The sequence below is a fragment of the Podarcis muralis genome, chromosome 10 (assembly GCF_964188315.1).
Source record: "Podarcis muralis chromosome 10, rPodMur119.hap1.1, whole genome shotgun sequence".
NCBI classification, from domain to species: domain Eukaryota; kingdom Metazoa; phylum Chordata; class Lepidosauria; order Squamata; family Lacertidae; genus Podarcis; species Podarcis muralis.
The window spans coordinates 62,195,964-62,753,455 of record NC_135664.1 but is presented as its reverse complement, the minus strand read 5'-3'; the positions used below and the strand labels follow the sequence as shown (position 1 = coordinate 62,753,455).

The 557,492-nt window shown below is 42.6% G+C and overlaps 4 protein-coding genes and 2 long non-coding RNA genes across 36 annotated transcripts; 1 reads left to right on the top strand and 5 right to left on the bottom strand.

The window, feature by feature from the left end:
• Nucleotides 1-103,512: 103,512 nt before the first annotated feature.
• AEBP2 (AE binding protein 2) lies at nucleotides 103,513-137,402 on the bottom strand. Of its 3 annotated transcripts, XM_028745620.2 has the most exons (9): nucleotides 136,479-137,397; nucleotides 124,129-124,336; nucleotides 121,723-121,830; nucleotides 119,021-119,207; nucleotides 113,563-113,687; nucleotides 110,081-110,148; nucleotides 108,780-108,893; nucleotides 108,221-108,285; nucleotides 103,513-105,581 (listed from the first exon to the last, which is right to left on the bottom strand). In XM_028745620.2, the coding sequence occupies exons 1-8, from the start codon at nucleotides 137,186-137,188 to the stop codon at nucleotides 108,231-108,233; spliced, it is 1,575 nt and encodes a 524-aa protein (XP_028601453.2). In that variant the 5' UTR covers nucleotides 137,189-137,397; the 3' UTR covers nucleotides 103,513-105,581; nucleotides 108,221-108,230. The 3 variants fall into 3 exon arrangements, with proteins under 3 accessions (XP_028601453.2, XP_028601454.2, XP_028601455.2); XM_028745621.2 differs by lacking the exon at nucleotides 108,221-108,285 and having other exon boundaries at nucleotides 136,479-137,394; XM_028745622.2 differs by lacking the exons at nucleotides 103,513-105,581; nucleotides 108,221-108,285; nucleotides 108,780-108,893; nucleotides 110,081-110,148; nucleotides 113,563-113,687 and adding an exon at nucleotides 114,419-115,898 and having other exon boundaries at nucleotides 136,479-137,402.
• A 16,852-nt stretch (nucleotides 137,403-154,254) lies between these two features.
• PLEKHA5 (pleckstrin homology domain containing A5) lies at nucleotides 154,255-336,287 on the bottom strand. 26 transcript variants are annotated; one of them, XM_028746840.2, is made up of 29 exons: nucleotides 336,128-336,219; nucleotides 335,747-335,823; nucleotides 329,759-329,816; nucleotides 224,030-224,113; nucleotides 221,790-221,910; nucleotides 214,643-214,747; nucleotides 209,454-209,526; nucleotides 202,546-202,646; nucleotides 200,866-200,981; nucleotides 193,387-193,851; nucleotides 187,739-188,207; nucleotides 185,633-185,719; nucleotides 181,574-181,693; nucleotides 180,737-180,790; nucleotides 177,459-177,539; nucleotides 171,269-171,331; nucleotides 170,160-170,240; nucleotides 169,876-170,025; nucleotides 169,337-169,438; nucleotides 168,274-168,388; nucleotides 168,067-168,110; nucleotides 166,971-167,159; nucleotides 166,057-166,177; nucleotides 161,305-161,420; nucleotides 160,187-160,396; nucleotides 158,756-158,938; nucleotides 157,939-158,054; nucleotides 156,163-156,308; nucleotides 154,255-155,166 (listed from the first exon to the last, which is right to left on the bottom strand). In XM_028746840.2, the coding sequence occupies exons 1-29, from the start codon at nucleotides 336,217-336,219 to the stop codon at nucleotides 155,132-155,134; spliced, it is 3,774 nt and encodes a 1,257-aa protein (XP_028602673.2). In that variant the 3' UTR covers nucleotides 154,255-155,131. The 26 variants fall into 26 exon arrangements, with proteins under 26 accessions (XP_028602673.2, XP_077791377.1, XP_077791398.1 ...); XM_077935251.1 differs by having other exon boundaries at nucleotides 185,633-185,716; XM_077935272.1 differs by lacking the exon at nucleotides 329,759-329,816 and having other exon boundaries at nucleotides 336,128-336,287.
• A 7,949-nt stretch (nucleotides 336,288-344,236) lies between these two features.
• LOC114605793 (uncharacterized) lies at nucleotides 344,237-367,607 on the bottom strand. 4 transcript variants are annotated; one of them, XR_003708643.2, is made up of 4 exons: nucleotides 363,013-367,607; nucleotides 354,955-355,258; nucleotides 353,018-353,115; nucleotides 344,237-345,214 (listed from the first exon to the last, which is right to left on the bottom strand). It is a non-coding gene; the product is annotated as an uncharacterized LOC114605793 (long non-coding RNA). The 4 variants fall into 4 exon arrangements; XR_013394443.1 differs by having other exon boundaries at nucleotides 354,955-355,089; XR_013394441.1 differs by lacking the exon at nucleotides 363,013-367,607 and having other exon boundaries at nucleotides 354,955-355,746.
• Nucleotides 367,608-404,173: 36,566 nt separating this feature from the next.
• On the bottom strand, nucleotides 404,174-487,802 carry LOC114605786 (uncharacterized). Its single transcript, XR_013394440.1, has 3 exons — nucleotides 487,494-487,802; nucleotides 486,166-486,263; nucleotides 404,174-404,205 (listed from the first exon to the last, which is right to left on the bottom strand). It is a non-coding gene; the product is annotated as an uncharacterized LOC114605786 (long non-coding RNA).
• A 6,860-nt stretch (nucleotides 487,803-494,662) lies between these two features.
• On the top strand, nucleotides 494,663-541,548 carry LOC114605595 (1-phosphatidylinositol 4,5-bisphosphate phosphodiesterase zeta-1-like). The gene is made up of 11 exons (XM_028747003.2): nucleotides 494,663-494,890; nucleotides 501,409-501,610; nucleotides 502,960-503,104; nucleotides 506,742-506,894; nucleotides 509,534-509,755; nucleotides 511,076-511,232; nucleotides 513,094-513,210; nucleotides 531,426-531,598; nucleotides 537,391-537,523; nucleotides 540,447-540,596; nucleotides 541,434-541,548. The coding sequence occupies exons 2-11, from the start codon at nucleotides 501,426-501,428 to the stop codon at nucleotides 541,520-541,522; spliced, it is 1,524 nt and encodes a 507-aa protein (XP_028602836.2). The 5' UTR covers nucleotides 494,663-494,890; nucleotides 501,409-501,425; the 3' UTR covers nucleotides 541,523-541,548.
• Nucleotides 541,549-551,681: 10,133 nt separating this feature from the next.
• Nucleotides 551,682-552,506, bottom strand: CAPZA3 (capping actin protein of muscle Z-line subunit alpha 3). The gene has a single exon (XM_028747002.2). The coding sequence runs from the start codon at nucleotides 552,504-552,506 to the stop codon at nucleotides 551,682-551,684; it is 825 nt and encodes a 274-aa protein (XP_028602835.2).
• Nucleotides 552,507-557,492: the final 4,986 nt, after the last annotated feature.

Sequence of the window (557,492 nt, the reverse complement as noted above, 5' to 3'; positions counted from 1 at the left end):
AGGAAACTGAGAGCATTCCCCACCCCTCTACTGTCTTTAAACTGGAGATTTGATTTCGTGCTGTGGAGGCTAGTGTCCTCCCCCTAGGACTGGAGGGGGTAGAAGGCAAGGAGACCAACATTTGGGTAGATCCAGAGACAATGACAGGCAGAACCAACTAATCTAAGGTCACCAGATTTTTCTCAATGAATCAGGGGATACTTTTCAACTTCCTACTAAATAGATGGATTTTGTCAGGTAACTGATTTGTAAATCCAGGGAGTGTCCCCGGAAAATGGGGATGTCTTGTAACCTTAAACTAATCATCATTTTGTCCCCATCCTCCTCCCTGCTAATTCTACAAGGCAAGGCCGAGACTAAGACTGGGCTGGCTGCAAGTAAGAGGGCAAGCAAGTAAGGGCTGAGAGAAGACTGATGCTCCAACCTGCAGTTCTGAGTCTCACCACATATGGTGGCTATGCACAAATCCAGCTCTCTGAGCTCCTGGTGGTTTCCTTTGACTTTGGAGTTGTTGTGCATTTGCCAAAATAGTTGACCACCGCTGCCTTTGAAATAGTCATTTGCCAGACAAGTAAAACAGCATTAGAGTAACAGCCTGAAGTATGTCGTTACATTTTTTTACCCCTTGCATTATCTGCAAGGGGAAAGTGCTGGAAAATATAAATTACTGACTGAGGAAAGTGGGATTGGGGGGAAAGAATAAAGTGTTAGGGGTTACAGTCTAATCAAGCCATAAGCTTACTAAGTTGAAAGCCTTCAAAAGCAAAACAAAGGGCATCATAGTTCACCTCCTATTGGAGCCTGTGGCCAAATTTCTGTCAACTGGATTGGGTTGACAGAAATTTGGGTCCTATTGGAGCCTGTGGCCAAATTTCTGTCAACTGGATTGGGCTATTGGCTCTGGTCATGTGGCTTACAAGTGGTTACATCACTGGAGCTGAATTGGTTTCATCTCAAGTACTTTACTGTAATTAGTTTGCAATTTAGTCTACCCTTCCTCTCTGGGATGCCCAGTGGTAACGTAACCATGTGGAGAAATGGAAGGAAAATCAGTGTGTGCCCTTTTTTAAAAGAAAAGATAACCAGTACTGGCATCTCTCAGAGATATTGTGGGTTCGGTTCCAGACCACTGCAGTAAAGGAATATTACAATAAACTGAGCCACACAATTTTGTTGTTGTTGTTGTTTTGTTTCCCAGCACATAACAAGTTATGTTTACTCTGTTCTGTAGCCTATTAAGCCGGCACCACCACCCAACCTCCCAGCTGCAGGGGCAGGAGGGGGAAAAACAGCTCCAGCCCAAGCCAATTCCACTCCTGTGTCCAAAAGAGGGGTAGTAGCAGCAGGGCGCTTCCTTCCTCTGGAAGTGACTAGGCTGCCAGCAGCTGCACCCACATCCTAGTAAAGAGCAATATCTGTGCAATAAAACCAGTTGTGCCTGTATCGGTAAGCAGCCCCAATGGCTCAAGCCATTAATGACTAACAATCATAACCCCAACTAAGTCCTGCTCAGAGAAGACTCCTTGAAATCAGTGGACCTAAGTTAGCCACCGGGACACGGGTGGCGCTGTGGGTTAAACCACAGAGCCTAGGACTTGCCGATCAGAAGGTCAGTGGTTCGAATCCCCACAACGGGGTGAGCTCCTGTTGCTCGGTCCCTGCTCCTGCCAACCTAGCAGTTCAAAAGCACGTCAAAGTGCAAGTAGATAAATAGGTACCACTCCGGCGGGAAGGTAAACGGTGTTTCAGTGCGCTGCTCTGGTTCGCCAGAAGCGGCTTAGTCATGCTGGCCACATGACCCGGAAGCTGTACGCCAGCTCCCTCGGCCAGTAAAGCGAGATGAGCACTGCAACCCCAGAGTGGGTCACGACTGGACCTAATGGTCAGGGGTCCCTTTACCTTTAAGTTAGCCACCACCACTTGTTCTCATGGGTCCACTCTAAGTAGAACTTAGTTGACTACAACGGATAGTACCTATGCAGCTCCTTATGCTTTATAGTGACTTTGCCCTTGATCTACTAAGCAAAGAACACAGGAAGCTGCCTTATCAACTTCCTGTCACAAGGCTTGCCCGGTGATCCATCTGTCTCAGTTCCATCTACATGGACTGACAGTGGTTCTTTAGAATTTCAGACAAGGTTCTCTGCAAGCACCACATGGAGATGCCAGGGGTTGAATCTAAGACCTTCCTCATGCAAAGCAGATTTTCAGTTACTGAGCTATGGCCCTTCCCCACTGAAGGGAGAACAGGAAGGCCCAACAGTGAGGTACCATAGCGGGGCTGATGGGTCCTTTTGGCTCCTACCCCACATACAGGGACACCTATAATCCCCTTGCCACTTGTTGGCCTCCCAGGTAATAAAGCATCCCAAAAGGACCTAGGATGTGTACACACAATATACTTAAAGCACACACCCCCCCCCCAAATGAATTGTGGCAGCTGCAGTTTGCTAAGGGTACTGGGAATGGTAGCTTTGTGAGGTATAAACTACAGTTCTTAGGGTTCTTTGGGGAGGTGGTGTTTACGCAGCCCTAGTTCAAGGCTTGTAGATAGATCAGAGGATTCAGAAAACATTTCTTGGAGATTACAAAATTATTCCAAAGTGAATTCAGAATAATTCTGTTTCTGTCAGCAGGCAGTTATTATACTTTCTACCTGCCAAGGCTCCATTTCCATAGTGCTTTAGACATTTTTATGGCTTTGGAGGAGTGCATGGCCTAATACGGGGAAATGATAAGACCAGAGGGAATTGCATTTCTAAGCCAGATATTTTATCTGCAATGGCCTCAGTAACCTCAGTCATCCCCACTCCCCCCGCCCACCTCCAGGAAAACAAAAACCTCTGAATATTCATTGGTTTGAGTTTCTACAATCTCTTTCGCGGAACATTTGTTGTTGTTCTTTTAGTCGTGTCCGACTCTTCATGACCCCATGGACCACAGCACGCCAGGCACTCCTGTCTTCCACTGCCTCCCGCAGTTTGGTCAAACTCATGCTGGTAGCTTCGAGAACACTATCCAACCAACTCGTCCTCTGTCATCCCCTTCTCCTTGTGCCCTCAATCTTCCCCAACATCAGGGTCTTTTCCAGGGAGTCTTCTCTTCTCATGAGGTGGCCAAAGTATTGGAGTCTCAGCTTCACGATCTGTCCTTCCAGTGAGCACTCAGGGCGGATTTCCTTCAGAATGGAGAGGTTTGATCTTCTTGCAGTCCATGGGACTCTCAAGAGTCTCCTCCAGCACCATAATTCAAAAGCATCAATTCTTCAGCTATCAGCCTTCTTTATGGTCCAGCTCTCACTTCCATACATCACTACTGGGAAAACCATAGCTTTAACTATACGGACCTAAATGTGGAACATTTAGTTGTGTGTATTCTTGTGCCATTCAAATTAGGGTAAAAATATTAGGAAGACAGAATACTGCCTTCTGCCAGGCCAGACTGTTCACTTAGTCTTCTGTTGTCTACTCAGACCTACAATGGCTCTCCAGAAGATCCCTGCTGAATCAGGCAAAAGGCCCATGTAGTCCAGCATCTTGTTCTTATAGTGGTCACCCAGATTCTTATGTGAAGCACAACATGAGTGCCTCACCTCTCTCCTTACTTGTGATTCCTAGAAACTGGCGTTCAGATGCATGCTGTCTCCAACAGCAGATGTACAGCATAGCCATTGATACCTTTATGCTCCATGTATTAGACTAATCCTCTTTTTAAGTTGGTGGCCATCACAGGATCTTCTGGGAGTGAATCTCAAAGTTTAACCATGTTGTTACGGAGGGGGGGGGGGCATGTCTTCTTCACCTTCTTCTTCGCTACAATATATCCATTTATTCCCAATTGTCAATGTCAAAAGGGACTAGAATCTATAAAATCCATAGAAAATCAACGTGCCAATTTGCTCAATATCGCACTGGTGGCCTTTGCTAAAAATTACTCCACTCCTCCAAAAATGTTGCAGCCTTTCCTCAGTTGTTCCAGCCCCTTGGTCATTTTGGTTGCCCTTTCCTAATCTGGAAATCTTGGCACTGGTGGTGACTATAGGACAGACTCTAGCCAGACACATGGGTCCAGCTACTTAGAATCAGAATTTTATACTTGAATGGACCATGAGAGTCATCTTGTCCAACCCCCTGCAATGCAGGAATCTTTTGCCCAACTTACAACCCTGAGATTACGAGTCTCATGCTCTACCAACTGAGCTATCCAGTCTTAGCATCCCATAAACATTCTGCTGAATATTGTGCCACCAATGCTTTAAGTTGGAAATCCATTGTTTGGAAGTCTCTTTCTGTCTGAAAAACGATATGAAACACCCCACTAGCACCCAGGGCTTTTTTCAGATGGAACTCACCAGAACTCAGTCCTGGCACCTCTCAGGTAAATGCCATTGCCATTCTAAGAGAACAAGGGAAGAGTTCCGTCACCTCTTTTTCTAGAAAACTACAACTGTTAACACCCCATTATTAAAGGGGGGAAATGTGTATTTCATTGTGAATAGGTTGGCAGACACCTCAGATTTTATTTTTAAACTATAAACACGCACACTGAGAACGTTATTGCATTTCTAAGAAGGGTCTAGTAAAAACTAAAACAGAAAAATACTCCATTAATGCATTCCTTTTTGCGTGTGCTACAACAGAGCATGGAGAATTAAGTGAGGGTTACAATCATTAATCTTTGTCTGGGGTGGGGGAACTGATTAATAAGTGACATTTTTCTTGTTGAAAGGAATGCTTAATTGCACACTTTTTGGTCCACCCACTTTTTTTTTTTTTTAAAGGGATTGTTTTCAACCCTAACAAAAGAACAAAGAACACAATGACAAGGTCAGGCAAAGGCATCATTCAAACCTCAAAGGATGCTGATTGCGACAGAACGTTAAGGAACTGAGCGTGTGAGGAGCGGAACAACTTGAACACAAAGACCAAAACCAGGTCCCATGTTGTTTACTGCGACTGAAGATGTCAGCTTGAGCCATAAGTTAATTAGGTCAGAGTGGCTGGAATTAAGTGAGGTGGGGATCGGCCAATCTAACACCTTTCAGAGTACGACCATGACGACAATTGCCTTGCCGAATCAAACCAATTACTTCAGCGTCCTGCTTTGAGGTACTTTTAGGAGCTCACAAGCAAGACACAATCAATATATCCATCCCCTTAATGCCTCTCCCCTTAATGCCTCTCCTGCTCTCGCCACAGACTACACTGCTATCAGAGGTCTACTATCTCTGAAGGAGACCTTCAGTTTAACTGCCCTAGACCTATCCACCATGATTTTTGGTAGCAAGTCAAGGTGATCATGACAGGATGGAGAACTGGGTGAAAAGTAACAAAATGTATTTCAAAAGAGGAAAATGTAGAGTTCTGCATTTAGGTAGGGAAATATCAGGTGAACAAATATGCAATGGGCGACACCTGGCTTGGCAGCCATACAGGTGAAAAGGTTTTGTGGGTTTTAGTAGACCCCAAGCAAGAGAGAGAGAGAGAGAGAGAGAGAGAGAGAGAGAGAGAGAGAGAGTCAGCAGTGCAATTGTGGTGGCAAAAAAAGCCTGACGTAATTCTAGATCGCACCAACAGAAGGCCAGATCAACAGATTTCTGAAGAATTTATTGACATTGGGAAATTAGCCACCTGACTGCTCTGTCCTTAACTCCAAGTCATTTCTGAACAAATGCAAAAGCACAGGTCCCCATATTGATCCTTGGGGAACTCCACTTCCTACATCTCTCCACTGGGAGAACTATCATCATATTCCTACTCTCAGCTTCCTGCTCTTTAACCCTTTACTGATCCATAAGTAGACCATCTTTCTTATCTCATGATTGCTTGACTTACTCAATGATCTTTTGCAAGGGACTTTATCAAATGCTTTTTTTTGAAAGTCAAAGTACACAGTGTCTGCTTGGGAAGAGCCGTAACTTGGTCATGGAGGAGCTGCTTTACATGTAAAAGGTTCTACCCACAGTATCTCCAGACAGGCCGCTCTCTGAAATGCTGGGGAGCTGCTACCAATCAAGGAATGTCCTCTCCTGGGCTTCAAAATTAGATGCCTTGTTTCCCTGGAGCAGAGTATTAGCACCTGCACAAAGAGATAATGCTAAGTACTTATAAAATGATGGGGTGCACAGGCTAATAGCAATAATTTGCATAGTATTTGCATGTGCTAATTTGAAAGATGGTGGGTAGCCAGAATCTCACCAACAGTATGCCCAGTTAAGAAAGTGGGGAAGGAGTTACCTATCAGGTAGCAGATCTGGAGTGACCTAAGGCTAGGTGGACCGTGCCCATACAGCATCCTTGACAACACTCCAGCATATTATGAAATTATAGAAGATGGAGGAGATGGCTACTAACACTGATGATTATGTTCTACCTCCAATGGCAGAGGCAGTATGTTTGTGAATACCAGTTCCTGGAAACCGCAGGAGAGGAGAGCACTGTGGCACCCAGGTTCTGCTTGTGGGTTTCCCATGAGGACATCTGGCTGGCCACTGTGAAAGCTGGATGCTGGGCTATATGGGTTATTGGCCAGATTCAGAACTCTCTTCTTATGTTCTTCTCTGTGCCTGCACGGCATTTTCCCAGAGAACTGACGCAAGCCCTTGTGAGCTCACAGACACAAAGAAGACCAGAGGAGAACCTCGGTTTCGCTCTTAATGAAATTAACAGCAGGGCGATGTTGTTTACTGCTGAGCTGATGGTAAATGACGTCCTCAGAATGATTCCCCAATGTAGAGTTTCATTTTTCTTATACCTAAAGACTCATTTCCTTCTAATTAGGGAGTGATACAAAGGAGCATCTGGAGACTATTTCAAACACAGGAAGCCCTTGTGCATGCGGTTAGACCACAAGTAGTGATCTAAAGCCCTTTTAGAAACGTATTGCTTGCCCCTTGCTTGAAGCTCTGCTCTTTTAGAATTTCATCTCTGAGCCAATGCTTCACTGCTGACTTGCCACGTGGCTATACTTTTACAGCCTAATCTTGTGAATGTTTACTGGGTTCCACAGGGCTTACTTCCAAGTAAGCATGCACAGGGCTTATCACACCTTTGGGAATCTCAGAGCCAGTCAACTTTGCAATGGCCATTAACTGACACATCTATCATATGTCCCACTGTGTGGCTGATACCACTGTTTTCACAACGGTCCATGGTGTGGAATCTCTCCAAAAGTTAATGTAGAAGTTTATTTATGAACTGCTTTCATGGCTTTTTGCAGATGGATCGTAAAGGGAAGCGCTTATGGGTACCACTTCTAAAGGCCATGAACCAATAAATTTTTAGATGCTAAAACAGGTCAAGTCAAGGGTCATTAATGGACCCCAGTGGCACCCATGAGGTTGTCACCTGGTACCCATGACGTCTATACCTCCCAACCGTCCCATTTTAACTGGGACATCCTGGATCACAGAAGCCATTCCTGCCTACTGTTTGGATCCCAGGGTGCCCCGTTTAAGATTGGCACCCTGGCACAAGTCAGCAGGGTCATGTCCAACCCTGCTGACGAGCACCAGAGAACCTTCCAGGATCACTTTGACATAGCCAGGGATGCATTCAGGTGAAGGTGCTTTTTCCTGGAGTGTCAGGGACTGGACTGAGGTTTGCGGAAGGTCATAGTTCAGAGGCTGCAGAGGGGAGAAGCTGGGAGATATTGGGAGAGGAGCAACAGGAAGAAGAAGCACCGGGGAGAGACAGCTGACAGACCTAGTGTCTTTAGAAAGCATTTCTGACCCCCCCTCTCCCAGGACCAGGCAGGCATTGAGAGTAGTAGAACAAAAAGCTCAGAAGCAGAAAGCACAGATCAGCTGGCGCAGGGATGACATATAACAGGAGAGACGGCGGAGGTGGCACTTTACTCAGAGAAACGCCATTATCTAAGAGAGGTGGCATTGCTACTTCTCTCTCTGTGAATCTTGAATAAAATACTGGGTAAGAACTCTTCTTTTTTATCTGTTTCTTGGCTGCCACCGTGAGAGGGATAGGATTTCCTGAATATGGCATGTCCCTTTGACGATCACTAGGGCACTTTCAGCAGGCCTCGTGGAAAAGGCTTTGTGGTTTTCTGTCCTTAAAAAAAGTCCCCATCAAAATTGTCCAGCATTTATATTGGGAAAATTATCCTAATATGATTTATATGTTTGGTTGCAATTGTCCCAAATATATTTATTTTTGCAAAACAATTTTCCCTAATGAAACACATTTTTGTATATTGTTTTCACTGATACATGCTCTTTTGCATACACTTTATCCAAGTTTATGAATTTTTGTACGTATTACTTGGCTGGAAAACGGCACTGAAAAATGTGCAGAAGTGTGAGTTTTGGAAAGCAGCTGTGCTTCAGTTCACATATTGTTCCAGAAAGTGCAAATTATATAGGTTTGCCTTTGAATGCGAACTGCAGTGACTTTCTCCCTGCCTCTAATTACTGCTGCACTCAAATCCTCCTTGTGGGTTTCCCATGGGCAGCTGGTTGGCTACTGTGGGAAAAGTCGCTGGACTAGGTTGACCACTGGCCTGATCCAGCAAGACTCTACTTGTGTTCTTAAATGCTTAGGACCAGGAAGCCTGATTTGTTTTATTGCCTCTCTGAAAACAGCAGGATGGCCCTGCATTTCCAGAACGAGAGGAGCTGGAATAAACTCTGTGTTTGTTGGTAGACATGAGCTGCACAGCTTCTTGCCATATGCCTCAATATGTTCAACAATACAGGAAGAGCATATTTAAGACAATGAACTTCCTATAGCTTCATTAGTTTTATTTTTGCTTCCTCCTAGACCCTGCTGAGTGCTGACAAAAGTACAATAATATTTTCCACATTTCCAAGGATGCCTTCGCAACCACGCAGCTGGGATAGATTATTTGCTTTTAGAGCAGGTCAGAAAGACGAGGAGAAAAAACTTTTAAAAAAAGAACTGGTTAACTCCAAACCACCAGCGTTTTTCTTCATGGTGCATTCATGGCACACTGGCAAAAAAAGAAAAAAGAAAAAAAGAAAACCCCTCTTAGTTTTCTTACTAAAACTGTAAAGGACATTTTGTTCAGCTTTCATTTGCGCAAGAAAGGAAAACAACCGGGAAGGAGTCTTAGCTAAGTGATAGAGCACCTGATTTTCAGGTAGAAGCTCCTAGTTTTGATCTCAAGCATCTGCAGATAGGGCTAGCAATGCCCCCGTCTCAATTTCTGGAGAGCTACTAGCATTCAATATGGTCAATATGGTTAATAAAGAGCTAGATCAGGGTTCCCCAAACTTAGGGCCTCCAGGTGTTTTTGGACTACAATTCACCTCATCCCTAGTTAACAGGACCAGCAGTCCAGGATGTTGGGAATTGTAGTCCCAAAACAGCTGGAGATGCAAGTTTGAGAAACCCTGAGCTACGCGGACCAATGGTCTGACTCAGCATAAGGCATCTTCCTACATTTGAGTTTTTGAGATGAATGTGTAAGAAGTTTCTTTTATTTTCGAGTAAGAGACAGACGGTATTTAGCCAACAGCGATTCTTGCTTATGTGCTCTCTTGCTTCCTGTCGCAATAAAATATTTGGGGACACATTACTGGGCAGCAGAATTGAATTGCAAACTTTGGAGAAGTGCACATTTCAAAGGATGGCTGTGCTTTGTTTTTCTCAGTGTTCTGGAAAGTGTGAATTAAGTGGGTTCACATTTATCCCGAAGGAGTCTCAAAGTGGCTAACAATCTCCTTTCCCTTCCTCCCCCACAACAAACACTTTGTGAGGTGAGTGGGGCTGAGAGTCTTCAGAGAAGTGTGACTGGCCCAAGGTCACCCAGCAGCTGCATGTGGAAGAGCGGAGATGCGAACCCGGTTCCCCATATTACGAGACTACTGCTCTTAACCACTACACCACACTGGCTCTCTGAATCCCACTTTCATCCCTAAGTGGAGGATACAGTCTAATCACCCGTGTAGATGAGTGCAGAGGCATAGCAAGAACAGGTGATACCCGGTGCGAATTTTTTTTTGTCACCCCCCCCCCTTGATGGCTTGGGGTAGGCTTGGGAGTTGTGGGTGGCTGGCGCACCGAATGTCACCCCCCCCTCAGCTATGACACCCAGAGCAGTCTGTCACCCCCACGCCGCCCTTCCTATGCCTCTGGATGAGCAACTCAAATACTGGCCTGGCTGGCTTTTGAATATGGAATGAAAGGCACCAAAATGTCTTGGACAATCCCTGCGAAGTTGTAATGTATGCAAGTGATTGATTAAGTATGATACATTTTATTGATGCTTTCCATATGAGGGAAAGGTTTCCTTACCCTCTGGCTGCATTTCAGGATACCTCAAAAAGACAATCTTCCAAAAGTGGCAACCTGCCATCTGAACAGTGGAACATTATTTATGTAGTGTATAGCTACTGACTCCATGAAACTAGCACAGGCTACTGGAAAAGTTGTTTCAGAGAAGATCCAGAGTAATTCTGGGGATTATCACTTCTGTTCATTTGAAAGGGGATTTTGGTTTAAGAGTCAATGTGAACATAATGTGGATATTTCTGCCCTATGCTTTTTAGGCATATGTAATTTTATACTACTTTATTTTGTTCTGCGCTTTTAAATTTTGTAATTGGTATATTTAGCTTGATACTGGTCACTGAGCATAATAAACAACTAGTTTGATGTTTTACTATGTTTTATATATTCTGTAAGCTGCCCAGAGTGGATGGGGAAACCCAGCCAGATGGGCGGGGTATAAATAAAATTATTGTTGTTGCTGCTGTTGTTATTGTTATTGTTACTGCTGTATGGTTTTGAACTCAATGAATATTATTGATTATTATTAATTGTTTTTACATCCTACTCTTCTGTCCATCAGATACAACTTTGCAGGAGGAAGGTCCCTGGTTCAGTTCCTGGCATCTCCCAAGTGAGCTCCCTCAATCTAGAATCCTCCAGATGTTTTGAACTAAAGGTAAAGGTAAAGGTACCCCTGCCCGTACGGGCCAGTCTTGCCAGACTCTAGGGTTGTGCGCTCATCTCACTCTAGAGGGAGAATGTTTTGAACTACAGCTCCCATAATCCCTGCCCATTGGCCATGCTGGCTAGGGCTGATGAGAGTTGAAGTCCAGACATCTGGAGGTCACCAGGTGGGAAAGTTCGTGAGGATAGTGTGGAGTTAGACAGACCAGTGATCTGAAGCTTCTAAATATCCTCCCTAGAAAACCACGAAGTGCATTACATGAAAAAAAGCTTTCCAGGTCAACATAGAGCCCAATTCAAAGTGTTGGTGCTGACTTTAAAGCCCTAAACGGCCTCGGTCCAGTATACCTGAAGGAGTGTCTCCACCCCCATCATTCAGCCCGGATACTGAGGTCCAGCGCCGAGGGCCTTCTGGTGGTTCCCTCACTGTGAGAAGCCAAGTTACAGGGAACCAGGCAGAGGGCCTTCTCGTTAGTGGCACCCGCCCTGTGGAATGCCCTCCCATCAGATGTCAAAGAGAAGAGCAACTACCAGACTTTTAGAAGACATCTGAAGGCAGCCCTGTTTAGGGAAGCTTTTAATGTCTAACAGACCACTGTATTTTAATACTCTGTTGGAAGCCGCCCAGAGTGGCTGGGGAAACCCAGCCAGATGGGCAGGGGTATAAATAATAAATTCTATTCTGTTCTATAGACCACTAGATGCAACTGCTGAAAGACCTGGGTAACCAAGTGAAGGCAGGTAAATAGTTGTACTCCAAGTACTGAATTGTGAGAAACCAGAGGAGCCAATACTTCATTATGAGCTGGAGATGGCAATAGTCCAATCTCTCTTAGCATTCTCCACCAGAAATCGAAAATCTAGGTTTAGTTGGAAATACAGAAGCTAAGGTTGCCATCTTCTGTGGCAATAAACTCCACTGGACAAAATGGGACTTTCTTCAATGTCAGCTGGATCCTCCAGCTATTCTGAATGACAACTCTCTCCAGCCCTGACAATTGGCCACGCTAGCAGTGGCTGAGTCATAGTGCAAAACATCTGGAGGGCACCAGGTTAGGGAAGACTGTTTTAAGTGGACACACATTGATATTCATGACAATTTTTTCTCCACTCCCTTTTTTAGGTGCCTCAGTTAATATAGTAAATGAGGAAGCTTCTCTTGCCTTGTCTCAGAGTTTTTCTGCATGTCATTTTTCCTTGGAAATCATGTCCACCCCTTGTAATAATTAATTCCGGGCACTGTCGACATGAAATATTCACAGCAGAAAAATAAGTTGGACGCCTTGACCTATTTTTGCTGAGATGGCTTTCTCTGAACTGCAAAGACTCCTTATATTCAACCCTGGCAGTGAGATTTAGCTTAATAGGTGGCTTAGCTGTCAGTCCAAGAATAAGGGCTTGGAAAGTGATGGATATATTGAGATAGTGCTGCATACTATTTAGGTCACTTGACTGCAGTTTTATTGTCAGGTAATTTCATTCCACTGGCATGAATCCAGTCAGCAGGGCTTTGAGAATGAGAAGGTAAAGCTGGGAGGATTCTCTGAGAACTGAGTTGCACATTCAGCAGATTACCGCCAGATGCAGTGATGGGCATCAACTTGGCCTATAAATATTTTAAATAAATATTGCTTTATCTGCCCCAGCCTTCTGAGTAGCCAGAGGGCTGCTGGTGCAAAAGATACGGTGATGGCTGGTGGAGACTCTGGTTCCAGACCCCATCTTGATACCTAACCTGCCAGATGTTGCCGGCGGTGTTGCAGTACAAAGTCATTGTCCGAGAAAGGCTTCACCTGATTGTTTCTCATGACATGCATTTTCTGAAGAAGAAAAAAGTGCAGTCTGTGCTTTTGGAGGAGCTGTTCATAAATGAGGTGCCTGTCTGGGGGTGCCAACACAAAATGGCAGGAAAAGAGAGAGGTGTCCGTACTCTGTACTAGTGAGCCTTGTCACACACAAAAGCCTTACATGCTGTGCTTTTTGGGGGGAGGGGATTATTCATGGGACGCGGGTGGTGCTGTGGGTTAAACCACAGAGCCTAGGACTTGCCAATCAGAAGGTTGGTGGTTCGAATCCCCGCAACGGGGTGAGCTCCCGTTGCTCAGTCCCAGCTCCTGCCAACCTAGCAGTTCAAAAGCACGTCAAAGTGCAAATAGATAAATAGGTACCGCTCCAGCGGGAAGGTAAACGGCGTTTCCGTGCGCTGCTCTGGTTCGCCAGAAGCGGCTTAGTCATGCTGGCCACATGACCTGGAAGCTGTACGCCGGCTCCCTCGGCCAATAAAGCGAGATGAGCACCACAACCCCAGAGCCGGCCACGACTGGACCTAATGGTCAGGGGTCCCTTTACTCCTTTACCTTTACCTAATTATTCATAGGAGATCATTTCATCATGTGATTCTAAGACACGCTTTTCCACTTGATGCTACTGAATGCATAAGCTGTCCCTGCAGGTAGAAAGCCTGTATTCTACCACACTGAAGACTCAGGTTTCATCCACACTCACCTTTTGGCCCCTGCTTTCTAGGCACAGGTCTGCAGTTTAAACCTCTGTGTCTGAGCACTCTGTGAAACTGAGCCTCAGCTTCAGGATCTGTCCTTCCAGTGAGCACTCAGGGCTGATTTCCTTAAGAATGGATAGGTTTGATCTTCTTGCAGTCCATGGGACTCTCAAGAGTCTCCTCCAGCACCATAATTCAAAAGCATCAATTCTTCGGCGATCAGCCTTCTTGATGGTCCAGCTCTCGCTTCCATACATCACTACTGGGAAAACCATAGCTTTAACTATACGGACCTTTGTTGGCAAGGTGATGTCTCTGCTTTTTACAGCAGAACTGAAGGTAATAGGGCCCTTTATATGTCCAGCTGTCCTTTGTCAACAACAAATTGTCGCTGTTTTTTGCGTTGAATATATGCTATGTGGTAATTTATGGACCTAATAGGTATCTCAAGCCATTTGCACACGTTGCCATGCAACCAGTTCATGCAGCATGTAGGCACCCTATATATAGAAATGAGCAAACCGGTGATATTTTAGGGAGCAGGCTATCAGGCGGGGCCCATTATTTACATCCTAGGAGCCTTCACAACATAAAACACTGCTGCTGTTTGTAGGTTTTAATTTATTTGTTTTTTATCTTATATTTTGGAAATGTACATCCAGGTTTTTTCCCTTTAATTTTTTGGGGGCCCCCAAGATAGTGGGGCCTTAAGCTATAGCTTGTTTAGCTTATACATAAATCCAGCACTGATCCTAGGTGATTCTCGTGAGCTGCTCTTTTCTCACGCCATCTATCATCCCTTACCAATGTCAGTTACGGTTTCTTTTCCCATCGAAAACCCTTCTCTCTTGCAGGTGAAGCTTCCTTTTGATACATATTTGATAACCTGCCGCAGTGGCTTACGTAACCCGAACAACTAGCTGGGCTGGCAGGGTTTGAGTCAAGCAAGCATAATATATTAGTCAGGGTGAAAATGGTCTCTCCCAGCCAGCTCCCTGGTGTGCTCTAAATGCCGCATAAATTAGCTTCTGTGTCTCACACTAACGTCCATCTCTGACGTGGTAGGATGAGCAGTATATCAAATAAATTCTTTCAGGGCAGTGTCAGCAAGATTACACATTCAGCTGTGCTGGAGAAAGTGAGCAACTTAAGGAACAGATGTGGGGATGCTTGCAGCTCTGAGGTGCATTAATTGGATAAGGCATGCTCAGAAATCGGATGTCAGTGGGTGTTTTTGCATTTGTAATCTGTAAGTTGCGCTTCGAGGCCCCCAAACCCTTCCCCTGAAAGTAACTTCACACTGACACATAATTTTAGTTTAAGTTATTGGGCAAAATTTAGGCCACAACTTTATTGATTACAGCAAAGTGAGCGGTGTTGGCTTAGGCATTGGCAACAGGCTACAGTGGTATCTCGGGATAAGAACTTAATTTGTTCTGGAGGTCCGTTCTTAACCTGAAACTGTTCTTAACTTGAGGTACCACTTTAGCTAATGGGGCCTCCCGCCACACAATTTCTGTTCTCATCCTGAAGCAAAGTTCTTAACCTGAGGTACTATTTCTGGGTTAGCGGAGTCGGTAACCTGAAGTGTCTGTAACCCGAGGTACCACTGTATAACTGACTCCTGCCTTTCTGGCTGGAAGTCTGAAAGGGTAAACACCAAACAAGGGAGCAGCATCGATGAAGACCAACCGAAGCTCACCCCGGGGTTCCTGTGGTCCTGGCATGGCCCTAGCCCCTCAAGCGGACTTCGGACAAGAACCAGGACCCCCAGATTCCTTTACCAGAATACCCTTATTCATGGAGGGGCAGGTGATGGCCGCACCTCCCCTCCCACACACTTCAATAAGCCAATGCCTAACCGCCAAACCTTACAAAGTTGTGACGATTGCTAAGGGGGTAGGCGAAAACCAAGTGGCTACATCCAATCTGCCAAATGGAAAAAAATTTCTACCCAGCCCCTGCTCCAAGATGAACTGGCTCACATTACAACACTCACCAAGAGAATGGAGACAACTTCTGCCACCTCTGTGGCTGAAAGGTAGCGGTCTAGAAATATCGAAAATAAATACAATGCTAGGAATGGTTCATTGTGAAATGCCTCGCTTAGGACTAAGGGTAAGAGAATCTCCCATTTTTGGTTTATCGTTTTTCAAATCTTAACTCCAGTTCTCCACATTTCTACATCAGTTTGTGATTTATTTATTTTTTAAAAAGTCTTTATGAAAAATTATCAGTGTTCTAGTACAAGTTTCTCCTGATATATCCATTCTTATAGGCAGTTTTCCCTAACACACATTTTTGAAAAGCAATTTCCCCAAATATAATGCATTTCTGTATGCTGTTTCCACTAATAAATGCATTTTTATGTATACTTCACTCTAGCACATGTATTTTTGTGCAAATTCCTTGGCTGCAAAACTGGATCGAGAAATTCAGACGTGCAAGTTTTGAAAGGTTCTTTTTTGCAAATTCTTTCAGAAAGTGCAGATTAGGTGGGTTCACCTATTTCTCCCTCACCCCTGCTTAGGAACATAGAAACCTGCCTTATAGTGAGTCAGATCATTTAGGCAACAGGATTAAACAGACATTGGCAGAATCCTAGCTCAGAATGCAGCTTGCTTGGGTCCACTGATTTCATTAGGTTAGGTAAAGGGACCCCTGACCATTAGGTCCAGTCGTGACCGACTCTGGGGTTGCAGTGCTCATCTCGCTTTATCGGCCGAGGGAGCCGGTGTACAGCTTCCAGGTCATGTGGCCAGCATGACTAAGCCGCTTCTGGCCAACCAGAACAGCGCACGGAAACGCCGTTTACCGTACCTTCCCACCGGAGCGGTACCTATTGATCTACTTGCACTTTGACGTGCTTTCGAACTGCTAGGTTGGCAGGAGCTGGGACCGAACAACGGGAGCTCACCCTGTTGCGGGGATTCGAACCACCGACCTTCTGATTGGCAAGTCCTAGGCTCTGTGGTTTAACCCACAGCGCCACCCGCGTCCCTCACTAGGTTACATGTATTTAATTTTGTGTTTCATTGCAGCCATTTTTTAAATGGAATTTCAGCAGAGCTTACTTCCAAGCATATGTACCAATTTTTTAAAAAATGGTGCAGATCTTCTTAGAAAACAGTTAACAGTTGGGTATTTACAAGACAACACAATATGGGGTTTTTTGGTAGATAATTACTCTAAAGAATTTGGAAGTAGAACTGAAAGATCTGTCCTATTAGCTTCTAGAGTGATTTGTTTTGAACCAGTTTGCAAGAGCTGGGGGGGGGGGGTGGCCAGAAGAAGGAAGCAAGAATTTCAGGATACCTTCCCCTAACATTGGAAGTCAAACACCCCTCTGAAGAGTTCAACATGTCTCAGCAAATCCCTCCATTGTCATAATGATAGCAACAATTAAAAAAACAAAACACTCTGGCAGCCATCTGCCCATTCCAGACAGCTGAATAACTTCCAGAACTCTCTGAGAGGCCAACCATTGACACAGATTTTTATACAGTATATCACAGATGGTTTGTGTAGCCAGGACCTTTCGGGAATGACGTCAAAGAGGTTACGCTGCTGGCTTTTAAAATTTGCTGCAGACTTGTCCTAAATGACATTAGGCCATAATGGATGGGGGGGGGGATCTATATTGCAATTTTAAATAACAATAAAACAATGAACAGGGTGGTGATACAATGGCTATTGCAATCAACACAATATAATATCACCAAGGCAAGTATCCGTAAAAGAAACAATAAGCACCCTTAAAAACGGCAAAAGTAGTTTCTTTCCATTCTGGGTTTTATCTTAAACAATTGCAAACACAGTAAATAAAGAGCTCACTTGTAATATATCAGTGGTTCAGTGCTCATTTCTTCTATATACGATATATACGATATTTACGATATCTTTATTGTCATTGTCCCATGCAGAACAATGAAATTGAAAAACTACATAAAAAACTACATAAAACTACATAAAAACTACATAAAACTTTCAAAAACCCCTAAAAACTCTGAAACCCCATTTTAAAATACACTATACTATAGTCTTCCAGAATATACTATTCTCTTTCCAAAATAGATTTTATCTTGAACAATTGCACACGAAGTAATAAAGAGTCCACTCGCGATATACCAGTGGTTGAGTCCTTGGACATCGTTCCGGTAATCAGACATTTTGTTGCTAAAGAGGTTAGTCATCGAGCTTTGTAGTAAATAATATAAAGGTAAAAGGTAAAGGTACCCCTGCCCGTACGGGCCAGTCTTGCCAGACTCTAGGGTTGTGCGCTCATATCACTCTATAGGCCGGGAGCCAGCGCTGTCCGCAGACACTTCCGGGTCACGTGGCCAGCGTGACAAGCTGCATCTAGCGAGCCAGCGCAGCACACGGAACGCAGTTTACCTTCCCGCTGGTAAGCGGTCCCTATTTATCTACTTGCACCCGGAGGTGCTTTCGAACTGCTAGGTTGGCAGGCGCTGGGACTGAACGACGGGAGCGCACCCCACCGCGGGGATTCGAACCGCCGACCATGCGATCGGCAAGTCCTAGGCGCTGAGGTTTTACCCACAGCGCCACCCGCGTCCCTAGTAAATAATATACAGTATGTAAATGACTTAAAGTAGGGGTATATCTGTCCTCTAACGTTGACCTCTTTCTATGTTCCTCTTGACAGAAACATGCAGATGGGGACTACAAAACGTCTGATTACTGGAGAGACGAAATGTTTCTTTAGCGACGAAACGTCTGGTTACTGGAACGATGTCCAAGGACTCAACCACTGGTATATTGCGAGTGGACTCTTTATTATTGCGTTTGCAATTGTTCAAGATAAAACCCATTTTGGAAAGAAACTACTTTTGCCATATTTATGGATGTTTATTGTTTGTTAACAGATAGTATCTCTGAAAAATCTTACACATCACTTGGGAAGACAGGTGAACTAATGCCAGTGTACTGGAAGAAGCAAAGATCACCAGTGTCAAAGCAATGCTTCTTCAACATCAACTTCGTTGGACTGGTCACGTTGTGCGGATGCCTGCTTACAGTCTTCCAAAGCAACTACTCTATTCCAAACTTAAGAATGGAAAGCGAAATACTGGGGGACAACAAAAGAGGTTTAAAGACTCTCTCAAGGCAAATCTAAAAAAAATGTAGCATAAACACTGACAACTGGGAAACACTGGCCTGCGAGCGCTCCAGTTGGAGAACAGCCTTTACCAAAGGTATCATGGGCTTTGAAGACACTCGAACTCAGGACGCAAGGGAGAAACGTGCTAGGAGGAAGAAGGCACGCTTGGCAAATCCACACCAAGTCCCACCTATGCCCCCACTGTGGAAGGACGTGTGGATCCAGAATTGGCCTCCACAGTCACTTACGGACTCATTGTTAAAACCGTGTTTATGGGAGACAATCTTACTCGGTTACGAGTGATCGCCAAAGAAGAAGACAGCTCAATGGAAGAGCATCTGTTTCTCATGCAGAGGGTGCCCATCTCAATCCCCAATATCTCTACATGGAATTGGAGGAGACCCCTGAGAGCAGGCATATGTAAACTCGGCCCTCCAAATGTTTTTGAGACTACAATTCCCATCATCCCTGACCACTGGTCCTGTTAGCTTGGGATGATGGGAGTTGTAGTCCCAAAACATCTGGAGGGCCGAGTTTGCCTATCCCTGCCTGAGAGTCTCGGCCAGTCTGTGTAGACAATACTGAGCTAGATGGAGCCTAGTGGCATCTTCCTATGTTCCTGTGTTATCATTGAAGAATCCATGATCAGCTTATGAGAAGACTCTGGCTTCCCTTGAACACAGCGTGAAAAATGGCAGATCTGAGCAATTCATGTGTCTGATAACTTCTCAGAATAGGGATGCTGGCTTGAGCAACTCAGTTTGCATCATCAAAGTGGCCTCCTGTCAATGTCAAGAATGTTCTTCCTTGTACCCTCCAAGAAATGTTCCGTCATGAGAGCACAGCTTGATAAATGGTTTAACGATGACATTTCTCCCACTTTTTCCAAAATAAAAGTTTTTCTTTGTGACTGTCCCTGAGGACAACTGTCACCAGAAATTCCAGCGCTTTGGACGTAATCAGCTCCATCAACTGCAGCGTCCAACTCACTTGTCAAGGTTTCCTAGAAGTTCAACCAGCATGGCTGATGCTTTATGTGCCGTGTTAACCGAGACTGTCAGATCTTCAATCATTCTCCAGTTGAGAAAGAAAGAAACTCTGGCCACTGGGAATAAGACAGAAATAACTAATTGAAATGAGTAATTGACCATTCTACCAAACAAAGTGCTGAACCAAGTTCCTATTGTGAGTCAGTGAGATTTCCTACTGACTGGTCATAAACTTGTTATTGTGCTGAAACAACCATAAGTAACTTAACTTTGGAACAGAAGCTCGCCACTTTTATGCCTTCTTCATAAACACTTGCAATAATGTGTGTATCAACCTATTGAATGGGCCTGTTGTGTTTCTGTGGAAGATTACACGTAAGTCCCTTCTTATTACTTTTGTGTGGGGATCCCTGAACCATGTGAAATAAATTCAGACCCCTGCTTTTGCTTCTTACAGATTTGACTGGAGTGGTATAGGTATCAACCACACAGAAGCTGTGCTCATGCCATACAGTCACCTCTTGGGTTTAAGCTATGTCACAGCTACAGGGGCTACCTCACTAAGGATCATGCCACCTCCCTGGTTGCTAAGCAACACCGCTACTACCACCTCCCTTTGCCAGTCTACTTACTGACAACTGAATTGACCCTTAAATTACAAACTTACGGCCTCTGTCCAATATACCTGAAGGAGCATCTCCACCCCCATCGTTCTGCCCGGACACTGAGAACTGCATGAGCCCGGCTGTTCTTGATCCACCAGATTTCCCCTAGACTTCTCTGCCCTGCCTGCAAGATTCTGTGCTGGATCCACCCGTTTTGTCCCTTTGTGAGGGATTAAAAACCAACAAATTTTTGGAACCCTGTCTAGATATAATAGCTAGCATGGATTTTAGGCTTATATTTACAAAACAGAATAAAGCCAACTTAAAGTACTTGTGGTGGGCTTATGCGATTATATGTGTAGGCTGCACAGAGTGAATTTCAAAAAGACAGGCTATGTATCCACTCTCCAGACAATTTTGTGAGGCAATTCCATTGAAACAAAGAAAGAAATATGATTAAACAAAATGTATATCTGAACATTGTGTCTCCCAAAAGCCTGATAGGTTTATAGCAACTGTGATTTATTTTTTATTTTTTTTACCCTCACATTTTGAAATATGGTGTTTAGAAAGGGGAACCCCCCCCCACACACACACACGTAATGATATTAGAAATCATTTTCCATCTCTATATTGTCTGTTGCTGATTAACTTAACACTATTGCGATAGCAATAAATTACTATTTTTTTAGAACAAACTGCCAAGAATGAATCTGTAGGGGGGATGTTGTTTTGATACAAGCACTAATTGCAAGCATTTTGGGTCAAAATTATTGGCTAATCTTTCTGGTGCAAAGGCCTATTCAATTTCATAGCTGAGATCATTAATCTGATGTTACAGCAATTCATTTTTTATATGCTATCATATTGTTCTGAGAGTTTGCTTTCTTTGGGCAGAAGTGCACATTACAAGAAAAGAGGGAGGGGCCTGTTGTCCAATAACAGCAGCCCCAGGTTACGAATTTCCCTTCTGTAATGTGCAGTAAAACATACCCTATCATCGTGAGACGCATTAAGCAGGCCCAGAGAGGGAGACTCCCTGGAATCCTCAGCAACCTCTTGACTCCCCTCCTCTGCTTCAGTCTCGGAGTCTGAACCACTCCTTGTCACAGGTTCCTCCTACTCACTAAAACCTGTTGTTCCTTTAGTATCCAACACCTCCTAATCTTCCCCCTCTGACCTTTCCTCAGTGTTCCATCCCCAGGGCCTTGCAGAGCCAGGCAGAGGCCTGGGCCAGGTAGATAATGTGCCCCCCCTTTTTTTCTTACGCTGGGGATAACTGAAGTCTTATAAATAAGTAAGTATATAAATAATTTTCACAAAAGTTATGCTGACAAATAATTTTATTTCAAGGCTTGAACCGTATCTGCATATAAAGACAAAATGGGAAATATAGATAAGTATGCTGACCGAGGCCCCCTTTGGAATCGGAGGCCCGGGCCAAGTGGCCCATATGGCCCCCCCTCTGTCTGGGCCTGTCCACCCCCAATCCCTGGGCTCTGAGCCTTTCTCCTCAAGGACTTCTCTCCCACCACTCCTGTCAGAAGTCCAGGTTCACAGCTTGATAACACAGTAAACGTAGGTAATTAAAAAGGAGGATTTCTTGCAAAAACAAACAGATAATTCCGGACGGCTCTGACAAAGCCTCCAGCATCATTACTCAAGATGACCCTTCTGAAGACTCCTTCCGGTGTTGACAGATGATATTTAACTTATGACCTTTACGCCTTTTGTTTTGCTTCCTATCTAGCAGCCCTCCCATTCGCCGACTCTTCAGACTTAGTGGATCAGTTCCAACCTCTTCCATTTCTGAGAGGCTGTCTCTGAATCTATTCTCACCTATTTGTGCTTCCGGCAAGCTTTGGCTGTGTTCTAGCCTGCTCTCAGCTACTGCCATATCAGCTTGCCTGTCAAGGTCAGGAAGAGCCGAAGTCTGCAGCTACCGGCTCTCCCCTCCTGACTAACATCTAAGCCTCTCTGTTCCTGGCTACTTTCTGCAGTTGGCTGCAAACCTTCGCTTGGAGCTGGCTCATTCCTGGCAACACCCCATTGTCCAGATAAGTCCCTCACATGATCATGGAAGATAAGGAAATGAATGTCTACTAGCCACAATCACTGTGTCCTTTCTCCAGTGTAGAAGGCAGTATGCATCCATATTTTCTTCTTCTTTGGCAATCACTCATAGCCAAGGACTTTAAATTGTGCTCTATATCAAAACGTCCTTTTCTGCGTATACTGTAATGTTTTACTGTTGCTATGGCCATTGGCTAATGCGAATAAAGTTTTATCTTATCTATCTATCTATCTATCTATCTATCTATCTATCTATCTATATCTATCTATCTATCTATCTATCTATCTATCTATCTATCTATCTCATAGCCAAGTAAGATTGCACATCACTTGGGAAGACTAATGCCAGTGTACTGGAAGAAGCAAAGATCACCAGTGTCAAAGCAATGATTCTTCAACATCAACTTCGTTGGACTGGTCGTGTTGTGCGAATGCCTGATTACAGCCTTGCAATGCAGATACCAGTTGCTGGGAATCACAAGTGAGGAGAGTGTTGTTGGACTCAGGTTCTTCTTTTGGGCTTCCAATAGGCCACTGTGGCCACTGTGAGAGCAGGATGCTGCACTACATGGGCTTTGGAGTGATCCAGCAACAGCTCTTCATACATCTGAATGCTGTGCTCCTCTGGGGTCCATCAATATCTGAAGGGCACCACATTGCCTGCCCTTTTGCTAGGCTGGTTGCAGAACACCAAGCAGTCCTGTTCTGCAACCAGCCTAGATGGGTTTGCCTGGAATGTTGCTGTGATCAGGGAACTCCACTGCAATAGAGAACTGCAAAGGGAGGGAGGGGTGTGTTTGCCATCCCGGTTCCAGTTATAAATAGATTTTCTCTCTCTCAATTGCTCAATCCGCTCCAGTTAATCCATTCTCTAATTACAGGTGTCAGTTCAGCTGCTGAAGAACCTCATTTATACACCATCTCCAAAAACTACAATTAAAAACCACCTATCATGTGCAACAAAACACAACCAATTACAATCACCATTGGCAGGCTGCTATTTCAGCATTAGGTATAATTAGCTGTGTTAGAAAGCTGGTGGGGGCGGGGAGAGAGGAAGAAAGCCACCATGGAGGGGGGGAGGAGTTTGCTAGATCCTGATAAATTGCAGCAGGATATAATGGGATTTCCAATACCCTCAGTGCTCATGATGCTAGAAATAAATACTGCCTGTGTTTTCTTATTGTGATTACTAACAACTCAGTAGTATCTATTGCATAGGTGCATATTTTGGAATCATAACGGCTTGTTAAAAAAATGCATTCCCTACTATTAGGTAAAGTGGAGTGGTAGCCTCAGGCGGCAAATGCTGAGGGAGGTTGGTGGCAGCCTCCTGGCTGTTCCACCCCATTGCAGGACAGAGTTGTGAAGGCTGTACAGCCTGTTCTACCCCTCCCTTAGACTAGCTTGCTGCTTTCAAGTTTGGAGGACAGGGAGGTTATCCTCTCACCAGTGTTTTGAAGTATGACTCAGCTGCCAATCTGGTTGGCTTCTGCATGGGGAGGGAACACCATCTTTGCCTCTGACATCAAAGAGTCTTGGTGTCAGGGACTGTGCTGAGGAGGGCTGCACTGAGGAAGAATGGTGGGAGTCACCCCCTCCCCCGATCCTGAATCTTCCCAGGAGCAGGAGGGCAGTATAGATTTGGAACAGTGGTTTGTAGAGGGGCATAGTTCAGAAGGCAGAAGCTGGGAAATACTGGATGGGGAACAGCTAGAAGAAGAAAAACACTGGGAGAGAGGGGGTTAACAGATTCACAGTCATTGAGCAGCATTCCTCCACTGCTCTCCTCAAAGTCAAGTCTCAGAACAGAAAGCACAGAGGGTACAAGGTCAGATTACACGACGTAGGAGTGACGTAGATTAATAGGGACAGGGGGTAAGCCTTAATTGGGAGCACCACCATTTCTAGGAGACATGTTCTTATTTCTCTCACTGTGATTATTAAAGAATCTAACTAGTAAGACATTCCTTTCATTTGATCTTATCTACTGCCATAGGGGAGGAAGCAGATTCCCCCAAGCCTGACACTTGATATTTCGGTTTCAATGAATTTGGTTTAAAACTGCTAGTGCTTCTGTGTGTGGCAGAGAGAAAGGCATGCCATCATGCGGGCATAACGGCAGAAACTGTCCATTTTCAGGTTGCTGCCCTGTGATATTCCATGGGGCACAGCTAAGTGATCTTATGGGTCTTCCTTCTTTTTGTGCATGATTAAGAATACAGGGGCAGGAAAAGTTTTTTTCTGCCAGAGAGTCGCATTTGCTCTTGGGCAGCCTTCCGGGGTCTGCATGTCAATGATGCACAGAGCCAGATTCAAAAGTGGGTGGGGCCAGAAGGAAAAATGGGTGGAGCAACTGATATGACTCTTTCCTTTGGACAGCAGGCAAATTCAAGCTATGCAAAAGCCAAAGGTATCTATCATCACTCCAAAGCTTACCATCTGCAACCGGCAAATAACTGATGTTAGCTCAAGGGCACATCTGTCCACAACATCAGAGGCATAAAAGTCTAGCTTGCCCCATGATCCAGATGTTCTCCACACTTAGGATCATATAGATCAGGATGCAGCTAATCAGCATCCATGGTCTCTTCAGCAGCACCCCAAGAATGGGATCTACACCTTTAATTGTTTCGTTAACGTATTTTCCAGAATGGTACTGATTCCCTCCTCCACCTCTTTCCCCTAATTCATTCAAGCACCTCATGCGATGACCAAGAATGAAACAGATAGGAAATCAACAACAAACGGATTCAAAGGTAAATTGCTTAATAGCTCCCGGCTCTCCTCTCTTCTCCCTCCTAGTTAGACCAACTTCACTAGAGAAAACAAACCAGACAGGAAATCAATTCAGATAACAAGGGCATTAAAAAATAAAAACAAAGCAAGGGCAGCTGAGCATCCATCATAGCTTTAAAAGTGCGGCAAAAATGCAGCTTTCTCTGTTTCGCGGCACTGAAATCTTTGATGCTTATATTCAATATTTGTATTTATATTGGCAAATAGCATGCGCTTTGAAGGTACCGTTTGTTCATTCATTCATTCATTGTGCTTCCTACTTTACTTTAGAAATATCCATGGGCAAGTATTACAAGAACAATTTCCTATAAATTGCCAGTACTGGAGTCTTAAGATGTGTTTTGCCATTTCTGCTGAAATCCAGAGGAGAGATTGTTCCATAATGCTGGTGCCACTGCAGAGGAGACCCTCCTCCTGGTTGTCATTTCATGGACTAATGCAGGTGATGACATCACCAGGTGGACCTCATCTTGGTGAATGAGCACATTGTTAAGGTGGGACAGGGAGGAAACAAGGGAGTCAATCCATGGTAGATGGAGGCATCCCCAAAGGTGACAAAATAGAGATGAGATGTTTATCCTAAGACCCTGTGGGGTGGTTCTCAGTGTTACAGATGGGGTTCAAGAGAGGCGCTCTTCAGTGACCCCAAGGAATTGGACATTTTCTTGACTATGGATAGGGGAGAAATTCATTTGGATCACATTTTAATCCTAAGACAATATGTGAACTGAAACCCAGCCATCCTTCAAAATTCATCCTTCTCTGAATTCAGCGGTGCGTTTATCAAACACAAAATGCATATCAATCCCCCTGCGCGCGCGCACGGACGCATGCACAAACACACACACACATTAAGGGGAATTGTTTATATTGGTGAAAATATGAATGAAGAAAGTTTGCTTGTAAAAATGTGTTCACTGAGCAACTTGCATGAAAAATGCCATATTAGCTGCGAAAAATGCTTGCAAATGTTCTTGAGGACTTCAAAAGAGAAAAAGACAAAACTGAACTGATGTGGAACATGGAGAATGAAACTGAAGATTGGAAGATGAGGAACTGAAAGAATCTGAAATGGACAGATCTGCCATCGCACAGTTCTCCAGGACCAGGAAAAAGTTGTTCTTCCGATCATTGACTATAATATAGTTTGCAATGGGAGCTCTGCTATGGGCTAATCTGCAGTGAAACTCAGCAGATGTAGGCATGACGGATTCTTTATTCATGGATCTGGAATGTCTGACTATGGCAAGAATTCCTGGTGGTGGATAAGTGATTACTCAGGCTGAGAGTCCTGACTGCGCCAAAGCAGAGGCACCATTCAGTGGGCTTTTTTATTTAGTGCACAAAGACGCTTCTCCATCCCCCCACCTAAAAGGTAAAAAGCATGTGTGGTGCATGAGTCAACCTTTAACAAACCTGAGGATGTGCAAGAAGGCACCGGGTGCGGTTGATCTGTCATTCATACGTAAGTAACTTTTTCTTAGCAAAGAACCATTTCACGTATATGTCTGCATCCCGGTTCCAGAGATCGCTTTAAAAGCACTGCCCAGACTTTATTAGCTGACTAACAAAAGCAGCCCGCGTCTGTGGGGCGAGTGAGCTTTCTTCTAAGTAAGTAATCTGAGCGATTCCCACTTTATTGTTCCAAGTGATGACTGATAAAAGGAAAGGAGAAATACCAGCTCCAGCCATTTGCCTATTCAATATTTGCTGTTCAATATTTGCCTATTCAAATTGTGCCTATTCAAATTTAAATCTACTCTGTCTGCCCTTCCATTCCTTCAGTAATGCCGATCGCTCGCTTCTGATAAAGGACACAAATCTTGCAGTTTGAGGGGGTCTTGTAAGCTAGACCAACCCTCCTGCACGTTTCAGGAAAATCCAGAGAGACAGCGTACCCAACACATGACTGCCCAACCCTGGGCTTGAAGAGCTGCAGGAAGGGGAAACCATCACATGTCATTGGTTGTGTTGCTGCACTGCTCTTACTGACAAGAGGTTTTTACTAATAGCCAACCAAGATCTACCCCGCTAGTCCTGCCCACTGGGGCTGCACAGAACAAGGCCATGTTCAAACCATACAATTTCAGCTGATAGCAGCCTTAGCCTGCCCCCAAAGAATTCTGGGAACTGTAGTTTGTCAAGGATGCTGAGAGTTAAGAGGGGGGCCCTATTCCCCCCTCAGAGCTACAATTACGAGTGTTCCCTGTGAAGTGGGAACAGCCCTTCTAATAAGGGATAGCTTTAGCATACTCAGGGACTTGCCGATCAGAAGGTCGGCGGTTCAAATCCCCACGACGGGGTGAGCTCCCATTGCTCAGTCCCTGCTCCTTCCAACCTAGCAGTTCGAAAGCACATCAAAGTGCAAGTAGATAAATAGGTACCGCTCCGGCGGGAAGGTAAACGGCGTTTCCGTGCACTGCTCTGGTTTGCCAGAAGCGGCTTAGTCATGCTGGCCACATGACCCGGAAGTTGTACGCCGGCTCCCTCGGCCAATAAAGCGAGATGAGCGCCACAACCCCAGAGTTGGTCACAACTGGATCTAATGGTCAGGGGTCCCTTTACCTTTTAGCATACTCAGGAATCAAAAGTTTTGTGTCTCTTTTGTAGGAAATGCAAACTTTTTTTGTGTATTCTGCAATATTCATAGACCATTCTAGCTATCGTAGGTCAAACCAGGGTCAAGGGTCAAGACCGGAGCCAGGGCACAGGAGCACATCAGAGTTCAGCAGAGGTGCTGACTTGCGCCCAAGATTGAGGAGGCCTGTGTTGTGTGTGGTATCATGCACGTGACTCGTGATTCATGTGTCTGATATCATGTGCACAAAGGACAACACATGTGTATGATGTCATGGGCAACGTGTGTGTGATGTCATGTGCACAACGTGCAACACAAACACAATGTCACATTGCTGGGAGGACGCTGAGGGCAGAGCCCAGCGCAGTGTGGCTTCAATTGCTGGCAGCTCCTCCTCTCTCACACCCTGGAGGAGCCAGCCACCGAAGCCATGCTGCACTCAATTTGGCGCTCAGACTTTTCCGCCTCTTCAACATTGAGGGGGCGCAGCCCCCTCTCCACAGATACTGAGGGGGTAGAAGACACCTCAGCCCTATAGAGATGGCGCCAGTGGAGTTCAGCAAAAGCTTGCTAATCAAGAAAGACTCAGCTGGAATACGAAGTTCCTTAGTCCTTCTTGTCCAGGAGGACTCAACTGATAACAACACAAACAACGTAACAGGCTGTATGTAACTATATAAATTCTTTTTATATGTGATTCAACATATCATATCAAAATATATGGTTCTACAGACCAACTATATAAATTCTTTTTAAATGTGATTCAACATATCATATCAAAATAGATGGTTCTATAGACCAACTTATCATACAGGTATATGAGAAATTAAAGCCCAGCAGATTGATCAAGAAATACAATCTATTCAGTTCTTATATTGGCAATATCCACGGTGTGGGATTATTATATCAGTCTTGTAGTGTTCCACGTGAAGATGCTTTTAAGAATTCTAGCATTCTTTGTATGCAGGTATCAGACAAAAAACTTTGGAAGAATGGCACATGCAGAAAATAAGACAAGAATTCCAGGATAATTCCTTGTTCCGCCCAACCGGGCTTCGTCAGCCGTGCATTCTCTGGATTATATAAACGAACATAATGTGATGTAATTTTATACAAAACCAAGTAACATAACACTCATACTAAACAATAAATTTACATACTGTATTCTTGTATATCAGAAACATGGAACATAATGGATTCAGTCATCATGACCATTAACCTAATGCCTCTTTATATAAAGAGAGACAATATTGACTACAACCACAGGTGCCTATAATTTCCGTAAATGCTTCTTTAAAGAGACCATATTTTAACTATAAACCATAAATATTTTTTTAAAGAAATTGATTATATTCCTTTAAGATGTTAACTACATAATAACTCATAAAAAAACAGCTGTAACCTAATTCCGTATTCAAGCCTGAAGGATGTAAAATGTTGAGTAGAAAAATAAATCTGGTTTCTTTCTGCAAAAGAATCTTTTTGGCTTGTTCTATAGGTCCCTGATATGCCCAGATGACCAAAAATGTTAGATCCTCATCAGAATGTGACGCTTGAGTAAAGTGTTGTACCAAAGGTGTGTCAACGACACCATTTCTGATTCTGGAACAATGCTCAGATTTCCTGACCCTGATGGGTGTGTCCTACATACAATAAACCACAAGCGCACATAATCACGAAAATTACGCATGAAGTGGCGCATGTGGCAAATGATTGTAAAACAAACTTAAAGCCTTCTTTATTAGAAGACTCTTTCACCTGCAATGCATTTTTACATGAGGTGCAATGACCACATCTAAAAAAAAACCTCGTGGAGGACTCAACAGGCAGCCTGGACGGGTGACTGAAAGGTCCATTGCCAGAAGGTTCTTTGCTGAGAAAGCTACCACTTGCACTATAGTCATTCACCACATGGGGCAGCCACATACTGATTCCAGCATTTTCTAACAGTGATCTCAGTTGAGCCCTATTTGGATACCTCTATATGTGAATGCTATAAATTGGTGCCCATAGGCCTGTATATATGTGCTTCTTTTTTACTTACTCCCTTAGCAGATATACAGTCAGACCTCAGGTTACAGACGCTTCAGGTTGCATTTTTAACTGGTTACTTCTGGGTTTCAGCGGTTACGCATGCACAGAAGTGCCAAATCGCAACCTGCATGTGCACAGACGCGCCGCTGCGGGTTGCGAACGCTGCGGGTTGCGAATGTGCATCCCACACGTGGGTATACGTCCACTGTATACCCAACCTGCTTTTCAAGGCACCCAAGGTGGCATACGGGACGCGGGTGATGCTGTGGGTTAAACCACAGAGCCTAGGGCTTGCCGATCAGAAGGTCGGTGGTTCGAATTCCCACGACGGGGTGAGCTCCTGTTGTTCAGTAACTGCTCCTGCCAGCCTAGCAGTTCGAAAGCACATCAAAGTGCAAGTAGATAAATAGGCACCGCTCCGGCGAGAAGGTAAACGGCGTTTCTGTGCGCTGCTCTGGTTCGCCAGAAGCGGCTTAGTCATGCTGGCCACATGACCCGGAAGCTGTATGCTGGCTCCCTCGGCCAATAAAGCGAGATGAGAGCCCGCAACCCCAGAGTCAGCCATGACTGGACCTAACGGTCAGGGGTCCCTTTACCTTTACCTTTACTTTTAAGGTGGCATACATTTATCTCATCACATTTTCAGCATGGATTTGGACCAGGTCTCCATAGCTAACATATCACACACCTTCCACTGCACCATAATTTCCCTGTAGGTCACACTGCACCATAGGATTTGGAGTCTTAAAGCAGTGTGAACAGTTCCTGCACATGCCATTTTCAATGTAGCACCAGGGGCTTTCTTAAAAAAAGATTGTGCTTTTTAAAATAAGTGATAACAGAGAACAAATAATGCTAAGTGTACATTTGGGTTTACCTGAGTATTTGGAATGTTAATTACATTAGCTTCTGCTAGAGGGAATGGATTGAAAACTTCTTGCTGCCATGCAATAAAAGAAGTCCAGTTACCTAGATTCTATCCCCAGTCTCCTCTCCCTTTGCAAATACCCTGACAGCTTGCCAAAGCTGTTCTGCAGTCCCAAAGTGTTAGGATGAAATACATCTTGCTTTATTGGCATTGTTATGCAACACCTATAAAATAGGGAATTAAATAAAAGAGCCCCCTAACAAAAATGGAATTATGGAGACAATTTGCAGACACTAGCTTCCATTGTTCCCGTGCCAAGTACCCTCCCTGTGAACAAGATGCTAAACCAGTCGGAGTTGCATTTTACAGCCAATTAATTATTGCATTTGGGCGGGGCCAGCATTGCAGTAAAATAAACACACAGGCTCTAGCTCTGTTTGGCTCTCATTACATTCGGTAGCAATATTCCAACGGATAGGGTTGGAGGAGAGTTTAGGAGAGCCTGCATTTCCAAGCAAACTCACTGAATTCAACTTACTGAATGTCTCACACATGAAAACATGGATTAGAACATAGTTATCGTTTGGATTTCACACTTCTCCAAATGTTGCGATAACTGTTCTAGGGTAAAAAGGAAAAAGAAAAGGAAAAAGTAGCAAAGTAATAAAGTAATAAAATGTGTATTTTAGGTTAAAGTTCATTTTAGATCATCCATCCGTTGAAATAAAATGTACATTTAAATAGTATTTTGCGATTTTAAAATTCTGTTGAAATACAGATCTTGGAGTTTGATTTTAAAAAACCAAACAAACAGGTTTCTCTTCAGATCATATAAATCTTTCGCCTTTTACTAACGATTTCCATGGGAAAAACCAACCAATCAACAAACAAACAGATGAATATGGAAACAGGAATAAAATTAGGAATAAACACATACAAAACTGATATAGACCAAAAAAAGATTGACCCCCCTTTTCCCAGTCAAGGTGTTATGTACTGAGTTGAATAGGATCCAAAAGGCAGCAGTCTGATTGGTCCTAGAACAATAGAATTCAGAATGCAGCAGTCTGATTGGTCCTAGAACAATAGGATCCAGAATGCAGCAGTCTGATTCGTCCACATTAGCCACCCAATCCAGCTCCAGGTGGAAGGGAATCCGCAACCTCATTGGCCTGCAGGAGAATCCCGGAATTAGCCAATCATTCGGGGCCCATTGTGTAAATAATGTATATACAGCAGACATTCTGGGGGAACTTCCATTCCTCCTCACCACTATGAGCTGAATAAAGAGCTTGAAATCCGCTCTCGACTCTGAGTATATTTCACAAGGGCTACCTAAAACTTTGCAGCTATTGCAATTCCTTTGTGATCCCAAGGTCCATAATGGCTCCCTGAGCATTCTTCTTCCAATCAGGACAAAGAGCATGGGGGGTGCTAGTTTTGAGATCATGACCCTGGCCAAGGCCTGCTCCAAAGCTCTGGGCGCATTTTTGACCACAAGACCCCCTTTCTTGCCTAAACATGTCTCTGTATTAAAAGAAATACAACATAACGAATGTGACTTTCTCCCATGCGGAGCTCCCTTGGTGATATACTTGCCATTTGGAGCGGTGATTCATTAACTGACGACACAAACACTGCGTTGCCATAAAAATGACAGAAATGTTTGTGGCTTTCCCCCCCTTTTCCTTTGTTCCTTTTCAACAGCATTTAGGAACTTCTTGTACTTTGCTGTACGATTTCATTGCCTAAAGAATTGTTCTTCCTTCTTATAATTTAAGTGGGAAACACCGAGAACTAGTTTGGAGCTGCATTATTCAAGTCATATGAACGTAGAGAGCTGCCTCAGAGTACAGTAACAGACCGTTAGTTCTCAGTTAGCCCAATGAGCTTTCAATTGTGATCTGCTCTGACGGCCAGGGGCAGAACATTTCAAGCCATTGCACCAGTTCAGCCAATCAGCGTCACTGCCCAAAGCCTTCAGCACCACAAGAGCAGATAGTGCTCTTAAGGAAACCTTGAGTGTTGATATTGAGACAAATTACTAGAAATAATCTCTCTCTCTCTCTCTCTCTCTCTCTCTCTCTCTCTCTCTCTCTTTCTCTCTCTCTCTCTCCAAATGAAAGCTAGATTCCAGATCACAGTTTCCTAATTAAAGTCTTGTTTGGCTTTAACAATAAATTGGCTGCTTAAAAAAAAAAAGCCATCCTAGCTTTTCCTGCTCCATCACTCATTTGAAAAAGCAGAAACTTCGCATATCCCATCATAAAGTGATCTCATAAGAGCTAATCTGTAATGTGATCTGTAGACTCAGGTAGGTAGCCATGTTGGTCTGACGCAGTCAAAAGAAAGACGTACCTCAGGTTACATACGCTTCATGTTACAGACGCTTCAGGTTACAGACTCCGCTAACCCAGATATAGTACCTCGGGTTAAGAACTTTGCTTCAGGATGACCAGGATGAGAACAGAAATCATGCTCCGGGGGTGCGGCGGCAGTGGGAGGCCCCATTAGCTAAAGTGGTACCTCTGGTTAAGAACAGTTTCAGGTTGAGAATGGACCTCCGGAACGAATTAAGTACTTAACCTGAGGTAAAGGTAAAGGTAAAGGTACCCCTGCCCGTACGGGCCAGTCTTGACAGACTCTGGGATTGTGCGCCCATCTCACTCAAGAGGCCGGGGGCCAGCGCTGTCCGGAGACACTTCCGGGTCACGTGGCCAGCGTGACAAGCTGCATCTGGTGAGCCAGAGCAGCACACGGAAACGCCGTTTACCTTCCCGCTATAAAGCGGTCCCTATTTATCTACTTGCACCGGGGGTGCTTTCGAGCTGCTAGGTTGGCAGGCGCTGGGACCGAGCAGCGGGAGCGCACCCCGCCACGGGGATTCGAACCGCCGACCTTTCGATCGGCAAGCCCTAGGCGCTGAGGCTTTTACCCACAGCACCACCTGCGTCCCAACCTGAGGTACCACTGTAAATAAATCGTCCAGTAGCACCTTAGAGACCAACTAAGTTTGTTCTGGGTACAGTATAAGCTTTCGTGTGCATGCACACTTCTTCAGATTCTGTAGACATTATTCCAATTTGGCAGGATCATCAATTCATATGTATAAAAACATATTATTGTGAGTCTCGTCTCAGTAAATCCCTAATGGGTAGGTTGGCTTTTTCTCTACTGCTGTGGGGGAAAGGGATAAATTAGATTATCTACTATATATTTTGGAAATTGGTCTGTCTGTCTGTCTGTCTGTTTGCTATAGGGCCCACCGCCTCTTGAGATATTGTCACTAAACTTGGCAGACAGGTTCCTGAGGTGGGGACAGTGATGTTTGTCAATGTTTGTACTCCAGGTTCTATTTTGAATGTGACTTCGGCATGAATCCACCTGATTTTTGTGTGTGTGTGGTGGGTCCAAACTCACAAATTGCACTTTCCGTTAAAAAACAACAACCCACATAATTTACATGTTTCTTTAAGATCTTGGGCAGTGTTGGGCACTCTGTTCTATTATGAAATGATTCAACAAGTGATTTCTCAGCATATAAAGAATTTTCTCTAGAACAAGGAACATAGAAAAATGCAAAAAAATAAAATAAACCAAAACAAATGACAATAGACTTGTCTCAGCAGGAAATCATCAATTAAAACTAACAAAGAGAAAGAAAAAGAAGAAAATTGACACACACACACACACACACCCTCGCATAGGGTACATTAAAAGCAATATACTGCTTAGTCTGTTAATTAAATGCAGGGTAAAGCACAGTCTATTAATTGAACAATATGGACATTCCTGTTCATTTCAGGCTTAAGAGGTGTTGACATTGTCATTGTCTTCATAAAAAATGAAAAGTAACCTTCATAAATCCATTTATTTTGCAAGGTCCTCTCAGTTTTTGAGCTCGCTTAGTAAGAATATGTGTATAATGGAAAAAAATCCCAAAGGTCTGAACACTGTTGTGTCATTGTGTGAGGTATTGCAGGCTCAAGCAATGTCATGTTTTGCTTCAGATTCTCATTTCTAAAGTGCCCAAAAGGTCACTTCTTTCTATTCTCCATTTAGGACCATAAACTGAGGTTCCAAAGGATTAGTCACTGATTGAATAACCTTCTGAATCTCCTGCCAAAAGATGCTTAACCTTCAGAGATGTAATGGGACAACTTTGTTGGACGAAAGCCTCCTAAAATCTTTATCCCAGTTGATATATGTATTGGAGATGATTTGATTTGAGGTACACGCTTGAAACATTTTTATATTTATAATTGGTTTGTCTTTTAAAATTGGTTTTGCATACGCAATTGCTTCATCCTTTTGCATATGTACCGGTAACTGTTTTGTGCATGTTATTATCATGTAAATCACTCTGGCCTCATGGGAAGCAATTCATAAATGAAATAAATAGCACAGCCCAGAGGCAACACAGCTGGAATATGCAGGAACAGTGGGATACTATCATATGAGTTTAGGCGACAATTAGTATTTAGCTGGGGGGAGAGTTCCAGATCTAGGAAAAAATAAATTGTATCACAGAATACATTGTTGGTCTTTTTCATGATTCTTGAACCACTGCAAGACATCTTGCTACCAGTACCGATCTCATTTATATGATGGGGCTAAATTTAGAAGTATGCATTAAAGCTTTTTGCCATTTCTGCAGTTCTTGGCCACCTTCTTGGTAACATCTGGCACCGGCTGGTATTTCTCACAGGAAACCAGCATCTGTAAATAAAACCTGATATATAAATATTCCATGATTTTCTGGCATCTGGGCCCAGAACTCTTTGGGGATTAGATCTGAGAGTTTCCGAGGGAATATGTAGCTGGAAGCATTTCTTTCCATCTGATATGTGTACACAGTAATGGTGACCATGTCCTAGATTCAAAGGTTTAATTGTGGTATAAAAAGTGACTTTGTGAAAAGGATATGGTAACTCAGGGACCCATGAGAGACGATACAGGAGATATGACTTTAAAGCTGGATTGAGGAAGCAGTCTTAAGTGATGGGGTAATTCATATTTTCTCACTATGTTAGTTCCATGATCATGTAATGTGCACAGATGGTCCTGCATTTTCTTGCAGTTTATTACATGACAAAAGCACTTCGTTTTCTTAATAGAAATATTATTTTGTTCCCTGCCTTCCCTCACCCTCACCCTGTTAGTGAATTGTGCCATATATATGTTGGGGAGGGGGCTTGTTTCCCCCCAAATAAAACTCTTTTACTTTATCCAATTCATACATTTGTTTGATTGTTTATGCCCACATTCACAATTTTCAAAGCATTCTAAAAAAAATTTAAAACATTCTAAAAACATATCTTAACACACGTTAATGCATTTAGTTATCTCAGAGTTGCCAGGAGCTTAAAATACCTGGGAAAACAGGAATGTTTTCGAATTTCTCCTGGAAATTTATCGTGATGAATCAAATGGCAATATCTATACAGCATGAATTTGATTTCTTTTTATTATATATATCCAAAAGGTGTGTTTTTTAGAGCAAGACCAAAAGATGTGTTCCGTAAGAGCATTTCTTTCCCTGTGTTTCTGACATTATATTGCTTGCCCCTGCATAAATACCGTTAAGCCTTACAGGTGTCAAATGTCAACAAAAGAATCTGATTGTACAAGCTTGAATTCATATTCATCCCAATGGCATCTTGTCAGCAGGAATTGGGGGGGGGGGTTCAATTCAGTTCACATTTACAGGTTAAGCTAGCTAATTCAAACATTCCGAAACAATATGAGAATTGAAATATGAACTTGCTTCAGAATTCACACTTCTCCAAATTTTGCAGGGCAGCTCTCCAGTCAGGTTATGTGTATGAAAATACATACCCTGGGTTTAAGAAATGCAGATATGGGTGAAAATAGCAAGTGAAAATGGATCTTTTAGGGGAAATTGCTTTGCAAAAAAAATTTGAATCTTAGGCAAAATTGCATGGATAATATTCCTATTCAGAGAATTTGTTCTGAAATGATGAATTTGCAAAATGTGAAGAAGCGAACTTAAGGCTGAAAAAAACGAGAAACCAAGAGAAACAGAAATGGATGGATTCAGCCATCCCTAGTTGTGGGATATGCCACAATAGTAATTTCCAAATGTCTAAAGGTAATCTCATATCCTAGACATGACTCATGCACCAAATATTAACCCCTTACCTCTTGACTGACCTCTGGGAACTACACGACTGGACTACTCAAGAAACAACCTTTCACTTGATTAAATTAAGAATCTTCTCTGGCTGAGTCAATTCCCTTGACGTTTTCTTGCAATCATTCCATGTTATTCTTGTTCTGTGTCCCTATCGAAAACCTCTTGTTCCTGTCTGAGTTTGTTTTGGGAATGTGCGCATATAGAGTTGGGGGTGAATTTCTTGTGGCTCTCTGCCATGGCTGGCACTGGGGATTGCAATCACCAGGGAACGCTGCTATTATACGCATTCCAAGGGCACCATTGCTGTACGTGCCCAAGCACTGCAAGCTGGGAGAGAACTCTCACAAAACATACTGTGTTTTCGTGGGTGCTGACCAAGGGAACTTGCAGTTTACCAACCCAAGTTCTTCTCTGGAGCTTGAAGTTTTGATAAAGACAACTGAGCCACTCCTTACCTAATATAAACAAAGGGGCTTAGTGACATTTCAGGATGTTCCATTGTGAGCCAGGAAAACCAAAAATAGTCAAAGGGAGTCATGCATCATGTATAGCCAGGCCCAAAAGCTCAATGGAAACTTCCTGGTGTTAAATCTTTCCCAAGTGAAACTCTTAGCAGCAAGCTTAGCATCAGAGCAAATAACCGATGCCTGTGACAGTTGTTTGGACAAGGTTCTCAGCGCCCCAGTAAAGTCAAAACCTATTTTAAAGCTGGAGGTTTACAATACAGCCAGCCAGTTGGAGCCTTCTCATCTATCAGGGCCGCTGTCTCCTTGCATGGGCTTCGTTGTGCAATGGTACTTTCTTGGGCAGGCGGTGAGACACATGGCCATAACTGCTCCCAGATAAATAAGTTACATGTTTTTCAGGGAACGAGCAGCTGGATCAAAGGAAGTTTGCCCTGGGCACTCTTGTATTATTTACACTCTTTGAAGATACATGGGAAAAGGAGTAATCAAATATCCAGAAGGCATTGTTTACCTAAAGCAAATGCCACCGTTGTGCATCAGGTTTAGAGTCGTCTTCAAATTCTTCCTAAAGGGTTCCTTTAATGTGGAAATTGGTTTCAGATCAGCCTCTGGGCTTACACACTGATTCCATGGGATCTCTTGCGCTGAAAAACCACAACAACTATGCAAAACATGTCTTTTGCAAAATGGATGTTGTTGTTAGCACACATCCTGTTTGCACTGGGAGTCGCACTGCACAATGGATTTTGTGTTATTCAGACTGTCTGCGCTGACCCAAGTTAAAAAGTGAAAGCTAGAGACTACAAAAATCGACACATCACGATGTACAGCATGAATGCTACACTTAATCAGAATTTGGGTTGCATTTGATGTAGCACTAAGCAGATTGTCCAGTCAGCACAAGGATGCACAATGGAATTGTCTTCCCCTCTCCTCCTAGGAAAAAAATTCTTCCATAACCATTTCCCAAAATAGCTGCACAGGTGTCAGCGGCTGCCTCAGGTCCCAGCTCACAAAGGACCAACGCCAGTTGCTCTTTATAAACAAAAGTCTTTATTGTGGTTCATTGTTGGTTTGACATCAGTGGCGCGCAGCGCTACGTCTGTGTCCTTAGACCGGCGAAGTCCTGTCTGAATCCGCCCCTTCCTTACACCAGTCCAAGACCCGAGCTTTGCTCCACCTCTTCCTTTCTTCCCTCTGTTCCTTTCGCCTCCGGGCCCTCCTGCCCTCTGGTGTTCCAACCCTCCTGGACTGTTCGGAGGTGGATTCTTCTGACTCCTCCCCCTGCCTCCGGCAGGCTTTGGGACCCGGCTCCCAATCCGGATTTTCTACTGTCCCGCGCGCCTCTACATTTGAACTTGGTGCGCGCGCCCAGCCGACCACTTTCCTCCTAACGGCTACACTGCTCCCTTCACTGCTTTCTCCTTCAGGGAGGCTGGCCGGCCCTGCTCTCTCCTCCGCCCCTCCACTCTCTGCCGGAGGCGTGGTCAGTCCTGCCTCACTCTCTCCTCCTGCAGGAGGAGGCTTTTGTTCTACTCTGTGGGATTCTCCCCCCCCCCCGCTGCGCTCTGGTGGGGAAGCTAGCCCTGACTTCCAGCTGCCGCTTGGCGACTCCCCACTGGCCCCCCTTGCCCTGACCCTGGGGGCTTCCTTCTGGGAATCTTCTGATTCGCTGGAGAGACTCAGGGAATCTCTCTCTTCACTGTCACACCCTCCTGCGCTCCCCTCCGATTCCCCTTCACTCTCCATCTCCTCCTTCTCCTGTGGCTCAGTCCCTGAGCCCCTGACAACAGGTTTCTATTCTCAACACATATGGTGATACTAACCTAGCTGTTGACATCCTCTCCAACATAAAGCTTCCAGATATTGTTGGACCACATCTCCCATCAGCCCCGGTCATCAGGACCAAAGGATAGGGATGATGGGAGTGGCCACAGGTTGCCCTCCCCTGGCTTACAGGCTCTGGCTTTTAGTTCTCTGGCTCCTGCAGATCCTGACCTGTGACTCCTGGGTCCTGGATCCTGCTCAATACAGTGGTACCTCGGGTTAAGTACTTAATTCATTCCAGAGGTCCGTACTTAACCTGAAACTGAGCACGATTTCTGTTCTCATCCTGAAGCAAAGTTCTTAACCTGAAGCACTATTTCTGGGTTAGCGGAGTCTGTAACCTGAAGTGTCTGTAACCTGAAGCGTATGTAACCTGAGGAACCACTGTACCTGCCTACAACTCAGCCCTAACATATCCATACTACAGTTTTAAGGTGCCTCTGAATTCCTTGGGAATATAAAACAAATTCTGATGGTATTGTGTTGGAGTGTGTGTTTGCTGCAGGAGAAAAAAAAAAGTGTTTCCTTATTGAGTTCTCGAAAGGTTGTTGTTGTTGTTTAAGAAAGGAATGAATCTAAATCAATTTTTTGACACACGCTCTGCACTGTACCTGGAGGAGCAGCAGCGGCAGATGTCTGAGTCTCCAGCCTCAGCACTTTGATTCTTGCATGCTCACTTGCCAGATGGCCTGCCAACAGAGTGAGAGAATATTCTTGCACATGTCAGGAAAGTAAGCTCATAGCCCGCCAACTGTCTCCTGTACTCCAGCTTCCACTCCCGAAACACATAACTGAAAAAAGTAACTGGGGCCGTATATTTTCATGCCATGAGGCGCTCCTCAAAACGACCGGTTTATTGAGCATTTGCTTGCAAAGAGCTTATGTGAAGGTTAGGTGATGTCCTGTATTTACGGAGCCTTCGTGAGAGCCAGTGTGGTGTAATGGTTAAGAGCAGTGGACTCGTAATCTGGGGAACCGGATTCGCATCTCCACTCCTCTACATGCAGCTGCTGGGTGACCTTGAGCTAATCACACTTCTCTGAAGTCTCTCAGCCTCACCCACCTCACAGAGTGTTTGTTGTGAGGGAGGAAGGGAATGTTAGCCGCTTTGAGACTCCTTTGGGTAGTGATATCAAATCCAAACTCTTCCTCTTCTTCGTTGCAATTGGTTTGCAGGGCATTCACACGATGATGAACATTCATCCTGAGCAAGTCATTCCCATTTCTAATCTGGCTTTGGATAAACTGCCTCTGATTTCACCAGGTGAAAGGGGGTGCAAAAAAGGGCCACACACACTCCATGCATTCACCTATTTCGGGGAGCAGATTTTTGTGTCCTATGGGGCCTCCCTTGTGGCAGCTCAGGGCCTCTCTTCCTGCTTGGATATTTCTTTGGAACTTTAGCCAAAACCTGCTTCTCTGCAATTTCTACCCCACTCTGCCTTTCATCCAAACAAGCAAAGCGGCGTTATCAGAGTTAAATAGCACATTCCAGTCAGGCAAAAGCACCTGGACTGTGAAGCAAAGCTATCCTAGGGAGAGGGGCTTTGACCTGGGGAGAGCTTCAAGGGCCAGATGCAAAAGTCTAGAGCAGGCTTCCTCAAACTCAGCCCTCCAGATGTTTTGAGACTACAAATCCCATCATCCCTGCTAGCTAGGGTTCATGGGAGTTGTAGGCCAAAAACATCTGGAGGGCCGAGTTTGAGGAAGCCTGGCCTAGAGGCTCGCATTTGGCTCCCAGGCCTGAGGTTCCCCATCCCTGTTCTAGACCTTAGTGATTACTTTTCCTAGGCAATGCCTTCTCTTGAATTAGAGCATACCTCTGGCATAGGATATGCTTCAATCAGAAGGAAGACGTAGAGGGCATGCCAGTGAAGGAGCTAGTCAGGACCATTGATGGTCCTTACTCTCCAGCAAGAACAGAAGAGTAACAAGAAACCACTAATTTGACCAGGGGCATATCTAGGGGTTGGCCCCGCCAAAGGCCCAGGGCAGAAGTGCAAAAGTCATGCCTGCCAGTCCATGTGCTCAGACAGATGGACCAACAGAGGCAGGAGCAGGAGGAGACCAGAAGCTTATTGATCTCTTTTATCTGAGGAACTAACTTTGCTCAGGCCTCATTGGAATTAGGACTCAAAACTTGTATTCGGGACCAAAGCTTACTCCTGAAATATGTGCCATCATAACAGAGATGGCTTCCGATAGCTGCAGAAGAAGTTGCTGGCGAAGCACAAAAGGCAACGAAAAGTGAACTTCTTGAGTTTCTGGTCCATGGTCTCTCCCAGCATCTTTGTGTTCTTGACCAAGAATGCATATTAAGATTACCTAATGCACTTGTGTTTTGACTGTTACTAGATGGTGGGTTTGCGCTCTTGTTTCATAATGGGAAGATACAATGTTGGACCAAACAAGATTTCAAAGAGAAAGAGAATTTTAAGTAGACTGCCCAAAACCCTCGGCCTAGATTTACATGTAAACAAGCTGGTCTAAAAGTTCTGTAACACAATTATTATCCCGAGCACCCAATTTACTGAATGGGATCATCTTCTTCTCGATCCGAATGATTGTGTACCCTTAGGAGAATGGCATTTGATTAGAGTCATCATCCTGCCTTGAGTGCCCCGAAAAATTATGAATGCTATTAAGATTATCCCTCTTCATGTACAATTGAATACATTAAGACTAAATGCTCTTCAAGATAACAATCTCAATAGTGTTTTGAAAAAAGGAAGGTCAAGGATGCAACTGTGGCAGCCCTCCTCTAATCTTAACTTTTCCGTAAGTTGGATGAAGAGAACTCTGAAGCCATAGGCTGCAGCAAGACATGTTCCAGTGCATTGTGGGTAACAAACACATGGCCGCCACTACAGAAAACAGAACAGCACGGATGCCAGCACCTGACTGGTAGCCATTTAAATTTTCCCTAATGGCCCTTGTGTGGCATTATTCTAGAAAATATGTGGAGAATTTGTGGCCTTTGGATGTTATTGGACTCCAACTCTTGTCATCCCTAATCATCATGGCCAATAGTCAGTGATGATGTAAATTGTAGTCCATCAACATCTGGAGAGCCATATGCTCCCCACTTTTCCTCTAGGGAAGATATTTAAAGGAACACCTCCACTGTGTGCCACTTTATTAATTTCCTCCTGAGTGATGGCTGGTGAAAATCATGGAATATGCAGAGGTGGCAAGACTGACAGTGCTGATAAGAGTCACAATATTAGACTCATTCAAGGAGGACTTGAAACCTTTGCTAGTCTACTTAAAAAGTCACTTTTCAAATGTGTACTCCACAGAAGGGTTTGAAGTCTAAGGAAAAATTAGCAGAACCTAGTAAGAAATCTGTTTAAAAGGATGAAACTGGAATTTTAAAAACGCAGTTGTATGTGATTGTGATTCTAAACATCGAGGGTGGGTTAGTGGGAAGTCATTAGTATTGTGGAATAGGGTTACAACTGTTGAATGATACAGTGTAATTTTGAATTCTGAAATAAAATGAATTTTTATTTTTTTTAAGAAAGGAATCCCATGGCTGGGAGCCCACAAGTGTTGGAGTGAGCTCACTAGGAAGCACATTGCTATGTGCCAATCAAAACCTGGATCTGGGCTACCCAAAAGTTGTGACAACTGTCCTGGGAGCAATCCCAAATGATAACAGGGATGGAGAGCCTGTCAGAAGTGTTATTGCCTCCAGCTAGTAGCTTTGTCAGGGACGCAGGTGGCGCTGTGGGTTAAACCACAGAGCCTAGGACTTGCCGATCAGAAGGTCGGCAAGTCAAATCTCCGCGACGGGGTGAGCTCCCGCTGCTCAGTCCCTGCTCCTGCCAACCTAGCAGTTCGAAAGCATGTCAAGTGCAAGTAGATAAATAGGTACCAGTCTGGCGGGAAGGTAAACGGCATTTCCATGTGCTGCTCTGGTTCGCCAGAAGCGGCTTAGTCATGCTGGCCACATGACCTGGAAGATGTACGCCGGCTCCCTCGGCCAGTAAAGTGAGATGAGCACTGCAACCCCAGAGTCGGCCACGACTGGACCTAATGGTCAGGGGTCCCTTTACCTTTTAGTAGCTTTGTCAGCCTTACTCTCCATGAATTTCTTTTAAAGCCATACAGACTGATGGTAATCAACACATGTATCTGCCTCTTTCTTTGGCTCCGGGAGGATCTAAGCATAACTTTGTATTGCTGGGTCTGTTGTAAAGTGTTTGTTTGTTTGTTTGTTTGTTTGTTTGTTTGTTTGTTTTAAAGGGGGGCAGCCGTACGTGCCTCCAGGAAAGGGAATGCAGAGAGCTTGCTCCCTTTCATCAGTACCAAAGGCAGAATAGAGTAGGCAATTTCACCCGGCTACTGATTTATGGGGAACGACAGGTTTGGATTTGCAAGGCAGTTTGCTGCGTTTCTGTGCTGTGTGAGCTTCTGGGAAAAGAAGGGGAGATTTGCATTCCCCTGTCCGTGCAGCTGGGCACAGTTGCTGCTGATTTGTTTGAAACCATCCGTGCATAACAAAATTAATGGTAAGCACCGGAAGAAGGTAGGAAGAAGGGTCTCAGCTCAGTGGAAGAGCTGCTTTGCATGCAGAAGGTCCTAGGTTCAATCCTTGACCTCAGCAGGAAGAGCTAGGTTAGTTAGACTCCTTGCCTGCAACACTGAAGGGTCAATGCAGACAATACTGAGTGGGCTACAGTATCTCCTCCATTGGAGGTCTTAAACAGGGACTGGGTAGCCATCTGTCATCCTGATTCCTCAGCTGTGGTTCCTGCATTGCAGGACGTTGGACAAGATCAGCGTTTCCCAAACTTGGGTCTCCAGCTGTTTTCGGACTGCAACTCCCATCATCCCTAGCTAGCAGGACCAGTGGTCAGATATGATGGGAATTGTAGTCCAAAAGCAGCTGGAGGCCCAAGGTTGGGAAACACTGAACTAGATGATTCTTGAGGTCCCTTCCAACTGTACGGTTCTGCGACTCTGGGGGGGTGGCGGCAGATTGAATGCCTCTTGATTTATGGGTTCTATGGGGTAACATACCCAACCCAGAGCCCCAGTTATCAACAAAAGAGAAGCAACTCTAGTTTTATTGATGCTTTGGCCCCTGGTACAGCCACACACTTCCTTCCTTCCCTGCCATACAACATGCTGCCATCTGCCTAATTGCAGGGCAGATTTGAGGGTAAACCATAAGCGGAACGAGTCTGCCCCTTGATGGAGGTAGAAATTGTCTCTCATGGCTTGTTACGCTGCCGTTTCTACAGGGATATACACTCGGTATTTATTACCCCTGCTATGCAAAAATCTCCAAATGAATCCGAACTCCAATGTCTAAAATCCCTGGTAGAGGACAAGGATCCTGAGATCACGTTAGGGCTAGCCAAATTCTGTGCGATTGCCATAAAACTTGGGGAACAAGCTGTGCTATCATAATGATTAAGGTTTTAAATGATAATTTTAGGTTATATGTTAGTGACTAAGTTTTAATTTATATATTTTTCAACTGTTGCTATATCTGTATTGTCCCTGTTATAGCTAATTGCAAATTCAAATGTATCCCTATTGTGTTTTATGACTTTCTTGATATTGCATGTGGGCTGGAACTGGTTTGTGACCGAAATAATAAAATTCAATTCCCTGCCATCAAATCCCCCCAAGATATCAAAATAATAGCCAGCCCTTATTGAGTCTGATCCCACTGTACTTGGCAGGTTGCTCATAGGGGTCTCTCCAGGTGATGAGCCTGACTTGGTAGAAGGGAGTTCTTATGGGATCTACAGATTTAAACTGGGTTAACAGTCATTGCTTTCCCATAGGACCTCTCCAGGATTTCAGGCAGAATTCTCTCCCAAGCCTGCTTGGAGATGCTGGGGATGGAACGATACGATAATCTTTATTGTCATTGTCCCATACAGAACAACGAAATTGAAAAAATCTACACCAGACATTCAAAAACCCACAAGCCTGCTATCCCAGCCTGGTTAGCCCCTAAAAACTCTGATACCTCATAACTGAATACAATATACTCACATAAAGACTACCTTAAGTAAAGGTAAAGGTACCCCTGACCATTAGGTCCAGTCGTGACCGACTCTGGGGTTGTGGTGCTCATCTCGCTTTACTGGCCAAGGGAGCCAGCGTACAGCTTCTGGGTCATGTGGCCAGCATGACTAAGCCGCTTCTGGCGAACCAGAGCAGTGCACGGAAACGCTGTTTACCTTCCCGCCAGAGCAAAATGCAAAACTTGCATTTTGACGTGCTTTCAAACTGCTAGGTTGACAGGAGCAGGGACCGAGCAACGGGAGCTCACCCCGTCATGGGGATTCGAACCGCCGACCTTCTGACCGGCAAGCCCTAGGCTCAGTGGTTTAACCCACAGCGCCACCCACGTACACTGCATTTAAAACCTAGAACATTCTGCATGCAAAGCAGACCACTGAGCTGTACCACTGAGCTATGAGCCTTCCCAGTTGCTTATTCTGGGTCAGCTTGAGGATCACTGTACTTGCTTCCCATTCTACAGACTCACTGCTCACAGTGAATCATAGAAATTGCTGTGCTTCAGATCACTTGCAGGCAGGTTTAGCGCTGGCCTCGACAAATAAAAGTGTCACCAGAGTTCCCTCTCTTCCTAGGGAATCCCCCCTCCCAGCTGTGCAAATGTTTTGCCTTTATCCAACCTCTTCTGCTCCCCTTCTTTCTCTCCCTCCCTCCCTCCCTCCCTCCCTCCCTCTGTGTGTGTGTGTGTGTGTGTGTGTGTGTATTGCTACACAGAATGAAGACCCCGATGATCACACGTGGTGCCAAGGTGAGCAATTCCTGCTTCGTACATATTTGTGATTTACATCTACAAGTTATCCAGCCGGGTCCCAAGTGGCTTAGAGAACTAGCTTAACGTTAAACAACAGGCGGTTCCAAATCCACTTTGACTTTAAAACCAAAAAAAAACCCCAGCAAATACCGTCCAATCCAAAGGCTGGTGCTGCTCTCTTAGCATTCTGCAAACTGGAAAACTGGAGACAGACCCTGTTGATTTATGCACAGGGTGCCCAGTGCCAAGCATGTACACAGGGGTAGACATCTAGGTTAAAACCCGATTCCTCCTGATTATTTTCCCCACCACCCAGGCCATGTTGTGCTTGGCAAGCAGGGCTCCTGGGAAAGGAACAGCATGGAAAGGTTTGGCCATGATGTACTGTGTGATATGCCTAAGTGCATTCAGAAAGAACAGCCTGTGTCAAAACCTCTTACACTTCTTGGTTGCTTTAAAGGGGCTGAGAGAGAAACCTGTTTACAAAGCACTTGGGAGGGGGTGTCTATTAATGTATGTGTACAGTCGGTAGAAGGTTTGGCAGCATGCAAAAGGCTTTGCCCATTGACTGATGGTTTCTTGAGCCAAACGCTGAAGGCACTGCATGATAAGAACTGGCCTGCTAGATCAGAACAAACTCGGTCTAGCCCAGTCTTTGGCCAGCTGATGCTTCTGGGAAGCTTGCAAGCCGGGCTTCGAAGTGGCATCCTTCCCTTGCAGTTTGTTGTCAGGATCTGGCACTGAGTAGTGTGTGTGCATGTGTATGTGTGTGTGTATGTGTATATAGCCTCAAGCAGGGATGAGCGCATCTGTCGATTTTGATTTCTCTCCATTTCTCATTTTTCTAATCTTAAAATCAGTTCTCCACATTTCCACATGAGGTGTTGTTGTTTTTTAAAAAAAGGCCTCATGAAAATTCAGTAGCATTCCAGTGTGGTTTTCTCCTAATACACCCCTCTTTGTATATAACTTTGCACCTCCTTACAAAGCACCTTTCCCTAATACAGTGGTACCTCGGGTTAAGAACTTAATTCATTCCAGAGGTCTGTTCTTAACCTGAAACTGTTCTTAACCTGAGGTACCACTTTAGCTAATGGGGCCTCCTGCTGCCGCCGCGCCACCAGAGCACGATTTCTGTTCTCATCCTGAAGCAAAGTTCTTAACCCAAGGTAAATTTCTGGGTTAGCGGAGTCTGTAACCTGAAGCATCTGTAACCTGAAGTGTCTGTAACCCGAGGTAAGGTAAAGGTAAAGGGACCCCTGACCACTAGGTCCAGTCGTGACCGACTCTGGGGTTGCGCCGCTCATCTCGCTTTATTGGCCAAGGGAGCCAGCGTACAGCTTCCGGGTCATGTGGCCAGCATGACTAAGCTGCTTCTGGCAAACCAGAGCAGCACACGGAAACGCCGTTTACCTTCCCACTGGAGCGGTACCTATTTATCTACTTGCACTTTGACGTGCTTTCAAACTGCTAGGTTGGCAGGAGCTGGGACCGAGGAACGGGAGCTCACCCCATCGCGGGGATTCAAACCGCCAAGCTTCTGATCAGCAAGTCCTAGGCTCTGTGGTTTAACCCACAGCACCACCCGCGTCCCATAACCCAAGGTACCACTGTACAATTATTTTTTGCATGTTGTTTTCAGGAATCTATTTCAGGAACACCCCCCCTTTGCACACTTTTCCTGCTTCTCTGTGTCATTTAGCTACTGTTCCTGGCCTCCTTGGATTTGCCTAACCTCTCTTTAAAGGGATCTGTGCTCGTGGTCATCACCCCATCTTGCGGCTGTGACTCTCTCAAGTTAACCACGCACTGTGCATAAGTCGGTGCATGCCTTTCAACACGCTGGCTATGAGTGTTGCTTATGTAGCCCCTAGTCATCAACTTTTAAAGGATCTCAGGAGCAAGAGATTTAGACTCCTTCCTCTGACTGTGCATCCCTCACGAGTTGAATGGGAGTAGAGCCAAGATAACCACAACGGATATTGCAACAATACCCTCCAGGCGATCGTGTTCCAAAATGGATCCTAAAAGCAACACCGTTAAGATGTTGTATACTGCCAGTCTTTGACACCAAAACATCGATTCAAGGCTTTGTTTGTAAGTTCTAATCCACGCACCTCCCGCTCGGTTGCTGGCAAAGGAATTAAGTTCTTGTAAGGTCTGCTTCCAAGACGCTAGCTCTGAGCCATCCAGACTTAGCAGCCAGACTTATCAAAGTTTATCATCTATATAAAAAGCTGTTTGCTGACTTTCCATGGTTTAGTTAGGTCATGCAGCTGGTGTGTAGGGCCTCCTGCACTCCAGAGGGAGCATGCAATCTGCTACTTTTTTCTTCCTCTCCCATTGATGTGAATGGAAGCCATTTACTACAAGATGAAAAAGGAAAACCAGGGAGACTCATGAAACTGAATGGCAAGTTTGGTTTCTGTCTCAGTAACGTCACTCACAGTAGCAGCTTCAGTCCTAGAATCATTGGATTGGGACCCCAGTTGGAAGGGACCCCAAGGGTCATCAAGTCCAACCCCCTGCAATGTGGGAATCACAGCTGAAGCATCCATGACAGATAGCCATCCAACCTCTGTTTGAAAACCTCCCGTACCTTCTGAGCGAGTCCATTCCACGGCTTTTACCATGAGAAAGTTCCTCCTAATGTTTAGCTGATATCTCCTTTCTTGCAATTTGAATTATAAGCTTTCTGCATCTTCTTTTTTTAAAATAAATTTAATTAAGGTTTATAAAGAAAAATACAAAACTTAGTATCTTTCCCCCCTTTTTTTAACCAAACCAAGTATCTTTTTCTTTTTCTTTGACCAATCAAAAGGGGGGGGGTAGAGAAAGGAAAATAAATAAATAAATAAATAAATAAATAAATAAATAAATGTATAATAATAATCATTTATTATTTGTACCCCGCCCATGTGGCTGGGTCTCCCCAGCCACTCTGGGCGGCTTCCAACAAAGATTAAAAATACATAAAAATGTCACACATTAAAAACTTCCCTGAACAGGGCTGTCTTCAGATGTCTTCTAAAAGTCAGATAGTTGTTTATTTCCTTCCCATCTGAAGGGAGGGCGTTCCACAGGGCGGGCACCACTACCAAGAAGACCCTCTGCCTGGTTCCCTGTAGCTTTGCTTCTCGCAGTGAGGGAACCTCCAGAAGGCCCTCAGTGCTGGACCTCAGTGTCCGGGCAGAATGATGGGGGTGGAGACGCTCCTTCAGGTAGGAGAAGGAATCTAGCATTATAGCCAGGAAAACTGACACAATAATCCCCATGTCTGGATGCAGCCATAGAGAAACTACCTTGTTCCAGGTCAGGCTATTTGTCCATTTAGCCCAGAATTGCTTACCCTGACTGGCAGCAGCTCTCCAACTCGGGAAACCTTTCAGACTGCAGCCCTTAGTCTGAAAAAGTTTTTCTGCCCCTGTATATTAGACACTCTCGGTTTTCCAACTAAAGAGGGTTGGGATCAAAAGCCAACAAGCCAAAGCATTTTGCCACTTGCTCAGCCGACCGATCAAATTTAAGAAAGGCGACCCAAACAACCAGGTGGAAGGCGCTACATTCTCCTGTGCTTCCTGTCCCCCTTTCATTAGAACTTAATAAGACAAACGTTTTGCTTATTTTGCAATGAAGACGTTGACTGTGGGGAAAGGAGCTGGCAGAGGCAAACTTACAAAACTAATGGATTTAATTTCATGTCGGGTAATTTCCACAAGCTGTGCAAATACTTTTTAAAAAGGGAGAGAGAGAAAGTATTTTGGCCTAGCATGTTCTGAAAATTGACAAGCCTTAGGCACGGATAGCCAAAGTGAAGTACTTGTATGTCCCACTGATTTTAAAGGGAATGTAAAGCATGTGGTTAAAACCTTCCCACTGATACCACGGGGACTTAGAAATACTATCACCCAGTGTCAGCAGATGTGCTCTGATCTGCCTTTAAATGCCCTTTTACATACACTTTTATTCTCTTAAGGAGCTCAAGACAGCATAATTGGCCACCCCTCCAGGAATATTTTACCCTCACAACAACCCTGTGAGGTAAGTTAAGCTAAGGGATGGTGGCCACTCCAGTAAGTATTGTAGCTGAAAATGCTAAACTATGGTTTAGCATAGTTTAGCATCTTACTCTTGGTCCTTCGAGATGACCTGTTTATTGAGCGCTCATCCTGATTTGTTTGCAGGGAGGTCAAACGATGTTGGCTATTTAATGAGCATTCATTTGCGACGTTGTTGTTTCAAAGCAAATATATTAACCCCTCAGTTTCCAAAGCATTTCACCATTGCTTTCCTTATCGCAAAAAGTCCAGTTTGGGGGAGAAATGGGTTTGTTGCGCAAGACCTCAGAGTCAATTATAATTGTGCAACCCCGAATTTGCCGGGATGTGTTTGAATCCCACCTGAAAACAGCCACAGTCTGGAAGTGAAACTGACATCTGCAGCTCTTGCTTAGGTTTGCACATGTGCAGTTTGAACTATGCAACCTTTAAATCGAAACATATTTCTGTCCCCAAACCCCGCACACCCTCCCCGCCAAAAAGGGCAAAAGAAATGGGGAAATAATTGATTAATGTGACTTAAATGGAAAGTGAACGGGGATCAAAGAGCAGCTACAGTGTTTTAACACTCACCATTCCTTTTAAAACCCAAAATTCCTTTGAAGTGCAGGAGAGCATCTGGCCATTAGGAGCACTGGAGCTGAGAAACGATGGAGAACATTAAAGGCTAAACAGCATTGCCTTGAGCAACTAGCACCACACATTTTGGATCACAGAATTTCCCCCCTCACCCCCCCCCCGAAATGACCAGCTGGAAAACTACTGAAGCAAAGTGTGCTTGCAGTTTAGGGTTCACAGATAAGCCAAATCGAAAGGCAGCAAATAGGACTCTCTCTTGCTTGTACACCAGGCTACCCATATATGCGATTTACTTCCCTGTCTTTTTGCATGAAGGAAAAACAGCAATGCCACAAAGAGGGTAGAGAGTAAAGGCTACAGAGCAGAAAGAATACTTAACGCCAGTATTCAGAGTAGGGATGTGGAAGCAATTAAAGATGTAGGAAGTTGCTGATGGAGGTGTCTTCTGCCTCCAGTACCACTTTGGGGTTTTTTGTTTTTTAAATGCTTTTTATTAAGTTTTCATTTTAAATACACCAACACCAACAAACAAAAACATCGAGTCTTTTTACATGTATCCTACTTTATGCTCCGTAGAGCCATTGACTTCCCTCCTTCCCTTCCGCAGGTTTTCTTATTCCAAGCTTTAATTCACAGTTTCATTAATAAAAGACTAAACCATGACATAAGATTTATTTCGGTCCTGCTAACATCTTCAAATTTCTACAGTTCTCACTTATATAAACCATAAATTTACTCCATTCTTTTTGGTACTTTGTCTCCTCCTGACTGCGAATTCTATGTGTCAGTTTTGCTAGTTCTGCGTACTTGACCAACTTTGTCTGTCACTCCTTTACAGTCGGTATCTCCTGTGTTTTCCACTTTGGGGCTAGCAAGACTCTAGCTGCTGTTGTAGCATTGGTCCGTCTTCCTGATATCCTCTCCCATCAAACCTAGCAATAGTTCTTCAGGCTTTTTTGGGAAAGAATATTTAAGCACCTTTTAAAATTCATTATAGATCAATTCCCAAAACTCTTTCATTCACTCCAGTACCACTTTGACTGGTCCACAGAAGTGGCAAACTAGATTTTGTCACATACTGATGTCACACCTCTTTCCCTTGGTTTTTGACTACTGCGTAGGGGTGGGGAAGTGATTCAATTCAGTTCGCATTTAAAGGCCGATCTTCCGAATTTGCAATTTCCAAAACAATATGAGAACCGAAACACAGCTGTTCTTCAAAATTCACAATTTTCTGAATTTTGCAATGCAGTTCCACAGCCAAGCAATGTTCACAAAAATGCATAGACTGGGGGGGGGGGGGTACATAAAAAATGAATGCCTTATAAAAATAACATACAGAAATGCATTTCATTACGGGAAATAGCTTGCAAAAATGTGCACATTAGGTAAAAGTGCACATATAAAAATGTGATTATTCAGAGAAATTCACACTAATATGCTGATTAATTTTCATGCAGATTTTTTTTTAAAAAAATCACAAATTGTTGCAGAAAGATGGGAAACTGAATTTAAGACTGGGAAAATAAGGAGCCTGTTGTTGTTTAGTCGTTTAGTCGTGTCTGACTCTTTGTGACCCCATGGACCAGAGCACGCCAGGGACTCCTGTCTTCCACTGCCTCCCGCAGTTTGGTCGAACTCATGCTGGTAGCTTCAAGAACACTGTCCAACCATCTCGTCCTCTGCCGTCCCCTTCTTCTTGTGCCCTCCATCTTTCCCAACATTAGGGTCTTTTCCAGGGAGTCTTCTCTTCTCATGAGGTGGCCAAAGTATTTGAGCCTCAGCTTCAGGATCTGTCCTTCCAGTGAGCACTCAGGGCTGATTTCCTTCAGAATGGAGAGGTTTGATCTTCTTGCAGTCCATGGGACTCTCAAGAGTCTCCTCCAGCACCATAATTCAAAAGCATCAATTCTTCGGCGATCAGCCTTCTTTATGGTCCAGCTCTCACTTCCATACATCATAAGGAGCCTAGAGAAACAAAATTGACAGTACTTTCTATCCCTCATTCAGAGGTATACTACTTGTTTACTTTGGAAATTCACTTTTGGCAGGAACCCTCCAAACTAGTGGTTCCCCCTCCCCAGGTGTGCTCTACAATATACCACTGATTCAATAATAGTGGATTAGAGGTGGATTCATATTGGACCATCCAAATACCATTCTACTTCATTCGTTGCTCTGTGATGCTTCCCCCAACGTTACCACATTATTGCCATCCACTTTATTTGGTAGATGTATCTGGAGAGGAATCGGCAATGGCGCCCTTAGGGCACAACAGCTTTTACCAAAGTGGTGCCCTCCAAAAGCGATTGGAGGACAATATCCACCAGCATGGCTTTGCTGGCTGGGGCTGGTAGGGTTTCAGGAGTGTAAGAAGGCATCCTTTTCTGTTCCACCCTGTATCCTTCACACGCAGCACTGTTTCCATTCCACTGCTGTTATACTTCCTCCAAAAACAACATTATCTGTCTCTACGGTAAAATTATGTAAGTGATATATGTAATTAATTAGGCAAAATGCATATATTGTGTAATTATGTTGTCATTGCATTACTCCACCTGCTTCACTTCAACAAAAGGCAACTGCAACATAATCAATTGAGCATCTTTGTGGACCAAAAGCAGCAGCGACAGTACAAATGGCAAAAATGTACAAAACTGGGTCAAGTATATGTTGGAAATGTAAAGAAAAAGAAGGTACTTTGTATCATATGTGGTGGGAATGTAGAGAAGTTTTAAAAAATTAGGAAATGATATAGAATGAATTGGAAAAAAATGTTTAAAATGACATTTGTAAAGAAACCAGAAGCATTTTCGTTAGGGATTTTAGGCCGAGACCTGCCCAGAAAAACAAAGAATTTATTTATGTCTGCCACAACAGCGGCAAGAGTCTTGTTAGCACAAGGATGGAAGAAGGAGGAAATCCCAATGAAAGAACAATGGGAAGAAAAACTGGTGAGTTATGCAGAGCTGGCAAAGTTGACACATAAATTACGTGAGAAGGACAATTGTGACTTCAAGGAAGATTGGGAACTTTTTACAAACTATTTTGAAAAACAACAAAATGATTTGGACTCCTTGGCAGGTTTTGAATAAACATCCACAAATTTATTAATAGGATATATGACAGATAAGGTAATGATGTGTACAACTTTTAACATGCAGAGAATAATAAAGGTAAAGGTAAAGGTAAAGGTACCCCTGCCCGTACGGGCCAGTCTTGACAGACTCTAGGGTTGTGCGCTCATCTCACTCTATAGGCCGGGAGCCAGCGCTGTCCGCAGACACTTCCGGGTCACGTGGCCAGCGTGACAAGCTGCATCTGGCGAGCCAGCACAGCACACGGAAACGCCGTTTACCTTCCCGCTAGTAAGCGGTCCCTATTTATCTACTTGCACCCGGGGGTGCTTTCGAACTGCTAGGTTGGCAGGCACTGGGACCGAGCAGCGGGAGCGCACCCCGCCGCGGGAATTCGAACCGCCGACCTGACGATCGGCAAGTCCTAGGCGCTGAGGTTTTACCCACAGCGCCACCCGTGTCCCTGCAGAGAATAATATGTGCAAACAAATCAGAGAGGGGAGCTGAGGGAAGTCTTTGGTGGGGGTGGAGAGGGAGGGACGGCGGGGAATAAAAAGGGGCAAAAAATGTAATTGATTATTTGGATTGATAATTAGATTTGTTGAAACTGTTTAATAAAAATATTTTTTTAAAAAAAAAGCAGCAGTGACAGTGAATACCAATCTTTTACGCTGGATTGATTTCCATTCTGGATTTGGGACGAACGAGCAAGCACTGGCAGTTTTCCCTCGCGTTCCCATTTTCCTCTGGATTTGCCAACATCCAAAATATCTGGAGGGCACCAGGTTGACCAAGGCTGTTGAACAGACAGGCTGGTGCAGAATTTGGAGGGTCCTTCCCTTTGCACAGAACACTGACTTGCATCGTGCCAGATCCAGAAGTAGCCCAAGCAGGGCGTTTGATCTCCAAACAAATTCAGCTTCTGCTGGATAGCAGAGGAACCAAGAGCATCTGAGTAATGGTTTTATGTTTTTTCTAAGAACATTTAAATCAAGTGTCGAAGAGGACTTCCTACAGGTTGAAGATGTCTGCACTGCAGCTGTGCTCCAGGGATGCCCTCGGCGTGAACCTTCCTGACAGCTTCCCTATTTTCCACAGAACACATGGAGAAATGGAAAAAGTCCAGGTGTGCTGTGCATCAGTTCTGAAAGAGTCCGAAGAAAAACCTGAGACTTACAGGCATGTTTGCTTAAACTCCTTTTTTTTAAAAAAAAGTATTATTATTTTTTCCAAACCAAACTATTTGAACAGCTTGCTTATTGATGTACCAAGCCAGGCTTTCCGGAAAAAGAAGCTTATGGAGTACTAATCCACTGGAGTCCTCAGAGGAGGCTTCAGTCATGTATGTACATAAACAGGCTAATACTGGCAATCGTTTCAAGGGCCTTTTGGAAATTGCCCGAGTTGCTTCAGCATGATTTGTAGTAGCTGGGATTCAGCAAGCTTTGCCTGGCCCCCCACTTGTCCCCCCACTTCTACAAGGAGATACGGACAGGTTAGGCCTGTGCCCTGCTCTACAGGAGTATGAGGTGCAAAGATATCAAAGGACCCGGTGAAACAGTTTATGTATACGACCAAAGCTGCCTGGATTCTGTTAGCCCAGAGACGGAAGGATGATACCGTTCTGGCCAAGGGAGAATGGCAGACCAAGTTAATGAACTAGGCCAAAGTGGCAAAATGTATGGGAAGAATTAGAAACCAGAAGGATTTTTTAATAAAGAATGGGGAAAGTATATAACATATATGAAAAACTAGTGCATACAATTAAATGCATTAGCGGGATTGATATAAAACTTGCAGTTAAAAATCTGAATGAAGGAATATTTAAGGATTTATTAAAAATTGGAATTATAAAGGGGATGAAGGGAGGGGATCATAACATAAGGATCCACAAAAGGGGGGAGGGAAGTCAAAGGGGATATATGTGTTGTTTTCTGTTTTTATTTGATGTTTGTAAAAACTGAAAAATTCATATATCTCAAAGTATGGTCCTTTATCTAAAGCTATCTTCTGTTTGAAGGGCTGTCTAGTCCAGGTTCCAAGGGAATCATAGAATTGTAGAATTTGAAGGGGCCACGATGGTCATCTAGTCCAACCCCCAGCAATGCAGGGATATTTTGTCCAACGTGGCGCTCGAACCCATGACCCTGAGATGAAGAGTCTTGCGCTCTACCGACTGAGCTACCCCTTAGAGAAGAGGGATGGATTGTTAAATCACTCCGAGATTATAGCTCTCTGAGTGGGATAGGGCTCTCCTAACTCTCCGCAACCTTACCAAACTACACTTCCCAGGATTCTCTGGGGGAAGCCATGACTGTTAAAAGTGGTATGATGGTGCCATTTTGAATGCAAATGGCGCCCTAGTCGGTTCTATGAACTTCCATTGGACTGCTCTGATTAGGTCTGCCACTGGAGACACCCCATTATTTCTGACATCACCTTGCCAACAAAGGCCCGTATAGTTAAAGCTATGGTTTTCCCAGTAGTGATGTATGGAAGTGAGAGCTGGACCATAAAGAAGGCTGATCGCCAAAGAATTGATGCTTTTGAATTCTGGTGCTGGAGGAGACTCTTGAGAGTCCCATGGACTGCAAGAAGATCAAACCTATCCATTCTGAAGGAAAACAGTCCTGAGTGCTCACTGGAAGGACAGATCCTGAAGCTGAGACTCCAATACTTTGGCCACCTCATGAGAAGAGAAGACTCACTGGAAAAGACCCTGATGTTGGGAAAGATGGAGGGCACAAGGAGAAGGGGACGACAGAGGACGAGATGATTGGACAGTGTTCTCCAAGCTACCAGCATGAGTTTGACCAAACTGCGGGAGGCAGTGGAAGATGGGAGTGCCTGGCGTGCTCTGGTCCATGGGGTCACGAAGAGTCGGAAACGACTAAACGACTAAACAACAACAACATGCAGCACTGTGGAGAAAACAAAAGGTTGCATCTCTCGAAAAGCAAGGTGCCACATCCTGCAGAAAGCAAACAGGACCTATGGAAGTTTTACATCATCCCATTTTCACCCCAACACGTGTGAGTGCCAACTTCTCCTCCTCAATGAACAGAAAATACTTTTTTTTTTTTTTAATGGAATAGGTGTTTGCCAGGCTATATAGTAACGCAGCTAACTTTTTTTGACAATATGATGTGTGAGGCTTTTGTCAGCAACGACAGTAAGAATGCCGTTTTTTTGTTTCTTTAGAGCCTTGAGGTGTGAAACATGGTGCCAAAATTCAAGAAACCAGCCGTAAGGGGGAGAGAAGCCAACTCTGAGAAAACATACAATGAGAGCTGATTTTTCCGTATTGACACCATCTGCAAACATTGTGGCTCTTAGTCCTGCAGATATAAAGGAAGAGATTTGTTTGCTTGCAGCTTGCTCAAATATGTTCAGATTTTCTCGTGCACTCAAACACTTTGGCTGGCAAAGAGGCAGAAAAATAAATAGCCTCCCCATCAACACCATCAAACTCCTATTGCTAATATTACTCCATCCATCTGCATCCTTTTCTCTCCGGCCTTACAGCTGCTAAGCTCTCTGCATCAGCCACATTTCATAGTGTTATTAAATAACAATGAATATATTCTTACTTCCTGGGGTGAGGGGATTAAAACAGGATTGGGTATTCAAAGCAAAAGCAGAAGGTTGTTTCAGAGACTCACAAAATCGGTACAGATCCTACACTTCTTTGGTGCACATGACTGATGTACAGTCAACCAGCTGTACAATGAAGACCATTTGTTGTTGTTGTTTAGTCGTTTAGTCGTGTCCAACTCTTCGTGACCCCATGGACCAGAGCATGCCAGGCACTCCTGTCTTCCACTGCCTCCCGCAGTTTGGTCAAACTTATGCCGGTAGCTTCAAGAACACTGTCCAACCATCTCGTCCTCTGTCGTTCCCTTCTCCTTGTGCCCTCCATCTTTCCCAACATCAGGGTCTTTTCCAGGGAGTCTTCTCTTCTCATGAGGTGGCCAAAGTACTGGAGCCTCAGCTTCAGGATCTGTCCTTCCAGTGAGCACTCAGGACTGATTTCCTTCAGAATGGATAGGTTTGATCTCCTTGCAGTCCATGGGACTCTCAAGAGTCTCCTCCAGCACCATAATTCAAAAGCATCAATTCTTCGGCGATCAGCCTTCTTTATGGTAATGAAGACCATAGAATCACAGAATTGTTGGAAAAGACCATGAGGATCATTTAGTCCAGGCATGGCCAACTCCCAAGAGACTGCGATCTACTCCCACTATAAAAAAATTGGCAGTGATCTACCCATTGGATTGACCAAAGTTGTTAAGCTTTTTGGGGGCCGCCTTCACCAAACTTGTTGAGCTTTTTTGGGGAAGAAAGACCCAAAGTTGTTGAGCTTTTTCTGGGGAGGCTTCAGCAAAGTTGTTGAGTCATATCAGGCTGCGTTATATGCCAAAGCTCAGCAGAAAACCACCTACTCTGCAGGCCCAAGTTCTGGGTTTCAGGCTTCCAGTAGAGCTGAGAAGACTCCAACTCGAAACCCTGGTGAGCTGCTGCCAGCCAGTGCAGACAACCTAAGCTAGAAAGACCATTGGTCCAACATGCTATAAAGCAACTTCCTATGTTCCTATATGAACTTTAAAAGGCTTATGTGAAACAGATGAATGGATACATTTTTTTGTTATTAATTATACTTCTGAGACCTTCATTACAAGGTAATGTGGTAAAACCATGTTCCTCAGGACCTCTCCGGGGCCTAATTACCACAGAATAACAGCATGCTTTTTATATGCCTTTCTGTGGATCTCAGCAGAAAGAGAGAGAGAGAGAGAACTCTCTGAGGGTGAAAAGAGATGGTAGCAATACATTTGAACAGACATTTAAGCAGAGAGCATTAAAATAGCATCACAAGTTCAGAGAGAAGTTTGAGAGTAGCTGCAGCGTTTTCAGGGGATTCTAGATAGAGGGCCTGTGGCAAAATAATTTCTATATATGTGATCCAGAATACTTTGGGAGAAGTGTCATTTTTTAAAAATAAAAAAAGAGCAGCATTCTCATAAAGGTCTATAATAGCAGGACACAGGTTGCAATCCTTTTCACACTTACCTGGAAGTAATCAGGTAGGTTTGAACTCAGTGAGGATGAGCAGATATCCGATTAGACTTATTTTTAACATATTTTTAACATATTTGGCAGTGTATAAATGGAATAATCAAATGATTTCTAGGCACAAGTCCAAGAGCAGACCCTCCAAGTATCCCTATTTTCCAGGGAGATTCCTGATTTAGAGAAGCCGTCCTGGTTTCTGATTTGATCCCAGAATGTCCCACTTTTCCTTAGGATGTCCTTAATTTCATTGGAGAAATTTTGGAGGGTCCAACCCCCGAGTCATCTGAAGGCAATCCTGTATAAGGAAGTTTTTTTAATATTTAATGTTTTGTTATGTTTTTATCTATGTTGGGAGCTTCCCAGAGTGGCTGGGGCAACCCAGTAAGATATGTGGGGTATAAATAGTTATCATTATGGAATGGGACATCCACATTTCCAACAGAGAAATATTGAAGGGTATGCGAGAGGTTCCTTTTTTGGCCCACCGCTTTCCCCGGGAAAACCCATTGCTTACAAGCTCCAATCTGCGTAAAACCCAATTGATGCTTGTTCCAATTCAGCAGCAAGACAAAAGAAAAACCTCCTTGACCTGTACCTGGAAATCATGGACAAATAGAAGTTTGGATAAAAAGATGGTCTAAGGACCCCCTTATACATCTTTCATTGTGTATTAATGATTATTTGTGCTCACAATTCTATTGAGATGGTTATATAAAATCCCAGTAGTGATGTATGGAAGTGAGAGCTGGACCATAAAGAAGGATGATCACCAAAGAATGGATGCTTTTGAATTCTGGTGCTGGAGGAGACTCTTGAGAGTCCCATGGACTGCAAGAAGATCAAACCTATCCTGAAGGAAATCAGCCCTGAGTGCTCACTGGACTGACAGATCCTGAAGCTGAGGCTCCAATACTTTGGCCACCTCATGAGAGGAGAAGACTCCCTGGAAAAGACCCTGATGTTGGGAAAGATGGAGGGCACAAGGAGAAGGGGCCGACAGAGGACAAGATGGTTGGTCAGTGTTGTTGAAGCTACCAGCATGAGTTAGACCAAACTGCGGGAGGCAGTGGAAGACAGAAGTGCCTGGCGTGCTCTGGTCCATGGGTCACGAAGAGTTGAACACGACTAAATGACTAAACAACAACAATATAAAATCCTGTTTCCACCTGTGAAAGTTTTGAAGTGGACATACTGTTTCGGTTTCCAATTGGTGTATGCCTCACAGCATCCTGCTGAAATCATGTGCTACCTTGACTGTCAAGAGACAGTATGCCTCCAAAGCAGGTGCTGGGAACTGCGGGTGAGCAGAGCGCTTTTGCCCTCGTGTCCTGTTTGCAGGTTTCCCATGGATTGGCCACTGTGAGAACTGGATGCTGGACTAGGGACTTAGCTACATTACTTTAAATTTTAAACAAAACAAAAAAAATATCTTTCCAATAGCACCTTAGAGACCAACTAAGTTTGTTATTGGTATGAGCATGCACACAAAAGCTCATACCAATAACAAACTTAGTTGGTCTCTGAGGTACTACTGGAAGGAATTTTTTTATTTTGTTTCTACTACGGCTGACCAACACGGCTACCTACCTGTGACTTTAAATTTTAAAGAAATGTTATAAATGCGTGCCAACATTGTGACACCAGATGGCTCTGTTGAGCTGAAATAGTTCCCTATGAAATTTTCCATTGTGAGCATCAAAATGGTTTTTTTCTGAGCATTTTCAGAGTGTTTTTTAAAGCTGTGAAAGGTAAAGGTAAAAGGTAAAAGACCCCTGGACAGTTATGGGGCAACTATGGGGTGCGGCACTCATCTTGCTTTCAGGCCAAGGGAGCTGGCATTTGTCCACAGACAGCTTTCCAGGTCATGTGGCCAGCATGACTAAACCGCTTCTGGTGCAATGGAACACTGTGACAGAAACCAGAGCACATGGAAATGCTGTTTACCTTCCCACCACAGTGGTACCTATTTATCTACGTGCACTGGTGTGCTTTCGAACTGCTAGGTTGGCAGGAGCTGGGACAGAGCAATGGGAGCTCCCCCGTCGCGGGGATTCAAACCGCCAACCTTCCGATTGGCAAGCCCATGAGGCTCCGTGGTTTAGACCACAGCGCCAACCACTCCCTAGATGGGCAGGACTCTTCTTAAAGAACCTTTTATACCACAAATGTCCCAGTGATTTTTGTCTCGCTTTTGTTGCACCTTCAGATGGCGGCAACACTTCCAGTAACACTTCCTACTACACCCTCCAGTTTAGTAACGTTGGGGATGCATCATGGGATAAACAATAAAGCAGATGATGGACAGATGGTTCAGTATACAGTGGTACCTCAGGTTACAGACGCTTCAGGTTACAGACTCCGCTAACCCAGAAATAGTACCTCGGGTTAAGAACTTTGCTTCAGGATGAGAACAGAAATTGTGCGGCGGCGACACAGTGGCAGCAGGAGGCCCCGTTAGCTAAAGTGTCAGGTTAAGAACAGTTTCAGGTTAAGAACGGACCTCCAGAACGAATTAAGTTCTTAACCCAAGGTACCACTGTAAATCCACCACGAATGCACTACAGTGGTACCTCTGCTCTTAACCTGAAACTGTTCTTAACCTGAGGTACCACTTTAGCTAATGCCACTGCCGTGCGATTTCTGTTCTCATCCTGAAGCAAAGTTCTTAACCCAAGGTACTATTTCTGGGTTAGCGGAGTCTGTAACCTGAAGCGTCTGTAACCTGAAGCGTTTGTAACCCGAGGTTCCACTGTATTATTATGTCGGTGACATATTGCTGCAGACAGCCAAGGGGAATGGGAAGGAGAGACCCTGTCTGAGGAGCCCCTAAACAGCTCATAAGTTTTTGCAAGCAAATCCCGCTGAAAGCTCAAGAAATAGGTCACCCGGAGAAGCCCAAACTCATTTGCACCTCAGCCTCTGGTTTCCGCAACTGAAACAACAAGGCTGTTGGCACCCTTATGCCAGCCCTGCCTGTGAAACCTATATAAAACCCTGCACAAAGAACGTGGATCGTTAAAGCACCCCATTAAGGCCACTTTTGCAGTCCGTCAGCTTTTTCCACTATAACAACTGCCGAAAGGCCTGATGTGCATTCCAGGTAACCTGGGCCCACATTTAATTTCCAGGAGTTCCTAAGCTGCTGTTTCCTAGGAGGAGAAAGCGAAGGGCAAGTCTGTTTTCTACGCAGTGCTGACTGCTCCACAGACATCACGTGACTCACATCCCAGCTGGATCCACATGGCATTCATTTGCTTTAATGAGTCTGCCATATGGCCCGGACTGTAAAGGTAAGTGTAGCCGGGACTGAGCCACGCCAGTTCGTAATAGTATGGCCCTTTCAAACTGGTTGCACCTCGGAGCATGGAATAAAATCTGCAAAGCCTTTCGTGGTGTGTTATCTTAGAAGCCACTGAAAAATCAGGAGCGACGAAAGAACATTGTGATCCCGCCTCCCCAGTTTAAACACACACACACACACACACACACACACACACAAATCCACTTACACAAACCAGTGGCTCTTAAGTTGGTAGTTCTCTTCCAAGATGCATTGGCGGAAATGTTTTCCAGTCAGTTCTTGGAACATGCCTGGATATTTTATCCAGCATCCTTACAAAAGGCGACTCTGAAAACCTTCCTAGAACAGAACAAGTTCAGCTCCAAAGCAATGGCTTTTTCCATCCATTTGGTTACAACTTGGCAGCATAAAGTTGTTAGCATTCCCTTCCCTGGTGAATCTGCAACCAATTCAGAACCAGTCTAGGTTACACAGGGAAGCCAAGTGAGATTATTGGCCCATTGACCTCAGTATTGTCTATACTTTTTGGACACAGGGGCCACATTCGTGGTTGGGCAGCCCACCGAGGGCCATAAGCAGTAGGCTTCTGAATACTGGTCTCTGGAAATCACAGGAGGGGAATGTGCTCTTTGTCAGGCCCTGTTTTCCAAGGATTTACAGTCCCAGATTTTACAGAAGCCGTCCTAGTTTCTGATTTGATCCTGCAATGTCCCTATTTTTATCAGAGAAATCTTGAAGGGTATGGAGTTATGGGACCCTGGAGACAAGGGGATAAGTACAGTGGTACCTCCGATTGTGGATGGGATCCGTACCGGAGCTCCGGTCAGATCCTGAGGTTTCTGCAATTGGAGGGACTACTTCTGCGCATGCGCGCGTGGCAAAACACTTCTGGGTTTGCTGCTTTCACAACCTGAAGTTTACATTACTTGAGGGTAACGTAAGCCAAGGTGCTACTGTAACTCTACAACCTTTAGAAGACACCTGACGGCAGCCTTGTACTGGGAAGCTTTTAAATGTTTAATGTTTTATTATGTTCTTATATATGTTGGAAGAAGAAGAAGAAGAGTTTGGATTTGATACCCCACTTTATCACTACCCTAAGGAGTCTCAAGGCAGCTAACATTCTCCTTTCCCTTCCTCCCCCACAACAAACACTCTGTGAAGTGAGTGGGGCTGAGAGACTTCAAAGAAGTGTGACTAGCCCAAGGTCACCCAGCAGCTGCATGTGGAGGAGCGGGAAGCGAACCTGGTTCACCAGATTACGACTCTACCGCTCTTAACCACTACACCACACTGGAAGCCACCCAGAGTGGCTGGGGCAACCCAGTCGGATGGATGGAGTATGATGATGATGATGATGATGATGTCTTTTCTTTCATCAGAGAAAAAGTTGGAGGATATGAGCTTATGTAGCTGGAGTCAGCCAGGGCCCCACACATTGTGTGCACACCGCAGCACATCACAACTCATCACAGGTCCAGACATACTCTTTCTCATACACATACACATATGCTTAGCCACACACCCCATTCTCTCTCCCCTAAATGCAGGCACACCCCACTCTTCCCCATGGCAGTGCTGGGCTTTCCAGAGTGTTCACTGGGAAGAGGGATGAACTGTTAAACCGCTCTGGGAATTGTAGCTCCGCGAGGGCATTAGGTGCCTCCTAACAACTCTCAGCACCCTTAACAAACTACAGTTCCCAGGATTCTTTGGTGCAAGCCATGGCTGTTTAAAGCAGTGTGATATTGCTTCACATGTTTATATCATGCCAATGGGGCCTATATCTGATGTTTACTGAGCATTCATTCTGGTTTCTCTGCAAGGAAGTTCTGTGACAATGAGCATTCAACTGATCTGCTCACGTTGTGTTTCTGCATCTTCCCAGTCATTGATTCATCATTCGTTCATCGTGTCACTTGCCAAACTGCAAAAAGCCAGTTTCTCTCTCTCTCTCTCTCTTTTTAAGATTAGTTGTGCTAAAGCGACAAGAGTGCTTTAATCCACTTTAATTTGCAGCAAGTGCTTTGAAACTCTCTTGCAAAATAGTGGCAGTCTGGGGGCACATAGCTTTTCAGATCTGCTTAATGCTGTTGCTCATTTTAGGTTGCTTGGCTTACTCACCCTTTTGTAATATTTCTTAGATGTGTTTATTGTTCATGTGTAAGTCCCATTGGAAGTTTGCTGGGGTTTTGTTTTTTTAAAGGCAACAACAACCGAAGGGCAGGATATTAAGTGTTTTAAATAAATAAAGCTTAACCGATAAAGTTCAGTAGAAACTTTGAAACAGGGAATAAACAAAGAACGAATAAATAAACCAAACAATTTGCTACCAGCTAACCCCAGCTCAAATAACATGAAATATATCCACAGCCAACACAATTTGTTTAGTCCAATTTGTTTCCCTCTGTTATTCTCTCAGCTGCAGATCACAAAGCCAGACTCTGGAAAGAGAATATGTTACTGGTGCCCAGCAAGTTACTGTGGTGATTTTTCTGCCTTCTGCATATTTTAAGTGTCCAGACACATAGAGCTCTGTTATACAACCAGCACAAGTGAGTGGTAAAACTCTGCCTGGCTAAAGAAGCATGCTTGAATGCAGAGGGGAGAGGATCCCGCTTGCACATAGAAAGCTAGCTTGCCAGGGGCGAGGCTAGTCTGAACCCTTGTGCCTGCGGTGCTAGCTTTCTAGGTGCACAATATTTTTTATCATTAGGGACTGTTCACACATGCAACTTCTCACCTGCAGCCTTTGGTCATACAACTTAAGACTGATTCTGTAAATTGGCCTTCAGTTGTTCTTCTCCGATAAAGAAAACAATGCCCAACCTGAAGAATTTGGAGCAAATGATTCAGCAGAGGAAACACAGCCCAGAATAACTAAGGAGATAGTACAAGAATACTTGGCTAGTCTAGATGTATTCAAGTCTCCAGGGCCAGATGAACTGCATCCAAGAGTATTAAAAGAACTGGCAGATGTGATTTCAGAACCACTGGCAGTCATCTTTGAGAATTCCTGGAGAACAGGCGAAGTCCCGGCAGACTGGAGGAGGGCAAATGTTGTCCCTATTTTCAAAAAGGGGAAAAGAGAGGACCCAAATAATTACCGCCCAGTCAGTCTGACATCAATACCAGGGAAGATTCTGGAGCAGATCATTAAGCAAACAGTCTGTGAGCACCTAGAAAGGAATGCTGTGATCACCAATAGTCAGCATGGATTTCTGAAAAATAAGTCATGTCAGACTAACCTGATCTCGTTTTTTGACAGAATTACAAGCCTGGTAGATGAAGGGAACGCAGTGGATGTAGTCTACCTTGATTTCAGCAAGGCATTTGACAAGGTGCCCCATGATATTCTTGTAAAGAAGCTGGTAAAATGCGGTCTTGACTATGCTACCACTCAGTGGATTTGTAACTGGCTGACTGACCGAACCCAAAGGGTGCTCATCAATGGTTCCTCTTCATCCTGGAGAAGAGTGACTAGTGGGGTGCCACAGGGTTCTGTCTTGGGCCCGGTCTTATTCAACATCTTTATCAACGACTTGGATGATGGACTCAAGGGCATCCTGATCAAATTTGCAGATGACACCAAACTGGGAGGGGTGGCTAACACCCCAGAGGACAGGATCACACTTCAAAACGACCTTGACAGATTAGAGAACTGGGCCAAAACAAACAAGATGAATTTTAACAGGGAGAAATGTAAAGTATTGCACTTGGGCAAAAAAAATGAGAGGCACAAATACAAGATGGGTGACACCTGGCTTGAGAGCAGTACATGTGAAAAGGATCTAGGAGTCTTGGTTGACCACAAACTTGACATGAGCCAACAGTGTGACGCGGCAGCTAAAAAAGCCAATGCAATTCTGGGCCTCATCAATAGGAGTATAGCATCTAGATCAAGGGAAGTAATAGTGCCACTGTATTCTGCTCTGGTCAGACCTCACCTGGAGTACTGTGTCCAGTTCTGGGCACCACAGTTCAAGAAGGACACTGACAAACTGGAACGTGTCCAGAGGAGGGCAACCAAAATGGTCAAAGGCCTGGAAATGATGCCTTATGAGGAACGGCTAAGGGAGCTGGGCATGTTTAGCCTGGAGAAGAGGAGGTTAAGGGGTGATATGATAGCCATGTTCAAATATATAAAAGGATGTCACATAGAGGAGGGAGAAAGGCTGTTTTCTGCTGCTCCAGAGAAGCGGACACGGAGCAATGGATCCAAACTACAAGAAAGAAGATTCCACCTAAACATTAGGAAGAACTTCCTGACAGTAAGAGCTGTTCAACAGTGGAATTTGCTGCCAAGGAGTGTGGTGGAGTCTCCTTCTTTGGAGGTCTTTAAGCAGAGGCTTGACAACCATATGTCAGGAGTGCTCTGATGGTGTTTCCTGCTTGGCAGGGGGTTGGACTCGATGGCCCTTGTGGTCTCTTCCAACTCTATGATTCTATGATTCTATGATTCTATGTTCTGCACTACATGTCTACTCACATTCAAAGGGGATATGGCATGCTGTTGTATACATCTTTCCCATATACATTTTTTTCTTTTAAAAAAATCAGCCATGGGGAGAGGTTGCTTAACCCTTCTGTTTTCCACCATTCCAGGCCCTCCCCAAGCCAGTTTTCTTCCTGCTACTGTGGGCTCCAGTGTGGTGCCAGAGCCAGTGTGGTGTAATGGTTAAGAGCGGTAGTCACGTAATCTGGGGAACCGGGTTCGTGTTCTCCGCTCCTCCACATGCAGCTGCTGGGTGACCTTGGGCCAGTCACACTTCTCTGAAGTCTCTCAGCCCCACTCACCTCACAGAGTGTTTGTTGTGGGGGAGGAAGGGACAAGGAGATTCTTAGCCGCTTTGAGATTCCTGAAGGGGAGTGAAAGGCGGGATATCAAGTCCAAACTCTTCTTCTTTTCCTCTCCTTTGAGAGGAAAAGAAGGATAGCCATTTAATTAAAAAAGAAATGTACATCTAGTTGGGGCCATTGACTTTTCTGCTTCTCTACCCATCATTAACAGAACTCTCTGCCCTCTTCTCCTCCATGCCCATGGCCCTCCTTTCAAGCTCAATATTGCAATGACTTTGCAAGTGGTTGAAACAACTTCAGGTTCATGCATTGCAGAGGCACTCAAAGACACAAAGATAGGTCACTGCAGGTCAGCGTAGAGCCACCATCCACAAAAACTCTGCAGAAGATGCTGTGCATTGAGACAGGGGAAGGAACTGGGTCAACTGCTACTTAAAAATAGATTCAGAGGACGTCTCCTTCCCAAACGTCAATTTGTCACTGCAACGAAGAGTTAATGGGGAAAATAAATCCCCTCTCCCAAAGCTCAAAGGCAAAGGGTGGTTTTTTTTTGGGGGGGGGGTTGTAATAAGAGGTGACTTGAGGTCATCTTTCTTCCTCTTCAAAGATGGCCCAAGGGGAAATTTGTCAGAGTGATTTCCACCCACTGCTGCCAGCCACACAGCTATTAGTTCAGTTACTAATCAATGCCATTCTACCTGCCAAACAAATGCTCTCATCTGGGCAGCTGTATGCAGTATGGATCTGATTTTTATCAAAGCTGATGAGCTTTGTGGAGTCTCCCATCAACGTGATGGACGAATTGGGGTCAGATTAATAGATGGAAGAAGAAGAAGAAGAAGAAGAAGAAGAAGAAGGAGGAGGAGGAGGAGGAGGAGGAGGAGGAGGAGGAGGAGGAGAAGAAATCACTCCTACAGAATGCAGTGGTGGTCACCATTTGGACGGCTTTAAAAGAGGGTGAGATAAAATCACGGAGGAGAAGGCTGTCAATGCTATGATGGCTATTCACTGCCTCCATGATCAGAGGCAAGACTGCTTCTGAATGCCAGCAGCTGGAAACTACAAGAGGAGAAAGTGCTCTTGTGCTCAGGTCCCGCTTGTGAGCTTACCATAGACACGTGAGAACAGGACACTGGACTGGGTGGGTCATTGTCTTGAAGCAGCAGACTCATCTCATGTTCTTCCGTATACATATAAGTACTCATCAAGCAAATTCGGATGAATGAAAGATGAACACTTGTTGTTGTATAACTGCCCTGTATAGAAACCAGAATAAGTGCTCAACAGTGTTGGGATACTGCCAGGGAGACGGGGGCATCGGGCAGGCCCCCAGCTGGCTCCGATCTCCCTTGGAACATCATCAAACAGCGACACAAGCCTCAGATACCTTTAGAGACTTGGCACGCTCTATCAGCAGAGTGAATAAATCTTCTCACAACGGAAGTGGTGGACAGAGACATGTGTAAGCATTATTTACAGGCGTTTATTCAGCATAGCTCAGCAACAAAGGAAAAACATGTCTGCTTCCCTTCGTGTCCAAACAAACAGCAATATAGCAAAAGCAATATACAAACGGAAGTTCCCAGCAAGCCTGTGCTGGAAGTAAACAGGCATGTGACACACAACAGTCATGCCTGATCCCTTTTAAGGCGGAACGGAACTATATCCTAACAAACAGAGGCTGGATATAATCTCACCAACGCGTAAGATTTGTGCAAGCAAATTGGGCTGAATGTTTAATAAAAAGGTCAACTGGAGGAGCCCAGTAATTCTTAAAGAAAATACAGGTGGGGAATGCTCCTGATTCTAGTATGCTAAAGCTACCAAGAAAATATGAAGAAGCCAACTAAAATTACCTCCCCCCCCCCATTTGTTTGTCTCTTTGGTGCTTGAATGATGCTCAGGCGTGCCATGGGCAACACTGGTCTCTATCCCTCTTTGTTTCCCTCCCTCCTCTGATGCCCTCTCTAAAGCCTTGCTTGGCTGTTTGTTGCAGCAGCCCTGGCTACAAGCTCGCCAGGTGAATGGTGCCTCTGGGGTTGGCCAGGAGGTGCTTCCCAGGCCCCTGTGGGGCAGTGTGAGGAGGCACTTCTCTTTGGGGCCTGGGGAGTAACAGCGGCTGCCCAGAGGACTCCCAAAGAGAGGGGAGAGGAGGCTGAGGGAACATTCCAGGGTGTTTGAAAAAGGGTGAGGGGCTGCCGGCTCTGCAGGCAAGGGGTGACATAACTGGGCTCCTGGGCCCCACAGGGGTGCTGCAGAAAGAATGTAGTTGGTCAAGGGAGCCGTGGACCCAAAAAGGTTGAAAACCTATGCTATAAGCTATCACTCTGTAAATTGTGGGGCCTTATAAGCCTTATATATGATGATATTCCAGCTGAACTATTTAAAATTTTAAACGATGATGCTGTTAAGGTGCTACACTCAATATGCCAGCAAATTTGGAAAACTCAGCAGTGGCCAGAGGATTGGAGAAGATCAGTCTACATCCCAATCCCAAAGAAGGGAAGTGCCAAAGAATGCTCCAACTACCGCACAATTGCACTCATCTCACAAGCTAGCAAGGTTATGCTTAAAATTCTACAAGGAAGGCTCAAGCAGTATGTGGACCGAGAACTCCCAGAAGTGCAAGCTGGATTTCGAAGGGGCAGAGGAACCAGAGACCAAAGTGCAAACATGCGCTGGATTATGGAGAAAGCTAGAGAGTTCCAGAAAGACATCTACTTCTGCTTCATTGACTATGCAAAAGCCTTTGACTGTGTCAACCACAGCAAACTATGGCAAGTTCTTAAAGAAATGGGAGTGCCTGATCACCTCATCTGTGTCTTGAGAAATCTCTATGTGGGACAAGAAGCTACAGTTAGAACTGGATATGGAACAACTGACTGGTTCAAAATTGGGAAAGGAGTACGGCAAGGCTGTATATTGTCTCCCTGCTTATTTAACTTATATGCAGAATTCATCATGCGAAAGGCTGGGCTGGATGAATCCCAAGCTGGAATTAAGATCGCCGGAAGAAATATCAACAACCTCAGATATGCAGATGACACAACCTTGATGGCAGAAAGTGAGGAGGAATTAAAGAACCTTTTAATGAGGGTGAAAGAGGAGAGCGCAAAATATGGTCTGAAGCTCAACATCAAAAAAACGAAGATCATGGCCACTGGTCCCATCACCTCCTGGCAAATAGAAGGGGAAGAAATGGAGGCAGTGAGAGATTTTACTTTCTTGGGCTCCATGATCACTGCAGATGGTGACAGCAGCCACGAAATTAAAAGACGCCTGCTCCTTGGGAGAAAGGCGATGGCAAACCTAGACAGCATCTTAAAAAGCAGAGACATCACCTTGCCAACAAAGGTCCGTATAGTTAAAGCAATGGTTTTCCCGGTAGTGAAGTATGGAAGTGAGAGCTGGACCATAAAGAAGGCTGATCGCCGAAGAATTGATGCTTTTGAATTATGGTGCTGGAGGAGACTCTTGAGAGTCCCATGGACTGCAAGAAGATCAAACACATCCATTCTGAAGGAAATCAGCCCTGAGTGCTCACTGGAAGGACAGATCCTGAAGCTGAGGCTCCAATACTTTGGCCACCTCATGAGAAGAGAAGACTCCCTGGAAAAGACCCTGATGTTGGGAAAGATTGAAGGCACAAGGAGAAGGGGATGACAGAGGACGAGATGGTTGGACAGTGTTCTCAAAGCTACCAGCATGAGTTTGACCAAACTGCGGGAGGCAGTGGAAGACAGGAGTGCCTGGCGTGCTCTGGTCCATGGGGTCACGAAGAGTCAGACACGACTAAATGACTAAACAACAACAACAACATAAGACGAACAAATTTATTATGGCCCAAGGTTTTGTGGACTGTGTTCCACTCCATCAGATGAACAATGAGTGTACTTGGTGCACACTTAGAATACCTAGTTGGTCTATGGTCACCACTACAACATTTACAGCAATGAGTCAGAAGACAAAATTCAGCAGCTTCTTCCAACAGTTGTGCAAAGCAGCCTTCGCTCAGGACACTTAAATGGGCTGCTTGCACTGAAAGGGTTTGGAAACACGAGAATGCCCTTGTAGCTTTTATGTATGTCGATAAAGGACTTGAATTCTCTGCCTTTCCTCTTCTGCTTTCCAATACAGAATAGGCTGTGCCTATAATAGTTTTTGCCAATGGACCATTGGCTCCGATTCTGTTTTCACTCTTTCACACTTGGAAGCATTTGCTTCTATAACACATCTGTGTTTAGCCTACCAGCAGCTGTGGAACATACCCTGGAAGAGGAGATTTCGTTAACAATGAAGAAATCAAAACACAATTGCTAAGGGGGAGCGGGGAAATGACTCAGGGTTGCAGTAGGAATTGGATGAAGAAAAGAAAGCATAGGAAGCTCCCTTTCAGTGTGTCAGACCATTGTTCCATCTAGGCCAATACTGTCCACACCAAATGGCAGAGGCACTCCATGAGTCTTTCATTGCCCTGCCTGGGGATGCCAGGGAACGACCCAAAGACCTTCATCATGACAAGCACATTCTCCCATAAGGGAAGTCAACATGATCAAGAACGTGAGGTCTCAGTAGACCTATAAGAGCAGGGGAGCAAAGTGACCTCCCTGGGGCCCAAGCCTAGCCATTGTGTATGGAGGTCCTGGGCTGCCCAGACAACAAGACCAACTCACCAATGAGGTCCAAAGGAAAGCAGAGCAAGATATTTGGCACCAGCTTGGCTGCAGGAGCTGCTGGAAGGAGGCATACAAAGAGCCAATCCAGACTTGCATAGGGTTTACTCCTTAGCCTTTACTTCCCCCAAAGATGTCCTGCAAGGCAGTGGAGAAGAAGAAGAGTTTGGATTTGATATCCCGCTTTATCACTACCGTAAGGAGTCTCAAAGCGGCTAACATTCTCCTTTCCGTTCCTCCCCCACAACAAACACTCTGTGAGGTGAGTGGGGCTGAGAGACTTCAAAGAAGTGTGACTAGCCCAAGGTCACCCAGCAGCTGCATGTGGAGGAGTGGGGAAGTGAACCCGGTTCACCAGATTACAAGTCTACCCCTCTTAACAACTACACCACACTGGCTCTCAGTGGAGGTTTAGGATAAGAGTTTTCCTTCTCCTAGATGGGCTACCTTCCCAGGTCGATGAGCCCCATCTGCCTCTCACTTCCTTCTACAACACATGCAGAAACTGCCTTGGACCCACTATTAGTCTCATCCACTCAATCTGACGGAGCCTGTCTTCCCAGGCAGAGAAGCCCTTGATGTGACTCACTGAGGGTTTAAAACCCTTACCTGGTTTTGCCAGGCAGTCAAAGTCATTTCCCAGGCTACGGCTACTGCCGCATGCTGACAACTTCTAGGAGCTAGAGCTGAGAGCTTAGTGAGGGGTTGGGTCCAAAGGCGGACAAACTGCTGCAGGAGGAGCACACCGTGTCTCTCACCTGAGGTACTACCCCTCCCCTAACCCTGTATACCCAATAATCTACATCTCCAATAATCCCTCACCCTTGGGCCATGCTGACTGGGGCAGTTGGGAGCCCGGCAACATCTCAATGAGGAGGGAGTTCCACACTTTGAGGCCTGACACAAAGATGCTGGCTTCCAGGCTGCTGCCATCACCCCAAATTTCTGAGGGAAGTGGAACTACCAAGAAGACTCCCTCTGTTGATCTTAATACCTGAGATGGTCTGTAGGGAATTAGGCAGTCTCTCAGATATTTGGGGCCTAAGTCATTTTGGGCTTTAAACACTAGCATGAGCACCTTGCATTGGGCCTGGAAATAAACTGGCAGCCAGGTTTTATTCCACACTTTTTGGTGAATTTCATCTAGCCCAACCCCTTACAATGCAGGCATGTGAAGCTGTCCCAAATGGGGAGCGAACCTGCGACTTTGCTATTACCAGCACCATGCTCAGTCTAACCAACTGAGCTATCTGGAAGAGAGTTTGCAAGACCTCCCAATCAGCTCCGATGGTGTGACCTGAATCTGCCAGTGTACGACTGGATCCCTCCCGAAAACAGTCTGGAAATGTCCTTTGCTATTGTCTGCACGCAGTTGGAGAGCTTTGCTAAAATAACAAAATGTGGCCATCGGGATTTGGAACAGTCGGTCGAAGTCAGTCAAAAGCATTAGGGTGGATAAGGGAAGAGGGAATTCTGAATCAGGGACCGCAAGAGAAAAGGGGGAGAAAGACTTCAAAAGGGCTTCGGAATCCACACCTCTCTCTGAAGTCGGCGCTGGTTCAAAGTCTCATTAGACCCGTTTACAGGCTGAATGGAATTATTACCAGAAAATGAAAAAAACACATCAAAAAATGGTTACAACAAGAGGCAAAATGCACTTCCAGCTGTATGCGCCAATTATGCTTCATTCACTGGTTTTTTGAGGACTTCTTGGACTATATTTAGTGGCAAATCTTGTTCTCTGGCATCAGAGAGTGAGGGGAGGGGGCACAAGCAGCCCTGACTCTTTTCTAATGATTAACCACTTAATTTTGCTTAAAACACATCTAACCTGAAATAAATGGCTGTGGCTTTCACTGCCATGTGGCTGAGTAGCTGGGCAATGTGTGCTTTGCACTTCCATCGCCTTTCATCTGGAGATCTCAACCCATTTTGGAAAGATTACTTAGTGATGCCCCATTACCTCCTGGGTGATACGTGCTGAAGCGGAGAGGTGCACAGATCTGCTTGTGAGCATGTGATTCTGACTCAAGACCACTTTATTTATTATTATACTTATACCCCAACTTTTCCTTCAAGGAACTCAAGATGGGGTACATAGGGTTGTCTTCAACTAACGTTTACTCAGGGTAGACCCAATAAAATGGATGGCCTTGACTAACTTAGGTCCATTAATTGCCATAGGTCTACTCTGAGCAAATTTATTTTGGTCTTTTTGCCAAATCATGGGGTGTGTTTTTTGCCAAATTCTACCAAACCAGTCACAAATTTAATACAATTTTTCCAAAAATTGATTTCCGACACTCAGTTCTTGATGTGTCCAAAATTTCCTCTTGTTGCATTATTTTCTTAGTTATTTCTAATTCACATTCCATTCCTTACAATTGACCTTATATTAGAATAGTTTTTGTTGTTTTTTAACTTACTATCCTGTTTTTCGAAAATAATTTTTATTGGATTTTACAGAACGAAAGATTATATCAATACCAAATACATAAGAGATTTCTCTGAATCTCTTGACTTCCCACCATCCCCTCCGTGGGTCCAATTGTCAACATCTTCAACTGCATATTATTTCATAATCCATGTAATATAACTCTCCATATTATCCACAGTATTTGTCACATTCCAAGTGTTATTAAAATCCTGGCAATGTTTTTATCTGTTTACAATGGTCTCCTAAATAAATTGTAATTTTTTCCTAGTCTTTCTTGGAAGTTTTTGTCTTTTTGGTTCCTGAGCTTTCCAGTCAGTTTTGCCATTTTGGCGTAGTCCATCAGCTTAGTTTGCCATTCTTCTCTGGTAGGGACTCTTACTTCTTTCCACCTCTATTAACTTATTATTCTGAACCATCACCTATCTGCTCTGGAGACAAAGCATGGCCTTCCCTCTCTCCATGTTATCCTCACAACAACCCTGTGAGGCAGATAAGGTCGAGCAATAGAGACAGTGAACATCGTGGCCTGAGGGAGTAAGATTGCTCAGTTTTGCTGCTTCCATCACTGTCCGCAAGTTGGAGGATGAACTTTTGAGGTAGAGAGACTCCTCTACTTGTGGACGCTCCCTGAAGGATTTTGAACCATGAACTCCCAGGGTCCTAAATTACCCAGGGCTAGTAGAGGCAAGGGGTGGACAGGGTGGAAGTGATGGAGGTGGGCAACGATGGGCAGTGACCTTCCATGCAAATGTCAGCTCCAGCTGAGCTGTGCTTTCTACACTGGTGTGACATGGCGGTTCATGTGCTGGGCTGAAAACAGAGAGAACGTGAATTCAAATCCTGCTCTTATAATCCCTACCACAGTCCTGTGAAATAGGTTAGGCAGAGAGGCAGAGACTAGTCTGAGGTCACCCAGTGGGGACTCTAAGCACAACACCACACAGGCTGCGCAAGAGGGTAGAAGAGAAAAGTCGTCCTCCTAAAAATATTATAAGAGCCCACCCATCAGGGGATCCCATTCCCCAAATAGCTGGGGGTAAAGGTAAAGGTACCCCTAACCGTTAGGTCCAGTCATGGACGACTCTAGGGTTGCGTGCTCATCTTGCTTTATTGGCCGAGGGAGCCGGCGTTTGTCCACAGAAAGCTTCCGGGTCATGTGGCCAGCATGACTAAGCCGCTTCTGGCAAACTAGAGCAGCGCACGGAAACGCCATTTACCTTCCCGTCGGAGCGGTACCTATTTATCTACTTGCACTTTGACGTGCTTTCGAACTGCTAGGTGGGCAGGAGCTGGGACTGACCAATGGGAACTCACCCCATCGTGGGGATTTGAACTGCCGACCTTCTGATCGGCAAGTCCTAGGCTTTGTGGTTTAACCCACAGCGCCACCCACAAGAGTGCCATCAAGTTGGCAAAACGTATTTATTCCACAGGACTGTTTCATGTTCGTACCAGAAGCAAATGGCACTGCTGTGTGTGGTGGGGGAAGAGGCTGGGTGGGGGCAGAAGCAGGCAGGGGGGAGAGTTGTGCACCCCTCTCCTCTCCCACTTAGACACTTCCCCCAGCACAGTGCTCTTCATGGCAAAGCTTTGCGGGAAGTGAAGTAGCAGCCTGGGATTTAAAATATGAGGTAGAGGCAGACTGCATAGTCCTACCATCATCACCCTTTCTTTTCTTTAGATCATCACCACCTCACACATTGCTATCCTTTATTCCAATTTGGAATTTTTTATATATATATTCATTCTGCAATTCAGGTTTCCAGCCACAGTGCCTGCCACTGTAGAGGAGGGCAGTTTAATAGATATTGGAATGCCTCTCGGACTAACATTTTGTATCCCAGGGAATTTATAATACATCACGGTTTAAATAAACAGTCCTTTAGCTTCGTGTAATTATATGCAGCTGCACAAACCTGTTTGCTCAAAATTCAGGAAGTGACAAGCGCTGCTTTTTCAGACATTCCCGGTTTCCTAAGTTGTTTATCCCAGAGTGTTGGCTGCTCCTAACTTCGCTCAATTTATTTATTTATTCTCTCCAGCTCCCCCTGTCCACCACCACCCCAGCAATCACTGGGAAAGAGCAGTTTATTTAACCTAGCATGGTGCGTTTACCACACCTGGATCTTGTATTTGGTCTTTTCGTATAAAACTTCTGCACCGGTTAGTGGAATAGACTTAAAAGACAGGAGTCCATACGTATCTAACAAGCAATCTGTGCTATGGTGAACCTCTCGCCCTCCTGGTGTGATGGACTCCAACTTCATCAAAATGAACAAAAGCAGTGGTTCCCAATCGGTGGTACACAGATTCCGGGGGTGTTTGTGTGTAATCCACCCAGGTGGTCCGTGGCACCATTCACATATCAAAAAACTGCCATAGAGATATCAAAATCTTCAAAAGTAGGGATTGGCTTTTTAAGAAAACAACAAGGGATCTGCAATCCTTAGCTAACTGGGAACCATTGGACTTAAGTGTTCTTGTTGCTCTAGCACAAAAAATCCAACACAGTAAAAATTAAACTGGATTTTTTTTTTAGGAAGGTAATGGGGAAATAAATGCATGTAAAAGTGTGAGGTGAAGACTCTCCGCATATGAAATAGCTTTAAATGAAAATACCTTATGCTTTATTACTTAGACCATATCATATTTATTTCTGCACAGATTTATTTTTAAAAAGCACACACAACAATATCATAGAATTGTAGCATTAGAAGGGACCATGAGGTCATCTCAAATCCACAACCCTGACATTGAGTCTCATGCTGACCAACAATTATGTAATAGTTTGTTTTAGAGCCGATTTCCCCTCTATCCTTTATTTTTTTTAAAAAAAATGTATGTAATACTTGAACTTCACAAATAATCTGATGCCCTAAACTGCAGCTTAGGTGGAATCTACCCACATATTAAAATGCTGTGAAAATGCTTTTTTAAAAAATGTTGTGAAAAATATATATATGGAATTTGACATAGCTCACTGTCACCATCTAGTGTCACATTTGTATATTGCACTTTACAACACATTTAAAACGTTTTATTTGCAGCTGTGTAGCTGAGTCCTGAGTTTGTGCATAGATTGGTCACTTGTGTACAATGATGTAATGTTGCCACCTGTGTATCTGGAAAACCTATGAAGTCCCAGACTATACCTGCACCATACATCAATGCACAGTTAAAGTGCATGGCTTCCTCCAAGGAATCCTGGGAAATTTAGTTTCTTAAGGGTGCAGGAACTGTAGCTCCCTGAGGGGGTATACTACAATTCCCAGGATTATTGTTTTTTGTAGGTGGGGGCCATGTTATTTAAACGTGATTTAAATGTGTGTTGCAGATGTGGCCTAAGGCTGTGTATTGTCCTGAATTTCTTTATAGTGCTTTTAAAAATGAAGGGGGGGGGGAATGGAGCAGCTGGTAGGATTCATGGACCAATGCATATATTTTGAATGTTAAAACGGCAGAGCCTAAAGGTTAGAAATTTAAATAAATAAATTGTGTGTGGAATCTGGAGGTCATTCACAAGATATTGCTCTTTAAAGGCCTACTTTACTTCAGAACAAACACTCCACTCTGTCCTGGAAAAAGCACCTCATGACCTCTTCTTCATTAGCAAGTTAAACAGAAAAACCAACACAGGTGTGATATTAAACTCCCAATCCAAATACACAGAACTTGGAGAAGGTTATATCTAGCACTAATTAACCAGAGATTATATTTTGATTCATGGAAGTAAGTAAATAAATACAGTTCCTTCACCAACCTCTGTACCTATAAACATGCAAAACCCAACTCCACACACACTCACAAACCCCTAAACTATGCAGATAAATCCACATCTTAATAACTTCCAACAGGAAAATGCTGCCACATTGCTCTTCTTCAGCAAAACGACATGCAGTGTTTTATTTACTCTGTAGCTTCTTAAGAATAACCTGGACACCTTTCATTGCTTCGAATGTCGACATGTGTTTATTGAACAAGCGGCAAATTCATCTGTCCCCACAGACTTGTAACAATTAGACTCACAAACTGCACTCAGCTACTGGGTTCATTTTGAAAGCTGTTTTTTTGGTCCAGAATGAAAGCTGTTCATAGACGACATCAGAGAAATCCAGGAGATAGTCATTTTTCCTGGGGACATTCTGGCTGCATCTACACAGCTATAATAAACACTCTGAAAAAAAACCATTTTAAAACTCACTATGGAAAATTTCCTAAAGTTCCCATTTCAGCTCTACAGCACCATCTGGTGTCACAATGTTATAACACATTTATAACGTGTTGTTGTTATTGTTGTTGTAGTAGTAGCTGAGTCCTCTGTCTGAGGACTATGGCTAAGCAGTTGAAAGTATGACTCAGTAGCAAGGCTTAGGGTGGATTTTTTAAGAAGAAAAACAGGCCCTTCACTAATCTTCAGGGAGGGAGGTGTTTCGAGCGGAATAATTTGGGATCACTGTTCAAAAGTTTGTTAATGTGCTAATGTGTGTTAATTTGGCGTTTCGAGAAAGGGCTGTGGGCGCCAGTCGCAAAATGGCTGCTTTAGTATGGGTGGGACACAAAATGTGGAGCACAAAATGGCTGCTACATTGGCTCCCACAAACCAAAGGGAGGTATCAGTAGGCTTGAGGGAACCCAAGCTTTGGAGAAACACACACACCCAAAAAATGGAGGGAAAACTAAGAAGAAGACACCCTGAAACAACACAACGAAGGCTGAGCCTGCTCTGTCACCACCAAAGGCTGAGTGACTGTTTTGTGAGGAGACGGAATGGAGCAGCTGGGACTCCACACGGCAATGTTTAGTTGCCGATCCCAGCAGTTATGATTTCGCATTCAGGATCAGAGTCATGAGTGCAACGAAGGTTCAATGCAATCTCAAGAACACCTCTTTATAGGCCCCTTTGATAATTACTAATGAGAAATGAACGGGGGCTTTGTTCCTGTCGCAGGCAGGAAGACAAAGCAAACAAAAGCTTTCTGAATTCCTAGAAATGTCTCTTGGGTTTATAATTCTCTCTCTTCAGGCACAAAGCAAATTGCGCACGGAAGGTTTTTAGTTTATTACCATGACCTTCCTTTTGCTTTCCACTAGGCTACTTTTGTGTCCTATTTTAACGGGGGGGGGGGGGGACAGAAAACAAAGCAATCCAAGGATGGCTGCAAGATCGGTTTGCTACCCCATGGAGGTACAGTGGTACCTCGGGTTAAGAACTTAATTCTAATGGGACCTCCTGCTGCCACCGCGTCGCTGAAGCACGATTTCTGTTCTCATCCTGAAGCAAAGTTCTTAACCCGAAGCACTATTTCTGGGTTAGCGGAGTCTGTAACCTGAAGCATATGCAACCCGAGGCACCACTGTACAGGACTTTGTATGGCTACGTATGTTGCATACAAATCCCTGTTTACATGGGAGGAAGAGGAGTGACCACACGTCCCTTTCAATGAGTGTACAATCTGTATCACTGTGTACACAACTGTACACTCATTCCTGGAAGGAATGGTAGGATACAAATTTTATTACTAATAATAAATAATAATGCTTTGCATGCAGCAGGTCCCAGGTTCCGTCCCAGTTAAAAGGAGGTGGTGTCAAACATGCAGGTGCTGTCGATGTGAAATATCTCTGCCTGACAGCCAGCAGAACCAATGCAAGTCAGAGCAGCCAATGTGGGACTAGCTCAGGGATTCAAAATCAGCTGGTTGGCCAGACCTCCATTTTCCAGTTTTGACAAGTGGACAGGAGCACCACCTGTAAATCACCTGATAATGACATACAGTGGTTGACAGCTATCAAAGTTGTGTTCACTTTTTTGGAAAAACGGAGGCAGCAGAACTACTAGGAAGAAGAGAAGAAGAGTTTGGATTTGATATCCCACTTTATCACTACCCTAAGGAGTCTCAAAGCGGCTAACAATCTCCTTTCCCTTCCTCCCCCACAACAAACACTCTATGAGGTGAGTGAAGCTGAGAGACTTCAGAGAAGTGTCACTAGCCCAAGGTCACCCAGCAGCTGCATGTGGAAGAGCGGGGAAGCGAACCCGGTTCACCAGATTACAAGTCCACTGCTTTTAACCACTACATCACACTGACTCTCACGAAGGCTCCGTAAATACAGGACATCACCTAACCTTCACGTAAGCCCTTTGCAAGCAAATGCTCAATAAACTGGTCGTTTCAAGGCGCTCCCCATGGCAAGAAAATATATGGCCCCATGACCTTGATAACTGCACAATCCTGTTCAAAAACATGCCCCAGACCACTCCAATATGCTTCATCATTCTGGGTACACAGAGATCCACTTCTATCTAGGTCGGCATCCTGTCCACACAGCAGTGGCCAAACAGATGCCTCAGAGATGTCTACAAGCAGAACATGACTTCAGTGGCACACTTGAACATGTGACCCCCAGCAACCGAGGCACTGTGTCCTGGTGCAGATGATCCCATAAGAAGCAGCTTTGGGGATACAAGCCAAGTGGTCCAGGTGATCACATCCAAACCTGAGCATTGAATCGACATCAGAGTGATCTCCCACCCCTCACCCATGGGGGGTGGGAATTACAGATGAGGTGCTTCAAGGGCAATGGCTGAAAGCCCTTTTGGAAGTATCCTGCTAATGTATATAATCTCTCAGGCTGGAAGCAGTTACTGATTTCGATGAATAAGCCATGCTTCTTAATCGGCTTGAATACCAGCCTTGCCTCTAACTCCTAATGAATGAAAACACTAGGAGATCTTCAATGAAAAATGCATGGGAGTGTGCCATTCATAAAAACATTCAATTACACATATGAAGCATATCCTGCCATGACCCATATGGAACTTGGCTTTAGGAAGTAGAGTGACCCTGTTTTCTGAAAGTCTATCAATGGCTCAAACTGGTTGCCCTCTCACGCAAAACTGCTCTGTGCTTCTTTGGGAGGAAATCAATAAGCAGAAAGTAATCTCTGAGTACGGCTACAGCAAACAGAACGTCCTTTGCCCTAGGCACAAAACAGTTTCTTTTCTATTTTCGAATAAAAGTGGGAGGGCAGGGAGATGAAGAAATGTTTTGTCTCTTGCCTATATTGCTTTATGGTGGTCTTGAAAGTATGCAGGGGCCAAGCTGTGTATTTACTCATTCATTTATTTGCAGCATTTGCCAGCAACACGTAAGTGTATGTTCTCAAAGTGTTTGATTCACAAATAAAAAACTCACAATGAAACAGAGCAGAACAGAGAACAGAGCGAATAAAAGTCAGCAGCGACAACAAAATAATCCCAGGATTGCACCAAACACCTTAAAAGGCACAGGCAAATTGGAAGATTTTCACTTAGCACCAGAAAGAAAACAAAGACAGCAGCAGGGGAGGGAAAGGCAATGGGAATTCCAGAAAGAGGGTGCCATAGCAAAAAAGGCCCTGCCTTCTGTCATCACCAGCCTTATTTCAGACAGTGGAGAGATCCAGAGCAGGAGATGAACTTAACACTCTGGCAGGATCACGTGGGGAAAGCAGTGTTAGAAACTGAGATATGAAAGCTAGGAGCTAAATGGCACTTTAAACCTGTGGGTGCCACAACAGAATGTCTAGGCACACTTAAAAAACAAAAACAAGAATACAAAGCTGAAAATGAATGAACTGCAGCTAAAATCTAATACTCATTTTTCACATGGCCTAGTCCTCAACAAAGCCATACTTCCCCTGACTGCCCCCTAATATTTTTATGAGGGTCCCTTCTCAAGTCCTCAGACAGTGGCTGGAAGTGGGGAGGCAGAAAAAAGGTCCTCCTTCTTTTCATTCCAGCAGTGGCAGTTTTAATCTGAAATCTTAGGCACAGTAGAAGAAGAGGAGTTTGGATTTGATATCCTGCTTTATCACTACCCGAAGGAGTCTCAAAGCGGCTAACATTCTCCTTTCCCTTCCTCCCCCACAACAAACACTCTGTGAGGTGAGTGGGGCTGAGAGACTTCAAGAAGTGTGACTGGCCCAAGGTCACCCAGCAGCTGCATGTGGAGGAGCGGAGACGCGAACCCAGATTACGAGACTACCGCTCTTAACCACTACACCACACTGGCTCTCTTCTGCACCCAGAGCTCAGGAACTGCTCACATTAATGAAATTCCCTGTCGCAAAATGCGCCTAGAACAATGGGAGTTTCGAACATTGGAGGAAAGTAAATCCTGCAAATGGGTACAGGACAATGTCCAACTTCTTTTTTGCAATCCCTGAGTCTGGCGCCTCTTGAAACTGCCCTGTCTTCCTTTAAGTTAGTTTCCTCCATATTTTCCATGGCTTTCAAAAGTGCATATCCCTCTTTCTGTGTAATTTCAGAACAACTGGAAGGAGCAGCATTTATTTATTCATTTTTACCCGTCTCTGATTTATTTATTTCACAACAAACGAAGACTCTCTGGACAGTATCCATGTGACAACAAACATGCTACTCTGAGAAATGCAAACTGTATGCATCTAAAAAGTGGCAGTTTGCCTTTCTCTGGTCAGTTTTTTGTGTGATTAAAAAATAAATGGTTGAGTTTCCCCAATTCTGTTGTCAGCTGTCTGAGAACAAATTGTTAGGTTCCTGTCATGTGTGAGTGTGGAGCACACTAAAGTAAGAAAGGAATTTCTTTCCAGAACAATAGCCATCAAACCATTCTGTCGAGAATTCTAATCTGAGGTTGCCACTGTGAATACTGAAACAAGGTGGTCTTTATTCTGGAATAGTTAATCCAGAACACTTTTGTCTCTGGTTCCACTCATTGGTAGCTCTGCCCTCTGCTGGTATACAGATTATCCCTGAAAAAAGTAGCCCTTGACAGAGAAAAAGAAAACCATCATGGAAGTAAGGCTTCATAGATCTGAATTAAAAAATTTGTCCAGAATTTACCACAGATGGTGGAGCAGTAGAAGAAGGGAGTTTCAATCACTGCCTTCCTTTCACTATTGTTTGTTTTACTGAAAAATAGGACACGGGTGGCGCTGTGGGTTAAAGCCTCAGCGCCTAGGACTTGCCGATCGAAAGGTTGGCGGTTCGAATCCCCGTGGCGGGGTGCGCTCCCGCTGCTCGGTCCCAGCGCCTGCCAACCTAGCAGTTCGAAAGGACCCCCGGGTGCAAGTAGATAAATAGGGACCGCTTACCAGCGGGAAGGTAAACGACGTTCCGTGTGCTGCGCTGGCTCGCCAGATGCAGCTTGTCACGCTGGCCACGTGACCCGGAAGTGTCTGCGGACAGCGCTGGCTCCCGGCCTCTAGAGTGAGATGAGCGCACAACCCTAGAGTCTGTCAAGACTGGCCCGTACGGGCAGGGGTACCTTTACCTTTACCTTTTAGGGCTATTTTGCAATGAATGAAAGAAGAGGGAGTGGGGATAATGAAAGGGAGCCAGTAATTAACCCACTTCCTTACAGGGAACAGAAACTGATGATCTAAGTGGCAATTAAGGCACCATTCATCCACCCGCCATTTTAAACAGGAAGCCGTAAAAGACACAGCAGGTGCAAGAAGGAAGCTACTAATTAAGGTTGCAGGAGACCTTTCCTGAAAAGAACTTGTTTGTGAGAGAACATTATAGGATGATCTTGGCTGTAAGGATTGGGTACTGTTGAATAATCTAGCACTGTTTTAAGTGCAGTGTGGACCACTGTTTTAATTCCTCTTTTTGCTGATTGTGGAAGAGCAATGCCTTAGGAGCATTATGCAAGGCCCCAAGCTTAGCCTGAAACAAGTGTGCCATTTCGTATCTCAAACGGCCACCTTGTTATTAAGCAGTCTGAGGACAACCAAAATATTATAAGCCCTCCTTTATGTTTTATTAAACCACCTCTTTTCACCTCCAAAACAATGTAATCTCCATCTACTAAAACCACTTTATCTCCCGCTCTAAGTCCCTTTACTGTAGGTTCGTCTGTCATTCATCGCGAAAGCACCCGAGTACAGTAGCTGTAGCAGAAATCGAGGGGATTGAGAAGTTTGTTGCCAACTATAGAAAAGCATAAGGTTACTGAATAGCTAAGCCTATGCATAGGAAGCACATTCATTCGTGCAAAAATGAACATGGAAGATTGCTCGCTTTCAGTCATCAATAGGCATTTGCCCTCAGTCGTTACCTTAACGAGGACACTGGAAATTTATCAACAGAGTGGTATAGAGCAGCCAGGTACACAGGGTGAAGCTGAAAAGATAAATTCCAAATTATACTCTCAAAATAGCTTGTGCCATCCATGTTCTATAAAAGTAAATTCCAAGTAAATTCATTACTCTTAGATTTCCCCTGTATATAAGCAGACGATTGCTCCATCTTCCATACTATCACCCATATACCTGCACATCCCCTTGAAAACGTTAACCAAGTATAGAATACCCATAACAAATTAATACACTGAATTTCACTGGGTCTTTCCCAGTCCCAACGGGGCTTTCTTTGTGGTGGCACCTTGGTTGTGAAATCCATTCTCTAGAGAGGCTTGTTTTCATTTTCAGGATGCAGAAATATATATACCGGTATATATATTTTAATTTCAGGGGCTCTTAATGGGTTTGTATTTCCCCCCCCCCACCTCCCACAGGAGTGTCTTTTCATGTTTCAGTTTTTCTTTAAGTGAACCTGTGTTTGTTTGCTGTAATTCAGTCCTTACGAACCTGGTCTCCCACAGATGTTATGGACTACAACTCCTATCAACCCCAGCCAGTTTCATGAAGGTTTCTTGAAATTGCACGACTCTTTGTGGAATCAGTGGGGGTTTAAAAAATGGGGTGCAAACTTCTTGGATGTAATGGATGGAGAAATAAATAAGCGCGGGCAATGTGAACTGCTCTCCTGACAGAGCTGAGGAAGGATTCTGACTCTTCTATAACCAGGAGCTGCTCTTCGAAAGAATGGTGAAGACCCTGTAGATGCCTAAATCTCCCCCTCTGCTCCAGCGTACACTTTCAACCCTACCACGTTCGTGGTTTCCATGGCAACTTTCCATCTGTTTTTGACTGTTTTCACAGGCTTTTTAAATTAAAGCTTAACTATGTCAGTGTTCCCAGATTAGCTTTGTCTTTGAATAAACCATATGCCTCTTCGACAAAGCCCGCTATGCCAATAACATGGAGAGGAAATGTTTAAAGTTGGTTTTTCACACATCTCCTCTGATTAAAAACAAAGCGTCTGGGCGAGGGGAAAGATGGGAATGTTTGTACAAAGATCCATTTGTCATCATCCAATAAAGCTCTCATGCCCTGCACATAATTGATCATTGTATCGGCTAAACACGACAAGGGAAGGAGAGAATCGCGGAACAAGCAGACTTCCAGTTGTCCGAAACTTTGCATTTCCTGAAAATCAAAGTGAAGTGACAGTTGTTAGGAGAGTCCTAGAGGTCTCTTGGAATAGTGATTGACTTACACTGCTTTGGGAACTGTATTTCTGCAAGGCGGATTGGAGCCTCTCAGCACCCTTAACAAACTACAGTTCCCTGGGTTCTTTTGGGGGGGAGAGGGAATCAAGACTGTTTAAAGTGGTATGATATTGCTTAAAATGTCTAGTGCAGAAAAATGACTCAGTTTTCTATTGGCATGCATTTCCCCCCATGTTCTTGATTTGCATATATTTGCATGCCTTTTTGCAACGAACTGATAATAACTCCCCCCTCCCCCAAAAAAAGAAACCCTTCAGAATCTTTCCAGTATCCCCTGGAATCTACTTTATCCATCAGTTCACCTTTCAGATCCCAATTCAGATCTCCTGGTAACAGCCAAGAACGCGCAAAGAAGAGATCCTATCTAAACGTTGTGGATGGTAAACGATGAATCACAAAATGAAAATAACAGATGTTATAATTAGTGTCTTTGGCCTGATGCTCACAGAATAAAAAAACAACCAGAGTTGATGGTTCTGCCCACTTCCTTTATGATATACTGGGGATATTCTTGGATTGAAATTCCTTGGAAATATTGTATTATTCCATGCCTTGGCCTCACGAGCCGTGGCCTAATAATACATCAGTTTATACCTCAAGGATTCTTTCCATCTTGACATTAGTCAAGATGATCTCTTAGCTTTGTGTGGTGACGAAGGTAAAAGTAATCAAAACCTACAATGAATAAATAAGCCATTAATAAAGGATGGCATAAACTTACAAAAGAGCAGGTATGTTAACGGCAAGAGAGAAATCATGTCGCCAAGTGAGCTTCATTGCTGAACAGGGATTTGAACTCTGGTTCTCCTTAGTTCAGGACCCCGATACCCTATCCACAATACTACCCTTACTTAACACACATTAATTATTCAATAATAATAATAATAATAATAATAATAATAATAATAATAATAATAATAATTTATTTATTTATTTATTTATTTATTTCCCGCTCTCCCCGGCCAGAACCGGGCTCAGGGCAGCTAACATCAAAATATACAATACATTAAGACATAAAATTCAACAACTGACTGAAATACAGCTTAAAATCGGATTAAAATCAAAATAAATTACCCATTAACCATTTCTGCTATATGGTGTAATCACATTGCACGTGCATTTTACTTGCACAAATTCAGTTACGGCGGCGGCCCTCCCAGCTATGGCTGCAAAAGAGGAAGGGGAGAGACGAAGGCATTAAGTAGAGTGAGGCAGCGACCCCAGGTAGCTGGGTAGGCATGGAGCGGTGGCAGAATTTTGGAGGACACAGCTGTATTTAACACATAGCCTACCCTTTGTTGGAAATCCTGGGTGCCAGGACACACGTTTGGGGAAAGTACTCTTTAGTGAGAGAACCCCAGTAGAGATTTAGCATGGCAAAACATGCAGCAAAGAGAAGAGCGTTGAAATATAGGCTGTAAAATGTGCCCTCGCCAGTGAACCCCAGCATATCCCACCTCCCTAGCACACAGATAGACTGCATGTTTAGTAAGTTATGAAATGGTTTACTTACAAAACTCTTCAAAGGTCAAATTCATGTGCTTCTCCATGCAGCAGTGAGGGGGGAAATTGCGCAGGCAGTAAAATGTTGCTTGGTTACAACATGGTAAAGGTTCCTAAACTATTGATATAGGAAAATGTTGGTTTCAGACTCAGTTGTTCTCTTAAACAAAAGGGGCTGGTTAAAGCCATATGGCTGGAAAGAGCAGCTCAGAGCTCCTCATGTACCAAATTAACATGTAGACTGAGCAGAACAAAAGGTTCAGTTGCCCATTTCCCCCTAGGGAGAGGGGAAATGATACAGGCTAAGCAAAAACAGGAGGGCAACCAAAATGGTCAAAGGCCTGGAAACGATGCCTTATGAGGAACGGCTAAGGGAGCTGGGCATGTTTAGCCTGGAGAAGAGGAGGTTAAGGGGTGATATGATAGCCATGTTCAAATATATAAAAGGATGTCATATAGAGGAGGGAGAAAGGTTGTTTTCTGCTGCTCCAGAGAAGCGGACACGGAGCAATGGATCCAAACTACAAGAAAGAAGATTCCACCTAAACATTAGGAAGAACTTCCTGACAGTAAGAGCTGTTTGACAGTGGAATTTGCTGCCAAGGAGTGTGGTGGAGTCTCCTTCTTTGGAGGTCTTTAAGCAGAGGCTTGACAACCATATGTCAGGAGTGCTCTGATGGTGTTTCCTGCTTGGCAGAGGGTTGGACTCGATGGCCCTTGTGGTCTCTTCCAACTCTATGATTCTATGATTCTAGAATCCCTTATCATGTAGGGAAAGGCGACAAACCAGCACATGGTGCACAGTACAAATATTTGATGGAACTCATAGAAATTGAGGTGTGAGTGCGTCAGGCCCAGCCCACCCATTAGCCTCAATGAAGCAGTCACCTCAGGCACTGGGGGAGGAAGAGAGTGCGGGGGGAGCACACCGCTCCCAGCCGTGCGATCCCGGTAGAGTGCCATCGTGGCTGCCCCCCGCCCGTGCTGGGCGCCACGCCACCTGGACATGCGTCATGCCCCTGCGGGCAACGCGCCACACCCCCCAGGACGCACCCCCCACCCCCAGGGCGCGCCCCAGCCCTGCCCCCGCCTGCTCTCTGCCCCCCCCCCCCCGGTGCCAGAGCATGAAGCTCCGCCCCTGACCTCAGGCAGCAGACTGGGGACAGCTGGAAGGGACAGCAGATTGGGGGCCCCTGAGGAGCACACTGTGCACCGCCTTCCTGCGCTTGTCACCTGCTCCTGCTGCCTGGGAAGAGAAGGGCCTCTGCTGCCGTCACCTCTGTCCTCCTTTTTTCTCTTCCACCACCTTCAGCACACCAAGGCTTCCTTGGGCCGCCTCTGGACACCCCAGGCAGTAGAGGAAGAGAAGGTGGAGGTGGTGGCAGCAGCAGCAGGCATATTCAAGCTGGAAGATGTCTTGGGCCAGCCTGTGTGTGTGTGTGTGTGTGTGTGTGTGTGATCTCACACGTTCCTGGTATCCTGTTTGTCTGAACAGGGCTCTCAAGCGTACAGCAATCAAGTACAGTGGTACCTCAGGTTGCAGACGCTTCAGGTTACAGACTCCGCTAACCCAGAAATAGTACCTAGGGTTAAAACCTTTGCTTCAGGATGAGAACAGAAATTGTGCAGCGGCGGCACAGCGGCAGTGGGAGGCCCCATTAGAAGAAAAGAAGAAGAGTTTGGATTTGATATCCCGCTTTATCACTACCCTAAGGAGTCTCAAAGCGGCTTACATTCTCCATTCCCTTCCTCCTCCACAACAAACACTCTGTGAGGTGAGTGAGGCTGAGAGACTTCAGAGAAGTGTGACTAGCCCAAGGTCACCCAGCAGCTGCATGTGGAGGAGCAGGGAAGCAAACCCGGTTCCCCAGATTACGAGACTACCGCTCTTAAACACTACACCACACTGGCTCATTAGCTAAAGTGGTACTTCAGGTTAAGAACAGTTTCAGGTTAAGAACAGAACTCCAGAACAAATTAAGTACTTAACCCGAGGTAAAACTGCATACAGAAAGCCAGTAGCACAGATGCTCATGTGATTCAGATTCTCCGAGTAAAATGCTTCAGGCTCCCAAGTGCAGGATCTCTCCAAATTTGGTCAGACAGAGACGGCTAGTCAGGTCAGTAGTTAAGACATGAGGCTCAAGTTGCCACCAATCAGCTCAAAGCTGCGTTTCAGTTTCTCATTTTCCTCCTAGACATTATTTATAATAATCAGGCCAAAGACAACAACTGCTATATTTTTCCAAGAGGTCTGCCCAAGGCCAATATCTAAAATGCTGTGTGGAAGGCAAATCTCCTAAGGAAGGAAGCTGAAAAAGGCCAAAGGAGAGCGAGAGAGAAAGATGGAACAAGACATTTAAGATACAGGGTAAACCTGCACAATTTTGAAGTGCGAGATGAGGAACCGGTGGCCCTTCAGATACTGCTGGACTACAACTCCCATCATCATTGACCATTGGCCATGCTGGCTGGAGCTGATGGGAGTTGGAGTCCTCCATATCTGGAGAGCACCGTGTTGTCAACACCAGAATCTATCCCAGCCTGACAGGATAGACTGTCAGGAACTTCTTCCCACAGTGCATAGTTAAATTCTGGCACTGGTGAGAGACTTGTGACCCTCCAAGGATTGTTGAACTACCTCTCCCATCATCCCTGACATTGCTGGTTCAGGAGGGTGGGATTTGGAGTCCAGCAGCATCTGGGGGTGGAAATCACAGATTCTTCATCCCTGTTTGAAACCCACTAAGCTGGACATACCCCACTCCAGCCATAGAAAGCAGCCTTCTAGGTAAAGGTAAAGGGACCCCTGACCATTAGGTCCAGTCGTGGCCGACTCTGGGGTTGCGGCGCTCATCTCGCTTTATTGGCCGAGGGAGCTGGCGTACAGCTTCCGGGTCATGTGGCCAGCATGACTAAGCCACTTCTGGCAAACCAGAACAGCACACGGAAATGCTGTTTACCTTCCTGCCAGAGCGGTACCTATTTATCTAGTTGCACTTTGATGTTCTTTCAAACTGCTAGGTTGGCAGGAGCTGGGACCGAGCAACGGGAGCTCACCCCGTCGTGGGGATTCGAACTGCCGACCTTCTGATCGGCAAGTCCTAGGCTCTGTGGTTTAACCCACAGCGCCACCTTCTACCAGTCCATATAACCCAGTATTGTCTGCTCTGACTGGTATCACTTTGTCAGGGTCTCAGCCAGAGCCTTTGCCATTGCCAGCTACCCAATATCCATTTAAACTGGGCATCACATGGCAGGACAGGAGAAGGCTGGCAGGTGGTGTCTGGCTGTGTGCAAAGTGAGGCAATGCCCCCTCTGTGCTAATGAACCAGCCTCCGCTTGCTCTGCTGCGTCCACATTTGCAACTTGTGTTTTGCAGTCGCGCCCCCATCCCAAGGATACAAAAGATTTCAGGTTCTTTGTTTGGATTCTTTTAATTGGGAGCTTTGCTGTTCTGAAAAGCTGCTCCAGAAATAACTTAGCAGCCAAGGCAGCAGGTTGAATAAGCCCCTCGGAGGCACTTGAGAACGGCTGCTGATGCAAGAGGCCTCTTAATTGATCCGAATCCATCCAACGTTTGAAATGCACAGGGCAGCTGCGGCCTTGCAGTTTGTGTTAGGAAGAGAAGGAGCAAAGCGAAATTACCGTTTCAGAGGGGGGGCTCAACCTTGGCTTCTCTAATTGCCCTGACCTGGGGTGAAGGACAGGAGGTGGAAATGACAAAAAAAAACCTTCCGAAAAGGTTCTAGATTCAGGTAGGTAGCCGTGTTGGTCTGACACAGTCGAAATATATATATATATATATATATATATATATATATATATATATATATATATATAAAATGTCCAGTAGCACCTCAGAGACCAGAAGTCACTCAGTCGTCAACAGGTTTACCATACCCATTGAGTCAATCACCTATCTCCTACTACCCTCCTGAGAAAACCCCCACCCCACTCTCCCTCTATATGTAAGGGTCTGGTGACTTCTGTTTCAGTGTATCTGAAGAAGTATGCATGCACATGAAAGCTTATACCCAGAAAAAACTTAGTTGGTCTCTAAGGTGCTACTGGACAATTTTACATATATATATAGGTAAAGGTAAAAAAAAACATTATATATATATATATATATATATGCAGGTTTTGGTGTCCTCGGGTATCTTCCCGTGTAAAAGTTGGGGTGTCTAGGCGACGTTTCGACGAGGTCTCACTCGTCATCTTCAGGCTGGTGCTTTCGGCTTCTTGTTACTGGAACAGAGCCGAAAGCACCAGCCTGAAGATGACGAGTGAGACCTCGTCGAAACGTCGCCTAGACACCCCAACTTTTACACGGGAAGATACCCGAGGACACCAAAACCTGCATTCCTGTACCCGTGAAAATCTACGAAAGCAAATATATATATATATATATATATATATGTATGTATGTATAGGTAAAGGTACCCCTGCCCGTACGGGCCAGTCTTGCCAGACTCTGGGGTTGTGCGCCCATCTCACTCAAGAGGCCGGGGGCCAGCGCTGTCCGGAGACACTTCCGGGTCACGTGGCCAGCGTGACATCGCTGCCCTGGCGAGCCAGCGCAGCACACGGAAACGCCATTTACCTTCCCACTAGAAAGCGGTCCCTATTTATCTACTTGCACCCAGGAGTGTTTTCGAACTGCTAGGTTGGCAGGCGCTGGGACCGAGCAACGGGAACGCACCCCGCCACGGGGATTCGAACCGCCGACCTTTCAATCAGCAAACCCTAGGCGCTGAGACTTTTACCCACAGCGCCATATTCCTCCAAAAAGGTTTTGCAAAGGTGGGGGTGGCTAAAGCACATGCCTCAGTATTAACCAGTATGGTGAGCCAGTATGGTGTAGTGGTTAAGAGCGGTAGTCTCGTTATCTGGGGAACTGGGTTCGCGTCTCCACTCCTCCACATGCAGCTGCTGGGTGACCTTGGGCCAGTCACACTTCTTTGAAGTCTCTCAGCCCCACTCACCTCACAGAGTGTTTGTTGTGGGGGAGGAAGGGAAAGGAGAATGTTAGCAGCTTTGAGACTCCTTAAAAGGGAGTGAAAGGCGGGATATCAAATCCAAACTCTTCTTCTTCTAACCTTCAGATTGACTGAATAACATTAAAAACAGCCAAAACACCAACTTCTAAGCAGGCAGAACAAAGTTACGCTGCATGATGGGCTGATCTGTAAAATGCACACTTCCCTTAACTGTGTAAATGTTCACAATCTTGGTTCACAGTAGATAAATGAATGAAATAGGTGTGAGGAATCTGGTGCTTTCCAGATGTTGCTGGATTCATAATGTTTTGGGCTGGGTGGGGGTCAAACTGAAAGTTGCCCTGAATTCCTTCCAATTCTTGGGGTCCTGTACCCATGGGAGGTTTACTGCAGTGTTTCCCAACCTTGTGCCTCCAGATGTTTTTGGCCTACAACTCCCATCATCCCTGACTAGCAAGACCAGTGGCAAGGGATGATGGGAATTGTAGGCCAAAAACAGCTGGAGGCACAAGGTTGGGAAACACTGGTTTACTGAACTGGTCAGACAAGTTTCTTTGAAAGACAGCGACTTTAGCCGGCCACTTAAGTGTGCTCTTTTGAGCATCTCAAAGGAATGAGCTAGGTTGCAAGAGCTACAGTGAGAGATCTGGAGGGTGGCAACACGAGAACGGGGACTTTTCTGCAGTGGCTCCCCTGCATTTGTGGAATGCTCTCCCCAGGGAGGCTCGCCTGGCACCTTCATTACACATCTTTAGGCACCAGGAAAGAACATTCCTCTTCTTCCAGGCCTTTGGCCGATTAAACTATCTATGGCCTTTTAAACTGTAAGGGGGGTATTGTTTTGTTTTTAAATATGTAGTGCATTTTCATGTTTTTATACTGTAAACTGCCCTGTGATCCTCAGATGAAGGAATGATATATGAATGTAACAACACGACCATCTCCACTTTGCCTTCAATAAGTTCAGGTGCAAGATAATATATTCTGTACTGCTCCGTCCGGTGGGATTTGGGCAGGGGGCACTGAGGGAACCCCCCAAATCCTGAATCCATCATTGCCAGGAATAAACCTTTCAGACTTAAAAAGGAAAGAAAGAATTTATATAGAATGGCATTTTCCTTTCACTTTTTCGAAAGCACATACATTATGGGGATCCCTTCAAGATGTTTGCAGTGAGTGTCGGCTGCCAGAAGGGAAAGGAACCTACGATGAGATACATCCTTTTGAAATCCAAGTAGTTGCAGGCCACTGGATCTGGAACGCGGCAAGGAAAATGTCAAACTGAAACTGAACGACTGTGATGATTATAAGTAGAGTAATAGGCCTGAAGGCAAGTGAAGTAATCATATTAGTCAGTGTTCGTAAGAAACAATATATGTATATATTTCCTCCAAGGCTAGTGGGAGGGGAAGAGAATGTCAAGAGCGCTAAGCAGTTTTATGCCACTTTTGATATTCGATCAGACACTGATCTTCCAAAGCTCATGGGTAGAAAAGGCCCAGATCTGCCGTCATTGACATATTTCTGGCCCGATCTTCCTCCAATGACTTTCAGGGTGGTGCACATATAGTATTTGTCAGCATTTTGGCCTCCGGACACTAGTTGCAAAGACAGGGTGGAAACCACCATCGTGCCCGGTTTCTGCCCACCATAAACAGAGTTCCAATGTCATACTGAAGATCAGGAGGCAGGCAAGGAGCCTGCCTTCCAGATGTTGCTCCTTCCATCAGCTCCAGCCAACACAACCCATCATCTGTAGTCCAGCAATGTGTGGAGGGCCACAGGTTCCCCGCCCCTGATTTGTCAGTTGAAGGGATTGGTCTGAACGTCTTTGGGTCCCCTCCTAGCCTGTTCTATATCTGTAGGGTGGGATTCTGTAGGAAACAGTAGTGTTGGTTGGTGTCGCCTGAGCCAATGGCAGGTTGATTAGTTTTGCCCCCTCCTTAGGCAACACGGCATTAGCTGTAGGCTGCTTGCTTCTTTGTGTTAAATTCCTTGTGTGAACTGCTTCCGCTTTAACACTAACACCGAGGTGGTAAACACAAAGGCCACCATCCTATGTTCAGTTTATGCACACTTAAATCCCATCAAAATGGGCTTAATGCATGTGTCTGATTGCTGAAGTCAGACCCTACTGATTTCAGCGGCACTTGCTTCCATTGAATGCCTGCAGGTCAACTCATTCATGGAGTTCTGCATAAGTCCTGTTACTCTCTGAAGAGCAAGGGAGTGCTCCGTGTGTGCCGTGGAGAACTGGCAAACACACTGCAGCATTGCTCTGCGCAGAAGACAAAGGAAGCTCCTGCACACATGAAGCATTTCGACAGTAAGGTAAAGGTAAATGGACCCCTGACCATTAGGTCCAGTCGTGGCTGACTCTGGGGTTGCGGCACTCATCTCGCTTTATTGGCTGAGGGAGCCGGCATACAGCTTTTGGGTCATGTGGCCAGCATGACTAAGCCACTTCTGGCGAACCAGAGCAGCGCATGGAAATGCCATTTACTTTCCTGCCAGAGCAGTACCTATCTATCTACTTGCACTTTGACGTGCCTTCGAACTGCTAGGTTGGCAGGAGCAGGGACCAAGCGACAGGAGCTCACCCCGTTGTGGGGATTCAAACCGCCAACCTTCTGATCGGCAAGCCCTAGGCTCTGTGGTTTAACCCACAGCGCCACCCACGTCCCTCATTTCGACAGTAACTTCAATGAAATAGGGTACCTGAAGACTCTTGAAAGCTACAGAGAGTTTATATTATGTGTGTGTCACAGATCCTCAGCTAATGCCATGGTAGCTAAAATTATGGTGAGTGCATTATGTTCAGTTAATCTGCTTAGCTTGGTTTCATTCAGTTGACCTTTGTCCTATTGGGCCAGTTAATTTATTGCTACGAATGCCGAGAATGGTTGATTTCTCTCGGTTTAACTTTCACGTGTGTTTGCTCTCTTCTGCTAATGGATAAAAATGTGTGCTCTTCTATTTACGTTTGAGTCTGGATTTTAAATAATGTAATCCTTACTCCAGTTTTAATTTTTAAAAGCTTCTATTACAAGCTACCTAACGCGTCTGGAGAAGAAGTGTTTTTCTTGAAAAGACCTTCCGTGGCTCTGAAGACAGCCAATTGCTAGCACATTTCGGTTCGAAATGAAACAGAGACGCCATTGTCATGCTGCTGTTTCCTTGTTTCCAAAGGAAAAGAAGTGGAGCTCCGTTTGGGTCAAAAGCATTTGCAGCTTAACATCCTCCCTTAACTGCCATCTATTACCTGAAAGGGGTCTGCCAGCGATCCCGGCTCCAAAGTGCCTTGGCTTGCTCTAGGGACAGAGAGCACAAAAACTCAAATAAATAACTCTGTTGAGCCAGCATAGACCTCCCACGTCATTCTTGCCGGCATCAATTGCCCCCAGGGTGGGTGGTCCTCACCTCACACACGCTCGCTGCTTGTATGGCGATTCCAAAAAGGACAGACTTGGATCCTTTCAAAGAAAAAAATGAGGGGAAGAGATGCATGATGGAATCGGGAAGGAGACAATATGCCAAAGGCAAACAGGTCTTGCCCTCCAGTAGAGATGAGGGAGAAATTCGACTCCGTTTGCATGGAAAGGCAAATCCACACTTTCTAAATTAATACGCAGAGCAACATGCAGCCACCCTTCTGATTTGTACTTCCACCAATTTCGCAAGGCAGCTGCCCTGCTCAACTAACATGTACAGAAATGCAATCTACTAAGGCAAAGTGTGCATGAAACGGCATATGTTTGTGAAGATAGCAATGGATGTGGGGAAATGTGCATATAGGGCAAAATTGCATACAATAATCTCTGCTAAATAAATTATCTGCACCTATCATTTGTCAAATTCTTCTCTGAGCACTTCTGATTCAATGCTGCCCTCCTGAAATAGGTAAAGGTAAAGGGACCACTGACCATTAGGTCCAGTCGTGGCCGACTCTGGGGTTGCCCCGCTCTCTCGCTTTATTGGCCGAGGGAGCTGGTGTAGTCATGTGGCCAGCATGACTAAGCCGTTTTCTGGCGAACCAGAGCAGTGCACAGAAACGTCATTTACCTTCCCGGTGGAGCGGTACCTATTTATCTACTTGCACATTGACGTGCTTTCGAACTGCTAGGTTGGAAGGAGCAGGGACTGAGCAACGGGAGCTCACCCCGTCACAGGGATTCGAACTGCCGACCTTCTGATTGGCAAGTCCTAGGCTCTGTGGTTTAATCTACAGTGCCACCCACGTCCCTTCCCTCCTGCAATACTAAAATTATATTTTCTAGCTCAGTCTTCTCCGACCTGGTGCCTTGTAGAGGATAAAGCTATCAATGGCTACCAACCCTGATGGCTATGCTCTACAGCCACCATTGCAGACAGTGGCTGGAAATTTGGGCAGGGGGGGTGAGTGCTGTTGTGTTCAAGTCCTGCTTGCATCCTTCCCGCAGGCACCTGGTTGGTCAGTGAGAAGAGGATGCTGGACTAGACGGGCCATTGGCCTGATCCAACAGGCTCTTCTTATGTACTTAGATGTTTTGGAATACAATTCCCATCAGCTGCAGCTGCTTAAAAAAAGGAGAGTCCACAACCTCCTTGGGAGTCCGTTCCACTGTCAAACAGCTCTGACTCTCAGAAAGCACTTCCCGACGTTTAGTCGGAATCTCCTTTCTTGTAACTTGTTGATTCAAGTTCTACCCTACAGAGCAGGAGAAAACAAGCTTGCTCCCTCTTCCATGTGAGATATTTGAAGATGGCTATCATATCTCCTCTCAGTCTCCTCTTTTCCAGGCTAAGCATACCCAGCTCCTTCAACCGTTCCTCATAAGGCTTGCTTTCCAGACCCTTGATCATCTTGGTCGCCCTCCTCTGCACACATTCCAGCTTGTCAACATCCTTCTTAAATTGTGATACCCAGAACTAGACACAGTATTCCAGGTGTGGTCTGACCAAGGCAGAATAGAGTGGGACTGTTCACTTTCTTTCATTCCACCTACACCAGTAATACTTGTATTAACCCTAATGATTACAGCCTGTTCTTCTAAAGTTCAGTTTCTGCAGTCCTGTCTTTTTTTTTGGGGGGGGGGGGTGATTCTCTCAAGGAATGGAGCCTGCCCAGGCAGCTGTCAGATTAAGTGGTATTAAGTCAGCGAAGGTCCCGTGTTCATTTGGAGGACAGTGGCAAAGTTACGAAGCACATCAATTGTGGTTCTTCCTTCCCTCAGGTGCAAGAGCTCTCCGATAAAGGTCATTCCCTAGAAGGAAGTATTTCTCAGAAAAAGACCGAGCACAGATTTCCCAGGAAAGCATTCTCTAGGAATGGATCACAGGTACACACAGCCCAGGCTGTGGGGCATTGCTCCGAGTCTTTTAAAGGCTGACTGATGCAGTCCGAACGAAAAGCCCATGTAAAGGCAGCTCAGTCTCCAGCAACACCTCAGCCTCCAGATATTAATAAGAGAAATGGTCTGTGTGGCAGGAGCAAAGCTTTTGCAGTAGATATGTTACTGGTCATATTTCCTTGCTTCTTTTCAGAAGCTCCCCAGTGCTGCAAACAGTGAATGTTCTGTTTATTTGTGCTGTTTAAAGGGACCCCTGACCATTAGGTCCAGTCGTGGCCGACTCTGGGGTTGCGGCACTCATCTCGCTTTATTGGCCGAGGGAGCCGGCGTACAGCTTCCGGGTCATGTGGTCAGCATGACTAAGCCACTTCTGGCGAACCAGAGCAGCGCACGGAAATGCCGTTTACCTTCCTGCCAGAGCGGTACCTATTTATCTACTTGCACTTTGATGTGCTTTCAAACTGCTAGGTTGGCAGGAGCAGGGACCGAGCAACGGGAGCTTACCCTGTCGCAGGGATTCAAACCACTGACCTTCTGATCAGCAAGTCCTAGGCTCTGTGGTTTAGCCCACAGTGCCACTCGCGTCCCTTTATTTACCATATAAAAGCCAAAGTTTCTAAAAAGAGTCTCTCTCTCTCTCTCTCTCTCTCTCTCTCTCTCTCTCTCTGTGTGTGTGTGTGTGTGTGTGTGTGTGTGTGTTCTAAAAGCATACAATAGATAAGATCAATCAAAAATAATTCTAAGAACAGGGAAACCTTATTAAACTGTCTACTGAAATAGAGGACTTTGCCTTTGTCTTGCGCCTGAAGTTCAACTTGAAGAAAGGCTTGTCTAACAAGGATTCTCTGCTGTAGATGTGCTGAGCCCTTCTCTCTTGTACTTCCTCACACATATTCCAAAACCAGAAGTCCACTGGACTAAACACAATTACTATTGCTACTACTATTGTTATTGTTCCAGTATTATTTTGATATTTCGAGCGGGGCGGAAAATGTTTCATCATTGCTGGTTCATTTGGGGGTTGTGTTTTGCAGAAACTGCTTCCTATTTTATATTTTTGAATTGCTAGTTTTGTTTTGTTTTTAATTTCTCCCAACCCTTAATGTAAGCTGCCCTTGAGAGAGATCTGCTCAGAAAGGCAGCCTGAAAAGACTTTAGACAAATGCAAAAGGATTATTTATTAAATTTATTCATTTCTGCCTCCAAAGGAAAAGTCGCTGAGTGACTTAAAACGCTGATGTACCACAAAAAAATCCCACAACGAAACCATTGAAATGCTACCAATTTAACAAGTTGAATTCCACTTCAATGCTGGCGAAGGGATGATGTCCATCTCTGATGCTGTTGGCCACTGACTAGCTTATTTGGCTCAGGACAAGCATCACAGTACACAGTACACAGTCCCCCAGCCCAGTCCACCCTCCAGAATTCTCCACCAGAGGCAACTGCCTCACTTTGCCAAATGGGAGGACTTGCCCTGTGCCCACATTCCAGGGCTGGAAGGAGCAGAGAGGGAGTGTGGCAAGAGGACGAGGCAAGCAAATCCCCAAAGCTTCATACAAGAGGACCCAAACTGGCTTGCTGTAAACCCAGAAAGCAGAAAGGTGCATAGAGGATTTGGTAGTTGTGACAAGCAGCCTTGCCCGCAATCCACTTTGCATCAGGGAAGTGGTCCTGCCGCACATGCCATCCTCCTTAAACGAAGCTGTTGGAAGTGGCCATCAGGAGTTTTGGAGCATAATGGGGGCATCAGTATTTGGCAATGACCCATGGCTCTGTTTCTTCCTAACATCTGAATCAGGAGCTTGAATCCTGGAAAGATGGTTAGGTGGTTCCCACCTCTGGAATACACGCCAGCTGCCTGTTGTGGATGTGGCTGCACTCCCTCTAAAGCAGTGGTTGGACTACAACTCCCATCATCCCTGAGCTCTGGCCTTGATAGCTAGGGGTGATGGGAGTTGTAGTTCAACAACATCTGGGGACCCACAGGTTGAGAAAGACTGCTCTAAAGGAACTCGTGCATAGCTTGGGAGACTCCTAGATACATCTTTGTCATTGGAGACACAAGTGATCTCTGTGGCTGGGATGTTTGATACGCGAGCTGTAACTGGGATAACTTGCCACCATAAGCCACTTCACCACTTTACTCCATGCACTGGTAAACTCGAGACGTGGGGCTGCTCTGGAGCCTGGTCCAGAAACTCCAGCTATTGCACAATGCAGCAGATAGACTGCATGCGGTGCCTCTGTTAAAAAATCTACACTGGCTTCCCAGATGCTGCCAAGTTCATGGCTCTTGATAGACCACTTGGGGTCCAGGATACCTTAAGTCCCACCTGAGCCTTTCTATCCCAGCTTCATCGCCGACATCACCCAGAGATGCACTCTGCTGCAAGTTGGGCATTGAGTGTTGCTGGTCCCAACACTCTTCCAGTAGATTTGACAGGCTTCCTCACTTTCAACTTCCAGGCATCTCCTAAAGACCTTCTTATGCCAACAGGCCTAGGCAGCTGTTTTTTAAAAAATGTTATTGACTAGCCAGTCATTTTAATGATTATTTGGTACTCTTAAAATGGTGTTTCATGTTTTATTGCATACATAGAGAGCCAGTGTGGTGTAGTGGTTAAGAGCAGTAGACTCGTAATCTGGGGAACTGGGTTCGTGTCTCCGCTCCTCCACATGCAGCTGCTGGGTGACCTTGGGCCAGTCACACTTCTCTGAAGTCTCTCAGCCCCACTCACCTCACAGAGTGTTTGTTGTGGGGAAGGAAGGGAAAGGAGATTGTTAGCTGCTTTGAGACTCCTTCGGGTAGTGATAAAGCGGGATATTAAATCCAAACTCCTCCTCCTCCTCCTCTTCTTCTTCTTCTTCTTCTTCTTCTTCTTCTTCTTCTTCTTCTTCTTCTTCTTCTTCTTCTTCTTCTTCTTCTTCTTCTATACCACCTTGATATAAAATATTGGCAGTACACAAATACTGTATTTTTTGCTCTAGAAGACTCACTTTTTCCCTCCTAAAAAGTAAGGGGAAATGTGTGTGCATCTTATGGAGCGAATGCAGGCTGCGCAGCTATCCCAGCAGCCAGAGCAGCAAGAGGGATTGCTGCTTTCACTGCGCAGCAATCCCTCTTGCTGTTCTGGCTTCTGAGATTCAGAATATATTTTTTTTTTCCCTCCTCCAAAAACTAGGTGAGTCTTGTGGTCTGGTGCGTCTTATAGAGCGAAAAATACGGTACTTTTTAAGAATAAAAGGGATCATCTCGTGACTGCTAGATAGGGCTTTACGCTCTAAGCAATGGCTGGGGAAAGGGTGGGCGAGAGTCAGGAAGCCCCCCCCCCCAGGCGAATGGAAGGATCCTAGCAAAGGTGAAGTGCACCCTCTTGTGGCACTGCTTATGTGAACATGTTGCTCTGTTGTACATAAGCTTTCCGAGTGACTTGCCCATCATTTGGGAACTTTCCTGCAGAGACAACCTATTATTAATGCATACAAGTCGAGTGACACTTGCTTCCTGCCGATCTACTCCTTCCACTTAAGGGATGGGGAAAAAGCTATGGTGAACCTTGCCTGCATGTCTGAACTTCAAATTAATCCTCCCCACTCCCATAAAAAAAAGGTTAAGAGCAATCAGCCATTCTTTTGAGGGTTGGTTATTATTAAAGATTAAATACTCAGCAGAATCATCAGACAGAGGACAGATAAAAAAAAAGTGTACCTGATCATTCATTCGAGAGTAAGATCAATTAGTCTGGCTGTGTATTTGCAGTGCAACACCGTATTTTATTTTGTCAGTCAACGTGGAGATCTATTCCACCAATGATCTTTTGTTGTTGTTGTTGTTTAGTCATTTAGTCGTGTCCGACTCTTCGTGACCCCATGGACCAGAGCACGCCAGGCACCTCTGTCCTCCACTACCTCCCGCAGTTTGGTCAAACTCATGTTTGTAGCTTCGAAGACACTATCCAACTATCTCGTCCTCTGTCATCCCCTTCTCCTTGTGCCCTCCATCTATCCCAGCATCAGTGTCTTCTCCAGGGAGTCTTCCCTTCTCATGAGGTGGCCAAAGTACTGGAGCCTCAGCTTCAGGATCTGTCCTTCCAGTGAGCACTCAGGGCTGATTTCCTTAAGAATGGATGCGTTTGATCTTCTTGCAGTCCATGGGACTCTCAAGAGTCTCCTCCAGCACCATAATTCAAAAGCATCAATTCTTCGACGATCAGCCTTCTTTATGGTCCAGCTCTCACTTCCATACATCACTACTGGGAAAACCATGGCTTTAACTATACGGACCTTTGTTGGCAAGGTGACGTCTCTACTTCTCAAGATGCTGTCTAGGCCTGTCATAGCCCCATTCAAATGTCCCCTAGAATTTTAAGGGTTTAAACTGGAGAGGGAAATAGGGGCACTCATACAAGCCCTGCCTCCAATGCCCACCCCATCTGACAGTCAGTACTGAGGAACAATACTGAGACAATATAGATAATTCAGAACTCAATGGACCATTTGTCTGACTTGGAGTAAGGCAGTTTCGTAGGTTCCTATACACACTCATTCCTTCTACCTGAGTGCAAAAGGAAGCATCCTTCTACAGGGCTGGGTCAATTGTATAGTACCCAATCTCTCCCCCCCCCCGCCCCCCGCCACACGCTGGGTACTGTTCCTACCCAGCCTAGCCTATTGCAAGCCTACCCAGACACCTTATTTTATCATGTAGCAGTGTCCCCCAAACTTGGGTCTGCAGCTGTTTTTGGACTACGACTCCCATCACCCCTAGCTAGCAGGACCAGTGGTCAGGGATGATGGGAACTGTAGTCCAGAAACAGCTGCACACCCAAGTCTGGAAAACCCTGATGTAATGCCTAATTTCTCATTTTATTCTATGCCTTTGCCTTAACTTTTAAACTGGGCTCTCTTGTCTTTGCATAAAGTGGAAAGTCAGAAACTCTGTGATAATATGGCAATAGGCTGGAGTTAGCAAATATGATCCCTTCAGGCATTCAATTTTTTACTTTTCTTAACTGTAAAGGTAAAGGTAAAGGGACCCCTGACCATTAGGTCCAGTCATGGCCGACTCTGGGGTTGCAGCGCTCATCTCGCTTTATTGGCTAAGGGAGCTGGCGTACAGCTTCCAGGTCACGTGGCCAGCATGACTAAGTCGCTTCTGGTGAACCAGAGCAGCGCACGGAAACACCGTTTACCTTTCCGCCGGAGCGGTACCTATTTATCTACTTGCACTTTGACGTGCTTTCGAACTGCTAGGTTGGCAGGAGCAGGGACCGAGCAACGGGAGCTCACCCCATGACGGGGATTCGAACCACCAGCCTTCTGATCGGCAAGTCCTAGGTTCTGTGGTTTAACCCACAGCGCCACCTGCATCCGCTCTGGCTCAACTGACCCAGATGAAGGGTCCCTGTGGGGTGACCTCCACTTATGCGCTGCCTAGCCTTGAAGCAAGTTTTTCTAGTATATGTGCTGCCAAAGCGAACCCAGAAGCAAGTTTTCCTGACCTGTCAATAAATATCAAAGGGGCAGCAGAGAGATGTGTGTCCTGTCCGGAGGGGTTACAACTTGTAGAGCCAAGGCCCTGAAACAAATAGGAAAAGCAACAGACAACTACTAAGGACCCTCAAGCATCCTACATTTTAGGAGAGGAGAATTCTGAAGAAGAGGGGAGAGGCACCCTTTACTCCACCCCTAAAAGAGGGGTCAACCCTTCCCTACAACCTGGCTATGCTAGCTGGGGCTGACTTGAGGTTGGGAATCCAACATCTGGAACACCACAGGTTCCTATCCCCTGCCTTGACGGGAAATTCACTTTTTCCTCTTTTCTGCTGTTTTTACACAAACTCTGCACCTTTCCTTCTTCTACCCAGGAAGTACACATTTCTAAGTGTAGTAGGATTGATCTGCCGAAATAGGTGTTGAGCTGAACAAGCCATTAGGAAGCTTAGCCCTGATTATTCTCAATTCCTTGGCTGCACATCTCTATGCATGGATAAAAAAGGTAAAGGGACCCCTGACAGTTCAGTCCAGTCGCAGACGACTCTGGGGTTGCGGTGCTCATCTCGCTTTACTGGCCAAGGGAGCTGACCTTTGTCCGCAGACAGTTTTTCCGGGTCATGTGGCCAGCATGACTAAGCCACTTCTGGCAAAACCAGAGCAGTGCATGGAAACGCCATTTACCTTCTCGTCGGAGCAGTAACTGTTTATCTACTTGTACTTTGACGTGCTTTTGAACTGCTAGGTTGGCAGGAGCTGGGTCCGAGCAATGGGAGCTCAACCCGTCGCGCCGATTCAAACCACCGACCTTCCAATCGGCAAGCCCTAGGCTCTGTGGTTTAGACCACAGAGCCACCTGCGTCCCTCTCTATGCATGGATAGCTGCCATCAAAACCTTCCTCTTTCTATAATTAATAATAATGATAATACACAAACGGTGCTATCCTAGTGCAGAGAACACTTAATCAGAAGAAAGCTCGTATTTAATTTGTATCTTTGACGCCAGTTATAAAAAGCCTGTTACAGCAGCTAACATTTAGACGCTTGAGACATACTTATATTTGCGTTGTTTTATTAGAAAAAATACTCAGGCAGGGTCTACAATCATCTGTCAATTAAGAATGGTATACAATGAATGCAAAAAGAAATAAAATTAAAAAATACAAATACAAACTATATCTGAAAACACCTATTTGGCAATTTTATAACTTTTTTTTAAAAAAAAGAATCAAAGTAATTGCAGATGACCATATACGTTTAAGCGGTAACTGAAGTGCTCAAGCAAAATTAAAAAATAAGAAATAAAAATAACGAACTGCATTTTTTTTAAATAGTAACATTGCTACAGATCTTTATGAAATACCATTATTAAATGACTATTCCAGAACCATTCCATGTTAGTGGTGCTTATAATCCACACATTGATAAGAAATTCAAATGTATATAGACCATTCTAGACTCAATGGGACCCAAGCAAGCATCTCATTTTCATTAAGGTAGACCCCAATTTATGGTATTGGAAAAGCTAAGTTCTCCAAGCAGAGAGTCTAGAGTTTTGTTTTTTGCTATTTAATAATAAAAAAATTAGTGTAAAAACAGCTGGTATTTATATTCACTGTAGTAATGCAAAAAAAATAAAATAAAAATCCTCCTAAACATGGAGGGTTAATCATGCAGTTTGACTGCATATAGCCACCATATAATTATTATTATTTTTACATTTGTTCCTTCCAACAAGCAAGGAAAAGAATGATTTCATATCCCTTACCAGCAATGAGCGCTGTAAAAATCCGAAGGATTTCTGGAAGGATGTTCAATGTGTTTTTTGTTTTTACAACAGTAGTATATAGGCTCTTAGAAATCCAAGAGACATTTTTTTTTTATTGTTAGGAAAGGTGCTTGCTTTTAAACAAATTCTTCTGGCAGCACTAATGAATTACAATATCCTTCCATATTATTTCTACCATAATATATACATCTCAACTTCCATGCCTCTAGAAAAAACATCTACAATACATTTCATAATATAAAAATATATTACAAATCTGCAAAATTATTTTACAAGCAATGTCCCATTATCTATTTCTCTCTCTCTCTTTTGTCTCCATATAAGACGAACATGGTAACACATATTTTTTCTATTCCTGTAGGTTAAAAGAAGTCCATAATTTCTTGCTTAGTAAAGCCAGGAAGCAATTTAATTTCCTTTTCATAGCCAACTTTGGTGCATAAACGATTGAATTTTTAAATGCTTCTTTTTTAAAAAATACAATTTTTTTACAACTAGAAAAATTTAGGCCAAAAGGAGGGGGAAGGAGAAGGGAGATTTCTTTAGTAGCAAAGAGGAGTTTTAAAGGCCAAGTAGTAAACAAAACAACATTGCTACCTTCTTCTGTAGAGGTTATTAAAGTTAAGTCTTACTAACATACAGTAATAGTCCTTATGGAGAGGATCAGATATACAGCAACACTTAACACCCACCTGTTCCTCTTGAACGTATATTCCACCAGAAATGAAAATATGCCACCACCATTTTGCTTAAACATGATACCACCACTTGTTATGCGACGACAAGTTCACGAAAGTGACAATGGATTACTCCGCACCATAATCTTGAGAGAAGAGCTCCCTCTCTAGTGTGTATTTATTTCATTTACCAAATGACAAGATCCCAAGAAGCTTGCTTACAAAAAAAACCCAACAACAACCACCGCAGGGAGGGTTGTACAGGGCAATGTATTAATTGCCAGTTCATCCGATACAGGCTACGCCAGGGGGGTGGGGTGGGAGAGGTTGCTAAAATAAAAGCCGCAAGCATGCAAAGCCTTTGAGAACACCCACTATACTGCCGGTATATTTTGCTTTCCTCATCTCCCATCGTATAGATATATAGGATCTGTTCCATGTATATAATATATTCCATAGATACACCGAATTCATTCACAGAATGGTTTGCCAAGCGTAAATAGTTGGTGGCAGCCGGGCGCAGGGGAAGAGCGTAAGGTGGAGGGGCTTGACTAATGTGCATTTTCAATTCTAATTCCACCATCAGTGAAGAAGATGATAGATGAGGTGCCAGCGCCGAGCTCGTTTTTACCTCTTCAACCTCTTCTGTGGCATTGTTCTAGGGAGAAAAAAAGGAAACACTGCGTTGGTGGCTTCCCCAAAAAACGTCAAGGAAACTTAACATGCGCTGGTTAACGGGTTCACAAATGACACTCTTCAATGGCTGTGTCTGCGTGCTGCGTTAAATCGCGTTCAGCCTGATGTCTGGAATCATCCGTGTGAGCCTTGGGCATGAAAGGACCACTTCCTTTTCCCCTGGTCCCATGCAACGAGGAGAAAGGCTTCAGAAATCTTCATTTTGCTTCCCCTTCAACTCAATTTGCCCTTACGTTTGAATTGGGGCTTGTGGTTTTATCACTAATTATTGTGGGTCGTTTTGAAGCCAACCACAGTTCGTGATAAACCACAATCCCAAGTTTGGACAAGCAGCCAAGTTTAAGGGAAACCCAGGACAGCAAAAAGCCTCCACAGTCCTTTCTCCAGCTATGCAGAAATGTCGCAGTCTGGTACTAGACAGCTCTTCAGACATGGATGTGTCTTGTGAAAATGTTCTAGTGTTGTTCAGAAATTATGAGCAGTGGCCCCTTAGAAAATATGCACACTACCCAAATAAAGATCAGGAGTCACAACCTCAATTTTGCAACAAGATTCTGTTTTTCATTTTTCTCGTGGCAGCAATTCATGGCCAGCACAGAATCTCCAGTACATTTCTTCGGACATGTGTGTTCCCGTTTTATTTCTGATGCTCACCATTATTATTTTTTTACCAAAAGCAAACTTTACCTTGGTTGCAGGAGCCAAAATGTCACTTTACATTCTCAGAACATGTAAATTGTATCTAGTTAAGAAAACACTAAACATTTCAAAAAAATATTAGTACAGTGGTACCTCGCAAGACGAATGCCTCGCAAGACGGAAAACTCGCAAGACGAAAGGGTTTTTGGTTTTTTGAGTTGCTTCGCAAGACGATTTTCCCTATGGGCTTGCTTCGCAAGACGGAAACGTCTTGCAAGTTTGTTTCCTTTTTCTTAAAACCGTTAATACAGTTGTGACTTGACTTCGAGGAGCAACTCATAGCACGCGGTGTGGTAGCCTTTTTTGAGGTTTTTGAAGACTTTGGTGATTTTTGAAGCTTTTCCAAAACTTTTCCGAAACCGTGCTTCGCAAGACGAAAAAACTGCAAGACGAAAAAACTCGCGGAACGAATTAATTTCGTCTTGCGAGGCACCACTGTAAATGTATTTTATGAAGACTTAAAAAGCTGGCAACAACAACAAAAAGTTTCATTATCCAAGAGTGAGTACATTAACCTGGAAATCTTAATGGCAAGAATCCAGAGAGTCTAGTTCAGGCATAGGCAAAATCAGCCCTCCAGATGTTTTGAGGCTACAACTCCCATCATCCCTGACTACTGATCCTGTTAGCTAGGAATCATGGGAGCTGTAGTCCCAAAACATCTGGAGAGCAGAGTTTGCCTATGCCTGGTCTAGTGCACACAGTGTTTCAGTGCTACATTGGGTTTGGGTGATTTTTCCCTCCAAGCTGCTGGAGTTTTAAGAAACTGATACCGGGAGGGTGAGGTGTTGGAACCTAACCATTTACTGTAATGCCATTTATTTCAAAGCAAGTGTGGTTTGGATTGCAAGTTTAAATCTCCTCAAAACAGCTGGAACATATTTCACTACTGCATCAGGTACATCTGAAAACCTACAGGGCCAGTGTACCAGGGTAAAACACTTGTGACTGACTGCTTTGTGTTTATGCCAGTCGCGATTACTTTTGTTGCATAGCGTATTTGATAGCAGCGTGCACTTTCCCAAGGCAAAACTGAAGCTGATTAATTGAAAATATGAGAAATAAAAGGTAAGTGGAAAGGCTTACTGGACATCAACACCCCAACTCAGTGTTCCCCACCTGACTTGGGATCCCATACAAATGTCCATAAAAGTATATAGCCACATATATCATATATCAAATTGTGTCAGGGGAAAAGGTGTGGTATAATGATACGTAAACACATGAAGCTTCCTGATATAGCATCTCTTTAGCTAGTGCTGGGCTTGATGCAGTTCTTTAACTAGCAGCAGCTCTGCATGGTTTAAGGATGGCGTTCTTCCCATGCCTACTAACTGACTCACTGGGGGTTGAAGCAAGGGCTTCCAGTATTCAAAAGAAGAAAAAGAAGAAGAAAGGAAGAAGTTATGCTATTCTGTTAAGCAGTTCCTGCTCTTAATCTCTGATTGACAACAGCAGTTTAAAAAGTGCAGGAACACAGAGGTTTCCTATGACAGGAGAAAGTTTTGTTTTGAATATGCACCATATATTCAGTACAACAGTTTTCTTTTATAACATTTCAGAATATCTTTGCGGGGGGAAATGTACAGAAGATTTAGTGGTGGGCACCTTTAGGCATTAATATAAAGGAAACAATTCTGCTTTTAAGAAGCTGATTTAGATAGAGAATCAAATCTCAAGCGGCACCTGATGCTCAAAAACGGGTTAAAAGAGCTGACCACCCCCTCTCCCCAAAGTGGAAAGAAAGTTATTTTCAAATTTAAAAATTGCACTGAGCACAGATTTCAGAGTAATACCACGAGTATTACAGGCCAAGAATAATTAGCATATATTTATTAAAATATATATGAGAAGATAAATTTGGACTTTTAAAAGTTGGTATACAAAAATTGGTATACAAACCAGCATGATCTTAACAGAAGTGATCTTTCAGGATTCCACTGTGTGTACCTCCTTTACTAGACTTTCTGTACACCAAGCACAAAAAAGTAAAATACACTTGGTAAATATACACATTCCCTTTTCCTGTCACTATAGTTTAAGAACTGTTAAATGATCTCAAACCTCAAAACTTAACTTTTTGATGCTGTTTTTGTTGGAAGTTGATGTATTGGTGTATCAAATGCTATTTACTTTCTCTAACTTCTGGCAATAAAACTAAGGTGAAATTAAGAATACTTGGAGGTCTACTTGACTGACTAAAAAGAAACTGAAGACATATCAAGGCATTAACTGTTAGAATATTTTTCAACTCTTTTTAGTTGTGTTTTTTTATGTTTTATCACCGCTGGGTCTTCCACCCATGGCTCCTTCAGTAGGAGAGTGAGAATATAAATCAAATTAATCTAATGATAAATAAAACTTAAGCTACCAGCATTACTATTTTTGGCATCAGCTTCAAAAAGTCAAGCGAGGCTTAAGGTCATAATGAGAAGAGAACAATCAAAAATTTAGAAGTTACCTGTATATGTTTGGGTCCAGAAGCAAGGCAGCATCTTTTGGTAGTTTTGATAAATGAACTACTTTAGTTTTTAACTGATGTCGCTCACTTTCATTTACCCACACATCAGGAAGACTATGAATTACAAAAAAATTAAACAATTGTCAACCTTTTCCCCCAACCATAGATGTTCTAAACGACATTTAAAAACAAAATCCTCACCAATGAATGTGCACTACCATCAGATTAGACAATGAACATGGTCTATGAGTGGAATGGTTTTCAGTAGTAATAGCCTTGCTTAGCTTACACATGAACTAAGGGAACCAATGTTGGATAACCATTCAATGACAATGACAACATGCGTATTCTCAGGATTCTACTTAATGCAAAGTGATGGCAGCATTGCACACGAGGAAACACTGTATATACCTGATGAAACAGCCATGGACCATTAGAAATTAGCTTTCCTGTTCTCCTTGTCATCCAAAAGATGAGAATACTGCTAGATCCTGCACAGGACTCTCATAGGTTTTTGAGATGCTAAGCCATAAGGCACTAGAAATGTTTTAACTTCTTTTGGCAATGAAAATCCTAGCCTGTGCAAGAGCATGGATTCAACCATCAGCATCCATTATAATTCAACTTACCGGTGTATCATGATGAGACAACCAATGCAACTACTCTTGGTTTAAGAAGTGCCTCTTCCTCATAGTGGCCATACTTCCATTTGCACACCACAAAAAACTAGCTTTAAACAGAAATAAAAGCTGCCCTGCATCCAATAAGCACAAATAGCTTAGAATATGGCATATAAAATGAATTGCAGTTTCAAGAAGTCAGAGAATTATAAGGAAATTGCAATCTTCCCAGGCCGGTGTTTTTCATAATGATAGCAAAACACGTGAAACAGCAAAGGATGAAGATGCACTAATATACAGTTTACTCTTCAGTGCATGCATGCATGAGCAATCCCACAGCAAAATCTGCTGGGATGATAAGACTTAGGATGCAGCAGATCTCTGGCTCCGGTTGGCATCCCCAACCTCAGCTCAGCTGAAGAGACATTGGCATAGCTTGCTAATTTCTAAACTGCTTCCAGTTTTCAGTCACCAAAAATGGGTGTTACAGAGACCAGACTGGATCCTAACTAAGCCTGTTCATGTGAACTGGCAATATGGCACAGAACTCATTTTTCCCTCTGCCAAGCTTAAGTAGTGCAGCAGCAGCCAGCCTACTGCTAAATGGAGTTTGAATGTGATGTAGCTTACACCGGCTTGCTTTGCAGCATTTATTGTGCATAGGCTTGCTCCCATACTCACATATCCTCTGGTGTCCAGTGAAGTAGCAGCTTTATCTTTCCAGACTCCTCTTTTCTCTTAGCTATTACCTAAAAACAACAGTCAAAATTATTGGGCTAAAATTGGTTGACTGGCACTCATAACCATGCATGGAAAGTGTCTTATCACTCTGCAAACAATACTGTACAACTGGAATAAATTAGGCAAATTGAATCAATAAGCACAGAAGTATAGACTTCGCACACACTTTTAATATCTGGAGCCCTGGTATTGTTTTCAAGTCTCTTCTTTGTGTGAGATACTTGCAGGGGGGAATACATAGGTAAAGGGAAGTGAGGGCAGAGATGTGTCAGGAAATCAAACCTCATGAGGAACAGTTGAGGGAATTGAGTACATTTAGCATGGGAAAGAGGAGACTTAAGAGGAGATATGATAGCCATTTTCAAATTATCTTAAGAGCTGACACATGGAAGAGGGAACAAGCTCGTTTTCTCCTGCTCCAGAGGGTAAACACTCAAACCAATGGCTTCACGTTACAAGAAAGGAAATTCTGACTAAACATCAGGAAGAACCTTCTAACTGTAAGAACTGTTCAACAGTGGAACAGACTCCCTCAGGAGGTTGTGGACTTCCTTGGAGGATTTTAAGCAGAGGCTGGATGTCCAGCTGCCATGGATGCTTTAGCTGAGATTCCTGCACTGCAGTGGGGTTGGACTAGATTCCTCTAGGGGTCCCTTCCAACTCTACAATTCTATAACCTTTAACCAGAAAATATTCTTTATAATTAATGTTAACTACAAACTTAAAAATGGCAAGGAAGTTATTTATTACATTATTGCAGCCAATTCCTGGGTGCATATGGTGGTGCTGGGGACCACTACTAGCTTCTGCCTCCAGTCTAATGCATTACAATCTTAACACAATGTGGTGTGTTTGTGTTTGTATACGATATATGTATGGGAGTCTTAGACACAAATGAGACATGACCCTTGTGGTCCCTACTAGCGCTACAGTTCTATTACTCTAAGGGGACACTGCTAGACAGCATCTCCTCAGAAAAATAATAGTTGAAAAGACAAGTAACATGTCAGTATTGCATTTCCTTTCCTACCGCTGCACCAAGGAAATGGTAACACAAGACCATGTGCTTTTATCTTCAATGTTTTTATGCAGTTTGCCTTTTAAATTTCTGTCCAAAAGCTTGCTGGTTGTAAGGGATGCACGAGTGCAGAATTGAGAGGGAAGGTGTTTGTCTCATCTCTAGAAGCATGGGGAGACAGCCACAAAACTCTTGTAGAAGAAGAATCACCTCCTTTAATGAAGCTCTAGAACATTCCTGGAACTGACTCTGAACTGGCTCAAGGGGAAGGTGGGACTGCAAACATCATGAAGAAGAACTGGAGTTCTCCTATGCAAAAGAAACTGTTCAATTTTAAAGCACAGATCTATAAAAGGTCAGCTCCAGCTGGGAATTAAGGTTAGAGCTAAGTAAATGGAATTCTGCTGACCTCTTCTGGAGAAGAGCAGAAATGCAAATGCAGAAACTATAAGAGAGCTGGCATTTTAATTTTTATTTTGAAGTCTGTCATTCTGTATGTTATATGGCTTAGACCCAGTTATCCTTGCTGAACAGCAGTGGGGTTGACATAATTCCTTCCCCCAAGTTTGCCGTGGTGCACCTCCAAGTTTCCTTTGCAACTGCTACTGCTCTGATCAGGGGAAGGGAACCTCAGACCCAGGAGTCAAATGCAGCCATTCTAAAAGCCTTTCAATGTGTCCCTCCAGACTCTCCCCAGGACATGTGTCTCCCCATCCCACACATCTCACCAGCCATGCTCTGCACCATCCTCAAGTACTTTTGCCTGTCTGGAATGTGTCCTTAAACCATTGGTTAATGGGACCTGGCTAGTGGGCCCCATCGTTATCTCCCCCACCCTCACTTGGGCCAAGTTTGACAGGTAGGTAGACTTGTCAATCACTTGCCATCATAATGACACCAAGTGACCCCCTTTTCCCCTGAATAGTCTGAAATGTAGAGCCCACAAAGCTGTTTCAAAGTGCTCTGCAAGTCCCAAACTGATCATGGCCTTACAAAACCTTTTGCACAGGGCTTCTCAAAAAACACAAATCATGTGACTTGCAATGTCAGCAAATCCCTTTCAAATAGCCAGGTTTTTAATGAAAACATATGATGTCCAGTGCAGGGCAGGTGCGTTTGGTACCTTCACTGCCTAAACCAGGCATCCCCAACCTGCAGCCCTCCAGATGTTCTGGCCTACAACTCCCATGATCCCTAGCTAACAGGACCAGTGATCAGGGATGATGGGAATTGTAGTCCAAAACATCTGGAGGGCCAAAGGTTGGGGTGCCTGGCCTAAACATCTGTCGTTTGCCAGGATAGAGATCAGTGCTCCATGCACCAATGCCATGCAATCCCTGTAAATTTGTCAACAAAGGAATGAGGTCCTCACTGAAAACGATTCCCCGCCCCTGCTCTATTCCATGTTCTGAAGGCTTGGAACGTGCTAAGAGCTCACACACTGAACTCCTCCATTCCCAGATGTCCTCTAACCTCAAGCACTCTTCAGTAATAACTCACATGAAGAGGGAAAGGAGGTACAAAGGGCTGCACTGCTGTAATTGAAGCCACAGCCCTACTGTTGCAATGCTCCGGCTGGTTCATGCAGGCTGCTCGCTCATGACTCAGCTGCAACTTCTGTGATGGGAGCCTTTTCTAGTCATGAAGACTCCTGATTTAGAGCAATCAGGATTCTGTGTGGTGCAGAGGAGCCTCGGCAAATAGAAAAAGGCTCCCCCCTGCAGAAGTTACAGCTGAACTCATAAGCATCCAGCAGGAGCAGTATAACACAGGGAACAGAGCTAAAGCTTTGTCCCACTGCTACTTTGTAATTTCTTTCCCTCTTCAAATGCAAGCAATAACAGAAGACTATAGTTTCTATGATGTCCAAGTTTGGCAAACTGAGGTTAGCATGAACGATAGTATGCCCAATTGAGACATCACAGGCAACTGGGTTTGAAGGAAACCTAGAGACCTGAGAAAGCAAAGTTCAGAATCTCATTTAGCCATGACTCCCATTTAGTGACTTTGGGTCCAAGTCTGTTCCTCTCGGCCTAACCCAGTGGCGTAGCGTGGGTTGTCAGCACCCGGGGCAAGGCAAGTAATTTGCGCCCCTAACCCGTGGATTTGCGCCCCCTAACCTGTGGATTTGCCCTAACCCCAGATGTTGCGCCCGGTGCGGCCGGCCCCCCCTGCACCCCCCACGCTACGCCACTGGCCTAACCTATTTCACAGGATTGCTGTCAAGAAGAGCAAAATATAACCTCCTGCAAAGTGTCTTACTACCATTCCTGTATAAGGAACATTTTGAGCAATCAAAATGCTGTGAAAATGAAATCTGCCATGAACATGTGGACATGCATATATCTAAGCAGTGTTTAAAAGCTGAAACATCTTATTAAGGTAAGTACGGAAGAATACTTACAGTACTGTGAAATACGACACTGTGGCCTTTTCCTAAACTTTCTATGTGAGCAGAAAGGTTGAAGCAGATAGCTCGATGTCGTATGGCGTCCAGAGTCTGCGCATCAAAGAAGTCATGTGGTCTTGCTAAAAAAAGGGAAAAAGCCTTCAAAACTAATGGAAGAGCATGTTAAGTATTCAAATATTCAAGCTACAAGGATCATATTCTATCACGAAGCAAAGTTTACCAGTTAAAAGTAAATTCTGATCAGCTTCGGAACAACTAACTGAAATGTTCAATACATTTGCTTTTAGGATGGGCAAGCATCTTATAGATGTCATCCTATTTGAACTGTGCTTCTCTCTAAATCTACTCTGTCCAAACTTAACACAACCAATACTAAGAAAAATGGTGCTTATAAACTGAAGACAAGCAGTCCCTTTAACTGCACTTAAGTAGCAGTGAGATAGCCTTTGGAAATGAGAAATTTCTTCAGGATAGTACATTCAACTGAAGGTTCTGTCTTATATACAGACTCTTTCAGAAGGTTACAGAAGAACAAAATCATACTAGAATTGCTTCAATTATATTAACTCAAAAGAGCAATAATAACCAAATACTTAGTACAAAAGGTTTTTATTCTCATGCAAGCCTTGCCTGTAGGGCATTATATAAATTTAAATTTCTCTATTAAAATTAATATGATGGCTGCCCTTTTGAATTATAAACTTAAAAAGCAGGAAAGCAAAGTACGCAAAATCAATGTATTTTATGAGCATTATGATGGGGAAAATTTCTTAATCATTTACACCTGGTGGAATCTTGTTAACAATATCTAATGAGCATCAGTTCTTAAAGAAAAGAAAAAGTTATTGACCAATCTCAGAACAGTTGTAATTTGCACAATAAAGACATCAGCAAAGATATACAAGTCATTCATATCCCAAATTCCACTTAAAGCAAAGCAAAACAAAAACAAAAGTAACAAAAAACAGGTTTATCACATATACAACCAGCAACATTCTGATTTGCGTAACATTCCAGTATTCTCTCTGCTTCGGGGGCAAACTTAGCAATGAGTCTTATAATATATTTAAGATGATATTGTAATAAAAAGGTGACCAACAAACCGGCAGATTCATCCAAGAAAACTATAGTTGCTTAAACAGAACACCCCCCTAAAGCATCTTACAATTTACAAAACAGAATACTGTGAACTAAATCTTCTACATCACATGATACACATAAACAAAAGTACCATATTTTTCCATGTATAAGACGCCCCCTATTTTTGTGTACTCCAAATTAAGGAAAACACCCCTCAGCACTACCAGTGTATCAGACGAGCCCCAATTTTAAAAAACCTAGGCTTATACATGGAAAAATATGGGATGTGCCAGTTCTTTTCATAAAAACAAGCCTTAAACTTACAGTTTTAGCTGAGGAAGAATCAACATCCTTCTAGGCCTACGAAATCATTAGTTGGCAGTCTATACGAATCAGTGTAATTTGCTTTCATTCATTTTGTACTAAAAGTTATTATTATGGACCATATAATTGTGTTCCACTGACTAAGAGAAAACTTTTGAGCAACCTTGGGAAATGAAATCTTAAAAGATCTAGACAAATCTTTAAATATACATACCTCAAAAACCAGCAATTTAGAACAGTTTAAGATTAAACTTAGATGAGTTCTTACCTATATATAATGTTAACTGCCAAATCTTCGGAACATTTCATTTTAGATGTATAAAAATTATACACCACTAGGAGTGTTTTTAATTATGCAAGTTCTGCCTAAAATACCTTCCACTCACATTATGCTAGAAATTGAAAATATTCTGAATAGATGGAATAAAAACTGCAGATGACTACTTCAGCACTGTTCAACTGCTACTGATATTCTACTTCAACAGACTGTACCAATGTCTTAGCTCAATTAAAACAGTTCTCCAAACCATGGTCTGGGAAATCAGAAACTGGAATCACACACTTCTCTTCTTCCCTCCACTTTTAAGTTTAGCTCCAACCATAGTTTGCTGTGACATCAAAACCGGTAAACCATCATTAGTGCTGACCACCCAAACAATTAGAAACCACAATTCAAACTGAAGTTTCCATTTCTGGTTTGGAGGTAGGACAAGCAATTTTAGGCATTACAATTATGCTCAGTGGTAAACTGCAAAAAGAAAGTGAAGAAGATTGTGTGAAGGGGGTAGAGCAGGCCTCTGAACTGAATCTTAGTACTGAGAACAAGAGAATCCGAGGACAGAAATAAGACTGAGAAAACATTCTTAAAAAGTTTCAGGGAAGCAAACATCCATGTGACTGCTTATGTAATTGGGTTATGAAGGTATCTACAGCAAGAAAAAGGAAAAAATACATTTGATTCAACTTTATACATTCACTATACAAGCGAACACATAAATATATTTACTGACTCATTTACTGCAACAGTAAGGGAAATAAAGACGTAAAACTGGAGAATCACGTTTGAATTCCCTAGATACATCTAATGTAAACACTGAAAACTAATTCTACACCTTTTGCTTGAGATAGCCTTGATTTTTGAAAGAGGTAGCTTTAAACCCTTATTCGTCACCTTGTGGGTTTTTTTAAAGCAAGCTACAGCTTGTTGTTTAGCAAGCTTCCCTCTTATTTTCAACAACTGCAAGAGTGGCAAGCTTGCTTTCTCAACCGTGCTGCACATCAAGTACTGCTGGTTTATATAACATAACTATGCAATAGTTCAATGCCAAGGAAGTCAAAACTGGTATAATGAAATTAATCAAAACTATAGGGACAAACTTTTTGTTTGTTCTGGAGTAAAAGGAAGTGCTGCAATTGTATTTCCCATATTTTTTTTAAAAAGTACCTTCCATTTTGGTGAATAAGTTATAGTAGTTTGGGTCAGTATTACTAAAATTCCAGCAGAAAAAAATGGTAAAATTCTTCTACAAAGGAGGACAGAACTGCACTTTACTATGTTTGTAAACCTAAATTTTTAAGTCTTAGTCAGGGTGTTTGATTCATCACTATCAAGTTTCATCTAAAGACAAAGGCAAAAAAAGGGGGGGGGGAGAAGGTTGGGTACTTTCGGTGGCCTCCAAACTTGGGCTAGAGGTTGGCCCAGAAGCTGCAGCTGGTGCAAAATGCAGTGGCTCAGCTGTTCACTGGAGCAGGATATCGCTGACAAGTTACCCCACGGTTGAAGAATTGCACTGGCTGCCGATTAGCCACTGGTGCTGCTTTTGGCGTATAAAACCCTATATGGCTTGGGACCAGGATACCCGAAAGATCATCTCACCCCTTATATACCCAACTGATCACTGCACACTGCAGGTGAGGGCCTCCTGCCAATACCATCTCATCAGCAGGTCTGTTCTACACAATGTAGGAATCCGGCCTTTAGTGTTGTGGCACACACCCTTGGAATTCCCTCCCCTTAAGTACTAGACAGGCGCCGTCTCGGTCTTTTCAGTGCCTACTGAAGACAACAAGACTTTTAAGTTGAGCTCTTTCCCAGTCTGCATCTTATACTGGAATTGTTTTTTAAGGTAGTGTTTCTCAAACTTCTGTCCCCAGCTGTTGCTGGACTGCAACTCCCATCTAGCTAGGGATGATGGGATGTTTAGTCCAACAACAGCTTGGGACCCTAATTTGAGAAACACTGTTTCAAGGGGTATTTATTGTTGCTTGCCACCCTGGGCTGCTATGGGAGAAAGAGAAGGATATGCCTTCAATAAATAAAATATACTGTAAAGGAGAAAATGGAACACAATGTAGTGGTGCAGTTGATTGTGTATCACATTCAGCTGGTAAAAGTGGATGACATATACTTTTTCTTTTTAAAAATGCTTGATTTAACGAGTTTGATCGCATATACAAATATACTGCTTTCAGTCAAATGTGCAAACTCAGCTCCAATGCTGACATATATTAATTACGTTGACATTAGGGGATAGGAAAACCCTACCTGTGGCACTGATTTGTGATGGTCAGCTAATGTATGCAAATCATCACTTGAAGCTGCAGGTGAAGAATGCCGAACATGCCCATATGAACCGGCCCCACAGCCTGACAGTTTGTCCAGAGACCATGTTACAATTATTTAGGTCTAGCTTTCCCCAACTGGGTGCCCTTCAGGTGTCACTGAGCATGACCCCCATCAACTCTAGCCAGTGCAGCCATGTTTGTGGCTTGCGCTAATGGGAGTTATAGTTCAAAAATGCCTGGAGGACATCAAAACGGGGAAAGTTGAAATGAGCACAAATAGGAAGAAGGGCCATTTTAGTTTTTAATTTCTGAAGTAAGTAGTAGTTTTAAATTAGTTCCCAAAATAGATTAACCATGTTGGGATTCTGAATAAAGGAGGAGCCCATAAGAACATTTATTCAAGCTTAGCTCTGTTTTTGTTTTTTAAAGGAAGATGAACCAAACAAGAACGGATGGAGATGATTGGAAGGTGTTTGGCTGCAATGGTACTCCTGATTGAGGCTACTTCATCTCCATCCCTTCCTAGGTTATGTAGGGCTTGCACCTTGGCACAAGAGCACAAGGGTCTCGTTTTGCCACTCTCAGCTAAGGATGAATAGCACTGGGAGACAGGAACAACAGTGGGAGCATGAGAAGACAGAAGGCTGGGTTATTGTGAGTCAGAAGGGTTTCCACCAGTTAATGTATTTAAACTGGGCTTCAGGTGCATGAGTTTGGGAGTGCTCTCCCCACTTCCCATTAAGTTTCACATGCCTTGAAAATCACTGACAATATTGATTAGTACAGGCACAATGGTGAACTTGTTTTTCTATGGCTAAGACAGCAAGAGCATGGAAGCACAGTATTGTGCTCCCTACCATCAGCTCCCTGTCCAGAATGAATTCCCATGCCCCTTTCCTGCTAGTTTTAACCATGCTTAAACTTTACATCAGCACTGGCCTTATCTATTTGCAGCTCAGTCTTTTAGCAGTGGTTAAATGTTCCCCAACATAGTGTGGCATCAGCCCTATAAGAGAGCAGGTTCCAAAACCTTCATACATCCAACCTCCTTAAACCTAACAAATTACTGTGAAGTCAGTAGCACATAAAGTATGGTACAGCTACCATCTATGAAACTGTGGTGTACCCAATTTCTGGACTTAGACAATATTATGATTATAGACACACATTAATCTAGATAACTGCTCCGAGTCCAGAAAAGAACAGATCCCTTCTGTTTTTCAGGAGGCCCACAGAATGTTCCCCTCTACTGTGAAGTACTTGCATCTATTCTGGCTGGCCGAGTTGTGGAAATGGACCAGCTGATATAAGCATCTCTGTCACCCTGTACCTTACATAAAAGATCTTAAATCAAAAGTTGAAAACAATGGAATTTATAGGCTAGCAAAAAATCAATAACTAAAAAGTGGACAAGTAGTCAAGAAAGGCAGTTTTAAAGGTTTATGCTGCTTATTACAGAACTGTAGAAGTTTCGTGTGCTTACGTAAAGAGCGCCTCCGCTTGTTCTTTAACTTCCTTCTTTTGTTCATTCCAGCTTTAGAAGGAGATTCTTCTTTAGCCTTTGGCTGGTTGGTAACTTTTGAAGAATTCTGCTGGCTGAAATGTGTTGGCACGTGACGAGCCAACCCACTCTGAGACGCAAAGCTCGCATTGCACCCTCCAACGACACACTAAGAAATACAAAATCAGAAATGCTCAGTTAAGGCATCATAAGGAAGCTACCGATTCATTCTCACTTTGCATTGCTGCTCATTTAACAAAGGAACAACAAATTCAGGCAACATATTAAAAACTGCTTATTTCAAAAAGAATTTCCTCTTCCCTGGATGTGTGTGTTAACAAGGAACGATAGTTGAATCAAAGCTGACCTCCAAATACTCGAGCACTCAATCCATTCCAATTATACCATGCAAACATACGCCTTGTTCTAATTTTAAAAATCCTGAAATCACATCACAAGCAAGGGACAATTTTCTTGCATGCTACACAACCGCCACCCATTCCTATGAGTATTTCACATGGGTAAAATACTTGTTCTCCTGACCAAGAAAGAAACCTTAAAGAAAACTATTATAGAAAATTTTATTACAATCAATTTAAGGCTCCATTTCCTTGAGTACTGTGGTTAAAGTGGATTAGGTGGTAATGTTCTAAACAAGCAACATGAGCCAGCCCCAACCATATGCATCAAAAATTGCAGACATTACAAAGACCAGTATGAGCAAACAGAGTACGTCAAGCAGTCTGCTGTTCAAGGATATTGAGGGCATGTTGCCCTTGAATAGCATCAAGCTGCTGAGAAAAAACGTCAATACAGCAGATAAGTAAAAGCTGCTACGCATATCCTTACTACTCCCTGAAGGTTTCTCAGTAAGGAATATGAATTCTCATCTGTGAAATGTTATCTTTGGATAGAAGCATGTACTTTGTAACCCAGTTTATCAAAATATAATTTTGTCTGCTTGGGTTCCAAAAGTGACATTGTTAGGAGAACTTCAAATCTAATATTATACTTAGTATTATACCAGCCCCCACACCCTAACCTGCTCCTAACTTTATATGCGTTTAATATACCATCTCACACACAAGCTAAGTTTATTTAACCTGAGCAGAGGACCCCAACAATAGAAGATGAAAGCCACAATAGCATGTGCTATCTACCTCCTAACTGAAAATCATTTTATACTGAAAACTAAATCAAGGCTGAAGGTTTTGCTAAGCCCAATTTTCCTGCAGCTTAGTTAAAGTTTTGGGGTATCGTCCAACCTTACAGATTTCCTAGCACAAGCATTTTCAGCTGCGCAAAGGAACTTCCCCTCCCCCAAAATCTGTTATGGGTTTCCCAACAACCCTCCAGAACAGATTCAGGGGGCATGTGGGGAGAAGGAAGGGAAGTACCATTGTACATCCCAAAGTGCTTGAACTAGCAAAACTGTTTAGCTGGATACTGTCCTTAGCCTACAGCACCATATTTTTGCTCCTCCCAAAACTTGATATTGATGTTTTCAGACTTGAAGATTAACAAAACACCACCCCAAATAGGTTTGGACAATAATCTTTTGGCTTAAAACACAAATATGAATGAATCTTGTGGGCATGCACATAGCTCCTTCACTGCTCCCTTTGTGGAGGAAGCCAACAATTCCATCAACCACATTTTCGCACCACTTCACTATTAAGAAAGCCTTGAAGAAGTTCAATAAGTTCAAGAATACTTTCTCATTTCATTTGAATCAGAAAACTATATTTAACAGCTCTACATCAAGCCAAACAATTAAGACAACTTCAAACCATGAATTCATATCCAAAACCCTTAACCATAGTTGCCCAGTTCAAATTAAACAGGAAGCAAGACTTCTTGGTTTGCTCACTTGCTCATGTGAACAGAAGAGGAAATGGGCTGTGGCCAAAAGACTTGTTCTTATCTTTGCTTATCAAGCCAATATGTGATGATCCAAACATGGTCACTTGTGAAGATGAGTGTCTGCATTTAAGATTTACCTTTTACAAAGCTCTCGCTTTAAGTTAGACAGCTAAACACAAACATCTTTACATTCTTAGAACATTTTTGTAAAAAAAACCAACAACAAAAACCACCATTGTACGCTTATCCTAAATTGAACAGTTAATCTAAATGAGAATGAGATTAAGTCTGAAAGTGGGTTCAATTCCTGTTCTAGAAGCGGCATCTGAGTAATCTAGTCTGACTGCAAAATCACGAGTTAAGTGGCCTGATTAGATAGGCTGCAAATGAGTGGCTGCATGTGGTGCCCATGGTAGTGATACACACAGCTACTGGGAAATGTAGTCATGAAATAAAAAAGGATAAAGATCTTCAGAAATGTGTCTTTTCCACCCTCAGGGCTATCTGCACAGGCAGAACTGCATGCATAGGACTACGTAGGGAGAACTGGGCAATTAAATTTAAGAGAAATTAAGACTGTAGAAGAGATATTGGTTCTACTTGAACCAAACCAAAATAGAACCAAAATAGAAACTTTTCATGGAATCAAATGGACGGAAGGATCTGGTTCAGAATATCATGGGCTGGGGTGAGGATTTGGTTGTTGATAGCCCTCAAACTGAGGTCAGAAGTTGATGAGGACATAGGCAATGGACAGCCACCAAATTTAAACTAGTTAGGATGATTAGGAGTTATCCACAATATTCCAAAAGATATCTTACCTTAAATGGTTTGTCACCACTGTGCGTCAGCATATGCCGCTGCAACCAGCTCTGACTTGTTGACGGGGTGTTATATACTTTGCAGCCTTTCCATAAGCAAACAAATACCTAGTAAAAGAAAACACAGCCATTAAGGTAGGGTGAATGTTCACCTATTGCATGATTTTAATATCCAAACTCAAGTACACTCTCAGTTCAACTGTTAAAACTCTCAAGTGAAGTGTGAAATTGTTTCCTCTAAGGATTTCTACAGCTGTAATTCAATTTGGTGTTAGAAAACATGACAGATTTCTGTTGGGAAAGAACATGCATTTTTTAAAAAAACCACTTTTGAGCTAAAAGAACAGAAAACATGCAAACAGAAGAGAACCACCAGCAGGTTATAAAGACTAAGGATGCTATTATATTTCTAGTTTGAGGACTGGACAATCACAATCCAAGGAAGTAACACAGTACACTATCAACAGCTTTATTAAAAAGACACGTAAAACCCTCTAGAGCTGATTTTGAGGGTGCACAAAGGGCTGCATGGGGGACAAAAGGAAGACTGAGACCCACTGCACAAGCTAAGTCTGTTCCAACAATGTATGGACAGCATACAACTCAGTTCCTTATGAAAGGCTTTTGAGGAAGTTTGGTAACTTGAGTTCATGAAAACTGATGCCGTAATAAATCATTGGTATTTAAGGTGTCACAGGATTGATGGTTTTTGTTGCAAGAGACTAATACTTGTGTCAGCCACATGGCTAAATCATGATAAATGGAATGAACTCCTTAAAAATGGGAAGAATATGAAAATCAAAATCAAGAAATTAACATCGGGATCCTAAATATTCATCATTAGAGGAAGCAAATATTTGTGATGGCCATTAGCTCTAAAATTTAATTAGCAATTATGTGAAAAATCATGGGATTAAGGACAACTTTAAAAAGATATAAATCATGGGTGGCTAGCCCTAGAGTGAAGGGTACGTAATAATCATCACCCTTTTTTTGAGCCTAGGGAATCAAGACTCTCAGGGCCACATCAAAGTGAACGTGCCTCCCCTTTTTAAAAAGGAAATTGGGGGAGAGGAGTCCTTAGAGAGCACAAAAGCCTTTCAGCATCACAGAATCAACAGCAGGGGACTTGCAGGAGAGGTCTGTCAAAAATTCACACACAAGTGTGTGTGTACATGTATATGTATGACAAATTTTGGGAGGCCATATACAGCCTGCTGATTAGCCACCTCTGAACTAAATTAAGCAAACACAGGTCTGTTGATGGTTACCATGAAGGATACTGAACAAACCTGTATGCCCATATTTAGGCAGTACCTTGATAGCTATAAGATGATCCTGGGGTGGGGGCAGAACTCCACCAAGAACACACAATTCCTAGACCCAGAAACCATCAAGCTACTACTTCTCAGACTTACCAGGATTCAGCTTCAGTTAGGTAAGACTGCTGATCTGGCTAAGAATGGCATCACTTACATTCTTAACAGCAGTCCTGAGAAAGGGCTACAGTATTATTTCACAGAACTGTGAGATACTTGGGGTGTATTTAGGGAGAAACGTTCTTTTCTATTTGATAACAGTCTCCTTGTTCAATCATAGAAACTGCAGAAAGCTACCATTTTGTTTGTGTGGAGACCCCTGCCATTGGTGCAGCTGAAGTCCAACAGCCTTACACTAGAAAAGGATTCTATGCTTTAATTATTCAGGTTATAAAGGCAGCTGTTTTTCCTCTTTTAAAGTGAGCATTTTGCTTTTCATGTATTCTTCCACTTCTATATATGTATGTTAAAAACAGGTTGCCTCGTCTCAAAACTCCAAGTTACAAAACCAAAATCTAAACTGCTGATGCAAAAGAAGAAAAGCTACATTAAGGAACACAAACTAACTTGAAAGAGAACCAGTCCTAGACACTGCTCCCTGCCTTCTCTTTATCAAGCTGCAAAATTCCAAATTAGATAACTCATCTCTTAACTTCAAACATCTACAAATCTTACTTGCTAGTGACAAGTGTCAGTTTATATCCCTTCCTCCAATTCTCTTGTTCAGTGGTCTGGAGGCAGCAAGAAACAGTAAGTGTTTCTTACTTTCCCCACACCAAAGTGAGAGTGAGAAAAATCCCCACCTCTCTCAAAAAGACAGGAAGCTGAATAAAGGCAAGATGGAGGCAATGCTGATGGATGGGTGGCATTTCCAGGAACTGGGACTTCAGCCTGCTCTAGACAAAATGGCACTCCCTCTGAAGGAAGAGGTCTGTCATCTGGGGGTGCTCCTGGATCCAGCATTTGGACCACTAGAGGACCAGGTGGCTTCCAAAAACGATTGGTATTTTATTTAGCAGCAGCAGTTATTAACTCTCAATGCACACAGTACAAATATCATGGAAGAGCAATGAAAAAGTAAACCAACCCCTCCTCGCTGGCCGTCTACATGTATGGAGCGAATGTGGTCTGCCAGATCTGGGCTTGAGTTGAAGCAAGAATGGCACTGGTCCCAACAGCAGTTATAAGCAATACTTTTTCCTGACGAAGCTGTAACTCCTTGTCCATTCATCATAACTGGAGTTGAACGTCCACTGGAAATTGTGCTGTCTACATCCATTATGGTACTGCTGATGCTACAGGAAGGGGGGAGAGAGAGAAATGAGTTAATTATGAACCTTCTCATGTTTTCAAGCAAATTTATATTTCATCATAAATGGCAACACTCTAAATCCCAGCACACAAATTAACAAATCTCAATACACAAATAAATGAGACAAATGTTGGTTCTGACTCAATATGGGCGAAAACTAGCTGTGATACATTAAAACTGCTCAAAAATCCCCATTTCACTACTCCCTGGCTCCATGTCAGGAGTTAGCAAACCACAAGCCTTGGCTTGTCATTACATGCAAACCCACGATCATTGCTTGTTTTGCTTCACACAGACCAGGAGTGTAACAAAGGAACTCCATGCAGGTGGGTGGGTTGGCAGAGAAGGGATGGAGTAGTCTGCCCCTCCACTGTGCCCAGCATAGAAACAAAATGGGCTGCCAGAGGAAGGGAGCCCTCCTCTGAACACAGAAAATGAGATTGTTTGCCCTTTCTCTGCCAGTCTCCAACAGGCTACTAAAAACTGTTGGGATTCTTTACAAAATGATGTACACATGATATACATCACAGCCATTTCTGGAAATATGTAAACAACTGCACACTGGCTCAGTCTTTGAGCACACAGAAAAGAATGACTGTGATTGCAGGCAATGGCCAGTTCCCAGTTCTTCCCTCTTCTGGGTCCAAAAGGACCCACGTGTCAGTTATCACACAACATTTGAACATACCTAAAATGTTCACCACCTGTACTAAGACCCAGCATGGGTTTCAGAAAAAGAAGTCAAGCTAGACAGATCTCTTAATTTATTTATTTTATTTTTTTAGTTACAAGCTTGGTGAATCATGGGAATGCTGTGGACTTAGCGTATCAAAGTAAGGCTTTGACAAATTCCCCAATGGTATTCTTGTAAGAAGCTAGTAAAATGTGGACTGGATGAGATAACTGTTAGGTGGATTTGTAGCTGGTTGACTGACTGTACCCAAAGAGTGCTCGCTAACAGTTCATTGTCATCTGGGAAATAAGTAAAAAGTGGAGTGCTGCAGGGTTCTATCCCGTGCCCATTTTTGTTCAACATCTTTATAAATTACTTGGATGGAGGTACTGAGGGGAACCTTGTCAAATTTGCAGGTGACACTAAACTGGGAGAGATAGCTAATGCCGCTGAAGACAGAATCGGGATTCAAAATGACCTTAGCAGATTGGAGAACTGGTCCCCAACTAACAAAATGAATTTCACTAGAGACAAATATAAAGTTCTACACTCAGGAAGGAAGAACTAGCTGCACAAATATTAGATGGGGGGACACCTAGATGGCCAGTACTACATGTGAAATGGATCTATGAGTTCTCAGTAGCTTAGCATGAGTCAACAGTTGATGCAGCAGGAGGGGAAAGCTAATGCTATCCTAGGCTGCATCAACAGGTATCTCTAAGCAACCAAGTACCATTCCAGGCACTTCAGAAATAGTATTAATTTAACTTAGGCTGGACTAAAATTGCAGAAACACTTAACAGAGAGTAAACACTACTATCACCATGGAGCTTACTTCCAAGTACAAAGAAGCAGGACTGCACTGCAGGTGCCCCCCTGTGCACCTTCTCCCCACCCCCCGCCGCAAGACTGTAAAAGCTTTTGGGCATGTTTTGGTGATTGTTGCTTTTATGCTTTATGTCACATAACACCTTGCTTTATTTTAGACACATAAGAAATACGAAACAGTATTGCTACAGCTACGGTATTTTATTCTATTAAAGGAAAGAAACACACTGCACTCAAGATCTGCAGTTCATTCCTTCAAGGGATGAGATTTCATCATTATTACTAGCAATCCCTTTTGGCAAATGTAATGAAAAGGCCTGCCATCTAAAAATCTGCCTGTATTGCATTTGTTAAAATTGTAATGGCTAGGTCAGTCAAAAACAAATACAAAAATACTCATTGTACAGTGGTACCTCTGGATGTGAACGGGATCCGTTCCGGAGCCCCATTCGCATCCTGAAGCGAAAGTAACCCACGTCTGCGTTTCGTGCTCTGCCTTTAAACCTTCCTTCCTAAAGTGTTTGACCAGGGCAGCTTTCCCTAAGGCACACTTCAGATCTAACAGATGGATCATTACACCAGCGGCCCTGGATGTCAACATGCAAGCTGGATTTGTTCATAGAACAGTATTCCTGAGGTGCAAACCTTCCATTGGGCACACACACAACTATTTGCAACCAAAGTGTATCTTGGCTGGTTAGGGGGAGCCAACACAGAATAGCACTAATCTAAGTCAAAGCTGATGTAGATTTTGGGATTCACAAAATATCTGCCTATGCGAAGAATCGTATGGTCTCCCTTAGCCCAGTTCTGTACATGCTCCAATGGGGTCAAGGGGCAGCATACAGACCTCTGCTTCTGATCTACCATCCACCCGCAATCATCGTAATGCTGAGCTGACAAAGTTATGGACTTTTTTTGTATTTTTGATGTCTGCTAGGATTCAGGTGGATTTGTAGCTGGTTCCGCATCCTCCTGGAAAAAAGTAACAAGTGCGGTGCCACAGGATTCTCTCCTGAGCCCATTGCCACCTTGTCTTTATAAATTACTTAGGCAGGCATGGCCAAACCTGGCCCTCCAGCTGTTTTGGGACTACAGTACCCATCATCCCTGACCGCTGGTCCTGTTAGCTAGGGATGATGGGAATTGTAGTCCCAAAACAGCTGGAGGGCCAAGTTTGGCCATGCTTGAACTAAGGGAATGCTCATCAAATCTGCAGATGAACCAAACTGGGAGGGATAGCTAATGCCGTAGAAGACAGAATCGGGATTCAAGGAGACCTTAACAGATTGGAGAACTGAGCCCAAACAAACAAATGAATTTCAATAGGGACAAATGTCAGGTTCTACACTTAGGCAGGAAGAACCAGCTGCACTATTATAAGATGGGGACACTTGGCTTGCCAGTTCTACACATGAAAAGGACTAGAAAAATTAACTAATAAACTGAAACTGACACGGGGACAAACAGAAGAAGACACCTTCACCCCGGTATGGCTCCCCTTTATCACACACACAGCCCAACAGGACAATGACAATAATCCACCAACAGCATACAAATCAATATGGCTAACCTGATCCAAAACACCCACCCACCTCAATCACACACGAAAACAAAGATCACCACAGCCAATCACAAGCAAACAATCACACCCTAGGCCAACCCCAACCTCTCTCACCACCAAAGGAACACAAGTGAACAACACAAACAACGCTGACACCAAACTCTACACACATTAAACATAATAGAAACACCGCCACCCGACCCCACCCCCATCCATCCTCCCTCTCTCCACCCCCCCCCCCTTTTCTTCCCTCTTTCTTTTTTCTTCTCCCCCTAATGCCTCAACAAATGAAATGGATTTGTAAAAATGTTACATGGAAAAAACAAACAAAAAACGAGGCACTACACTTCTGTAAAACAAGAAAATCCTTAATAAAATATTTTTTTAAAAAAAAAGGATCTAGAGAGTCTTAGAGATTTGCACTGGTTGCCAATTTGCTACAAGGCCAAGTTCAAAGTTTTGATACTAACATATACAGCCCTATACAGCTTGGGAACAGCTTATTTGAATGATTGCCGTATCTTTTGCATACCCAGCAGGTCAGTACGCTCCTTCAAGTTCCAAAGATATTAGTAGCCCTTCTATGGAAACCTGAAATATGGTTTTCAGCATAGATGCCCCATTCTGTAGAACAGCATGCCTACTGGGGCAATTATCTGCATTTTCAAAAAAACAACTGAAGACATGTTTGTTCTGACAAGCTTGCCCAGCTGGATGAATTCGTCTCTGGCACATGTGTCCATTTTGTATTGTTTGAAATTCATTTTGGTTTTATTTGTGCTGATTAGTTGCTGTTGTATCAGATTCCATACAACGCCTTGGAACATATGTGGAAGGCAATGAACAACACATAGGGCACTATTGTACTCCCCACCCCATCCCCCAGCTCAAGTCCTAGACATTAGTCACTGCTCAGACAGAGCCCCTCAAAGACAGGGCACAGCTCAGGTTAAGTTCCCCACTAATCTGAGGTAAGGTACTGTCATAGGACATGTGCGGAGGGTGTAGCTTACAAACAGCATATAAAATGATCTATCTAAAAGTTTTAATTTAGTCTAGTAGTGGAATAGCTTTCCCAAACACAGCTGGGAATTCACACTTAGAAACTGCCCTGTATCTAGCCGCCCCCTGGTAAGGGTCAGCTCAGCAGTTTATAGCATAACAGCAGCTAAACTATAATATTCCACACACTAGTTTTGTAGAGCCCAAGGCTCAGGAGCTTCTCTTCAAAGCCATCCTTTGAGAGTTCTGGTCACTTTCTTCTGGTGTCCAGGGCTTAAATGACAACCAGATGAAATGTCAAGGGAGTGGTCAAATGCACACCAAAAATAAGTTATCAGGGAGGAAAGAAAAAAGAAACAAGACTGTTTTGGAGCTGCATTAGATCTAACTCCAGGATTCCATTCCCATTTGGTCCCACTTTAAGATTTAACTGTATTTTAAGTAAAGCTCTCCAAACAGCAATTGACAAACTTGTCTGCAACCCTTCAGTTTTAAGACTTCCAAGGCAGTAAACAAATAAAACTCATAGAATGCATACAATTAAACTCAACCTGATATAAGAAAACAAATGGAGGAACTCAACAGTACAACCAGGATCACCTCAACTCCAGTCAACCTAACAAACTTCAGAAAATATGTGGATCTCGGATTATTGCCTTTGAAGACGACCTGTGCAGGTTCATGTGGAAGGAGGCAGCACAATAGATATGTAGACTTCAGAGGTTTGCACCAAATTTCTGGTTTCAGCTGTTCCCAGAAACAGACAAATAGTTCAGGATAGCTGTTCAAGGACAGGGTAGAGATTAGAAACCCTATTAGCCAGTCCCAGCTGAGTTTTGAACTGAGTGAAGTTTCCAACCACTTGTCTTTTTTGGTATAATGTACATAATCAGATAGTGAGTTAAGAAAATGTTGGAGCTTGTACACTAATGAAGAAAGTTATCTACTCCCTTGGTAACTGCCAATCCTCTCTGCGTTCCTTTGAATGTTCCCTTTGAAGGGAAGCAAAGAATTTGTCCTCCCACCATCTCCACACTGTTGGCAGCATTTGCAGGCCTCTATGAATTTGGATTTTGCTTATTCATGGCCAGTGACAACCACTGCTCTCCCCTCAGTTCTCCCTTTGCTCTTAGGAATTGGAGAAAACAGCAAGAAGAATTCCAGCCACTTTCCCCCTTCTCCAAAGCAGAGCGCAAAATTACAGAAAACATTCTGTCCTCTCCTATACATGTCACATAATTCATAGGAGTGGCACATGTTTAATTCACTTCACACTGGTCTTTTCCAGAAACTGTGTGTCTATATTGATGCTTTTACAGTGTGAAGCTAAAAGTAAATGTTATTGAGAAAGGAACAAGGTTTGAGGAGATAGCAGTCTTTGCTGAAGACATCAGGTTGCTGCAAGCTGATGGCACCAGAGCTCCTTTGCACTCCACGGTCTCTAAACCAGTTAGCCAAAAGGATTAAGGTTGGTAAGACAGCAGCTTACATTCATGTCACTCTGCTCAAGCACTCAAATGTAGATTCAACAAGGATGAACATTACTTCTTAGCTAGTAGAGCATGAAACTCTTAGGTTCGTGGGTTTGAGCCCTATGGTAGGTGAAAGATTACTGCATTGCAGAGGGTTTGACTCACTAGACAGTTCTGATTCTTACATATAAGTGCATTTCACATATGTGTCATCAAAAAAGCCCCAAAACTTTTCCCCACCTGGTCATATGCATAGACATATTCATCACAAATGTGTAAACCTCAGAACGCTCAAATTTCCCTCATATTGCTGTTACATATCCTCAGATAGCTCAGTTTTGCAGATCATAAGACTCAATCTCAGGGTCAAGGGTTCGAACCCCACATTGGGCAAAAGATTCCTGCATTGCAGAGAGTTGAACTAGATGGCCCTCATGGTCCCTTCCAACTCTAAAATTTCATGATTCTAATCATTCATTATCATGCAGTAATGAACACAACTGTGAAAATCACAGGTTTACAAACTGAAGAGACAAGGTTCTTCTAGTCTTAAATCTATTTTATGCTCCTGTATATACTTAGCTCCTCTTAGCTAATTGGTCTTTGGGTGGTTTTTTGGATTAGTACATATGGCAGAATCATTTGCTTTATATGAGTACTGTTGAACATACAAGAAAAAGCATTCAAAAACTACATAAAACATGAGTTATCTTCCCTTGCTAAATCTTCATCGTCAAATGAATTAAGGTTCTGATTCTTCAAATGGACAATTTGAAGCACAAGAAAGATACTTTGGTGTAGGAAATGTCAGGCCAATCTGTATACATTTTCATTGAAAACTAAAGCCGATCCTAATAATGGAAGTTAAAATATAAAAAAAATCACTTTCTACTTTAGTATACCGTACTTTTCCATCTATAAGAGGCCCCATGTATAAGATGCCCCTTATTTAGGGAGGCCTCAAATTTAAGAAAATGAGCAAGGGTGGTGGTGGTGGGGAGAATGCTGAACCAACTATCACTCACCCAACTGGCAAACACTAACAATCGCAAGCAATGCAAGCCAAATTGCCGAAGCAGCAGCCAATCCAAAGCAGCCCTTGCCACATCCACAAATAATCCACCCAATTGACAAAGCAGCAGCCAATACAAAGCAGCCCTTGCAGCAGACACCATTCACCCACCCAATCGCTAGAGCCTGCTGGCGGATACAACCAATCGCCCGTTCCCCCTCTGTACTACCCATGTATAAGACGAACCCCACCCATTTTAAACTTTATTTTGGAGTAAAAAAAAAAACCCTCATCTAATACACGGAAAAGTACATTATTTAAGTATCTTGCTTCATTATCTATATTCCTGACATTTTAAAGGCAATTTATTCATTGTTCACTGTTAAGAAAGCGTATGTTTTTGCTGCATGACTAACACTGGTCCCCAAATGGTAGATTCCTCAACTCCCTCTTTCCAGAGAAAACAACAGTAGCATCAGGAAAACAGTTATTTAAAATAAATGTGACACCACTCATGTAGTCAACGTCTTTTCTAAGGGAGAATGTGAACTTTTGACCACTCTTGCTACATACAAGGTCTGAGAACAACAGCAGCATCTCTAGAGGCCCTTGAATGAGAACGACTAAGGTATAAATCCATTCCCAGTTCTTCCATGAATGCACTGGGGCAATGATTGCCATTTATTACTGTGAAGATACAATGGATAAGGATTCTATGCCATTTTAACCACAGATAGAGAAATGACAGTACAGTAGCCTCTACAAATGATTATGGTAACGAATCATTTCAGGCTCAGTTGTGCCAAGTTACGGTATGTTTTTGTACTTGGGATCAGTTCACTTACAGGAAAACATTCAGCTCAAACCAGAAAGTTTTAGGGAGGCCCAGAGGTAATGTGGGCCTACAGGGAAGATTAGTTCAGAGAATACAAACCAATGATTCTCATTCTTATTCAAGCAGTCTGAACTGCTTCAGGGAACTCCATGCTATACTGCATCATAACCTAAGTTTCCCCAAAACTTAGTAAGCTATTTTTGATGGGGTTGTGGCACATATAAAGGCTAAAAGATTCAGAGCCATGTATACCACTTTTATCTGAAATACTGAGACACCAAGCTGCCACACATCAGAGTCTATACATTATTATAGACATTCAATGTCTATAATAAAGTTAACTTTCATAAAGATCTAGAAGTGGAAATTAGTGAAGTTCAGAAGGCATGTCTGTAAGCTACTTACATTAATAATGTACCCTCTGCATCTGGGTTTGTTGTTTTTAATTTGTAGTTTCAAAAAAGTTTAATGGGGTTTTTTTAAAGGCACATGCATGTACATGCACTTGAAGTATACATAAAACACACGAAGAAGCCTTCATTTTTACAGCCATCTCCATCTGCTAGTCTGTAACCATTGTACAGTTGTACACTGGATCTCGAATGCCTTGTGACTTGAACGTTTTGGCTCCTGAACGCCGCAAACCTGCAGGTGAGCGCTCTGGTTTGCAAACGTTCCTTGGAACCCAAACATCCGACGCAGCTTCCGATTGACTGCAGGAAGCTCCTGCAGTCAATAGGAAGCCGCGCCTTGGTTGTTGAACATTTTTGGAAGTCGAACAAACTGTACGACTGTCGTACTGTAGAACATAAAGAAAACTTTAAGTTAAAGACAGAGGAGGAAAAACGGATGGAACAGCACATGGAGTTTTTTAACTTTATTACAGCATATGTTCAATGAAGATTGGAGTATGTGCAGGATAAAGATGAGCTGCTGAATGTCAGTAAAGCTGACACAAATATAAACATCAAGTGCTAGCACCTTTCAATTCATCATACTTGAAGAAGACCATTAAAGAATTCAATCTTGGTCGGCTGTTTTGATGTTGGGTTCCTCACAGTTATAAAGCAAAACCCACCTAGCTGTCAGCTGCATCAAAAATGGCTCATGTATAAAGGCACAGGGATATGAGGAACATCAAATGACAGGGATGAGTACACCAAGCATATTTAATCTGCTGAACATTCATTATGTGACTTGTTGCCCTATGGGGCTTTTATGAAGTCATAAATGTGTGTTTAAAACACATTAAACAAGCAAGCTGTTTTAGCAGATTTTAGTGCCCACTTAGTAGCTGCTTCTTATAAACAAAAATCTATACCTTAAAACGGATTGCTGACTTTAGATAAATGCAGCATTAAAAACTTCCAAAGGCAACTGCTGACTCCATAGCACCCAGGGAAGAATGTAACATTTATAATCAGAACATTAACCAAAATTAAAATACAGTGGTGCCCCGCAAGACTAAATTAATTCGTTCCGCAAGTTTTGTCGTCTAGCGAATTTTTATTTAGACAAAGGAAACAAAGTCGCGAGACGTTTTCGTCTTGCGAAGCAAGCCCATAGGGAAATTCGTCTTGCGAGGCAACTCGCAAACGGAAAAACCTTTCGTCTAGCGAGTTTTTTGTCTTGCGAGGCATTCGTCTTGCGAGGTACCACTGTAGTTAGAAAAAATAATGATGGAATTTCACTTGGCTCAGTTTTTTAGCATTTGGGATCAATATTAAAGTTCTGTATTTAAGATGAGCTATTATTAATGCTAACAGAATAGGACATGCTCTTCTGCTTTCAGCAACTCCATTCCTGGGAAATACTGGAAATTGGCTCCACTGGCCAGGTGTAGTGCCTCAGCCATCCTGAGCTATCACACAAATGTGTCAAGAAGAGACAAGTGTTCCCAAATACAGTATTGAGCAGTAAGTCATCAATGCCCCCAAAGAGCTGCTACCATCCACTCTTATTTAGACCAAGGGGCACATCATGCATTATATTTTCCATCAGAGAGATCTGAAGTAGAGAAAAGTAAATTTTGAAAGATTTCTGACTTACAGAAATGTGAAGGTGGGAAAAATTCAAGGGAGGGGGAACCATCTTGTGAACTGCCCTGAGATCTTCAGATGATTGGTGTATATATAAATTTAATGAATCACCATCACCACTATCACCCCTGCCCCCTCCCCAAGGGCTTTTTCTTTCATTCAGTTTTTTCAAATAGAAAAACTGGAAATTTGGGGAGAAATATTAAATACTTTTCCTTTTGAATAGCAAAATGCTTTTGAGAGTTTTACTTATTCAAAATGTGCTCTATGTATTACTACTAAATTTTATTACCCACCCTTCATCCAAGGGTTCCAGGCTGGGATACAACAATTAAAACTTAGTGTGGGAAATGGTTTAAAACAACCTACATCACAGAAATAAGGTAGGTCCTAAAAAATATACATCTCAAGTGACAAATGTGTAAAGAAATGTGCAAAACAGCAAGAGCTAAGATGTGTGTTCTCAGCAGTATGTAGTGCTCTTTCTCTCTACTATTGGGTATATCCACAATTTGGAATTTACAAACCAATGTCATTGAAGCAGTTGTGCTTTGAAGCAGCAGTCCTATGCAAGCTAACCAGGGGGTATATTCACCATTAAATGGAGTGGGCTCTACTTCTGAGTAAATATGAATAGGATTCCTCCACAAAATTCATAAATACTGAAAACAGTAAGTACATAGCTATGCACTAAGTAAGTTTTTATATTATATTTTTATACGTCCATGTAGCTCAACAAAAAGGGGGGTTCCTGCTGCAGGTACCCCCAGTGATGAGCAAAAGCACCTATCCCTGTACTTACAGAAGACACTGTTAACTTAATTTCTATGTACTAATTGATTAGGGAAACAGGGGAAACTTTAAAAAATGATTATGGCATTATACTTTTTCAGCATTATCTAAGATAAGCTTTAGTATCTCATAATAAATTCCTCCTTTCCTTAACAATTCAGTGTGATTTTATATGTGATAGATGTAGTCTAGTGGCTAGCAAATTCTGGCTTGTAGGGACTTGGGCCAAGTAATCTTTTTTTAAGGAACTTTAATATTTCAGGAGTATTTTTTTAAAAAATACAAACTATTTTGCATCTAATAAGCTTCAAGTTTTCGTCTAGTCAGCAACTGTCTCCTAGGAACTGAACTAGCCTTAAGAATTTAAATACTAGCCCAACACTGCAACTTGCATGTTTGCATGAAATCGATCTGCCTTCAGTTACTATTCATTTAATAGAGTGACTAAATAAAAAACTCGTGCAAGTTAAAATAGTATAATCACTAGGACTAGTTTAACAACTTATTTTTAATCATGTCAAACTATATACTAATAGACAAGTATCATAAAAAACAACGTACCTACTAAGAAATGCCCAGAATCCCAACAGATTGTAACTATCTGCTGCATACGCTTGTGAGAACACAACTAAGAACCATTGGTCATGCAGAAGCTTGTTGTGCCAATATAAGCATTTCTTACACACATACCCTTTTGTTCAGAAGCACAACTGGGTTTTCATAAGCTGCATAAACCCACTTGTGTTAGTAAATTTTACAAGATATGCTTGTTAGTTACACGGCTGATACACACAATTAGGTGTTTGCTGGTGGGCGAGTAAAGGAGAAGAGGAACCAGTGCAAACCATTCCCCCACTTCCCAAGCTAAGCTGCTTTTTGAGGAGGACTTTAGAGAGGAGTGTAAAAAAACGTAAAAAGCTCCAGAGCAAAACAGCGATGTTTGCTAGAACAGGGTGTGGTAAAAAAGGTAGGAGTTAAAAAAAAAATGAGGGGAGAGAATACAACAAGATGAGCGTCTAAGGCTCTCTAAACCAACTCCTCCCAAACCAGCAATGGATTGTATGGGGCCTGGCTTCTAGCCAGATGGGGGAAAGGAGGATTTGTGTAGTAACAGGCCATAACCATTCCAACAAACAGAAAAACCAAAGAAAGTTCCTCTCACTGACAGATGAGGATATGCAATACATAAAGGCCCAGTTGCCTTGGAAGAACAGGAAAAGGCGTTTTAGGGTGGAGTCTTGTTGGTGCTACCTTACTATGGGCACACATGAAACCTTTTAATACTTTTGACACACCTGGGGCGGCAAGTAGCAATTCTTTTGCAGGAATTAGTCTACATCAGTGTTTCCCAAACTTGGGTCTCCAGCTGTTTTTGGATTACAACTCTCATCATGCCTAGCATGATAGTGGTCAGGGATGATGGGAACTGTGGTCCTAAAACAGCTGGAGACCCAAGTTTGGGAAACACTGCTGTACATGCCTAGGAAGAAAAGGAGGGGGGTGAAAAGCCCCCTCCCTGTCCAAGATGGAGGAGCCATGCTCAGGCCAAGGGCAAGTCCTGCCAAGTGAAGCAGCAGCAACTTAACTTCTGGAACTTTTGAACCTGGAACAAAGATGGGAGACGATGCAGATTGGAAGGGGGCATCACAAAAAATGGAGCGGGGTGGGGAGGAAGCGAAAAGATGCGGAGGGTTGGCGTTGGGCCGGGGGCATAATCCGCTTTTAAGAGTTTGCGTGCTGATTTTTAAAGGCTAAATTAACATTTCAAGGGGCTGGGGCACACACCAACACCCTGCCCCGGCCTTTACCACGAGTCCCCACTGTGATGACTTGCACCGCGGGGCCCCCTAAACTTGAGAGAGAGAAGAACGGGCGCACCCTCTCTCTCCCCCCCCCCCGCCAACCGACCTGTCTTCGGAGTCCATGCGGCTGAGCGGCTCCCCGTCGGAGGAGATCTCGAGGCTGCCCCTCCGGCCTGCCGACGAGGTGCTGCAGGTGCTGCTGCCGCCGCTTCCTCCTCCTCCGCTCCCGGTGCTGTAACCTTCGTCTCCGCCGCCCGCGCTGGAGCTGCTGTTGCACCCGCCGCCGCCGCTCGGGCCTCCGCCTCCAGCCGCCGCTCCGGCCGCTGCCGGGCCTCCGCCTCCTCCGCTGCCCCCGGGCCCGTCGCCGCCGCCCGCGCTCCCTCCGCCTCCTGCTCCTCCTCCCGGGCCGGCCTTGGCGTCGGCCTCGCTGCCTCCGGGGCTGAGCGAGCGGGTCTCGTCGCTGCAGCAGCCGCTGGAGGAGGAGGAGGAGGAGGACCCGGCGCTGCTGCCGGCCTCGGCCTCGTCGTCGTCGTCGTCCTCCTCCTCGTCGTCGCCCTCGTCCTCGTCGTCGCCGTCGCCCGCCTGGCTGGCGCTCTGAGGGCTCGGCTCCGACATGCTCTCCGCGCCTTCGCCGCCGCTCAGGAGGGGCTGAGGCGGCGGCAGCAGCAGCGGCGGCGACGGCGACGGCTCGGCCTCCATCTCGGCCGAAGGGGAGGCTTCGCTCTCGGCCTCCTCAGCGCCCGATGAAGAGGGAGGAGGCGGCGGCAGCACCCCCAGCGGGGGAGGCTCCGCCATGTCGCTCAGCTCGGCCGCCATGGCTAGTCGGGAGTCTCAGCGTTGCTCGGCCCTCCTCTCTCCTCTCGCGCCTACGCAGCCCGACGCTCGCTCGCTCGCTCGCTCGCTCGCTCACTGACGGGACTGACGGACCGACTCACCGGCCAGATGCCGCCGCGGGCGAGGGGAGGGAGGAGGAGGAGGAGGAAGGGAAGTGGGAGGAGCTTCCGCTGCGGTAGTTGTGGAAGCGGCGCCAGGCACGCGCGCGCCGCGCTCGCTACGGCAGCCGCCTGCGGACAAAAGCGTGAAGCGGGCTCCGAGGACGCAACCGCAGGAGGACGGGGTGGGCGGGAGGAGGAGGAGGAGGAGGGGGGGTTGCTGGGCGATGGGATTGGCTGAGATGGAACCGGGGGTGCGGGGGGGGGGAGCCGGTGGGGGTGCCTCTCTTCAGAGTGAGGCTGCGCAGGGAGCCGGGTTCAAATCCCTCCCTTTAATCCCCGGGAAGCTGGATATGGGTATCTGTGTGAGCCCCAGCCTACCTCGCAAGGCAGTTGTGTTTTTTTTCGTTTCATATAATATTTATTTATTTCATGCAATTTAATACCCGGCTCGGTTGTTTGTTTGTTTGTTTGTTTTAAAAAAAACTACACACACAGAGAGAGAGAGAGAGACCTGAAAGGTCACGCTGTAAAATGATAAATAAGTGCATATTTCTTTCCTCTTGGTTGTAATGTATTCGGTCGGGGAGTTTATTGTCTGTATGTTTCTTTGGTTGCGAGTAAAGCAACTAAGAAATGTAATAAATAATAATGCTAATGATAAAATGTGGGGAATTCATGGCCCTACTTCAAAACATACAAAACTTAAAATACTAGGATTAAGATCACCTCGATTTTATTTTATTTTAATGCATTTTATTCTTGCAAATGTAACAGGGGTGGTGATGGGAAGAATCATCATAATCTGACATATGCTATAAAAATGATGATATTCCAACCGTCTTCAGTCAGTGTGGTGTAGTGGTTAAGAGCGGTAGTCTCGTAATCTGGGGAACCGGGTTCGCGTCTCTGCTCCTCCACATGCAACTGCTGGGTGACCTTGGGCCAGTCACACTTCTTTGAGGTCTGTCAGCCCCACTCACCTCACAGTGTTTGTTGTGGGGGAGGAAGGGAAAGGAGAATGCTAGCCGCTTTGAGACTCCTTTGGGTAGTGATAAAGCGGGATATCAAATCCAAACTCCTCTTCACTTGAGTTCCCTGGGAAGAGGGATTGATTGGTTCTAGTACTCAGAATTTCAGCTTCGGGATGGGGTGTCTCCTAACGGGATGAATGCTCTAGACTCTGAATTTCTTGCAGCAAGCAGCAAGTTGGATTAGACAACCCATCCCACTCCTCCACAGGGCCAGCCCAAGCCATTTCCAACAGGGGGTTCTCCAGGTGCAGCTTGAAGACTTCCAGCGAGGGAAAGCACACACACACACACACACACACACACACACACTCCGGTTAATTGTTGAACTGCCCTTACTGTAAAGAGGTTCTTCCTAATGTTCAACTAAAATCTGCTCTGCTTTCACTCAAGCCCATTAGATCTAGTCATGCAGAGGAAAAGTCTCACCCATTTGGGAGGGCGGCATCTATACACTTGAAGCAGCACCATACCACTTTAAACAAAGAATCATGGGGACTGTAGTTGCTGGGACTTAGGAACAGGGTCAGTGCTGTTGTGCTGAGGGTCCTGCTTGTGGGCTTCCTCTAGGCATCTGCTTGGCCGCTGTGGTTGCAGGATCCTGAAGTTGAGGGCTTCCATGACCCAGCCAACAGCACTCTTCTTAGGAAAGGGAGCAGCAGCTGGTGGAGAAGGAGGAGGTTAAGGAAGAAAGTGGAACCACAGGCAATTAATCATTAACATCCTGACAAGAAGAGATTTGGAATGGGAAGGTAACCTCCCTGGAAATACACTTCCATGGGGTTAGCTGGAGGCAAGGGAGAAATCATACTTTATTGCTCCCTCTCTCCCACATCCACCAGCAAAAGAGAACAACTGGGGCATCTTAAAACCGTTCTCAGCGAAAGTGAACCTAGCGTAGAGCTTCAAGCTGGGGAATCTGAGTAAGTGCTCAGCTTTCAAAAACACTTTTCCCGTTTTGAAAGGAAAGGAGCAAATATATGCAGCCCACGATGAATTCATTCCCGAAAATGAGTTGACGTCGCAAACTCATCCATTCTCCAGGACGGCAGAGACATCAGTGGCCCTAAAACCAACTGGCTACCCTAATCTGAGGGGCTGATAGAAAGTGTGCAGCTGCTGTTCTAAAAGCTGGTTTGTGTGTTTCAATACAAACAAGCCAGAAACTGATATTTTGCTTGTACAGACTTCAAGCAGCAGCAACAGCAGCTGTGGAGCAGAACTAAGCCAGCACAATCTGATTTGAAATAGCTGAGAAGTATGCCATTAGAACTATGAAATTTGAACACAGGAACATTATCGTGAGCCAGGCCATTGGTCCATCCATCTAGCTCAGTATTGTCTACAACAGAGATGGGAGTGCCAGCCGCCCTCCAGAAGTAGCTGGACTACAACTCCCATCATCCCTCATGATTGACCATGCTGGCTGAGGCTGATGGGAGTTGGAGTCCGTCAACATCTGGAGGGCCATGGGTTTCCCACTCTTGGTCTGCACTAACCTGTAGTAATACACACATATAAATCTGTCACCTTGAGCCAATTACAACCTCTCGCCCTAACCTACCTCACAGTATTGTTGTAAATAAAAAATGTGTGAGGGAAGGTTCATGTACAACACCTTCAACAGATAAATGGAATTTTAGCTGTAAGCTGCCTTGAGTCCCTGTCAGGGAAAAAGGTGGGTAACAGCAACAACAGTGAGAATTATCAGGAATTTACCAGAGAGTAAATCCTATTCAACTCAGTGGGAGTGAGTAAAAATGCTTAGGATGGCAGTGTAAGGCTGCACAGTCTTTATCCAGTTGCCTGGGAGTAAGCTCCATTGAATACAATGGGACTTACTTGAGAGTGCACAATGTAAGGCTCCATCTACAATAAAGGAATAAGCTCTCCACGCATTTCCTAAGAAATGGCCGGCTGCTGAAGCATTGCAATTAAAGAATCTAAAGTGGATTGGTGACCTTTTCCTTCAGAATTAGGAAGGGCTTCATATGCCAGCTTCACCATTTCCTCCATTGGGTGCAGGCATTTTATTTCCAGCATAAACAGGACTCTGTTTTTGCACCTACACACCCACCACTTGTAACTGTTATCCAAGATGTGGAGGGGAGGGGAAAAAGGAGAACCGGAACATTCTGGGATCAAATCAGAAACTGGGACGAATTCTGTAATTCCGGGATTGTCCCTGGAAAATTGGGACCCTTGGAGGGTATATGTCAATAGGCAGGGAGTTCCAGAGTGCAAGTGCTGCAAGACCAGATCAATTTCTTACAAATGTGGAACAAGTATTACATGGCACATTAAAGGTAAAGGGACCCCTGACCATTAGGTCCAGTTGTGACCGACTCTGGGGTTCTGGCGCTCATCTCGCTTTATTGGCTGAGGGAGCCGGCGTACAGCTTCCGGGTCATGTGGCCAGCATGACTAAGCTGCTTCTGGCGAACCAGAGGAGCACACAGAAACGCCGTTTACCTTCCCGCCGGAGCGGTACCTATTTATCTACTTGCACTTTGAGGTGCTTTCAAACTGCTAGGTTGGCAGGAGCAGGGACTGAACAATGGGAGCTCACCCCGTTGCGGGGATTCAAACCGCTGACCTTCTGATCGGCAAGTCCTAGGCTCTGTGGTTTAACCCACAGCGCCACCCGCATTAGATAGTGCCAGTTCCATAGGTCGGAGTGGCTGCGTCGGCACATGTGGGGGCAAGGCGATCCTGCAAGTAAACTGGTCCCAAGTTGTTAAGGGCTTTATATACTGAGAGTTAGACCTTGAAGCAACACAGGTCTCTGAGCAGAGGCGTTCTATGCTGAAAGGGTCTCAGGTAAATGGAACATATCCTGTCTAGACTGATACTAACGCCTACAGACAACTCTCTTTCCTGTCTCTCGCTGGTGCAACAAATAGGTCATTCTACACCATATCCGTGGAGCCTTCTAGAATATTCTGTGCTGCATGTGGTTCTGCAGCCATCACCCCCTACACATTAATTGGATCCCGTACAGAGTCTCAGTGGTGTCAGGTTCCCCCCCCCCCAGCCTGTTGAAATTGGCCCTTGTCAGCAGCCTTGAACTCCCCATGACCTCCATCACAGAAGCTTCGCTCTGTCTACACAGATTACTGTGCAAAACTCATGACGGCTTTGGATTTTATTCAACACGTCGGCCAATGCAGCGGGAGTGCCCCAAGAGCTTAAACCTCGAATATCTGGGAGCTGTTAAGAACAGAACAAAATATTCTGGTAGAGGAGGGAAATGTGGAGTCTGCATCAGTTACACTGCAACCTTAGCAGATACACATGCAATCTAGGGAAAGTTCGCAACCGCACAGCACAATAGTGTTTCTGTACAATCATGTTCAATAACACTAAAAAATAGTGAGTGCTAATAGGTGCTCTGCGTGAGGGAAGGAGGACAATTGTTAAGGATCTTCTTTCTGAGGAGAGAAAAGGGGGAAAGCCTCAGAGCACATTTTTGTATAACAATGCCAAAATACTTTACAGCACAATCGCTAGACATGCCTGCTCAGGAAAAAGCTCCGCTGATTTCAATAGGACTCACTCCCAGCTAAGCGTGTATAAGATTTCATTCTTATTATGCTTTGCTTTCAAAAATAGCAGCTATTCTTCTTTCCATAATTTTGCTCTGACATTGTAAAAGCAATCTTTTTAAAAGTCTTTTTACCGCAAATACTCTCCTCAGAATCAAGGGAATTGTTAGCAGGAGCTAAGCCAGGAAGAGCTGCAAAGTAATGAACTCTGAATTTTTCCAGCTGCTCTGCCCCATGCTCTGTCTTGGAGTCTTATTAAACTGCTGATGCTTTTAGGCAGCTGCTCAAGAGGCTGCAACTATTTTTTTGGATGGGGATGCCAAGGTACATGCCTAGATGTTCTGCAGCAAGTCTCCACCACCCTGGCAGCTTTTGTCCAGGAGGCAGATATTCATGCATGTTCATTCATACATGTATGTTCATATGTACATCACACTGAATTGCCCCAACATCCCTGCTGCCTTTCTACCTGAACAATGGCTATTCTCCTCCAGAAAGGTGCTGGCCTCCTTGGTCTGCTGCCTAACTCACTTGTTACCTTGACGCTCCATCAGTAGACCAGTGAGACTTCCTGATGTTCACGGGATATTTTATCCATTTACTATGTTTGCTGTGAAAGTTCCTGGCATTTTGTGTAGCTGATACTTGTACAAAATGTTTGTATATAGCAATACGAATGAGGATTCTCTGCTTGGTTGTTAATTCTGCTTTAAATAATGTAGAAATGTTATTGTTGTTGTTGTTGTTGTTGTTGTTAAAGGTAAAGGTAAAGGTACCCCTGCCCGTACGGGCCAGTCTTGCCAGACTCTAGGGTTGTGCGCTCATCTCACTCTATAGGCCGAGGGCCAGCGCTGTCCGCAGACACTTCCGGGTCACGTGGCCAGCGTGACAAGCTGCATCTGGCGAGCCAGCGCAGCACACGGAACGCCGTTTACCTTCCCGCTAGTAAGCGGTCCCTATTTATCTACTTGCACCTGGGGGTGCTTTCGAACTGCTAGGTTGGCAGGCACTGGGACCGAGCAACGGGAGCGCACCCCGCCGCGGGGATTCGAACCGCCGACCTTTCAATCTGCAAGTCCTAGGCGCTGAGGCTTTAACCCACAGCGCCACCCGCGTCCCCAGTTGTTGTTGTTATTATTATTATTATTAATAATAATAATACCCTGCCCATATGGCTGGATTTCCCCCAGCCACTCTGGGCGGCATCCAACAAAAGATTAAAAATACATTAAAACATCAGTCTTTAAAAACTTCCCTAAACAGGGCTGCCTTCAGATGTCTTCTAAAAGTTTGGTAGTAGTTGTTCTCTTTGACATCTGATGGGAGGGCGGGTGCCACTACCAAGAAGGCCCTCTGCCTGGTTCCCTGTAACCTCGCTTCTTGCAGTGAGGGAACCGCCAGAAGACCCTTGGAGCTGGACCTCAGTGTCCGGGTTGAATGATGGGGGTGGAGACACTCCTTCAATATTCTGTTGGTTATTTGTTGTTGATTTCTCCCATGCCTTTGCCTAGCTGCAAATGTTTCCCTTAGCTTATTTAGTTTGCCTATGATTGTATTTTGTGCTTTGACATGAAAATGGCAGTTTAATTTTCCTTTGCCGATTCTGGGGTCTGTCCAACTTAGGAGACAAGTATTGTCTTTTATTGAAACTGCCTTAAGGTCTGTGTGCCCGCTTTTACTTTTGAGCTTGAACCTTCATCTGGTTTAATGAGGCCTCAGCGTTCCTTGGGAAACAGAGTTCCTTAATTTAGCGTGCAAAGGTCTGATCTGTGGTATTATTTGGTTATTTGCTGTTTATTTCCGTATTTGGTATTTTGCGTATTTGCGGTTTATTTCAGATGTTTTACAGCTATGTTGTAAACCGCTGGGAGTTTTGCTTACATATAAGCAGCATATAAATTGTCCCAGTAAATAGAAATTCAAGTTGCATGATGTCAGAATCTAGTTGGACACTGAGAAGTGGTGGGAGGAACAAGCTGGGGAACCCCCAAGGAAGCAGGCTCAGGGCCTGGGGAGGGACAGCAATGAGTGGTCAGAGGGAGAAGAGGGAGCAGACTGGGGGGGAGGTGGCGGAAGCTGAAGAGGGAACAGGGTTTAGTGAGCTGGGAGCGTCTGTGGCAGAGAGAAGTCCAGAATCAAAGATAGAAGCTGAAGCAGGAGAGGAGGGAGGCCAAGAGGCAGAGATGAGTCAGATGAGGCATGGGTGTCTTCCCCTCCTGCTTCAACAACCTCTCCTCCCCTCAGGTTTCCCAGGACCAGGAGAGGTATGAAGTGGGAGGAGGAAAAGCAGGTGTAGTCTCAGATTGCTTGGGAAAGACTTGAGCTATGAGCTGCCTTCCCTTGGGAGTTCCCCAGCTGCTGCCCCCACCATTCCTGTGTCCAGCCAGTCCATGACACTGGTCTTATTTCTCTGACGCTGTGTTTTGATGTGGTGAGGTTCAGACTCTACTATCCCAGAACGACAAAGAGCATAGGGTAGAAAGACAGAGAGAGAGAGAAAAGGAAGGAGTGAGGTTTCTTTACAGATTCTGATGATTCCTAGTAGCTAAAGTGAAATGAATAATCCTTTAGACTCAAGATGGGCTTAAGAATGAAAGACAAAATACTCCTCCTCCTGTATGGCTGTCAGGATCTGGGCGGTGTGATAAATGGCTTAAGATGTCTGAGGCAGGGTAAATTGCCCTAAAAATACCCTGTTAGTATGCTTCTTTCTGGTAGCTGTTGGATGTTAAAAAAATAATAAATGGTGGCGGGAAAGTGGAGTTTGTCCTAAATCTCCTAGAAATGGCTTCTAAAAATGCATCTTCATTCTGCTGTCCAGAAAGAGGGAAGGGAAAGAGATAAACCGATATTTTCTAGTGGGAGCCTCAGGTCATCAAAACTTCTTGATTAGTCACTGTGGGGAAGGGAGGAGTGAGGTTTTGTTGTACGTATAATGGGTTAACATTTCCGGAAGGAATGTTATGTTCTTTTAACTTTAAATTTACAAGGGACAAAAGACGGCAAAGATTTACAGTCAATGAGGCAGCAGTCAATGGAAGTATTGTAGCTTGCTTGAACATGCCCAACTCTACCCTTCCCCGGAACAGACTGCAATCCTTATTGCAAAAGCTGGATTGTGGGGCTATTCCATAACACCTTTCTGGAAGTGTCTTCTCCACCTGAAGAGCTGCTCACCACATAAACACCATAGATGCCCTGTCCCAAGAATCCTGGGAACTGTAGTTTAGCCACCACAGAGCTACAATTCCCAGCACCCTTAACAAACTACAGCTCCCAGGATTATTTGAGGAAAGTTGTGTGTTTTTAGTATATGGTGTGTTTGCAGCTGAAGAGCATAGCTGAAAAGTGAGGCACTTCCAAGTGTCCAGTTGATTAACCACCCCTCTAGATTTGTTTGTGGGTAGGTATACAGTGGTACCTCAGCTTAAGTACTTAATTCGTTCCGGAGGTCCGTTCTTAACCTTAAACTGTTCTTAACCTGAAGCACCACTTTAGCTTATGGGGCCTCCTGCTGCCGGCGTGCAGTCGCCGCGCAATTTCTGTTCTCATCCTGAAGCAAAGTTCTTAACCTGAGGTAATATTTCTGGGTTAGCGGAGTCTGTAACCTGAAGCGTACGTAAACCAAGGTACCACTGTACTATTTAATTCATCCTGACTTGTTTGCAGGGAGGCTAGATGACACTGCATCAAAGCAAGCGTTACTTCACACTTTCCACTGCACCTCCCCATCACTTTTCTTGTCGATCTTTTGAGGAAGCCGGTTTGTTACGTGAGACCTCGCTAGTAAGTCACACGAAGGAAGTGGAGTTAACTCTTTATTAGAAAAAAATAGGATCTGCACAGGAGTGTCAGGTGTAATGAGCATGGCAACTCCTCTTCTTTGATAAGTCTTGCCCCTATGAAGCAGTTGCGGAGACTGAAGTTCCTCACAGCTATCGAAGTCTCCTTCTCTTCAGCTCCCCCCCCCCCCAGCAATGAGAGACTGCGCCTGCGTGGCTGTCTTTGCTCCTCTCACTTCATGCCTCTTCTGGTGCTCATGGCAGCAAGATTTGGCTGCTAAGTTCACTTCCCTTCTGGGTGTGTATCTTGTTTGTTGCCTCAACTAGGAACAGAGGAAGCTGCCTTAGGCTGAGACAGACCATTGGTCCAACTAGCTCAGTACCATCCACACGGACTGGCAGCAGCTCTCAGGGCTTCAGACTAGGGAGCTTTTCCCGGTCTTACCTGGAGATGGGAGCTTCTGCATGCCAGGCACACTGCTGAGCTATGGCCCTGCCCCAATAGCAAAATGTCCTGGGGCAGCCCTATCTCAACAAAGTAAAGGTAAAGGGACCCCTGACCATTAGGTCCAGTCGCGGACGACTCTGGGGTTGCGGCGCTCATCTTGCTTTATTGGCTGAGGGAGCCGGTGTACAGCTTCCGGGTCATGTGGCCAGCATGACTAAGCCGAACCAGAGCAGTGCACGGAAACGCCGTTTACCTTCCTGCCGGAGCAGTACCTATTTATCTACTTGCACTTTGATGTGCTTTCGAACTGCCAGGTTGGCAGGAGCAGGGACTGAGCAACGGGAGCTCACGCCGTCACGGGGATTCGAACCGCCGACCTTCTGATCGGCAAGTCCTAGGCTCTGTGGTTTAACCCACAGTGCCACCCGTGTCCCTATCTCAACAAACCTTGCCATAAAAAAACCTGGGCAGATACGTGTCCTCTAAAAAAACCCCCAACAAAAATGTTCAAAAATGGGTCAAAGGAGCGGAGGAAGAAATCCCTTTTCCCGCTTTCCCAGCCCTCCTTCCAAAACGGTTATTTCTGAGCAGTGACAAAACACAACCTCTTTTGTCAGCTGCTTGCGTTCCTGGCTGACAGTCCTCTGGGGTTCCATTGTGCCGCCTCCTCAGGCTGTTGTTGGAGCAGCTCCTGGGAGCCAATCTCCATTCCTATGCAAGGTGCCATCCTGTCAATCACCAGCTTTCATTTCTCAAACTCCTGGACAATAGGAAACAGCGGGAGGACAAAAAGCTGTTGGGGAGGGAGGAGGAGAAGGGGGAGCCGAGTGCTGGAAGGAAGCAGCTGCAATTGCTGTTGAAAACCAGCCTCCGTCCTTACGGCCTTTTCAGCTTCGATTTCTTCAACGGACCAACAACTCTCCCCCTCACTTCCAAAACGCCAGCCGCCCATCACTTCCCCACCTTTGGTTCTGGTGTTGCTAATCTTCCTGGTGTCCCAAACTGGAAACAGGCCTCTCCTGTGCAACGGGTCACCGGCAGACCGTAACTTGCAAATAAAACTTTCTGGAAAGCAGCTTTCCAAGGACTGCCAAGACAAGCCAGAGAATAATACGTATAAAAAGTCATGGGGTAGCAAATTTAGAGCAACAGAGGCTCTAAATCCAGCTCAATTTCCTCCTAGCCTAAGCAGTGTGCACAAAGGAAATTAAACAAGCCTGGTTAGGTGCAGGAGGGGGGAATGAGAGACCTTCAACTTGTGCAAATGAAAGGCTGGGTTTTTGCATCTTTCAGAGAAGGCAGCTCTGCAGTGCCTGCCAGAGGGGGCAAAGTTTAATATGGCACTGTGGGGCAGCCTTCGCTTGCCCACTCGTAACTGGCTCCAATGGGGGATTCCTTTCCAACCTAAAGTATCTTATCCCCCACCCCCAGTGCAATCCAATACATGGCTCCAGGAAGGTAAGACCCACTGAATTCAGGGGGGGGGGGGCTTACTCCCAGGTAAGTGGATAGAAGAGTGCAGGCCCCTTATTTTCCTTTTTCTGTACATGAAGCAGCATCTCCCGCATAGCTGTCAACTTTTTCCTTTTCTTGCGAGGAATCCTATTCAGAATAAGGGAATTTCCCTTAAAAAAAGGGAAACATTGACAGCTATGCCCCCTCCCACCCGTGGCTTCTGTAAAGACACACCTTTTTGCTCAGGATTTGCTTGCCCTCTAAGATCACACCTTTTTTTATTTAAGTCCCCATTAAGATGTTTTATGGTATGCCTTTATACATCTGTTTTACTGGCTTTATGCATTTTTAAAAGGACACTATTTATAGTTCTCATGTTGTACACAGGGCTTTTTTTCCTTCTCCAGCTGGAGCTCCAGGTGGGCTCCATTGCCATTCAAAGAGAACAAGGGAGAAGTTCATGGTGAGCTCCAGACCTCTTTTTCTATAAAAAATGGCACTGGTTGTACACCAGTTTAAAATAAATAAATTTTTAAGCGGCTTAAGGTAAAGGTAAAGGGACCCCTACCATTAGGTCCAGTCGTGGCTGACTGGGGTTGCGGCGCTCATCTCGCTTTATTGGCCGAGGGAGCCAGCATACAGCTTCTGGGTCATGTGGCCAGCATGACTAAGGTGCTTCTGGCGAACCAGAGCAGCGCACGGAAACGCCGTGTACCTATTTATCTACTTGCACTTTGATGTGCTTTCGAACTGTTAGGTTGGCAGGAGCAGGGACCGAGCAATGGGAGCTCACCGCATTGTGGGGATCCGAACCACTGACCGTGGTTTAACCCACAGCCTTAAATAAGAAACACTGTGTTTGGTTTGTCTTCTTTTCCTAATATTTTAAAAACAAGGTGGTCTCAGCATCTTGTGAAACAGGCTTTGCCGGTAGAAATGCTTCCTACATCTACTGTTTATATAGTGCCACCAAGCAGTGCTAGCTCTTGATTGACAGAAAACACCCAGATCTTGCTGGAGAATTGAGTAGGGAAGTTGTGGCCTTCCAGACATTGCTGAATTTCATCTCCCATCAGCCCCAGCCAGCAAGGCCAGTGGATGATGGGAGCTGTAGTCTATCATCACCATCCAGAGGGCCACAGGTTCTGTTATGGACTGGTTGGACCACATGGAATGGTGGGAGGAACCTGCTGGGGAGCCTTAGAGAGATGATTACAGACTGGTTTCAGTATTATCAAGTGTTTGAGAAATTTAAATTAGATTAAAAAAGGGGCTTTTCCAGCGAAATCTCCAGATTGGAATCCGAGGTATTAAATTCAAAATGCAAAACTCTCTCCAAGGCATACAGACATCTCCTTGACTGGGAGTGGTAACAAGATTTTGGATCTGTCGTAACATTGCCCAAATGGGAAAATCTCTGGAGGAACAATTGGAAATTTACTACCTGTTATGCCATCAGGGAGAATTTCCTTAAAATGCAACACCGATGGCACCTAACTCCTCAGAAACTAGCCAAAAAAAGATGTTAAGAATCTCCTTTAACTTCAAACCAGAGGCATACTTATTGGGTATTATTGGTACAGACCTTTGTAATAAATTTAAGGATATTTTTCTCTATGCAATGGTGGCAGCAAGGGTTCTTATAGCCACAATGTAGAAAAGTGAAAAAGTTCCCTCAAGACAAGAGTGGGTCCAAAAAATGATTGACTATGCTGAATTAGCCTATCTGAAAAATTAAAAAACAAACCAAGGAAAGAATTTATTTCAAAATGGGAAGCATTTAAAATATACTTGAAAATTAATAATACTGACTTAAAATCCGTAGCAGCATTTGAATAATACCAGCAATATCGTTCACTAGTTATATAACATATTCTGAAGTGATTTGAGATAATAGCAATAACATGTATTGACAGCAAAGAATGGTAATTTGATTTATGGAGTAGATGGGACGTCGGACTTAAAAGGAAGAGACCATTACAGCTTATGGATTATGAAATTTATATTAATTATTTATGTAAGGTGTGACTGATGATATTCTTATTATGATGTAATTTGTCTTTTGTTGTTATGTGTTGAGCAAATAAAATAAAGAATTATTTAAAAAAAAAGAAAAAAGGAATGAGGTTTCTTCCTTTCTTTTTATTAAGGGGCCTTGCTTGTGTGAGAGATATGAAAAGAGCACGTTCACCAGCCTTCTCAGAACAATGGCTCCAGATGGAAGATGTAATTGATTTTGAAGAGCATGAACATCTGTAGAGCATGTGTCCCACTATCCCAATGGGTCGCTCATTTGGAAAAGAAAACCCCCTTCTCCTTGTGTGGATGGTGTGCAGAAACCAATGAAGCAGTCAGTCACTTCCTTACAGTAAGGACAATCCTGCACTTGCATGCACAGAGTAAGTGCTTTCTTACTCTCCAAAGCCTGGCTCGACAGTCAGTAGGTATGTTCAAGAACACTCAAAAGGAAAGGGATTTCAAGCGGGTGAAATAAGCGGAGGGGACAGCTTCTGTGCAGAAGCAACAAGCCAGCAATTTTTCACCGTAAAGCACTGCAAATTGTTTTTGAGAGCATCAGCATGGGACTTTTAAGAATGCTTAAAGAAACCGAGACGGTCGCAAACCATGCTGAACCCAAGACAGCAGTTTTGCAAGAAAAGGCCACAGTTCATTCAAGTGAAGTGGCTTTTCTCAGGATTAACTGATGACCGATATCAAGATGAACTACCAAGGGATCAGCAGAACCTCATTTAAATTGGCTAAGTGAAATCAATCGCACCCTGCTCTTAGAATTCATTAACTAACTAACTACAAATGCAACCTGCAACAAAATGTTGCAGTGTGGAGTGCTCCCTGTTTGGGATGCCAGATGCACCTCCGCCTCACTGAGTGCATCTATTTTGCTTCTACGCAGTCTTCCCTGCCACTCAATTTATTAGTTTGCATGATACCTCTCCATGCCCGGTGCCTTTATGGGCACAGAAGCAATGGCACTCAGAACCTGGAAGTAGAGGGGACGGTCATTATTCTTCACTTCTTCATTTGGACGATTCAGTGATGCATTGTCTATTACTTATCATTTTTCCATTGGAGGAGTTGGCCAGAGGACTGCAGCCAAGAGTGGAAGTCATGAACTACAGAGCCTCCCATTCAACCTTTTCCAGCTATGATTGCATGATCTCGGACAAGCTGCGATTTCTCATTCACAGCCCTCCAAGCCTCTGAAATACAGTGGTACCTCGGGTTAAGAATTTAATTCATTCTGGAGCTCCGTTCTTAACCTGAAACTGTTCTTAACCTGAGGTACCACTTTAGCTAATGGGGCCTCCCACTGCCGCAGCGCAGCCACCACATGATTTCTGTTCTCATCCTGAAGTTCTTAACCAGAGGTACTATTTCTGGGTTAGCGGAGTCTGTAACCTATGGTTACCAGATTTTTTTTCAATGAATCCGGAGACTTTTTTTTTTTAAAGCTGAGTAGCAACAAGGAGTCAGTAGTGAGGATGGTGAGGCAAAAGACCCTGGGCCCAAGCACATATGCATATTGCATAAAGGTGCAAAGCCCTTCTTTTGCACCCTGTGAAACATAAATGCCCAGAGTTTTAAAAAAACTGGGCAACGCCCGCCCACGACTCCCAAGCACCCCCAACAGTCAAAACAAAGGAGGAAGGGGGCAGGAGATGGGGGGGGGGCTCGGAAGTCACAGTTGCCCAGTTTTTTAAAACCTCTGCGGATTTTTGTTTCCCAGGGTAAGAAGGGCTTTGCACCTTGCCCGGAAGAGAAACCACGTGCCTTGCACCTCTCCTGGGCAATGGCGTGCTGCCCGCCTGTGACTCCCAAGCCTTCCTTTATCTCCTGCCCCCTTCCCCCTTTGTTTTGACAGATCGGGGGAGGCTCAAGAGTCGCAGGCAGGCAGCCGTTGCCCAGGAGGTTATGCAATATAATAGTTCTGCAACACCTGAGCTGTAAGATCTCCACAGCACTGTTCTCTATCTCTCTACTTTTGTAGCAAGATCTATCTCTGCTCATGGCCTTCTCTCTTCAAGCCTCACCACCCTCAGTGTTGCGCACAAGACACATCATATGGGGACTTCCGGCGAGGAAAAATGGTGGGTGCCACGGCAGTGAGCAGCTCCTGAAGCCAGCCAGAGCCAACTGCGCTACCAGGCTGGCTCTGGGCTGCTGAGGCTGCCACTGCCACGTTTCCCGGGGACAGATTTGTAAATCTGGGGACATTCCGGGGACGGAATTTGTCCAGGGACAGATTTGCAAATCCGGGGAGTGTCCCTGGGAACCAGAACCCTACTATAACCTGAAGCGTCTGTAACCCGAGGTACCACTGTATGGGAAAAGGACGGACCTACCTTACAGGGTGGCTGTTAAAATGTTGCTTGACATAATAAGTGAAGCACTTTGGATGACACAGTATTACTAGCCACCAGAGACTACATTATTTGTTTATAAGCACATACCTAAAATTACTATACAAAAATAGAAATGGAGGGGCCCTGCCTGCAGACTTCTAATTCAATAGACATGATTTTAAAAAAGAAAGAATGGGGAGGGAACAGGAAGATAAGCAAATTCAGATACTAATTCTTGCTAGGTGGGAAGGTCCCAGAGGGAGCTGATCCTGGAAGTTCCCGGTGGCAGTTTGTGGCAGCTGAGCCAATGGAAGGAGCCTTGCTGTTTCACTTCGCCCTCTAGTGCTGCCAGGTAAAAATGCTCCAATGAAGACAGTTCTGGGAGAGAAGCCAACAGCTCTTTAATGGGAGGCTTCAGATCAGAATCTCTTTATTATAATTCCCCTTGCAAAATTATTCCTGTTTTTGTATTTATTGCAACAATATACTTATCAGGGGCACAATCTAGTGAAAATTCCATTGATTTCAATTCAGTGCATACTTAACTGTAGATGTGCTTAAACCACGGGCTGAAATGGGCCTTGAGTTTTAAAGTGTGTGTGTGTGTGTGTGTGTGTGTGTGTGTGTGTGTAATCTCCAGCATCTGGATAAAGTCCAACACCTGCAATTCCTGTTCTCTTTATCAAGCATTTATATTTGATGAATCAGCTTATTTATTGCCTTTCACTACAGCCTTGATATCTATTGCGTCAATTTGACATATGCTTTTGTTTCCAATGTCCCAAAAATATTCATGGAAAACTATACTTTCAAAGCTAGACTGATTTTTACCCTTTTGACTGTGTGTTCTTGCTCTGCCCACAAACTGCTATAAATGTTTTGGTTTTGCGATTTTTTAAAGAAAACTAGTTTGATTCAGTACTGGTCATTTGCTCTGTATTTAATGATTTTATAATGCTTTAATTATCTTATTACACACCACCAATATTTTTTTTTAAAATTCAGTTGGTGTCTTATAAATAAAACACATTTTTAAAAAATGCTTCTGGAAAGACATCCTCCTTGATAAAGGTACAATGTCACATACAGTATTAAAGGAGACAGTAAAATATCCAGCGGAACTAACACTGAGGGCCTATCCAAAGCTGTTACTTTTATTGTGCCATTAGCAACTTTTTAAAATGTAGTCCTCAACTGGTGTAGGAAGTGGTCCTGATTTTCACTGGGACCCCAGCACATAGGGGGAAGAAACCCTTTGTGCCCCAAACAAGATTCAGGTGAAAACTGCCTCGGCACAACAACTCATGTTAGGAAAGAAACTCCCATTGCTGCCACATTCAACAGAAAGATTGGCACTTGTGGTGCTCTATTAGTGGAAACTAAAGGGACGCGGGTGGCGCTGTGGGTAAAAGCCTCAGCGCCTAGGGCTGCCGATCAAAAGGTCGGCAGTTCGAATCCCCGCGGTGGGGTGCGCTCCCGTTGTTTGGTCCCAGCGCCTGCCAACCTAGCGGTTCGAAAGCACTCCCGGGTGCAAGTAGATAAATAGGGACCGCTTACTAGCGGGAAGGTAAACGGCGTTTCCGTGTGCGGCTCTGGCTCGCCAGAGCAGCGGTGTCATGCTGGCCACGTGACCCAGAAGTGTCTCCGGACAGCGCTGGCCCCCGGCCTCTTGAGTGAGATGGGCGCACAACCCTAGAGTCTGTCAAGACTGGCCCGTACGGGCAGGGGTACCTTTACCTTTAAAGGGAAGAGTGAAGCATATATAACTCCCTATTACAATGTACAGAGGGCTAACTATTCTGAAATGAGTAGTTCTGGGAATATCTGTGGCAGATACAGTACTGATTTATAAAACACTTCCACTGTTTAATATAATTAAAAAATATAAAAATTTGATTGAGTTCACATGAGAATGTGAGAACAAAATAATTAATGTCATGTTTACTGTGGATGCATTAATTTGAGGGAGAGGGACTTTGATAATACAATCTGTAAATGAAGGCCTTATCAAGATTAACTGAGCCATTTAAGTGTCATGCACAAAATCTCTAAATCTATGGAGCTTAACCATACAATAAATGCTACTCTTCTGCTTTTAGACATGGAAACTGTGTTATGAAGAAGGGAGCCTTGTGACACTTCTTAATGATTCCAAAGTAATCTTCATCCTCTGATTCTATTCTCAGTCTAATGTGGACTGGAACTGCCCCATATCATGTGTTCTTCATTTGGACTTCATGAAACTGATCGCCTACGTTTCTAAGAGGCAGAAGTCCTTTCTTCTAGTTAAAAGTTTCCTTGCAGATGAAGATAACATCCACACAATTACTTAAGAACATTTATTTATAACATGATATAAAAGAAATGAGATATGAACATTTTTATTTGAACAATAGTAAGTGGCTTCTTATACTTACATTGGTTGTGCTCATTGTATAATATATACACAATGAACATAATTACATTTGTACACAAACTTAACTGGGAACTGAATACCTGCTTATTGCTGTACATACCCTATTCCAAAAGAGGAAGAGCCCAGTACCTCAAGATTCCTAACCCTTCATTTTTGTTTAAAGTAAGAGAGAGAGAGAGAGAGAGAGAGAGAAAAGTAAACACTAACATTCATGTCTATGTTGAGGACAGTATGGGAGAAACTGACGTTGCAACTTGACCGAGAAATAATTACAGATCAGAAATAGAGCACATCTTAACTCGGCAATAATAATAATAATAATAAATGGCAGATTTTAAATAGGGCATAAAACATTTACAAATCAAAAGGTGAAAACAATACATGATTCATTTTCAGAAGCATAACTGAGGTTTAAGTGGTGATCTGTAAAAGCAACCCATGAAAAAGGCTAAAAAGGAAGCAAACTTAATTAAATTCATTTTTTTAAAATAAAAAAACCTTACACCAGGGAAAAACCACTTGCGAAGGTTCCGATTGTAGGCCGCACATTTGAAAAAGAAGCCTTAATGATGTGGATGGAAGTCATAGTAGCAGCAGGCTGGTGTCAGAAGAACTATCTCCAAACTGTTGAGGGTACCGTGGGAGGCATTTAAAGCTCTCTTGGAATAAACATTTTCCATGAAGTGATAAAAAATGATGCTCTGTGGCCAAAAGCATCAGAACTATGAATTTCATAGATTTAATAAAATTGACTGTACAGTATCTTCTTTCCGTAGGTCCGTTTTGTTAGCCGTGAATCGTTTCAGCAGAAGCTGGAAGAGCTGGAAAAAAAAAGCTGAGTGAGGTTTATTGCAAACAAGCCACTGAAAGAGAAGAATGTGGGGTTTTCTTTTTGAACCTGGACAGAGATAATGGGGACCACCTTCTGTAAAATGTGATTATCCATAATCTGAAGTAATCCTAATGGAAGAGCAACCCTGTAGCTGGATCAGATCAAAGCCCCATCTAGCTCAGTCATCTTCCTCCCTGATGGTCTGCCATTGACAGAATTATCCTCCATGAATCTCTAATGTTCTTTAAAAGTTAGACTCTGTCCCGAATCAGCTGCCTATCAGTTTTCACTGGGTTTTAGCACCCACAAAATATTATCTGGGGTGTGTGTCACTCAACACACAGGCACTGATTTTGACAGCACGTGGGGGGGGGGGGGCTTGAGGGCACAGGAGAGAAAGAGTTTGATGCTAACCACACAGACACGACTCCTGTACATTATTTTCTAAGAGGTGGTAGGAAGCCTTGTGTTTGGGTCAGAAAGGTGACATTTCTTGTATCCTAAGAACAAAGGCATAAAACTCAAGACTGGTGGCTCTGTGGCAGAGGACATGCTTTTCAGAGATCCCAAGTTCTAGCCCCATCATCTCCACTTCGAGAGATGAGGTGGCATATGATGGGAGAGACCCTGGAGAGAAAGCCACTGCCAGGCAGAACAGACCGTACTGAGCCTGACACACAAATACTTTGTATTGGCAAAAGGCAGCTTCCAGCGTTATCCCCAAGGTTAGTATTTGGACGTTCCAAATGATTTACCAAGACCAACCCTTAACTGGTGTTTTAGATGCCTGCCGTAACACTGCAGCAGTGCTTACGAACCTCTGCCAGTGCATGCTTATGCTATCTCTGGCCTGGCCACAGAAACATCTAAGATGTTTGCTTTATTTCAAAGTTTTCTTTTGATTTTATTTTTTTAATATTAGAAGCAAAACTATAGTGCATGCTGTTATAATACATTTTGGCAGTCTACATTTCCTAAATCAAACCTGCTGCTGTTGAGTTTCCTCTTGAAGTCTGTGCTGGCATCTCAAACGAAGAAATAGTATCCTCTTGTTCATGAATGCTGGTTTCTTCACTCTCTTCTGTGCTGCTTTCAGGTTTGTGGTTTGCAACTGGGGCCTCGTTCTTCAGGCTGGGGGGGGGGGACAATCTAAGTTTAGAGTTTCCTCTAACTTCTAATTGGGTTAACTGATATTGTACACCATTTCAATAAAAGCCTAAAATACAAAAATACTAGTTGTGGTGTATATAGGATTATGAGATCACGTAACCCAATCTCGGAATCTATGCTTTGCTAGAAGAGTGGGGGGAAACATCAGTACTGCTTTCTACTTCACACACACATGGCATTTTTAAAATAAGACCTAAGAAATCAGATTACATATTTTTTCATTTTATTTATCCTGAGTGCCTGATGGGTGTCCTTCAGAAGAGCATTCCACAATTTGGGTATGGCCACTACGAGGGCTATGTCTTCCTGAAGACAGCAAGCTTATTTCTGCAGTGAAGACACCTAGAGGAGCTTCTGTAGATGATGTTAAAGCACGGTCAGATTCACAGGACTAGGCAACCCCTAAACCAAATCAACTTGCTAGGAACACCTTCTGAATGGTGAGTGACTATACTGTTTCTGGTTTTGGGTCATTAAAGACTTGGACAGGGATCCAAAAGACTGCAGGCTCACCAAGGTCCTCACGCTTTCCTTTCCTGACTCAGCCCTTTGCATCCCCTCCTCCTACCCCAAAATAATTTCCGAAGGTCAGGGCTCTCGTGGAAAGGCTTGCAATGTTTCAAGAGGGGCTGCCTCCTAGGTATACACCAAAGTGCTTTGCAAGTAGGCACGGGCTTCTTTCGATCCCAGCCTTGTAGTTTTCCAACTGGAAGTGGAATGAATTTGGAATAAATTTTGACACCTTTATCATGTTAAAAGGCAAAGGTAAAGGGACCCCTGACCATTAGGTCCAGTCGTGACCGACTCTGGGGTTGCGGCGCTCATCGTGTTTTATTGGCCGAGGGAGCCGGCATACAGCTTCCGGGTCATGTGGCCAGCATGACTAAGCCGCTTCTGGTGAACCAGAGCAGCGCACGGAAACACTGTTTACCTTCCCGCCGGAGCGGTACCTATTTATCTACCTGCACATTGACGTGCTTTCAAACTGCTAGGTTGGCAGGAGTAGGGACCGAGCAACGGGCACTCACTCCATCGGGGGGATTCGAACCGCCGACCTTCTGATCGGCAAGTACTAGGCTCTGTGGTTGAACCCACAGTGCCAACCATGTCCCACTTTATCATGCTAATGTTTTCAAAATGGGAAAATCTATTTCAAAGCCTTTGGAAGACAGGAACTTTTACATTAGCTTTCACATGCTATGTAAAAGGCCAACACAGCTGGTTTTTAATGGCTGTGAGACTACTTTAATTCCTTTATTTAAAAGTTCGGCAGTGATCCAGAAACAAACTGGACAATTTTACATTTTAAAAAAATGCTCTTGAAACCTATATTATGTGATAGCTTCAACCAATTAGCACTCGGTACTTTATTTTCAGGTCCCAGAAATAACTACCTGAAGTGGTAAAGCAAGGGCTGATATGGAGGGGGTAACTGTTAGTTTGTCAATCCCCTCCTATGAAGTGAAAAGAAATAGAATGCAGGGGTAAAGTCTCCCCCTAAATTTGCAGATATGGAATCACTGCAATGACTTCTGGTTTTACTGCAAAGCCCCACACAGCTGCTGTTACTAGTAAGTTAGATTTGCTTTACCTGAAGTCAGCATCTTGTGTCTCTTCTACTTTTTTTAGCTTTTCAGAAGCCTCATAGGGAGTCCCCTCCTTTGGCTCTAAGACATCTGGTGACAGCTGACCTTCATTTTTTGGTAACTGAGGGTAAAAAATAAAAGTGAATAAGAAATGTTAGCTATTTGAAGTACCTAAGTTGAAGAGGTGTGTAGATAGAAGAGTTTTATTTTCTGTTTTTAATTTCAGTTACTCAATCTCCTGCATTTAGGTTGGTGCACTTTTTAAAGCTGTCTCTAATGAACAAGCAGAATTCAGTTTGGGACAACCAGGAGGCACCAAGGAAAGAAAAACGGGGAGGTAAAGTTTCAAAGGTACATACGCTAAAAACACTTTTGTTCAGGAGCATTTAAGAAGCACATCATTGTGTTCTCTGTGTCATGAGCAGAGAACACAGAGATGTGCTTTCTAAGTGCCTCTAAGGAAGAAATCTATTTTGAAATATGTTTGGCCAACAATATCTTTATTTTTGTGTACCCTTGAGATTTCACATCCCTCTTTCTCCCAGTTAATTGTAGACTATCTGAACTCTGCACTGTTTACCCAACATTTGCTCAGTGATTTGTAGTAACCCAAACTATAATTTCAGTTTGAAAGCATGCTCTGCAAAAGAGAAAGAAGACTAGAAAAGTGGTAAAAATGTAGATAAGAGCTCCAGGCTAACTAATTAAGCAAGTTCTAGAGGTGCCTTTGTGGGGAAGGTTTTGGTTCTATATTTTCTGACCCCAGTTCCTTATTTTCTCAATGTATGCCAATAAATTTCTGTGATCAGGAAAAAGCAGTACCTGTGTAATAAAACCAGCATGATGTTCATTTGGATGATCATTATTCTTATCCTCTGGACGATCATTATCTTTAATCCAAGGGGAGTCTTCTGCACAATTTTGATGGCTCTGGTCTGCATCACTTCCTCTAATGGCATACTCTAATTCCTTGGTAATGCATACAAAATCATCCTTCCTTTGGTTCTGCAGAGAATATTTGATTTATTGTGAACAAACAAGGCAACTAACTGGCAGTACAATGATAAAGACACTGGTTAGTTAGCAAACAAAACAACAGGGCCCCTCTGGACATCATTTTTAAAGCACATTCCTAAGATTTGTGCTCATGGTGCTGTCTGGGTGCCTTCAATACTGTTTGTGCCTTCAAAGGTTTTGGAGTGGTCACACTCCTTCGCTTGCACTCAGTGCATATTCTGTAACTTCCTGCTGAAATACTGTAACTTTTTATACCAAAAATGTTCTGGTTATTTTTGTCCCACTTCTGTTGTGCTCTAACCCCTCCAGACAGCAGTAATGTGGTAGCATGTCGTGGCATCGCCAAACAAATCTACCATTAAAGCACCATTATTGTGTCAAAAACATATTGCAGAATATGCCCGCAATATAACGTCAGTCTGGAGGGACCCACAGATTGTTAACTTCCTTGTAGAAAACATCAGGTGCCAAAGAGAACAACAACTACCAGACTTTTAGAAGAAATCTGAAGGTAGCCCTGTTTAGGGAAGCTTATAATGTTTAATGTATCACAGTATTTTAATATTCTTTTGGAAGCCGCCCAGAGTGGCTGGGGAAGCCCAGCCAGATGGGCGGGGGTATAAATAATAAATTATTATTATTATTATTATTATTATTATTATTATTATTATTATTATATTATTATCTTACATGATACTCCTCCTGTACACGACACATAGGTACCGATATAATGGGTGGTCACTAAACACCTGCAGCACAGGAGCTTGCAATTGCCTGTACCTTTCCTGTGCACCAAACGTGTCCACACGGACTAACTGCTCAAAACACTTTTTTAAAAACCAAAGAGTAGACCTCTCTATCTTTTAGTGATGCTACTGTCCATTCCAAAAAGCAGGGAGGAAGCTGCTAATCTTCTTGGGGAGAAAGATTGCTCTAAGACCATGAGGAGTCTCCAATATCCCTCACTCCTCTGGGATTAGTGGGGCTTAATATAAACACGAATAGTTTGGCATTACACTATCTGTTTCCACTCCAGGCCAACATTTTCCTTACCCTCACAACAGGAACAAAAGCTCTACCTGACTGGACAAAAGAACTTCCTTCACAATATCTGTTTCCACATCCTTATCCAGATTTTGGAGGCAGCACAGAAGTCAGTCCTCAGCCATAAACTGAGGCTCTAAGAGCTTCTGTCTGTCAAGGAGAGGGTTGTGGGGGGATGAACGTGTGGCATACCTGAGACAACTTAAAAGGATTCTCTCTGACAAGGGATGGGCTTTGTGATGGGGACAGATCTGAGACACCAATAATATTCAGTCCTTTCTTCTTCTCTCTTAGACAAGCCTGCTGATGTCTCTTTATTCTTTCCATCTGCTCTTCCACTGTCATCCGGGGACGAGCACTTTCTGCCAAGCATAGCTGCTCTACTGCACTTCTTGGCCTCTCCTTGAAAGGAAAGAAATGTATGGTAAAAAAAAAAGCACTTCTGAAAAAGGAAGCAATGTTTGAGGGACACCTTTACTCTGCTGTTGCAATGGGATATACCATGCTATTCCCAATACACAGAAACTGGCATGATTTGAAGCAACAAGGTTAACTACACAGAATGTGAATCTAGAATTTTTAATCCATGTCAAAGATTTCCATCCACAGAATGCATTGCACTGTGATAAATGCCATAAAATACCACTGCCTCTATTCAAAGAGCACCATCTAAAAAACTCACCAATAGCCTTATGGAACTAGAACTGATTACAATAATGCTGAACAAACTCTCATCTCTGATTCACAGAATGAGGTTGTACTGATGGAGTGAAAGCACTCTATTTTGTAAGGCAAGTTGTTTTTTGTCTACTGCCTATCAATGATGCTGCAGATAAATGCGACTGGGGAGAGGAGGCGGGGAAGAGATAGGTGCTGTGCTATTTAAAGACTAGCTCTTCATATTTCATCATGAATCAGCTGCACTTTTTCAGTAAGGCATTCAGATCCCTGTGTATTTGGCCAAGGATCCAGGGAGTGACAGGGTGGTGTTGATGTTCTCATATATACAATATGCAGAAGCCCACTGGGCATTATGGAAAACATGCACTTGATGGATGGTGGCAATCCGGCAAGTCAATCTTTTTCTCTGCTATATGAAATTGTTCTCTGTCTTCCCATCACAGTCCTTCTGAATATTGTGCCAAGCAGGAGCATTGCCATGATGATCTTATACTACATGTTGGGCAGTGGTGGCGTCTGCTGGTGTAAGAGTAGCCACACAGTTGCACTGGTGCAATGCCCTGAGTTGATGTGCAATGCAGATGGAGAGCTGGAGGCAGCAAGGGATACAATTCAAAAGTAGTAAATACCGTTCTTAGATCTATCTTCTTAGTTTTCCTTAAAGTCACATAGGAAGCTATTGTTGAAGATTCAGGTGTTGGTGACTTTGTTCTGGGAGGCACAACTCCAATGGGAAAATGAGAGCCTATAAAACAAGAGGGGTATTGTAAAGACCTTAACACAAACTCTAGATGCAGTTAATGTGAAACATGTTTTATCATGCAGTTATCATATTTCAGCACCTGCCTAACAATAAGTCTGCTCATAATAAGGATTTTAAATTACATTACATTGAAATCTAATGATTATAGATAAAAGCTAGGTCTGAAGAAGTAATGATTCTAGAATGATGGACCCCAAGTGCTGGTACTTCTCTTTTAAGATCCATGTACAAGTACACAATCTTTGATGCCAAGGAGCCTTAGACCCTGATCGTTCCACTCCTGTGTTGCCCACAATTTCTGCACTCCTATTCTGCCAATAGTGCTTTATGAGGTGTAAGAAGGGAGACAGATGGTGGTGGATTCACTACAGCAGTTGCTGAAAGTGGGGCACTCACTGGATTAAGCAAGAGAAACCCCAGGACTATGCAACCAGAATAGGCTTTGGGGAGGGGGGTTGAGATGGATTAACAATAAGAGCTTAACTTTTCTGCCATGTGTTTGGACAATAAGTTGCTGAGAGTTCAGTTATATTTACTGCTTACTTTGAGAATATCTGTCTTGTATGGGTTGGTTTGTTTTTTAAAAAAAAACATTTGTTATTAATGTTTGGTTTTGAATTACCATTGTTACAAGCTGTTTTGGGAATTCCTATTAAAAAGACACACACACACACCAGTGACTAACGAAACAGAATATTTATAATGTTATTAACAAAACGTTTTGACTTCCACCTTCAACGGATGCTGACACAGATGATGTGTTCAGTCATCAAAGCTCTATAAATGCAATCTTAGAAACAGTATCTTTTTTTACTGGTGCTTCCTTTGAGCCCAGGGCTTCCTGTCTGCTGATTATCTTGCCCTTTAAGAGTTTTTTTGGTGGCTATCACTCCGGCACAGCGAGTTTCTGAGCTGGGGGCCTTGTATTCTGATCCCTGACTTATGTGTTTCACCTGGACAAAGTGCGGTTCATGCCTATGGTATATTCTACTTCTGATAGGTCTCAAGAGGTGGTGTTGCTCTCTTTTTGTCCCAATCCTTCCTGCTCCCAAGAACATCACTGCCATTTGTAGTGGGGAAATTCGACCATCTCAGCAAGCACACAGTAGGAGAGCTTTGAATGTCTGGCGCGCTTTGAGATTTTATTTGCTACACGCAACTGAGTTTAGAACGTTGGTAAGGCAATACTAAAAATCTCAATTTTAGTGGAGATCTAACAACCAAGAAATCATCATTTTTTGGGGTATCTATTAGCAACTCATACATAAATTAATCTTGCAGCAACCCTAAAAAAGAAACTTGTGTGAACAAGAAAAGCAGACACTGCCCTCACAAAAAACCCCCACTACATAAGAAAAACTTTTTATGTCCCACAAAACTGGGAAACACAAAAGAACAAATTCAGTTTGTACTATATACATGATTTGGGTTTTGCAACGTTATATTTAGAGGTATGGAAACCCAATCCTAAAACAGAAAAAAGAAAAGAGCACTTTGCACCTATATTTTGTGAAGAAGGAGCAGGGTATGTGCAAAGGGGGGGGGGGAACCTATCAATTTTCTACAGTTTCTCTGTACTACTTTTAATTGGCTCAAGACTCCATTACAGAACAGTAAAACACAAACAAATCCTCACAGTGCAAATATCAACAGGCCATAATATTCTATGTATAAAACAATATTTATATTGTGTATTCCTTGTCACAGCATGTAAGCAGGATTTTGGAGCGTGGCCACTTTCTGCCAGCTTTCGTCTAAGGAACTTAAAATACAATCCTAATCCTTTTATGTAGGTACACCCACATAAATGACAATTAAAATCAATGCAGCATGCCCAGATCTCCCTCCTTGTTCTCAAAGCAGTGCAGGTGGTTGACAATTCAACACTGGATCCTTAAAAATGGGTTTCATCTTGCTTTAACTGTTACTTTTAACACTTTGGTCTGATGGAATGTATTACTCCAGCAGGAAATGGTACATTGCCACTAGGATTCTTTATTTTAAACTAGCAGCATCATAGCCAGAGCTGCTCAGGAATTCCAAGAAACCATATATATATTTTTGGTAAGGTTCAGATTGCTATCTTAATTCCAAATGGCATCCATTTGTATCCAAACAGATGAAAACCTGCTCCTTGATCACAGGGACCATCATGCAAGATTTTGTGAAGGTATCTTAAGAGGTGTCCAAATGCAGAGAGAAGAGACAAACAACTTTCCAAAATACATAGTAGATACTTTAATTAGATAAGAGGATTTTATTACTGGCTATCCTGCAAGATGTTTTCCCCTCCACTTTTGGAAAGACAGATGTGGTAAAACTTTCTATGCATACTGATGGAAAGAAGTATTGCACCATAGTTTTAAAAAGCTGCATTGCTTTGTGCCTTGCATCTCCCAGGCCTGCTGCATGGTAGTTTTGACAGCTCCAATGAAATGTATGTGACTAAACCGCTGATCACTAGTTGTGCGATGAATGCGATTAGCAGAATAAACACACAGGTTAACGTTCCCTACCTAAGCCCCTAAAGCTCTCAGACTGAGTTAATAGGATTTACTCTGAGACTTTAGTTCACCACTTCCTCTGCTGTAAGCAGATGCAAGGACAATTGTCTTATTAAAGCATCAATTTTGGTTTATTAGATTGCTGAAAGAAGCTGCACACATTTGCCTTATCTGACCATCTCTCTCTAGTACAGGAGCAGACAGAAGTCTGACACTAGCAAGATGAACAAAATGGGTCCGGTATTTCCAAAGGGACTGTTAGAAAATGTGGCTGCTTCAGAATATAAACCATTGTAGGTAAAGTGATGCTTCTTATTAGACCCCCTTCCTGTCTCAAGTTGAAATAACAGTCCAGTTCCTTGTTCTGAGAATGGTCTATCTAGGCCTACAGCACCCCCAGATAAATGCCCAATTGCTTATTTAAATAATCTCCAAGGAGGCGATATGACAGCATCCAAGGCTGTTTCTTCTATTACTGCACATTTATAGACAAAACTTTCTTCCAGTCCAGTCTACACTTCTTTTGCTTGAAGTTTACCACCTCACTGCTTCTTCTACAGACTTCAAAGTAGCCAGTTTATAGGCACTTCATCTGCTTAAATTGAATTTAGTGTAAGATGGAAAAGAGGGGAAACTGGAATCAAAGAACTGTAAGAGTACCCTGCCCAAACTGAAAGGCAGTGATAAAGCCAACTGGATATATTAATAAATTGGACTCAGGCTTGATGCAAACAAGAAGATATTGAAAAAGTAAGGTAGCCCAACATGTGAAACTGTTCAGGCTCTTCACCCCCCAAAAAATTATTTTTGCATTTTTCACCTCACCATCAAACGCTAACCACCAAGCAATCCAATGGTGTGAAAAATCACTGAGGGGAACTGCTCCACACAAGCACATGTATGATTAGACTGCATATTGTACAAGGATTTGTGATGGCTATTTATATCCTTTCTGATAACTCTTTACAGACCATTCTATACGTACATATATATATGTGTGGGTGGGAGTGTAATATGCACATACATATCTTTGTCGCTGACCAATATGAATAATCTTTTTGTAATTAAAAACGAAGTTCCTGAATTTGCTCCCCATCCCCTTCTCCCTTCCAATCAGTTTTCCTTTCATGTCATGCCTTTTGAATGGAAACCACGGGGGTAAGTACTGTCTCATTACTGTTCACTTTGAACTGGTCTGGGAGCCTCCCTTGCCTTGTGAGCTAAAAATCCTTCAAATAAGTAATAAATAGGCAGCATAGCCTTGTGCAGCAATCTCAACATGCCATTCATGATATTTACGTGAGTGAACTGAGCTTAAGGGAGTTTCATTCAAAACGGACTGAACAGAACAGATGCTGCAGTGGCTAGAATGCTGCCAAAAAGCATACATTTCTGCTCAGCCATAAAGCCCATGAGGTATTTCACCATATATAAATAAATAATATCCTTATTTGGATTTAATACCCAAAACTAAGTGCTTTGTAAAATCAAGGTGAACAAGCCTTCCACTTGCAGACTTAAGAATCACTAGACCAAAAGTGAAGCAATGTGGCTTAAAAAAAACCCAAACCCACACCAACCACTACAGGGTAAAGCTTATCATTTGTCTAGGAGACAGAGAAAGCTTGAGAATTGCAATATTACGCTTTTCTCTTTTCTTTTTAAGGAGACACTTTTTTCCCTGTCTTTTGACAAATCTTGAAGTTCTGTAGTGCTGCCTTCAAGGATGTTCCAGCAAAATAATGCAGGAAATGGATGAACAAAAGATGGAAAGATTGTTCAAGGGCAATGACTGAAAATGAGCAATTGTTTGGAGGAGTGGTATGTGCAGAACATGAGAGATGTGATTAGGCACAGCGTCAATATGGATTTCAAGGTTGATTCTCGGTATTATCTTTTATTTTTCTTCTTCCTGTGACTGGCTGAAAGCCTTCTCTGGTCGTATAATTAAACCTAATTTCACTATGCTAGCTTTTTCCTTATAATAAGAACAGGTTACTCTATTTGTAAAACTATAACCAATTGTGCTGTTTCTTCTGTGTGATGACAGGAGTTCCTTATTCCCCTATCAGGGGAAATAACCAACTGTTTAGCCTATATATTATTTTACCAACCTTTAGCTGCAGACATTTCCGACTCAGAAACTGGATCTGCCTTTTCTTCCCCATTTGATTCATCAACTTCTGCCACAGTTGTTAGCTCAGGCTCACTTTTATAAAGACGGTAATCTGGACCCTAGAGTCAACCACAGTAAAACATACGTTAGCATCTTCCCATAAGACATGTCAGAACGTAACAGCAACATGGCCACCTGTAGAGTATGGCAATGATGATATTATATTCTGAAATGCCCTCTTCTTTTAAAGGCCCAAGACAACAAAAGATTGCTTACATTTTGTGTAGATTTATTTTTAACTGAACTGAATGGCAAATATATGCCAAGAGGCTGGATAGGCACAACTCATGAGTACAGAACTTGTTTTTGTAGCTATGTGTAACAACACTCAGCTTTTACTGGAAAACCCATTGCTTTTTCTTTCCTTAGAGCATCACATGGAAAATTTGGAGAAAAGTGTTCGCTGCTTATCGCATCATTTCCCCCTGCAGAATGTAAGCATGTTGCGGCAGCTACCTATCGATGATTAAATAATCCTGGACAGTGCCAGGTACTGTCAATAATTTATTTTTAAAAACCTGTTGCACTTGTTTCAAAATATGATTTTTTAAAATAAAAAAAAAAAACACCCACCTACCAAAATGGAACATAGCAAAAGCTCAAATCTGGTTTCAGAGCCACAAATATTGCTGGACAAAGTACAAAATGCAACCAGTCTGAGTCAATGGGTACACTGACATTCACATAATATTGATGAAAACAGAAGTGGCAAACAATGCAGCTGGGAGTAACACAGTTAAGCTGAAAAGAAGCAACGCCACAACATAAAAGTAGCTGGATGTCAAAATAAAATGGCAAGTGTGCAGGGTGGTGGGATGACTGATGAAGAACGTGGCAGTTTTGGCCACTTACACAGTGAGCTCCATTTCTTTGGTATCCTTGAACTTGGTGAATCTTCCTCTCTTCTGGCAGATGTACAGGGCCCCTGCTATAACAGAGCAAGGAGCTGCTATCACTGGGCAGAGGGGGGATTATGGGAGGATGCTCTGCAAAGTCATAGGACCGAGGGAGTGGAGGACGAGGTGGGACTACTTCCTCTTCCTAAAGATTGCAGAACAGTCACCTGATTTAGATGTGCTCATCTATCACAACAGTTATAACTTCTTTCACATATTTTACAGCAGTTATATGACAGGGTGGAATTAAAGGGACACTGCTGTAATGAGAGGGAGAGATTAAAAAAATAACTCTAGTACATCACCAGTGGACACACCATTTTAGCAATTTGTTCTTGGTCCCCTCTGTTTACTCCGCCCCCCTGGGGGGGGGCACAGAAGAAAGCATGCAATCTTCACCCACCCATGAGCAAACAAAGGAACTTTGCTCAGGTCAATTTTTCTTGATGGTATCTCCCCCCCCCCCCCCCCAATTTCCCTATATTTCATGTGTTGATGCACTCTCACACATTTCAATTTAAAAAGTGTACATTCCCTCATAAAAAATAAAACGTATATTCTAGTTCCTTTAGACATTGCCTCCCACATGTCACTCACAGTGTCCCTTTAAAGCTACCCAATTCCTGAAGTTATTACAGGCTCAGAGACACTGAGCAATATCAACTCCCCAACATTTTGAGCAGGAGTTGTGGGTGCTCAGCTCTTGCAGAACTGAGCTTATAGGTGCAAACACACATGTAAAGCATTTCTTGCTATATGAAATGTGTGTGGGGCAGGGTAAAGAATCAAGGTTCACAATTTGCTGGGGGAGGAATCAGGATAAAGGGAAAATAAGAAATGGGAAGAGATATATGAACTTATAAGAGTAAGAAGTCACAAAACATACAAAGAAATTGGGAGTTCAGCCTTTAGAATTAATCCAGTTTTGAAATCTGTTTATTTAAATATACTAAAGATACATAAAATAACTTTAATAAAAAGGACAAGTAGGAGATTTGAATCAGAAAGTGATTACAAAAGTCCCCCCCCCAAAAAAAATCCTTAGGACATACCTCATTTTTATATTTAGATGAGAAAGCCTTTGTTGCAATGATATCTATTTAAAAAGAAAGAAGAACATTTATTTTTATAATGAGTAATGAATTAAATGCTTGGTAGTGATCAACAGCTTAAATATTTCCTTTTCAATCACTGAAATGAAACTGTATTCAATCAAGAGGGTATATAACAGCTTCTAAGAGGCTGACATGCCAATTTACCTGCCTCTGCAGTGCTGTTTCTTTGCTGTTTATGTTTACTCAAACCTTCCATGACATCCTGAATTCGCCAAAGCTCCTTCTGAATTTGAGCACGTTGTATACCGGCTGACTCAGTCTGCCAGAGAGAAATGTTAAAATTGAGATTGTCTGCCTCCACTTTTTATAAAAAGCATTGACGGATTCATTGTATTTTATCACGCACACTTTTTTCGTTCTGGATACAATGCCCTTTTCTTAGATTGAAACAAAAGCCACTTGCAGGCCTCTCCCAAGGCAACAAGCTATCCAAGACTGTCAACTGCTACCCACATGGGGCATTTGGGGATGTCAGCTTTCATCTACCCCGTGACCTGTTCCTGGAGCTTGGGGGCAGTGCGGGATGTGGAGAACAAAGGCAGTAGAATCCATTCACATTACACATTTTATATTATTTATTTTAACTGCAGTACTGAGGACTCTCTAAGATGTTCTAGAGGCAAAATGAGGGAACATTATGCACATGCTTGCACATTATGTTTCAGCTGTATTTTCCAAAATGTTTCTTTTTATTTTGTAACCAAATTCAGGCAGATGTGCTTGGGTGGAAATGAAGGGAAAACTAGGAGAGACTGAACCTCTGACCCAAATTTTGACTGCACCACATATTTCATTGAGATTTTGTCCTTTCATCCCCACTCACTGCATTCCAACCTCTTCTGGGGCAAAAATCTTATTGGATTGGATTGTCAACTGGCAGAATGACATTACAATGCTTTGGGAATTTCCCCCACCACATCAATATACTAGTATCTTTCTTGGGACACAAGAACATACATCTCCAGTAGAAGCTCATGTGCATAAGGCCTACGACCATAACAAAACTTACTGTTCTGAAGACTGAAGAAGCAGGTAGGCATATAATATGTTCTACGCCATTATGCATTTCAGATCCTTTAACAAATGTGGGTGAACTCATTCATCTTTGCACATCACATCCAGAAGTACATTCTAATAGTATTGCATACATTTTGGTATTATTTCTGGCATGTATGGATATGATACAAAGTTTAGGCATTGGTCGCACCTGAACTTCTCCCAGCCGCTCCAGCTGCTCCTCCATGTGGTTCTTTGTGACCGTTACATCATACTCTAGTTTGTCATATTCCCGCCAAGCTCTCTCAAGCTCCTAAATACAGACACATTAAAAATGTACGCATGTTAGTTTTGCTTCATGGGTAAATCCAAAAAATATAAATTTGGGAGAATGCATGATGAAGAAAAATACATGGTTTTACTACATTCAGGCAGGTTGGGTTGCCAGAAACTGTGGGTGGGTGGTGCCCTAAAAGTTGAACAGCTGATACACATCTCTGCAACTCTGGATCACTTTCCAAAATAAATGCATTCTGTTGTTCCATTGTAGCAAAAGGAGCCCCCTGCCTTCTATTTCCATGCCCACACAAGGAGTGGTGAATTCAAGACAAATTAATGTTTGCTAGAGTGTAATAAAGAACAAACCTATATCTAGTCATTTTCTTTATTTTAAAAAATGCCTACACGAAGAAGGCCACCTGTTAACACACCACTGAGCTTTACTAGCTGAAGAAAAATTGCATTACTTACTGCGGTAGCTCGAGACACTTCTCGACAAGTGCTAAGGAGTCCATTCTGTAAATCATCCCTCTGCAAGATGACATTTTGTATGGCGGCTGGATTTTCCGCATTCATTTCTATCTCCTGACTGGCTGATAGCAGAGCTTGCTCAAGCGTATACTATGGTAATAAAAAGAATAATTTTAATGTTCCACATCATTGAACTAATTTTCTTTTTACTTCACTTATCAGTGTTCTGATAATAAAGCATGCAAAATAACATCCATTTTGGGTAATAAATATAATTGTCCTACTTTTTCCTTGTGCAGCTGCTGAAGCTTTTCTTCCAGGGCTTGAACCACTTTGTCTTGCTCGCATAATCGGCTAAGCTTAGTCTAGTGTGGAAGTGAAGATGGTAATAATTAGTGCCACTGGTTGTTTTGCGCTTTTTATTTTAAAAATCGCATACACATTGGGGGAGCCTGGAATATCTAAATGCAGATTACCACAGGCATGACCCTAAATTACACACCAAGCTAGGTTTGAACCACAGTGGAGTGTTCTGTTTTATTTACTATTTATTTATTATTACCCTGAGTCAGTAGGAGCCGTTATGCACCTGGTGATCTACCTGTCCCATTCACTAAGTCAGGGAACGCTCCATACACAGCATGGGGAATCTCTGATACATTATCTAATAAGGGGCAGCTCCTGCAGATAGGGAACTGAGTACCCACTACACGTGTCCAACTTAGGACAAATAGTAAACCTGCTGTGGTGTTTGCAAAAACCTGGTACAATATCTGATTTATGAAGAGAGGGATGTCTTTTTGGTAAAGCCAAGTGAGTAGGGCTTTGTTTAATACAGACTGTGTGTATTAAAGGTTCAGCTTACTGTACACATTATATGATACTGCTCTTCAATATCTGGGATAGGATGACCTATTCATTGGGGGAAAATGCTGCTGAATTTACAAGGGGCCCTGGGAATAACTGAAAGATAACTTATACACTGATTCCCTGTTTGCGGATCAACAAGCCGAAGTCCTACATTGACTACTTTGTATTCATTTGTAACACAAGATACTCTGTACAAACAAGAGAGAGTTCATTTTAAGGCTTTGGCCACACAGTCACATCACATTTTGTCTCAGAAAAGCTATTCCTCTTGTACCTTGTTTTTGAAAAAAGGTAAGGCCCAAAAGTTTCTGTTCTCTCAAAGGTGGCTGTGGGTAAAGCTACATTTTTTTTTGCAGGCTTTCAACCACAGATTAGTCAAAGCGCATCTCAACTCTGTTTCAGAAAGTCAGGGAGATGTGACAGACTAATGTCATATTGAGTTTGAACTGTTTTTACATGAGTCAAGCATACCAGTTTGTTTAAAATGCACCAATGCAACATACATAAAGCCAACAGTACTTACATCAATATCTAGGTCTTCTGATCTGTATTTGTACAGAGTACCCCTACATTCATCTTGTGTCAGCTATAATAAGGAAGAACACTCCCATCAAACAAATTCACTAAAATCATGTAAAACAGTGTGCAGTCTAGTTAACATTTAATTAAGCATACATTACTTCATATTGAATGTTAAGCACGTAATATGCCTGAATGCATTTAATCAACACAAACACACACCATGTAAATTTCAGTTCATAATGGAATGCCAAATATGGATTGTCAGAAGGGGAAAGCACATCAGAGCTATTTATTCTTGCTATGAAGGTAACCTATGAAGGTAAAGCTAAGTCTGGAATTCCATTCATTAGTGATCTTCAAAAAAGTCTTTAGGAAAAAATGACAGAAAACAAAAAAGTTTAGATAATAGCCAAAGCAAGCAAGAACCAACAAACATTTTTTTTGGGGGGGGGGGGGAGAGATAAATCAGTTTCTATTATACCAAGGGTTTGGTATGCAGTTAAGAGGGCAGTGAATAAATTCTCAGTTGAGAATTCTGAACGTTTTCTTTCCTTTTACTTCTTAGTCTCCGAAAAACTCAAGAAGCGTTACATGAGATTTACAAAAAAAGGACATTATCTGTGAAGACAACAGAATGAAAACTGTAAATGCACTGTCTTTGACATGCAGGTTTTATTACTTCACTCTCAGCTTTACTGTTAAATAAGACTTTTAACACAACACAAGTAGCTATACACTACATACTCCTTTACACAAACAACTGGGCGGGGGCAACACACTATTTTGACAAATTTTAAAAGAAATGTGTCAAGGCAAGCAAGATTTACACCAAAGTTACACTGATGAGGGACTACATGGAGGAGAAACAATCAATTCAGATAGCAGAGGATGACAGTTGGGGTTCTACAATGGGCTGGAAAATCATTCAGATGTCTAAGTGCCAGTAAGGACTTTAGATACCCGAGTTTTCCAGTGTGGCTCTACTCTATATGGCTCCAATGTTATTGTTTGCACCTCCTTGCTCCCAATATTCGAAGGGGCTAAATGGGACCGCAGCTAACACAGTAATCACACTGAAGTCATGAAGACAGATTGTTGACATATTAAGTTCTCTTTCCAATTCTAGATTTCAGACTGCCCTAGTATAAAGACACAGGTCAAAATATATAGACATACATTTCAGCATATGCATTTTAAAGTGTATTAATGAATGGGGCATTGAGGATATTCTGCACTGGGCCAATCTTCAGAGTGTGGTTAGGATGTCGGGAGCAAGCTGCAGGCTCCTGTGTTCCTACTACTTCCCTCCTGGCTTCCGTTGTATAACCATGATGTAGTGGCAGGTCTGCATTAGCAGTAACTGTGGCTGATGTGTAAAGGGATCGCCTTGCCAACCAGAGCATATTTGAAGTACATTTTCAAACCCTAGCTTGCTGATTAGGTATGCTGATTAGTGCCAATGTGAACATAATGTTACAGCATTTTTAAAACTGACAAGGAAGGTGGGAGAGGGAAAAGGAAGAAAATGGCAAATCTACATTAAAGAATATTTGCTAACAGTTCACATGTCGACTATCTTCTCTACCTTCACATACATGCACAGGGTTTTTGTGTACAGAGTAAGAATGTAAGCTCTCTCTCTGTTTTTAAGGAAGGGCTACATCTGCAAGCGTGAGGCAAGGGTTCAGCCATACAAGCATTCCAACCACAGAATAAATCCCCAGAGGACTTTTTAAGTGTTTCATTTTCAAGGCATATCCTCATGCAAATGCACTGTGTGACGATCTGAGATTATGCACGGTGTGATAAAGCCATATAAGTAACCTTGCTTTGAAATGAACATTTAATGGAATGAATACTGGAAGATGAAAAAGCCACAGCACCTTCGAGTGTCATGAAAATTACAGGTTTTAATTTGTTAGTACCTAACAGGGCTTTCTCGTTTTTAAACCCACTTGAAAATGGACTACAGATTCCATGTTGACTGGAGAAAGAATTGAAGAATGGAAATATCTTTTTTCATCATAATAATTAAAAACATGCTCAAACATGGCCAATGTATATCTGGCCAAGCTTACAACAGGAAAAAGATAAGATATATGCATTTGTTTTTAAGAATTACGGCATGGATGTGTACATTTCTGAAGATCCATCCAACTCTCACTTTGTAGGCAATTCTGAAAACTTTACTATTTGAACAGCTTTAAGTCTAAAACTCCCCCCCCCCCAGATCATTATCCAGATTTCTTGGAAGATAAGTTGCTTATTTAAAAAGATCTGTACTCTAAAAATCACAAAGGTGTATACACATCTTTTGCTCAGCCTTATCCTTCCAATTATATAAACTCAAATAGAGTTAATTCTACATAGGGATAATTCACAATATATTACCTTAGGGTTTGCATACTCCCTTCTCTTCTCATGAACTCCAATTCACTTTTCTTCTGGGTTCACAGAAACCAAGGTATGAAGAACTCAGGTTGACTAGCCACCATGGTTTGAGGCTACATGTGAACCATAGCTAGGACTACTGATGCCATTCTTTAAATTCAGCTGCCTGTCTAGAGTCACAGGAGGTTGCCATTGGCTTCAGAACTATAGCCTGAAAAATCACTGAGTTGATGGAAGACCACAAAATGCAGCACCAGCTTTCAGTAATTTGCCAACTCTTTTCTGGGAACCCTGTTGTTCCCGTGAAGGTTACAAAGCTTCTTAGAAGCTTGGTAATGAAAGACTTGTTTTTCTGAATGACAGCTTGCTCATCATACACAGATCTCGTTAATGGGCATATGGCAGAATATAGTCTAATGTGCTCTAGGGCAGACATTGCATAGTTTACATAGATCATAGGACATAAGATAATCCTGGATCAGGCCAGTGGGCCCACATAGACCAGTATCCTGTTCTCACAGTGCTCAACCAAATGCTTACAGGAAACATGTAAGAAATCCTGATAACAACAGGACTCACTTCCTCCCTGCTCTCGAAGTTTTGAGCAATGGGTAGTCATAAGCATATGACCTTTGACAGAAGAGAAAGAACATAATCTTTTCCTGCCTAAATATTTAATCCACTTTTAAAGCCATATTCCAGGTGCACCCTTGACACAGGGGCCCAAACATCTGGCCAATCAGGTGACTCTGTGTGACCTACAATGCATTCCAGTATCCTCTGCGATGACTGTGGATTCCTTGGCTGATGGCTCAACAATTCCATGATCTCTCTCAGTGGAAAACAGCAACACCACTTTATGATAGACCCTTTTAGATGCTAGTCATAGCAGACCATCACCAACTACAGCAGTGGCTTTGGGTGACTTTAGGTTTCTCAAAAAGTTTCTCAAAACACACACCAGAGGCCACCATTATGATTGAGGCATGACATTTAGCGAAGTTGACAGGGGCAATTTTTCCACTCTTTAATCCAAAATAGGTTTCACATCACATGACAATAAGAGCTCATCAGAAAACAGTTTCTGCTTAACTGCTCATACTGAACACCAGAGCACTAACTCAGGGCCCAGCGCCATCTAGTGCCCCAGCACCTGCACTGCCTATCCGACCTCACAATTTAATTCAAGTTTCTCTTCATTTATCACAGACAGATTTCTCTCTCTCTCTCTCTCTGGTACTCAAGAAGAAGTGAAATTTATTACGGATAGCTATGTATAATACATACTGAATTCTGCTGCTGAAATCTTATTTTTAAAAAGTTACCCTATGTGTGCAGGAGCTTTGGCTCGTTATGACTTAAAAACTCACAAAGCACAAAGCCTGAGGGCCTTAAAATGGTTTTAGCAGCTTGGGGAAGGACGAATAATAGTACAAAGCCTCTGTGTGCTTGTGGACTCAGCACACGTAAGACTTGCAGCTACTACACAACTCACAGCTCTAATGAGGATGGAAGCTGACAGGCATTTTTCAAGGTAGCTGCTTAAAGTATCATCCATATGGAGCTGGTCCTCTGTAGGCTCCAACCCTGAAAAGAGTACTACCAAGCCCCATTTCTGCAGGCTTTCCAAGCAGTTGTGGAAGTATAACTCTGGGAACATCAGGCTAGGACTGGCTAAACACAGTTTGTTGCCTGGGACAAAGCCAAAATGACAACCACCCATTCCAACTCCATGTGCAAAGGTAAACTGAACTGGCAACTTCACGAACAGATGTTTGAAAATCCATTGAATTGTTTCTATCAGACACCACAGAAAACTCTGGCATGTGAATAGGGAGTTGTATGTGGATTGAAAACGTTGATAAAGATGCAAAGGATTTGCTCAGAAAAAGGACTTTAAGCAGTACCTGCTCTGACACAGACCCACCCACCCAACATGCCCGTTTCTATCGCGAATCTTTCATTAAATAGTTCAGCTATTTTAAATCCCATGGAAACATTTCAGAATTTAAGGCCAGTGATTCAGTACAGGATGAGCTTCTCCAAGTCACCATCTGCATATCCCTAATTATATATTTGATATTAATGAACATGACATGCTGGAAGACTATTTCTTCAAGCTGTTTTTTTTAAATAAACGCAAGATTAAAAGCTGTGAAAACAACACTTCCCACCTGTGCTCTCAATTCCATTAGGCCTCAAAGGCTTTCTCTAGGTACCATGCATCCATGAATGATCAGGCAGTTCAGCCTTCAAGACCTTCCAGAGTCAAACTATCAAGTATGGTGCTAACTCAGTGTAAAATGATGAACCAATTCTAGTCCTTCCAACCTAATGAAAAGCAAAACCAAATAATTAGGTAGCTAAAAAATTGATAATAACTCTCTGCACTTCAAGGGCACCTCATTTCTTTTTTCATTCCAAGCTGCAGAACTTTCCTTAGAGACGCTAGTTTCAATTTGGCAGATAAATCTGAATACCAATTTGGCTAGTGAGTCTCAGCCAAGTAGCAGATAACGAAGCCAGCGTTCACCCTTCATTTTCAGTAATACTACATGCTGTTTCCCCCCCCCCCTAACTTATGTAATAATTCACAGATGGAAGCAGGGGAGAAAGCATGTTAACTTAAAAGTTAACAAAGCACATGTTTGAGCAAGATTGTAGTGGCACAAAAAGCACTTCATTACACAATTTCTACTCGCAGCAGATGCCACACTGTTCTCTGAAATGGCACAAATTTTTTGCCTACATTGGCAAGGTTACCAAGTCTTGCCCCAAGAGGGAGACTGTGTCTTTTATCAGCTGCTTATTCGGCAGACATTTGACAGATGCAGGTTCTCCCATCATAGCTGCAGTGACAGAAGCTGCATCTTCCCAAGTTCTCAGTTCAAGCTGTGATTAAAGGAAAAGGAATGCCCTCTCTGGGAAAGGCAGTAGCAACCTTATGCACTGCTCAAAGCTCAAACTAGGGTTAACTTTGGACTAGAAGCTAGAGAGCCTCTGAGTTCATAGGCTGAAAAAAATAAATGCCATTACTTGGAAAAACAACATAATGCCAAACATTTTATTTGGTACGTGGTGAAAAACCTGTTGACAGCCATATGACGTTTAGGATAAAATTCTTCCACAAATTGATTTCTAACGGACAAGTTGATGTTATATTTCCATTCAGCACATTTCCCCTCCAAATATTTTATCATGACTTGATACTAACTTTGTTTGCTGTGACTTTCTGAACACACTGCCCTTAAGAGCTATAGCCCCCAGATCAAAATTATTTTGATCCTTTTTAACTCCCAAGGGCAAAACAAAGCAGCTGTCCAGGAACCTACAACAATTAGTAAAGTCATTCCTAAAATGAGAAGCTGCCAGAAATGACAAGGTAAACATTGCTGTCATGCTTTAGTGTTAAACCAAAATGAAGTCGTTCCTTCAACGGAAAAAGAAATAAACAAAAGAAAATGAATCGCATAGATCCATGCTATGACAAATGTTGGAAGCTTGTTGGCAATTTTATGAATTTACTGAATTAACCTACAAAAAACAGCAATTTGCCAAATATTCTGAAACAGAGAAAGTTATCCAAAGGGATACACTCAATACTCATTGACAAGTACGTTCAGCAAAGCCATGCTAACAATATTGCAGCATTTTATAAAACACAGATGACTTGTGGTTTTCCAAAACAAATAGGAGGAACACCAATGTTATGGGTAAACTGGAGGGGACAACCAAAAACTGTCACTGAGGAAAAATTTGCAATGATAAAAAGCAATTTCATTCACTATCCAAGACCTTACTTGATGGTACAGTTGTGGTCTTAGCGCCGAGTTCTCAATCATAGTGTGAACCATGATGATTAAAGGTTCATTCTCTTTCATCTATTTCAAATCAGGAGGAGCATACAGCAAACATCAGTTTACAGCACGGCTAGATTTGAAAGACGACACTGTAAATATAGCCTCTACTTTAATTATTTTCTGTTAGTGCAGCAGTTCATATTTCCTCTCATGCTTAAGCAAAGATGTACATTTGAAAAGCCTGCTATGGCCAAACTAGAGTACCTACAACCCATATTAAGTTTTAAGTAATTATTACCAATAAGCATTTCAGACGTTTCTCTAAATAACTCAAGCTGAAAATGCTCAATCATCTTTAACAAATGGATATGATGGACAAAGGGCTAGCCTCATTAAATAAACCACCCACACACATTATCAGATTTACAGCATAAATAACACATTAACTATCTTAGGGATAGTTGCACACCATTAACTCTGGGCAAAAGGGAAATTTCTGGGGCAAATCCTCACTGTCAACATGGGGACTGGATACTGGGAAGAAGTTTGAGTTTAGTCCAGATTTTTCTCAACTTGATAATCATTTTATGGAGAGTAGTAACCTTGACCCATGTATATTATTATTTTCCTGAACACCTGTGTTGGGTCAGTCCAAAGCTATGGCACAACATGTAAACAGATGAATAGCGAACAAGCCAAATCTTAGTCCAAGTTGTAGACCGAGGCAGTCACAAACAATTGTGCTTGTTACAACTTTTCACAGTGTGAACTGCAATAATGTAAGCCTTCCTAGACAGTGAGTGCTCATTTGTCAATGTTTTATTTTGAAATACTTTATGATCTGCAATATAACACCATAACATTGATAACATACAGCAACTATATTCACCAACCTCTAATACCTATCTTTTACAGTATAATAATGTTCAAGGCTGCATTATAATTATATATATATAAACTATTTACCAACTGTGTTCACAAATACTCTGTGTTGATGAAGTCAGTAACAGATTTGGGAAGCGGCCAGATTTGAGAAGCAGAGTTTCTGAACATCTACTTTTCATTTCAGTAGAACTTGTTAAGTCCCATTTAAATGAAATGCTTGGAGAACTAAGCCTTTAAAGGCTTCAGTTCAACTAAAAGGGTGTATATACATTTTATCAAGGAAATACACAGGTTATATCATACATACAGTACTGTCTTAAGCAGTTTGTGGGTGGCCCTTAACAAAGAACCTGCTCACCTGCCTATTTAGGGAGCAACCAGCTAACGCTGGTTTCTCATGCAGGCCACATGGCAAACATAAAACCTGACACTCAAAATGGCACAAGATGATAGGGACCAGAGTGGAAATAGTGTGAGGACTACAGTGGAGGTCCACATTTTATGATGTGATTAGACTTTGCTGTGGACTCATCTACAGCACAGTGTATGTTTCCCCAACCTAACTGCACTCCAGATGTTTTGGATCACAACTCCCAATATCCCTCCCCATTGGCCAAGTTGAAGTCCAAAATATCTCAAGGGCTTGGGGAAGGATAGAATGGCAGACCAGCAGTTATTTCCATTTTCCATCTGCGTGTAAGGAATGCGACTCAAAAACTGTGAGTAGAGGGTTGCTTTTTTAATCATTATAGACAGAGTCCACATCCTATAGAAATGATGGGATACTGCTTAAAAGCACGGTGTTAAGCACCTTACAGGCAACACTAGATTATAAACTTCTGAACAGGACTGTATTGAATAGGAGAGCTTTTGATTCTTGAGAATTCCATATGCTGAGAATTCTCATGCAAACAAGTAGCCTCTGGAAGTTAAATTGTAGTTAAACAGTTTGCCTAGTTCAGTACAATTTAACTATCCCAAGCCTAGGCTAGATTAGCATTTTCTAATAAATTTAGTCTATAAGTACTGCTGATGGTCATAAGCTGCTACAATAGCAGAATGAAAAACAATGCCCTTTGTAAGAATATCCATAGGCGGTACTAAAATCTTCCATGATCAAATATTCAAGGGCCCAGAAATGTCACCTTTTTTGGCTCAGAACTGCACTTAGAGTCAGAGACAGAAAAGAATATAAATCTATGCACTGTCATGCTTGAATATTTCAGTCTGCCCAAAGATGAATACAAATCCAGCATCTCAGATTTTGCTTTTATATTAAATTACACATCAACTGTACATTTAACTCTGATTCAGCAGTATCAGCTAGATAACAAGTCCAAGTGGCAGGCAGATAGAATCAGTTTGTGATTTATCATTAAACATGACTATTGTAACCTGGTTAAAATGAACTCAGGGATACTTCTGAACTTCCTATCAAAATGTATGATTAAACCCAGGGTCCACTCTCTCCTAATCCCTAGTTATGTAGTTAAAAGAAAATAGGATTCCTTATCAAATACAATTTTATCCTTCTGCATATGAGAGTGGTATAAAACAGAGAATCAGCCAAAGACCAACCAATTATGTCTAGATCAAAAAATAAAATTAAAAAGGAAGAGATTGGGTGTTGGCAGCAGCTCATAAAAACAGGGAATGGTGCCATGTGCCAGCACAAGTGGATGATGCACCCCACTTTGTGCTACTGCTTGACGGGAAGCACTTCATCCTCAGCACAGCTGCCATGGACTGAGTTGTAAATGCGCTGCATTATTGGTGGCGTGTCAAGTGAATACATGCTCTCATTTCAGGATGCAGATAAAGGGAACTGAGAAAATCTAAAGAACTCCGAATTCCTGTGCCAACAACTCAGCAGGCGCACAAAATAATGGGCAGATATGCAGTTTTCAAGTTCTGTGCAAAGGTTTCTTGAAGTATTCCTCCTCCTCCTGACACCCCAAAAAGATGGCTATGACAGAAGTATATCCTTGCTCATTACATTAAATGTTTGTATATATTTAGACTTTGACTGCAGAGATGAGGCAGACAAAAGCCAGGTATAGCTATTGTGATAAACACTGTATTTTTAGGATTATTTTTAAAATATTCATTTTGCACTTCACATTAACAATGTCATGTAAATAACTGAACCCATTCAAATATTGGACCCCATTTTATTTTAGCAGACAAGCTGCAGCATTAGGACAAAGAGTATGAATGGCACAGAACAATGACCTTAGCATATAAATTGTGCTATCTGCACTTGGAGAAACATTTTCACCATCTGCCCTGAGACAATTTTAAATGAGACAGTACCATTAAAAAGTTTAAATGATAAAAAATAGTGTCAACATGTTATCAGATATAAATATACAAGAATAAGCTATGAATCCCACCTGATGATCCAAATATATGGCATTCCTTTGAAGGTGATGAGAAAGAATCTCATTCTAGCAAGCAGCATTCAAAGAGGAAGGAGAGAAGAAAAGGACAGATATGAAGATGTGGAAAAGGTCAGTCAGAAAAGAAAGAGAACTACAAATTCTAATTTCAACCTTTAGATTATACTGTCATATTAATCCAAGCGAGAATTACATTGAATTCTGGGTCTTCCTAGAATTTGCATTAGCACATTTTGAAAAGCCAATCAATACTCCAATGATAGAAGGAAGCAAAATTATAACCAAACATCTGCTTTTGAAAGGTAATAAAGCATTAGTTTGCAATTGCAGATTTAGTAATATTAGCCGCACAAACAACTTCTTAACATTAAAACAAAATTAAGAAAAACCACCATGGTCATGTTGAATATACACAGACAACTATAAACCCTTTGATACATTTGTGTGTATTTTCTGCTTCTAAATGCTTATTATAAATCATTTCAAAGATGAGAAAACAAAACGAAATGGTTATGGTAGATCATATTTATCACCACCCTTACCTACTTAGGCTTCATATTTGTGTGTAATCTGCGTAACTTGCAAAATTTCAGACTCAATTAAAGTGAAATGTATTTGAACGCATTCCTATTTTTTTGTTGCAATGTATTCAACATCCACACTAGAACTCAAAGGGTTAATAGCAGACCACCACAGATGCCAGGAAAACAATGACGCTCTAAAAAGCTACATTAGAGGAGGTTGGCACCAATGGTACAATGCAAGCTTGGATTAATGAATGGCTAAGAATAAGTGAAGATGGCACATGACAAACATCACTTCATAGCTGACCTTTGGGCTGCTGGCCTCAAGTTTTAGTTGCATGAGTTGTGCTAATGTGTGTTCCCGGATACTACTCAGTTCGGCTTGCTGCCTTCTCAGCTTTATAAGCAGCAGCGTGAGCTCCTCTGGCTGAAGGAGTATCGTATGAGAAGCCAAAGAGTGGAAAATAGGTTAATCATTATCTTGCACAAGACTTCAGATATATACTTGTGTTTGATAATGCTGGATATCATGCTACATCTAAACTGTGTGAACCTCTTCAAAATAAAAGGGAACCAACAATGTCTGCCAACAGAATACAACTAAACTAAGAGGAGGTGAGAAGAGCTTTAAAACCGCGAAGCTTCTGAAACTCATGGTAATAACTTCTACACACAAAGGCTAGCAATATTATGCGAAGGGAGGAGGAAAAACGCACCACGGTCACGAAATATAGAGGATGGGTATACTCAAGTTTTGCTAGGTATGTTTTAAAAGAATTGGATAGCAACAGAAACTACAGTATCTGAAACAAGGAAGAGTCTTGTAGCACCTGAGTAATTTATTCAAATGCTGGCCAAAGAAAAAAACAAAGAATGAAATATTAAAAACACACATACAACTTTTCCCAAAAGTATGCATTGTAAAAATACACTGTCAAAGTTTGTAGATCCAAAACACAACACACTTGCTGTTTTTTTCTCCTTTAATGCAATCACAGCAGGTTTTTTTTTGAGAGACTATTTCCCAAACACATCTAAGATTCTTCAACACAATTATACATGCTAGAACTTGAAGGTTGAATAGGAAGATCCAAATGCTTGAGAATCAAGGAAGAATTAAACTACAGTAATACCATTAGCCCAAGCCAAATATATTCTGAGGGAACTCCATGCTACTGACCAAAAAGCCTGCACTCACACAAAGGAAGGAGACTACGGCACTTAAACCAAAGCAACTATTGTATAAATATATTTAATTTCTTAACTAATATAGGGTTTTATCCAATTGTGTCCATCTTCTGATGGAAGGCTTTTATCTGATCCACCAACACTTCTGTAGACTAAAAATGGGCGAGCTTGATGTTCACAAAGCTCCCTTTCCTCCTGCAGCCCCCTCCCATGCCACCTACCACACTAAGATCCCCCTAACCCTCTGGGGCAGTTTTTAAGGAAGCTCAGGGCTGAAGAGTGAATGGGAAATAAGCAAATAATAAAATAAAATAAAATGTTGCCTCTGCTCACTTCCATTAATGGAAGTATCTGCTAGCTGAACTAAGGAGGCCTCCATCAGTGGAAGGACACAATTGGATGCAACCCAGAGTCAGTCCTCCACGTTGTTCTGATTTGTCTTGCTACTGATATCTGTAGCAGAGAGCCATCCTAGTTCTTGAAAGAAATTGCACAGGGATGAGGAATCTGTGGCCCTCCTGATGTTTAGCAGCTCCCATAAGTTCCAACCAGCATGGCCACTAGTCAAGGATGATGGGAAGTGGAGTCAACATCTGGAAGACCATGGGTTCCCCACTCCTGTCTTAGGAGTACACTTTTTATCTCATCCAAATTTAACACTTGACTAAATCTTCATAACTTATATGCGATCTTCCCAACCCCCAAAGCAGTCTCTCTTTGTTGTACAGGCTTTCCTTGGCTCCCACTCAACCTGCACTCTGACCTCAGCCTTCCATAGACAGCTCCTTCTACAATGACCATGTCTATTTAATTTTCTGAACAAAGCACCTTTGCACTGGAACCCTTCACTGTAATTTATTCTTATGTATTCCTAATGCAGGGGTGGGAAACTGGTGGCATGTGGACCAGTCACAGTGGCTTTTCATTCAGCTCAACATCATTTTGCAGCAGTGGTGAACAAAGGACCGCATCCTGTAATTGGAGCATTCCTTACTTGCTTGGGCATCCTACAAGCAGGGCCTGAGCACAACAGCACTCTCTCCACCTGTGATTTTCAGGAATTAGTATTCAGAAGCATGCTGCCTCCAACTATGGAGGTAGAACAGATCTATCACAGTTAGTAGCTGCTGCTACCATTATCCTCCATGAATTTGTCTAATTGTCTTTTAAAGCTATCCAAGTTGGTGGCCATCACTGCTCTTTTGTGGAAGTGGATTCCCTAGGTTTAACTATGGTGATGCTCTGCCTACTTCTCTCTTCTGAAGCAAGTGCACAGTGAAGATCCTCACTAAAAGCAACACGAAGCAACTAAAACCATTGACATTTGTACGTTGTTTGTATGTAAACGACGTAAACAAAGCAATTTCTACTGAACAAAAGTATGAGTTGTGCGTCACTCAGCCCACTTTGGGCTCTGACCCTACCCACCTCTGAATGCAACTTCCAATGTGATTCTCAGGCAGAACTTTGTTTCCTCACTCTATCCTAATATATTAAGGTAAAGGGACCCCTGACCATTAGGTCCAGTCGTGACCGACTCTGGGGTTGCCGCGCTCATCTCACTTTATTGGCCGAGGGAGCTGGCGTACAGCTTCTGGGTCATGTGGCCAGCATGACTAAGCCGCTTCTGGCGAACCAGAGCAGCGCACGGAAACGCCGTTTACCTTCCCACCGGAGCGGTACCTACTTATCTACTTGCACTTTTACGTGCTTTCGAACTGCTAGGTTGGCAGGAGCAGAGACTGAGCAACGGGAGCTCACCCTGTCACGGGGATTCAAACCGCTGACCTTCTGATCAGCAAGTCCTAGGCTCTGTGATTTAACCCACAGCGCCACCCGCGCCCCAGATCCTAATATATTACTTGCTAGTAAATCCCAAAGATTCATGCCCTGAGTTCTTAACAGTTCCTGAAATCTGAGCTTAATTTATGATTCAGATACTGACACATATATCAGAAGCTCTCTCATAATGATAAAGAAACCAATTATGTAAAGCATCTTTTTTGTCATGAGATGTAAAATGGAGCGATTTGCTTTGCACATTCAGCTGTTCATGTGAAAGACCTAGGAGAGTTCTATCACATGCACAAAAATGTTCTGAGCCATGGACTGTTCCATTTAGGTCATGGAAATGTTACACTACTCACGTTGAACATTCTTTAACATATAAAACGAGAGGTCAGGTCTATTATTCAGGCATCCACATCCCTGGGGCCCCACAGAGTTCTGGAAGAGGGCTTCAACTGTGATGCTTTAGGTGAGCCACATAATCAGAAATCCTGAATTATATATTACAAGTAATGAACTGAAAGTATTCCTTGGCTACAGCGTATGGTTTTAGCAACTGGCAGTGTTAAATGAATTCCAGCAGAGGGAGCAAGAAATTTTCCTATATTCAAGAGCTAACAGGTTTCATAATGATTAACCTACACTCCCCTAATACAGTATATACTCATTAGTGTTTCACTTGGAAAAACATTATTTACTAAGAAATGAGGGGGAAGAGAAATCGCCTGGAAGAAATTAAGGTTTCAGCTAGTAAAAGTGGTCATATTTGAGTTAAAGGTCTCTCAAAAATGTTTGCTCAAATCTATAATCCCTCATCTAAACCTTAGGTATTGAATGGTAAAATACTTTTAATGATGTGAATAAAAATGTGCAATTAGTGGATGGATAGTTTCTTTTCATAAGGCAGCACAATGTATAATAAACTGCCTGCAGCACCAAATTTCCTAGTTAACTGCGACTTCTATTCTGCAGCAATGAAAAGCTCTGGTAATTGGTATTTCCCCTCCACAACTGAATTAACAACTTAATGGTAGGTCAATTTGTGAAATGAAGAACAATAAAATCGTAAAGGTGCCTTGCTGTTGCTCTAGAGATATTTAAAATGAAATACTTACATGGCTCAAAAAGACAAATTATTCACAGATAGGAATTGCATAGTACAAATAGCATTTGAATTAAAAGGTTATCTGATTACTCTTGCAAAATTTAATGCAGCATCCAAATAGATTTAAACTGTTTAGAAGGAAAACCTCGATTTAATGAAAAAACAAAGATGGAAACTGCATTTAATACAGATTCTATAACTAGAGTAGTCACTGTGCTACGTGTTGTATTTTATAGGTTGTTCTTAAATAAAAAATGATGGGCTAAATATAAAAATGCCACTCACCGTTTTGCCTTGCAAGCTCTGGGGAGTAATAGGCTGTACACTCAGACCTGCTGGCATCGACCTTCTGTCAGGCACAAAGACATGCTGCTTTGGGGGAAAAACAAAACCGTGCACATATAATTCGGGGTGCCTGTCAAAGCTTTTCAAACCAAAGGTTAAATGTTGTGTTTTAAGTATGATTTTCCAAGTCAACTTAGGGTTTATGAAAGGTGTCTAAAGTGAAGGGTCTGGTTAATAACGTGCCAGCAGAAATACACTAAATCACCACACTTTCAGCTTGAACCTTGCAAATGTCAAAATGCCCTCAAAGGTCCAAAAAGCACCAACTACAACTAATAAGGTATTCCATTCACTAAAGTTTGTACCATTAAGTGCTCCTAATTAACTGCTTTTTAAAAAGACATTGAGTGCTCTCCTAAAAGCCACTGCTATGTCCAGAAACTAAAGTGGGACACGTTTATACACATTCATGCACTGAATAAATGACATGTTTTGTCCTAATTCTTGGCACAGCTGCTTTTTTAGAAACAGACACATACACAGCTCCTTTCCATCATATGTTCTTAAAACTCTCCTGTGATTTTAGAACAATATACAACACAATGCAGCCAGTAAGTGTGAAGCTGGGGGTAGAAAAATGTTGCACAAGGAAACAGTCTTAAGGGAAGCTTCTCAAATAGCAGTACTTTAAAAAAGGATAAAGATGTTCAAGCACAAAATATATACACTCCATATATGCAAAGAATGGCAAATGCACATAATATCTGCTCCTTGTCCTATATGTACACATGGAAGAAGTGAACGGGAGAAGATAATGAAATGTTAAAACATTTGGGGCTTTTTAATTTAGAAAAAAAAGATGAGTCAGGAGGGGCATGATAGACAAAATTCTGCATCGTATGGAAAGTTTTTCTCCCTTTCTCATAATACGAGTGTTTAAGGCCATCCAATGAAGCTGAATGTTGGAAGGCTCGGGCCAAATAAAAGAAAACACTTCTTCACACTGTGCATAGTTAAACTATGGAATCTGCCACCACAAGAGGCAGCAATGGCCATAACCTTGGATAGCTTTAGAAGAGAATTAGACAAATTCATGTAGGAAAAGGCTATCAATGAATAGTAGCCACAATGCCCATGTTTTCTCCCCTGCACTGCTCCAAGTAGTATGACCCTGAATACCAGTTTCTGGAATCACAAGTGGGAGAGCATTGTTGCACTTAGGTCCTATTTGCGGGTTTAGCATAGGCTTTTGGTTGGTCCCTGTGAGAATAGGAAGCTGGATTACAAGGGCCTTTGGTCTGATCCAGCAAGGTTCTTCTTATGCTAATGGTGAAGTGGTTGAATGGGTGGGACCTACACAACAGATGTGAAGTTCGTTATTTTATTTGTTTGTTGCATGTGCATTTGTTGCACATAAAACTTTGTTCTCTGGGCAGTTTACAAGCCCATTAAAAAAAAAATCTTAAGATGGTCCCATCACTGAAAAGGCCTTCTCCCTAGTGACTGCCTGCCCCGCTTCATTAGATGGGGCAATGTGAGAAAGGGCATCAAATGAAGATCTCAAGCAAGGACTTCTCAAGGGTCAGAGTTCTGTCACAGACATGCTAACTGCTCAGGTGAGGTGGGAGGCTTAGCTGGGTCCTTTCGACAAGCAGCTGTTTATTTGGGAACATCCCATGCCATTTTTCTAGAAAAAGAGGTGCCGAAACTCACAATGAACACCTCCCTTGTTCTCTTATAATGGCAATGACGCCCACCTGAGAGGTGCTAGAACTGAGTTCTGCCTGAAAAAAAGCCCCGGGAACATCTCATGTCAGATGAAGCACTGGCATATGAAACGGAAAGACTTTATCTTTCAACCCACACTTATGATGTTCTACTCCCGTTAACTCCTGGTGCAATTTTCTCAATTATATGCTAGTTCTCTGTATCACAGAGAGAACTAGCATATAAATCAGAGCTAACTGGATGTTTTTAACCCGAAGCTTTCTATTTGGTTATTTCTTTTGTGAGCCACCCAATATCAATACATTATGGCAAGACTAGTTCCAAGTTATACATTTTATAGCACATAGTAACTAAAGTAAAACAATAAAAGCATCTCACCTTTGTATGATGTGGCCTATGCCTGCGGTCAATTGTTACATCACCTCTTTGCACTGGTGAGGACACTTCTGATCTGTAGTTCCTCTGAGGTGAGTATCCTTGGAAACCTGCTATCGAACCATGGGAAGGTGATGTGGGAATCAAATGCATTGTTTGATCAGATATATTAATCATGGTTTTGGGACTACTTAAAGTACCGTGTCTAGTAAGCGTTGTTTGCTTATTATAAAACTGCCGCTGCTGCCACTCATAGAGTTGCCACATGGTGTCGTCTCGCATAGATCTTCTTTTGTCTTCAGTTGGCAGTGATCCAAGGGACTTGTCATAAATAGAGGGTGTCACACTGCAGAGGCTTTCCGGCCTGGTTTTGGTATTTCTTGGTAGAGTTCGATAACCTTCTGGATATCGAGGTACAATTTGGGGTCGATGGCTTGGCATGTTTCGTGGCAATGTCTGATATGAAATTATGCTGAAACAAGAATCCTCCTTCAGTAACTCAAAATGTAAGTAGGCACCGGAATAAACAACATTTAGTTTTCTTCTCTAGTCTATCTTGAGGGTAACAAATAATTATTGTAACCCCCCCTTTTTTTTGCTAAGGCCACATCTGTTGTGGCTGAGCAGTCAAACTCTCAACAAGCCACTTGTTTTAAGTAATAGACTCTGTTTTTTAGTTGTATCATGGATTTATCTGTATCAAAGGAAAACCATCTATGCACTCATCCCTGAAAGAGGTAGCTGAGATTCCCCTGGTGCCACAGAGGGGATCGCCCACACAATAGTGGGAATAAGATGGGGGAACCCTATGAGCTCCTTGGAGGAAAGCTGGGTTACAGGCAGCCAAAATGCACAATTTCCCATATGTACGGTGAAAAGGAGTATTCACATTGTTGGGGACTCTGCAAATCCCATAGCTACTGGTCTAGGGGGAAATGATCAGTTCCATTGCCCTACTGCTTAGATGGAAACTAACGCTGCAGAAGCCATGCTTCCTCATGGTGCTTCATACATAGGTATGCATATATGTTTAAGGGAAAACAATTCTTCTGGCAACCACAACAAGAAGAGGGAATAAAAAAATGCAGAAATGCAGAGGCCTTATCTACCTGTAGTCAATCTATGGAGGATGCAAAGCCATAAAAATGAGTCTTCTCCAGTTAAACATATGCAATGTCTGGCTTTGCTAATCTCTCCTAAGGTTTACCAGCTTCCTTCTATCTGCTTCCCCTTTTATACTATGGGCTACATAGCACATATCTTAGTTTTAAGGACAATTTTTTTCTTTCCCAGTATACAACTTAATAACCATGAAATCCTCCTTCAGAATTATGGTGTGGTGAACTAGTTTTATGGAACAGTTGGCCATCTGAGGCCAATACATGACCTGTTCAATTAATTATATATTTTCAAATTGGCCAAAAGCTCCAGTCCATTTGATTCATTTCCACCTTATTATAGCTTCATGCGAAGGCAGTGCACTGGGAATGCTTGCAGGTAAGTGTGTGTGTGGGTGTGTGGGTGTGTGTGTGTGTGGAAAAAAAAACAACTGAGGGTGACTAAGAATAATTTTTGTGTGAGAGGAGTAAAACAAATTTCTGTGCTCGTTAGCAGCTTAGAGGGTGTCATGTTCTTTCATTCTAACTCACACACCTTGCTCCCATTGGTGGATCTTGGGATTCTAGTAAAACACAAAGTAGATTCCACAAGGCTGAACACTGCCTTCCCCTGCTGTACAGCCCCAGGCATTTAAAGTGCTTTTAAGGGAGTTGTTTGGAACACTGAAAACTGAATTGAGGCTATGCAGAGGCAGGATAAAGACAGTTGCAATATTGCTATTATTTCTTAAAAGGGTTGCATTATCTGCTACTTGCCTTGAGGCAACTGCTAATCACCATAGGCAACCAAGTGAGAGTGACAATTTGCAGGCGTAGATAGGAGAGGGAGTAAGAAAGAGGTCCCCCTACCTAATTTCTACTATTTATATTTTATTTGTGCTCCTGAACTTGACTTCCTTTCATTACATTGCCCTAAATACTGTGCTTTAAAGGTTTAATATCCTAGCAGTATGTTCAAAGAGAATGGCATTTATTTGTTCCAAAGCAGTAAATAATGACATAAACCCGGCAGTCTCTCTTTTACAACTTAACTTCAAACAAAGCCATCATTTCTAAGTATATGACCTGTGTTAACAATTTCATCCATATTTAACTAACAATATATTCTCCATGATCAAGAGGATTTGGCTCCTGCCAGTTAATAATGTTTTGTTAATAGCTTCTGCTGTTATAAAACTCCTACAATGGAATGAGTTTGTTTGGGAATATAGCCAATGTAATGATAACACGACAAAACGTTTAAAAAGAATTCAAATTGGGATAGATTCATAGTTCCTATGCCTGTTTACATTGAAAACAAAACCATTTAATGCAAACATGTGATGAAATGTAAAATATTCCACTCCTACCCCTTCTTTCTGGGAATACTCGAATCATACTATTATATACCTTGAGTGGTACACATTTAGCACTGTGTCCCAGAATGAACATAATGTTTCTGATCACATAATCATGGTTTGGAGAATGGGACTGCACTGTGCACTTGTGCTTTTCCTCCTTCCCCCTCACACATTAATTTACGTTTTCAAAGTCAACCATGGTGCAGAGTTATGCCTTTTATTAATAGAGCCCAATTTTCCATGTATGGGTTGTCCCCCCCGTTCCCAAAATGTCATTATCAAATTTTGTTTATATGCATGCATACCCTTCCTTAAGATACATATACTTTGCCATGTGTAACACATAAATTTAAACCCCACTAAAACTGGGAGGAAAACTTAACATGGTGACGGCTGGAGGAAGAAGCTGGGAGGTACGATAAAAATGTGTAAAATGGGTTAAGAAATACATTCTCAAAATCTCAGTGCACCTCTGTGCAGACTTAGTTTTATAAAAAAATTAAATAGCCATAGCTCTATTTGAGTGAATATTGGACCCAGGATAAAGGATACCCATCACCATGTTAAAGAACATTAAGCCAACTAAGTTCCGACGTGTGGAAGTCAAAATAAAGCCAAATCAAGTAATATCCCAAGAAAATGACCAATATAACTCAAACTGTTGTCTTCTCCTCAGGTGCAACTGAAGTAACTGAAGTTTGAAATCTCAAACACTTCTTAGTGCCTTTCATTACCTCATCAAAGTGATATTTCAAGTACAAGTCACATTTAAAGAAGTGGAGACAGGCAATGTTTTGCTTGACCTATCACGTGACTGCTCTTCCTAAAGCAAACTATGGAACCAGAGTCTTCGCTCAAGTTGGGAGCTGGGAGTTAGAGAAGAAGGTGGGATACTGTGGTGCCACTTCTAGATACTCAAGTGGAATGCTGGAGTGCAATATTTTATAATAAAAAAACTGAGCAACGAGGACTAGGCACTGCTGTTCAGATTCCTGCCAAGGGTTTGCTGTCATGCAGAACCACATTTTCACATCTTAATACTACTTAGTGGTGTCAATCATTTAGTCACAGCATTAAAACTCTCTAAACAACTATTGGAAATGCACTGTTGGTATTGTAAAACTTCAACTTTTAACACATCTACAGTATAAAAAGACACATGCCTGCTTTGAACATTACGATCAGCCAAGCCATGACTTCACACATATGTGCATATTCTGGGGGAGGAGTCTGCAGCTGTTTTGCTCATCCATGGTCGTTTTGCTGATGCATCAAACTGAGCCTAATTGAGTTTGTGGTTTAGGCTTCCCGTACAAACAATAAGCTGTAAACCATGGGATGAACCCTGGTTAAAGTTCATACTTAATCCAGACAGAAGTAAACCACAAGCCTCGGTCTTGATGGCACCCTAAGACAAACTATGGCCTAGATCAGTGTAGCTGAGGAACGAAGAAGCTGCGATTTTCCTTTCGGGAGTCTGCACATTTGTGCTTAGACTTCACTCAGTTTAGCATGAAGTGTGAGCCAAGCCATTGGTTGTAATTTGAAAGAGACCTAATGACTGCATTTTGATGATCATATCTTGGCTTAATTAACAGAGTTATGGAAAAAACCTTGTGCACCAACATACCGTCACATTACTCCTCCCTTCACAGAAGCTGGGAAATGAGTCAAGAATGATGGTTTTTGGCTTCTGAACAAGCGAGGGTATGAAACCATATTTTAAAGATGGCTTCTGAATTCTGGCTTATTTGGAACCCACTAACCATATTTCAGCTATAGCATGAAATTACAGATAACTGATTGCTCCCTGACTTGCTTTCTCACTCACACAAAGGGAGGGAAAAAAGCTTCTTTGTGTGAGGGAATTAGATTTATTCATACATTGGTTTATTAAACTTAGTTCATCAACAGTATTTTCTCTTACAAAAATATAAGGAAAAAGGCTATTCAACATTTTAATCATTGCCTTGCTGAACTGAGAGAGGAGTGTAAATAAGTTTGCAACAGAGCTATGCAACTTAAAACAGTTTTTTTTAAAAAAAAACAACAACTGTTGTAACCCAACCTGGGACCTGCTGGTGAACAGCAGGTAATAAATTTAATGTTGATGATAGTGATGATGATAATAAGCTCAGCATGGAAATGCATGATTTTCATGGAAGAAGTCCAACTCCCAGCATCATCAGCAAGTTTGTGAAAGAGTTCTGAGACCATGAAGAGCTACTAATCGAGCTACTGATATTAAGATGAGATACAAGAAGAAGAAGAAGAGTTTGGACGTGATATCCCGCCTTTCACTCCCCTTAAGGAGTCTCAAAGTGGCTAAGAATCTCCTTGTCCCTTCCTCCCCCACAACAAACACTCTGTGAGCTGAGTGAGGCTGAGAGACTTCAGAGAAGTGTGACTAGTCCAAGGTCACCCAGCAGCTGCATGTGGAGGAGCGGGGAAGTGAACCTGGTTCACCAGATTACGAGTCCACCACTCTTAACCACTACACCATGCTGGCTTAATAGTTTAATAGTTGCAACAGGGAAAGTCTTCTGATGACTGGTTCCACTTTTGCTTCTTAATGAAAGAAAGAAATCTAGAATGAAGAGTGGGACAGAGCAGTAGATAAACAGGGAATCGACCAGGGATATCCAAAGTTGTGCTCTCCAGATAGACTATAACTCCTATCAGCCCCAATCAAAATGGGCCAATGATCAAGGATGATGGAAGCTTTAGTCCAGTAACATCTGGAGGGCACCTTGTTGTTTGAAGGCAGCCCTGTTTAGGGAAGCTTTTATTGTTTAACAGACCACTGTATTTTAACATTTTGTTGGAAGCCGCCCAGAGTGGCTAGGGAAACCCAGCCAGACGGGCGGGGTATAAATAATAATTTATTATTATTATTATTGTCTGCCCTTGGAACAGCCATTCTGGGAAAAATGCCCAACTTTTTACATATGATTGTTACCAGAAGTCTATAGGACTTTAGGACAGAGTGCAATATAAATCAAAATAAATTTAAGTTCTAGATAGGCCTTGAGATGCTGTTTGAAATCCTATATTTTAGCAACAGAGGTAATATAGGATCATTTCAGGAATCCTTTGGCGCTTCAACTAAGATTTTACTGCAGCATTAAACAGGGTCACAGTATACACTGAGACTAAGAAGTCAGGATTGGCAAATAATTCTGAAATTACTTACCCTCTTGTTTCTTCATCTTGCCCCTTTCCTCTCTGTATTTTAATCCATTGTTCCAGCTGAAGCATTGAATTAGTTCTCTGTATAACACGTTCAGATTCTATGTGTGAGTGAATGGTGTTGTGATGGATTCCATCTCCAGAGTCTCCTAGAATAAGGTTGACAGCTTTCTCTGACCCATTTAAATGAATTGGCCTGTAGTGTCCTGATGGAACTGTGTTTGCTGGCAAAGTCCCATACTCTGACCCCAAAGGATTCAGTTTTACGCTGTTGATTTTTGTTAAAGGTCTATCACGCCCAACTTTTTGAAATCCATATTTTTCTGCTTCTAAGGCCTTTTTGTCTTCCATTTTGCTCACTTCTTTGTTCCGCTGATTATTCTGTGCCTCTGGTTTAATTAGCACTCTGTGGTTTGCAATATTATTCACTTCACGAGGTGGTGTGTTTTCAGCAGTCATCTTGTCTGCTCTAAAAAAGGAAGAAATACACACTGGAGAACAACATCACTAGAAATATGCCGAAACAGGTACACTTGGGTGTGTTTAGTAAGCAGCATGCAATTTCTTCAGTCTTAGAATCATAGAGTTGGAAGGGATCCTGAGGGCCATCTAATCCAAACTCTTGCAACTTATGCAGCACTTACAAGATAGGCAGCCATATAGGGTACAAGATTACAGACCTCAACAAAAGTACTGAACTTTGAACCCACACTGATATATATTGTACTCTCTTAACAAAGGAAAGAAGTGAAGAGAACAAGGGATGATCCTGAACACTCTTTTGCCTAAGCATGATGAGAGATCAGGACTGTGTCTACCTCTGCTACCCATCACTGAGCTCCTGCCCAGCTCTATACTTGCTGGATGTCCAGACATGAGCATCAACTCCCCATGTCTATAGCCTCCTTTACAGGTTACTTGCATGAAGGGGCAATGTTCATAGAGAGGGGCATGAGGATCCACCATTGGCCCTATCCCAATAATGAGCAGCCTGCCCCAGCCTTGCCCTTGATGTCCATGCATTAGGCACAAACATTTTCAACAGAAAAGCCTACATGAATAAATCTCTATGTGTATGACCAGGACTCCAACTCCCATGCATATAGACATCTATGTCAGGGGTGGGGTCAACAGCACACTCCCGTTGCCCCGAGCATTTCTATATATTGTGTGAGAGGAGCTTATATGCAATACACATGCAACACACAATCTCACACTGTGCAATCAACATCACATAACATGATATTATATGCCTTGGATTTTGACAAAATGAATCCAGAAGGGCTCCTATATTTAACATATGGGATAGGGCATGCCAGTGTTTAATATTTATTTATTACATTTGTATGCTGCACAATAGATCAAGGATTGTATCCAATGCTGGATATCACCAGAATTGATAGAACTGACATGACTTCCCATTCCCCTTCTTTCCCCATGCATCCCCAATATCTGATCTAGCGAGTCCTGCAACACCCTGGAGAAGATTTTCAGGGTGTGTAGGGGTGGAATGCTAAGTTCTGTTGCAGACATGGAAGTCTCTTGTATGAACAGAATTGTAGCATTGGATGAAACCCTAGAAAGCAACACCAAAGATCAAGAACAGAAATCTCAGCAACAGACTGAACACAGCAGAGATAAAGGAATTGGTGATATCCCATGCTAGTCATAATTCAATCCAAATAACATTATTGTACTAGCCATTGGCCATGCCAAATCTGAATCAAAAATAATTACAAGCAAAAGGAGTGTTGTGCCACAAATAATGGCCTCTATTTAGATCTCTGTGTCTCCCTTACAGTTCACTGCTATATTGTCCAGGGTCTTCTTTCTGATCTTTTTGGCCGCCAAAGCAAAAAGGGCGACTTTATGAGTCAATGAAGCATTTATATAGCTAAGAAACCACAGAATCTTCTCTGCTGGGGAGAGACATCTTTCCTGTGCGGATGGTAGGGTGAGAAACCGCCTCCTGAGTCAAATGTATAGTGGGCAATATAGTAAATAGTGCAACCTGTGGTTGCCCACATATAAAGAGTCTGTCTTCGTATGGTACCCTGTTATATTGTCCATCAAGGACTGCAGAGGGCATAGCTTGAAAATGCAGCTCAGTAAAAGCAAATCTAGGGACGCGGGTGGCTCTGTGGGTAAAACCTCAGCGCCTAGGACTTGCCGATCATCAGGTCGGCGGTTCGAATCCCCGTGGCGGGGTGCGCTCCCGTCGTTCGGTCCCAGCGCCTGCCAACCTAGCAGTTCGAAAGCACCCCCGGGTGCAAGTAGATAAATAGGGACCGCTTACTAGTGGGAAGGTAAACGGCATTTCCGTGTGCTGCGCTGGTGCTGGCTCGCCAGATGCAGCTTGTCACACTCGCCACGTGACCCGGAAGTGTCTTCGGACAGCGCTGGCCCCCGGCCTCTTAAGTGAGATGGGCGCACAACCCCAGAGTCGGACACGACTGGCCCGTACGGGCAGGGGTACCTTTACCTTTACCTTAAAAGCAAATCTAAGTGAGGCTGGCCAGACACTGGCCTCTAAAATGGGCAGTTTTTAGAAGGGGAATAGTCATAATTTAGAACAGACTCATTGACATCAGTGGTCTTAAGCCTACTGATTTCTATGGGTCTACTCGATCACTTATGTTGGACATCACCCACTGTCTTAGAGATGCAGCACTAGAAGAAACTACTACTACTTAAATTCTGTGTTTGATATAACTATTAACACAGGGAACAGCCCCAACTGCAGTATTCAATCTGACAGCTATGAAAGGGGATAAAAATTTGAAGGCAAAATTTTCAGACTTCATAGTGTTGAAAAAGTGCACTTTGACTTCTTTTTAGCACTTAAAGCCTCTGAAATCCTCATTAATTTCAAGCCATCTTTTGTGATGGAGCAATGTACAGAGCTGTCTAGCTCCTGGACCTCCTGTGCTAGACATTCAGTAGATAAAGGGAAATATTATCCTATTTTAAACTTTACATGGTCACTGACATCATCAATTTGCTTCATTTGGCAAGTTTGATGTCAGTTATTCATCTTTGGGAAAACACTTGTGGCTTCTATAATTACAGTGGGGAAAATATCTGCTGACTTGAACTGTGGTGTAAAATAATTGTATTTATCAGAAACAGTAACAGCTGCACTGTTAGCATATTTACCCTGAATTTACCCATTCAGATGTTGGCAGATCCACCGCTCTTATTAAATTTTAGAGGCTTGCTTTCGCCACCATCCCACTTTTTCTTTCATTCTCGTCTTCCAACTAGTATACTGCATTTAAGTAGGCCAATCCTCTCTCCAGTCCCAGTCCCACAACCTGCTGAGTTCTGCCTCTCTCCCACCAATCTATTTTACTCACATACATTGTGTCAGCTGGCTCCTCCTTTCTGCTTAAAATTTCAATCTTGTTGTTCCTACTTTTGAAACACCTTCCTCCTCCTAAGAAATCCTGCATTCAGCTCCTGATTTCATCTCCTTTACATTTTGGTCATGTTCTTATCTTCCAAGTCTGTTCTGTCTGTTCTTTATATCTTATTTCACTTTCACTCCTTCCCCTTGAGATCTAGGACACTGCCCTTTTTCTGGTTCTCCTGTTATAACTGCTAATTGTTGTCCTGTCCCTTTTCATCTTTCCCAATCTCCGTAGGAATCCATCAGAGCTCTCAACAATTTTCATATCTGCTAAAGTTTCAGCTACCATCTTCAAGTGGATTACTTTTTTCCTAAACTAATCTCTCACCTTGCCCAATCCCACTGAACTGTCAAATCAACTGTTCTTCCTAGATGCCTCACTGACGTTTCAAAAATAATATGGGTATGAAGACAAGGATCTTTATGCTCCAACTGTCTCCTCTCCTGTTACCACTGTTATTTCCACTTCTCATTCACTGCGGGGGGGGGGGGGGTCATCTTTACCTGTCACCAGATACATTCTCCCACTTCATTACTGGCCAAAGTTAATCTCTAACGAATTGTTTTCTAATGTCCTGCCTTCAATTAACCCTTTTCACACAGACTCATTCATCTATTGAGAAATCCTGGTGGCAAGGATTTGCTGGTGATTTTAACCTAATTAGCACCACACTCTCTACCCCGCCCATATTGCCTATTCTAGCAAGCCTGTCTGCTGGTATGTCTGCTTAATGTCTTTAGCAACTCTTGCCTCCCCCAAATATTAAGGGAACATTATCATTCATCTAGCCTTACCAAGAAGCACCATGGATTCTGACCACATGGAATCTCTCTCCCACCTTACTTCCAATTTGAAATGCTAACCTTACTGCAGCGCAACACTTTACTCACCATCAACACAACTTCATTCATGCTTTTCTAACTGGCTTTTTTCAAGCTTTTTCTTTTACAGCCTGAGGAGTCTTATTGGTCCAAGTTACTGGGGAGGGAGGGGTGAATGCCCACTGCCAATGCTATGGTTTTTTTTTAGAGTAGGTAGGGAGGACTTGAGTTTCCAAACAAATTAAATTCTCTTCCCCTAAACTTTCCAATGCCTAGGTGATGATTTATTTGTTTATACAGTGCTATATCATATAAATATCAAAACAATGTATAACAATATCTATATATAATAAGAACACACAGATATTAAAAATCAAAGATCATGATTTGCTTAAAGCTGTCAGGTAACCAATGGTAACCAGTGTTCTATTCCATTTTGAAGCATTTTGAAATAATCCCCACCCCAAAAGGATTTGTGGAACAAGCCCCTGTTTGGGGACCCTGATTTTATCTCATCTTAAAGTCAACTATCTAAGCAATCCTAGACATTTACAGTCTTATACAGAATTCAAATTACCATTTCTTTTATACATCATATGGGCTTGATTCCTTTTAAAGCAACTCTTTTTAAATCACAATACTGTCCTTTGTTCTTCATCTATCTGCCTACTCATGCCTAAAACATTGATATCATTCTTTCTCCATGAATGAGACTTGGGTCACAACCACAACTTTCCTGCAACTACAATTTACAGGAGGGGATCAGTAATGGAAAACAAGCTCTGAGTCATGGAAGGCTGTCTGCTCGTAGCCTTTTCATTGAGAAACCCCCGTTTCACCAGAAAAGGATTTCAAAACTATAGGTCTAAATTCTAGATTGCTGCAGCCTATTCCTTGTGGGACTTGCCCCCCGTCATCATCTTTTCCTTAAACCGAATTTCAAAAGACAACTGCTAAAATCATGTATTTTCTGCTGTTATGCTCATGTCATTCTGATGCTTCCTTCAAAGCCTGAAGTCCTAGCATGCATTACACTCCACCTTTCCTCCACTGACTGTATGTCCCTTTATTCTTTATTCCATTCTTAATGGAATAAAGTTTTAGGATACAGTGAATCTGGGAAAGCAGTGAGATTTCAATAATAATACAACTTGCTGGTAGAAGATAGTGTTTGATAGTTTACTTGCATATGACGCAAAAATTGCCAAAAATTATAGGCAGTGAATTTGGGATATCATTTATTGATATTTCAGCACAACATTGAAAGTTGTTGTAGGAAAGCATAATTTAACTGATAAAGGAAAAGCAACAGTGTTTTGGAAAATGCCAGTGCATTCTTACGAGTGACCTAAATTAGGGAAATAATCAAAGTTGTAACCACATGGGAGCTTGTTTCATCGTTTGAGTGACAAGTTTAAATGGGCTTTTGCTTATTTAAAACAGTTAGGATTAATTATTCTCAATAGACCCCTCAGGACATTATTAAACCTGAGTCTACTTATAACAGAAAAAACTCCACCAGACCTCGATCTGTGAGACTACTTGCAATTAAGTCTCTAAGGCCAAATAGCTTCAATAACATGTGTATTATATATATTCATTGCTACTGAGCAGAGATCTAGAAAATATATTATATTGCTAAAGATGCACAGAAAGATAAGAATAAGAGGAGAACCTTGCTAGTTCAGGCTAAAGGCCTTCTTCTAGAGCCCAGCCCACAATGGACAACCAGATGTCCATGGGAAGCCCACAAGCAGGATCTGAGTGCAACAACACTTTCTGTACACAGCGACTGGTATTCAGAAGAATACTGCCAATGGCAGTGGAGGCAGAACATACTAGCCATTATGGCTAGTAGTCACTGGTAGCCTTGTCCTCCAAGAACCTGTCTAATCCCCCTTAAAACTGTCCAAGTTGGTGGCCATCACTACATCTTGGAGGGGCAAATTCCATGTGCTGTGTGAAGTACTTTCTTTTATTTGTCCTGAATCTTCTAATATGCAGCTTCACTGGATGTCCCCAAGTTTTACTATTATGGGCAAGAGAGAAACCTTTCCACTTTCTCCAGACAGAATCAGAAAAGCAAGAGGTCATACATGACGCATTTCCTATGAAATGTTGTTTCACCAGCAAATGTTCAGGCTGTTATTTTTTGGCATGAAAAAAGGGAATAGAAAAAGAGGCAAGTTGCAGCTTCTCTCCTCCCCAAGCACCATTTTCAGTTATGGCTCATTCAAGATGGCTCCAAATTAGTGTAGTCAGCAGAATGTAACCCAATTTTCAGTATGCTCTAATTCTAACATGGGAAGAACTACCTATTTCAACTATCAAAAATGCAGTACAGTAAGCCTACAATTTACGTGAAGATTATGCTTCAGGGATTGCGCCGAAATCCAAAGTCATGAAAAGTCAAAACACATTGGGTTCAATGGTAGGTGGGATTGCTTAAGGCATTTTCTCCAGAACTATTAACTATTTTTAATTTATTGTTTGAATTTTTTGAATGGGGTAGGTTAAAGGTTTCAACTATCTGGTCCAGCACATTTCTAATTCCACAGGCTCTTGTCCTCAAGCCATGGAGGACTTCAGCCCACAGAAACCTTTATATTTATAATTAAAAGTCTTGTTTTTACAAGCTAAAATCATGTGAGCAATGCAATGGATGAGGTACTACAATAGTCATGGGAAGTTACCCCATCATTAACTCTTTATCAGCTTATTGTAAAGCGTTAATGCTACATAAAATCATTCTATAATACAGTACTATGGGTCATTCAAATCAGCTTATCACCTCTTACAATTCATCATCTCATTATTGACACAATGGAGTCAAACTCTAACTATGTAAGCCACAAATTGTGCTGCTCAGTTGGATGTACACTTGTCTGCTTCCCCAGCTCCAGTAAATACTTTTGAACAAGTGCTGCCTGCTCATACAAGTCTCTTGAAAAGCACTGGACCTTGATTGAGATGGAGGGAAAAGCCCATTGTTCCAAGTATGGCTTGCTAGGAAGTTTTCAAAAGCTGGAGATGTAGTAACACACCCCTAAACATGACCTTGAAGGTTCACATAGGGGAGTCATCTTTTAACTGAAAAATGTAATTCAAAAATGTTGATACCTGACAAAGCAATTAAGTACCTATCAGAATTAGCATGACTCATTTATCAAGACATAGCTACACAAGACAGAAAGATAAAAGTCTGGTAGTATAAACTAACACAGATGCTACAGCACTGTCAACCTGTGTTACCTTTTCACAGGCTCTGTCTGTACAAGAGCTGCATCTATCATGGCTTTCATCCATAACTCCATTTCCTTCCCTGTATCTGTGCAGAAATAATAGGTCCTCATGTTTGGATGAGCTGCCTGATTGGAAATGACATGGTCATTGTGGTGGGGGAAGTTACGATAGTCTGTAAGGGAGCGAGAAGAAAACAAATAGAAGAATATTACTGGTTTCCTTAATAAGTAATTCATTGGTTTTAAGATTTATTCAGGCTGCCACTAGAAACTCATCACACGGTAACTAATACAATGTTATTCAACATCATGCTCATCTTTTGCGGCAATTATACTAGGGGAAAAACATATCAGAATTAAATTTGTAAGCCTTGTTGTTTCACTGTGCACCTGCTGCGCTTCCAAGTGATTTCTATGAATTACAGAATAAAAATTCACTGTTGGCATCTGAGAAGCACAGATTATAGAAATATATTAGCTCAGATGCTTGGGAGTCAGGACAAAATAGCAGGTTCTAAATTATGTACTCACCCATTAAAACATGCAGTGCAGTTTAGTGTACTCATCATCAACAGGAGCCCAAAGAAGTTCAAATCCAAGAAACAAAATGTAAAGTTAGGCGAGATTGTTTAACAGAAGAGCAGCTACAATTCATCCAGCATACATTAAATAAAATAAACCTTGTAAAAATGAAATTAGTGTTCAAGGGCACAACTTAAAGCTGCTATTAATTACTTTGGTCTTTTCCAAGTTGGTAAGTAACTAGCAAATGCTCACAGAACTATAGATTACAAGCAAAATCTTTTAAGCAGCCCTTCTACAAAAATAGAGGCACAGTGGGCAAGTAGTAAACTATGCCTAGGAAGGTAGATTAGACTTCATATAGGGAGAAGATGGCCCATGAGTTTCATTCGCACCTGGTGTCACTTGCATGCCCAATTGTTCCATGGAGACTCAAAAAGCTCCCAGAGAGCAGAGAAAGGAAGATATCAATGAATGGGATGCTAAGGCAGTGAGATAACTGAATTCCATTGAGACACACCAACATGGCAGAGGATATAAGGTTGCCTGTAGACACATACATTTCTCCAGGGAATGAGGGGACTTCTAGTACTGTTAAGGCTACAACCATCCAGTTTCAGTTGGGTTACAAAGAAATTCAAAAGAAGGTAGAAACAGAGGGTGAACAAACCTTCTCTAAAAGGGTAACACAAGGATGGGAAGAAGTGTGTGCACATATTTAGGGCTTCAAGTGATAGATTTCAATACTGACAAAAATGACCCAGTACAACTTCTAGATCGTGGAGGTTGCTGATGGAAGAAGCTGCAAAAATGTGATTATGTGTAGGCATCATCTTGAGACACAAAATTGACTGAACTGTTCATTTCCCACACCATCAAAGAAGAGTACACCTAAACTAAAGAAGCAGGATCTTTGAAACAAAAAGCTGTAAAATATGCAGTCACATTGGAGGAGCCACGAATGTTGATAACACTAAATAGTGAAATTTACTGCCTTTACAAATGATGGTTTGTTTTTGTAGCTCTCTAGAGAATAAATTATGATATTGGGGTAGTCTTCAATCTGTGTCAGCTTTTGCCTAACCTGAAATCAACAGTGAATGTGTTCACAATCATGGTTTCTTGATCACCTGCACACCACAAACCAAAGGATAAATAATATTCTTACCTTAAAAGCATATTTGCGATTGATGTGATCTTCAGAAGAAAGCATAGATATCTGAAAGCTGGGAAGAAGTATGCTCCCCAATATTCCCTCTTCTTTTTCATCTAGGAATAACATAAAAATGGTTGACTAAGCTAGCAAACTGCTGCTGCACTGTATTCTAGAACACTGAAACAGACATTTGCACTTAAAACTTTTTCCAGATGCTTAAAATTATTGTGGAGGAAATTCAGGGCAAATTCAGCGACTCCACCATTTTAGAACAACAAGCTTCCACATTTCATAACAGGTCTTTAGGGAGCCAAAGACAATGCCTTTGGACCCCAAGGAGCAAAACTAGCCCATGAGAAAACAATGGCTGAGAACCTGCTGGAAGTCCACTTTATGAAGGATGAGGGAGGGAGGCCCAGCCCATCACTGTCTATTCCCTCCTCAAGGCAGACCTCTTATAAAATTTGTTGCCTGCTAGGATTCTTGACTGAATGCTGAACACACAGACAGCATTTGTGCAAACAGAAATAGCCTTCAGGAGTTGGAAGAGCTCATCTAAACTGAATCATGTAGTTCAGTCGGTAAAATCCGAATCCTTGGCAATCAGCAAGGAATACCACTGCAAGCATCTAACTCTCTGCCATCTCTGCAGTGCCCTCTGCATTCATCCATCCCTCACCCAATGTCAGCAGGGAGCATCTCAGATCAACAGTCTTTGTGAGCTTAGACCGCCCATGGTTCTCTTCTTACAAACGCTGGGTGAAGTATCTCAGCAGACTGGAACAGTGTTGTGAATCCCCCCACCACTCATCAACAGAAATACTTCACTAAACAAATATTATGAAGGATTCAATTGTCTCCTGAATAGCTGCATTAAATCTGGATATTACAGTTAATCACTGGAATGGAGAAAAGGGTTTTAATCTTGCTTTTAACTCTACCTCAAAGCACTATGAAGTGTGGAGTAGCTAATGATGCCTCTTCAATAGAGGAGCTGTTTAATACATGAAGGCGAACACACAAATTTGCAGTTCATGCGCCTGCCAATGCCCCCTCTGTGTGAGTGCGGCAATCACAACGAATGCCTGGCCCAAAAGAAAAGCTTTCACGTACAACAGCAGAATGCTAAGTATTCAAGCCATGTTTCTTACGGCTGTCTTTAATGGCAACATCGAAGGAAAATGACACTATTTTTCCAAAGTGAGCATGCAGCCTCCAAGGCAGGCTAGACTAAAAGGACCATGCTATTAATGCCTAAACATAAATCTTCTGCAATACAGAAAGTACAAGCCATTCTTGACCAAATACACTTTTGGGTGCAAAGTTTGTAATATATGAGGTATGCTAGTACCCTTGACAGAAAATGTAACTGTACAAGTATTGTATGAAATTCAGCAGCATGAAATTCACAATATCATACAGTTTGGCCATCTTAACTTACATGCTCAAAGGACACAGCAAGTTTTAATATATTTGGATCTAAATAATATATCTAAATATCTAAAAGTACTATATTAATTGTCATGCTCTTAAAGGCATCTATACAAATAGATGCTCTGTTGTTGTTGTTTAGTCGTTTAGTCATGTCCAACTCTTCATGACCCCATGGACCAGAGCACGCCAGGCACTCCTGTCTTCCACTGCCTCCCGCAGTGTAGTCAAACTCATGCTGGTAGCTTCGAGAACACTGTCCAACCATCTCATCCTCTGTCGTCCCCTTCTCCTTGTGCCCTCCATCTTTCCCAACATCAGGGTCTTTTCCAGGGAGTCTTCTCTTCTCCTGAGGTGGCCAAAGTATTGGAGCCTCAGCTTCACGATCTGTCCTTCCAGTGAGCACTCAGGGCTGATTTCCTTAAGAATGGATAGGTTTGAACTTCTTGCAGTCCATGGGACTCTCAAGAGTCTCCTCCAGCACCATAATTCAAAAGCATTGGGTGCCTGGCATAGTTCATAGCTTCTCTGAGTTATTCAAGCCCCTTCGCCACGGCAAGGCAGTGATCCATGAAGGGGAATAGATGCTCTAGAGTGTGTTATATTTACTCATGTATAGTCTTATCTTAATTATAGTATTATGGTCATAATTTGAGACCACAGACAACTCCCAATTTACGTGGGGTGATACATTCCAAGGGACCATGTGTTTAAGTGAAATCACATGTATTTGAAACACCTCTGAAAAAGCCTGCAAACACCCAGTTCTGCCTCCACCCCTGCCAACTCCCTACTCTGCCCCTTTATGTGATGCTTTTGGGTCACTTCCAGGTTTGGCATGGTCACACACATATCTGACACGTCTAAAATGGTCGGTGCCTGCATGTACAGTCCACCAGATCTATGCAAGACCTGTGGAAACCAATCAAATCCATGTAGACACAATGATTAGTAGAAATACTAGTTTTGCTGGAGAAAAGAAAGGCAAACCAACCACTACTGACTGGTCCCCAGCATCAACCTTGGAACACAACTGGCAGTGGTGGAACCAAGGCTGGGAATGGTGAAACAAGAGAGAAGAAACTGACAGGAGTATATCCAAAATTAAGGAGTATCTGTGACAAGAAGCCCAGTGCAGGTGCAATTGCAGCTCCCTGTAAACAATGGTTCCCAAATCAAGATCCAGCTTTGTGGCTTAGTGCTTTCTTCCCAAAGCATATGTTCTATGTTTCATATACAGCCCCCTCCTGTTGTTGGTCTATGATATGGGCTGGCTCTACCCACAGCCAGACAATAAATAGATGGTGACTCCATTCAAAGTGTACTGTAGCAAGAAGCCAGTGATTGCTCTCTATTACCCACACTGAGGCAAGCTTTGAGACTTTTCTCTACTAAGGGGGAAACTCTTTAAAAGAATTGGATCCCCCTGTTCTGGCAGAAAACCTCTTATCAATCTATACCACAAATAAAACTACCTAATTTTGAGTGAATTATGGCCAGGTATTATTTCTAGTAGATATGTACACAACCACTTTTATACTGAATTTATTTACTGTACCAACATTGTATTATAAATTCCCTTTAGATGAGCTTTTGTCCACAGATTTCTTTGCCTCCTGCATCTATTTTTATTTTCACATAGAAAATAAAAAGGAAACAATAAATAAAAGAAGACTCTTTTATCCTAGGCCTTCAATTAGAATGCTTATTCAATTAGAATGCTCTGTTGCTTGCAACAAAGGTGAAATTGGTCTTTTATCCTCCAGCAAAAGCAATAAAAAGGATGCTGAAAAACAGAGTTTTTACAATACCAGAATAGCAAGCCTCTGCCAGGAATAGAAAAACAGTTTGTAACTTACGAAACATAAATAAATGAAGGCTCTGTGTGTTTGGAGTGGGTTTGCTTAAAGTGCTGATGCAGAATAGAGTGGAGATCTGCACAGCTCCTTGGCACATTATATGTGGGATATGTGATCCAGTCCAACCTAGCATAGTATGTTGTAGTTGAAAGCATGAACTACAGGCTAGGAAACCTGTGGTTCAAATCTTAGCTCAACTACGGTACAAACTTCCAAAGTGGCCTCAGACAAGTCAGGATCCCTCAAAACCCAGTCCTCCATCTATAACATGGAGTTAAGAACACTGGACTAGTTTATTGGATCATTATAAGGATTACTGAGTAAGTGTGATTTGAGCAATTGGGGGAAATGCTATGTGAGTATAAATTTATTTTAAGTTTTATAGATTGCCTCTCTGTCATTACAACTATAACAAGTCCAATTACAGTTAAACTGCAACACTACCAAAGTGATGGTAGCAGCTCTAAACATATTACCGGTATGTTATTCTACTGTAAATGAAACTGAAATAATTGCCAAAAAAACCATTGTATTGAAGGTGTCAGAGGACTAATAAATTTATTATGACATATACATCTGTGGACCACAGTCCAACTTATCGGATGCAACATCTGGTAAAGATTGCCTATTCTTCTCCTGTTTAATTGCCTCAATTTCCTCTTTTTTCTCCCTTGTTCCTCTCTCCTTAGATAGCAAACTCTCTGGGGTAGGGACTTGTATTCTCATGATATTATATTAAATAACAAGTGCTGTTTTAAAAGTACAAATGAACCCAAGCTTCCACTTCTGATGCTTTAGAACGGCTGCAGAAGAAAATGCACTGGGCAAGACGGAAGAAGGACAAAGCGGTTTCAGGTGACAGGAAGAAAAAAACAAGGACAGCAACTTGGACCTGTCATGTGTTTTAAAGTTTCCCAAGGACCAAGCTGAAGGAAAGCAAGATCAATCAGAGAAAATACCAGCCCAAAGTGACAGGAAAGAGCATAGTTGCTCTCCGCGCACGTTCTGCTTCAGGGATCCACACCCTCCAAATCAGAAAAGATGGGAGGAAACAAAATTAGAGAACCACACTCTCCCTCCAAACTATTCTTCTTAGCAACCGAGAGAGGTCCAAATCAGAAATACAGTGGTACCTCTGGATGCGAACGGGATCCGTTCCGGAGCCCCATTAGCATCCTGAAACGAACATAAGACGTGACTGCGCGTCATGTTCTGCCGTTTCTGCGCATGACATCATTTTGAGCGTCTGCGCGTGTGTGAGCAGTGAAACCTGGAAGTAACGCACTCCGTTACTTCCGGGTCGCTGTGGAGCGCAACCCGAAAATATTTAAGCTGAAGCGTATTCATCCCGAGGTATGACTGTAGAGAACTCTGTGTGAGCCTATACAACCTTTATCAAATGGTATTATAAGCATACATATTAAGTATAAGCTAAGTTTTTTTAAAACAAAACAAAACAAAACAAAACTTACCATTCAAACATGAATAGGTGAGGGTTAATATGTCTGATGTGTTCTCATAACCATTACTAATGCTTGCAAATGATTACTAGAACATCTGGTTATCTAACTCCATCTGCTTCAATTGCTTCCCAGAGGATGGGTATATAAATAGCTTTGGTTTATTTATTCATGCAATCTAAGCAGATCAGTTTTTATATTTCTTATCTAGCCTAAAACCAATAATTTAATCAAGTGGAAAATACTGAAGAGAATTAGCAACACAGATAAGAAAAACTTTTGTACTAGGCTGTGATTAATATTCTCGATGTGCACAATGGGATATTTCTCAAAAAAGCCAAAATGGTTGCCCTGAATGAAGAAGTTGCATACTTGTGTGAAGAAAGCTAAGCTGCTTTTTCTTCTAAGCAGGAAAACCCACCAACAATCTGGCCACCTACCTAATTATAGTACAATTTTAGCTCAACCAAAGTCTCCATGTCTAAAATTACAGTATTACAGTTACACTAATTTTGACTCAGCAGTGGCTTGGTTTTTTCAACAACCTATAATCTTTCTTTTTAAAAGGAAAAATCCACACAATGATTCTGAATTCATTAAGTTGTTACTGCATGAGAACTTTGGTGCTTAAAATCACCCTAAATGTATAATAGTCATTTTGCAGAGGGATTAACTCAATTTCAAATGATTTTTTTTAAGTTTTACAGATTGCTGTTATGATATTGCAAAATCTTGATTCCCACCTCATTTCAATATCATGAATTGTGTATTAATTTCTTGATTTCATCAATGGATGCTCTGAATTTCATCACCCAAACTCAAAAGTTTAACCCTTCCTGATATTTTCCCCTTACTGCCTCTCATACAATGAACAGCCAATATTCAATTACTGCTGATTTGGCCTTACTTAATCAACCCCTTCCATCTCAGATTGACAGACTGCCATTTTGACTTGAGGCTGGGCTTGATAGTTGTTTCAAGACACGTAATACATATAGACCACAGATATGCAGAACATAGTAACATGAACATGGCGTTTTGCACATGTTAAGCATAAACAATGTAAAATATATTTTTAGAAGTTTGTACTGGGGCAAGTTGAAGAATTTTAGAGTATTATGCTGAAAAAAGTTAGATAATAAAGGACAAAGTTACTAAGAGCTTAACTTATATTAAATGTTTCAAATGTTATATTTACTTTTGAAGCCCACCATGATCTTTGCCAAACTATCCAGTCTAGTCACAGTTTACTGGACCTACAGGCCATAAACATCAAATGCAGTGCAGAGTTATCAAGACAACAAACAGATTGCTATTCTGAATGTTTTTAGTTTATAATTATTATGAGAATCAGCTGGAAGGAGAGTGGTTATCCCTCAGTAATGCATATTTAATGTATAATGGACTGAAACAGCAAACATTAATCCTATAAATACTTTCAGCTCATGAAAGACTTTCATGTAGCCATTGGTGGTGAACAAGGTACATGCACACTTTTCATTCCAAAGGCAATAGAACAGGGGAAGAATAGTTCTAGTCAGAACAAGAGTAGGGGATCTGTGACTCTAGAAAAGTTGTTGGAATGGCTAATGGCCAGGATGGTAGAAGCTGTAGCTAACACCTGGAGGACTGCAGGTTCCCCATCCCTGGTTTACAATGTCAACAAGTTACATGGGGGGAATGCTTTAAAAAGAGTTGCCCTGGGTCGCTTGTAGACTAAAAACATTATTGCATGGAAACTGCCTTATTGCATGGAACCAGTGAATTAAGAGGAATAGGAGGGTTCTCTGGGCACAACAGTCAAGTGTGTGAACTTTACAAAATCCTAATTTTCTAAATTCTTGCAGATGCAAGAATTATTTTGTTTGCAAATGGGTGGAATAATAGGAAACGACATCAGACATAGCCTCTGACAGTGCATCAGGTCAACAGAAAGAAAAGAAGTTACATTATTTACACTGCAATTCAGAGAGTTCCTTTACACAGTCTTGTCTTATGATGCAGTTCTCATCAAATAACCACACATGTTCTGTGGAGCACGTTACGTTTAGGGTTAAATTAGCCCTTTTAAGTTTATATCAGCAGGGCAGTTTCAAAACCTTTATTTTAAAAGTTTAACATATGTCATCTTTGGAAGGCCTAGGTTAGCCTCTAACAATCAGAAACTTACCCCGATAATAGAAGAGGCACAGATCGGACAGAACAAACCATCGCTTCTTCCATAGCTTCATGCCAGTGCTATCCTGTATGAAATCAAACACACAATCCATAAGAATCAACAATTTAAAGGCTTCGATGACATTTAACAGACAATAACACATTAAGGAAACTGGCAAAATAAGAGCCAGCAACCCCCTCTTGTGACGCTTGAGGTGGCACCTGCACTTGCTGTGAGCGAAATGCAGGCCCCTTCCTGACACCCTTTTGCTTTGGAGGGGGTCATGTAATGGGAAGTATGTGCTACCAATACAAGGTCTTCTTCAGAAGTTATATGGAATATCTATACAGGTGTAAAAAGAAAAGTGCCACTGCTGCCTTGCCCTCCTCACCACAGGAGAATGCGGTGCCTGTCCTAGGTCAAAGGTTTAACTTGAGCTCAAGCTCACCAAGCCTCAGCTCTAAAAGCCAGAGTTCAGCACTGCAACTGTGAAGTCATTATACAGCGTTTGTGAGTGATTTCACTGGTTGACTGTAGCATTGTTATATCTGTGAGGAAGCCACTAGAGGTTCATCACCACAAATAGAACTCCTCATCAGATAGTGTCTAAATGCTATTGCCATGATCAAAGGCAGCATACCTCTGAAGAACAAGTTGCATATGCTTGATAGAGAGTGATTTATCTCATAAATTAATTTCTCAAAATGTTAATTTTCTTATCTTTAGGATCTTATTTGGAAACATGCACTTCGCAGAGGATGCCTCTGAAAAACAGTTGCTGGAAACAATTGCATAAAATGACTTATTGCTTTCCAGATGCATCAGTCAGCCACTGTGTTTGGGATGCTTGGCTAGAGAGACCTTTGTCCTGATCCAGCAGGGCTCTTCTTTGTAATTTTCAGTAGAGGCACATTTATCTGAGAACAGCTGAGCAATGAGATAAAGTAATATACATGTTCGTGTAAACCAGCCCTGAGTAAGCAGAGAACAACTGTCCATTTCACCCAAGCAATTATAGCCAGTCACCAAGTGCCCGAAGAAGACTTCACAGATGGTGAGAGAGGTGGGCATCTCATCACTTACAAATCCTTCCTGGTTGCAAGGAGATGCCACTGAGCAGCAAACTGAGTATCTAGAAACCCGACCAATTTAGAATGCTAGAAGCCCCAGATCTTTCAAAAATGTGCACACTCTTAGTGGTACAGTGAAGAAGCAACTAGTGCCAAACCCACAAGCTCCTAATTTAACTTATGTGGAAGGTAGCTATAAAAGCTCTGTAGATGGATACTTCTGGAACTTCAGGGTGAGGGACTTTTGCTCAGTGAAGAGCACATCCTTTCCATGTGGAGGTTCACACATTCTCACTCTAACCTCACTACTTAGGGATCTAACATCACTACCTGAGATCTTGGGAGAGCTGCTGACAGAACAGGCAGCACTGGGGTAGGTTCCAGCTTCAATTCCTACAATCTCTAAAAAGTTCATGTAGGAGATTAACTCCGCCAGAGACCCTGGAGAACTGCTGCCACTGAGAGTAGCCAAAATTGGGATAGATGGGCTAACAGCCTGGCCAAATATAAGGCAGCTTCCTATGTCAATACTGGGCTAGATAAACCAATGGTTTGCTCCGTATAAGGCAGCTTCTTATGGACACAATATCAGCTTGGTCTGCTTCAAAGGGTTGTTGTGGGGGAAAAATAGGAGGGGAGAGAAGAGAATAATGTATGCCAGCTTAAGCTCCTTGGAGGAAAGGCAGGATATAAAGAACAATAAAATGTGGGAAAGGAAAACACATTTCCCATAAAGTGTTTTTACTCTTCTTATCGGCCATACTGTTACTGTCAAGTAAATGCCTCCAGATACAAAAAACTTTATTCCTGAAGTAATTTTATTTGCTTTTATGTCTATAATCAATTTGCAATGTGTTTCACAGAATGAATGGCTACCGCCACCACAGCTGTGTGTGTGCATCCTCCGATAATAAAATTTAATAAATATGTTAATATCGGCCTAAAGAAGAAAAGGTTTTAGTGAATTTTAAGTACTCTCCTGATGAATGGGCTTGAGATGATATTTAGGGGTGGCAGAATAATGAATGCCAAATCTTTGAATATTCTTAAAACAGAAAAGGGCAATTGGTATACTATTTTGCTATGATCTCTCATCAGATGTGTCCGTTTTCTTGTTCTCAAGTTATGCACCCCTAAGTAGAAAAGCAAGTATTTAGATGTTCCACTTTTATTTAGGAATTTTATGGACTTCTAACCCCAAATTCTACTCAGGGTGCCAGCTTCTCCTCTGACAATCTTCTTTCAAACAAATATGCTACTTTCCCAAGCATTTAATGACTACTAAACAAAAATAAAATGTCCCCACCAACGATTTTTTTCTCTGTTCTGTCCTGCTTGTTTTGTTTTTAACTCACGTATTCCAAATGCATCTCTCAACGTATTTTAAGTACTGATGCAAATTTTGTACCTAAAAGTATTTGAAGCTGACAACCGTTTTAAAAATGCAGGTAGTCTATTTATTCAAAATAGATAGTCTTAAACACACGCACACACACACACACATAGCGAGAGAGAGCGCGCCAGATCACTAACATTGACTGGGTAAAGAGATAATATCTCATTTGTATTGCAACAAATCCACTGGGTCCCTGTAAGCTTCCAAACTCAATTCAAAGTTCTCATCTTAACTTTTAAAACTCTGCATAGCTTAGAACTCAAATACCTGTTGGCCTGTCACTCTCATATCAATTTGCTTGTACTTCAAGAATGTTATCTGAATCTCTCTCTAGGCACCGCTGTCATGTGGAGTGTGACAGCTGGTGACCAGAGAGAGAGAACCCTTTTAGGGTGGCTCCTGGGTTTTGGAATGCCCTCCTTGAGGAACCCCACCTGGCACCCTTGTTGCTGTCATTTAAATGCCAGGCAAACACCTGTCTGTTTTCTCAAGCTTTTAAGAACTCTTCATGTTAAGCTGCTTTCATAAATAAAATAAAAAGAATTAGGGCAGCTTTGATTTTATTATCTATTTGAACTGATGCTTTCGTTTGTTGTGCTAGCATGTAAGTTCCCTCCCTCTTTTTTACAGAATACATTTGTTTCTTATTACTTTGGTAGTATGAATAATGTTGAACAGGCAGAGTATAAATGCCGTTAATAAAACAACTAACTGTAGTATATGACTATGATATAGCATAGATGGGGAATGTGTGGCATGGCTAGTTTGGCTCTACAGTATTTTGGCAGATTATCCTTTCTTTAGTTAAAAGAAAGTGGCTTTCCCCCTGAATATTGAGAGGAAAGGTACTTCTAAGAGTTTACTTGACCCCAGCTCTCATTAGATGGGAGAATGATGGGAGGTGTAGTCCAACAGCACCTGAAAGGTCATACTTCCCCATCATAGCACTACAGCTTAGTACTAGCTTTGCATATTAAAAAAGGCAAGCATGTTATCTTGCATATGCCGAAGTAATAGTTATATACCTGGGTTTGTAACTTCTATTGCACGGAACGTGGTAACGTTCTATCAAGGGCACTACAAATGGAAAACTAGTTTATATATCAGCATTTCCCATCCTGGGGTCTCCAGATATCATAGAATTGTAGAGTTGGAAGTGACCCTGAGGGTCATCTAGTCCAACCCCCTGCAAGGCAGGAATACTAAGTTAACCCATATGGAGATCAAACATACAACCTTGGCATTATCTGCACTAATCTCCAACCAACTGAGCTATCCAGGCTGACTTAGTTTTGCATGTGCAGGAGACTTCTGGCATAGGAATTAAAAACATCTCACTGCCTGTACATGTCTGAACTTTATATATATATATTTTTAAATTGTTTGACAGTGCGATTACCTTTTGTGGTGTTATATAAACAGTGCTTCAAACTAGTTACAAGCAAAATATTTGGCTGTATCAAAAAGCCAAAGTACGGAAGCAATTATCTTATTCCAGATGTTATAAGCTTTCATCAGAGAAAAATAGGGTGCACATGCCATGTAGATCTCAAAGAGTTGTCTAATTTCTATTCCGTGACTAGCCGCCAATAAACTCCATACTCAATTACTTAGTTCATTAATACAAAAATAAAAGCAGAAGTTTTGCCCTGTGACAGCTGCTTAAAGGCTGTAGCTGGCATTATTGATTGTCATTTAATGAAACCCTTTCAGCAACATCTAGTAACTTAAAAATGTAATCAAAGTAACAATGTTCCTGACTCCATAAACAGGTTTCATCAATAGACGTCACAAAATATAGAATGCCAATTGAGTTATACTGCAAAGATGAAAGCTTGGGTAAAGCAAAAGTGTTAGGTGATTACTAACAACATTTAAAAAATGGGTGAAATTGAAGTCTGTCACTTGATGACACTGCTGGAGTGTGAGCTAAACCTGTCACTACTGATCCCAGAACACTGGACAGAGGTAGGTTCCTATCACCCTGAAATCTGAGCCAGGGGCTTGAATAATAAGATTATTTAAGGAAGTTTGTGGGAGGTAATATCTACCTGTACTATTGAAAAGCCTCTCCACAATGGCCCCTTCAAGAAAGCGGAATGAGGCACAGGTGGAACATGTGGGGGGGGGGGTTATTTCCACCAACGTCCTTACGTTGCCTTCACTTAGATCCTGAGCCCAGTTTGGGGCAGCCCTCTCATCCGCCCCTGGCAACCCCTCATGTCTCATCCCACATTGTTCAATAAAACAACCAAGCCCTTAGAAGTTTTTTCAGGGACTACATGTGCCTGGAGGGTTCTGGGGAAACAAGGAATTTCTTTCCAGCCCCTCACATGCCCTGACAATTAGTTCCAGAGGGTTGAAGTATCCTTTGTCAGAGGAAGGAATAGAAACAAAGTTTCTAAAAAAAGAAACACTGTGCAAACAGAACTCCACTTGCACAGCACTGGATACAACCCTGAAATTGCTGCTGTGTCTCAAATGGAATATTCACTAATAGGGCCAGCAAACTCTTACAGCACTGTGGTTCACCATTTTTGCCAAGAAACTCAAAAAGGGAAATCACTAATTGGCAATTACAGGATTCTCTTGGGCATGCCATTAGCAAATTTCCAGCATCATATATTGAGGAATATTAAAAGTGTGTATTGGAAGAGGTTATCACCCATAATTACAAACACATCACTTCAGATAAAGTTGTTATTATTTATATCATATTCAGGAAGGAATAATACCTGTTTATAAAGCCAGCCTCGTCGAACAACAGGTGCATTGGGGTTCCTTTTTATGGAATTTGACCTCTTCCCAAAATTATGAACTTTCTTTGAAGAGCGTGATGTCTAAAAAATAAAATTAAAAGGATTAGAAAATGCAACGCCAATATCTTTTACATTGAATAAATACACATGCATGGCTATCCTCAGAGAGACACATTTGCTCCTCATCATGTGATCCCCTCAGGACTTGTTAAGAAACAGCTTTATTCTGTTAGTTGGGTAAATAAGTAACTGCCTGGTAGGTTTTGCTGGTTTAGGCATTTCTTGAAGTTTTCTACAGAGGGAAAGAAACAAATCCCAGGACAGATCAGGATCAAAACATTTAAATTGGGACTTAATAGGATATTACATAAACATAGCACTACTTTTTAAAACGGCCAAAACATTAAATGCAGTACAGATTCAAGGAAGAGAACTAAAAATAGAGAAGACAGACCTCAGCAGAAAATCAAAACGGGTTGGGGTGGGTTAAAATCACAAAGAGATTTGAGTTTCCACTTGACTGATTCAATTCTTTCTGTGTTGCAGTTCACACAAATACAATAGACCAGCTCCATGGCTTCTATAATCTTCTATAAACTTGACATCTTTCCGCAGGGCCTGCAAGACAGAGCTGTTCCACCAGGCCTTTGGCCAGGGCACAGCCTGACCCCCTCCTTTGGCAATCCTCACAGAACTCTAGCCCAATGGTTGTCATTAATCTGATTTGAACTGATTTTATAATGAAATGATTTTAGAATGTTGTATCATTTTACTGTTGTTAGCCGCTCTGAGCCCGGCTTCGGCTGCAGAGGGCGGGATATAAATAAAATATTATTATTATTATTGGAGTAGGCAGGTTGGGTGCATATGTTACAAATTCAAGATGGCAAAATGGTCATGTCACTCTTTTGCTTAGCTCTTGACAAATTGGGAATCTAACACGGAGAAGATTATCTGCTAAATCAACTTCCACAAGTTGCACACCACAGAAACCAGAATTAATAAGCGATTAAGTCTGTTTCACTCTGGTATTTTCCTGATAGCTGTTTTTGCAGGTCTTTGAGACTGATTGAAGGAGCAAAGGTGAACTGGGATGCAGTAGCATGAACCAGCAGGCCCACACTTAGAAAAGATGAATAAGGTCATATTCAATCTCTCTCAAGTCGCCCTTGAGTAGCAAAGAACGGTGTACATCGTGTACTGTCAGCTACACCACTGATACAATGAATGCAACTTATTAGATGTTTGCTAGTGAAAGTACTATCCAGGGAATGTCTGGAAAGCACGGTCCATTGGCAAGGAGACAACAATTTATAAAGAGGTTTCAAAAAACACTAGTGAAGGCAATTCACTAAAGCAGGGAAGGAAATGAATCCCTCTCCCAGCACCCTTTAACTGGCAATGTACATCAGAGGAAATCTAATATAAAACTAGAGGGTTAAAAACATACTTTAATCATGATACCTTACTTTCAAAAGTGTGAAATAAGCATTTTTGTGAGAGATTGGATAAGACCTATATTAGATTAATGTGAAACCAAAGCAACTGAACAAAGCTCACTTTGTTCAGATCCTCCCCCCTTCTTCTAGGATCATTCCTGGAGGGACAGTGGGAATGAGTTTTGGGATCACTCCTTTTAGGTTTCTTCTCTCACTGCAAAAAGTGAAACCTTAATGGGCTGAAATAACTGCAGCATCTCCTATTTGGCTGTTCACATGTTTTTACAGTGAGAGGAGTGGGTTGGAGGGAGCATACCTGAGGTCTGCTACTGTTCTCTTCGTGGATACTATTCTAGGTGCAATAGAACTGAAATATGTGAATAGCGCCAAAGAAGCAGAAACAACTTTTTTAAACATTCTTAGATAAATACTACAACTTGCAAAACTTCAGGATAAGTTAGAGACAACGGTTAAAAATTCAGCAAAACCATTGAAGAAAATGCTTAACAGTTATGTTGCACATTCCAGAACCTATTAATACCCTGACATGAATTAAATGCCAACGTTTGACCCACTCCGTAACCTCACTTCTTTGTATCGTGTATTCTCATAACTCTACTAGAAGACTATGCTCACTTCTGTACAATCAAGCTCCATTAATTTTTATAACTATTGCATATATTTCTGTGCCATACAGTCCATTAGAGAGCTGATTAGTGATCAATGTCTTGCAGCATGTCTCAAAGTAAAAGTGATGTGACTGAACAAGCCTGCTCATTAAGCAGGAAAGGGTACAAGAGCAGTGGTGACACCCCACTGTTTTTCTAATCTACCGGAGGATGCTAAGCCTTAAGGAATAAATAATAAATGGAATATGACAATCAAACATCTGTTGGGGACTTGGGATATAAACTTGCTCACTTTTGTACAAGGAACAACATGGAACTCAAAGTGAATCTTTACAGTCACACACATCTTACCCACAACTGTGAATATGCATTATGGTAACTGAATCAGTGCACTGTTAATTTCCTTCCAATTCTAGCTAACAGAACCATTCAAGGAACTCAAATACTCAGTGGTATCAAGTAAATCCTACTTGGTATCAAGAGGTGTGCACTTTTATAGTGCGAAGCAGAACAGACCTTGTTTTCCAACTAGTGCTTTACTTACTTAAAGATAATGGGCATGCACAATACTAGATCATAGAATTGTGGAGCTGGAAGGGACCACAAGGGTCATCTAGTCTGATGCAATGCAGGAATCCTTTGCCCAGCATGGGGCTCGAACCCACAACCCTGAGATTAAGAGTCTCATGCTCTATCAACTGAGTTCCATAAAAACTGCAAATGTACTGCTTAGTGTTTAAAGTAGACTTGATGGTCAGCAGTCTTTCCCTTCGTGTGCTAAACTGTTTTAAGCACTTTCTCAGAAGATGGTTTTCTGAAATGTGAACTAACATAGTGAAGGGTTTCTGAATCTGCAAACAATTATGTGGTTGCAGAGGAAGGATTTTCCATGGCTTTGAACCTCCTCATTGGAGGTTATATGAAACCAGTAGCAATACTTAAAAAATGCCCCCAATCTGCCAACGATTTCTGAAGGCATGCTCACATTTTTTTCACCATATTCCCCCAATGCTTCTTTTGTTTTAGACCTTGGTACATCAGGAATGGATGGACATTCATCCAGGAAGTAGTTAAAGCAAAGCTTGCAATAAAATATGGGGCAAACAAACCTCTTTGCTACATTGTTGGAAACTTGGCAACAAGTTTCATAAAGTTATGTCTGGGGCTTCCCCAGACAAGATTTTCTTCTCCCAGATTTCTGGGAGAGTTCCATTATATCAGGCATAGGCAAACTTGGCCCTCCAGATGTTTTGAGACTACAATTCCCATCATCCCTGACCCTGGTCCTGTTAGCTAGGGATGATGGGAGTTGTAGTCCCAAAACATCTGGAGGGCTGAGTTTGCCCATGCCTGCATTATATCCTGTACTCTTTACAGTATAGGCAAGTGTTCAGTACCATCACACTGGAATGAATTAATATGCATTCCAGAAACAAGAGCTTCACCAATTTGTGACCAAAAAATATTTCTAAAAAAAAGTTTAGAAAGATGGAAGGTGAATAAAGAAAGCTGCCTCTTTTTTATGTTTTAAAAATGAAATTATATATAGATATGACTTGTCAAGTTTGAAACGTGTCAGGTCATTTTTGAGAGAAAATACATTTGGGTATTTTCTCGTTGATTTTCTTCTGTTGAAGTAAAAAAGAACTGTTTCCTAGGCTGGGGTCTCTGCACTGGGAAAGCCAGTGAAAGGAGGCTAGGTTTTTGGATCCTTGCTCCCACCCCTACCCAGTCATACACAACCTCTTCTTAGGGGGGCTGGGGACTGTGATGATCAGGCTCTGTTTTGTTGTACAAACTTTACAAGGCACTGTATACCTGCTGCTGCGAACCAGGAGGGTTATCCAACCATAGGTGCTTGCCTTTAGTCTGTTGTTGTTGTTGTTGTTGTTTAGTCGTTTAGTCGTGTCCGACTCTTCGTGACCCCATGGACCAGAGCACGCCAGGCACTCCTGTCTTCCACCGCCTCCCGCAGTTTGGTCAGGCTCATGTTTGTAGCTTCGAGAACACTATCCAACCATCTCATCCTCTGTCGTCCCCTTCTCCTTGTGCCCTCCATCTTTCCCAACATCAGGGTCTTTTCCAGGGAGTCTTCTCTTCTCATGAGGTGGCCAAAGTATTGGAGCCTCAACTTCATGATCTGTCCTTCCAGTGAGCGCTCAGGTCTGATTTCCTTAAGAATGGATGCGTTTGATCTTCTTGCAGTCCATGGGACTCTCAAGAGTCTCCTCCAGCACCATAATTCAAAAGCATCAATTCTTCGGCGATCAGCCTTCTTTATGGTCCAGCTCTCACTTCCATACATCACTACTGGGAAAACCATGGCTTTAACTATACGGACCTTTGTTGGTAAGGTGATGTCTCTACTTTTTAAGATGTTGTCTAGATTTGCCAGGGCCCAGATCATATTCAGGGGCAGAGACTTGCTCCACATATCCACCTTCCATTGCTGCAAATGTATGAACTGGGGCACTGCAGATATAATCTAGAAAACACATCTTCTCCAAAGATCTAGATCTAAGTTTTTCCTACTCCTCCCAGAAACTACGAATCACCTCTTCTAGTCTTGTTGTGTTTCATATGAACACACTCTTCCACAGTGGTCATAATAATTTCACTGGGTATCATCCTTGTAAGTCATGCTGATTAATACAACAGGGAGGATAATACAGCCAATACAGTACAAGTATACATTACAGCATGCCCCCTTTGTACTTTGTTTATTTAGTGCTGTTGCCTTCGCTCATCAAGAGGATGAGACGCTGACAAACTAATGAAAAAATATTCCCACTTGGTTGCACATTAGATGTCAGTTGCATTTTACGCCTGACCTACTTGACAGTGTGTTGCTGCTGTCATGAGTGCCAACATTCATGAAAGTAGGTAAGGTGAACACTAGTCTAACTTTCAACGGTGAGCAACTGTATGGGGGGGCAAGGTTTCAATTATAATCCATGCAGCTCTTTTTCAAACAGAAACAAGAAGTTCAGAGTTCAACCAGAACTTATCGTCAAGAATCAGAAGCCCAAAGCTTTAAGCATAGTACCTGTGGTCACCAGGGTTTGCCCAGTCGCAAGGGACAAGGTCCTATGTTGCACCCTTGAAACACAGTACAATGTCCATGACAAACTAAAGGGCTTAGAGGTGAGCAGAGTCTTGCTGGCTTTCTCTATGTTGCCTGTTGCATTTCAAAAATTCCAATTGCCCACTGGAGGCAAAAACTAGTTTCCACCCACATTTGGGGGCGTGGAAGGAGCAGAAATCACCAAGAGTGGAGGTCAGCTGTCCCTCTCTGCAGCTCCTGTATTGCAGCCCCGTCTGACAACTTGCCATGACAGGGGTGGCAGCGTGTGAGCACAATTGTTGAATCTGTTTGGTTAGCAGCTCTGCAGAACTGAAATGTATTTTAAACCTCATCCACTGAAGAACAGCCATAATATGTTTTGCTTTACTACTTTGTTAAACTCAGAATTCAAGAAAAAGCAGCACAATAACTTATTTTGATGGGCAGTCATAGGAAGAATACAGCTTTATGGAGTTTCATGAGACACACACTGGAGATAAAAATACTATTATTTTCCCCCCACAGCTGTGAATGGAACACACACTTTTCTTTACAAGAGTTAGGAAGTGGGTCTCAGGTTTGTTCTGAACAAGAGCATTGAACCTTCTAAACTCCATCTCCCCACCGCACAGCTGATACAGTTTCAAATGAACTAAGCCCATCTAATCAATCAGTTGTGGCAGAACATTTCAAAGCAAAAGATGGCTACAGGATAGCAGTGAACTTGAGGCACATTAATGATCTCCAAGGAGAAATCACAATCCTTCGTTTCTCTTCATTCTTTATTACCACCAGCAGCAACTGGAAATATAATATAAAAGCAGGCAGCCACGCAGGCTCTGGCTATTTACAGAAGCAGAAGAGGAAACAGAGCTTGACCTCATGCTGCAATTTAAAGTATAGGGACGTTTCTGTGAGGCACTCATTTGTGTCAAACTATCATATGGGAACAATTAACACACTAGAAAAAGATGCATGTGTTGAGTGGCCCAGCAGCACAAGTGCTTTTTCTGTGAGCTAAATGAAAGTATCAATCATTCTCATGTGGACACTTTCAGCCATGAAAGTGACTCTCCCATCTCATTAGATTGTAATATGAGGGAATAAGCTGCCAAAGACAGAGAATGCCCAGATGTCAACATTAAAATCTGGACACAAAAAAGCTCTAATCCTGCACTGTAGGTGGTATAAAATCCAAATGAGCTAGAGAACAAAATTTCTCACCCAGTGCATCACCTGGAGATGCATATACAATTATTTTGTTTTTATAACTCCAGGCTGTGAATGCCACTCACACAAATGAAGTGCCAGAGGTTCCTGCCATGAAGGCATTACAGTCAAAAATTCAACAAAGAGGAAACATAGGAAGTAGATATGCTTATCTCAGTCATACATATTTAAATGTGTATGGAGTGTTAGGGGAGGGGTAGTACCTCTGATAAGGGACATGTCATGCTCCTTCTGAGGTAGCCTATACATCTTTGGTCCCCACCCTGCACTCAGCTATCACCTGTGACTCCTAGAAGCTGTCGGCAAGCAACAGCAGCCACATGTTGGGAATGGCTTCAACTGGCTGGCTAAACCAGGTGAGGGTAGCCAAAGGGTCCCAAACCCTCTGTGAATTACGGACTGCACCTGCATGCAAAAACAGGCTTTGGCAGACTGAGTGGACAAAACCAAGAATTGGTTCAACGGTCAACAAGGTTGTTTCTGCACTTGCTGTAGAGGGAAGTGAGGGGCAGATGGAGCTAGTCAACCTGGGAAGGTATCTCATCTAAGAGATGGAAAACTGATGTTTTCAGACATTTTTTATTTCAAATTAAAATCACAGGTCCAAGTGCCTTGAAAGCATACAAACAAGCTTTGGATATTTCTAGAAATGAGTTGATTGTCTCGAAATGTATATGTAATTGTTTCTCTGTGCCATGCTTTACCAACTAGCTGAATAATTGTAGACTAATAAATAATATATGTTGGATGTAGTAACTTACTCTGCCCAGAGGACTCATTGGATGTGCAGCATAATCCGATGTCAAATTATAGTGTGCAGCTTCACCTATCATGTTTACTTGCCGGTCTTTCTTTTCTTCAGATGACATAGTTGCTGCAGTCCTGAAAATAGAATATGCAACAAGACTAGAACCTGCTGTGTATGTAGACTGCTATTAAAAAAGCATCTGTAGCTGTCCTTTCGTAAAGGGTATATATGCTATTCATACAATTTCCCAGATGCTGCAGCAGAATTGTGCAATTTTTAAAAGAAAAAACTATGTTGTCAAATTATGCTTTGTCGATTCTCAATAGATCAGTCTCTAAAAATAGAACAACTGCAATCTAGACAATTTGTTTACATACATGCATGACATTATCCCTAAGGGATAGTGAAGCTTTTGGTTTCTTTTCCAGAGGATCTCCTGCCTTTCTTTCTCCTACTTCCAGCACTACCTTCTCATGCCTGCATGAGTACTGGAAAAGAACGAAAGGGCTTGGATGAATTTGGTATGCACATTCTCCTGGATACACAAACCTGTATTAACAGAATGACTGACCACTTTAGTAACTCAGCTGCATACAAAAGCTTAGAAAATCTATGCAAAATGAAGTTACAGGTTGATTCTCTGTAGCTGTAAGCCTTTGCAATGGATGAGTTCAGGTATGCCTAGAGCAATCAAGAGCTTGGCAAGACTTCCATTCCTCCTGCATTATTTGAGAGTCCAATCTCTATACCTCAAGTATTGCTCCAGGCAGACAAGTATATTATTGATACTGTTAGAACTACAACTAAACTTAATTACTCTGCTCTTTTTAAAGATCTGAATTTCTTGAATGACAGCAAAATCACCAGAGACAAATAAGGAAATGCTGGTAGTCAAAAGAAGGAGAGAGAAGTCAAGAGGATAGCAGGGAAATATTGGTAAGCCAAATGAATCTAGGAGGAGCAGGGTTGAGAAGCTATGCGAGGAAAAGCAGAAGTCAGGCCAAGAGAGCAAAGCTGAAGTCTGATCTGTAAATATGCTGGACAGTAGACAATAGAGCTTCAAAACAAGCTTGAGACAGTTTGGACTGGGGAAAACAGCAAACTGATTGTGTACTAAGCCATCCACAAAATGAACAGAGAGGATGAACTGGTGAAAAGTATGTGGTCTTGTGATATTGGGGAGGGGGGAGGGGATTAAATAATGAGGATGCTCTTTTTAATCACCTTCCACAACCCAGGAGAATAACAGTATCTTGATTGTGTTGGGAGCGTCAGTAACTTAGTACTGGATCTTATGTGTTCCAGCCATTATGGCATGTTCGGTTTAAAATAAATGCACCAGTTATGGCACTGATTGCTATAACATGGCAACAGTGGTGATGACACTCATTCAGGCTTCATTTTAGTGAACAATGAATGACGACCAAATGGAGTGGGGTGGGAGAATCAAATAGAACAGCAGCAATGTCTCATTGACCAATAGTTAAGTAAGGAGTGGGGGATCTCAAGATGTTGCTGAAATACAACTCCTGTCAGCCCCAGCAAACCGGACCCATGACCAGAGCTTATGAGAGTTGTAGTTCAGCAACATCAGGAGGGTCAAAGGCTCCCTACTCAGTGCAGTATAGTACAGCATAGTGATCTCACCAAAACTGATTCACCCTCTCGGTAAGCAAACAGAATGGTTCTAAACATGCCTGTACCCAAAAAGGAAAGGCATGATGGAGTAGTTTCAAACTTAAAAAGCTTAAATTCTAAACTTTTTGCCCAGGCCTTGCTTCTTTTTAAAAAATTCTCTACTGAACATGTAATTAACAACAAAAACATGCTAATCCTACAACTTGATTTAAAATGCAAGAAGCAGAAATATACAGAAAACATTCAACAATTAAAATAAGTCAACTTAAAACATTAATTTAGTAGAAATGTATCTTGTGCCTAGTATAAAATTTTTACCCAACTGTTATGATGTGCACATATGCATGTCTGTGGACCACTTCCTAAAAGCAGGGAAAGCAAGGAAGTATTCAGTCTTTCTTTTGCTATGAGGTCATGACATTATGGACATTATGTAATATAAAAGACAGACTGACCTACATAAGGGCATTCTTGGCTACTTGGAATGTTTGAAAAATAACATGCAGTCATCTGGCCAGTCAATTGACAATATTTGACTGGTCAACTGACTGGCAGGTCCACACTAATGTGAATAACTGTTAAATTCTGTATTCATTGAGCAAAACAATCACTTACTGTTCATTCACAACAAAAATGCAGTTGTCCTGCGATGGCTGCCCTGTGACTGGATGCTTGCAAGTCACTTTTCGTTCATTGTGACTGTGGGGAGACAAAGTAGAGGAAATATATAAGCACATTACTCTTTTCTAAGCACAACTGCAAAATTCCAAGACAGCAGGCAGGCAGATTCATTATGGCATTAATTAGTGCATACGTGCAGCTTCTCACAGTGATACAGTAACAACAACTGATGATACTTGAGGCAGGATATTTTTATTTTTAAACTCAAGCGTTTGGCAATCCTTTAGAGCTTAGCATAGAACATTTGTGGTAAGCATTCCCTCTCTATCCACATTAAGCCTGGATATAGTTAGAAGTTTATTTTTTTAAGGTTGCAGGCTAATGTTTTAACCCATGAATGAATATAACCAGTGTGAGCAGTGGCTATCAACACAAGTTTTGATGGACTACGCGCTGGGCTACATGAAAGGTAAAGGCAGATCTTAGGGGGAGGGCAGATATCATTACTGAATTAAGAGGGGGGGTCTTGAAAGAAGAATTCAAAGTCAGTTGGTTTGCCACAGACTGATCAAGTTGATCATATTCCTCATCAATACATCCCCTATTCAGATTTGTATGGCAGAAGCCAGTTCCTGTTTATATACATACATACTTAGAGGAGAAAAGAATATATGCATGCATTAAATGTGTGTGTGCCAGCAAGCAAAAAACAAAAATATTTGTAATAAAGAAGCGCAGAAACCCGGATATCACTGGTAGAGCTGGCAGAGCACAGTGGTTAAGAAAGTGTATTAACTTTAAGGCCCTGGTTCAATTCTCATCCGGGCCATGTATTTGTTGTGTGTCACACCTTTTCAGCCTCCTTACTGGAAACAGGTAGATAACAATCAGCCTACCTTGCCAGGATTGCTTACAATGCCTTTGTTCATGTGAAATGCTAGCTCAAACTAAGGCAAGCATGCCAGTGCACAGGGAGAAAGAGGTGCCTATTCTGCTGCTCCCCCACTCCTGCTGTACTCACCCCAAGCTCATTATTGTTTGCTTCACTCCGAACAAACCACAAACAGCAACTGCAGCCCCTGTCCCCACCCCGTGGTACCAGCCTAATGGCTGGGCTTACTGTTACATGCCAACAAGGCCAATATACTAGTAATGTTTTGACGCTTTAGGAAAACTAGAAGGCTGATTCACATTTTTGTTTTACTGATTGAAAGTGCTCCCAACTCTGCAACACACTTGTATTGAAATCAGAATTTTAAGTCTTTTTCGGGTTGACATCCTACTTGGAAAAATTCAGTCTAGCATTTTCCAGTGTTTTGCAAAGTTGTGCATGGCACTTATCAATGGCATTTCTGTGCACTCTGGCTTCCGTCATGGTGTCCCGTTGTGCTAGATGTAGTTTAGTTATGTTGGTCACATGACCTGGAAAGCTGTCTGCAGACAAACGCTGGCTCCCTCGGCCTGAAAAGCGAGTTGAGCACCGTACCCCATAGTCGCCTTTGAATGGACTTAACCGTCCAGGGGTCCTTTACCTTTTTACATTTACCTGCATTGCACTATGATTGTGTATCACCAACTTTTCTGCCACACTATTCAGGCTTAGTCATTTAAATAAAAATCTGCATTTGATATGCTGCTCACCTTCAAAAACCCCTGGAGACTTACCTTCAGCAAGATAATCCTAGCAATTCCCTGGTTGGTACTTTTGTTAAAACTCTTTAGATCTTAATCACTTTGCAATTTCACACAGTCATGCTCTAATCATAAGTCCCGTTCCACACAAAAACCTACAGTACAAAATTAAAAGCTTTGTTCCTTGGCAAGAAGCATGATAAATACCACTTATAATAAATGCAAAGGGGTGAACAATCAGTCTCTTTTAGAACTTACATCCCTTATGCAGAAAGGCAATGTTCAGTGATTTAAAGGTTCCCACAATGCCTACTATGATACATAAAAAATGGGGCGACATCAGCCCTGGCACTGAACTTGGCTAACAATCACAATTGTCATGTGTTTACATTTAATGCCTGATTAAGTTTCTTTTGGGAAACTGCTTCTGCAACCTGAGTATAATCTGAATATCTTGGCTGTGAGTCTTGAAAGACATGCACCCTGGCCTGGGAGGGCGGAGCCCTGACTGACTCCAGCTACAAAAACAGAGGCTGCTGGACAGAATATTGGATTAGGATATTGTGTCTTTTTGGGGATGCTGCTTTTATTGATTTTTTTTGTATCTTTATTTTTAGATTGTATTATGATTTATGTGGAAATTGTTCAATTTGGTTGTGTGTGTATGTATGTTTTCTTAATAGAGGGGAACAGAAAATCAATCAATTCCTAGGATTAAAATCTGTAAAATCCTTAACTTGTAAAAACACATAGTGTTCTAGTCTAGAACAATATGGATGTGGTTCATGTATTGGTCCAATTTTCACTTATTTGAAATTTATCAAATCTTATCTCTTGTAAAGAGTTACCTAAAATATGCATCAGGAATAAAGAGCAGCATATTCTTTCCATCACTATGGTTCTTCTAGGATGGAATAATTCAGAAATTTCAAAACCACAAATAGGAATGTGGGAAATCAGGGTCTCTTTCACACGCAGCTGACCCAACCATGACACAAGGCAAGGTAGCCACAGATTTTGCATGACATAAATGGCAAGAGAATAGAAGACAGGCAGATCTGTTCCATAGAGTAAAATTCTCCAGTGTAAGTTCCACTGAAATGAATGAAAGCTGTCCTAAATATATTACTATGTGGCGTGCTAATTAGGAGGGGGTGCTATTTGAATTTTCCATTTCTGGTACAGCACTAGTTTGTCCCCACTTTCCTCATTCATGCCTGGGTGCTGGAAGGTAATCCTAGGTGTTTGCTGTTATGCTCATTTAACCTCACTGTTCCAGAATTCAACAGCAGTCCGGCCTTCTGAAGTCTGCACACAGTTGAAAGCAGAAACATGACAAGTCAAAGCATTAGTTACATGACAGCCATGAATACACCCACTGCCAGAAGAAGACTGGGATGACAGCCTGTGCTTACTGTTGGGAACAGTAGCTTCTGTGCTACATCTTGACAACACCATTTTAAAAGAGGAGTAGAGGGGTGTGTGTGTGTGTGTGTGTGTGTGTGTGTGTGAAAGAGCAAGTAGATTTTTAAGGCAAGGGGAGAATATATTGCAAAAACAAACCAAAGGTAAGAGAAATTGTTCTTAGAAAACCCGCTTTCTTTATGATCAACTGTTATGTACTGCCACATTTTCCTCAACATTGAAGGATAAATGTGGAATGCACAGACTTTTCTCAGTTGCAAAGAGGGTGATTTCCCTGTTTTATTGTAATTTTGTCTGCTTTATTGTCTACTGTAAGCTGCCTTAAAAACCATGGAAGGAGGCTTTTCAAAAACAAAGTTCCAATTTAAAACAATGGAAGAAAAAGGCCCTTAATGTGGAGAAACTTGCTGATGTGTTCACTTCAGGCCACTGAGAAGCCAGAAAAACTTCACCCATCTTGCATGGTGGAATTCTGTCACATCACAAGACATGAAGTGGGTACAATGACAGCACAGTGCCTACAGGATGAATGAATGCTGTCATGTTATCCACCTATGAGGCAGATGCTGAACACTCAGACAAACATGCATCTCTCTCTGAGAAAGCAGCCAACGCATGTTACAGTTCAGAGTAGAAGATTGCAATCGTATGCATAGGTACTTGTAAGGGAGCCCTGCTGAACTGGGTAGGATTCCTAAGTAAACATGTGAAAGACTGGGTTATATGTCAGATTTGGGCCCAAAGACGTACTCAGATGCAAAGTCTGACACATTCAGTTCAAGGGCATTTCAAGGGCATATGTTAATGCATGCTGATTGATTCAAATATTGATCCAAATCACTCAGTAAAACTGCTTTTTTAAAATACATGTATGGGTGTGCATACAGGGTTATTTTGGTTCCCTGAAAGCTGAATTTCTTTCACTATTTTAGTGTATGTATTCAAACAGTTTTTCAGCAGTGCAGAAACGTCAGCACACAATTCTCATTTTCACAGAATAAAAGGCATTTGTTTATAACCAGAATCTATACTGGTGAAATCAATATTGAAAACAACACCCTCAATCTGAGTACCTATAGTTAACTATACAACTCAGTGACCCACAAAGAACTTCACTGTAAGGCTACAGAGGCAATCACTTCACTAATTAACAGTAACCAAGTAGCTTTTGATTTGAATATTCGTCTTCCACTTGCACAACTCAAAACTGCAATTCCACTTTCCACTGTGCTCTTATTCTAGACAGACATTCCTAAAGCTTCCTAAGAAAAATAATTCAAAAGCTTTCCGACACACCTTGCTTGCTCTGTTAGGTGAACTGCAGCCCAATTCTGTGCTTCATTGCACAGCACATAATTCTAGAAGGTTCTCTTGCAGGCTAATTAATTCTACCTGCCTAGAATTCAAAGCAAGTTTAGAATTCCCTCTTCTAAAAAGTAAGCATTTATTCTCTCATTTCTATATACCCTTTTAAATTATATAAAACCCACTTAGACTACCATTCCCTGGGCTAAACAGCTTTCTTTTAGTAAATTCATATATCATCAACATGAAGAATTAAAGAACCCAAGAGATAAATGAATGTAGAGATGCATTTTTATATTTTCCGTTATCGAAGGTCATTACATAAAATATTTGGTAGCATGAACAAATTAAGAACAGAAGGCAAGCTCTCAAAAATAGGATCATAGATCCAAAACTCCACAATCCTCCAAGGTATTTAATTGGTATGCAAGACTATTCTGCCACAAATCAATATGTAAGTGGTGCACTTCACTCACACACACACAGGCACATGAAGCCTTCAAAAATGCACAGCTGACTAAGACATGTCTTCACCAGAAACTAAGTGACAGCTCACATCATAAATCCTTTCACCGGCAGGCTCTTAGTTATGAGGCTACTGACTCAATATTGCATTTTAGCACAAGACACTGGAGTCCAAATTCCTTGCAGCTGCACCTATATAACACACAAATATGGGAAACTGCCTTGCACTAAGAGAGACCACCATCCATCTCAGTATTGTCTATACTGGCTGGCAGCAGTTCTCCCTTGTGTCTGTCAGGGACCTTCCCAGTCCTCCCTGGCCATGCCAGAAATTGACCTGGGATCTTCTGTATGCAGAGCAGATGCTCTACTCTTCTTTTTGATCCTTGGTCCTTAGGCAAATACACATTGCACTCCTCAGGTGTGAACCCTGAACGCAAGGCCTGGGTAACTCACTCTCACCTTGACAATATCCCCAAGTTCAATGCTTTACTTATTCCGTATAAGTAACTGCATGGCAACCATTCACCTAAACAAGATACAGTAAAGCAAAAGGGTGCCTGGGGATATTCGGTAGCTTGGAGGGTTAATCCTTAAAGCTCAAGTGCAGCACTGCTAGATCAGACCAAAGACTTCTGCTTTCCACAGGGGACAACTGGACGCCTCCATATGCTTAATGAGTTTAAGTATAATTTTCATTAAGAAAACAAGGATAATTTTTCCGAAAGTATTGTCTATTAATCCTGCAATACTCGCTACATTTTATATTTCCCTCCACATTTACTCCAGAAGTAAATTGTATGTTAGTTTAAATACCACAAAGACATTTCACTGTTTTTACAGTAATTTCATATAATAATAAATACACAACTGTAGCCCTCCTCCATTTACAAATTCATTAGGAATGTGAGGCTTAAAATTAAGAAGGGAGAGTCAAGAGGAGCCAACACAACCAAACCCCAGCTCACCAAACTTTCCATTCCTTAAGGAGTAAAAAGTCAGCAAAATTTCTTGTTATTTTTGTTCTTTGTCCCAATGTTTCTTTTTCAATAAGACAAATACAATAGATGAAAGCTAATAAAATATTGCTTGAAGACAGGAAAAAAAATGTAATATAATATATTCATATCTACTACCAGTAAGGATGTGGTCTGTGGCTGCACAAGCTCCTTCCATTTTCCAGAAAATGTCACTCCACATTGCATATGTAAGCATTTGCATTCAGCTGAACATATGAACTTTTCCCCCAATTAATCTATTTAAGAAAACAGTTTGAAAGCTTTGTGCAGAAAAGGTTTTCCTGGAACGTGGATTACTATCAGGCTCCCCAATTAGAATGCTTAACTAGAAAGGTAACAAAAGAACATTATAAGGAATACCAAAGTAATTGAATTCTCACACAAAGGTACTCATTTTAGCTGTTGAACATCAAGTTTTGAAATCCACATTAATCATCTCTCTGGCTCCCACACAATTTCACATGCACACCCATGATAATAGATTCCCAATTTGCTGGAGAGAATTGAGGAATATAATCTAAGGAAGTGGCAGCTTGCCATTTAATCTTGTTAGGCTTACTTCTTCATTCAAGGGACCAGTTTGCCAAATGCTTAACAATAAATGTAAGACTTGGAATACAAAGTTTGGGCAGCTTAATCCTTAACAAAACACCTGTATAGACACATAAGGAAGAGTACAGTGTGCTCAAATGTCACCCCAGACACATATCTCTGAACTTCTAGCACAAGGGTCCCTCAAAACAGAAAGATAGCTACAAAACTATCCAATATATACATCTTCAGAAGTAAGTCCCATTGAATTTAATAGGGCTTATTCCCAGGAAAATGGATAGGAGACTGCAATCAATGAGTTCTCTCTCAATGTAGGGCTGATCACTCGCTTATTTTACTGCAGTGTATTTGCCAGAGTTTGAAAAAAATCTAGTATTTATTTGTTTAGGTAGATAGGATACTTCATACATGTCTTTACAACAACATCACATATAAGCCCTAAAGAGCAGTTTACATGTGCAAATTCACCACCAGACAGTAATTTATTCACACATCAGTGTGTGATGTCTGGCAAAATCTTCCTTTCCCATTGGGAGGATAATATAGATGACCAAGGTCCCCTGGAGAAATACAAATTCACACCAGGGTTGCATGCATCTTTACAGTCTTTCTACAACTGCAAGAACCAGACAAAGATTTTGTATCATCACACATGGTGGGATAGACACAGTTTGATAAACCTGATGGCCCTTCTCTTCTTTGATGAGCACTGTATGCTTCCTTCAAATTGCTGAATTCCCTAAAATTGCTAAATTGCTTTCCCTTTCATCTCCGTTCTCCAGGAAGGTGCTATGTTAGGTCAGCTTTTACAGAAAGAGTCAACCTAACAGGAAGGGAGAGGTAACCACATTCCTGTTCTTACCTATGAAGAAGTGTCTTATTCCCCTCCCATTTTTTCCTGCATAGAGAACTGGGAAGAAATGAAAGGAGGCTTATTTCCTGCATATTCCCTCCTTGCCATGCTTGCTTCAAGTTCTTGCAACAACCCAATGCAGAGAAAGAGAAACAGAGGAAAGAATAACAAGTCCGTTCTCTTCCTGTAGAGCAAGGGATGCCAAAACAGCGTTCATATGTGCCAGTGTGCCCACCTGTACCTCCTACAGTGTTTGTGAAAGGTTCCCCCCACTCAATATTCCCTCAAAAATCCACAATGCATGAAAGACTGTTTGCTCCCTGGTCAGTTCCTATTGGCATTGGCTCAGTCTCTTCTGCGCTGAACACACACACCTTTAAACATGTCCACATTTCACTGGATGTCAAGATTGGACACTCCCCTCTCATGGATTCTGAAAAAAGCTTATCTCTGTGAGTGAGTGAGTGCCACTGTGACTGATGTTGATGCCCTTCCCCACATTGAAAGGGGAAGTGGATGGGGGAGGGGTCACACCCACACCACTTCATTGTCCTCTGTCTTTTTCCATTGTTTTAGATGTGACAGTCAGTGACTGGTGGGCATGACATTTTCAAAATACCTAATGTGCCTACTGGCTTCCGGTGGTGGTCCCTGCCATAGAGAAAGAGACAAGTAGCTTCCTCCTCTTCCTATTGTGCTTTTGTAGGAAGTAGCCGCACCAGCTAGCTAGCTATCTTCTGAAAAGGCCAAAAATAAAGACAATCAAACCAACTTTTCTTGAGTTCTCTGCAAGTGTCTCAAGATTCAGGGAAGGAGAGGTCAGTGATGATACACATAATTGATTTAATTAGGAAAACAAACCAGAAACGGTTTATCGCTGATGCTAAATGACATTTTTCTTTCTTCTCTTTAAAAAATATTTTACTATTAAAGTTTACATAACAAGTTTCAGTTTAAACATATCAATCACCTTTACATTTAGAATTCTCAGAATCCCTTGACTTTCCCCTGCCCTTCTTTGGTTTCCATTTTCCATGCCTTTTTATTCAACTTATTCTTTTTTCCAATTTGTTATATCTATTATTAACTTTTCCATTCTATTTGTCTTCTAAATGACATTTTTCAATAGAGATAGTTGATGTGATTGGCTGATTGCATGAAAAATGATAATGTAAATCTGCCATAACAGTTGTGAGGAACCTGTGGGCTCTCTAGATCAGAGGTCAGCAACCTAAGGCCCATGGGCTGGAAGCAGCCCATGAGGGTCGCTTAACCATCCCATGAGCTGCCCCTGAACCGAGCTGCCCGCTCGGCGAGTCCCAGCGCTAAACTGGCGCAGTGCGACATGGGGACTCTCTTCCAGAAATCGCTTCTGCACATGCCCAGATACCATAAATCGCATCTGCACATGTCCATGGTGCCGTAAATTGCTTCTGTGCATGCCCAGACACCGAAAATCGCTTCTGTGCAGCACAATTTTGGGCATCTAGGCATACACAGATGCGATTTCTGGCATCACACTCCACCTGTCTGGCCCACAAAGGATCTCTGCAGGAGTGATCCGGCCCATGCCCGGTAAGCCTTGCCAACCCCTGCTCTAGATGCTGTTGAATAATATAACAACAACAACAACAACAACAACAACAACAACTTATTATTTATACCCCGCCCATCTGGCTGGGTTTCCCCTGCCACTCTGGATGGCTTCCAACAAAATATTAAAATACAATAGTCCTTCAGATATTAAAAGCTTTCCTAAACAAGGCTGCCTTCAGATGTCTTCTAAAAATCTGCCAGTTGCTTTTTCCTTTGACATCTGGTGGGAGGGTGTTCCACAGGGCGGGCGATGCTACCAAGAAGGCCCTCTGCCTGGTTCCCTATAACTTTGCTTCTCGCAGTGAGGGAACCACCAGAAGGCCCTCGACGTTGTAGAATACGGATTGATCAAGGTTGTTTCAGCAAAGACTGCTCAAGAGGTTTGCTGACATTTTATGTACATAGCTGGGTGTTTTAAAGTGAGTTCTCACTGGTATCTTTGCAACTGTGAGGATATGAAAGTAATACTTTTAAAATGGACTTTAATGAATAGATCCCCACAGGTATTATAGAAACTCCTTTAAATGACAATAGAATGAGTTGCCAACAATAAAGTGGTCTGTCTCTGGTATTTCCATACATATGACTTATGGCTTATTGCAATGCAACTAAGCATTATAGATCAGAGATTGGGGAACCTGTGTCTCTTCAGATGTTGTTGGACTACTCTAAAAATTAGCCATGCTGGCTAAGACTGATGGGAAGCTAGGGAAGGAGGTCTGGAAGAACACTCATGCATGCCAGCCAGTAAGGAAAAAAGAAAAGCTCTGCTCAATCAGGCCAAAAAACCATCTAGGCCAGCATTTTATGAGCAGTGGCCAATAAGATGTGTATGGGAAGCCTGAAAGAAGAACCTGAATGCAGCACACATGACAACTATAATAAAAGGGCATTGCAACAATTACTGCTTTAATGCAAGTGCCTGCTTTGAAGTACAATGTAATCCATTAATGTATCAGTCATTCAGTCATTGTTGAGCATTCATAGCTAGTGTTAAAGTGAATACATCACATATCTTACAAAAAAAATTGGGGATACATTTTTAAAACGATCTGCTCAGTTTATCCATGTCAACTATTAATAAGACTGGAGATATTCCAGTGTCAATGATGCTTTAAAAAATGTATCTCAGAACATTGTGTGGTGCCTCTCAAAGGCATCTTGAGATGTAAGAAAATAAGACAGGCTGTCCAACTTTAAGGACTGTGGAAGTACATAGTTTGGCAACCATTTTCTTAGTTCCTTGAACATCTTTGAAAATAAGCAGGACGAATCACGTTATAAAATTTAGTCTTAATTATGGGTTTTTAATGAGAAAATGACTCTCACAATGTGAATACCTGGAACCACAGCAGAGCAGTAAAAAGCAAACATGAGCCCAACTGTCTGTTGACCCTTTGCTATTACTGCAGCTGTTCCAAAAGGTTAAGTACCATTTGGCTTCAGTGAATAATCAAGATCTTAATCAGCTACTAAACAGAGAACCTGAATTACTAATTCTTACTTAGATGGGTTTCTAAATTCTGCTTTTGGAGGGTCATGGTGATTGGCAAGACTGAATTTATATTCTTAGATGGAAGCTTTGTTTGGCTTGGGGACACATGCTCTACATTGTCCCAAACTCAAATAATTTCAGGCCTTGCCTCATTCTCTGGATGATGCCAAGGGATAATTGTTTTAAGCTTGTAAGAGACCATCTGGCTCTTGCACAAATCACTTCCCTTCCCACTGAAATTCACCCACATTGGAAGTGGCATGAAGCAGCTGTTTAGTAATGGCTAGCAATAACACTGAGCAGTTCAAGTTGGGGAAGTAAGGAGCAAAGGTATCTCCTGCCTTATTTAACTGGAGGAGGGGGTGCTTCAATTTGATTCATGATGACAACTCTTTTCAGAATATTAAGGGACATTACAGTTCTAAATGCACTCAGGACTACTTACTTACCTGCTATAAATGGAGTCGAACACGACTAAACAAACATATACCCCAATCCTTGTTCCTAGTAATCTTCCTAGGGACTATAACCAACACAGTGCAAATTTGACAAATAGGTTCCTTGGGACAGTGACATTTTTAATAAAAAAATGTTTTTGAAATCCGAGAGGCATTAAAGAAAAAAAATCTTTTGTTAGCCTTTCCTTATGATGTCTGTTTTATCACACATACAGAAGAACACAGTTGGTTTACATAATAAAATCTAAAGTCAACTAATTAACGTTATAAATAGTGCAACTGTTTTTGGATCCACTTGCAACCTCTTTTGGAATATAGCTTTCCCAGTCTCAAAACATACAAAAAACAAAACAAAAAAAAACTTCAGTATTTCTTTCGCTGGCTAAGCAGATCAACATCATCTGTCTCTGAAAATATTCTCTTTACCATGATTGGCCAACAATGTTAAATTAAAAAATTCAGCATAGTTTACTCTCCAACTTACTGTATTTTCATCCTTGCTTTGGGAAAGTGTGATGGATTACACCCTTTTTTGCTCAGACCAGAAGCAAACTGAAAAACAGTATATTCTATATCTCAGGATCTCTTTAATAGAGGAGTGTTTGCTAGAAACTCAACAGTTTGTTAATTACTTGAATATCTGCCAGCATTAGTGCAGACTCATCCACTCTACATCAGTTGCAATATGTTAGTCACAGAAGGTCACATTTTCTCAGCCAAAGTGAAAATGTTGCACTGTTTTATTCATTAATGAGACAGGAATTACATTAATTTTTAGATGTACTACTTCAGTGGAAATGCAATTCATACGTAGCCTGATTTTTCTTTTCTCTATATATAGCAGTTCTCCAGCATTTGCAATGGTTTTGAGATTTTTTACAAAATCAATTATACAATTTGTATAAATTTTACTAAATAAATAAATAAATAAATAAATAAATTGTTCCTGGTGGTCTGGGCACAAATGAAGGCATTAGTTTTCACATCTATTGCCCTACTGAGATTGGGCTCTTAATAACTAAAAACACACAAAATGAATTTAAAAGAGCTCTAACAAAGCACCACCGAGGATAAGACAGGAAATAAAATTAACAGAAGTTACTACAAGCATTTGTAATGTTGAGAAATTATCTAGCACATTTTAGATTATCAATCCTTTCCACTACTAGCCTATGGAAAGCAACACATTCCAGTACTTAATTTGTATTTTGAATCACCCTACAAAGAGAGAGAGAGAAAGCAATTTACAGTGGCACCTTGGTTTAAGAACAGCTTAGTTTATGAACAACTTGGATTAAGAACGCTGCAAACCCAGAACGAGGTGTTTTTGTTTGTGAACGTTGCCTTGGCAGAAGAACTTTGCCTTGGAAGCCATGTTCCGCTTCCTGTTGAGTGTGTTCCATTTGTAAATTTAGTCCCCCACTGCTATGGGAAAGCACGCCTTGGTTTAAGAACGCTTTGGTTTAAGAACGGACTTCCAGAACGGATTAAGTTTGTAAACCAAGGTACCACTGTATGTGAAAATACGTCTTTCTTTACTGTCATTTCACAAAGCATGCATGCGTGGGAAAATTAATTAGCTAATAACTGCAATTACTGATGTAAACAAATAATTTCATCATGGTGACTCCGGAAGAAATGATACTAGATTTAACCTCTCTTCTAGTTCCGAAAAGCCAGCTCCCATACTGCTCTGCCAACAAGATCCAAAAGGGGACAAAGAGTAAGAAGGAAGGAAGGAAAATGGCAGACACAACCCAGATGGGAGATTAACTGCTACAAGTTCAGAATCACTTAGATTCACTCAGGTATTTCAAGAGACTGAATTGTCAAGGAAAGCTGCCTAAAAGTTGCTTATTACAAGAAGGTCATCCAGGTAACAAGTCATTACTCATTTTTAAAGAACTCTTAAACTTAAATCTTACTTTAAAAGTTTGCTTCAAAATTACAACATTTATCTAGTTTTTGGGGGCTAGTTCAGAGCACTATTAAGACTTTGGATGATGTCATATGAAGCACATCAGCCTCTTATCCCCCAGCCAAAATACTGTAGTCCAGTGTTTCCCAACCTTTTTTGGGCAAAGGCACACTTGTTTCATGAAAAAAATCTCGAGGCACACCACCATTAGAAAATGTTTAAAAAATTAACTCTGTGCCTATATATAAACTTTTACTTATGTAAAAAAAAGTAAAAAAATAGTAACAGCATAGAAGGTAATGGTTAGGCCCTCTTCCAAATATGCTGGGTTTTTATTTGCAGGGACTGTTCTACATGGGAAAGCATTCAGCACTGTCATTCTCCCATCTGCCATCTGAATTGGTACTATTCTGGGTCAACTTACTCTGCTGCATGTGTAGATGAAAATGGCACCAAGTGTGGGGGAGGGGGCAGAACAGGTTTCAGATACAGGATATTAAGCATACACGTACTTCAGATTGAACTGGTTGCTTGCTTTGCAAGTTTTCATTTCCCAAATGACTGCCTTGGCAAGCGCAATACCTACCAGGCTCAAGGCCGGTCTCGCGCTGCCGCTTCCCGCGCTCTCAAGGACCCGGGAGGAGGAAGGCGTGAAGGGAATCCCGAAGGCGCGAAAATCTCGCGCATGCGCAGGCCTTCCGCCTGCGACAGCCCAGTAGGCCGGCCGAAGCGAGCGGCGATGGGATGTGGGAGCTCGCTCGCTCGCCGCCCCGCGTGTGCCTATGTGGGGCACGTTACAGCCCCGTGACGTCAGCGCCACGCAGGCAGCCAGGCAGGCAGACGGCGAGAGCCCCGCGCTGGGCGGCCTCTCCTCGCCGCCGCCGTCCCGCCTCTCGACTCGCCCGCCTCCCTCCCACGGCACACCAGGCAACGTCTCGCGGCACACTAGTGTGCCGCGGAACACCGGTTGGGAAACACTGCTGTAGTCAACAGTAAACTGAAACCCAGAGAGATTGGTATTCCTGCCAGCAGCAAGTGTTTAACCATTCTGTGTTTTCACAATTCCACATATGCATGACCCCCCACATCTGTAAACCTTTAACTGCACCATGCCATTCCAAGTATTTTATAATAAGAACGTATACCATGTATTTACCAAAATAGGAACCAGCACTGAAGATAGCAATTACAGAATTCATTACTTTGCAAAAATATATGGACACAAAGAGAAGAAGGGATATAGAATTTGAGCTTCTAAACCAAATTCCAAGCCTGAATAATAGCAATACATTTCTACTAGCTTGCAAAATCACCAATAAAAGAAGTTTCATTTAAATCTAATTTTCAAGTTTTAATTCATGTATTTCTTGAACAAGCTTTCATATGAATTGCTTGCTATAAAAATTAAAATGTATGTTTATAATAAAACAAAACAGAAGCATCATTCTAAACCTCTAATAATGTAGCTCAAATGCCTTTTGCAGTACATTTATTTTTTTAGAGAAATGGGAACAATTATGAAATTAATGGTTTGTTTGGTTTCTGTTTTTACATATCAAAGACACTAAGCAAGATCATTTACTTGACACTTAAGTAGACTTCATGAAAGTGGTTGCAATGCATGCACAAGGAGTGTGACCAGAGGGGCAAGGTGATGTTGCAGCTATTTCAATCTCTCCCCTACTCATCACAAATTCATGGATGAGAGCTTTGGCCATGCTTTGGGAGCTATTTCTCAGAACATCTGGAGGACACCATGCTGGGTAACACAGTTTAGAGGTTTGGGTATGAAATACAGCATGAAATACAGGACTGCTGGAAGTTATCAATACTCAAAGCTGATTCTCACATTTTCAACTGAACCCATGAATATGCTGTGTAAGCAATCTTGCAGGAGTGCATCATATGCTCAGCACTAAAAAACAAAACAAAATCAAAGTTCTGAGACATGCATAAATTATGTAAATATGCACACCTGATTTTATATAAAGTAAAAATATGTGCAGAGTGCTTCTGGATCAGACAAGTGGCCCATCGAGTCCAGCATCCTGCTCACACAGTGGCCAATGAGAAACCCATGGAAAGCCTGCAAGCAGGACCTGAGCACAACAGCACTTTCCCCTCCTGTAGTTTCCAGTAACTAGTTGCGTGCTGAGACCCCGGGCCCCACATTTCCCTTAGGTAATAAACACACAAACACAAATATTTTAGATTAGTGGGGTAAAATAGGCCACAAGTTTATTGGTTACAGAGGTGAGCAGTTTGGCTTAGGCATTGGGTGAAACCAGGCTATATCTTGACTCCTGCCCGTCTACAGGGAGTCTACTAAGGGTAAACCACCAGATGGGGGGAGCCCAATGACATATGTGAAATTAGGGTACCCCGCGGGTCCCCGTTGGGGTCGTGCCATGACCCTAGCCTACCCCCAGGCTTCAGACAGGAACCAAGCCCCCAATTCCTTTAACAGCATACCCTTATTATGGAGGGGCAGGCGGAGGCTACAACCTCCCCTCCCATAACTAACTAGTATTCAGAAGCAAACTGTTCCCAACAGTGAAAGCAGAACACAGCCATCAAAGCTAGTAGCCACTGATAGCCTTATCCTCTGTGAATTTGTCTAATCCTCTTTTAAGCTAATCATGAGGACGCACACAGCCTTGGTTGACTTGCAATGAAGACTGTACCCCTGGAAATGACTGGTGGGTGAAATTCCTACCATCACAAAGGACCCTTGAGGCAACAGGGTAGATTTTTCCTGGGAGATGACTTTTAAGAAGCTGGAACCAGCAAAGAGGGTGGGGGTGGAATCAGCACTAAAAAAATGCAATGATCTGCCAGAGCACTGTTGCTTTTTCGTCCACAAAAAGAAACAAAGCTCTGATTTCAGCTGTCAATTTAGTCACCTTGAATCAGTGTCACCATCCCCAGCTTTCCCTCCCAATCAAGGTGCTCTGGTACAAGCCTAGTAAAAAAAAAAAAAGGGGGGGGGGGTAAAAGGTAAAGGACCCCTGAATGGTTAAGTCCAGTCAAAGGCGACTACGGGGTGTGGCACTCATCTTGCTTCAGGCAGGGGGAGCCAGCGTTTATCCACAGACAGCTTTCCAGGTCATGGGGCCAACATGACTAAACCGCTACCAGTGCACGGAAGGACCATGACGAGTGCCAGAGCACATGGAAACACCGCTTACACTAGTATACACTTGGAATTGAAAAAGTGTCATTATTTGGAAATAAAAATGTCCAGAGCAGTATCCTTTTATCAAAAATGCACCTAAAACATTACATGAGTGTGATATAGAGCTTGTTGGTCTTCTGTTTCACTATTCTTTCTCTAATAATGATTATATGCACTGTGTAATGAAAACTGATCTGTTAACTGAATGCTGACTTATTTTCTGCTGAAATTTCTTTTTTAATTGAATACCAAGTAATTAGTAATTTGCATGTAACTGTTCAAATTAATTGCATCTTGCCATATGCTGCATTACTCACTTCTCCTTTGCCACTAGACTAATATACGCACAAGCACTCACTCCCACAGAAAATTTGAAACAGCTTCAGAAAACGAGTGAACTTCATTCTCATTCTTCGCCTTTAAGATTATAGGCTGCATGTGTTTTTCTTTTCTTTTCTTGGAATTTATGACTGAAATCTGTTCTTGCAGAGCATCAAATATTTTAGCAGCAATAGTAATTACCACTCATGACTTATTCTCATCACAATAAAGTTGTATTTGGGTACTACAAGGCAATTCACAGCAAACAGTTCTACATTGTAAACTCATCTTTTAACCAGTATATAAACGCTGACAGATCTTAAGATCTGTTCAGGGTTCCCTATTTGTTTAGGCCACATTTCCCTGACTAGTTGGAAAAGATCTATTTTAGCCTCTAATTAGCCATTCTTTTCTATAGTTCACCATAATTTCTACTCATACTTTGGTTACCATTTTACAAGTTCAAGGAAAGAGGAGTATATGCATGGTTCGATGTGCCCCTCCTTTGACATGAAAGTTTGTCAGCAATTTTTGCACTCAAATTCCCAGTGTTTTCACTGCTCTTAGGCCTGGTCCACAGCTCCACCCCACAGAGTATAAAAGTAAGGGACACTGCCAAAACTTTAGTTCAGTTCAGCTGGGGTGGTTCTCTCCAATCATGTTAAGTAAACTCAGGAATTACACAGCTCCTTGACTCCCAGGGCTCCTGAGCTTCTCTGGGCTGCCCTCTGGGGAATAGCGTAGCACCCTGGAGCCTAATTCCCCCCCCCCCATAAAACCCCTTTGGGGTTGTGATGTGCACACTTTCTAGTGTCCAAATCTTGGATGAAAATAAGACAAATATTTCTAGAGGGTAATAAAAAGTGCACAGGAACACTGAGGGCGTTCAACAATAATAAAAGTAAGCACAAAGCCAAAAACTATTTCAGCTCAACTCTAGTTATTAGACAAAGCTTAAACATTTTATGGATTTGGGCTAAGTTATATGTGTAGTTTCTCAAATCGACATAATTCATACAATTCAATTTCCGCTTTCACACACTGCGGTCCTTCAAACTAAATTCTGAATAACCACCTGTCATTCTACTCATTGTAACGTCTGCGGCAGTGTAACCTTTGGAATTAAGTAGCTCAGGACATGCCAACACTTCTCTCTATGAACATTTATAGCTCAGGTGTTTCACTGCCACCTACATTATTAGCATTGCTACAGTAAGTATAATCTTTAGGTGTTGATTGATGAGCTCCACTGTCACTGTTCTGCCAGTGGGAGATGTGAAAGAGCTAACTGTATGCTGGAAGGACCAAAGCTACTTACTAGCAGGCAGATCAAATACTGGCTTATAACTTACTTCTGAGGTTACAATGGCAGATAGCTGTAGCGACCCAAGTGGACTTGGATAGTTCACTCACAATAAACATAAATTATTTGCACCAGGATATTGCAAATACAACTGCACTGATTTGACAGAGGCATAAATGTTTGATAAAGTACAGGGTGGAATGCAGTCCATCTTCCCAGATGGGATCAATTTAAGAGAGATTTCCCCACCCCCCATGCAGATGATGCCGTTATCCCTTTATTGCATGTATAATAAAAAATAAGAATGTTATGGTTCGTCAATGTGGTGTACTGCATAGTGCTGATCTTGGATAGGTGTCCCTGGGTTCAAATCCCTGGGTGGTCATGAAAGTGAAGGGTGTCACTTTGCAACTTTCAGCCTAATCTACCTCACAGAGTTGTTGTGAAGATAAGGATATTAGGTAAAGTGGTACCTCAGGTTAAGTACTTAATTCGTTCCGGAGGTCCGTTCTTAACCTGAAACTGTTCTTAACCTGAAGCACCACTTTAGCTAATGGGGCCTCCCACTACCGCCGCGCCGCCAGAGCCCGATTTCTGTTCTTATCCTGAAGCACAGTTCTTAACCTGAAGCACTGTTTCTGGGTTAACAGAGTGTGTAACCTGAAGCGTATGTAACCTGAAGCGTATGTAACCCGAGGTACCACTGTAATTGCATTTACATACCCCAAGATTCTTCAATACAATAAACTTTTGAACCCAGTTAGAGAATGCTTGGCTATATTGAATAAAATAGACCATTTCAAACATACTAATGTTAAATAGCTCTGAATATACTGCTGCTAGTCAGTATGGACAATACTAATCGATATGGACCAAGGGGCTGACTTGATGTAGGACAGCTTCCTAGATTCCTAAGCGAGACATACTGCTTGCCCCTGAATTAGGAATGGAGAAATGTGCTCGTTTACTTACATTGTTGCTTAAAAACAACAATGATCTACTCATGTAATACTTAAATGAACAAACAAGGACATCCTTGGCTTAATGTTCTTTATCACAGCTTGAATTCAAGTGATGTTTGAAAATTACATCCTTGATATCCTGACTTCTAAACATAATCAATAATTCAAGAGATATGCAAACAGAACTTGCAAAATAGGGCTTTTCTGCCTCTCCAGTCCCATGCCCTCCCCCAAAGAAAGCTGTTCCTAAAGGTTGAGGGGGTATAGAATGGTATGGGGTATGTTGTGAATGATTGTAACTGGAGGGGGCAAGTGGTAGAAATTTGGGGAACCACCTTACATGAGTGGAAGTGCCTTACAAGGGAGCTCTAGAACCAAGTCAACTATTTATCCCCTTTCCAAAACCAACCACCATGGCTCCCAAGCTGCTACTGAATTGCCCTTGTCCCTACAGAAACATTTCATCATCCATAGGAGCTAAGCATCACAAAGACCTGACCATCCTATGGAAAACGTTTGCATTAGAAGCCTTACCGGGCTAGGCTAAAACAATCCATATATTCAAGTATAATACTAAGCATGAAGCAAGGCATTCCAAGAAGCCAAAGAAAGTGCTCTGGTCAACAAATGACTTAATCACAATGTATTTTAAAAATAAATAAATTACAGAATTTCATGAAGTTCCTGCTACAGAAGAACTTTCAGTATTCTGGGTGGTATTCAAAAAATCTTAGTCTGAAGAGACCCATTTAAGTCCGCTCTTCAATTTTGTTGAATAGCATCCTCAGAGTTTACAGTACCAAAAACAAAAACAAAAAAGTGTTATTGTACCAAATAGCAACTTAGGTCTTGGTGGACTTTGGAGAGATCTCCTTGATTACAGTATAGTCTTGTATGTTATCTGTATTGTGTGACAATGTGTTTTCCTTCCATTCATGATAGCCTGAATGCTCTTAATTGTGAATAATACAAAGACAGTCAAGGTGTTTGTAACAGTTCTTGTTTATTACATACTGCAAAATGAAGTAAAAGCATTTTTAGAAAATAATGACTCTATTCTAGCTTTGAAAGCAAAGAGCTGCTTGGTACAAAAATAGACTAAATCAATCCATCTGAATTCCAGGCACAGCCTCTCCCCTGCCAGAAATAGATATCTATCATTTGCCGAGATTAGGGGCTTTACACTACAGGAACCCCAGAAAAGTTGGATTAGATAGGCTTAATATTATATATATCCATGAAGTCCTAACATCCTTATTGTAATAAATTCAAGGATTCACTACAGGTGATATCTATTTATATGTTCATAAATAATTGTAGAACTTTATCTGCACAAAAACCAGATTTGATATGGTAGGATTTTGAATGAACAACTGCTCTGGTGATTATAATTAAAAGCTACCTCTCTCACAAAGATTTTTCTCGCTAGTAAAAAATGCAATGTTTCTGATCTTTTCAGTGATACAAGGGGGGAAGAGAGCAGTTTATAAATGGAATGCAAGTTCATACATGCAATTCTGATCTTTAATGCCCACAAATCAGACCATTGTGTGGGCATTTCTCATTCAAAAGTGCATATTCAGTTTTCATGAGCAGTATTTTTCTTGCATCACAACCTCTAGATAGGTAAAAAAAAAAGTTATTTAACATTAATGATTGCTATGCTAATTGCTTCAGGCAAGTGATAAAACACTAGCATTGCAGCTCAAAAACTAAGCTTAAGATTTTAGAAATAGATTCTAAACACATGCACAATTTTAAAAATAAGTAAGAGAGAGAAACCAAAGCCTCTCTAGACGTAAAAATAAACAAGCATCTGTTATGGATGACATAAGCTCATCACAGTTAGATGGATAGGGGCTGATGCAAGATCTTCTGAAGAGTCTTAACATCCCCAACTTCCACAGTTGTATTGATTCTATGCCTTCACTTAGAACAAATATCATTTTCTTCACTACTTAAATGGAGGAAGATATGCCCTGCTTTTCAAGTAACATTCACAGAATCAATTCCAACAACTGCTTCACAATGCATATTGCCAAAACAGAATTCCCTGCCTTTTCCATTTGAATTCTTCAATGCAGAACAGCAGCCATGTAGACAATCTACAGAAAATGTTGAAGTCCCCATTAATAATTTCTATGGAACTTTTGAGTGTTTTATCACTTTTCTCTTCCTCAACCTATAAACAGGCAAAGAAAGGAATCTGACGAGTTTGTTTTCTAAACTTGCTTATGTCTAAGCTATTTCAAAATTTTATTTATTTATTTTACATGCAGCATGCAATTTATTCTCCAGCTTGCAATATTTTTAACAACCACAAAGCTGTGGTTTTTTAAATAAAATATTTCCTGTTATGCACAATTAATGATAATGGAAATTAGATGAGTAAAGCTTACCAAAAAAACAAACCCACATGCTCTTTCTCCAAATCTAATGTGAAGCAAATGCACTTTAACTGTGCATGTTTAAAAGTGGCTTAGTTTACCAAAAAAATTATCCACTTGTAAAAGAAAATACACAATCACTCACCAGCCTTCAGAGAAATTCATTCTTCACCAAAGCCTCAATGCAAACAGCACTTGGAAAAATACGAGGCACAACCCTTTTGTCTTGAAGCTGTTCCCCAATGAGCTGTGCACAGCCCTGCCACCAAGAAAAAGCATCCTGGCTCTGAGAGTTGCTAGCTAGAAAACCGATACAAGAGTGATGTCACACTGCTTCTGAAAAATTACTGAACCTCAGAATCATCAGCACTGTTCTCTCAAGTAAAACACTGTTGTGTAACAAGAGGCATTCTGAACACGAACACACACACACACACACACACACACACACACACACACACACTTCACCCAAGACAAACATTCCCCATTTCCTTTTCCCAGCAAAGGCCCCAATTACATTTAGCTTAGACCCCATGAAACATCTATTCTAAACAGCAAATTAGTTTATTTTATTCACCCTCACATGGTTGGATTTTAGCTGTAAGATCACTTAGAGAAAGTGGTGTTTTGGTATCCATGAATTAAAGCATCCCCAGAGTGACCCAGGTCTTATGCTTTGCTCCTTACAAACATGCTATTCCTTGCTTGCTTGGAGAAAATGAGAAACCGATTCCTGATCTCTTAATGCTTATTTCCTCCTCAAAAAGCTAAGAACTTAACACTTGAATTTAGCAAGTTAGTAAATCTCCCAATACTATAATTGCTCTCACATCAGCACTTCTGATCAGCTCAGTTTTTAATGGATTACATCCAATATACTTCCAACAGATCTGTTTTTATAGTCTGTTCTTAAAATTTGCTTCTGAAGAACAGGCACGCATGATCACAACTTTTACAGGTGACCAAGATTTAAAAGGGATAAAGAATGAAATACCATCTCACCCCTATGACTACAAAATAGTATATTTGTCAAGCGACTTTGACTAAACAACATTTGTCCCAAATGTTTATGTTAGTGCAAAAGAAAAGAAAAAACTTCATTTCCACGACTGCTGGCAGTTCACCCTGCTTTACTGTTTTGAAGACAGAATTTCCATTGTGCAAGGAAAGAAATATGCATTCTTATCAACATGTTCTAGCCTTTGTAAGCCTATTTTGTTACTTTCAAGGAACGGCAGAAACACACTGGGGAAGAAAAGCTTTTGTAACAAAAGAAATGGCAAGCGACAAGAAGCACAAATGAGACTGTGCTGTCTATAAACATGAACACAAAAACACTCACACACCCTCACATAATGAAAGCCTCAATCAGGACTGGAGCAGAACACAATCAGCTTCTTTACCAGTTAAGGGATCATGGGCAAGTTGAAATATTATGCGCTCTCTCCTGTGTCTGGTGCAAATTTTCCCAGCTAAGGAGTACATTGGCACAAGCCTTGGCATAAGAAGAGCCCCACTGGATGAGGCCAATGGCCCATCTAGTCCAGCACCCTGTTCCCACCATGGCCAACCAGATGCCTGTGGGAAACCCATCAGCAGGACCCAAGCACAAAACCACTCGCCCTTCCTGCAGTTTCCAGCAACTGGTACCCAGAAGCAATGCTGCTGCCAACTGGCCATGGCTAATGCCTACCAGTGTTTGATCTTAAGCAGAATTTGAAACTAGCTTGGGACAAGGAACATTATGTCAGCACTGGTCCTTTAAATCCATCACCACAAAACAAAAAGATAGAAAGCACAGAATCAGGACAGGGCAGCATTTCTCAAACTTTATTAAAGCACAACTTGATTTACTAGCACAGTGGTTCTCAAAGGGTGTGGCTCGCCACACAGTTGCGTCAGGAGAGGATGGTAAGTGTGGTGGGAAGATTCAATGGCAATCAAATAAACATTTAAACATTTCAATACAGTATCAAAATATTTCTACATCCAGAAGCAGCATCCACACCTCTCTTCAAGAGCATTGGCTATTCTTCTACAGTACTCCACAACTACCGTATTTTTCCCTCTATAACACGCAGATTTTTTCTCCTAAAAAGGAAGGGGAAATGTCTGTGCGTGTTATAGAGCGAATGTGTGGTCCCTGGAGCCAAAAAATCAGGCAAAAGTCAAATCGTGAGTCACGGAGAAGGGAAACCTGAAAAGAGGAAGTGGCTGCTTTCCTGCATTCTGCCTCAGGGTCTTACTGCCCACCAGCCTCTGTTTCGTTGCTGTGATTGCTGAAACAGAACAAAGAGCAGGGAAAGCCCCTCCCCTCCAGGCAAGCAGAGTGTCGTTCTTTCTAATTCCTCTCTGTGCTCCGGTGCTGCTGGGGGAGAGGGAGAGAGAGTGGGGGAGGGAGAGGGAGAGGGGGGGAGGGAGAGGGAGAGAGGGGGGGAGGGAGAGAGAGGGGGGGAGGGAGGGAGGGAGGGAGGGAGAGAGAGAGAGAGAGAGAGAGAGAGAGAGAGAGAGATGGCTGGCTTGGGGGGGAACTTTTGCCTTTCTTTCCTCCCACCCGTTAAATCCCTCTCCAGCATTCTTAGCCAGCTGCTTCTCTGCACACCCCTCTCATGTCCCTTCTTTGTTTCTCCTTCGCTCCCCACTTAAAATGTGGTTACAAAGCATAGATCAACATGGATCCTCAGGATCTTTGCATTGGGTCACCCCAAATTCACCATCAGATCACATAGCATGTCCATGGCTACAGCCTGCACCAAAAAAATCACGCACCCACTGTTGCCTGGGGCTGCAATGGTGCAAAAAGTGGTTAAAAAGCATGGATCCACATGGATCCTCAGGATCTTTGCATTGGGTCACCCCAAATTCACCATCAGATCACATAGCATGTCCATGGCTACAGCCTGCACCAAAAAAAAGCACGCACCCACTGTTGCCTGGGGCTGCAATGGTGCAAAACCGTGGTTACAAAGCATGGATCCACAGGAATTCTCAGGATTTTTGCATTGGGTCACCCCAAATTCACCATCAGATCACATGTCTGTGGCCACAGCATGAAGCACAAAAATGATACATCCACTGTTTCATTCAGAATGTTTTTTCCCTTGTTTTCCTCCTCTAAAAACGATGTGCGTGTTATGGTCAGGTGCGTGTTATAGAGCGAAAAATATGGTATTTTGTTATGAACAGGGATTTTCAACTCTGAAAAATATGATCAGAAAAGAGAAAGGTTTCTTTGCGTTGATGAGGAGATGAGAGTTGGTCTCAAATCAGACCTAATATATATGAGATTACCTGGCAAAAGCAAGCTCACAGCTCTCATTGAGTTTGCATACATACTTAAGGTATATATGTAAGAGGCTCATTTATAATTATATGTTCTTAGGTAGCTGCATTGTATTATACACAAAACTCTTAGTCTGTCCCAAATTATTTTTATTTAATTTATAGCCAGGCCATAGTGTGTCTTGCTGCTCACACACAAGTACTTTCTTGTGACACTGTAAATAATAACAAAATTATTATGGCATAAGCTTTTGAGGACTCAAATGCAAGCCATATTCATTAGATGCATGAAGTGAAAGCATGGCAGGTATAAAAAAGGGGGGTATTAAGGTGAGAGTTGAATGCAAGAGATGCAGAAATTACAGTCAGTGATAATTAGAGCTTCAATGTATGTCACCTTTACACTTTTGCAATAACAGACAGATGATAATTTACTCAGCACTGTGGAGATGATTCTGCTAATACTTGTTAGTAGGGCAGGGAACCATTTGCAAGAAACAGTCAGTTACTGGCTACAGAACAATTATTGTGTGCACAAGCACTCAACTGTTGTAAACAGCAAATTGCAACACAACACACATTTTTGTCATTTATCAACAACACTACTACATAGGTACATCCCTATTGCAAATAATACATGGTGTGTCTAATTATGATCCACGTATGTGGAGTTGGGGCAGAATTCAGGCAATGGAAGTGTCTTGGCAGCAGCACTTGCTGTTTGAGTTCTCCCCTCAACAAATCCAAACACACCATCATTGCTGCAGGCAGCAGTAATAATTAAATGCAGCAGCTGGAGGTTCCCCCTCCTTCTAAGGCTGGCGGTATTATTAGTGAGAGCAACCAGCAGAGCATAGGCTGGGATCACTTTCAGTTGGCAGAAGAGCCCAGCTATGCCATCTGCCAACGTTGCAGGAAGCAGCTGAGCCCGGAGGTGGGGGGCAGCCTCATCATGTACCTGTGCAGGCAACACCAGTCCCTCCTCCTTTAGGAAGAGGTGGAGTCAGAGAAGGAAGGGAAGAGGCATGCAAAGGAGAGCAAGAAGCCCTTCTCCCACTCTCAAGCTCCCGCCATCACTGAAGCAGCTTAGCTAGGCAACTCAAAAGGATTTGGGGATGAAGTAAGTATAGCTCCACCAGATGAACATTTCCAGTGCATGCTCTTCAAATCAAAACACTTTGCTTGTTGTTCTATATGCAGTACCAGTTAGGGGCACCTACCTAATGTCACAGTAGCTGTGCCCACAAACACAACTACAAGAGAATAGAGCATCCCTTTAAGTCTGCCCCTCCCTCAAATCAATTTAAAGGGGCTTGACACAAAACCCCTAGGACTTAGTTGTCTGAAATTTGGTATCTTAACACAGGGCACCTCTCACACATTTTTCACACCAGTTTCCCACGAGTGTTTCCTTTAAAAGAAAAGAAAAAACCCACTAGGGAAGATTTAAGGTCCTCCCCCCCTTTTTAACCCACCTCTAAGCTGTAAAGGTTGCCCTTTCAGGCATAGAGGGCTAAAATGCACTGATAATCTGTGGTAAACAAAAGAGGGGACGGGGAGAAAACCCTCAAATGCACACTTCATGAAAGGAAAAGGGGTTAGGAAAGAACAGTGAGGCCGGTGGCAACGTTAAAAGGTGGCTGAACTCCTGCAAGAGCCCTCTGCAGCGGGGCTTCCAGGAGAAAGGGAAGGGAAGTGAGAGTCACTTTAAGATTACATGAAATCACATGAGAGGCCCTGAAAGTCAGTACTGTATAGAGGAAGAAAGAAGATTGTTACAAGTAACCAGAAGTCTTAAGCAAAGGAATGCAGAGAGTATCTCCGGCGCTGATTGGAGCTAGAGGCAGGAAGTTGAAACTGAAGTCACTTCCAGGAGCGCCTAAGAAAGCAACAAGTTCCTGCCTCGAGCCAATGAGCAGAGGTAATCGCACCTGAGTCCAAGAGGCCAGTATAGGAGATTAGGTTTTATAAACAATAATGCCAACAACAGCAAAACATTCACTCCTTTTAGTTCCACACACCCTAAAGGCTTGGATGTGAGGGGGAGAGAGGGAGACCCTTTTTCAGAACCATTAGCATCTTCTGCTCCCTCTTGTGGTGAAAATATTTCATATCTTGCCAGGTTTCAGGAAATAATGCAATCCAATTAATGTATTTTGTTATTTGACAGTTACAGTCCTCAGAAGTTATTACAGAACAAAAAAAACTATTCTGAGAATCTTGAAAAAGCAAAGTTTGATCATACATGCTTTCCTCCAACAATCAGCCCACTATGTCAATGGAACTAATCACATGCGGATGGATTTTCCTTCTGAAGGAAAATGAAGTCCCTTGAGTTAAACTTGGCTAGGACAACTTCAACAAAAAAAGAAAACTCTCCCAAGAATTTTGCAGAATTGTCAGAAAATTTTGAGAAGTAAATTTAGGCATATTGTATGATTACTTCAAAACACACTGCAAGAGGAGTAAAATGTGAATATAGTTCTTGTACACCAATGCAGAAACACCAAAGAGATTTGGTAACATTCTTAGAATCATAGAATTGTTGAGCTGGAAGGAACCCACCCGAATGCAGGGATCTGAACACACAGCCTTCCATCCAATTTGAAAGTATACTGGACTATGCATAGCTTTGCAAATGCGCTAGTAGTTTTATTCACTACAGAATCCCTTATAGTAATAATAATTGAGCGTGGTGGTGAAAACACTCTAGGTGGAAGTATTAAGAAGATGACAGCTGGTGTGCTTATAATGTGCTGGGGTAAAAATTAGTGTTTGGTAAAAATACTGCTCAAGTTGTAGACAGCAGAAATAAGCTTCAAGATAATTTCATTGCATTAGATGTGGATTTGGTGGGACAGAATAAGCAGCTTGATGAAAAAAACAGATTCATCCACTTGGTTGTAATACAACTCCCATCAATTAAAACAAGACAGAATTCACATAGAATCTTAAAATTAACTTTTTGGTGAGATGGCCAATCACATGCCTCATGCTTGGAATCAGCAGATACCTTCGTGTGCCCCCCAGTTACAGTGATACCTCTGGTTACAAACTTAACAGTAACAGCCAGGAGCAAATAGGCTGCAGCAGAATCTAACCTATTACAGTGGTACCTTGGGTTAAGAACTTAATTCGTTTCAGAGGTCCATTCTTAACCTGAAACCGTTCTTAACCTGAGGTACCACTTTAGCTAATGGGGCCTCCTGATGCTGCCGCCGCACAATTTCTGTAACCCAAGGTGTTTGTAACCCAAGGTACCACTGTATTCACAATAAAAACTGTACTTTCCTACACAAGTACTGTGTACTGCCAAGTAGGACTTAGCTAACTTTGAGGCTATCATCAGCTCTTTAATACCCAAGAATAGGACTCCATTGAGAATTGTTACTGAAGTAAGGGGAAATGCATTCTGGAAAATCCAAAAATCATTTTTAAAGGATAACATGTCCTAGGGCTATTTAAAGCTACAGGTAAAATATGGAATGTGATGCTCCTCAAAGCATTTTGAAAATTCAACATAGGTATGCCATAGAAGCAACCTACTCCCAAAGCTCTCTGCAGAACCTTGAATTGAATTTTCCTTTCAACATAAAAGCATAGGGAAAACGTCCTGTCCTTTCTCTCCCGCGCTTTCTCCTCACTCTAGTTCCAATCCATCACAGAGGCACAATATTAAGTAACAGACAAAAACAGCAAAGGAGCAGGTGCCAAGTAACACAAACGTCAGTACCAGCTCTGAAGGGAAAAGTCCTTGTCAACTGGCAACTTGAAGAGTGAGTGAAGGATTGATGAAGAGCATTTTTTTGACATTCTCAGCCAAACCGTGCAAAAAGTTCTCCTAATGGAGTGGGATGACAGTCAGCTTTGACCTGTTTTTTTATTTTATTTTTTTACTTATAGATTTTGCCACTCTTTTTGCTTCCTCGCTTTTTACTGAGGGGAGAAGAATGTACTTGCATATACTTAAGACAGAGGGCTTTGGTTCACTGCCACACCATTACAAGGCCATACCAGGATGAATGTACGAAATGGGGTTTCAGCCACTAAACTGGGGACTGGAATAAAGACACACAGGACAATCACAAAAGGGAATTTCAGGAATAGTATGGTATGTACTGTGCTGAATTCTGTGAACACCTGGAGGCCCTCAGTAGAATAAAACATAATTTGTGTAAAAATATTTAATGGGTTGCTTCTAAGTATTGATCTCACACTCTTAGCACTTGTTTCTGTGCTTTCACAGCAGTTGTATTTTATTCTGCTGAGGACCTCTTTCACCCAGGGATTCCTTGAGTTTAATTCATTGCAATCCATAGTTAATTGGTTTGCAATAAGATACTGTAACATTTTACGTGATACCAATAAAGATGGATACATTTATGATTTGCATTTCTCTTTTGTGCAACAGAGCTTTATACTGTAGATCAGGGGTCCTCAAACTTTTTCAGCAGGGGACCGGTCCACTGTCCCCCAGACTTTGTGGGGGGCCGGACTATATTTGGGGTGGGGGGGAATGAACGAGGGACGATGAGCAGCATGCAAAGGGGCTCTGGAGAAGGGCTACTTTAAATGGCGGCTATTCGAGAGGGGCGCTCAGCCAACTGCAGCGCCTGTGTTTTGTAAGTGGCAGGGGCTGGTGGCGGCAGGGGGACAATGAGCGGCATGCGAAAGGGCTCTGGAGAGGGGCTGGCACCAACAAAGTCCAACCCCCTTCCTCCTCTAGGCAAGATGGGGAGAAGCCAGGAGGAGGGAGGGAGGGAGGAGGTGGCGCCGCCACCGCCGTGTGAGGGAGGAGGGAAAGAATGTATGCGCTGGCGATCCACGTGGCGATTCTTGGACCGTCCGTGGGCCAGATTTAGAAGGCAATTGGGCCTGATCCGTCCCGCAGACCTTAGTTTGCTGACCCATGCTGTAGACAAACATATTATTTGGAGCTCATTACTGCTTTTGTATTTTTGTAATTGTGTCTATCCCTCATCCTCACCCCTTTTGACTAATTGTTGATCATGAAAATGGTTACAAAAGATGTAGCAGCCAGACTGCAACTTCAAAGCTGAATATTCCAATCTAAGTGCCAACAAAGCATGTTCTAGAACTGTAAAAGAAAGTCCACAGAGCATCTGCTATGAGAACATTCCAACTCGATCTATGGTGGACCTTCTGATTTAATTCAGTGGAGCTGCAATATAAGCTTATTTAGATTTACAGCACAGATACCCACTAAAAGGACAAAGTAATAGCTGGTAGCAGAAGAAGCTTATCTTCTAAGTGGACTAGCCTCTATTTGCAATCTGCCGATTTCAATAAATGTTTCGGTTCAGTTGGGAAGAACACAGGCATTTGTTCTCAATGCTGAAGATAATTTTTTTTCCTAATCGTAACAACACATGCTGACATTTGAAGAGAAATAAGAATATTACTTCTTAAAAACAGTCATGTTCAAGAATTAGGATACCATTAGAGACTCCAGCTCTCTCTCCATCACCACTAGCAGTCTTCCCAGCTGCCTTATCAAAGGGATGTATAATTTGTTTGGTTCTGCCAAATAAACTGTCAAGTGTGCTTTAATCTCTTTGCTTAATATTCTGAATAGCTTCTCTCTGTGATGGAGGTAAACAAAGTGGTACCAGAGTATCCCCTGCTTTCACAAATGAAAGAAAATCAGAAGCATGCATGAAGCGCTCCTTTTTCAGTTTTTGAAGAGGGACACAAGGCTCTTTGCTCTTTTGCTCATGTGTGCAAGGCTCCAATATGGGTCACATCTATACTGCTCTTTCCAACCACAGCTGGAAACAGACACTCCTAGCCACTGAAGCCACCTGTGCCTCAAGTGACAATGCTGAATCTATGAGTAATCTCAAGGTACAAAAACCTTCTCCTTCCAAGGCAGTGAAACCCCATCCACAATAGGCTGTCTTCCTACCTCTTGGCCTTATAAAACATTAACACCTCTGTCTTCACAGGATCCAGCAACTCCCATGTTACTGGCCTCCCATAACTACTCTCTGGAAATGGCACTCCAGGTAGGAGCAGAACCACAGTGCGCCCCCAACTTCAACTTCCTTGAGACTCTCCAGAATAATACCATGGTCAAAAGCCACTGAAACATCAAGAAGAACGAGCAAGGTCACTCTCCCCCATCTCATGCCCCTCTTCTTTCTGTGTATTTTGAATGTGCATCAATACCCTCACCATAATTTAATACTCATTTCCCTCAGATTTTTCCAAAGTGCTGTGCTTTGCAATATAATTTTACATCATGGTTTTCCCCTGGATAACATCTTTTGCTGGCAGTATCTTTTGTTGTGCAACTGAGAGTCTATTCACTTCACACCAACTTTATATGTGGGTATCAAAATCATTAAGAGTTCTCCCACAATAGAAATATAAAATGAGGAGAGTACAAGTACTCCAAGATTTATTGTTAGAAAAATCTACAAAGGGAACATTTCTATGCCTAGTAGTTGAAACAATTGAGTCAAATTTCCCTCCATCATATTGGGTCAACCATTCAGCTGACAGCCAATCAAGCCACGTGCATGATGGAATGCAATTACAGCTGAGTTTCATCATCACCTACTTGAACCTGCCTTGATTGGGAGAATTTGCAGTAGCAGCCAGAAGCAAATAGGCTGCAGCAGAATCTAACCTATTACAGTGGTACCTCTGGTTAAGAACTGGTTAAGACCTCTAGTTCTGGAGGTCTGTTCTTAACCTGAAAATGTTCTAAACCTGAGGTACCACTTTAGCTAATGGGGCCTCCCGCTGCCGCCACTCGATTTCTGTTCTCATCCTGGGGCAAAGCTCTTAACCCGAGGTACTATTTCTGGGTTAGCGGAGTCTGTAACCTGAAGCGTCTGTAACCTGAAGCATCTGTAACCTGAGGTATCACTGTACAATATTTGCTATTACGATAAAAATCCTGGAATCAGATTTCTTTTTCTGTGCTTCTCCCCAACCTGAGCCTTACTGAGATAAGACCAATTAAAATCAATACCAATACCAATCCAGGAAGCCTACTCTGCACCATGGGAGTTGTAAAACAGCTATTTTTATAAACTGAGCATTCGGGCAGAAAGCAGATAATTGCACAATTGGCCAGGTGCATTACGAAGGGGTTTTCTTACTTCCTTTGAAGCATTTAAGTATTTGCCACTGCCAAAAGCAAGATATCCGATTTGATGAATAAATGGGTTGATTCAGAATGACATTTCTTATCTTGCTAATCTAGACACAGTCAGTTTAATTGCACTCCATCATTATGTTTTCTACTGATAGTGTCCTCAGTACAACAGTGAACAGAGAAAATACCTTGCCCAAGGAACACAGCACAATTCCAGTGGAAGCAAAAGACATTTTCATTGTGATTTATATTAATATACTTAACATATTCCAACTATTGATATCCAGATAATGTGATTCCTAGAATCAACATACAGGATTATTTCAACAAGAATTCATGTGTTATGCTTAAGCATCATACGTTTAGTCTAATCAATCCATTTACAGGGTGGCATACTACCATGTGCATATCTATCAAACCCATGTATTTCATGAGTGATGGAAATTTCTATGTGCTTTAAAAATACACACTCCTGGTGGTCTTTTTCTTCTCAATGCATCCAGCTTTTCCCTAGTAGCAGTGAGTTTATACTGAGCTTCTCAGTACTGTATCAGCTATACTGTATACACATTTTAAAGGCCCCAAAGAAAATACGACCCTTTGGCATATTAGAGACCTGTTTTAGCATCTTCCACAAATCTACTCTGGTACCTAATTTCTCCCCTTTCTGTACACTACAACAGTAAGCAGCATATTAAGGTAAGGAGTAAAATACTTTTATACCAGTAAGCAGTTATGCTTTTGGAATTATTCTTAAGAAATCTTTTTGGAAACTGCATTCAGGCTTGTTTTTAAAAAAAACAAAACCCAATCAAGCAGTATATAAATTTTACAAAATAATAAATAAACCAAACTAAAACACTGATTGATTTCAGACAGAATCTAGTCTCCATACTGAATGCCACCACAAGGCATACCGAAACAGAAGGCAAAAGTATCATTTTCTATGTTCACATACCATTTTCCTTCCCTATCCTCCACCCTGCAATAACCTCAAATCTCCTCTGAATACTCTGGAGTAGATTGGAAGGGTTCAGGAGCTGCAGGGGAGAAGGGGAAGTCCTGTCTCATCTGCTGGTGCTACACTGGACCTCATTCATAATAACTAAAGCCTATGTTATGGCATAACAGATTATCTTGAATGCTGTAAGAACACAGACACAAGCAATTCTTGGGGGGGGGGGGGACTTGGTAAACATAATACAAATTCAAAGAGTATTTGATTGGGAGCGAAGAGAAGAACCAATATTACACTGCAGTATTACCTTATATTAGGCCTTCCCCCTCCAACCACAATTCCTACAAGATGCCAGCATTGTAGAAAAATGCCTACTTCAGGTCTGCCAGGATTGATTCTTGTTTCTTATCAGACCCCTGTGATGTTTCACAACCTATCTTTGGAAATCCCCCTTGGTTTTGAAAGCAGCTTGTCATATGGCAAGGAGGGCTGCTGTTCAAAAGGCAGTACTGTCTAATTTGCTTGACAGCAGCTCTCCAAGGTCTGCCAGGTCTCTCCCAGGAACCATATTCTCTGAAATCTTTTTAGCTACCAAGGGATGAACCTGGGACCTTCTGCATGTAAAACATGTGTTTTCCACAGTGAAACTTTGTGTGTTTATTTCTTATTGCTCAAAATGAAAAACTGTCACTGTTAGTCATGTCCTCAGATCCATAGGCAGTATGAAACCCTAGCCTTGTGTAGCAAAGATTTCAAACACCCTTTAAACACATATTGTTCCAGATTTGTGTGTTCTTGCTAGCCTTGCTAGTTTTACTACTGAACAAAAATCAGCAAGCCTCTCTTCACAGAATATATCTATTCATAACATCCTTCAACCCCTGCAGAGAGAGCTCTACATTAATCAGCAAGCAGCAGCGTGTGTGTTTCATATAGGTATTCGCACTGGAGAGCATGCTGTGTATGATACAATAAAAAAAAATCAAATTGCTTGCATGATGAGCTTTCTAGAGTGAGCATTAGCCTCTTAAAAGGTACTCAAGCTTACCTCGTGTATTTTTACATGAAAGCATTCTGAACACTGGGCTATAAAATGTGTTAAATTTCCAAATATTAGTTATTATGCTGAAGTAATTTGTAACGTGTGAGTTTTCCAACATGAAACCAAGTCTAAAAATGGCATCACAGGTGTGGAAACAATCCTCTAGATTTTCACATTTTCTGAATAAGCTGAACACATAACTGTTTATAGCGGAATTACTCAAAGAAATAGAGATAGATGTGGGCTTAGTCTTAGTGACTACTGTCTTGGCAAATCTTCTGTTATTGAAATTACTTTAAACACTGTGAGCTTTCATAAAAACATGTGACCAACACAATAATAAATAGCACCATCTTTATAACTTGGTATGTACATGGTACCTACAGATACATGTATAGTATCCATTTACATCATTTACTGCTTGCATGACAAGAATTTAAAATGAATTGAAAGGTGGAAACCCCGCCTTTGCCTGAAAGCAATCTGTTTTGTACCTAGTCCTTCCTCTCCTTTTTAAAACCTCTACAAAGTGCCTAGCTATCATCCCCAAATAAGATACAACGTTCAACTAGTGAGCCAAAATGCTTACATGCATGCAATCTTTTTACGTATACTTGTGTATGTTCACGGATCATTTTGCATCAGGCAACAGGTACCTGCCCTTAAAATTACAAGGTAACCATTCTTAAATCAGTTTATAATCTGATTGTTTAAAAAGAATTTTATTTTCAACACTAACTATTTGAACAGTAGGCACAAACTCCATGGTTCACCTTTAGCATTTTTATGTTTAAGTTAAACAGACAAGTCACTTCTGCAAAATGCAATGCAGAATATAGAATCTTGAACAGCTGAGGGAATAATATGGCTATGAAAAATAATTAGACATGTTTAACAAAATGCTTGTCAAATAAATTATACTCATTTCAAAAGGTTACTCGAATCATTCAGTACAAATAGATGCAACATTAACTACCATTAATTTTACTTCATGTAAGTATATCTACACATACCTCCCACTGCACACAATTTCTTAAAGTTTACTAAAATAAATTGCCTTCTGTTTCATATAGTGCATAATATCAAGATTAAACAAATATATTAAAGTGTAACAGAGCTGTTTTTGCTAGGAACTATACAAACAATGAATGCTATACGATTCACTCTGTAATTGTTTTGAAAACATTGATCATCATGCCTTCGAAGAGCCTCAACAGGCAAAGAAACAGATTTAAACTACAACCAATACAGAACATGAAGAAATTTACACATCTGAAAGATATTACTAGGACAGTTAAGCATATGCAGCCCATAGAAGGGAAAATAAGCCTCATGTCAGTTTTTCATTCCTGCTATAGAATGGTCCCACTTCCTTGAAATCTTTTTTGTAAAGGGTATGCTACTTTACTTCACACCACTGGTAATGGTCACACACAACAATTAAATGATATTCTTGCTACTGCCAATATAGAAGCTCAGTTTAGATGACAATAATAATCTGTTGTTATTCAACTGCGTAAAGAAACAAAGAGTATTTCTGGGGCTAGACTTGGAAGCAAAATAAAGCTATATTCCTGTGTTAGACACAAGGGAGAGGAAAACATAGCCCATATTAACTCACCTAGAACAGCTTGTTGTTGAAATTGTGCTCTTGCTAAATTCAGGCTTATCTCCAACTTAAGTCTTCAGTTCTGCTAATAAATCATGTACTCGCAAACATAACAGTGACAAAAGGACATGCTGTGCTCTTTTCCTTCTCACTTTGATGACTGTTTCACTGACGGAGCTCTGAGAGGCTGCAATCTCAGAGTAAATATTCAATATGAGCATGCTCTGTATCCACTTTGAAAAAACAGTCTGATGCTAGGCATCTCTGTGTGTGATGGCCTACTTTCAAAGCAACACAGGGCTGTAAATCAAATCTTTAAAAAAATCACTAACTGCAATAAGCAAATCAGAACCACCATGAAGTATTGATTTTCTCCTCTCTCATGACCTCTCTATCCCCCTAGAATTAATTGGACCATGTGTGCAAGAGGCTATTTGCAACACTTGGCTGTAACATATACCCAGACTTCAATACTATTTTTTGATAGATGAGAATAACGCTTAACTGGATCACCATTTGACCCTCAAATCTTAGCAGAATATTCTTTCAACTGTAAATTTTGCACCCGAAGGTTCATGTTAGTATTCGTAAATCTAATCCACTTTAGTCTGGTACTATCTAGAATCATAGAGTTGGAATAGACCACAAGGGCCATCGAGTCCAACCCCCTGCCAAGCAGGAAACACCATCAGAGCACTCCTGACATATGGTTGTCAAGCCTCTGCTTAAAGACCTCCAAAGAAGGAGACTCCACCACACTCCTTGGCAGCAAATTCCACTGTCGAACAGCTCTTACTTGTCAGATAATAGATAATAGATAATATTTATTACGGCCATAGGCCCATACAGGTAAAAACAACACATAAGTGACAGCTTGTGCCGTGGGGAAAAGAAAAAAACCAGTCGCTAAAACACCGCTATAACAATAAAATACTATAAGATGGAAAGGCATGCTACGCCTTAATTAGCTTGTAGCGCTCCTTGGCGTCGCTTTTGGGAGAGGACAGCGACCAGGAACCTAGCCACTTTCAGGGTCGTGTGGGAATCCTTATCCTGCAAGATTTGGGCAAGGTGGAATTTTGGTGGGGTACCCTCTAGTTTCTGTATGATTGATCCCAACAAATTTGCCCGTGGCACATTGAACAAGGGGCAAGTGAACATAATGTGCTGAAGCGACTCCGGCGTCACCTTATCACATTCGCACGTGGCGGGGGCTTGGCCCTTTGAGAATCTATGTCTCAGGACATTGGAGGGGAAAACGTTGAACCTCGCTTTGGTGAAGGCCAGTCTATGGGCAACAGTCGAAAGGGAGGAGAGGTATGATGGAACGCAATAAGTTAAAGTGATACCAATGTTCTGGGGCGAACAAACACCTCCCCCCAGCATATAATTTTGCTGTAAGTCGATGTCATCCAGTCTTTGACGGATCTGTCTTTGAGCAGTGATTTGGTCTAGTTTTAGGGAATCTGAGGGAGAGATTCCATAACTCAGGAGTTTGGCATGAATTCTACTAGTCCAAAGGCTGGAGAATTCATCTCGCCATAAGCATTGGACAAGATAATGGTTTGGTAATCTATGCCACAATGATAACCAGTAATTGAAGACTTGCTTCCACAGGCAAGTTTCTAAGGATGCGATCTTCAATTCTAGTCGCATGGCTGCGTTGCTTACGCACAGGGGGAACATTAGGAGCCGACGTAGGAATTGGCTTTGCAGAGTCTCAAGGGGAGCAAGATCTGTCATCACGGCCCAGAGCGGGGCAGCATAAGCAAGCACTGCAACCACTTTTGCCTTGAACACCTTTAGGGCCGAGGGAACATGCAGAGCTCCGTCCGAAAAGAAAAATCGGAGGAGCGCATATGACAGGGTTTTGGCCTTGTTAAGTAGGTGTTGAATTTGAGCTTTCCATCCCAAGTTGTATTGAAAAATAACTCCTAGATATTGAAATTTTAGGACTTGCTCTATTTTTGCTCCACCAAGCTTCCATTTGTATAATCTTCTGGAGAAAATCAGAATCTTGGACTTAGCATGGTTGATGGTTAATTGGTTGAGTTGGCAATACGTGGCAAAGATCTTCAGAGCTCTGGTTAGTCCAACACGTGTATAAGATAGAATTACCGCGTCGTCCGCATATAAAAGGAGTGGGCAGCGGTAATCCGCTAGTCTAGGCGCGTGTGTACTTGGCGATGAGTTAACTAGGGGTGCTCGCATGTCGCTGATGAAAAGGTTGAATAGGCAGGGAGCCAATATACATCCTTGGCGCACCCCCTTGTTTATTGGTATCGAATTTGTGAGGTCGCCCGCAGGAGTAAGTCTCACTCTGGCAAGGGTACCTTCGTGGAGCTGACTTATGAGCCATAAGAGTCTTCTATCAATGCCCTGTTTCGCAAGTTTCTCCCAAAGAATATTTCTAGGAACGCTGTCAAAGGCTGCCTTTAGATCTAAGAAGGCAGCACAGAGGTAGCCCCGGGGAGGGGAGGAGTACTTCCGTGCCAGATGATAAAGAATTATCGCATGATCTGTTGTAGAACGTTTAGTTCTGAACCCTGCTTGTTCGTGGCCAATCTGGTTAGTCTCATCTACCCATCGCAATAATTTAGTCAGCAAAAAGCTGGCATAAATTTTCCCTATGATCGAAAGGAGGCTGATGTTACGGTAGTTTTCCGGCTCCGTTGGGGAACCTTTTTTATGAATTGGTACTATAATGGCCTCCTTCCATATTTTGGGGATGAGACCGGAAGCGTTGATTGCATCGAAGGTTTTGGCCAAGATGCCGGCCCACCATTTTGGGTGTAGTTTGATGGCTTCAGCAGGGATCAGGTCGGGCCCAGGGGCTTTGCCCGGTTTCAGCTGAGCTATTAGCTTGGCTATTTCGTCAGGATCGGTGGGAGGCCAGATAGGTAGGTGGGTAAACAGATGCATCAGATGGTCGGAGGGAGCATCTGCCTGTGAGAAGCATTTCTTCAGGAACAATTCCCATGTTGGTGCAGAGATGACTGCCCTTGGGTATTTCCTCACCCTTCTGTTAATCAAAGACCAGAATTCCCTGGATCTGTGTGGTTTTGAAGCAGTAATCAAAGCCTGCCAACGATTATGTTGCCACTCACGCTTGGCGGTTTTCTGCGTGCGTTTGTAGACTTGCTTGGCTTGGGCATAACTAGCTGGCAGAGTAGATGCATCGGAGATCTTATATACATTATATATAGCACGGAGGCGCTGTCTTGCTTGTTTGCACTGAGAATTATACCAGGGGGCACCGTAAGTATACTCGTTTCGATTTAAATTTTTGGGTGGTAACCTAAAGAAGGACGTAAGATCAGTCGTATGATGGTGGAAGCGCTCCAACACTATGCTATGCTCGTCTGAGGCAGAGCCTATGTTGGAATGGGGCCCGAGGATTTCTTTTTGAAAGAATTCCTGGTACCTTTGAGTCTGGGTCTCCGACCATTTGATTCCTCTTACTTGGAGAGATTCGTTGGTTACCATCTGGGTCGCATGTCTATGAGCCTCCGGCTGCCAGTTCAGGGAAAGCTTAGCTGCAAGGGGAAGATGATCACTAAATTGTACATTCTCGATCTTAAAAGTGGAAATACACTTAAGTAGATCCCTAGAGACCAACAGGTAATCGAGGACGCTGTTTGATTTAACGCTCAGGTGAGTGAAATCCCCTGGAATATCAGGGAGGCATGTGCCATTTAAGGGGACCAAATTCAAACGGATGGCCATTTGATAGAGGAGTACCCCAGCCTCATTTGCTCTGTGGTCTTTAGAAGTTCTCCTCATGATATGTTCCAGGTCGTAATTATCAAGGTTTGGGGTAACCCACCATTTGGCTTTGGTCAGCGAGTCCCAGTTTGCTGCTGTGCGGGCATTAAAATCGCCACCTATTATGGCCGGGGTGTTAGGGAACTTAACATAGCATGAGAGCAAATGCTCTTCTAGCGAGCCCCATTTAGAGCCCAGTTCGGGGGAAGAACCCCCAGGTGGCAAGTAAACATTTGTAACTCTTACTTGTCAGGAAGTTCTTCCTAATGTTTAGGTGGAATCTTCTTTCTTGTAGTTTGGATCCATTGCTCCGTGTCCGCTTCTCTGGAGCAGCAGAAAACAACCTTTCTCCCTCCTCTATATGACATCCTTTTATATATTTGAACATGGCTATCATATCACCCCTTAACCTCCTCTTCTCCAGGCTAAACATGCCCAGCTCCCTTAGCCGTTCCTCATAAGGCATCGTTTCCAGGCCTTTGACCATTTTGCTTGCCCTCCTCTGGAGACGTTCCAGTTTGTCAGTGTCCTTCTTGAACTGTGGTGCCCAGAACTGGACACAGTACTCCAGGTGAGGTCTGACCAGAGCAGAATACAGTGGCACTATTACTTCCCTTGATCTAGATGCTATCCTCCTATTGATGCAGCCCAGAATTGCATTGGCTTTTTTAGCTGCCGCATCACACTGTTGGCTCATGTCAAGTTTGTGGTCAACCAAGACTCCTAGATCCTTTTCACATGTACTGCTCTCAAGCCAGGTGTCCCCCATCTTGTATTTGTGCCTCTCATTTTTTTTGCCCAAGTGCAATACTTTACATTTCTCCCTGTTAAAATTCATCTTGTTTGTTTTGGCCCAGTTCTCTAATCTGTCAAGGCCGTTTTGAAATGTGATCCTGTCCTCTGGGGTGTTAGCCACCCCTCCCAGTTTGGTGTCATCTGCAAATTTGATCAGGATGCCCTTGAGTCCATCATCCAAGTCGTTGATAAAGATGTTGAATAAGACCGGGCCCAAGACAAAACCCTGTGGCACCCCACTAGTCACTCTTCTCCAGGATGAAGAGGAACCATTGATGAGCACCCTTTGGGTTCGGTCAGTCAGCCAGTTACAAATCCACTGAGTGGTAGCATAGTCAAGACCGCATTTTACCAGCTTCTTTACAAGAATATCATGGGGCACCTTGTCGAATGCCTTGCTGAAATCAAGGTAGGCTACATCCACTGCGTTCCCTTCATCTACCAGGCTTGTAATTCTGTCAAAAAACGAGATCAGGTTAGTCTGACATGACTTATTTTTCAGAAATCCATGCTGACTATTGGTGATCACAGCATTCCTTTCGAGGTGCTCACAGACTGTTTGCTTAATGATCTGCTCCAGAATCTTCCCTGGTATTGATGTCAGACTGACTGGGCGATAATTATTTGGGTCCTCTCTTTTCCCCTTTTTGAAAATAGGGACAACATTTGCCCTCCTCCAGTCTGCCGGGACTTCGCCTGTTCTCCAGGAATTCTCAAAGATGACTGCCAGTGGTTCTGAGATCACATCTGCCAGTTCTTTTAATACTCTTGGATGCAGTTCATCTGGCGGGGTTCATCTGGAGGGGTGCAGTTCATCTAGCATCCTTAGTTTGCTCTGTACACTGGTCTGTACCCCAGAATAATATGCTGTTTCGCAATATAATTAGAAAAGACCACACTCTAACACTGCACTTTGGAATTATACTATTCGTCACAGTTTAAGTGACTTACAGATAGCTGGCAGGCCATGGAAAAACAGCAAACCAACTAAGATTTTATTTAAGTTGTTTCAACACTGCACTTAAGTATTGCCATGGCTACTTAAGTTGTTTCTGTTTAAATCCAGTGAAACCAGATTTCACTGTTTTACTATCATTTCAAATAAAAAATAAATCCAATATAAAACAGATTCATTCCTCATCAAATGAGATAGGCAGTTCTCACTCACCTTTTCTGAACTCTTCCCACTAGGTCTGGGAAATGGAGTTTGACTGTACTTTATTAGATGTCTAAGCTTCTCCAGTCAGTCAGTGAGAATCAATGCAACTTTAGCACAAGCAGTTTGAGAGATGACGTTGTGTAAGTGGTAGCACACAAGCTTAATAAGAGTATTTTGTATCAGTTGTTAATACTCTAATAGCAGCAGTAGTTGCACTAGAGATTGTTCAACATCTTTGCAAGCGCAATATACCCTCTGGATTTGGCAGTTGCACTACACTAAAACCAAGGCTCCTGCCAGCAGAATTACTGCTGAAATGAGTGAACTGCCACAACTGAATATCACCTATTGCTAACAGTTGGTATATCATCTGAAACTGAACATTCCAATTATCGATCGACTTTTGTTGTTCAAACTAGGAGAAGCTTCAAAAGAGCCAAATTAGCAAGAGAAGAACAAAGGCAACATTATGGTATTTACAAATTAAGGATGTGATAATGGGAAATACAAGGAATAAAAGTGCAAAGAAAACTTGATTAATCTAAGTAGTCAGAAATTTGATTCTTGTAAACTCTTTTCTCAAAGATGTACCGTATAACATCTTATTAGAGAAGACAAAAGATAATAAAGATGCTGCTTCACTATAATGAGAAAGGGGGAAAATATTTGCAAAAGAACATACCAATAAAAAAAATACACCTGCTGGTTAGGTGCAATAATATATTTCACAAAATAATAATTTTAACATCCTTGTTAAATAAAGAGATGTGAGGTTGCACACCTTCCAGTTCACTTACGTAAGTTTCCCCTGTCTTCATACTCCTTCCCTCCATATTCTGGGCTACTACATGCATACTCTGCATGCTCCCCTCCCAACTCCCACAGTGAGTTGCCAGGAGGAGCAGCTGCCATTGAATCTTGGAGGGCAAAAGAACACCAGCCCACAGATAGCATCCATAGCATTGCTATGGAGACTGAGCACAAACTTCATCTCCCTCCTTCACCCCCTGCCAGAGCGATGGAGGAATGCAAGAAAACAGGGAGCTAAATCTATTCCAATCCACCAAAAGAACATAGCACAGCTAGATCCTGATTTTCTTTCCATCCTTCTCCTAAGAGATTGTTTTGATGAGGGGCAGGAGTGAGAAAACAAGCAGCAGAAGCGTATCTCTCCAAATGGAACCCTACAATACAAAGCTCTATTCTCAATGGACCATTTCTCTCCCATTCCTGCTTTGAAGATGGAGAGGGTACCTGCAGGAACAGTCCTCATCAATTGCCCTTTCCTGCTCCAAACTTAGAACAGGAGTGGAGTCTAGAGCCGCTGTCATACAGAGCACCAAATCTGGGAGATGAGGAAGAGTGGAGTGCTCCTGGCAGCCATGAGGTTTTGGTTGGCAATCAAGGTCAGACAAAATTTGTGTAACTTCACTTAAAAATATGTGGTACCCTGTGTTATTGAGTAAACTACCAACAGCAGTTGAGATATGCATATAAATGTCTCTCTCTATAATATTACATATGGGTGGACAGGTGGGTGGGCACGCATGTACAGACTTCAATGACTTCCAAGAATCCCTCGGCTCTTGGATTCAAAGTAGCTATAGAAAAAAATAAACCATTCCCTCTTGTCAATCTTTAATGAAAAGGTATTTAACTTCTTCATAAGACTATAGGCGTAGCATTACCTGCAAACAAGGGATCCTAGTTTCAAACAAATCATGGTTACTTGCAAAACAAACCACCTTCAAACAAATTAGCTTGTTTAGCAACTAACCACTGCTTGTTTTAATCAGGACTCCTGGTTCACAAGTGACACTAAAGTGAGATAATTCACAATGATGTAAACTTGGCAGAAACTCAGTTCAACATTTCACTTGAGATTGCTGAGACTTGTCTACACAGAGCTAAACAATGGTTTAGTATTACATGGGAACCAGTCCAGTGCTCATTAAAGACTTACTTTCTTATTCTAGAGTCTAGACCAAAAGAGTTAAAGAAATCTCTGATAGTAGTTTCCCCTCTTCTTCCAGTATTTCCTTTACTCATGATCACAATCTATTGAATAGGAATGTTTGTTTCCACCTGTATTGTTTTAAGCAGAGGAACAAGCCACACTTTTAAAAAGTAGCAGTTTTGAAAAAGATATAAACATTAAGGTAATTTAAATAATAATCTAGGCATCAACAAAATGCTTACTACCCAATGAGACAATTTCCCAAAGTCATCCCTGGCATTTCCTTATAAACTTGTACAAAATGATAGATGGGATTTTTATTGCACCATCTTCTTCAAAACATCAAGCTATCGGTCAGTCTGCACTATAGTAAAATGCATCTTGAACAAACCAATTCAAGGACTCAGATAAGCACAACTAGAGTGGTGCAGAAATATTTATAGTAACACGGAGAAATGTAAGATCGTATCCCAATGAGGCCTGTATTTTACTTTTCTTATATCAACATACACAAAACATAGAACTAAGCAAGCAGAAGTTATTTTGAACAAACATTCTAATTAGCTATCAATCTGGAAAAGGAAAATCATGCCTGGGGGTGATAATATTGACTTAATTTAGTAGCACAAATAAGCACAAATTTGATTGCTGAGTCTTTTTTGTGAAGAATGAACTACCAAAATCAATTTGTTCTTAATAGTTTCATTCTAGGTGTCTAGCAAATTTGCCACAAAGAAAACAATGAAGATTACAACAATTCAATTTTCAATACTTTAGCATTAATCTCCAATGGAATATCTTTCAATCAAGAAGTACCATAATAAAACTTTATTACGAGCTTTAATGAGGTGTGAGTAACACTTGCTCAGTACAAAATTAGAAGGCAGAAGAGCAAATATTTTGGATGCTTGAGGTGGTGGTGTGTGTTTTTTTTAATCTAACAAGCTCTGCCCTGTTTTCTACGTAAGTGCATAGCTTTTAGCAACAGCTCTCACACATTTCTTTTGATCAGTGTATGAAGCATTTGAAGAGCAAAGATATTCTAACCTTAATATCAATGTGTCAAAATAAAACTATATCATCTTACATAAATACAGAAGTATTTTTTAAACAGGCAAAAAAGAAAAAAATGTATAGGCATAGTCTTTGGTTAAATTTGCGAGCAGAACCACAAAACTGTTTTGTGGTTATCAGTTGTTCAAGTGACAGGTGTCAAAATACTGAATCATAGAAATGTAGGGCTGGAAGGGACTCTAAGGGTCATCTAGTCCAACTTCCTGCAATGCAATAATCTCAACACATGGTTCCTTCATCCAAATTGACGCGGCCAGTCAGTCCCTTCTCCCTCCTGGTAGAAAAGCCCGCAGGAGCCGCACGCTCCTTAAAGGGTGTGCGGCTCCTGTGGGCTTTTGCGGGAGGTGGGGGAATTGCCATAGCCGCGCACAGCCTCTCCGGCTGGGAGAGGCTGCGCGCGGCTAAAGAAACCAAGACAGCTGGCTGTCTTGGCTTCCTCTTTAGCCTTGGCACAAGCCACAACAGCCAGCGGGATGGATCCTGCTGGCTGTCTTGGTTTCTTTGCTCTTTGGGGATGGGGGGGGGGAACCTGGGCTTCCCCCGGCAGCCCCGAGAAGCTCTGGGCTGCTCTTTGGGGCGGGGAAAAAAAATATTTTCTTCTTGTTTCCCCCCTCTAAAAACTAGGTGCGCCTTATGGAGCGAAAAATACGGTATATTTTGTGATGCTGACCCTAAACCAAGTTCCAAAACTAGATTTCCAAAACCCAATTCTAAAAACAATGATTTGGAGGCTGGCATATACCACAGTGTGCCCGATACTGGTCTGAAACTATGGTTAGTAAAAACCAGAAACAAGGGAGCCTACCAGGCTCTAGGATGTTCTTACACGAGCTCTGGGAGCCTCTCACGAGATCTCAAAGGCTCATCTGAATTCCCACAAGATCTTGTGAAAGCCTCGCAGAGCCCAGTAAGCAAGTCTGAGAGCTTAAAAGCTCATTCTGTACCAGGAAAATCCTGCACAAAAAGCGCTTTTAAGCTCTTCATTTCCTATGCATTTAATTTGTGTGACTTCCTCCAGCTGGCCTTCAAAGTTGAAGTTAAAATCACACTTGTTAAACAAGTGTAAGTTGTAAGTTACAAATGGCACAGTCCTAGCTTTAGAATATTGTCTGTCAACAGGAGCATTTGCACAGCATAGTGCCACATATTAGAAAAGAAACAAAACCTGTGTATATGGTTTCTACAGAATAAAAAGTACTACCATTCATTACAAGTAATGGACCAAATGTAAACTGTTATCTCGTTTTACTACTTGCTCATCTACTATTATTTAACCAAAATTCTCTCCCTGTCTTATTTAACAGCAACAGCAAAGTTGACCTGGATCTGGGGATTTTTGAAAGATGAAATCCAATAACCATGTCTAATTTCAGGTTTCAATTATCAGACAAAAATTATAGTCCAATTCTCTCAGCTGCGTTACTGCATCTTAAAAAGCCTATTAGTAATTTCACACAAAATACCACATTTACCTGACTTTCGCACAAGTTGTCGGCAAGAAAGTTCTATGTAAACTAATCTTACATAAAGCATGCAAATACATTATGACCTAATTATGATTGGGAAGTTATTCATATTTTATCAAGGAGCAGTAATCACCGCAACTACTCTTTGATCACAGTACAATGTCAGGTATTTCACAAAATTAAGTACTTCTTTCATGTGTTATTTAAGTGAGAGAATAACCTATCTTCTCAAGTGGCACCATCTACTCGCTAAGGGGAGGCATCTGCTTTATGAATGCAGGACATCAGCAATCAGGCACACATCCTGACCTCCTCTTAATGCCATACCAAACTTCACACAAAAGAGACACAGTCAAACAGGTTGGCTCTGTTCATGCAAGAGGGCTTTATAATTCTTGGGGACGGGAGGGAACACAGCACATTAATTTTGATTGCCTAATGCAGCCCAACAAATTTAAATGGCTCAAACACTGCTTATCTCCCATTCTGGCAGCTTCCTGTTCACAACCATGTAAATTTTCATTTTGCTTTTGGCTGTGGACAATTGCCTAGTTAATATAAATGTTTTAAGGCATTATAGTTTCTTCATCGTCCTCATGGGTTCCTATCTGGGCATTCCTGAATAACTGGACTATTTCAATGTAAGTATTACTCAAAATATTAAATTAAAACATTAAACAAGCATATATCCTACTCCCACAAATTGTGTAGCATTTTACAAAACACTGACAAGTATCTAGCCATTTCTGAACTGTCCTGTAGCCAACTGAACAGAGAACATTAGCTTTCTAAAACATTTACAGTATTGGAATCTACAACACTCGGATTTTAACCATTTGGAACTGCATGAAAATATGTTCTCGAATGTATAAAATTTTGCCAGCTCTATTGCAACATACAGTAATGTTGTGGAACTCTGTTGTAATATACAGTAATGTTACAGAAACATAGCCATTTCTTTGTGCCAGATCCAAGAATAATTAGAGCACATATATGGGGTTTTTTTTTAAGGGAATCTTTAATGAGTTAATGATGTCTCTTGAAAAAGGTGCTTTAAATCCACCACACACTATGGGAATCCACTGTGCATTCGACTGCAACTTTAGATTTGATTAACATAATCTACTATAGCTGCCCTCTTGTGTTTTAAAGTGAATCAAGCAGGTAAATGGTGCATTAGTCAGGAAATACAGTGGTACCTCAGGTTAAGTACGGTACTTAATTCGTTCCGGAGGTCCATTCTTAACCTGAAACTGTTCTTAACCTGAAGCACCACTTTAGCTAATAGGGCCTCCCACTGCAGCCGCGCCGCCAGAGCGCAATTTCTGTTCTCATCCTGAAGCAAAGTTCTTAACCCGAGGTACTATTTCTGGGTTAGCAAACCTGAAGTGTATGTAACCCAAGGTACCACTGTATTGCAAAGTATTTTATGTTTTGCTTTTCAACACCTATGCTTAAGAAAAATGCAGTTTTAACATCTAATATTTTAAATGGCAAACTTCTCCCTGCAAGGCTGCAATCTGTACACCTTTACATGAGAAGGTGAGAAGAGTGAGATTGCAAAAAGAGGGATGAGGATGAATGGAGTGCATTCATACCTTTTCAAGATACAACTGGAGTGAATGGACTCAAGCCTGTACCCAGTTATTTAGACTTATGCAGGTTCAATTACATCAAACGATAACAGAAGTTACTTAGGACCTTGCAAAATAAAATTATATATTTCTAAACTCTAAACCTCTTGCAAAATACCTGAACTGAGAAGTTTCTGCAGCCACTATCATTGAAGACAGCAATATTTTTGCTGGATCAGCATGGAAGAAATGAATAAATGGAGGGATGGTACAAAAGGAAAGTGCAATGGATTTCCAAGAAATCCACATTCACTGTCTATCTGTGAGATCCCCCCACCACAGGTATAACATTTAACAATGATTATTCAGGAACAAAGTTAATGCAAACAATATTTTTTGACAGAAAAACAGCATAGGTCATGTCCACAACATTAAAATTAGCCATTTTCTTCCTACAGAGGCACTTGCAGTCCAATATTGTCAGATAATCATTTCTGTTTAATCTGTATCAAGTTTAAATATAAATAAATTACATATAGATGCTAAAGTAACTTTCCATTGTTTGAGGTGAACAGAACAGTCTAACTCCCTTTTCCATTCATCTTTAATATCCTTAACATCCAATTTGCAACAGTCTAGCATACAGTTATAAACAACTATTATGTGTTTAGTTTTCTGCAAATATAAATTTATTTCCTCTAGCAATACAGAAGACTCCAAGGCACTTAAAACTGATGGTTCATAGAGAGACACTCAAAGGCACTGCAGTTGAAGATATCAGCCTACAGTACTAGCAGATATATGTTATCTAAACTTCACATTTGAAAAAGAAAAAATATTCTCTGCCCAATCTATTAAGGGATTTTATGTATAAATCCTACAGTATGAACCCATTCTTCCACAAAAAGGACAATGTGTCTAAGCCAGCCTTGCCATGGGAAGGGTGTGGAGATGCAATAAATCAGTGTTCCCAAACCTTTTTCTGACCGTGGCCCCCTTTTGACCTTGTTTCTTTCCTGTGCTCCCCATAGGCGTAGCCTGGGGGGACGGTTCCCCCCAATAAGTGAAAAACAGTAAAAAAAAATCAATACAAATCTGAGATTCTGTCCCCCCCAAAAGCCAGCCCCCTAACAAAAATCCTGGCTACGCCCATGCCCCATCTACTGCTAGAAAGGTAGCTATTTAAATGTTTTGTTTGTAAATAGAACATGTTTTATTTATATATATATTATAATTTTTACAAAATACAATTACATAAAATGAGAGGAACATAATGGAATATTGTTGAAGCAGAAAAACATAGAATCATGGAGCTGGAAGGGACCCCAAGGGTCATCTTTCTAGTGTAACCCCCTACAATGTGGGTAACTCAGCTATAAAACATCCATGACCGATGGCCATCCAACCTCTGCTTAGAAACCTCCAAGGAAGGAGAGTCCAGAACCTCACAAGGGAGGTGCATCTTCCATGTATTATAAAAATTAAACAACACTTATTCGACCCCAATTATTTGACACAGAGGGGGAAACCTACAAAAACAATCCAAAAGGAACGAAGGGAGTTCTGTATATAGAATAATTTTTTTAAGCAAGTATTCCACACTGACCTGGTGCAAAAAGTTCTTGCCATCCGGAGGAGCCCTAGCTGCCTAGATAAAACACTATACCCACCCCCCCTTACCTGGGTGTAATGCCCACTGAACTCAGTGTGGCTTTCTATTAAGTAGACACTTTGTTATTTCCTATATGCAAATAAGCAGCACCAGATGACCCTGCTCGGCTAGGCACTGGGGTGGATTTCACCCTGCACCTTGCAAAACCGGGCTGCAGCTGCCGACAGGCCCTGCGCCCCTCGGCAACATCCAAAGGCCCTGATCCACTAGGCACTCAGGGTGGAATGCACCCTGTGCCTCACAGAGTCAGGCCCAGGCTGCCACCAGGCCCAGCACCAGTGACGGCAACAAGCAGCTCTGGCTCACCCAGCCCTACCCATTGCCACCCCACCAACACACTTACCTGACCTGGGGGTTCTGGATCATGGGCTCTACTGGTCAAAACGGGAGCCTCACCCATCTCCCTCTCCCACTGGAAACAAACCAGGACTGCTCCAAGTACAGTGGTACCTTGGTTTACGAACTTAATCCGTTCTGGAAGTCCGTTCTTAAACAGAAACCGTTCTTAAACCGAGGCGCGCTTTCCCTAATGAGGCCTCCCACCGCCGGTGCCCTTCCACCATTCGGATTCCCTTCTTAGACCGAGGTAAAGTTCGCAAACCGGGACACTACTTCTGGTTTTGCGGAGTTCTTATACTGAATAGTTCGTAAACAGGGCTGTTCTTAAACCAAGGTACCACTGTAAAGTGTTTCAAAAGAGAGAGATGGGATGTCAGTTAACAGTAGAATTATGTATATTTGATACTCACTCATAGCCACTAGACTACACCAACTTTTTGTTAGAACTTCTAGTTGCTTGTCAAATACAAAGATTCTTATACAGTGGTACCTCGGGTTACGAACAGCCTAGTTAATGAACTTTTTGAATTACAAACACTTCAAACCCGGGAATGAGTGTTCCGGGTTGCGATTTTTGGGAGGATGCGAACGTACTCCGTTTGGGAGGGTTTACTTCTGTTTTGAGTGCCACATTTCCGAAGATGGAGGGAGAGAAAGAGAGAGAGACGCAGAAGGGATGCCAGCTGCAGTGCACCAAAGCACGCTTTGGAGAGTCTTGGAAAGGGACACACAGCAGTGAAGGTGATTATCCAGGGAAAGGGGTGTCACTTGCCCTTAGGATCCCACGGTGGACAGAGACAGGAGTGTGCAGGGAGGGGGGTTTGTGGCGGCGAGCCTGATCCGGGTTGAGTTTCCTTTTGTTTTGCCTCCCCGAGGAGTGGAGATTATCAGTGCGCCTTCGGCCTCCTTTCCCCCCAAGGTACCACTGTAAACCCAAGTTGCAAAAGTAGCACTAGGCCCCGGTGGGCTGCCCCCTTACCTTGGCCAAGCGGATAGCCAATCAGGATTTTTAACAAATGATTTTCCCCTTCACTGCTCACTTCCTTCTGTGCCCCCCTAGCCTTGTGCTGTGCCACTCCCATTTATGTGATTTTCACCTGTGCCCCCCTGGAATATCCTGGGAGTCCCCAGAGGGACATAAGACCCTCGGTTGGGAAACGCTGCTATAAATGGCCATATAGTACTTTCTAAAACTTTTAAAAGCAAGTTTTTAATCTGGATGCATTGCACTCACACACATACAAACCAGAATATTACTTGATACACAAGCCAGAAACGATTATAAAAATTAAACAGCATTTATTTATATTCCCTAAGAAACAGTTGTTCCAAATTAGCAGTACCTGCCATTCACTACCAAGCAAATATTTGAGTTTAAGAGAGCAGAGGCAATTCCAGATCTATCCCTAAAACATGCAATCTGTGCATACAATCTACAAAGCAGAGCTGTGTGCAGAAGTTTAAAGGAAAGTCTGGCTTTAAAATGATTTCCTGTATTGGAGCCTCCTGTATAAACTTCAAACTCATGGAGCAGTTTTGTTTAGTATGTGGAGAAGTAAAACAATCGTTCTGATTCTACTCAAGATGCAATCAGGGAAGCCAATTCTGTTTTTTGAAACCTTCTAAACACAGATCATAGAAATGTAAAGAAGGTGGTGCCCTCAGCTGGCCAAAAAGATTTCTGCAGTTTCATAGTACTAATTTTTCTAACTACAACCTCAACATTAGCATACCTTTTAGAGATATGCTCAAAGTTAATTAATCAGTTATAGAAATAATTAAAACAACATCACTTCAAGGAAGAGAAAGCACACTTTATGCAATGCTGCCCTTATTCAAATTGCTTGTCACACACCAGTGGAGAATACTAAACCAATTATTGTCACCAGGTGGTGGTAAACTCAAGATTTTAAAATGATACTGCTCCGACATTTTACAGTATTATAAAATACATTTCACTATATTTAAATCCAACAGCTGCATTGAATTAAAAAATAAGCTGTGTCACCAGTAAATTGTTTTATAATATTTCAGAATAAGGAAAAGTGTTTAGAAGTTCAGAAATTATACATTTCATGCTTAAAGAGCTTGTAAATCATCAGAAAGCATTAGAAAATTACTGTATTTTTCACCCCATAGGGCACACCTAGGGTTTTTTTTGGGGGGGGGGGAATAAAGGGAAAAAAATTATCCCCCCCCCAGGCGCGGGGCTGGGACGGGGGAAGCTCGGGCTTCCCCCGACCCCAGCCCCCAGAACAGGCTGCTATCCGCAAGCCTAGGGAGCCCGGTGGTAAGTCGTGCCGGGCTCCCAAGGGTTGCGGAGAGCTGCCTGAAGCCTGGGGCGAGCTCCACTGCGCTCCCCAGGTTTCAAGCTGCAGGCTGCTGTCCGCAAGCCTTGGGAGCCCAGCGGGAACTCCCCCTCTCGCTCTCCAGGCTTCAGCAAAAGCCTGCATTTGCCCCATAGGACACACACACACATTTCCCCTTCATTTTTGGAGGGGAAAAGGTGCGTCCTATAGGGCGAAAAATACGGTACCTGCAATGCTACAATACTCATTCTCTCAGAAGAAGCCTAAGGTAGATTATCCTCAATGGTGTGCTGATTTCACTAAATGAATACAAAATTGAGTTCTAATCATGGACACTACCCATGGCAGCTGCAGACTACACCCATTGTTTGGGGGCACATCCCAGAAAAACCAGCTGGGACAGGCAAACATGTTAATCAGCAAAGTGTGTTCTCAAGCCATGTGTAGAACAGTCTAGATCTCAGATACAGTCTCCCAGTCACAAACTTGTAAACTAAGCAACACTGATTACTTCAATATGACTAGAGATATAACTTCTTTCAGAATTCTTAGGACCTTCCTCAACTAAGTTCTTATCGGAAACATGCTACTAAACAATATTAAAATGAGAGTTGCTAATGATATCTAGTTTTGAAAATTAAGATTGCAATTACCTGAAATATCTGTTGAGGGTGCTATTTTTTCATGCCAAACAGGACTGCTCCCTTTTGCAACCCTCAACCAGCCATATGTGCTAAGTCCTTTCTTACCAAACAGAAAGTTTCTCCAACTGACTCTCTCTTGCTTTTAGCCATTATGCTACAATACACATCTGCCTTCATATCACTCTTTAGATGAATAGCCCTGGGTTGCTAGTGTTTGGATTCAGAAAGCAACTTATTCTGCAGAATGAGGGGGGGGGCGGCTCTGATTCCCTGCAGGGTCTGCAAAGGAATCTGAGAATGAGTCTGCCCTTGATTATTGTATTCTGACCTACAATTTCAGATAGAGGGAGAAGTTTAAAACTCCAAACACACCGTAATTTAAAACTAGATATCAGCAGCTCACCTCTTTGGGGCCCAAGAAAGAGATTCTCAAAATAAATCTCTGTTAAGTTAAGCTATTAACATGTTATCATTTCCAGACAATATACTGTAGTTGTCTTAGAATCCATTGGCATACTAATCAATTAACAGCCACAAGATATTAACAACAAAGACATTTGCTTGCTCTGTGTTACAAAATGCTGATACTCTGTAGTAAGTGAAGATCTAAATCAAAGCAGGAAGTTTTTACTGGAGGGCTGGCTATTATATGATACTTTAAATGTTCTTGTACAAGTCAAGGTTGTTTCTCAGGCAATGCTTTGCGCTCAGTTCAACTCTGCATGACAGCTTCAGGGTTGTTTTCCTTGTGATGTAGACTTCATTGTTCTACAAAGAAAATGTATGCATTTAAATTATCCCAATATAGAATAGTAGAGACATATGGTTAAGTATCAGGGATATCTGTATTCATAAAGGCAGTGATCATCCTTATTTTGACCATATAAATAAGCTCTTGTCCTCAAGTCTCCAAAATGGTAAAAATTGGAGTAACTACAAGGCTGAACAGGTGGGTTGCCATGAAGACCAGTAAAGGTTACAAACCTTCTTTAAAAAATAAATAAATAAAAGAAACGATTAAAATGCCATTTTTATACTCTGAATAAAGATGAGGAACATGCCAGAAAAATAAAAGACCAAGCATGGTAATAGTTCATGTTGGCATTGCTGCTCCTGGCATCAATGCTCATTAAATACATTTCAATGACATAATTCAACTACGTTAGGAGCTGAAATATCTCCCATTTACAATTTTAGAAGGCAACATACATAACTTGAGATTGTGAAAGGAACAAAATGTTGTGAAATACTGTAAATTAGTACTAAAAGATATTATGGTGACAGACCATTTCAAATGCAGATTTAATATTGCCAGTAGTAAACAATTCAATGTTGCAACATAGTCAGGTCTGTGGAGTGCAGAATGTTGAATCTGACACAACAGATGGTATCAGTATCTCAGGATTATTATTATTATTATTATTTACCTGCATGGTTGCAATAGACAGTAGAACTAGTTGTCAGGGGACTGCCATCGGAACAGGGGAGGGAGGCAGGGGGATACAGAGAGCCTCTGAAGCTTCTGAGGAGCAGCTCCTCATGCAGCAGTGGGGAAAGCCACGCCTCCAGTGGAGAAGAGAGGGAAGGGGGCAGCCAAGCGAAGGGAGGGCTCGAAGATGCTGCTGAGAGCCCAAGCGCCTCACCTAGCCCTGCTGGCCAGGAGGCACACCTGCCGTTTCCGCCGCCCAGCTTGCGCAGAGGGGTGAAAGATAAGGAGGGGAGGCGGAGATTTGGGGTGTCTAAGTTCTTACGTTGGGGGGAAAACTGGAAGGGGCCACTCCCGGAATCTGCAAGTGACTAAGATGGACATGAACTTTGTGGTTATGTACGGTAAATAGTTTGCACCAATAAAACCTGTAAAAGACAGGTCGGGCAACCACCATGAGCACCAACTCACGAGCAACCACCACCAGCACCTGACACTAGTCTTCCATCCTGTTTTCACAGCAGCCAACCAAATGCCTGTGCGAATTCCACAAGCAAGAAGTGAACCCAAGAGCACTCTCCCCTCCTGTGATTTCCAGCAAGCATTGCTACCTCCAACTGTGGAGGAAGAGCATAGCCACTATTGCTAGTAGCAATTGATATCCCTCTTCTCCATGAACTTGTCTAATCCTACTTTAAAGTCACCTAGGCTGCAGGCCATCACTGCCTCCTGTGGGAGGAAGTTGCATAGTTTAATTATGTGCTGCATGAAGTACTTTCTTTTATCTGTCCTGAAAAAGTGGGAAGTGTCTCTTTTAAGTTTGAACAATGGCAAGCTGTTCATTCAGCCTTAAACTTTTAATAATTTGCCACACACCTAACTGCTAATATATAAACTAGGCAGTATCAAAATTCTTAGGGTTGTTTACTAAATGAAGCTAAAATGAACATGCTAACTTTGATTGTTCAAGGGCAGGGGTAGAAACCTCTGGCCCAAACTTGTCCTGCCAAGGGGTCAAATTGGGACTGTGAGGCTGTTTTCATCTAACCACACCCACTAGCTGCATGTGATGTCAGGTGTGGAGGAGATAGAGGTGTGGCTGCCAATGCACAATTGGGAGCCTTAAAGTTCCCTCCCAACTGTGCATTGGGCAAAGGAAAGCTTGCTTCGAGTTCTGTAGTCCATTAGTTGATTGGTGGTAAAATCAAAGCCTGCTGAATTGGCTGCACAGAACAGTTTTCTGCAAAGAACGTGCTCATGCAGGAGATGCTGCCAGGCACTTGATAACCCCTTGCACAAAGCGCTCTGTAAACTCTGCACAGTGATCAGCTGATAAGTCCCCCACTCCACCCTAAGGCATCACAATTAATATTTTATGCAGACTACCCTATGCAAATAATGCTAATTTAGAAAGGAAAATTTTCTTGAAAACCCATATCACTGGTTACCACTTGAAATAATAAATATTTACAATAAAGTATTGTATTACTAACCTAAAAGTTCCTCATTCATATATACTTAAGAAAATATAACAAAAAAGCATCTGTACATAATCACTGTTATACATTGCTTGTATCTCTGGGACCACAAGATTTATCAGTCTAAAAGTCAAAAAATAGTTGGAAGAGTAACTTGTTAGAGGCTTCTAAGGTAGGGTTACCAGACATCCCTGTTTCCCGGGGACAGTCCCCGGATTTACGAATAAGTCCCCGGACAAATTCCATCCCTGGTATGTCCCCGGATTTCATCTAATGTTCCTGGGAAATGCAGCAGCAGCAGTCTCAGCAGCCCGGAGCAGTTGGCTCTGCCTGGCTTCAGGAGCTGCTCAGAAGTCCCCGTATGATGGTGGTGCACGGGCTCTAAGATGCAGCTTCCAGGCTGCCTCCACCTTCCCTCACCCCAACAACTAAGCTGTGAAGGGAGTCTTCATGCTGCCTATCAGAGCTTGCATGCAAGCAGGAGTGGGCAGGAATCTCTCAGTTAGGCAACAGGAAGCCTTGCTTCCCAGCTGAGGGATCCCTGCCCCTTCCTGCTTGCACGAAAGTAGGAGTTGGGATGGGGCTGCTCCGAAAGGCAGTGTGAAGCCTCCCTCCCCTCTGCCACCGCCATCACTGCAGCATCAACGTCCCAAACGTGATTTATTTATTTATTTATTTAGTGTCTCCAGATTCACTGAAAAAAATCTGGTAATTCTAAGGTCAACCTTGCTTAACTACTTTCAGCAGATAACAAGGGATATGTGCTCTGCTTAAAATTCAGTAGAGAGAGGATATTGTATATATTTTTTAAAAGCTACACAGTTGATGTTACAATGAAAAACAGAAGCTGCCTTTGACATGCATTTTAAAGCTCCTTTTGCAATGTTTAGAATATTTCATGAACACTTAAATCATCACTGCTGATACAAGTTCACCAGTTCACTATTAATGAACCCATCTAAAGTCTGTTCCACCTGCATAAATTTACAGTGCCACAGCATAAATGAGAAGATGATTCAAATTTGAGTAGCATTACATGTATCCAGCCTGAAGGAGTTCCAGTCAATCTGATCCTAACTGGGTGAGTCCTGCTGGTCATAACACTCCGTGCTGCAAGTCACTTAAAAAGATGGAAAGCATCCAAAAGTAAAAATAAATGTTAAAAATAAGTAAAATAAAAGCTAGAACAGGCTTTCAGTGATAAAATAGGTCAGGACAGGATTAAGGAGTGGACTTCTAAACAATATTCTGGAGCATCATATCTCAGAACATGTTATACGCAAACGGAAAGACTAGGGACAGCTAAATGCCCAGACCTCCCCCAGTCTATGATCCCTGTAAAATTCTATACATATTCAACATTTTTAATCACCTAGGCCATGTCCCCCTTGACCTATGCTAAGGTTGCAGCTATTGTTGCACTTTAAAGGAGCCCGCCAGAAGGATCTGGCAAGCTATGCTCACCAAGGAAAATTCCAAGTTAACCACCATAAGTGGCCTTGCTCAATGGAATTCTTAGTTAATCTACTCCCAGCATCAATACCTTTTTTTTTGTTTTTATATATTTATAAAATGGGGATTCTCAGAATGTCATTAGGATTCTTTCTCAGATAGGATTGAGGTGAGATATTTTGCCTTCACAAAATAATAGCCAATCTTTATTGGGATAATCACCATTAGAATCTTCTGCTCAAAGCCAAAACCAAAGCAGTTCTTTGCTACTCCCAGCAACCAGATCTTCTGTTGCTTCCTTTATTGTACTAGTGGTTGTCATACCCTTCCCTGCCAACTGAAGGTATGCTCTTACACATTACATGTTTGACTGGCTTTTTTATGTGAGCACAACAACCTTGAAAAGAAGATGAGGGCCATGTGATATCATAGATTGGCAACTATCAACAATCAAGTTAGAATTATGTAAGAGAGCTGCAACTATCAGATAGAACTGCCATCATGGATCAGCTATGTTACACTATGCTAGAGTCCTCCTTCAGGAGGGAGGGAGGGTTATCAATTCAATTCAATGAAATAAATAAATAAAGTCGCAACGTGGCAGATATACAGTAATTGTATCAACTCACCCCACACTCCAGATCAAAATACAGAGAAGCCTATTGCTTGGCGTGGGGACGAGGAGCAGGAGTGATTCAACACAAAATATTATTGGTCTTAGAAGAGAAAAGAGCAGCAACACAGGTCACTTTGGTGGAATCTACACACATATAAAAACAGTTCTGAAAAATATTTTTTTTAAGTGTTTTTTAAAATACACTGAATTTTCCATAAGGCTCACCATCACCATTTAGTTTCACATTGTATATTGCGCTTAAAACATTTGATTCACAGCTGTATAGCTGAGTCCTTTCACCTTCTGCCTCACATGGGGCGGGGCAGAAACAGTAGGTAATGACTTGATTTTGGTGGTGACAAGAATGAAAAACCATGCATTCCTAATAGCATTATGCCAATGCGCAGAAACGCTACATTTAATGGCCTGTCCTATTAATACAAACAGATCAATTCCTGGAAGCGACCCAGAGGCCCATCACTACCTCCAAGAAGAGTTCTGACAACTGCAGATACTTCCGTAGCGCACTGTAGGAACTTTTGCTTATTTTAGAAAAGGAAGAATGCAAACAAGTTGTCCACAGGAAGACTGTGGGTTTTCTTTTTTGCAAGGGGGCGGTATATTTAAGGCTAAGAGCAAATAAAAAATCCCAGAGTATTCTTTCAATAAAACAGATACACAAAATTCCTCATAAACCTCCAGGAAAAAGCAGGTTTTGCACTAAGGAAGCACAATCCCCAACCTTGTTAAATGTAACCATCTACAAAACAAGACAAAAGGCTTTTCATCTAGCTTGCTCCAAATTTCAGCAGCTAATCCTCTTCCCCACTGTGCCAATAAAAAGGCAAAAATACTGAAGCAATTTTCCTGAGTAGTAATTGCAGGGAAAGCCTGGGCGTACAAGAGCAAGGAAACATCACCCAGATCTGCTGCCACCTGCCCAAGAAGATGAGCAATTGCACTCCAATATCTGCAAACAAGTTATGGGAAAACAATACCTGCAAACAAGTTATGGGAAAACCCACTTTGCTTTTCTGCTCATTAGAGGTCTCTTCATAAGGAAAAAAACATATTGGGAAGTGGTGTACATATTCCTTTACGAGAAGATTACTACAGAACTGGTGCAGTGAGTGTGGTTAAAAAGAAATGTACTAATCAGGATGTCTCCATTTCAAATCCCTCCTCTGGCATGGAATTTGAAGCTGGCTCCCAGCAAGCCACTCTCTGTTCCCCTTCTGCAACATGGAAATAATAATGCTGATGTAACTTGCAGGTCGTTGCAAGGATTACCAATAATGTGCTTCGAATATGCATGTTTTTAGATGTGATACTAAGAGGACAAAACCCAAAACTGCCAACAATTTCAATCAAATTGAACATGAAGATGAACCATTTGCAGACTAGGAAATAACTTCAAACTAATGCTTTCCCCAAACTGTATTTTTTTAATCGCACAATGAATGCAAGGTTATTTATGGTCCCATGGGATCCAGATAAACTTCCAAAAGACAGCGTATGGTCTGGGAATTGTGTATTTTATAAGCATTTAACCCATAATATTTTGTTGCTGAGAATTTTCTCCACTGCTAATGAAATCAACTGCAGTAGGAAGTGCTGTTTTGGAATGTGGTTCTCAGTCATGTTTTCCATCCAATTCAGAGACTGTATTCTGCTTACTGGGTGCAAATAAACAGGGGGTATAGAAGTATTAATATATAACAAGGTAGACTCTTCCCTCTGTTGTCTGATCAGCACCAGGATATGTTTAACACAACAGTGAGAATTCATTGCTAATCAGCTCTGAAGCAAAGATACGCTACTCTTCTGGGCTCACTTAGAAGAAAATTTGTTGAACACTGATAGGCAGACACTCTGTGTGCACTCTGAATAGCAACAAAACAAGAATTATAATCAATGACTTGGATGTAACCAGATATTACACTATTATTGAGCCTATTTCAAAATAGTGTTTGGGGAACTCTTTCTACGATCAACACCATCTGCAGCATGTCTCATTTCCTCCACTCCACAATGTGCAAATGTTTTCAGTGGTGATAAAATTTAAATAATGCAGAATGTGATACTGGAATACTTGATAATGACATCAGGAACATCCATTACACATATGAAATGGCACAGAACTGCCTACCAGTTGGCTATGGCTTATGTAGTGCTAAACTTTGAACCAGGCTAAACTCTCAGCTGAAGTCACAGTCATTAAACCTGAAAAACTAGTATTTGTACATACAAATTAACTAGGTATGCAAAAGAGTAGCTGACTCTGCGTAACTTGTTTCAACATGCACATTGTGGTTTCTGTAGCCAGGCACATTATTGAGTTGTACAACCAGTTACTTTCCTCAACTAGTGAAACCTCTGAACTGCTCCAGGAAAAGGGTAATAGCATAAAGCCTTTATTTTGGAGCCAGCAGCTGTCTAATGAACCATTAGACTTCTATCAGCCAAGGTAGGTTTAGGGCCTCCAACGAAAAACCTATTTGTAAAAGGTATCTGACATTTTAAAAAATAATTTGAACCAAGGTATAACACCATGTGTGGGGAATTCCTTACAAATTTATCACATAATTAAAGCCTACCTACTCTCTAAAAAGCTCACAATACAGCACACCGGATTTCCCCTATCTGTCCTCACAACAATCCTGTGAGGTTGGTTAGGCATAGAGACAAAGTGTCCATGCACAAGACAGGAGTTCAGGGTCACCCATATTTTCTCATGAAAAGTCATTTGTATTCAGGCCTCCTCAGGCAGAACCCAATATTTATGATAACACAATGGATCTTAAGTTCCAGCTATGGGGCATAATTCAGTATCAGTTCCTATAATCCTTGCTTGAAGTAACTCAGCCTAGTACTTAGGTGTGGTCCTTTTCAACTTAGACTGAACAGGTATCCTTTCATGTTCTGCCATTCAAAAACCAGAGTTTCTACCCCACCTTTGCGCTATGTTCAAGACAATCATAATCATATACAATAGCTAAAAAATAATGCAATGTTACTTCTAATATGCTATTGACCCGAAAGCAGTGGCATATTCTTAGCAGGCAATATTCAGTACACCAAGTTGTTTTCAGGTGTGAAATTATAGACCTAGGGAGCTAACGCAGAAACTGTACCACATAGAATGTCATTTGTTAGAAGCAACCCTCTTTAAAATTGCATTCACTGGGGTGGGGGAGTCTATAATTTAGGATCAAAAGTAAATTAATCCCCATTGGCATAGATTAAAAATTAAAGAATTGAGTTTCAAGTATTCATAATCTCTTTGTAATGTCTCAGTGTAAATTGTTAGCCATGAAGTAGCCCAAGCTACTTTAGTGCAGGAGTAACAGTAGATCAAGGTTAGGCCAGGGAGAATGAAATGCAGATGAATCAGGGATGTGGACGAGTACCTGCTAGGGTTCCAAAGCTACTTGATATTTCTCCGTAGAGGAGCAGTTTAATGATTTAACATATTAAATAAATATGCACTGACACAATTGCAACTTCTTTCAGTCTCACTCCAGTTACATTTAAGTCTAGTTCCATGCCTGGCCTATACCCTTACCTGTGCCCCCAAAAGCTCTCAAAATATTTGCTTTAAGTCTGTCTATTCAGTATCAAGGATGGCATCTTAAGTGCTGCATTTAATAAGATACTGCCTTACTTGGAACTACAGAACTGGAGATTGTGCTATTGTGGAGGGGGAAAGTATACACTACTGCTTTAGGAGAGACAAAAATAGGTAAAGAAGGGGAGAAATGATAATATTTTGACGCAGCAACAGATACTAGCATATGTCAGGAAAAGCAGCAATAGGTAGGTGAAGCGACGAAGACTGAAGCTGAATAAAAGTACTTCTAAAACAAAGAGAAAGCAAGGTATTGGGAGGTAAGGAAAAGAGAACTTATAACTTATGAACAGTCATCTTTGGTCTGTGTGACCAAATCACAAGTGCTCACAAACTACTCATAGCCATCATGGAAAAAGTGACTTGATACTGATGATGTGCAAGTGTAACTATTTTTTAAATTATTTTTGTTTTCCAAATGTCTTTATGAAAGGACTCCGAAAGGACTTACAGCTAATGATTTATACATAAAACTCCCAAACAGCAGTACATAAATAAGGACTTTTACATAAATGATATGATTTGTGTAAGTCTTATAAAATTAATAAGACATAGCACTGTTTTGTCTTTTAGGTTGTGTCTTCCTGAACTTTGATCTTTAAGCTGGCTGAAAAAACCTGCCTCTTCTTGTTTACCTCTGCTACACAACAGTTCTCTCAAAAGGGTTTGCACTCAGGAACTAAAACTTACCACCCTATTCCTCAGAGTTCAGGGCCTTATAGAAAGGAGACATCATCCAAACTGTTCTAAGGCAATGAGATAGTTGCCCACAACAGTGGTCACTTCCTGCATCATCAACTCTCTCACTGAGCATGTGTAATGCTGTTAAAAGACACTGATTAAACACAGACTTTCCCCAGATCACCCTCTGTTCAAGAAAGTATGCAAACTTTCAGTCTCACTGGACTGTTTTAATTCCCTTGGCTTTCTTATTCCCCTCTCATACTTTACTTCCTACTGGAAGAAGATGTATAATGGGTTTAATAATCTATGCAAATACATGTATCTACTCTGTTAAACTGTGCTTAAGATAAACAGAGTTTAAGATCAAGCACTCAGAAACAAGGGACTGTGCATGGATGCTTAAAACCAATTTATTTTTACCAGAGTCTTCCTCAAATCAAGAGAAAATCTAAATTTCCTTAAGCATAACTTGCACGTAATAGAAAAAAGTTGTATAATAAATGCAGCCTGGCAGTTCAGTTCACTGGGGTGGGTCAGAGGGTACAGGAAGGCATGTGCACCTGCAGCATCTTTTATAGCACACTGAAGAACCAGCAAAAATGAAAGGGTGCAATGGGACCTTCAAAACCTAGACTGCCTCCTAATGCCCAGATGCCACACCAGTTGAAAGGATGTAGGTTGTAGGTGCTGTGTGTGAGAGAGTGGTTTGCCTCCTGCTGCAATCAACATCAACAGACAAAGGACATCACCATTTCCCTGGACAAATCCATCACCAAAATGATCTCTTCCAGTTCGGAAGACCATGGGTTTAAGAACAATTTTAGAGGCATTTAATTTTTTTAATTGAAAGCTCCATGCCTGCATTTCAGGATAAGAGATGGGCGTGGGGCAGAAAATGAAAAATCAAACTGAGAGGTGCACCCAGTACTATACTAAAATAAATTTAAGAGGAGCAGTTAAACCGTGCTTCTCAAGCAGAGGGGCACCTGAAAGGTATTGAGGTTGTGGAGGAGGAATAATAGAGGATTCTACAGAAGGCAAATTCCTCCCAGCTTCAGAAGGCAAGGTACACATAAAAGCTCCTGCCCTAGCTGGCCTTGGGAGAGAGTCTAAAATACTTGCTCTAAAGGAATTTATTCACTTTTCAAAAGGTGAAAATAAAGAATCTATTTATAGATGACCCATTTATTGATAATACAAACAAAGATACAGCAGTTGGTGGGAAGGGCCAAGCAATGGCAGTCTGGGGAAGACAAGAAAGCATTATGGCACTGCAGCAGCCTTGCCAAACCTCATCATTCTAAAGGACCTTATTTGTGGGGGGACTAAGTTCCATCAGCCCCAGCCAATGGTCAGGGATGATAGTTGTTGTCCAAACCATATGAAGGGATCAGGTTAAGGAAATAATGAATTGTACAATTCATTTACTGTGTAGATATATTGCTGCTCCAGAGGCTTCAACATACTTTCCATATATAGCTTCCCAAGCAATCTTGTATATTGACTAGGTAACAAGCCCAACAGCTTGATTTTTTTTCACCATGTTTACACAGAAATTTCACTGATTGCAATCACACCTGTCTAGAACAAAGTCCCACTGCAATATAAATGCTGATCTGTCCATTGCTGAAAGCTAAAGAGATAGAATTCTAATTCCCTTAAAGAAGATCAGACACAGATTTAGGAAGGAAGGGTGAACAATATACCGTAAATGCTTGCCGGCAGAAATGTTCAAGGCTCTTTTGCAAAGCTCATAGATTCACCAGAACCCCAGGTTTCATTTTTAAACTACAGCAAATCCCAAAGATAACAGTTTCTGAAGAACAACAAACTGTGTTATGCAAGCTTTTAAAAATTGTCTCTCACCCTTCTTCCAAAAGGGAATCCAGGCGATAAAATGCACAAATATAAAAAACAACTAACAATTAAAGCAATTAAACATCTTCAACAAAACAGCAGCAGGTAAAAACTTTTGATATGGGACCAAACAACCTAATAGGCCTGGTTTCCAGATTAAATCTGAATGTGGCACTTTAGATACATCTTACCTGCAAACTATTGCTCATAGGTGGTAGATTCCCTTGTCCTAAAGTGGAAATGGGTAACCGAAGGAAGTGAAGTACTTACTCAACCTCATCAGACACAAGCAGAAGAAACCCATCTTTGAGAACACTCACATTCAGCAGATATATTTTTAAGTACAGTTGAGGCTGGCAGCCAAGTATAATAGCTGTTCACAGAGCTCAACGCTTGGGACCAAAATGTAGATTAAGCAGCACAGGCTGTTCAGCCATTACACAGAACAGGTTGACAGCTGTGATTTTGCTGTGCTATTGGTGAAGCATTGGGTTTGCTGAAGTTTTCAGAAAATAAAGGGCCATTACTTTGAAACAGCAAAACCCTAGGCGGTTGACAGCAGATTAAGAAGTCTCATTAAAATTGCAGCTTTCTTGAAATTATTTTCCGAATTACTACTGGATTAATTTTTTATATTTTGCAAATCAAGTTATTTCCAAGCATAAATGTCTGCAACCTAAAACACACACACACACACATACATACACTCTATATATTTATAATCAGATTGTCATACTATATCCTTCAGTTCCAAACAATCTGGGCTTTATCACAGAAAAAAATAGCATATCGCTCATAAAAGGAGGTTTTGATGAAATTCAAAGTTATGCATCACTCTGGAGAGACTAATGATTCACAAAGCAAGCAGCAAGGGTCTGTGGTAATAAGAAAGCAGAATACACCAAGCAATACAAAGTAATAATGCATTATAGTTCCATGTGGGGAGCTGGATCTAAGGAAGTCATATTGGCGTCAAAGCTTGAAAACTATTAAACTCTGCTAAGCTTCTTAGAGAAGTAATCATCTCAAAGAGTTGCTGCTTTTGCTTACTTGCACTGACTATAATATGCAACACAGGTATGAATAAGGTGCACAAAGCATAGTCTAAGGTGAGGAGAGAAAATGGGGAAATAGATGTAGAGAGGAATGTGCTGTAAGAGGAAAAGGATACTTAATAATACAGGAAAACCTGGGTGTGAGTACGCTTCCTTCTCATTAATAATAATAATAATAATAATAATAATAATAATAATTTCTTTATACCCCGGCCAAGATCAGGCTCAGGGCGGCTAACACTGAATATAAATACAGTAAAAACATTAAAAACAAAACAAAAACAGTCGATTAAAATATAAGTTAGAATACAGTTTAAAATGCAGCTTAAAATGCAGCCTCGTTTTAGTGGTAGCCTATAGATCAAACCCATAAGGGGTGAAAACATCAAATATTCACCGGGGCCAACTATCCATGCTGGTCCTACATGGGCCAGCAAAAAGAGCTGAGGGAAAATTTATATACAAATCCCATATAAGGGGTTCCATCAAATGAATGAATGAATGAATGAATGAATAAATAAATAAATAAATAAATAATTGGGGGGGGGGGGCGTTAGACTGAGTCTAGCCCAAAGGCCAGGCGGAACAGCTCCATCTTGCAGGCCCTGCAAAAAGATGTCAAATCCCGCAGGACCCTGATCACCTGTGGTAGGGCGTTCCATCAGGCCAGGGCCAGAGCTGAAAAGGCCCTGGCCCTGGTTGAGGCCAATCTAACCTCCTTGGGGCTTGGGACTTCCAAAGTGTTGTTATTTATGCAACTTAAGGTCCTCCGCATGGCATACCAGGAGAGGCGGTCCCATAGGTACGAGGGTCCTAGGCCGCTTAGGGCTTTAAAGGTCAAAACCAGTACCTTAAACCTGACCCTGTACTCCACTGGGAGCCAGTGCATCTGGTAAAGCACTGGATGAAGGTGATCCCATGGCAAGGACCCCGTAAGGAGTCTCGCCGCGGCATTCTGCACCTGCTGGAGTTTCTGAGTCTGCTTCAAGGGCAGCCCCATGTAGAGCAAATTACAGTAATCAAGCCTGGAGGTGACCATCACATGGATCACTGTGGCCAGATTGGGGCGAGAAAGGTAAGGGACCAACTGCTTCATACGGCGGAGGTGGAAAAATGCCGCCTTTGCTGTAGCTGCAACCTGCGCCTCCATAGAGAGGAAGGCATCAAAGGTTACACCCAAGCTCTTGACAGACAGCACTGGCACTAATTGAGCCCCCGCAAGAGATGGGAGTTGGCCCCCCAACCCCATGTTGTCCCGACCCAGCCAGAGGACCTCTGTCTTCAAAAGATTTAACTTCAACCAGTTCCCACGCAGCCATACAGCCACAGCTTCAAAGCATCTGGTCAGTGTGTCTGGGACCGAGTCAGAATGGCCACCCATCAACAGATAAAGCTGGGTGTCATCCGCATATCGATGACAGCCCAGCCCAAAGTTCTGGACAATCTGGGCAATGGGGCACATAAAGATATTAAAAAGCAACACTAAGGAATGCTGCGATGATAACTCCTTCCCTAGCGCCACCCTCTGTCCCCAACCTGAGATAAAGGAGCACAGCCATGACTGTGGCAGCCATTTAGTCAAACAAATGGCTGCCACAGTCGGAAATAGGGCCACTTACAGGAACAATAAGCATTGTTTTGTTTTGGGGGGTTTCTTGCTGAGATGAAAACTCCTGAGATATGAAGAACAATAATCTTTTTTAAAAATAGAGATATAATCCCCCTGTATATTCACACATGGGAATGTGAACACAAAATCCTACTGTGGTAACAGGACATTAAAATTAAAAGGTCCAATAGTGACAAATGCTCCCAATTTAACATGGAAAGCAAGGGGACAAGAGGACAGGTCTGAGACAGCATGGACAAGAGGCAATTCCATTCAGGTTGGGAGCTGGCCAGTCAGTTTGATACAAAGCTACCTCCCCACTGTGATAGGAATTTTATGGTCTTAGATATATGGTAATGTTCATAACTGCACATACATAGATCAACACAGGAAGACCAACCTGGAACCATTTTGATTCCTAAACTGACCAAATCCTTTCTCTGCAAGGTTAAACTGGAAAAGCCTCCCCATTGTCTCTTTCCTCACAAATCCTGTCTCAAGGATATGTCTGTTTGAATAAGGTGTGAGCCTGTGACCTGGCCCAGGAAATAAGTACCATTACCACTACAAAAGAATGGCCAGGCTCCCCAGGCAATCCAATCAAGTAACTTGCCAGACAGGAGATAAACTGTGACAGGAGAAAAACAACATTTAAATTTCTGTGATGTAGGTGGGATGTATCTGAGGGGTAGTCTTAGGTTACACCCCTTCTGTGATGTATGCATAATGTTTCTGGGGGGTGGTCTTGATCTAGAGAATGGGAATTTCAAAAGTCTTTATAAGCCCTTGCACAGCATTTTTGTGGGTCCTCCTCCTCTCCTGCGTGTGAGGGAGTACCCTGTTGCAACAGATCAATAAAGATCAAGCTTACTAGCTGCTTTGCTTCTCAATATTCTCTGGTTGGCCTCTGTTATTTTCTCCTACCAATAGGGAACCTATGTAAGGACTCTATATGGGCTCTTGGATACCCCATAAGGGAAAAGGGCATATTTTTTATTTACACCACCACCACCCACCCCACCACTAAACAACAGCATTCAGGAACAAGGCTGGCAATTAACCCCTCCTTTCCTGTGCTGTGCTGGTTATGGCTGAGAACATACAACTATTTTACCACCGCCATGTCTTTCCTTGCAAAGACTGATTTGAAGGAGAAGACAGACTTTACACACAACACACATTTTTGCATGTCCCAAACCTATTGAAGAAGTAAACGTGCTCATATGGTTAACAATTTCAATGTTTAAAAATTCAATGTTTTCCCCCTCTCTATTATAAACAAGCACTACTGAGGAAATGGGGGTGTACTCTTTTTTAAGGGAGAGATCAAGAACGGACTTTCCCTTGCCAAATTTGAAGGAAAACTGCTTTTTGCAAATCTGTGGAAGAAACCATTGTTGGAACCAAGCATAATCTTAGGCAGCTTTGACAAACATCTTTACAGCCTTAAATCCAGATCTCTTGTTTTATAGGGGTTAGAGAATCTTAACAGTTTTAGAAACTAGAAATAAATTTAAGGTGTTAAAATGGATAAAAATACCATTTCAAAAAGCCATAATATGCAAAAGCTCAGAAGCTTGGAAGCTTGTCAAATCAAGTTTCTCAACAACTGAATAAAACTACCAAATGTACGAAATGTTGAAATCCATTCAAACACACTGTAGCTAGCACACAAGTTTTATGACTCTAGGAGTTTAAACAAGTTTGTACTGTGTTTATTTTCAACAAGGGGAAGAAAAAGCACACACTGCAAGGCTACAAAAGCAGGGGTGGATTTTCAAAGCACTCTGTGCAGGGAGCAATTCAGTTATATTTTAAAGAACAAGATATGCGCAAAGAAGAATAGCAGGCTTAGTAAATTATTTATGCTTCGGCTTAGAATACTCAGTCCTATACAGTGCTATGACAGTTACTCCAGGCGTTCAGCAAAAGCATACAACCTACTACAGTGCAAACACTAATGCCTAGCATTTGCAGATAAGGAAAATAATAAGCTGGCTCTACATTACAGGTTCACAGACCTAGTTTTTCAATTTTTCAAAAAGCCACGCTTCTAGCTGTAATTATGGGAAATAATAATAACAGGGGGAGTACAATCCCTCCCAGAAGAGGTCATCCACCTAATTTGTGGCAAGAGTTTTAACACCTTCACAGCAACTCCCAAATCAGATGGAAAGGAGAGACACAATGTCTCTGACACCATGTTCAAAATCCCCAAATCTTAGCCATATAGACGTTGAATACCATACAAGTCAAAATTGACCTCTGTGTGTTTCCACAGTTCAAAAACAATGGGGCTGAACAACACGCCTCTAATGCTATTTGCTTGTAGCAATTCTGCAGGCAGAAGCAAAATCACTGCACTACACAGTGCCTCCAACTATTCAAGTTGTTCCAGAAAGGCACCATGGCTAATGATATTAAAAGATCAAGAAGCAAGAGGACCATGCTCCTGCTGTCCCACTCCCAATGAAGTTCATAAATTAGGTGACCAAGACATCACCTTTCCCAGAAATGGAACATTAGAAACTGACCAACTTTCTAAAAACCTCTGGGTCGGTCAAACAAACAAACAAACAAACAGGAAGAACTTACAACTGTAACACATAACTAAAATACCCATGGTAAAATGAATTGCTCCTCTACTTTGTCATTTTTAATAATAAAGCAGACTACATATACAAATGGAGAAGGTTTATCAGAAAAGAAAGAGCAGAGGCTATGGATCTAATATTTCCATTTCAGAAAGGAGCCCCATATTGACTTGAATAAAACAGGATCTCAAACAATGGTTGGATCCTGGCTTGCTCTCAGTAACTAGAGTTAATATAAACCACAGTTCTCTAAAACGTAGGGTAACAGGGAACTGCAGTTATCTTAAAAGTAGAAGTGGGTACTTCAGATCTCCCCTTTATAACTGAAAATGAAGGGGGGGTATGGGCACCAAGGCTTGTTCAGCAATCAGGAAAGCAATGTTTTCCATTACATCTGCATCAGGACTTAATATAAATTTGAATTAGGTTTGCTTTTCATGTGGCCTCCCTGGGGAAATGTGAAGTCAAATGGTCTTGAAGTCAACTTTATGCCCCTCCAGAAACATCATGGAAATTTATGGATGACAACGTGAAAATACTTAAGTTGCCTAGCACTGAAGTGTAACCAATGAACACTCCCACCATAAGTGCATTAGTGAGTCACATTTTCTGTAACCTCTCCAGCATGGAGGGCATACAGTAACATTTATGTTGTGCAGCCTGGTCAGAGTCCAATGCTACCTGTTAAACTTAGTTTTAGTACGGCTTCCTGACTCCTTGCCAAGATGTGATTTTACACACACCCCTTCCATTCCCAAAACTGAACCCCATAGTCCTCCTCCCAGACTAGTTTTCATTCTCCTCCATCTAGGTATTGCACCTCAATCACACTGAACTTTCAAGGAGACAAGGAGCACCCCAAACTCTCAGGAGTCCCTCAGCAAAGCAGCACACCTGGACTTTTTAGTATACTCCTCCTCCCTACCCCAAAGCAGAGCTTTTTAGTTGTCAACTGAAGAGAGCTTACCCTTCAAAATAAATATCTTACTCAATAGCATCTCCTACCCTCTCACTCCTTGAACTTTGCATACTTGTCAGCATTCACAAAACTAGGCTTGTTCAGAAATGGCACAACTGTTGACGGTACAGGTGCAAAAATGTTAGGCCACTGCTTCCACATTCTCAAAGCAGCTTATAAGAATGAGATATTTGTTTGAGCTTCACACTATGAAGACATAGGAATGCCCTTAGTGAAGGAAGACTTGAAGCAATTTCCATTATTATCCACAGAATGCCGTGGAGATTCCTGAGAGCATGAATGAATTATTTAAGTTGTGACACTGCACAATTCAAACTAGGTAGACCAAACCTTCATTTCTTACCATTTGTTTGCTGCATTAACACAAAGTTTTGAAATAAGAAGCAAATTCTAACTTGTGAGGTGGGCTAATATTTCTTATTTTTCAAAATAAGAAATCTCATTTATTCTACAGGAATACTAAGCATGACTTTTTTTTAAAGGAGCATGACAGCAGGGAACTGAGAGAAGAACAAAAGCAAACAGGCCAAAGCAAGTTTTGTCTTTTATTCTATATTGTTCCCATACTGAAATTTTAGCTGAAATGTAATACTAACCATAGTTTAAAATTTCCGCATTCTAATCACTGGATCAATGAAATGTAATTCCATGAATTCATATGAAAAGCAATTCATTCTCCCAACCCATATTATCTAAATCTTGGACTCTGTTGACATATTCAACTTCAATTTCTAAACTTTTCACTAAAAACAGAAACTAAAGAAATGCAATTAGAGGGCAGAACACCTTGTAAACCAAAGTATTTTGACCTTTATCATGCTTTCTTACCTCCCTGGAATGAAACCAATTGAATTCAGAATATCCTACACTAAAAGGTCATGGATAAATGCTCAAATGCTTAAGACCCATTACATTAAAGGTGTACTATTCCCAGACCTTTTTGGGGTGTATAATTTGTTGGCTGGTAATGAGAATTAGAATTCTATGTACATTTCTATGGGCAAGTCTATTTGGTGATTTGGGACCATAACTTGTTTACTCTTAAATGAAGCAATGAATCAAATGCAGTATTTTAACTGTAACAAATTATGTTGAGGAAAGGGGAAATAATATTCTAAATCTTATAAAATGTTTTCAACAATAATAAAAATTGTGTCATGTACATTTCTCTTCTACCTATCAATTCAAACTATTATTTCTCTTCAAGGCCTCATGCTTTCTCCAAACCATGGATACTCATCCCTATATGTATAGCAGGCACCCCCAAACTCGGCCCTCCAGATGTTTTGGGACTACAACTCCCATCATCCCTAGCTAACAGGACCAGTGGTCAGGGATTATGGGAACTGTAGTCCCAAAACATCTGGAGGACTGAGTTTGGGGGTGCCTGCTATATAGAATATACGAATTCTGGTTTTAGGCATACCTCTTAAGATAAAACTGCATGTTATGTTCAAGTTCAAATGAACTGCTTTTAAAAAGCTAGCATGTACACCTAAAGTACCATTCCATCCATCAGGAAAAATACTAGTATTGTACGTGGTTTCAATCCAGTGTGCATTTGTGGGGAGCAGTTAACTCCTTCCTTGATGACCATGTCTCTGTTAAAAATATCTGTTTCAGCTGCTTTTCTCTCTAAAAATGAACAGATAATCCCCCTATCTTTTCCTTTGGGAAATGAATTATGGCACAAATGTAACAGTGGCAAAAGTGATAGACGATTTAGTGAAAGAGAACAGAGCAAAGCCAAACCCTTCTGCTGCATTATTCTAAAGAAGGATACTAACATCATGGTTTATATTTTTCTTTCTTGATATATATGTATGAAATCAATAAATTAGCAAAGCATATGTGTTACAATTATATCAGCATTCTCCATGTGTCATTCAAACATGACAACATCTTAAAACTCAAGGTTCTCCATAGAATAATGAGCTGGCAACTCTTTCTCATTACACAGTTTGTGACATAGGCAAATAACAAGGAAGAAACTTCACATTTGTCCTCTTTTAACAGCAACACTAGCTGTACTGTGCAACTCAAATGTATTAAAAAACACACAGCTTCAGTCCAACGGCAAACAGCTATGGGCCTACTATAATTGTGTTCCAGAAACCAGTGTGTCACAGAGGCATTGCCATGTGTTTTAGCAGAATGAGAACTTCATTAATGTTTTCCTCAAGTTTCAGGTCAAAACATCTTATATTCATAGGTTTGGAAGTAAAATTTATGGTTTTTCATAACTGATATTAACAAACTAAGCATTATGCCTTCTGATGCCCAGGATGGCTTAAGTCCTCTCATCCCAACAATAGCACCCAATACTATTCAATGAGCAACCCCCCTCCTCTTCCCAAATAAAAGCTAGGAGTTAAGTTTCACAAACATCCTCCAGTGAAGCAGAATGAGCTGGCATTGGTGGTGAGAGAGTGAACCCCACATGCTATAAAACAAGGGGACCACAAATCCATTTACCATCTCACCAGGGGGAAGCGCTACAGGCCCTCCTGGAGGAGGATTTTCAATAGGCTCTCACTTCCATCATAGTCTGGAGAAGCCCCCCAAAAAGACTCCTCTGCTGTTATTTATCCAAACTTTCCCACCTTGCCAAGGCAGAGTAAAGTTAAACTTTCTGGTGCTTGCTAGAGGGCTTGGAGGAAGGGAAGAATTTTCTCACTTGCACTGAAGTCCAGGAAAGCTGAGAAACATTATGATTTTTATGATTTTATGGTGGGAGCGTGGAGTAGTAGTTAAAGTAGGCTAAATGACAAAGCTGACACTACCCCACCCCTCCATATCTATACCAAAGGTTAACCTTTTCCCTGCTTGTATTTCACTTTCTGCTGAGGTGATGGCACTGATGTGGCTGAGAAATAGCTTTAAGTGTTTCTATGCAACATTTTGACCGACAGGAATACCATATGAATTTTTTTGCACACAACATGCATGGCAGCATAGCTCATAGCTGCTCCAATAGAAGACACAGCAAAACAAGCAAGCTAATTGTAATTAAACCAGGGCCTAAAGAAATCTAGGTGCTTAAAACGATTATGCTGGCACCCAAGGTTTTGCATTATATTTCCAGCACTGGGTAGATTGAACACCATTTCCACATAGGATGACCTCTATATTATTTTAACAGCAGAGCAGGCAGATCTTCAACGGATGCACTATTTCTTGATCTATTTCAATGCTGAAAAAAGCTGCACCTTCCTATCATGCAATTGCTAAGAAATGGATTCTTCATTAAAAATACAGCAATACCTGTACTAAATAGCAACCAAGTGATTTGTGTATATGTGTGGAATCTGCAGGTTTATACTGAACTGATTTGATTTTTTTAAAAAAAATCTTAAATTGCTTGCAAGCCTGGCAACACAAAAATTGAAAATGTATAAGTCGGTAATGAAACACACAGCAGTCTCAACATACAGGTGTGGAAATGAAACTCATATCTAGAGTGGTGCAGACAAACGTGAGAACATTACTTTGGCACAGCTGCCTTTGGTATCCTCTTATTAACTAGACATTAACCTTTTCCCCCACAGGGTCCCCTGCCAAGCCAAAAAACAAAAACCCACCTTGAAATAAAATGTGCAAGGCTTTGGAGCAAGGCAACCTGCTTAACTAGTATCCAAGCTGTATTTTCTTGCATTACAGCAAGAAATCTACCATATGACTTCAAATAGAGGAGTGGGGTTCACCAGAACTAAACAGTACAGTTTGTTCCTGGAATCGTGGAAAAACAGACACATGCAACAAATGCAAAAGAGCTCAGAAGTTTTTTCATTGCCATGGTTCCAATTTGAAATAACCAATCCTAAAAAGTGAAAGTTTGCTTGGTTTAAGGATCTAAACTTGCTATCTCCAGCTGTATCCTATGTTCATTATTTAAATATGCATGTCTCATTCTTCCATTGCATTTGCAACACTCACAGCCTTCAACAAAATCCAATGAATTCATCAAATAATCCACAACAAACCAAGCAAGCAAGCAGACAAAAAGAGCTAGGTGCAGCAGATGAAAGCAAACTAAAAATACCCAAGAGGGTCAGCTACAAAAGAATCCTCAACCCAGCAAATCAATGCCTGCTGGAATAGAAAAGTCTTGGTCAAACAGCAAAAAGCAAAGAGAGAGGAAGCCAAACAGACCTCTGCTGGATAAGACATTTCACAATCTAGGTTCCACAGAGCAGGACCTCTGCTGCGTCCAACCCAGCTGCACCTCAGCCACCATCAGGACAAAGAACAGCCTGCCTCTTCAGAGATCTAAGGAGGGAGGGAGGCTGTTAAGGAAGAAGGCAGTCCGTTCGTTTTATGAGAAGCCTGATTCTACAGGACTGTGCATTATTGCAACTGAAGCGTTGGCCACTGCAACTAATGTAGCATAACATTCAAGACATGTTGGGCAAAGCCAAATATTTCATCAGATTTTTTACTGAAATGTCCTGGAATATTTGCACAGAAGGTTTAGCAGAGCTACTTCTGGGAGTGTACAGTGTTCTTCATTTGTTGGGGTGCAAACTATTCCTTTATGGCTGTCTTACATTGGTGGCTATAATTTCTAACACGTGTACCTGGGAACCTTGCTAATGAAGTGGATAGCTGTACAAGCCACTGGTCTAAAGCAGAGTACACTATTTGGATTAGTTATCTAGGAAAGAATTAGTTAATGATAACCTAATGTGTATATTTAATTAATGTATTGTTATTCTCCCATCAAAACATAAAGATACAGTACCATCAGCATAACATAGTGGTTCAAAAAATGATTAGGGATAGAACATACATAGCATGCCTCAAGGGCAACCACACACAGGTTAGGAACTTCAGGTACTATTATGGGGCCCCATAGCTGTACCCTTAGTTTGTTATATCAGCTATCCATTAAACGAAAAATAATTAGTACACAAGATTGCCCATCAGGGATGCTTGGTCAAGACAATTCCTAACAGAGCTGTCAGCCCAGCTTTCCTTATTTCACAACCCAACTCAGCTCAACTGTCTTGGCTAGGGGAAGGCAATGGGAAAGCATTAGCAGCTACTCCCACCAACTCCACCCTGCCCCACCATATAATCTGTATTAGTTATTTGTCTGGTATAGTTCTTTCAATGTCCCTCAAGTTCTTCACTACAACACATTACGTATTTTTTCAGTACCACTTTGAGGACCTGACTCTCTCCACCCCATTTTTCTTTTTTCCAAATACGCCTGCACTGAAACCACAAAGAACATCAGGCAATTTGTTGCGTTTTCCTCAAGATACCCACTATCCAAAAGAAAATGAAGATCTTCCTTAAGCAATGACGCATCATGAACACTAACAACTGCAATATAAATGTAAAACATTAATAAGAGAAAGCGGGAATATAATGTAGAGAAAGATTAATAGGGTCAATGCAACTATGTTTTAAGGATCAGCTGCTAGAATTAATGGAAACATCAAAGATGTTTTCATGTCCTGAGCTGCAATCAAAGCATAGGCTGATGAATTACTGCATTTCAACTAAGGCAAGTTCATTAACATTGAAACATACCTTCCTATTTCCTTACAGCATGTTCCTTTAACAAAGAAGCATCACTTCTGAATGAAAAATCCTTCAGTCTCAGCCAACTACCCTTCATTTCAGCTTGTTTTTTCTGAGCAACAATGACTTGGTCAACATTATTCTGAACACATTTAATTTGTTGCAACACTAAAGTTTAAGACTGAAAGAAAGAGAGAACAGGAGGAAAAAGATACAATGAAATAAATAAGTAAAGATAGGAAACCAGATAGGGTGGCTTGGAAACCATAACAACTGTGAAATTTCCCATTTTCATTGACAAACCCTGACAAAAAGTTGCACAGTATAAAATATGAGTTTTGGAACAGCAGGTGATCTAATTTCACTGAGAACACAGCTCTTAGCACAATTGAAATTCAGAATGCAAAACTTAAAAGCTGAATTGTAGAAATCTTTGCTTACACAAAGGCTTACTTCTTTGGCTGTTATCTGATGGATTATTATGCACAATTCTCCACAACTGCAAACTTACTGAATTAATTGTCAATCACAACATCAACTCATTTAAAGTTATTACATCAGTCAGAATCCTTTGCCGAAATGAGAATGTCTTCAGTTGTCAATGAAACCTTAAAAGAGATGGTGACAGCCATACGTCAGAAGGGAGGGCATTCCATAGCCAGGGCAGCACCACAGAGAAAGCCTTTAACCACCCTGCTACAAAACAAATCTCATCTGGCAGTGGGGAAACAAGAAGAGCCTTTCGGGCTTAACCCAGCACATGGACAGGTTGGTCAAAGGGGAGCTACATCTTCAGGTATTTAGGTCTCAGGTTGTAGAGGGTTTTATAGATCATCACTAGCACAGTAAATTTGACCCAGTAGCATACTGAGCAAGTGCAGCTCTCATTATTCTGTGTCACATAGTCCTGACAGGCTACCCTGATTAACAAATGGGCAGTTACATTTTGCACTAGTTGAAGCTTCTGCCATCATCTTTAAGTACAGCTCTAAGCTGCCAGCACATGAGTTACGGGGACAAAACAAAAGCTGCTTCTTGCCACTTGCTTGTTAAATTTATATCCCACCCTTCCTCGCTAAGGTACTGAGGGAAGCAAGCACACACAAAATCAGCAGAAACATCTAAAAACAACTCCAATACAAATGCAAACTGGGAATGATCTCTACTTAAAAGGCTTCTTCGAAGAGGAAAGTCTTCAGCAGGTGCTGAAAAAACAACTTAGTGGCCACCTGAGTCACCACTGACAAAGCTGGATAAAGAAACACCCCCAGACTATGTACCTGCTCTTTCAAGAGGAATGCACTCCCATTTATAAATGCTTGCCTACCCAATTCCAGGACAAGAAAATCATCAGCCCTCAGAACCTCCAACTTGTCAAGATTCAACTTCATTGGACCTCATCCAGCTAAAGCACCAGTCTGTGGTCTTTACACTCTCATTTGATTCCAGTAAGGAAAAACAGAACTGGCTCTCATCAACTGGGTGACCTTTTATCTTCCTCATATATTCATCTAGTTGGGAGGGCACCCTATCACTGTCTCTTCCTCCTGTTTAAAACCAAACTTATTATGGTTCTCTCCCCAGCATCTAGGTCTCTCATCAAACTGCATTCTCCTTACTTTTAAACATGTTATTGTATTCATCTGTTTTCTTTTCCAGTCACATAGGCTGAAAACCAAATTCAGAGCAGAATAACCTTATCCAACTCCCCCTTAAAAATATATATATATCAGAAAATGTAAAGTGTAATTTTCACTTTACTACTCCAACTAGGCAGTAACAGTGTCCTGGGAGACCAAAACAAGCAGCAATGTGGATTCATGCTTTTTTCTGTGGGTTTCCCCCCAACCCCTTTAGGTGACAATGATGACTAAGAAAGTGATGGGGTTAGTCACCACTGCAGAGAACACCCAAGCAGAGACTTAGATAGGCTTGGCTCCCTTTCCCTCATATGTGGCTCAGAGCTACTCTGAGCTGAGTGTGACTGAGGCCACACACCAAGGTACCAACTGCAGCTACTTCCAAAGTGATGCTGAAGACAGAACTAGATCCACAGCCCTGACACTAGAGGGTACAGGAGGGAAGTTGGAACATGGGACCAGAGATTGCTGGCACTTAACCAATCCCTGTAATCTCAGCCAACTTGGCAAATATTTCCACAGTTCAAAATAAAGGAAGAGTTTCTGATTGATGGTCAAGTTTTGTACACTAATATTTGTTGCAAATGTTTGCTTTGCTCATTTGCAGTTTCCCTCTTGCGATAAAACAAATTTTAAAAGCAGATTTCAGGCTTAACAAAGCAAAGCCTTCAGTTACTCTAATGGTAGATGTTCGTTTTCCTACTATCATCTCTTCCTTTTTAAAAGTTAAATATTAAATGTGTCAGGAAGGTGAAATTCAATGTTTACTTCAATTTTTATCATGCACATTAACAGGCTCTCACATCTTGATTGGTAGAGAAAGTCATAATAGTTCTTTAATAAAATCAGTTTCATCCCAAAAACTGTGACTTAACATGATTTCCATACTACTTGGTAAAGATCTTTGCTAGTGAACCAGCACCTTTTAATACTCTGTTTCAGTCTTCCCAACGTTTACGTTTCATGAGGTTTATGAGAGGAAGCCAAGCAAAATGTATCACCTGTTCAAAATCAAGCCTAAAAGATTCTATACAGCAGTCAGTTTAATATGAATAGCATTTGCCAGGCTTAAGTCTTTAAGTTCAGTTACACTAAATAAAATTATTTTTACCCTAAACAAATCAACAATAAAGATGGCATATATAAAGAAAAACTGTTCAATTTCCTCTGCTATTTCTATACTAATGTCTTTCAAATGCTAAGGAATATTCAATAAACATTTGTGTATAAGGTAAAGGTAAAGGGACCCCTGACCATTAGGGTCCAGTTGTGGCCAACTCTGGGGTTGCGGCGTTCATCTCGCTTTATTGGCCGAGGGAGCCGGTGTACAGCTTCCGGGTCATGTGGCCAGCATGACTAAGCTGCTTCTGGCGAACCAGAGCAGTGCACGGAAACGCCGCTTACCTTCCCGCTGAAGCAGTACCTATTTATCTACTTGCACTTTGACGTGCTTTCGAACTGCAGGAGCAGGGACCAAGCAACGGGAGCTCACCCCGTCGCGGGGGATTTGAACCGCCAACCTTCTGATCGGCAAGTGGGCTCTGTGGTTTAACCCACAGTGCCACCCGCATCCCTCCTTGTGTATAAGGTACTCTACTCCAATTAAAGCTGTAAGGAGAATAAAGACAGCTAGAACGCAATTACCTATAATAGGAATTTGGCTAGGATATAGGAATTAACTCTGCTAATCTTGCAGAGTGCACCATGGGATCTTTAATAACCACAAGTGTTCAAGATCTTCATTTTAAATCTTAGCCACATATACTTTGATTACTCATGCAGTTCCAAACCTTGAAGCACCTATCTGTCAATTAAAACTCTGAAAGGTGACTTATAATGTGAAATAATTTGTGTTTCTTCCCTTTGGGGCTTTCTTTTCAGCTGATTTATTTAATGCTTTAAATGTGAGCATTCTCCTCCCCCCTCCCCCCTGTCCTGCCACACTTCTTTCTTTAAATTAGAAATTCAGGTCTTGTCTAGGTTGGAAGATTTGATGTCAATTTCAGATGTTCTCTAGTTGACATTACAAGTGCTTGAAAGCTGAGGAATCGAGAAGTGAACAGATTTTCAATCATAGGTTTAAATAACTTTTTTTTTAGAAAACACCAGCACTTAAAAGAAAACTTGGAAGAGAGGAAGCATATCTCAGACTCGGGGGTTTAAGCTAGAATGAGCTTATTATCACTATATCCACACTTATCTACCGAACAATTTTCAGTTGCTCTCAAAGAATTCCTATTTTTTTTCTTATCAAGGAGAGAAAAATCCTGTAAGGAATGCAACTCTTTTTTGAAAATCTGACTGGATGCCTATACTGTACATTACCTGTGTGCTGCTAAAATGTGTAGAAGTATCAGCAGATACTGTCAACATCTAAAAAATGACGAAAACTGTCAGACCAAAGATCCCTACCCACCTGCAAACAGTTTTCTGACACTTGTAAAGCAACTTTTTTGCATATGCACTGTAAAACTGTACTGACAACGGGACACTTTTGCTTCTGAATAGAAATATATAGTCTTCTCGTGGAGTTTTTTGTTTTTCTGCACCAAAAACTGCATATATCAAGGCGTTATCACATTAATCATTCATTGTCTCAGTAATGCCTGGTTTTTATTATTATTTTTCCCCCAAGTGTGTAAAAAAAAATGTAGAACCTGCCTTTGGAAAAAAGTGAGGTAATACCACAGCTTAAACATATCTAGTCTCATAAAATCCAACTAGGAAAACACTGTATCTGCAGAAACAAATCGCTTCAAAAATAAGGCTACTGCTTCTTTTTTGAACATCTGCCTGGAAAATGGCATCAACATGCTGAACCACACCTGATGAAGCTGCTCAAGGTACATACTGGAACGAATTAAGTACTTAACCCGAGGTACCACTGTACTGCTCTACTGCTGTGTAGGTTGGCAAAGGGCGGGGGGAGGGGTGTGTGTAATTCATGCATGGCCATGAAAGCCTTCAAGAATACATACAACTAACTGCAATCATTCATAAGCAAAACACCATAATTAGCATTGTGTTACTACAAAATGAATTGCAAACAGGAATGGAGAACACAGGTTCCAACAGGTCACTGGATTTGATCTAATGCTGCTGTTCATCAAGTCCACAATACAACTAACAATACATGCTGTATAAATGAAATACAACCACCAAGGCTAAGCACCGAGCAATTAAGTTCTTTGCAAGATGGCAGGATCCCCAAGGACGTGCTTTACAGAGAGCTGGCTTCTGACACCAGTCCAATTGCCACACTAACTGTGTTACAAAGATGTCTGCAAACAAGACATGAAGTCTAGCAACATAAACCCTGCCATGTGCTTTGCCTGGAGACAGGCAGTCAAATTGTGTGTCCATAGCAGTGACCAGAGGAGGAAGGACTGCTGGGACGAGTTCAGAGAAAAGAAACGCCATGGTGCATCTGCAGTAGCACAGCTGGATGTCTTAATCTGCCCCAGGTGCAACAAAATATGTCTCTCCCGCATTGGTCTCTACAGCCACAGCAGGTGCTGCACCCTTCCAACAGCTTGACCTCACCTCCAAAGGCACACTTCCCCATTGTCTCCTGAGACAGATGGATGCCAACCAAGGTTTCTCTTCCTCAGGCATAGCAGTATACTTTGGAGCTTCATTTGAGTACAGTGGTACCTCGGGTTACAGACGCTTCAGGTTACAGACTCCACTAACCCAGAAATAGTACCTCGGGTTAAGAACTTTGCTTCAGGATGAGAACAGAAATTGTGCGGCGGCAGCGGGAGGCCCCATTAGCTAAAGTGGTACCTCAGGTTAAGAACAGTTTCAGGTTAAGAACGGACCTCCAGAATGAATCAAGTTCTTATCCTGAGGTACCACTGTAATTATTCTTACTGGGTGAAGAGCCTGGCAGAAACTCCATTCAAGCTATCCTAACACAGAAACCAAAATAAAATAAAATAAAATTATTATTATTATTAATACCCCGCCCATCTGGCTGGGTTTCCCCAGCCACTCTGAGCGGCTTCCAACAAAATATTAAAATTACAATAAAACATCAAACATTAAAAACTTCCATAAACAAGGCTGCCTTCAGATGTTTTCTAAAAGTCAGAGACCAGTGGCAAGGGATGATGGGAATTGTAGGCCAAAAACAGCTGGAGGCACAAGGTTGGGAAACACTGAATTAATGTACTATCAAATTACTCCCATCAAGAACTCAGAGGAGTTTCTCTCACATTTGTTCTGTCTGAAGCAACTTTCATGAACCTGGTGCCTCCAAAATTCGAACTTTCATGAACCTGGTGCCTCCAAAATTTGGAATACAATTTCCCTCAGAAAGCACAGCCATATTCTGAAACAGCTGGCCTAATGTTAGTGCACATAGTTCAGGGTATTAGACATCTAGCTTCTGTGAGGATGACTTTGCATACAGACTATTACTTTCAGAAGGAATGCAGATTTTCTAATCTAAAGAACGCCCTATAACAAAATCCAATCATTTTCTTTTCGAGTACAATATTTTTCAGATGAAGATCACATTTAGAATCCTGTTCCACCATGTGACAATGTGTGGCTGGGTCATTTCATGCCTCCATAAAAGTCACTGCTATGAGAAAATAAATCTTTCACTTGGTGCTCAGAATGCCACAAACTATTTGAAACATTAGTGCTGACTAGAGGATAAACAGTTGGATGTATGAAACCAATGCCACACCATTGAGAACACATTTCTGAAAAGTAACAGATTCCTACAATACAATAAATTTCATTTTAAACAGGAAAAACAAAATTGCATCAGACAGCTGAAAGAATACACTGATTTTTAAGGAAAGCATATCTAGTAAAAAGCATATCTAGTAAAAGCAGACACAGAGGTGTTTTAAGGTTATTTGAAATTGTGGAGTTTCAAATTTAAATACAGACGATAATGATAGATGGAAAGGGTAATCTGAACCGATTTTATGCAAATTTCTCAATTTTTAAAATAGTTGTATAATTTCCCAGTGATATTTGGTGCATTCCATGCTCTTCATGAACTGGCATATATATATGCGCTTTATTAATTTATTTTAAAAGATTTCTTACCCACCCTTCTCCATAAGATACAAGGTTACAGCAATAGAATATACAGTTAGAATATAAATAAAAATGTTCCAAATGTAAGAGAAAAATATAAATTCAGAAAGAGTATGTCCCACAAAAGAAAATACTTGAACTGTCAAAGGCCCAAGGTATAAAGAGATGCATCTTGAGGCTGTACAATGAAGATGCTACCACTCAGGGACAAGATGCCCAATTTAGGGGCTGTTACAAAAAAGTCCTCTCCTGGGCTACCATTTCTCACACTTCAGAGGATGGAAGACCTACTGAAAGAGGCTCCTATGCAGATTTTGAGGATGGGTAAAATCAACAAGACTCTTCACTTAAGTGGTTACAGAAAAGCAGAGATTTTCAGTTTCACTACTAATTATGGCAGCCTTTAAACACAAAATGCTATGTTTTTAGTTGCCACTCCAAAGGTCACAAGCAGCAGTGAAACTCTCATGGATTTCAAACCTCTTATCAGTTTTACCTATGCAGTAATGGGATCTTTTTGCTCCAGGTCAGTGAGGACCACTTGCTTAAAAAAATTCTCCCACATATACAGAACTCCCTGTGCTCCTTTGGGACTGTATCTGTAGGTTTTCCCCTCTGAGTCAAATAACTGGGGTCGAATAAGTGTTGTTTACTTTTTATAATACATGGAAGATGCACCTCCCTTGTGAGGTTCTGGACTCTCCTTCCTTGGAGGTTTCTAAGCAAAGGTTGGATGGCCATCGGTCATGGATGTTTTAGAGCTGAGTTACCCACATTGTAGGGGGTTGCACTAGAAAGATGACCCTTGGGGTCCCTTCCAGCTCCATGATTCCATGTTTTTCTGCTTCAACAATATTTCATTATGTTCCTATCATTTTATGTAATTGTATTTTGTAAAAATTATAAAAAATATATAAATAAAACATGTTCTATTTACAAATAAAACATTTAAATAGCTACCCTTCTACTGGTAGGATGGAGGGGGCATCGGCGTAGCCAGGATTTTTGTTAAGGGGGTGGCTTTTGTTAGGGGTGGTAGAACCTCAGATTTGTATTGATTTTTACTTACGGAGGGCAGCTGCCCCCCCCCCCTGCCCATGGGTCGAAACAAGGTCGAAAGGGGACCATGGTCAGAAAAAGGTTGGGAAACACTGGATTAGATAATGCACAAATAGCAGTGCATCTTAAAAGACTAGTGGCTGGATGCATAAAATATTCTGGAAGCAAGTAGGCGAAACCAGCCAGTATCAGGACTTCAGAACAGTGTGTATTCACCTGAAAACATGTGTATTAAGGGTATAAGAATCTCTGTATTTGACAAGCAACTAGGAGTTCTAACAAAAAGTTGGTGTAGTCTAGTGGATATGAGCATCAAATATACATAATTCTAATGTTACCTGACATTCCATCTCTCTTTTGAGACACTTTGTAAGAGCAACCAGTTAAGGCCTATTCATTTTTATAACAGAACTCAGTTGGCTAGAGGTAGAACCTCTCTTTCAAATCAATCTCCTGCCCCAAGAATATATCACAGATTGTTAACAGAAGGAAAACTTTGGTGCTGGAGAAAAAATACCAAAGAAGATGCAACTTTGATAACTTTATAATGGTCTTATGCATGGACATTCAGGGAGGACTGCTTGTTGGTGATTTACCGTATTTTTCGCACCATAGGACGCACTTTTCCCCCTCCAAAAATGAAGGGGAAATGTGTGTGCGTCCTATGGTGCGAAGGGGTGGGTTGCCAGCATGCCGAAGCCTGCGCGCGCTGAGCTTAGCGCGTCCAGGCTTCCCGGACCTCCCCGCAAGCAGCGGGAGCGCTCCCGCTGTTTGCGCAGGGTTGCCAGCATGCCGAAGCCTGCGCGCGCTGAGCTCAGCGCGTCCAGGCTTCGCGGACCTCCCCACAAGCAGCGGGAGGGCTCCCGCTGTTTGCGCAGGGTTGCCAGCATGCCGAAGCCTGCGCGCGCTGAGCTCAGCACGTCCAGGCTTCGCGGACCTCCCCACAAGCAGCGGGAGCGCTCCCGCTGTTTGCGCAGGGTTGCCAGCATGCCGAAGCCTGCGCGCGCTGAGCTCAGCGCGTCCAGGCTTCCCGGACCTCCCCGCAAGCAGCGGGAGACTCCCGCTGTTTGCGCAGGGTTGCCAGCATGCCGAAGCCTGCGCGCGCTGAGCTCAGCGCGTCCAGGCTTCGCGGACCTCCCCACAAGCAGCGGGAGCACTCCCGCTGTTTGCGCAGGGTTGCCAGCATGCCGAAGCCTGCGCGCGCTGAGCTCAGCGCGTCCAGGCTTCGCAGACCTCTCCACAAGCAGCGGGAGCCAGCGCTGGGCTCCCACGGCTTGCAGAGAGCTACCTGTTTGGGGGCTGGGGTTGGGGGAAGCTCGAGCTTCCCCAGCCCGCGCCTGGGGGGGAAATAATTTTTTTCCCTTTATTTCCCCCCCAAAAAACTGGGTGCGCCCTATGGTCCGGTGCGCCCTATGGTGCGAAAAATACGGTATATTCCAACCTGAAGTCTGTCTATGTGTGGTTTGGCAATTTTTTGGCAGAAGTATAAATTTTTAAAATCCTGATTCCTCTCAATCATTAGCTGACATTAGGCAAGTGACTATCAGCCCTAGACCCCAATTATAATATTAGATTATTAATTTTCCAACAGCAATTTCTTGGCTCAAGTTCCACAACACCTTATGTAACTGAAAATAACTAGCCTGATCACAACATGGAACTACAAGCCTGTCTAGTGCACTGGCTAGGGTGTTTGACCTTGCATAAGAGAAATCTAGTTTCAAAGCCCAATTCAATTATGAAACTCCCTGGTGGCTTTGAGCAAGTCACATTATCTTTGCTTAATTTATTATCAGAAAAGTTGAAAGTTCTGAATTCCTTTGAGAAATGGCAGGATAAAAAAGCAATAATAATGCTTTTAAGTGCCAGGCAAGTGTTTTAATGCAGAAGTCATTAAACTCTAAGATAGCAACATCATAATTCCTCTGTGCAACTGGCAACTGTCATTCAACTCAAAAGAGAAAGTGGCCTCAAAAAACAAAAATCATCCTACTTCACTTCCATTATCTTTCTCACTCTGGATATTTTATTTTTTTTTGTAAAGATTTTTATTACATTTTCAGTTACAAAGTCAGAAATATGTAAGGCATATTAGAAAGAAAGAAAAACAAAAGAAAATACAGATAAAAAATCCAACTTTCAGAGACATTTTTACATTACCAACAGGACTTCCCCACGTCCCCCTCACCCTGCGTTCCTTACAATACACGTATCAGCAAATTATTCCCTTATTTCATATCATATTTGCATCTTTCAGATATCATACTTTGAAATTTAAAATACTTTTTGTCAATAACTTATGCTAGAGTAAATATAATTTAATTTAAATTTCAACCTTTTTTTTTTTTTTACTTAAAACTTAGTTTCCTAATCACTGGATCTAGTTGCTAAAGCTAGAATTTCCAAATCATGCAAATTCTTAACATTCATACAACTTATAATGTTTTTGTAAGTAGTCCTTAAATTTTTTCCAGTCCTCTTCCATTGTTTCTTCTCCCAAGTCTCGGATTCTGCCAGTCATTTCAGCCAGTTCCATATAGTTCATCAATTGCATCTGCCATTCTTCCAGTGTGGGAAGGTCTTGTAACTTCCAGTATTTTGCGATGAGTATTCTTGCTGCTGTAGTTGCGTACATAAAAAAGGTTCTGTCCTTCTTTAACACCTTTTGGCCAACAATGCCCAGGAGGAAGGCCTCTGGTTTCTTAGGAAAGGTGTACTTAAACACCTTTTTTAGCTCATTATAGATCATTTCCCAGAAGGCCTTCACTTTTGGGCAAGTCCACCAAAGGTGAAAAAAAGCCCCTTCAGCCCCCTTACATTTCCAACATTTATTATCAGACAGGTGATATATTTTTGCAAGCTTGACTGGGGTCATGTACCACCTATATATCATTTTCATAATGTTTTCCTTCAAGGCATTACATGCCATGAATTTCATTCCAGTGGTCCATAACCTTTCCCAGTCTTCAAACATAATGTTGTACCCAATATCCTGTGCCCATTTTATCATGGCTGATTTAACTATCTCATCTTGAGTGTTCCATTTAAGCAACAAGTTGTACATTCTCGAAAGTACCTTAGTCTTAGGTTCTAACAGTTCCGTCTCCAATTTCGATTTTTCCACCTGGAATCCTAATTTTTTATCCGACTTAAAAACCTCTTGAACTTGAGCGTAAAGAAACCAATCCTGCACCCTATTTTTTAATTTTTCAAAGCTCTGCAGCCTGAATATTTTATGCCATACATTACCCTTTAGACATTTAATGACAGACGAGATCAAAAGACTTTTGACACTCTCTTTTCTACTGCAAGCTATTTTGGCACTAGTACAGTGGTACCTCGGGTTAAGTACTTAATTCGTTCTGGAGGTCCATTCTTAACCTGAAACTGTTCTTAACCTGAAGCACCACTTTAGCTAATGGGGCCTCCCGCTGCTGCCGCACCGCCAGAGCACCATTTCTGTTCTTATCCTGAAGCAAAGTTCTTAACCCGAGGTACTATTTCCGGGTTAGTGGAGTCTGTAACCTGAAGTGTATGTAACCTAAGGTACCACTGTATCGTTATTTCCACTCAAAGACAAACTAGGGTCTCTGTCTTTTAATAAGAGATCACATCCTTGTTCAAGATACAATACACCACAATGCATCCATATTTTGATGTACTCTTAATAGTTCAGTTCTACAACTGATGTGGACATTTTCATGTATATCTAACCACTTTCCTTTGGTATTGTGCTAAAAAAAATAATCAAATGGCAGCATTCATATGGGAGAACTCTCCAATACAATATAAGAAGTAAAGACAAACTGTTTATACAATTGCATGTGTCATTTTTCTGCAGTCGAAGATGCTTACGCAAGGAGACTAGACTTCCTTAGCAAAAGATGGAGAAGAGACAATAAATTCTTTGTTAAAGGCAAAAGTAGCAATTTCAAAAGCATATGAAACTAAATAAACAGGTTTACTAAAATAAGATTAAATTGCTTCTCACATTCACACTTTTGCTTATTCATGCACAACCTAGAAACAAAAAACTTCACTAAGCCAAACAAGCGAGTTCCTTTTCTTAATACATCTCTTTTTCACCATTTTAATCAACTGCAATCTGGGAGCTAGCCAGACCACTCTCAAACAATATCACAAAAGATCTGAATGGCCCATCTTAGTGTTTCCTAAATTATTTCTCTCAATCACCATTTGAAAGTGAAAATGTGTTGCAATTCAGAGCAGTAATTAGTGTTTGTATAAAGGAAGCAAAAAATATTATTTTCTTCAAACAAAACCTATTTTGTTCCTGTTCTACAGTACCGTATTTAGGCACCATGTTTACAGCTATACTGAAATAACCTACTAAAGCTTGGCCTAAATTTAGTATTTCTGAAGCAGAATTACACAGGATATCTTCCTAATGAAGTAACAGATTCACCAGCCAGTCCCTCTTTGTATTTCTATCATGAAATGCTTCCAGAGCTGCATTTAACTCCTACCACCTTCTAAAATTTTATGAAGCTTGTTTACTAATTTTGACTGCATGTACTTTAATTTATACCCTGCCTGCATAAGGCAGCTTAGAATGTAATTATAACACAAGAGCCCACCAAATTATTAACACGTTTAAGAACAGCTATAAGAGACAAGCATGTAGCTGGAGAAGATCACATTCACCCGCTAGGTTTTATTTCCTTGTTGTGCTCTTGTCCTAGTAGCCAATAGTTGTGTATCTTTTTAAAGTAGCTTATATAGTTTGCAGGAAGTTTCACACACACACTCAAAGTACATCTGAAAGTTGCATTTACTGTATGCACACAGATTTTAATTTTCCTGTACTAGGTTAGCTTTCACGTTGATGTATTAAAATGGTTACTTGTACAGTGGTACCTCGGGTTAAGTACTTAATTCATTCCGGAGGTCCATTCTTAACCTGAAACTGTTCTTAACCTGAAGCACCACTTTAGCTAATGGGGCCTCCTGCTGCGGCCGTGCCGCTGCAGCACGATTTCTGTTCTCATCCTGAAGCAAAGTTCTTAACCCGAAGTGTATGTAACCTGAAGCGTATGTAACCTGAGGTACCACTGTACTGCATATAAGTAAAAGGCCTCCAACATTCAAACTAGAGATATTTTTGCCTCTAGCAACCCAGCCCCTTGCCATGCTTAGCCACCGTGATATTTTCCCCTGTAGATTGCTTCTTCTCCACCTTGCAGGTCAGCCGTCTGGCCAGACTCGACAGAGGTGATAGCCCAAGGGTTAAAGACTTCCAGATGAAACCAAGACTTTTCAGGGTAACTATGCACATAGATATGAAGAGCTCCCTGCTTCTCAATGCATTGTCTCTGGAGGGCTCCTTCTTGGCTAGCCCTTGAATTAAACCATGTCCAAATCGCTGATTATGGATGCTTTATGCTGCTACAATGCCTAAACACCACGGCTGAACACCAAACTAGTGGAATGATCTATTCTTTATTTTATAGACAGACCGCACTTAAACTAGAATAACATTTGAATATCTGGAAGTCATCACACACAAGAGTTGTGACACAAACAGTATTACAGGAGAGACATTTAAGGATGTGGTCACTGCTTCTTCACTGTCTAGTGATACTGGAGCATCCATTTCCACCCACTAAGAATGAACATTTTGAGGATCATCCACACTTAGTATTTTGTCCTTCCAACTCAAGTCTCTAAGACTCTGAATTTCCTCTTCAGTTTCCAGTGAAGCTTGCTATCTGGCTTAAGTTTTAGGTAGGGAAAATTGAGATTATCCTTTTCTCTTCCTGCGTGGTTTGTCCTTATGTGCCTTGTGCACCTGCAGCCTTGACACCACCTGTTCTGCCTTTCACTACTGCCTACTGTTTTGTTTCTACTGTGCTGTTTATGTCCAAGTTCATAGAATCACAGAATCTTAGAGTTGGAAACGATCCCAAGGGTCATCTAGTCCAACCCACTTTGCTAAAGTGGGTTGGGAACGTAGTGAGATCACTTTAGTATTTAATACTTTAGGACTTGGACAGAGCCAAACAAGAATCTTATTGTAAATTGTGCTGTTTTAACTTACGGCTGACTCATGAGACAAAATTAAATATTTCTAGTGCTCATTATTTTAGCTGCATGTAAACTAAGCTAGCTATGAGATATTAATCACCTAATGATAATTAAAATAAACAGAGACTGAAAGTAATTACCCTTATTGTAAAAAAAGCAAAGTATATAAACATTGTTTGTGGCAGGTCCCTCGGTACAGTATATTGTTTTTTTTTCAAGAGCTCTGTAAACCAGTGCATTGTACTGCCTTTGCAAATGTATATGCACTGTAATTCACAATGGTTGCTAGGAGAAGCACCAGAATTCAAGGCAACAGGCTCCCTCCCCTTACCATTCATCACACATTCACACAACCATGTTTTACACAGGAAAAGGATTCCAGTTTTGTTAAATGATCAGAACTATTTCACTTGCCAGAACCACTTCAGTAACAAAAAAACCCCACACCTAACCAACACAGATGGTTAACCCATCTTTGAGATGAGAAACTGCGAATCACCAAAAATAAATGCAAGTAGTCATGTAGAGACAGGAAAATGGATCTATAAGCCCACTAAGGCAGCTGCTGGATAAAAACACCTCAGCAGACTGCATCTCTACCCATGGCATATATTGCAACAGCAGCAGTCACAGGGAAGACAATTAAAGTTTAAGGTTAAACAAAACTTCTATCCAAGGAATCAGCAGGATCCCACTGCCCAGGTCAGACTCTTCCTATTAGAAGGCTTCCCCCCCCCCCCCGCCCCATTCTTATTGAAGAACTATTATGTGGTTTTCGTCTGGAAAGTAGCAATGATACTGTTTCAATGAAAGTGATTTTTTTTGAAGCTACAAGGAAGGAGGGCTCTTGCTTGAAGGGAAGGAGAAAATATTAGCATGTGAACTGCTTATTGGGGTGCCAAATAGTTTTTGTTATCTAAATAGGAATGAGAATGCTTTGAGGCGCTGGAAAGCAGGCATTTCCTGACAAACAGGCCTGGGCATCTTGCAATTGACAAGGTGGAACCCACTTTCTATGGGTTTCATTACCAAGGTGATTATATTTCCCACAGCATCCAATTTAGAATGTTTTGCCAGACATGTAATTCTAGAATACCCTCTGGTAAAGGTCATGGAAGACTTCCTATAGAAGGTAAAATGGTTTTGAGCATCAGTTTTGTTTTGTTTCAATGCAAACTCTATACATTTGACTACACATAATACATACCTTTTTGGGACGCGGGTGGCGCTGTGGGTAAAAGCCTCAGCGCCTAGGGCTTGCCGATCGAAAGGTCGGTGGTTCGAATCCCCGCGGCGGGGTGCGCTCCCGTCGTTCGGTCCCAGCGCCTGCCAACCTAGCAGTTCGAAAGCACCCCTGGGTGCAAGTAGATAAATAGGGACCGCTTACAAGCGGGAAGGTAAACGGCGTTTCCGTGTGCGGCTCTGGCTCGCCAGAGCAGCGATGTCACGCTGGCCACGTGACCCGGAAGTGTCTCCGGACAGCGCTGGCCCCCGGCCTCTTGAGTGAGATGGGCGCACAACCCTAGAGTCTGGCAAGACTGGCCCATACGGGCAGGGGTACCTTTACCTTTTTACTAATACATACCTTGAAACATAAGACAAATATACTTCACACACACACAAATGTACAAAATACTCAAACTTGTTTCCACAACAATTTTAATGTCATCCTCTAAAATACTGCTATACTTCTCTTACAAGCATTGACCATTTGCACAAAGCGGATTATTCACAGATTTTTTTCAGCCACGCCAGAATCATGTGGCAAGAGTGTTTAAAGGTACAGATTTAACATAGTTCTTTCCAGTTCTGAAAGCATACACATTGCATTATCCTTCTGGATGTGTAGACAGCCGCACAGCCAAGCTGGTAACATGCCAGACTGGTTAACTCTCCAGCTTTTCCCCAACCTTGCCTGTGTTTGTAGCACACAAAAAACATCTTGCTGTTTTGCACAATTAGGCATTTTCAATTGTGAAACAGAAAAAAAGCCTTGTTATTCATATATATTAGTATTCTAGAGGAAGGAGAAGGTAAATGCCCTTGTAAACATTTGGCTTAGACTTACAGGCTTGGCTTCCATGGATGATCAGTGGTCCTACTATCACATAGAAAAACCTGCCTTAAACCAATACTAGAGGACTACAACACAAATTTGGAAAGTTCCACCCTGCTTTCCCATCTGGGGAGAAAAATTCTGAACACACATCCCTGCCCCTTTCATTTGCACAAGCAATAATCATTCACACATTGTAAATTTGATGATTAAAATAAAAAAATCTTGATTTTTTAAAAAAACATACAAACTAAAAAGGAAAAAGAAAACTGATGCAAAAAGTAACTTATTAACATAATAGGTTTAAGTCTGAAAACTCTTCAACATTCAATACTCATGCAATTCACCTTCCTCCCTAGGTACTTCTGTAAACCCAAATATAAATCAACAATACCGTTAACAGCAAACCAAGGACCAAACAAGACATAATATTTGTTATGTGATTAGTCAGCATGGGGGATTTTTTAAAAAAACACACACAAATAGCCAATGCCAGGTGTGTGTGAAAGCCCCTAGGACTGTGGCATAAGGAGAAGGTAGGTGGCTTTAATCCTTTGCCTACTCCACAATCCCAGTTATATCCCATTCTATCTGGGACAGTAGTAGGGAGGGGAAAGCTTAAAGCTCCTCACACCACCATCCTAATACAGCTTCACCACCCTGTCGGCCATTTATTTATTTTAAAACTTGCACACCATATGACAAACAGTAAAGATTGGCCCTAACTAATTAAGTGAATAAACAAAAAAGCAGAAGATTTGTATTCTTGATTGTTGTTCCAGATTCAATGGAGCTCCTTACTTTGGTTTTCCTTCTGAATGCACACTATATTTTTCAAATCAACACAGGGAGTGCAAAAGCTGCCTCTGGTTTTTCCAAGAACAGTGGTACCTCAGTTTAAGAACAGCCCTGTTTACAAACTATTCGGTTTATGAACTCCGCAAAACCGGAAGCAGTGTCCCAGTTTGCGACCTTTACCTCGGTCTAAGAAGGGAATACATATGGTGGAAGGGCACGGGTGGAAGGGAGGCCTCATTGGGGAAAGTGCGCCTCAGTTTAAGAATGGTTTTGGTTTAAGAATGGACTTCCAGAAAGGACTAAGTTTGTAAACCGAGGTACCACTGTACTTCCCTCCTCTCAACATCACCACAAATCCCCATCAAAAGCTGTTGGCTTTCACTGGGCCCCCATTGACCTATCTGTATTTGATGTGTTAACTTGGAGTCTGAGGGGCAAGAAAGGGAGCCACACTGTGATGGAAACAGCAGAAGGGAAATCAGAAAGGGAAATCCTCCCCCCTGCACTGCTGATCAACTGAAAAGACTGCTGGCTCAACTAATGACTCAACCTCAGCAAAACTACAGAATACACAACTGCTGACCACCCTGTGAATATCAGATGACAAGCAGTATACAAATCTGATAAATAATAAATAAATAAAATCCTTCATTCCTCATTATTACAGTCTCTTGTGTCCTTCAAGGAAGAGTCCACTCCTTATTATGAAACTGTGACTTAGAATACACTGCTATGATACTAACATTTGTAAATTCTGGATGGCTTGTCCCAAAATATTTAAAAGGACAATTTATCCATGGTTTTTCCTGCAATAAAAACATCTAATTGTCAAAGCAATGTTTAACAGTGCTCATAAAGCAACACCATTCATATTTACTGTTCTAGCACAACTTTTTGATTGTTCAGTTAAGGACATCCCCTGTAAAGTTGAGCATACTAAGATTTTGTTTTCTGGAACCAAACTACTTCTTAAAGTGGACCAGTGCAGTGCTTGATCTTAAAATCTGCAACCCTACCAAAAACCTATATTCCCAATCGTTCTGCGGTGGAACAAAATAGAGGGAAATCCAGGAAATCAAATCCAAACGTAAAGAAGAAACAGGAGAGATAATCACATTCCAGGATGGCTGCACACAAGTAATTATATTCAAATAGTCATTCCTTGGGTGCTGGGTAGCATCCAAGCACGAATCATAGCAGTTCAGATTGTGGGGATTTAGCTGTTTCCAACAAAAACTCACAAATCAGAATTCCACTGGTATCCTCCCACGCAGGAACACACCTGATATGACAGCTCAGCCTGTCTATTCCACAATATACTGCCTCAGGTTTGATGATAACACAGCTAATTTGATGAACAAGGAGAGCTAGAATAACCAGCATTCTGCTGATGTATACAGAAAAATGACTACCTCACTGTATACTGTATCTGGTGTTTGATCAAATTCAGCAAGCCATAAACAGAACACAAGTAAATTCCATCACAGTAACAGGGACGCGGGTGGCGCTGTGGGTAAAAGCCTCAGCGACTAGGGCTTGCCGATCGAAAGGTCGGCGGTTCGAATCCCCGCGGCGGGGTGCGCTCCCGTTGCTCGGTCCCAGCGCCTGCCAACCTAGCAGTTCGAAAGCACCCCCGGGTGCAAGTAGATAAATAGGGACCGCTTACTGGCGGGAAGGTAAACGGCGTTTCCGTGTGCTGCGCTGGCTCGCCAGATGCAGCTTTGTCACGCTGGCCACGTGACCCGGAAGTGTCTCCGGACAGCGCTGGCTGGCCCTCGGCCTCTTGAGTGAGATGGGCACACAACCCTAGAGTCTGTCAAGACTGGCCCGTACGGGCAGGGGTACCTTTACCTTTACCTAACAGATAGTAGGGAAGTTTTATGAGCCTTTAAAATCAAACATATTGTCTTGTTTTCTTCTTTCCATGAAAAAGTTCCTGTGCTTGCTTGTTCACCTTTTAATTAATTTCCGATATGCAGGTAAAACCAACAGGTAAAAACAACAACATCCTAGTTTGTCCCACAGTTGTTGTTATAGGCTGAAAATTCTTTGCAGCACTCACAACATCAAGCCTTGTTTATTTCTGATCACAGCATTTTCTTCTCACTTAAGCATTAGATACCAAAACTCAAATAGTATGAAATAAACCACTTCCCAGTGACAGCTTCTGAACAGAAGCCATGCTTAACTCATCTGCTTCTTCTAGAAACTCAATAAACAATTAAAACTAAGGCTGGGAATGAAACATCAGCCTTGGAAAAACTATGGAGCAATTTTAAAATTAAGTGAGATTATTAATTGGCTTTAGTGCCTTAAGCATCTTCCCAATTAATCCAATTTAATTTCAGTCTCATAACATTAAGCAGCTTTAAATTAATTTAATTGGCTATATAGAGTAGAGTTTAGTTTTCATATTATGGATGATTACACCCAATACTGTATTACTTTTTACACACACCAGAAAGGTCAAAGAAAATGATTTAGCATATTCTCCATGCAAAATATTTCCACAGTATGATCTAAAATTGAGGGAAGCAAGGGCAACTACAGCTATCCAAACTCTAAGGTAAGGCAGTCTGAGACTTCTTCACAAATAATACTCAAGTACTGGTACGTTCTTTCATTTAGTGTGCAAATGTAGGAATGGTGGCAAAGAAGTCCTACTTCTTCGCCAGTGCTGTCCAGCAGAGCTTTCTATGGCTGTGAAGAACTATTAATTTTTGGTCCTCAAAACAGCTGTGTAGTGAAGGGCCATCTTGAAAAGACAGGAATTGGAGCACAATGTTGAAGTGGCTTGACTCATCTCTGAAAAATGAGACCCAAAAGGTGATGCTAGTTTTAGAATACCTGTATGTTGTCAGCAATATACTGATGACACACAGCTCTGCTTCTCCTTTACTTTTGCAGGTGTGACAGTAGAGGTGCTGGACTGCTGTCTTGCCTGGATAATGGACTGAACGAAAGCCAACAAACTAAAGGTCAATCTAGATAAGACTGAGGTACTGTTAGTGGGTGGTTCCCTAGACCAGATAAATGGGCAGATGCCTGCTCTTGATGGGGTCTGAATCCCTTGCCTGAGGCTCAGGTGGACTCAGTGGCACGGAGTGCCTTTCATCATCTTTGGCTGGTGGCCCAGCTGAGCCCTATCTAGACAGGGATAGGTGGAGGCCTGGCTGCCAATTAGTTTCCAGGCCCAATTCAAAGTGCTGATTTTGACCTGTAAAGCCTTAAACAGCTCAGGACCACAATGCCTTAAGGGTCGCTTCTCCCCATATGAACTAACCTTGACCCTGCGTTCATAATCTGAGACCCTTCTTGAGAGGCCTGAAGGTGACAGCATGAGAACGGGCCTTTTCTGCAGTGGCTCCCCGTTTGTGGAATGCTCTCCCCAGGGAGGCTCACCAGGCGCCTTCATTACATATCTTTAGGCACCAGGCAAAAATGTTTCTCTATAACCAGGCCTTTGGCTGATTAACATTCTATAGCCTTTAATTGTGTTTGTGGGTGGGGGATTACCGGTTGGTTTTTGTTTTATTATGTATTTTGTGTTCTCATTTTGTATTTTTATGTTCTTGTATTTTACTGTGATCTTGGCAGTAAAATAAAATAAAATAAAATAAAATAATAAAATAAAATAGCAAAGCAAAGCAAAGCAAGCTGCTCCTCTTCCCATTCGAAATTGGCCTAAAGAATACTGCAAGGTTCTATCTTGTTCCCCATACTAAATATCAACATGAAGCCACTGGGGGAGTTCATGCAGAGATTAGAACTATGCAGTTGTCAATACATTGATGACTTACTAATACTAATAATAATATTTTATATAATTATATATAATTATAATTTCCTACTTTTAAAAAAACATCTGAAGACAGCACTGTTTAGGGAGGTTTTTAATGTTTAATGCTGTACTGTGTTTTTAAAATTTGATTGGGAGCTGCCCAGAGTGGCTGGGGAAACCCAGCCAGATAGGCGGGGTATAAATAATTAATTATTATTTTATATCAATTCATTATCTCATTTCTAACTATCCTAGAAAGGCAACTGAAAGGCTGAATCACTGTTCTATACGTATGAAGGATTTGAGGGGGGCAGAAAAAGTCGTGCCTTAATTCACACAAAACAGAAATACTGCTGGTAGGCAGAGCAATCTATTTGTTTGGATTTATAAAATGTTTTTGATGGTACTGCACTGCCTCTGAAACTCAAGGGTGGTTAATCCTGGGACCTGGGCAATTTAAGAACAGTCTTCTTTCATACTCCCCACCCCCACCTCGTCCATGTTCCAACCATCATCTCAGACCCTGTTCTAGATGTCTTGAGCTTATGAGACACAGCTGATGACAACCAGAGCATTCTCTGTGGTGGCACCCACTCTCTCAAATGCCTTGCCAAGGGAGGCATGTCAGACCCTGCCACCATATGATTTCAGACAACTAGTAAATACATGGCTTTTCAAAAGGGTCTTCAGCTTATTCTTTTTCTGTCTTCGCTTCACTGTTGGATTTAGGCTTCACTATTGCATTTATTACTGGAGAGGATTTTTAAATGTTTCTTACTGTTGCCGGAAAAATCTGAGGGCTCCCTTGGGCAAAAAGTAAAGACACCAACCAGAGTAAATTGAAGCAAATCAGCAGCCTGTAGGCTTGGTCTTTATTGAAGACTGTCGGGACAGGGTGCTCCCCTCACTTGCAGGTGAGAGGAAAGACCCAGAAAAATAGTGTGCCAGGTCTTATAAAAACTTTTCAAATTCCCCTCCTCTAGGTCAAGCCCACCCCCAGAAACATCATGCATACATTACAGAAAGGAGGGGTTGAGGGAGGAGTTGGTGGTAACCTGAGTATCTTGTCACCTGGCTGGTTCCTCCTTTCCCCCCCTACCCCTTGAGTCACTTCCAGGAGACAAAGGGGAGTTTGCAGTTTCCTGCCCCCTGAGGGAAGATCTGATCATTGTCCTTTGTTTCAGTCCATGCTGAATCCACTCCCATATGCAAGTTCTTTGTGATCTTGATTGTCTTCTGTCTGGGATCATCAGGGTCTGCACAGCCACTGGGCAGGGCTCCTGCAGATGTGCTGAGACTGTGAAGGGATTATGGCTGACCAGGGCCAAGCCACCCCCCTTTGTTAGTTCTTTTCATATGGAATAAAATAAAAATGGAACAGTGCAAATCCGATGTATGGTTGATTTTCTATGAATTTATAACAGAAATGTGGCGTATGTAGTGTGTGTGTGTGTGTGTGTGTGAAGTTTGTACAAACAGAATGATTGGGGTGGGGGGGTTCCTGCTACATTACAAATGGACTTAATAGGGTTTGTTTTAATTTAAAATATTGTTTTAGTACTATGACTTGTTAGTCTCTAGTTTCTCAGAAAGTAGGCAGAATGTGCATTCTTGCTGAATGTTTATACCCCTTCATTTTCTTTTACACATTAACAATATCCACAGGTAAGGTATCCCAGATTAAAATAAACAAGTTCTTAGGGAAATCCAAAAAAGGATTTCACACATTCAGTATTTAGGTACAGATATATGGACTTTTGAAAGAGACAAAGTGTATCCTGAAGTAGCCAAGTAAATGAACATTTATACTGTATTACTATAGCGGTTGAAGACCCTTATCTAGGATAGCAATCTCATAGATTTATATGATGCACTTAGCAAAGAAACAGAACTTGACAAGAAGCGCTCATAATTAAAGCATCCTAAGGATGTATCTACCTTGGGAAAATAAAAGGTGCTACCATGTTTTAATTAGCAACTTATTTCACAAGTGCAGACAGCTGCCAGTGAATGCAAGAAACAAGATAGGTAAATGTGGGTCAAAGAAACTATTATCCTATGCCTTTTCTCTTCTCACCCCCAAAACTAGAAGCATTGTGGAAGATGGTGTACTAAGGTGTGTTTCTGATTCTTCCTTTCAAAATGTTTGGGGGAACATTATTCTTAACTTCTCATTTAGCTGCCAACAACTTCTGTCTTGCTCGAAATAAACTAGATTGACCTTATGTTCGAATTTTTAAAGTGAACAATTCAAAAGAAACAGTTTATGAAGTTACTTTTTCAATAAAAAAAATAATTAGCTAATAATGCCAAATACCTCTTAAAGAAAAACTCAACATGGGTCTGTTAAGCAAAGCCAATATTAAACCAAGATACATTAGCCAACCTGGCCTTTGACTCTTCATCCCAATTTACACAACATCTCCAACTATAAACCCTGTCCTTCAATATATTTTTAATTTTCATTTATTATTATTATTATTATTATTATTATTATTATTATTATTATTATGCCACCCTATACCCCAAGGTAGGAGTAAGATGAAGCCATGTCTTTTTTATTGAATTTTTATTCAATTTTCTCTTTTACAATTTAAAATACTCGTTTTACATCCTTAAGATATCAATGACTTCCCTTCTTTTCTTTCCATGGTTCATTTTACATATCATAAATCCCTGCATATTTTACAAAAACTATACCATTCATTATTCTATTATTGCATCCATCAAAAGTTATGTCTTCATCCCCAGTCCCTTTATACTTACTTCATCTTTCTTTTTCTTTTACGTGCCAACCAACTTTTCAGCATTTCTCAAAATGTCTGACCTCTTTCCCCTTTGGGGAACAACATATGCCACTATGAGAGTAATCAGGATGGGAAATTTGTTTATGTATTTGTTCAGGGCAGTAATAAGTTGAAAAAGAAGAACCCAAAACACCATACAAGTTAAAATACAGAAGAAATATCATTATGATGCCACTATGGCTCTAGTGCCACCTGCTCCACCATATGCTGCAACTCAACCACAAGAGACAGGTTAATTATGTTTCCAAACTCTATATGGTGCCAGGCATGCAAAAGTCATTCCAGACAGTTCACTTTCCTTGAACTCAAACAGGGAATTGTGGGGCAATATAGCAACCTGAAAGCTCAGCTGAGATCTCAGCCCACATATCCAATGCTATAGATGAAGCATTTTAAGTTTCAATTCAATGCAAGAGTTAAGACCACAACTTCAATGAAACCTTTTCAATATTATTATGTGAGAGTAGATCATGTTTTGAAATGCAGTATTGCCAGACTAGGAAGATTTTGTATTATAACACCTGTCAAATTTACCAAAAGCCTATTTTCCTCTACAAAAATGGTGCTCAGGGGGGGAAATGGTAGACACCCTAACACTATTCTGCCAACTTGCCACTCCCCACAATTCTTCCTTTCTGGCTACAACATGTGTCCCTGGTAGCCACAGGGAAATCATGTCCTTAAGAGAAAAGCTTAATGTAGGAACACTGTCTAGTACAGTTTTGTGGGACAAAAACCCTCATCACACAGAGAAAATGCTACAAACACATCACCCAAGATTTAGGTCACTCCCTGTTAACCCCAAAACACAACTAAATACAATTGGTTCAAGATACATGTTTTCTATACAGAGCATCAATGTCTGTGAAAAATAAAATGATAACAAGGAAAAAAGAGCTATGAACTATTGAGGTAAGCCAATGAAACCAACGTTTGCAAACTCCCTGTCATTTATGGTTGCTAAAAGACTGACAAGTTAGAAACAAAGATTTTCATGAATGTAACACTCATGTTCTGTCTGACCTTCACTGTTGCCAATTAACATCTGTTTGCTTGCAGGGAATGTGTGTGTGTGTTTGCGCAAGATTTTTTTTAAGCATCTTGTAAATAAAAATGTTTAAGTCTCCAATACTATTGTTTTGGTCTTTAAGGCTTTGCAGGAGATTTTTCTTTTAACCCATATTATTGAATTGCAGTATTTATATTCTTCTTCTAATCCAAGTTACAATAAAATTTGAAATCCTTCACTAAGCTCATTAAACACAAAATGCTATCACAACCTTCAGACAAAACCTTATTACCCAAAGCAAACAGAACTCTATTTACCAGTCTGTGTTTTGGAGCTCAGGTCCCATTTGTAATTAGCACAGAACCAAGCTCCAAGAAGAAAACAGATAAGAATATGGATAACAATTGCCCAATGAATAATCATAGCCTCTTAAATGAGTCAAAATGTCGACATATAATTTGAAACACTTATCCAATATCTGCAAATAAATAAATAAATCATGCTTAACGTTCATTTTCTCAAAACCTCAATTATCTAGCATTTTTACTGAATCAAAGCCATAAAAGTACAATACCACTCTCAGCAACACACCCATTAAGCACACCAAGAACTTATTAGATGCATCACCAAAAAACATTTTCAAAGGCTTGATTTCAAACATGGATGAGCATAACATATTATGTACACTGAAAGCAAAATCATTAAATATTCTTAGTCAACCAGCATGTTGAAATTATACTTAATATTGTCATCAAGTTTCCTAATCTTACACACATTTTCATATAGCCCTCTAATGGGCTACAATTACAACCAGAGGGGGAAAAATATTCAATGAATGCATGTAGGAAAGCAGTGAACAGTTCTATTAGCAAACATATCCAATAAATGAATTTAAACTCAAAAATAACTTTAGAATGAAAAGGCCTATTATATTTAATTATATCCCCAATAAGAATATTATAGGCTTAGATATGTTGAAAATACAGTAGTTTGTAGAAAGCTAGACTACTTATATGGCTAAAAGCAAATTGCTCATCACTACGTTTTGAAGGAGGGCAATTGTAGAGTTTTTGGAGGGCTCAGAGTGGCAAGCAAAAGGGGTCCCTCTTATATAATACTACCACTGCCCCACCATTAAAACTGCCACCACCACCCCTCCAGCTTTCTCAAGCTCAGCTGTGAACATGATGGGTAAGAAAATGCCTACAGAGCACAAATGGGAACAATATTCTTACCCATGTGCTCCATCATCCTTTCGGTACCTTTCCAACAAGGTATATGTATGTGGAATCTCCTTCCTCTGGCACTGCTCACGTGAATAACCTTTTCACAGATACTTGCCAGCAGTGCAATGCCCCCTTCCCAAATGCTGAACAACACTGAAATATCCAATACATAAACATTTGACTAGCTATGTTCAGCTCTATGAGTGCATTCTGATTCAAATGATCTATTTTTAATAAGTGTTTACTTCACATCAAGCCAAAATGGCTTGAAGGCCTCCCTGGATTTAAGACGACTGATGCTTTAGTTCATTGGTATTTTTTCTGAAGCTTTTCCACACACAGAATACATGCCAATTATTGGATCATTTAAGTCAGAAATCAAAAGAATCTTTTTTCGTCAGGGAAGATGGAGTACATGAGTGAGTTTGTGAGCATGTGTTTTCCCCTTGGCCATAGTTTTGCATAGGGTCCCTTCCAGGGTTATAGGGCTGGGATCCCTGCATACGTTGCAGGGGGCAGGATAGGAGGCATGTAATGGGCAGGGTCCCTGGAAGATCCTTGTCTGCTTTTGTGGTTGTGTGTCTAGGAAGTTGCTGAGCAGGGTGGAAGGCATGGGTCACAATCTCACCCTTTTCGTATCTAAAATAGTTAAGTAGTATGAGCCCCCATAATAAGCTGTACCTATGCAACTATCATAGTTGGAACTTTAACCAAATTATTCATGCCTCATGGAAAATATACGTGGAAAGTGTTAAGTCCCAGCACAATGGACAACATATGTGGAAAGTAGTATGGCCTGAGATCCAGAATAGTGTAGCTTGGGAAGGGGGAGAAGCTGTCATCATAGCTATATAACAGTAAAAATCAGGCTGCTTGGAGAAAAAAAGATCCCAATTAGTTAATGCCAGTGTAAACTTCCATCTTTGATAAACCATAGAAGTGCCCTTACAATTTAATAAAGAATCTGATTATTCATGCTGCAGAGCAAAAATCAATCTTCAACTAGTAAGGATTAAGGGGAGCTCTTGTCGAGAGATATTATCTCAAATCCAGCTATTAGAACATTCTTGCACCTGCCTATGAAGAACATGTCACCAACAAAAGTGGATAAACTGTCAGCCTAATGTGGCACAGTAGTGAAGTTTTGCTATTCATATGGCAATAAAAGGTAAAGGTAAAGGTACCCCTGCCCATACGGGCCAGTCTTGACAGACTCTAGGGTTGTGCGCCCATCTCACTCAAGAGGCCGGGGGCCAGCGCTGTCCGGAGACACTTCCGGGTCACGTGGCCAGCGTGACATCGCTGCTCTGGCGAGCCAGAGCCGCACACGGAAACGCCGTTTACCTTCCCGCTAGTAAGCGGTACCTATTTATCTACTTGCACCCGGGAGTGCTTTCGAACTGCTAGGTTGGCAGGCGCTGGGACCGAACAACGGGAGCGCACCCGCCACGGGGATTCGAACCGCCGACCTTCCGATCGGCAAGCCCTAGGCGCTGAGGCTTTTACCCACAGCGCCACCCGCGTCCCCTATTCATATGGCAATAGTATATTGCAAACACAATGCACTCTCCAAAACATGCATATTTTTCAGGCAGATTCATACAGCACCCTATTCCCATGTTTGCCAAGAGTGCTGCAGAGAAGGGCAACATATGCTTTTCTGAGCTTTGGAACAATATTTAGATAATTATTTCAATGACAACAGAACAAGTTGATGTTCAAGTACTATCAGCAACACATCTTTCAATTAGCAGTTCTGATAACATCCTGTACTTAACATGCCACAAAAGCTGTAAGATGAAATGATTAAAAAAAATTATTTTCAGCAGTAAGAGCCCTTTTTAAAAATAAATTTGTATACCACCCTTCATCCAAAGATCACAGGACAGTTCACAACATAAAAATACAAAATGAGAACACAAAATACATAATAAAACAAAAACAAACCAATAGCCTCCCTCCCACAAATACATTTAAAGGCCATAGAAGGTTAATCAGCTAAAGGCCTGGTTATAGAGAAATGTTTTCGTCTGGTGCCTGAAGATATGTAACAAAGGCACCAAGTGAGCCTCATATGGGGTTTGTTCATATGGGGAGAGGCAGTCCTTTGAGCATTGCGTTCCTGAGATGTTTAAGGCTTTATAGGTCAAAACCAGCACTTTGAATTGGGCCCAGAAACTAACTGACAGTGCAGTCAGGTCAGAATTGGTGCAATATGCTCAAACTGCCTTGTCACAGTGAGCAGCCTAACCACTGATGCTTGCACCAACTGAAGTTTCCAAGCAGTCTTCAAAGGCAGCCCTACATATAACACATTACGGTAATCTAATCTCGAGGGTACTAGAGCATAGACAACAGAAGTTAAGTTATCCCTGTCCAGATAGGGGCACAGCTGGGCCACCCGCCCAAGCTGATGGAAGGTACTCCATGCCACCTGAACCATTGAAAAGATGTGCCAGCCACCCCTTACTTAGCCACACCAGAAGGATACCATGGTCGATGCTAAAGCTTTACATCATATAAGAACTGTACAGAAGTAGAACAGTGCATATAGGAAAACAGGGCTGCTTGTTAATAACATAACTATAAATAGGAGAAGATAGGATGCATTCTGTAATTTACAGCACAATCCTATGCATATTTACTCATATGCAAGTCACACCATTGGAAATTGCAAGCGTGCACAGGACTACAGCCTCAGATTACATTTGCATTGTTGAAAAAACTATTCTCCTGCCAAGCCCACACTTGTTAAGATACAGGGAAAAGGACAGAATAGCAATGAGAACCAGGCTCAGGTACTTAAACATGTAGCCCTGCATTTTAACCATTAGAAGACCTTTAGAAACATGTTTAAAACTGCCTTGAAGGAACATCACTTCCTCTCTCCTGGTGTCACAATGAAGGCAGAAATTAGTAAGCACTCAAATATGGTTTGGAACATCTAACTCTCAAGAGAAAGTGAGAGAGTCTCCACTACAAAATGACTTTTATGCCCAATACTCCAATACTGCAAGCATTACTTCAAGATAAGCTCCGTGGATTTCAATGGTTCAAACATATGCATGTTAGAATTGCAGCCTCTGTGGCACTCAATCATTGTAAAGTTAACGATATTAGTGGGACTACATGAATGCATGTTAGCTATGATTTACCCCAAGGCTTTGCAAATACTATCTTCCAAACAAGACTTGACACAAAAGCTGAACATTTATAGCTTCTTACCTCTTCCCAGTCATAAATATTTTTTTTAAATAAATAAAGAACATAGGAAGCTCTTCTACACCAAGTCAGACCACTGGTCACTCTAGTTCAATGCCATCTACACTGAAAACCTCGAACTCCTGTCAGTCAATAGGCAGTCTCTTCCCAATCCTACCTGGAGATGCCAAAAATTGAACCTGGGACCTTCTGCATGCAAAGCATGAGCCCTGCACTGAGCCACAGTCTTTATGCTTCAAGTCAAATTTAATGGATGTTTCTTCCCAACCAAGGTGTTAAAACTGAAAACCATACAGAATCTTTTCCCAGAGTCCTCACAAGACCTGTTCTCTGCTATTATTGCAAGCCTGTCTCCCCAGGGTGAAAGGCAGATAAGGCAACATGCAGCATTATCATTGTTATTGTTGTTATTAAAAATTATTGCATGCTTTTTTTACTAAGGTAATTCAAAGCAACTTAAATTTAAACAGACATGAAAGAAAAACAAATAACAATCTACAATACAATCTTTTTTAAAAAGGGGGGGGGGGGGCAGGAATCAAATATTCCAGAAGAAAGCCACAGATTAATAAGAGCCAAAGGCCTGGCGAAAAAAGAAATTCAAATGTAGCAGAGAAAGCTATGTACAGTAATGATGGCACCAGGGAAACTTTCCTGGGAGTGACATTCCACAAGCAGGGAGCCACCACAGAAATGGCCTGTTCTCATGTTGCCACTATCACCATCCCAAAGAAGGGGCACATGAAGAAGGGCCTCAGATAACAATCACAAGGTCCAAGTTGGTTCATATGGAGAGAGGCAGTCCTTGAGCTATTGGGGTCCTTAGCCAAATAAGGATTTAAAGCTCAAAACCAGCACTCTGAATTGGGCCCAGGAACTAACCGGTAGCCAATGAAGTCGGGCCAGGGCTGGTGTCATGCACTCAGACTGTCTGGCTGACAATGTACTCCAGGACTCCAGATGACTCCACTAAGCGGTTTCGTGTAGTTGTTAAACCGTATACAAGATAAAACCTAACCCTGCAGAAACACACAATGAAGGGTCTCTGGACCTGAACAGCACTCCCTAAGCATCAGCCTGTGGAAACAACAATCCGAGTTGATCAGGAAACACAGCAAAGTGTTGCTGCTCACCCCAACTCAGGTAGCCACTCCAGAAGAATACCATGGCCAGTGGTATCAAAAGCTACTGAGAGATTAAGGAGAATTAACAGGGCCCCGCATCTCTCCTGACACAGGTCATCATTCCAAAGCATTTTTCATGCCAAAGCTGGGGTTAAATGTCAATTGAAATGGCTCTAGAAAATTGGTCAAGGCGTGGCTTGAGCGTGTGCAGCATATTAAAGAGCTAAGACAAGCAACAGACAAGGACAGGGATTTTAAAGTATTTCCTCATCCATAAATATCTAGCTATATTACCCATCAAACCAACTGAACAACTCAAAACATATAATGATCCGTGGGAAAAAACTTTATCACTTGGAGGCATGCTGTAAAATGTGAGGTGTAGATCAAATTAAGCCAGACAAGATTTAAAGCCCCCTAAAACTCCAAATGCTTTTGAATACGGTTTTGGTAGCAAGGAAATCTTTCTGCTGTAGCAGATGTTACACACTGAGCTGTGAGTGGAAGGGAAACATGTTCCAACTGTGATAATAGGAAGGTCTATGATGGGTCTCATGCTTCTGCTTGTGTAAGAACATATTTGGATAAAGTTTCTTTTTTCTTGTACATCTTTCCAATGAAATATTTAAAAACAGCACTTTTGTGAACAGCAGATACCTTCTGCAAGCAGAAGACACTTTTGGGTTCAACCCAATATTTTTCAACACAGTTTACTGAAGCATAACACGACCGCATAGTAACCACACAATTATCCTGTCTTTTTTTGAAGGCTAACTTTGTTTGGGGGTACAACTTTCGTCTAGAATATTCAAAACACTTTAAACATTATAAATCCCTGAAAGCTAGGGCCCCAGCTGTATAAATCACAACAAAAGACAATGAAACCTCTGGCAAATAGAAAGTTTAAAATAGAATTAAGCATGGCTTGGTGTAAGCAATATATGTTAATATATTTAAAAGTGGAGTAATGATCTAAGTGGTATGTAGGAGTGAGAGTGTTAAGTTTTGATGTGAAATCAGGTTCCCACACAGCTATGGAGCATTACGAACATGAGATGCATGCATAAGTGGCCTCGGACAAGTTGCTATTTCACAGTCTACTCTACCTCAGAGGATCACTGCAAAAATAAAAAGACACGATGTCACAAATGCCAGTCTACCCTCCTTGAAATCTTTATCATACAATTATGCCATTAACATTCCAAAATCCCATTCTACAGGATACTTTCACATAAGCATATAGACATTTCACTACTCTCAATGCGCACAGCATATAATTCCATAAGGGACATACGACCATACGGAGATTCAGCAGCATATTCCATAATGTATTTAAATGTAGAATCTTACTTACTTTATGTAGTATCTTGCACCTTCAAATGTATAGGCCTCTTCCCAGCCTGTGGGTAGGTCTAAGAAGCAATACAAAGAGCATTTGATCACATGACAGAACCAGTTGAATGTAACCAAGCGCATTTTTAATCTATGCTTTTATCTGTACACTTACTAGTGGTTGAAATTCCCAAAAAAAGCCAATAAGTATGGGGAAGCCATTCTGCTTTACACCCACATAAAGTATGTTAGATCCAAACTCAGAAGTGGTGCCACTGCTAACTGAGCCAGCTTTAATATGACAGAGGGAAAACAAGTCTTTAAAATAGAATTTGATATATACAGTGATACCTCTGGATGCGAATGGGATCCATTCCGGAGCCCCGTTCACATCCTGAAGCACACGCAACCCACGTCTGCGTGGGTTGCAATTTGCTGCATCTGCGCATGACGTCATTTTGAGTGTTCTGTTACTTCCGCGTCGCCCGAAAACGCTCAACCCAAAGCTACTTTAACCCGAGGTATGACTGTACCACCGTCTTGCTGGTGTAAATTCCATTGGCTTGCAGGTCATATGACACAGCTGAACATAGTTAGGATCTAATTTATACCTCTCCCCACCTAGTTCCACCCACACCACTCCTCCAGCATGCTAATTTTTCAGGGTTTATGCTGGTGTAAAGTAAGGTACGGTAAAAGACCCCTGGACGGTTAAGTCCAGTCAAAGGCAATTATGGGGTTCAGCGCTCATCTTGCTTTCAGGCCAAGGGAGCCGGGTGTTTGTCCACAGACGGCTTTCCGGGTCATGTGGCCAGCATGACTAAACCACTTCTGGTGCAGCAGAACACTGTGATGGAAACCAGAGCACACGAAAACGCCATTTACCTTCCCGCCACAGCGGTATCTATTTATCTACTTGCGCTGACATGCTTTTGAACTGCTAGGTTGGCAGAAGCTGGGACAAAGCAACGGGAGCTCACCCCATCACACGGATTCAAACCGCCAACCTTCTGATCAGCAAACCCAAGAGGCTCAGTGGTTTAGACCACAGCACCGCCTGCATCCCTTGTGTAAAATACACTGGTTTGGGATCAACCAGCTTAGATGTGGGTGGGCTAGGGTGAGGGACTTACACCAGCATAGTCTGGCTGAGAATAAGATCCACTTGATCCTAATTCACCTATCCCAACAGATGTTGTGCTTGGATTGGTCTCTTAGACAAATATTCCTGAAACTATTTGTATATTAGACTTTGTCTTATATTCCATCACGTGGAGTTTTGTCTAGCATCAGTAACATACATCAGTACTAGTTTAGATGCACATATTACTTTAGACACTACTTGCAGTCATGTAACTATCAGCTGTAACATATTTGAACACAAGTCACTCTAAGAACAAGATTGCACTCTAAGTCACGAACTTCCAAAATGGTAGCTGGGTAAGAATCACAACAGAAGCTATTTGTTATGACAGCATAGTTACATCATCTTGCCATATCTTCAAGTTGAGCTTGCAAGTGTTCATAGACCAGACAATACTATAGAGAATTTATTCTCACTACTAATCCAGTGGCAGAGGAAGAGAAATACGGTGTTTCTCTCTAGTCGGCAATGGAGCATCAATCACTAAAGGCTCTTTTAAGAAGAGGAATCAAAATCAAAGCTTGTCCTCCTCTTCCACTAGAAAAATGCAAAACCAGAGGAAAAAACTAGACTACTAAAACAGTATGCTTTTTTAATCATAAGCTTCACTGCCTAAAATAATCACTTAGCCAAGAGTACTGTATTTTCCTTTGTTGTCTTAATACATCTGGCTTTGCTTATTGCGATACGTAACACCTGTCTTTTTTAAGCTGCAGTACATAGCATGAAACAGAACAACACCAGTCTAGTAACCAAAATGTTTATACGAGATACAATCTTTTGGAGAAATATTTTATGCCAATATGAGGCATTTCAAGCAGTAGTTACAGCAAACTTGTATCAGGGAATATTACACAAGCTAGAGTAAAAAAGCTTTCCACATTCATTCCCATGCAAGAAAAAGAACAGCAGGTCTGGTTGGTATATTAGTACGATCAGTTATCCAAATATTATCATAAGACTATTCGGAATTCACCATGCCAGCAGTATGAAGCATTCCATTTGCCAAAAAATAAGTTTGGTTCATTACCTAAAAAGCCAACAAAAAACCCCTGACTTTTCATGGAAGTTGCTAACGTTTTGGCGTAACTGGCAAATTGATGAAGCAGAGTAACAATGTGCATGGTGGAAACAGAATATATTCAAAATGTGATCAGAGAGAAAAAGCTTAAACACAGTGGGAGAACATACATTACTTAATGAATGCCAAGTGTGAAATGCAACTACATTCAACATTGACCTCCAAATAAACTATTCTAAGACGTTCCTCACAAATATGACTAGGAAGGGTGATAAACAGAACACAAGAACCTCTCCTCCAAAATTTCTCCCAGGTCACATGCAGTAAAGACAAAAGAGCAATGTAATGTGTGAATAAGAAACATGCAAAAAAGATGTACCAACTGAACGTCTCCAGGCTGCCCTCTCTTTCCTTTTTCCCTACAACAGGTATTTACACCAATGAAAAACAAAAACTGCATTTCTAAATACCCACCTCTCAACAGCCAGTGTACTATGCCAGCAGGTAGAAAAGCTGGAAGCTTTGCCTTAAATCCCTTTTCCAGCCAATCCCTCTTCCTCTTTCTGCTGCTACTCTTCTCCAGAGAAACAAATGGCAAAGGAGACAAATTCTACCTTGCTCTCCTCCCCAGTTATTCCTCAAGCTCCTGCCCCCACTTTCTCAGTCCCACCATTCCCCACCCACTCTCTTATCCTAGATTGAGAGGGAATGTTTCTAGGTGAATGCACCTGAGTGCTATCTATGAATTTCACAAAGCAGTCATCATTAGATGCCAAGCTCTAGAGATCATGATGCTGAAAAGCTATGAGCAAGTGATTTTGTGTTCTGCACAGGGAGGAAGCTTTAAGCATACAGACTGTGCGACTGTAAGAGAGTGCAGAAGAGGAATCCATTGGCTGTGAGCTACTTTAAAGAAGCATAGCAGTTATAATATAAAAGGCAGACAAAAAGGTAGAATAGCATGTATACTTCAACCAAGACAACTGAAAGCTTGTACAATTATTTCCTTTTTGATAGCAGACTTTTGTAACACTTTAACTGCGGAGAACATTTCACCATTGCAGAGAGATTCATTATTCAACCTGCACTTGGGTGCTGCTGGCTAAATATGATTTCCCTCCCATTAGCCTACAATGCATTCAGATACCCTGAATGGCTAGGCAACTGTCACAGGATCATACTGAATAATTACCTGTCCCTTAATTGAGGAAAATAAACATTTCCCTATAGCCATACTGCACAAAGTGTTTATAAATGTCTATATTTGTTTTATCTACTTGCAGAACAGAATAGGGCAGCACAAACGGAGTAGGAATAGATTCAAGAAGCAAGACAAGGGAGAAACAGCTTCTTGCTAAAGTTTCATCTGGCTATGTTGAAGATCTTAAAGCAGTTCAGAAAGCTTGTCCAGTGGGTGGAGATGCAGCCACTGAAGATGCATTAAGAGAGCTGCTGATTTCTCTGCAGCTTAGCAGGGTAGTAGCTAGATTTTGGAGGAACACGACTAAGTTGATAAGAAAACAGATGTGAGGTTAGCTGAGCAAGGGCAGGGATAGCAATTCAGAAGCTGAAATCTAGGAGCCAAGTGGGAAAAGATTAGTATGGGCTTAGTCTCCCAAAGAAGAGAGAAGGATTATGGGGTTGGTTACTAAAGAAAATTTGCACAGCAGAATGACAGATGAGGATAATAACAGTAAGGGATAGCCAATGGCTAACAAGTCAGAGAAGAAGATATACTTGGGGGAGAGGGTGAATTAAGGCAATTAGTAAACTGGACATTTGATAATAAATACTGCTTAGGAGTACAAAGATAATGAAGGACTGGAAGGCCAATGGGAAATATAGCAAAGAAAACTGCCTAGTTAGGGGTGGGTGAGATTAAGGGTTAATTGGTATTGTGAATCAGTGCAATTTAATTAACTAGGATGGCATGACAGTACGGTAATAGAGGTGAGCTGGACAAAGACGATGTTTACGAGTAAGGTCTTAGGGAAAGTAGAGTTGCTGGAGTTAAAATTATTGAGGAGTGTCACACATTTCACTTAAGGGCATTTGAGCCTCTTGTGTGTCATTTCCCACCAAGAGTATCCATCCAAGCCAGAGTGTTCATCCAAGCCAGAAAAGCAGAAGATAGCCATTTTCACATTGGATGTGAAATCTGTACTTTGCAGTCACACTACAGACCAGCTTCAAACAAAGTTAGCCTGAAGTGTGCACTCCTTACTTCCTAGACTAGAGTCTGGGCTATCAACAGAAGATTTAGGAATTAAGGAAATGTCATTGAAGAGACAGAGGGCCCATGGGGAGGGGGTGGCAGGAAACAACTGAGAGATCAGTTAGTTTTGAGAATGCAGACTATAAGGCTCATTGGAAGGAAAGTTACAGTAGAGCAGTAGGATAATGTGTACAAAGTGATGGGTCAGAGACAACTAGCTCAAAAGATGCTGTGAAAACACAAAAGACTGAAATGGCAGGTACTTGGAGAATGGGGACACAGCTGGTTTTAGTTTTCATTTAAAGGGTGTGGGATAGTCTACCTGCACACTCCTTTCAAGTGGTCATTGAAAAGGGAGGGAGGGAGTTAAGAGATTTTGAAGCATAAAATAATGCCTTTCAATTGTGGGTCATTGCGGTCATTATGAGTTTTTTGTGGAGGAAGAAGAACAAATTATTGAATGTGAAGCCAAAGCATTTTGGTGAAAGAGAATTCTCTCTCTACTTTGGAAACATGTAGTAAATGAATGGAGTAATTAGATGGGGAAGCAGTTGAGCAAAGAGATGGGTTACAGGGAGACAGAAAAGGGCCTATTAAAGAAAGGGGGAGGGGAGATGAGTGATCACTGAGCATGAGTTGTCATTTTGCCCCTCCCCAAGGAAGGTGAGGACAAAAGCTCCAGTCAACAGCAAAAGAAGAAAAAAGGTTAAGTAAAGTTAATGAGGGGTACAGACAAGTCAAACTGGATTATGGTTGGAAGCAAGAAGAAAACTGAGCCAAGATGTTCTGTAAGAGTTTAGTGATTTTTAAGCACATGTAGAGGAAAACCCAGTGACAGAGGCTGAGCCAAGATTGGAACTGTGGTCCAAGAGGTAGCAGAGACAGGCATATATGAAGAGGGTCTGCAATGCCAAATTGAAGGGATTGAGTGAGGTAAAGCTCAAATGTGTGTGTGGTTTTATATGAAGCCCCCCACAAATTGGAGGGATTAAAATGTGGCAAGTGTGACTCAGTGGTGGCTCTATTTGGAGGGAGGACAAGAAGTGGTATGAAGTTTCCCCCCCCCCCCCCAAGGACAAGAGTGAGGGAAGGGTTTACAGGCATGGGGGAATTGGGGTGATTCACTGTGGTGCTTTTGTATGAAGAGCCCACCTCGCCCAAGTTGAAGGGTTTTTAAACATGGAGAGAGGAGTTGACAGCACCTCCAGGCAAAATGTTTAAAGGAGGAGGAAAGCGCCACAGAGAGTGACTCAGTGTCAGCTTTCAAGTCCACAAGATGGTTTTAAGCACGTGAGGAGGAGCAGGGTGTGAGAGAGGGGCTGTGTGCCTGTGTGTAGGAGAAAAACAGCGTGTGAGAGGAGAGCAAGAAAAGAAGGGCTAGGCAGGTAAGTCGGGGAGGGAAATCGAGAAACCCACCTCCACCTCTTTCTTTCCTCACTCTATTCCACCTTCCCTGCAAAAAGATATCTCTACACTCTTTTCCACGGAGGGCTTGTGAGGACACGGGAGGGGGGGGGTGCTGAAAGAGAATGACACACAGAGAAGAGAGGGAGAGAGAAAGGGAGAGAGAAAGTGGGGTTAGCGCCGCTTCTGAGCGGGCTGCGCTGTTTTGTCTTTTTTCTTTCCTTACCTGGGCTGCGGCGGTGCCCGGTGATCGCCGCCTCTCCCGTCAGCGGGTGCAGCCAGGTCGTGCTCTTGGCTTCCTCGCTAAGGGGAGAAAACACAGGGCGGCGCGTGAGAGGAGGAGGAGCGCGCGGCGGTGACCCGACCCCGGCCGGACCCTAAAGCCGACCACGACGACCCTCCCTCAGAACCACCCCGGGTCGCCTCAGCAGCGCCGCCGCCACACAGCCGCCTTCGACGCCCCCACCCCGGGCGGGCGGGCAGCCCCGGAGCCGCTCCTCTTCTTCTTCTTCCCCTCAGGGTCATGCATCCCTCCTTTCCCGCCTCGCGTCCCTCGCCGCCACCGCCGTTCCCTCCGCCTTCGCTCCCGCCTCGCTCGCTCGCTTACTTGATGAAGAAGACGCGGCCGCCGCGGCTGATCCCGTAGCTCCAGCAGGCGGGCAGCGAGCGCAGCCGCTCCGCGCTCAGGTCCGCCGCCATGTCCGAGCGCGGCGGAGGAGGCGGCGGCGGCGGCAGTAGCGGCGGCGGCAGCAGCAGCAGCCGGAGCGAAAGCGGCGCGCGCGCGGGCACGGGAAGGAAAGAGCGCGAGGCAGTGGGAATGGGCGGGGGAGGGAGGGAGCGCCGCGCGCCGCCGTCAACACAGCCGCCGCCGCGCGCGCGCCTCCGCGAGCGAGCCAGCCGAAAACACCTGGACGGCGGCGCGAGCTTGGAGTGAGTGAGAAAAGACAGTTGGGGAAAGGCGGGGGGGGGGGAGAGGAGGAGGAGGAGGAGAGAAGCTGAGCCCCCGCCCATGGGGAGGGCTTATCAGCCGCCAATCAGCACCGAGCTCTCCTGCCACGCTCCTCCTCCTCCTCGATGCTCTTCTCCCTCCCGCCTTCCGGAGCCGACTCAGTGGCTCGCGAACGCGCGCCGCGAAGCCCCGCCCACCGTGGATTCTTTAACCCCGCCTTGAAATCAAAGTGGGGAGTGGGGGAACCCAACAGCGCGCCTCCTATAGGCGACCAGCGGAAGTTACGCGCTCCCGTGTTGCTTAAAAAACTCCTGGAAGGGCGAAGAGGGGCTTGGGGTGTGTGTCCGTTTTAATGCTTATTTTTAAGGGATCGTTAACTAGTTCACACACGCACGCAATCTCTACACATAAGTGAGGCCATGTCGTGTCGCCCCCCCCCAGCATGCACGCGCGTTGGCGCTAGTCAATGGGCCATAGCAAAATGTGTGTGAGAGAGAGTGAATTATCGTATTTATACTAGCCTCCTTTTTATTTTATTTTTTGGGGTTTTTCTTTCTCCATCGCCCACCTCCCGAGCGTCGGTGGCAGTCAACGGGCAGCGGAGTCATTTGGGGTGTTTGCGTCAAAGGCTGCGATGCTCTGCCACGGTTCCGGAGGGGGCGAAAACTAAGTACCGTTGAGCACCGTGCTGCATGTGCGCGCGAGAGATAGCGCAGCATTCCGGGAAGGTGGGAACATTGCTCATGTAGGAGCCGCTGCGCCTTGTTTCTGGAGAAGGCGAACATTACTGCTAGGCAAACAGACGGATTTAGGAGCAGTATCAAAGTCCAGCCGGAAGCATCTGATGGATTGATTACAGCACAATCCTACCCGTGCGCTCATAAACCCGAGGAAAGCGTTGGCAGAATTGCAACCTGACCGTGCAGTCTGATCTATGCCATTCATTCAAAGCATGAGGCTCCCCCAAGAAAATCGTGGGGACTGTACATTGCGGAGGGTGCTGGGAAACGCAGTTTTACGAGGACCAAACTACAGTTCCCAGGATTTTTGGGGGGGAAGTCATGTGCTTTAAGTACATGTTGTGGATACCTACTCAGAAGGAAGCCCTGCATCTAGGCTTGGAGCCTAAATTTCTGCCCAGTATAAAGGATGACCCAAAAAAAGTCCTTCTGGGCAGGACATAGTTTGTCTAGGTCAGCATCTTGTTTCCAACAGTGACTAGACATGGACTTGTGGGACTGCCCACATGGCGGGCAGCTCTCCTCTTCAGCTACTAGCCACAATGGCTATGTTCTCCCTCCACTGTCAGAGGCTGTAGGACTGAACACCAGTTGCTGGGAATTGCAGGTGGGAAGGCTGAAGTTCTGCTCTGGTGCTGCTTGCGAGCTTCTCACAGGCATCTGGTTGGCCACTGTAGGAACAGGATGCTGGACTCCCTGGGAGAATTGCTGTCATATGATGCCACTGCTAAAAGAATTGCATTGGATCCCAATTAAGCTACCAAGCTAGGTTCAACACACTGGCACAGGTGTACAAAGCCCTGTATAGCTTAGAACCAAGATACCCAAGAGATTGCCTCATCCTCTGCACACCCAACCAATCACTGTGTTCTGCAGAAGAGGGCATTCTGCACATTCCAGCCAATCAGGGGGTCCATTCCGCAGGATTGGAATTGGGCCTTGCATACCAGGAAGGTACCTTCTCTCTTGTCTTTCCGATGCCCGCTAAAGATGTCCCTCTTTCCACAAGCCTTCTAAAATCTTCATCCCAGTTGGTGCTTGTCTTGGATTTGAACTGATTTTATTTATGTGCTGTTACTGTTTTAAATTGGTTTTCTATTAATAATTGATTTTTAATCGTTTTTATATATTGCTTCAACTTTTTCGAATATGAAACTTTTATATGCATTATTATATTGTAAATCACTTTGGGATGCCTCATGGGAAGGAGTTAATATAACTGATTATGATGATGATGACCAATAATAATAATAATAATAATGCTTATTGCAGTTTCTCTGTTAGATTTTGGAGCATTGATGTTTTATTGTTAAACTTAACACTGTGTGTGTATGGAAGTCTCCTAGAGCTATTTGTTTTATGAGACAAATACATTGAATAAAGAATAAAAAATTAATTTTATAGAAGCAGTTTTTGATTTTGTTTACACACACACAAACACCACCCTTCATTGCCAGGCAATCCCAGAAGGAGTACAAGAAGTCCATATAATATGTAAAACAACGTAATCACCAATAGTACTATAAAGCAAGGCAGATAAAAATCAAATAGCAAGCAGAGCAGCCATAAAAAAGAATAAGAACAATAAGACAAAACATCTGGCCTAAGCACTCTTGCCCAACAAATGATGAAAACATAAGATTCAGTGCCAGCCATGCAAGAAGTGGAGTGATCACTCAGCCTGCAAAGAGGGGTAGCTGCATAGGCGATGAAACAAATTAAGCTAGGGCAAAATCTAGATAATACTTTTGTCAGTTTCAACTTTGCAAGTAATCCAGCTAAGGCTGCAATTCGATGCAGAGTTAGATATGTTTAAACTAATTTTTTTTCAACACGCACTGCTCCACTGAGTTGGCTTTGGATCATGCTGTGTGTCTGAAGGCATAATCTAAAGAACTGGTACTCTTCGTGTGGCTGTGTCTAACTAACAAGGGCCTCCTCAAGCTCTCTATTGAACCTAGCCAATTTCAGCTCTTGCAAGACTATACCCTTTTTAATATGTAACTGACACTCAAGCAATGCCTTTTTGCTGACAGCTTCAAAAAAGAAATCACTGAAAATGAGTAATCACGGAGGTCAAGTGGGAGGTCATGTGAAAGGTGGGGGGAGTTGAGGAAATACAAGGAAATATACATATGCTGGCAGGTAATAACAATGCAGCCTAATGACTGCATTGTTAATGGGAAAATCAGCCACAAGAGTGAGGTCACATTTCAACCACATCCCTTCCCCTAGATGACAAGCTGCACCTTTGTAGTTTTGTCTCTAAAGTTAAGCAGGTATGGGCGCAACCACAACCTGGAGCGCTCGGAAGGCTTCTGTGTCTGAGCGCCTTCAAAAGACTGGAAGGAAAGAGAAGCAAAAACAATACTTTATTGTGCAGGCAGATCTTTTATGTCTTGAATTTAAATTCACTCTATTATCATGGTCTCATACGCCTCTTTTCTCTATTCCTTCTCTCCTTCCGCCCTTCCCCATGGATGTGAGGACTGCTCTCGGGTTTTGTTCACAAGCAGACACTTGTTTTTTCTAGTTGGCTGGGGCTGAGCGACCTCAGATACGCCTCTTTACCTGCCCACCCACCTCTATATTAGAAGGCTGCTGTCTCCTTCACCCCACCCAACCCTGTGTTCCAGCTCTTGTGAGGCTCTGTTTTATTAACACCATTTTACGGTCAGAGTCCAGGTCAGTGTGGGTGGGTCTTCCCCCTCTCTGATCCTTGGTACTGTCTACAACCACCCCTTGCCTCCCCTCACTGCTCCTGTTTCACATCCTCCTCGAGTATTTTTGCTTGGCTGGAATGTGTCCTTCAACTCTGACAATGCCTTTTGCTTCCCTAGATGGGGGAAAGAGCAGGGCGTGTAGAAACCAGCATGCTGTAAAAAGGTGTTATGTATTGAGTTGAATAGGATCCAAAATGCAGCAGTCTGACTGGCCCTAGAACAATAGGATTCGGAATGCAGCAGTCTGATTGGCCCTAGAACAATAGGATCCAGAATGCAGCAGTCTGATTGGTCCACAGGAGCCACCCAATCCAGCTCCGGGTGGAAGTGAATCCGCAACCTGATTGGCCTACAGGTGAATCCCGGAATTAGCCAATCACGTGGGGCCCATTGTGTTATTTACACTGTAAATAATGTATTTAAAGCAGACATCCTGGGGGAACTTCCATTCCTCCTCACCACTATGAGCTGAATAAAGAGCATGAGATCCACTCTCGACTCCGAGTATATTTCAAAAGGCATTTGTTGCTAGGCCTCCTTTTATCCCTGGCCCCACCCACCACCACCATCATGTCCCCTGCTTTCCCCCACAAACATTACTGGGTAGGGCATATAACCTGATAAAGGTTCCCTGCATCTGCATAGAAAATACTGAATGAGATGGACCGCTGATCTGATTCTATATAAGACAATGTCTTAAGTATAAGCCACAGCCAGCCAGCACCAGGAATTCGATATGGCACAGAAACCTCGCATATCTTCTCCACCATCTCACCACTCGCTCCTCCATATTTTCTTACTCTGTGCGTACACATGCTGTCTCCTCCCATCTCCTTCACTCCCTGAGACATCTGTTCCGTCTCTGATCAGATCACCATCACCCCTCATTATCTTAATCTGTCGGCCGCGCCTCCCTCTGCCACTGAAACCGGAGTCCTCGCATCCAGCAACACCTCTACATCTGGACCTTCCCCGGGCCTAAGCAGCCAGAACTCTCAATTTATTAACTTTCCTACTCAGACTGTTGTCTTCACAGGCGGTGGGGAAGTGTAGCAGTTTAGTCTCCGAACCACAGGGCAAATGACAGCCAAGCAATCATTGAGAGATTTGGTGAGGCTGCCTCTTTCCCCCTTCTGCACCATCCTTTTAAAAGAAGAAAAAGAAGCAAAGGCAATGGCTTTTCACTCTGCAGCTATGCAGCCAGCTTGGAGCAGAATGTTTCCAGAAGATACTGGAAAAACAATTACCCAGTGGGTCAGGTACACTTGTGAAACTTGAGCATCAATTGCTTTTCCCCATCGCCATCAAATGAAAGAAGATACTCGGTCAGTTTAAAAGCACGACAGAAAATGGTTAAGATGCGTTGCACAGCGGCACTGGCTCTGGGTTGGACTGCTGTTGGACTGCAACTCCCATAATCCCTAGCTGCTGTTGGACTACAACTCCCATAATCCCTAGCTAGCAGAACCAGTGGCCAGGGATGATGGCTGTTGTAGTCCAACAACAGCTGGCGACCCAAGTTTGAGAAATCCTGGAAGAGCACAAGATGACCTGCTGGATGAGACCAATGGTCCATACAGTCCAGCATCCTGTTCCCACATGGTGGCTGTGGGAAACTCACAAGTAGGACCTGAGCACAAGAACACTCTCCCCTTCCAGAAACGTATTCAAAAACGTTATTGCTTCCAACCACAGAGGCAGAACATAGCCAGCGTGGCTAGTAGCTGTTGATAGCGCTGCCCTCCACGAACTTCTCTCATCCTCTGTTAAAGCTATCTAAGCTGGTGGGCATCATTGCCTCATGTGGGGGGTGAATTCCATAGTTTAACTATGCACTGTGTGAAGAAGTACTTTATTTTATCTGTCCTGAAAATTCCAGCGTTCAACTTCATTAGATGCCCCCAAGTTCTAGTGCTATGAGAGGGGAAAGAAAAACTTCCCTCTGCCCCCTTTCTCCATGCCACTCACCTCTTCTCTAAACTAAAAGGTCCCCACTATTGCAACCTTTCTTCATAGGGGAGTTGCTTTATCCCATTGATCATTTGGCTTGTCCTTTTCTGAACCTTTTCCAACTCTGTAATATCCCTCTTAAGGCAAGGCGACCAGAACTGTATTCCATGGTATTCAAAATGCAGTCACATCATAGATTTGTATAATGGCCTTATGATATTGGCAGATTTATTTTCAATTCCTTTCCTAACGATCCCTAACATGGAATTTGCCTCTTTTCTTCTTCTTTTTCTACCGCTGCCGCACACTGGGTCAACATCTTCATTGAGTTAAAGCAAGTAGGAATTATGTCTGCTGTTAACTGAATTTAGAGGGGCTAACTTTAAAACGGGACACGGGTGGCACTGTGGGTTAAACCACAGAGCCTAGGACTTGCAAGTCAGAAGGTTGGCGGTTCGAATCCCCGCAACGGGGTGAGCTCCTGTTGTTCGGTCCCAGCTCCTGCCAACCTAGCAGTTCAAAAGCACGTCAAAGTGCAAGTATATAAATAGGTACTGCTCCAGCGGGAAGGTAAACGGTGTTTCCGTGCGCTGCTCTGGTTCACCAGAAGTGGCTTACTCATGCTGGCCACATGACCTGGAAGCGGTACGCCGGCTCCCTCGGCCAGTAAAGCGAGATGAGCTGCACAACCCCAGAGTCGGCCACGACTGGATCTAATGGTCAGGGGTCCCTTTACTTTTAACTTTAAAACAAAACAAAACAAAACAAAACCAACTACCCCTACTTTTGAGGCTGTATCAACACCATCAGTGTTTCCAGATGACCTGTTTACTGAATATCTATCTTGATTTGTTTTGGGGGTGGTTTAGATAGCCCTGCATCACAGTAAATGTTATTCTACACTTTCCAGCGCATTTCCCTTTCACATGCTTTATCACCAAAAGTCAGATCTTTTGCAGTAAGCAGGTTTGTTTTGCAAGCCCTCCCAATCAACTATGATTTGCACAACCTGAATCTGCTGGCATGTGATTGAATTGCACCCCCCCAAAACAGAGACAGTCTGCAAGCGCCCTCTGACCCTAGAGAATTAAGGTGGGGAAACTTTTCAAGGTAAGGAGAATGAAGAGGTTTTATTTGCTGCTGAAGCTCTGCGTGTCAGGCTGCAGCACAAGAGAAGGACCAATGAAATTGTTGGCAGCCCTGCAAATTCCACTTTACCTTTGCTGCTGAATCAAAAGATGATTAACCTACCCATTTTCCCACCGACCCTTTTGTCCACCCCCCCTCCTTATCGCTCCATCATAACAAGCAGGGCACACAGGAGGTAAGGGAAGCCATTGAAATAATGGAAAGTGGAAATGGGTGGAAGCAGCAGAAGTGTTTTCATCTCCTGATTTAGCAGCATATTATAGAACAGGGGTGATGGAGAGTCAATGGATATGTTTTACTTTTTTCATCATCATGGTAAGCTGCGCTTTAAGGCGGAAGCAGGACTGAAATCCTGCACACAGCGGGTGTGGGTGTGTGGGTGTCTGCACATATGTGTGTTGTTGTATGCAATGTTTGGGAGGAAATAAGACAGTAAATAACAAATAACAAACTAAATATTGATGTATGTAATTTTTATTTCTTAATTATATTAAGTGGTAGTATGGCTGTATTGTGTTTTGTAACATAAAATCATTCAATAAAAAATATTTTTTTTAAAAAAAGAAATCCTGCACACACCTGTAAACAAAAACAATAATCTTCCATATCCTACACCTGAGCTCTCCCATTGAAATCAAAGTTGCATGCTTATGTCTAAACAGACTCAGAAGTATTTGTGGCTCTGCATCTTAATACAGTGGACTCTTGCGGTTTAGCTGTATGAAGCTTCACTGTCACATTTAAACAACAATTTTCAAAAGGCGGCTAATTGATACTTTAATAATTATCACAGAAAGCGTTTTGGAGCAGCTCATTCTAAATGGCAGAGGCAGATAAGGCTTGGAAAATGAAGCACAAACTGCTTATTAAAGGACGCTCTGGCTCAGAGTCCACTTTGCTGGAAAAGCCCTGACTCCAGTTCTGGGGAACTTCAAAAGGAACTCCACCCACACTGCTCCCGCAACAGGAAGAACAGGTTGAGCTGGCATCTGTTCTGGAGGGTGACCAGATGCAACGAAGGATAGGGCTCCTGTAGCTTTAATAACTGTGTAATAAGAAAAGGAATCTGAACAGGTGCGGCATGCAAAAAGGTGCACCTGGCATAAAGGTTCTGCAATTTCAACCCTGCCACAGGGCAACTTAAAAACATAAACAACACTTAGAACCGAAACATCAACCAAGCACAATTACTCAAGTATGTGAAAACAGTCCGAAAACAGCATGGAAATATCTTTCCCCTTTTTGCTCTCCAGCTCGGCTCGCATGTTTCTTTCTACTCCAAAGAGTTCTAAAGGAATTCAGTGCAGGCAACAGAATGCCACTTGCTTGCCACACTAGGGAGCTCCCAAGTAATTACACTACAGCAGGGGTACCCCTTTCTTTCGGCCCTTGTTTAGTGCAACTGTAAATCTGGTCCTCGCTAAGTAACACAGGGGGGAATTACCCTTGTAAAACAGAGGGAGTCATTAGTAGCCTGTTTACTTGGAGCTAACCTTCTGCCACTTTAAAAAACATTTTGTCTAGCGTCTGGCCCATAGCTTGCTCCTTCGTAAAGAATGTGATTATCATCCCTCGATTGAGCATTGATTCCTATTCATATCATACGCCACCACAAAAATCCAGTTGACCAACTTTTTTGCTGAGTCCCACACTACATTCTGGAAGGATGTGTTAATTCATAATATTCAAGAACATTATCTCTTGGTTATCATTTTATGTCTGATTTTTTTAAATACTTGTTTTCTAGTACAGTGGTTGTTGTTGTTAGGCTTAATACATGATAACATTTTAAATTGTTCATTATGTTGTTATAACTATTTTTATATAAAATTGTGTCATTGTTTTTATTGCAGATGTTTTTATTATGAAATCACTCTGAGATACTTTATGGGAAGTGATTCATATTTGAATCAAATAAGTAAATTTAAATAAATAAAAGGTGCTTTTTAAATAAGGAATTGCCTTATCTAGTCGTCTCAAAGTGATTCACAAGCATACCATAAAAACAGCTAAAAATAGTTTAAAAACAGCTAAAGATGGGTTTAAAAACAATTCAAAATGAGCACCTAAGGCTGAGACCTTTTCATCCAGCTGGAGATGTTGGTTGGAACAAAAATGTCTTCAATTGTTATTGTTGTTGTTCAGCTTGTTTGAAGGTCAATTGTGCCTTCATCTCTGAAATGCTTAATAAAAAGAACACAGTTGAAGAGAAAACAATTATTTGATTATCCTAAAGGAAAATAGGAGTGTGAACCCTTGCTTAGGGCAGAATTGCTAATATACAAACTCAGGGCTGCCACTCAAAATGGGAACAGCGAGGGTCCCTTTCCTCTCTGCATACCCCAAATAACAACACATAGTAACAATGTCCCACATACAACACACAATCCAATTAAGCTCACTTAATTACTGACATCGTTTATGCTGTGTATGTTCATATCAGTACATGTCCAGCTGCTAGCATGGATCTGTTAAAAGCACAATTGAATCAGGACACGTAACAGTGTCAGGACATCAGTACTGCACGTCTCAGCGATGGAGAGCTCTCTGTTTCTTGAAACATGTCTTTCTGCCTTTACATTGCAAGTAGCTAAAACAATTGCTACTTGAATTATGCTTGGGACCCCTCCAGAATTAATGAGTGGGGGACATAACAAAAGGGTCGTAGCTCAGAGGTTGAGCATCTGCTCTGCATGCAGAAGGTCCCAAGTTCAATCTCCAGGTAGGGCTAGGAGCGTCCGCTACCTGTAACCCCACACAGCTGCTGACCGCCGGTGTGGTTGGTGCTGAGCTAAAAGGACCAGTAGTCTGACTCCATAGAAGGCAGCTTCCTATGTTCCAAAATCCTTGACCTCTGAATTAGTTCACCCAAAGCCAGTGTGGTGTAGTGGTTAAGAGCGGTAGTCACGTAATCTGGGGAACCGGGTTCGCGTCTCCGCTCCTCCACATGCAGCTGCTGGGTGACCTTGGGCCAGTCACACTTCTTTGAAGACTTTCAGCCCCACTCACCTCACAGAGTGTTTGTTGTGGGGGAGGAAGGGAAAGGAGATTGTTAGCCGCTTTGAGACTCCTGAAGGGGAGTGAAAGGCGGGATATCAAATCCAAACTCTTCTTCTTCTTCAAAGTCAAGGTCTAGGCTGGGAGATATTTAACTCTCACAGGGGCTGGAGAGACTCTATAGCTCAGAGCATGATGCTGATAATGCCAAGGTTGCAGGTTTGATCTGTATATTCCTGTATTGCAGGAGGTTGGATTATAGGATCTTCAGGGTCCCCAAAATATGCAGCATTCAAGGGTAAATATGGAAACCATAGAAGGGGAGGGTGGGAGGTCAATGGATAAAGCAACTTTTGTTTTATGCTAAAATTTGTAAAGTTCTTTTTGTGAAAAATCAACAAATAAGATTATTTTTTTAAAAAAAGATGATCCTCAGGGTCCCTTCCAACTCTAAATAGACCTGAGCAGTCTTATCAAAAAGGGAGAGCTTTCGGAAAGCTTTTGGAGAGATGGAAAAATACAGAGTTAAGGGAAGGCCAAAAGAATCTTGGGTTGCTGGGGGTCTCCAGCTGCATCGAAACCAAACATTGAAAGCACATTTTCCCCGCCACCCCGAAGAATTCTGGAAACTGTAGTTGTTTAAAGGTGCTGAGAACTGTAGCTCTGTGAAGGGTAAACTACAGTCCCCATGAAACTTTTCCCTGGGGGAGGATCTCTTTTAAATGTGCTTTTGATGTATGGTGTGCACATAACCTCTCTCTCTGGAGATCTGCTGCATGCCAGGAGTGCTGATGCTGCTTGCCTCCATTTAGGCCCTTCTGGGATTGGGATATTGGTAAATAAGCCAGGCATTGCTGACACACCATCCATCTCCAGGGAGCTCTTTTCCAAGAGGAAGCCAGCCTCCAGGGAGCTCTTCCCCTGCATCCTTGGGAGATGTGGGGAGCACATCACAAATATGAATGCTTCTCAATGCATGTTGAAGTGTGTAAAAGAAGACAGAGCTCCTGCATTTTTAGATCTGTGCGGATTTCCCCACCACCACCTTCTTAAAGGCAGGGTGGCCCCAAACCCTTTCTAGCATAGCTATGAAAAGCATAGCCTGGTCACCCTAGTTCCAAATGAGAGAGAGAACGGCCCAGTCCATTGCTTGCTGTGCTGTCTGCAGCCAAGATGGTGCTGGAGAATGGCTGTAGTTCAGCGGTAGAGAAGACCCCAGCTTTAATTCCCAGCATCTCCAGGTAGTACCCCCTGTTTGGAATCCTGAAGAGTCAGTGTGTACAATGCTGAGCTAGATGAGCCAGTGGGCAGCTTCCTTGGTTCCTGTATTCCGCATGACCGTTCCGGTCTTTAGCGGTGGGCGAGAACCAATGCATTGCTTTCCCACCCACTGGGGCATCCCATTGCATTCCAATGAAAAAAGCAAAACTGACTTCACCACTATTTCTTTCGCAGACAACCTCCTCCCTACGTTCGAAGGAATGTTTCAGTGGGTGCAGTCACTTAAAACATCCGAAGGGATCCTGGGGAGGATAAGACAGCTGGGCACATAGCTGAACACCCCTTCCTAAAGCACATGAAAAAAAGGGAAGAAAAGCTGGACTCAACCACCCTTCTCCTGAACTTGCCTTTAAAGCAATGGAATTCCCATCTGGATAAATTACTGATTCCAGATTCACATTTGAGATCGCCTATCCTGTTTCACACCTCTGCTGCAAGTCCTCCACCAAAGACTTTGTTGGTCCAGGAGAATGACAGCTGATCTTATTAGAGAAAATACCGTAAGAACAGTCCGCATTTGTTGATGAGAATTTTGAAAATAAATTTGTTTATTCTCAGCCGGCTTGATCAAACCCAGCAAAAATTAGTTGGTGGAGGCATGCAAAGCAGAGCAATAATTAATGTAAACAGACAGAAAAACCCAAATAAGCCACCAATATTCTTTTTCATTTCTTGTTAATATGGAGGATAAGGAAGAAATCGTTAATTTTGTTGCAGCTGCCCATAAATAATTATTGTCCCAGGCCTTTGTGATATGAACTAATCCACAGTGCCTAAATTAAAGGATAGTTGTTGTAAACTATATATTTAAGCCTCCACTCTTGTGATATAAACTGGGTGTGACTATGTTTGCCCACAGAGAAAATAATACCAAAAAATATTTAGGAGTAACAAAGGTTGTGTAACGAAGGGAGTGTCTGAACTATTGTGTCTGACCTTTCCAACTCACTGCCAAATTGTGCCTGACCTCTCCATCTTGAAGATGTCTAACTTCATCCCCTGATGCCTAGCTTCCCCAGTATTTCTGAATGTTCCCTGACAAACCAACAGATTAAGTAGGAGAAAGGTCAACAAGTTAAGTAGCTTGGTGGGGTCCACACTGCTGCATCAGAGCAAGTCAGTGTAAGCAGGAGGTGAGGTGAGAGCAACGTGTGCACACCTTCACCTTGCTAAGAACATGGAGTGACCTGAGTTGGTAATCTGCACCAAGGCAAGGAGACCCAACTATCGCCTTCAAGAGGTGTGCAGCAATTATCCACCCATGTTTCAGGAAACCTGTTACTAAGCTGGCTGACAGCCAGGTTGCATCAGCCCTGCATCTTAGCTTTGAATGCAGGCTAGCATTAAAAGGGTGCTTGATTAAAGTAGCCTTGGAAAACTATGGCATCCTGGAGGGGTGAACTAGAAGTATTTACAGTTCTTTGAAGTCACATCTCTGAGGCCCTTTTGTATTTGTGTGTTGTGAAAATATGACTGCATTTGGAATACTGTGTACAGTTCTGTTTGCCTCGCCTCAAAAAGGATATTGTAGAGTTGGAAAAGGTTCAGAAAAGGACAAGCAAAACAATCAACCACCCTACTTTGTAGCATGGCTCTTTTTTTCATAGAGAATAAAAGGCCAAAGATGTGTTCATAGATCTCAGGTGTCACATCAGATTTGAGGCTTCTGTTGCAGCTACTGATTGCATCCAATTCTCTCTTGGACCCTGAGAGAATTAGTTGCCTGATCAGGAGCAACCGTAGCTATTCAAGAGCGTAGGTAATTGTATATGTCCAGCTTAGAAAACTTGGCTTGCTGCTTTTCAAGTGAAAGAATTGATTAATATACTTGGGAGCTGGGCAATTGAGTTCCCTTTATTAGGGAATTAATCACTAATATGTCTTCTTGCTTTTGATTAAAACAGGGCTGTTGTTGCCATGTCTCAGCAAGAGAGTTCTGTAGAGAAATACTGGAGAAGATACTAGGCATTCCCTACCCCTGATGCAACCCTAACCCTGCCCACTAAATTTACTGTCCCTGCTCTTTCGTACTGATCATTCCTGTATATTCCATTCATTCATTTCTTCTTCCATCCAATTGTTATCCTTGCTTTTCTATAGCCGCCTACATTTCTGCAGTCAGGGATAGCTACATTGCCTTTCCACCCCATCTCTGTCCATTTCTTCCTGCTCTCAGGGCCGGTCCTATCATTAGGTAAAGTGAGGCCACTGCCTTAGGCAACAGAGGTTCAGGGTGGCAGCTTCCTTCCACCCATTTCTCTTGAGCGTCCTGGGTGTTCCCCTCTTCTGCAGGAGAATGGAGTGATGTACACCACACAGCCTTGCCTGGACCATCTAAGCTAGTCTGTTCACAGGTGCAGCGAAGGCCTCTGTCCTATCACCAGCACTAAGCACGATTCAACAGCCAGTCTGGTTGGCTTCTGTACATGGAATGGAAAGCACTTTCCTTTTGCCTCAGGCAGCAAAGTGTATTGAGCTGGCCCTTGATTATGACAAGGAGGTAACCACCACCTTCCTTCTCTTTCCCCATTGTTCATCCCCTCCCCCTCCTTGAATCTGGCATTGTCTCAGCAGCAAAACTTGAATAATGCCTTTTGGCTCTGCCACAGGGCCCACTTCCTAGTCTTCTCCACCCATCACAGTTTCCTGTCCTTGGAATGCTACAGTGTGAAGCCTCAACCTGCCACTACCTGAAGAATCTTTGGGAACTTCCTGGAGCCCCAGGGAGGTGTGCTGTCGAGTGTAGTGCCCATGCCAAAATTGAGGAGCTCTTGGCTCAGATCTCAGCTCACGCTGTATGTTCATTGAGTGGAACTAGGCAAATTGCTCTCTCGCTCTCTTAGCTCCAGCCTTATCTAACACGGGGATAATAACACAGGCCTGACAGGGATTATTGAGTTTATGCATTCGAGTACTTAGGAAAAGTGATGCTTAATAGTGTATTATCAGGATATATGTTGAAGCCATCACAAGAATGCTTGGGTATGTCCAACCCACTGAAAGCACAGACACACAGAGGAGGAACAGTCACAGCATTTGGGACTTTTTAGTTTGGGGAACAAGGCGACTAAGAGGTGATGTGGCAGAATTTTATAAAACTATGCACGGCGTTGAGAAAGTGAAGTTTTTCTCCCTCTCTCATAACACTAGAACTCGCGGACATCCAAACTGAAGATGAATGCTGGAAGATTCAGGACAAATAAAAGGAAGTACTTCTTCACACCAGGCTTGGTTAAACTATGGAACTCCCTCCCACATGAGCAGTGATGGCCACCAACGTGGGTGGATTTAAAAGAGGACTGGACAAATTCATGGAGGAGTAAACTATCAAGGGCTACTAGCCATTGTTGGCTATGCTCTGCTTCCATGGTTAGAGGCAGTAACACTTCTGAATACTAGTTTCTGGAAATCTCAGGCGGGGAGAATGCTTTCATGATCAGGTCCTGCTTGTAGGTTTCCCACAGGCATCTTGCTTGTCACTCTGAGAACACAATGCTGGACTAAATGGCCATTGGCCCAGTATACCTGAAGGAGCGTCTCCACCCCCATCGTTCTGCCTGGACGCTGAGGTCCAGCGCCAAGGGCCTTCTGGCGGTTCCCTCACTGTGAGAAGCAAAGCTACAGGGAACCAGGCAGAGGGCCTTCTCGGTAGTGGCACCCGTCCTGTGGAACGCCCTCCCATCAGATGTCAAGGAGATAAAGAACTACCTGACATTCAGAAGACATCTGAAGGCAGCCCTGTTCAGGGAAGTTTTTAATGTGTGACATTTTAGTGTATTTTTGGTCTTTGTTGGAAGCTGCCCAGAGCGGCTGGGGAAACCCAGCCAGATGGGCGGGGTACAAATAAATTATTAATTATTATTATTATTATTATTATTATTATTATTATTATTATTATTGCCCTAATCCAGCAGAGTTCTTCTTCTTTTATTATATATGAGTTATTTAGAGCAGCCTTCACCAAGTTGGTGCACTCCAGGTGGTTTGGACTACAACTCCCCTTGTGACATAGATTGAGCTGGCTGGGGGCTGCTGGGAGTTACAACCAAAAACATTGGGGGGGCACCGGGTTGGAGAAGGCAGATCTAGAGAATGATGAGCTAGATGAACCTTGAGGCCTAGTTTCCATCTCATCATCTCCCAAAGTCATGCTCAGCCACTTCAGGTTTTCACAGCAGTACATAGTGAGCTCTTGACTACTTCACTACTTTGGTTTCAAATGCAGTGTTCCCTGCTGACCTTAGATATACTTTGAGTAAAAAAGAAAGAAAGAAAAGGTACACACTTAATGAGACGTAGGCAGCAAAATGTCGCCCCCTCCAGTGCTTTTACAACAGAGGGAGGTTAGAGGAGGCGAAACAGCACCCTTCTATCAACAAGTTGTGGCCTTTCGCTTTCACTTGATATCTGTCTGGAAATTTTGCTTTAATTTAATTGATCGATTAGTGATTTAAAAGGCAGCTAAAATCCTGTAATGGGCTGACAGGACAAGAGTGCCTGGTAAATGAGCAGATTCCTGCTGGTTCACACTTCATTATTTTTCTCTGATCATGATGTGGAAAAAGACATTAGATATGCTCAATGCACATTTGAAAGCAGGGTAGTTGTGATGATTAAGTGATGTGTTTGCTGCCCTTAATGTTTGAAGGATGGGTAGGATGCACATCTGAGAAAGGAAGAAAAGACCCATGTGGTCTTCAAAGAATTGGCCTGTGGAGTTTGCAGCACGTTCTACGTATGAACTGTTTAAGAAACGATACAAGATCTTCTTGCCCTTGGAGAAGGTGACATGTCAGAATGCATCCTTTGGCGTATCATTTGATACATCAGTTCTCTCTGTGTGTGTTGGCTTCAAGCCGTTTTCTGGGGGGCAGGGGAGTGGCTCCTCTTCATCTTTCTGTTCACCAAAGAACATCTCCAGCCCGCCCCCAAATCCCAAAGATCCTTGGAAGCAAAATGAGAGAATTCTCAGTTGACACAACACATTCTTTCCAGGACAGACAGAGGGTGTTTTCCCTAAGACCCTGGCAGGTTCTGGAACTGGCACCTCAAGGCAGCTACCGCCTTTAAATCAAGGGTGGGGAGATTCAGGCCCTCCAGGTCTCTCTGTGTGGGCCTGACCACACACACACTAGTCCACCCACCTTGAGTGCTTTTGCCTGTCTGGAATGTGCCCTCAAATTGTGACAGTGCCTCTTGCTTGCCTAGAGCGAAGGGGTGTGTGCTTGTAAACCTTTGACTTTTGCATGGCTGGAGCAGAGCGTACTGTACAAAGGTAATAGTCACATCAACTTTTCTGTCCCTGTCTCTCTGGCCACAATCTGCCCCGGCACATGGCCCCTGAAAAGTTGCCCATGAAGGAATATGGAATATGGCCCTCTGACTGAAGAACTGGCTTTGAAAGATGTCCAGGCTGTTTCAGCTAAACCTAGGCTGCCTGCACACACAAGAGGAAGCCGTCACTTCAAAATTAAAGTGCATGAAATCATACAGCAGTAACGATATATATATATATATATATATAGAGAGAGAGAGAGAGAGAGAGAGAGAAATCATTTTAATAAAATTATTTAAAAGGAAAAAAAGGAAAGGCACACTAGAAGAATTGTCAGTGTTATGGGAAAGACGTATTAAAAAGGTGCATTTGACCAAGCCTGCAACATTCAAACACACACACAAAAACCCCTGGGGAACAAAAGATTGGCTACCTTTGTTCATCTGGTTCAGCTGGTTCGTTCCTTTGAAGAGCCACGAGGGAAGAAAAGGGTACCAGGTGCCAATGTAATTCTGCAACCCTCCCTAAGCCCTTAGGATAGAAAGGGATACAAATTGAAACAAATGAAGGCTGTCTAATTACAACTTAACTCCCTCCCAACCTATCCTATAGGCTTATGTTGATGAACAACATGCAAAACATAATACATACCAACAGCAAACTCCAGACATAGGTCCTTATGTAGTCAAATATCACTAGGCTCAGGAAAACCCCAAGGTTCATTTATTTATTAACTGCATTTATAGCCCACCTTTTTCTCCAAGGAGCAAAACATGGCATGCATGGGCCACCCCTCCTCATTTAATCCCCACAACAACCAATGCAGGTAGGCTACGCTGAGGGGCAGTGACTGGCCCAAGGTCACCCAGTGAGCTTCATGAGAATTCGAACCCTGGTCTTCCAGGTCCTAGTCCAGCGCTTTGACCATTCCTCTAGGAAACCAAAAGGTTTACAAAAGTTGTTAGTAAAAAAAACCCCACAGAAAACTCAAACCCTAAGAGAGGAACCCTGCTAACAGGCCAGTGCAAATGGAGCATGCTCAGTGGCCACCAAATGCTGATTGACAGTTACAGGGGACAGGGGAATGGAATGGAGTAGCTTGGGAAAGGATGTGGCTGGCTGGGATCCTGAACAGGAGCACTCCGCACTGAAATGTTTTCTTGCAGCCCCACTTGTATAAATTAGGAAAGAGGGCATGGAGGCAATTATCTGTCCTGACCCAGAGCTTTTCCCACAAAAACCTGCTCTTTAAAGCTGAATCAATTTGGGTTTCCATAGACTGACATTTGCTCCAATTGAGCTTTAGAGAGCGGGTTTTCGCTGAGTATGCTCTGGAGCAAAAAGAAAAAAGGAAAAAAGCGTTTGGACACAGAACTTTAAATTGCGGACTGTGCCTGGAAAGAGCCGAGGAAAGGTAAGTGTGGATAAACCCAGAGGGGGCTTATTGTGTTTCTTCGAGTTTTTATTGTGTAGTTTGGGTTCTTATTTTGCATTTTCATGTTGTGAACCTCCTTGTGATCTTTGAATGAAGGGCAGTACAAATTTAATGTTGTTGTTGTTGTTGTTCCTGCCAAACCCGCACTTAAAAGCCCTTGGCTGATGTGCTACATTTGAGTAACCCGTCAGTCAAATCCATCTTCTGTGTGAGAACCCTCCAAATAGTATGAAGAACACTATTGTGGCTGCTGGAAGTGCAACAGCAGAGATCATTCAGTATATAACTTAAGGGTTAATTTTGTTGCCATTGTTAGCCAACTACCTGAGGGGGAGCTTTTGCTTAGCAACCAGCCAGAGTGGTGTGATCTGATTGGCTGTGTGCTCCCGGGGATGAGGGATTTATGCTGGTTTATCTCCAGCTGAGCTAGGCCTGCGGACTTCTGCTAGTATAGCCTGGCCAAGTTGGGAGCCTGCTAGCTGAGCTGGAGCTCCTCCATATCCTAACCTGCTCACATTGGCAGATGTAGGGATAAGATTGCTCCCTTAGTTGGCTGTTAGCTGTTTTTATGCTGTTGTAGTGCATGCATTTCAATGTGCTTGTATCATGCCTTTTTGCTGTGAGCTATCCCCCAAATCCAATACAAAAATGTACCAAGCTGCTCAGAATGGGACACGCCACTTCAGATGCAGGCTGACCAGTATCTCAATAGTAGTATGTGTTCTTTTAATTACCGGTATATTATGCAAAGTGTTTGCAGTCACTTTTCAGGGCTACACCCTCACAAAGGGACACACAAGCAGGAGCAAGGCGTGCTATAATAGCCACATTAGAGAGGATGCATAACAATTAAAAAGCTGCTCTGTAACACCCAAGCAACCTCATGACACTCTCAGATAAAGGCAACATTGCAGAGGAAGGTTTTCAACGCTCACCTAAAAGTAGAGCAGAATATGGCTGCCCGATTGCTGAGTGGGGCAGTCTGATGGGACCACGTGTCACCAGTCCGGAAATCGCTGCGCTGGCTGCCGGTGAACTTCAGGTGTTCATTCCAACAACCACTTGGGACACTATAGTACCAAAGAGATCATCTCTTCAAAATTTCTCAAGCTTCACGATTGTCAAGGGAGGTCTTGGTGGTGCTGGTGTCCCCCCAATTGGCACTTTCTCTGACAGGACCTTCTTGGTGGTGGCTTCCTGTTTGTGGAATGCCCTCCCTGGTGAGGTTCATCTGGCTTCCTGTTAACATTCAAGAAGATTTTAAAGACATCCCTCTTCACTCTGGCATTTGATGGCTAAAAGATTCCGTTCCCGACAACCTCGAAACTATTAACTGTGAGGATACATGATTGTTTTTAAAAAGATGTTTTTAATGTTTTAATTTTTTTTAATGTTTTGCTACTTTATTGCTTGTCCCCCTAGGTTTCTTTGGGACGAATTTAATCTAATTATTATTTTTGCCTGGTACAGATATGGTGAGGCTCAAGTCTATAGGAAGGAGGTTTCAATTCTATAGCTGCCACCAAGAAGATCTTGTTTCTTTTCCATACCACTGAACCAATCTTAGCAGCAGACACACGAGAACAACCCCTGAAGCTGATGTTAGTGTACAGGCAGGGTTTGGACTTGGGACCAAATAACCTGGTCCCAAGTCATTTAGGGCTTTGAGAGGTTAATTCCTGCACTTTCAATTGGACCTGGAGGTTGACTGGCAGCCAGTGAAGCTGACATAAGAGACTGCCTCCCGGTCCCAGCTCACAGAGGACCAACGCTAGCCAGTAGAACTGTACAAAAGTCTTTATTGAAGTTTAGTTTCCATTTTCAAGCCCTAGCGTGCGTCTCTACGTCTAGACCCTAGACCAGCGAAGCCTCGTCTGAGTCTCCGCCCCCTGTACACCAGTTTAAGACTCTAGCCTTACTCCACCTTCTTCGTTTCTCCTTCCGCCTCTGGGTCCTACTACCCCCCGGGGTGCCTTCCTTCCTGGACGCCTCGGAGGCGGACCCCTCGGACTCTTCCCCCTCTCTTCGGCGGGCTTTGGGACCTGGCTCCCTATCCGGGCTGCTCATTGCGCCACCCTCTTGCACATTTGAACTTGGCGCGCGCGCGCTGCCTCTGACCTTCCTTTTGACCGTTTCCTCGCTCTCTGATGCAGGCGTGGCTAACCCTGACTCATGTCCTTCCGCTGACGGAAAGCTGCCTGCTGCCGATGCTTGGGACTCCTCCCCCTTACTGCTCTCCGGTGGGGAAGCTGGTCCCGATTTCCAACTGCTGCTTTCTGAGTCCCCTCTGGCCCCTCCTTCCTGTGGTGTTCCCTCTGGCAACCCCCTAGCTCTGACCACGGGAGCCCCTTTCTGTGAATCCTCTGATTCGCTGGAGAGACTTAGAGACCTCGGACGGCTATCATCGCTGACCTCTCCCTCGGATTCCTCTCCCTCGGTCTCTAATTCCTCCCTTTCCTGTCCCTCTGCTCCTGAACCCCTGACATCCATCCCCCCCTCAAAGCCCCCCCTTCCCCCCTCCCCTCCTTCCGGTGTGGGTACTGGGTGCTCCGTCGTAGCGGGAGTGCGTGCAGGATACAGTTCATCCCCCATGTACTCGTCGACGTCGCTCTCCTCTGCTTCCATCTCTATGCCTCCTTGCTCGAACCCCACGTCTTCCCCCAACACGTCCATGTCCGTCTCGCCTCCGTTCCCCTCTGCGGGTGATGCCTGCCAAGGACCCCCCAGCCACTTCCTGTGCCACCGCTCCTCTGGTCGATCGTCCCACCAATACGAGCGGTCTGAGGCAGACCCCGGTGGCGAACCCTCCGGGGAGCTTGTGACTGGTGCCTGTTCCTCGTCCGATGCGAACCCCTGGAATGTGCTGGCTGAAAGTGTGGGTGTGAAGAGCCAGTCGTCGAAATACTCGGCTGGCATGGGCCTGTGTGGGAAGAGGGCATGAAACTCCTCTTTGAGCAGAGGCTCCTCCAAGGCATAGTCCGGTACCCAGCTGTTGGCACTGGCCGGGGTACCCTCTTTGGCTAGGAGATATTCTACTCCCTCTTCCCCCCATCTCGAGTCTAAAATCTCTCTGACCTCGTTGATGTGCCCCCTTCTTGGCGACCCCCCCTTTCTGGGCCCTTCTCTGAGCGGGTCTGGTGCTGCGTCTGGCTCCTGAAATCTATGAGGTGCTTTGTAGGGCGTGAGCACCGATCTATGGAACACCGGATGCATTCTGGAACCCTCCGGAAGAGCCAACCGGAAAGCCACTGGATTGACCTGTGCCTGGACTTGGTAAGGTCCTAGCTGCTTATGTCCTAGCTTCTTCTTCGCTAACGATCTGGTCGGCACTGCTTGCGCTGCTAACCAGACCCAGTCTCCCACCTGTATGTCTTCCCCAACTCTTCTGTGTCTGTCGGCCTGCACTTTGTATGCGTGCTTTGCTAGTTCTAACTGCCTCCTAAGCTGTTCGTGAACTTCCTGCAACTCCGACGCTAAGGCTTCCGCTGCCTGTGGCTCCCCTCCCCCACTCTCTCTAAACCCGGGAAGGTTCTGGGATGCCTCCCGTTGTTGGCGAAGAACGGCGTCACCCCCGTCGACACGTGCTTCGTATTGTTGTAAGCGAACTCGGCGAGTGGCAGGTAGTCCACCCATGTCGTGGGCTGCTGATTGGCGTAGCATCTCAGGTACTGCTGCATGATGGCGTTGACCCTCTCCGCTTGTCCGTTGGTCTGTGGGTGTCTCGCCGACGCTAAATTGACTTTGACGTTCAGAATGCCCATCAGCTTCTGCCAGAAGTTCGAGATGAACTGTCGCCCCCGGTCGGACAGAATGGACCGTGGTAGACCGTGGACTTTGAACACGTGGTCTATGAACAGTTTGGCGGTCTGCTCTGCCGTGGCTACCTTCGCACACGGAATGAAGTGTGCCATTTTGGTAAACATGTCCACCACCACTAGCACTGCTGTCTTTCCCCTCAAACTGGGCAGATCCGTGACGAAGTCCAGGGCCACCCTCTCCCACGGTTCAGACGGTGTCTGCAGCGGTTCCAGCAGTCCCGCCGGCGGTTTGTGAACTGACTTGGCCCTTTGGCAGGTGTCACATCTCGAGACGTAATCCGCTACTTCCCCCCGCATCTTGGGCCACCAAAAGTCTCTGGCTACTAGTTCGACAGTCTTTTCTTTGCCAAAGTGCCCGGCGGTGGGAGCGTCGTGTAGCTGCTGCAGTACCCTTGCGCGGAGGTCGTCTCCCGGCACGTAGAGTGCTCCCTTGTGGAGGAGCAACCCATCGCGTATCTGGAACTCGTCGGCCCTCGCTGTGCCCCTGTGCACCTCCTCCATCTTGGCCTGTGCGAAGGGGTCTTCCCGCAGCGCGCGACGTACGGCATCCAGGTCCACGGTTGCCGACGCGCATGCCCACGCTTCCGGTGCGAAAATGTGCTTGGCCGCCGACGGTGCCGCCTCCTCAAGGTATTGCGGCTTTCTGGACAATGCATCCGCCATCACGTTGTTGTCGCCTGGAATGTACTCTATCTTGAAGTCGAAGTCCGCGAAGAACTCTGCCCATCTAATGTGTCTCTGGTTGAGGAACCTAGCCGTGCGCCAGTACTCCAGATTCTTGTGGTCCGTGTGGACCTGCACTGTGTGTCTGGCTCCGATAAGGAAGTGCCGCCATGCCTTGAACGCTGCATAGATGGCTAGCAACTCCCTGTCCCAGATGGTATAATTCTGCTCCGACTTGCTGAGCTTCGTCGAGTAGAAGGCGCACGGCCTCCAGTCCCCCTGCTGGTCTTGTTGCAACAGGACGGCTCCCACGGCTCTGTCTGAGGCGTCTGTCTCCACCCTCATGGGTCTGCTGGGATTCACATGCAGCAGCTGCTCTTCGGACGCGAAGAGACGCTTGAGTTTCTGAAAGGACTGCTCCGCTTGCTCCGTCCAGATGAATTTCTTCTTCTTGGAGCTGAGCGTGTCGGTGATGGCCGCTGTCTGCATGGCAAATCCCTTGATGAACTTGTGGTAAAAGTTGGCAAAGCCGACAAACCGCTGGACTTCCTTCCGATTGCGTGGGCTTTTCCAGTCTAAAACTGCGCGAACCTTGGCGCTGTCCATGGCGAGCCCCTTGTCCGACAACTTGTAGCCCAGGAAATCCACCTCCGTCATGTCGAACTGGCACTTCTCCAGCTTGGCGTACAGCCTGTGCTCCTTCAGTCTCTGCAGAACTTCCCTGACATCCCTCTCGTGCGCCTCTCGCGATTCTGAAAAAATCAGGATGTCGTCCAGGAAGCATACGCACTTCTTGTAAAGGAGTCCCGCCAGCACATGATGCATAAAGGCTTAAAAACAGTGAGAGCCATTTTGTAATCCGAAGGGCATAACTCTGTATTCGTAGGTGCCCAGTGGCGTGAACATGGCCGTCTTCCACTCGTCGCCTTCGCGCATGCGAATCAGGTTGTACGCCCCTCGTAGATCCAACTTGGTGAAAACGCGTCCTTTCCTCACCGTCGCGAGCAGGTCGACTATCTTGGGCAGGGGGAAGGCTGAGGGCTTGGTTTTCGAGTTTAAAATTCGATAGTCCACCACCAGCCTCTTTTGGGGCGTGTCCCGCTTCTTCACAAAGAATACTGGACTGCCTCCCACAGCTTTTGACTCCCGGATGAACCCGCGCTTCAAATTGTGATCTATGAACTCCCTGAGTTCCTGCAGTTCATCCTCAGACATGGAATACAGTTTCCCAGTTGGCAGCGTCGCCCCCGGCAGGAGGTCAATCTTGCAGTCATAGGGTCTGTGAGGAGGTAGCTTGTCCGCCTCTTTCTCGCAGAATACCTCCAAAAACTCCGCATACTTGAGGGGTACTGCTTGCAGCGTGCCCAACTGTAACTGCGGGTCTTCCTCTTCCCCTTCTGGGCTAGGTATAATGCAATGTTCCGCACAGTAGGAGGAGCCAAAAGTCAGTTGGCGCTGGTACCAAGCCAATGCTGGGCTGTGCCTGTGCAGCCAACTCATGCCTAATACTACAGGCGTGTCCGACAGTTGGGTGACATTGAAGCTGATGACTTCCCGGTGATTCCCAATTTGCATCACCATAGGTGGTGTCTGCTGTACCACCTGCCCCCCCAGCAGTTCCCTGCCATCTACTGTGACCACCTTCAGGGGCAGCGTGGCTGGCAGTAGCGCTATGTTGTGTTGCTGAATGAACTCCAGTCCTATAAAGTCTGCATTACTGCCAGAGTCAATCGTAATAGGCACTTCTAAGGTGAGTCCATTGGGCAGCTGGAGCGATGCGGTGAGCTGCACCACTGGTTTGGGCGGGAGGGGGTCTGTGGGCTGCAAAATCTCTGGGGACGTCTTCACTGACTCGTCTGGCTGGGCCCCAGTGCCTCCGTTTCCAGCCAGACTCCATCGTTTCCCTGCTGTGGTTCTCTCTGCTGAGTTGCTTCCAGTACTGTCACTGAAGCTGCAGTGTGCTTGTGGAGCCTCTGGGGACACTCTTTCGCCATGTGCTGTCCACTATCACATATATAGCACTTCCTGTTCCCTCTAGGCAGCTTCGGTTTGACTGCTCCCGGTGTTAAGGCTCTGGTAGCTGAGTGAGCCCTAGCACCGCCAATTTCTATCGGCTCTTCGCCCCCTCCCTGTGGAGGCGTGGACTGCGCACGCGCTGCATCCCTGGGCAAGAGGGGGGGCACTCTCGCTGGTGTGCGTCCCCAACGCCCTTCTTCTTTGCTCCATGGGCGTTCTTCCTGCCTCACCCCAATCGTTAGCGCTCTTTCAACCACTTGCTGAGTGGTTTTGGGTCTCTCTCCCCGTGCCATCTCATCCTTGATCTGTGGGCTCAATCCCTCCCAAAAAAGGTCTCTAACTGGCGGAGAATCCTTATCCCAATTCAGCGCGTTGACCAATGCAAAAAACCGGGAATGATACTGCCTTACACTTGCTTTCCCCTGTCGTAGCCCATGTATGTCCTTCCGGGCAATGTCAATGTCTATGTTTGATAAAAAACAGGAATCCATTGCCTTAATGAATGCATTTGCGCTTTGGAGCGCTGGATCCTTATCCCTCCACAGATTGCGCAGCCATGCTTTCGCGTCCCCATGCAAATGGGACAAGATAAACCCCACTTTCTCTTGCTCATCTCTAAAGTCTTTATCCAGCAGCTGCAGCGCAAACAGCACGTCTGCTCGGAAATTGGGGTACTGCTGTAAATTCCCATCAAAATGAGATACAATGCTGCCTCCTCTCTTCCCCAACCCAATCCCCTCAGATCTGGGTCCCGGTAGCCCCTGCTTCACAAGCCCTTCCAACCTGGCTTGAAGATCTTTGCAGGCAGCCGCCGCTTCTTCTTCTCTCTTCCTGGATGCGATTATTTCAGCGCTGAGTTGTGTCACCGCTTCTTGCAGGGAAGCTATTTGCTGTTCTGTAGTCATCTCGCCTGACTCTTGTGAGCTCGCAAGGCACCAGTCTTCTTCCCTCCCTGCCTCGCTCCCGTAGCGATGCTTGAGGCGAAGAAAACCGATGAAATGAGAGATGAGGCTTACTGTCAGAGACTGCCTCCCGGTCCCAGCTCACAGAGGACCAACGCTAGCCAGTAGAACTGTACAAAAGTCTTTATTGAAGTTTAGTTTCCATTTTCAAGCCCTAGCGTGCGTCTCTACGTCTAGACCCTAGACCAGCGAAGCCTCGTCTGAGTCTCCGCCCCCTGTACACCAGTTTAAGACTCTAGCCTTACTCCACCTTCTTCGTTTCTCCTTCCGCCTCTGGGTCCTACTACCCCCCGGGGTGCCTTCCTTCCTGGACGCCTCGGAGGCGGACCCCTCGGACTCTTCCCCCTCTCTTCGGCGGGCTTTGGGACCTGGCTCCCTATCCGGGCTGCTCATTGCGCCACCCTCTTGCACATTTGAACTTGGCGCGCGCGCGCTGCCTCTGACCTTCCTTTTGACCGTTTCCTCGCTCTCTGATGCAGGCGTGGCTAACCCTGACTCATGTCCTTCCGCTGACGGAAAGCTGCCTGCTGCCGATGCTTGGGACTCCTCCCCCTTACTGCTCTCCGGTGGGGAAGCTGGTCCCGATTTCCAACTGCTGCTTTCTGAGTCCCCTCTGGCCCCTCCTTCCTGTGGTGTTCCCTCTGGCAACCCCCTAGCTCTGACCACGGGAGCCCCTTTCTGTGAATCCTCTGATTCGCTGGAGAGACTTAGAGACCTCGGACGGCTATCATCGCTGACCTCTCCCTCGGATTCCTCTCCCTCGATCTCTAATTCCTCCCTTTCCTGTCCCTCTGCTCCTGAACCCCTGACAGGTGTTATGTTTTCAGGCTTTCCGACCTCCACCAGCATCCACGAACAGCTGCAATTACCATATTGGCCTCAGAGGCCGACCCCAATAAAGTGCATTGCAGTTTCGAGGAATCCTGTGCATAGATGGCCGAGGCCACTTCAAATAGGTTTGCAATTAGCAGGTGTTTTCGGAAAGCACTCCGGACAACAGCTGTTACCTGTGACTCACCAGACAACTGCAAGTCCAGGACTACTGCCAAGCTATCCTCCTGGCCCTTTAAAGGGAATACAATCCCATCTGCACTCCCCTATCCAGATGTGCTGATTCCCAACCCACAATATGCTAACCAAAACAGCCAATCTTCAAAATCTGAACTTCTCAGAATTTTGCAATGCAGTGCCCACAGCAAACTGTACAGAACTGCGTATAACTAGGATAAAATGTGCATAAAATACACATGTATCAGTGAAAATAACATACAAAAATGCATTTTATCTGGGGGAATTGCTTTGAAAAAATGTTTATATTAGTCAAAATAGCATACAAAAATGTGTGCATGGGGGGGGAATTGCTGAAAAAAGCTGGTGAATTTTCACAAGGATTTCTTTTTTAAAATCAAGGTTTTTAAGGAAATGTGGAGAATTTAACTTAAATAAATATGAAAAAACCCAAAACTTGGAGAACCAAAAGTGACAGATTTATTCATCTCGAACCAGGACTCATCCCTCCCAGTTCTCCACGAACCTTCAAAACTGCTAGGAGATGCTCTGGACCAAATTTTGCAGGTGTGCAAGAAGAGAGGAGGAGGCAGCAAAATACCATTGTCTGAGTGGAAGTCTGTCTGTTCAGCACTGAATACAATCCTCTGTTTCACTTCCCCTGTCTCAGATTAAGTTTCGGCCGGTAGCAAGCAGCAATATTTATATTGTGCTTGTTTAGTGCTCAAAACACTTCACAGCGTCTTGGGGAATGTAGATGTTTGGAAGAGCTGCAAGAGATTCAGTGGGCGAAGTTGACAAAACAGCATGTAAAAACTCGGTGTGCATTGAATATACCTCCCACATAGAGAATTCTACAGGCCTTTGCAAGGGTTTGAGACAGAATAATCAAGTGCTCTGCAGCTGATCAGAGATTTATTCAGTTTCATCCGAATCCTAATGACCCAGCAGGCTCTTTGCACATCCCACTTGCAAGACAAATGTTACCACTATTAACTGCTTTGCTCAATAGCTTGCTTTTCCACTGGTTCCCATCTGTCATAGTTTAAGAGCTGGAACATTTTCAGACGAGAGCAATTGTGATAAGATTATCTTCAGAGCAGCTCCCTACACAGATGCTATGTAGGATAGGAAGCAGCCAAGGAGGCCAAACAAGACTCCCATCAAAACGCAGGTTTTTCTAGCCGAGCCTGTCTTGCCTTGAATGGCAAGAAGCAAATACATCTGCAAGGATTAGCAAACACCATTTGATGCAAACGAATCAGGAGTGCCTGACCTGAGCAATGCTCGCAGTCAAAGCAGCTTCAAGGGAGTGACAAATGGTGTGAAGTCATTTAATGTATCTAAGTAAAGACAACCGTGGACAGAGCATCTTAATTGTTGCATTAAGTGCATTTAGGTGAACTCAATAAAGATTGATTTCTTCATTGTGTTTTCCAAGTAATGTATGTTTTTTCTTTCTTTCAGAAAGTCCTTGCATGCCTAAGCTAGGGTCTTTCCAAGTTGTCCTGCTAGGAGACAGGGCTATTTTCTGTTGCTTTATTTAGACACAAGCTTCTGTAATACAGATGTGTGAACCAGAGGAGGTTGGTTGGTCTCTCAGGGTGAATGGCACACTACCCCATCAAGCTCAGTTTGTCCCCAATCACTTACCTGCCTTCTTACCAGGAGGTGGCTCTGCTGCTTGGCTCTCTGGCCCCACCTTCTGTTGGCCTCCTTGCTTTGTGCCCTACCAGTATTTATTTATTGAATTTATATCCCGCCCCTTCTCCTCAGTATCCAGGGGCGCTGTTCACCAGTGATGTCAACTTGCCTTTCTCTTGTTTACTCAAACCGCGGGACTTTGGAAAGTCTGGGGCTCATGGACAAATAAAAGAGCCACAATTAATGTATCAGAGATACATAGCAATCTCTCTACAGTCAGAAAGCACGTGGACTTTGTTGCTGTAAATTAGGAACCTTCTCCCCCACCAGAAACCGAAACTTAAACAGCACCACATAAACTGGATATTGATTATCTTCTATGTACTGATGGAAAGAGGCAAAGCTCCGGTAAATATTGCCAAATCAATAGTTCTGGAGAAATAAGTGAGTGCAATAATGAGATCTCATTGTAGCAAAACAAATCCATGGTGGCTTATTGCCAAGATCAGGCGGCAGCTGTGTCATGAATGCATGGCACCACCAGAATGTCTGGAAAGGTGTGTTGAGCTGTGTCAGTTCTGTGTGCAAGTGTCACTTTTGCATACAGGCCCTATTTTCCCATGGCAGTCAGTTCCTGGCAGGGATACACAACAAATTCACAACTTACCGGTTTCAATATTCTATTTTTATCTCGTACAACCCTGGGGGCTTCAAACTATGATGCAGTTTTTAAATTTGTTAAATAAAAATAAAAGAACTTAACTAACCAGCAGATATAGCTATCCTTTGGATTTTTCACTACTCTGAATTGCACCAAAGCAAGTGTTGATCCTGTTGCTTTTGTCCATGGAGTTTTCTTGGCAGGGATACTAGAGTGGCTGGCCGGTTCCTGCTCCAGGTGGATCACGTTTAGTCAAAACCCTCCACTATGACCTGTCCATCTTGGGTGGCCCTGCACGGCATAGTCAAGGCAGTGATCCATGAAGGAGTGATCCATGAAGGAGCCATGATGGGGTCACAAAGAGTCAGACACAACTAAACAACAAAAGTGTTGATCCACACATCCCAGTGCATTTTCCCATCACTGTCCTTATTGCTAAAACTCCAATATTTGGAGGAAGTAGGTTGTTGCGCAGGACTTTCCAAGCAACTCTAATTGTGCAACTTGGTGTGATTGAAAACAGGAACTGTCTCAAAGCACCCATGGTTGGTCTGAAACCCCACACCCAGATATTCCAATTGGTTAAAAGCAAGATTTTTTTTTTTTAATGGGGCAATATTAAACATGCATTCCCTTAGTTTGATGTGGAAAGAGCTGTAGCAGATCCTCCTGTTTATGTAGCCTGGGCTCTGAAATGTACACTATAGCCACAGGGCTCAGTTGCTTCATCGCTCCTTCATCAAGATTAGGGACCACATTGACATTCATTGGAGAAGAGCCAGAACATAAATATGGACAGTCTAGTATGTACAGGTACTAGCAGCTGTAGATTTTGTCACTGTTCCATATGTTTTGTTTTTCTTCAATTCTACTGCAATGCATTTGTAGTCTCTGTGTTAAGCCGCCCTGGGAATACTGACTTGTTGATGGTGTGGGGATATGGATTTAGTAAATAAAGACAACAACAATTCTATTAAATCTTAATGCAAACGTTAAAATATTTAAGAATGAGGGTCTCACACTTGTCAGTTACCCCAGTGCCTTCACACTCGCTGAGCTAGATCCAGACTTAGTCATTCTTAAGGCAGATCCATTGAAATCAATGGGTCTTAAGTTATTTCAGTGCGTCTTCTCTAAACCTGCATTCCTTAACTGAGTGTAGGCAACTTTAAATTCAACAGGACTAGACATGGGCAGGATTGCACTATTAGTCTGGTTCCAGCCCATAGATCACAACACTGGAAAATGAGAGCAAAGCTATTTCTTAGTGAGAAACTAGGTGAAATACTCCTTACATGGTGTGTGTGTGTTTGTGTGTGTGTGTGTGTTTTTGTATGTAAATGGAATCGAGACTTACTGTAATGTACCAAAGTTCTCACCCTGGGCCAGCAGGGGGATACTGTAGATAGTTTTCACTCAGGTCCACATATGCAAATAAGGAATTGAAAGTGACATTCAGTGATTGGATAGTTACAGAAAGTTGTTACTGTTGCCTTGTAGTTGAGCTCTATATAAGCAGATTGGCTGAACCCTTCAGCTCAGTTCTGTTCTAGCCTGTGAATAAACAAGAGCTGTTTGAAGAATCGCTGTGTTGTCTGATATGTTCACCCACAACTTAACACTTACTTCACCCATTCCCTCAGCCCTGCAACTTTACAGGATATGCTCAAGTAAATTCAGCGCAAAAAGAAAGAATAAAGGAATAAATACCAGTGTCAAAGGGCAGACTCAAAGAAATAGAAATAAAAGGTGGTGAATATAATTCTACAAGAGGGGTCGGGATGTAATGTCTGAGGGAGCACACAGAAAAATCATTCTAGTGCTGCAAACTCTTTCAGATGCCACAAGTATAAATTTATCTAGTTGGTCTAGTCATTAAAACGGTTCAATCTTATTGTCACTTCCCACTGCTACAAAATGTTTTACAGAAGTCTGAAATACTTTATAAAAGGAAACAATTTACCCATCAACAAGACTTTATAGCATTGGTCAGCACTGGCCTTGAATTGAGAAGAAATGTTATCCCAGGCACAGGGAACCTGTTGCCCACCAGACATTTTGGACTCTATTGGCCGTGCTGGCTGAGACTGATGGGAAATGGAGTCAGAGCCTCTGGAGGGCACCAGGTTCTCCATCCCTGCATTATCCACAACAAGAACCTTCCATACTTGTTCCTGATCTTTGGGATGTTGATACATTTCTACAACTTTGCTACCTACAATTTAACTGCAGTCAAGGCGTGGACAATTCAGTGACTACAGAGATTGCTTCTGGATTGAAGATGCTGAAAACTATCATCCTCCCGTGTTGACAGGAGCCAGAATCTGCTCTCAGGATTTTTATTTTTATTTTGCAGTTTGGGGACACCACCATCATGCATGGCAGCAGGGCTGGCTAACTTCTCAAAGCTGTGTGCATACAATGAACATAAAACCGAAAATCAAAAGGTGGAAAGGCACAGATCTGAAGAAGGTAAACCACTTAGATTGCAGGGAAATTCATCTTGCATTCCTTGTATAGCTTCACCAGTTAGGTACGGTGAGGTATATGTGAACAGATAAGACGAGGAAGCTGATATCTCTTGGAATGCTGTATGTATCTGGCATTTCTTTACCTTATTGTCACATTAAATAAGGCAAGGAAGATTACATGCAAGCATTTTGATCAAGGGATGCAGTGGTGCAGAAGACTATCATGTGCCTTTCGTCAGCTTAGCTTAAGTTAATGGTTCCATGCCATAGGTCTGTTTTAGAGGAGGGCAGCACAAACAGTAGCCCACGTCACATCAAAGGGGCATCACAGACTTGGTAAGGATTGCTGAGCAGGACAATTTCCCCCTACCATTCCTAAGGCCAAACTAGACATGTTTTGCCCCATGCCTATGCCCTTAAGCGCAAGGCTTCTATTTTTTCTTAAGTACTGTATTTTTTGGTCTATAAGACTCACTTTTTCCCTCCTAAAAAGTAAGGGGAAATGTGTGTGCATCTTATGGAGTGAATGCAGGCTGCACAGCTATCCCAGAAGCCAGAACAGCAAGAGGGATTGCTGCTTTCACTGCGCAGCGATCCCTCTTGCTGTTCTGGCTACTGAGATTCAGAATAATTTTTTTCTTGAGGCTGACTGAGGTAGGTGGGGCAATCCCTGCTTGCCCTAATGGAGCAGCCTACACTACGGTTGGGGGGGGGTCTGATCTGGATCAGGGCCCTAGTGTGGTAGAGAGAAGCTTTGCAAGCAAACTCCCCTCGATCAGGAACAGTCTCCCCCCAGAAGCATCTCCATGAGCAGTGCTGGATTTACGTATAAGCTAAACAAGCTATAGCTTAGGGCCCCACTCTCTTGGGGGCACCCCAAAAAATTTTAAAGGAAAAAAACCTGGATGTACATTTCCAGATAAACTAAAACCTACATACAGTAACAGTGTTTTGTGTTGTGTAGGCTCCTAGGATGTAAGCAATGGGCCCCGCCCACTAGCCTGCTCCCTAAAATATCACTGGTTTGCTCATTTCTATATGTAGGGTGCCTACATTCTGCATGGACTGGTTGCATGGCAACATGTGCAAATGGCTTGAGATACCTATTAGGTCCATAAATTACCACAAAAAACAGCGACCACCTGTTGTTGACAAAGGACAGCTGGAAATATAAAGGGCCCCATTACCTCCAGTAGCTTAGGGCCTCATCAAACCTAAATCCGGCCCTGCCCATGAGGTGCAGGTACATAGCTGATAACAACTTCAAGGGTAGGAGAACAGGGTAGCTCCAGACACACAGTTGTGCCCCCATGCCTGTCAGCAGTCAGAAACCTTTCAGGAGGGGGCTTGATGGAGATACCTTCGCCCTTGCCGATGTCGGTGGCAATTCTTAACCCAGTGCATGCAAGCTCACATTAGAAGCAGAGGCAATCTCGGGTTATGATCTAATTTAACATGCTAAGTTTTTTTGTTTTTAATTCCTCCCCCCTTAAATCTCATTTACATCCTGCAACACAGATTTTAAGGACAAACCTCTTTGATCTTTTTTAAAAGGGCAGCAAATGTCTGCCCTTAATTGTATCTGAACATTTCTAGGTAACTTGTAAGTAATAAGGACAGGGAGTTTCGTAGCACTGGAATTTGCATACAGCCAATTAGCATTTCAAAGGGGAATCGACAAATTGTTAGCTGTAGCCCTGATGCACATATATATGGCTGGGGAAAGGGTTAGGTGTGCAGTCGTTCTAGGTAGCTTCATAAAAACAACAACACCTAAACAGAGTCACCTCAGATCTAAGAAATATGAGGATGAAAGGAAGGCCTGGTTATATCGCAGGGAAGGTTTTAGATTTTTATAAGCAACGTTTTCCTGAAATATGACTGCAGACGTTTATGCTTCCCTTTGACTTCATTCATGTAATTACAGAATTCTAATCTTAATTCAAGGCATTTGAACTCCTTAATAATCAGGGAAGAGAGAGGCATTCCGGTCTGTCACTACATCTTTGCTAAGTCTGGCAACTGCTTTGCACATCCCAGACCTAAAAATGCTTCTTTTTCTGCATTGATCAAATGAGATGGCAAACTTTTGGCTTTTAAATGTTTGATAAGCAGTTTGGTATTTTTAATAAAACAACAACAACATAAATCCTGTAATTCTGTTTGAGACACTTTTGTTAAAAGGGATGAACATATAGGATAAAATAATAGTAATAGTAATAATTATTACTCCCAGAGGCATTTCCTTAAACCTGAAGCACAGCTTCAGAGTGTTGGTTTTAAGAGAGATACAAGAAAGATCACTGGATGTTAAGAAAAACCTGCTACATTTTCCAAGAGCTACGTTGCTAGGAACTGTGGTGCCTTGCAAATTCTTTAGGATTAGCAAATTAAGTAAATGTGGTACCTACGGAGAGCAAGGGCAGATTCATCCATCTGTTACTGACTTCCTCATCCGTAGAAGCTCCATCACTCGCAGCCGCGGCTTTCACCATCATCAAGCAATGCTGTAGTGTAAGTTAGACCTGCCCTGAATAGGGAACAGAAGAGGCTGCCTTATATATACCCCAAGTGAGACCCTACTGACTGGCAGCAGCTCTCCTGGGTTTGGGGCAGGGGTCTCTCTCAGCTCTGTCTGGAGATGTGGGAGACTGACCCTGGAACCTTCTGCATGCAAAGCAGATTACTGAGCTAGAGCCCAGCAAGTCAATGCCGCCAAAAAGTCTCACTGCCACCTACAGATCAAGCTTTCCACCTATGACTGGCTTTGACACACCACGTCTCTCCCCCAGATGTGCACTGGCAGCTGTAGAGAACACTGTGTATATTTCAGCTTGGCCCTTTCCCAAAGGGATATAATAGAAAAGGTGAGAGAAATGGCAACCATTCCCTAATAGGAAAAGGCAAAGTGTTTGGAGCTTTCAGAAAAATAATATATGATGCAAGTGGGGGTGGGCAGAGCTTTATCTAATGGAGAGAATGGACAGGGATTTTGTTTCTGTCCCTCTCTCTTTAATACTAGGACATTGGTCACATCCACATCATATATTAAAAGGACATGGCTTCCCACAAAGAAGCCTGGGAACTGTAGGTTTTTTTTTTTAAAAAAAAGGATCTGGGAATTGTAGTTCTGTGAGGGCTAAACTACAGTTCCCAGGGTGCTTCCACTTTAGTCATCCACTTTAAATGTTCTTTAAATGCATAATGTGGCTGTGACGAGGCAGACAAAAGGAAGATAAGAACCTAGGAATCTGCCTTATAGTAAGTCTGACCATTGACCCAGCTAGCTCCCACCTAAGCCTCACTTTATTATATTACTGCTGGTGGTGGTTTGATGACCTGTCTGTGAAAGGTTGGCTTGCCAGAGTCTGGCTTCTGGCATTGCATGAAAAATCCATCACTGCAGTCCTTGTAGAGACCCCAAAGTCAAAGACAAATCCATTAATATGTCCATCATCCTCTGTAATGGCAAAGGGTCACTTTTAATTATGCAAAATCACACATGGGTCTTTGGCCCATGTGACCTATGGCCACATGGTGCTACCGGTGGCCAGCCTGTACAATATATGTGGACTGAATCTGCTGGATCAGGCAAATAGCCCATCTGGTCCAGCATCTGCTTCTTACACTGGCCAACCAGATGCTAGTGGCAAACCCACAAGTAGGACCTAAGCAGAAGATCTGATTTTCAGCAACTGGTATTCAGAAGCATTGCTGCTTCCAATTGTGGAGGCAGAAACTAGCCATCATGGCTAGTAGCCACTGGCAGCCTAATCCTGCATACATTTATCCAGTCCTCTTTTGAAACCATCCAGGTGGGTGGCCATCACTGCCTTTTCCATGAGCGAGTTCTATAGTTTGACTATGTGTTGTGGAAACAAATACCTTTCTTTTACCCATCCCGATCTCCCAGAATCGCCATCATTGGGTGTCCACCACAATCAGCTTCATTGGCTCTAGTGTTATGAGAGAGAGGGAGAAAAACGTCTCTTTCTCTCCACTTTCTCCATGCCATGCCTAATTTTGTCAGCTCCCCTCATGCCAACTCTTGCTTGCCTTTTCTCCAATGCGGCAACCTTTGAGGAGAGGCAACGAGAATGGCACACAGCATTCCAAATGTGGTCACACCATAGCTTGGCATAACAGCAACATGTTAGGGTCACGACGCTCCAGGGTTTGTTCCTGTTGTTGTTTGTTTAAGGTTTCGTAATGCGCTCTCTATATTTCATGCATTTTGGAAAAGTCTACAGAAATGTTTTCATTCATATATACCAGGCATAGGCAAACTCCGGCCCTCCAGATGTTTGGGACTACAATTCCCATCATCCCTAGCTAACAGGACCAGTGGTCAGGGATGATGGGAATTGTAGTCCCAAACATCTGGAGGGCCAGAGTTTGCCTATGCCTGATATATAACCATACATTTCCGTGTATCAGACGAGGTCTTTTTAATTAAAAAATTACATTTAAAATGGGGGGGGGCATATTATACACGGATAGTGCATTGGGGGGACGTGTGATTGGTTGCTGCCACGAGCCGGAGAATGTGAGTGGCTATTGGGTGTGTTATTGGTTGTTGCGGCAAGGGCTTGTGTTGATTGGCAGTTGCTGTGGCAATCGGCCAGGCGATAGGTGGCTTCTCCTGGTGTGGGGACAGACGATAGGCAACATGTGAAAGCGGTGAAGTTCTGGTGGTTGAGCGATTTTTGGCAATCCCCCCTAAAAGAAAGCTCAACAACTCTGGGCAATCTCCCTCCATTTTCTTAATTTGGAGTCCCCCAAAATAGGGAGTGTCTTATACACAGGGGTGTGTTACACATGGAAAAATTCAGTGTGTGTGTGTGTATCACTTAATACAGTCAGAGAATAGCTTGCCTGTTGCAGATGCTTCCAGGCACAATCCGTTTAGCATGTAGCATGCTGTGTGTTGAACTGGGAGCAGACAGCAAGTGGTGACAATGCATTGGCTGAAGTGCAGTCCACATGTCTTCTCCCACCACAGTTTGATTTAATTGGCCTCCTGTAGCTCTCGAGAAACACTTGCTTATGTTAATCATGCTGTGTTGAGAGCTGGCTGCACAAATACTCGTTCAGATGTTGCTGAGCCCCTGGAGGAAGAGTCCATGGTCACTGTCAATTGTTGCACATTCTAGAGATGCGGGAGGAGCCCCCACTGCTCTGCTCTGCTCTGAATCTTAATGTTGAAAAACCAGCTGGGTCTCTTGTCTTTATTTATCTCGTCCCCCCCCTCCCGATCACTAAAAACTTCATTTCTTCATTTTGGAGGCAAGAAAGGTTTTTTCTTAAGCAGACTTTTTAATTCTCATGGCAATTAACTGCCCGGTGTGCTTGAAGCAAGAGCCAAGCATAGGAATCCAGGTGTTTCTGTTGAAATCAGAGGGTCAATGGATGCTTAATTCCACAGGAATAGAGGAGGAGGAGATAAAGAAGAAGAAGAAAAGGAATGTGCTGCAGACATCTAGAGGTGACAGTGAATTTTGCTAAGCTTGGGTGCAGAGACATGCTTCTGGGACTTGATAATGTTGGCTTCAAAGAGAAAGACATTAAAAGGTAAAGGTAAAGGTACCCCTGCCCGTACGGGCCAGTCTTGACAGACTCTAGGGTTGTGCGCCCATCTCACTCAAGAGGCCGGGGGCCAGCGCTGTCCGGAGACTCTTCCGGGTCACGTGGCCAGCGTGACATTGCTACTCTGGCGAGCCAGAGCCACACACGGAAACGCCGTTTACCTTCCCACTAGTAAGCGGTCCCTATTTATCTACTTGCACCCAGGAGTGCTTTCGAACTGCTAGGTTGGCAGGCGCTGGGACCGAACAACGGGAGCGCACCCCGCCGCGGGGATTCGAACCGCCAACCTTTCGATCGGCAAGCCCTAGGCGCTGAGGCTTCTACCCACAGCGCCACCCGCGTCCCTTTTGAGAAAGACATTAGAGACCTGTTAAACTGTAATGTTAAAGTGATATCTAATATATATAAGATGTTATTAGAATGGGAGACAAAGGATGAACAAGTGAAATCTTGGGCAATAGATATTGGTCACAACATACAAATGGAAGCATGGGAACGATGATGGAATATGGATATAAAATTTACAACATGTTATGGTTGAAGAGTAAATTATATGAAAATGTTATATAGATGGTACCTAACACCTAGTGGATTGGCAAAAATGTATAAATCAAAATCGAATAAGTGTTGGAAATGTAAAGAGAAAGAAGGGAACTTTTTCCATATGTGGTGGTCTTGCAATAAGGTTAAAGATTCCTGTGAAATGATATTTCAGATTTAAGATAAAATTTGTAAAAAACCAACAACCCAGAAGCTTTTCTCTTAGGAATTATGGGATCAGAGCTACCTAAGCAGTATAGAAATTTATTTATGTACGCAACCACAGCCGTAAGAATGTTATTTGCCCAAAAATGGAAGGAAGAAAAGGTCTCAACAAGAGAAGAATGGTTCCAGAAACTAACGGAGTATGCAGAAATGGCGAAACCTACCAGAAGAATAAGAAATCAAGATAACAAACTTTTTAGAAAGGAATGGAAATGGTTTATTGAATACTTACAAATGAACTGTAAACAGATCAAGACATTGGCAGGATTATTGTAAAAACCTGCGGTTTCAAAACTATATATGAGATATAAATGAGAATAGATGAATAAAAGAATAAGTTAAGACAATTTGGAGTATGCAGAAAAGGATGAAAAGAAATGTACCACAGAAAGAGGGGGAAGGGAGTTGATGTCGGGAATGTTAAAATTACGGTTGAATAATTGCTGTAATGTATATAAATGAAAATTATAAATGAAATTATAAAAAACCCAAAGATAATAGCATTCAGTCTCCAAAAACTTCTCCAGCTCAGATTAAAAGCTGGGAATGCTGATTACTGTTTGTCCTGGCTGGAAAGCAGGGGCGCCCATTTGGGCTGCACACCGTGGGTGCCCAACGTCGGCAAGCACCGCACCATGCCATAATGACGTTGTGACATGCTGTGTCATCATGATGTCATATCATGTTGCACCGTAATGATGGTGCACTGCATGTACTCTGACACCACGGCGGCAACTGGACTGAGGCCTTTGCCTCCGCAGGCCACCTGCCACGGCTGCTGCCTCCGCATGCCGCAAATTCATCCATGTTGTTGTTTAGTCATTTAGTTGTGTCCGATTCTTCGTGACCCCATGGACCAGAGCACGCCAAGCACTCCTGTCTTCCATTGCCTCCCGCAGTTTGGTCAAACTCATGTTAGTAGCTTCAAGAACACTGTCCAACCATCTCGTCCTCTGTCGTCCCCTTCTCCTTGTGCCCTCAATCTTTCCCAACATCGGGGTCTTTTCCAGGGAGTCTTCTCTTCTCATGAGGTGGCCAAAGTATTGGAGCCTCAGCTTCAGGATCTGTCCTTCCAGTGAGCACTCTGGGCTGATTTCCTTCAGAATGGATAGGTTTGATCTTCTTGCAGTCCATGGGAACTCATCCTTAAGGACCACCTATTCCCATACGAATCGACCTGAATCCTGCGATCATCACCTAAGGCCCTTCTTCATGTGCCTCCTCCATGAGAGGTCTGTGTCAGTATATGGAAACATCACCCCTGCAGACAGACAGTTTGTTGACAAAACATGATGTGCTTATCTGTGGGAAAGAAGAATTTCCCAGGAAGTTCACAGGCTGGATAAGTCTTTGTGAGGAGTGTAACTTGAAACCTTCTGACTGCGCATGTTCAGGAAGTTTGTCTGACTTGCTGGAAGAACTGAACTGAAAGGACGTGTTTTTCTCTAGTGCTGTAATGTCAGAAATAAAAAGCATGTAAATAGTTTTCTGACTTATTTTCTTTCCCCTGCGGAAGCAGGAGAGAGGGGTTGTGCATTTTACCCACGCTTGGGAAAATGTCGCCTATCAAAATCTCCCTGGTCTGTCCGAGATATCAGCCAGAGGAGGTTACTGGTAAGCAAGCTCCGAGGACAGTGAGAGGGGCCAGCCTCTATGGAGGGGGCTTGCAAACCGACAGTCTGGAGGGTTGCAACATGAGAATGTACCTTTTCTGCAGTGGCTCCCTGCTCATGGAATGCTCTCCCCAGGGAGGCTCACCTGGGACCTTCATTACATATATTTAGACATAATGTTTCTCTTTAACCAGGCCTTTGGCTTGGGCTGATTAGCATTCTATGCTCTTTTAAATGTGTTTGTAGGAGGGGGGGGGTTATTGGTTTGTTTTTATTCTGTATTTTGTGTTCTCATTTTATATATATATATTTTGAACAGTCCTGTTATCTTCAGCTGTACAGCAGTATACAAATAAAATAAAGAATGAATGAATGAATGAATGAATGAATGAATGAAATAAAATAAATGGAATGAAATGAAGTAATAAATGCTCTCTGTTGGTAACTTCCCAGTGTTGAGCTACTGGTTGGACCTCATTTTCACAGGTAAACTTTGGCATTGCCATTGAGTTTCTTAAGCCATTCATTGGTCTCTCCTATTAATTTACTCATATGCCTTCTCTATTAGCTTGTGAAAGGTGAGGCAGTTTAAAAATAAGCAACCATAGCAGTGGGTTTCATTGTGAAGAGAGAGAGAGAGAGCCCCCTATCTATATTTAGTCATCGAGTAAATATGTTTCATTTGCTGTGAAATCCTCCCCAATGCATCTCAGAGCAAGATAAAATTAGACAGATTATTGTCATGACTACCACTATTTCATTGCAAGCCGCCAATTCGGAAAATACAAATAATATGTTCCAGCTTCCCTCCAATATCTCATTTATTTGCAAAAAAAATAAATAAATAGCACTTAGGGTTGCTGTATCATAACCTGGAGACGTGCCATGTCTATGTAAATCCCCAAGAGAAGGAAGATCCATGGCGTTCCCTTCTGCCCTTTCCTACATTTCATAGTAACATAGGAAGCTGCTTTACTCTGAGTCAGACCAATGTTATCTACACTCACAGGAGCCAATTCCTAGGGGCTGAGGTCCCTTGCCCCCACCCCCTAAAATATTTGAGAGAGCTAGGCCTCCCACAAAGTTGATGGGCATTGCCATCCAAATGGTGAGCATGTGTCGTGTCTTGATTGATTATGTGGGGCGGGGCTTACCTGGGCCTCTGCAATATTTTATTGCAGTTGGCACCCTTGTCTACACTGAATGGCACCAGGCAGGGATCTACCTGGTGACGCTGCCAGGTGCTGAACCTGGGACACATTAGCATCTTAAAATGCAGAGGTCATTTCTGCAGTTCCAGTCGTACTTGCACCTTGCTGTCTGCACCGGAGTAGAGGAAAGGATGCTTTCACCCAACACACATTACCTGTTAGGGTACCAGAGGTGTCTCTAGGGGAGTACGACCAGTGTGGTCACACAGGACACCACTAAAATTTGAGATGCCAAGGTCTGCTACTGTGGTTATCCTGTCCCTGCAACCCCCAAACTCTATGCATGAAGCACCAGCCAAAATATTCACTGCTAGCCTTTGTTCAAGCTCTAGGGCAGGAGTGGGCAATTCACTGGTGGACCTCATCTGACCATCTGGGTCCTCTCCCATCTGTTAGCTGTACAGTGGGGAGCAGTGAAGACAGTTGCAGACCTTGGGGTCACAAATTTCAGTGGCACCCTGTGTGGCACCTCCCATTCCACTTCATAGTTGCAGTGCCTTGAAGGCTCCACAACCAGTGCGACCAAACCAGTCACGCTCCCCTAAATCCACTTTTGCTGGAGGGGGAAAAGAGCTCTGATATTGTGCAATGTCTGCAGTTTCAGCTCCTGCATCCACAGGATCAAAGCAGAGAATAGAGAGCCCAGCAGAGAGGTCCACTAGTGTTCCGTAAAGGTAAAGGGGCCCTTGAACATTAGGTCGAGTCATGACCGACTCTGGGGTTGCGGCGCTCATCTCGTTTTATTGGCTGAGGGAGCCGGCGTACAGGTCATGTGGCCAGCATGACAAAGTCGCTTCTGGCGAACCAAAGCAGCGCACGGAAACGCCGTTTACCTTCCCGCCAGAGCGGTACCTATTTATCTACTTGCACTTTGATGTGCTTTCAAACTGCTAGGTTGGCAGGAGCAGGGACCAAGCAACGGGAGCTTACCCTGTCGTGGGGATTCGAACCGCCGACCTTCTGATTGGCAAGGGCTAAGCTCTGTGGTTTAACCCACAGCGCCACCCGCGTCCCTTGCAAATACACAAAAAGCATGCATGCAATTTTCAAGATGCAATTGCATTTTTAGTTTTGAAGGCATGAAATAGCAGTACGTAAGGGTCTACAGGCCAGGTGGGCATTGAAATTGTTTGCACTCTTCTGCTGAGATTTACTAAGGATTCTTTTTTTCTCTTGACACAATTGGATCAGATAAAGAATGGATGGAGAGGGAGAGAGAGAATATAAATAAAACCTATGCAGAAAGTGGAAGGGGAAACTTGAGTGGAGTTACAAATAATTAAATATATGCCTCTGTTTCAATGGAAAAAATAGCTTATTGTGAATTTATGTGTTAAAGAAGTGTGCCTGTGCCTGTGTCTGGCTTTACCCACTACTGGGCAGCATTCCACTTGGCCTGAAAAAGGTTTCCCACCCCTTCTCTAAGAGAAGGGAATTCCACAACTGCGAGCATGAGTAGCCACCAAGGACACCTTTCAGCACTCCTTTGCTGTTCAGATTGGAACTTGGCTGAGATGGCACTCTCAAATGACCTCAACAGTCATGAAAGCAGAATGGAGTAAAAGCACTGTGGCACATAGAGTCTAAATCAGGGCTGGGGAACTGGTTGCCTTCCAGATGCTGTTGAATTCCAACTCCCATCAGTCCCAGCTACCCTGGCCAGTGTTTGGGGATGATGGGACTTGTAGTCCAACAACAGCTCGAAGGCTACAGATTCCCTACTGCTTTTCTAGACAATACAAGGGGCTAAATGCAAAGGGGGGAAAGGTCCCTGTACTTTTAAGTGTATGAGGGAGAATTTGGATGAATGCAGCCTTCTTGGCCCCCCCCTTCTCTGTGGCTATGTGCACATAGTAGACTTAAAGCACCCCCCTTCAAAGAATCCTGGAAACTGTAGTGTGCTCGGGGTGGTGGGAATTATAGATTTGTAAAGAGGAAACTGGGATGCGGTTGGCGCTGTGGGTTAAAGCCTCAGCGCCTAGGACTTGCCAATCGAAAGGTCGGCGGTTCGAATCCCCGCGGCGGGGTGCGCTCCTGTTGCTCGGTCCCAGCGCCTGCCAACCTAGCAGTTTGAAAGCACCCCCGGGTGCAAGTAGATAAATAGGGACCGCTTACTGGCGGGAAGGTAAACGGCGTTCCGTGTGCTGCGCTGGCTCGCCAGATGCAGCTTGTCACGCTGGCCACGTGACCCGGAAGTGTCTGCGGACAGCGCTGGCCCCCGGCCTTTAGAGTGAGATGGGCGCACAACCCTAGAGTCTGGTTAAAGAGGAAACTACTGTTTGCAGTATTCTTTCTTTCTATTTATTTATTTATTTATTTATTTATTTATTTAAAGTTTTATTTTCAATGCAGAGTCATAACAAAAATTACAAACATTGAGTCCAAAATAATACTATCCAAACAAAAATCCCGGGAACATATAGGGGAAAAAAAAGAAAAAGAAAAGAAAAAAGAAAAAAGAAAGAAAGCAAAGGAAACGAAACTAGAACTAAACAGAAACAAAAAAACACACATCTACAGAACAAAACCATATAATTACGTACGTAAACACAAATTGACTTTTGTCGAACAGTCGAAGTCTATTTGCAGTATTCTTTTGGGTGTGCATGTGCTTTAAATATATGGTGTGTATGCAGACAAGCTGCACCTGCTAAAACCCGTGTGTAATTTTGAAAGGTAGTGGAGTCCTTGTGCTTATCCTTTTATGCAGACTTATCTGCAGATGGTTTTTATTTTGGATAATTAAAAAAAGAGAGAGAGAAATCTGATCTCCTGCATTCTTCCCTAAAGGCTGCAATCCTCTACACATTTCCTTGAGAGTCAATCCTGTTAACGTCTCAGTTTTGAGTAAACCCGCACAGCCTCAGGCTATAAGCGAGCTGTCCAGAGCCTTCTGCCCGCTTTTCCTTTTCCTGCTTTGCCTGACAAGCAGCCTAAAAGGGGCTTGTTTAAATTCAATTTTGCAAAGTGCAATAATCTTTAAAGTCGGTTAGGAGTTGTACGGCAAGTGACAAGCAAAAGGCAACTTTCACCCCAGACAAATTGGGAGATGGAGACACGGTTTGGACAAGGACGGTGGGTAATTTGCTGCTTGCCCGTGGATGCCTCCTCTGCAGTTCGTTCCTTGTAAGGAAGAGCAAGGAGAGATTGTCAGAAAATAACAGCCAGCAGGCAGGCCAACAAGCCGTCCAGCCCCATATAGCAGAATTGGCAGGCTGTACTCAGGGGCGCTGCTTCAAAACAATCATATGTGTACTGCGTTTCTTGGAAGCCGACAGAGGCCTTGGCACCAATGTCTGTGTTCTTCTGCAGCTGGAATCCTGAAAGCATCTTGACACATAACGAAACTTACGGTTGCTTGAAGGACTTTAAAATGTGCTTTTGTGCAGCAATATAGTCTTCTGAAAACTAGGCAAGAGAGGAGTCAGCATGGCTGTTGTATGCCGTGGGACACCCCTTACTGTCAAACAAGATGATTGACGTTAAATGTGCCAATAGCAGCTTTGGAGGAGCGATTTATTTGTGTGCGTGTCAAAACTACTGCAGGGTAGAAAGACTTAAACCTACTGAGTGCCCAGTAACAATAATGAAACTCTCCAGTGGCTGCTGTTTGCAACTTTAAAAATGTGCACATCAAACGCAAAGATGCATTTAATGTCAGATTTACTTTGGTGCTCTTCAGTGTATTCTGGGGAAGACCAGGGGTTCTTGAAAGCTTATAAAGTGTTCTTAAATACAGAGTTCACTGACAGCAAGCTAGATAATCTGAATCTGGCTGCCATTGCGTCTGGCCTTCCCCTGTAATGTGCTGGCACAGGTTTGGGTTGGGTATGTACTAGGCAGGGCTGTTAGGCCTGGCAGATAGCAAGAGTCAGTGCGAAGCAATAGTACACCCTTTGAAATGGAGTGGGAAGACTTCAGGTTGGCAAGATCTACTTTGATCTTTATTAGAATGCTGAAGTCTATCACAGAATTGTAGAGTTGGAAGGGATCCTGAGGATAATCTAGTCCAACCCCCTGCGATGCAGGAATATGTAGCTGTCCCATGCAGGGATCGAAACTGCAACTTCAGTGTTATCAGCACCATGCTCTAACCATCTGAGCTCTCCAGTGCTTCATCAAGAGCCAGGTGGAAATTAGAGGCTTGGGGGGGGGGGATATGGAGTTAAGGTACATTCTGTGTTTGGGGAGGGACTATAGCTAGGGAGCAGATTGCATGTTTTGCACGTAGTAGATAGAGATAGGTCTATTTCTAGTCTGTGCCAATTTCACAAGTGTTCATTCCAAGACCTTTCTGCTTTTTGAAACAGAAAAACATGCTTGGTAGTGACAGCATGTATGCTAAATTTTCGTCTGATATGTGGCAACTTGAGGGCCCACTGCAGATTTGAATCCTGTAAACAATATAAATAAATAACATTAAACAGTATTATATAAGTGCTCGCAGATGATGGTGACGGGGGGTGGGGTGGGGGGAGATTCAAAGATAAGTGTTTAAGTGGAAAGTTGGCTGCCTAAGTATATTTGATCTAAAATGAAGCTGGCACATCTTTGAACACTACTGAACACCCTCAGCTCCCCAAAATATCAAAGAGAGCCTTTGCAGAAGACTTGAGGAAAGAGCCTCTACACACACACACACACACACACACACACACACACACACACACTTAGAAAGTACTTCATTCACAAATGCAATACAGTCACGTTGGGAGAGCACACAGCAGGTATCTTCCTAGCAGCCAAAGTTTTGGACATGAAGCAGATCACAAACCTTTATTCCCTGAAATCAGATCGTGGAGGACTTTGAGCCTTTTTAATGAGTACCCTCGGATTCTTTGCAAGAAGATCTATGGGCCTCTTAAAAGGCTTCAAAGGGGACATGACTTCAGTAGAGAGAAGAAAATCAGGGTATATTCTCACAACCACCTCAGCCTAGATTAGTAAATAGGTCATACAAGTGGGACCTGCAACAAGATGTTGCAGCACTGCATGCTTCTGTTCAGCGTGCCAGCCAGCTAGCCAGCCAGCCATGAGCCCGGTATTGGCTGGGGAGGGCGGGGTATAAATAAAAAATTATTATTATTATTATTATTATTATTATTATTATTATTATTATTATTATTATTATTATTAATGCTCCATTCCATTTCCCTATCTTCTTCATCCCACCCTCACAAAGACACTGAGCTTTCTGTACCTCTGAGAATGCTTAATCCTCATTGGACTACTTTTAGGGGCACTTTTTTTAGATTCTTCTTTTGTCCAAAGGGTATTCCCCCCTCCCTCCCTATTTCTGCAAAAGCTAGATCTCTCCTGACCATGATGATATATTGTTTCTTAAGCCCCTGTACGGCTAAATAGTCAGCACCTTAGTTCACTAAATGTATGCATGATGGACACTCTCCATCATAAACGCTGCAATCTGGTCAAGACAGCTTTGGAGCCTTCCTGGGGTATGTATGCTCAGTGATTATATATGCTTGAGATATTTGATTTTTATTTTTATTTGTTACTGGCTTAGCACTAGCCAACCTTCCACCCAGGACATGCACCTATTTTGTAAGACTCCCCTCCACTGCTTTTATTGTTATTATGGTTTTGGAAATTGAACCAAGTTTTTCTGAGTTTGGGTAAAATGACAAGCTAAAAAGCTGTACTTAATAATAAAAAAAAAGGAAATTAAAGCTTCTTATCTCTTTGCAGCTGTGCCAGAGGAGGTGCAGGGAGTGCTCAGACTTGGGCTTGCTGTTGCTCATCTGATAATGGCAAACCATAGTTTATTGTCTTCTACAAATGTAGCCACTGATAGTGACAAAGAGGTGGTGGGTTGTAGCCATCTATTTTTTACTCAGAATGGCCTATTTAAATCAATGGGTCTATTATGTCCATTGGTTTGAGCAAATCTACTCTGAGCATGGTTATGGCAGACCCAACCAGTGCCGGATTTACGTATAAGCTAAACAAGCTATAGCTTAGGGCCCCACTCTCTTGGGGGCCCCCAAAAAATTTAAAGGAAAAAAACAGTGGATGTACATTTCCAAAATGTAAGATAAAAAACAAATAAAATAAAACCTACATACAGCAACATTTAATAATACTGTTAATTTAATATTTAATTTAATATTTAATATACTTCTTCTTAATTGTATTTCACTATTAATATTTAGGGACGCGGGTGGCGCTGTGGGTTAAAGCCTCAGCGCCTAGGACTTGCCGATCGAAAGGTCGGCGGTTCGAATCCCCGCAGCGGGGTGCGCTCCCGTCGTTCGGTCCCAGCGCCTGCCAACCTAGCAGTTCGAAAGCACCCCCGGGTGCAAGTAGATAAATAGGGACCGCTTGCCAGCGGGAAGGTAAACAGTGTTCCGTGTGCTGCACTGGCTCGCCAGATGCAGCTTGTCACGCTGGCCACGTGACCCGGAAGTGTCTGCGGACAGCGCTGGCTCCCGGCCTATAGAGTGAGATGAGCGCACAACCCTAGAGTCTGGCAAGACTGGCCCGTACGGGCAGGGGTACCTTTACCTATTAATATACTTCTTCTTAATTGTATTTCAGCTCAACAATTACTTTGATAAAATACATATTTTGTTATGTGCAAATGGCTTTAGATACCTATTACGTGCATAAATTACCATATAGCATATATTCGACACAAAAAATAGCGACAATTTGTTGTGGACAAAGGACGGCTGGACATATAAAGGGCCCCATTACCTTCAGTACCTTAGGACCTCATTAAACCTAAATCTGGCCCTGGACCCAACCCACTGACTCATGTAGGGACATTTTGGAACTTTATCTCTGCAGCTGAGATTTTGACTAGCATAGCCATTCTGTGCCAGTTTTCCGGTAATCAGGCAGGTAATACTTTTAATTAGGCTGTATAAAATGAGAGAAACTAGCTGTGCACCATCTTTTGATCAATTAAAAGGGTGCTCCTAATTAGCAGGGCAGCAGAAGGGTTTTTTTTTAAAAAAGAAAATGTTAATTATTTTATATTCAAGGGCTTACATAGCCGTAGGTGGTGGCAGGCACCTAGTGAGAAGAGAGACTTCTCCTTGTTTCTTACATGGGAGGATGTGTCTCTTCTGAGATGGTGTGACATCCAAAATCAGAAGAAGGCTCCCTCTCACACAATCATCTTTAGAATGATTGTTTTATCCATATGCACATTTATGGAGATAGACAGTTCACTACTATGTTTGCCAGCGGAGAGGTTAGCCCCACTGAGCTCAAGAGGACTTGTTTAATGTGAATATTAGGCAATATTGCCTACAGATTTTTGTTAAAATGCTGATGAATTTCCATAGGGATTTTTTTTAAAAAAAATGCAAACAGAGATCGAAACTTAAGATTGGAAAAACAAAAAAACCTGAAATGGACAGATTCACCTATCCCTTGTAATAATAAATGGTGCAGCAATACATTTCCCAGCAGGGTCACTCTTACTATAGCCTGAATATTTGCAAAAACAACTGTTCTTAAGTGGACACCTGCACACAAATAGTTTTGTGGTATTTCTCACCTGCGAATCTTCAAAATGAAATGCCTCCTTGAAGCGCCTAGTTTATATATATATATATATATATATATATATATATATATATATATATATATATAAAATTCTTTCACTCTGTGTTAATTCTGTTTCTCTGGAAACATCCCAGTCTACTATTTTCTGTCTTTCTCTCTGTTTGCACACTTTCATCCTTCTGCCCAGCCTTTTACATCCCCTTAAAACTCCAGACTCTGCAGCTAGTCTCCTGCTGTCTCCGGGATGTGAGCTCAGTAACAGGGTAGGCAGGGCAGGTTAAAGAGAAATGCTCAGCAAGGGGGGAAGGATAATGGAAAGGAAGAGGCTTCTAAAATTGGCCAGTTAAGCACTGGAGAGGAGATTTTAAAAACCTAGGCAACAGACAAATCTTTCTGGTGGGATTCTTCATCTTAATTATGGCTAGAGATGTTCTAACTGGGATAAGATAGCAGGAGGTTACATCGTAGACTTAGTGAGTCTGTAATTACAGGTACATCAATGGGGAAACTTTTTTCAGCCTGAGGGCTGCATTCCCTTCTGGGAAAACTTCGAGGGGAAATTCCCTTATTTCCAGTGTCGTTTCCCGCTGCTTCCCAGTGCTATCCCGGATTGTTAGATATCCCCGGGACAGGTGAGGCTGCTGATCCCTTATTTAGAGGCTGCTCATCCCTTATTTTCAAATCTGAAAGTTGACAGCTATGACAAGAGGCCAGGCCAAAGCACTCAAGGAGGGTGCAAAGCAGGGCCAGTGACAGGTAGGAAGGGCCACACAGAAGGGCCCTGGGTCGGAGGGTCCCCACTCCTGTATTATTGCATGGGAATGATGGAATTAGTTAAAGAGCTCAGCTCCAACAGCATAAGGCAGGCCAATTGATTCATTTCTTGGGCTACAAACCATTCACAGTATCTGCATTTATTTTTGGCCTTTATTCATTTTTAGTGCTGCAGGAGCAGGCTTGTTGGTGATTTATTTATTTTTACTACTTGGTCAAGAAGCATGAACCAAACACACACCAGTCGGCATTAACCCCACTCACACATATTCCTGTTAGCACAGGAACGGATCACAGGGGTGTTTAAGAGGAGTGTTTCCTGCTGCATCCTGTTTTGCATAGACTGGAACTTGGCTTTTCATTGAACTTTGCAAATGTCAGAATGTTGTGATGAAATTCCTGGCGGCTTACAGCTACAAATTCACAGGAATCTGATTGATTACTGCAAGAACAGGATGGATGGATGGAGGACTAGATGGGCTGTTGGCCTGATCCAAAAGGGCTCTTATTATGTTCTCATGTGATCCTATGGTTCCTAGGAGGGAATCCCTAGGTCATAGGATGCTCTGGAGTTCCCTCTCCAAGAGATATGGGTCCACCCAGGACTTTTTTCATCTGGAACTCGCCGGAACTCAGTTCTGGCACCTCTCAGATGGGCGCCATTGCCATTATACAAAGGGTGTGTTCATAGTGAGTTCCAGCACCTCTTTTCCTAGAAAAATAGCACTGGGTCCACCCTTGGAGAAGACCTGACTTTGTAAGGCCCCTCCCTGCCGCAACAGTCCTTGTGTTGGAGCTCTGATGGCAGGAGAAGCAAAAAAATGGGGATGTTCAGGGGGTAGATCAGGGGAAGCATTAGATCTCAGAGAAACAAGGGGAGGGAAATCCTTTTTTAAAAAATCAGACCAGAAAGAGGTGGTGGTGGTGAAGTAAAATGCTGGTTCCTTCATTCTTACCATGTCCAGAACCCTGTTACCTAGCAGGGTTCTGGATTTGGGGGTTCATTGGCCTTTGGTTATTCTTCTTCCTGTGTTTTGGACTGCTTTGTAAACGTTTGTGTGTATCTATATCTATATCCCTATATCTATCTATATCTATATTGCAGGTTCATGATGAACTATGGGTAAAAACATGTATTGGAAACAGATCAAATTTCACCATCCTGGAGTCTCTAGATATTTTTGATTACAACTCATATCAGCCCTGGCCACCACATGTATGTTAGATAAGGCCTATTGGAGCCCTTGTGGACAGCAGGTTGGTTAAAATTGAAAGAGATTTTTGTCCATCTCTATCTCATCCCATGCAGTGCAATCCCATGCCATTGCAATAAATCTGCTCATACTGCAACCATGTAGGCAGGACCAGTTGGGTGGGGTTTGTCTCAGCCAGGTTGTGCCCAACTGGTAGGGAGAGCAACTGCCAATCAGGTGGTGCGAAATCACACAACTGGCCCTGCCTACATGGTTCATGACATCCACAGCAATATGGGGTCTCACAATACTGGACTGGTGCTGGAAATGTTCTCCCTCCCCTCCAATATTGCTTATGGACTGAGGGCTTTACACTTCCTCTTATCTACACTTTCCTCTTCCTTCTTTCTCCCAGAGAAAACTGCTCTTTCGCACTTGGTCAGAGCAAACGGCAATTCAGGTTTTCTCCAGATTGATGTTTGCTCTGATTTAGCACTAAAGAGCAGGTTTTCTCTGGGAAAGGAGTGGGGCAAGAAAAAAATAATGCTTGGACCCATGCCTAAAAAGTATGGGTCAAGTCGAAAGCTATGCTTTCTATGCATGGGGCAAACAGAAGTGTGGACGAGCCCTGAGACTACATGACTCAGCGCATTTCATGTCATCAGCATCCTTATCCCTGCCTGCAGACATTATTGATGTGGGAGTGGGAAATTAGGATACTCATGCCATGATAGATCTGAGTTATGCAAGAGGATCTTCTAAGATTCTGCCTGATGAAAGCTCCCTGGATCTGATCCCCATTAAAGCCCACATTCACAGCTGCAACACCTGTCTAATCCCTCCTAAACACAGTTCCACAGCCAGTTCAAATTACACCTGCTGCCCTCAGCTCCCACACTTTAACATATATTACTGTGCATGTACTCACCTCCGTTGGTTGGTGTGACTCACACCTAAGATACTTGGAACAGCAAATTGCCTGTCAGTGCCCACGAAGGAAGCTTGTTCTCCATCAACTAGCAGAAACCCACAGAAAGGGACATTTTGCAGAAATGGAACAGCTGTTGGGATATCAAGGCGACTTCCACATTCCCTATACCTGCAGTCAGTTTGACTCAGGAAGAAAGCTATCTCCCAGTCCCAAACAAGGTAGATAGTGCTCTCCGCACTTGTGATTCCTAGCAACTGGTATTCAGAAGCATACTGTCTTTGAAAGTGGAGGTGGAACATAGCCACCATAGCTAGTAGCCACTGATAGCTTTATCCTCCACAAATCTGTCAAATCCTCTTTCAAAGCAATCCAAATCGGTGGCCATCATTATTCCTCCTAAAATAGGGTAACCATAGTTTAACTGGGAACCCACAGATTCCCCATTCTGCCCTAGGAAATGCACCAACACTTCTATGGCCGCGGGTTTTCCTTGCCCATTCTTCCTCCCGGTGGACATCATTGGATTATTCCTTTAAAAAACACAAACCTGCTGTTGACTTGTTAGGAATCGCTTGAATTGCAAGTCTGAAAACAGAACTAACTGGAAAACGATGTCAGGATGTCATCATCTGTTTGGAAACAGGATGTGTGGAGCTAATATGTCTTTTGTTTTGTGGTTTCCACAGGCACCGAGGTTCAATAAATTACATTTTGAGGTTGACCTCAAAGGAAGTCAATATCTCCTTATTACCCAATTGAGTGGGGGGAGGATCTCAGTTTGGCAGGGGCAGCAGCAGCCTTAATATCTCCTGTTGGAACGTGGCTACTGTTATAAGCAGCTGTGACATCCTTCCTCCAATCAATAAGCTACATAAATCTAAACAGGATGGTATGATTCAATGCCAGTGAACAAACAAACTTTTATGACCTGTGGTGAAGTCATTTTCCCATGTCTGCCAGAGACATCGATGCAGAAATTAAATAGTCAGTGTGGTCTGGAGACGACAGCAGACAAAAACAGAATGCCTGTTTGCAATTCTATTCTGAAGACTCATGTTACACCGAATGAGGTTGCCGTATACTTAGACAGCAGATGCGGAGTCATGTTTCTGAATTGCAAAATCTGTATTAGGGCAATCCCTTTATTAGGCTGAGCAAAATATGACAAAATAGTGTGCAAGCATTTGAGTTCTCCTGAATTCTTCAGGCTAAACAGAGCAGGAGAGGAGAGAGGAAAAAACTTGGCTGGTGCTAATGCTATGAGCCTGCATCTGTTCACATTTCCAAGATACAGACTCATAGTATTAACATCAGCCAAGTTTTCCCCTCTTTCTTCCCACCCTCACTTTGTTTAGCTCAGGCATAGGCAAACTCGGCCCTCCAGATGTTTGGGACTACAACTCCCATGATCCCTAGCTAACAGGACCAGTGGTCAGGGATGATGGGAGTTGTAGCCCCAAAAAACATCTGGAGGGCTGAGTTTGCCTATGCCTGGTTTAGCTTCTAGCACAAGGGTAACCAATGTGGTGCCCTACAGATGTTGCTAGACTACAACTCCCATCATCCCTGACATTGGCCACGCTGGCTAGGGCTGATGGGAGTTGAACAACATCCAGAGGGCATCACATTGGATACCGCTAATTTAGCCTGATGAGCTCAAAAGCTTACGCAACATTTTGCGAAATCTTGACTGGCCAAATAAAGGTGTTGCCCTAATATAGATTTTGGAATTTAGAAACATGGTTCTGCACCTGCAATCAATGGCAATAATAATAATAATAATAATAATAATAATAATAATAATGTCTATGGAAGGTCATATAATTAATTATTTCCTTGACATCGAATGGGAGGGTGTGCCAAAGGGCAGACACCACTACTGAGAAGGTCCTCTGCCTGGTTCCCTGTAACTTCTTTCAATGAGGGAACTGCCAGAATGCCCTCGGAGCTGGACCTCAATGTCCTGACTGAATGATGGAGGTGGAGACGCTCCTTCAGGTATACAGGGCTGAAGTCATTAAGGGCTGTAAAGGTCAGCACCAGCACTTTGACCTGTGCTCAGAAACGTACTGGGAGCCAATGGTACATACAGTCCAGTATTCTGCAAACTCATTCTGCGTAACGTGACTCTTCAGAACAGTCAGAATTGTACAGTTCATTATATAATCTTAACTTTCTAGTTCCATGTCTAGCCTGGTCTACGTTTTGGTCCACTTCAATGCATTTTGTTGATACACGGAATATTTCCTGTCAAATTTATGTATCTAGAGATCTGTTTCATACATTGCATTTTTAAAAATGTTGATCACAAAGTCTATGCATATGGCGTACAGAGGCTAAATCCTAAAAATCAGCTTTTTATTTATTTTTTACTTTGTATTTTAATTAAGGGTGTTTTAATATTGCTGTGTATTGCTTTTATGGATGCAATGTGTAGCAAAAAATGGCACTGGGTAGAAGGACACAACATTTGCGCACACTTTACATGGCCAATCACAGTACTCTGGCAAATGCCCCTGAATGTTAATTGGAATGCACATCTGCCTGTTACACTTAATGTTGTTTACTATGGGAAATTCCAGCAGAGCCCCAGTAAACATGATTGCTGGGTAGTGTGATCCAAGTAATAGTTAGAATTTAAACAAGACACTTGGAGTGTTCCAAGCACCTCATTATTTCTCTAATACTTAAAAAAATAAGCAAATCAGTATTTTGTTGTTGTTATTTTAATAAATCATCCCTATATTGAAGAAGGGGGTACCTGAGGCTAAGAGACAGTGGCTTGAGTAAGATCACCTGTAGCCACATCTCACCTCACCTTCATGGTACCCAAATTACACCAACATGGGAAGAGTCTCACCATAATTTTAAAAGAATGATAGAAACCCTGAAACTCAACCAGCTTTGATTTTGTTTCTTCCTCATAGAAACCTAGAAAAATGGGAATTTTATATTGAGTTTGGCTGCATACACACGATATACAGTGGTACCTCGGGTTAAGTACTTAATTCGTTCCGGAGGTCCATTCTTAACCTGAAACTGTTCTTAACCTGAAGCACCACTTTAGCTAATGGGGCCTCCCGCTGCTGCTGTGCCGCCGGAGCACAATTTCTGTTCTCATCCTGAAGCAAAGTACTTAACCTGAGGTACTATTTCTGGGTTAGCGGAGTCTGTAACCTGAAGCATCTGTAACCTGAAGCGTATGTAACCCGAGGTACCACTGTCTTTACAGCATCCACCCCAAAAATCCTGGGAATTGTAGTTTGTTAAGGGCACTTGGAAATAGTCACTGGAGTAAACTACTAGATTCCTTCAGCAACAATAATCAGCATCAACGGCAAAATCAGCAACAGACACTCCTTCTGGCCTCACAACCTCATCTTGTGGATACAGTCAAAGTTGTGTTGACATCAAAACAGCCGAGTTGTGTTGACCAAAGGGAGAGGAAAGGCTGAGCTTCCTTTATCAGCAAATAAAATAGCGTCATCTCCTTTCCATTTTCTGCTTGACTTAGCAAGATGCGATTTTCTGTTCAGGAAACAGGAGGGGAAAAAATGTGAGCACAGGCTGCAGATTTGTCTCCACACCAACCTCAGTCATTGCAGTAAGCTCTGAACTCTGGTCCAGTTTGCTTAGACATGGGATAGCTCTTGTGAGCGAACCCTCTAATTGGATAGATAATGCTATCTGCAACACATCCAAACCTGCATTCTCTGAGGAATATCTGGCTCACCAGGGAGCTGGGCGTATTTACTCAAGATATTTGTGTAGACATCCATGCACCAAGAAAGGTACATATGGGTTCCTAGCAAATGCTTTTGCATAGCCCCTTTGCTTTCTTCCTCTTTAAGAATAAACCATTCAGCTAGGCCCACTTCTTCCCCAGTCCTTTTTGCCACTTGCTATTTCCAATCTCATTCCAATGAACCTGGTTGATGATTCAGGACAGACAAAATGAGGTACTTCTTCACTAACTGCATAGTTAAACCAGGGAATCCAGATCCACAAGATGTAGTGATGGCAACTAACTTGGATAGCTTTAAAAGACATTCATGGAGAACAAGTATACCCATAGCTACTAGCCTTGAACCCCTTGGCTCCAGTATGAGAGTATCTGAACACCTGCTGCTGGGAATCACAGGTTTGGAGAGTGCTGTTGAGTTCATAAACTGCATGCAGGCTTCATCTAGGCATCTGGCTGGCCACTGTGAGATCAGGATGCTGACCACGATGGGCTTTTGGTCTGATCCAGCAGCACTCTTATTTCCAGTTTTCTGGAGAAAGTAGGGAGAGTTAACATAGGAAATATCCTGAGGTCCATGTCATGAAGCCCCATCTCTGCCTGCCCTCCAGATCCAACATAGAAACCTTTCAGAGGTCCAAAGGAGCAGACAGTTCAGGGGTTTTGTAAGGACTTTTATGCATCGCATCTGAAAAGCACCCGTTATCTTTGCAGTTCTGCTCTACAATGTCTCCATTCATAGTCCTTCTTATGAAACAGAATAAGAACCAGGTTAGCAGCCAACAGAGTTCTAATTGAAGGAAGGTAGCTGCTGCTGCTTCCTAAAGCATTCAGTTAGAAAAGGCTGTTTATGATCTTCTATCCACATGGTAGACGGGGGAATGAAGGATAACCCTGTGGATGATTCAACTGGGCACAGTTGGCCTTCCATTTTTCAAAACAGCAGGCTGCGACTACAGTCCATGATTTCCCCACAAAACTGACAATGATCTCTGCAGACCCATTGCCTTCATGCCCATTTTCAGGCTTTCTGGCAAGTATTCCCTGGTGCTGGGCACCTTTTAATGATCTCTTTTAATGTATCGATGTTGTTCCTGTGGTAGTGAAGCCTCTGGCATGGATTGGCTGAGCAGGTGTGGTCGCACGGAATGTTCAGTGGCTCAGGGAACAAAGCAAACTCTCCAATCCAGATTCTCTGAGAGAAGGGGTGGTGGTCAGTTTGACTGGGATTAAAACCTCACACAGGAACAGAACGGGGACTGGGAAGCTAAATCCTAGCCCAAAGGCAAGGAGGCTGAAGAAAGGGTGCACAGTAGGCAATGGAACCAGGGGAAACCTGCACATTTGGTGGGGTCATTTGTCCCCCATGAAAGATGTGGCGCTGATGGTGGGGAGATTTTCAGTGACTTTGGGGGTGCTGACCAAGTGCCATGAATTTTCAGCATGGGACGGGGGAGGGGCAAGCCATTATCTAAGATTAGAAAGGGTAACTCCACTTCCCTCAAGCATGAACACTCTGCTTCTTCCTCAGGCAAACAGCTGTAATCTGGGCAGCCTGGAGGGTTTCCCACTGGCAAAAATGCTCTATACGTGATACCACCAGGAGCATTCCTGGAAAATGGCTGCCTCCATTGGCAGGTCTAGGGTTTTGTTTAATCTTGGCTAACCAGTCACTGGCTTGGCTGGCTGGGGCTGATGGGAATTGTAGTAAAAACCCTCTGGAGGTTAATGAATGTTGATCAGTTCTGTCAGTTGTGACTTCTACTGCAGCACTGTGACTGAGAAATCTTAAACGGGCTATGAAGGCCCCCAAAACCTGTAGGGCTGGTTACATTCACATATTGATTTGAACTAACCTTCTCATTTTTTAAGCTGTAGGCTTTTGTGGTTGTTTTTTTTTTGGGGGGGGGGGGAGGGAAGTGTCACAGCCCAGCCTGTAACAACATCAGAATATGAGGCATACAAATTAAATGTCTTGGTGAATGCCCCAAATTCTGTGAGTGTCAACATTCATGCAGGAATGTTGTTAATCCCAGATGAATTTTGTTAATCCCAGATGAACCACCCTGCTTGTTTTTTAGCATTCAGGATACACTCCTCCTTCTCCTCCTCCTCCTCCTCCTCTTCTTCTTCTTCTACTTCTTCTTCTTCTTCTTCTTCTTCTTTGGCATTTAAAGGAATTATTTTTCAACCTCAAGATAGAACACATCTGAATATATAAACATAAGACCGAATCCCCTTCAGAGATGGTCAGTTCCAGCTCATTAAGAACTTTGCCAAACTCTTGAAATCAAATGGGACCATCTGGGCTATTTGTTTTTCCGCTTGACTACTATGGGATTTGGAGAGATAAAGTAGTTGGCTGACCAGCAAGAATATGTTGCAGGCGGTGGGGGAGAGAGAATGAATGAAAAGAGAGACCTTTTCTCATAAACTGGAAACTTTGCTCCAAAGGTTTCGTCATGCACGATCTTGCATGAACATAAACAAGGAGGCGATAAGATGCTTAACAATAAGCCATCCTTTCCTGAAACCTTGTTGAATTTTGTACTGAGAATATGATAAGAAGAACCCTGCTGCATCAGGCCAATGGCCCATCTAATTTAGCATCCTGTTATCGCAGTGGCCAACCAGATGTCTTAAGAAGTAAACGGCTGGTTATTTAATATATTGTTATACTACTTTTATCAACAGCGAGAAGGCGAGACCCTTGAGGGATGATGGCGATGATGATTTTGCCTCACATGCCTCTTGACCAGGCTTCCTCAACCTTGGCCCTCCAGATGTTTTGAGACTACAATTCCCATCATCCCTGACCACTGGTCCTGCTACCTAGGGATCATGGGAGTTGTAGGCCAAAAACATCTGGAGGGCTGAGGTTGAGGAAGCCAGCTCTTGACAGACAGATATGGCTTTGCATGTAAAAGGTCCTAGATTCAATTGCTCGTGTCCCCAGGTAGGTCTAGAAAGCAGCTGCCAGTCAGTGTAGACAATACTGAGCTAGATGGTCTGACTCAGTACATATAAGGAAGGCCTCTGTTATGTTGGGTGCTAAGGGCTGTGAGTTGGTGGGGGTGGGGCTGTTTGTGGTTCTGCTTCAGGCATCAAAATATCTTGGAGCAGCCCTGTGAGTGGGCATAGCAGAGAGGATAAAGCTTCTATTCTACCACCTGCATCTCTCCTAAAAGAACCACAGTTATTGTGCAGTCAGGATTGTTTACCACTTAACATTTACTTTCCTATCTTCTTGTTTAAGCCACCCACTGGTTCTGCCTCTCACTTAACCCTTCCCATGTGAAAGTACAGTACGGAGTTAAGTAGATTTCATGGTTGGTGAAGGCTGGCACGGATCCGTCAGCTCCCAAGGCATCTGGATTTGTGTAAGCTGGAAATACATTTGCATTTTTGCTTGGCTGGCTGCACATCAGGAGACAGCACAAGATGCTCCAAACACAACAAGTAGCAAGAACAACAACAACAAAACCAGTGTTTTCAAATGCCTCTCATGTTGTCAGACAACACAGGAATGATATTTGCATAATTATCTCCACATATAATGAATTAACATCCATTCCGGAAACCAAAGCTTTGCATTCTTTCTTTCCTTTTTTTATAAACATATTAATTTTCCTCCTTGGCTGCTATTTCTAACTTGCCAGAACCGGAAAGAGAGATAATAAAATGCCCCTTTAAGTGCAGAACAAAGATCTCGAATGAAGTAAGAGAGGAATATAAAACAGGGATGTGTATGTCTTGCATTTGGCATGGGAGTCTGCAGGTTAGAGGATTCACAGGTGTCTAGTGCTGCAATCCTAACCTCCCCTTACCCCACTGAATTCAATAGGACTTGCTTCTGAGTAGATGTGGTTAGGATCGCCCTGTAAGGTGGCAAAGGATCAAGGAGTCAGAGAGCTGGAAAACTTATCGTTTTGTACCCTTTACCCTTTGTAACCTAGGGTAAGGCATTATCTTCCTAAAAGCATCTGGGTAGCTTAGGTGAGCACAAGGCACACAGCTTTGTCCTCTTAATGGAGAGGGTTGGCCTGGGAGCTCAGGAAGAAGAGCTAGGGGATATGTCACTGTTCCCCCCTCATCACTCCTCAGCCTAGCTGTCAACCTTCAGATTTGAAAATAAGGGATCACCAGCCTCACCTGTCCCGGGGAGCCTCAAAAATAAGGGATCAGCAGCCTCATCTGTCCTGGGGACAGTCTACAGGTATCTAACAATCCGGGATAGAAGTGGGAAGCAGCGGGAAACGGCGCTAGAATAAGGGAATTTTCCGCACAAAAAGGGAAGGTTGACAGCTATGCTCCTCAGCACCCATGATCTGAGATAGCTACCCCACTCTGCCCTGAGCATCTGGGGGTGCTGGGGTGACACTCTGGGATCTGATATGTGGCAGAAGTTTTGTTGCATGAAAAGGGAGCTTAATCTGTTTCCACTTCTCCATTACTGCTTGGTTAAGTGCACAAATCATTGCAAAAGACACTTTTTAAAGTTTCCAGTGACCTCCCCTGTAAGCACTGCTTCCTTTCCACAGGGCTTTTCACTGAGAAGCACATTAAGAAGAAAAGAAGAGTTTGGTCTTGATATCCCACCTTTCACTCCCCTTAAGGAGTCTCAAAGAGGCAAAAGAAACTTTTTAAAGTTTCCAGTGACCTCCCCTGTAAGCACTGCTTCCTTTCCACAGGGCTTTTCACTGAGAAGCACATTAAGAAGAAAAGAAGAGTTTGGTCTTGATATCCCACCTTTCACTCCCCTTAAGGAGTCTCAAAGAGGCTAACAATCTCCTTTCCCTTACCTTCTGTGAGGTGAGTGAGGCTGAGAGACTTCAGAGAAGTGTGACTAGTCCAAGGTCACCCAGCAGCTGCATGTGGAGGAGCGGGGAAGCGAACCCGGTCCAAGGTCACCCAGCAGCTGCATGTGGAGGAGCGGGGAAGCGAACCCGGTTCACCAGATTATGAGTCCACTGCTCTTAACCACTACACCACGCTGGGTGTACACACGTTGTGGGTTCTACTTACACACAATTTTCATCACTCATCCTCCTTCAAAGTGAATAGGGTGGAAATAGATCACACAAATGTGCACCCCCACATCCCACGTAATGCATGTCCGATCCTTTGGCTCTCTCCCCACAAATGGTCACATTTCCCCTCACCCTCCTTCCTTTCTCCTTCCTGGAGCAAAGCTATTCCTTGGACTTTGGGGAATAAATAAGCTACAGTTATTTCCTCTAAACTCAGCTCACTGGATCCATCTCTCCATTCTCAGATTAAAATATCACTGTAGCATGAGGTGATAAATTGAGGTCTTAAGTGTGTGCCGTTCTCTTCATCAGATACAGCCAAGGCTGAAACTCCAGCCGTGAGCCTATGTCTGAAATCTCGGCTGGCTCCAGGACTTAAGGAGAGAGGGGAGGCCCTTTCCTCTGATGCCTGTTTATACACCTTGTTGCTCAGACTCATCAGACAACAGATTACTGACTGAGCTCCGGTCCCAGTTGGACTTGGGTCAGTCTGAAGTTTAAAACGGGGGCTGGGGGTAGCAAAAACTTTTCTATGAAAATCAAACCACCAGATTTTACTAAATCAACTTGTTAAAATTGTAGAGAAAAACTTTTTTATTTACTTTTACAGGGGAAGGGCACATTTATTGGCCCTGGTTCAATCCCAGGTGTCTCTTAAAAGGGGCTGGTCAGAATGCAAGCGATAGGAGGAAAGACACACACCCTTGATACAAACAACCTTGGAAGAGTAACTGCTAATCATGTCGATCCAGTGTGTGGAAGCCATGCAAAAGGTGAATACCATGCCAGGGATTAATAGGAAAGGAACTTAAAGTTAAACTGTTGCACTGTCACAATGCCATTATATGAATTTGTGGTGCAACTACATTTGGAATGCTGTGTGCAGTTTTGGTCACCTCAAAAAGGATATACAGTCATATCTTGGATCCCGAATGCCTTGGTACTCAGGTGTTTTGGTTCTCAAACGCTGCAAACCTGGAAGTGAGTGTTCCAGTTTCTGAACATTGTTTGGAACCTGAATGTTTGACAGGGTTTCCATGACTTCCAATTGGCTGCAGGAGCTTCCGGCACCCAATCAGAAGCCATGCTTTGGTTTCCAAACATTTTGGAAGTCGAATGGACTTCCAGAATGGATTCAGTTTGACTTCCAAGGTATGGCTGTAGTAGAGTTGGGAAAGATTTGTAAAAGGCATAATGATCAAGGGGAGGGAACAACTCCACTATGAAGAAAGGTTGTGGCGTTTGAGACTTTTTAGTTTAGAGAAAAGGAGAGTAATTATTTCTCCTCCTCCTCCTCCTCCTCCTCCTCCTCCTCCTCCTCCTCCTCCTCCTCCTCCTCCTTCTTCTTCTTCTTCTTCTTCTTCTTCTTCTTCTCATGCCACCCATCTGATTGGGTTGCCCCAGCCACTCTGGGCAGCTCCAAAGAGAATATTAAAACACAATAAAACACCCAACTTTAACAACTTTGAGAGCCAGTGTGGTGTAGTGGTTAAGAGCGGTGGACTTATAATATGGTGAGCCAGGTCTGATTCCCCGCTCCTCCACATGCAGATGCTGGGTGACCTTGGGCTAGTCACACTTCTCTGAAGTCTCTCAGCCTCACTCACCTCACAGAGTGTTTGTTGTGGGGGAGGAAGGGAAAGGAGATTGTTAGCCGCTTTGAGACTCCTTAGGGTAGTGATAAAGCGGGATATCAAATCCAAACTCTTCTCTCTTCTTCTTCTTCTTCTTCTTCTTCTTCTTCTTCTTCTTCTTCTTCTTCTTCTTCTTCTTCTTCTTCTTCTTCTCTTTCCACACACAAATAGCCACAGCCACAGGACTGTTCATTTTACAAAGGCTAGTGACAGGGTGTGTAAATCAGGGTGCTGAGGCACCAAGAGGGTACAGCCTAAGGTGGCCTTACAGCACCTCCCTACTGGGCTTTGGGCTCAGTTGGCACCCCAGTCAGATGTGAAGGCCAGTGAGAGGACACCAGAAGAATGGGCAGGGGAAAACCCATTTTTGAGGGATTTTGCAGGCCTTCACCTGGAACACTGAACATCTGTATCTCTCTCCTTCCGGCTGTTCCTTATCTGACTTATCAAGCCCCTCTGCCAGGGAGGAGAAATAGCAGGTCTTGACTGGCTGCAGGGTTGCCTCCCAGCCAGTCTCAACCAGTAAGCCCTGCTGACAGGAGCCCTGATCCTGCACCCCCACAGGAGGGAAACAAGATAAACAATTGGGCAGTCACTGGTGGTCTGTGACACAGCCCTGTAAAATAAGCCATCCCTTATATTGCAGTGGTGGAACAGTGGCTGCCTCATTTTGGATCCCAGCAATTGGTTGGGGGAAAAAAACTTTGCATATTAGAAATGCTATTGAAATTATATGTTTTGATGCCAGTGCTGATTTACTGCTTTTCCTGTGGATTTTTTTTTTTTTTTTTTTTGTATTTTGTTTTCCAGTATGCTTTGCAAAATGTTAATTTATCTGCCAACCGGGTTATGGGTTTGTAAGTGGCAGTTCAGTGAAATTAGGTAAATGTCACTTTTTTTTGGAGGGAGGGGGAAGCAATTAAAATCACTTTGGCTTTGCCTGTTTGCCTGTTCTCTGGTATCCAGTGGCAGTGCCCGGGCATCGGAGTCAGACTAAGACTCTGTTCTTCAACAACGGGGAGAAAATATATGTGGTTGTTCTTGTCGTATGGACAAAAATAGCACAGTATAAAACACAAAGCCTAGAAAAAGGTCAAAGCTGACGTTTACCAGGGTCTACTTCACATTGCCTCCTACAGTCTGGTTCATTTTTATTTATTTATATTAAATTTCTATCCCAAAGGAATCCAGGTGTTACAACAATCGAAACATATTAAAAACAATTCCAAAAGTGTATGATTCGAATATAGTAATGGTCTGTATGTTTTAATATCTCTCTCTCTCTCTCTCTCTCTCTCTCTCTCTCTCACACACACACACACACACACACACACACACACAAACACACATTCTATTAATGTTTGTCCCTTTTTAAATAAATGCTCCCCCCCTATGGTTTTAGCTGTTTCTGTTTTAGCTGTAAGACGCCAGCCATGCTCCCTGGTCTCTGGGTGCAGCCTCTCCCCACCACCCCACATGGAGGTCTGTCCATGCTTTCTTTTCACTTTTTTTGAAAACCTCCTGCAAAAGGGCACTTTTTTTCCTGTTGGAGAACAGCCTTTACCAAAGGTGTCATGGGCTTTGAAGACACTCGAACTCAGGACGCAAGGGAGAAACGTGCTAAGAGGAAGGCACGCTTGGCAAATCCACACTGTGATCAGCTCCCACCCAGAAACCAATGTCCCCACTGTGGAAGGACGTGTGGATCCAGAATTGGCCTCTAGAATCACTTACAGACTCATTGTTAAAACCGTGTTTATGGAAGACAATCTTACTCGGCTACGAGTGATCGCCAAAGAAGAATTGGTGACCAGCTAGTGGCTATCACCTTCTTGCCCTGTTTGTGAAATTTCAAAGATCACTGTTGGAAAAAGAATAGCAAACAAGATGGAACTTAGTGTGACCCAGACTTGCAGATCTTCAGTCCTTGAACCAAGTTGCCTAGCTTGCCACATGAACTAATCTCACCTAGTTCACGGATAATGCAACAAAGAGGTTGCAAAACACATCTCAATTCTGGCTTAATGCTAAGCTTGCTTTTGAGAACTGCACCCTCCCAAACGATTTCTCTGCAACCTCTGCAAGAAATGTGTCAATTAACAGATTTTTCAGAAACCCAATCCAAGATTCCTGAGCTGTGCGTTTATTTATTTTTTGAAACCTTGGATGTTCCATTTTGTGAAAAGGGGAATAAAATGGAACCAGGCCATTCATTATTATTTTTTAATTCTCCATTACCTAAATATTTGTAGATATGGTACAAATACCTTATTCAATTTAAATCACATTACCTTATCCAATTTAAATATAGATAGAATTGTTCAAAGTTAATGGTAATACTTATTGTTACAGTTGCCTTAGTAACAGAATTTCCTCATGCTGCTATCTCTGCCTTTAGATAATGTCAACTCCTTACGTCTGCATTTAGGTTAATATTCAAAATAGTTTATCAAACCGTAAAGGCTGATGTGTGGCTCACTCACTCGTTTTCTAAAGAAGGATCCACAGAAGGGAGGGGGTATCTCTGGTGTTTAAGAGTACTTATAAACATTACTTCCAGCAGATTTATCAGCAAATATGACAGGAGACATGGATATCTAGCAGTAAGGCGTGGTAGCATCACTGTTATAAGAATCTGAACCATGGGGGACAACTAACAGTGACTCCCCTGAAAACCGCAGTGATTGGGTAGGGATATGAGGAGTCAGATGATTTTGAACCCAAGTTGTTAAGTACTGTAGCCTATAAATTAATATGGGAACCTTGAACATGAGCCTTTAATGTCAATAGCCCAGTGTTGTAGAATACCCTGCTGCTAGAGATACAGCAGGCGCCTTCTGTGCCGAAAACTTTTCCATTCCGACAGGCTTATGCATCCCCCACGATAGTCTATGAGGTTTGTTTTTAATTTGTTTTTAATTTATTTTTTGCTTTTAACTTTTTTCTGATTTTATTATTTGGTTTCATGCTTTTATACTGTAAACCACTGTGATATATTTTTATGGTACAGTGGAATATATATATATATATATATATATATATATATATATATATATATTAAAAATGTTAAATAAACATTGAATAGATAAAAAGAATCTTGAATTAATGCAATATGTAATGATGGCCACCAACTTGGATGGCTTTAAAGGGGGATTAAGAAATTTCATGGTGGCTATGACTCATGATGGGTACAGCTATGTTGCCTCTGAATACTAGTTGCTGAGGATCAGGAGCAGGAGAGAGGGTGATTGTGGGTGTTTCGAAGAGGCATCTAGTTGGTTACTATGGGGACAGAATGCTAGACCAGATAGGCCTTTGGTCTGACCCAGCAGGGCTCGTCTTAGGTTCTTGCTCAAAATAACTATGGATTTTTGGGGGGCAACAGTGGAATGAGCTTCCTGAAAGCTGTATTAAACTGATTAATGGGGCACCAGCTATTACCAAACTCTAAAACGTTTAGCAGTTCCATATAGCATTCTTTAGGATGCAATTTATGTGACGAATGCTGTTGAGAATATCATCATATTGTGCTTCATTGAATTTTGTTAATGACTTGGGCTTGTAATTATTTTGTAGTTTGCAATTTGCCTTTCTGAGCTCTCACTCAGTCACTTTATTAGGGTATGATTTATATGAGAAACTTCATTAAGAGTGTTAATCATGGTGTCTAGATTGGAAATTAAAACATGCTCATCAAGATTACAAATGGAGGAATTTCCATTTTCCTTCTACATAAAGGCACAAATTAACATGATACTTAATTCCATAGCTTAACTTCCAGTAAACAACAGACACATGCCCCTTTTGTCTACCGTTAGCTGAGCTGCAGAGGGAATAATTCTGCCCTGTTTGGGGGCCAAAACAAAGAAAAGTGGGAATTTTCCAACTTCCTTCTTATGCTGTTTGAAGGGGGGGAGGGGGGAGCAGTGGCGTAGCGTGGGGGGTGCAGGGGGGGCCGGCCGCACCGGGCACAACATCTGGGATTAGGGCAAATCCACAGGTTAGGGGGCGCAAATCCACGGGTTAGGAGGCGCAAATCCATGGGTTAGGGGGCGCAAATTACTTGCCTGGCCCCGGGTGCTGACAACCCACGCTACGCCACTGGGGGGGGAGACAGTGGCTTAGATGCTTCTTTGGGCATCCTTTTCTCTTTCTGCCTGTCTAGGGCAGCGAGAGAAGAAACCAGAGGGAGAAAGTGGATAGGGAGAAGTTTGAAGAAAGTGAAAAGAGAGAGGTTTTTCTCCTTCTGTCATAATACTGGAGTTTGGGACATCCAATGATGTCCAATAAATGTTGGAACACTCAGGGAAAGCAAAGGAAAGTGATTCTTCACCAAGATCAACTATGGAATTCATTTCTCCAAGAGATAGCAATGGTTTTAGAGGGATAATAGGCAAAATCACACCTTTCCATGGCTGCGCTCTACCTTCACTGTCAAAGGCAGCATGTCTCTAAACGCCACTTGCTGGGAATCACAACTGGGGAGAGGGTTGCTGCACCCAAGTCCTGCTCTCCTGCTTCCCATGGGGGTGTGTGGTTGGTCACTGTAGGAACAGAGGACTGGACTAAATGGGCCTTTGGCTTGATCCACCATGACTCTTCTTCTGTTCTTATAGGGGACAGGTGCCCCTAAAGCATACTCTGAAAATTCCAAAACATGCACACAGGCCCCCAAAGGCTGGCATCCCTTGCTGCAGTTCTTCATTTTCTTTAAGTTTAAAAGCTGCAGAGAGGGGCTAACTGTTATGTACTCAGTGGTCTGTGTTTGCCTGAGCTTGAGTCTGGACTAAGGATTCTGAGCCCCTGTGTTCTGATTCGATACATGAACACCAATCACAGAACATTGCAGGATTTGGGCCTCTGCCATTGGCCCTTAAACTCTGAGTTATGATTCGCAGCTTGGAAGTTTAGACAGCCAATCACGTTGGGAGTGGGAGTGGCCCAGGCCTTCAGAAATGTATATAAGCAGTTGCTTTGCCCCTGTTGTCCAGTTCTGTTAATTCAATAAAGGTTCTTGTTGTTATCACTGTGTCTTGCCTCGTGGGAACCCACCTACATTTCACTAACTGAGTTCAAGAAATGAGGCTGGGGGTGGGGTAACACTTTCCCCCCAAGACATTTTCCTGCTTTCAGTTTTTCTCCTTCCAAGCTGTGGATTGCTTTGCAGGAGCAAATATCTAGGGGGACATTATGGTGTCTGTATGGGCTTGTCCACATGCCTGCTTGTCCCGTGCCTAGGAAGCACTGATCCTAGCAGTTTTCCACTTCCTAGGCATGGATCTGTTCACAGGGATTTGCACCTGTGTTTCTCACACCCAAAGCCATTCCTCTGCCCACTGTACCACCAATGTTATAAGCTTTATCCTTGCTTTTGCATCCTGTAGGAAATATGTCAGGAGCTCACAGAACCTCTTTTGACATAAAGCTACAGTCATTTCCCCTGAACACAGCTCACTGGCTCCATCTCTCCATACTGTGATTAAAATCTTACAGTAGCATGAGGTGATAAATTAAGGTCTTAAATGTGTGCCATCCCTTCGTCAGGTACAACCAAGTGTGAAGGCTCCTTGCAGCATGTATATGCGTCAGAGGACTCTCTTCAGCCTTCAGAGATCAATAGGGGCGAGGGAGCAGACCCTCCCAGAACTCCTCTTCATATATTTTATTGCCCCTCACAGTGGCCTTGGTTGCCTGGTGTCCTAGTTCCCGGGTATGCCAGTTTCCTATGTCCTATGTTCAAGGAATACATTTTGTAACGGAGCATTGTGTCATGGGAGCCCCTTCTTGCAGCCTGAAGTGGTTCAGTCCAGGCACAGGCTGACAGTGGTTAGCGATAAATTCTGAACTACAGGAACTCATCATGACAGCTCCTATAGCTACCGTATTTTTTGCACCATAACACTCACTTTTTTCCTCCTAGAAAGTAAGGGGAAATGTCTGTGCGTGTTATGGAGGAAATGCCTACGGGTGGCATGCCTACAGATATTCCTCCTCTAAAAACTACGTGCGTGTTATGGTTGGGTGCGTGTTATAGAGCGAAAAATATGGTATGTCCCAATGAGGCAGCTGTTTTGATCTGTCATATGTTATGTATGATCTATCACACACACACACACACACACAAAACTGGGGGTGAGGCATAAAATATGGGGTCCTGGTACTCATATAAAAGTGCTGTGGATGACAGCACAAAATGGCTGCTATGGGTACCAAAAGAAAAAGAAAAATTTTAAAAGGTGGCAGTACTCCATACCATGTAAGTAGTGATGTATGGAAGTGAGAGCTGGACCATAAAGAAGGCTGATCGACGAAGAATTGATGCTTTTGAATTATGGTGCAGGAGAAGACTCTTGAGAGTCCCATGGACTGCAAGAAGATCAAACGCATCCATTCTTAAGGAAATCAGACCTGAGTGCTCACTGGAAGGACAGATCGTGAAGCTGAGGCTCCAGTACTTTGGCCACCTCATGAGAAGAGAAGACTCCCTGGAGAAGACACTGATGCTGGGAAAGATGGAGGGCACAAGGAAAAGGGGGCGACAGAGGACGAGATGGTTGGATAGTGTTTTCGAGGTTACCAGCATGAGTTTGACCAAACTGCGGGAGGTAGTGGAGGACAGAGGTGCCTGGCGTGCTCTGGTCCATGGGGTCACGAAGAGTAGGACACGACTAAACGACTAAACAACAACACTCCATACCAGCAAATACTGCCACAAAAAAGTGCTGCACATCATAGTATCTAAGTTATTCGGATCAGAGTTGTATTCACTGATTCTTCCCTCTGACTGCATAGATTTGGCTTGTAAAGCACACTGAGTTATAACAAAAGATCTTCAGCCAACTAAAATGCAAACTCTAGCTTTTAACTAAATATGCAAAACAATCTTGTAAAGAAGACTTACCATTTAGCATGCTTGCATGAAAGGGGAACCCTGTCAAAGAAAAGGAAAGAAGTATTTAGCCTCTGCTTCCTCATTTCCTCTGATTTTCTCTATGCTAAACTGTCAAAGCCAAACCTCATTATCACCTTACTCACTTGTCAGAGCAAGGAGGCCAGTTGGTTACCCTGGCGCTCTGGCAGATGATGCCTTCTGCTCTGAGGAAAGGCTGTGAGCTGCCTTTACCTTCATTCCCCTTCCAATACACAGGCTTACCACCCATAAATTCTATAAACCCACAAATGAATAAAAACCCATATGGGGACATTGGAAAAACTTCTTTTATCAAAGATGGAAGAAGGCCAGTGTGTTCAGTTTGAGCCTAGGTGAGTCTGCAACAACGATTTTCTTCTTTTATATGAAATGCCACTGGAGAGTAGCAATATTTGAGAGGAGAGAAATGAAAGCTCTAGCCTGTTCCTCTGATCATTTCAGTCTGTTCCAGCCACCAGCTGAACTGAATGCATATATGTCAATGCTGCTTGCTGAAATAAGAGATGAACCCAGTTTGCTCCCCAAAAAGCCTCACAAATTTTTCTGTGGTGATTCTTTTTAAGTCAAATGTGCTCTGAATATTTTATTTGCTGGATATTTACTGTACTGTATTTGAGACCCGTATTTCACATTCAAAAATGTACTGGTATTGAACTGCATTTTATGGTGACCTGGAATGCTACTTTGCATTAGACAGTAGTTAATGTGCTATAGGATTTGGTGCCTGACTGTAACTGGTATTTAGTATCCACAACATTTCCCTCAAAACAAAGCCCCATTGGATTCGATGGGATTTACTCCCAAGTAAGCATGCATAAAAATGCAGCCTTAGGGTGCCTCCAGACTGTATTTAGAGGGAGGGATTCGCATGCACACTGGAATTTTAGGTTTCTGTATCTAAAGTGAATTATAGTGACTTAGTACAGCACATCTCCTTTGAAAAAGAAACTGGACATTTTCTGGTTTAGAAAGAGAGGGAAATGCATTGAGAAATGCAGATTGAAAGGAAGTACTTACAGGAATACATGTAAATACCCCACAAATAAAACAGGATGGATGCTCCTTGTCAAATAACAGCCCCAGAAACAAATTGGAATGAATGTTCCATAAAGACCAGATTTTGAACACCACCGGATGTTCTTTTTATTGTGCATCATGATGATTTGTGTCCATGGTGATATTGGGGTGGTTATGCTGGATCCTGCGCTCAATACTGTTTGTGCCTGCAAAAGTTCTGGGGTGGACATACAGTGCATGTCCCATAACCTTCTGCTGAAATTCTGTCACTTATCATACCAATGTTCTGGACTAGGGGTGGGCGGGAGGGAGGTTGTCTGCCTTTTGTTGCATTGTAGCACAAGAGTGCGCCCTCCCAAGCAATAATGTGGTAACACTGGGGGAGCATCACAGAAAAACTAATACATCAGAATGATGTGTGGGGATTCCAGTACAAGGCACCACTTAATGTATCAGAATACACCTGCAAAAACAAAACAAAACAGGGACCCATAGTCTAACCACCACATATACGGGTCATCTGGAAGATCCCTTCAACTTGCTCTGATTTCAGTAGGCATCAAATATGAATTCTCATCATACACTAAATGTCTCAGATGGGGAGACAACCCTTAAATTTGTTGGTAAAAATTCACAGACAATGTGCAAATTTGAAATTGTGTATTTGAAGTTTGATTGGCAAACCTGGCAAGTTCAGAACATTTGCAAATATTTGTTCTGGCTTTAGCTGATATCAACACAAAGCCGTCATTGTGTGGGAAATGTCGTTCTGTGCCAAGTTCACAGAGTGGCAAAGGCTACTTTAGAAATTTGCAATGCCTTAAACAGAGAGCTGAATATAATTTTAATGCAATTAAATAAAAGCCATAAATTAGCACAGACAAAGAGCTTCTCTCTGATGCAGAAAGATTTAAATTAATCTTTCCTTATCCAGAATTACCTTTCATTTAAAATATTGATTTCTTTGATTTTTTTTATAGCAAAAGAAAATAATGAACTCTTGATGGAATAACCTTAATTGCATCTTGAGCTCCTAAAGAGATAGTGCTGTTCTAAATGCTGGGATTTAAATGGTTGCTTAAGGTAATAAATGCATATAATGAATGAAAATTAACAATTTTATGTCCTGAAATTGATAAACTCAAATAATATACTAAAATTTATTGATTCTGTGGAACTTACTGTAATTCCATCTCTACAAACCCTGCTTCAACCTGCTTCACATATGGAAATTCTAATTAAATTGTTCAAGGATCACATATTTCTTCCAGACTGTCATTATTTTCAATCACATACGAGCAAATTCAGGTCACATAGTTACAGCTGATTGGGAGATTGTGTGCAACAAGTCCACTTCCCCAAAGGAATGTATTTTTTGCAGTAAGGAAAGCGGTGGAGAAATGCCCTGGAAAGTGTGGGATAACATGCTTGATGCAACTCCATCAAACTACCCTATCAAACAAATCAGAAGGAATGCTCAACAACCAGGTTGCCTGGAAGCACCCATTGTAATAATTCTCTGTAGCTCAGGATGCCTGGTCACCTTAGACAGGAAAGGCAGGATCCACCTGGGAGAACCGTGACTACCTAATATTTAAAATGAGAACCCAGGCCGACCGTGCCAGAGCCCGAGCCTGAACTGCCCACACACAAATAAAAAAGAAGATCAGAAATAAAATCCCCCAAACCCAGACAATTGCTTTAACTTGTAAAAATCCCCCAGGATTTGTAGAACATGTAAAGTAGCTTTGTGAGAGAAAGGAGACTTTACCAGTTGTCAGGGGGAAGGCATCATCTGCATGGACAGAGCTCTACTTCCCAAGGACAACAGCAGCAGCTTTGCTTTTCTGTAAAATTTTGAATGGCAGCTGCTGCATCCTCCCTAACCCCATGGTACCGAGGAGCAGCTATTTTTCACTGCCTTCATGGCAAACATTTAAGTATCTGAAAGCTATTATCATCACATTTCTTCAATCTTCTTTTCTGCATGCTAAACATATACTGTTGCCTGATTCAAAAGTTGATATTAAAGCACAACAGGGAGCCATAAAGATGGGCCTCAGTGTTACTCAGTGATTCAGCAAATAGAATAGGATACTATAATACAGACATGTGCTTGCTGATTCCCTTTAAACCACCACCTTAGTCCTCCACTGGCACTAGCTGTTTCTTTTGCTTCTGCAAGACAATCAGTGTTGAAAGGGGAGGAAGGAAGTCCATTTCTCCCACTGCATGGGAGAGTTTGCAATTCTATCGGTCCTGTCTCTCTAGTGATCCCCCCCCCCCAAAGTAAAATGTAGAACAGGGTTTCCCAAATTTGGGTCTCCAGCTGTTTTTGGACTACACCTCCCATAATCCCTAGCTAACAGAATTAGTGGTCAGGGATTATGGAAACTGTAGTCCAAAATCAGCTGTAGACTCAGGTTTGGGAAACCCTGGTGTAGAAGGTAGTACTATAGAGAGTGTTAGTTTAGCAATCGGCTGCACTGATTCTCCAGCACAACTTGGTGCTCTCCAGCTGTTTTGGTCTGCAATTCCCATCAGCCGCTGCCAGCATGGCCAATGGTTAGGTATGATGGGTTCTGTAAGAGGGCCACTGCCAGTGAAGGCTGGTCCATTAGGGCAAATGGGGCAGTGCCCCAACAACCTGTTTGGATTCCTCCAAGCCAACCTGCTTCCTTACTTATATCCAGTCCAGGGGGTGTCACTGGCTGACAGATTTCTCCTCCTCTTTGGTTTTAGTGTTACGGCATACACACCAACACATTAGTAGCACAAATACAGCCGTCACCTTGCCCAACCTGAAATCATTTATGGTTGCTGTGAACATGCTGCTTTGAGACCCTGCTCCCCATAAGGGTGGGTGTGGTTACTCAATATGCTTTTGAAAACCTATCCCTTGATAAGGGTATTCACTCCTTTTTCTTCCTGCACATGCCACAGGTGAATTAAGGAATTGGTGATTGCAGGGCCGGATTTAGGTTCGATGAGGCCCTAAGCTACTGAAGGTCATGGGGCCCTTGATATGTCCAGCTGTCCTTTGTCAACAACAAATTGTTGCTGTTTTTTGTGTTGAATATATGCTATATGGTAATTTATGGCCTAATAGGTATCTAAAACCATTTGCACATAACAAATTGGAGACAACACAACACAAAACACTGTTGCTGTATATAGGTTTCATATTATTTGTTTTTTATCTTATATTTTGGAAATGTACATCCAGTGTTTTTTCCCTTTAAATTTGTTTTGGGCCCCCAAGAGAGTAGGGCCCTAAGCTACAGCTTGTCTAGCTTATACGTAAATCCGGTGCTTAGTGATCGCATATTGGTCTAGGCTCATGCACAATGTCATCAGGCAGGTGTAGATACATGCCCCCCACTGCAGAACAGCCACCATCCAACATGCACAGGTGTGTGTGTGTGTGTGTGTGTGTGTGTGTGCAGAATCAACCTGCAATGTGTCACCGCCCACGCCCCAGAATGAAACCAGTTTCTCAATAAGTGATTTTCAGGGGCATCCCCCCCCCAATAGATCTAGATTGTGCGTGGAATACACAGGATAAAAGCAAGCAAACAAACCAATAACTTGGTCCCCAAAGATTCTAGAATAGATATGTATATGCAGCCTCTGCCTCAAGAAACATTTGTTCTTTTACCAGGAAGCACCTTGAAACTTGGTGTACATGCATGCGGACGTGAGCTGTTTTAATATATTGACAGGGAAACTGTTTGGTTTGCCTTAGAAAAACCTTGTCTGAAAACATTTGCATTCTTCCCCTTTCTTGCTGAAGATTTCTCTCTTTTTTTGAGGCTACAGTTGTGCACCCCCCATTTTTATTCCTTTAACTGTTTGGAATATTAACTCTTCTTCAGCTCAATCGTGGAGATTGATTCAAATGAAAGCAAACACTTTCCAGGGCTAATGCATTATGCAGTCAGGGTAGCAAAAGATTACAAGTCTAACCAGGTTTAGTATTCACTCATTACTGCGGAGGTCAAACATGCATACCTGTATCTAGTTCCATTAATGTCTGTTATTTTGCCAGCCTCAGCCTCTCTTAGAATTCTTAGAGCATTGAGGAGGTTTCCGCCCCCTTTTCATTTATTTTCAGAGTTGCCCTTGTAAAGGAGGCTTGCAATCAGCAAGTGTTTTCAAACAATGCTGTTGAAAGTTACTTTGAAATCCAAGGCAAGCAAAGCAACTTGGCAGCTCAAAGAACAGTCTGGGAAGTGATGTGGTCTCAACTCTTTGGATGGGTTGATAGGCAGGAGTAACCATGTGGAGGCAGCAATGCTTCTGTCTGCCAGTTGCTGGAAACCACAGGAAAGGAGACAGCTCTTGTGCTCAAATCCTGCTTACTGGTCTCCCACAGGCAACTCTTTCGGGCACTGTGACAGAGGCACCAGGTTGCCCCCAAGGTTGAGAGGGCCCATGTGACAATGCACACTGTCTGGAGGAGGCCAAGCGCTCTGGAGAGCTGGTCACTGAAGCTGTGATACATGCGATGCGCACTGAGCCCTTTCAAAATTGAGGGGGCCAAGGTGTCTTCGGCTGAAAAAAGGCTTCCATATCATTGATCTGTTTGAAGGGTTGCCCAGTCCAAACCCAGTTTGAACATAAAGAACCATCAGGAGGGAGAACGGCAGGTGCTGTCCTCCATCATCATCAGTTAGCACTAGGACAGCAGGCTGAGCAGGCATGCAGTACACCTGGTCACAGTTTCCCCCCACTATGGAGAGGCACTCTGCATTTCTGTTTAAATTATAGAAAACTGCGTCTATTCATATAAATTTATGGAAATCTGTGCCCTCTTTTTTAGCTTCCACTTTTGGTGATTCTTTCTTTGACAATGTGTAAATGGCCACTTCAGACTCAAGAGGCCTCTTCTGTGTATAATGAACTCTCCACGCCAATGGTTTCTCCTCCTCTCCTTTGCAAAGTCATTTTGCTCATGAAGTTAGGGGAACAGCATGGGGTGGAGCTAGCTAGCGGCAGGTGCTCATTTCTAGTTGAATGGAAACTTGAAGTGGTCTGGGACCAACTGAAAATTGGTCAAGGCTTTTAGAATGGAGGTGGTGGTGGGGTTGTATTCCATTCCTCACTCCTTTTGAAGATCATCTGCATCACTGCTTCCACCACATAAGCAGCCCAATCCTATGCATGCTTACTCACTCAGAAGTTCCACTGTTTTTAATGGGTAATTCTACACAGGAGTGCAGACATAAACTGTGTGGCTTCCTTTACCCTCTGTTTTTATGTTTGCATTTTCCACCTCTTCTGCTAGCCTTTAATTGTGGCATGTTCTGCGTCTATATTAGACTGTAAAATCATTTTGGGGAGGGATTTAGACTGAGATGGACAAAGACTTCAATCCTGTAGATCAAGGGTAACCTACATGGTTTCCTGCATATGCTTTGGACTACAGCTTTCATAATCCATGACCGTTGGCCATGCTTGCTGTTGTTGATGGGAGCTGTAGCCCATAACATCTTCTAGAGCAGTGGTTCCCAACCTGTGGGTTCCCAGATGTTGTTGGACTACAACTCTCTTTACCCCTGAGCTCTGGCCTTGCTAGCAAGGGGTGATGGGAGTTGTAATTCAACAACATCTGGGGACCCACAGGTTGAGAAAGGCTGTTCTAGAGGCTACTTCTGCTATACATTTTTCCCCAGCCTAAAGGTGCAATTTTCTACTTTTTTACCCAGGAATCAACCCCACTGAAATCAGTGGAACCTAGAGTAGACATGCACAGGATTGCGCAGTTAGTTCTCATGACTAACTTGGATTGCACCCATATCCTTTAAAATGCAGTACGGTATTGCTTAGTTCTTAAAATGTTTCTCTCTTGTAGCACTAAAAAAATGCTGTAACCTTCTTGTCACATTCTATTCTTAGGCTTCCAGGTACAGTATCGAAATAAAGAAAGTAGCACCCTCCTTCTTCAGTGTTAATCTGCTGTGAACTACAAATAACACCAATGGGGGTGGTGGTAGGGAGGAGGTCCTGTGTTTTTATTTTTCAAACCTATATCACTGTTTAAAATTTGCATAAAGACTGTAGAGGAATATTAACTTCCATTATTTATGGTTCTGTAGAATTTCACAAAGATGTGCCTGGCACTTGATAGATGACGATTTTAAAGATAGTTCAGCTCACATCATAAATAACCACAAAAGGTCAGAGCTCTTCCTTACAGTAGCCTCTGAAGAGGAGTGTACTTAAAGAGGGAATAATTTCCTGTCAGTATGGCAACATTTTGCCAGAATTAATTGTAAGAGAAATCAAAATACAAGCCTGGCACACTGCAAGAGTTCTGTGCTTTGGAGGCGGAAAGGCTAAATTTCTGTAGATTGCTTTTGGCTTTTATCTTGCGCATCCTTTTCTTTTGAGAGGCAAATAAATAAATAAATGGAGGGCAGCAGCAAATACTAACAATCCCAGCAAGTGAGGTAAATGTCAAAAGGCAATGAGGAATGAACACACACACACACACACACACACAAGCACTGCAGAAAAGTTGAATTAGGCCTGAGTATATGATATAAATTCCGCTCTATGGTAACTGTAAAAACTGTGGTTCAGGCTGCTCAGCCATTATGGGCTTCCACGGGCAGGAAGGCCTCTGGCTTTTCTTTTCTTGCACACAAGCCACAACCACTGGATTGCTCATTTTACAGTGGCTTATTGGTGACAGGGGATGTTAAGAAAAATCTGTTCCCCCACCGAATACAGCCCCTACTGGGCTTTGGCTCAGTTGGAATGTCAGTCAAGATGTGAAAGCCCAGGAGCAAAAAAGAAAAAAGAAAAATGAGGATGGGGGTGGGCCATGGGGCATAGGAAGGGGGGGCAGGGGGCGGGCCACCCCAGCTTCCATCATGGAGGGGTCAACAAATCAAGGAGAGCCAGCGTGGTGTAGTGGTTAAGAGCGGTGGTCTCGTAATCTGGTGAACTGGGTTCGCTTCCCCACTCCTCCACATGCAGCTGCTGGGTGACCTTGGGCTAGTCACACTTCTCTGAAGTCTCTCAGCCTCACTCACCTCACAGAGTGTTTGTTGTGGGGGAGGAAGGGAAAGGAGAATGTTAGCCGCTTTGAGACTCCTTTGGGTAGTGATAAAGTGGGATATCAAATCCAAACTCTTCTTCTTCTTCTTCTTGTTCTTCTTACTGCCCTACTAGGGTGGTTCATAAAAATCTTTTTTTTTTTAAAAAAAAATGCCTGCTCCAAAGGTCTTATTTTACTACACTAGGGATTATATAGCTATATATGAAATTTCATGCATATCAGTTAATATCCTGACCCTCCTCCGTGAAAATAGCTGTTTACTTGGCCGTTTTCCTATGTCGTGAAGGCTGAAATTTCAATTCAGTGGAGCACTTACTGTTCCCAACCCTAACCCTGCGGAAAGCCATCTAATTAGACTTTAATTTGATTTTGACATGTTTTTAGGAGGTAATTTAATTATTGTTTGATTTTATACCAATGTTATGTATCTGATGTTAGCCGTCCTGAGCCCAACTTCAGCTGGGGAGGGCAGGATATAAATAAAAGTTTATTATTATTATTACTTATTATTATTCCTTTGTAAGAAAACATGAAATAACGTAAAACCATTTTTGCAGGCAAAAAATAATAATAATCAAGGAGGCGGGGTTTGACAAGAAATTTTCTGCACCAGGTAACACCTGACCTTCCTATGCCTGGGGGGGGGGGGTGACACCTAGTTCCCACCATATTTTCCAGGTTTTTATTTGGTCCATCATACTTTATTTGGTCCATCATACTGAAGGGGTTCCTTATAACCAGACAGGCAATGGCCGTGTCTCTCCCAGCTGTTCCTTATCTGTCTTATCAGAGGCCACTGGAAAAATGACAGGTCTTTTCTGGCTGCCTGGGACGCGGGTGGCGCTGTAAGTTAAACCACAGAGCCTAGGGCTTGCCAGTCAGAAGGTTGGCGGTTCGAATCCCCGCAACGGGGTGAGCTCCCGTTGCTCTGTCCCTGCTCCTGCCAACCTAGCAGTTTGAAAGCACGAAGTACAAGTAGATAAATAGGTACTGCTCTGGCAGGAAGGTAAACAGCATTTCCGTGCACTGCTCTGGTTTGCCAGAAGCGGCTCAGTCATGCTGGCCACATGACCCGGAAGCTGTACGCCGGTTCCCTCGGCCAGTAAAGTGAGATGAGCGCCACATCCCCAGAGTTGTCCACGACTGGACCTAATGGTTCAGTCTTCAGACTTGCCTTCCAGCCAGTCTCCACTAGCAAGCCCTGCGGATAGGGGCCCTGGTGTCACATTTGTGTAGGAGGGAAACAGAGGGAGCAGGGAGCAGTCCTTGATGATAACAATGCCGGTTTATTGAATAGGGTTCTATACAGCTCCCTGGCAGGGCTCTAAAAACTGGCCTGCAGCCCAGCCATTATGGCAACATCACAGGTATATTAAAGAGTGTTCCATTCAGCTCCTCAGGGCTGTACACACAAACCTGAAGTTCGGCAGCGGTACCATCAGGACCCAATTTTCAGTCAGTAGTTCAGGCCCCACTCAGCAAATTAAAGAGAAGGGTCCTATATGTAGCCAGGTTGGTTTATCACATTTTGAAGTAAGTGGAGTATCACTCCTTACCATCTAATCAGGATCTGCCCATAAAGCCTTCAAATCCAGAGCCAACAATTACTGAACTGTAGCACCACAAGCATAGGGTTTCTCACAGAGCTCACATTGTGAAAGGAGATTTGTGTGTGTGTGCTTAATATGTTACCTCAAGACAGGTGTAATATGTGAATGTCCTGGTGCTCTAGTCAACAACCTGACTGCAGCAATCTGCACCACCTTCAGCTTCCAGACTAGTCTCAAGGACATGTTACAGTAGTTCAGTAGTGAGGTTACGAATGCAGGAATCACAGTGGCCAGGCTACTTCAGTCCAGGAAAGTGCATATTTGGTGTACCAACTTAAGTTGATAATAGGCACCCCTCACCATGGAGGCTACCTGGGCCTCCAATGACAGGGATGGAGCTAAATGTGCTCCATCTGTTCCTTCAGAAGGAGTGCAACCCCACTGAGAATTGGTGAACTCTCTAGCATGCACACCTAAATAACTCCCTGGCTCTGAAACTTGGGAATCACCCACCCAAAAGTTTCCAGCTTACCATGATTCAGTCTCAGCTTGTTGGCCCTCAGCCAAATTATGCCCCCCCCACTAGCCTTCTAAAATCAGTACCTTAAGGGGTCATCAGAAAAAGGATGGGAGCCAGCTCCCCTCTTTCATCTTGGGGTGAAGCACTGGGTTCTCTTACTCCAAGGGAAGGTGGGGCAAGGGAGTCTGAGTGATGGGCTATGCTTACGGAGACAACGCTCACTTAATTCCCTGCGCCTTATCAGAACACAAACCATTTTCATGAAAATGTAAATCAAACAACAAATTGCAATACTTTAGCATCTAAAAGTGCTTGTAACGAAAACACTAACATCTTCTTAGAACTGCAATCAATGCACAATTAGACTGATATAAAACTTTATGCAGGAAAACAAATGGGGACAAGTTGCTTTCTTTGGCTGATGAAAGCAGCTCTCAGTTTTGGAATTGAAAATGATTCCATTCATATCAGAACACAATCACAGCATTGTCTACATGGAACAAGTGTTGCCACTGCTACATGTTGACTTAGAGCCAGCGGTGCCCTTGGCTCTGTTCAGAAAAAAGAACAGATACAGTCTTTGCTGGGAGGACTTGCACGCCAGAGCAGAGGTGGTTAACCTTTGGCCCTCCAGATATTGTTGAACTCCAGATCCTATCACCCCTGACCATTGGCCATACTGGCTGGGGTTGATGGGAACTGGAGTCCAAACAATGCTATCTAAGTTTATGGTCATCACTGCCTCCTGTGGGAAGTGAAAGTGTTCTTGGGCTCAGATCCTGCTTGTGGGTTTCTCACAGGCATCTGGTTGGTCATTGTGAGAAGAGGGTGCTGGACTAGATGGGTCATTGACCTCATTCAGTAAGGCTCTTCTTGTGTTCTAAAGACAACTCTTTGAATTCCTTGATTTCATTGCTCCTGTTCCTTGTTGTCATTGCTGACAATATACCTGCCCTCTTTGAATGAGCAAGCAGTGAAAGGAGCCAGGAGAAGGAGCATCAACACCAGTTGCTTTTCTCCCTTTGCAGGTGGAGCCTAGGAGAACAGAGCAAGCAAACAAACAGGCAGTGGCAACAGCACCAAGGAGGATCCATTTAGACAAAGGGGCCTTTAAGGGCATGTTGCCCCAAATCTGGAGCTGGCAGTGATAGAAATAATCAGGCCTGGTGCCACCTTGCCAGGTTAGGCACTGGCTGAGACCCACCTGCACTGCTATTTATCATCCTCCCCACTAGACTCTCAGATGCTTTTTGCAGCATGTGTTGCATGTGCTTCTGCTTTTGAACAGGAGCACAGCTCTCATCTGCGGTGGCTGCCCACCATTTTAGGTTACCCAAAACGTTATTCCATGACCCACAGATTAATAGATTCCACAGATCTACAGGCCAGGACCTGGCATTTTGGGCAAGATGGCTAGCAGCTACCATGGATGGGAGTAGAGCTTAGCCCCCATGGAAAAGTTCCTCCAATCATCAACCAGTGAAGTATGTTTGGGGGCCTGGTGAAGTGGTGTTGCTGCCAAAGCTGCAGCCAGGTGGCATAGAAAGCATGTGGCTTGGCCCTGCCCTGACTGCGGAGGATGAGTTGGTGCCCCATTGCTGGCATTGGGCCAAGTCCTCCCTGCTACCCCCTGAAGTCTGGCAGCAGCCCAAGTTTATTAACAGAACATTGTGCCAATGTGTTGGATTACCCCAATGTACCTTAGTTTGAAACTTGAAGTAAAGTTTCCCATGATGAAGCAACAATTTTAAAGAAAGCACCTCATCACTATTCTTTTTTTAATATGGACTTAAAAGAAACAGGCCTGAAGGCTAAGTGCTTCTGTTCCCCCTTTGATCTCAGAATGTTCAGATGGGAAACAGACAGGCCTCAATCATCTGGCAAATTGACTACTCTTGGTGATTCCAATGTGTTTGTTTTTAACTGGAGGTTGCTGTCATTAAAGACTAGATGCTAAAACAGCAATTCCAGAGAACTCTGAACTTTTGTGATGTGTAGTGGCTTGATTACTTGATTGAACCTGTTTAGTTATTGACCAGTTTAATAAGGCCTGGAGGATGCCATAAACCATGAAACAGCCACAGGGCTCATTTGCTACCTTGAGAAAGTAATTTTCCACGAGAGCTGAAGTCTTTGACAATCTCTTTTAGGGAGTTGATTCCAGTTCCCAGTGACCTTCCTAAAACCTGCCCAGTTTCCTGTCTGCTGAGTTCTCGACATGCCATAATTCTCTGCTAAGTTTGTCAACTGTCTATGCTTTCCCCGATCTGCTTGCAAAGCAATTTGAGATCACCCCCATACAGGATAGCAGAAAAAGATGTGCTGACTTTTTGATGCAAAGGAAGAATAGGGAGCACACTTAAGTGCTCTCCCGATTATTCATCCTATCATGTTTGGGCTTCCCACATGTACCAGTTTGGCCATTGTAGGAAACATGCTGCTTGGGTTTGATAAACATTTGGTCTGATCCATCAGGGCTTTCCATATGTTCTTAAGGTCCTAGGTTCACTCTAGCACAGATGATGCAGTAGTCTGATTCAACATAAAACAGCTACATAGATTTGTTCAGGTCATACCTAATAAACTTCAGATACAAGGAGTCCACTTAGATCCTTGCTTTCAAGGGTATTTAAGCCCATTTCAACTATGAGTCATTTACTTGTATGAGAACCACATCGTTCTCTTAGACAAAAGTTCTTGAAACTGGTCTGTCCATCGCTAGATGTGACAATGGCAAGTATGCATATGCATTGATACATCAATAGCATCCACCTGGAGCGTACATGGAGTCATCACGTGATGATCTGCACCAGGGGTGGGAAATCTCAAGCCTAAGGGCCATGCAGCCCTTGGAACATTGCCTATGACACATCCTGTCTTCCCGAGCTGCCGTTTCACTTTGTGTGTTTTTTGTCTAGCTGGATGGGTGAACTCTTGATTAAATCCACTCACCTTTTTCTGTGGGCGGTATTGCGGCCAGGCATCTGGGCCCCTGCAGTGATCCGGCGTGGGGGCAGGGAGTTGACACCCCCTCGTGCTGTCCTGGCCGCGTCACTGGTGCTGGGCGGGGTCACACCCAGTGTGGTCCTGCTGGCCAATCAGGGCTGGTAGGTGGCGTGGCTGCAGGAAATTTAACTGCAGTGCGGCCGGGGGGCTCTCCTCTCTCACCCTTTCTCTGGATCTCCCAACCCACCCACCCTCTTTTTTATGCTTTGCTATGACATGACCGATATATGGAAGTGAGAGCTGGACCATCAAGAAGGCTGATCGCCGAAGAATTGATGCTTTTGAATTATGGTGTTGGAGGAGACTCTTGAGAGTCCCATGGACTGCAAGAAGATCAAACGTATCCATTCTGAAGGAAATCAGCCCTGACTGCTCACTGGAAGGACAGATCCTGAAGCTGAGACTCCAATACTTTGGCCACCTCATGAGAAGAGAAGACTCCCTGGAAAAGACCCTGATGTTGGGAAAGATGGAGGGCACAAGGAGAAGGGGATGACAGAGGAAGAGATGGTTGGACAGTGTTCTCGAAGCTACCAGTTTGACTAAACTGTGGGAGGCAGTGGAAGACAGAAGTGCCTGGTGTGCTTTGGTCCATGGGGTCACGAAGAGTCGGACATGACTAAACAACTAAACAACAGCAATGACATGACCTTGCTGTGGACAAATGTTGGGGCTGGGTAGGATTTTTTTTCCACTTGGCAAATTGGCATCAGCCATTTGGTTTTTGCCTACATTGTAGCAGTCATCACAACTTTGTGAGGTTAGGCATTGGGTAAGCCTTTGTTTGGATGGAGGGGAGGTTGTAGCCTCCACCTGCTAATCCTCATTAAGGGTATTCTGTTAAAGGGATCCAGGGGTATGGATCCTGTCTGATGTCCCGACGTATGCTAGGGCCATGCCACAACCCCAATGGGGACTCATCAGGGTGCCCCTATTTGATATAAGTCATAGGGCTCCCCCTATTGGTGGTTTACCCTTAGATGGACTCCCTGCAGAAGGGCAGGAGTCGAGATATAGCTTGGCTTCACCCAATGCCTAAGTCAACTGCTCACACTTGTAACTAATAAAGTTGTGGCCTATTTGATCCCATAAACCTAAATACTCGTGTCTGTGTGTTTATTAATTACTAGGGAACTGTGGGTCACGAGGCCTTGGCACGCAATGTGTCTTGCTTGTCTGGATGGATAAAGAGCAGTGTGTTTGTGTGTGTAAACTAGCCTACTATGCAAAAGTAAAAATTATATTTCTTGCTCTTCTTGCCTCTCGCTCCACCCAGCACTGCCATGTGGTTCCTAGAAAGTTTCCCAGTGTGGAATGTGGCCCTTGGGCTTAAAAGGGTTTGCCTACCCACGCTCTGTGCACAGATATTTTATGATTTTCCCACATTTTATGGAAGTGGTTTCTGTGTAAGAAAACTCTAATGTGTGAAATGGCACATTATTATATCATGCACCCAAGGTGGATGTATAATGCCCTTTCCCCCCAAGAAAACAAGGAGTGAGCTCATGGGAAACGTTTGCATGCCAAAACACCATATTCATAGAACAAACAATATGCTTTTCTTTTTGAATCAGCCAAGAGTAGGCTGGGATAATTTAGGGTTCAAGAGCTACAATTTCTAATATTGCCGCATCACTATGTTTTCCAACCAGATTAGATTTAATTCTGAACCACATCACATTCAGCTTTTAAATGCTCACATAATCTGAGGACTTGATATGCCACAGTGCAGCAGGAAAGAAAACACAGACTGTTAATCACTAAATATAAATCCTGTATGCGACAGATGTCCTCCCCTTTATCTCTCTTATTGCTGTATTATTATATTTAATGATCAGTCTATGATTTCCCCCGGCATGATGAAAGAGTAACAGACAAATCTAATGTAATGTGGCCATCTCCTTCAAAATCTATTGTGCCTTGATCACTGGAGAGGCAAAGAATATTTGGGAATGGAGTTCAAAGCAGCAAAAAAAGGCAGAAAAAATATTATTATTTTGGGCATGGCTTCTTAACTTGTCTGAAATGCATTCTCATGTTGGACAAACCAAAGGGAGCTTGCGGTGGGGTGAATTGGTGTACAGCTACAAAGGCATACGAGTGTTTTATGTGCATGGGCACTGTAAGATAAATATTGCTTCAGGTTTATTAGGAGGCAAGTCACATTTTCTCATGCAGACACAGCCCTACCTGGAGCCCCAAAATATGAGCGACTAGCTGCATTTACAATATTTGCCACTGTTAAACATAAAAAAACATAAAGAAGAGGGGCATGCAACTTCCCCAAATATAAAAGAACATTCAGGCTAAAGATGGCTGAACACAGGCTATGGCATAATGTGCAAAGCAGTTCTGAGTGGCAAGCTGTCTGCACATGCACAGATATGAAATTTATTAATTTTTATCCTGCCACTATGCCTTTAATGAACTAACACCTAACAAAGACATACTGCTGGTTTGTTTTTTCAGTATTGTCTGCACTGACTGGCAGTGGCTTTTCAGGCAGGGCTCACAGAATTGTAGATTGGAAGGAACCCTGAGTGTCATCTAGTCCAACTGCTTGCAATGCAGGTATCTCCTTTCTTGTAACTTGAAGCCATTGGTTTGGGTTTTCCTACCCTCTGGAGCTGGAGAAAACAGGTGTGCCTCATCTTCCATGTGACATTGAGATAAAATATCTTCAGTCTCCTGCTCCAGTCTTCAGTCTCCTGCTATCCAGGCTAAACATACCCAACTCCCTCAACTGATTGTCTTGTAGCCTTATATTCACATTCTGGATTTTATTCTGAATGCACTGTCCCCAGTACCTGTTGTTTAATTGTTCATAATTAAAAATCTCCTAAAAACAAATTCTTTCACTCGTCAGAAACTGGCATTCAGAAGTACACTGCCTTTATAGCTAAATGAGAGGAGAGACCTCTTTGCCACCAGCTCCCCCAATCTCCTTTTAAAGCCATCTAAACTAATAAGAACACCAAAATATGAAGTGCAATCTGGGAGAAAGCCATAGGCGCCGACTCCATGGGGCTTGAGGGGGCCCGAGCCCCCTCAAAAATTCGTTTGGGGGGGCTCCGCCCCCCCAATAATCTCCGGCGCCCCTCCAGCAGAGCGCCATCGCCACCCCTCCCCCAGCCCAAAATGCACAGGGAGGGGCGGGCTGCATGCCTCCTGCCCTCCCTCCCGAGCAAAAGCTCCACCCAATTTCCTTTGGAGCTGATTAATAGGCGCAGCACGCTCTCCCCTATTCGCTCACGAGGAGGCGGCGCCACTTTATTTGCATATTCATGAGCTTATTTATTATTCATGAGCTTTCCCGGGCCCCCCCAATATTTTTTATAAGTCCGCGTCCCTGGAGAAAGCGAGAGAGAGAGATCTGTAGAGGGCCAGCACAATATTATGGCCAGATTAACAGCATGTCTGAACAGCTGCTACAAACAAATGGACAATAGGCAAGTTTCCCAGCTGGTGTCCCTGCCCCCCCTTTAGTTGCTGCAGATGTGGAAGCTGTTGCCAAGGTACTGTGGTGACGTCCACTGATGGGTCAATTCACTTGCTGCTTTTGCTCATTCGATTAATTGCCAAGAGTCTTGCTTCCCAGCAGAACTGCACATATCTTTGTCAACTAGGGGAAGTGCTGGAGCTCAGTGGTAGAGCACCTGCCTTGCATGAAGGAGGTCCCAGGTTCAATCCCCAGCATCTCCGGGTAGTGATAGCAGAGACCCAACTAACAAAGAGCATTTCATCTGTCTGGGAAACTGCATACTAACCATTTTTCTAATATTAGAGGTAACCTACCCTTTTGTAATTAAGGGAATTCAGGAATAGATTTCCAGCTGTGCAGAGAAGGTTTTTTTGATTGAGGATATGTACCTCAAATCAGCAACTTCTGAAAAATTGTTGGGTCTTGCAAGTTGCACAATGAAGTCTGGAATAAACAGCAGACACCTCTCTGCCCCACACAAAAGGTTTAACAGACAGGCAAAAATCAAACAGTTCTCCCCACCATTGCAATACATCCAGAGGAAATCTGCCTCTGTTGCAATTCTGTAACACCATTCAGATATAAAAGCTTCCAACAGCTGCTTTACTTGCCTATGCAGCAACCAAGTCTTGCTGCTGTTGCTGCTGTAATAAGGATTCTTAACTAGTACTGGCAAAAAGAAAAAGAATGTCAACACACCTCCAGATACAGAAAAGTCAGTACAGTGGATTGTCATGTTTTGAACAAGCAGGGTGCAGGGAAAGAAGATCCATATACGTGAAAGCATTTTCTGTTTATTTTTAGAGTTGTTAGACAGACAAGACGGATGGAAAACTGGAGTGGTGAGACTATATTATTGGGGAGTAGCAGAGCCAGACTTGAGGCAGAGATGCAATGCGGGATGACAATGATCTGAGCCTGTGCACTGTCTATCTGGCGTGATGAATTCTACTTGTCACTTTCTCCTTGTCTGCTCCAGCTTTCCCCTTTCTTTTCCTTTTAAATCCTCTTACGATGTGAAGCAGGGAAGAAAGGCACTGTGTTATTTTAGGGTAAGTGATATTAGGGCTTTGTGCCACTCACACGCTTAAATCTCCAGGAGGAGGCAGTGCAGAGGGGTACAGGCAGTGAACGCTGGTCCAACAGGGCAACAGGGCAACTGCCCTACCAACCTCAGTGTATCCTCAGTCAGTCCTGCCTTCTTATTTACAACCAGTCCAGAGAGTGTCACTGTCTATTAGTTTCCTCCTTCTGAGTCACAGTGCTGCTCTTGTAGAACTCAGCAGGGAAGAGGAAGATGGCAACAAAGGTACAATTATTTCGGTCTGCCTGTCATTGACTATGATTCTTTCTTCTTCTTCTTCTTCTTCTTCTTCTTCTTCTTCTTCTTCTTCTTCTTCTTCAGCACCACCGCCACCACCACCACCACCACCACCACATTTATATACCACCTTTATCTTCCAAGGATCTCAATGTGGTGTACATAGTTCTCCCCATTTAACCCTCACAACAACCAGTGAGCTTCAGGGTATATGCAATCTTGGTATATACCTGTGGCGATCACACAGGGTCTCTGGACGTTTAACGGTCTATTGATCCCTGTGCCACCACTGTGCTCGCTTCCCCGCTGCCACCAACCCGTTACTCTCGGGTAAAATGCTGAGTCCAGACAGTTGTGAAAATTGAACCAAATAAACAAGTTTATGTTATAAGCATTAACAAGTTTATGGTTTCTCAGATAATATTCCTGTCAGTTTAGTACCTTTAGTTTCTTTACCAGCCTATACCTTCCTAATACCGTCTGACTGATTATATCAACTGTTTGACTGACTCCTCTTAACAGATTCTCTCACTCTCTCACATCAGACTAGCCCAACCCACAGACTTATTCTCTCTGTCTCTTCTCTAACTCCAGACTGACTTCTCAACCACCCTAACTCTAACTCCTCCCCTTGGGTTCCCATTGGTTAGTCATTTTACAATTAGTTAACCCTTTCCTTATGAACCCAGTATAATGTCACACACCTAGGAGGGCAAATGCCACATAACTCACCAGCAATGTTGTTGGGCAGGTGTAGCTATATTCCCCATGGCTGTGAGAGCCTACATGGACACACTACAGGACGATGCAGAATCAATTTTCTGTGAGCTTTTATTTTTTGAATGAAATCAGTTTCTTGAGAAGTGCACACACATCTAGATTGTGTGTAGACCACATACAGAAAGCAAACACTTGGTTTTCATTGATTCTAAAATTAAATGCCATGTGTGTGCAACCCAAGAAAGGAGAGCAGGAGAGCAGGAAGGGCCATGAAGATGCCCATCAGAAAGTATTCTCAACAGGAGAATGAGCAGATGCCTAGTTCACCTGGACACAGCCTTCTCAACTATGGCGAGACAACTTGCAATTCAATGTAAATTATAACAATTTCCAGAGCGGCAGCCACGGTCTTCTATGTCACAGCAGAAACTATGAGTCTTGTAATGTTAATGTAAAGTGCTCTGAGACTGTTACTTAAATTATAGTAGCTATTTCTAAACCAGCATATGTAAATGTTATGGAAATCAGTGTCCTATTTTGTCTCCCTTTTTTTGTGATGCATTTCCTTTTTTTTTTTTTGGCAATGCATAAGTGCCCCCCAAAGCCCCCTGAGGATTGGCAGTGGGACCCCCAAAGAGGCTGGTCCTGGTACATAGCCCCTATCTATCACAGCCTGCTGATGAGTTCCCAGCTCCTTGCAGTTCCAAGGAGGCAGGAAAAACCCCAAACAAAGAGGGTTATATGTGGCTTATGGACTGCATTTGACTAGTGTATGCGTGTGTGACAAATTATACAGGGCTGTCCTAATTTATAAATAGCTATCCTCCAAGCACTTGCCATGGTGATTTCACTTTTAAGAAGCAGCCAAAACTGGGCCAAAGATGCCTTCAAGGTTCACCCTTTCTGATTCCTCTCTCCCCGCCCCCCTTAGCTTCCCTGATTGAAGTCAGTTGGACATGATAAACGCCAGTGCTTTGTTATGGCTGAAATGGAGTAAATGGTCCCCCTCATTTACAGCCGTTTGCCTCTTGATCTATTTATCCATCTATCAAGCTATAACAAGGCATTAAATCTGTTGCTGCTACGTGCACACATATCATTTAGGCACTGCAGCAGGAGCTCCGCAATTGTTAATACCAGCCTGTTAGCGTGTAGTGATTGGGTGTTTGTCCTTTAATTACCCTGCCAACAGAGCACCTACTCAAGGTCACTTGAGTTACTCTTAAGAGATGTTCAAACCATTCTTTTGCACTCAAAGCCTGGATGGATTTAAAAAGTGGCAAAGAGACAGATTTCACAGCAGCCCCACCCAATTCTCTTTCAATGGATCTGAGGCTCTATCCATATTATACATCTGAAGCAGCATCATGCTGCTTTTAACAGCCATGGCTTTCCCCAAAGAGTCCTGGGCATTGTAGTTTGTTGAGGGTGCTGAGAGTTGTTAGGAGACTCCTATTCCCCTTGGAAAGCTACAAATCCCAGAGGTCTCTAGGAAAAGGGAATGATTGCTAAACCATTTTGGAAACTGTAGTTCTGTTTATTGTTAAACCACTGTAGTATAGGGACATGGGTCATTTACTGAAAATAACAGTGTGGTTGTTTCTATATAATCTTCAGCATGACCTTCTAAAATACAAGCTGCTTAATGACCATTTGATCACTTATCTCCTTAACCCAGTCACTTAAGTCTCTGTTGGCGATCTCCCATGTCTCAGATACAGATCGCAACTATTAGAAGTTGTGCCTTCAGTGTTGGTGGCCCAAGCATGTGGAACTCCCTCCTGACTGAAATTAGACAGGCACCTTCCATGATGAACTTCATCAAACTTTGCTTCCCCCAAACAAGCTTTTCCTGGAGTTATCCCTGAGAAGGTCTATTTGTGATCAATCGCAAGCCATTCATATTTATCACAACAATTCAAACCTCCCACAACATCTGGATTCAGAGTTGGTACAAATTGCTTTGGGAGAAATCCTGGGCAAATATGAGAAATTATAAATGATAGCCTTCCAGCAATAATTCACCAGCAGGAGAGGGGAAGAGGTGACATTTGTTAGGTGGATTATTAATCATTAATGATTTGTCCAATGCTAGTTATATGGTACCTGACGTTTTAACTAGCAATTTTTGTGTTCAATGAACTGTGTGTAATCACTGGTTTTTTTTATTATTGTTAAACATAGATTCCTGTTCTTAAGATACATGTAAAACAAGGAAGAGGAACTAGCGTTGGGATGGGAGGTGGGCAGGTCATCAAAGACATTGGTTACAAAGTGCAAATTTCAGTTCCCCTCTTACAATCTAGGGGGGAAAGTAGGGATATATGAATGCACAGGTGACTTTGTGGTATGTAAGAAAAGCCCAGCTGAATCAGACCCAAGACAGCTGAAAAGGGGCAGTTGGTAGAGCATGAGACCCTTAATCTCAGGGTCATGGGTTCAAGCCCCATGTTGGGAAAAAGATTCCTACCTTGCAGCAAGTTGGACTAGATGACACTTGTGGTCCCCTCTATGATTCTGTGAATAGGCTCCCTGCTCAACTGACATCTAGTATTACCCATTCTCCACCGGCCTATAGCAGATTGGACTTTAAGTCCTCTCCATCTGCTCTGCTCTTCCTCTCCTTGAACTCTTTCCATTCATGTAGAATGGACTCTGTAAAGAAGTAATGTTGCTTTTCTTCCTCCTCCTACCAAATCCCTTTTCCTTTTGTGCCATGCCTTTGAGAGTGAGGAACAGGATGATTTTATTACTACTAGTAAGCAGCCCTAGGAATCTTTTGGTGTTGCTGTTGGTTTTTTTTTGCTGAAGAGTGAGGTGAAAATATTTCGGATAAATGAATTACTTGAGTCTGTTAAGAGTTAATAGAGCACTGCCCATGAACCTCAGTCTTAGTCAGCCTCCACACACCCCAGGGGGTGACTCCTCCAAGTGTTGCCTTGGTAGAACTGAGCGGAGAAGAAGATGAAGGCAAAACTAGAATTAATTGGCTCTGCTTGACTTTGGCTGTCACTTACCATTGGTCTCCCTGCCTTCCACCCTACCAGTCTCAACAGGCAGCAGCCATCACTGCTTGAGCCCGGACTCACTTGAGCCCCTGGAAAATATGTTTCAGAAACAGTTCCCGGCTTCGGCACATGTAAAACAGAAATAACTGGAAAGAGCACATTTGAACATGTGCAAAGGGCCTCCACTGAACATGTCTCCTTTTAAAAAACACTGGGTAGCATGTGCATATCTCACCATCTGATATGCGCAGACAGACCTTGTGCTTACTCAATGCAAAGACCATATTACTTCTTGGGAATGCCACAGATTTTAGGGAAATATCCACATCCTTTAGCCTGGCAGAGCCCTAAAACAAACTCATTAGCTTGCTTGCAGAATTATGTATGTATAAGCACACATGCTATTCATTGTACGACAGACCAAAAGAATGTTTATTTGCCTCATTTTCTCCCAGCAACATTATCACCAGGGTACAAGTTCTGCATTCAGAATCGTCCTAGTTATTCAATGCTGATGTGTAATCATTGCACACAGTAGCCACTCACTCATGTGTGAGAAAATCAAATAGTTCAGTGTCTTTGATCTCATTGCATTTCATTGGTTCTGTAATTTATCGGGCTGCTAAATGAAAGTGGAGCTCTAAGGTTTTGCCCCCCCTTCCCCCGTCGCTCCTTTGAGTTGAAGCCTGTGCTCGTGTTATGATGAGCTTGGGCTTCTTTTTAAAAAGTTGCTTGATGATCATTCTATGGTTTGGGGTTTCAAGAGCTCCCTCCTCTCCCACCCAATCATTTCGGTATGATTTTTCCCTCCTTGTAAAACAAATGCATCTTGGATGGCAGCAGCTGTCTCCCCAAAAGGAGGAATAAAATTTCCTGTCTGGATTGCTGCATTTAAAAAACAACAAAAACAAATGCAGATAGAATACTCCTTGAATATAATTCTTGTTAAAAAGAAGCAAATATTCTAAAGCAATTTTATAGTCATGCAGCATGCCTTTGAGCAAACTTATAAATTCATGGAAGAAAAGGCTATCAAAGGCCATCATGGCTATGTTCTGTCTCCAGTGTTGGAGGTGCAGTATGCCTTTGAATATTGGTTGCCAGGAGTCACAAATGGAGATAGTGTTGTCAAACCCAGGAAAAAAATAGAGTCTGTGTGGCGGAGTAGTTAGAGTACTGAACTAGGACATGCTGGATGATATACCCTCTTCTGCCAGGTTGCATGCCCACAACCTTAGACTTCTCCTGCACAGAAGTCATCACTGCTCTTCCCTTTTCATGCCTCTCCTGGTTCTAGGAGACAGTGGGGTGGGGAATCTGCTTACCCATCACTCACCTGAACCGCCCCTTCTTCCTCCGCCACATTCTGTGTGGCTTCCTCCACCTTGGACTGCCCTGACTCTCCCTCCTCCCTTGACTCCTGCCTTATGAGCGGCACCCCATAAATCACTTAGTCCCCTCTCCTGGGTCACTCACCTGCTCCCTGCCTCCACCACACACTCTTTGGAGCCCTGCCAGTCCCTGACATGCTATTGCACAAGGACTTAAGAAGACCCTGCTGGATCAGGCTAGTGGCTCATCCAGCTCAGTGTCCTGTTCTCATAGTGGCCACCCAGAGTCCTGTAGGAAATCCTCAAGCAGGATCCAAGTGTGAGCACCACTCCCCTCCTGCCATTTCTAGCAACTAGAATACAGAAGCATTGCTGCAGAAGCAAATGACTTTGTTGGATATAATAGCCCACTGATTTCCTCTGTGTTTATATTGTAAGTCGCCTTGAGATCACTTGAATGAATAAATAATTAAGGTGACCATCTGTCCATTCTACTTATTTTGTTACTTCAAACCTGTATTTCTGAAATTCAGGCTTGAACTATAATTAGCCAACATAAACATTGTCCAACATAGACAATGTCATCTGGTTTTTGCTCAAGCACGTGCAAGAACTTCCTTTTTTGTCATCTCTTCTGAGGTGTTTTTGAAGACTGCACTCATTATTTTGGGTGGGCATGGGTTTGCGTACACATAGACGCAACTTGGGCACTACCCTTTGGTTGGTACCACTACTAAGCCTACACTGTAAACAATGTGTGTTGTTTCCAGTGCGAGGCCCAGTCAGAACAGACCAACTGAAATAGATAGACATGGCTTAGGACCCATCTGCACTATACATTTAAAGCAGCATCATACCACTTTAAATAGTCAAGAATCCTTGGAGGTGTGGTTTGTTTGAAGGTGTGGAGCTACAATCCCTGGGATTCCCTGGGAAGAAGAATTGATGGTTAAACTAGTTCGAGAATTGTAGCTCTGTGAGAAGAATAGGTAAAGGGTTCCCTGACCATTAGGTCCAGTCGCGGACGACTCTGGGGTTGCGGTGCTCATCTCGCTTTACTGGCCGAGGGAGCCAGCATACAGCTTCTGGGTCATGTGGCTAGCATGACTAAGCCACTTCTGGCAACCAGAGCAGCACACGGAAATGTCGTTTACCTTCCCACTGGAGTGGTACCTATTTATCTACTTGCACTTTGATGTGCTTTCGAACTGCTAGGTTGGCAGGAGCAGGGACTGAACAATGGGAGCTCACCCCGTCATGGGGATGCAAACCGTCAACCTTCTGATCGGCAAGCCCTAGGCTCTGTGGTTTAACCCACAGCGCCACCCACATCCCTTTGTGAGAAGAATAGGGGTCTCCTAACAACCCTCACTGCCCTTAACAAACTACATGTTATGTATGCAGGCATTGTAGGTTGAAGCCAGGCTGTATGCATGCAATGCAATGCAGGCCTAGGCCTTCAAGCCTCCTGGACCTTAGGAGCTTCATCTGTATAACAAAAGACAGAGAGGATTCTAAAACCCTCCAATGACATTGTTAGTAGCTGGCAGGCAGCCAATCACTGCTGAGATAGGGCCAGTGTTGTGATTCGCTAATTGCAGCATTAAGACGACCTATCACAGGCAGGGTGTATGTTTTGCCCTGACCGGCTTAAGGTATATATACTGGGCCACGTGTCATTCTTGTTCTTGATGTTCCAATAAATCCCTTTTGAGCTGAATCTCGGTCTTGGGTCATGCCTGAACCCGCCTACACTTCACTTCCCAAGATTCTTTGAGAGAAACCATGACAGTTTAAAGAGATGTGACACTGCTTTAAATGTATAATGCAGATGGGGCCTAATGCAGGTATTTTAATTTCAGTGGGTTTACTCTGAGTTGGATACAACCCTAGACATATTTTTTCTTTCCAACAAAATATGTGGAATGTCAAATGGAAATGAAATAAGAGTACAAAATGCAGCAAGTGGGGCTGGGAGTTTGTGTAAAAACCCACTCTGAATCTGCAGACTCTTTGGAACAGCTGCTGAACCCTTAATCGTGCTTGAAACCTCACGTTGAAATGAGGTTTTGGGCTCCCCACAGCAGGCCATTGACGGCTCCCGTTGGCTCTTCTGAAGCCATTTTGTGTAAACAATTTGCATCTTCAAAGTCTGGATGACTAGAAAAGAAAAGGAACGCAGCTGGAATTCCGTAAAGGCGTAAAAACAAACAGGAGTCTGGGGGAAGTTAGAGTGAGGGCCAGCAAGAATGAAAATTCAATTAAACAGCCCATTTTAAAGTCAACAGATTGGTCCTCATTCGGCAAATTGCCTCCCTTCTGCCCAGAATATCAGGTGGTATGTTTCCCCTCCCCCCCCCCAAGGACAGTTAAATTAGATGCAGAGCATTTGCTGAATTTCAATAAGGCCCAGGTACTTATCTTTACCAGGTGGAGGATCTGGAAAGAAGAACGGGCCCATAGCTCAATAGCAGATCACATGCTTTGCATATATAAGGGCCAGTGGTGCAGCTATGCACTTTAAGACTCTGGATATACAGTACCGGCATTGCCACTTTTTATTGTTTATAAAATTTATATACCGCTTATATGGCAAAATGGTTTCTAAGTGGTGTGCAACTATAAATGCAATACATAATTAAAGTGTGGGCATTAAAACATGCTTAATTAAAATATACCATAAAGCAAAAACCAGAAATTAAGTTCAGTATTATTTTATGTGTATTACTGCTGAATTTGGGGGTCCTCCTGCTCATTCTGCTGAGTGAGCCCCTAGACTTCTGCCACAGAGTTCTGCCCTGATGGTATCATGGATAAATTCCCCAAAAGCAACTGCCAGGATGTCTGGCTACAGGATTTCTAGGTAGGGATGGGAAAGACCCCAGCCTAAGACTCTGGACAGCAGCAGAGTAAACATTGTGAAGGGTTGAACTGCTCCCTCCATGCTATGATATTGGAAAGAGCCTCTCTTTTTTTAGATGCAGTGGGCAAAAAAAGTCATTTTCAAAAAGATTCATCGGACATCAATCCAATAATGCTAAATCAATTCACAAAACAAAATTGTGTGTGTGTATGTATGAGGGAGACAGATACACAGAAAGAGTCAGACAGAGAATGAATGCTTTCATTCTTATTCAGAATCACACTGCACACTTTTTAGATTAAAATATAATATATTGGGCTATATATGTGCTGTGCGCACTGCATTTTGTATTAATTTCTTATAAACCAAATGTTCATATGCAATTATGGACTTAATAAATGGCAATATTTCTTCTTATTACCAAGAATGAAGCTTTCTCCCAGATGGAAAATAAATGCATTACTAGCATTTATCAAAGGAACTGTGGCTTAGTTAGATGAGGGAGGGAAGTGGGTGGGGTGGGGGAGAGATAGGTTGTGGGAGTGGGGAGAGAAAGGAGGACAGGTTGTCTTTTAAAACCACTGGCTCACAGCTCAAAAAACCCTGCTCTGGATCGTTAATGAATGGTGGAAGCAGTGGCGGAGGAAGTGGGGTGCAGGGGGTGTGGTGCGCTTCGGGTGTCATCACTGAGGGTGTGTGTGTGACAAAATGAGTTTTAAAAAATTGGGCTCACAAGACTTTTTAGGAGTGACGTGGCGGCTTAGGTGCTTGCAGTGTGGGACTTGTGTCTGCCTACTGCCTCTCCCTCAGCCACCCTACAGCTGAGAGGGAGGCAGCAGAGAAGCTCCAAGGGTCAGAGAAGCTTGCCCCGCCTCCATGGGTGCAGCTCACCCTGCCCCCATGGGCGGATCACCCCGCCCTCGGCTGCAGGACACCCCACCCACACCAGGCACCCGAGAGGCTAGCTTTGCCGCTGGGTGGAAGACCTGACATGGTGGTACCCATGTGCTTTTCTTCAAAAAAATCTTATAAAAAATAAAATAAAGGGAAATAAAGGCTTGTAGGCAACCAGGGGGTTCATAGGTTTTGGCATTTCCTCAAGTATCATGGCAGCTGCCGATACGCATTGGTGGTTGAGGAGTAGCGGAGAGGGAAGGGTCAGAATTCATCGAAAGAGCACCTGTCTTGCATTCAGAAGGTTGCAGGTTCAATCCCGGGTATCTCCAGGTAGGGCTGGGAATGTACCCTGTCTGGAACTCTAGAGAATCACTGCTAATCAGTGTAGGCAATGCTGAGCTAGATGTACCAATGGTTTGACTCAATAGAAGGCAGTGTCTTGTGTTCCTACGACAACCACTAAGAGGAAGAATTGCAGCTTTTATATCTGCCTTGAGTTGTAAACAGGTTCATAACCAATCTCAGTTCATAATAGAAATATTGTCATCTCTCTGGCTAAGTTATAACTGTTGCTAAATTACAGCCACTATGGGATTGGGGGAGGGAAAGAGGGTAATGCACAAATCTTTATTCCTCATGATGGCTTTTCAAAACAACATGAAGAACAGGCACACACATATAGACGGTACGATCAGAAGAAAAGAATGAGTAAATAATGTGGGGTGATGGAATGAAGGCCTAATATTTACATTCTGTAATAATGAGTGATTTCTCTCTTCCCCCCTCTCCCAGTGTAGTACCTGTTGCAAGGATATTGCTTAGTTATTAAAGATACAAACAGTAGGCCTGAAATCTTGCATGCACTAACTCATGGGCATGAATAATACAGCTGGCAGATTCATGGGCCCCTAACGAAAGGGTAGCGATCACAGTAGAAGGTAAAATTTGCCATGAGTAGCAACCATGCCAAGGGACACAGCAGTTAGAGTGTCGGACTAGGTTTGGAGAGAATCGGGCCATGAAGCATAGTGCATGACTTTTGGAGGAAGTAGTAGAGCATCTTCTTTGCATACAGAATGTCCCAGGTTCAATTCTCAGCATCTCCAGATAGGAAAATACCCCTGTCTGGAATCCAGAAGAACCACTGCCTGTTGGAGCAGAAAATACTGAGCTAGTTGCATCATTGGCCTGACCCTGTATGCCCCTGGGCCAGTTTAGGGATGCTGGAGAATACTGAGTAGGACTGAAAATTGCCAGTGTTCACTCATTTGTGCCATGTCCAGAACAGATATAAATCCAGCTAATACTAATACTGCTTCTTCTTCTTCTTCCAGTTCCTAAATGATATGTAATTGATTATTTCCCCATCATCTACATTGCATTTCATTTACACTGAAATTAATAGGCTGTATTGATGCAGTGACAATTTAATTTCACCATCACGGATAGCATAATGAATAATGTAGCTTTGGGCAGAAGATGAACTACAGAGGTATGGAAACAGTGCTGCATGCGAGGAACGCAGGAAAATGATTCCTTTTTACTTCTTTAGATCAGTTGCTGCCATGTCTAGTTGATTTCACAAGGTTATTGAGAGGATTAAAAGGGAGGGGACAAACCCCTTGGTTGCCTCCCTATACAGGAAGGAAGAGTGGACCCCCTGCCAGTGTAATAATAAATACTGATGGAGAAGGAATTAATGTGTTTTGCTTTTCTCAGTGGATTGAGAAAATCTGACCGTCCCAAATTTTCTGGCAGAACAAAATGCAAGTCCCAGTTACATTATGCATTTCTCTGGATTTTGGGGTGCAGTTTTAGTGCACAACATAATTACACAAAAATGCATAATTTACAGTGAAAATGCATATATGTTTATTTTATAGGAAAGTTCATTGAAAATATGGATTATGGAGAAATGTGTACAAAGGCTATATATACACAATACAGTTAAAGCATATCCACCCCCCCCCCGAATCCTGGGAACTGTTAAGTGTGCTGGGAATTTTAGCTCTGTGAGGGGTAAGCTACAGTTCCCATGATTCTTTGGGAGAGTTGATGTACTTTCAGTTTGGTTGTGGAAGCAGCCAAATATGTGTACAATAGTGCACATAATAATGATTACAATTTAGACAATTCTGCCTACCTGGGTTCCATCTTAACCATCGATCCTGAACTGGACAAGCTTATTGGCAAAGCAGCTGCAGCAATGGCTTGCTTCTCCAAAAGGGTATGGGAGAATGTCATGCTAACTTCCAATACCAAGATGATGGTCAATGCCTTTCACATGACCAGAGGAGGAATGACTGCTGGGAGGAGCGCAAAGAGAAGAAACACCATGGTACATCTGTGACAGCACAACTGGACGTCTTCATCTGCCCCAGCTGCAACAAAACATGCCTCTCACACATCAGTCTTTACAGCCACAGCAAAAACTGTAAACTTCCAACAGTTTGACTTCGCCCCCAAAGATGCACTCCTCCATTGACTCCCGAGACAGATGGATGCCAACCAATGATTATAATTTAAATTCAAATATTCATATATTCTTTCAAAAATTTCACTTGAAACAGTATGGAACAGAAGTAAGATTGTCAGTAAAAATGAAACAGCAGAATTAGGCAGATTTGTACATCCCAAGAAATAATGTAATTTCACGTGGCTTCTGAATAGTATTCTCATGTAGAGCTGTTGTGTTAAAATGTTCATTGTATTTAACTGACTCCTTGTTCATTTAATTTTGTATTATATCTAAATGTTATTGATTGTAACCTGCCTTAAAATGCTTGGATAACAGGTGGCTTAATAAGCAAGCAAGCAAGCAAGCAAGCAAGCAAGCAAGCAAGCAAACAAGCCAGTTAGAAAACTCAGCTGCTTTGCTGAAGGGACAAAATGACAACAATAGGTGTTTATTGTCATTGGTATCCATCCCATTATTTTAATTACTTTAATTAGAAAATTCCCATTTATGTTTAATGTCTGCCTGCATTGCATCTAAGGAACATGAGACTGATGATGCCGTTGATTGCATTGCATCAGCAGAGGACATCTGGATTACATTCATCTATCAAAGTGGCAAATGCATCATCTGTGATTCATCAGCCATATGAAATTCAGAGCAGGGTAACTTGGCTAATGGAATGATGTGCTCATCAAGGGGTCAAATATAGAAGGAAAGAGGCATGATCACGGAATATGTTTTTTTTATGAGGGGGCTTTTCTGTTGAGGAGGTTAGTTTTTTATTATGCGATAAGTTTATATATTGTCAAAGGTACAGTATTCTCATAAGACTTAAATGCATATACATCCTTGTTAAGAACATATGTTGCATATTATAATGTTTTATAGTATACATTTTTAAATCTGTGGGGGGGGGGAATATGTTACATATTTCAATACAAAATTTAATGTTTTCAAATTTATTTTCTTATTGTAATCATTAATTGCACTGCACCCTGTCCACAACAAACAAACAAACCTCAGGCTATGGGCAAACTATCCATAAAAAGGTTTCTTACTTAATTTGGGTCCGGTCGCCATGATCCAAGTGCAACCCTACCTGGGTTGAGCAGTTGCCCCGATCTGGCCACAGTGATCCATGCGATAGTCACTTCCAGGCTTGATTACTGTAATTCGCTCTAGGCGGGGCTGCCCTTGAAGCTGACTAAGAAACTCCAGCGGGTGCAGAATGCCGCGGCGAGACTCCTTACGGGGTCCTTGCCATGGAATCACCTTCATCCAGTGCTTTACCAGATGCACTGGCTCACAGTGGAGTACAGGGTCAGGTTTAAGGTGCTGGTTTTGACCTTTAAAGCCCTATGTGGCCTAGGAGGGTGGGGTATATTATTATTATTATTATTATTATTATTATTATTATTATTATTATTATTATGTGTGTGTTCAACTGAACAGTTAATGTCTCAGATAAAGTCTGGCTGAGGTGAATAATCCATTCATTTATGCACTGATTAAGAAATAATGGTATAGTCACATGTTACACCGATTACTATTTATTTATTTTATTTAACAAGAATTATATGCTGCTTAATCATCCATAACCTCTAAGTAGTTTCCATAGAATATAAGATGTTCATTAAAAAATATTTATAAAATGTTTATTGCACGTATAATTGAATGACATACAGTGGTACCTCGGGTTAAGTACTTAATTCGTTCCGGAGGGCCGTACTTAACCTGAAACTGTTCTTAACCTGAAGCACCACTTTAGCTAATGGGGCCTCCTGCTGCCGCCGCGCCGCCGGAGCACGATTTCTGTTCTCATCCTGAAGCAAAGTTCTTAACCCGAGGTAATATTTTGGCGTTAGTGGAGTCTATAACCTGAAGCATATGTAACCTGAAGCGTATGTAACCTGAGGTACCACTGTATTTCTGTTTAAATTTCAACAATTTCTAAATCTTAATTTTTTTTTTGCAGAATATAGATAGATATCTTTCCAAAATGAGAGCAAGAGCATCGATACTGAGGGCAATCCTAGTTGTGATCCAGAATTGCCACTTGAACAGAGTGCTGGAGAAGACTCATTTATAATTAAATTTTGGGAATAATTCATGTTCTCATGTAGCTACATTGTTTTATGGTTTAAGCACAGCTAGGAGCCGTTTCTTTTTGTTTTCTGATGTATTTTTTATCAAAAAAATAAATAAAATTCTGAAATTCTGAAAGTGTGGACCAGAGAAAAAAGTTTGACCCACTGGGTTAAAGAGTTTGGCAAGAAACATAAACCAAGTTCTTCATCAGGCAGTGAGGGCCAGGACAAGAGGAACCAAACTATGGACTCTGAAGCTCAGCAGCAGAGCTCACTTCTGGGTTGTATGACCTTAGCAAGCGCCCAATGATACTAACCCCTGACACCAGCCCGGCCCTCAGTTTTGATGTGGCCTTGCAGTCTTTACATATTGGGCAGTGCTCCTCTGTGAAATGCACCCTGTGCATTCCTCTCCAAGCGAAGAGTCATGTAGAATTCTCTCCCAACAAGATTTCCTAGCACAAATCATATCTCTGGCTCCTGCTTCCGACATAGAGCATATAAACTTACTCCCTCACCCATTACATTTCTAATTTAAAACTGTGAAGCACAGTTGCATTTTTGCGCTCATCACATGGATTGTTTTTCCGAAATTACTCAATAAATCAAGGGAATGCACCAAAATAGCTTCAATAGGTCTCCTGTTTGCTTAATGTTTGCATGCCGGGCATAACTGATTCATTCCCTAGCATGCCCCAGAGAACTGTAAAATCCTAAAGAGGAGAGAAAATGTCTGTTCAGAACCGTACAATATTACTCTTAAAAGAAATAAAGAGAGGGGAGAAGGGAGAGGCAAGACAGGCAAGAACGGAGTGAATGAAGAGTTACCGGGTGCAGACTTGTTATTATACCTCGTCTGTAATAATTAGCATTTTCTCCCATGTCATATTTATTGAAGCATACCTGCTTATTAAAAGCAAACAGGAGAGTGACAATTCTGTGCCCTCCAGCATTTTGCAGGTAAAAATAAGGACAGCCTTGTGTGTGCAGGGAACACCCCTATTTTTAAACTGAGCATCGCTTGCCAGAGGAATGTCTCTGACTTGGATGTGTTGCTAAATACTCTCATCTGCCTGCGGCATCTATTTCCCCTGCAATACTTTACCTTGCACTGATTTCAAAGGAAGAAAGCATCAATTTTTGTCCTATAATCCAGTAGCAACACTGCAAAGCAAGTGTCACATCAAGCTGCCTTATACCGAAATAGGCCGCAACTTCTACAAGCCCAGTATTGTCCACACTGAGGTGGGGGGTAGCCAACACAACACCCCCCCAAAGTTGTTGGACTCTAGCTCATGCCAGCTCAAGCAAGCATGGCCACTGAATAGGAGTGATGGGAGATGCAACAACTTCTAGAGGGGAGAGGGCACTGTGTTGGCTATTCTAGTGATCTTCTCCAAGTAACAGTGGCTCCCCAGGGTCCCCAGTAGGCATATTCCCATTATCTGCTATCTGGCTTTTTAAAGTGGTCGTTAATTAATTAATTAATTAATTAAATGGATATCCTAAACCTTCCTCCAAAGCAGCCTAGGCTGGCATACATGCCAGTACTAAAATAATACAATTAAAACTTCCAAAACCAGCAGTTTTTAAAACCTAAAAGCAACCACCTATCCTCCCACTAATTACAGTGGTTCAGGTGAGAATTTAATCTAGCTCTATTCTGCTTACAAAGCCTGAGCTCCATCACTAGGGATGGGGCAGAAATTTGATACGGCTCATATTTAAAGTTTAATCTATCTAAAACACAAACTGAAGCACAGCTGTTCTTCGGAATGTGCACATCTCCAAGTTTTGTGATGCAGTTCTTCAGCCAGGCAAAGTGGACAAAAGTGCTAAAGTGTGCATAAAAATGCCTACATTAGTTGGGACGGACGGACAAAAAATGCATTATATTTGGGGAAACTGCTTTGCAAAAAAATGTGTATATTAGAAAAAAATGCATACAAAAATGTGTATAGTAGGAGAAATTTGAACTAAGACGTGGGCGAGTTTTCATGAGGACATTTTAAAAAACAATTTGCAAATAGGTGTGGAAATGTCTAGAATTGAACTGAAGATTGGAAAAGTTGGAAGCCGAGTGAAACAAAAATTGATGGATACACCCATCACTACACATCACAAAGCTACATCCCCATCTCCAAATTATGGCAAGTGCTGCACTATTGGGTGCTTTAATAGCCCTCTTTTGGCATTACAATGTGTTTTTGTATTACAAAAAGCAGTAGTTGTTGGAAGTGGTTAGATCAGGACTGCAGAACAGGAGAAGGCTTTTCTAACTTTTTTTACCCTGGTGCTCCAATATAAACGTCCACCGATATCCTCGCACTCCACAGTAAATAGCTGCTTCAGAGTGAGGGCAATTAGGATCAGGGCCATGCTATTGTGTGCAGTGGGTTATATGTGCCTGCTTCCATGCCTGAGGAATATTTTGCAGTGGGCTAGATGCCAAGAAGGAAGTGTCTTTTCAGCATTCAGTGGAACCTCGATAATACTTCATTGCTTTTTAATAACTGTGTGTCAGTTCCCGCTGAGCAAAGTGTCAAAACCATTCCATTGAGACAGACTGTATTTGGTTGTTGGAACAGTCCTCGGCATGCATCTTCCCAGTTCTTCTGTTTGCCCATCATTAGATCTGCTTTTTCAAATTAATAGTTATTTATTTGTCAATGCTTCAAGCAAAATCAACAGTGTAGTTTGGACTGATTAAAGTAATGGAAGGAACAGCAGCACCAAGGCAACAGTTGAATCTCCTGACATGTATACATGATTTGTCCTGTCCTGTTCTTGGAAGCCTGGGATTCTGACAGGGTTGAAAGCTACGCTATTCTGTTAAATGGATACCCTCAGTGAGCAGGTATTGACAGATTTGCATAAAAACGTAAGTAGTAGGGCTGTACCTGCCCACATCCAATTTGCAGATCATCTGGTGAATCAGAGTGGTCCAAATCAAACCTGAGATGATCCAGGATAGACTTGACCTGGATCTGGGCCCCAGACTGATTTTGAGGTGCTTTGCACAGTCCTGCAGTTGGAAGGATGAAGGAAAAAGGCAGAGCCATAACTATGGGAAGGCTAGCCAGGTTTTTAGCTCCGGGTGAAGCCTCCAGAGGGGTGTCATTGAGGCTCCTAGCCTTTGTGTGTGTGTGTGTGTGTGTGTGTGTGTGTGTGCAAATACATTTGGGGTGTGTGTGCTAAACTGGGTCTTTGACCTGGGTGAAACAAAGCCTGTTGACCTGGGTGAAACAAAGCCTGGTTTTGCCCCTGAATAAGGGGGTGCATGCAAGCTGCCTTTATGCCTCCTTCTCCCCCTCTTCCAAATGCCACCATTTTGACAGCCCTGGGTTGCTCCAGGTGGACCCAGTCCAAACCAGGGCTGCCTCAACCCAATCTGGCCAAATCCTGGCTCAATTGGAATCAGCCCATTTTGGTTCTGAATCTGGAATTAAGCTGGATCTGGTCCACAGCTCTAAAAGTACTGCCCTGCTTGAAAGAGAGGTCCATTCCTCTTCCTTTATGTATCTGGGGAATAATTTATTGCATAGATAGATGTATGCATGCCCTTTGCAAGTGGAAAAACATGGGAAGTAGATGTGCATTACTCTACTCAGAGATGGGGAAATTTTCCTTTTCCTTTGCCAGTGTGGTGTAGTGGTTAAGAGTGGCAGACTCGTAATCTGGTGAACCTGGTTTGATTCCCTGCTCCTCCACATGCAGCTACTGGGTGACCTTGGGCTAGTCACACTTCTCTGAAGTCTCTCAGCCTCACTCACCTCACAGGGTGTTTGTTGTGGGGGGAGGAAGGGAAAGGAGATTGTTAGCCACTTTGAGACTCCTTTGGGTAGTGATAAAGTGGGATATAAAATCCAAACTCCTCCTCTTCTCCTTCTCCTTCTCCTCCTCCTTCTTCTTCTCAGCAACCATCTGGGGGTGACTTCCAAGTGATGAGTGGGTCCAGAAACAAAAGTGGGCAGAGCAACAAATGCAAAGTTTTCTCTTTTACAGTAGCCTAGTTTTTACACAATCTCCCACCCTCCTCTCTAGCCTCCATCCACAAAAACAAAAGGCATGATCAGAGATCAAGGACGAATTCCAAAAACACTCAAGGAAGGTGGTGAGGGATGTGACTGAAGAGGGTGTGTGGTCTGGGGAGAGTCCTGAGGGCCAGATACAAAGTTGTGTAGGAGCATATTTTCTCCCTGCCAGCCTGAAGCTTTCCATCCATGCTACACATGGAACTCCATCCCCTCCAACATCTAGGTGAGAAAAATCAGGATGTGTGCTTTTTGGTTCCCCTACCTATCAATTTTTCCTCTTGAAGAAGCAGATTTGTGTCTCCCACTCAACACACACACATGGCCTGCCTGATCCAGACCACCTCCCCAGCTCATTTTCTCCCTTCCCTTCTTCATCTACCTTTGCAAGGCTGCTCACCCCCATACACACACACCAAGTCCCCTTCGTCAGTGTCACCCTCCTTCTTGCTCCCTCTCCTTTCCCAGCTCCCAAGGACCCCAATCAGCTCCAGACCTGTCTACCTCCTGCATTCCTCTCCTCCACTCCTCCCTCTGTAGTGAATGCTTCCAGACATCCACTCACTCTCTTACCAAGCTCCAAATCCCCCCACTTGAGCAACTCACCTCCCTCCAACTATCCCAGCCTTTCTAGCTGCCTTTACCTCTGGAAGACGTTTGCCCTCCACATTCTAGCTGCAGCCTGATGTCTGCTCCCTGCCACCCCATGTCCTCAGCCCTGTTCCCAAGCCTTCCTTATTGTGGAGGCTCCTTCACGCCCCCCCCCCTCACACCGGCTATCACTGTCACTGTGCACAGAGCTGCCTGTCAAGGGACTCCCCACCCACAGACATCCACCTTAACCACAAGAAGGAAAATGGCAGGTGGAATGGCATGCCTGTTTCAGTGCCTGGACGCCACCATATTTATTGGAGGCAGGGAAGGGAAAGTCTTTGTTGCTATCAGCAACGGATGGACATTACTCAAGGAATTAATGGTGGGGAGGGGGGGAACACAGTGATGCGTGTATATATATAAAGACATTTTTCATTAGGGATTAGGGCTGCAAAGTATAACAAATGAAGTTGATATTGACAGGACTGCAAAGTATAACAAATGAAGCTGAGAGCGCAGGGCCAAAAGACGGGGCATTCTGGGATCCAATCAGAAGCTGGAATGGTTTCTGTAATTCTGGGATGTCCCACTCAAATTGGGATGGTTGCACAGTATGCAACTTACATCCTGAATTAGGTGGAGAAATTAGCAAGTCACAACATGAAGCCATTCCCCAAATCATAAACTTGAGCTTCTTTCCCCCTCCTCACCCTTCTTTAATTTTTTACTCTGCTAGTTCTAAATCACAGCACTTTGCATTCAAATGTATCAGTGTGGGGGCTACTATTAATATCCCTGGGGATTGAGAACCAATTACATTTAAAAATGGAATTGCACCGAGGCTGTATACACAGGAATGATCTTTTAAGGAAATTAAACAAAGGCCTTAATTGCAAATCCATTCAAATGACAAAGGGAAAAGAATGAACCTTTGGTGAATTGGGGTGTGTGTGTGTGTGTGTGTGTGTGAATCAGCACAATTGTGAAATAGCAATCTGAAATGTCACTGCATGAATTAAAGAGTTCTCCTTCAAGATTCAGAGCGCATGCCTGTCCTTGTTGGTCATATACACTTTGAATTTGAAAACCATGATGTGTTAGCTTGAGAGCCAGTAAGAAAGCTGGCGTTGGCAAAGGCAGGTTATTCTTCATTTTCAGTGTGGCAGCGTAAGTCACACGTCGTTCATGCACTAGATGCCATGTGTGTAGAAGATCCCAGGTACAACCCCTGGCATCTCCAAGCAGGACTGAGGGAAACACCTGTGAGTCCATGTAGACATAGACAGTACTGAGCTAGGTGGACCAATGGTTTGGGATAAGGCAAAGATGGAGAACCTGTGGTCCTCCAGACATGGCCAATGGGCAGAGCTGATGGGAGTTGCAGTCCAGCAGTATCTGGTGGGCCACAGGTTCCCCAGTACTAGTGTAAGACACAGCAGCCTACAAGAAGAGCAGGAAAGAAACAGCCCTCCTCTATTGTTTGTTGTACAACACACAATGTTATGCAGAGGTCTATGAACATGGAGTGACATGAATAACTGGCCGATCCATGGTGTGCTTGGGCGGTAGCTGGCATCCCAGCATACTGGGCAGGCTCACTACTGATGCCTGTCCAAACTGTACAAAGTTTTTTAAAAGCCACAAAAGTTCCATGATTTAATATTGGTTTGTGTAACATAATTTAATGTCATTTACCCCAGAGGCATAATTTTTTAGATTCTTTGCTGCATAGTATTTGTGTATGTGCGCACACATGAACACTTCCAGTGCCAATTCTAATGGGGCTCCATATTCCTTGATGAAAATTCCTATTTTTTTACACTTCTGCAGTAAAAAAATATATAAAGCACTGCATTCCCCATCTACAGCTTTGGAAAGCTTTCCTTTTAAATCCCCCCAAACCACATCAAACTCACTGGGCTCTGGATTTCGTTACAAGCCGCCAACTGCAGCCGTGTCCATCAAAAAGCTTCGCAAACACGGTACAGCAAGCCTGGTTGGAGATATCTTAAAGAAGGTTGTATATAACTAGATGAAGCTTCAAATGAATGTGGTCTGTATTTAAAGCTCAATTTAGCTGATTCGTTCAGGGAGCATATTACTGCACACAGAGATTTTATGAGATGCTTACAGCTGGGAAAACATTGCACGCCATTTCCCCATTAATATTTCTTTGAATTTTCAAATGAGTTTGCTTCAGCTGAGTTCTCGGCCCTAATTGGGGATTGCCTTGGTTTGTTTGGAGGAAAGGAATAAACTTGCTACACACAGTTTTATGAAGACATCTTGTTTAGGGGGAGTGGGGGAGACAAGTTAGAACCCCCCCCCCAAAAAAAAGAGATGTGCAATTTGGGTAACTAAATGTCTGTAAAAAATTTTTTTGTTGCATTTATAACCTACCCTACAGACCAAGTGTCTCTATTTTCCAGGGGCAGCCCTGGATTTACAAGCTGTCCTGGTTTCTGATTTGATCCCAGGATGTCCCGTTTTTCCTTAGGACTTCTCTATTTTAATTGGAAAAATGTGGGAGGGTATGGTAGGACATACTTATTTTCACTGGAGAAATGTTGGAGGATATGGAGTCATGTGAGCCCCAAACCATAGGGATAAGTAACTTTACAACCTTTAGAAGACATCTGAAGGCAGCCCTGTATAGGGAAGGTTTGTTTTTTTTTAAAAAAAAAGTTAAATGTTTTATTATGTGTTTATATATGTTGGAAGCTGCCCAGAGTGGCTGGGGCAACCCAGTCAGATGGGCAGGGTATAAATAATAAAATCATTATAATAATAATAATAATGGAATAGGATGTCTCTATTTTCATCGGATAAATGTTGGAGGTTATGGCCTTAAGTCTTCCCAGAAGTCACAACTGAAATAACATATCGCAACAGTAAAATACACACACACACGTACAACAATATTAAAGCATGCACATATGCATCAACACAAATTCAGTCTTTGACAGAAGTGCAACTGGTTAAGAAATGGTTAAACGTCCCCCTCCATCACCCACTGTGGTCCCAATAATTATATTTCAGTTTTTAAAATGTGCATGTCAAATGCAAGGATGCATTTAACTCAGTTTGGCCCTAAGAGATGCAACAAAGCAGTGTACATAATATATAATATTATGCAGCTCTGTCTACATCATAGATGTGTTCAAGGTGATGGCTATGGAAAATATAGAGAATGAGATTTCCCTGCTCCTCTTTCTCTGGGAATTGGATGTGAAGCAACAGTTAATGATTCAGAGCTGAACTTGGCAAAACTCTTCTTGCTAATGCTTGAGAACATGGCTAGGGGATGTTTTGCAACAGCTTCTAAATGAGATGATCAGCAGAGCATGAGAACAAGCAGAATGGAATTGTGTCCAGTTTTGGATCTCTTCTGAATGAGAACCAGTGAACAGATATGGGGATGTTTGTACTTGCTTCAATGGGGAAGGGCAGTAGATCAGTGGTAGAACATCTGCATTGCATGGAGAAAGTCCCAAGTTCAACCCCCAGCATCTCCCAGTGGGGCTGGGAGTGCCCCCTTTCTGAAACTCTGTTAGTAGTGGAAATGTCTTTTGCTGGGCTCAGAGGTTGATGTAAAAGTGGCTCCTCCCCCCAAAAAGTGGCTTCCCACCAGAGTGGTGCAGAATGATCCTCCCCCAAATTGGCTGGTAAGAAACCTCAAGAAGATTGTTAGCAGGAAGTGAGCCTAAACGACACCATTTAATTCCAGGCCCCACTTGTGATACTTCTCTAGGTCAACTGACATCTGGCTGTGTCACACAATGCTTCTGCAGGTCAGTTATCCACACTACTGCATCACACAGAAGAGCTGTGTTCAAGTGACTTCTTGAAATTGCCCAGCCTATTTGTAGACATAGAAGTTGGGAGGATCATTCCAGGGAATTTCTTTAGCAGAGGAGAAATTCTCCCAGCTGTTTCTCCGGACTACAGCTTCATCATCCCTAATCATTGGTCATGCTGGTTGTGGTTGATGGGACTTGTAGCTCAAAACAACTGGAGGGCACCAGGATTGGGAAGGCTGCCAGAAGGCCCAGTGAATCATAGCTTAGTGATCTGGCCATATTTTGTTCAAGGATTTGAGTTTACTACCTCACCTATTCCACTTTCTAGAATGAAATTACTTCCTATGCTCAAGTCCCCACTCCTTACTCTCTCTTTTAAAGTCAAGGGAGACATATTGTGGGGCAGTGACCTGTTTTGCTCTCCATTAACCGCAGTTAATGGTTCATTTCATTTTGCATTTTATTGCTTACAATATATGGAATGAATAATAAAAGACATTTTGGGTGACCTAGGGTTTTCTGGGTGATGATTTCCTTTCCAAACCCTGCTGGTGATGAGGTTTATTATTATTATTGTTATTATTATTCAATATTCCATTTTTAACCCATGCTATGACCAAACAGACTATGTATATTTAGAACTAGATGATGAGAGCACCAAACAGATTTGAGGTCCAAATTCTTTACCTAAAAGATGCAATTTTTCTTCTGTAGTGGAAAACCTTAATTTGACAGCAAAACTATCAGCTTTGCTTCAGTTAGTACATGGATGGGGAACCTGTTTCCCTCCAGATTCTGTTGGAGTAAACCCATAAACTCTGATCATTTTTCATGCTGGTTGAGGCTGATGGTCATTGGAGTGTAACAACACCTGGAAGGTCACAGTTTCCCCATCCCTGAGTTAGTGTCAGACATGGAGCCTAACTCTGTGGCAGACTGTAAGGAAGGTGATGGTCAAATGGAAAAGGGAGAAATGATCACAGTGTGGCTGAAGTTGTGCTGTTCCATGGGGGATGCTCAGCACCCTGGACAGGTGATGGTCCCATGCAAGGGGGAGGAAGTTAAAGGGCCAGTGCCTTCCTTTTCAGCTGATAGCTTCTTCTGGCCAGAGATAGGAAACCTCCAACCCGTTGGCCAATCATAGCCTACTGGGGTGACCAAATTGGCCCACAAGGCTATTTCTCCCAAACCAGGAGCATCTGGCCATCAGCTGATGTAACTGGGAAACATCAACAGATGGGCAGGAGGGCAGGGTTCAATTTTGCAGCCAGCAGCACTGAACACTCTGCTCATCACCTGGTGGGTGGAGGGTTCAAGCCTGATGGGTGCTCTTTGCCAGCATGTTCCCTGTGGTTCAATGAATTTATTTGAAAGCTCTTTGAACCACCAAAAACCCAAGGTTGAAAGAGCAGTGTCGTTTAAAATACAAAACTGTATGTGCACAGATATGTATATATTTAACCAGGCTTGGCAAACTGTTCTTGTCTGTCTTTTGTTCAAATGTATCTAGAATGTAGAAGCAGTTGTAGAGCATTCAATAGCTGGCTTCACAAGTGAAGTAGTCCACATGGTCATCTGAAGAGTGGGGTGGTGGTGCTGTAAGACCATTTAACCAAGGTCCTAAAATTGCCTAGCTGCAGCTGATACCTCCTTGTGCACAGACGATGCCGTTTTGCCTAGATCAGAATAGGAGGTTGGAGAACTGAGGTTGCTATAAGCAACTGAGGTTGTGCTCCTTTTTGTGCCCCTGTTGAAGATGCAGGAGGTTGATTGGAAAGGAGCCAGCCAGCCATCATCTCCTTGGTTTGACAGCAGCTCCCAAGACTAAGCCAATGAAGTGAAGAAAAACCTGCTTCTGATATCACTTCTCCTTCTGCACCACCAAACAGGAATTTAGTCCAGCTTGGCATTCTATCAGCACACCTTTTTCTCATGTCAGGAATGCTGTTGGAAACCCTGTTTGCTGCCTTTTCAGCAGCATATAATACAGTGGTACCTCGGGTTAAGAACTTAATTCGTTCCAGAGGTCCGTTCTTAACCTGAAACTGTTCTTAACCTGAAGCACCACTTTAGCTAATGGGGTCTCCTCCTGCTGCCACACCGCCAGAGCACGATTTCTGTTCTCATCCTGAAGCAAAGTTCTTAACCTGAGGTACTATTTCTGGGTTAGAGGAGTCTGTAACCTGAAGCGTATGTAACCTGAAGTGTATGTAACCTGAGATACCACTGTACAAGGAGTGTGTGTTGCAGCAACTAAGGCCTCATCACATTACTTGCTATCTGTGCTTGCCATTGAGCTTGTGGGTAGGGTGGCCTCTTACACAGCACCCAAAAAGAAAAGAGGAAATGCACTGCTAAAAAAAAGAGGTTGGAGATTTGCATAAAATTTGCATGTGCTAATTTACCGTATTTGCTTAGCTGCAAATTGAGCAATAATTATTACATATTTTTAGTAAATAAAAATGCAGTCCATCTCACCACAGTGGCAAAGACTGATGAGGCCATCTGCATGGATACTGTGAGTGCAGGATACTAGACTAGATGGGCCTTTGACCTGATTCAGCAAGTTGATCTTGTGTGTCTCATCATTCTGTTTTCTGGGTGCTGCAAACTGTTGATGGTGGGCAACTTCAAGGCCCCTGATGCTCTCCTTTCATAAAGTTGTTTTTCTTTCAGTAGGACTTGGGCTAGAAAGCTCATCCAGTAGAGGACTTATTCAAATAGAGGACTGTCCTCTGTAAAGTAGGACACCTGGTTGCCCTACATGGGAAAGAGGCAAAACATGTTGGAGTCTGGGGAAGGTAAAAACAAAGGAAGAGGAATCTCTTCTATTGTTTCTTACTTTCTCCCTACACCAGTGCAAATGAGAGAAATCCCACCCTCTCCTAAGTTCTCCATACAGTCTCTAAAGCAAGAGAGGGGGAGTTGGAGATGGGGGTAAATGGAGACTGCCAATACATTAAGGCTCTGTCACAGATTTACAGTAAGCTTCAGTGCAGAGGGAAAGGAAGGCCCTCTACATTTATTTATATTTACTTAGGCCTTGCTTGTGGATTCCCACAACCATCTAGATGGCCACAGTGAGAACAGGATGCTGGACTAGATGGACCACTCGCTTGATCCAGCAGGCTCTTCTTATGTTCTTATGGTGTCCTCTAGGTGTTGCTGGAACACAAGTCCCATCAGCCCCAGGCCAACACGACCAGTGTCAGCGATGATGAGCTGTTGCTCAACTGCATCTGGAGGTACCACATTGGCTATCCCTGAACTAGAATCATAGAACTGTAGAGTTGGAAGGGACGCCCAAGCATCATTTAGTCCAACCCCCTGCAATGCAGGAATCTCAACTAAGCCTTGCAGGCTCTCTGACAGCTACACGCACATTTATACACATCAGAGGAAATGAAGTTCTCCATGACATGTTGCTTTTAGAAATCTAGAGACTTGCAAAGAAAAATGTGTAGCAGTATTATTAATAAGTTTCTGTATGGAGACTTTGAAATTGTGAAGGTTTTTGAAATTCATACATACAGATGTCTTCTGTGTTTTGGGGGATGGGGGGTGAGGATATGGGACAACAACTTTATCCCCTAGATTCATGTCCATTTAGAATGATCTGTGAACATATATATATATATATATGCCCCCAATGCTACTGCAAAGGCATAGCTCTTTAAAAGAAACCATCTGCATGCATTCATGTAGCCTGCAGTGGGTAGCAAAATCCCCACACACTTCTATTTTAATTTAGCTTCCAGTGTCTTGATGGATGTGAATTTAGTATTCCAATGAACACAAGGGAGGTTTTGATGTCTGTTTCTTTAGAGCCCATTGTAAACAACTATATAGAAACCAAAGCAACAGCCAGTGAATCATTCTGACCCCACCAGGGAGGGTTCTCCCAGATCAAGCTGCAGGATTTCTTTTATTAATGACATGGCTCACAGTCAGAATTGCTACCGACGAGCCTAGACTAGCTGCATAATCCTGCACAATATATGCATGTACAGTGGTACCTCGGGTTACATACGCTTCAGGTTACAGGCTCTGCTAACCCAGAAATAGTACCTCAGGTTAAGAACTTTGCTTCAGGATGAGAACAGAAATCGTGCTCTGGCAGCGTTGCGGCAGCAGGAGGCCCCATTAGCTAAAGTGGTGCTTCAGGTTAAGAACAGTTTCAGGTTAAGAACGGACCTCCGGAACAAATTAAGTACATAATCAGAGGTACCACTGTATTCTTAAGTAAGCCTTATGGAGTTCAGTGGGGCCTAGTCCCATATAAGTATGTATAAGCCCCATTGATTTACTTCTGAGTAGTTAGAAGAGCACTATAAGTCATGTCTTATGGGGTGTTCACACAATAGTCAATGAGTGTACAATCTGTGCACCTGTGTTGAGTGTTGTACAGTTTTACATTGTATTCACATGTAATGTTCAACAAGTTTACCATCTGTGTATCTGTTTACACAATAGCTGTGCTGTACAAATCAACAAGTGTACACCCACACAAACACTGGTGCATCTGTAGAGGCATCTTGTAGCTGTGTTCAGTGTAATGTGTGAACAAGCCTAATGAAAGGCAGCAACTAGGAACAACTGAAGAAGTGGCCCAGCTCTTTTCAGTTCTATAAGGCTTGGGGCTTCTATGGCATATCTTTGGACTTATCTACTGGGGCAGTGACCCTCATTCTCCCTTACTGCAGAGGTGTGGGGAAACCTTAGATATGTGGGTTCTACATCCCCCCTCTGCCTACATTCCCCCCTGCTGTGGTCTACCAACCAGAGACATGTATACAACAGTGGCTCAGGGATCTGCCATGAATTAAGAAGACAGTACACCTGAGCACTTATGGTTTCTCCTAATGCTTTTTATTTGCTTCTTTTATCAGCCTTGTTTAGGGCAGTGGGTGGGGGAGCTTTTCGTTATTGCTATTGCTAGTCAATCAAGGGTCAGAAACCCTTGCAGATCTACTGCAGATCCCCCAGAAATCTGCCAGCAGAGCCTGATCTAGCCACCTCTTACACTCCCTTCCCTAGTGAAGAAGTAATTCCACGTACCAACCATTTCCTAATACAGCATTTTGCATGGGTGTATGTTCCTGTGCATAGGCTCCTTGTTCTATGTGCAACAGAAGCTCTAGGAATGGGTGCACAGAGGTATGAATCAGCACCCCTCCTGTTCTCATCAAGAAAAGCACTGTGTTCTTTTAAAAAATGTTTGTGCACATCTGTCCCCTTGATCAAAGTGGATGTGTGAGACCTTGCTGGTGAGGGAACAAATGCATGGATTGCAATGGGTCCATCAATAGCTATTAGATGAATACCAGATGCTGATAACAATAAGGGGAAGGAATTGAGCATTGTTCTCTGCTAGGGAGCAAACAGAGATGTTATTTGGCTGGCTGCTTTTGGAAACAGAATGTAAGACAAAAATAGCATTATAGTATTGTGGCATTGTAACACCATGCTTGCATCGTAAAAATAGTTGAAAAAGCGTTGCAGTGCTAACTAACAAATTAAAGCATTAAATTGAGGGTGTGCATCATAAATTGGTGCCCACCACATGGGTTATAGTGAATGTGGTCCCATCCACACCAGCTATGCCACGTCAACTTATGCAGATGGAACATAGCAGGATGTATACATGTTAAAAGTGCAATTTTCCTGAAAGCATGGAAAGTCCGTTGCAATTCCACTTGTACTTTGCAACAAGACAGAAAGAACCAAGGTTTCTGCAGCTCTGTTCATTTGGACATATAGCTTTCTGGGGTTGTAGCCTCAAACGGTAGCTTGCAAAAGGTAGCAATGGAGTAGGGAGACACCAAAGTGATAGAGGGCTCTTATTAAAAAATATGTTGGTTTGAACAGCTCAGCCAAGTTCTGAAAGTGTGTAATTGGCTCACAGTGGAAAAGAGAGCAACATAATAGGCTCCTGGTGATGGTGGCAGTGGAGTGTGTGTGTGTGGGGGAGGGATAGTATATTACAGTGTGTAGCAGATTGATGTTACTAAATTTATATACATGTCTGGGCTTTGAAAGTGAAAAGAGGCAGGCAACAATTTTATGAGTATAGCATGAAATGTTCCTTGAAAAAGCTGCTGTTATATCATAAGGTGCCACTCAATCTTCTCTCCCATGTATCGAAGCTAAATCAGTACAGTATAGTAGCAGATATAAAGGATGCTTCCATCTTAAGGTGGCATTCAAATTCTCATTAATGAAATCATGTTAAGTTAATTCTTGGAGGCAAAAAAAGTTGCTGTAGATATGCCGCAAGTTCTCTGGCTTGGACTCTAAGCCAGGTGAGCCATGAATTATCATAGACCATAGAATTGTAAAATTGTAGAGTTGGAAGGGACCCCAAGGGTAATTTAGTCCAAATCACTGTAATGCAGGAATCTCAACTAAAGCATTCTTGACCATCATTTTATAGGATAATGAACTGATCAAGAATGGGGAACCTGTGGCTCTCCAGATGTTGTTGGAGTCCAACTCCCATCATTCCTGGCCACTGACCAGGTGTTTGAGGTCCACGCAAGCAGAGGACAACTTTGACACCATCCATGGGACAGTGAAGATCCGGTAATCAATCAATAAATCAAATAATAATGTCACATTCATCAAATCATACCTTACTCAAAATCTTTAACATCTCACCTCCACTTTTCCCTCACCTCTATGGAAAAGTAGCTGAGAAATTGTATAAATAAAAAGGAAAAGCCAGCCCAGCAAAAAAACCTCCCAAAAAACTCACATCAATTTTCCCATGCCTCCATGTAAAAAGAATGCCATTTATGAGAAGAGAACTAGAGAAAACCCCAGGGGATATCACATCCATCACCAACAGTTTACTTATTTACTTACGACATTTACTGTATATCCTACTTTTCCTCCAAGGAGCTAATTTTCCCCTCAATTTTAATGTTTTATCTTTTTGTAAACTGCTTTGAGGTGTTCTTTTTCAATCAAGTGGTGTATAAATTTAAATAAATAAATAAGGCGGCAGACCGGGTTTACTTACTCCCCATTTTATCCTTACAAAAGCCATGTGAGTTAGGTTAGGCTGAGAGACTGGCCCAAGGTCACCCAGTGAGTTTCATGGGAGAGCAGGGATTTGAACCCCAGGTGCTAGTCTGACACTGTGTCCTCTACACCACACTGGCTCTCAAAATGGACCTCACAAGGCATTGCAACATATGTAGCTTTAATGCTCATGTATGTGTATTGACATGCATCTGCACAAGAAAGAAAATGCTGCTGCTTCCCCCTCCCAACACACAAATGACTCAGGGCAGAGGGCTGAGCCCCATAGAAAGACAACTATCATGGCATTTTAAGAAGGTCCAGCAGGGTGAGGGGGCTGCCTCAAATGCTGATGGAAACAGGGCAGGGAGCGGTGAAAAGGTGATGGAGGATAGAGCTGGGTGTGCTTGTAGCCTTCCTTTTAGGAGTAGATGAGTCTGTCAGTTCCAGTTTTTCTCCATTTCTTATTTCCCCAAGCTTTAAGTTCAATTGCCACATCTGTCTGAGATTTTCCATTAAAGTTCGCACATAAATTCATCAGCATTTTAAAGCACATTCCACCCAATATACCTTTTATGTATTCAGTTTTGCTTAATACAGTGCCTTTTTGTATGTTTATTTTCACTCACATATGCATTTTTATGCACACTTCTTTCCTACCCCTATATACACATTTTCATACACTTTTTTTCGGTTGAAGAACTGCACCCCAAATTCGAAGAAGTGCAAATTTTGAAGGATAGGTATATTTGGTTTTGGTTTTAGGAAGTACAAATCAGGTACATTCTTATTAAAATGTGAGCCAGATCAATTTTCTCTCTCATCATTACCTGCATACCTCCAAGTTAGCATGCTGCTCTCAAGTGCTCTGGAAGATGTTGCCACCTCGCCAGTTGCCACCTCGCCAACTGCCATGCCAGCTGGTTTCTATATGTGGTATGGAGGAGGGTGCATTTGGTCGTTCCAGACAGCCAAAGGGCCTGTGCTTGCCCTCTTAGCCAAAGAAGAAACAGTGATTTACCCAAGTTAGGGACCAGAAAATGGGGGAAGTTTGAGCATATTCGCTGGTCCTTTGAGGTTGCTGTAATAATGCACTGCTGCGCATTCTTGCCAAAAGGCTCTGTGTTTCTGCTTGTTGCCTGATTTTAAGAGCCCTAGGTCTATAAAACAGTCACTAACTTTAATGGGAAGCTTATATTTTTAGCAGGCAATGTGAACTGAAGGATGCAAAAGAAAAAGTGGGGTGGGGAGAGAGATTATTTTTACATACCATACTGATTTATTGCACAGCAAAGAGTGTGTAAGTAGATGTCATGTCTACAGATATATTTTTTTATTAAAAACACCCTAAAAATAAAAGTCAGCAAAGCAGTGTGAGAGCACCGTTAAAGTTTGGCCTGCCTCTTTTAAAGAAACTCCCTTGCTCCCTACTTGCTAAATACTTGGCGAGACCAACTAGCTGTCAGGTGCCTTGGTCTAAGGCCACATTCACACCATACTTTTAAAGCACTATGATACTACTTTGAACAGTCATTAGTTCCGCCAAAGAAATCTGGGAGCTGTTGTTTGATACGGAGGGAGCTGAGAGTTGTTAGATTTCTATTCCCTTCAGAGAGCTACAGTTCCCAGAGTGGTTTAACACTCAATCCCTCTTCTCAAAGAACTCTGGGAATTGAAGCTCGGGGGGGGGGGCACGGCGGAATAGGGGCCTCCTAACATGTCTCAAGACCCTTAACAAACCACAGCTCCCCAAATTCTCTGGGGGAAGCCGTAACTGTTTAAAGTGGTACCATAGTGCTTTAAATATATGGTGTGAATGTGGCCAGAGTGTTCACAAAGGCCAGCATACCCTGGCTGGAGAGGTGGTGAGTATCTGTAGAAGGAGGGGTAACTGAAAAATAAGGAAAGTTTGGTGGTCTCCCTTAGCTGCTCAGATTGAGGGTGCTCAGTAGATTGTATCGCTTCAGAGCAGAAAATGGTATACTCAGTCACCGTTGATAATTCTGCGCACGAAACACAATTCTGCCAATTAATTTTCAGCAGGCAGAATTTCCTAACATTGTCCTTAAGCTGTGCATCTCCATCATAAGGAAATATCTCAAACTAAGCAAATAATGCTCATTACTTCTGACAGGAATCTTAATTATGTTGTCACCGTATGAGACTCCCTTGAAATAAGCTCCTGCTTCACACTGACGGTGTCAGACCTGGCCTAATTTGCATAGTGATCAGATCCGCCCCCACCTCCGCCATCTATATGGAGCTTGAATAAGCTTCCTGAGAAACAAAGCTGGACTAGCAGAGAATTGCAACAAAAGATTATGAAACAGTCCCAGAATGAACAGCAGCTAGCAAGCCCTTCACATTGACATTTTTAGTAGGAGACCAACTTTAAAGGCAAGACAGAAAGCATTCTTGCCCCCCGGGACGACGCGGCAGTTCAGTAGGAAGATGAAGTGTTAACAAAATTCAGTGACATGCTGCCGTCATCAGCTGCAGGGAGAATAAAGTTGTTCTCTGTTAGTTGAGCCATCATATCCCGCCTGAGGTGTTGACAGACCCCCTTTTAAAGTCGAGTCACAAGCACTGTTCTTCAGAAAAGCTGCTGTCGATCTGGGTATTTGCTTTCCCCATGCTAAGTGATGGGAAATTTGGCTGCCAGGAAGAGGGAGAGAACTCTTGTCATAAATTGGCCTCTGTTATAAATTAAGGAAGAGGAGCTTATTAGCCTGCTGCTAACAAAGGATCCAGTGGTGTGATAAACGACCACACATTGATTGTGACACGAGCCCAAGGGTGCCTCTCAAAGGGGTGCAGATGCGGAGAGTGCACAGCCAGTAACTGTGGCCATAATTTGCTGCTACAAAGAAAGTCCAGGGCCAGATTAAGACGTTTTGTTGCCTGAGGCAAATGCTAAGACTGTGGCCCCCCATTTCATGTACAGAAGCTGATTGGATTGCTGCATCTTAGTCCAACTCTGGCAGCGGGATAGCATCCTCCACTACAACCTGAGAGCAGCCGGCTAGCTTAGGGAATGCATGGCAGGCTGCATAGAATACACAACTCCAACAGAGAGGAATGGTCAGGCGGCTCAGGAGGAATGATTGAGGGCATTGCTGCTGCTGCTGCTGCTCTCCAGTATCTGTGCCTGAAGCAATTGTCTGACTGCCTAACGGTGATGCTGGCCCTGAGAAGATCTCAGCTCAATCATGGGTATCTGGTGTTGATAGTTTTAGGTAGCAGGTTTCTGCCTGAGAATGTGGAAACCTGATGCCAGTCAAAATAGGCAATACTGGCCTAGATGGAGAAGCAGTTTGACCTGCAATAAGGTACCTTTCTATGTTCTTACATCTGTGCCGGGAAAAGCACTATCACAGCAGACCCAATAATAAATTGTAGATTTGGTCACACAAAGATCAGGACTGACCATCATGTGCTACATGACCTCTTAGGACAGAGGTGGAAAACCTGTGGCCCTCCAGATGTTGTTGGACTGCAATTCCCATCAGCCCCAGCCAACATGGCCAATGCTAAGGGATCACGGGAGCTGGAGTCCAATCCCCTTTGGAGGGTCAAATGTTTTAAGGTACAGCACCACAATAAAGGGATGCTGGAGGACGATTGTAGCTTTGCTGAAGGACCATTTTGAGACGATAAGGCTGATGGCTCCAACTTCCACTTCCCCAAATGCCCTACTAACAAATCACAGATTTATTGTCTCCAGCCCCCTGGATTTACATTTGTGGAGTAAGCAGTCAGAATGGACGGATCAATTTATTTCTAATCTGTAAAAAAATCGAACCCATTCTGTTTCCATATTAATTTGCATTAAACACACACGCCTGCATGTAATCCCTTTAAAATACATATTTGATTGTAAAATACTTAAGATGGATATTGTTCCCGCCCAATGCATTTTTAACACATTTCCGTTTTATTTTTATATTTTCTAAGATTATAACTCCACTATGAAATTCAGAATAACAATTCTTTAATTATAAGTCCAGGTGGTGCAGATGGGGTCGGTTCACATCAGAATTCACAGTAATGGAAATCCTCACCTCAAGCACCTGGAGCAAGAATGCTCCTCTGCAATGATGCAGGTTTTCCAGAAAATTTTGACTGGAACATTTGCTGGTGTCCTAGAGCAGGGGTAGCCAATTTTGTGCCCTTCAGACATTGTTGAATTACAGCTCCCATCATCCCTGATGGGAAATCCAACAAAAAACTGGAGGGCACCACATTGGTTACATCTGCCCAAGAGAATGATCTAATATAACACATTTATTTTGCTTATTGAACACTTGGAAACAGATAAATAACTTGAAAGTGTCAAGTTTGCCTAATATTATATTTGCAATTTGTGGGATGGGTAGGACAGGACATATTAGTTACAATTTATCCCACCAATCTCCCACATGTGTGGGTTAAGCAGAGAATTAAAATCCCATCCTTGGTATTGAAAATAGAAGCTTGAAACTAGATTGCAAAGCTTCTCCTTTTCTGAGCAATTTCATCTTATGAAATAAGCTGGTTTCCCCTTGCTTTCCTTCTTAATAAAAGAATCAGTTTATAAAGTAAGCTTAAAATATAGTGTTTACTTACATAACAGTCTTGCACTGATCACAGCAATGGCAGCAAAACTATGCAGGTAAAAATACTTCTAGGTTTCAAAATACATAATTGATTACAAAAATGGAGTCTGCACTTTAAGGACATGGTGAGGAAGATGGTGAGAGATAGTGAGGTAGCAGGAAGAAGAAATATTTAATCTCTTCATTCTTCCCACCACAGGAAATAGGGTAAATGACATCACACAAAGCTCTCTCTTCATCAATTACATCCTTATGGTATGAGTTTGCCTTTCTAGTAATATGGCTCTCTGGTGATTTGCCACTAGAATTAATCATTTGACTGCTAATCTCCTACACAATTAGCATCTGTTGATTTAACAACTAATGGATTTATGAAATAGAAGAAATCTGAAAAAAGCACTGTCCCACATCACTGTGACCCAGATTTGACCAGTGGTTTCCAGTTACCAACCACTATCATACATGCTTGATGGAGAAACGGACCAAAGGATCAGTCTCTTTGCGGGTGTTTTCCAGGATGTTTAAGATGACACTTTATAGTAAGGAGAGAATATTTTACAATTCAAATAAAAGTTGTTTTATTTGCAGTTTTTATACTCCTGTCTCTTGAAGTGGAAGTTTTTCTGAGACTAAGAAGAATTTATTCTGTCAAACTGGGACACATAAACCATTTAATAAAAATCATTAGCTATTCAGTAAATACTACACACACACACACACACATATGGCAGAGTTGCAGTGTCAGTATTCTAGGTATCAGATTAAGCCATAAATAATAAGCTTTCTTTTTACCCATGTAACTTTTGGCTGCCTTAGCAAGACAAACTAATGACGGTGAATTTGTTGCCAATAATGATGAAAGGTGTTCCCCTGTCCTTTGTGTGCTATGCAGTAGAGAAAGATGACATTTTGTGCAGAGGCCCAATTCTCAAGCTACTATTAAGAAATGGAGGTTATCTTTGGGGATTTTAAAAGATTAAAATGCCATATTTAAAAGTTCAGTTTTTCCATCACTTTGGGGACAGGAACTTACACTGTTGGAAACTTCGGGAAATTATTCTAAAATTGGCCTCACATTTATTATTTATTTATTACGTTTACTTTGTGCCTTTCCTCCAAGGAGCTAAAAGTGGCTTATATGGCCCTCCCAATCGGCATTTTATCATTGCAACAACCCTGTGAGGTAGGTTATGCTGCGAGAGACAGTGACTGGTTCAAGGTCACCCAGTCTTTATGGCTAACTGAGGTTTTGAAACCTCATCTCCCAGCTCCTGGACTGACACTCTAACCACTACAGAAGACTGGCTCTTTTCTCTACAATGTTCTTATATATGTTTAAAGTATGTGAAAGTCCAGCCCTAAGCATGTTTGTTTGAGTATGTCCTACTGAATCAACTACAGACCCTCCAAGTGGGGATACTTTCCAGGGACAGTCCTGGATGAAGCTGTCCCGGTTACTGATTTGATGCCAAATTGTTCTGCTTTTCCTTAGGACATCTCTATTTCCATAGGAGAAATGCTGGAGGGTTTGGAGTTATCCGACCACCAAGCCATCTGAAGGCAGCCATTCAGAAGAGCTGCTAGATTTGGAATATATATGAAGGGATGTTGAGGTTACTTTCATATCTACTATAGTTACACATGTAGAAATATACAGTGGTACCTTGGGTTACATACACTTCAGGTTACATACACTTCAGGTTACATATGCTTCAGGTTACAGACTCCGCTAACCCAGAAATAGTGCTTCAGGTTAAGAACTTTGCTTCAGGATGAGAACAGAAATTGTGCTCCGGCAGCGCAGTGGCAGCAGGAGGCCCCATTGGCTAAAGTGGTGCTTCAGGTTAAGAACAGTTTCAGGCTAAGTACGGACCTCCAGAATGAATTAAGTACTTAACCCAAGGTACCACTGTATATATATTAAGTTTTTGTATGTTGTTGTAAATGGCTATTGTAATTCTTTGGAAATAAAATGCACTATAAATTAATTAATCAATTCACATAATCAGAACAGTTGCACATGGGAGTTAAATACTGTCTGTCTCAATATGTAACTTCCTGTTGCCCCTGGTGGCTAATATGGTGCGCTCCAGCTGTTGTTGAACTACAACTAGAACCAGCCACAGTCAGCATGACCAATGGTCAGAGCTGATGGGAGCAGTAGCCCAGTAACATCTGGAGCACACCATGTTGGCTACCTCAACCTACGCTAAGGCAGGTGGCTACCAGTGAGAGGGCCTCTGCAGTGGTAGTGCCCCAATTGTGGAATGCGGTCTCCAGAGAACTGCCTGGCACCTTCAGTGAAGACCCCGCCAATAAATTTCTTATTTGGTTCTTCTGTTTAGTTTATGGGTTGCTTTGATCTGCTGCATTGTTACTTTTAATGTTTTGTTGATATTTGTGATTTTAACCATTTTGTTGTACTTTCCCCTCTCATTCCAAAAAACGAAAACCACCTGGGTCTTTGATAAGTGCTCCAAATAAAATAAATACTGCTGATGTGCAACCACTGTTGCAGGAAAGTGCTGCTGCAGAAACAGCTACAGAAATTCGGAGATGGTGAATCTGGCATCCCTCTGTAGAACCGTAAAGCACTGTGTGTTCCAGACACTTTTGGAATGAGCACCACTGATGATCTACACTCTCCAGTTGTCAGGGTTTACAATGGGAAATAAAGCAGGGAGACATATCTAATGCTGCATTCATGAAACCAGAAAGAACAGCTAAAAGGTCTCTCTCTCTCTCTCTCTCTCTCTCTCTCTCTCCGTGTGTGTGTGTGTGTGTGTGTGGTTTATGCCTTTAGTGTATCTTTAAAAATAACCTGACATCATCTTTCTGTTTATGAGGCAGTAACTACTTGGGACTAAATAAAATCGAAGTTTAAAAAATGCTGAAGGAAGTTACTGGCTCGTGGCATGATTATTACCAAGCTAGAAAGGATTTATGGATATACTAAAACATGCTTTTTTGGTCCCCCTCCTTTGATCTCACTGCTTCTCATCATTATCTCTTCACTGAACGGCAGATTCTCAAAAGGGCATTGGACATATTTGCCCAATACCCTTGTGTAGTACTCTTGGCTGTTGTGCAGAGGTCAGCTAGGGAAGTTACACTGTGCAGAGGGAAAAGAAGCACTTCCCCTGGTCTAGTGGGAGGTGGCAGGCAGCCTCAAAGAGCCTGGGGAAGAATCAGAAAGTGGTTGTTAGCCAGGAGACAGCATTTAAGGCAGGATTGGGGGAATTTTTTCAGCCTCAGGGCTCCATTCTAAGCAACTTTTCAGGGCTCCATGATGCCAGTGGTGGGTGGGGGCAGAGGCAAGAGTGGGGAAAATAATGAATGCAAAAATTAACTTTATGTGGTACACTAGTCTCTGCTCACCTGCTCACACACCCCTCTTCAGCAAGCAAGAATTCAAAGACACATTCCAACCAGGCAAGGACAATTAAAAAAGGGTGCAAAGTAGGGCTGGTGAGGGGTTGTAGCCTGGGGAGAGGAAATGTGGCTGAGAAGGAGATGCAGCCTAGAAAGGGTCCCAAGAGAAAGAGAAGCTACATTTGGCCCCTTGGGCCTGAGATTCCTCACCCCTGATTTAAGGGCTATAGTAGCCTCCCTATATCAAACAAGTCTATGAAGGTGTTGCAAAATAGGAATGTGGGAAGCTGCCCTAGACTGAACCAGCCAATCTAGCTCAGTATCCTCTGCTGGAACTATAGTTTGTTAAGTGGGTTGGGAATTGCAGCTCTGTGGGTGGTAAACGGCAGTTCTCAGAAATTTTTTTGGTGGGGAAGGAAAGGTGCTTTAAACGAAGGGCGGGTATACAGCCAAAGATTTGTACTTGTATATATACTGGCCATCCAAACATATGGCTCAGGTGGATGCATTAGGCAATTGACTCATTTTCCTGGGCAATCATTTTACATCAGTTTCCAGCTGGAGGATCTTGGAGTTGTAGGTAGTTCTAAATAACAAAAACACCTCAAAACAGATATTCCAAACTTGAAGGTCCATGCCTTATTTACACAACTATCCTACTTTACCCTGCTACAGACAGGATGGTAAATTAACCCAAGTAATTTCCCTTGTGGATTTGCATATGCCAAACCAAAGGGGGCTTTGGAATGTAAGACTATGGACCCTGCTAGATCAGCCCAAAGGTCCGTCTAGTTCAGCATTTATTTCCCGCCTATCACATGTTTTTTGGAAGCCCTCAAGCAGGGCATGAGAACAAGAGCACCTTCCTCATTCATGAATCCTAGCAACAGGTATTCAGTAGTTATGGATAGCCTTATACTCCATGAATTTGTCTAATTCTCTTTGAAAGCTGTCCAAATTGGCAGTCATCACTACACGTTGAATTCACAGCTTAATTATGCACTGTGTGAAGAAAAATTGCCTTTTGTTTGTCCCAAATTTTCCAACATTCCACTTTGTTGAATGACTCTACATTCTAATATTATAAGAGAGGAATAATAAATTCTCTCTATCCATGTTTCCCACACCATGCACAGTTGTACACACCTCTATGGCATCACCACATGCTCACTTTCTTTCTAAGCTATAAAGTCTTAAGCACTGTAATCTTTCCTATTACGGGATTTGACCTGAAGAAAATCTGGCAGGGGTGGGGGCATAGCTGTCAACATTTTCCCTTTTTTTAAGGGAAATTCCCTTATTCCAAATAGGATTCCTCACAAGAAAAGGGAAACGTTGACAGCTATGGGTGGGGGCGGGACTTAAAACTTGCTCTAAGGCACTCTGTGATATGCCTGCAGAAGTCGTGACAACTAGCTGAATGCGGATAACCAGCTCTTTGCATGGTGGCCCACTGATGCTTTGATAAATGTCTTGTTTACTGGACACTGTGGTGTGGGGGAAGGAGGAGGTTCAAGCACCTGGAAGCCACAAAACGCTGCTAGCGTACTGTGCTCAGTCTGGAAAGTGTGCTGTGTTCAGTTTGGAAAGCTAACCTGATTTGTTACTAGGATGCTTGTTAGTAAATGAAAATCAGATGTTTTGACAACTTTTTAAAATAGGACAATAGCTTGTAATTGTAAAGAAGAATGGCAGAAGTGATATCCTTTCTTTGTGTTCATGCTTCTAGCATTTGTCTTGTCTGCCAGCGATTTAAGGGCCTGATTTCACCTGCCTCTGAAGCGTATACACCTCTGGTAAGAGAAAGTGGCAGATGCTTATATCAAGCACAGGCTATGCCATTTGGAGATGAATGAGCCGACAGATATATCTATACCTTAGGCTGTCAGTTGTGCTGAAAAAGAGGCTTGCTGCATGCATGAAATGTGTTAAATCATCCCTGGCATTTCAGCAGGAGAGGGGAAGCTAAAGGCGCTTTCTGCCTAGGCTATGGAGGAGATTCAGCCAACAAAGCAAACAAAAAATGCAACCTTGCCAGCTTCACAACCTAGGTAAATCACTGCAATGAGCCTGGAAGGAATACCTAGCACAGTAATTAAAATGTAACCTTGATACTTCTGTATTTAGTTACAGGCCTAGATTAATATTGGAGCATGCTGTGATAACTTGCCCAAGGCACCTGCTGTATTAGGCACTGCCACGTCAGCTTTTATTAAAATAAAAGAAAAAAGACCTGCTTGTAAGTTTCTAGATCTTATGGTTATGAAGAATGTGAAAATGCATGGAGTCAGCCTCAGGATCAAGAGGACACACTACCTCTTTGATTGTGGTATTAATAAGAAAAAGGAAAAAAAAATCAAGGAAGGGAGACACCAAAAGTTGCTGTTCTCTCAGCTCTGCTGATGAAGTGTGCCTGCTTCCCTCCTCTTCCCTCCTCTGGTGCAGTGTGATGGAATGCCTGCTGCCAGGTGGAAATTACTGGAGGGAGGAATCTTATTTCTCAGCAGAGCGGATGGTGGCCATGCTGATGGTCCTTCCCCTCCTTCACAGTGTCCTGATGTAATGGCTGCTGATAGGTGACAGTTCCCAGGGAAGAGGGAATAACAGCTAAATCAGTTTAAATCTCTACTAATATATCCCATAAGTGAAAACAGAATCTGCCTGCTAAGTTTCCTAAAAGTCAAAATTTCAGTGCCCTTAAGCCCCATTCCAACCAGTACTGTACCTTGCTACCAATTGTACTCACCCCTGATGCATTCTGACAAAAAAGGGAGAGAAAGATTGTCAATTGTTAAGAAGAGTAAGATATTTTTTCAGCATACTGGCATTTTGGCAAAGGTTCCAAATAGGACAGAATGCTTGCCAGCACTTGGGTTAGCAGGAGAGAAGTGTGTTTTACTAATGCATGCATTTATTATGCAGGTGATGTTGCCAGCTATATTTTCACAGCTTTAAGGGACTTGCATATTAGCGCAAGGTGGCTTTGGCAACCTTCAAAAAACAAGCTAAGGTCCCTAAGCACTCACCAACATGGGTCACCTTAATCATATGACAGGAAAAAATACTGATGTTCTTGCTAAAACAATTCTAGCTGTTGCATAAGGGTTCTTCAGGTGTTCAGGTGAGCACATTTTGGCCTCAAGTAGGGAGTAGCACACACAGAAGACCTGCCCCCAATAGTGCTGTGTGAACCAGCATCTCCTTCATCTATTTAGCAGCAAAGGTCTGAAGGGGGATTCTTGATGAATAGGAGGTGCTGCTGGTCTCCTCCCACCCTCATTCCCAATGTAGATCTTCACTCACCCCTTCTTACCTGGTGGGTGGGCAGTGCCATTGTGTGGTTTGCCCCAGGTGCCAAAATGTCTTCAGCCAGCCCTTCTGTGGGTAGTTGGGGAGTTCTACTATGTTTGATGTTTGCTGGTATGCAGGTATCATAGGATGGCTCTTTCAATTGCAATGTTAACACGGTCTAGGGGTCAGATTCACATGATTTAGGGAAGAAGCATCAATGGGAAATTTGATTTAAATTAATGATTTTAATTGGCCTCAATGCTTGCTGATTTAAACCATTGATTTAAAGAGCCTTGATTTAAATCAATCTGTTCTGGAGAATGTAGTAGACACTAGAATACAGTTCCTCTGTTTTTCTGAAATACTTGCTTTTATGTCCTCTTCTAATTTCCTTTATATTTGTTCTGACAGGGCAAAATTTCCATTAAGATAATCTAATTCTTTGAAGTAAGGCCCTTATCTGAATTCCTGGGATTAGGAGCTCCAACTCAGCTGGGATTCTTAGAATTTGGAAAGTTATTTGGATTTTTAAAAAAATCCCATTAAGTAAACAGTACTGGGGAAAGGCAGATGTTTTTGCATTATGTTTTTCACCTCATCACAAGCAATAAATGTATCTTCCGCAAAAATAAAATAAATCAATGAGCCTCATTGGGCCATCCTTTTTCTGCACAATAAAATCATTACTTGTTCTAGCAACAGCAAACTTTTTTTTGGAAAACATATAAAGTAGGTGTATAGCTAGATGCTGCTCACAGCTCCTTTGGGAGGAAGGGTGGAATATAAATTTAGTAAAAAAAAAATGTAACTAAATAAAATATAGTCCTTGGTAGACTTACTCCAGATTTTTACTGTGGTTTTAAGAATGACATTCCTGTAATTCTGCCCACATTCCCCCACATTGTAGGTGCTTTAAGTGGATAGATAAATTAGAACCAGTATATGTTGCTGTCCTCAAATGAACATCATTGATTTCCCACCACCCATACACTATTATTGAAATTGTAGACTGATAGTACTTAGTGATACTTGGCCCTGCAAAACTTTTGTTATGAGTCTTCTGGTATTTTGTCCCAGTTTTAAAATTGGTGATTTATTATACTAAATAAAATGATGTAATAGACACTGAACCAATTTTATATTTAGTTGTGGGTTCATTATCATTATTGATAAAAAGGGAAAAATATATGGGGGAAATATTTAAAATTATTGTATTTCAACCCAGCCAAGAAAATGTCAATTAGAACTAGGATCATTGACTTACATCCTATCAGGAGCTGGGTGGAGACAATGCTGTCCTCCTCAGACCTTGTATCTCAAAAATTAGACTGGCATATTCCACAAAATGTTCAATGGCTAGGAAGTAAAAGGATCCGATTATTTCCTAGCAATTTTAAATACAGTATCTAAAACAGTAGCATGCCCTGAGCACCTGCAAGTCTATTTAGCACACAGAAAGAAATAACTTTTAAAAACTCTGATAATTAATAATGGCGTATTTCTGTGTATGTGTGTGAAATCAAAGTTTGATTGTGGCAAATTATTTTCAACTACATCCAGATTTATATTCCTTGCTGCATTTTTGTTCATATAAGGATGGCTTGAAATCAGCATGGGATAAATCTTCACCGAGGCAGCATTAAAAAGTGAAGGCACTAACTAGGTTGTGTTGTGCATACGAATGAATGCCTCCAGCAAGGTTAGGACTGCTTCATAATTTGCTAACATACTGATTTCTTTGCCAAAGTTTCTTCTGAAGGCCCTATATACATTTGCTATAAAAATGTTTAAGTTTCTTCTGTGTCTTACACACACACAGACACCCGTCTGAGAACTGCTTCCCCACAGTACTAGGCATCGCTCTCAGTGTGTGTGTGTGTGTGTGTGTGTGTGTGTGTGAATGAATACCCAAACCAGACTGATAAAAGTCAACTCCATGGGCCCATATTTCCTAAACGATCAGCACCTTGCCAGGAAGAGAGTCCTAACTGAAACTCATTCAATCTTTGCCCACATGGCGGTCGTATTTGCACATACACCATTTGCAGATGGGAGGCAAAATGGAAGGCAGCAGGGACCTGCAACATAGAACAATGGTTCTCACCATTTCATCTTACGTGTTAAAAGGTCCTAACCACCTTTTAGTGAGGCTCCCTTCTGTACAGGATGGTATTGAAGTGTCAGAGGGGGTTTGGAGGAGCAATGGACAGAAGAGGCAGAACAGGGGCTCAGGGATTTTGAAGAGCCCCAAACCACCCAGAGACCGAGGAAGCGGAAGAGGGGGTGGAGAGTAGCCAGGGAGCGCAAGGGCTCAGGGATGCTGAAGAGCCCTGCAACCACCCAGAGGCTCGGGAAGGAAGTTCAGACTCAGGAAGGAGGGGGCTTTCAAATCAGCACAGACAACGAGGGAAATGAAACACGCCAGTGCGGGAATCATAAGGAAGCCACTCCCTGAATCTGACTCAACGGGTTCGGACGTGTAATTCTGAACTGTAGCCGTTTCTTGTATATATGTAATAAAGACTGTAAATACCAATGCTGACTGTGCCGGAGTGTTAATGCGAAGTGGAAACACCATCTTTACATGAAGGCCCAGAGCCTGTGAATCAACTGCTACCCTGAAAGAGGGAGAATCTTGGAGGATAAATGACCAAATATCAAGTATGTTGGCTGAAGAAAGAACTGCTCCTTCTCATTTGACTGAACAAATGAATTTTCACACTTCAGTGGTTATGGGGAGGAGGGACTGAGTAGTCAAAGGGTATATAAGATGGGCTCCCCTACAGTTGCAGCATGCTTCAGGTACTCTCACCATGCTACTGAGGGTCTCACTGGAAGAACTTCTTTCCCCCAAATGGAGAAAATGTTATTTTCTCTGGACTCGGCCAGTGGATAGTACGAATCTTTCTGTGTGACATATCCCAGATTATCAGATAAGTACCTATAGCAAGTCCTAGCGTTATGTATCATGACACATGGGAAACACCCTGCAAATACAACAAATCTGATGAAGTTCCACAAAAAAAGAAAATAGAAAATATGTTGAGTTCAGTTCTATTAGAAATGCTGACTTATTGCTGAGTCTGTTGAGGGATCCACAGCAACTGAACAGAAGAGCAAGGGCAAATGCAAGCTGAAGAATTGACTTGCTTTCATCTTGTTTGCCTACCAATATGAGAGACAAAAATCAGTATCGGAGGAAACGTTTTACCCACTGATCATATGAGATTTCAATTTGATTCTGCTACTCTGTGTGAACTAGTTGCAAATGCAAAGACTTCTAACTAATTATGCCTTAAACAAACTTTTAATATAATCTCAAACACCACATTATCACACATCATACTAATACAAGGCAAGCTGCTCTCCTTTGACCTATCGATGAAAGCCCTCTGTGATTTCCTTTCCGCTTAGGGCATACTGATGTCTTTGGATTAGATTGTTTTATTGTTCACAAGTTATTGTTAATAATCTCTGTTTTTACATAAGAAAATGAAAGAGCAGAGCTGTAATGCAGAACTCAAAACCAATGAAATTTGTGCTTATGGAAAGCTTTAGCAGGAAAAAAGTTAGCATTACATTTGAACACTGAAGTCTCACTAGAAACCTTGAGGTTATTAGGATGTGTTTTATATATGGTATAATTGAAACAATGAATCATGAAAAAACATGGTTTCAGTAAGCTTCTGAACTACTTGTTCCAAACATAGGTGCCCAGAGGAAGAAATAAAATTAAAATTAGAGTCTATCAAACGGAATAAAAGAGGAAACAAGACAAATAATAGATACCTGGACTTTATATATAATACTTCTGTTCCTTCCTTTCCCAAAGTGATGTGACTCAACATATCACTCGAGTTAAAAGGCTGAATAGCTACTATGCAGAGGAAGGGGGGAGGGCAGTTTGTATAGTATTAACTATTCTCCCACATAACATATTTTCTTTGTAAGGAACCTTGGGTACAGGGACCAAATGCAGCCACCAGGTTATTTCTGTCTGGTTCCTGACTTGCTCCAGGTCACACCTGCTCATCAGCTACACTGCCTCTCTCCAGCCCATACCCCTTGCCAACTCTAATTCATTTGCTCCTTGAGTGTTTTTGCCTGGCTGGAATGTGACCTTGAGATCAAATGATGCCTCTTGGTTGCCTGCATGGATTATAAATGTATGTGTGTGTGTTGGTGTGTGTGTGTAGAAACTATCCTACTAGTTTGTACTGATTGCTCTGCCCAGTTTTGCCTCTAGCACTCTAGCCGACTACTGACATATGGTCCCCAGAATGTTGATGATGGGAAATCCTAGCTACCTTTCCCAAGCTGCCTGTTTGGATGTTTTGTTTGCCATATCATAGAAAATTGTAGCTGCAAGGAGCTGCTGGTGTGTGTGTGTGTGTGTGTGTGTGTGTGTGTGTGTGTGTGTGTGGAATAGTCTACTATGAACATTTAGGTTTGTAAGCAATGTAGGATTAAGTTAGAGAGAGCTGGCACTGAACTTGTTCTGCCAGTGGGTTTTCTTGTGCAAGCATATCTTGCATAAAAGTTTCCACAATCAGACAGTTTGTATTTGCGTGTACAATCTGTAGAGAATAGGAAAATAAAAGGTAGTTTCATGACATTTCCACTAGTGCAAGGTTCTGCCAGTGGACCTGTTGTCTTGGATTCCTCCGTTGCTCAACAATGAGAAATAGACCCAGCTAGCACAAAGGGCCTTTGAGCCAGTGAACTGACAACATCGGATACAACCCTTGAATTGTAAGCCTGACAATGCAAAAATTTGCCTTTCCCTCCTTACATTCTCCTCTAAACTGCTATGTATGCTACATATAATCATTAATACAAATTAATGTGATATTAGGGAAGGGCAACACATGTAACTCAGACCAGGCTTTTAGTGTGGCTGCCTCTGTTCTGTGGAACAACATTCCTGTTGAGATTTGACAGATGCCTACTATCTGGAAAGAATTGAAGATATTTCTGTTCTGACAAGCTTTTCCAGCTGCTTGCTAGGTTTCTGTCATGGTATCTACTCTGTCTGGTTTTTAAATTTATCTGACTATATTTTTTGTGTTTTTAACACCCCCTCCCAGCTGTTTTTATTGAATTTTGTACGCATTGCTTTGAAACATGCTCAGAAAGCAATTAATAAACAATCAAACAATATATAAACAGCCCTATGCACAGATTTATTATGATAACTCATTTTTTCTTTCCTAAACAAAAAACAAGGATTCCATCTTTCTTTATTGCTCTTTACAATGCTATAATCAAAAGAGAAATTAATCAATAAAGAATCTCCCCCCCAATAGCTTGAGCTTGATCCTAATATTTGCTGGGCAGAGGCAGCAGGGTACAAGACCCACTGCTCATACATTCTCCCTTTGCTCCAGTGTTTACAGGCTGGCTCCATATTTTGTGCTACATCAGCATTCATTGGTCTGACTGCAAAAACCTCTAAACTTTGAAGGAAAGAAGCCTATATAGGCTTTAGGGAACAGGAAAGGACTGGCTCTGTTAGGCTTGTTTTATACAAGATGACACTGCTGTGACTGTCATGGGGTGGTAGGAGGATAATCACCAGGCTGCCTGTTGCATGCCAAGACAGCTGTTTGCCTGAATTAGTCAGCGGCTCTTTTGAACAAGACACACAAGCTGTTATAGCAAACGATGGTAATTAGAGATTTGAGCTAGACTTTCTCGGGCCACACATTAGTTGAAAAGAGAAAACAGTCAACAAAAATATTGCAGAGAGTAAAAGAACAAATGGAAGGCATTTCTAAGCTTCAGGAACACCTGAGCCTCACACCTGGGCCTCACCACAGAAAGAAAGCAAAGGAGAAATTCAGAGGTCATCATAGCAACAAAGAGATTTAATATATGTAACATGTTAGTCAATCACAAATCAGCTCAGTTCAATTCTGGGGTAGCTGGAGGGTGTGATGTATCTTCTCAGAGCAGAGGCTCATCTGCCTATGCAGGCAAGGCTTAGGGTCAAGCTGCATGTAAAAGTAGCAGAACCGCATGTTTTAAACTCCGGTCTCATCCACACTTCCGCTTGTCTCACCACTTTCCCCCAGAAAAACCTTCTCCTTACCACTGAATCAGAGCAAATGTCAATAGGATTTTCCACAGATTGATGCTTGCTCTGATTCAGAGGTAGCAAGCGGGTTTTCCCGGAAAGCGGTGGGGCAAATGGAAGACCTCTTGGACTCATGCTTTCTAGGCACGGGGCAAGCAGAAGTGTGGGCAAGCCCTCAAGATCTACCCTCAATTGCCTATAAACTGAGATGGGAGCTTAACTAGGAGTCTGTGAGGAAGCAAATGGCATGGTTGTGTGGGTGAGGTTCAAAATGACATAGCCCCTGGCCAAAAATCCTTGGAGGCAGCATACCCTGATTGCAACAGCCCTGATGAGGGGATGAATCCACTCTCTGGTCTCTTCCATGAATAGCTGTGGCCACTGGAGCCCACATCTCCTCCCTTTAACCCCATGGAGACAGCTCGGCCACTGGACTTTGATGACTGGAGCAAAGACTCCTTGGGGAATCAGAAGAACCTCAATAAGATATCCCCACAGCTGAAAACCCAGGACCTAGAAGAAATCAATGGCTGCAGAAGAAAGCTCCAGCCCTTTAACTGGTCAGATGTATCATTCAGGGATGGAACCTCTACTCAATGAATAAATAGCCCAGGTGATAAAGATCTGCCAGTTGCTCCAGAACACCTCCAATACAACTTGATTGTTCTGCTTCAGCTGCAGGAGCACTAAGAGCAATCCTGAAACCCACACTTAGGTCCTTGTCCAAGGTGCTGATCTTGCTTTGCCTTACCTTCCTGTCTGCCTAGAACCCTGGGACTACAGACAACCTCACCTTCTGTGGGTCATATCTGCAGTGATGGGAATGCCCCATGGATCAGGGCACAAAAGGGATGCAGGGGTAAGGGAACCTGAGATCTAAGGGATGCAGGGGTAAGGGAACCTGAGATCTCTCCATGCCTGCTGCTAACTTTCTCTAGGTATTTTTCTCTCAGCAAAGCTCCAAAGAAAAGTACCATGAGATAAATCCAGGGTAATGAATAAATTAGGATGCCCACCTTCACAACAGTATTTCCCTAAGAATTACCCCTCCCCATCTTATTTTATTTTATAAGTAATTGGGACACCCCAGCCACTGTCATGTGTATTTTGAGCCCTGGGTGGCTTACATGCCTTTTACATTTTCTTATCCGGACTGGAAATTGTGTGAGTTATTTTCATGTTAGTCTCTCTTCCAAACTTAAAAAAGAGCAGACCTTGATATGAGAAACACTTTCCCCCTCCACCCTTCTTGAGATGCAGTTTCACATCCCCCCAAAAAGTTTTTCAGCATTCTTTAAGTGTTAATCCTAAAGATTTCATAAGTATCTCTTCCACCCCAACTTTAAAAATGACTTCCAGTGGATTTGGAGTTTACCAATTACATAAAAATATTCAGTAGCTGAAATATGTTGCTCCAACATCTAGAGGGCTCTCCTTTGGTTACCCCTGATAACGAGCATTGTACTGGTCTGCTGGGTTGGATTTAGGGCTGTGTGAGTGGCTCACATGCACATGCACTGGACACTGAGAAGAGGAAGCACCATCTCAAAGTTTGGTAAGAAAGGTGCTGGGCTTCGGCAAGAAGGCATGAGGCTCCGACAGGGTTCTAGAGTCTTCATGCCTCCTTCTCAAAGCCTAGTTAGGACTTTCTCAGCTTTAGGAAGAAGGGGGGCTCTAGGACCCTACTAGAGCCCTCAAGCATCTTTCCCAAAGCCAGACACCTCTTTAGCCACCTTTGGGAAGGAAGGCAGCACAAGGAGTGATGGTAAGGCTCCAAATTTTGGCCTCACACAGGATGCTATACTACCCAAGTCTGCCACTGTGGTCTGGCTGCCTTTTCAATCTCAGTTTTCTCTTGTACCTCAATTTGCTGGCCAGACCTCCTGCCTCCTTGGCTGTACATGGCTTCTGCCTTCCCCGTGACAGAGAAATAGTATGTGTGGGACTATTAAAACATTGACTTTAGCACATCACTCTTGGGGCAAATAAAAAACATAAAACATCCTCAAAATAAATGCTGTCTGAATTGAACTGTAGGCAATTGTTTAGCAGGGTGCTGGAAAATGGGATTGAATGAGGGGACCAGAGCCAGTAAATATTATTATTGCCCAGGCAAAGCTCTATCTTGAACAGAAAGCCTTTACGGCCATTCTTGTTGAGGATAGCCAATGGTTAGTTTGGGAGAGTAGCATTACTGCATTATCTGAGAACCCTCTTCTGCTTAGGAACACACTTCAACTTGTAGCCCTGGTATCTCAAACTATGATGGCTTTGCACATTAATGTCACTTCTAGCGCCAGAAGCAATCAATGAACTGAACACCGAGTTCTGTATACCCCATTAGCTTTCACACAATTAATTCATGGAGGGTAAGGCTGTCAGTGGCTGCTAGCCATGATGACGATGTTTCACCACCAGGCTCAGAGAAATAATGCCTCCGACTAACAGTTGTTGGGAAACATAAGTAGGGAGAGTACTGTTGCAGTCATGTCCTACTTGTGAGCATCCCAAAGGCATCTGAATGGCTAATGTGAGAATAGGATAATGGACTAAATAGGCCTTCGGTCTGCTTCATCAAGGCTCTTCTTATGTTATTAACACAAGGAGCCAAACACAAAAACAACATCATTTTGTGGCACCTTAATGACTACCAAACTTATTATGGCATACATATTATGGCTTTCATAAGCATTGTATTCACCATGGTGTTGCTTAGTAAATTAAATTATAATAATTGAGGCATTATTAGTACAAAGGAACTACACCATCAGTTGAAAGCCTTCCCTCCCCAGTTTTCCCTCTTCCCCAGTTTAAATCAGTTCCATGTTCCAAGTGTTCATATATCCCAAATTAGCTTGGAGCGATGCCACTTAGCGAAAGGCATATGGAGAGCACATGGAGAACATTAAATATATAATACCGTACATAAGGAATATTCAGTTCTCTAAATAGTCATATATAGAGAATTCTCAAAGAGAATTTATGGTAACTGTTATTTACCAGCTTAAATATTTTACTTCAGCCTGCTATAAAGTTCTTTTTTGACCTTGTTATTTCTAAACTTTTAGTATCTTCCTAAACACTTTCTTTCTTTATTGAACTCACTGCAAATCAGCATTAATTGGCATGTTCTAATTGGTAGAAGGAGAAATGCAGCAATGAAGCATTTGTCCTAATTACCAGAGGCCCACAGGAATACAATTATCTGGTAGAGATTCATTTTGGTTTCACTAATTACTTTAAAAACAGGCATCATAAGAAACAAAGCTACTTCCAATGAATTTTTGCTAAGTCTACATGATCTGATGTACATTTAAAATGTCAGTGGTAAGCTACTCCAGGTTGCTTCTACTCTAGTCCATTTTTCTGGAATTGCCACTCTTGTTCACTCAATTTTTATGAGCAATCCATATGTTTTCACTGCCAAACTGTTGTATTCTGGTGTGTCCTGTGTTGATGTTTCTGACCTGATTTGTGATTTATTAATTCATTTATTAAATAACAACTGAAGCGCCAGCTTGTAAAATGTGAGTAGGAAAAGCAAAGTTGATACTTTTCAGGGATACCGTGACTATAATTTAAATTTTCCTGTTTATAATTTCAGCCATTTTATTTATTCCTGCTCAGTATTGAGCAGGATGGCAAATATGATCTAATAAGCATTACTGAAACCTGGTGGGATGAGACTCAATGGCTGGAATGTAGGAACTGAGGGGTATAACCTGTTCAAAAGTAATAGACCAAGCAGGGAGGAGTAGCAGCATTATATGTAAAGGATGTGTACACTTGTGAAGAAATCAATGACATAAAGCAGGGAAGGCAGATTGAGAATATATGGGTAAAAATTGTAGGAGAGAGAAACTACAGTGACCTTACTGTGGATATCTGCTATAGACCCCCAAGCCAGACTAAAGACTTGGATGATGCCTTCCTAGAGCAGATTACCAAACATTTTAAAAGGAGAGATATAGCAGTCATGGGAGACTTCCACTTCCCCAAAGTCCGTTGGAACTCAAACTCTGCCAAGAATGTAAGGTCCCAACAAATTTCTCAATTGCCTCGCTGACAATTTCATTTTCCAGAAGGTGGAAGAAGCAACAAGATGATTATTTATGTTGGACCTGGTTCTCACCAACAGAGATGAACTGATCAACCAAGTGGAAGTACTGGGAACCTTGGAAGGAAGTGATCATGTTCTCTTGGGTTTCAAGATACAGAGGCAGGGGAAGACTGAGTGCAGTTGGAAAAGCATTCTGGACTTAAAGAAAGCTGACTTTCTATACAATAGAAAGAAATATTCAATGAGAAGGGAACCCAAGATGGATGGGAGTTGTGTTATGATCTCTCCCTCTTAATTCTACTTTTACTGGGTGGAGAACCTTTTTGGCTACATGGGCCTGATCCTTATATCGGGATTGGTGTTACAGGCCAAATTAGACAGTTGGGCAGGACCACCTGCCTATCAATCACATGGTATCATTATATCACATGATCGACAGGTGGGTCGTTCCACTTGCCATCTCTTGCATTGGCTGTTGGGTATCATGTGTGCAAGGAGTCCCTCTAGCAGCAGATCTGCAAGAATGCTTCCTACATAAGCAAGAGATATGCATTCGACATGAGTCTGCCTTTGAAGACAGACTGGAAGCTTCAATTGGTTAGAAATTGGTTACCAGACTTTGGCCTGGTGTTCATACGTCAAAGCACACATAATTCGGATTTTATATAAATTTCATTGGCTTCCTGTTTCCTTCTGGGGTCAATTCGGAGTATTGATTCTAGCTTTTAAAACCCCAAATGGCTTAGGAAAAGATATTACTTTAGGGCCCAGCATACGTCTTGGGAAATTCAGTGAGTGTGCACAAAAAACAGGGCTGCCTTGTGGCAGAAATTCATCAGGTTCTCTCTTTGTATGTGTCTCTTATTTTAAAAGACTTTAATGTGCAGCACCTCATTTTGTTGACAGTCTTAATGTACAACTGTTACTTTTACTATTACCGTTATGAGGTTTCTGTTTTGCTTTTCTTTAAGTGTTGCTAGATCTTTGTTATTGCTTTTAGAAATTGTTTGTTGTACTTAAAGGTAAAGGTAAAGGGACCCCTGACAATTAAGTCCAGTCGCGTACAACTCTGGGGTTGCAGCGCTCATCTCTCCTTAAAGGCCAAGGAAGCCAGCATTTTACATTTGTATTAAATATATTATTATTTTCTCCTATTATTTTCTATACTAGACTAGGTACACTTAGTAGAAGAGTGGGGTATTAGGAGGAGGACGAGGAAGAGAATCTCAAGGGAAGGGAAACAGTCCAATGAAGAATCACCATACTCAGTGGCCACTGATGTATCTGTGTAGAAACTGGAAAATCAAATAGGTGTGGAAGGATTGAATTTAGGAGCATCTATCTAAAGGTGAGAAACTTAATTCAATTTATAGCTTCTTCCTACAGAAAACCTGTTTTGCACATCTGGGATCATAGACAGAGTTGCTGAATTGTCACTTAGGCTGTTAGTCACCAGAAACAGGCTATAAAAAGAATGTATTATGATAACGAATAATTCCTGATACAGAAATGGAAGGTGAAAGGTTAAATCAACTGTAAATAATCAGTACTGGAAAATAGATGTGTTTTTCATATCTGCTCTCTAATGAGAATATAATTAAGCATAAGATATAAATTTCAGGTCTTTAAAGAAATTCAGTTCCTGAATTTTGCTGACAGTGAAATGGGGAAAATCTTTTTAATTGCATTTTCTTTTTTGCATTTTTCATTATTTCTTCATATTTCCAACTAGTTGCTTTAAATATTTACAGATTTGTTCTCAATATCTTTTGCCCTGGAAGAGCTGCATCCAAATAATGTATAGCTTTGTTTTTCATTCTGATATGGGTTTCATTATTTGAAAATTTAATTAATGTGAAGAGACTGTGAGAGGTTGTCAGCTTACAGCCACAAAGGGATCCTGGGAAGTAGAATTTATTTCAGCCAAAAACCAAAACAAAGACAGCCATATTTCATACATTATCGTGTATCTTGTAGAAGTACTAATGATACAATGGAGCTGGTGAACTCGGGAAGAAGTAAACAAAAGATTATGAGTATAATTTCAAAGAATAACAGCTACTTCAGGAACATTTTCTTCAGTGTTATCATCTGAGGAAATAAATCACTCCCTCTAATAGTGAGTTCATTACTCTCCTGATGACAGAAATGAAGGCAAATCAGGAACACAAAAAAAGAGGAAGACATCATCAGTGGGGGACGCCAATGTTTGCAGAAGTGCAAAAACAACATTATAAACATGCAGAAAGGAGAGATGACACGCCCCCCCCCCCCCGCACAAAAGCAGTCCAGTGAGAACTGAGCATGCTCATGACACCACAAGTCAGAGTATTGTGAATTGGTTTGCTTGAGGCTTTAATAAGTTATAATGTTCTAGTGGATTGAACCCTGTTAGAGGGGAAGATAGACTGTAATATTTTGTTGCACATCTTAGTGGTATAATAATAAAAAATGTGAAGATCACAGTGAAGTCTTGTGATTGGTGATAGAGGCACTTTCATGTTATGGTACTGTTTGCTGCTGCCCAGCAAGGGACTCACCTGCTGCTGAGGGCCTGAAGGGCCTTGCCTGCCTCCTTCCATCTGGGCAGAGAGGGCTCCATTTTTGTTGTTTAAATTGCTTTTATTTTTTATCTAAGTCATTTTAAATTGTGATTGATATTAATGCTGTATTCTTAGTTTTAGATATTATGATTTATGTGGAAATTGTTTTCCATTTGGTTGTGTACTTTTTGATGTGTTTTATTTTGGTATGTTGGTAATTATGTAAATGTTGTCATGTTGTAAGCCGCCTTGAACATGGTTTTAACTATGGAAAGGCAGCATACAAATATAATGATGATGATACGGAATGCTAAAGTGGCAATCCTATACACACATATCTGGGAGTTAGGCCCATTGAATTCAATGAATTTTACCTCTGAGTAGATATGTGATATAAATGCTTGAGTCTACATTATTTATTCTGCTTACCATTAGTGTGACATTTCAGGTCACCATTTCTTACTACACTGCTCCATTAACCAGAGCATCCTCAGTCGAAAAGTTTAAAAAAGCAATTGTTCCACACAGTGCACTTTAGTGCTTTTCATTCAACTCTAATGCACTTGGTATGTAAATAAGGAGCTGTGATTTGTTAATGACTAGAGGAGATAAAAATACCCGATGAAGGGGCTGTGATAAATATTTTGCATGCATTATAGTGCAAATGTTAAGCAAGAGGTGCTGAAATAAAGCTTCTTTAGATATAGTGGTTTCACTTAGGTACCACAGATCGCAAGATAGATTGTTACAGGGCACGTGGTAACCCTTTGCTCTTTCTGCTCCCATGGCTCACACTATAAGGAAGAATTGTAGCCATTTCATTCTTCATTTTGTTTGAAATGTTTCATATCCTGCCTTACAGTATACAGCTTCAAGGTAACTAACAACAAATTAACTGATATGGTAATTAGTTTGACTTCTCCCCAAAGGCGCACTCTTCCATTGTCTCCCGAGACAGCAATGCCAACAATGGTAATTAATTAATTAAATTCTGAACAAGGACCCGTAAGAAAGGATTGGTAGTAAAGCAGCATTAAAGCAATTATATGGCAGTCCCATAGGATAGCAGTAAAAAGCAAGGAAAAAGTATACCGTCCATTGAAAACTTGGGAGAATAGAATTTCCTTACCCTGATGCCTAAAAGTTAATAGGATGTGAATGTCCCTGCAGATGGTATTTCCCAGCTGAGGAACCATCTCAGAGAAGGCCCTGTCACTAGTCACCATCTACCTCTGAAGATGGGAACACCTGCAGCAGGAATTCTGAAGATACATCAAGCGATCTTTCTCATAACCGTATCCCAAACCAGATAGGGCCTTTGCTTTGTTACTTCAGAATAAATCCAGCTGTACTTAGTAGTATCTACTGCTGAGTAAACCTGTGCACAGATTAGAGCTACATGCTACTTTTTGTATACATCTACTTCCTCTTTGCACACCTGATTCCTTGCTTTTATATCCAGCAGATACCCAGATTGAACTTTGACCACATACATAGAGGCATTCTATCTCTTGTTGTCTAGCGTCATATGAAATGGACATGATGCACTGAGCACATCTTCCCTACCTGTTTACTGGCATCTCTTGTTGTCTTTAAGCTCTGGGTCCTACCAAGGGTGAAAGACAGGCAATTGCACAATAAATAGTGAAGACTCCTGTCAAATATTCTGGGATCCACTATCATTGTCCTGAGGCATCTAGTAATTTTAATTGGATCTGGACTTTAAGTATTAAAGTATTAAACAGAAAGTATTAAACAAAAACCCACACTAGTAGCAGCACTAAAAGAAAGCTTGTAATGAGCAGGCATACTTTTCACCAACATTATGTCTTAAGAATATTCATTGACTGTTGCCTACAACAACTTGCAAATCAGATAATAGGATTTTTGACTTTAAAAATCATTATGAAACTGTTGTGTGAGCTTTTCTTTTGGGGGGCGTGGAGGGAAAGATATAATTTTAAAGCAAATAAATTAGAAAGCTCAATTTGAAAGACATTTCTAAAATACAACTGGCATTCTGAATGCTCCAAAGGTTATGGATGTTTTGTCCCAGAATTTGATAACAGCACAACAGAAATGCAATATTAAAAAATAGGAAAGCCGTTTCCATTATTGGCTTCTGCTTAAGAGAATTTCATTACATGAACATTATAAAATCAATCTGAGAATAAATATTAAATGCTGATGTTCAACAAATATTAATGCAAGTTGGAAGCAGTTAACCAGTCTAGGAAATTAAAACAAACCTCAGGTGCAGAGTTACAAGCAGCAATAAAAGCCTCAGGGCAAATTTGATATGGGAGATTGCACAAAGGGTCTCTCTCCCCCCACTTCTCATAACATCTAGAACTCATTCATCTGATGAAAGAGATCGGCAATAGAAAAGGGAGTATTTGATGTGTAATACCACACATCAAAATGTGATGATGGCTGCTAGATTAGATGGCTTTAAACAAGGATTTGACATAGTCCTATAAGACATAAATTTGGCATCAGCTACTAACCATGACAGTTAAATGGGTAATCCCCAAGTCCACAAGCATTATACCACTTAGTATCAGGTGACAATTAAACAGCTGAGCTCCCTGAAGCATCTATCTGCCTGACTACCATTTGGAAACAGGATGCAGGATGGGCGTGATCTTGCCTTGATTCAGTAGGACAATTATAATGTTTTTAGGTGTTCACTACAGACTTTGAGGCTTCTCTCCTAAACCCACTGACTAGGCAGTAATCCCCAGTGAACTTAATGAAACTTACTTCTGAGTAAACATTTGTATGATTGTGATTGTGCTGTTAATACTTATATTGTTCAGAAGGACTGAAAGCATAGGCCTCAGTACAGAATTTAGATCTTGAATTGAAATATCTTTCTTAAAATGGCAAAACAGAGCAAATGCATCCTTAAGTCTGAGGGCTCCTCAGTTTATTCAGCATTCATCCTGATTATTTGCACAAAGCTTACATGGCAATTATACAGTGTCTGCTCTTTACTGAGTATTTGTTCTGATTTGTTTGCAGAAAGGCTCTATGATGATGAGCATTCAGCTAAGCTGTTCTGGTGCAAGAAACCCACTGTTTAAAATGATGTATTTTTGCGGTAAGGAAAGTGATGGGCAAATGCATTCATCATACATTTTGGTGCATTATCCCATCACTTTCTTAACTACAAAAAGTACATTTTTAAAAAGTGGATTTGTTGTACCAGAGCCAAAATTTCATGCCTAAATTTCTAGTATGACCCACAAAATACTGACTGTTCAGAGCTGGCCAGAACCAAATCAGATAGCTGCACTGAAGAAAAGGGGATTGCTAAACAGTTTGTGAATTGTGGAAGTGGTTGAATGAAAAATGAAGATCAGACTTAAAAAGAACCTTCTCCTTTATAATTTGCATGTTTTAAAAGACTGACATCTGAACACTACTTTTCCTTTTAAGAAATGTATGGAGATTTTAAAAATAGAGCCTTTTAGCCAGAAAGGTATTAGGAATAGTTACACTTTTTTTTTAACAGCAGATTTATAAAAGAAGCACCATCTTTCTAGCCTGTGCAGTCTAATCTAAAGCAACTGGTAGCACCACATGCTTGAATGGACATTCGCCTTAGGGTGAATCAGACCTTTGGTTTATCTTCGTTGGTACTGTGTATTTTGATGAGCAATGTCGCTCCAAGTCTCAAGCTGGTTATGGTCTTTCCCAAGTCTTTCCACCTGATTAATGTTTATTTACTAGAGACAATGGGTATTAAACTTTGTAGCATCTGCTTGCAAAACATGTGCTGTGCTACTGAGCTGTGACTCCCCACCCCCTGGGACATTTCCTTTGTCCAAGAAGGCTGTGCCCCTAACTCCAGATGGGTAGGGGATAATTGTGGAAATTAAGTGGCAAGGAAAATACACTGGACATTTTCAGAGGCACTTTTCATTATTACTGCATGTTTCATCTCATTAATTTGTATGAAATACTGACTGGGTTGTGTTGTTTCTCCTTCACCCCATCAAGAGATGAACTTAATTTGATTTCATTCCTCCCCTACAATGTTACTGACATAAGCCACAATGAACTTCCATTTTTGCAAGCCCCTGTACTGTGCGGTACTTTTAGATGAATTGTGTCCTAGCCTTCAAGGAAAAATGCTTCTCACCTTCCATGGCACTGATGGCCACCCATCCATAAGGCCAATAAGGACCTCTGGACGGTTAAGTTCAGTCAAATGCGACTATGGGGTTGCGGCGCTCATCTCACTTTCACGCTGAGGGAGCTGGCGTTTGTCCACAGACAGCTTTCCAGGTCATGTGGCTAGCATGACTAAACTGCTTCTGGCACAATGGAACACCGTGATGAACCAAGAGCACACGGAAATGTCATTTACCTTCCCGCCACAGTGGTACCTATTTATCTACGTGCACTGGTGTGCTTTCGAACTACTAGGTAGGCAGGAGCTGGGACAGAGCAACAGGAGCTCACTCTGTTGTGTAGATTTGAACCACCAACCTTCTGATCGGCAAGCCAAAGAGGCTCAGTGGTTTAGACCACAGCGCCACCCGCATCCCTTATAAGGCCAATAAGGTAAATGGAAAATATGACACAATCCTGTGTGTTTTCTTGGAACTGTGTTTATTTCCATGTATATAGAATTGTAGCTCTAATCACTAGATTGATACATCCTGTGGAATTTGATATCCCAGGGTTATGTGAGAATATACCTTAAGAGAGTTTGTACTATGGAATGGAGAGGATGATTATATATTTTACTTGGCCAGCAGCATTTGCTGAAGACAGTTTTCAATAGAGATGAAGTTGTCTTTGAGGCACAATTCCGCATCTTACCATATGTTCTAATTTCCTGTGATTCTTAGGCAGCATTTCAGGAACATAAATCAAAATCACAACATGAAAATAAATTTTGAATGAAAATGGATACTCTCCGCCTCTCTTTAACAAGACAGGAAATATACGTATGCCGTGCAACACACTCTTTATCCAAATTATGGGGTGTGTTTAAGATAACATGCAGTTCTGGGGGTTTGGATCAAAACTTGACACAAAATAGCAGTGGAGGAACACAGTAAACTTGGAAAAGAAGGGGCAATAGTCATATTATAGAGGGAAAGGCCAGGAGCTCTTAATGAAATCTACAAGTCTCAATCCTTGAAGTCATTAACTCAAATTAAAGCCAAATCATGCCTACCCAAGAAGACTTCCAAAAACAACATTCAGATTTGCATCTAATCATCAGACCATCACAAAATAGCGCAGAAGGTAGAGCATGAAACTCTTAATCTCAGGGTCATAGGTTTGAACCCCATATTGGGTGAAAGGTTCTTGCATTGCAGGGCGCTGGTCTAGATGATCCTTGTGGTCCCTTCCAACACTATGATTCTCTGTTATTGTGGACTTGGTGCTGGTGAGTGTATGTCTGTGTGGTCTATATGTACGTCTGTGCACTATATATCTGTAGTGTGCATACATATGTATGTACGTACGCATACATTGCCTATGCCCAGTTCTGACATGTGACCCATTCAAGGGTGGCTGACAGTCTATACGGTCCACTGGCCAAAAAAATGTTGTTTTTTTTTAAAAAAATTTTTTTGTCCTGCCCCTTCCCCCAAAGGAGCCCGGGATTGCAAAAGGTTTGCCTACCCTGTAGTTGAGCCTCATCTATTTAATTTTGCTGTCTCCTCTCAAACTCCATTTTGAGATTGGAACTAAATTCAAACTCTATGCCTTCAACATCAAGCTAGCGTCCTACCCTCCAGCTTTGTTTAGTGTACAACTTGATAAAGAATTCTGGACTGCATATTCTCTCTTAAACAAGGGAATGAAGTGAATAAACCTGAAAAATTTGCTCACAATTTTGTGGTTTTGTTTGATCCTATGGAAATTTCCCAGTCATTAACTGGTGGACCTTCCTCCTACCCAGCACGGGATGTACACAATGCATGCAAATTGCTTAAAATGTTTACAACGCTTCAAAAAGGGGATTGTTTTACTTGCATAGTTATCATTGCTATTATGTAGTAAAGGTAAAGGGTAAAGGGACCCCTGACCGTCAGGTCCAGTCGCAGACGACTCTGGAGTTGCGGCGCTCATCTCACTTTATTGGCCAAGGGAGCTGATGTACAGCTTCCAGGTCATGTGGCCAGCATGATTAAGCCGTTTCTGGCGAACCAGAGCAGTGCATGGAAACACCGTTTACCTTCCCGCCACAGCGGTACCTATTTATCTACTTGCACTTTGATGTGCTTTCGAACTCCTAGGTTGGCAGGAGCAGGGACCGAATAACGGGTGCTCACCCCGCCGCAGGGATTCAAACCACCAGCCTTCTGATGGGCAAGCCTTAGGCTCAGTGGTTTAGACCACAGGGCCACCCATGTCCCCTTTTTTGCAGAAAATGATGCTGCTGCTTTCTGGAAAGTGGTATCTTGCACCCAGTTGCTATTTGATCTGACTACTAACCTATTTATTATCAGGTTATGGCATTGGTTCCTGTTTTAATATCCCCAGCTGGTTTGAGACATAGGTACTTAAAGGACCACCTCTCCTTATATTTTCTTCTCCAAGCATTTTGTTCAACTTCCAAGCCTCCTTTGATGTAAGGATATGCAGTAGGCAGGCCCACCAAGCCACAACACTACATATGCTTTTTGATTCTACTTTAAAACCAGAATGAGCATAATACATTTTGTTTCCTGGGCTTCATGGGATTCCCTATCCCATGTTGAGAAGCACAACATGGTCAAATTATTTTAGCACCTGAGGCAGAAAATCCCACAACTATAACTACTTCTCCTGCTCCCTAGGAATCCAGTAATAATAAATTAAATAACTAACAATTGTTGCCTTTTCATCCAAAACTAGCTGCCTCAGGTAGCCACCTCACTCTCTCTAATGGAAGGGTACAAGGAGTAGTGGGGTATCAGAGTTTTCTTTGGCATGAGTCCTCATCTTTTTGGATCTGCTGTTTTGTTTGTTTTTATGCTATGATTATGTTGGTGCTTTTATGTTGCCATTTGTTTATTTATTTAACAAAAATATATACTACTTGATTATGCTAACAAACCTTTAAGCAGTTTACAATATATTAAAATTCTCAATAAAAACAGGGATCTAAAAGCATTCAAAAGATGATGAAAACCAACAAATTGATGCTAGCTAAAAAGAGATAAAACACTTGTAACTTCCTTACTGTTCTTATTTGTTGTAATCATGTTTTTATTGTTCAAGCATAATTTTTATTTTGTAAGCTGCTCTGGTTGCTTCTGAATAAGAGAGATTGGACACACACAAAATAAGCAATTACTATGAGGTATAAATGTGCTCTTAAAATACTGTTTTCTTGTAATTTAATCTTGATTGTATCAAAGTGTGGGCCTTTACACTTCACTGAGAATCTTTCCCCATTTCAGAGAAAACTCTTCTACCCACCCACCCCAATTTGAAATGGGATTCCAGTTCCTTCATCATCGATAGTCAATGTGATCATTTTGACATCTGAAATGTGCCTTGTGATCTTAGCTGTGCAGAGCAATTGAGATATCCATCAGTGGCAGTTCCTGCTGAAGCAATCCCGCAGGGTATGCATATGCCAGAGATCAATGCAAGCACTTGATAAAAGGCTATTACAAATATGACTGAATATGCATATATATATGAAAAGCAGAAAAAATATGTTCATCTCATCCTAGTACGTTCGGAAAGATGAAAATGTAAAAAATGGTCCCTAAAAGTTTAGAAAATTGTCACTTGTTGCCTTAGCTGAGTTGAAAGGCAGTTTTCAATCAGCAAAAAAACTTTTTTCTGCCTTGAGATAGTGAGAGCCTGAGGCAAGTAGGGAAAATTGAAGCTACATGAGCTTCCTCTGTCAGAGATGCAGCTGAAAGAGATACACTAAGAATATGCTAAAACTGTGAGATGATAGATTTGATTGGATCATCTTGTCCTGGTACAGAGGAGTATACTAGCTTTCAAATTACATGCTCAGACCAATCATGTGGAAAGTCTCTTGTTTACCTCTCTTGAACCATTTGTAGTGGATGCATGAATGAAAGCTAAAGCTCCAGAGGCTATCTCTGACCTCCTAACAAGAACAGTTAGTTACGTCTTTAGCAGAATTACTGAAGTCCTTCCAGCTCTTTCACTCATATTTTATGCATGGCTATTTTCTTGAATTTCTAATTTCTGTTTCAGAATGCATCGATGATTTAGTTCGCTCATAGGATATAGATTAGAATGCCTTTTAAAAAGCAACAGTATTCATCTCAATATTGAGATGTTTATGTATCCTTGATGATATTCCAGAAGATGGGGCAGATTTTCAAGATCCCCTCTATTTAGTGAGGGACCTTGATGCCATGTGTCCTACTTTACAGAGGACAGCACTTCAGAAGTACTCCCAAGCTGCGTGCTCCTTCAGGTGGAGTGTGCTCCTTCAGGGCATTGTAAACCTGCGAGAGGTAAAACTACAGTGCCTAGAATTCTTTGAAGGGAAAGCACTATACGCTAGTAACACTCAATCCAGTGAGCAAGTGCTGTGGGTAGGATTTCCAGCACTCAAACATGCGAATAAATGTCTAGTGCACACACCATACTGTCATGCCTGGCTATAAATAAAAACCAGGCAACCAGAAATGTAACGAGGCTGAACAAAGTAAACTAAAATAAGCTAAAGGATACCATTCAATTGCCCAGTTTTTCAAAAGAGGACAAGGACTTTTCTTTTTCATGATTTAGCAAGGGAAAAAGCCAGAAACGCTAAGCCTTACTGTTAATTGGTCTATTTATATAATGCTTGCAGCCACGTTGGTCCATTATAATAATAAGAAAATAAAAGCAAACATTTATTGGGATTAAGCAAAATGTTACAAAACAGTCAACAATCATTTACGTGTCTCTTTCAGGCTGTATGTTATATTAAACAAAAATAGCCAAGTGAGTATAGTGACTTATATAACAAGCATGCACTGTTTGAGAAGGCACCAAATTAAACAATGTGTGGGTTTATACATGGTGATCGTGTTAAGATATTAGGGCATGTGAGCATGCACAGGCAACTGAGCATGGTATAATACGCACAGTGACTCATATACTGTAACAATCTTATGCTTTTTTAGCAGAGCCCTAAATTTACATTAAATGTAGACTAATATGTAGCGACCATTTTCAGATATCAGGGCATGTGGTACTGCACATCTTTGTGCATGTGATGGAGCAAAGTATAATGCATTGTCTGAAGACCATTGTGTATGAGTCACTTTGTGTTATGCTATGCTTTGTCAACTGCACATGCACATACACCCCTGCAATATCTGCAAATGATCACCATATTTGGTGTGATTTTGGTGCTTTTGTGAAAAAGTACACAATTATTATATGACACACCAAGTATTATATTATGCTCAAATATTAAACTGGCCTTGCGTGCACACACGTGTGCAATAGCACATGCCTCATATAGCATACCTCCACATGATCGCTACATATTAGTCCACATTTGGTGTAAACTTGGTGCCTTCGTTGCTTGTCTGCAAAAACTACATAATCTTTGTGAAAAGTTGTACTGTGCTACCACAGTTATACAGTGGTACCTTGGTTTACGACTATAATCCATTCCGGAGGTCCGTTTGTAAACCAAAACAGGTCGTAACCTAAGGCGCGCTTCCACCAATGCGGCCTCCCCCCCAAAAAAGGGCCGCAATCCCCCCCCCAAAATTGTTCGTAAACCAAAAAAAATGTTCATAATAAAAAAGGGGGTTGTAATCCAAAAAAAGTTCGCAAACCAGGACATGCACTTCCAGGTTTGAATTGGTCGTAATCCAAAATGGTCGTAAACTCCCGTAGGCTGTTCGCAAACCAAGATACCACTGTATTAGTGTTGGAAATGCTGCTGTAACTTATCTCTATATTATTTCCTTAGGATCATAGAATCTTAGATTTGGAAGGAACCCCAAGGGCCATCTAGTCCAACCCCTGCAATGCAGGAACCTCAGCTAAAGCATCCATGACAGGCGGCCATCCAACCTCAGTTTAAAAACCTCCAAGGGGGGAGAGTCCTTCAGAAAAGACAGATTATCTAGTAAAGGAAATGTTCCTTTAAAAACCCCCTCAAAATACTTTCCAGATTGTAACATAATCTTTGCACCAACTTAATTAATAAAGCATTTTCTGAAATTTGCCTGTAGTCTAAGAATGCTCAAATACCACAAAGGGAGTCAGGTCTCTTCATCTCCAGTGCACAGATGCAGGTGTGAGGAATCTTTGAGCTTTGCTGCTGAACTGCAATTTCCATCAGCCCCAGCAAGCGTTGCCAAAAACATCTGGAGGGCCAAAGGCCACCCCATGGCATTGTTGGTTGGTTGACATCTGCTTGTCTCAGGAGACAATGGAGGAGTGTGCCTTTGGGGGTGAAAAACTGTTGGAGAGTTAGAATGCCTGCTGTGGCTGTAGAGACCAATGTGGGAGAGACATGTTTTGTTACAGCTGGGGCAGATGAAGGCACCTGGTTGTGCTGCTGCAGATGCACCATGGCGTTTCTTCTTTCTGTGCTCCTCCCCCCATGTTGTGTCCCCGACCAGAGATACTGCCCCTCCTGATAACATGACATAGTCAATCCCAATAGTAGATCCCAAAGGGCATTTTTCACCTGTGTGTAATTTTAATAATTATTATGGTATTTTTTTATTCAATTTCTTCATCACCCTTCACCACAACATCCTAGGGCAGTTCACAATATTAAAACCAGTTTAAAATAAATACAGTTAAAAGGATAGGGCAGTTATAGGGTATGTATGTATTGTGAATATACATGCAAATATATTGTACAGTACCTGGCTATAAATACAAATCAAGCCGTCAGAAATGAAGTGGGGGAGCTTAAAACAATGGGATTTAAATAAGCAATAGGCCACCAACCAGCCGTCCACTTGTTTTAAAATAGACAAGGTCTTTTGGTAGTGGGGAATTATGCCTGGGCTCTAGCTTGTTGCTTGATAAAAATAATCATCAGAACACAGACCTGGACTCCACTGAGTTTCTGACCTCTATGAACCTCTTTCTCATCTAGCACTTTAGACTGCAACCCTGTGCAGTGAGGGCCCCTAGAAGATTAGTCATGATTAGTCTGACACTTTATTAATAGATGTTTTAATCATGTCCTTGAAGTGTTTTCCCAAAAAAGAAAAAAAAGATACATAGCCAAAGAAGAAAACAGATTACTTGAATATTTCATACATTTACACTCACAGTTGCGGTGTTTACTCAAAAGGAAGCATGCTGTGTCCAGCGAGGTTTGCATTTACCTGGGACTGCAGTTTCAGAGATTTTCATGCTGGCCGGAAGAACTGTTAAAAAACAAAAAAAAAGAACAAACATTTAAGCTAACAAAAATGTAACTGCTTTCCTATTTTCCAAAAATCTTTTTTGTTACTTTGAATCCAGTTTTGGGGTTAGACTAAATGTGATGCTGTAAAGGGCAGAACAAACATTTAAGCTAGCAAAAATGTAACTGCTTTCCTATTTTCCAAAAATATTTTTTGTTACTTTGAATCCAGTTTTGGGGTTAGCCTAAATGTGACACTGTAAAAGGCAGCTCACTTTCCGTATTTATTTTTTTAAATATACTAATCTGCTTCCATCAGTTTTATTTCTTCCATGTAGTCAGCAGCTGTGGGGCTATGTGCTCTTCTGGGCACATTGCACAATAGACAGCGGAACCTCAGAGCATATGAAAATTTCATTATGTGCAATCCTTCAGAGCAGATATTTAAAGGAAGGTCTTGCAAAGTCGCCTTCTGCTTTCATGTCTATGCTTCCCTCTTAGCAATACTCCCTTAAGGAAACGTGCTATTATTGACGGAAAGCCGAATGGCTGACAAGACAAAAAACAAAAGCTGAACAGTGTTCATGCAGGAATTGCAAATTCACGCAAGAACACGTGCAAAGCAGGAGTTTTTTTTCCTTTTTCTTTTCACAAGCCGACCTGCGATGGTGTGCAAATCTGTGGCTCTAAATCCCAATGTTTACATTAGTACTGTTGGAGTGCGCATTTTCCCCTCCCCTCAAGTTAGCCACAAAGCATATTGTTGGAACCAAGGTTAGAGGTTCCTTTGGGAAGGAGGGGAGAGCCACATATGCCATGATTTCAACAAGGAGGAAGGTGGGGGTATCATTTATAATACAGAATACACCAAACAATGGATGATCTGCCCATCAACTCCACCCACTCAAATTGGGTACCTCAGTTGGTTAGAGCATGGTATGCTTTTAATGCCAAAGTTTGACCCCCATGTGGGACAGCTACGCATTCCTGCATTGCAGGGGGTTGGACTAGAATATGATTCCAACTCTACAATTCTGTGAGGATACGGAATGGAGTACCAGGCTCGAGAGTGTTTTTGTGTGTAGTTTTTCTCTCAGGCGCTTTCCTTAGGGCCTGAAGTGACTTCTGGGGATGCTGAGGCAGAATGAGGGAGAGGCTGAAAGGAACCTCCCCCTTTCTCTAACAAGGACAGACTGCTCTGAATAATGACAATTTTGAGGCGAGGTTCCCCAGTGACAAAGATTCTTCTCACCTGCCAGGCCCACCCAGCGCCAGCATTTAACATCCTTTCGGCACTAGGTAAGGGGGAGGGGAAGTATTTCTTCCCCCCATTTGACGGGTGGCGATATTTCTGCTATGTTGGTGTTTTCTTTTATGGGGTGTGTGTATCTGTTTGGGGGGGGTACCGCACGCTTTTTATTGTGAGGTATTTTGTTTCTCATTTTCTCCGTTATGTTTCCCTGGATGGTTCTTTGCTCTTAAAACGAGTCGCTCGCAGGCCCCTTGCACTGGACGGATAATGTTATTTACTAAATTCCCATAGCATATTGCTCTCGCCATGAGAGAGAGAGAGAGAGAGAGATAATCCTTTTCCCGCGCTTTAAAATAACGGCGTTTTATGAGAGAGCGCGCGCGCGTGCGCGGTTGGGCAAACGAGGGTGACGCGCTAAGAGAATTTTAATGCGGGGGGGGGGCGGTGTTGGAGGGAAAAGACCCGCCAACCACGTGACGGGCGCTGGCGGGAGGAAACCGTTGGCGTCGAACGCGGCCTCGTGACGCCACAAGAGCCCCGCGTGCCTCCTAGGCGTTCGCCCGGCGCCGCACATGCGCGCGCATCCTCCTCCTCCTCCTCTCGGGTCCCCCTCGCGCGTGGCGCGCGCCCAGCCCGCTGGCCTCCTCCTCGTTTGCCTCCGCCCTGTCCCCCCCTCCCCTTCCCCAATTCCTTTTTTAGCATTCACTTTCTCCCCACCTACCCCCCCGCCCCGCTCCCCTTCGTCTGCGTGGACGGAGGGACGGGGAGCGTCACTTTGGGGAGGGGCGCGGGGTGGGGTGGGGGCGTTTGCCTGGCGCCCCTCAGACCCCTGGCTGGCCCAGGGGCTGGGGGCGAAAACTATGCCGCGCCAGGAGCTGCTGGAACCAGCCGAGCAAGCCAGGAGCGAGGGCAACAGGCCATGAGGAGCGACCACCATGGAAGCCAGATATCCTTCCTCGGCTGTTTTCATTCCCCCAGCACCACTGGGGGAGAGTTAACGACGTTGTATATGCATATACACACAGTCCTTGTGGTGTTTGCACATACATATATACATGCATGCATATATACATGCATATATCATAGCTGTCAACTTTCAGATTTGAAAATAAGGGATCACCAGCCTCGAAAATAAGGGATCAGCAGTCTTGAAAATAAGGGATCAGCAGTCTCACCTGTCCCGAGGACAGTCTACGGGATATCTAACAATCTGGGATAGCAGTGGGAAGCAATGGGAAATGGCGCTGGAATAAGGGAATTTCCCGCAAAAAAAGGGAAGGTTGACAGCTATGGCATATATATACACTCACCCACCCAATTGCAGAATTGCACATGGCAGGGGGCAGTCTCACCCACTGCTAGAAAGTGAACCAGTAACTCAATAATAATAATAATTTTATTTATACCCCACCCTTCCTGGTTCAGAAAACCGGGCTCAGGGCGGCTACCAACAAATTTAAAACACTTAATTGGTGCAACAAAAAAACAGCATAAAATACAGTATAAAACAATAACAATAAATTCAGAATTCAAAAATCAATTTAGGGGGGAAATCCATCCAATAAACATTAGATGATTACCAGGGCTAGCTGGCTAAATTAGTCCTATTTGGGCCAGTGAGACCAGGGGAGAATTAGCTGTGGGATCCCAGAGCGGGTAATCTTCATAAAAAGGGGAGGGGGAGGGAAGGAAGGGGTATAAAAGATCAGGCTAAGTTCAAACTCAAGGCAAACCATTCCTGGGGAAATGGGATAGAGCTTTTCCCAAGTAAGGAGCATTGCACCCTGCTCAACATACCGGAAAACCCAATGAACTGTTTTGAGACCACTCGTGCTCCCTGTTGGAGCGATGCTTCATTCACAGAAATACCGCTTTAAATGGTTATCCACATACGCAGCCTGGAGCTGCTTTGCAAGGAAGCATGGGATACCTGTGTGGTGAAATTGTTAGGAAATTATGTGCTGTTGACATGTAGAATTTGTAAGCACCATTCAGGATTTCCCTGCACCAAGAAGTTTGCAATATAAAGTCTGGAAGCAGATAGATCAGTAGGGGAGTCTTTATACGCTATAGTGCTAAAGTTCTCCAGAAGGAAATGCGCCACCAATACAACCCCCAAAATGAATATCTGGATGCAGTTTATCACTGCAGCACTCTATGGCAGAAAGCCCTCTTGAATGCAATGGGTTGAACTTTCGGAAATGTTTCTGTAGGATTGCAGCCTATACAAATCTTTGTGTGTTGAGGTTTGGAAGTATATTGGACCCTTAATACAGTCCCAGTGGAAAAAAATTACATATATCACAGGACCCTTTTAATCTTTACTTTTACTATTATTGCACCCTATCTTGTGTGTTTCTATTAGCTCTCCATTTATTTAAATTGTATAGTTTTGCCCTACAGTTGCAGCAATTTTCACAGTGCCTTGGGTTATTCATAGATAACAAAAATAGCAGAAAAACACATCTAAAACAGTGGTTCAAATAACAAAACAATATTCTTCAGTGCTCCCACTGTTCACTTTTATAATCTAAGCGACTTGGTGCAGGAACCTGTGGGTTGTATCTAAGGTGTATTTAGAGTAGACTACTGAAGTTTTACCTTTTTTTACTGAAGTTAATGAATGTGTGTTAGTCATGTCTATTAACCTCAATGGGTGTACTATGAGTAGGACTAGCATTGGATAGAACTGTGTGTAATGGGAAGGATGGGACTGGGGATTCAGCACAATCTGGCTAAGGGAGAAAAATGATAAATGCTTAATAAAGATTGCTGATTTCCTTAACTAGCTTTCCATTTACGTGGTTTTTAAACGTCATCCATGACAAGTTTAGAAAAGGAAAGATTAATTTTGAAAGTACTTTGGAATTGCTTACTAAATTTGACATCCCCTTCGATTATGTTCATGTGAAATACATTTTTAAGGTGAGAAAACCTGTATAACTGAATAGGATTGGAAGTACTAATAATCTGCAAACTGTTACTTTAAAATAAGGTTTTAAAGATGAATTTCCTATATGTGAAATACCGAGCAGATTAGTTTGTCACTGAGTTCAATGATATTTGGAGACATTATTCTCTGTTCCGTATTGTAAAGTCTCTGTTGGAGACTGTGTTATTACTGTGTTCTGTACAGTGCTTTCTAGCACATTGTTGGAGTTACGTCATTACATATTAAACAGTACTAGCAGCAGCAGAGCGGAGTAGGAAAAAGCTTGTTGCAAAATCGACTTTTCCTCAATCTAGCAATATTTGGTCATCAACTTCTGGCACACTGTGGTCATATTTTTCATTGGCCTTATACATTCAACATCTCATCTAGTCTCTTTCATTCATATGGCATGTTATATGCTGAGCATGTCAACCAAAAGTGCCATAGCTTCCCTCTCCACCCTCTGCTGTGTTCCCAATCCTGAAGTTTGTAATACTGTATGGAGTTTCAATGGAACTTAAAATTTGGCCCTCATATGCAGCATTTTCCACACAAGGACTTCCTGCTGGCCTGACAAAGATCATTCTTACAACAAGGAACGATATATTTTCATCCTCATTTTATGTAAGATGTCAAGGAAATAAACAACTATTTGATATTTTAGAAGACATCTGAAGGCAGCCCTGTTCAGGGAAGTTGATGTTTTATTGTGTTTTTAATATCCTGTTGGAAGCAAGCAGTCCGTAACTACCCCTCTGGAAGTTGTTCTAAATTAGATTTGGCTGGGGAGGCCTGATTGGCTGGGGAGGCCTGGCCAGATGGGTGGGGTATAAGTAATAAAGTATTATTATTATTATTATTATTATTATTATTATTATTATTATTATTATTATTATTATTATTATTATATAAAGTCTCTGTCGGAGGTGCCCTTTAAGTTACTTTTGACAGACTTATCTAATGTTACACAATTCCATATTTATCCTGTTTCAGTATCCAACAGACTGTTACAAAAGTAACTGGTGGTTTAGCTAAATATATACATATATGTAACAATTATATGGCCATAATCAGTTATTTAAATACTGCTTTTAAAATATAAATATGTTTATATATCATCTGCCTATTTTGTCACTTAAATGAAACAGTTAAAATAAACTGCATATAAAAGGAAAAACTATTAACCTCAATGTTCTCAAATGTATTTCCTCTTCTTCTTAAACCAAAACATTTAAAAATATATATATATATTAAACATTTCCTCTCCAATGGTAAGGACTCTTTATTTGTTGTATGAAATGAAGTAACATTTCCTGTGTGAAAAATAAAAATAAGTCTCTTGAGAGTTGGAAAGTTAAGATGCTTTTCAGCTGGATACGTTTGTTGAAGAATTTAGTTACCTGATTTTAATTTTATGAATGTGTAGCTTTTGTACAGAATGAAGATTCTGCTGCTGCTTAATGCAGTGGCAATGCAAACCTATTTTACTGTGCAAAACAAGCTTTTTAAGTTCTCATGCAAATGTCAAAAAATCCATTAATTACATAGGAGAGAAACATGTTTTACAAATTTGAGGCACAATCAAGCCAATATTAGGTTGATAACAATAAATATTTAAGTATGTTTTTATCGGTCCCCATTGACACATATGGAATTTTCGTTTAAAATGCTCAGTTTTTACTGGATCATGCCCTTACATTTTTGCTCCATATGTTATTCCCTGAAAATATGTGTGTGTTTTTTTCCTGTTGCATTCCTCCAGCCAATATCCAACCATCTCTTATGCAGCCTTTACCACCACCTTCATAGTCCCTATCCAGGTGCTTTTTTGTTTATACCTTCTTCAGTTACAGTGTTCACCCATTGGCATGATCCAGGCAAAGTTAAGCACCCTTAAAACACATGTGCATGTCCATAAAACAAGCTCACTGTAATAACAACTTGAAAGTGCCTAACTATAAAATCAGAAATGATTTAAAGTGCCTGCTGAAATAAAAAGGTATTTATTAGGCACTGAAAGTTCAGTGGGGAGGGCGCCTTTCTGATCTCAGCAGGTAGGGAGTTCCAGAAAATTGGACCCACAATATTGAATTAATATGAGCTGTGCATCCAAGCCCTGGGGATTGCTAACATTTACTCCCCCAAAGACCTCAGTGACCGGGCAGGGCTATAAGGAAGCAAGCAGTCCGTAACTACCCCTCTGGAAGTTGTTCTAAATTAGATTTGGAAGGAGCAATCAGATAGCAAGTGTGCTACAAGCAATATGAAACAACAATGGCAATTAGGAGTAAATTAAACCTAATGCATACCATCTAAAAACGAAAAGAGACAGCAGCATTTCATGCCTTGGGCAATCAAATAGATGGGAAAGGATAGGAGCACATGGGCCTAAGATATGCCTTAAGGTGCTTAGGAGAAAATGTGTGTAGGAAGCAAATTAAACGAAATAAAATATGGGTCATTGCCCTCCAATTCTATCGTCAAATAGGAAACACGGCCTCTTAATTTATACAGGTTTTATGGGGCTACTGCCTTTTGGTGTGATCAAAGCACGTCATGGGAAGTGAGGACAGATCTCACTAAGAACTGTCTGAAAGGCTACTAATTCAGTCCTTCAAACGCTCTGACTTTAGTGGAAGTAGTCAGAAATATGTTGCTTAAAAACTATGACTGAAGTTTTATTTGTCAGAACCTTTACGAATTATGAGTAAGATCCAGACTTAGGCCATTTCACTTAATTCCCATTGAAACCAGTGGAAGTTAGTTAATGACTTTCCCTCCCCATTTTAATATGAGAGGGGCATAAGTGAAATTTAGTAGGGCTTGCACCCAAGTAAGGAGAATTAGGATTACAACCTGACAGGCCATTTTAAATACAGAAAGCTGGTGGAACCTGCCTTTATTCGAAACTCTGTTCAATTGTTGGGCTATGGTTGGCTGTGTTGGCCTAAGCCTTGCAAGAAGGAAAGCAAGCATTCAAAATAGAATTTGATTTACACCACCCTTTTTGCTGACGCACATTCCGCAGGGTTGCCAGGTCATGTGGTTGAGCTGAACAGAGTTGGGACCCACCGTTAGTCCCCACCCACCACTGCCCCACCCCCAGAATGCCCATTTTCTTCAGGGCTTATCCCAGCATACTATCTATTGGTTTCATTTTAGTTAGCTGAGCAAAGCTCTGCCAGCATGAGGATGTTACACTGGGATATCTCTGGCTGAGCCAGAGGATGTGGGGCTTAAGCTGTGCTGGGCATCCCAGCAGATCTTGGCTTTAGATTGCTCCTTAAATCAGTTTCACTCACGTTAACCGACCTATATCTGAGTACTGTTGTTCAGAGAAATTATATTATCAATTAAACATGGCAAGATTGCAGTTTTTGTAGTAGTGTGTAGAATTAATGGTGTGTCTGTGCAAGAGCATGTAATATTCCCTGTGGTTAACTGCAAATGATAATTTTGCACAACAGTATGCAGATATGTTCATCGGCTGTATCCACAAGTTGTAAGAGGAACATTAATAATGCAGAACACCTGACGGAGCTTTAAAATTTATGAAACAGCTAATGGATAAAAGGGAGGCCTTTACTGCAACTTCACAAATGAAATTTACTAGCTCACAAGCATTTTTATTAGTCTACTTGTTATAGCTATGTTAGTAATATGTGGCTCAGAGAAGAAACCATAGTCAAGGTGTTATGCCTGGTGTTCTTATATGCTACTTACAAGTATGCTTTACTATAACCCAGAGCTGTGACAACCACCACATTTGATTATATCAGAGAAAAGCCTTTCCATGCAGAGAAATGCAAAGCATCCCTTTCCCTACACAGCCCTTTTCTCTGTCTCATCCCGGTGTCCCCAAAGTCCCATTCCACTGGTTCATAAGATTTGAAGAGCTCAACATGCAGGTTTTTTAAGTGGACTGTGTATGTTTTGAAGACATCTCTCATCCTCCTGCAAACGTTTTGGAGATACCTGGCTGGCCACTGTTGGAAACAGAATGCTATACTAGGTGGGCCTTTTGTCTAATACAGCAGTACTTTTAATGTTCATTTTTAACATTATCACCATAAAAGAAATATATAGATAGTTTTTTAAAAAAAACTAATTTTTAAGAAGTACTGTATCTGATAGTTGCATGGAAGTGCCTGTCCTTATGTTTTTGCATTAATGATGTCATGCTGTGCATTTTGTTACGCATTATTCTTAACTCACCCCCTCCCCTTTAAGCAGGCAAGTGATTCATTGAAGTCTGGAACTATTACTATAGAAGATTTTAGAGGAATTTATCGTACGATAGCACACAGATGTGAAATCCATGATCTTTTCAAAACTCAGTCTCCGAACCACAAATTGCTCTCACTTTCAAATCTAGTCCAGTTTCTTAGAAAAGAACAGTTTCAGCCTGAAGTTGATGAAGTGGTTGCTGCTCAACTCATTGCAAAGTTTGAGCCCATCGAAGAAGGTACACTAGATTTTTAAATATCTAATTTTCATAATTGTTTTTACAATATTTTTATTAGCATTAATCACTGGTAGCTATTTTTTACGCTAGAGCTTGAAGTTGGACAGTGTCTGTTCTTGGGTACAATTACTGAAAGGTTCACAGAGTACCTTTGGAAAGTGGTGCTCAACACCCCCTCTCCAGTCTTGTCCTGTGAGATGAGACAAGGGTAAGAGAACTGTGTGCTACTGGGCTCTGTTACCAAAAGGCACATGTGGTATCTTTGAGCAGTGACCCCCCATTGATCTCCCTCACCCTTTGATTTTTCCTGAGGAAAAGCCTGGGCCCAGTTTGAGGAGGAAATCTCTCACATACATAGGCTGGACCAAGTTTAATAAGTCAAAACCAGCATATTGAATTATCTCTGGAGAGCAACAGGAAGCTAATGAAAATGCTGGAACACTTGTATAATGTGATGTTGGCAACTCACCTATTGTAAGATGGGCTGCTATATTTAGTGCCAGTTGAAACTTCCAAATGGTTATTAAAGGGGGCCTGATGTAGTCCAGTTCTGACTACGAAGGTGCAAATGATGGTCACTGGATCAGATGAAAAGATAGTGGCCATCTCAAATATGCAGATAACGAGTGGCACACCGGATGGGCCTATATTACCATGGAAAGTTGGACTCCCTCAATGAGGGAAGTTAGTGCCCTCTTTTGAATATAACATTAATAGTCCTTTGATATTTTTATTTTATTTTTTATTGTTAAAATAATTCAACATCAATACACATACAAACATACAAACATACATTTCATACAACATACCTACATACATACAACATACCTACAACATACCTACACTCAATCCCACAGATAATTGTATTGTAATAAGTCCTTTGATATTTCAATCTTGCCTTGATTCAACCTAACCAAGATCAATTGACAAATCTAGTTTCTCAGCCTGTCAAGATGCTGGTAGGAACTGGTTGAATGAAAAATAAATATGTATGGTCAGAAACCTGGTAACCTTCCAGATCCTGTAGACCCACCAGCAGAAATTCATAAATGGCATAATAGGCCAGAGGCATATCTATTTAAATCACTGAAGTATAACTCAGTGTTCAGTCTCTGTGCAAAGGTTTAGATCAACATCACAAGCTATGTGGCTTGGAGAAAAATATCATCTAGATGTGCTTGAAGCTGTAGGCTTTAGAGAGTTAAGAGAATGCTTCAAGCAGGTAGGCAATGAAATAGTAGGTGTAATCCAATGCTGGTAAATCTGAAATGATGTAAGCTAAAAAAAAGTATCAACAATTATGCTTACAAGGATTAGCAATCAAGAGCATTGTTGGAAACAATGCATAAAATAGAATGCATGCATGTAAAATAATTGTGCGTTCACAATTTGAGTACTCTACAAAACATTGGTTACCTGTGAAATAGTATTTAAAAGATAAATATTTTGTCTTCCTATTCCTGGAATGTACAAGGAATATTATAATAAACTTTTAAAAATAAAAACAACAACAGTAAAGTAGTACACAATCTCAAATGACAATACAAAAGCAAATTTAAAACAGCAAAAAATAAACCCAACAGCCCAAAAAAATGGTAAAAACCATGCCAATTACAAGTTAAACATTTGGGAAGGTAGAACAGTCTTCCCTAGAAGAGGTATCCCAACCCCAACCCCTGCTAACACACAGCACATTAGGAAGAGATACAGAAGGAAACAACAAATATGTTCATTTTTCCAATGAGAAAAGGCTAAAGGGATGTGAACCTTGCAGCATCAGAAAAATGCAGAGCCAGGCAAAAATATATTTGAAACAGGGTGCATATATTTACCTTTGGATACTGTGAGAACAAGAAGACAATTTGTGATTGTAATCTGAGAAGTAAGGAACAAAGTGATTTCAGAAAGGATTGTCTGGTTCACTGGCTGTTAAGTAGGGCAGTCTGAGCCCATCCATCTTGAAATGTGGGTTCTTTGTAATAGCCTGAACAGCTAGAGGTAGAATGGGAAAGTATGGAAGTTACTGAAATATCAACCCTGTATTTCAATAACTTCCATACTTTCCCATTCTACCTCTAGCTGTTCAAGCTATTACAGAGAACCCACGTTCTTCTGTTCAAACATTTTTTTGTGAGAAGCACAGGAAAATTTGCCCGACCCTCTCAAAATATTATTTGTCAGTAATGTCAGTGACTTCATTAACCAAAAAAGAATTTTGGTCTTTTTAGGTAGGTTTTTTTTTTTTGTTAGTTTCAGAGCCACTTTACTATGCATTATGTGACAGTCTATTCAGCTGTGGACAGTGTATTTTAAAAACTCCAATTTGGATAAAGTTCAGAAGTGATCAAAAAAGGTTTTTTTTTTAAGAAAAGAAGAAGATAGAAGGAACATGTTACGGAAACAGGTCAAATTAGCCCAAGGAAAAGACAGCAGGGGGAAAATGACTAGCAATATATTTTTGGATATTACATGGAAATGTTGCAAAAATGACAGAAATGAATTATTCACACTAGTCAGGATGGAAAGAGAAATAATGGTTGTGGCCTCATTTCTTCAGCTGATGTAAAACATGAGAGAAGTGGAGTGGTGCACTTAAAGCAAAAACCTTCTAAAGGGAGTGAGATTGTGCCAGCTCAGTTGGCTGCTGTCTACACAAAAATTGTAACAGCGCAATCTCAAAACCTTAATCCCAGAACTGCACCTTTATAATTTTCTGATTCTCTGCCATTTGACCCCCACCCCTCAGCTGTCTGTTGATGTGAGCCACTAAGAATTCTCAGTCTCTGGGCTGCATCTTATATTACAATTTGTGCTCTAGTGCACATGCCAAAGTACAATATGTGATCATTCTTCTTTTTGAAGTTACACATCAAGCATTGGACCCTACTTAAACTCAAATGGATTTAAAAGTTAACTCACAATCTTTACTGGAGATTCAGTTCTCAAGGGGCAGATTTTATGTCTTTTTGGGAACAGTCCAGTTATAGCACATTTCCCAAAATCATTAATAAGTATCAAATCAATAGATTGTTATGTTGTACTTCAGGAACTGTTGGTGACTCTCTTCCTGGTTATCGAGCCTTAAAAATTGCAGAATGAGATGCAGAGCCGATCATTTGCCTTTTAACTGCAGTCAGAATCGCAGTTGCAAATTACTCTGAAGAAAACAGCAACACAGCACCAACAATGTGGGAAGAAAGGGGAGGCTATTGTAAAGTGATAGTTTCATGGTGGATAGAGTGTCAACCAGTGAAACTGTCTTATTTTATCAATTTGAGACTGTAGGCCTATCTACACTTACCTGGAAGTAAGGGCTTATCCAAACTTACCTCTCCTCCATGCTTTCCAGGCACGATTGGCACTTTAAAGCTCTGTGTCTGAGCACTTTCCCCCGCCCCATAGCTTTCCACACGAAAGCCTGCTCTTTACTGCTGCACTGGAACAAACAGCGATCTGCAGAAAACCCGAATTTACGTTCATTGAGCTCCAGCTTTAAAGAGAGTTTCTTTGTGGGGAAAGCTCAGACGAAAATAAGCTCACTCAGATTTGGAGTTTAAAAGCGCGGACCTGTGCCTTGAAAGCTTGGAGCAAAAGATAAGTATGGCAGTGTGGATAAGCCCTAAGTCTCATTGAACTCAGTGGGACTTACATCTGAGTAGACACGGCTAGCATACTGCAGTGTAAGCAAATCAAGGCAATGGGATGATAACTTTGTACAAAAATACCATTGTATCCTGTAGTACAAAATGCTGGCCACATGACCATGAAAAAACTGTCTGCGGAAGCGGACAAATGACGGCTCCCTCGGCCTTTAAAGCGAGATGAGCACCACAATTCCAGAGTCGTTTGTGACTGGACTTAATTGTTAGGGGTCCCTTTACCCTTTACCTTACAAATTGTACAGATTAAGTAGTTGTTTGCTTTGTACATATCAGGCAGCTGTGTGTGCTACTTTTACCGGACACCTTCATTTGCCCTACCTCCAATAAAACATGTCTCTTCCACTTTGTGTACAGCAAGCACTGTAACTCTCCAATGGTTTGATTTTAACCCCCCCCCCCATGGCACTCTCTTCCATTGTCTCTGGAGACAGACATGCAGCACAATTCTTATTGGGAAAGCTGTCCACAAGGAGGGGAGACTTACCTCTTCACACCCCCACATTGTGACGTACAGCCCCCGCCCCCGGGCAAATAGGAGTCTTAGGAAAATAACCCCCTATTAGCACTGGTTGGTATTCCCCTCCCCCCATGTTTCAAGTTGTGTTAGGCAATAACCTCTGTCCCCAGTAAGAATTGGTCTTGCACTCATAATTATTCTTGGAAAAACAAGATATGTAGCTACATATTTGGTGAATATTAATTTTGCATCTGTCTTACTGGCCCCTATGAACAGCAGTGCTGGAAAACAATACCAGGTTCCTACAACACAGTGGTGCTGGGAAGGACATGTTCCTGAAAGTTTGGAACAGTTTAGATGCATGTTTTGCTTTCAGCACTGGCGCAAGGGGATGGCTTGCCTTCTTACACGGCTTCTAAGAGCCTAACAGCCCAATCCTATCCTCTCCCACTTTGTAGTAAAGCAAAGAATTGGGTTGTTATTTAATTAGCTACAGCCTGCCTCTCCCAGGGGCTCAGATGCAGAACAGTCTTTCTCCTTGAAAAATATGGTTTCTCTCTTCCCAAAGGGCTTGCAGTCTAAGAAAGAAAGGCTTGGAAGTAATTGGGATCAAAGGGAAGAACAGAAGTAAAGATAAAATGTACTTTATGTAGAAATAAAGATGGCTAAGCACTTCACAACTCTGTGAACACCAAGCTGTCTCCTCCCTTTTGCACCTCTTAAAAGGTTCAAACTCTCTCTCCCCCCCCACTATAAACACCCCCAGCCTCAAATGCAAATTTGAATACCAAACACAATAAAGACAAAACTTTTTACAACCCACAAAAAGTAGCTCAAATGTCCTTATATGATCCATGAGAATTGAACTTTTTGTATGGTTTAAAAGTATGGTCATGAATTTTATTATTTATTAAATTTGTATAGTGCCCTTCACCTGAAGATCTCAGGGCAGTTTGCAGCACAATTTTTTCCCTCTCAGTTTTATTGTTTTATCTTTTTGTTAGCCACTTTGAGGTCTCCACCCCCCCATGCTATTCTAGCTAATATCTAATGCTATCCTAGGCTGCATCAACAGAAGTATTGTATCTAGATCAAGGGAAGGAATAGTACTACTCTATTCTGCCTTGGTCAGGCCACACTTGGAATACTGGTGTCTTTTTCTGCTGCTGCATCAAACTAAGTTGACTCAATGAGTCAAATATAAGATAGAGGATGCCTGCTTACTAGCAGTGCATATGAAAAGGATCCTGGGATCCTAGGGGACCATGAGCTTAACGTGAGTCAACAGATGTTGCTGTGGGATCCTGCTGAGACTTATACAGAGATTAAAATTTCCGCATGGTACCATCTCGATGTATAACTAACTTTTAGAGTATTACATTTTATAGAAAAACAAGATAGAAATAGGATTAAGCGCTTAAAAGCCTCAGGATGCCACAGAGAGTTTCCAGGCATGTTTTGCCCCACCTAAAATGCTTTGAAATCACAGTGGTCTTCCACAATATTCCAGTATATGCCTTTGCACTTTTAACAGAGCCACACTGGCAACTGGGGTTGATTGCAAAGATCATGCGCCGTGTTTATTTGTTACACATGCACACAGTGTATATGCATGGATTAATGGCATACGCGGGTGGCGCTGTGGGTTAAACCACAGAGCCTAGGACTTGCCGATCAGAACATCGGCGGTTCGAATCCCTGTGACGGGGTGAGCTCCCATTGCTCGGTCCCTGCTCCTGCCAACAGTTTGAAAGCATGTCAAAGTGCAAGTAGATAAATAGGTACCGCTCCGGTGGGAAGGTAAACAGCGTTTCCATACGCTGCTCTGGTTCGCCAGAAGCAGCTTAGTCATGCTGGCCACATGACCCGGAAGCTGTACGCTGGCTGCCTCGGCCAATAAAGCGAGATGAGCGCCTAAACCCCAGAGTCGGCCACGACTGGACCTAATGGTCAGGGGTCCCTTTACATTCTCTCAGTCAACCCTAAAACTGCCTGCTGCATTGTGTACCAATTGGATTTACCAAGTGCTCTTCAAAAGCAGCCCTATATATCACATATTACAGTGGTTATGCTGGATAACGATGAGCAAAATCATATCTCTCCAATATTCTTTTGAGATAACTTGGGTGGACCCTTCATATGCTGGACCACTTTTCGTCAGCCCCAGCCAGCAAGTCTGGTAGTCTAGGATGGTCCAAGTTGGGAGTTCAACAACATCTGGAGGGCCACAGATTCTTCATCTCTGAAATAAGAGCAAAAGCCTCTATATGTGATTTGACACCCACATGCTCCATGTTGCATTAACATATTTAGTCTGAATTGGTTTGAAATTTTGCTTAATTCTGTAAGGAACCATGGTAGAGATGTAATTATTTTCCCTGTAATATTCTGGCTTTCAGCAAAGAAAAATTCACAGATGACATTTGAAGGATTTCTAAGATACATGACATCTGAGGAATGCATGGTATTTAAATCTGAGCACAAAACTGTTTACCAGGATATGACCCGTCCACTGTGTGAATACTTTATTTCATCCTCGCACAACACCTACCTCATATCTGACCAGCTAATAGGGCCAAGTCACCTGTGGGGTTATGCAAGGTATTTGTGCCCATTTTAAAATAGTAGTTTATCAGGTAGAATAAGTAATTCAGAGAAGCAGCGCCTCATGTTTTCCCACCAGATTGCTGGTTGAGAATGTTTTTAAACTTTTATTTTTAAAGAATGTTTTAAAATTGCCTTTAGTTTTTGGGTTTTTAAAAAAATCATTGCTGTGTTTGCTGCCCTGGGCTCTTCCAGGAAGAAAGGCATGATGGAAATCAGATCATACATACATACATACATACATACATACATAACATGTTCTTCCAACTAGACCTCTATATGGGTATTGGCAGGAGGGCAAGTTAGTTATAGGAGATTAGGATCCCAGCCAGCTCCTTATGGAATGAATATCAGAAAATGGATTTAGGGGTGGGTAAATCTGTCAATTTTGGTTTCTCGATTTCTTATTTTGCCAATCTTAATATCAATTCTCCACATTTCCACATCAGTTTGTGTGTGTGTGTTTAAAAAGTCCTCATGAAAAATCACCAGCATTTTAGTGCATATCTCTCCTAAGACACACATTTTTATATGCAGTTTTGCCTAATAAACATTTTTTGCAGGCAATTTCCCCTTATACAACACATTTTAGTATGTTGCATTCACTAATATACTCACTTTCCCCTGGTATATGCATTTTTGCTTTCCATTTGATTGGAGAACTGCACCACAAGGGTTGGAGTGTGAATTAGGTAGATTCGACTTTAAATGCAAAGCGCATCAAATCTCTCCCTCATTCTTAACTGGATGCAAAGATGCTCAGAGCAGCAAACCAGGGATGTAGTTCCAACCATTGCCTGGCCCCAGTTGTGAGCTTTCATAGTTGGGCAGCCTAAGGGTTGCCTCTAGCTCTGCTTTCTCAGAAAAGCTGCTGTGAGTCAAATGGATCCATCTCCTATCCTTCAGGTGATGGTTCCTGTGGGACTCTCCACTAGATGCCGAGTGAGAGTGGGAGTTGTGAGGTAGCTTTATTCACGGTGTAAGGTTCTTAGGAGGAGCCAAAGTCAGAGGAGGACAAAGCAGATACCAGCAATGCTGTGAAATATCGATTCTGTGAAAAAATTGCATGCATGAGGAGCACCCATCGCCCATTTAGCAACTGTATGGAAGCACCCTTTGTCAGAGAGAAGGGTGCTAGCCAAATCACCTACCTGGGGTGCTATTTTGCATTTGTAGAGATTTGTTCCTTTATTTATTACATATATTCCACCTTTCCTCCAAGGAGCCCAGGATGAGGTACCTGGATCTCCCACTCTACATATTATCCTCACAGCAACCTTCTTTCTTCCTTTCTTTCTTTCTTTCTTTCTTTCTTTCTTTCTTTCTTTCTTTCTTTTTCTTTCTAGTGCTCTAATGAAAGGATGCCGCTGCTTAGAAATTGACTGCTGGGATGGACCAAACAATGATCCTGTTGTTTATCATGGACATACATTAACAAGCAAAATTAGCTTTAAGACCGTCATCCAGGTGATCAGCAAGTATGCCTTTTTGGTAGGTACATGTGCGACAAATTGAGGGGGCGGGGCGGTTAACAGAGCACAATGACCAAGGTGCTTTCAGAGTTTTGGCCATAGATAGTGTATGTGATGGTGTCCTACCCATGGAACTTTCCCCAAGAATGTTTGCCCGGCACTGACTGTGCAGAGCTATAGGTGAAAAGATTCATATTTGCCCAAGCTCTTTCTTATGGACATAGCTGTCAACATCTCCCCCTTTTAAAGGGAAATTCCCTTATTCCGAATAGGATTCCTTTCAAGAAACGGGAAGAATTGACAGCTATGTTTATGGGTGGTAATTATTTATTGCTGCTTCTGATTGTTTTCTGAGTTTTATTTTATCTTTATGCTGTTCTCTTACTATTGTTAGTTTTTTTTTTTAAATTAAGCTGATAATTGCATCCACCACAGTTGGGGAACTAGATGTTGTTGAATTCCAGTTCCCATCATCCCTGACCATGGGCCACGCTGGCTAGGGCTAATGGGAGTCAAGAGTCCAACAACATCTGGAGAGCTACTGGTTCCCCATCTCTGCAACACACTTTTGCATATGATTGAAGTCTCCCTGAGCTCAGTGGGACTTCCTTCTGAGTAGGCATCCATAGCATTGCAGTGTAAATATGCTAATGATATTTGCTTTTGGAATTTTAGCTTTGGGCAAATGAAAGGTGGTGTAGAAATGTCTTAAAATTAATAATGTTAATAAATAGTGCATTTCAGGTTTTGCTGTTTTGACCGTGTTTGCTATGGGTGGGTAGGTGAATGAAAATGAATTAGAGAATTCTAAGTGTTGGAAAGGACCTGAAGGTAATTTGGCACATTCCTTAACCATCCCCACAAGATGAAACAAGTTGCAACAGTTAGAAAGCAGGGATGCAGTGCAGAGGTCACCAGAGGGCAAAAAGCCAGTATGTCAGTAGCCTTCTGGCATTTGTTGAACATGTGTGGACATAAACTGTGCAGGAGGTGTGTGTGTGTGTGTGTGTGTGTGTGTGTGTGTTTTGGCCAGATCTGCCCCATCATCTGCACTATCTTTGCCACTCTTGACTTTCCCACTTAATGTAGTAAGGTCAGAAGAGGGATTTTCTACATGCTTAGCTGAGACAAGAAGTGGATAGAGAAAGGGCACTCTCTAACAAACACTAAAACTCAGGGGTGTCCAATGATGCTGAATGTTGGAAGACTCAGTACAGGCAGAATGAGGTACTTCTTAACTCTCATTGCTCATAGTTAACCTATGAAATTCACTCCCACAACAAATAGTGCCAGTCAGTCAAATGTATTTGTGAAAAACTATTGGTCGTTCAATCATCATCATCATCATCATCATCATCACTTTAACAGCACATGGGGCCCCATGTTGTACAATGAAATTTTGCTTGATCAGTTGGGCTTCTAATGTAAAAGTAGAAACCTTATTATGTCATGAATTTATCCTCATCCATCAACAAATGAGAGGTTTTCTCCCTATTATTCAAAAAAGGAAACTGAAGAATTCTTTTAAAAAAAACTAACCCTAGGAGAATTTAACAGGGAGCAATACAGTACATAATGAACAATATTTCCAACTCTCCTTGGCCACAGTATACAAACATTAGATTTGCAGGTATCTTGGTATATCTCCCACCCAAATATGTTGTGGGTATAGTTTGAAATCTCAAAGCTGTGCATACCTTCCTCAACGCATCAACCTGTAATATAAAACAAAACAAAACTGGAAGACCATGATTGGATTTCCCTGAATAAATTGGTGAGAATTACATATTTGGATATGAGATCTACAGTAGCTAACAGAAGGCCCCACTCTTTAACTTCATTTATAATACTTTGCAAATACTGTATAGGGGTTGCAATCTTGCACACCATCAACAATCAGTCTATAATTGATTATATGGATTTCACATTGGCTGGCCCAGCTTTGCGCAGACCTATTAGAAATTTGCTTCAAATAATGGTCTTTGGGGGCAACCTTGAATCTGGCATATGCTGTAATTTCAACCAATATGGAAGCAAGGCAGTCTGAAATCTGGATAATATGGCCAGGAGGGAACCTAACCATGGGATTGTCATCTGGGGAAGTTTGGAGGTGCAGCTGGTGGGAGTGGCACTAATAGTTCTGCACACTTTCCATGGTTTATACCTGCACAATCTTTTGAAGATGGCCTTGCTCTGTCAGGACGCTTACTTTGTGGCCACAGGCAAGTTCTATTTCTCATCCTAGCTTACTTCACAGAAATCTCGTGAAGAGAAAATGGGATAATCCGGAGTATTTTCCCTTCAACAAAGGATAAGATGAAATGTGGCAGATAAACTATTTGCATCTGGTGCCAAGGACAAAAATGAAAGAGGCTTTCACCTGTCAGTCTTAAATCTTTAGCATTTTAAATCAAAAGGCAATCTGGTTCAGTTGGTTTTGAAGGAGACTATGCAGCAAAAAAAAGTAATTCTTGCACATATCTGGCATTTATTTATTAAGGGAAATCTTGTATACACTTATTTTAGCATACTCTTTTCTCTTTGTATATGTCTGGATGGCACCATAAACTAAAGCAACACAGTGGCGGTTGGTACCCATTGCGATTGGTAGGGCAGAAGGTAAAGAGACTAACAGAAGGTGGAACCAGAGCCAAAGTTTTGCCCCAATCCTGCTATGGCAAAGCTGGTTTAATTGCAAATGAGAGTCAGACAGGTGGGGATTTTCTGAGAGCAGAGTGAGGTTGGTGGGGAAGTGACTCATTCACCCTAATGGACCAGCCTCCACTGCAGCAACAATGAAACTTCAGGATAGTAATCTGAACATGACTCACCTTATATCCAAATCCTTTACAAGCTGCGGTTTGTAGCTGTAGGGCTGTTTCATGGCCAGTTTTGTTTCCACGTAATTCTCACACTCATGGAATGTCTCTTGGGCTTTCCCACGGGTATAGCTGCTGTTGGTCAGTTCCCTTTGCCTTGAAGCTTCCAGCATCACATAAATCAGTAGCTGTATCCAGGATGATCCTAGTTCATATGAGAAATCACCACATTAACACAGTCCTGAGAAAGCTTGAAGTAATATTGTGTGGTGAGGGAAAATGCCTATAGCCAAGGTCCAAAGAACCATGCTGCTAATTCCCAAGGGACTTAAGGTGTATGCTTCTCATAAGAGCACCTCCCCATGCCATACGACAAACTGCTTTTAGGAAAGGAGTGTGTCTCCTCACCTCACCTCCCAGCCCCCGCAAATCTGTTCGTAATATGACATTGGCCTTACTTGCGTAAAGGGGAATAGCCAGAAAATCCCTTTGGGGATATCCAAGTTCTTGGGTATGCCTGAAGTAGCTCTTCAAAGTTTAACCTATCACTGATGCACACACATTACAATACCACCACTGGTTCTGTAAGGTAAAATGTATACCCAAATCCCAGAACAGCACCTGTGTGTGGTCTGTAGCACAAAAGAGAACTGTCGTTTCTTTGAGAGCGGTTGCTTCTGCCTAGACAAATCAGCTGGGATATAAGATGTCGCAGTATTGTTTTGTACCTTTATTGCAGATAACAGTGCATGCTTCTCATAGTATTCTTTTCTCTTGTTTTATATTTTCATATTTGTGTAACTGGGAATCACAGTATTCATTGAATTGTACTTCCAGGTCTCCGATTATCCTCTGATACTGTCTTTGGAGAATCACTGTAGCCCTAAACAGCAGGAAGTAATGGCAGATTATCTGACAAATATCCTGGGTGACATGTTGGTTAAATCTGCGATTGATGATATAATGCCAACTGAGCTCCCTTCCCCTGAGGTAACAAAACTGAGTTGCTCTTTCATAAAAGATAACAAGGAGGAAATCACTGCAGTTGGCATGGTTATTTCCTAAGAAGTTTATCATGTTCCTCCCATTAAAATATGCAGACTTAACTACACCTGGAATGCAGTCTGTTTGGTATAGAGCTATTGTACAAATAGAAAACAACCAGTATGCCCCCCCCCCCAGATTAAGAAGAAAATATGCGTGTCAAAAAATTCAAGTGTAGACCAAAACATTGGAAATACAATACATTGTAGATTCCCTTGAACCTTCCAATGCATGTATTCATGATTTATTATTACCCTAAGGATGATAACACACCTTATATTTGTTATGCGATTTTAGCTATGCGATTCTAAAACAAAACAAAAGCCTGCAACATGTCAGAAAGGTACTTGTGTGGAATGCATTAAAAGTCTCACAATATGAGCTCCATATCCCTCATTTGCTTTTCAAAGCAGACTTTAAAATATGCATTCTGGGAGTTTGCACATCCTTTCCCCCCCATCCTACATCTCCATTCTGGAGTTCTTGAATGAAAACACCAGATAGGCAACTGTACTTACTTGAGGTTGACAAGCATGGCTTGCCATGAAAGCTACTTGGCTGCAAGCTGTTCTCTGTGTCACCACAGAGAATCAGGACAAAAGAAAGGGGCCAATGACTTCATGCACTATCCTAGCAACTTTTCCTCATGGCAGCTTCAAGGGATGGCATTTGGAAAAGCTGGGATGGAGCACAACAATTGAGTGATAAAGAGCGACACTTTTGTCCCAGCCTTTGTAGTTTAAAGGGCTTGTCTGCACCAGAGTTTAATGTGGATTTGAAGCTCCTTGTGTCTCTAAACTATTTGTGGCATCCACTCAACATCCCCCTTATTCGAGTGACAGCCCATGAACCACATGTTGGCAATGTGCGCGAAAGCCCACCGCGTTCTGCCCCCTTCTGGCGCTGAAAACGGTGGTCACTTTAGTGGTCGGCAATGTGCTGAAGTCACACAAATGGTGTTTCCTGTAGCAATAATGTGCGAAAAGGATCCTAGACCATGTGAATTTGAAAGGTACCTGTTTGAATAGTTTTATTTGCACAGTCCCAGTTTTTTATTTGGAGATTTGTCCACTGTTAACAAATACGTTCTAATTTTAAACCAGAAGTGAGCAACTGCAGGCCCAGGTGCTGAATGCTGCTGCCCTCCAGACCTCTCTGTTTGGCCCCTAGGGTTCTCATTGTGCCACATCCCTCACGTCCCTACTCTGTGCCCTCTTCAACTGCTTTTTGCTGGAATGTGTCCTTGGACTGTAATAGAGGCAACTCCCCATTTGTGTGCGTCCAGGATGCGCATGACCACGTGTCTTTTTTTTGCACCAAAAGAGGGCGGAACAGTGGGAGGGCAGACTTGATGGGCGTCTCACTGTCGCACATGGTGCCTTGGAATGCAACTGCCGTGTAAATGGGGAGTTGCCTGTAATGCTGTTTGCTTGCCTAGATGAACAGATGAGTGTGGGGAGGTGTGTGGGCTGACAGCTCTGAATTTTGCATGGCTGGAACATAGGCTATTGTAGAAAAGTGAGAGTCACACCTGTTGCTCCACACTTTTGCCTTTGACCCCACCCTACCAAGGTGAGCATGTCCCCCCCCCCCGAAGGTTGTCCACAAGGAAATGTGGTGCTCAGGCTGCCATTGCATGTTTACAGCAACCTGATCAGCACAAGAGTTTAAACATGCAACTTTGGCAATTGGATGGGTTTTTTTTATTTAAAAAAAAGGGAGAAGAAATGGGTTAAAGCCATCTCTTTCAGCTACGGTGCACCATTAAAACCTACACGGGAGTACAGTGTAATACTTTTTATGAGGAGAATTTAATCATACAGATGCTCAGCAGTACTGTTCTTAATTGCAAAAAAGGAACAAATGGATCAGGAGAGAATTACAGATATAAAGCAGAACTCTTGGGAAATAATGCCATCTTGCAAGTACTGTTCACGTTTCTTGATTTCAGGTGGAAAGGGATATAAATAACTTTAAATGCACTGCAGAACTCAAAAGATTTGCTGTAAATTGATTCAGGAGGTATGAGGACTTTGGAGGGGGCTGGAATTCCAGTTATTGTAAAATCAGAGTACCTGCCCTTTCTTTTCTCCTGTGCTATGGAAACTCGAAATGTGTTCTTTTGTCTGTGTGTCTTTTCTTCCTGTTTCATACCTCATTCAAGCCAAATTTTCACTAGAAATGTGAAAAATACCATCAGGATTCATTTGATCAAGATGATAAATGATTGCCTGGTATCTCCTGGCTCAAACTCAGGCAACCTCTGAGTTTAACATGTGAGGAAAAGCAACAAACAAAGCAAACACATCAATAGCACAGCAAGCAGTGCCAGTGAACAGCTAGTCATGTGTTAGGCACAGCTTTGGGCTAATGGCAAAAGAAGAACCCATGAGTCTCCAGAGGTTCTTGGATGCTGTCTCCCATTGCGCCGACCATTGGCCATGCTGGCTGGGACTGATGGGACTTGGAGCAACATTTTCTGGAGGCTCACACGTTCTGGATCACTGTCTTCCATTTTTATTACTTTTTCTTCTTCCTTCTTGTGTTATTTATGATTCTTAATACCTATTGCTTTCTTATCACAGTCACTGAAATTCAAAATAATGATTAAAAATAAGAAAATTGGGACACTTGAAGAAACGCTTGCAAGGAAGGGCACGGATAGCCATGGTCAGACAGGGGAATTTGAAGAGGAAGAAACAAGTGATGAGGAGCTGGACGACAACCCTTCGCACCCCAAGCAACCGCTGCTGAAAAAGAGAAGGGCACGCTGGAAAGGCTCAGCTCCACCTCGGAAAAAACAAAGGGTATGACCTGAAGTCATGTCTACTTAGATCCTGGGTTTAAAACCTACCATGAAGCAAATACACCAGCCCTCCCCTCCTCTTTCTGACATCTTTTTCACTGCTCTAAGATTTACTGCAATGTGCTCTGTGCAGGGCTGCCCTTTGGTCCTGAGGCTGCAGCTAGTGTAACACCATCACAAAACACCTTCTTGTTGGATTTGCTCTGGCTGCCAATTTGCTACTGAGCCAAGTTCAAAGCTTTGGTGCTAATATATAAGGTCTTTGCAGCACATGGCCAGGTTGCTTGAGAGACTGCCTCCTCCCTTCTATTTCCAGTAGGTCAGTGTGTTCTGCAGGGGAGCTTCTCCTTAAGATCTGAAGCTAGTGGATGCCTGCTCTACAGTAACTCGGAGCAGGGCTTTCAGTGTGGTTGCCCCTGTTTTGTGAAACAGTATCCCCTGTCAAGATACAACAGGTGCCAACTACCTGCACTTCCTGCAAACAACTGTCTGCAGCCTTAATCAGTATGTTCCATATTGTAGAGTTTAACCATTAAGTGTTACACAGAAAGGATGCAAATCTTGGTTTACAGATATTCAGTGCGGTATAGTAGTTAGACATCATATATTTAAAGAACAACCCCCCCACCCCTAAAAATCCTGAGAATAGTAGTTTACCTCTAGCAGAGCTGCAGTACTCAGCACCCTTAGCAGACGATAGCCCCTAGGATTCTTGTCGACGGGAAATGTGTAGTGTGTATCAGGAATGCCAACTTGGTTCTGCTACTATGGGTGCCTGTGGCTGTGGGTGCCATGCAGTGTGCATGGTCCTGGTACCGAAATTCATGGGTGCCTGGCCCCTTCATGAGGAACTTTGTGGGTGCTCGGGCACCCAGGGCCCCAGGGAGTTGGCACCTGTGGTGTGTATGCGGCTTCAGAATGGGACTGGGAAAACATGTTCATATCCCTATTCATGAAGCTGGCTAGGCTAAGTCACTATCTTTCAGTCTAGACTATTTCTTAGGGTTGTTGTGAAGATAAAGAGAAGGGAATCCATGTGTGCTGCATTGAGCAATGAAGGTAGAAAACATATATGAATAGTGATTTGACTATGAGTTGCAGCCAACTGAATTCTACTCAGAGTAGACCTATTGAAATTAATGGACCTAGTTTTGTTTCGTTATTTAATTTTAATGAGTTTAACTTGGAGTGTGATTGACATTGAATAGAACCCCTTTCCTGGTGTGCTTTCAACAGAAATTGACATCTCAGCTGAAACTGAGATAGTATCTTTAAAAAAAAATATTAACAAACCTTCAGTCATCTCCCATATTATTTATAGATGAAGAAAATAAAGATTGCCTTGGCACTGTCAGAACTTGTGATTTATACCAAATCTCGGAAGTTTGTAAGCTTTGAAGACTCAAGAGAAAAGCAGTTTTTTTATGAAAACAATTCAATTGGTGAGCTAAAAGCCCGAAAGCTGGCAAAACTCGCAGGTAATGTTGCTGTTTTCTCTTGCTTAAGCCTTCTGAACTGTCAATAAACTTTATGAGGCAGCTTGTCACCAGCTGGCAGGCAGTGAGATGTTTTGAGCGTTGATTCAGCGCTCTGCATGAGTTGAGTGGCTAAAGGTTTGTGTTGATTGGCTGTTAGCTACATTTCATCCAAGCCAAAAATATACGAAAAGAGAAAAATATCAGTAAGTGGAAGCTTGCAGGGTTTTCTTTTGTTGTTTTTTTTTTAAAATAAAAATAAAAGAAATCTCGGATAAGTGCAATTTTGTTCCGCTGTGCAGTGTTGCTTGGATCCAGTCCAGGCAGAGTTGAGCCTGGCCTGGAATGCAGGAGTGTATCTTCCCTTCTGCCTCTCTCTGCAGAAAATACGTCAGTTGGGTTTTCCGTGGATTGATATTTGTTCAGACTGAGTGGTAAACAGTGGGTGGGAAGTGGTGGGACAAAACCCCCCCAAACAAATGAACAAAAATGCCCACTCACTCTCTAAACTGGTTTGGTATAATTTGTCCATTGCTAACCCTGATTAAAATAAGCCTGAGTACTCTTCTCGATTGATACAGAGAGTACTGTTTTCATCAGGGTTTCCAAGGTAAGTTTGTGACCAGATTGAACCAGGTACATTTCAATCAGGACTAGGAATGATCAAATGTAACACCACACCAGAAAAAGGGGGTGGGAAGTGATTTGTGCCTAAGTAGGATGCAGTAAGCTTTGAGCCTGTCACCGTCTCTTGACCCATAAGACGTGTTTCTACTGGGTTGGACGTAAAGTCTCCATAAACAGAAATATATCATGTACAGGCCAAACTGCATGTTATTTTATTGATGCGTTTTGGGGACAATGGGTGCTTGAATTTTACTTGGGGTGGGGGTCAGCAGCTGTGAACTCCCTATTCAGAGCTTGCTCCTCATCTGGATCAGGGCCTCACACTTATTCCCTATTGAAAATTGCCCCCCTCTGGCTGCTGTTTGCCGCTGAGTGCCTTCTTTTGCAGTAAACAGCCATTTCAGGGGCAAGTAGCAGGTATAGAGAGGGAGGGTCAGCAGGAAATGGGTTTGAGCCCCCAATCTGAAGATGTTCCAGATTGGGGCTTCATGGCTGCTTTTTTTCTTCAAAATGGTGGCTAGTTTAAGAACGCTGTTAAATAAGTGAATAACAAATAATTGGGTCACAGTATTATCGTAATCATTATTACATATTGAATTTGTTCTTTGCTCTATCTTGCCCAGGGCAGCCCAGAGTGCCTTACAAACAAACAAACAAACAAACAAACAAACAAACAAACAAACAAACAAACAAACAACACCCACCCCATAGATGCATTAACATCAAGAGGAAAAAGAAATACATTAAAAACATTCCACCCATTTCTAAAAGACAGACAGTTCAAGGCCAAAGGCCTGGTTATAGAGGAAAGTTTTTGCCTGGTGCCTGAAAGCCCTGATAAAATAAAATATGGGGCTAATATCCATCCAATTTCATATCCCATGTGCTCCACTACCAGAAATCACTGTCTTCTGTATATACCTGAGACAATCAGAATTTCTTCACTTTTCTTGATCACACCATTTGATTTATAAAAAGAATGTTTTTATAGCTAATATAAGTATAGCTAATAAATATATGGATTTTTGATAATAACTTGGTACTCCCCCATCCCTCCAGGGCATTAACAATTAAGGTAAAGGAACAGATTATGACAAAATGAACGGTCACATCAATACACATCAGAAAATTTTAAATGTGCACGTGTACTCAGATATTATTATTTTTTAAAAAAACATTGCTTTCAATCGGTTGGGCTGTTGTTTACCAATAACATGAATTTAAAAATGTCTTGTAGCTAATGAATTTGTTCAGCACACCGTCAGATTTCTTACAAGAATATACCCAAAAGGAACCCGGGCCAACTCTTCCAATTATAACCCTCAAGAATTCTGGAACGTTGGGTGCCAGATAGGTAGGTGATTTCAAGTTGTCGTTCTTGTTATTGTCGTTCAGAACATGTCTTCTTGCTTATGTGTGGCACAAGGCTTGATATTTCGTTACACAAATTTTTCACTCCTGTGAAAGATTGTCAGCATGGATTCCTTTTCAACCTTTTGCTCTTGCACAACTTGGATACAACGCAAAGAAAGGGTGCTTAATTCCCATTCAAATCAGTGGAGTTATTTCTGTGGACTGCTGATGAAGTGACTAGACTAGTCTATATATCTAGCTTCAGAAGCATTGCCCAGACATCCCCAGCCTCTTCCTGCTACAGTCATATCACTGGAGACACCTGAGTTCCAGTAAAAGAGTGCAAGTGTTTTGGCTTTCCCCATGTAGACGTTTGCTCTTCTTTGCTTGCTTGGAGTAGGTGAGAGAACCTGTTTCTGCTGTTGCCAGTGTGGTGTAGTGGTTAAGAGCGGTAGACTCGTAATCTGGTGAACTGGGTTTGATTCCCTGCTCCTCCACATACAGCTGCTGGGAGACCTTGGGCTGGTCACACTTCTTTGAAGTCTCTCAGCCCCACTCACCTCACAGAGTGTTTGTTGTGGGGGAGGAAGGGAAAGGAGAATGTTAGCTGCTTTGAGACTCCTTAGCGTAGTGATAAAGCGGGATATCAAATCCAAACTCCTCCTCCTCCTCCTCCCCTTCTTCTTCTTCTTCTTCTTCTTCTTCTTCTTCTTCTTCTTCTTCTTCTTCTCCTCTTACCTACTATCCAGGTCCCACCTGCTTCTCCACCCATTATAGCCACTCTTGTCTTCCTGCATACTTCGCAGTATAGAGCTAAGAGTGAGTCATGTATTGAGCTGTCTGTCTAAATCTACGCCCCTCCTTTGTTGTAGCTAACATTTGTTGTAACTGAAGATTTGCTGATATTGAGACAGATCACAGACAGATATCTCACACGCAGTATTTAGCTATTGCATCTGTAAATGTTAAAACAGGAACATGGCGTGCAGTGAGGAAATTGGCATGGGTAAATTGTAAAATCAAATCACACTTTTGGGAATAGCAAGGCCCCTGAAAGACAAGCCTTCTAATGTAGCAAAACATATACAATAGAACCTTACACTCAGCAAAAATTAGTATGCCTCCCACACGCAACTGCAGTGTAGGTTGGAAACAACTGGGTTAGTACAGCTATACAATTATTTTCTTTTATTTATGAAGTAAAACGAAAAGCAGTGATATATGCACTAGAGGAAAATGCACGGTGATTATTTAAATAAAGTGTTATTGTCTGCATTGCATTTATCTGACACAGTAAGAAATAACAACAACAAAAAAGGTTGTAGAATTCAAAATGCTTTTTGAGGTATTGCCTTAGCATTAATGAAATGAGAACTTTTCACACAAATGCAGTGCAATCTTGTGCATGTCTACTAGAAGTAAGCCCAATGGGTTCCATGGGATTTACTCACAGGTGTGTGTGTGTGTGTGTGTGTGTGTGTGCATATAGTTGCATCCATAGTGTAACAGTAGCAATGCTAAATAGTCATTTAATGGCAACAAATATTTTTGAAGTATTTATCATGTTATCAAAATCAAGTTAGAGATATTAATGTTCCATGTAACAGTGCAATGCATCCCAACTGTTTATAGATGAACAGTTAACAGTCCAGTCCATAAGCTATTGCCAGACACAGAAGATCAGACTTTCACATGGAACTCTTATAGTCACAAGATCTTCCCCAATATTACCTATTTCCAATGTTCAGGCTGTGAGTTCTAAGACAGCACATGTACAAAAGAGGGAGGATGGGAAAATCTCCAGTGTTTGCAGAATTACAGCCATTTTTAGAGGAAAGAAACCCTGTTGTTGTTGTTGTTTAGTCGTTTAGTCGTTTAGTCGTGTCCGACTCTTCGTGACCCCATGGACCAGAGCACGCCAGGCACCTCTGTCCTCCACTACCTCCCGCAGTTTGGTCAAACTCATGCTGGTAACCTCGAAAACACTATCCAACCATCTTGTCCTCTGTCGCCCCCTTCTCCTTGTGCCCTCCATCTTTCCCAGCATCAGTGTCTTCTCCAGGGAGTCTTCTCTTCTCATGAGGTGGCCAAAGTACTGGAGCCTCAGCTTCACGATCTGTCCTTCCAGTGAGCACTCAGGGCTGATTTCCTTAAGAATGGATGCGTTTGATCTTCTTGCAGTCCATGGGACTCTCAAGAGTCTTCTCCAGCACCATAATTCAAAAGCATCAATTCTTCGGCGATCAGCCTTCTTTATGGTCCAGCTCTCACTTCCATACATCACTACTGGGAAAACCATGGCTTTAACTATACGGACCTTTGTTGGCAAGGTGACGTCTCTACTTCTCAAGATGCTGTCTAGGCCTGTCATTGCCCTTCTCCCAAGAAGCAGGCGTCTTTTAATTTCGTGGCTGCTGTCACCATCTGCAGTGATCATGGAGCCCAAGAAAGTAAAATCTCTCACTGCCTCCATTTCTTCCCCTTCTATTTGCCAGGAGGTGATGGGAACAGTGGCCATGATCTTCGTTTTTTTGATGTTGAGCTTCAGACCATATTTTGCGCTCTCCTCTTTCACCCTCATTAAAAGGTTCTTTAATTCCTCCTCACTTTCTGCCATCAAGGTTGTGTCATCTGCATATCTGAGGTTGTTGATATTTCTTCCGGCAATCTTAATTCCAGCTTGGGATTCATCCAGCCCAGCCTTTCGCATATAAATTAGAATCATAGAATCATAGAATCATAGAATCATAGAGTTGGAAGAGACCACAAGGGCCATCGAGTCCAACCCCCTGCCAAGCAGGAAACACCATCAGAGCACTCCTGACATATGGTTGTCAAGCCTCTGCTTAAAGACCTCCAAAGAAGGAGACTCCACCACACTCCTTGGCAGCAAATTCCACTGTCGAACAGCTCTTACTGTCAGGAAGTTCTTCCTAATGTTTAGGTGGAATCTTCTTTCTTGTAGTTTGGATCCATTGCTCCGTGTCCGCTTCTCTGGAGCAGCAGAAAATAGCCTTTCTCCCTCCTCTATGTGACATCCTTTTATATATTTGTACATGGCTATCATATCACCCCGTAACCTCCTCTTCTCCAGGCTAAACATGCCCAGCTCCCTTAGCCGTTCCTCATAAGGCATCGTTTCCAGGCCTTTGACCATTTTGGTTGCCCTCCTCTGGACACGTTCGAGTTTGTCAGTGTCCTTCTTGAACTGTGGTGCCCAGAACTGGACACAGTACTCCAGGTGAGGTCTGACCAGAGCAGAATACAGTGGCACTATTACTTCCCTTGATCTAGATGCTATACTCCTATTGATGAGGCCCAGAATTGCATTGGCTTTTTTAGCTGCCGCGTCACATTGTTGGCTCATGTCAAGTTTGTGGTCAACCAAGACTCCTAGATCCTTTTCACATGTACTGCTCTCAAGCCAGGTGTCCCCCATCTTGTATTTGTGCCTCTCATTTTTTTTGCCCAAGTGCAATACTTTACATTTCTCCCTGTTAAAATTCATCTTGTTTGTTTTGGCCCAGTTCTCTAATCTGTCAAGGTCGTTTTGAAGTGTGATCCTGTCCTCTGGGGTGTTAGTCACCCCTCCCAGTTTGGTGTCATCTGCAAATTTGATCAGGATGCCCTTGAGTCCATCATCCAAGTCGTTGATAAAGATGTTGAATAAGACCGGGCCCAAGACAGAACCCTGTGGCACCCCACTAGTCACTCTTCTCCAGGATGAAGAGGAACCATTGATGAGCACCCTTTGGGTTCGGTCAGTCAGCCAGTTACAAATCCACTGAGTGGTAGCATAGTCAAGACCGCATTTTACCAGCTTCTTTACAAGAATATCATGGGGCACCTTGTCAAATGCCTTGCTGAAATCAAGGTAGACTACATCCACTGCGTTCCCTTCATCTACCAGGCTTGTAATTCTGTCAAAAAACGAGATCAGGTTAGTCTGACATGACTTATTTTTCAGAAATCCATGCTGACTATTGGTGATCACAGCATTCCTTTCTAGGTGCTCACAGACTGTTTGCTTAATGATCTGCTCCAGAATCTTCCCTGGTATTGATGTCAGACTGACTGGGCGGTAATTATTTGGGTCCTCTCTTTTCCCCTTTTTGAAAATAGGGACAACATTTGCCCTCCTCCAGTCTGCGGGGACTTTGCCTGTTCTCCAGGAATTCTCAAAGATGACTGCCAGTGGTTCTGAAATCACATCTGCCAGTTCTTTTAATACTCTTGGATGCAGTTCATCTGGCCCTGGAGACTTGAATACATCTAGACTAGCCAAGTATTCTTGTACTATCTCCTTAGTTATTCTGGGTTGTGTTTCCTCTGCTGAATCATTTGCTCCAAATTCTTCAGGTCGGGCATTGTTTTCTTTATCGGAGAAGACTGAGGCAAAGAAAGCATTGAGGAGTTCAGCCCTTTCTGTGTCCCCTGTTTGCATTTCACCATCTTCTCCTCTGAGTGACCCCACGGTTTCTTTGTTCTTCCTTTTGCTACGAACATACCCATAAAAGCCTTTTTTGTTGCTTTTAACCTCTCTAGCAAGCCTGAGTTCATTTTGTGCTTTAGCTTTTCTGACTTTGTGTCTACACGTGCTGGCTATTTGTTTGAATTCCTCTTTGGTGGTTTCCCCCCTTTTCCATTTTTTGTACACATCCTTTTTTAATCTTAACTCAGTTAAAAGTTCTTTAGATAGCCACCCTGGCTTCTTTAGGCACCTTCCATGTTTCCGTCTCATTGGTATTGCCTGAAGTTGTGCTTTTACTATCTCCCTCTTAACAAACTCCCAGCCATCTTGAACTCCCTTTCCTTTTAGTATTACTGTCCATGGGATCTCACCCAGCACTTCCCTAAGCTTTATGAAGTCGGCTTTCTTAAAGTCGAGAAATTGAGTCCTAGTATGCTTGGCTGCTCCTTTCCGCTGTATAGTAAACTTCAGAAGAGCATGATCACTCGCGCCTAATGATCCTTCCACTTCTACCCCACTAACCAGGTCATCAACATTGGTTAGGACCAGATCTAAAATGGCTGTTCCTCTTGTTGCTTCTCCCACTTTCTGGACAATGAAGTTGTCTGCAAGGGCAGTGAGGAATCTGTTTGACCTTATGCTCTTGGCTGAGTTTGACATCCAACAAATATCCGGGTAATTGAAGTCCCCCATTACTACTATCTCCCTTCCTTTTGCATGCTTGGCCATCTGTTCCAGGAAGGCATCATCTATGTCCTCCGTTTGGCTTGGGGATCTATAGTAAACTCCCACAATGAGGTCACTGTTATTCTTCTCTCCCTTAATTTTCACCCAAATGCTCTCACTTTGGCTTTGAGGTTCTAAATCTTGGATCTCTTCACAGGTATACACATCCCTGACATATAACGCCACTCCTCCTCCTTTCTTGTCTGGTCTGTTTCTTTGAAATAGATTGTATCCCTCCATTATTACATTCCAATCATGGGATTTATCCCACCAGGTTTCAGTGATTCCTATTATGTCATATTTAGTTTGCTGTACCAGGAGCTCAAGCTCATCTTGTTTATTTCCCATGCTTTGCGCATTAGTGTACAGACATTGAAGTCCATTAATCATTCCCCCGTGTCTCTTATTTAAGGATTTTCTCCTCCCACCACTAGGTCTGCATGCTCTTTGCTCCATTCGGTCTATGACATTTGGATGATCATCTTCATCAATTGATAGACTCCTACCTTCAGGAGCACTGTCTCCCTCCCCCACATTAGTCAGTTTAAAGCCCTCCTGATGAGGTTTCTGAGATTTTTTGCAAAAACATTCCTCCCAACCGTTGTGAGGTGCAGCCCATCGCTTGCCAGAAGTCCATCTTCAAGAAACTGCATTCCGTGATCTAAGAATCCAAACCGTTCCTGTTTGCACCATTTGCGAAGCCAGTTGTTCACTTCCACTATTTTTCCCTCTCTCCCTGGGCCACGTCGTTCAACTGGGAGGACAGATGAGATGACAATTTGTGCATTTAATTGCTTCAATTTCCTGCCCAGAGCCTCGTAATCTCTTTTGATCTTCTGGAGGCTATTGCTTGCAGTGTCATTGGTTCCCACATGAACCAAGAGGAAGGGATATTTGTCAGTGGGTTTTATGATTCCTTGCAGTCGTTCAGTTACATCTTGGATCTTAGCCCCGGGGAGACAGCACACTTCCCGAGACATCTTGTCAGGCCCACAGATCACTGCTTCTGTTCCCCTCAGTAGGGAATCCCCTATCACCACCACACGCCTCCTATTAGGTCTGGTCGGGGTTCTTCTGTGAGGTGTCCGTTCCAAGGTCGCCTGGACATTCCCTGAGGACTGCCTTTGCTGCTCGTCTTCATATACCTGATCGACTGTAATGAGGGAGATATCCTCAAATGGAGTCTGCTCTTCGTCTTCCATGCTAGGGGAAAGGACCTCAAAGCGATTGCGTATTTCTAAACAATCAGAGCGAACCCTGGGCCTCCTACTTCTTTGAGTCACGTTTCTCCATATATCTGGCTCCTGTGTTGGTGAACTAGCCACCTTCTCAGGGGAGTCCCCTGTCTCTTCCTTGGTGGAGACGGTGTGCTCTGTTGCTTCCAAGAAGAGTTCCAGGTCTCTAATTCTTTGGAGCGTAGCTACACGTTCCTCCAGTTGCTGGACTTTGTCTTTTAAGAGGGCAATCAACATGCAATTGCTGCAGGTAAAGCTGCCTGCAACCTTTGGCAAGATGGCAAACATTGCGCAGGAACCACAGGCGACTGCAGCTGTTCCCTCACCCTCCATCTTGAGAACGTGTCGTTGGGGGTGACTACAGTGGTCCTCTATCATTAAAAGTGTGGAGACAGGACAAATAAATCCCCCCCAAAAAACCTAGGTCTCCCCCAACAAATGTTTGAGACTAGCTCCCCTAAATCTAAAATATGGATCAAACTGCGCGCGCCGCTAGGCGCGCGCCGCTGCCCTAGAACTCTGATAAGCTCCTCCCACAGCTAATCACCTACCTCAACAGAAGCCCTGCCCCCTCTGACCTTTGCACAGAGAGAGCAGCTAAACAGCCACAAGAAACTCACACAAGAAAACCCTTTTTGTTCCTTCTTCAGCTGCTGCCCTAAAACTCTGATAAGCTCCTCCCACAGCTAATCACCTACCTCAACAGAAGCCCTGCCCCCTCTGACCTTTGCACAGAGAGAGCAGCTAAACAGCCACAAGAAACTCACACAAGAAAACCCTTTTTGTTCCTTCTTCAGCTGCTGCCCTAAAACTCTGATAAGCTCCTCCCACAGCTAATCACCTACCTCAACAGAAGCCCTGCCCCCTCTGACCTTTGCACAGAGAGAGCAGCTAAACAGCCACAAGAAACTCACACAAGAAAACCCTTTTTGTTCCTTCTTCAGCTGCTGCCCTAAAACTCTGATAAGCTCCTCCCACAGCTAATCACCTACCTCAACAGAAGCCCTGCCCCCTCTGACCTTTGCACAGAGAGAGCAGCTAAACAACCACAAGAAACTCACACAAGAAAACCCTTTTTGTTCCTTCTTCAGCTGCTGCCCTAAAACTCTGATAAGCTCCTCCCACAGCTAATCACCTACCTCAACAGAAGCCCTGCCCCCTCTGACCTTTGCACAGAGAGAGCAGCTAAACAGCCACAAGAAACTCACACAAGAAAACCCTTTTTGTTCCTTCTTCAGCTGCTGCCTAAATAAGCAGGGAGACAAAATACAGCCTTGTCGTACTCCTTTCCCAATTTTGAACCAATCAGTTGTTCCATATCCAGTTCTAACTGTAGCTTCTTGTCCCACATAGAGATTTCTCAGGAGACAGATGAGGTGATCAGGCACTCCCATTTCTTTAAGAACTTGCCATAGTTTGCTGTGGTCGACACAGTCAAAGGCTTTTGCATAGTCAATGAAGCAGAAGTATATGTCTTTCTGGAACTCTCTAGCTTTCTCCATAATCCAGCGCATGTTTGCAATTTGGTCTCTGGTTCCTCTGCCTCTTCTAAATCCAGCTTGCACTTCTGGGAGTTCTCAATCCACATACTGCTTGAGCCTTCCTTGTAGAATTTTAAGCATAACCTTGCTAGCGTGTGAAATGAGTGCAATTGTGCGGTAGTTGGAGCATTCTTTGGCACTGCCCTTCTTTGGGATTGGGATGTAGACTGATCTTCTCCAATCTTCTGGCCACTGCTGAGTTTTCCAAATTTGCTGGCATATTGAGTGTAGCACCTTAACAGCATCATCTTTTAAAATTTTAAATAGTTCAGCTGGAATACCATCACTTCCACTGGCCTTGTTATTTGCAGTGCTTTCTAAGGCCCATTTGACTTCACTTTCCAGGATGTCTGGCTCAAGGTCAGCAACCACACTACCTGGGGTGTATGAGACATCCATATCTTTCTGGTATAATTCCTCTGTGTATTCTTGCCACCTCTACTTGATGTCTTCTGCTTCTGTTAGGTCCTTACCACTTTTGTCCTTTATTATGGTAATCTTTGTACGAAATGTTCCTTTCATATCTCCAATTTTCTTGAACAGATCTCTGGTTCTTCCCATTCTGTTGTTTTCCTCTATTTGTTTGCATTGCTCGTTTAAGAAGGCCTTCTTGTCTCTCCTTGCTATTCTTTGGAAATCTGCATTCAATTTCCTGTATCTTTCACTATCTCCCTCACATTTTGCTTGCCATCTCTCCTCCGCTATTTGTAAGGCCTCGTTGGACAGCCACTTTGCTTTCTTGCATTTCCTTTTCATTGGCATGGTTTTTGTTGCTGCCTCCTGTACAATGTTACGAGCCTCCATCCATAGTTCTTCAGGCACTCTGTCCACCAAATCTAAATCCTTAAACCTGTTCCTCACTTCCACTGTGTATTCATAAGGGATTTGACTTAGATTGTATCTTACCGGCCCAGTGGTTTTTCCTGTAAGATACAATCTAAGTCTTAGAAACCCTAAGAGGAGGGAAAACCTTCATTTTAGCTGTGGGTCTGAGGGCATAACTAGATGCGTCGTGCGAGATCTCCCACAAAATTTCTTTTCTTTCTTTTTTTAAAATGGCAGATATGGCGTGAGTTAAATCAGATTGGGACTGCAATATTGAGGGGAGTGGGGTTAACCCTTTCCTTCTGCACCTTTTTCTCTCCCTCCAAGTTATTACTGGCCTGATGGAGAAACTTAAAGATACCCACATGATACCTACAAGTTGCACCTGTGAAGCAAATGGCGGCTGAGGGAGGGGCAATTTTGTTCAGGGAAATTGTGTTAGGGGAAAGGCTTGACGTACCCTCCCACAGTCCAAAACCCCTACAACTTCACTTTGGCTACTTAAAAACAACAACAACAACAACAGCAACAGCAACAACAACAACAGCCCAACATGAGATCCTAATTGTGGACCTGAGAGTCGTGTCTTATTTGGCCCTGACTCAGAGAAGTTATACTAGGTATAAGGTCAGCTTGAAATATGCCTTGTGAAATCCAGCAGGACATTTAGAAGGATGTCCAGTACACCAGGTCCTACCTCTGTTGTCTGGGTTTCCTTTTAAGCAAAGAGAATCATGAATCAGTATTATTGTTTTTAAATGACCAACTCATGCTTCACAGTTTCTATAGGCACATGTTTACTCCCTGTGCAGGGGTGGGGATAGTAACTAAATCTGAGGATTCCCAAGGAATATGAGTCTGGGAAAGCAAAAAGTTCACAACCCTTTCTTTCCAAGACTAAATCTCGAAACTATGCATGTGAATGGATTAAAGTTTTTCTTTATTTTGTATACGATGTTTTTTGCTGCTGCTTCTCCCCCCAAAACAAAGCCTGAGAAAGCAGAGCCATTTTCAATGTGGTTCTGGTTTGGTTCTTTTTTGAATGAAGTCTTAAAATAAGATAATGTCCATTTTGTTGTGATTTTGTTTTTTAAAATAACATTGGAGTAAAAGTGTTACATTGAAGTTACATGCAGCGACCATTTTAAGCATGAGCGATATGTGGCATGAATGTTTTAGGCATGACCCATGCAAATCGGGTGCTGCCTGCATTGTGAGCTTAGATATTCTTTTTTGCAGCATACACATAACATTTGGTGTACATATTCTGTTTATTTGACTGTTAATACAGTCAGTCTAAACATTCACACCCCACAGTCAGGAGGCAACATTTCAAAACGAGAGCGTCAGACTCTACCTGCCCCTGATCACTACCCATTAAAAATATTAGAAGTCTAGGTGCTGAGCTCATGAGAATGTAGATGCCCCAGACTAGTCCTGGGGTCTTCTTGGATAGATTGTGTGAAATGGAAGCTCTCAGAATGTTTTCCAAATAAATCCAAGACCCCAACTCTGTGGAGCTGGAGCTAGAGTTGGAATAGTTGCCAAAATTGTCTCCAGCCTTGGAATTTTATTGCATCCACAATCATGTTTGCAGCTGCTTAGTAAAGCTGCAGAAAAGAACCTGGTCCACTGTCTCCTGTTAGAGCAGGTGTGGGGAACCTTTGACTCTCTAGATGTTGCTGGCCAGCTTCCTTCCATTCTGTGGTTCAGTGGTAGAAGCATCTGCTTTGCATGCAGAAGGTCTCAGGTTCAGTCCCAGCATCTTCCGGTAGAGTTGGGATTATCCCCTGCTTGAAACCATGGAGAGCTGATAGTGGTCAGCATAGTCAATACTGAACCAGATGGACTAGTGGTCTGATGCTGTATAAGACAGTTTCCAATGTCCTTAATATCTGGAAGGCTGAGGGTTCCCCTGTAATCCCAACTCGTTACAGTACCTGTACAAAAGACACCTGTCTACAGAAGCAATCAATCCAGCAGATTCCAAACTAGCCACCATGACCAAGACAAAGAGCTGTCCAAGGATGTCAGGGACAAGATTGTAGACCTGCACGGGGCTGGACTGGGCTACAAGACTATTGCCAACCAGCTTGGTGAGAAAGTGACAACAGTTGGTACAATAATTCGCAAATGCAAGAAACACAAAATAACTGTCAACCTCCCTCGGTCTGTGGCTCCATGCAAGATCTCATCTCATAGAGTTGCAATGATCATGAGAACAGAGATGAAGCAGCCCAGAATTACACAGGGGGAACTTGTCAATGATCTCAGGGCAGCTGGGACCATAGTCACTATGAAAACAGTTGGTAACACACTATGCCATGAAGGACTGAGATCTTGCAGAGCCCACAAGGTCCCCTTGCTCAAGACAGCACATGTACAGGCCCATCTGCAGTTTGCCAATGCACATCTGAATGACTCAGAAGAGAAGTGGGTGAAAGTGTTGTGGTCAGATGAGACCAAAATTGAGCTCTTTGGCATCAACTCAGCTTGCCGTATTTGGAGGAGGAGGAATGCTGCCTACGACCCCAAGAACACCATCCCCACTGTCAAACATGGAGGGGGACATATTATGCTTTGGGGGGGGGGTTCTGCTAAGGGGACAGACACCTTCACCGTATTGAAGGGACGTTGAACGGGACCATGTATCATCAAATCTTGGGTGAGCACCTCCTTCCCGCAGCCAGGGCTTTGAAAATGGGTCGAGGATGGGTATTCCAGCATGACAATGACCCAAAACACATGGCCAAGGCAACAAAGGAGTGGCTCAAGAAGAAGCACATTAAGATATTGGAGTGGCCTTGCCAGTCTCCAGACCTTAATCCCATCGAAAATCTGTGGAGGGAGCTGAAGGTTCGAGTAGCTACACATAAGCCTCAAAATCTTACTGACTTGAAGAGGATCTGCAAAGAGGAGTGGGAGAAAAAACCTTCTGAGATGTGTGCAAACCTGGTGGCCGATTACAAGAAACCCCTGACCTCTGTAATTGCCAACAAGGGTTTTGCCACCAAGTACTAAGTCATCTTTTGCAAAGGGATCAAATACTTATTTCACTCATTATAATGCACATGTATCTCTGACTTTTGTCTTCTGGGTTTCTGGGGGTTTTCCTGTTGTTATTCTGTCTCTCACAGCTACAATAAACCTACCATTAAAATTATGGACTGGTCATTTCTTTGTTAGAGAGCAAACGGGCAAATTTGGCAGGGGATCAAATACTTTCCCCCCCTCACTTTCTGTGTGTGTGTGTGTGTATGCTACAGACTTTTTAGAGGACACAGTGATCTTGAAATCCAGTCTAGGTAATTAATAAGGAGCCAAAATGATTTCAGGTATTAAACTTCCCCTTGAGTCTTCCTGACAATCTTAAGGGTTTTGCTATCATATTTCCTTAATTAATGTATTAAAGGCCTACTTTGGCAACAGGGAATAATGAAGCTGACTAAAGGCAGTGTGCTGTCAAAAACACAATGCATTTTAGATGATATTAAAAACATCTCCCCGGTCTCTTTCAGGAAGTTCTTTTAGGCCAAAGTGTGAATATCAGATTGATTTGCCCATTTCAGTAAAACCCCAGCTTAAATTTCTTTTAATGAGCCGTCCCCCACCCCCACCCCACAGATATTCCTCTCCTACCTCCATATACAAAGGATCCTGGTGGAACTGCGTTTTCAGGTGTAATTGGGAAATGGCAATGAATGATTTATAATAACTTTAAAAATGCTTTTGCAGCGGAGGCACCAACATTTGCAGTTAAACGGGAAAAATGAATGTAATTAAAAACATTAAAGTAACCGAGACCTTTAACTTTGCAGATGAAAATGACTTTATAGCTATAAAATGTAATTAGTCCAAACTTTTCTTGACACTGCGGCTGCTTACATAATTTCTGCCAAATCTCACAAAGCATATGCCCTTCCATATGCCTCATCTGAGATCTTCCCTCCCTGCACCCACCATCATTCTTACCTATAACAGTTACGTTGAAAGTTAATGATGACAATACATTCCCTATGCATGTTTACTTGGAAGTGAGTCCCACGCTGTTCAATGGGGCTAAATTCCTTGTGTGTTTAGGGAAGGGCCATAGCTCAGTAGCAGAAACCTCTGATTTGAGTCAAACCCCAGCATCTCCATGCAGTACTGGGAATGTTCCCATGTTGAACCCTGGAGAGCCTCTGCCACTCAGGGCAGGCTAGGTGTGTGTGTGGGGGGGGGACCTTTGGCCCTCCAGATGTTGCTGATCCACAGCTGGCCATGCTTGCTTGTGCTGATGGGAAGCATAGCTTAGAAACATTTGGAGGGCCAAAGATTTCCCACACCTGGTGTGGACAATCCTGATCTAGATGGACCGAGTGCTTCCTGCATTCCTGATTTGATCATTAACATGCAGCGATGAAATTGGGCGTTTTAAGTACGCTTGTTAGATGTGATGTGTATTACTTCATTTACTTCAGTATGTAGTTAGCCTGCCCTGCTGCACTTGGGGCTGATATTGCTTATTCTGCTGAGTAGGGCCCCTGGATATCTGCCTCAAAGACCTGCCTTGGCAGCACCACTGTTAGGACGCATATTTGAAAATGCATTAGATCAGCACAAACTGACCAGGGGCTTATCTACACCTCTTTTTGATTTCTCTCAGTTTCCCATCTTTCTAAAGTTCTAAATAATGCTGTTTTCACAAATATATGCATTTTCAATGCACACTTTCGCCTAATATTCACACATTTGTACACAGGACAGCAAATTTTGTAGAAGTGCAAATTTTGAAAAATAGATGCATTCTTGTTTGCATATTGTTTTGGGAATTCTGAATTTCCAGTGAGTCCGGAAATATCAGTTATAGATCAGCCTGTAAGGATGCCAGTTCAGAATCCAGAACCCAAAACAGTGACACCAAGAAGGATCCACACGCACACACCCCACACAGCATAACAAACCAAGGACTCTAAAATTCAGACATTTCTTCCTCAGATATAAAATGTGAAGTTGACAGCATGCAGTCAGTAGCTCTACATTTATCTCATAGGAAGAGAGAATAAGCCTCTTCTGAATTACTCTTAAACATGACTTGTGCCTCTTTGGGTTAGTATTTCTCTCTGGCAAACAATCAAGTTCCTTTGATTTTTTAAAAACCCAAAATCATTTATCTATTTTATGTGTGTCATGTTTGTGCTTTACTAGGCTGACTAGTGAATTTTCAATATGAGGAGCACCACAGTCCTAGACAAGGGAAGATTTTACTTCATGCCAGTGATAACTGTGCTGTCTTTTCCCCATGAATTATAATATCCTGTTCCAGGCAGTGTGCTGTTTTATTTCCAAAACTGCAGCAGCAAAACAACGGAAAGTGTTTTGAGCTTCTGAGAAAAGGAAATTCTGACAGTTTTGTGTTCAAGATAAAGACCGGTGCTTTATGATTAAACTGCAAGGAGGGCTTGTGTAGCAATTCAAAATGTTTAGACAACAGAATGGTGCATTTTCACATAACTTACATAGATTGTCAAGCATATTTTCAGTACAGGTGTTGTTGTTTTTACTATAATTAGGTTTTACTACTTATCATTAAATTAGAAGAGCAGATCTTGTTTTTCTCTCTCTTTCATTCGACACTGAACAGCCGCTGAAGGGTGAGTGGGATCTGTCAGCTCTGCTTTGTAATTAATTCATAATTTAAATTTATTAGGGGTTCTGCAGAATAGTTAATTCAGAAACCAAGGCTGTCCAAATTAATTATAAACAGGCACTTTCATGTTTATTATGGCATTGGTGCAGTGCGAGTTTTCTAGAAAAAGAGGTGCCAGAACTTACTATGAACACCTCCCTCGTTCTCTTAGAATGGCAATGGCACCCACCTGAGAGGTGCTGGAACTGAGTTCCAGTGAGTTCAGGCTGAGAAAAGCTCTGCATTGGTGCATACAATGACATAGAAGCACACGAGCAGTTTCACCAACCCTGCTACCAGATTTGACCCTGTGTGGTTGAATAAACATGCTAGAAGCTTCTGAGAGAATGCAGTCTTTTCTGTGCAGCTCGTAGTTTTCTTACAGCTCCTTCAAACATCATAGCACAAGGGAATTACATATGAAAGGCACCCAAGAGTTCCAGGTAGGCTTTCCCCCGGTGTTTTGGCATGAATAGACCTCATAGAACATCTTATACAGAGACCATTGCTCCATCTAGCTCAGAATTGTCAACTCCCATCCTCCCCAGCTAGCATTGTCAATGGCCATGGAGGATGGGATTGTAGTCCTGCAAAATCTGGGGGGCCACGTGTTCCCCACCTCTAGTCTACACTGATAAGCTGTGACTACCTATGGTTTCAGTTTGGGTTGTTTCCCAGCCCTCTTTGATTGAGCTTGGGACCTTCTGCATGCAAAGCAAGATGCTCTACCAGTGAGCTATGGCCATTCTCTGCTATGGACTGTGGTTCCATTTCTGTGGGATCTCCACTCTGAATGGAACTCTAAAATCCATACAGAAAATTGGGAGCTGCAGAATTCATTGGTGTGCAGGTACCAAACTAACCCTTCAGTTTGATTGAAAAATACAGTGGTACCTCTGGTTATGAACTTAATTCGTTCCGGAGGTCCATTCTTAACCTGAAACAGTTCTTAACCTGAAGTACCACATTAGCTAATGGGGCCTCCTGCTGCCGCTATGCCGCCGCCATGCGATTTTTGTTCTCATCCTGAGGTAAAGTTCTTAACCCAAGGTACTACTTCTGGGTTAGTGAAGTCTGAAACCCAAGGTGTTTGTAACCTGAGGTACCACTGTACAAATTTGTAAAGTCCTGCTATATAACACATGGAATATATTTATTTTTATGTACAGGCACCTAGGTAAATGGATTTTTCAAAACTTACTTTTTTTACTGTTTTAATTGAAGTATGAGGGTTTTGTTTTTTTTAATGAATTTCATCTCCAGACTAAGGAACTGCACCCTGCAAATAAATGTGTCTCAGCATGCTGGATCAGTACATTTTCCACGAAGCCATAAAGCAGTCAGCTGTTTGAGGCCAATGTCTGCAAGGTCCTCTTCCACATCAGAGCATCTGAGGCTGGTGCCGTATTAGTGATGCCACTGGGCCCTTAGCCTGTGGCCACACAGCTAATGCCAAGAGTTACCTATGATGTTGGGTTTGTGGCAGAGCAACAGAACCCCACTTGTGCCACATCACATGTTGCTACCGCAATTTAAGGAGAGAGGTGTAATGGGGGCGGGGTTGGTGATCTGTTAGAGGAAGGGGGCATTGTCATGTTGTAAGGTTAGGGGATTGAGAGGTTGGCAAGGTCTAAGGGGAGTGGGGTAGGCTGGATTTGCCAGTAAGATAAGCAGGGGCACAGCCCCTAGCGCATGTGTGTATAGCGCAGGTGAACGTGTGTGTGTGTGTGTGTGTGTGTGTGTGTGTGTGTGCAGTTTATGGGCCCTTTCCCTTAGTATAGTATGCATTTTTGTACACACCACCTGGCTAGAGAACTACATTCAATACGGGCCCTATTCAAAGTGCTGGTTTTGACCTATAAAGCCTTAAATGGCTCAGGACCACAATACCTCAAGGACCGCCTCTTCCCATATGAACCTCCCCTGAGATAATCTTCTGAGGCCCTTCTTCTTGTGCCTCTTCCGTGAGAGATCAGGAGGGTGGCAACATGAGAAGTGGGCCTTCTCTGCAGTGGTTCCCTATCTGTGGAATGCTCTCCCCAGGGAAGTTCACCTGGTGCCTTCACTATACACCTTTAGGCGTCAGGCAAAAAAGTTCCTTTTCAACCAGGCCTTTGCCTGACTTGATCTACATCCCATACCCTTTTTAAAAATGCTGGCTCTTTTTTGGGGGAGGGGGGGCGTTCTGTTGGGTTGTTGGTTTTGTTTTGATTTTATGTATTTGATATTTTATGCGAACTGCCCTGAGACCTTCGGGTATAGGGTGGTATAGAAATCAAATAAATAAATAATAATAATACATTGTGAAATTCAGGGAAGTTTGAGTTTCAATGGATGGCTGTGTTTTGGTTTGCATATTGTTTCAGAAAGTGTTGAATAGGTACATTTGCCTTTACATGTGAACTGAATCTAATTTCCTCCCCATCACTACTGTTACGTAGACCTCGAAGGTTTGGAAAACAGAAAGGTGGTCTAGCCATTCCCACCCAAATCCCCAAATCTTTTCATTGTTAGAACAAAACTTCCACAAACTGAGGCACTGGACCACTGGGGCAATGCCTGAAAGCTGGAAACAACTTCTGTGGATAGGCAGGACAGGAGAGATTATGAGTGGATGGGTAAAAAGATTGTCATTGAGGACCTGGGCTGGAATGATTGCAGCTGGGCTGTTCTATAAATTATTTGGAAGCATCATGTTCCTGCTATGCATATGAAGCTAATTATCTCTGTAACCTGCCTTGGGAGGGTTTGCCTTGAATATTTCAAATCCCCTAAAACAAACAAACAAAGCTTACTCCTTAGTAAGTGTGTTTAGGATTGCAGCCGACATCGCTCTTGTTCATATGTTGCAATTCCATACACTAGAGACATGCTGAGAATTTTAATAACTGGGAATTCCAGAGAGGTATGGCTGCCACTCTTCCATAATTTTGAAAGATTGGTCATATTTTTGGAGGGCTGCTGCCCGCAATAAGCAGAAAAATTATTATAGATGGAGTTTGCACATACTGGTTTATGAAGGCAAAAATGAGTGTTTGAACAAACAAATCAGAGCTGCCTTTCATTTTATACATTTGGGGGAGGGGAGGACCTCTGGAGGCAGTAAAACTACAAAGCATTTTTTAAAAAGAAGCTAACAAATAAAAGCAATTTTGTAAAAAAAGGAAAAAGGAAAAAAAGAAGCAGCAGCAAAATGTGTATTAAGTACCCAGCACATGGACTAAGGGTGGGGCTTTCACATCATACAGTAGATGAGCTGGGTGATGAATTGATCCTTGCCATATGTGAAGCCAGACTGCTAAGGCACTGCTGCCAATAAAAGTTGCAGCCTTGTTACTGCACCGCAGTAAAATTTCACCCACAGCCTTGCAATATACCTGGGTTTGCAAAACAAAAAGCACTGGATGAATTTACATAACCATGAGCTATGATCCCTCTTTCAAAGTGCCATCAACTAAGGCAGCCTGATCAGCTAATTCTAGCCTGATCCTCTTAATGTCTTACTGATTTGCTCTACTCGGTCTGAGATTGGTTAGTTTGTCCATAATATGCTTATTTTAAAAATGGAAAACCTTCTAAGAAGACACCATAATAGCTGTATCTACTCAAGTGCTTTGAATCCAGAGCTGGAGTTACTGTGGTGTGTATATTCAAGCAGCTTGCAGGGTGGATATTGTAAATATATATATTTAAATTGTAGCCTCCTGCTGTTTACCTTTCTGCAATTGAACATTCTGCTTTTTCATACAGTGGCCTTAAATTTCCAAACAGCAGGACTGCAAATGGATCTTCAAACTGGGAAATTTCTGGATAATGGTGGTTCTGGCTATTTACTAAAACCAGAATATCTAAGAAATAGAGACACACAATTTACTCCACATGCTATATCTGCAAACTGTCAACCGGTGCTTCTTACTATAAAGGTCAGTTCATTTTGTTGATAACATTCTTTATTTAATTTGCCAGACCACTTGTGCTTTCTTTTTTGCAAATAAATACTAATACTTTCTCTGTATTTTCCACCTCAGCTCGTGATAAGCACTTCAAGCAACCTGTACCTGATAGCTGATTGGTGTCAATTGGCAGCATAATTGCTGCTGAGCTGAGTTTAAGATTTTGTTGTTGACATATAAGTCCTGCACAGCTTAGGACCAGGTTGTCTGAGAAGGAGGACCCTTCTACCTAGACCAGCTTGTTCACTTAGGTTGTCAGATGAGGTCCTTCTAGGCATCTAGTAGAGACACATCTGGCCTTCTTTGTGTTAGCCACCACATTGTATAATGAGCTCCACTTAAATATATGATGGACACCTATGGCACAGGTGTTCTGCAGCTTGGTAGATATTGAACTATTTACATGGGCACTCCCAAGCTCAGATCCTTAATACCGACTTTACCAAACCCTTGATATCCTGCGTTATGTTTTATTGTTATTGTGTTATACTGGTTTTATTTTGTAAACTACCTTGTTATTTTTCGCAGTGAAAGGCGGCCTATAGTTAATTTAAAATAAAAATGTGTACCAGCAGGGCCCCTGTGCTATCACTTGCATATGGTTCCTCTCTCTTTGCTTTCTGGTAGATTTGTGAAGATGCAAAATAGCTTCAAGGCACTTACTCAGCTATAAACATGATTCAAGTCACACTTATAGATGTGCCATTATGAAATGTGGAGGAACGATACACACATATATATATCGCTGCAGTCCCACTGATTCCAGTGACACTGCATAAGCAGTTTCTGAATTTTCCTCCTAGGAACGTGCAAAGGAAAGTCCTGGGGCTGATGCAAGTATGAAACGAGTTGATTGCAAGGGGATATGCCTACATTGTCAAATTGTAGCTGCTAATTAAAAACTCCTGTTTGCTCAGGTGTCTGGTGGCACTTGATTGACTACCTGCTCTGTTTTATACTTACTGTATATTACCTGCTTCTTTTTTAATTTGTGTAATTATTTTTAATTGATTAATGAATTGTTTTAATCAGGTTGTTGAGACAGGTGGAATATAAATATTTTAAAGGACTAATAAACAACCAACCAACCAAATAGCCTTGGCTGCAGCAAATACCACTTTAGCCTCCAAAAGTTTTTGCATTACATCATCAGGATACAGGTTTTAAAACATAGATAGCTCCAGAGCAGCCTTCCCCAACCTGCTGCCCTCCAGTTGTTTTAGATTACAATTCCCATCAGCTGTAGCTGTGCTGGTGGGAACTGATTGGTGTTCAAAACAAATGGAGGGCACTAGCTTTGGGAAGCATTGTCTGTGGAAAGAGTTAGAGCCCTTAGCACACCCAGAGCCCAACAGGGTTTTTATTTCAGTGTATGTTTGCTAGTCTCTACCTGGTTATTAACTAGGGATGCAGGTGACACTGTGGTCTAAACTACTGAGCCTCTTGGGTTTGCCGATCAGAAGGTTGGCAGTTAGAATCCCTGTGACGGGGTGAGTTCCCATTGCTCTGTCCCAGCTCCTGCCAACCTAGCAGTTCGAAAGCACGCCAGTGCAAGTAGATAAATAGGTACCGCTGTGGTGGGAAGGTAAATGGTGTTTCTGTGTGCTCTGGCACTCGTCAAGGTGTTCCTTTGTGCCAGAAGTGGTTTAGTCATGCTGGCCGCATGACCCGGAAAGCTGTCTGTGGACAAACACCGGCTCCCTTGGCCTGAAAGCGAGATGAGCACCGCAACCCCATAGTCACCTTTGACTGGGCATAACCGTCTGGGGTACTTTACCTTTTTTTTTTTTACCTTTACCTGGTCACAGAAGTCATCTCTATTTATTTTTGTCTGAGTTTATCCTTTGATTATTCCGAAGCTGCTTGATCTGGCTCCCATACTGGTGGTTTGTTCTGCCTCGTGACTTAAAGAGCTGAAAAACAAGAGCTTACCCTTTTCCTGCCTGTTCTCTTCTGGTTGCCTTTGACTTCATAGGGACCTTGCCCCCACAGCTGGTGCTGCTGATCAGATGTCCATCCATCTTAGTGATGGATGCTGGAGAATCATGGTGGCTAGAGGGTCAGGTTTGGATATGGAAAAATCTGCTTCAGATCCCCTCTGGACTGCAAAGTTTAATGACTGGTTGTGGGGATCTTTTTGTGAACTGCCCCACAGGCATGTTGTGAGGCTAAATGGCACACTGACCTCCTCGGAGGAAGGTTTAGGGCACATTTGCAGCATGTTCCCAATTTCCTCAGACGTTGCTATAAGTGGCCTCAGCTTTGGGTTGCTTGAACCTGCAGGGCACCATCCAGTTAAATCAGGGCTTGCACTCAGTTTAGTAATGCGGTCTGAATCCATTCCTGTACCTTACTTCTTTCAGAAGGCAGGTCGGCTTTCCTCTTATCAGTTATTGTTTTTGTTATGCTGAGATTAACTAGCTTATTTTTCACATATAACCTATAAATATCATTTGTGTGCTAAAACTTTGTGAAATAGACCTTTTAGTTCAAGCTGTGAGGCTCATACGTAGCAGTGGTACTGAAAAATTGCCAGTCAGAACTAAAATAAATCACACCTGCTTGATTTATTATCTGCAATATTTTCTTGTGCTTTTCCTCTGCTTGCTGTTGGAAATAAATACCTTGAGTACCACAGATGCTGAGACTAGCTTCTTGCAAATGCTATTTAGTCATCAAAGGCATTTGGCACATTATTAAATACCACTGCTGTAGTTCATTGTCTTGTTACACAGTTGCCATTTTGCCCTGCGTTTGCAAACATGTGACAATGAGCCAGCTTTGTAACACCGATTCAGATTTTAAAAAATGCACTCAAAAAGTTTGCCCCACTTAATTAATTGCAAAAAAAAAAAAAAGACTGAAAGATTTTGTTCATGCCAGTGTGTGCTTTTAATTAACAGAAATTCTTCACTTAAGTAAGGGCTGTCTCTCTGGTTTGATCCAATAAACACTTAACATGTTGCAATTTTACTGGGCTTTGAGCCTTTTGTTGAAGGGAGCTGCTGCAAGGCTAAGGGAGCAATCCACAGTCCCAGCCAAGGAACAGTGGGGCTGGGCAGAGGGACAGCAACACTACGGCATTCAAAGTTCTGCTCTTGGCACTGGCCAGGGCAGAAGCTTATTTTACGTTTTGCTAGCTCTAGGCTTCTGCTGCAGAAAGGCCCAGTTAGGCCCCATCTGTGGCCTCCAGGAAGATCCATGGCTGGCCCAGCTCTGCCGCTCCCCCCATCCCCACAAATTTCAGGGCCTCCTGAAGGGAGCAAACACCCCGGGTAGGTTGTCAACAGCTTGTGCTGTTGGTGGGCACAGCAGAAACAGCCCCCTGCCATCTGTGGAGATGGTGGTGGTGGAGAAACCTCTGCCGCATCCGAACCTGCCACTCCCTCGCCCAGAGGAGTACAGAACCACGGTTTAGGATCGCTCTGCAAGGAAGTGAAGTGGGAAATCCCTGGTTCAAAGGTCACCTCTGTCATGACCTCACTAAATTGCCTTGAGGAAGCCAATGTTCTCTCACACCAGCAGTATGGTATAATAATACTTAACCTGCTGTACAAGGTTAATGTAAGCACCCTGAGATAATGTACCCCAAGCCCTATATCAGTGTCGAAGTATTATGACTATGATACTCCAGGCATCCCTGCCTTTTCAATGAAGTTGCTTGAGCGACTTCTCTTTGTTGCAGTCGCCCCCCCCCCCATTTTGCTGGCTTTTGGTCCATTCCTCTTATCCCTCTGACATCCCATAACCCGTTTTTTAATGGGTTTTCTGTAAATGTGTAGTGCCTCTGCTTAAAATGTGGTGCTAGGCTCTGGAATGGGCTTATTATGTTTAGGAGCCAGAACATAGCGCAGTGTATGCACAGGCAGATATCAATAGTTCTACTGAGACTGAGTGAGTTTCTTTTTCTCTAGTGAAAGGTTGGGAAAGACTATAAAATGTCTGTGGGTTTGTGAGGAGATCAGAATTGTTCAAGGTCAGAAAGAGAGAGAGAGAGAGAGAGAAAAGGGATTAAGTAGGTGGTGATTGAAGCAAGTGATTAGTGAATGGGTATATATGTACTAAAAAACCACCCCTCTAATAAGACAGTTTTGTGGTGGATCAGTTGCTAAGAGATGTGATAAAATGAAATGCCCTTGCAATATAGAGAGTATTGCAGTAATACGAGGGCCTTTTTTTATGAGAAACTAAGGGCACTTCCAGTTGACCTATCGAGCATTCATCCTGATTTGTTTGCAGGATGATTAGACGACATTGACTGTTTATTGAGAATTCATTCTTATTTGTTTGCATTGAGGTTAGATGGGGTTGCGTCAAAGCATATGTTAACTCATATGTCGCAGTGCATTTTCCCATCGTTTTCTTTATTGCAAAAGTCTGATCTTTTGGGGAAGCGGGATTTTTGCCCAAGACCTCCCAATCAACTATAAAACACACAATTTGAATTTGCCAAATATATGTTTGAATTCCACCTGAGAATAGCAACTGTCTGGCAGTGCCCTAAGTCTGAGAAACACAGGCATGGAAGCACCCTTTGGAGCAGGATGTAAGATGTGTTGCATAGCATTCTACTCAAACTTCACCTGATATACTCTGAGAGAAGACTTATGGGCAGTAGCTTTTACAGGTTTGGTCTAACTATATGAAAGAGATTTATGCAAATAACAAGCAAAGCAACAAGCCCATCTAGTACCAAGGACTGAGTATATTTTGCCAGTGACAAACTGCTGCTGTTATCCACTGGGATTTTCAAAAGTGGTGCTGAAATCATAAGTCATCATTACTCGGTATAAAATATAGAACCGTTGATACACACTGTGATTTGCAAAGTAGCACGAGCAAAAAGGAGAAGTATTTGTCTCAAGAAGCTTGTTGCAAGCAGCATTCTGACAGAACAGAGACAAAAAGAGGCACAGAAGATGGAGAGGAGGGGAAGTGCGGAAGAAGAACATGCTCAAGTTCACTGTACTTATTTTTACTTTCAAGAGGGAACAAGGACCTCCTCTTACCTAGTTACAGATGCACTTGGAGGGCTTGGGTGCAGAAAATGCTAAAGATTGCACACAAATGAAGGAAAACAGAGGCTCATAGTAGGCATTATATGTCAGATGTGTGTTTTTTTTAAAAAAATCTTTTTAAAATGAAAAGTGGCCATGGCAATTGTAATCCCAAGTGGAGGAATAACAGGTGAGGAGTTTCTTGTTCCTTTCCCATGTAGTCATTTTTCCCCCCATTCAAAATTGCCCTTCCACTTGCTGCTTTTCCATCTTTGGTGATTTGATAACATGTATATGGGAGGAAAAGAAGCTTGGACTCCCCAGTATTACACAGAAAATTGAGAGGACAATTTCCTCTTGCCCCAATGGTGCCTCCCACCATTCCTCTTGCCCCAATAGCAGCTCAAACATTTGTTTTTTTACAGCTGTTTCATAGTTAAGGGTAAATAATTCTCAGTTAGCCTTGTCCTGTGTGGTAGGCTTCCCCGCCTGTTTTTCAGTAAAACCATTGATGCCAGAATAATAATCAATTGCATTTTACAGAATAATAATCAATTGCATTTTGCAGAATAATAATCAATTGCATTTTACAGTGCTGGAGCACGATTTCTGTCCTCATCCTGAAGCAAAGTTCTTAACCCGAGGTACTATTTCTGGGTTAGCGGCGTCTAACCTGAAGCGTATGTAACCTGAAGCATATGTAACCTGAGGTACCATTGTATATCCCAGTTGAAGCTTATGCACTGTTGTTGTTTTTCTCTGCAGCTTATCAGCGGTCATCAATTACCACCTAGCAGTCTCTCCAGGAGTAATAAAGCTGACCCCCTAGTTCTAGTAGAAATTTATGGTGTTCCGGAAGACCATGCAAAGCAACAGAGCTGTGTAGTTAAGGGCAATGGTAAGTGCAACAGTCTATTGGTTGCGTAATGTTTCAGTAATTTAGGGATTTAACTCATGGGCTTACATAGCTTATCAAAGTTTTGCCTTTGGCAACTGGGCCTATGTACAGAAACAGCAGTGCATAAATTAGTAAGGAAAGCATGAATGGTACATACACACACAGAGAGAGTTCTTATATGGAATATTAAAAATTCCATTATTTGAATGAATTAGAAAGGACAGGCTAAAATACATACATTTACATGTGTGTAGGGGAAAGTAGAACAAAGGAAAGATCAAGCTTTGTTCTAATTGCATTCTGTGGAGGTGGACAGGTTTGTTTCCCGCCTTCATTGTTTACGTCAGAGCTGTAAGTGGGCAGTGGAAGAAAACAGACAGAGAAAAATGCAGGAATTTGTATGTTTGTAGTACCAGTATACCTCTCTTTCTGTGTTTTTGCTTGTCCCTAGTTGTCCGCTGTGGTTTTAGGGCTTCTTCCGGGGTGTGTAAAAATGTATGTTACTTGAACAGTTGAGCCACTACAGAAGCATACAGGTCCCCACACTGTGGACAGACATACACTTTTGTTTGCGGAAACAAGCTCATAGAAAGCCAGTCCTGTAAGCTGGCAGCCCAAGCCAGCTGTGTGCAGCGCTGATTGCCTGGTGCCTGCAACACCACAAATTCCCCTTTCCTTTTGGTGATGGGCTGGGCCAGAGCCCAAAGTGGGTGGAGCAATAGATAAAGATTTTACTTGTATGTAGTAGGCTGCATTCTACATAACCTCACACATGCCTCTCTGTTCTCTATCTGGACAAGCAGGTGGCATTGTCAGAGTTCAAGGACACATTCCATCCAGGCAAAAAGACTTGGGGAATGAAGTGGGGCCACTGAGGGGGGGGGGGTATGTCTCTATCTGGGGCAGATGAAGACGTCTCTAGGCCACGTTTGGTCCCTGAGCCAGAGGCTTCCCATCCTTGTCATCTATAGAAGCTGACCTGATTGCAGGTGAATCTTGCTTCAACACTGGAGATGAGGCAGTGCCTGAGGACAGCAGACTAGTTTGGGGGAAGCAGGGCAGACAGTGTGAAACGCATCAAGCTGTGTCCTCCAGCATCTCACTGCCATTCTATAGGATCTGCCCAGTGATAAGGCCATCCCTCCAGAAAAGTCTGTTTCATCCCGTCAGCTTCTGGATTTCAGTTGTTGGGAATCACAAGTGGCAAGAGCTCGTTCTTCTTCTTCTTCTTCTTTGGCAATCACTCATAGCCGAGTAAGATTGTCCTCCATAAACATGGTTTTAAAAGTGAATCTGTAAGTGACTGTGGAGGCCAATTCTGGACCCACACGTCCTTCCACTGTGGGGACTTAGGTTTCCAGGCAGGGGTTGATCATGGTGAGGGTTTGCCAAGCGTGCCTTCCTCTTAGCACGTGAGTTTGTTAATCTTCAAAGCCCATGACACCTTTGGTAAAGGCTGTTATCCAATTGGAGCACTCGCAGGCCCGTGTTTCCCAGTTTTCGGTATATATACTACATTTTTTTTTAGATTTGCCTTGGGAGAGTCTTTGAACCTCTTTTGTTGACCACCAGCATTACATTTAACATTTTTAAGTTCGGAATAGTGTAGTTGCTTTGGAAGATGATAATCAGGCATCTGCACAGCATGACTAGTCCAATGAAGTTGATGTTGAAGAATCATTGCTTCGACACTGGTGATCTTTCCTTCTTCCAGTACACTGGCATTAGTTTGCCTGTCTTCCCAAGTGATGTGTAATTTTTTTTGGAGACACCGCAGCATCCAACTCCTTGCAGGCTTCCCACAGCCCCCAGGTTGGCCACTGTGAGAACAGGGTGCTGGATTAGAGAAGCCTTTGGTCTGATTGCTTTCTTAGGCTTGCAGTAGAAAAAAAAATCCTGGCAAATCTTTAAAGTTGTGTCTTTTATGCATCCTTGGTGTCTTTCCACTATCCATCTGCAAAAAAAAGAAAGAAAAGAAGCATTACGACAAAATTAAGGGAGGAATCAAATCACTGTGTCACTCCAAATGGTTCACCTCATTATGGTTCACTGCTGGAAACTGTGCATAGTTGTGATTAAACTAAAAAGAAGAAGCCTGTCAGTGGATCATTTAAATTCCAAAGGGACAGCTCCACTGCAATGTAATGCCAGTTTTAACATCAGGCAAACAAGACTAGGTGTAGTTGAATTTTTCAGCTTTCAAATTCCCAAAAATGAGACGTGCTAAAAAAGTTGGAACATGACTTGGGAATTCAAAAGATATTTTGGTTAAATTAATGTAATTTAATTTTGCTTGTTAAGCAAAACATGTGTAAAATTGCACAGAGATCACTAAAAATGATTGCCAAGTACGTGCAGTTATATATTACCATTATTATTTTATTATTATTTAGCATTACCTGACATTTTCAGAAGGTATACCGGTCTAGTTTTCCAAAAGCAGTTTATGTGCTTCTTCATCAAACTTAAACCAAGCTAAATGTTGTCCAATCATATAAATAATAATATATATTTAAGACGACATTGGATGGCCATCAGTGATGGATGCTTTAGTTGAGATTCTTGCATTCCAGGGGGTTGGATTAGGTGACTTTTGGTGTCTCTTCCAATTTTGTAATTCTACGATATTCCCCCAGACTGGGACTCAAGGTGGTTTACAGATAAAAAATAGAAAAGCATAGATATAAAACAGAAAAAGCTAAAAACATAAGAAGAGTTTCTACTTAGCCAGCCTTTGTTTTGCATTTGTGGGAGCATTTCAGACATGTACTCCTGCAATCAGTGAGAATCATCAATGAACAGAGAAAGAAATAGGAAACAAATGGAGGTTTTATTTTCAGTGGTCAGTGAATAGAACACAATTAGCAATGTAGAGTTGTTTTAACAGATCATTGCTTGTCTTATATTGCTTTCTTTATTTCAGCTTTGAGTCCCAGGTGGAATGAAACATTCACTTTTAACATCCAAGTTCCAGAGCTTGCCTTAGTACGGTTTGTTGTAGAAGATCAGCTTTCTCTCACTTCCAATGACTTCCTTGGACAATATACTTTACCACTTCTGAGCATGAATAAAGGTATTACTCCCCGTCCCCCCCATGCACAAATCCCTAACAACAAATTTTTCTCTTCTTGATTATGATATGCAACATAGCCTTAAATTGAGTGCTTCCAAGGTACAGTGGTTGTGTTACTATCATTGCTGAAACCAGACCTGTTCAAAAAAATGCTGTGGTGGTACTATTTTTAACCATGTTAGTTGCCTAGCTTTAATTTGTGACATTGTGCAGAACTGAATGGGGTGTTAATTGCATTACTTGTCGAGTCTTCACTGTTCCTAAAAGTGTGAACTCTGCTTTCCCTTTTATACAGATCAACAATGTTGTCTTTTAATGTACATCCTTTTGGAATTTCTGCAATCTTCATTTATTTCAGCTGCAGGAGCGGTCCTGTGCTCTACCACATGCTTACTTTGTTACTTACAATTGTAGCTGACCCTTCTAGGTGAATGTAGGGGCCGGTTAATACATTGGTTCACATACAGTTTTAGGAGTGTGTAGGTCCATAATGGTGCTTACAACCTATTTGTGTGAACCTCCATGTTGACTGTATTTCTGTAGCCATCCTGATAAAGGTTGCAAGCCCAGTGATTGCTCTGTGTTCTTATAGCAACATAGGGACTTGTCTTTTAGCAAGTCAAAGCATTAGGTTCTTGCTCTGCATCATCTTACACTGACTGGCAGTGACTCTCCAGGGATTCAGGCAGAAGTCTTTACCAGCCCTACCTGGAGATGTGAAGAGGACTGAACATGGCTCCCTCCTAGGTTCCACTTCTTGGGACAGAACTAAGGTTTACATGTCTTCGTGAATCGCTTTCCCTGTAATCCACTCATTCATTGCTGTTGCATTTACAGGTTATCGCCAGGTTCCACTTTTTTCCAAGCTTGGTGTCAACCTGCGCCCTGCTTCACTCTTTGTGCATATTTGGTACTTCAACCAATAATGTTTGCTAACAGAGCTCCCTCAGCAGCCTGAATCCTCAATAAAGAAACCATGGTTTAATAGTACTACTTTGTTACTGTCATAACTTATTTTTACTTGTGTGAGTCAATGGTATTCTGTACGCATAAAGGCCATATGAGAGTGGCTTTGCTGAATCATTGTTCTGTGTCAGTCCCAACAGCCAAGTCAGATGCTTTTGAGAGCTCACAAGCAGGGAATGCAGGTGGCAATATTTTCCATTGTTTATCCCCAGCAATCTGGTACTCTGCAGCATGTTACTTCTGTACATGGAGGTCCCATTTAGCTCCCGTGATCACTACCGATCAATAGAACGTTATCCACTAGGACAGTGTTTCTCCACCAGTGGGACTTGAGCCACTTTCAGGTGGTCCTCAGTGCCATGACCTGTTCAGTAATTCCTCTCTTGCCTGCCACACACCCTAGTTATGCCAGAGCTATTTGACCTAACCAGGGCCAGCACCAGCAACTCCTTGTTTGCTCAGACAGAGAATCCCAGAGGAGGAAAAGGGAAGGATGGTCTCCCTCTGACAGTAAAGGCTAGAGGAGGCATTGGAAGAAAATTAAAAATAAAAGGTTAATATGCATTAATGATTATAATAATACATTGGGTATAGAAAAGGTAAGAGGGGAAAGCTGTTATAGCAGGGAGACATGAATATACACAGACAAGGAAAGGGGGATGAAATAAATTGTCAGGGAAACAAACAAGGTCCAAGTCGAGTGTGAAAACACAAAGGGAGAAGAAATTGCAAGTGGTGGGTTAAAATGTTTTTGAGATGCATGTGGGGGGTGAGAAGAGAAAACAGTGTTTAAACTGGGTGCCAGGACCCTCTAATTCCTGGATCCAGCAAGTGTTAGAATTTAATCAAGGCTTCTAATTATTGGAATAGCTACGATGGCCTCCTGGTGAAGTGATAACCTGGGTGAATGTGATAACTCCTGGTGAAGTGATAACCTGGGTTAAGGGGCTTGGTTCAAGGTGGCAAATGGGTGGGGCCTCCTTTCCTTGAGGATTAAGCAGTGAACTGGAAAGAGTCAGAGCAAAGTTTGAGAGCAATGTTTGATTTCTGTTTGAATCCGAGGCTGTGGGTATGGGAGAAACAAGACCCTTTGGGGGTGTTAATGCTGTGAACCCCACCATCATAGGCTTAGGTTGTACAGTGGTACCTCTGGTTACATACGCTTCAGGTTACGTACTGCGCTAACCCAGAAATAGTGCTTCAGATTAAGAACTTTGCTTCAGGATAAGAACAGAAATCGTGCTCCGGCGGCTCAGCGGCAGCAGGAGGCTCATTAGCTAAAGTGGTGCTTCAGGTTAAGAACAGTTTCAGGTTAAGAACGAACCTCCGGAACAAATTAAGTACCTAACCCGAGGTACCACTTTATATACTATAAATTATATATCATAAAGACACTACAGTCTCCGCTGTGCCTTATTTTCAAAAGGAAACACAAACTTTGGATAAGTACCTGACACCCCTGAAAAATGCCATCTTCACCTGCAGCCTTTGGAGCAACAAATTCTGGGTAAAATAGGAAGGTTGTCACAATACCTCCAGAGCAAATGTGTGTACTGAGCTTGAGGAACGCTGGCCTATGGAACTCCTTCCCACAAGATAAATGCTGCGGGAAAGAATTTAGGAATTTCTGAAGACTGATTAGATACCAGTAGAAATTGATGTTAGTAATTGCCAGCTGATTATGCCCAACTCTGATCCACCTACCATCATTTTGTGACTGACCTCACAGCCATTTTGTGACTGGTGGGCCTTAATAATTCTCAGGTGGACCCCAGTGATAGAAAGTTTGTGAACCCCTGCTGTAATTTACATTTCAAGCTACTCAAGCTAGTGATGGCCATTATGTCCTGGGGCTGTGAATTCCATTTGTTAAGTGCACACTGTTACGATGCATGCAAGTTAGAGCATGCAGTCTCTCAAACACCTCAGATCCTTCCCATTTTCTAAGATATCCCATGCTGATTAGAGGTGCAGGGCATGCCAACCACGGAGATATGCAACAGGTTTAACATGAGAGCGATTGGTGTATTGCCCACTGGAATGAGATGAATGTAGTTTGGGAAGTTTGCAACGTGGATATTTTTTGTTCCTTGCATTCCTTATTTATCTTGCATGTTGAGTATCATTAATGCCATCTAAGAAAAACAATGGCCTGATTTCCTGTTTTATGAGCAGCTGTCTGTAGGAAGCCCTTGTGCTATGCTTTTTGAATCCAGTAAAATAATTCCTTAAGAAAACAGTTTGCAGTTTATAGCTCACTAGTGACTAAGGTTCGAAATGATTTAAGGTTTCATTTCGAAACCTCTGAGAACTAAAATGTATGTGATGCTCGGTCACATGTAGCTTGTTCCCATTTAGGAGGAAAATGCCGAGACTACAATAAATTGGGGAAACAGCACAGGGGGCAAGCCGTATGCCATACTTTTTGCCTTGCAGGGCAAAAAACAGCTTGGGAGGGATTTTTAGAAGAATGTCAGGTGAGGAAAAGACAGTCATCCACCACCGAGCTTTCCGCCAGTTTTCCGCTTTAGTTTACAGATCCCATAGCTGTGTTTGGTCAAATGCAACGAATGTCAGATGTAAACTACATGTGACAATATTCTTTTAATGCACTGGACAGGGAAGATGGTAGTGGCACTATCGTTGGGTCTAAGAGCACATCAGGAAATTGCACAGTATAGCAGCAACGCGGTACCACAACATGCAAGAACTGGAACAAAAATTGGAACTGGAATCAGAGACATTACACACACAAATGTGCAAATCCAGATTCTTCTCCAGATTCTGTCTAGAACTCTAATTGTGACCATATATTAAATAACAAAGTGGTTCTTTTTTCCCCTTTGTCACTTGTAACTTAACCAGCTGTAGGTTTTCTTGGCTTCTAGGTTAACACACACAAATCATTCCCCACTGAAATATACACAAGTGCAACTGTGTAGTAAATGAGCAGTACTTTTAATCATAAGTATGGAGGGTGGCTATAAGAGAGAACCTTGTCATTAGAGGCCCCCATTATATGGAACACTCTCCCCAGAAAGGTCTGCCTGGCATAGACATTATCTCCTCAGCACCATTCATAGACAATTGACTGTTAACATGTTAGCTTTATTATTATGTTGATTTTGTTGCTGTGAGGTTAGGAAGGATTTTATTGCAAGCTGTGTGGGTTTTGTTTGTTGTGATATAGCCACAATTATTTTGTATTTTGCATGTTTTGTATTTCTGATTGTAAATCACCATGAACCCATTTTGGGTTTATGGTTATGTATGCATGTAGGTATGTAAGTCCTTTGGCACACAGACATTCTCGAGAACCAGGAAAATAGAAACAAATATGTAAATATCTTCTTTTTTTAACCTTTGGGATTCTTAACAAAGACAAGCTCAGCTTGCATATTTCATTAATAAATGAGTAAAGCTGTCATTCGTTTTATCTATCTATCTATCATCTATCTATCAATCTGTCTGTCTGTCTATCTATCTATCTATCTATCTATCTATCTATCTATCTATCATCTATTCAGTTGCTGCTTTATCTTCTATGTCAATATTTTGGCATTCACACCAGACTTGACAAATTTGCAAACAATCTGCAACTAGAGAAAGAAGTGCTGTTCATGAAGTGTTTTACTGCTGCCTTGAAACCTAAGTTCTCTCCATGAACTCTGAGTTGTGTTCCTGAGTTTTGTGGATGGCTCATATTTCAGGATGGCCCATAGTCATAATTTTCAGAAAGCTTATGGATAAAGTTTTTCCACTTTGATGAAATGGATGGCTGAACTGTATATTTTGCCAAGTTCAAAGTTTCAGCAACTCTGTGCCACTATGATTTTAATATCTCTATCCAGGCGCATCAAAGTGCCCATGATATTTGCTGAGTCTTACAAACCAGGGCTACTGTCCACCATAGTTAGGCAAAATGGGTGGGCTTATGCACACCTAACACTGTGTTGAATTGAAGGCCAATGCCATTCTGTAAGTTGAAATGTACATCAGAGAAAAGAATTCATTGATGAGTAAAAAAACAACCCCACGATTATTTTAGATAATATTTATTATTTATATCTAAAAAGCCAAACATTCTTCAAAACTTTAGTGCATGAATTAACACACTTGTGCAGCTGTGACTACTTAATTTGCTAACTTTACAGATGTTAGATAAAATAAAGAGCAATGAGGGGACAAGTAAGTGCTTTAGGCACAGATGAGAACAGAGGAAGAATTAGATCGCAGTGACATTTTAGGCACTTTTAAAAAATGGGATGGTGCATCTAGTATGATTGATTATCATTTGCAATTGCTACGTTGTCTTTTTAATCTTTTTATTTAATGCCATTCTCACGAATAAAGCCATGTGTCTTCGTGGTTTGAAAGTCATTGTACACATGGTGCCTTGGGAGTTTTCACAAAAACACAGCAACCCTGGGTGGGGGAAATGTCTCCATTTATTTGCGGCAGAAGAAGCTAAAAAGAAGCCCCCAAAGACAATAAACAGATGTCTGAAATAAATATTGATTGAATTTCAAGGTTAGGAAATTGGTTAACAATGAAAAGATGGGTGCCAGGGGCCTATTGCGTATATGCATCTGGATCCATTCTTTGATCATAGATTGCAGGATACTTTATTCAGGCCTTCTACTGGATTACGTTGTGATCCTGACCATGTCTACTTAAAATGAAATCTTACTCATTTCAGTGGGTATTGCCACAGGTAGCTGGTGCCCGATGGGACTGGTAGAGAGGCCAACATTCAGGAACACAAGTCCAACAGCATTTCCCCCTCTTGTGCTCCCCAACAACTGGAATTCTTACACATACTGCCTCCAATACTGGAGGTAGAACACAGACATAATGACTTGTAGCCGGCCCTACCATGAGGCAGAGTGAGGCAGCTGCCTCAGTTGGCAAATTTTGGGGGGTGGAAAGTAGTTGGAAAGTTGTGCCATGTGGTCCGCCCTGCAGCTGCTAAGCTAGCTTGCTGTCATAGCATGGGCAGTACATGTGAGGTGACCTACCTCGGGGTGGTATGTTCCAAAGGGGGCAGGAGATCCCAATCCATACTCAGCGGCAGCTTCCAACTCAGCTTCAGGTAAGCTGAAAATGCATCTGAAAGTCATAGCCAAGGAGCTGCATGGCTGCTGGTTTCCTCCCATGCCACTGGGGTGGCACATCTTGCCTCAGGCGCCAAAAGCTCTTGGGCTGGCCCTGCCATTGACAGCCATGCCCTGATCTATTGAAGCCATTACACAGGTTATGCATTGTGTGAAGAAGGTTGGTGGGAGAAGTGCCATTTGCACCAATAGACCACTGGCACTCTCAGGCAAGTGGGTCTAGGACAGGCATAGGCAAAGTCAGCCCTCCAGATGTTTTGGGACTACAATTCCCATCATCCCAGACCACTGGTCCTGTTAGCTAGGGGTGATGGGAGTTGTAGTCCCAAAACATCTGAAGGGCCAACTTTGCTTATGCCCTGGACTAGGACTACAGCCTTAGCAGACTAGAGGGCAATCTGGGAAGAGGAAGCAGCATATAAACACATGGATCCAATCCAGCTATCTGGGGTGTTTAAAGCTTCAGATCTGGATGTCTGTTACTTTTGAAGGGTGCAGTGCATGAAGGCACAATGAGGTCCCCCTGCATTTGGAGAGACAAGGGTTATTCTTCAGCTCTGGCAGCCTACAACCAAAATTGTGGCTCTGGCATCCAATTTAAACTTCACATTTGCTTGCAGCGAGTTTCCATTCTGTATAGAAAACAGTTCACAGCTTTTTCAGCACTGCGGAGGCATCTTAATGTATTTGCTTGTGTAGCTTTTCTTTCTTCATCAGGGGATCATAGAATCATAGAATTGTGGAGTTGGAAGAGTTTGATTTCCCCAGGCAATATGGTGGCTCTGTTCCAAGAATGGCAGAAACCACCAGTCATTTCTGGCACTGCGAAGTATATTCTACTTTATCCAAATTCTGTTTCTTTTTCTACATTGCAATTATCCTTCGGCTCCAACAGCTTTCTAAGCTATAAGCTCCTTAAGTCTGATTTGCGTGCCATAAAACTATTGTATTTTGGTGCGTGTGGTGGGGAGTGTTTGTGTGTGATGTGTCCACCCAGGTTCAGTTATCTGCAGACCAAAATGTCATCTGCTAGTCAAAATCCATTGTAATAATATTGTGCCACAGCCAGAATCGAAAGAGGCACCTGGCTTATTCCTTGTGCTTGAGGGAATTTGGAGTTCTGCCTCTCAACAGCCACTCCTGTGTCCCCATGGCAAATCACTTCTGGCACTGAGGAAGAATAAATAAATAAAAATCCCATTAGGAATGTACAAGACTGGGTGTGCTTAAAGGAGGACTCTGGGTGCTTTATTTGGTGATTAAAGCCTTAAATGACTTACACCTGAAGTATCTGAAAGTCCCTCAGCTTCCCTACAAAACTTTGCAGGTGTTAAGAGGAGGCCCTGTTGGCCACACTGAGACGTCAGAGTGGTGACAGCCCAGAGGAAGACTTTCTCTGTGGCAGACCACAAATTGTGGAAATCCTTCCCTAAAGAGGTGTGTCTAGTTAGGAAAAGGAGAATCTGTCAACTTCAGTTTTTCTCAGTTTCTCATTTTTCCAATCTTGACTTCAGTTCTGCACATTTCCATATCAATTTGCAATTACAAAAAAGAACTTTGTGAACAGTCACCAGCATTTGAGTGCATTTTTTCCTTAATACAGCGGTATCTCAGGTTAAGTACTTAATTCGTTCCAGAGGTCCGTACTTAACCTGAAACTGTTCTTAACCTGAAGCACCACTTTAGCTAATGGGGCCTCCTGCTGCCACCGTGCCGTCGGAGCACGATTTCTGTTCTCATCCTGAAGCAAAGTTCTTAACCTGAAGCACTATTTCTGGGTTAGCGGAGTCTGTAACCTGAAGCGTATGTAACCTGAGGTACCACTGTATACAAATTCTCACAAAGCAATTTCCTCTGATGCATTTTTTCATGGCGTTTTCAAAAATACAGGCAAGATGGCATTTATGCGGGGGTTGTGTTCCGAGGCACGGTGTGCATCGTCAGGCTGCACACTAGCTCACCTCGGCCCATTCTGGTGCCGAAAACACACCGGCACCAGCAGTTGTGCGCGTGCCAAATGCACACAAATGGGGAGTTGCCTGTACATGCATTTTTAATGCACATATTAGTATATGCATCTTTTTACACCTCCTTCGGCTGGAGAACTGCACTGCAAAATATGGAGAAGTGCACATTCCGACAGATGGCTGTGTTTTCTTTGGTTCACAAATTGGTTCACACTTTCAGAAAGTGCAAATTTGATATGTCTGCCTTTAATGGTAACGGAATAGTATTTCTCCATCATCACTACTCTAGATCCATCTGTACTCAGCTTTCAACTGTTGAAAAGTATTTCTGAGACCTCGTACCTTATCATTGTTGATGTTTGACTTTAGTTGCATATGTGTGGTTATTTATTTGTATTGCTTGTGTTGTAATCCGCCCTGGGATCACCTCAGGGTGAGAGGCGGGGAATAATCATAACGATTAGTCTACAGTTTTGGCCACTCAGAATTACTGTCTGTCATCGATTGCGAAACTAATATTTTCATTCATCTAGGATTTGGCTACGGAACACAAAGGCTCTATACTGGGAGGGATGGGGATTGGGGACCTCATATGTATGTTGTATCTCTTTATAGGGTTTGGAGGCTTGTGAGGCCTTTCAAAGCAAATGTTGAAGATGTGCAGGGAAGGGGGAGAATTGTGTGAGCAAAATTCTGCTGGTACAGCATAGATGCAACGCTTTCTACTTTAGCCTGATCCGCTGCCAAATACCTGGGAATGGAATTTGACCCGTGTCTAAATCTGCCTAGATGCATAATAATCCTGTCCAGAAGATTGCCCATTGCACCAGAAAGGATTGCCACCTTTGAAATTGCATGCCAGGAAATAAATATGTATGTCTCTTAAATGTTCGTGCTAATGGGAACCGTTTGCAAAGAGAGGGTAGTAATTCCATGAAGATAACTAAATGACAATGGACCATGAAAAACTCATTATAATATCCTCGTGATTAGTGGCCTACTCTGTGCACTTAGTGACTTCCCTTATGCACATATTCTCCAAGGCAAACACTTCAGCAAATGTAGCAGAAGTGCCAGTGGGGAAAGGGGGAAAAGAAATCTTAATGAATAAATAATTCAATTGTCTAAGACAATGTTCATATTACACTGTTCCCCCTTCAGGTATCACTTTTCTTTGTCTAACTGGGTAGCATTCAGCTGAATGCTAATGGCTCTCAGAAATGTTCCTGAGCTTTTCATGATGGGCTGCAAAGCATGTCCTTAAAGCAACTTGATAACAGCCTAGTTTTTTCTCACTGTGGTGCCTGAATTACACCATAGAAGACTGAAAGTGGAACTGTGAATATTTCAGTCAACCAACCAACCAACCAACCAACCAACCAGTCCCTGTGCTTAGAAGGCTAGCATATCAGGGATATCAGCTTTTTTGTTATGATAGAAGTTTATAAAATTATGCATGACACAGACAAAGGTATTTCTTCCTCTCACAACACTAGAACCTACGAACACACTTGGAGGCAGTAATGATTCTGAATACCAGTTGCTGAAAACCACAGGAGGAGAGAGTGGTCTTGTTCTCAAATGTTGCTTGTGGGTTTCCCACAGGCATCTGATTGGCCACTGAGTGGTCAGGAACCTGGATCAGATGGCCCATTGGCCTGATCCAGCAGGCTTTTATGATTGCATCATCATCATTTATTTATACCCTGCCCATCTGACTGGGTTTCCCCAGCCACTCTGGGTTGCTCTCATCAGAAATTAAAGGTAAAGGTAAAGGGTCCCCTGACCATTAGGTCCAGTCGTGGCCGACTCTGGGGTTGCGGCGCTCATCTCGCTTTATTGGCCAAGGGAGCCGGTGTACTGCTTCCGGGTCATGGGGCCAGCATGACTAAGCCACTTCTGGCGAACCAGAGCAGTGCATGGAAACGCCATTTACCTTCCCACCGGAGCGGTACCTATTTATCTACTTGCACCTTGACATGCTTTCGAACTGCTAGGTTGGCAGGAGCAGGGACCGAGCAACGGAAGCTCACCCCATCGCGGGGATTCGAACCGCCGACCTTCTGATCGGCAAGTCCTAGGCTCTGTGGTTTAACCCACAGTGCCACCCGCATCCCTCATCAGAAATTAAAAACTTGATCAAACATTAAAAACTTCCATAAACAGGGCTGCCTTCAGATGTCTTCTGAAAGTCAGTTAGTTGTTTATTTCCTTGACATCTGATGGGAGGGTGTTCCACAGGGCAGGTGCCAATACTGAAAAGGCCCTCTGCCTGGTTCCCTGTAGCTTCGCTTCTCGCAAGGAGAGAACCACCAGAAGGCCCTCAGAGCTGGAGCTCAGTGTCCGGGCAGAAAGCTGGGGGTGGAGACGCTCCTTTAGGTATACTGGGCCCAAGATTTATCTCTAGCACCCTCAGTGGATCAAAGTCTTCTCCAGAGCTGTCCTTATTTCTTAATCCATTTAATAAATGTAAATTATTTGGTACATAGAGCGGAAATAATGCAAAACACAGTCAGCTCAAGCAAGCCACTCTGCATCATATGGAAAAGGAGAAAGGGGAAAGTTCTTAGGATGACCAACCATCCAAATGTATTCAGAAATATGGGAGCAAGAAACAAATCTAGCTCCCTAGTTTTCTCCAAAGAACCATCTGAGGCTCACAAACAGTTGGTTGTTTAAAGAGAAATAATATTTTGAGACATACATATGCAGTATAGGGCTTCTCTCTGTTTCGTCGTTCCACTCTTCATCTTCCTTTTCATATTAAAGGACAAAACCTTATTTTGCAATGGATGCTGGTATTTTGCCCAGCACATGAGGAATGAAATGAAATAACTCCTGGTGAGACACGACTGACCTGCGTACTATTCATTCTGCCGAAGGACTCTGCATTCCCATGAACTATCAGGCAATAAATCAAGGGAATCAATGTGAATGTACTCAGCGATTGTTGTTTTATTTGGCCAATATTTCATTCACACAAGACACTTCGGCAAGCATAATGGGACATCACTTCAGGATGCCTTCACCTCTCTCCTCTAACTAGTCAGCAGTTTATCCCAGCTGATGACAGTACGAGTGACTGGGAGTGGTCTGCGCAGTGCTCTCCATATTTTATCCGACAACTTCTGGAGCCTCTCCACCAAATCAGTCTGGAATTTGCTCTCTTCGGCTTCAACTAATTTCACAAACTCTATAGCAAACTGGACCCGGCCAGTTATGTATATGGACTCTCTAACATCTTTGCTTGCTGTCCAGTGGAGGTTAGCTTTCTTGAAATAGTGCGCCTGCAGATCAATTTTCCCTGCGACCTGTGCTGTTGGCGGTGCAAAGGCGATAGTCCACTCAGATTTCCAAATGGCATTGCAGATATCGTCGTGCCGATGGGCTTCAACGCAGACCACAAAGAAGGGGTTGCTCCCGATCATTTTTTTGTAGACACGGCAGTCTCCTGAAAGGAAGTGTCTCCTCATGTAGGACTCCAGAATGATGTTGAGTGTTTCCCTCCATAACTCTGCACGGTCTTTCCTGACGCTGTGATAAAGCAAAACTTTATCAACTCTTTTGGTCAGGTGATCAAACCTGAAGGAAAGTTTGATCTGTGGATCAAAGAAGCGGTTTCCTCCAAGATCGTTGTAGCGAGTCACGAGAGCATTCTCCCCTTTTACACGCACAGCTGTGAAGTTTTTCCTGGTGTGATTGGCACACACCTGAGCAGCCTTGTACCTCATGAGATGGTCGTCGTGAGCTAGAATGCGGAGGTCTTCAAAAACATTCCTGTATTCGCCCGGGGGAGCTTGTTGAAGCAAGCTGCAGATGACATTTGTTTTCTCCTCCTCAGATAATTCACATTCATTAGACATCACGGTTTGCCTTTGGAGTGATAAAGCTACCTATGCAATCGAAATGAGAGGAGAGGGAGGGGAGAATAAACACCAGCTCTTTTAAATGTCTAAAGAAAAATATTGTTTGCTCTTCAAAAAAAAAAATCAGCACTAAAATGTTGGCTTAATATCATTGGCAAAATAGTACCAAACATTTGTGCTCCTGAGCTTTTTCTAATCTTCATCTTCAAAGCTTTATCTAAACACAAACTAGAACCAGCTGAGGGCTTTGGTTCAATACAGAATTTTCAGCCTAAAATAGTTGCTGTGAAAATCAGAGCAATTTATTCTGAACACAACAAATATGATAATGAAAAGATCTAGAACAGGCATAGGCAAACTCTGCCCTCCAGATGTTTTGGGACTACAGTTTCCATCATCCCTGACCACTGGTCTTGTTAGCTAGGGATGATGGGAGTTGTAGTCCCAAAACATCTGGAGGGCCGACTTTGCCTATGCCTGACTGGAATCTACTGCTAAAGTATTAAAAAGTAATGAACTAACTAATAGATATACAGTGGTACCTCGGGTTAAGAACTTAATTGGTTCTGGAGGTCCGTTCTTAACCTGAAACTGTTCTTAACCTGAGGTACCTCTATATATCTATTAGTTATTTCATTACTTTTTAATACTTTAGCAGTAGATTCATACAAACAATTCATACAAATTCATACAAACCATGAAATATATTAAACAGTCGTTGCTTTCTACTCAAATTGGAGAATATTTGGCTGCAAGACTGAATAGGATTTTTGAACTCGCCACCCTGTTCCTAAGGATATCTTACTCAAGTAAGGTGAGGCAGTTCCAGTCTACTATGTCTGATGCCAGTTGCAATCACATCCCAACAGTCTACTAACTACAAGTTACTGGGCACAAATGCTGCTGTCTCTTTGGTGCTTCAGTGGCATTAATGTTCTGTCTTAAGTGAGCCATTTCATTCTACTCCATCTCATCTTTGGCCTGCCATATATATATGGGCTTATCAGCGATTAGAAGAAGAAGAAGAGTTTGGATTTGATATCCCGCCTTTCACTCCCTTTAAGGAGTCTCAAAGCGGCTAACATTCTCTTTTCCCTTCCTCCCCCACAACAAACACTCTGTGAGGTGAGTGAGGCTGAGAGACTTCAGAGAAGTGTGACTGGCCCAAGGTCACCCAGCAGCTGCATGTGGAGGAGCGGGGAATCGAACCCGGTTCACCAGATTACGAGGCTACCGCTCTTAACCACTACACCACACTGGCCCCAGATTACACTCTGGGGACTTGCCCACACCAGAGATTTTATACTTTCCCTTTGTAAAATTGGGTTTACTGCATACAGGTATAATCCAATAATTTGGGGGAAATTAGGTTCCAAGATGCTCCACTCATGCTTGCAGATTATTTGTTTTAGGTGTTTTGGGGTGCCTGGATCAATGATCACTTTCTGCTAATCCCTTTTCCATGTCTGCTACTTCCTCAGTGCTCTCTTTTCTTTTCAGCCTGTGCTCATAACTGTTTCCAGTGTGCTCCTGAATGGAGCACAGCTTTATACATATATATTTGTTTTGATCCCTCACATTTGCACAAAACTAGAAAACTACACAAGCAAACCACATAACAAATTTCTGCACCAGATATTGCACAGCTATCTGAAAAGTGCATGCTGAGAACTGACAATGGCTTTCAATTCTTATACAGTTGGGCTCAGTGCACTCCCTAGTAAAGCTTGGATAGATTTTTAAAATTATCTCATATTTGCACAAAACCAGAAAACTGCAAAAGTGAGTGGTGAAAATTTACAGTTGTATGACTGTGTGCTTTTGTACACTTCCTGAGAGGGTTGTTCCCTCTCCCAAGGTGTGTGTGCAGTTATTTGTGTGCATGCCCCATCAGGGACCGACACAAAAGGAAACGCCTACTGGTATGAACAGGAAAGACCAAAGTTGCTCCCAGGGCTGGATTTAGGTTTGGTGAGGCCCTAAGCTACTGAAGGTAATGGGACCCTTTATATGTCCAGCTGTCCTTTGTCAACAACAAATTGTCAGTTAGAAATGAGAAAACCCATTTCTTACATCATAGGAACCTACACAACACAAAACACTGTTGCTGTATGTAGGCTTTATTTGTTTTTATCTTATATTTTGGAAATGTATATCCATTTTTTTCCTTTACTTTTTTGGGGGACCCCCAAGAGAGTGGGGCCCTAAGCTATAGCTTGTTTAGCTTATACGTAAACCCGGCACTGGTTGCTCCTCATATGCAAATTCAAATGCATGTGTTTTTGGACTACTCCTGTCTAATTCAAATGGAAGGGAAGTGGATCAACAGCTAAATAAAGCTCTCCTGTGGACACGCCCTGGATTTTCCCAGTTCTGTGATGTGTTAGGGTTCAGGAAAGAGATGCATGCAACCACAGTGTAGTGACACCATCCTATTTGATAGCAGTAGTGTTGCTGCTATGCCATTGATATTATGGGCTATTGCACTAGATCCTTAAAACATTTTAGGCTGTTCTACTGTAACATGTTTAGGGACGTGGGTGGCGCTGTGGGTTAAACCACAGAGCCTAGGACTTGCCAATCAGAAGGACGGTGGTTTGAATCCCCGTGACGGGGTGAGCTCCCGTTGCTCGGTCCCTGCTCCTGCCAACCTAGCAGTTCGAAAACACATCAAAGTGCAAGTAGGTAAATAGGTACCGCTCCAGCGGGAAGGTAAACGGCGTTTCCGTGCGCTGCTCTGGTTTGCCAGAAGCGGTTTAGTCATGCTGGCCACATGACCCAGAAGCTGTACACCGGCTCCCTCAGGCAATAAAGCGAGATGAGTGCCGCAACCCCAGAGTCGGTCACGACTGGACCTAATGGACCTGTCTTTACCTTACTGTAACATGTTGTACAGTGCCGTGAAGTATAATTTGACAGATCATTCAACTTGACAGTGAAATTGTAACTACAATGGCTGAGTGTAGGTTATCCAGATCTACTGACCATCTGAATTCAGAATGGACACTATAGATCACAATGCTATGTACACTTAACATTGAACTCAGTGGAACTTATTTTCCTGAGTAAACATGTATAGCTGGAACCTGTGGCTTTCAGATGTTTTTGGACTCCATCAGTCCAAGCCAGCACAGACAATCGTCAGGGATGATGGGAGTTGCAGTCCAGTAGCAGTTTGTTACCTCTTACAAAAGTACTCCCACTTATATAAAAATTGGATTAACAAACCTTTCAGAGGCATCTGCCCCAGGCTGTTCCTATAATGGTGCTCTGCAGCACTCAAGTTCAAAAGAAGTTTGCTCAGCGAACAACTATTAAACAAGCGTTCCCCGATGTGTTTTAAATTTACCTATATGCTCAGGATCATTTAACAGAGATTATACCTTAATTGTTAAGATGCCCAGAGTATGTACTTTTGTTGTGAAGTACATCTAAACCATGTACACCACCTTGAGCCCTTGGAGGAAAAGGTGGTATATAAATGTATTAAATAATAATAATAAATAATGAACAGCAAACTTGGGTGCTAACTTATGACAGGTATGTAACTAAAATGAGGTTACTGAAAAACAACAGGGAGGTATCAGCATCTTTGGGGGATTTCAGATGCAGGGAAAATATATATTTAGCGGGTAAATATCCCAAGGAGGCCACTCCCTAAAACATCAACAACGAAACAAATAACAAGAATCGACTATATTCAGTTGCCACAGAAGGCTGACTCTTGGTTGAAAAAGAGAAATGGAAACTGCATCAGGGAGGGAGGGAAATGGAATACCCCCCAAAAAGTCATGGCTGGCTGGAATACTGAACAGGAGCACCACACTTCGCAACTTTACATTGCATGTCTCACTTGGTTCTGCTTAACCCAACATTTGTCAAAAGAATCCAAGCAGTTCAGCAAATGGAAAAACCAGCCCTGGAAACTGACCAGTGGTTGACTTTTGGACCATAGTCTTATTTTCTGCCTGCCCCCATAGCCCAAAGATTGGGAGTAGTATTAGTACCATACTGACAACTGTGGTCAGGTAGCAGACTAAATTCTGGGAGAAGGTGGAGTTCACAAGTATTACGTTTTTGTCCTGGTCTGGGTCTTCCATGCAACTATCACCTGATCCTGCCTCTAAAGTCAAAATCTGGCCACCTCTATTGTGATGTCAGCAACATAGAGGTCACAGGGGGGAGCAGCTGGTTTACATAGTCTACAGCACTGCGTTTTATACCACTTTAACCAGGCATAGGCAAACTTGGCCCTCCAGATGTTTTGGGACTACAACTCCCATCATCCCTGACCACTGGTCCTGTTAGCTAGGGATGATGGGAGTTGTAGTCCCAAAACATCTGGAGGGCCAAGTTTGCCTATGCCTGACTTTAACAGCCATGGAGAATCCTTGGGAACTGTAGTTTGTTAAGGGTCCCTGGAATTCTGTGTCTAGGAGGCAGGAGGGCAACAAAGTTTGCACAGCAAAGTAGATGGAGTATTTTTCTTAGCACCGAGTTTAAATCCTGTTCCTCCATGGACACCTTAGTGTCTTGAGCAAACCACTTCTTTATAGTCTGATCTGTAAAATGCTTGGGCTGTTGTGAGGACAAATGCAATAAGGGTAGCAAAGCAATTGGTGTATTCAAATAATAATGATGATGATTATTATCAAGAGCTTTTAATCCTGGCTAAAACCATTTAATTTGCGTCTGTTGAATACAGTGTTCTTACAGTTCATCTGGCGGGATTAGCAATTCATGTGACTTGCTGCCTATTTCACAGGTATCGAAGTGCTTATGAAAATCCTGCTTTTGCAAACTACGTTAGAAGGGTGGCCAAAATCGTAAAGGAATTGGGGCATCTATCTTTCTTTCAAAATGAATACCCTGTATTTCCATGGTAAATCAGAATCATGCTAGTTTATAAATGTCACAACAAATTAAACAACAAGGCAAATAAATAGCCGCATTAAAAAAAAAAGAACGCCAGGAAAACATTAT

What these genes read in the sequence shown, in the direction of transcription:
- AEBP2 (XM_028745620.2), bottom strand. Translation starts at nt 137,188, where the DNA reads ATGGCGGCCGAGCTGAGCGACATGGCGGAGCCTCCCCCGCTGGGGGTG. An exon ending in GTGGTGACAAACCATTTAAG is followed by an intron (nt 119,208 to 121,722) that starts GTAAGATATCTT and finishes TGTATTTCTTAG; the next exon opens with TGTGTCGTTGGAGGGTGCAA. An exon ending in GTGTCGTATTTCACAGTACT is followed by an intron (nt 110,149 to 113,562) that starts GTAAGTATTCTT and finishes TGTTGTTTTTAG; the next exon opens with GTAATAGCTAAGAGAAAAGA.
- PLEKHA5 (XM_028746840.2), bottom strand. Translation starts at nt 336,219, where the DNA reads ATGGCGGCGGACCTGAGCGCGGAGCGGCTGCGCTCGCTGCCCGCCTGC. An exon ending in CGGGCACCGCCGCAGCCCAG is followed by an intron (nt 329,817 to 335,746) that starts GTAAGGAAAGAA and finishes ATTGCTTCTTAG; the next exon opens with ACCTACCCACAGGCTGGGAA. An exon ending in AAGTGTCTCGAGCTACCGCA is followed by an intron (nt 169,439 to 169,875) that starts GTAAGTAATGCA and finishes GTCTGTATTTAG; the next exon opens with GAGCTTGAGAGAGCTTGGCG.
- LOC114605595 (XM_028747003.2), top strand. Translation starts at nt 501,426, where the DNA reads ATGACATTTGAAGGATTTCTAAGATACATGACATCTGAGGAATGCATG. An exon ending in CACCTCGGAAAAAACAAAGG is followed by an intron (nt 509,756 to 511,075) that starts GTATGACCTGAA and finishes TATTATTTATAG; the next exon opens with ATGAAGAAAATAAAGATTGC. An exon ending in ACTTCTGAGCATGAATAAAG is followed by an intron (nt 540,597 to 541,433) that starts GTATTACTCCCC and finishes TTGCATTTACAG; the next exon opens with GTTATCGCCAGGTTCCACTT.
- CAPZA3 (XM_028747002.2), bottom strand. Translation starts at nt 552,506, where the DNA reads ATGTCTAATGAATGTGAATTATCTGAGGAGGAGAAAACAAATGTCATC.